Source organism: Pinus tabuliformis, chromosome J (genome assembly GCF_031772625.1).
Source record: "Pinus tabuliformis cultivar Carrire ecotype Pingquan chromosome J, CPIR1, whole genome shotgun sequence".
NCBI lineage: Eukaryota > Viridiplantae > Streptophyta > Pinopsida > Pinales > Pinaceae > Pinus > Pinus tabuliformis.
In genome coordinates, this window is record NC_142295.1 from 214,511,762 (window position 1) to 215,088,477 (window position 576,716).

Consider the following 576,716-nt stretch of genomic DNA (forward strand, 5'->3'; position numbering starts at 1 on the left):
TGCAAATGATAGTGACTTTCAAGAAGTATATGCAAGCTTGAGTCAAGGAAATCAAATTGAAGAGTTGGATTATCATGTGCATAACAGTTTGTTGTATCACTTGGGTTGGTTATGTATTCCACAGGGAGAAAGAAATAGTATCATAAGGGAGGCACACACTTCATTGATTACTGAACACTTTGGTGTAGGCAAGACAGTAGTGAACCTTCAAAGGTATTGTTATTGGCCACGCATGTTGGATAATGTTTCTCATTTCATAAGAGGACATTATTTATGTGCTACAAGTAAGCCTAGCAATAGGAAACTTGGTTTATACACTCCACTTCCGATACCTTCACATCCATGGGAGAGTATCTCAATGGATTTTGTAGGAGGTCTTCAATTGTCAAGGAAAGGTCATGATTACTTGTATGTAGTTGTAGACATGTTCATCAAGATGTGCATACTAAAACCATGTAAAAAGCAAACTACAACCGAACAAACAACTCATCTTTTCTTCCAAAACATTTGGGTTCATTTTGGTCTTCCTACTTCTATTGTAAGTGATCGAGATTCTCGATTTGTTGGGAATTTTTGGTCAAATTTGTGGGACATGATGGACACAAAGTTGAAAAAGAGTATAGCCTTGCATCCACAAACACATGGACAAACCGAGGTGGTCAACAAAACAGTTATTAATCTTCTTAGAGGATATTGCAACAAACATCCCAAGTTGTGGGATGAACAGTTGCATTACATACATCATGCATACAACAGGGCAAAGCATTCTTCCACAAACACATTGCCATTTGAGGCATGTTATGGGTACTTGCCAAGATCACCATTGGACTTCATTTTTGAGGAAGATGTCGCCTTCGATGGTCACAGTGACATCGATAAGGCAAGGAAGTTCATAGAGAAAATTCAGTTGATACATCATATAGTGCAGGAGAAAGCTTGAGAAAAGTCAAAGCAACTACAAGGCAAGGCATGACAAACACCGAGTTGATCATAAATTTCAAGTTGGCGACAAAGTTTGGTTATATATTAGCAAAGAGAGACTTCAACAGGAAGGTAAAAAGCTTAAACCAATCCGTTATGGTCCTTTTAAAATTTTGTAAAAGATTGGTAACAATGCTTTTAAGCTTGATTTGCCTCCTTATATGCAAATAGACTCTGTTGTTAATGTTGAGAATTTGAAATTGTTTGAGCCTCCTTTGATTGATGATCAAGGAGAGCATGTTCAGCTGCCATCAATAGATGATTTGTCGTCAGAATATCTTGATGAACTTTAGCAGGACCTCATACTTGACAAAAGAACCAGGACTTTGAAAAGAGGGGATGTCGAATACCTTAGAGTGGGACTCAAGGGACAAAAGCCTTCTAAAGCCAAATGGTTGCAGATTGAGAAGGTGAGGGAGTTGTACCCTCACCTGCTGAACAATTGATAGTATCTTTTGGGGTCCAAAAGGCTTCTAGTGGGGAGGAATGATCAGGCACTCAATATTTAGCTCAAAAATCAAATTTATTAGAATGGCTCGAACCCTGAACGACCACGTCTGTCTCGGACAAACGATCCTAACGCAACTCGTTTCGCTAAAAATCAAGTTCGTATCAGAAAGTTATTGTGTTATGATCGCTTTGCTAACCAAGCAAAATTTGCAAAAAAAAGAAAGCCCAGTCACTACACAGTCAGCAGTCTATACTGCTGGCGTGGCAAGTAACTAGGTAGGGTCAATGGTGGTCAACAAAGAATCATAATTGGACAAGTGTCACAGTCATATTGGGTTTTAGATTGGTGTGTTGCCGCAATTCTATTGGTTTGTTTTCGAACCAATGAAAGAATGCCACGTGGAAGCTCCCAACAGCCTGGGGAGGACTCAACACAGTGGAGCAAAATTTTGGGTGGAGGTCGGGTTGAACCAGTGACCTCCGCTACACATTCCATGAGCCTTAACCGCCTCTGATACTAGGTGATGCTTACCCTATTAGCTCTTCGCTTGTATTTAAAGTTTAACATTGTTGGAATGGGCGGTTAGGAGGGCCAACCCGCAAACCAGCCCTTCGCATGTGAACAAACCACCGCTAACACCAAACAGTTAGCAACTTTCGGTGGATTTAGCAAGACCATCACCCCGACAGTTAATGCGATGGTTAAGCGCAACATGTGAACACGTATATACCGAAAATTTAGGTGATGTTTAGTTAACTTGACTGTTAATGCAATGTTTAACACCACATGTGACCACTACATCGAGACCGTTGGGTTTATGGTTAATAAAATGTGGGGTTAACGCTAATCATGAGTTTATAGTTAATTAATCTGAGATTGATTTAATTAACTTTAAGTTTAAGACGGTGGGAGTTTTGGCGATGCCACCAATTTCGGGCCCGCCTCCACATTTAGCGGCCCTAACTGGAGTTATTCCATAATTAGAGGAGCTTTTATAGGAAGAAACTGTTTGAGCCATAATTTGGGCAATTTTTTACGAAATTGAGCTCAGGAAGAGGTGTTCTTGGCTAATTTGGACATTCTAAGCACATTGGTGTAGGTACCATGAGAAGTAGAGATTTGTAAACAACATTTTTTCCTTATTGAGCTAATACAAAGGCCCAAGCCATGGAAGCTAGACCAAGGAGATGTAGCCCAGGAGGGGTGAACTCCTTCATCAAAACATTGTGTTAAAGTGTCTCTTTGATGGTTTGCTGTACTTTGAATGTCTATTGTTCAGTACTTGTTTTTGAAGCTATATTTTTCATGTTTGTCACATTAAACTTCATGAAATTTACCTGTTTCAATCACCAAACAACCTAAGAAAAATTATGCACAGGATGCAATGAACAAGCACAGGTTTATAAATCTGTAATTGATATTAGCACATCAAATACTAACAATAAAAAATAGATCATCATATATTGTAGTCAAGGTAGAACTCTCAGTCATCTCTTCAACTCACTAATCCTCTCACACAAAGTTGCACTCTCTTTTCTAATCTCCCATGGGTATAACAACCTTTCCTAAAAATGCCTCTTAGACTTCTCATTACCTATTAAATTATTCTTGGGAAAAAATTGGATTAGGGCTAGAATTAAAAGCATAAAAAGGGTGGTTAAAATGTGAATTGTTGTTTTTTTTGGTTCTTTAAGGATTCTTGCTTCAATTAACTTTAGCAAGATTTATTTTTGCGAGTATTTTCCCTTCCCCAATACTCCATAGGTCCTAGGATTAGGTACCCTCGTTGAGCATGAGCCCTTTTAACTTGAATGTGATTCTTGGCCCCTTCATCAATATCTTGACCTATAACAAGTTACCCTTTTCAAGTAACACCAATATAGATGGAAGATATGAATCATCATTCAAATGCATCGTAATAGGAAGTGTAATAATACATATATATCATCATCATTAAGGTGAATATCGATATCATTTATATAAAATAGTTACTCACCACATGCCATTGGAAAGGTGTTCATAGAATCATTAAGCAACCACACATGTTTCATTTTTTAGGAGTAATGACTCCAAAACACCATCTCCCAAAAAACATCATAGGCTATATAATAACTCACAACTAACCAAAACTAGGTTTAGTAGAACAACAATGTACTAGGGTGGTTACACAATGACCTCGACAAAGGAAAATACATAGAATGGGAATGTTTGGTTTCCTCTTCGTAAGACTCTAAGGATGAAAAAATCGATGAAGAGGTGTAGGATAAGGCTTCAAGCTAGTTTACTCCTGTTGACATTATGCAACTTGTTGTGTCCATGCAACCAATTCTCATAAAGATTTTGCAAATTGCTACACCATCACCTCTAGTAGACTATGATAGTATTACTACTTCACTCTTTATCTTGGAATCCTAAGTATGACTAGAAGATTCGTAGAGTTTACTAGCAAAAATGCAATCTTACATAATGGGGGGCATCATTAAGGTTGGGAAGTCAATAAGTTTAGAGGATCAAGAAGTTCATAGTTTTATGGAGTACTTTGCTTAGAGTGCCCAATCACGTGCTCACCTAAATCCCATGTTACTTTGCATTCACAAACCTCTACTTATGTGAATATTCACCAAGTTTTCTCGCACTATTCATTATGAACATTTTGAAGACAAGTAAAGAGATTGTTCACTAATGGAAAAAAGTGGGGTGGGATAACTATGAACCTTAACAACACAATCAAATAGCTCCAAGTTTAGTTGGATGATGCATTGAGGGAACATGATATCCTTAATCATGATAAGGATAACTTGTTAGATGAACTTGAAGTAGTCAAACAACAGTTTACATAAATGTGCTCCATGGTGCATTTCAAATATCCAAAGCTTGAAGATATGGGTGATAATGAGAAACCTTATATTTTTATCGAGAAGCTCCATAATTCTCTAAGTGGCTTAAAGAGAAAAAGGAAGTCCTGCAATTCTAGTTAGATCTGGAAACACATTATGGTAGCTTTAAGACTCAAGAATTAATGAGGTAGGTGGATCCCTTGGTCACTCAAATGGAGTACTTTATGGTACAACTCTAAGTTGTAATAGAATAGGCCAAGGTCATCCACTTCAATGTCCAAAACTAGTTGGGCATTGTCAAGATCATATACCAACTTGCAATGACTTCCAAGTTAGGATGTAATAGTTGCAGCAGAAATATATTCTCATGACTAATCCTGTGTACCCAGTTGAACTCTAGGGAGAAATCCATAAATGAAATGAATAACTCAAATTTCTATTATAGGTTCCTCTAGTGGCACAAACATAGATTAAATAATGTTGGATGGTTGTGCTTGAATGCTATCATACTTTGTAAATGCCAAATGTCGTTGTTGAGCTTCACCGTGTCGCATTGGAGAAAATGGGAACAACCCAACTGGATCAACACTAAGCACAAGACATTGTAACTAGGGTGAACCTCCTTTTGTCTAAGTGACAAATTAAAATACAAGCCTTTAAGTAGTGTAAGTCATGGGCACTATAGATGGTTCTAGAATTGCCACCTTTTACAGGAAAATAAGAGGGAACAGGTTGCAATGTCAAGAAGAAATGGGAGGCAAGTTGGAATTAATTTGAAGGCTAGTCAATAGGTGTGGTCAGGGTTTATTGGGTGATTTGTTTTAAGTAAGAACACATTGGTGCCTTGTCAATATATGGCACTTGGTTAGTAGGTAGGAATAATAAGCGATTCCCCCTAATTTGGGAGAATTCAATGCCAAATTACATATAAATTCCATGGAAAAGGTATTGAAGGAGTGGATGATAGGCCTTGATGGAAGTGATTTGAGTTTTAAGGAAGGGGAATAATGGATGAATGATTGTAGCTAGTGCATGACATGTCGGAGCACATAATGGAGAGTAATGACCATCTCTCGAACGTCCAACCATAGAAAGATGTTTGAATTAATTTCCCCAACGGTGACAATGATAATATGTAAAGATCAAGGTTAACATCAGGTTGATATTAGTGTTAATTGTTTAGCTTACGATAGTTATTGCTCCATTTGTTAATTTACGAGTAATGCATGGGCATGGTTATGTAGATTAGGAGATTAGATTAAAATAAAATAAAATCAAGTGTGATGATCGATAAAACACATATGGTCCACCTTTTCTATGTTAGTAATTTTGCATTATCTTAAGTTTCAATAATAGGCCTTGGACAATAGTGTCCTTGTAACAAGGTTCTGATATCATTGATGACATGATACAACATTATAATTATTGGACACCTATGTCAATCATGGTTTTAATTTCAAGCTTGTTGTTTGTTGGTTGCCATCAAATAAAGCATTAGGCAATGACATGAATAATCCCTGTGTAAGGTGGTTTGGGAGGGGGGTCCTTGTCATCATGGTTTAAGTCCCAAGAACCAATGCTGAAATTGTTAATAAGGAGGTTGGGGTCCCATCCATTGTTTAACTCCAATGGAGGGAACTTATCATTATTAGCCCAAGGGGGAGTTGGTCAACTAAGGTGTTCCTTGCTTTGACATTCATTACATTCTCAAACAAGATGACAAACTCTAGGTGCAGGTAATGACACAAAACCATGAGGAGATTAAGCACATGGAGGGACATGAATCATAATGCTAAGAGTCATTCCCTAGTGTTCCAAAAGGCTATAGAGATGCCTTATTTGAAGCTTGACCTTGTTGTCTTGCATCCGAATCGACAAATGGAGGTTGGGAAATCTCAAAGCAGTAACATACTTGGTAAACTTGCATCAATGCTTAATGTTTTTAACATTTTTAAACTCATGGGAATGCACTGAACTAAGAGGAGATTGCCCATGTGGATGGACATGACTCATATTGCTAGAAGTCATTCCCTAGTGCCCCAAAAGGCTACAAAGATGCATTAACTCAAGCTCCACCTTCCTACCTTGCATCTAGATCTGCAAATGGAGGTTGGGATATCTGACAACACGAGTATACTCAATAAACTTGCAATAATTCTTAACGTTTCTAACCCCAAAATCATTTTATTATTTTCTAAATGGAAAACAAAATTTATATCCTCACTTATCGAACTTTAAATCTTTAAGTATAGATAATGCGTGATAAACCATCTTTGTTTCAAGATTATTATGCATATGAGATTATTCACAACCAACACCATTACAAGTGGAGTATAATCTAACCTAATAATTAATAAAATACATTTCATCCATAAAAATTATAGATTTAAATGTAAAGTTAAACAAAATACATACATATTATAAAGCAACTACAAATCTACGAGTATCAAACTATCTAGAGTGGTTCTGCTTTTATAAACTAAATAATAACCCATCTTTTTAATTACAATTCTTTCTTACCTATTTTTTAATTAAAATTCTTCATTAAATATTACAAAATTTGCGTGCAAAATTATAATTCCATTTCATTAATAGAACATAAAAGAAATTATAATTCCAGTAAGCATTTGAGGTTTAATGATTTATTCCATTTTAAACATCCAAACTTTACTTAAGATCACTAAAAAAAATATTTTGTCCCAATAACACGAAATACATAAAATATTGTTAAATAATGGTGAAAGGGTAACATTGTATGCAAGTTTGAAGCCATTTTGGTGAGACAATGCATTCAGTTTGGGACACCATGGTTTAATATTTTGAACAAGAAAACAAGAAAACAAAATTAAAACACACAAATGTGATATAAATTGTTTGAATGTTTGATGTACAATTACTAGCCAGGAGCCAGGAGCAAGGAAGCCTCACCCTCTGATGCATCTCGCTCCCATGCTCTTCGATTCTTTTACGTAAGTATTTCAAGCACTCGAACCAAGGAATGTTGTGTCTTGAGAAGTTTCGATTTGGGGAATGTTAGCACAAAAGAAAGAGCATGTCCTCGAGAATTTTCGGTTGGGGATTGTTAGCAAGAAAGAAAGAGCATGTCCTCACCCCTTCCAGCAGTTGAAGCTAGTCTCCCCGGATTGAACTATCCTACAGTCAGAAGGGAAGACTCAACTCTCCATCGGGGGTGTCTATTTATAGTTGGTCATGGAGCCTACCCTAGCTAGTTCAACCCTACCCAGGCAACGACATCTACCGTAACCTATAACTCAACCGAAAGGACTACTGAGGGTGGGAAGGGCGGCTAACTCAACTGGAAGGAATTCAACTAGTTCAACCGGGGGTGCGGGTAGGACTAACTCTGTTGGCACCCATGTTGAAGGGCCTCAACTTAACCGGGCTATTGGAACTTAACTGGACAGACTAACTAACTAACTTTGTTTGGCTATCGGTAGGATGGGAGGATATGTGTTTGAAGATATAAAGTAAGGAGGAAAAGAACGCTTTGAAGATACAGTCCATAGAAATTTACGGACAGTTTAACATATAAAATTTGGCAGTTCCTTTATAACTGTTTTGAAGATCACAATGGAGGATTTTTTTACTTCTTCGCATCAAGAGCGTTGGATGTTCACTGCCGTAGATATTGTACATTCTTCCCCTTTCTCCTCCCTCTCACAATTTCCTAATTTCAGTAGATTATTTTTAATTACAATTAGAGTGAATAGTCTTTTAAATAATGTTCCATTGTGTTCCTCAAAATAGACAATGGACATCATTACCTCTAGTCCATTTACCCATACAATTTGAGGGTATTTAATAGTGGGCTTATGGGAGGATATATAGTATGTGGGGCCATTGAATGCTTATTAAGGTCATTACATTAGAGGACTATTTGTCTTATGCAAATAAAAGAAAATTTGTTGCATTCATGCGGAGAGGGACATGCTTAAATATTTAGATGTCTATTTCCAAATACAATTAGGTCAGAACCATATAAAGCAGTGAAGGTGATACGACTATGCAGATTTACCCTCGATGACAATTATAGTTTGAGAATCAGACTTAGTTTACCCTTTGACCATGTTGCTACACTGTGAGGGGCATATTTATGCCATTAGAATGACCATTTGTTATAGCTGGCCTCATCCACACCTATGTTGGGGTATTGAACCCAGATTTCTGTGTGAACCGGCAGACGTTGTGTCTTGAGAATTTTCAGCAGGGTTTGAAGATATAAAGTAAGGAGGAAAAGAGCGCTTTGAAGATACAGTCCATAGAAATTTACAGACAATTTAGCAAATAAAATTTGGTAGTTCCTTTATAACTGTTTTAAAGATCACAATGGGGGATTTTCTTACTTCTTCCCATCGAGACCGCTGGATGTTCACTACCGCAAATATTGTACGTTCTTCCCCTTTCTCCTCCCTCTTGCAATTTCCTAATTTTAGTAGATTATTTTTCAATTACAATTAGAGTGAATAGTCTTTTAAATAATGTTCCATTGTGTTCCTCAAAAAAGACAATGGAGATCGTTACCTCTAGTCCATTTAGCCCATAGAATTTGAGGGTATGTAATAGTGGGCTTATGGGAGGATATATAGTATGTGGGGCCATCAAATGCTTATTAAGGTCATTATATTAGAGGACTATTTGTCTTAAGCAAATAAAAGCAAATTTGTTGCATTCATCTGAAGAGGGACATACTTATATATTTAGATGTCTATAATCATTCATGGAACTAATCTTCATTTATTATAACATTTGCCTACTCACAATTATGAACTTGATTCCATTATGCTAATGTAACGACCATATTAATAACTTACTCATTTCCAATCATAGGTTAGAAAAGTTTTAACAAAAATGATTATAGATTGAAAAAATATTTATTTTGTATATTTAATGTAGAACATAAGCTAAATATTATTTTATTATTAAAGATTTTTCAAAGGTAATAGTTTAGTGGAAATAACCCTTACATGTAAGATAGGTTGTACATTTAGCATAGACTTTGAGATTATGTCGTAGTGGATGCAAAGTGATAAAAGTTGCTCAATATCTAATTACATAACTAACGAACTTGCATATTTATTAATGAATTAACACAAAATTTATCTCACGGTTTTTTCCTTGTAAAATTATAACAAGAGGGAAGAAAGCACTACTAAGTTGAAATCGTTTTTTATGAATATGATATTGTTGCCCAACATTCCTATATCATGTGTACAATGATGCAATATTGTTGCCCAACATAGCCTCTAAGACAACATATTCATTCCTATATCATGTGTATGATGATGCCAATCCTATAAAAATCATTGACAATTAATAGAAGGAGGAGGGATAAAGACACCGCGGTTTTAGTGTCAAGATCTCAGGTATTCACAAGGTGATGGCCAAAGAAGAATTATTTCCATGTAGAGATGTGCCGCAAAATGCTAATACTTCCACTCACACATTAAATTCACAAAGTTGTGATATGATTGGGTGATTCAACATTTCTTATATCAAAGAATGGGCAAGTTCCTAACCCCCACAACATTTATGGGAGTGTGGTTGCAAGATTTGGGAAAGTGAATGATGTCCAAAACATTGTGAAAGAGTGGCACTAGCTACTACCTACGCCTTTCAAAGTAGCCACATGCAAGGTATAGTTGGTTAGAAATCTACAGGGGGAAATATGAAACCTACTGGTGCTCATGAACCACTTGTACGAAAAACCAGATACCTAATGCACATGGTTGAGTCGAATCCTAATCATGTATGAGGTCCTCAAGCATGGAATTTTTTTAACTAGCCAAATATCATATCCAACAACCTTGCTTGGTGCAATCAAGAAACCAAAACACCCTAAAACAATATCACACCCAAATTTTATACAACACCCCACTTTATGGATTGTATATGCATGTGCAAAAATTTCTTCACTTTTAGGACCACTTGGAAGAATAAATTTGTACCATTGCATGCCTACATGGAAGGCCTGTGGAAAACTAGAAATAAAGAAAAAGATTCTAACATATGTGACTTTGTCTTGGCCCCCTTGTACCATAGGATCTATAGTAAGAAGTAGTCGACCACATTGTTCATTAGATACCATTGAGGTTTTAAGGCAAATTCACAATTGATATTTGTTGGAATGAAGTTGCAACATAAAGGTATATGGGGTGTTAACTATTCCCCACAATTTATCTAGAAATTTGTTAGTTCAATTACTAATACAAAATATAGCCTTTTAGACATGGGGTTATAATGATTTTCAAAATAAGAAAGAAAGAATAGTGGCCTAAGATGTGTATAAAAATTGAAGGCTATCAAATCTTCAACTTATCTGGCATGAGGAGTTAACTTTGGACTATGAAATTTACAATTCTCATGCATAGAGAGTCGAGGTCGACGACCTTCTATATAGGCTACGTCATTAAAAGAATGAACATGAAGAATTGTATAAAAGAGCTACATATTATGTAGAGGTGGAAATGAGAGAGAACAAACACATATAAGTGTTGGCATCTCTATGCCTAACGTCACCAACCAAGTCCCTTATGATATTTGACATCATATTCATTACAACTATTAACTAATTGGAGAGAAGATCCAAATTTGGGAAAAAAATATCTATAATTAATATAACAATAAATTTGTCAAAAACTAGTAAAACTAATTGACATTTATATTCCCAAAAAAATTGGATACTTAATCCCAAAAAGTATTCAAAGAAAAATAATTGTCATAAACCATAGTGATCATCTTCAATTATGTGATGTGAAAAAATAATTGTCATAAACCATAGTGATCATCTTCAATTATGTGATGTGAAACACAAAAATAAGTGAAGCCTCCCTAACAAATAGGATTAGGGAAACATAATAGAAATAAAAAGAAATGAACTCAGGTTGACACAATGGTTCATAGAATCACTAATAAATCTTGAACCAAATAAAAAAAATTGAATATTAATTTAACAACTTTGATTGGTTGTTTTAAAAAAATAAAATGTATCTCATATATAAACAATGCACATCCTCTAACTACACAGTTATCACTCCTAAAAACCAATAACAACCTTTTTTTTTTTTTTCCGAAGGTGGCAAAACCTATCAAACTCAGGTGTCAAACCAACAGTGAGGACAGCCATCTCTGGCTGCTATCCGCGAATGTCGGTTTGACTCATCACCGTTATCAAGGAAAACCACGCCACCTGTAATAACCCGCTGGTGGTCCGTAAGGGAGCAGGCTTTCACTCCTGGGTCTTGGGCCGTTAACCTGTTTCCTTACGTCCGAGAAAGACGAGCTCTTAGCCAACCAGAAGCAGTTTTACGGCATAAATTATGATTTTTATAATTATCGAAGCAAATATTATAAACTCCAATTTGCAAATATTATTAAACGCTAAATTACTAAATTAATTACTTTATATTGCAGTAGCTATTTAAATTTAATCTTGTTCGAGAGAAAAATGATGAAGATAACGGAGATGCCAACTGACATAGACGTGAAACGTATTTTTGTTTCTCCTTCCTCAACAAATGCCGCAAACGTTGCTACCTCCGAGGTCTCAGTTTACTAGTAGCTCTCGCTGCCTCTGCAATGATCTGTAATTTTGCCTTTATATCAAAATTCTGTGGGTACGTTGTCTCTGCTGCACGCGGATTCCGCGCATTCCACATTTTGTCGAGTTCCTCACAAAGTGGGTCGTCGAGCGTGAAACTCTATTTTTTTACACCCGAATTTATCGGTTGTTATCATTGTATCCGATTAACCGATGCGGAATTTCCACACTCCATTTATTAGCATAATTAAAGTGTTGGCGTGAAAATTAGGTCAGGACCATATAAAGCAGTGAAGGTGATACGACAATGCGGATTTACCCTAGTGAAGGTGATACGACTATGCGGATTTACCCTTGATGACAATGCTAGTTTGAGAATCAGACTCAGTTTACTCTTTGGCCATGTTGCTACACTATGAGGGGCATATTTATGCCATCAGAATGACCATTTGTTATAGCTGGCCGCATCCGCACCTACATTGGGGGTATTGAACCCAAATCTCTGCGTGAACCGGCGGACGTTGTTTCTTGGGAATTTTCAGCAGGGTATGAAGATATAAAGTAAGGAGGAAACGAGCGCTTTGAAGATACAGTCCATAGAAATTTACGGACAGTTTAGGAGATAAAATTTGGCAGTTCCTTTATAACTGTTTTAAAATTCACAATGGGGGATTTTCTTACTTCTTCCCATCGGGAGCGCTGGATATTCACTGCCGCGGATACTGTACGTTCTTCACCTTTCTCCTCCCTCGCAATTTCCTAATTGCAGTAGATTATTTTCAATTACAATTAGAGTGAATAGCCTTTTAAATAATGTTCCATTGTGTTCCTCAAAATAGACAATGGACATTGTTATCTCTAGTCCATTTAGCCCAATACAATTTGAAGGTATTTAATAGTGGGCTCATGGGAGGATATATAGTATGGGGGGCCATCGAATGCTTATTAAGGTCATTATATTAGAGGACTATTTGTCTTAAGCAAATAAAAACAAATTTGTTGACATGCTTAAATATTTAGATGTCTATTTCCAATTACAATTAGGGCAGAACCATATAAAGCAGTGAAAGTGATGCATTGAAAGTGATACGGCTATGCAGATTTATCCTTGATGACAATGCTAGTTTGAGAACCAGACCCAGTTTACCCTTTGGCCATGTTGCTACACTATGAGGGGCATATTTATGCCATCAGAATGACCATTTGTTATAGCTGGCCTCATCCGCACCTACGTTGGGGGTATTGAACCCAGATCTCTGCATGAATACAATCTTTATCATCTTGCTGCTTGTTGCTATACAACCTCCTATGGGCTCAATTTATATATCTTCGAGTCTTCAGAGATTATATGAAGTAAATGTTTTGCTTGCATGTGCCATTTCAAGTGCAAATGTCTTTGTCTTATTTTTATGCACAATTAAAGAAGAAAGCTTATTTTTATTCACAATGACTTCTTTCAACATTTTTTGTAAAAAATTATGACCTAATCATCAAACATGAGTGTCTCGATAATAAAGAAGTATAGTTCAGTCACCAGTGTATTCATACTTAGTAGGGCAATATTTTTTTGTTTTGTTTTGTTTGTTAGGTAATGTGAGTCCTGAGATAATTGGCACACCTAACCTATGGCTTGAGCAATGTTTTAAAAACCGGAACCGATCACTGGACCGGTCTACCTAATGAACTGGGTTTCGAACTAGAACCGGTCGAATCGGGACTGGTCAGGTCTAAACGAACCGATTTTTAAAAAATACATTAAATGATTAATTTTTAATGAAAAAAACTATTTTTAAGATTTAAAACTATGATTCCAAGCCAATAGAAACAAAATATGCAAGGTTTTCTCATCTATATACCATGTAAAGGTGAATATATCAAAATGGCATCGAGTGCAATACATATCCGCAACGAAATACATAATCAATGACGCTTTAAATGGCCTCTAGAGTCCGAAAACAATGCTCTAAGCGATGGGGTCACTGACCTACTACAAGTCTACGTATCAGTGATCAACAACATGATCACTCTTCATCATGATCAAACTCATCACCACTACTAGACAAGAGGTCATCAACATGAGCTACATAAATAATATGGCTAAGAGTTTGAGGACTCCTAAAACTCCTCTACAACTTTAGTAGTAGTAGCAAAAATAGACATCAAAACTACAAATCACTGATCAACATGGTCACTCATGAAACTCATCATTGATTCAACGCTACTTGAAATACATAAACATCATCAACAAGAGATACATAAACATCATCTAGCTCAAAGTCTTTAGACTTGGATTGCTCAACCTTATAACATGATAGAAATTGAAAAGGTTTAACATGCCTAACCAATGATTTTGGTTTGAGTGAAGGGTTCATCTCCTCAACCTTATAATGTGGTAGAAAAAGATTAGCATGCCTAACCAGTTGTTTTCCTTTGAGTGAAGAGTGCATTCTTGTTAAGGACATGGTAGAGGAGTTCAACAATCAATACCACCAACATCAACAAAGTTCAACAATCAATGCCACCAACATCAAGGTTCTTAAAGGGCTTCATGCTCTTGATCAAATGCCAATCTCATACCCTCACGCATGATAGAATCAAATGGAAACATTGCAAACCCCCAAACTATGAAATCCTGAAAACCATTAAGTCTACTGAATTTTGAGTGAAATCTAAAATTCTAGTTTCTATATATGAAATCCAACGAGGTCGAAACCACTCTCAAACATCCTGAGTCATTTCATGGTAATGTTAAAAATTTAAGTAAAAGGATGAAAATGAAAATTAAAGGAAATGTCACTTTTACTTTAAGAATTTAACATTACCATTAATTGCCAACATTGCTAGGGTTGAGATGTGTCAAGAAAATGAGAGGGTAGGCATGTTTTTCTTGGAGGGACTATATTTGCAGGAAAACAACCCCGAATTTCCCTCAAAACAGCTTCAAAACTCAAAAAAATGCATTATGTGGGGTTTATGGTTGCCCTAGCAATAAACCAACTGGTTTATGATGGAATTGGTCGGTTCCATCCTAAATCGGCCGGTTAGGACCGGTTTTTCTAATTTTTTGGTGAAGGGAGGGGTCAAACCGGGTTTTTCTGCCAGTTTGACCCGGTGGGCTAGTGAACCGGCCGGTTTGACCAGTTACCGGTTTAAACCGACCGATTTTTAAAACATTGGGCTCAAGTAACTGCGACCCAGGGGCATCTAAGCTGTCAAAATCACTTGAGGGTTATGCCTGGCTTGTGCCGCACCGACCTTTAACATAGCTAGATTTTTGCCCACAGAGTTTTGAACCGGTGACCTTTTCACCATAGAGTGCCTTAATAGAACACCCTGTCACCGTCTATTCTATGCCCCATGGGCACTTAGTAGGGCAATATCATATGGAACACATCAAATACATTTCGATTGTATATGTCTAGGACTGACCGATATCTGCAATGGTATAATTTCCCTTTGCTATAGGAACAATATTTAAGTATTTAATAAAAATGTAGAAAGTGCACAGAGATGTTTAGGGTTGTGTTTTAGGTGAACAACGAGTTAAAATAATGAATAAGATGATGGAGAATTTTTATGAAAAATATGGCTAAAATTTGCTTTACATATAGGTTTGTTATCTTCTTGATGATATGGTGGATTCTCAATTATAGTTCAGAACTTTGAGGGTCGAAGATGTGAATGGTCCATTGTTTCTTTGAAAACATTGCCAATCTTATGTGAATTTAAAGTTTCTTTAACATTGTCAATCATGCTATTCTTGCTCTCTTTTTTTCCTACATATTGAGATAGATCCCAAGGACCTTTTGGGGAATTCATATTGCAAGAACTAAAGGGAGCAAAATTCATTAAATTTATAGCTAAAATTAAGAGAGGGGCAAGGATATTAATGCACAACTTATGTATATTTGTCAATAGTAAGACAATCATGCTAGGGCAAAGGCCAATATGATTTGGAAAATATTGAGGACGTTTGGGTTGCATAGGTGCATAACTTGACAATATCTACAATGGTATAATTGTCCATTATAGAATTGGAAAGTGGTCTCAAAATACAACCTTAGGAAAGCGAGTGTTGCCACCCAAACCCTCACTTTATTTGATAAAGTATTAAAGCACAAGTAAGAGCCTAGGGGCACTACAAAAGGGTTACCAACTATCACTATAATAGCCCCCTCTATTACTTTATGGTGGCTCTCCTCTAGTGCTAAGGGGTTTCCTTAGGAAAATGTATGATTAACTTTAGAAGTAGATGGATGGGTGGACCAAAACTAGTGCCAATCCAAACTAGGGAAAATGGAGTCAAGAGAGAGATCTTATTGGATTGTCCTAAGTCCATGTAATAATGCATTTACCCTAGACAAGTGTGCCAAAGAGTAGTTAGGTCCTTGATCTAAACCATCAATCTCCCCAAACCATGAGCCATGGGCAGCAGTACAGGATGCAACAGTGTAGAGGATGTTGGGCAGGAAGACCAAGCATCGGCATAGGTACCGGTGCCGGATGATCAAGGTGATGCTTAGTGGTGGAGTATTACTAGAGCACATTCCTCGCTAAGAGGGAGTGTTGATTTGGGGTAGCATCGGATGTGCTTTAGCTATGAAAATTGGTGGAGAGGCTAAAGCACATGAGATCTCCAAGACGCAGAAATGGTTTGGGGAAATTCTACCCGGTGAAGAAGATATTAAAATAATTAATATTTTTAATGTGTTCCTAAGTCTAAACTTAGGAAAATAAGAATATTAATGGGTATTAATATAAAACTAGGTTAAAAGGTTCTAAATGACATGGATCAAGCCAAAACTAATCTTAGCCGTTGATTAGAGATGTAATCTCGGCCGTTGAAGACTCAACAAAAAAAGTATAAGAGGAGGCTTGAGGGTTAGTTGGAGACACACCAGAGTGATCAGTCAGTTCGATTTTCTAGAGCGGGGTTTGCTAAGAGAAATCGAACTAGTGATCAGAGTTGCAGCGAGGGGCAGTGAGTGCATAGAAGAGAGACAGAGAGAGTGCCGGTAGACCAGCGTGGAGGCAGAGAGGCAGACGCAGAGCCAACAGGAACCACGCAGAGGCTAGCAGTGACTGCGCAGAGGGCCAAAGGGCTTGCGTGAGTGACACAGAGGCTACATAGGTGACGCGGAGGGCCAGAAAAGTTGCGTAGAGCATCAGAGGGCTGACACAGAGGGTTTCAGGCTGACGCTGAGGCCAGGAGGGCTGACGCAGAGCCTCAGAGAGGCGTTGGAGAGAGTTTCGTGGAGCAGACTTTCAAAATATTTGCTTTCGAAGAGAGGTACTACTACCAGATAGATTTCTCTGTCGGGTGAGCCAGTTGGGCACCCGGTTGTACTCAAGAAAATCTGCTTAATAATAAAACTCTCTGAACTGCTGCACCGATTTTCCCAAGTTGGGTTTTTTCGGGGACGATTGTCCAAAAATAACAGTGTCCCTTGTGTGTTTCTCTATTGATGATCTGTAGATGGTTGAGATTGCATTGTGTTTATTTCAGTATTTATATGGTTAAATAACTTGTTCAGTAATTAAACAAGTAGGTGAAATAAACCAGATAGGGCAGGAAAGTTTCTAACGGGTTAGACTTAGAAATTTCAACATGGACCCCTATGAGATGCAAGGTGAAGGTTGGACTGCACATAAACAAGATCCTGCCTTCTGTGAGCCCAACCTGTTGCGCTTCACAGAATGAATAAAACCATAGGTGCTCCAATTCCTTTTCGCTGATGAAGAGCTTGCCACTTGTGAAAGAACACGAATGGCAAGGTTTTGCAAATGTACACCATTTGCTCCATGACAAATCCACCACCTAACTGGATTCGTGGTGTGTCTCTCCTCCAAAGCTAATATATTTGAATAATCATCTAATATTGCAGCAAAATTGACACTTTCTTCCTTCACCTCCCTGTGTAAACATTCTCATAATGGATTTTTTCATCCCATTAGTCAGCTCTCTATCGTTATGGGGTGCCTTCCTCTTCCCATTGCTTTGAGCAATAAGCTCCTCATCATAAAATTTGGGGTTCAAGGCATGTGCTAAAGTGTGCAATGGATTGTTGAAATTGTTCCACCTAACAACAATGATCATCAACAAACAACAGCTGTGGAGACCTTTGTAAAATGATTTACATAGTTTTGTCAACCATGGAATCCATGCCATCATATACCTTTCTTAAGAAAGGTTGGTCAGTGTCAGCATTCCGAAGAAGCTCAAATGCAGGGGTTGTGAACTTTAGCAAGAAACCTATCTTGCTCCACCAGTCCTCATCAAGGCACAATCTACGCACCATATATCCCCGCTCTGAATTTGCTTGTCTCCACTCAGCCCAAAGTTGACTCACCACCATAGAAACTAATGCTTGCTTAACCTCAACAAGGCGGTGCAACATTAGGAAGTTTGAGGCATATCTTGTCTCAGCAACTTTTAACAACTCCAATTTGGAGTACTCTTAAAATATTGCTTGATATTGGTGGTGGTTGGTGATGAATTTAACAATCTCCCTTGCTTCCCCTGTGATTTCCTTTATCCATGGAACATTATTGTCGATCTCCTCTATGATCAAATTTAGATTATGGACAATGCAGGGTGTCCAAAAGATGTGGTCATACCTCCCCTCAATAATTAAACCTGCAACTTTGCAAACTGGTGCATTATCTGTGATAACTTGCACCACCCTATTAGGTCTTTTTTGTTCAATAGATTTTATAATAACATCAACAATTAACTATGCATCTTTTACCTCTCCTGAGCAGTCTTCCACCTTTAAAAACATTGCTCCTTTGGGTGAAGTGTCAATGCTATTTATCAATGGTCTGCACCTTGTATCTGTCCTTCCATCTGAGACTATGGTAACCCCAGAGCTACTCCAGGAAGATCGAATTGGTGATAAGATATCCTCCACAATCTCCTTCTCATTTTTAAGAAGCTGAATTTTTCTTTTCTCATAGTTGGGTCCCTTGTACCCTTAAGGAGCTTTGTTAATTGCCCTTATCATATCTTGTCAGTAAGGAGAGCGAACAACATTGAATGGGATACCACATGCATAGATGCACCTAGCCACTCTGGAATCAGTTTCTTCTCTCGCTTGCACATTCACCAATTTAGCAATTCTGCTATCTTGAACTGAAGCGGATGCCCCTTTGGTATTTTTGGATGGTGGTTGTTCATGTTGTTGAGTGGCTCTCCTCTTCCTTGCTTCAACTACAATCCTTGGCTCAATGTTTGGTGGAGCTTGAGGAGTAGCTTGACTAAGCTCTTCATGCCTTCTTTTAATTCCATCTGCCTCATCTTGCTCTCTTTGATATGCCCTCCTTGCCGATGGGTCTGTTGTTTTTGTGCAAACGAAAATCCCCTATCCTCCTCCATGCAAAAGATGTACCTTTACTCTTGGGTAGGAGCCCTTGTACGAATTACTGCAAAGATTACATCGCCATTCCCATGAGCCACCACCTCCACATTTTTGAAGCTTCTGAACATGCCTCCAAAGAGGATAATATTCAGCCCTTGGGTTGGACTTGGGGCTTGAACTTGCACCTTGGTTGGAAGCCATTGCTGCAAAAAAAATTAAAAAAAACAAATCTGTAAAGAAAAAACGTTTTTCATATATTTGGAAGCATAAACCCTCGAAAAATAGAAGAAATAGTGGGAAAAAACTAAGAAAATTAATGCTTCTTACCTAAATTTATTTTTTGTAGCTGAAGCCAAAAAAGACGAGAAATATGGCTATAGCTAAGCCAAAAACCAAGAATGTCGTAGCTGGAAACTCCGCACTCCAAATCTGCTTGTGAAATCTCTTTCTCTTGCTGCTGAAATCTCCTTTGCTCACCGTTGAAAATGCCCTCACTAAAACCATTGCTCTCTTCCTCTTTTCTCTTTGCTAAAATTATTTGTTTCCAAGTAAAACGACTTGCTCAATTCGTGTGATGAGGGAATGAGGTGAGAGTCTTTTTATAACTCGCAAGAGCTGTCTAGAAGCATCCAAAAGATATTTTATTTGCCCAATAAAATAATAAAAACAAAAAAAAAAGCGGAAAATTACAACTTAATGGTGGAGAAGCGGTCGTACGACCTGGAAATGTGTTTCAGGCTGCATTGGGCCACATTTCCCCCATGTGAAACATGCCAATACGACTTGAAACACATTTCCACGTTTCAGTTTTGTTTCAGCCCAGAAACACCCTTGGGACCAACATTTCCTGCAACATAGATACTTCATCTTGGTCATGTACTACCTGGCCTGATTTAGTATATACTTTATCTTGGTCATGTACTACCTGGGCTGATTTAATGACTATGAGGGCTCTGCTAATTAACGGTCCCTTGGAGGAGTATGCTGACCACTTCTTTTAAGAATTGCTCCCTGATGGGAGCTATAACATTACCCCACTTTCACCAACCTAGTTGTCCTTTAGTGGCTTATCAGAGTTGAAAAGTCTACAATTGTCTTATGTTCTTTTTCTTTCATATTGTTTTTGAAGAGGAAGTAACTAACATTGTCAAAGACTTCAAAGATAAAGTATATGGGGAACCTTTACACACAACATCATTATGAGAAATGACCTAACTAATCATCTTAAAAGCTTCCAAACTTTATTGATCATAATTTGTGGTTGACGAGGACTCAATACTTTTATCAACGAAACATCGAAATCATTAAACATTCCAACCAAATTCTTTCAATGAAATTGTTGCTGCTTTTAACATGGGTGAATTATGCTACAATTATTTCATGAAAATACTTAGTCATGGGAATGTTGTGATGTGTCTTATGACTTCACATAAACCATTGCTGTTTTTAAAATGGATGAATTATAATACAATTATTTCATGAAAATACTTAGTCATGGTTATGGAGTGATGTGTCTTGTGACTTCACATACGTGTAGGCATGTTTATCTTGTCAGACTTGGGGGATAATTATTGATGCTTAGGCCTTATCGCTTGCAAAAGTTATTCTGACAATATCATTATATATGTAGCATATTGATAGTTATGTAACGAGAGGCAATCAGGTCAAGTGAATTGGTGGTTTTGGTTGCTGACATGCTAGTTGATAGCCTATATTGACCCTTAATGATTCTCTCATTAATAGAGGTGTAGAAGTGGGTCAATGCATTGGAAATCTTTGTTGAAAATGTAGTGAGTAAAGGATTTCTAGCTTGTGCCTTAGCCTGTGAAGACCTTGATTTGTCTTTCTTTTAGTATGAATGTGAGCTCATGAGTTATACTTCAGTTAGGATGAGTTTATTTCCAGTTTACAGAAATAATCATCAAGATGGCATACGTAGAGTTGGAGCTTTAGTTGAGTGGAGTCTTCATCAATTTGACTACAAAACGTGGTGGCAGTTACATGTTCAGTTAGAGTGAGTTAGTCTTCAATGTTGATTGAAGGGAGAAAGAGTTGAGACTCTAAGTGTTGATTGGAGAGAGAATCAATTGAACTCTCAATCAACTCGCAATCATAACTTGAGCTTCTAAATTGAGCAGGCCACTTGCATGCTCGAATTGGATCTATAAAGAGAAGGACGAAGGCACGCGAATTCATAAGACAATTCACAAGTTTGTGAGATCATCTTTGATTGTGGAGAGCGCAGATTTGAGAGCTTGTGTCCTAAGAAATAAAAGATCACAAGTACGCAAGGATTTAGGAGATTGTGCGCAGATTTGAGGAGCTCGTGTCTTAAGAAGTAGCAAGTGACAAGTGCGCAAGAGAATAGGAGCCTCCAGCGCTCAAGAAAATAGGGACTTGTGCGCTAAGAAATAGGGGCAGATTTGCGCTAGGATTTAGGAGCCTCTTGTGAGCTAGGAAATAGGGACCTAGTGCGCAAGGAAATAGGGGATGTCATGCACAAAGATCAAGGAGAAGGATCATTAGGGGATTTGCAGGGCAAGTCAAGGCTATTCAGCAGAGGAACCGTTGCGTGCTAGAGGGCCAAGATCAAGCAGTGATCAATGCAAGCTCAGATTAATTGTATCAGCTGAGATTTGTGAGAAGAAGCATAACACTTTCTCAGAGACAGATTGCTTTGTAATAGATCCAATTGCTCAAGAACAATCAATAAAATAGCACAACAAAGATAACAGGATCTCTGTTTTTGGTTTTCTGGGTAAACAAGCGTGTCAATTTGTGTGATTGTGTTTTTATCTCTGGTGTTTTATTTCGCTGCCTACAAATTGTCAAGGAACTCTGTATCTTGGTGAAAGTAAATCTGGTTTCAGTTTTAGTTGCCTTATTTTTAGTTATTCATCTAAGTAGTTGCAGAGTTTCAAGGAAATTTAACAATCTTGATATGAACAAGAAAGAAAATGTTTTGTTATCGCCTTTTCAACTTTGTTGCTTTTTAACTAATGCAATGCTTACAATTAATAATTGAGAATAATGATGGATACAGAAAGGTCAAGTAATATGCAGAGTCTCATCCAAAATGTTTTCAGTAAGTTTCCATAATATACAGAAAGGTCAAGTAATATGTAGAGTCTCATCCAAAATGTTTTCAGCAAGTTTCCATAATCTTGTTTCTTTTATCAGGTTGAAAAATATCAAGCTGCAAATGAACGAGCTGTGAAGACACTCCAACAGGTAGAGCTTTTAACTTTCTGTATGACCTAAACATCTATTTTGTTGTTAGAACTCAAATGAATACTTTTTGGTAAATTATAGTTCTAGCTATGATTCTTGTATATGCGATATGGAAACAAAGGAGTTTTTGCAACTGGCCAACTAATTTGTTTTGGAAACTTGTTTATTCTTTCTGTGTTATATTTATCTCTTTATTTATATTGTTATTATAAAGTTGAACTTTGTGACAATGTCAAGGGGCTAGTGGGTTGACTGAAATTTTTATATACAGTCTGAAGTACGTAGAACTTCACATATTAGTGGCCTAAAGGAAATATTCAATTGATTTCTCTCACATATTGTCAAAATATATGCACTAACTAAGAATTTTCAGATAACTATTCTAATGACTACACTAAATATCTTAGCTTTTCACCATAGAATATAATGCTGGTAGATTTTGTATTATGAAGATTCAATATTGGTAAGTAATATTCTTTTGAATATCGTTTGATGCTGTATTCTCTTCTAGATTGTTGACAATCATATAGTGCATTTAAGATGAACTAGTCCTCTTAAAACAATCTAGTTAATCTAGCAACGTGTTCACTAGACCCACTTGGTCAACTTGCGTAGAGAACCTGCCACCTAGTCAATAGCTAATAGGTGAAACATAACATTCAATCAGCAATATAATTGCCTACCACTATATTTATGTGGTTATTGGATAATGTCAAAATAGGGCAACGCAATGGTTTGAGATACTACACACTACCTCCATTGGTATTATGTCCTCTAAGAGTATCTAGGGGAACAATTAAATTGTAATATTCTCTATCATGTGTCTGTGGTATGGATATACCTAAAATTGTGTGTTTGTGTTCTAGCCTAATGGAGGGTATTGTTAAAATTTGGCAGCTCAGGGAGAAATTCCCTTTTTGGGGAAGCCCTCCTCTTCCTATGGAGACCCTACTAGCTCTTGGAAGAATTTAATTTGCACAAGAAAAGATATTTTTTTAATTTGGAACCATAACTACACAAAAAGTACAACTCGGCCTGGGCAAGGAGATTCGACCTCATCAACCGCATACAAATACACCTAAAGTCACTTCTCTTGGAGGCATCTCACATCGCATCATCTCTTCATTTGATTGGTTTGTAACTTTGTACAACTCTGAGAATTGCATGTCCAAGTTCATATGTGCGAAGGAGAGAGAGGCACTTCTGTTGACCAACATTGACTTTCTTTGGGACTGTTTTGGCCAGCATTGACTTGGAAGAGTTTGACTTGTTTTGGACATGTTTTGGGAGGCTGAGTTGATTTGGACTTTGACCGAAATTCTTTGAGCCTTTTGACCAGCATCGACTGCAGAAGTATGGCTAGGGTTTATGCAGGTCAAACTTTGACTGACCAAATATGTGGACAGAATTTAAGGGCTATTTTGACCAGGTTTGATTGAGCATAAGAGGCTGCATTCTTTGACTGTTTGACTGAACCTTTTGGAGCAAATTGACCATTGACTGGTTAGGGCAGCATTGATTGCTGTTGACTTTGACTGAAAAATTGCAGAATTGAAGTTTGACCAGATTTGACTTTTCTGCTCATAATTGATTGGATCTTGGTTGGATAATTTGGTTGGTCAAGGCTTTGACCTTTTGACTAGTTGATGTACTTGGACTATGTATCTCTCTGCTGAACATTTGATGACAATCTAATAGAAGAAGAATTTGGAAAGGGTTTTTTGTAAGATACAAAACTGTAACACTGCTAGTTTTTCTTAAAAATTTCTGAGTTATGGTTTGAGTATTCAGTGATGAATTTCTTCAAACATGTTGTCTACACACTGTTGTAGGTGTTCACTTTACATTTTTTAACTTCTGGGCATTGCATCCAATGACTAACATGAACCAACAGACTTCTCAAATCACAAATATACTCCTTTTAGTGACTAAGAAATAATTACACAGTTGATACAATAATAATATAATCCACAAACAGCCTTCTCACATTCAAGATCTGAGTATATAGTGAATTAGACAGCAGTAAGAACCTGATAAGTAGTGGCAGCAAACAGCAGGCAGAACATAAATAGATAGCAGCCCTCTTTGAATAATATACCAGCTTTGTTGGAAGACCAAGATAATGCCCAGGTACAGGAAATCAAACCAGAACTCCCAGGTATAGAGACACACTTAACCAGCAGCTGATAGATGGGTATAACTAGCAGATTTGGTCACCATAAAGAGTCCACAGCCTGTCCAAATCACCAGCAGAGGCTCTCATCCCAATGCAGCTCCAAATAGACACAAAATCGAACACCTCTATAGACAATATGCAGCCCCAACACACATCAGCTTTGGGACACCCAAATAGCGGCTAGACTTGCTCATGTAGACAGCAAAACGACCCCAAAAATGGCAGCAAAATGTTCCTAGCAGGAAGAGAACCTCTAGCAGAAAATGGGAGGGAATTCAACCTCCCTCCTCTTCATTAAAATTTGTGTCTCAACTATGGAACTTCGACCAGCAAGGAAATGAAGGATTTGGGTCTATTCAAGCTCCAAAACTTGTCTTATGGCACCAGACATTCGATTTCCTTTGGCTGTATGAGATTTGACTATCAAATTGACCCCAACAGTGGCTTCATTGGTATCTCCCAGCCTGTCACAATGAGATGGAAAATAACTAATGAGACCATAAAATCAACCGGAACACTAGTATACCTCTTTATTTCTCGAAAATCCTATTCTCCATTGAAGCTCAATGGTGAAATCTGAATGACTTCACTCTCACATCCAGACTAGGGGGTCTAGTTGCAACACCGAAGTTTGCTACGACAGCTAGGGTTCCAAAGCCCTCAGCTTTCTCTTCAAACTCTCTCCAAGAGCTCTCTCTTCAAACTCACACAATGCACGAATGAGGAGAGTCTCCTCATTTTCCTTATTTAATGAGTTTAGGGTTGTCTTTTCACCTTCACCTTCCCCTTTTTTCTTTTCTTTTGTTTTTTTTATAACTCACTTACCTTTTCCCTCCAATTAAATATTTAAAAGCACTTTTCCTTTCTTTATTTAATAAAGTGACTTTTATAAATTAATTAAAGTCACTTTTAATGCTGGAAAATGCTTAATTCGCCTTTATGGTCACACTGGCCACCCAAAGCCCCCTTTTATCATTCTGCCCTGTAGATCTTTTCACCCCAATTCCAATGAGCTATTACACTAAGGTGTTTCTCCAAGTAATCAACTTGAAACAACACCTTAAGCATAAATAATTAAAATATGCCTGTTATTAATGCCATTTTACGAAAATTGTTGGAATGCAACGGAACCAAGAGCAAACCATGCGGAATTGATCTCGATGATGAAATATGGTAAGCGATCCTAGTCGGACCCATAAAACTCCTCTAAAACCCTCTGGGCCCACCAATGGAGTAATCTTGCTCCTATGACCAGGCTGACACAAGCTCTGGAAAACCCTCCTAACCACCTCGCCTATTAATCCAAAATTTGGGGACATTACAGTCTCCCCTCCCCAAAATTGCTTGCCCTCAAGCAATGCCATCGCATGTTGTCGCTCCACAAGTTGATCCAAATGAATACTAGGGTCCCAAACCATCCTAGTCATTGTGAAGCATCTCTTGCTCCACTCACTCACCAACAAGGAATAGACACTAGAGGCCCTTTGCATACTGCCAATAAGTAGAGCGTCTTGATAATGTGAAAGTCTGACCAACTCCTTAAGAAGCTTCTCTCCCAGAAAACCAATCTCGTGCACCTCACGAGTGAGCTCCTAAAAGTACCTTCCAAAACCTGCTAAAAAGGATCCTCGCTCACAGGAACTAACCACTACCACCTCTGAGACCCCCAATGAATCACTGAGAAGTGAAACACCCTCCGCTAAATTGAAGTCACCTAATAATGGTGGCTGAGTGATCTTCCCCTGTAAAGACCAATTCACCCATAATGGTGGTTGAGCTGTCAAGTATTATAATGCCAAGGTCCCATGCTAATCTCAAAAGGAAACTACCATGTTGCCGCTGTTCTACTTTGATTGTAACTAACTGCTGTGACAAAGCACTGCTAACTGTTGCCGCCCATCTGTGCCCCACCACTAATCCCTATATGCAACCAATAGATGGACACCATGTATCATGAATCAATTTGGTGCATGCTAAACTGCCTTGCTCTTGCCTAATCACACATCAGACTATGTTATCTTGTCTCTTGGTGTACTCAATTACTGCCTGGAGCCCACATGCCTTCATGTAAAAGAGGCCTACCATCCACTGTGCCCCATGCTCGTACAATGCCTCGAAATGTCCTACCGAAGGTGTGTCATGCAACTCTCTCCTGATCATATCCCTAAGTGTGTACTCAGGGGTGGGACATATGCTACCTCTGCAGTGGGTCACACCATCCCTAATCATGTATCTGTCAACTCACGCTCCTACCATATGCCTCAGCTGAGAGGTCATTATCTTATCCATGATGCACTGTGTCTCACCCAACTATCTTAGGTGACACCCATGTGTCTTGCTATATGTGATGAGAGCGTCAAAGAGCAACAACAGAAGCCTCTGCAACAGTATGCCAAATTAGAAAATGATTGATGCATGGGTCAATCCCAAACGCGAAATCAAGAACCCATATGGATACCCATGGGTAGTCTTGCGAGTATCCTGCTCTTTGACTCTAATCAAGTGATGCTGCAATTGAAGATCAAACTTCAAGGAATGCAATGCTCCTTGACGCTCATCCATTTGTTGATTTTTGGGTAGCATCGGATGTGCTCTGGCTCCAAAATTTTGTGGAGGGGTTGGAACACATGAGATCTCCAAGACCCAGAAATCATTTGGAGAAATTCCACCAGGAGTGCATGTTACTCGATAATTAATTATTTTTAATGGTGCCTAAGTTAAAACTTAGGAAATTAAAATAATTAAAGTGAATTAATGTAAATATGGATGAGAAGCTTCTAAATGATGAGGATCAAGTCTAATTTAATCTTAGCCGTTGATTAGAGATTAGATCACGATTGTTGATTTCTCAACAGGAAAAATATAAAGGAAGGCTTGGGGTCAGTTGGAGAACACAAACAGGGAGAGAAACACTTGAGGTAGATCGAAATTCTGGGGTGTGGTTTGCTGAGAATTTCAAAGTAAGATTCTATTGCAGAGAGGGGTAGTTCGGCATCGGGACTTTCGTCCAAGGCCGAGAATGCATAACAGAGAGAGACAACGCAGCTCCAGGAGGGTGACGTAGAGGTTGGAGGGCTGACGCAGTCACTTAGAAGCAGCGCTGGGGTTTCTGTGAGGCAGATTGGGCATTCGTTCAATAGATCAATTTCTGAGTCGGGAAGGCTCACTGGGAGGGTGACACAGTTCCAACGCAGAGCTGGGAGCAGCCATCGTTGCACAGCACTAGGGACAACACAATCACCAGTGGGGTTTGTTCATCCAGTTGTTGGATCCGCCAAAATATTTGTCTCTAGATAGAGGTACTTCTGCCGGGTTTATTTTCTGCTGGGTGAGCCGAATTTGGCACCCTAGTTGTATTCAGTAATCCGTGTAATAATGAAACCCTCATATTTGCTGCACCATTTTTTCCACATTGGGTTTTTCCGGGGACGTTTATTCCTAAAATAAGTGTGTCCTTTGTGTGGTTGTCTCATTTTTTCAGTACTTGCTTTGTATATTGGTGTAGGTTGCAGTGTATTTGCAATTTTGCATTAATATTTTCTGAATATTTTTGAAAATAACTTGTTAAAATGAAGAACACAAGTTGGTAATGCAAATCAGGTCACTGCAGTAGGATTTTTGGTTTGTTAGATTCAAAAATTTTCACACCATCCACTCATCGATCCCGGTTAAGATAGGCCCATTGGTACGCCCGATGTCCCAATCAATCTGTCTCCCAGAAGTAATGCTCTGAGATCTCGCTGTTCATCACCATACACCCTTGCATAAAACCATGCATCATTGTACTCCTCTACATACCCTTGCACACAATGGCATATCCCCTGGCTATCCTTGTCTGCTGCTGACACACCTTGTATCGTCTGGAATCCCCTATGGGCCAATGTATTTGTCATCTTGCTAGTGGACCTATCATGACGTGAGTCGTATCTCCTCTGTCCTGGTAGACCTGAGTGGTATGACTCCTCACATGCTATAATGGGGATGTCACTATTGTGTAGATCCTCGGTGGCTCATGTGACCAATACACCAATGGAAGAACATCATCCCCACATACCACTTTGTTGTGAAAATTCCTAAACCCAGAATCCCTACTGCAGTAAACTGTTGTTACTTCTCCTACTTGTTAATTCATGCAAGTTATTTACAGTGTTCCACTATAAATATTGAAGTAAATACAACTGCAGCGTTCACTTAATTAAATTATATGCAGAAACAAGAAACTGAACAAGAAAGAGATACAACTCATCTACAAAGTTATTTTTGGACAAATGTCCCCGGAAAAACCCAATGCGGGAAAACCGGTGCAACAGCTTAGGGTTTATTATTAAGCAGTAGTAGTTTCTGAGTATAGTTCGTTGGATGCCCAACTGGCTATCCGATACAGAGAAAAACTGGACAAAACAAGTAGTGAGATGCTCTCACCCTGTCACTGGAAGAATCTGACCCTAATCTCGCTGGAAAGAGGCTCTGCATCCCTTCTGCGTCAGCCTCTGCGCAAAACTGCGTCAACCCTACGCAGTCTCTGCGTCACCTCTATTGGGGACTGCGTTGCTCTTCCTTCGGATCCTCTGCTGCCTAGAAACTTTGATTTCCAGCCTCCCGGTCTCACACCCCGGCTCCCGACTTTTGAAACTCGATTTCCTCAGCAGGAAATTCGATCTCCCTCTAGGCTCTGCGCTGCCACTGCTTCAGCACTGCTTGGGCCAGTGTAAGCCTCTCTTTGAATGACTGCTTCAGCACTGCGTGGGCCAGTGTAAGCCTCTCTTTGAATGTCGTTATGTTCTCTCTGCCATGTACTCTTTGGCCTAGGAAAAGACTCCTCACCAGATACTATCCCTGCCCCTCTCTGCAAAAGATCACTATCGAAAATCTCTATGGCAGTTGCTTTGCTTCAGAAAATTGACCTTTTGATCTTTGCTCTGTGTGTTCTCCAAGTGCCCCTGAAGCCTCTTCTTATATCTTTCTGTTGGACAACCAACAACCCATATTAACTTCTAATCAACAGCTTAGATCATTTTGGCTTGATCCTCGTCTTCTTCTAGAAGTTACACTCATAGTTTAGATTAATACCCATTAATTATTTTAATTTCCTAAGTTTAGACTTAGGGTCCCATTAAAAACAATTAATTATTTTATAAAACTGTCTCCGGGTGGAATTTCCCAAAGCGATTTCTAGGTATTGGAGAATGCATGTGTTTAAGCCTCCTTGCAAATTTTGAGACTTAGAGCACATTCGATGCTACCAGAAATCAACACTCCCTCTTAGTGAGGAATGTGTTCTAGTAATGTAACTAGCTGAAGCATCACTCTGTCTTGTAACATCTCCTTCTGCGCTGCTGATGTCTGACATCGTGTCCACCAACTACTACACAAATGTTGCATCTGTACTGCTATTGACCCTGCCACTATGAATACTGCACCCGTATTACAACTCCCTCTCAATTCTGCATCCGTGCTGCTACTGGCACTGGCACTGCCAATACTGAATCAACACTGCAATCTTCTCCAATTGTTGCTGCTACTGCATCAACAATGAAAAAGCATCAAATTACTGAACAAGTGTTCATTATGATGTAACTCGTTGCTGGAGTTTTGACTGTTGCTAGTCTCTACGCTGACCCTTTGAAGCCTATGCGCTGCTGCTTATCTCTGCTCTGTGCCATTTGCACTGATGCCAACTCTGCCCTGCGTTGCTTAGTTTTTGGCGCTACTAGCCTTTGCAACTGTCTCTCCGATTCTCCTTTGCACCAACTGACACTAGTCCATCCTGATACTTCTGATTTGGGCTCCTGTAGCAAATCCGAGAGGTGGGCTCCCTAAGGATCCTGCCCATCTGTAGCTCTTTCAAACTACAACTCTAAATTAGCCCACCTCCCTCTTGGAGGTATCTCGGTTGTCGTGGAAAACTCATCCTCCTCAATCTTCATCGCTGCAACTTTCAGATCATGCTTCTCATTTTTGTCCTTCTTTCTAAGAGGACATTGTGTTGCGTAGTGACCGAGTTCACCACACTTTAAGCATTTGATCTTCGAAACATCTTTCTTCTTATTTCGTTGCTCCTGCTGCCCCTTGGATGCGAGGGTTGCATTCTCTTTCTCCTCCTTGGGCTTCGACCCACTACTGCTGCTTCCATCAAGTTTACACTTTGATCAAGTCCCTCCTCAACTCCTCTTTCTTAAGAGCTGCCCACATCTCATCCCAATTTGGCAAAGTCGCCCTGCCCAGGATGCTTTGAACAAAGACTTGCCACTCCTCAGATACTGAATTTAGGGCTAGTCTTACCATCTCAAAACCTTGAGGTGTTGACCCCACAACTGCCAATTCATCTTGGGTCTCCTGAAGCTTTGCAAGGAACGGATCAATGCATTCCCCCTTCTGCATCTGCATAGATCTCATCTTCTACTCCAAGTACATCTTCCGCTGCTCGGAAGATCCTTGATACAACGTCGACAATGCATCCCACATCTCCTTGGCAGTGTTTCTGCCAGCAATGTGACAGACTATATGATCCTTCACTCCATCGAGGATCATTTTTTTTGTCTTCGCCATTTCTCCCTTGTACTTCTTGAGCGGATCTGGATCCGCGGGCTCAGCTACCACACTGTCGATGTAGACTTTGAGAAAATGTTCATCCAGAAGGCATGACATCCTTGCCTTCTAGATCACATAGTTGGATGCCCCATCCAACCTATCTTGATCTCTCAGTCCACTGGCTGCCATCTCTGCCAATCGAAAAAGTCGAATAGCCTCCTCTCTCCTCTGCGCAGCACTAGACTGGCCTACGCACTCCCTTCTGGAGCTTGTAGATCTGCCCCTCTCCGTTGCTGCTCAGCTAGTGAGAATTCAGACTCCTTGGCTGGAAGTCCTTTGAGGAAGAATTCCCTCAACCGTGTCTCTCTCTTCCCTCTGATGTCTTTCTGCCCAACAACTGCCTGCAAAAAACTGTGTCCCACTAGAGAACCCCTCTTCGCTGAAGCTTTTGCTGCACTGCTTCCTTTGCCACTGATAGATTTCAATTTGGAAATCTTACCTCTCCACCGACTCGCTCAGAGAGAGACTTACCACGAAAATCTAGCCCTCCTAGCCTGAACAGTGTAAACCCTTTGGGGATTTGAATTGCTGCTGCTATAGGAATTTCGAATTCCCTTCTTCCTTCAACGTTGGGTCTTCCGGCTCTGCTCTTCTTGCTTCACCTACAACTCTGATACCATGTGAAAATTCCAAAACCCGGAATCCCTACTGCAGTAAACTGATGTTACTTCTCATACTTGTTAATTCATGCAAGTTATTTACGGTGTTCTACTGTAAATATCGAAGTAAATACAACTGCAGCCTTCACTTAATTAAATTATACGCGAAAACAAGAAACTGAACAGGAAAGAGATACAACACATCTACATAGTTATTTTTGGACAAATGTCCCCGGAAAAACCCAATGCGGGAAAACCGGTGCAACAACTGAGGGTTTATTATTAAGCAGTAGTAATTTCTGAGTACAATTCATTGGATGCCCAACTGACTATCCGATACAGAGAAAAACTGGACAAAACAAGTAGTGAGATGCTCTCACCCTATCACTGGAAGAATCTGACCCTGATCTCGCTAGAAAGAGGCTCTGCGTGCGAACTGCATTAGCCTCTGCGCAAAACTGCGTCAACCCTACGCAGTCTCTCTGTCACCCCTGCTGGTGACTGCCCTGCTCTTCCTTCTAATCCTCTGTAGCCCAAAAACTTCGATTTCTAGCCTCCTGGTCTCACACCTCGACTATCGGCTTTTGAAACTCGATTTCCTCAGCAGGAAATTCGATCTCCCTCTAGGCTCTACGCTGCCACTGCGTCAGCACTGCTTGGGCCAGTGTCAGCCTCTCTCTGGATGTCGTTATGTCCTCTTTGCCTTGTACTCTCTGGCCCATGAATATCGAACTTCTGATCTTTGCTATGTGTGTTCTCTAAGAGCCCCTCAAGCCTCTTGTTATATCTTTCTGTTGGACAACCAACGACTTAGATTAACTTCTAATCAATGGCTTAGATCATTTTGGCTTGATCCTCGCCTTCTTCTAGAAGTTACACCCACAGTTTAGATTAATACCTATTAATTATTTTAATTTCCTAAGTTTAGACTTAGTGTCCCATTAAAAACAATAAATTATTTTAATAAAACTGTCTCTGGGTGGAATTTCCCAAAATGATTTCTGGGTATTGGAGAATGCATGTGTTTAAGCCTCCCTACAAATTTTGAGACTTAGAGCACATCCGATGCTACTGGAAATCAACATTTTCCTGGTGGCATACAAATGCCATCCCATCTGAATAAGCCACAGTTTAGATTAATACCCATTAATTATTTTAATTTCCTAAGTTTAGACTTAGTGTCCCATTAAAAACAATTAATTATTTTAATAAAACTATCTCTGGGTGGAATTTCCCAAAACGATTTCTGGGTATTGGAGAATGTACGTGTTTAAGCCTCCCTGCAAATTTTGAGACTTAGAGCACATTCGATGCTACCAAAAATCAACATTTTCCTGGTGGCATACAAATGTCATCCCATCTGAATAACTCCTACCGGGGCGTGTTGACCACCCTGCGACTGCATGCATGAATGATGTGCCAAGACATCTCTCGAACTATACACACTCCTGCATCAAACCAACTCGCCACTAGCATTGACCATAACTCTGATGGAAGTGTGAAGGAACATGAATGCTTGGTCATTGGGCCAATCACCCTGTCAACGCCATAGTCATCCTTCATACCTGGTAAATGATTGAAAACCCCACCTGGATCCCAATGCCAACTAGGGTCTCCAGTATCCACTCCACTCGTGTCAACTAAACCTGGATCCCAAATGGATGTATCCTCATCTGAAATATATCTATATCTACATCCCGTGGGTGTATAATCAGAAACCTCTGGAACATGCCTCTCTGCAAGTGTCAGTTCATTTGGGTGCTCCTCGTGCTCCATTATCACAGGAGGCTCCTCTATCAAATCATGAGTGTCCCTAACATCCTCTTGTGTGATGGTTTCCATAGAAGAATGTACACAATTCAACTCCATACAAAGTTGGTCAACTTGCAACTCTAATTCTTGAAGGGCCATCTGAGTGCTCTTCAAGGACTCCTGGGAAATATCAAGCTCATAAGTAAGCCTATCGACTTCCTCCTCTTTCCCTACTAGTGCATCATGATATATCTCAGTAAGCATGAGTAGGTGATCTCTATCTGAAAGGAGGTATAGGTAGTTAGATTTCATCTCTACCAATGCCTTCCTGAGAGTCTAAAAATCTGCAAGTGAAGGCTCTCCTCCTAAACTGTCATGTGCCACTGCACTTCTCCAACAATAATCTATCACCAATACCAGTGTATCATCATATTGCCTCGTGGCTGCCCTAATCTTGTCTGTGTCCATCTTCAATTGGTTTTCCAAGTTATAGGCATAAGTAGACTTGTGAGCAACATTTACCTCATCAACTGATGGGACTGAGTTTGCACCATCGACCACTTGTGTGTTATCATCTTTGCACACCTCTTGGGAATCATCAACTATTGTGGCCTCATGATTTTCTTTGTACTCATCATCTAACTCAACAATCTCGCTAAGTGATGACAAACATTCTGTAGCAATTTCTGATTCCCTTTCATCCCTGTTGACCACTACGTGTCAACGACCCATAGCAGTACACCCCTTTTTTTTGCAAAAGGGATAATGCTTGATCGATGTGTCCGTGCCGTCTAGCTATCATCATCAGCTTGCTCATTATGTTATTATGTAAACCCTTTCTGCATGTGTATAATGTAAATAATCTTAGCAGATCCGTGTCATGTATGTAATTGCGTAGGTAAACCTACTTTTCTGGTGACGATCTACATTTTGGGAGGTTTTTTGTCTCACCGATCCATTCTTAGATGGTTGGCAGAGTTTTCCTTCAGTCTTACCCCAAAGACGGAATGGATTTTGTCACTAGGATCTTAGGGGAGTCCTAGTGTTCTAAATCAAGTCTATGTAAAAGTGATTTGGGAATAATCCTAACTATTTGGTTAGGTTATTTTATTACAAATTGCTTGGTCTGCTGGATTATATTTGTTGTAGAAATGGGTAGTCTATGAGGGTCTTTTACAAATGGGTTTTCTCCCTTGAGATGTAAAAAATATGAAAATCATGATGTAAAGTGTCTTGAGGGTTGGAAAAATAATTTATCCCCTCATAGATTAACTAATTATTTTTTTTTGCAAAAATTAATTAAAACCCTAAGCCATAAATTTAATTAATTTTAGGTCCTAGGTAAATTTAAATTCTCCAAAGGCTAAATGCGTCGGTCCTTAAAAATTAAATTTTAAGAGGTTCAGGGACTAAGGTAAATTAATTATTTTGATAAATTTTAAGCCTTTGATCCCTAGGGTTAAGTCAGTCAAAATTTTGAGGAAATTAATTCAAAAATTTCATTTTTGAATCAATTAAAATGCATTTAATTGAAAAATTTGAATTTCCTCAATAATTTAAAATTTCGACGGATGAGATTAAAATAAATTTTGATCCTCATTAATAGTCGAGATTGCTTTGACGAAGATCACTCAAACTAGCTGTTGGAAGATTTATCTTTAAATATGAAGTCATTCATCAGTCAATAGATCCGACCTTTGAGTCGTGTGCTAAGCGAAAAGCTCTCGTGTAATTTTTTTTGAATAATAAAGAAAATCTTTGGGGTTAATCTTCGTCGGTGTTACTCTTCATGGAAATACTGTAAGATGTGTCGTTTTTCATGCGTAATTTTTCTTTAGCCATTGATGATAGCTTCTGAAGAGTGATTTGAGTACAAGTATCTTGCTCAGTCGCTGGGGTTTTAATAATAATCTAAATTCTGAACATAATAGCAGGTATCTTTATTTGTCTGAGTTTTATTATTGTTTTGTCGCTCTATTTTGATTGCTGAATTGAGTTTTGCAGGAAAGTTTTGACTTTTTAGATCATCGGGCGTTTGGGGAAGTTTTTAGTTGGACCAACCAACTCCCGATTCGTGTTTTCTGAAGAGCCCAGCTGAATTTAATCCCGGGCTTATCATAAGAATTTTACTCGTGATGCATGAAGGGTTTTGAGCTAAGCACCTCTGTTAAAATTTAAAAAGTTTAATTTTTTATGTGCGAAATTGATGAATCTAGCTGTTGAAAGCCTTAGATTATCAGAACTGGAAGCGAAGTCAGAATCACACTCCCCAGATCTGATAGATCTGTCTTTCCTGTGCATACATCTGCAATTAGTTTTGGTTTTCTAACTTGGGTTTTTCTGGGCTTTTGTATATATCGTTTGGGTGTTTTATTGTTGTCGTGCAACGACAAATCTGAGGAAGAAACCCATGTAGAGTCCAGATATAGGTCTTGGAGGGTAAGATTTGGATCTTTGGGGTTCTGTTTGCATAATTTTGCAGGGATAGATTTTGCAGTCCAAGGTTTTCAAAAGATTTTTTTTTCTAGAAATATTTTAATTTTTTAAGGGTTTCATTGGTAAATCTTAAGCAGAAATATAACATTTTAATCAAGGTTTTCTGGAAATTTTTTGGGTTTTTCGGCTGTTGTTTTCTTCTGCTGGGTTTCTCTCTGTCTGCATTTTGAGGGTTTGCCTGGGGATTTCCGTTTTCTGCTGCATCTTCTCCCTGCCCGCAGCCATTTCTGCTACCTGAGCTCCCTCTTGGCCTGCAACCGTCCTTCCCTCTGCTCCCCATTGCTGTCATCATTTCTCCTTGTCCCTCTGCAGCCCTATCACAACAAATTCACTATCCCTGCAACTGATCCGCGCATCCTTTTGTCGCTGCAGTCTCCCTCTACCCTTGTCTTTTCACTCTCAACTCACCTTGCTAAACCTCACCCTCACTTGCCCTCGCTGTGCTCCCACATTCTCTCCCTACTCACGTCCTCTTCCCCAGCTCCTGCTGTCGTCGATGCCATCTTCTTCGATGCTACCTAGACACCTTCACCCTCCTCTCCACGCAGCTCTTTTCCATCAATCCGCTTTTCCGCGTCCCTTCACCTCTACTTTGCTTGCAGAACCCTGTCCGCATCTTCTCCTTCATCCTCTCCCCACTGCTCCATTTCGATGCCCGTCAAGCATCCGTTCTTGTTTCCATTCCGCCGCCAGACCTGCATAACACGACAAACACAAAAACAACGTATTTGATTTTTTTTGTTTGTTTGTGATGAATTAGTCTAGATTTAGGTTAGTTTAATATTTGATTTTTATTCTTTGCGTTAGTTAGATTCATTTTTTTAATTTCGATTTGGTTTCCTTTTGTTTGTTGAGTTATATTTTTTTTAATTTCATTTTTCTTACTCTAGGTTTTAGGTTTCTCATTAAATCATTTCATTATATTTCTCTTTGTTGATTTCTTTATTTTGATTTGATTTTTTTTTATTGTTGTTTTGCTTGACTTTCGATTTGTTTTATTTTCATTATTTTGATTTCATTTTGCTTTTATTTATGATTTTATTTTTTATTTTTGTGATTTCCCTTTATTTTGGATTTTTATTTTTATTTTTCTTAATTAAAAAAATCTAAAAATTTATTTACTTTTTCTAAAATCTAAAATATAAAAAATCTATTTTTTTTTTAATCCTGGTGACTAGGGAAATAAAATAAAAAGGGATTTGCGCTTTCACATTTAATATTTTAATGTGGCATATGGCTTATTAAAATTTTAATTTTTAACCCTCTGATTTATTTTAATTCCGTCACATTAAAAGATTTTGATTTCTTCATTCAAGTTATTGCCCAATGAATAATCAAAATTCTAATTTAAAGTTCCTTGTTGCTATTTGGTGATTAAATGCATTTTCATGCTTTTTCTATGGTCAAAATGCGACGAGTGTTTCAAAATCTATATTGGCTATAGGAGAAAGTTAATTAAATTCTAGATTTGGGCAATTAATGAAAATCATTTTAAATCTGGATCTCTTGCATATTGCAGTTTTGGGCGTTTACATTGATCATTCAGGTTGTCACTATTTGTCACATATTGGAAAATTGTTCTGGATAACTTGTTTTATTTAGTCTATGGTTAATGCAAATATTAAAGGCACTGGTCTGTAGTCATTTATATCTTGTAATGGTGTCTTATTTTAATCCATCTATGTGAATTGACCAAGACTGGCTTTAAATTCATGAAGCTGTTCATCATTAAAATCTCCTAGAGCCCGTGTTCCATAGGCTACTTTCATCCATTCACCTGAGGGACTACCCCCCTTGACTTGTTTAGGAGAGGCTCTAAACGGAGTGAGTAAGGATTAGAGTGACAGCCGTTACTCTGAGCATTGTCGCGGTGACTAGACACTTTGTGCGACAACAATCTCAAACTCTCGTTCCAACCTGTTGGGGTGAACCTATGATAACTTCATTTTCAACGGGTGTGGCTTTTCTCAATTCGCCCTAGAAAGTTTGTTTATGGTTTTCATCTTCAATCCTTGTTTCCTTGACTACCTTTTCATCTTTGGATTTGCTATTCCTTTTCCTATTTACTGCATTTGATGACACCCATGCTTCCATGTTTTCTATCACATTTGTAAAGGTTTTGTTCTAATTTTCAAATTGTTTGGCAAATAATTCTTCTTGACTTAGAAGCATTGATCCCTCGTTATAATCTGCCCGTTGAACCCAACAACTGTATCTTGACACCTTCAAAACAAAGTCCTCGAACTTGGATTTTCAAAGATAACCCACGGCTGAGCCAAGATCAATGCTTTGATACCACTGTAAGATACCAAACTGTAACACTGCTAGTTTTTCTTAAAAAATTCTGAGTTTTGGTTTGAGTTTTCAGTGATGAATTTCTTCAAACATGTTGTCTACACTCTGCTGTAGGTGTTCACTGTAAATTTTTTAACTTCTGGGCATTGCATCCAATGACTAACATGAACCAACAGACTTCTCAAATCACAAATATACTCCTTATAGCAACTCAGAAATAATTACACAGTTGATACAATAATAATATAATCCACAAACAACCTTCTCACATTCAAGATCTGAGTATATAGTGAATTAGACAGAAGTAAGAACCTGATAAGTAGTGGCAGCAAACAGTAGGCAACACATAAATAGATATCATACCAGCTTTGTTGGAAGACCAAGGTAATGCCCAGGTACAGGAAATCAAACCAGAACTCCCAGGTATAGAGACACACTTAACCAACAACTGATAGATGGGTATAACTAGCAGATTTGATCACCATAAAGAGTCCACAGATTGTCCAAATCACCGGCAGAGGCTCTCATTCCAATGCAGTTCAAAATAGACACAAAATCGAACATGTCTAGAGACAACATGCAGCCCCAACACACAGCAACTTTGTGACACCCAAATAGCATCTAGACTTGCTCATGTAGACAGCAAAACGACCCAGAAAATGGCAGCAAAATGTTCCCAGCAGGAAGAGAACTTGTCTAGCAGAAAATGAGAGGGGATTCAACCTCCATCCTCTTCATCAAAATTTGTGTCTCAACTATAGAACTTCGACCAGCAAGGAAATGAAGGATTTGGGGTCTGTTCAAGCTCCAAAACTCGTCTTATGGCACCAGACATTCGATTTCCTTTGGCTGTATGAGATTTGACTATCAAATTGACCCCAACAGTGGCTTGGCACCTGATATCTTCATTGGTATCTCCCAGCCTGTCACAATGAGATGGAAAATAACTAATGAGACCATAAAATCAGCGGGAACACTAATATACCTCTTTATTTCTCGAAAATCCTATTCTCCATTGAAGCTCAATGATGAAATCTGAATGGCTTCACTCTCACATACAAACTAGGGGGTCTCGTTGCAACACCGAAGTCTGCTATGGCAGCTAGGGTTCCAAAGCCCTCAGCTTTATCTTCAAACTCTTCCAAGAGCTCTCTCTTCAAACACACACAATGCACGTATGGGGAGAGTCTCATTTTCCTTATTTAATGAGTTTAGGGTTGTCTTTTCACCTTCACCTTCCCCCCCTTTTTTTGTTATTGTTGTTTTTTCAACTCACTTACCTTTTCCCTCCGATTAAATATTTAAAAGTGTTGATTTGTGGTAGCATCGGATGTGTTCTAGCCATGAAAATTGGTGGAGAGGCTAAAGCACATAAGATCTCCAAGACCCAACAATGGTTTGGGGAAATTCCACCCGGTTAGAGAGAGATTAAAATAATTAATATTTTAATAAAGTTCCAAGTCTAAACTTAGTAAAATTAAAATATTAATGGGTATTAATATAAAACTGGGTGAGAATGTTCTAAATGACATGGATCAAGCCAAATCTAATCTTAGCCATTGATTAGAGACTTAATCTCGGCTGTTGAAGACTCAGCAAGAAAAATATAAGAGGCTTGAGGGTTAGTTGGAGATACACCAAGATTGATCAGTCAGTTCGATTTTCTGGAGCGGGGCTTGTTGAGAAAATTCGAACAAGTGATCTGTTGCAGCGAGGGGCAGTGAGTACATAGCAGAGAGGCAGAGATAGTGCCTGAGGGTTAGCGCAGTGACTAAAGAGGCTGACACAGAGACAACTAGAGCTACGTAGAGGCAGCTAGAGATTGTGCAGAGGCTAAGGGGCCTGCATGGGTGACGTAGAAGGCTAGAGAGCTGACACAGAGAGGCAAAAGGCTGACGAAGAGGGTTCAGGAGCTACGCTAAGGCTAGTAGGGCTGACGCAGAGCCTAGTCGAAGCGCCAAAAGGATTTTCGTGGGGCAGGCTAGTTGAATATTTGTTTCCGAGAAGAAGTATTACTGCCGTGTAACAATCTCTCTTGGGTGAGCCAGTTTGACACCCTAGTTGTACTCAAAAAATCTGCATAATAATAAAACTCTCAGAACTGCTGCACTAATTTTCCCGCATTGGGTTTTTCCGGGGACGATTGTCTAAAAATAACGGTGTCCCTTGTGTGTTTGTCTAGTATTTCAGTGGCTGATCTGTATATGAGTTAAGGCTGCAATAGTGTTTATTTTCAGTATTTATATGTATAAATAACTTGTTAATGGAATAAACAAGTAGGTGGAATAAACCAAATAATGCAGTAGGGATTTCTAACGTGTTAGACTTAGAAATTTCAACATGGTATCAGAGGGTTGCAGATCACAGGAGGAATGAAGGCATCAACAAATATCGAAAATTTGTAGCGGTAGCAGCTGTCTTGAGAGACAGAGCTGCTCCTAAGCAGAAGGCAGCAGAGGAGTGACGCAGAGGGCCTGTGTCATCATTTTGAGCTAGAGAGAGGGCCAACGCAGAGGCAGAAGAGGCTCACGAAGAGCCACATCAACCTTCTCAGTGAGGTAGGCTTGATGCAGTTGGCCAGAAGAGCAATTCAGCTTTTGCCGGGATTACACAAAACTGGAAGACTTAGATTCTTCAGTTGCTGGGGCTTAGGGGCTGTAGTCAAATTGTGGATTGGGAAGCTGGTGGGGTGCTTTTTTTTTCGGAGCAGAACAATACCTAATGGGACAGAACCAAGGTAGAGGGAGTCGCTTCCTTGATGGATTTCTAGCTAAGAAATCCAGATCCGAGTTGCAGTTGCAAAGAGGATTAGAGAGGAGCGGTTCGACAGTTGGCAGGAAGATTTCCAGCAGGGAAATGAAGACTTAGAGGGAGATTTCTAGGAGGGAAGTCGAATCTCAGAGGGAGTCCAGAAGGAGCGGAGATGGCAGTAAATGGACTGAGGGATCAGGACAGGTTGGACGGGGCTTCCAACTTTGTCATCTGGGAGGCCAGGATACCGTCAGTCCTGGATAGACATCGCATCAAGGGCTTTGCCTTGAGAACCGTGGCTATCCCAGTAGACCCAGTGATAATGAGAAGTATGAGGATGCAATGGTGAGGGAAAATTGCATAATCCTTGATGGTGTCAAGGATCATGTCGTACCACATATTGCCAAAAAGAACACGACAAAGGAGATGTGGGATACTTTGACAACATTGTATCAAGGCACTTTCGTGCAGCAGAAGATGTTATTAGAGAATTAGTTGCGGTCGTATCAGATGCAGAAGGGGGAGCAGATAGATCTATACCTCCTCAGATTGCAGGAGATTCGGGACCAACTTACTTCCATAAGGACCACGTCGGATCAAGAGTTCATGGTGAGGACCGCCCTGAATGCAGTCTCCGAGGAGTGGGAGACATTTGTCCAAGGCATTTTGGGCAGAGCTACTCTTCCAGGATGGGAAGAGATGTGGGCAACTCTTCGCCAAGAAGAGATCAGACGACTGACCAAGGCGGGAAGTAGTGGGAAGCGTAGTCGAATCAAGAAAGAGGAGGAGGAGGATGCGGCTTTGGCGTTTGCGGGACAATAGGGGAAGAGGAAGAAGAAGGATATCTCCAAGGTGAAGTGTTTCCATTGTGGGGAGCTGGGTCATTATGCATCCTAGTGTACCAGGATGAAGAGCAAGGGAGAGGCTTCCGACTCCAAGGCAGCTTCGGTTAAAGTGGAGAAAGAAGTCGAGACTGATGACGAGTGTGCCATGAGTGCTCATGCACCTCTAGAGAAGAGGTGGGGAGACATCGAGCTGTATTCAGGAGGACTACAGAAGATGAGCGATAGGATCCTTGAGGTACCCAAACTCTTGGATCATATTCAGCTACGGGAGCCCCAAATGACAGTAGCAGAATGACGGATGTCGGTAGAAGCGAGATGCGATGAAGCGACAAGGCCTTGCTAGAGCGCAGAGGCCTGTAGAGCGCAGTGGGGTTTGCAGCAGTGCGAGAGGCACAAAGGTGTTTGTAGCAACGCAACAGAGGGAGCACATGATAGCAACAAAGTTAACTTCGGCATCAGGAGGCTTCCAGACTAACAAGGATGTCAGTGTTTGGGTAGATCAGTTACTTACTTCTCGGTAATTGAGTTGCAGTGCAACAATTAGTAGTGGCAGTGCTATGGGCAACATGGGCAGCATGTTGAGAGGGAGTTGTAGTACAGATGTAGCAGTGGCAGTGGCAGAGCCATGGGCAGCAGTACAGGAAGCAACAGTGCAGTGGATGTTGGGCAGCAGGCCAAGCATCAACACAAGTACCGGTGCGGAAGGATCAGTGTGATGTTCAGTGGTGGAGCATTACTAGAGCACATTCCTCGCTAAGAGGGAGTGTTGATTTGTGGTAGCATCGAATGTGCTCTAGCCATGAAAATTGGTGGAGAGGCTAAAGCACATGAGATCTCCAAGTCCCAAAAATGGTTTGGGGAAATTCTACTCTGTTAGATAGATTTTAAAATAATTAAGATTTTTAATGAATTTCCTAAGTCTAAACTTAGAAAAATTAAAATATTAATGGGTATTAATATAAAACTGGCGAGAATGTTCTAAATACATGGATCAAGCCAAATCTAATCTTAGCCGTTGATTAGAGACTTAATCTCGGCCTTTGAAGACTCAACAGGAAAAGTATAAGAGGAGGCTTGAGGTTCAGTTGGAGATACATCAAGATTGATCAGTCAGTTCGATTTTCTGGAGTGGGGTTTGCTGAGAAAATTCGAACAAGTGATCTGTTGCAGCGAGGGGCAGTGAGTACATAGCGGAGAGGTAGAGATAGTGCCTGAGGGTCAACACAGTGACTGAAGGGGCTGACACAGAGGCAGTGGGAGCCACGCAGAGGTTGAGGGGCCTGCGTGGGTGACACAGAAGGCCAGAGAGCTGACGTAGAGAGGCAGAAGGCAGATGCAGAGGGTTCAGGAGCTACGCTAAGGCTAGTAGGGCTGACACAGAGCCTAGGAGAAGCGCCGAAAGAATTTTCGTGGGGCAGACTAGCTGAATATCTGTCTCCGAGAAGAGGTATTACTGCCGTGTAACAATCTCTGTTGGGTGAGCCAGTTCGACACCTTAGTTGTACTCAAGAAATCTGCATAATAATAAAATCCTCAGAATTGCTGCACCGGTTTTCGCGCATTGGGTTTTTCCGGGGACGATTGTCCAAAAATAACGGTGTCTCTTGTGTGTTTGTCTAGTATTTCAGTTGCTGATCTGTATATGAGTTAAGGTTGCATTTGTGTTTATTTTCAATATTTATATTTATAAATAACTTGTTAATGGAATAAACAAGTAGGTGAAATAAACCAGATAATGCAGTAGGGATTTCTAACGTGTCAAGCTTAGAAATTTCAACAAAAAACACTTTTCCTTTCTTTATTTAATAAAGTGACTTTTATAAACTAATTAAAGTCACTTTTAAAGCTAGAAAATGCTTAATCGCCTCTGTGGTCACACTGGCCACCCAAAGCCCCTTTTTATCATTCTTCCCTGTAGATTTTTTCACCCCAATTCCAACGAGCTATTAAACTAAGGTGTTTTTCCAAGTAATCATCCTGAAACAACACCTTAAACATAAATAATTAAAATATGCCTGTTATTAATGCCATTTTACGAAAATCGTTGGAATACAATGGAACCAAGTGGAAACCGTGCAAAATTGATCTCGATGATGAAATATGGTAAGCGATCCCATCTGGACCCACAAAACTCCTCTAAAACCCTCCAGGCCCACCAGTGGAGTAATCCTGTTCCTATGACCTGGCTAACACAAGCTGTGGAAAACCATACTGATTCCTAACCACCTCACGTAGCAATCTAAAATTTGGGAACATTACTTTTTTCCCCTTCTGGGGTTTTTCTTTGACCAAATCTCTGTGTCTCTATTGTTATTTGCTTCTTCTATTGTGCATTTGGTTTACTTTTCTATCTACAATTGCTTACTAGTATTGGAAGATTGAAAATATAATGGATAATTGATTGCTATTGGAAGAAGAATTGTTATAAGTGATTGTTGCAACATGGAACACTAAAAATTTAACATGGTATTAGAGTTGAGGTGAAGACTGTTAGTTTTTGTAGCTTCGGATGTGCTCTAGCCATGAAATTTTGTGGAGAGGCTAGAATACATGAGATCTCCAAAACCCAGAAATCATTTCTTAAACTTTCGCCTAGAAGTGTCTCAATTAGATTATTAACTGTTTTTAAAATATTTTCTAAGTCTAAACTTAGGGAATATGGTTAATTAATCAATATTAATTGAGATAAGGTGAGAATCATCTAGAAACTCACACAGATTGATCCAGAGATGATCCTAGCCATTGATTAAGTTTTAATCTTAGCCGTTGGTGCTCCAACAGTGGATTATAAGAAAAAGTCGATGTGGTGATGGAGATATCATCCAATGCAGATACTCAGTTGCCTACACAGTTTGATTTTCTTAGTGGTAACAGCTTAGCAGAGAAGATAGAGTCAGAGGGTGAGTAGTAGGTGGAAGAGGAGAGCAGTAGCATTCCGGGAGGAAGATTTCCATTTTCGTGAAGAGTCGAAGGAGGGAAGGCCAAAATCTCCAGAGGGCCAACGTAGGCTCTGCACAGAGGGTGACGCAGGGAGCTCAATGCATAGGCTTGGGAAACTATTTTGGAGGCAGAAAATAGCTGTGGGGTGAGAGAAAATTCTCACAATATTTTTGCAGTACAGAGTAGATTACCCGCTGGGCATCTAAATTATTGTACTCAGAATTACTGCTGAATATTAATAATAAAACCCTCATCTACTGCACCAGTTTTCTCAAGTTGGGTTTTTTTGGGGACAATTGTCCAAAAATAACTATGTTGAAATTATTATGTGTGCTAGAATTTCTCAGTTTCCAGTATTTTATTTTCCGTAGTATTTTTATGGTGAAAATTGCAGCTGTGATTTTATTCGTTATTTGCCATAGCAAATAAACTGCATAACTAATTTTTGAGTTAGAAGAATAATTTTCATTAGCTATAATAGATAAAATTTTCACATGGTATCAGAACATAAGTGATCAACCCGAAAGCTCAGTAGCGAAGAGGACAAGTATAGCCATGGATAGAAGTAACATTCAGGAGACTTCAAATTTGTCTTCCAGATTGGAAGGCGGATTTACTTGCTTTGCAAGATCAACTTCACAAGGAATCTGGTATATAGATAGTGGAACATCAACTCACATGACAGGGGTTAGAGAATATTTCTCTAGCTACAAAGAGGATAGATGGACTTCCAGATTGCTATAGGAAACAGAACAAAATGTACTCTAGTAGGGAGAGGTACCATAGACTTTCAGGGGGAGTCAAGAGCAAGCATCAACACTACAAATGTATTGCATGTGTTGGGATTGGGTATGAACCTGGCTTCAATATACCAGTTATAGGATAAGAGGTATGATATTCACTTTGTAGGGAAGAAAGTTTATGTCAAACACCCGAGCTGGAAAAAGGTAAGACATATTAGAGTTCGAAGTAATAGGTTGTACCAGTTACAAATAGATTCTCCAATGGTATTGATAGGCATTGACAGTAGTAGTGGGAAGAAGCTAAATGAGTTATGGCATAGGAGAATGGGACATCTACACCATGAAGCACTTCGGATGCTCAAAGTAACAATAACAGGGTTTCCTGAACTTGGCACTGAACACGATGATGTGTGCAAGGGATGCGTACTTGGGAAGTATGTTAAGGCGACATTTCCAAGAAGTGACAGTAGAGTTGATGGCGTGTTAGGACTTATACACTCAGATATTTGCGGCTTGATGTCCACTAGAGCTCTCAGCGGTGCCAAATATTTCGTCACCTTTATTGATGATCATTCTGTTGATTGTGGTAGCATCAGATGTGCTCTAGCCTTGAAATTTGGAGTAGAGGGTAAGGCACATGAGATCTCCAAGACCCAGAAATCGTTTTGAGAAATTCATCCGGATGAGGAGTTATTAAAATAATTAATATTGGGTATTAATAAATATAAGGATGAGAAGCTTCTAAGAGGCGAGGATCAAGTCTGTTTTAATCTTAGCTGTTGATTAGGGACTTAATCTCGATCGTTGATTCATCAACATGAAAAATATAAGAGAAGACTTGAGGGTCATTTGGAGACACACCGACAGATATTGAGTATCTCAAGGAAATTCGATTCTCAAGGAAGAGGAGATTGATTTCAGAGGGAGTTGCAGGGTGGAGGAAGAAGAGGGCTTCAGCAACAAGCAGAGATCAAGGAGGAGGTGATGCAGGGGCAGTGGAAGACAACGCAGAAGGAGAGACGCAGTCCAGAGAAGAGACGTAGGGCCTACGCAGGCTGACGTAGAGAAGAGACGCAGAGCCACTCAGAGCCACGCTTGGTCAATTAGAGTGACGCGGGAGTGATGCAGAGGTGGGAGCATGGTCTCCAAAGTGTCAGATAGTCTCAGAGGGAAAGTCTCTGGTGTTTTCTTTCAGTTCTCTATAAAAATCATTCCTTGTAAAAGCAATTGCTACTGAAGATTAATAAAGCCCTCATCTGTTGCATCGGTTTCCCCGCATTGGGTTTTTCCGGGGACAATTGTCCAAAAATAATTGTGTCGATGTGATTGATTCTTGTGCATGTATTTTTTTTCTCTTTCTGGGTAAATGTGTGATAACTGCAGTAGAATTTATTTTAATATTTGCTGAAGGAATTTCGTAAATAACGTATTGAAAATAATAAAAAGGTGAAATAAATTAGTCGCTGCAGTGATAGAATTTCAGTTTAGAATTTTTCACAGATTCTAGGAAAACCTGGATCTACTTCTTGAAGACCAAGGATGAGGTCTTTGATCGCTTCAGAGAGTTTAAATTTTTCGTGGAGAAAGCGACAAGGAAGAAGAACAAGGTGCTTCGCTCAGATAATGGTGGAGAATATATTGATAAAGACTTCACAAATTTTTGTGCGAAGGAAGGCATCAAGAGAGAATGGACAAGTCCATATAATCCACAACAGAATGGTGTAGCGGAGCGGAAAAACAGAACCATTGTGGGAGCGGAAAAATAGAACTATGTTATATGACCAAGATCTGCCCAGATTTCTGTGGGCATAAGCATGTAACACGACATTGTATATTCAGAACAAGACTCCTTGTCGAACATTGGGGAAGAAAACGCCAGAAGGAGTCTTCACATGGAAAAAACCTGAAGTTAGCCACCTTAGGATTTTTGGTAGCATTGCTTATTGTCACGTGCTAGATGATAAAATGACCAAACTGGATCAGACCGTAGAGAAGGGGTTCTTCATTGCGTACAATGAAACCTCTACATCCCTAGCAATAGGAAGATAGTAAGGCGAGACGTGAAATTCATGGAGGACTGAGCTTTCAGGAGGTCTCGTGAGATGCTTGCAGGTGATTAGAATCAGTCAGCAGAAGCTCCTTTAGTCTAGTAGCAGGGGCAGCTAGTGGGATAGGCAGGAGGACAGTCACAAGAGTCAAGTACTGTGACCAATACCAGTATTTCCTCAGGTGCACGAAATCCAGGGAGTTCTCAGCAGATGGAGTAGCAAAGACAGGATGAGGAGGAGCGGGTAGAACCTCCCACGACTAGTGGTCGCGCCAACAAAGAGGTTTGTCAGAAATTAAGAGATGCAAAGGAGTTTATTGGAACTCCCAGGACGAGCAAGAGACAACACAGACAGCTTGACAGGTACCAAGCATTGGTAGCTTAGGTTGCAGAACCTTCTAGCTTTTAGGAGGCCACACAACACTAGGTATGGGTAGATGCCATGGTAAAAGAGTATAGCTCTATCACGACGAATGATGTTTGGGAGGTAGTGCCAAGGCCAAAAGACATATCAATTGTAGGTTCAAGATGGATCTATAAGATCAAATATGCAGCAGATGATAGTGTGGAAACGTACAAGGCTAGGTTCGTGACAAAGGGGTATGCACAAAAAAAGGGATACATTATGAGAAGACCTTCTCCTTAGTTGCCACTTACACTTCTATTCGGTCAGTTATATCTGTAGCAACTCAGATGGGATGGTAGATTCATCAGATGGACGTCAAGACAACCTTCTTGAACGGGGTGATAGAGGAAGAAGTGTACATAAAACTACTAGAGGGCTTTGAGACTTAGGAGAGGCGCACACATGTGTGCAAATTGAAGAAAACTCTATACAGACTCAAGCAGGATCCCTAGGCATGGTATGGTAGAATTGACACCTACGTGCAGCAGATGGGGTTCGTTAAGAGTGACGCAGATCCGAACCTTTACTATTTGATGATAGAGGATGAGCCTCTCATTCTAGTTTTGTATGTGGGTGATCTCTTTTTGACAAGATCATCAGGGCTCATAGAAGATTGCAAGAGGAACTTGGCAGCGAAATTTGACATGAAGGATTTGGGGTTGATGCATTATTTCCTAGGATTGAAAGTGTGGTAGAAGGATGGGGAGATCTTCCTTGGGCAAGGAAGATACGGTACATATATTCTGAAGAGGTTGAGAATGCAGGATTGCAGACCCATGTCTACGCCCATGATTACCAATTGGAAGAAGATAGACGCATTAGATGACAAGTATGTCGACCCCACCTTGTATAGATAGCTCATTGAGTCTCTCATGTATCTGGTCAAAACTAGGCTAGATATCTGCTTCGTAGTCAATACCCTTAGTTAGTTCACAGTATAACCGAAAAGGGTACATTGGGCAACAATGAGGCATATTTTGAGTATATTCACGACAAAGTCGAGTATGGGTTGAAATATACTCAAGGAGATGACGTCAGACTTTGTGGGTACATAGATGTAGATTGGGCAAGCAGTTCAGTGGACAAGAAAAGTACCTCCGGGTACTGCTTCAGTGTTGGATCAGGGATGGTTTCTTGGTGTAGCAAGAAGCAAAAGTTGTTAGTTTTTGGTAGCATCGGAAATGCTCTAGTCTTGAAAATAGGTGAAGAGGCTAAGACACATGAGTTCTAAAGAACCCAGAAACTGTTTGGTGAAATTCCACCTGGATTGTATTTTATTAAAATAATTAATATTTTTAATGGGGTTCCTAAGTCTAAACTTAGGGAATTAAAATATTAATGGGTATCAATCAAAATATGGGTGAGAATGATCTAGAAGGCAAATCAAGTCATGTTTTAATCTCAACCGTTGTTTAGAGACTTAATCTCGATCGTTGATCAACAGGAAAAGTATAAATAGAGACTTGGGGTTCAGTTGGACACACATAGTGAGGGATTGAGGAAATCGTTTTTTTGAGGTGAGAAGTTCTGGGCCCATGCAGTCTTGACATAGAGCCAGAAGGGCCAGCGTAGAACCAGAAAGTTGCCTGTCACACAGAATCCAGAATTGCCAGAACAACCAGAACTGCTGGAGTAGCCGAGATAGTTGACACAGAGGGCAGAGAAGCTGATGCAGGGTTGACACAGAGCCTACGCAGGGCCATCGCAGGGCCAACACAGAAATAGCCAGGGTTAGCCAATCTTGTGCTGAATCAACCGAAATTCTGCTGTGTGAAGTGAGGTAAAACTCATTCAGGTTTTCCGCTAGTATTTTCTCTGTAAAGGATTGCTGGATGAGCATCCTAGATTGTATTAAGATATTTATTGCTAATAATAAGAATCCTCAGATCTGCTGCACCGATTTTTCCACATTGGGTTTTTCTGGGGACAATTGTCCAAAAACAAGTGTGTGAATGTGATTATTCATATGCTGATGTTTCTCTTGTCGTTTAATTTCTAGTTCTAGTTTGTGAAGTCTGCAAATGAATTTACTAAAGTATTGGTAAATAATTTATCATAAATAAGTAGGAGAAATAAATCAATTGTTGCAACAAATTTTCACATGGTATCAGAGCAAGGTTCAGGCAAGATGGAAGCAAAGAAAAAGGGCACGGAGAATAGTAGGGATCAAAATAATTCCGAATTAGCTTCCAGGCTGGAAGAGGAGTTTGCTTGCTTATCTAGTTTTGCATCAACTGAGGACTGGTACATTGATAGAGGGGCTTTAGCTCATATCACTGGAGAACAAGAATATTTCTCGAGCTATCAGGAGGAACCTATGAAATTTCAAATCACAATGGGTAATAGGACGAAGTGCACCCCAGTAGGAAAAGGAACCATTATATTCCAGATAGCAACAGGAGATAGTCTTCGGCCCACGAATGTACTGCATGTGCCGGGTATGGGCATGAATTTGATTTCTGTCTCTCAATTACAAGATAAGGGGTATGATGTATACTTCATTGGTAATAGAGTATATGCCAAGCATCCAAGGTGGAAAAAGATGGCCCAGATTGGAACTCAGAGCAACAGATTATACAAGTTGCAACTCGAGTCTCCTATGGCACTGATAAGCAGTAATGTCGATGGAGAAAAAGAATTAAATGAGCTGTGGCATAGGAGGATGGGAAACTTACATCATGGGGCGTTAGAGATGCTCAAGGAAACTGTTACAGGGGTTCCAGTGCTTACTACCAAGCATGATGACACATGCAGAGGCTGTGTGCTAGGTAAGTATGCCAAAGCAACATATTCCAGAAGCAACAATAGAGCTAAGAGTGTATTGGGGTTAATACACTTAGACATTTTCTATCCGATGTCTACAAGGGCCATCAGTGGCGCTGAGTATTTTGTTACCTTCATAGATGACCATTCCAGGAAAACTTGGATCTATTTTTTGAGAACCAAGGATGAGGTCTTTGATCGGTTTAAAGAGTTTAAGGCTCTAGTGGAAAACCTAACAGGAAGGAAGATCAAGATATTGCGCTCAAACAATGGCGGATAATACATAGATAGGAGCTTCACTGATTTTTGTTCAAGATAAGGGATCCGAAGGGAATGGACAACACCCTATAATCCAGAACAGAATGGAGTCGCAGAAAGGAAGAACATAACTATTGTTGGAGCAACAAAGGCGATGCTATATGATCAGAATCTACCCAAGTTTTTATGGGCAAAAGCATGCAGCACGATTGTACACATTCAGAACAGGACTCCTCATAGGGCTTTAGGAAAGAAGACACTAGAGGGAGTTTTCACGGGAAAGAAGCCAGAAGTAAGTCACCTCAGGATATTTGGAAGTGTAGCTTATTGCCATATTCCAAAAGAGAAGCGGAGCAAGTTAGAGAAGACTGCCGAAGTTGGGTATCTAGTAGGTTACAACGAGACTTCAAAGGCGTATCAGATCTACATTTTGAGTAGCAGAAAGATTGTAGTAAGGCGGGATGCGAAGTTCATGGAAGATAGAGCCTTCAGGAAATCTCGTGAGATTCCATTTGAAGAATAGGATTAGGATGCTCCTCTAGTCCAGTAGCAGGGATCAAATCTGGCAAGAAGGAAAGTATCTGGTTCAAGCACGGTAACCAGTACTAGCATCCCCTCTAGAGAAGAGGAGCCAAGAGTGTCACAATAGGTACAGGAAGAGGAACAGATGGAACCTCCCACCACCAGTGGAAGAACTAGCCGAGAAGTACGACAGAGTCTGAGGGATGCAAAGGAATTCGTTGGAGCTCCTAGAGCTGAGGAAAGGTATCGTAGAACCCTCTAGTTTTCAAGAAGCCGTACAACACCAGGTATCGATGGATGCCATGGTAGAAGAGTACAGTTTTATCATGACAAATGATGTCTGGGAAATTGTAACAAGACCAAAGAACATATCAGTTGTAGGTTCGAGATGGATCTACAAGATCAATTATGCTGCAGATGGCAGCATAGATAAGTACAAGGTTAGGTTTTGTCGCAAAAGGACATGCGCAAAAGGAAGGAATAGACTATGAGGAAACCTTTGCCCCAGTAGCTCGATATACCTCTATTAGATCCATTATATTCCTTGTAACACAAATGGGATGGGAGATTCACCAAATGGATGTCAAGACAACGTTCTTGAATGGGGTGATAGAAGAAGAGGTATATATCGAACAACCAAAAGGTTTCAAAACACATGAAAACAGAACTCATGTGTACAGGTTGAAGAAAGCCTTGTACGGGCTAAAACAAGCACCCAGAGCTTGGTATGGACAAATTGACAGCTACATACAACAGTTGGGATTCATTAAGAGCGATGCAGATCCCAATCTTTATTATCTGCTGGTAGAAGGTGAGTCGTTGATTCTGGTATTGTATGTGGATGATCTATTTTTGACAGGATCATCTAGACTCATAGAGGATTGTAAGAATAACCTGGAAATTGAGCTTGATATGAAGGATTTGGGGCTAATGCACTATTTTCTGGGATTGGAAGTTTAGCAGCAGGATGGTGAGATCTTCCTTGGCCAAGGAAGATATGCATCAAAAATTCTGAAAAGATTCAGAATGTAGGATTGTCGACCTATGGCTATGCCTATGATTACCAATTGGAAGAAAATAGATGCTTTGGAAGACAAGGAAGTGGACCCCACCTTATACAAACAACTCATTGGGTCACTTATGTATCTGGTCAACACTAGGCTAGACTTGTGTTATGCTGTCAACACCCTTAGTCAGTTCATGGTGGAACCAAAAAGGGCACATTGGGCAACAACAAAGCACATTCTCAGGTATGTGCGTGGAACAGTAAATTTTGGATTAAGGTACACCAAGGGCAATGATATCAAATTGAGTGGATTCACTAATGCAGATTGGGCAGGAAGTTCAGTAGACAGGAAAAGTACCATTGGGTATTGCTTCGGTATTGGATCTGGGATGACCTCCTGGTGCAGTAAGAAGCAGAAGTCTATAGCTCTGAGCTCTGCTGAAGCTGAGTATATGGCAGCTAGCAAAGCAACATGTGAAGCTATATGGCTTAGGAAACTGCTTGTAAATCTATTCAGGAGAAGGATGGAAGCGACAAGGATCTTCTGTGATAATCAGAGTTGTATCAAGCTCTCTGAAAATCCAGTATTTCATGATCGCTCCAAACACATCGATATTCGGTGTCACTTTATCAGAGACTGTGTTCAGCGTGGAGCGGTATAGTTGGAGTACACTCCCATAGGAAATCAGGTGGCAGACATACTCACCAAGGCTTTAGGAAGAGCCAAGTTTGTTCAAATTCGAGAACATATGGGTGTGTTGGAAAATCCCTTTCAATAGAATGATGCAGCGTTTGAGAGGGAGCGCTAGTATAGATGCAGCAGTGGAAGTGGCAGTGTCATGGGCGACATTACAGTAGCAACAATAACATAGTGTTGGTGGCAACAATAGTGCAGAAAGAAGGTGCTTCAGAAACAAAGTAGCATGCAAGTGGACATTGTTGCTATAGCACTTTCCTCGCTAAAAGGGAGTGTTAGTTTTTGGTAGCATAGGAAGTGCTCTAGCCTTGAAAATTGGCGGAGAGGCTAAGGCACATGAGTTCTAAAGAACCCAGAAACTGTTTGGTGAAATTCCACTCGGATTGTATTTTATTAAAATAATTAATATTTTTAATGGAGTTCCTAAGTCTAAACTTAGGGAAATTAAAGTATTAATGTGTATTAATCAAAATATGGGTGAGAATGACCTAGAAGGTGGATCAAGTTATGTTTTAATATTAGTCGTTGATTAGAGACTTAATCTCGGTCGTTGAAGACTCAACAGGAATAGTATAAAATGGAGGCTTTGGGTTCAGTTGGACGCACATAGCAAGAGATTGAGGAAATCGATTTTATGAAGTGAGAAGTTCTCAGAAGGAAAATCGATTGGGGAGATCTTGCAGAGAGTGTCCAGGAGAAGGACTTTCTGGAAAAATACAGAACAGAGAGAGCTTGCAGAGAGGCAATGTCGTAGCCGGGAGAGCTGACGTTGGGCCAGTTTGGGCCCACAGAGCCCTAACGCAGAGCCAGAAGGGCTAGCGCAGAACTAGAAAGCTGCCCGTCACACAGAATATAGAATTGTCGGAATGACCGGGAACTGTCGGAGTAGTCGGGATAGCTAACGCAAAGCCTACACAGGGCCAACGGAGAAATAGTCGAGGTTAGCCAGTCTTGTGCTGGATCAACTGGAATTCTGCCAGGTGAAGTCTAACGCAAAGCCTACACAGGGCCAACGGAGAAATAGTCGAGGTTAGCCAGTCTTGTGCTGGATCAACTGGAATTCTGCCAGGTGAAGTGAGTTAAAACTCACTTAGGTTTTTCGCGAGTATTTTCTCTGTAAATGGTAGCTAGATGAGCATCCTCGATTGTATTCAGATACTTACTGCCAATAATAAGAATCCTCAGATCTGCTGCACCGGTTTTCCCGCATTGGGTTTTTCCGGGACAATTGTCCAAAAACAAGTGTGTCAATGTGATTGTTCATATGCGGATGTTTCTCTTGCTGTTTAATTTTCAGTTCTAGTTTGTGAAGTATGCAACTGAATTTATTTTGGTATTTACTGAAGTATTGGTAAATAACTTATCATAAATAAGTAGGAGAAATAAATCAATTGTTGCAACAAATTTTCACAGAAGTCAGTAGCATTGAGTTCTGCAAAAGCAGAGTATATGGTAGCTATCAAAGTTGCATAAAGCTCTATGAGAATCCAGCGTTTCATGACAGGACGAAGCACATCGATATTCGGTGTCACTTCATCAGAGATTGTGTACAATGTGGAGCAGTCCAGCTACAATGTGTTCCCATAGAAGAGCATGTTGCAAATATACTCACGAAAGCTCTAGGGAGAGCTAAGTTCATCTATTTTGGAGAACATATGGGTATGGTGGAGAATCCGTTTCAATAGTAGGGACAAACTATTTTGGTTGCTCTTCAATTGCAGGTGTTGCAGTTGCAGCAACAATAGATGAAGAGGGAGTTGCAATGCAGATGCAGTGATGGCAACAATATGGCAGTGTCAGCAACAACACAGATGTAACATATATCAGGGTTGTGCAGTGGTTGGTGGGCAGCAACAGCGTGACAGGAGATGGTATAGAGACAGGGTGCTGACACAGGATGTATAGTAGAGCACTAGAACACATTCCTCGCTAAGAGGGAGTGTTAGTTTTTGTAGCATCAGATGTGTTCTAGCCACAAATTTTTGTGGAGAGGCTAGAATACATGAGATCTCCAAAACCCATATATCGTTTCTGGAAATTCCGCCTAGAAGTGTCTCAATTAGACTATTAACTGTTTTTTAAATATTTCCCAAGTCTAAACTTAGGGAATATGGTTAATTAATCAATATTAACTGAGATAAGGTGAGAATCATCTAGAAACTCACACGGATCGATCCAGAGATGATCCTAGCCATTTATTAAGTTTTAATCTTGGCCGTTGGTGCTCCAACAATGGGTTATATGAGGAAGTCAATGTGTTGATGGAGAGATCATCTAGTGCAGATACTCAGTTGCCTAGGCAGTTCGATTTTCTTAGTAGCAGTAGCTCAACAGAGAAGATAGAGCCAAAGGGTGGGTAGCAGGTGGAAGAGGAAAGCAGTAGCATTCTGGGAGGAAAATTTCCAGTTTCCGGAAGAGTCGAAGGAGGGAAGGCTGAAATCTCTGGAGGGCCAGTGTAGGCTCTACGCAGAGGGTGACACAGGGAGCTTAGTGCAGAGGCTTGGGAAGCTATTTTCGAGGTAGAAAATAGCTGTGGGATGAGAGAAAATTCTCACAATATTTTTTCTAGTGTTTTCCTCATATTTGATTGCCAACTGGGCATCTAAATTATTTTACTCAGAATTGCTGCTGAATATTAATATTGAAACCCTCATCTGCTGCATTGGTTTTCCTAATTTGGGTTTTTTCGGGGACAATTGTACAAAAATAACTATGTCGAAATTATTGTGTGTGTGCTAGAATTTCTCAGTTTCCAGTATTTTATTTTCTGCAGTATTTTTATGGTGAAAATTGCTATTGTGATTTTATTTGTTATTTGCTGTAGCAAATAAACTGCATAATTAATTTTTGAGTTAGAAGAATAATTTCTAGTAGCTACAATGCATAAAATTTTCCCAAAGACAAGCCTAAGGAGACAAGTACAATCACCCTTTGAAGATCTCTTATCTATTGCTGAAGATCACTTGACTTGGTCAGGATGTCTACCTCATACTTCAAAATTGAAGAGAAGTTGAATGACTCATCTAACTATGCTGTTTGGAGAGCTAGGGTTGATTTGACTTTGGAGGAGAATGATGTTTTGGAATATGTTGAAGGAAAGGTACCTAAGCCTCCGGAGAACACTTCTGTTGCTATCAAGTCCAAGTACAAGAAAGGTGAGGTCAAAGCTAAGAAAATTATTATTGATTCTTTGAGAGATCATTTGATTACTTATGTTGCAAAGTTGAAGAAGTCCAAGGAGATGTATGATAAGCTGGTTGGGATGTATGAGGTCAACAACTTGAATCATATTCTATCTTTGAAGAATCAACTCAAGGACATTAAGATGAATAAGGGGGAGACTGTGCAGTCATACTTCATGAGGATATCCCAACTCAAGGATCAATTGTTGTCTGCTGGAGAGATTACATCTAACAGAGAGCTGGTTTTAATTGCTCTTGGAGGTTTTCCACTGATTTGGGAAACATTAATCACCACCATTAGCAACAATGGCAGGTTCTCTTGATTTGATGGGTTATTTGACAAGTGGACTCAAGAGGAGACGAGGATGATTTCTAGAGAGAGAATTCAAAAGCATGAAGAAGGAGAACCGACTACATTGTTGCTCAAGACAAGAAGAGGAAAGGATGAGGAGGATCGTCTAATTCAAGAAAGCCAACACCAACATCCAAGGACTCTCAAAGAAGATTTAGAAAGGACAAAGTTCAATGTTTCAAATGCCATAAGTATGGTCACTTTGCTAAAGACTATCCGAAAAATGGAAATGCTCTTAGGTCCTACAACAACAACTGTGGCTTCAACAAAAACAGGTTCAATGATAGAAGAAGAAGAGAAACTCCCACTGCTTGTGAAGAAGGCCACCGTCCTCAAAAGAGAGCAAGGAACTCGAGGAGTGAAAATAATGCAACTGCTACTCAATTTGAATATTTTATTATTTATGCTATTTCTAGTTCCTCTCCTCTGGATTCGTTTGATAGTTAATTGGTGGATATTGGGGCTTCTAGATAGTTCACTGGTTATCGTGAAGTCCTCTCAAACTTGGTTGAAAGGGAGACAAATTTGAAGATCAATCTTGGGGAGAATTCTACTTATCCTATTTGGGGTTTGGTTTTGTCTCATTTCATTTGGATTATGGTCAAACTATACATCTACAGGATGTTCTGTATATGTTGGGATTGAAAAAGAATCTTGTGTCTATATCTGCCTTGGAGGACAAAGGAATGAATGTTGCCTTTATAAGTGGGAAGTTCCTTACTTGGCCAAGGGAATCTCGCCTGAGGGATGCCTTCAGTTTGGGATTAAGAATTGAAGGCCTCTGTAATAATATAGAGTCAATGGGAGACCAATCTGAGCTTTGGTCCATGATAATTATCATCAATGTGAGTTGTGGCACCGAAGATTCGCTCACCTTCATTATGATGCCTTGCCTAAGGTGAGGAGGATAGTTTCTGGAATGCTCGAGGTTCAAGCAAATCATGATGGAATTTGTCCAGGATGTGCAAGTGGAAAGAAGACGAAGGGACCATTCCCTTCTAGCAGGAGCAAGACAAATGGAATACAACTAATACATTCTGATCTATGTGGATCCATGCCAGTGACATCTCTTGGTGGCTACCTATACGACATAATCTTTGTGGATGATTTCTCTCACTAGATATGGATTTTTTTCTTGAAGCACAAGGACCAAGCATTTGACACGTTCAAGGACTTTAAGGCCCTGAAAGAGAATCAAACAAGGAAAAGGATCAAAATCTTCGGGTGTGATAATGGAGGAGAATTCATTTCAAATGAGTTCATTGACTTTTGCAAGAAAGCAAGAATCAAGAAGGAGACCATTGTACCTTATAAGCTTAACCAAAATGGAGTGGCTGAAAGAAAGAACAAGACCATCATGGAAGTTGCTCGAGCTATGTTGCATGATCAAAAGTTGTTGAAATTTCTATGGGGAGAAGCTGCAAATACTGTTGTCTATGTTCAAAACAGGACTCCTCATCAAGCCTTGGGTGACAATGTTAGTTTTTGGTAGCATCGGGTGTGCTCTAGCCTTGAAAATTGGTGGGGAGGCTAAGGCACATGAGTTCTAGAGAACCCAAAAACCGTTTGGTGAAATTCCACCCGGATTGTATTTTATTAAAACAATTAATATTTTTAATGGGGTTCCTAAGTCTAAACTTAGGAAAATTAAAATATTAATGGGTATTAATCAAAATATGGGTGAGAATGATCTAGAAGGCAGATCAAGTCAAGTTTTAATCTTAGTCGTTGATTCAAGACTAAATCTCGGCTGTTGAAGTCTCAACGAGAAAAATATAAGCAGGAGGCTTGGGGTTTCAGTTAGAAACACACAGAGAGAGTGAGGAAATCGATTTTCTGAGGTGAAAAGTTCTCAAGAGGAAAATCGATTGGGGAGATCTTGAAGTAGAGGGGCAGGGATAGTTCGGTAATATTGACAGAGAGGTGGAGAGAAGCTACTGGAGGCAGCACAGCAGCCAGGAGGACTGACGTTGGGCCAATCTGGGCCCGCGCAAGCCAGACGCAGAGCCAAAAGGGCCAGCGCAGAAGTTGAAGCTGCCCTCCACGCAGAAAGCCGGAACCGTCGGGAAAGCTGACGCAGTGGGCAGAAGAGACAACGTAAGGTTGACACAAGGCCTATGCAGGGTCAGTGCAGAAGTTGCTGGGGTTAGCCAGTCTTACTGCCGGATCAACTGGAATTTGCCAGGTGAAGTGAGGTAAAACTCACTGAGATTTTTCGCCATTGTATTTCTGTCACTGGTTTGCTGGGAGGGAAACCAACATTTGTATTCAGAATTACTGCTTAAGAATAAAAAACCCTCAGAGTTGCTGCGTCGGTTTTCCTGTATTGGGTTTTTCCGGGGACTATTTTGTCCAAAAATAACTATGTCCTATGTATCTTGTTCTTTGCTCAGTTTCCTTGTTTCATGTAATCAGATTTAAGTAGTGTAGGCTGTAGAAGTATTTTGCTTTAGTGTTCAGAAGAATAACTTGATGAATGTAATTAAAATCAAGTAGGGGAAGTAGATTCAAATTTGCTGCAGTAGGGGTTCCTTGAGGAGTAGGAATTTTCACAGACAAGACTACCGAAGAAGCCTGATGTTGAACAATTGAGAATCTTTGGCTGCCACGTTTACTTTCATGTGTTGAAGGACAATAGGAACAAGCTGGAAGCTTCAGGGAAGAAATGTATGTTTGTTGGTTACTGTAAAATTTTTAAAGCTTATAGAATATATGTACCTTGTCAAAGGAACATAGAGTTTAGCAGGAATGTAACATTTGATGAAGATGCTTCCCTTGGGAATGCAAGGGACGCTACCCCCCCTGTCCGTGTTGAAAGAAAGGATAATGCTAAGGATGAACAAGAAGACTCTCCTATGCCTAAGCCAAAGATTGATGTTGTTGATGATGTCGTGGAACCCGTGGACCCCTTGGATCCCCCTCCGTGTGATCCTCCTACTAGGAAAATATGATGTGGCTTCGTGACAATTTGCAAAATGCTGAGAGACATGTTGCTGCAGGAGGAACCTTCAGGGAAAGTAAGAAGCCATGCCAATATCAGGGATATGTTGTAGCAATGAGCAACAATAAACAAGTTGAACCGCACACCTTTGAAGAAGCAGTGAAAGAACAACTATGGATGGATGCTATGGACACAGAATATGAATCTATTACAAAGAATGATGTATGGGAAGTGGTTCCGAGACCGGAAGGTAAGTCTGTTGTGACTTCTAAATGGTTGTACAAGATTAAGCATAGTGCAAATGGAAGTATTGAGAAATACAAGGCAAGATTTGTGGCTAGAGATTTCTCCCAGAAAGAGGGAGAGGACTATGATGACATTTTTGCACTTGTTGCTCACCACACTACCATTTGATCTATAACGTTGCTCTTGCTGCTAGCCAGGGTTGGTCACTTCACCAAATGGTTGTGAAGACCACGTTTCTACATGGCATTCTCAAGGAAGAAGTATATGTTGAGCAACTGCAAGGCTTTGGTGAGCAGGATAGGAAGACTCATGTGTGCAGGTTGAAGAAAGCGCTCTACGGATTGAAGCAATCCCCCAGGGCTTGGTATGCCCGCATTTGTAGTTACTTGATGAAGCTTGGTTTTACGAGAAGCAATGCTAACCCGAACCTTTACTTCAAAGTCGTCGAAGGTATGACCCTAATTTTGGTATTATATGTTGATGATTTATTCTTGACAGGTGGAGAGCCTCTTATTCTTGAGTATAAGAGGGAGTTGGCCTTTGAATTTGAGATGAAAGACCTTGATTTGATGCACTACTTCCTGGGCTTAGAGGTGTGGCAGAGGCCTAGTGAGATTTTCCTTTCTCAAGGGAAATATATTGTCAAGCTACTGGAAAGATTTGGAATGGTAGAATGTAAGTCCATGGCCACACCGATGGAGATGAACTTCAAAATGTTACGTGGTGAAGCTGTGGGACCTGATCTGGCAAATCCCTCTGAGTACTGATAGTTGATTGGGGCACTGATGTTCCTTGTGAACACTCGATTGAACATATGTTTTGTTGTCAACTCTTTGAGTCAATTTATGATTGAGCCCCTACATGTACACCGGGTTGTTGCTAAACATGTGCTAAGATACTTACATAGGAATATCAACCTTGGTTTGAGATATACTGCCAGAGATGTGAGATTGCATGGATACACTGATGCTGACTAGGCAAGAAATATTGTTGACAGGGAGAGCACACCAGGATGTTGTTTTAACATAGGGTCTGCCATGATATCTTAGATGAGCAGGAAGCAAAAGTTCATTGCTCTTAGCATGACTGAGGCTGAGTATATTGATGCTAGCATGGCTAATTGCAAGGCAATATGTTTGAGGAAGCTCTTTGGAGTTTTGTTTGAATAGGTTCTTGATACAATTGTGATATATCACGACAACAATAGTGGGATCCGACTTTCTGAGAATATTGTATTCCATGACAAGTCCAAGCATATTGAGATTAGGTATCACTATATTTGGGATATGGTGCAGAGAGGAGCTGTAAGACTCCATCACATTTCGACTGATGAGCAAATAGCAAACATTCTTACCAAGCCTTCGTTGAAAGGGAAGTTCTTGGTCTTTAGAGAGTAGCTTGGACTGGTGGATGTGACCCTCCTTAGAAAGGGTCATGGCTGATCGAGAACACTGAGCTATGCTCTTCCCTCTTGTTTGAGCTCCCAGGGAGATGCATTGACCCAGAGAGCTCCTGGGGTTGAGGGAACTCTTGGACAATAGGATGTGCGATCCTTGTCATTTATGACAAGCTGGGTATCCTTCCCATTGTCACTCTAGGGTGTATGTAATCATTGTCATTTATGACAAGTTGGGTATCCTCCCCTACCTTCAAGTCTAGGATTTGACAGAGTATATACCCAGTATGCATCCTACCCACAAGCTAGGCTTGTTGGCATTGCCACCCATCTGGCCAATGGGTGAGGAGAGACTTGAGTGTGTGATCCTTACCATTGGTAAGTTGGATATCCTCCCCAAGTTAAGGGATACAGGTGTTCTAACTTCTAACATTTGATTCTTGAGCGTGAAGGTGTGAAGATCAACAAGCAATAGGATGCGTGATCCTTGTCACTTATGACAAGTTGGGTATCCTGCCTATTGTCATTGGATATAAGGTGGCATATTTATCTCCTCTATGATGATTCTTCTTCTTTAGATTTAGAATGTTCAACAGATGAGCAGAGATGAGCATAGACGAGATATGATATGATGCAGCGATAATGATGACAAGACATCTAAGATGAGATTTATGATGCAGCTGGTAATTCCTCCCTAGCTGAGAGGGAGTGTTGAAATTTGGCAGCTCAGGGTGAAAACCCTCCTTAGGAAAGCCCTCCTCATCCAAAGTAGACCCTACTAGCCCTTGGAAAAATTTAATTTGCACAAGAAAAAAATATTATTTTAATATGAAACCATAACTACAAAAAAAGTACAAGTCGACTTGGGTAAGGCAATTCGACCTCATTAATCACATATAAATACACCTAAGGTCACCTCTGTTGTAGCATTTTTTGGTTTTGATAAGATAGAATATTTGAAAAAATGCTAAGTTTGGATATGGACATAGCAATATTGAATAAAATGTTATTGAAAATATCTTGATGATGATGTCCATATCAAAGAAAATGTTAGGCTAGATGTCCTAAAAAAATCAAGACAAAAAGAAAATGTTAGGTTAGATGTCCTAAAAAATAAAGACAAAAAGAAAATGTTAGGTTAGAAAGAAAAGAAAACAAAGAAACTCTGAAAGTGAGCAAGTCTAAATGCCACTACTATTTGTTCCGCAAAATAATGGTTGTGCAGCTTGTCATAAATGCCACAACCTATGATAGTCAAATAGTTTAATCTTGACTGCTTCATGCTTTAAATTTGATGTTATAATTAGAGAATAAAGATCTGGCCAAACTGTTTAATCTTGGTAGATCAGTAATTAGGTAGAGAATAATAAGTTGCTCATCAGTGTAATCTGAGCCCTTGGATGTTGTAAGGTTAGAATTAGATAGTTTGTTTTTTAAAAATAAAAAGAAAGGAAAAGGGTTTGCTAGCTTAAATGCACCCATTAAGTGAAGAAAAGATGATAGGATAAACAAAGGGTAGGTAGAAGAAAGGTTGCAGAAGTATGATGATTGATTGGACAAAATGTACATTTATCATGTTTTACCATATGTTTCTATGTCCATGAGGCAATTACACAAAGCAAATGAAAGTTTACAAGATCAATTAGTTAACTTCCCTCATCCCCATTCATCCCAATATTTACTAATTTCCCCTTCCCACCTTCATACAGTTCATATTCATTCATTTTCCAATAAAAATCCCTTTTCCTAAGGTTAAAATCCTTTTTGCCTAGGAAAAGTGAAAACCCTATGTTAAATTCCCTTTTACCCAAAAAACCCACAAAAAGATGTTGAGCCTAAGTATTGATGTATATATGTGAAAAGCAAATAATTCATGAAAAAGAATTATACTTACTGTATTTCCCCTTTCCGCTCATGTTTCATATTAACGCTAACTTAAAGTATTAAACCCCTAAAAGTTCCATTTCCCGTATATTATTAACTCCCTTTATTAAATAACCCGAAACCATTAGTTTTATTATAAAACTATGTATTAAATAAAACATCGCATATCGACGGATCACAAGCTTTTCAACATGCATGCACTCTCCTCCGCATTGCGATATGCGATGCGTGATGAACCCGGACCCGATGCAAATATATTCATAATTCATTGCCATTTCGCATCTGCCCTTCATCGCAAGTCCCGGTTGGAACATATACCCTCCGCCATTGCGATCTCCAATATGCGATGGGAATTCGGACTCGACGCAGTATTATCCATGATTTATTTTCCACATCGCGTCTGACCCCTATCGCATTCCTTTGCGATGGGCCTTCCTTCGCTAAACTGCGATTGCGATATGCGATGGTGTTAATTTTAGGTATGTTTTATGCTTAGAGCAATTTATTTCAATTTTCACAGTTAGCTCCATTTCTTTTCTAGATTAGCAATCACATCAGCATTAAAGTAAACTGCAGATAGAACATAAACATAAATCGCAGAAGACAAGCCAAGACAAGAGGACACAAGATGTGGCGCTAGCCAGGGACAAACCCCAATGTTGGGAAACCCTTGATCAATTCTTCTTATATGTTCTTCAATAGTTCAACAGAGAGAGAGAGAGATAGTACGTTTACAACATAAGTCAACACTTTGACTTATCTAGATAAGAGCATAGATCATTTCTAAGAAGATGATACATGAGATCAGTTGAAGACATGCTACTTCAACTAATTCTCCAAGGTGACTCCTTCACCTATCATTGTGCTGCATTTCGTCATCATGTCACACCTCACCGCGCTGCACCATGCTACACCCATCATCACTATGCTGCGTCTCATCACGCTTCATTAATCATGACTATACCCATCACTGTACTGCATTATGTGCCATTGTTGCACCATGTTGCCATCCCGACCTATGTGTTGGTTGTACCTTGCTTGCTTGTTGTCCCTAGCATGCTTGTTGTCCTTAGCATGCTTGTTGTTGCATGCTAGTTGTCTCTTACATGCTAGCTGTAACATTGCATGTTTGGTGTATTTGCTGCTAAGTACCATACATCTGTCCCAATGTTAGTTAGCTGTCCCTTGCATGCTGCTCTCCTTTGGAGATAGATGGTTCGGCTGTTTCGGCAGTTCCAGACAGTTCTGGCAGTTTCGGCTGTTCCCGGCTGTTCCAACAGTTCCAGTTGTTCTCGACAGTTCCAGTAGTCCCGACAGTTCTGGCTTTTCCGGCAGTTCTGGCTTTTCCCGTAGTTCCGACAGTTCAGGCATTTCCGGCTTTTCTTGCATTTTCGGCTTTTTTGGCAGTTCTAGCTTTTCCGGCTTTTTCGTCTTTTTTGGCAGTTCTAGCTTTTTCGACAGTTCCGACTTTTCTGGCTTTTCTGGCAGTTCTGGATTTTCTGGCAGTTCCGGCTTTCTGGCATTTCCGGCAGTTTCGGCTTTTCTGGTAGTTCTGACTTTTCCAGCTTTTCCGACTTTTTCCGGCTTTTCTGGCAGTTCCGGCTTTCTGCCCTCTGGATCAGGGCAACGTTATTCCTTAGGATCTCTCCTCCTACTAAAACCCAAAGACAAGTAGAGAGAGGAAGAGATCCCAAGTGTGTTGAAATGACTTGAAGGCCACCTCTATTTATACTAAAATGTTGAGCACATGTGGGGTTTATTTGGTTGCTGGCTGACCTTGACGAATTGTCTTATAACGCAAATAAATTCATAACTCCATGAATACTTATCGGAATCGGATGATCTTTAGATCAATCCTACACCTCTCGATGAGAGGGATCCAAGAAAAATATCAGTTGCCATAAATAAGATGACCCACATGGAGTTTGGCCCTAGTTGCCAATTTTAACACTCCTTCTCAACTAGGGAGATCTCCATCTGTTGATCCATATGTCCGATTGTACTATCTCTGCCATCAGTGCCCTGCACTGCTCTGATCTGCTAAGCTCTGCGCTGCTTTGATCTGCTGAGCTCTGCTCTGCAGAACCATGAAGAAGAAGAATTGATCGAGAATGTCTCATACCATTCTCTCTGACCCGAAGTCAATTTCATCTAAAGAGAGTGTGTCACATCACTCTTATTGACCGGAAGTTAGTTTCATTGATCCCAGATCAATGTCACAAGAGATTGTCTCAAACCACTCATACTGATCCCAGATCAGTTTCATTGATCCCATATCAATGTCACAAGAGAGTGTCTCAAACCACTCATACTGATCCCAGATCAGTTTCATTGATCCCAAATCAGTGTCACAAGAGAGTGTCTCAAACCACTCGTACTGATTCCAGATCAGTGTCACAAGAGAGTGTCTCAAACCACTCATACTGATCCAAGATCAGTTTCATTGATCCCAGATCAATGTCACAAGAGAGTGTCTCAAGCCACTGATACTGATCCCAGATCAGTTTCATTGATCCCAGATCAATGGAGGTCATCCTAGCATAGGGAGTACGGTAGATACAGATATGCATCCATCGATAGTACTACTATGGTCCCTATCCTCATTTCCCTGCTCATTGATCAAATGAGAGGTACTTCCCATGAGTCCCAGACTGCATGGGTAGGATGTCTCGACAGGAGAACTAATCATCCTGTCCACAGGAGAACGAATCATCCTGTCAGTGGATGCAACGGAGAACTAATCATCTTGTTCAACAGTCGCCACGGAGAACAAATCATCCTGGCCCACAGGAAAACTAATCATCCTGTTCCATAGTCGCCACGGAGAACAAATCATCCTGGCCCATAGGAGAACTAATCATCCTGTTCCATAATTGCCACGGGAGAACTAATCATCCTGTTCATAGTGCACCACTAGGGGAGGGTGAGTCGCCCTGTGGTCGTATGTTGCTCCAGTAAGTACCCCAAGCACGTCAGAGCTCCCAGAGCTCAATGCATGCAACATGCAGGACCCTTATAAGAAGGTCTCTCAACGACTCCAAGTCATTCGGGAAAGTCATAGATTTGACCTTTCCCCGAGGCTTTGACAAAATGTCTGTGACCTGTACATCAGTCTCAATGCGATGGAGCCTCCTCGCTCATCGACTTACCATATCGCAGATAACGTAGTATCTGATGTCTATTTGCTAGAGCAATCATCGAATATGGGATTCCTCAATAATCGAATCCCCCCTCTGGTTGTCACACAAAATCACAGTGGTATTCATCATGTATACAAACAACTCACTTAAGAGCTTCTGCAACCATGCAGCTTCACACGAGATCATACTCGTAGCTATGTATTCGATCTCGGTGGTGCTTATAGCAACTGGCTTTTGCTTCCTGCTCATCCATGATATCGAAATAGAATCCAATGAGAACCAGCATTGAGAAGTGCTCTAGTGATCCTCCACATTGCCTGCCTAGTCAGCATTCGAATAATCATGCAGTTTCATGTTTCGGGCCCCTTCGTGCTTCGCTTTCACTCCACCATCGTCCGATCACGTGCATTCAAATTCAACGACCCTCAGCGATTTCGGGTTGGCTCTCTCTTTGAGCATTACCCACCTGAAAAGGCAGTATTCCACCGACCTCCCCTTGCTACGTGTCAGGATTTAGACCATATCGGGTGACCCCTCCCAAAACCGCCCGCGCATCATAAGCGGTGTGATGAAAACCAAAACCATCTCCTGCATAACGACAAAATAGCCACTGTTCACTTTGCGCCATATTTCAAAAAGTAAACTGTTTTTCCGTTTAAACGTAAAAATCACCATTTTGCTTTGTTTCGCCTGTTTACACAATGAAACCTCCATAAACCTCTGTGATCAATAAGACCATTGTTTTACCTTTCGATACGCTCTGGACTCCTTCCAATATCCTTTCGAGCTCAACAAAGCCATTGATGACCTTCTCTGTCACCTATGTTTTTCTTAACAATTTCTGTGTTTTGCAGGTAAAAACTCCTGTTCCAAGCTTACAAAGGAAAAAGCCTGCATACAGTTAGAAGACAAATATGAAGATCATATCAAATCACTTTACCCTGTAACATAAAATCTAAAATGATTTACTGTTGAAAAACACAGTAAAAACCTGAAATGCACAGTAAAGGTAAAAAGAACACAGTAAAGGCTACTCAGTAGGGTCAAAGGATATTCACAGAGTTTAAAGAGTATCAGATGAAAGATCAAATGAAGGAATCAACCAGCGTAAAGGATACAAACAATCAAGCAGCTTAAAGGGCAAAATATCAAACAACAAAGCCAACACAACCTGAATAAAAGGGATAGCAAGAAGCAGTTCAATAGCTGCCCCTATCTTCTTGCATGAAGATCTTTCCTTTCCTAGAATAAATCTTAATCAGTTTTAGGATATTTTCTTAGTTTCATTATTGTATAAATAACTCTCTTCTCGAGTTATTAAGGGTTCAAGGTTCAAGGTTCATTGTTCATTGCTTGTTAAGTCATGACTGTTCATTCTACTTTGAACCTGGTTGCACCTTTGAAGGAAGCTTTTCTAGACACTTGATGTACTCAGTCTTTCTGGAACCTTAATACAAAGCAGAGGATTTTGAATTTGGTTTTACACAGTTTGTGTTATCTTGTAAGTTTTTTCAGCTATCAATCATTATGTTTTACTTCATATGCTTATGACTTATAGAGATATCTAGGTAGGAATAATTGTGTCTCAATTTATTCCTATAAGCTCTTGAAGTGATCATCTATTAAGAGAATGGATTAGTGAACTGTCTATTTAGCTAATCCCCTTTAATCAATAAATCATCAGTATCTTTTGTAAGCTTAAGTATATTGCCTTGAATCTTTGGAACATAGTTTAGAAGGTTTTCATACTTATGATTGTTTTGTTTTACAGTCTGGAAACTGTGATAATCATATTATTTTCTGTCTTCTTTTCACCACTATTTGATCTATATCACTGTGTAAAGCTTTATAGCACCCCTTTGCTGAGATATTAATATTATCCAAAGGATTAAGTATTTCAATTCTACATCTGTCTTCATTCATTGGTCTTCCAAAACTAAAGCCAAAAACCCCAAAACAATTATTTTAGACGCTCTGGCATTGGTAGCTGACCTACTACTATCTCAGAGGTACCACATCAGACTGGTGCCGTTATCGGGGATTCAAATTTCTTTTAAGTTTCCCTTGGGACAACGATATTCATTCATTTTTTTCCTTTAAGGTGATTAAAGGGTTTAGAAAGGTTAAAATCATTCACTTAGGCGACTCCACACTCCCAAGCTGGCACCTTTTAAACATACCAGATCTCGTTTAGAAGTTGACATAGTTAGTCTTCTGTTAGATCCTGAAAGGTTTCTGAGAAAACCCAGTTCTACAAGGGGACACCGACCATCTTCTTCTTCCTCTTCAGTCCTACAGTTTGAAGAATTAGAATCATTTGACCCCTATAGTAATATCCCATCTGATCCTGATTACTTCCTTTTATCACCTAGGTTTGCTGAACTTCTAGATAAAGGAGTTGATTTTAAGTCAACCTGCCTTATTCATTCATTAGAATCTCATCCAATACCCACACTACCACCAGGATCACCTAAAACTGAATCTGATTTGGGTCTTAATCTACCAAAATATAAATCCACAGATTTCATATCCCCTACCACCTATCATTTTCCTTCCATTTTTGATTGACCTGAAGCTTCTTCTTCTGAACAACCTGAGGAGACCTTCTCTATATATTCCAATCCTCTCTTTGAAACAAAAGAAGGTATTCCTTTACAGGTCCCAAAGTTAGTTCTTAAGACTCCTTTGAAGTCTTTCAGGAGATCTCCTCCTCCTTTACCTCCAACTAGTTCATCAACCCCTAAATCACCATCTTCTTCCTCTACTTATTCTTCATCCTCTACATCTACACAAACACCACATACTCCACCTGGACAACCTCATACACCTCAAGCACCTCATACACCACCTTCTGTCATGGCTTTCCGACCTATTGTACAGGCTAGATATGCTGCCTTAGTTTTACCTAATAACCTTGATGCATTCCCCACTGGATACTTACAATACCTTCCCAAGTACAATGGAGAAACTGGTCCCTCAGCTGAGGACCATCTTCAAGCTTTCCTAGACTTTGCAAACAACATAAATATTGAACAAGAAAACGTTTATATGAGATTGTTTGTACAATCACTTGAAGGAAATGTGAGGATTTGGTTTAGGCAGTTACCAGCAGCGTCCATTAGAAATTGGGAAGAGCTTACAACCATATTTAAAAATCAATGGGGTGTGAAAAAGGATCCTCTTTACTTCCTCACAGAATTTGAAGAGCTTAAAAATAACTTCGATGAACCAGTATCAGGTTTTATCAAAAGATTCAATAAACTCTATCACAAAATGCCTGCTGATTGTAAGCCCCTTGTAGCAGCAGCTAAGTCTAGATTTTATAAAGCTTTTGATGATGACTTTGCTGTTATGCTACAAGAGAAAACTTCAAGAACTCTTGAAGATGTGCAAACAAACACTATAGAAGTAGAAGCAAATAGGACAGCCTCAACTTCTTTAAAACTTAAAGAAGAAAAGGCCCAAAGAAAACTCAAATCTGTTCAAGAAGCCTCTAGTTCCTCTAAGACTAAATCAGAAGACTCAAAAATAGATGAAATAACATCTCTTCTTAGAAACCTATCAAATATGATTTCAAAGTTTGAGACCCAACCTAGGACAATACAACAAACAGTTACTAGACCCCAAAACCAAAATCAAGGTCAGTATAAAAGAAATCCACTAATACAAATTCTTCAGAGACCTAGCAATGATCAACAGGTTCCTACTCCTTTATTGATAGATGACCAACAACCTAATGATAATACTATGACAATTACTGAAGATATTAATAGTATGGATTTTTCTTCCAATCAAACAATCATCATTCCTCTCTCACAACAAAATCAGGTTCAAGAAGACCAGGAAGCTTCACATGTCTCTAAATATCACGTTTTTTTTTCTTCTGAATTTTTAATTGCAGAGTTAAACAAGAGGTATGATCTTAGGCCTAGGCCTGGTCCTGGGATACCTCCAAAGGAAACTCCAATAATTGAACCACGTACCAAAATTGCTAAAGCTCAAACAACTCTTATTCAGCGTTTAGATCAGTCAATTGATACTACCCAAACTGGTAAAAACATTTTGACTACATTTAATGTTGAAAAAGAATTAGAGAGGGTTAAGATCCCAATTCCACTGTTAGAACTTTCTAAAAACCCTGGTTACAAAAGCCAAGTCACAAAATGGATACAAAATACCTCGGTTGATGTTGAAGGTGATGTCATAAGTCTGCAAGATGAAAAACCAGCAGTAGTTTTTGGCCCTAGTTCAGACATGATAGATGAGACAGTGCCCCCTTTCTATGTAACTCTTAAAACAAATGATTCCATGTTGTATAATTGTATGCTTGATTCATGAGCATCACACAACCTTATGCCAAAATCTATCATGGACCACTTGAAACTCGACATAACTAGATCCTACCATGACCTGTACACTTTTGATTCTAAAAGGGTGCCGTGTTTGGGATTGATCAAGGATCTAGTGGTTTACCTTGCCCAAATTCCAGTGAAAAGTGTAGTACTTGATATTGTTGTCACAAATATCCCTCCCAAGTTTGGAATGCTCCTTTCTAGGTCTTGCTATGCTAAATTAGGGGGAACTCTACGGATGGATATGTCATATGATACTATTCCTGTTTATGGAGGAGAGCAATTAAGATTGTATAGAGAGGTAAGATTTGTACATATTGTTTGTAAGACTGACCAACCAAGGAACCATCCAATTTATGCAATAGATCAAGACTTTGGTTGATTTCAACTCACTTCAAACCAACATAAAACTCAAGTCAAAATCGAAGGTAGTTGAAAGTCCTGAACCAAACCAAATTGATATTTGGAAACTGTTCTTTGATGGCTATTGCACGAAAGATGGGGCAGGCGTTGGAGTAGTTTTAGTTTCACCTGAAAAAGAAAATATAACCCATTCATGTAAATTAGACTTCGAAGTTACAAATAATGTGGCTGAATATGAAGCTTTCCTTTTAGGATTGCAATTAGCCAAAAGCTTAAAAGTTCAAAACTTAAGTGTTTTTACTGATTCAGAACTTATTGTTAAGCAAGAAATGTTTGCCAGACCAAGCACCTTAGACTTAGGTCCTACCGAAATGAAGTATGGGATTCAGTTGAGAACTTCTTTGATGCTTTTAATTTGACTCATATTCCCAGAGATCAAAATATTCATGTAGATGCCTTAGCTGTCTCTGCTAGCTCTTTTAAAATTCTTGATGATACCGATGTACTCTATCAGATACAAGTCAAATATAGGCCATCTATCTCAGATAATCTGAAACATTGGCAAATATTCGAAGATGATGAACATTTGAAATCGTTTCTGCAAGTAATAGATGATTTTTCATTTCTACAAATTGATGAAGATAGAATTGAAATAAATGAAAATACAAATGGAAATGATACTTTAGATTTTAAAACCCAAATTGCTAATCATGACATTATTCAATTATCTAATAATTTTATTCCAAAAGGACTCATTCCTTTAGAAAAATTGTTTGATCAAAATGATCTCCTCCGAAACCCTCAGTCCATTTCTTCAGAAGATGACCTAGAAGAGATTAACATTGGAACTGATGAAGATATCATAAACATCAAAATATGTGCATCTCTAGACCCTAAGATCAAAGCTCAATATCTTAAGTTATTGCAAAATTATAAGGATGTTTTCGCTTGGACTTATGCTGATCTAAAGACCTATGATACTTCATTAATACAACATAAGATTCCTTTGAAACCAGAAGCAAAATCTTATCAACAGAAACTTAGAAGGATAAATCCAGCCCTTCTACCAACTGTAGAAAGGGAGATTAAGAAATTGCTAGATGCTCAGATCATCCTCCCTCTTAGATATTCTAATTGGGTTGCAAATCTAGTTCTTGTTAGAAAAAATGGAGAAATAAGACTCTGTGTGGATTTTAGAAATTTGAACAAGGCATCATTAAAAGATAATTATCCTTTGCCCAAAATGGATTAGTTACTTCAAATGGTTTCAGGAGCACAAAGACTTTCTATGCTTGATGGTTTTTCAGGTTACAATCAAGTGAATGTTGATATAGCAGAGAGAGGGAAGACAACCTTTACTACACCCTGGGGTACATTCATGTATGCTAGGATGCCATTTGGCTTAACCAATGCTGGAGCAACATTTCAAAGAGCTATGGACATAGATTTTATGGGTCAGGTAAATAAATTTTTGGTTATTTATCTTGATGACATAACTGTTTTTTCTAAATCTGATCAGAAACATCTAAAGCACTTGATGAAGGTTTTTGACAGGTGTAGAAAATTTGGAATATCATTGAACCCTAAGAAGTCCTTGTTTGCTGTCAAAGAAGGAAAACTATTGGGCCATATAATTTCAAAGGAGGGAGTAGTAATTGACCCCAAGTGAGTATCTGCCATTGAAACATTGACCTTACCTAGAAACAAGAAGGAGATTCAAGCTTTTCTAGGCAAGATTAATTTTCTAAGGAGATTTATTCCAAATTATGCAGAGATTGTAAAAGATATAACTGACATGCTTCGAAAGGACCGTGAAGTCAAATGGACTCCCTCTTCCAGGCATGCATTTGAACAAATAAAAAGGGTTATCTCTGAAGCTCCCACCTTAGCCAGCCCTGATTATACTAAGCCATTTAGTATTTTCTCCTTCGCCTCTGAAATAACCCTTGTTGCCGTTCTATTACAGAAAAATGAAGATTCCCATGACCAAACCATAGCCTTTTTCATCGAGGTTATGAGAGATGCCGAGCTTAAGTATGACATCATTGAGAAGCAAGCCCATGCCCTCATTCAAGCCCTGAAATCATTCAGAATGTATGTCTTACATTCACCTATTACTGCTAATGTCCCTAATAGTGCTGTGAAAATTGTCCTCACCCAACCAGACACTGATGGGAAAAGAGGTAGATGGATCACTCAAAGTTTGGAGTTTGATCTAACTAACTATCAAGACTACCAAGCTAGTAAAAGTTCAAGGATTAGCCAAGCTTTTACCTGAATCCAACTGCAAAGTTCTTGGAATCAATTCTGTTTTAGAAATACAAGGAAAGAATACACAAGAACCTTCTGTTCTTGCAGAAGGGGAGAATCCACAAGAACCTTCCCTTCATCCTAAAGGGGAGAATCCACAAGAAATTCTACCTTCAAAGCAGATCAGTCCTATACACATTGATGAAAAATTCTTGTTGTCAAATTGGTATGAAGATATTGTAAATTTCTTGATCCATTTTGAGTGTCCAACATCGTTCTCCAAAACCCAGTGTAAAACCCTTAAGTTAAAATCAGTCAAGTACTGGATTATAAATGCAAATTTGTACTGGAAAGATCCACTGAATATTTTGTTATTATGTTTAACAGAATTAGAAACTGAAGGAATCATTGATCAGTTTCATACAGGATTTTGTGGGGGACCTTATGCTTGGAGAGCAACATCATACAAGATTCTAAGGGGACGACTTTATTGGCCCACATTGTTCTTACAAGTAGGGGCAAAGGTCAGAGGTTGTGTTCCTTGTCAAATGTTTGCTGGTAAACAAAAATTAGCGGCTCTTCCACTCGTTCTATCGATAGTTTCAACACCTTTTTCTCAATGGGGATTAGATTTTGTTGGAGAGATTCACCCCACTTCAAATAATCACCATAGATGGATCCTCACTGCAACAGACTACTTTACTAAATGGGTGGAAGCAATTCCAGTCAGAAATGCTACTGATTCAGTAGTAATTAAGTTTATTGAGGAGAATATTTTATCTAGATTTGATTGCCCGACTCAAATTGTTACTGATAATGCATCAACTTTTTCTAGTGTTAAAATGATTGACTTTTGCCAGAAATATCAGATTCTGTTACATAATTCAACTTCGTACTACCCTCAAGGTAATGGCCTTGTAGAGTCATCAAACAAAAGTCTGGTAAAGGTAATAAAAAAGACTCTAGCTGATCATAAGAAGAGCTGGGATTCACATTTGATTTATGCAGTATGGGCAAACATAATTACTCCAAAGAGATCAATTGGAAAATCTCCATTTCAATTAGTCTATGGGAAAGATGCAATTTTCCCTACCAATTTGGCCTTCCTTGTTTTAAAATTCCTGCAGGATTCAACAGATGAACCTGATGATTTTTCAAGAAGAATAAATCAGATTATTGAACTTAATGAAAACAGAGATGAAGTTCAACACAAATTGAAGAAATATCAAAATAAGATGAAGGCCCTGTTTGACAGAAGAGCCAGGGAAAGGGACTTTAAGGAAGGTGATCTAGTTCTAAGATGGGATGCCAGGAGAGAAGAGAAAGGAAAGCATGGCAAATTTGACAATCTATGGTTTGGACCTTTAGCAATTGTTGAAGTGAAGGGTAATAACACTTTTGTGCTGCAGAATCTTGAGGGGCTATATTCCACTTATTCTGTAAAAGGAAGGTTTCTCAAACATTACATTCAGGACTAAGAAGTTGAAATAGTTTTCATTGCAAATACTTCGGTTTTCTTTTACTTTTCAAGATGTCAGTGTGATCTTTTTTACAACAAGGACTCCATAGCCCGAGGATAAGGCACATGGATTTGTAGGTTCTCTGCATTCTATAGGAGAAAGCAGTCCCCAAATGGAGCCAATGTTGTAGCATTTTTTGGTTTTGATAAGATAGAATATTTGAAAAAATGTTAAGTTAGGATATGGACATAACAATATTGAATAAAATGTTTTTGAAAATATCTTGATGACGATGTCCATATCAAAAAAAATGTTAGGTTAGATGTCCTAAAAAAATCAAGACAAAAAGAAAATGTTAGGTTAGATGTCCTAAAAAATCAAGACAAAAATAAAATGTTAGGTTAGAAAGCAAAGAAAACAAATAAACTCTGAAAGTGAGCAAGTCTAAATGCCACTACTATTTGTTCCGCAAAATAATGGTTGTGTGCAGCTTGTCATAAATGCCACAACCCATGACAGTCAACTAGTTTAATCTTGACTGCTTCATGTTTTAAATTTGATGTTATTTAGAGAATAAAGATCTGGCCAAACTGTTTAATCTTGGCAGATCAGTAGTTAGATAGAGAATAATAAGGTGCTCATCAGTTTAATCTGAACCCTTGGATGTTATAAGGTTAGAATTAGATAGTTTGCTTTTTAAAAATGTTGACACCTAATCCTTGTGATTGGGTAAATATATGTAAATAAATAAATGAGAAATATGAACAGTCATCGGGAGATGAACTGAACAGTCTCTCCCTCATGTATATAACAGACCTACCTGATGGAATAAAGAACACGAATCAGTTTTTGCTTTGTGGAGTTATTGCCTGGCCTGACATGGTATCAGAGCCAGCTCCATTTTTGGCATTGCAGTCTGCCATTGTAACTCCCTTCTGTTATTTCTTCAGAAATTTGTCAGTTTGTCCTGCATTCTTCTTCCAATTTTTTTGTAACCTCTCACGCTCCTCTGACATAGTCCATACGCTGCTCTGACTGTTAATGGCAGTGTGCAACTGTTTTGAGACTGTGGTATGCAGAATATGCGTTGAATGTTTTTAATTCATCGAATTAATGGCAATGTGCAATTGTTTTGAGACTGTGGTATGCAGAATATGCGTTGAACGTTTTTAATTCATCGAATTAATGGCAGTGTGCAACTGTTTTGAGACTGTGGTATGCAGAATATGCGTTGAACGTTTTTAATTGCATTTCAAAGGAATATAACATATGCTGCCTCTTAGCGTTACGAGCTTCCGTGGAAGTGGAAGAGCTTGGGCCTGCCCGCGATGATGCCTTTCCCTTTCACCTTTCCAGAGAAATGGATAATGCCTTTCTGTTAAACCTCTAGCTTCAATATTGGCCTGGATGCTGCTTCTTATTATTGCAGAATCTGTTGCAGTATCCGAACTCTGCTACACCTCGGCCTCAACCTCCATACGCTTCTCGACTCCCATAGTCATACTTCCCACAGCCACATAGCATAATTCCTGCGTGTATAATTCCTGTTGCAGTATCCGAATTCTGAGGTATAATTCCATCGTATCTACTCCACGGTGAATGTGGTGGCAGCGGAAACGTGGTGTGGCTGCTGGGATCTCCTTTCGAAGACCAGAACTTGAGTCGACGGAATCAGCGTGATGGTAGTTTTTGCTTGGCTGTCTTTATCTCTGGACTAAGCAACAAACCTAGTTAAGAAATTCACAGGTCCCAGGTCTCCATACCTCGGCTTGATATATCATGCTGTTTGTTGGTTAACGTTGCTGGTTAGCGCTGTGGTATTTCAGAGAAGTTAAGGTTTTGGTGCATTACTATAACATTTGATTCATTTGTGGAATCGCTTATACAAGTCTCAGTAGTTTTCTGTAGATTCCTTTGACAGCATAGACAATAATTGTGAAGATGCCATGAAGATGAATTAGACAATAGACTGAGATAGCTTTGAAGATAAATTATTCTGCATACCTCTGTCTCCATATATCATATATCAGAATCAATTTTTTTAGCAGCAGAAGTTTTTTTCTCCACAAAAGCACATTTTTTTGCTAGCAGAAGTATTTTTACAGCACTCAGATTTTACAATGCATTCAATCATATCTATGGTGGGAATAGTTCTCACTGGCAAGGAGAACTATCCTGAATGGTCCCGGATGATAAAACACACCCTCATTTTCAATGAGTTGTGGAAATGAGTGTGTGTTGGAGAAGGAGACAATGAACCAGTACAACCTACCTCAGACAAAGAGCTCGTCATTTGGGAAAACAAGAACAACAAAGCTTATGCATTAATCGCTGCATCTATAAATGAAGAGGTGAGTTGCCATATTTCGTCATATTCAACTGCCTTTGAAGCCTTACAAAAGCTGAAAGAACTCTATGACTCACATTCTGCACTTGAAGTTGTTCAACTCATGATTAAACTCTTCACTCTTGAACTGCAAAATAATGATCCTCTTGCTCTTACATCTGAAGTAAAGTCTATAATGCATGATATCAAATCCACTAAGGTTGAATTGGATATTCCTCTTATCGCTTTTCTCAAGGCACTTTATCCTACTTACTCCAATTATCTTGAGTCATTGCAAGCAAATGGAAATCTCAAAGATATAACCTTTGACTCTCTTGTGAAAAAGTTTGCTGAAAGAGAGAAAGCTTTTGGAAAGAAGACAACCCCTGAATCTTCTGAAGAAACTGTGTGCCTTGCTCATAAAGAAAAGCATCCTGCTCAAGATTCTACAAGAGGAAGAGGTGGTCGAAGAGGAAGAGGAAGATATTTCAGAGGCAGGGGGGCAGACATTCTCAAGGAGAAAAGGCAGATTTGCACTGCATTCGCTGCAAAAGAAATGGATCACATGATGCCTCTACATGCAAGCTACCATGGGACAAAATTGAGCAGAAAAGAAACCAACAGAAAGGTAAAACTGATGATACAGACAAAGGTAAAGCACCTGAATCCGCTCACTATGTTGTGGCACAATGTAACATTGGAGTAAATGAAGATCTATTTAATGCTTCACTTGATTCTTGGAAAAATGATTGGTTGCTTGATTCAGGAGCAACCTGCCACATGACTCATAGAAAAGATTTTTTTGAAGATTTCACTGACAATGTTGATGGAGCAGTATACTTTGCAGATCAATCAAAAATCAAGCCATCAGGGCTTGGCACAATCAGGCTTAAACTGCCTGGTCTTCCAAACTTTCTTCTGCATCATGTTCTATATCTTCCACAGCTCAAGAGAAACTTGCTGTCCTTGGTCCACATCCGCCAACAAGGTCACTCCATTCATATGTTTGATGGCAAGCTTGAGGTAAGAAAAGCATCTGACCACTCACTTGTCATGAGGGGAATAGAAGAAGAAAGGCTTATCAAGATGCAAGGAGCCTATGCTCATGCACAACATTTCTCATACAATTCTCATCATGAAGAATGTACACTTCCATCAAGTTTATTATGGCATGCTAAATTTGGACATTTGAACTATGACAGTCTCCGCTTGTTGAAGAAAAATGGTGTTGCTGGTTTGCCTACAATTTCTAGGAAACTTAAGCAATGTGATGCTTGCATTCTAGGAAAGCATTGCAAACAGTCTTTTCATGATTCACATTCAAGAGCACATAGAAAACTTGAACTCATTCATTCAAATTTATGTGGTCCAATCTCTTTTCCTTCTGCAAATGGAAATAAATATATCATGACATTTATTGATGACTACACCAGAATGTGTTGGGTTTATTTATTGAAGAACAAATTTGATGCTTTTCAAACATTCAAGAATTTTCATAAATGGATTGAAAATGATGCACAATCTCATATTGGGTCTATTCACACTGATAATGGAAAAGAATACACATCAAATGAATTTGAAAACTATCTTCGCCAACATGGGATCAAACATCAAACAACTGTGCCTTATAATCCCCAACAGAATGGTGTAGCTGAAAGAATGAATAGGACAATCTTAAATATGGTACGATCCATGCTCTTCTTAAAAAATGTAAAGATAATGTTTTGGGCTGATGCTGTTCTATGTGCTACATATATAAAGAATAGATGTCCATCTAATGCTATAAGAAACAAGACTCCTCATGAAATGTGGTATGGACATGTTCCTTCGGTAAAACATCTCAGGGTCTTTGGTTCTACCTGTTATGCTTTGATACCAAAGGTACATAGAAACAAACTTGGTGCTAGAAGTCGTAAGTGTATCTTCCTGGGGTATTCAAACACCTCCAAAGCATATCGCCTCTATGATGAAGTAAATAAGAAGTTTGTTGTATCTAGAGATGTAATTTTCCTTGAATCATCCAAAATTGACAATGTTGTTGAGCGGCAACTTGATCGCTTGGATAGATTTGCAAAAGCAAAATCATTACAAGAATTTGATAATCAGATTCCACATCTTGAAGGGGGGATTCCTATACTAGATCAACATGTGGAGTCTTCTTCTGAAGAACACTCTCCCCTGCATGAAACTCCAACAACGGATGATGCTTTAAGTGATGTAATTGATAGAATTGGGAGCCTCAATCTTGATTCAGTCCCAACTCAATCAACGGAGCAGCTTGAACCATCTGAGAAAGGTCCCCCAAAGTCGCTGACAAAGACACTTGAAAGTGTTCATCCTGATGAAGTTGGAAAGACAGGAACCAGAAATTCAAACCGGCAAAATGGAGGTGATGTAGATGACTCTAATTCACCGGTTGATATGGATGTTTCTTATGATTGTGAATTGAACTTGTCTACAGATTTTGAACCAACTTCCTTCAATGAAGCTGCTTCTCATGATGAATGGAAAGAAGCGATGCAAAAGGAGTATGATGCCCTCATAAAGAACGACACTTGGAAGTTGGTTGATCCTCCATTAGGAACCAAACCAATTGGCTGCAAGTGGGTCTACAAGAACAAGTATAAAGCTGCTGGCTCACTTGACGAGCACAAAGCTAGGCTTGTGGCAAAAGGTTTTGCACAGAAGGAAGGGGTCGATTATGAGGAGACTTTTGCCCCCACAACAAAATGGGCTACCATCCGGACACTCTTTGCACTAGCAGCTCAGAACGGTTGGAAAGTCCATCAAATAGATGTAAAAACTGCTTTCTTGAATGGAGATTTAAAAGAGAATGTTTTTATGTCCCAGCCTGAAGGATTTGCTGTGAAAGGACATGAACATAAAGTATGCAAACTTGTGAAGTCCTTGTATGGCCTCAAACAAGCACCGCGAGCCTGGTATGAAAAACTAACTGAGCATCTTCTAAAACTCAATTTCAAACATTTTGATCTTGATGATGCAACTTTATTTGTCAAGAAAGTTGGCAAAATAGTTGTATATCTTGTGGTATATGTAGATGATCTTTTGATGACAGGGAACAATGAAAGCTACATTGCATCCATAAAGAAGGAATTGGGGAAAAGTTTTGAAATGACTGATTTGGGCTATGTTCATTACTATCTTGGCATTGAAGTAACCCAACATCCAAAGTCCATATTTTTTTCTCAAAAGAAATACATTGGAGATCTGTTGAACAGGTTTGGTATGACAGAGTGCAATCCCCTTACTACTCCAATGGAACAAAACTTAAAGCTCACATCTATTGAAGGAAAAGAATTTGAGGATGCAACAAAGTATAGACAGCTTGTAGGAAGTTTCAACTACCTAACTACTACCAGACCAGACATTTCGTTTGCTGTTGGAATCCTCTCCAGGTTTATGCAAAAGCCTTGTGAGGGACATTGGTCTGCTGCAAAAAAATTTCTAAGGTACTTGAAGGGAACTCGAAACTTTGGAATCAAGTATACACAGGTGGACGACTTCAGCTTGATTGGATACTCTGATTCAGACTTCGATGGAGACAAAGAAACTGGGGTATCTACTTCAGGATATGCTATGAGTCTTGGATCAGGAGCTGTCTCTTGGAGATCACGCAAACAATCAGTTCCAGTAGATTCCACAACAAAAGCAGAATACGTGGCAACAGCTGAAGCAACAAAAGAAATTGTGTGGCTCAGGAAAATTCTTGAAGATTTGCAGGTAAAACAAGTACAATCAACTCCACTCATGATTGACAATACCTCTGCAATAAAGTTGGCCAAGAACCCAAAATTCCATGATCGAACGAAGCACATCAATACTAAATATCATCTGATTCGACATCATGTTGAGGCCAAAACAATCCATCTCCGTCATTGTTCCACAAATGAGCAAATTGCAGACATCTTCACCAAAGCGCTTGGAAGAGAAAAGCTTGAACGATTCAGAACGATGCTTGGACTCACCAACATCCCTTCAGATTAAGGGGGGGAATGTTGACACCTAATCCTTGTGATTGGGTAAATTTATGTAAATAAATAAATGAGAAATATGAACAATCATTGGGAGATGAACTGAATAGTCTCTCCCTCATGTATATAATAGACCTACCTGATGGAATAAAGAACACGAATAAGTTTTTGCTTTGTGGAATTATTGCCTGGCCTGACAAAAAATAAAAAGCAGGAAAAGGGTTTGTTAGCTTAAAAGCACCCATTAAGTGAAGAAAAAATGATAGGATAAGCAAAGGGTAAGTAGAAGAAAGGTTGCAGAAGTATGATGATTGATTGGACAAAATGTACATTTATCATGTTTTACCATATGTTTCTATTTCCATGAGGCAATTAGACAAAGCAAATGAAGGTCTACAAGATCAATTAGTTAATTTCTCTCATCCCCATTCATCCCTATATTTACTAATTTCCCCTTCCCACCTTCATATAGTTCATATTCATTCATTTTCCAATAAAAACCTCTTTTCCTAAGGTTAAAATCATTTTTGCCTAGGAAAAGTGAAAACCTTATGTTAAATCTCCTTTTACCCAAAAAACCCACAAAAAGATGTTTAGCCTAAGTATTGATGTATATATGTGAAAAGCAAATAACTCATGAAAAAGCATTATACTTAGTTTATTTCCCCTTTCTGCTCATGTTTCATATTAATGCTAACTTATAGTATTAAACCCCTAAAAGTTCCCTTTCTCGTATATTATTAACTCCCTTTATTAAATAACCTAAAACCATTAGTTTTATTATAAAACTATGTATTAAATAAAACATCACATATCGGCAGATCGCAAACTTTTCAACATGCATGCACTCTCCTCCGCATTGCGATATGCGATGCGCGATGAACCCAGACCTGACACAAATATATTCATAATTCATTGCTATTTCACATCTGCCCTTCATCGCAAGTCCCGGCTGGAACATATACCCTCCGCCACCGCGATCTCGATATGTGATGGGAACCCGGACCCAACGCAGTATTATCCATGATTTATTTTCCACATCGCTTCCGACCCCTATCGCATTCCTTTGCGATGGGCTTTCCTTCGCTAAACTACGATTGCGATATGCGATGGGAACTCGGACCCGACGTCATTTATCCGCCCGAATTCATACTATTTCAAGTCCGCCATACCGTGTTTTGCAAAGGATTTCTTTGTTAAAAGGTTTTTACGATTTAAACAAAGAACCAACCTAAACCTCTATTTAACCATAAAACCCCGCTAATCTCAGTTTTTAACCCATAATAAAGCCCATACCGCCATAATTAATCGTTGGGCCCCTCCGCGTTGCTCTTTCGCTCCACCACCATCCGATCACGTGCATTCAAATCCAACGACCCTCAGTGATTTCGGGTTGGCTCTCTGTCCGAGCATTACCTGCCCGAAAAGGCAGTATTCCACCGACCTCCCCTTGCTATGTGTCAGGCTCTAGACCATATCGGGTGACCCCTCCCAAAACCGCCCGCGCCTCATAAGTGGTGCGATGAAAACCAAAACCACCTCTCACATAACGACAAAATGGCCACTGTTCACTTTGCGCCATATTTCAAAAAGTAAATTGTTTTTCCGTTTAAACGTAAAAATCACCATTTTACTTTGTTTCGCCCGTTTACATAGTGAAACCTCCATAAGCCTCTGTGACCAATAAAACCATTGTTTTACCTTCCGATACGCTCTGGACTCCTTCCAATATCTTTTCGAGCTCAACAAAGCCATTGATGACCTTCCCTGTCACCTATGTTTTTCTTAACAATTTCTGTGTTTTGCAGGTAAAAACCCCTATTCTAGGCTTACAAAGAAAAAAGCCTGCATACAGTTAGAAGACAAATATGAAGATCATATCAAATCACTTTACCCTGTAACATAAAATCTAAAACGATTTACTGTTGAAAAACATAGTAAAAACCTGAAATGCACAGTAAAGGTAAAAAGAACACAGTAAAGGCTACTCAGCAGGGTCGAAGGATATTCACAGAGTTTAAAGAGTATCAGATGAAAGATCAAATGAAGGAATCTATCAGCGTAAAGGATACAAACAATCAAGCAGCTTAAAGGGCAAAATATCAAACAACAAAGCCAACACAACCGGAATAAAAGGGACAACAAGAAGCAGTTCAATAGCTGCCCCTATCTCCTTGCATGAAGATATTTCCTTTCCTAGAATAAATCTTAATTAGTTTTAGGATATTTTCTTAATTTCATTATTGTATAAATAACTCTCTTCTTGAGTTATTAAGGGTTCAAGGTTCAAGGTTCATTGTTCATTGCTTGTTAAGTCGTGACTGTTCATTCTACTTTGAATTTGGTTGCACCTTTGAAGGAAGCTTTTCTAGACACTTGATGTACTCAGTGTTTCTGGAACCTTAATACAAAGCAGAGGATTTTGAATTTGGTTTTACACAGTTTGTGTTATCCTGTAAGTTTTTCCAGTGATCAATCATTATGTTTTTCTTCATATGCTTATGACTTATAGAGGTATCTAGGTAGGAATAATTGTGTCTCAATTTATTCCTATAAGCTCTTGAAGTGATCATCTATTAAGAAAATAGATTAATGAACTGTCTGTTTAGCTAATCCCCTCTAATCAATAAAGCATTAGTGTCTTTTGTAAGCTTAAGTATATTGCCTTGAATCTTTGGAACATAGTTTAGAAGGTTTTCATACTTATGACTGTTCTGTTTTACAGTCTGAAAACTGTGATAATCATATTATTTTCTTTCTTCTTCTCACCACTATTTGATCTATATCACTGTGTAAAGCTTTATAGCAGCCCTTTGTTGAGATATTAATATTATCCAAAGGATTAAGTATTTCAATTCTACATCTGTCTTCATTCATTGGTCTTCCAAAACTAAAACCAAAAACCCCAAAACAATTATTTTAGATGCTCTTGCATTAGTAGCTGACCTACTGCTATCTCAGAGGTACAACAACATCTCTATGAGGCATCTCATATCACATCATCTCTTCATTTGATTGGTTTGTACAAGTCTGAAAGTTGCAGGTCCAAGTTCACACGTGTGAAGGAGAGAGAGGCACTTTTTTTGACTAGCGTTGACTTTCTGTTTGGGATTGTTTTGACTAGCATTGACTTGGAAGTGTTTGACTATGCTTGACTTGTTTTGGGAGGCCGAGTTGATCTGCAGTTTGACCAATTTTTTTTGAGCCTTTTGACCAACATTGACTACAAAAGTACGACTAGGGTTTTTGCATGTCAAACTTTGACCGAATTTGTGGGCAAAATTTAAGAGTTGTTTTGACCAGGTTTGACCGAGTAGAAGAAGTTATATTCTTTGATTGTTTGATTGAACTTTTTGGAGCACTTTGACTGTTGATTGGTTAGGGTAGCGTTCATTGTTGTTGACTTTCATTGAAAAATTAGAGAATTGAAGTTTGACCAGATTTGACTTTTATGCTCATAATTCCTTTAATTCTAGAAATAAATGGGTTTCAACAAATTCCTTTTACAATGAAAGAATTGCATATGAATTTAATTACAAAACTAATGGAAATAAGATTCTATCTATTCAATTGAATTTAATGGAAAAATTTAAACAAATTTGTTTGTCATTTCTTGAAATTTGGCCAATCTCGAACTTAATGGTGGAAAGTGGTGGACCAAGGTGACTTAAGACCCAACTCATTGCAAAAGTGGAAGAGTTTTTGAATACCCAACCATCTTCATCATATAACTACTAAACTCTTGAAGAATTTCCACCATTGAACTATTCATTATTTGGGGAATATGATCGAGATTTGTCCATTTCGGTAAAGGAGTTGTGTAAAGAGACATGAATACAAGAGAGATAAGGTACAAAATTGATTATGCATACCCAACTCAATGTAGTGTCATCTGTAGGTGGAAGAAGGGAGTGCGTTAATTTGGCAGCTCAGGGACAAATTCCCTCCATTGGGCAATCTTCCTCATCAAGGAAGACCCCTCCTAGCCCTTGGAAGAATTTAATTTGGTTGAGGAAAAATATATTTTTAATATGGAAACCCACATGTGCTCAGAAGGACAGGTCGACCCTAAAAGGAAATTGGACACCCTTGGATGGCTATAAATACAAGTCAAATGCGCCTCATTTGCAGATGATTATCAAGCAATCTTCTTTCTCTTCTTTGGTTTTGGCTCGCACAGGTCTGAAATTGGTTCGCGGGGATTTTGTTCGCATAGATTTGAAATTGAAGGGTACGAGCTTGCACGTATGAATTAGGGTTTTTGGTTTGTAGCCACAGGGTTGCCACAACATATTTTCGGCTGCAACCACACATAAAAGCCTCTTCGTGTGGCTAGAATGCTTCAATCGCACGTAGGAGCACTTGCTCCGTGCAATCGAGTCTTAGGGTTTCAAGTGACAGTTGACCGCATATTTCAATAGTTGACCGCAACCTTCTGCAGATGTTGACATTTGACCTTAGGCTTCTGAATGATGATCTTGATTAGTATTATTGTTGGGTTCATCTCTGGGATATAGTTTGGTTGGTTTTGCTGGATAGTCTTGTGAATGAAGAATTGAATTATTGTACTCTCTCTTTGCTGAACATTTTATGACAATCTAGTAAGAAGAAGAATTTGAAAGGGTTTTCCCCCTTGTGGGGTTTTGCCCTGGTCTCCGACCAACCTTGGTGTCTCTATATGTGAATGCTTTTCTTCTATTGTTCCTTTATTTTCCACTGCATTGTTGATGATATTATTCTTTCTATATAATTGCATGTGATATAATGATGATGTAATGTTGTGAGGTGAATTCAATGTGTAAATAATGAAATGCAATTATCTAAAGCAAAGAACAATATAGGTCTAAGAAAAATTAACATGGTATTAGAGCTGGGCTAAAGAAAAGTCATTAAAGATTACCCTTGTGAAGATATAATGGAAGCAAGAGAAGATGGAGGAGATCTAAAAGAATGCTAGGTTTGAAGGAAACCCTAGGTAATTTGGTTATTAGGGTTTGCTGGATTATATGAGTTTAGGGTTTGGAAGAAACCTTGAAGTATCAAAAAGGTTTGAGTTATGCAATCTTGAAACCCTAACATGATCAATGAGATGTTGTTCTAGCACTTGTGATGGTTTAATCTCATTTAGCCTTGGTTGTTGATGAAGACAGAAATATTGAAGGCAACATTGATATATGGATAATGGATAGTAATAACTCTTGAAGGCTGGCTCAAGAGGGAGATGATCAATTTTTCATTAAAGATAAGTACCTTTTAGATTTATGTGATCATGACACTATTCTTGTTTAGATTTATTGTTTTGATTATTGCCAACCTTCCTGCATATTTGAGTATTTGAATACTTCTAACCTCTAGATGAGATGTGATAAGAAAATCCCTCTTGAGGATCATTTAAATTGCAGGAAAAGAGCTAGTGCAGGATTTGAAGAGCTGGTGTTGGAAAAAGGAAGAAGTACCTGGGGAAAGTTTTTGAAAGATTTTAAAGTGGCATCCATAAACTCAATATACAAGGGCTACAACTGCCAATGACAAATAAGTGTTACATGTCGCAAAGGTACATGAATACTACAAGGTATGTATAGTATATTGTTTCAGTTTAGTCGCAAGATTGGATGGCAAGTCAAGCCCTGAGGTATGATGAGAATATCACCTTCATAAATGACTCATGCATGCATATGAAAGTAAGTTTGATTTTTGGTACATGTGATATATTGGTGCTCTTGATATTTGGCAAGTATCTTACATTTTTAGGCATGGTGGATTTCCTGATTTTATAAAGTAGGCTAGAAACATTGTTTTTTGATATATGGTAACTTGATACTATTGATAATACTATTGAGAAGCATGGTAACCCCTGATAATAAAAGTGATATTCAGGATCTTGTTGATCTTGGTTAGGTTTTGATAAGCTTAGTTAATCTGACAATGTGGTAAATTGGACGCCCTGACTTGATGTTGTGATTATAATCCTTGAAAGATACACTTATATGACTCTAATCTTTGATGAATGATTGATGACATCTTCATATGAAACAACTGATGATGATTTGTCATATCCGCGATCTGACAATTTTATTGATACATGACATTATTATGATAAGGCAAGTGAATGTCTTTATTGAAGATGATTGAAGAGGCTTTCCATTCAAAGGGAGAAACTCCCCAACACCTATTATTATTTGCAGTAAATGAATAGAAGACTCTTGATTGTTTCTGGACAAGAATAGATGATCATCTGATGTTGTTAGTTTTGACAAGTTCTGATTTGAGTCGAGAGAGTTTTTCCTAGTCCAAGCCCTATCTGTTGGGAGAAAGGTTTAAGGGTGCGCCTATAGGCTCCTAGTCGTATAGAAGAAGGCCTATGGGTGTAGCTGAGCTTGTAGGATACAAAAATATGAAACCTTAGGCATGAAATCAGGAGCACATGATAGAAAGTTATATGGACATAAAATGAACAGTTAGATCTACATAATATTTGACTTCTTGCAGGGATCAAAATGAAGGTTGTTTGATAGCAAGACCTCTCTATAAAATGTGAAATTACCTACCTTTTGGAATCTACTCTTACTTGTGTTGCAGGGCTGAAATTGGTTCGCGGGGAATTCGTTTGCATAGGTTCGAAATCGCAGGGTCTGACCTCACAAGTACAGATTAGGCTTTTTAGTTAGCAGCGGCAGGGTTGCCACAAGATATTTTCGGTTGTAGCTGCATGCAAAAAAGCCTCTTCGTGCGGCTAGAATGCTTCAGTCGCACATAGGAGCACCTGCTCCATGCGGCTAGAATGCTTCAGCCGCACACAGGAGCACCTGCTCCATGCGACTAAGTCCTAGGGTTTTAGGTGACAGTTGACTGCAGATTTCGATAGTTGATCACAGGCTTTGCAGATGTTGATAATTGACTGCAGGCTTTTGAATTATGATCTTGATTAGTATTATTGTGAGGTTCATCTCTAGGATATAGTTTGGTTGGATTCATTGGATAGTCTCGTGAATGAAAAATTGAATTATTGTACTCTCTTTGCTAAACATTTTATGACAATTTATTAAGAAGAAGAATTTGAAAGGGTTTTCGCCCTTGTGGGGTTTTGCCCTGGTCTTCAACCAATCTTGGTGTCTCCATGTGTGAATGCTTTTCTTCTGTTGTTCCTTTATTGTCCACCGCATTGTTGATGATATTGTTCTTTCTACATAATTGCATATGATGTAATGATGATGTAATGCTGTGGGGTGAATTCAATGTGTAAATAATGAAATGCAATTATCTAAAGCAAAGAACAATATAGCCCTAAGAAAAATTAACAGAGTGTGGGCTTGTGATCATCCATTTCAATATGAAGGTTGATACAATACTCTATGGGAAAATACTATCATTAACCTACTCATCTACTACAGGAGGGTTGGAAGACACATCCTAGCCATGCTTCACATTTATTGGAAGATAGTTCCATTGAATTTCCCATCTGAAGAAGTGTTAGAAAGAACATCTTGTAAGAGAGAAGAGATGAAAGTACCCAACTATAATAAGTTCAACTATAGATAAAACAAGAGTAGGAAGATCCAATTCCTTATTTCTTTAAGAGCTTGAACACAAATGAGAATACCTAAAAATAATAGGGAATGGGTGCGTGAATATCAACCTAGATACACTTGAAAGAGAACAGTTGAGAAGAAAGCTTGACTATGATACCTGAACTTGAACATAGTTGAGAGAGCTCAAATACAATAGGGATGTGGGCGTGTAAATACCCAACACAAATGCACCTAAGGGATCGTAGCACAAAATAAGGTCAATTACAAGATGAGACCGGGTTTATCAATACCCAACTTCTCACAAACAATGGCCATAACCAAAATAAAGAAGACACTAGGTTTATGAATACCCAACTCAGATACAACTAGGAATGATAACAACTAACATACAAATGAGTGTTAATGTGTGGATATCCAACTCAAAATCATGGTCATTTGTAGCTGAAATAAAAAAGTAAGAGAGGGTTGATGAATATCCATCTCAACTAGTGTTGGCCCTATAACCCACCAAAAGTGGGTATCCCTAGGAGAAATTTTCTCCTAATCATCTTCTTCCAACCAACAAGCCTTGATAGACACCTTATAGCCGATGTGATGTGCCATTTTATCCTTGCCACCTGCATCAACCATATGTTTCCTCGCCCATTTGTCAAGAGCACATGTTAGAATGTGAGCAATCTGATCCAAAAGGTATGATATTCATTGTGCAATAACATGCTTATGCTTGTTTTATATTTGGGCATTTGGTGTGGATTATTAGGTGACTTGGAAAAGGGAAGGGTTTTGACCGTGGTTTTGTTTGCTCACCTTAAATGGGGGGTTAATCTTCAATCCTAGTCCAGTGGGACCTCCCCTAATGGCCTATGGCTTAGGAAGGACACTACTTGGAAAACCCTGATTGAGATAGCATGTTCCCATTTTCCCATTCCATTCTTATCACTTCCCTCCGTACATGATGAGCCCTATACTCCACCTCTTATCCCTAGGTCCACATTACCATGGGTCCACTGGGTTCTAAGTTCTAACACATCCCCTCCTTTTGCCCACATGTTTGGGTCAGGCTTGGAAACTTTGCCTTGGGAGGTTGGTGCAACTAAAAGAAAAGTGAAAAGCATATCATGGCCACAAGCAAGAAATGAAAGAAAAAGAAGATTATAAAATGCAAAAGATGGCCGGGACATTAACATTAGCACGTGGGCAAAAGCCAAGCATGAGCTCTACCCCTTATCATTATGGCCATCAACCGGTTCCTAGGGCCAATGTTGCCTTGCCACATCATAAAAGGAACATATGCATGTCCCAATCCCTGGTGGGTGATACATTGCCCCACCTTTAAGGGGGTGATTCGTTGCTAGACATCATTCACAACATGCTCTCATTTCCTAGAGCTTCAAGCAGTAATACAATGAAAAATCAAGAAAAGGCAAAAGGCAATAAGAGGGGTGGAAAACCAAAGGCCGAGATAACTCATGCATCCACGATTGCTCGCTCATATTTGTACACCCAGAATGTGGATTTCCTCATGATTGCTACCCCTTTTGACCATGGCATATGGCCCTGATACCCCTTATCCCCTCCGTTCCATCATTATTCACATGACACTTATTGATTGAAGGATGTACCAGGGACTTGTCTTTCCCCTTAGGGGTTGGTAACACCTAATAGGATCGTCCATTAGCCACTCCTACGTAGGGAGGTAACACTATTACATGATCAAAGCCCCAAATTTGTTAGGGAAGTCTTGTATGAAGTGTCAATTTTCCCTTTACTAGCAAGGTTGGTTCACTTAGATGCATTAACTATTATTGTATCTAATGGTGAAGATGTAGCACTGGACATTGTGTGTGATTGGTAGATGGTTTTCATCATGGGCTGGGCAACTTAACTGGGGCCCAAGTCCACTAGAGGAGCATTGTGGCACCCTACAAGTGAAGCATTGCGACCCAATGGACACCTATCACTTGTAGAGCATCATTCCATTCCATGGGCACCTACAACACCCCCAACAGTTTACACTTTGCCCCACATTATTCGTGAGATGATGCACTTGGACCTGCATGCCCTAGCTAGCTTAGCAATGTACACATGGTTTGGTCGCTGATCTGAGGTCTAGATGAGGTTTGTCTCACCCCTTGAGACATGTGAGGGCTAGCAACATCCTTAGAGCCTTCAACATTCGATCAAAATCAGGCTATTCTATCGCTAGGAGACCCATGAGACCCATTTTTTGCCTCACCATGATTTTCATGGAGATCTAGGGGCCGATCCCTAGATCATGATTTTTGGATACCTCTACACTCACCTTGGCACTGGAGGAGCCCAATGCACACCCTAGAAGGGCCTACACATGCATGTTGTTAGAATTTTGGCCTCTTGGTGGGTTAATTTGTGAAATTTTAATACTATTGCAAGTAATATGGTTTAAATTTACCTATATTCAAAATATTATGTCTTCTGTAAAATTATATACGAGAAATACTAAATAAAACACTACTGCAACTTAACCAAATTTAAATCACAGGAACTGAGAAAATATATAACACACAAAATAATAGACACCGATATTTTTGGACAAATTATCCCCGGAAAAACCCCATTGTGGAAAACCAGTTCGACAGATGAGGGTTTATATTATTAATTCGTTAGCGAATAAATGATTACGTCCACTACTTGGCTAACATTGGAAAAGCTCCTTCAATATTTTTCCCTCACTTGTACTGGCAAAATCGAACTTGAAATCCATGATTTCCTTCTGCAAAGCACTTTGTGTTGATTTTGGGTAGTATCGGATGTGCTCTAGCTCCGAAATTTTGTGGAGGGGCTAGAACACATGAGATCTCCAAGACCCAAAAATTGTTTGGAGAAATTCCACCCAGATGAGGAGTTATTAAAATAATTAATATTTTTAATGGGTTCCTAAGTCCAAACTTAGGAAAATAAAGATATTAATGGGTATTAATAGGAATATGGGTGAGAAACTTTTAAGTGACGAGGATCAAGTCTGTTTTAATCTTAGCCATTGATTAGGGACTTAATCTCCGCCGTTGATTCATCAACAGGAAAAGTATAAGAGGAGGCTTGAGGGTCAATTTGAGACACACCATTCCACTTGAGAGATCAAAGAGTTCGATTTTTCTGGGGCGAGGTTTGCTGAGAAAATCGAGCTAGTGATCTGAGTTGCAGGGAGAGGGGCAGTTCGGCAGAGGGACTTCAGTCCAAGGCCGAGAATACATAGTAGAGAGGCAGAGCAGCACCAGGAGAGACAACGCAACTCCAGAAAGGGTGACATAGAAGCTAGAGGGGTTGACGCCGACCCTTAGAGGCAGCGCTGGGGTTTTTTTGTGGGGCAGAGAGAGCAGTAGTTCAGCATATTGACTTCTGAGCAAGGGAGATTCACTGAGAGGGTGATGCAGCGCCTAGAGGAGGTGACCCAGTTCCAGTGCAGAGGTTGGAGCAGGCATCACTGCCCAACACTGGGGGCAACATTGTCATATGTGGGGTTTGATCATCCAGTTGCTGGATTCGCCAAAATCTCTGTTTCTGGATAGGTGTACTTCTGCCAGTTTTATTCTCTGTTGGGTGAGCCGGAATTGACACCCTAGTTGTATTCAGAAATCTTCTTAATAATACACACCCTCTATATGTTGCACCGGTTTTCTCGAATTGGGTTTTCCAGGGACGATTGTCAAAAAATAACGGTGTCCCTTGTGTGATTGTCTCAGTTTATTTCAGTTCATGATCTGTATGTATGTGTAGTATGCAATAATGTTTTCATTGCTGTTTAAATTGATTAAATAACTTGTTGAATGTAAAGAACAAGTAGGAGATGATAAACCAGTGATTGCAGTAGGATTTATGATGTGTAGATTCAGAAGTTCTCACAATTTGGCCCTCTCTGTGCAATTCACACCTCATCCAACGATTCACATTGGTAAACTAGAAATGTGGACAACCTCCTTCTGGAACTCACACAACCTTTGGAAAATTGTTCCAGCAAATATACTGCCTTTAGCAATACACTAAAGTCACTCGCACTCTCTGACAACTATCTTCAATAACTAGAAATCATGCTATAGCTACAACAACTCGCACTGGGTAAATTGGCAATTCACACTAGCTGAATTGATCTCCCTCTTGCAGGATAATTCGACCTCCTTCCTTATCTCAAAAAACTGGAATCCCTGTGAAAGTTCTCTCAATTTCTCTTGCTGAAACCTCGCTGCTGGTGTCGTCCACGCTATCATTGAGCCCTTGCTAACACTGCAAATTTGTCATACAAATGTGTTCTCCAAATGCTCATTGATTTCCTCTTGTAATCTCTCGTTGAGCAATCAATGATCACAATCTAACTCCAATTAATGGCTAAGATCATCTTGACTCCATCAAACGAGTTTTATAGAGGTCACTAGAAGAAAATTGACTTTTCTCAATTAATCCTGATTAATTAACCACTTGCTTCTTGTGGGAGATTTTGGAGATACTTGGATGCATTTTGATGTATGAAAGTTGATTTTGACATTCTTTGGAGCTATTTCTTGGGCTAATGGATGGATATACTACATGTTATCTTGCAAGTCCCTATTGTCGAGGATTATTATTTTGAATTGTCTAATGTATGGAATTGTTGCTTCTAGATTATGCTTTAGCTTCAGTTAGGATGAGTTATTTCCAGTTTACTAGAATAATCATCAAGTTAACATGCGTAGAGTTGGAGCTTTAGTTAAGTGGAAGTCTTCATTAGTTTGACTACATAACGAGGTGGTAGTTAGTAGTTCAGTTAGAGCGAGTTAGTCTTTAGTCTTGATTGAAGAGCGAATTAGATCTTTAGTGTTGATTGGAGAGAGCACGAGTTAACACTCCTGTGATGATTAGAAGGAGAGTGAGTAACATTCAGTTAACTTGCTATTAGAGCTCGAGTTCTAAATTAAGCTTGGCCCCTTGCATGGATCGAAGTTCACCTATAAAGAGAGCACAAAGGCATAAGTAAATTATATTGTTTTGTGCATGAAGGATTGTGACAAGACAAAACTCATGAGTTAGTGAGAGAGAGCCTTGATTGTGGAGCACAGTAATTGTGTCCTAAAGAATGGGAGCACAAGTGCACTAGGATTTAGGAGAATTGGTTGTGTGCAGGTTGTGTGGAGATGGGGTCCTAAAAAATAGGAGCTCAAGTGTGCTAGAAAATAGGGCCTCAAGTGAACAAGGAAGGAGGAGCAAAACTGAGCAAGGAAGCAGGGTTTGCAGAGCAAGTCAAGGGGGCAACAGAGGATAAATTGTGTGCAAGAACCAAGATCAAGTAGTGATCAAGGCAGCCCAAGTTTAATTGTATCCGTTGAGAATTGTGTGAGAAGCAAAACAATTTATCAAAAGAGACAAATTGCTTTGTAATGGATTCCATTGCTCCAAGAACAATCAATAAAATAGCCACATCAACCAAGCATGTTTTCCCTGTTGTGTTTCTTGAGAAGAATAAGTGTGATGTGTTTTTATTCCGCTGCTTATAAGTTGTTAAGAGGCTTTGTATCTTGGTGAAAGTTAACTAGTTTTAGTTTTCATTTATTCATCTAAGTAGTTGCAGAGTTTCATGGAAATTTATCAACAACTATGTTGCAAACATGCACATTGGGATAAAATCGGCAAGGGTATTGAAACAAAAAAATCATAAAAATCGAGGAAATATCAGTGAAAATTGGGAAACATCGTCTAGGCCAAAAAATCACTATTTCATGATTTTTTTGCAATAAAATCAGTGTTGATTTGGGGTAGCATCGGATGTGCTCTAGCCATGAAAATTGATGGAGAGGCTAAAGCACATGAGATCTCCAAGACCCAAAAATGGTTTGGGCAGATTCTAAATGGTTTGGGAGATATTAAAATAATTAATATTTTTAATGGAGTTCCTAAGTCTAAACTTAGGAAAAATAAAATATTAATGGGTATTAATATAAAACTGGGTTAGAAGGTTCCAAAAGTCATGGATCAAGCCAAATCTAATCTTAACCGTTGATTAGAGATTTAATCTCGGCCGTTGAAGGACTAACAAGAAAAGTATAAGAGGAGGCTTGAGGGTGAGTTGGAAGACACACCAGAGTGATCATTTATTCATTTTGCTAGAACAAGGTTGCTAAACAAAGTTGAATTAGTGATCAACAGCGAGGGGCAGTGAGTACGATGCAGAGAGGCAGAGACAATACTGGGAGACCAGCACAAAAGCAGAGAGAGCAAGAGCAACAGTCAGTCTAGGCTATGCAGAGCCCAACATAGGCAGCTCAGAGCCTAGAGAGACTGCGTCATCCATGCAGAGAGCAGGGGCTTCTAGAGGCTGCGTAGTGCCTCAGAGGGCTGATGCATTAGGTCCTGGGGCTGATGCAAGTCAGCAGGAGGCTGACGTAGAGGCTAGAAGGGCCAGCGTTGAGCTTCAGTTGTGCTGGAGAGAGTTTTGTGGTGCAGGTTTTTTGAATACCTGTTTCCGGATATAGAGGTATTGCTGTTGTGTATTTTTCTCTGTCGGGTGAGCCGGATTAGGCACCTTGTTGTACTCAGATACACTGCATAATAATATAACCCTCAGAATAGTTGCACCGGTTTTCCCGCATTGGGTTTTTCCGGGGACATTTGTCCAAATATAATGGTGTCACTTGCGTGCTTGTTTTCTTTTATTTGATGATCTATAGATGTTGTGACTGTATTGTGTTTATTTTGGTATTTAATGTATTAAATAACTTGTTTGATTTTTAAACAAGTAGAAGAAATAAACCAGCAGAATACAGATTAATTTTCTAACGAATAGACTTAGAAAATTCAACATAGTATTAGAGGGTGGTTGCGTATCACAGGAAAACTGAAGGCATTAGCCGAGCAGAGCATTTGCTGCAGATTCAGCTGTCCCGAGTGACAGCGCTGACCCTTGCAGAAGGCGACAGAGGAAGGAGTGACGCAGAGGGATTGCGTCATCAGTTTGGGCCAAAGAGAGGCCAGTGCAGAGACTGAGAGACGCTGAATCAGGCTCACGCAAAGGCTAAGAGGGCTGACGCAGTTGGCTGAGGGAGATGATTTGCTGGTGCCGGAATTGCACAGAGCCAAGTAGCTCAATCCTTTAATTGTTGGGGCATAGAATGTTGTGGGTAGTTTGCGAGAGCGAAGCTGGTGGGGTACTGTGGTCAGAACAATACCTAATAGGGCAAGACCAAGGTAGAGGGAGTTGCTGCCGAGGCGGATTTCTAGCCAAGGAATCCAGATCAGTGTTGTAGTTGCACAGACGATCAGAGAGGGGCAAGTTGACATTGGTAGAAGGATTTCCAGGAGGGAAATTAGGACTAAGAGGGAGTCGAGAAGAGAACTTCCAAATGGGAAGTAGAGAGACTCAGCAGGAGTCGAACAAAGAACTTCCAGGAGGGAAGTAGAGAGACTCGGACGAGTCGATAGAAGAGCAGCGAGATAGCCGTAAATGGGTTGAGAGATCGGGACAGGTTGGACGGAGTGTCCAACTTTGTGGTCTGGAAGGCCAGGATCTTGTCCATTATAGACAAACATCACATCAAGGGCTTCGTCTAGAGAGTGATAACTATCCCAGTTGACTCGATAGCTAATGAAAGGTACGAGGAGGCAATGGCTAAGGCTAAGTGCATCATCCTTGATGGGGTCAAGGATCATGTGGTACCACATATTGCCGAGAAGGAAATGACAAAGGAGATGTGGGACGCCTTGAAGACATTGTACCAGCATACTTCTGTGTAGAGGAAGATGCTCCTGGAGAATCAACTAAGGGTATACTAGATGCAGAAGGGAGAGTAGATAGATGTCTTCCTTGGTCGGTTGAAGGAGATCCGTGACCAACTAACTTCCATAGGGGCCATGCCAGATGAATAATTAATGGTGAGGACCACAATTAACGTAGTTTCCGAGGATTGGGAGGTATTTGTCCAGAGCATACTGGGCAGGACGAGTCTTTCGGATTGGGAAAAACTATGGGCGACTCTTCGTCAAGAAGAGATCAGACCACTGGCCAAGGCGGGGAGTAGCGACAAAGGGGTCAGGGTTAAGAAGGAGGAAGAAGAGGAAGCGGCTCTAGCATCTGCGGGAAAGCAGGAGAAGAGGAAGAAGAAGGACCTCTCCAAGGTCAAGTGCTTCCATTGTGGGGAACTGAGTCATTTTGCGAACTAGTGTTCGAGAAAGAAGAGTAAGGAAGAGGCTTCTGACTCGAAGGCAACCCCAGCGAAGGCGGAGAAAAAAGTCGAGGAGGATGACGATTGTGCCATGAGTTCTCATGTGCCACTTGAGAAGAAGTGGGGAGACATCGAGCTGTAGTTAGGAGGACTACAAGCGATGAGGGGCAGGATCCTTGAGGTACCCAACCTCTTGGATTATACCTTGCTATGGGAGCCCCGAAGAGGAGTAGCAGGACTGGCGGATGTCGGTAGAGACGGATGCGGATGGAGCGGCAGAGAGTGCTACAGTGCAGGAGTCCTGGGACAACGTGAGGCTAGCAGGCTGCGACAGTGCGGAAGGCATGGGAGTGTTGCACTAGTGCAGGATGGAACAGAGGGGTGCAACGGTGCGGGATGTAGGGAGTTGTTACAACAACATAGAGGTCAGTAGAGGGAGCACTTGTTAGCGGCATAGGGAGCTTCAACATCGGGAGTGTTTCTAGCCTAACAGGGATGTCAGAAGTTGGGTGGATCAGTTACTTACTTCTCAGTAACTGAGTTGCAGTGCAGTAGCAGTTGGCAGTAGCACGATGCAACATGCTGAGAGGGGATGCAGTGATGTGAGGATGGACCAACAACAACACAGATGTAGAGGGAGCTGCTGTACGGATGCAACAGTGGTAGTGGCAGGGCCATGGGCAGCAGTACAGGATGCAGTAGTGCAGAGGATGTTGGGCGGGGAGGCCTAGCATCAACACAAGTACCAATGCCTGATAATCAGAGTGATGCTCAATGAGGAGTTGTTAAAATTGGCAACTAGGGAAAAACTTCATGTGGGTCATCTTATTCATGGCTGATAATATTTTTATTAGATTCCTCTCGTCGAGAGGTGTAAGATTGATATAAAGATCGTTCGATTCCGATAAGTATTCATGGAGATATGAATTTATTTTGATTATGGAATTATTATCAAGCCGACCTACAACTCATGTAGGCTCAGAAGCCCAACAGTCGCATCTATTCAAACATCAACGTTGTGTATAAATACATGAGGACTTTTCCTCATTTGGACTCACTCATCTCATCACATCTCTCTCTCTCTACTACGAAGAAAAGAGTCTCTTCTCTACTGTGCAGAAAAGGGTCTCTCCCTCACACATGTGAAGCCGGAAGTCGCTGACACTGAAGCTACAACTACCGTAGTATAGATTGACCTGCATGGACTAGAAGATCTCCTCATTTGAATTGCGCTGTAGGTTCATCTGAACCTCCTCTGAAAGCCGCAACTTTTGATGGTGGAATCAAGTCAATCCGACAGACAGTTTGCAAGATATCGACTGCCCTAGTTTGAAGCCGGAAGCTGCCAAAACTGAAGCTGCAACTGTAGAAGTAAAGTTTGACCTGCGTGGACTAGAAGATCTCCTCATCTGAACTGTGTTGTAGGTTCATCTGAACCTCCTCTGGAAGCCACAACTTTTGGTGGTGGAATCAGGGCAATCCGACAGACAGTTTGCAAGATATCGACTGCCCTAGTTTGAAGCCGGAAGTTGCCGAAACTGAAGCTACAACTGCAGAAGTAAAGTTTGACCTGCGTGGACTAGAAGATCTCCTCATTTGAACTGCTTTGTAGGTTCATCTGAACCTCCTCTGGAAGCCACAACTTTTGGTGGTGGAATCAAGTCGATTCGACGGTCGGTTTGTGAGATATTGTCTGCCCTAGTTTGATGATGAAGCCGCTAACGCTGATGCTGCTGATCTAGGGTTTGCTATTGCTGATATGAATCAGATTTATTTTACTATTTCTCTCTGCTGAATTATTGAAGATAAAAGAAGATTTGATCAAAGGGTTTCTAACCCTAGAAGATCAAGGAGTTTTGGACCATGTGAGGGGCAATATTGTTGAGCCTCCATCAAATGCATCCGCTGCTGCCAGGGACAAATGGAAAACCGGAGAAGTTAAAGCAAAGAAGATCATCAGGGACTCTATTGACAAGCACTTGGTGGCCTACATCTCTGAACTGGACACCTCCAAGGAAATCTACGATAGACTGGTGAGTTTATTTAAAGTTAATAATGCAAATCAAGTTTTGTTTCTTAGAAATAAGCTGAGGGAAATCAAGAAGGGTAAAGATGAGAGTATGCAAGCATACTTCTTGAGAATCACCGAGATCAAGAACGATCTCCTATCTATTGGGGAGACTATTACTGATAGGGAAATGGCACTCACGACTCTTGGAGGATTACCATCCGAATGGTACGTGTTAAGGACTACTCTTCTGAACAATAATGTGATTCCTGGTTTCGAGGAATTAATGGCTAGATGCATTCAAGAAGAAACAAGGGTAGAAGAGCAAGAAATGCCCTTGTCTAAAGGTCCTCCTTCTGCCTTTTCTTCTCATGCTAAGAAAATAAATAATTCCGGGACTAAATCAAAAGGAAAGGCTGGACCTAAGGGTGGAAGAAAAGGACGATGTTACATCTGCGATAAAGCAGGTCACTATGCAAGGGAGTGCCCTGATAGAAAGGACTCACACCGGGACGATGATCAAAATCCCTCTGATGGCAATCAAAGGAATGACAAATTCAATAGCAAAGGTAAGAGGAGAGTTGGGAATCAAGGAAGAGGACAACCATTCAAGAAGGCTAGAAATTCCAGGATGTATTAAATACCCCTAACCTCCGAAAGAACCTAATGTCCATCTCGGCAATGGAAGACAAAGGCTACAAGGTAACCTTCAGCGATGGCAAGGTACATGTATCGAAAAATAATGTTAAAGATGCCTTTACTCTTGGGTTTCATGTTATCAGGTCGATGAAAGTCAGGTAGGTGTCATGTCTTATGACACATCTCTTCAGTCCGAACTTTGGCATTGGAGGTTTGCCTACCTTCATTACAAAGATCTACTCGGTGTAAGACAAATGGTGACAGAGATGCCCGAATTCCGAGTAGAGAAAGAAGGTGTATGTCCAGGATGTGCCGAAGGAAAGCTCAAAAGGGGACCATTCCCCTCAAGCCTAAGCAAGACCTCCGATATATTACAGTTGGTTCACTCAGGCATACCTGAGGTTGGCATTAAGAGGGAGACTACTACACCACATACTCCAGAGCAGAATGGTGTGGCACCATATGATTGTGGAAGCTGTCTCTATGGGTAGATGATGTAACAATGCTTGATGTGGAAGAACCCATGGATCCTATTTATCCACCTGAGCCTTCCTCTTCTAGGAAGAGGCCTTCATGGCTTAGGGGGATACTTGATGATGCTGAAGGACATGCTGCACCCCGAGGAACCTTTCGTGAAAGTAAGAAACCTAATAGGTATCAGGGATACCTGACCATCATGAGCACGATCATACAAAATAAGCCTTCATCATTCTCAGATGCCATCAAGCATCAAGTATGGAAGGATGCTATGACCGAAGAATATGAGTCTATTATGAAGAATGATGTCTGGGAAGTAGTTCCCAGACCCCAGGACAAGACAGTTGTTACTTCCAAATGGCTTTACAAGATAAAGCATGCAACAGATGGAAGTATGGAAAAGTATAAGGCTCATTTTGTTGCTCATTGTTTCTCCCAGAAGGAAGGTATAGACTATGATGATATATTTGCACCTATTGCCAGATATACGACCATCTGCTCGATCATAGCCCTTGCCGCTTCGCAAGGATGGAACCTACTTCAGATGGATGTCAAGACCGCGTTCTTGCACGACTCGATCAAAGAAGAGGTCTACGTGGAGCAATCCGAAGGATTTGAGATTTATGATCGAAAATCTTATGTATGCAGGTTGAATAAGGTTCTCTATGCGCTGAAGCAAGCACCCCGAGCATGGTATGAGAGGATTGACAGCTACTTGATGAAGCTGGGATTCACTAGGAGTGAAGCCGATCCTAATCTTTACTTTAAGGTTGAAGATGACAAGCCTCTCATACTGGTGTTGTATGTGGATGACATCTTTCTAACAGGTGCAGACCCTCTCATTCACAAATGTAAGAGGGAGTTGGCTTCTGAGTTTGAAATGAAGAACCAAGGACTTGAAGTGTGGCAGATGCCAAGGGAAATTTTCCTATCTCAAGGAAAATATGTGGTAAAGGTATTGAAAAATTTTGGTATGGTGGACTCCAAGCCTGTGACTACCTTGAGGATCTTAACTTTCAGAAGTTATATGGTAGTGATGTCAGACCAGATTTGGGAAATGCCTCTGAGTTTCATAAACTCATTTGCATTGATGTTCTTGGTGAACCTCCGTCCGAACATATGTTTTGCAGTTAGCATTGTGAGCTCATATTTGGTTGAGCCTCACTGGATTGATGCCAAGAATCTTCTGAGATATCTTCTTGGCTCAATTACTAATGGGTTAAGATACACTACCGGAGATGTGAGACTACTTGGATATACTGACGCTGATTGGGCAGGCAGTGTGGTGGACCGTAAGAGCACTTTCGGGTGCTGTTTCACCTTGGGATCTGCTTCGATATCTTGGATGAGCAGGAAGCAGAAGTCGGTGGCTTTGAGCACCGCTGAAGCAGAATATATTGCTGCTAGCATGGCCTCCTGTGAGGCAGTCTGGTTGCGAAAGCTCTTCAGTGAGCTGTTTGGATTTACATTGGATACCATTGTGATTCTCTGTAACAACCAGAGGTGGGATTCGATTATTGAGGAATCCTGTGTTCGTCAATTGCTCCAGCAAATAGACATCATTTGGGATATGGTAAGTCGATGAGTAAGGAGGCTCCATCGCATTAAGATGATGTACAGGTTGATATACCTTGTCAAAACCCCGAGGAAAGATCTAATCTGTGATTTTCCCAAACGACTTAGAGTCGTCAAGAAACCCTTGTGCAAGGGTCCTGCATGTTGCATACATTGAGCTCTAGGAGCTCTGAGGGCTTGCGGTTCTTACTGGAGCAACATACAACCATAGGGTGACTCACCCTCCCTTGGTGGTGCGCACTGGAACAAGATGATTCGCTCTCTTGTGGGACAAGATGATTTGCTTTCTTGTGGAACAGGATGATTTGCTCTCCTGTGTAGCAGGATGATTAGCTCTCCTGTGAGGCCTGGATTGATGTGTTCTCCATGGCGATTGTAGCAGGATTGATGTGTTCTCCTGTGAGGCTTGGATTGATGTGTTCTCCATGGCGGCTTGGATTGATGTGTTCTCCATGGTGATTGTAGTAGGATTGATGTGTTCTCCTGTGAGGAAGGGATTGATTAAGTTCTCCTGTCGAGGCATCCTACCCGTGCAGTCTAGGACTCATGGGAAGTACCTCTCATCTGATCAATGAGCAGGGAAATGAAGTTATGGACCATAGTAGTACCGATGGACACATCGTTGTATCTATCGTACTCTCTATGCTAGGATGGCCTCCATTGATCTGGGATCAACGATACTGGTTTAGGACCAGTGGAGTTGTACTCACTATGACGTTGAATTCGGGTTGGTTGAGACTGGTCTGGGACCAGTGGTACATACGCTGAGATTGACTTTGAGTCAGTATGATACATCCTCGATCATTTCTTCTTCTTCATAATTCAGACAAAAGCAGAGCAGAACAGAACAAAGCAGAGCAACGCATAACAGAGCAGAGCCGTACAGATCAGTACAGGGTAGAACAAGACAAATCAGAATAGGCAGAATAGAGCAGAGCAGGGCAAGGGTCAGGTTGTACAGGGCAGTGCATTTGATGGATGAATAGTAACGACCGATAGACAAATTGCAGATGAAGTTCTCCTCAGTTGAGAGGGAGTGTTAAAATTGGCAACTAGGGCCAAACTTCATGTGGGTCATCTTATTCATGGCTGATAATATTTTTATTAGATTCCTCTCGTCGAGAGGTGTAGGATTGACATAAAGATCATCCGATTCCGATAAGTATTCATTGGAGATATGAATTTATTTTGATTATGGAATTATTATCAAGCTGACCTACAACTCATGTAGGTTCAGAAGCCCAACAGTCGCATCTATTCAAAAACCAACGTTGTGTATAAATATAGGAGGACTTTTCCTCATTTGGACTCACTCATCTCATCACATCTCTCTCTCTATACTGCGCAGAAAAGAGTCTCTTCTCTACTGTGCAGAAAAGGGTCTCTCCCTCACACATGTGAAGCCGGAAGCTGCTGAAACTGACGCTGCAACTGCAGAAGTAAATATTGACTTGCGTGGTCTAGAAGATCTCCTCGTCTGAACTGCGCTGTAGGTTCATCTGAACATCCTCTGAAAGCCACAACTTGTGGTGGTGGAATCAAGTCAATCTGACGGACGGTTTGCAAGATATTGAATGCCCTATTTTGAAGCTGGAAGCTACCGAAACTGAAGCTGCATCTGTAGAAGTAAAGTTTGACCTGCGTGGACTAGAAGATCTCCTTATCTGAACTGCGCTGTAGGTTCATCTGAACCTCCTCTGGAAGCCGCAACTTTTGGTGGTGGAATCAAGTCAATTCGACGGACGGTTTGCAAGATATTGACTGCCCTAGTTTGAAGCCGGAAGCTGCCGAAATTGAAGCTGCAACTGCAGAAGTAAAGTTTGACTTGCGTGGACTAGAAGATCTCCTCATCTGAACTGCGCTGTAGGTTCATCTGAACCTCCTCTGGAAGCCGCAACTTTTGGTGGTGGAATCAAGCCGATCCGATGGTCGGTTTGTGAGATATCGTCTGCCCTAGTTTGATGATGAAGTCGCTAATGCTGATGCCGCTAATCTAGGGTTTTTCTATTGCTGATATGAATCAGATTTATTGTACTATTTCTCTCTGCTGAATTATTGAAGATAAAAGAAGATTTGATCAAAGGGTTTCCCCACACATTGTGGGGTTTGTCCTTGGCTAGCCGCCACATCTTGTGTCTCTTGTCTTGGCTTGTTTTCTGTTGATCGTTTAATGTTCTATCTGCACTTTACTTTATGTACATGTGATTGCTAATCTGTGGAATATAATAAGGAAAAGAAGTAAACTATTATAAGCATAGAACATACCATAACTTAACAGGAGTATTACTAGAGCACAGTCCTCGCTAAGAGGGAGTGTTGATTTGGGGTAGCACCAGATTTTCTCTAGCCATGAAAATTGGTGGAGAGGCTAAAGCACATGAGATCTCGAAGACCCAGAAATGATTTGGGAAGATTCTAACTGGTTTGGGAGATATTAAAATAAATAATATTTTTAATGGAGTTCCTAAGTCTAAACTTAGGAAAAATAAAATATTAATGGGTATTAATATAAAACTGGGTTAGAAGGTTCCAAAACTTATAGATCAAAGCCAAATCTAATCTTAGCCGTTGATTAGAGATTTAATCTCGACCGTTGAAGGACCAACGAGAAAAGTGTAAGAGGAGGCTTGAGGGTCAGTTGGAAGACACACCAGAGTGATTAATCATTCATTTTGCTAGAGCGGGGTTGCTAAGCAAAGTTGAATCAGTGATCAGCAGCGAGGGGTAGTGAGTACGAGGCATAGAGGCAAAGACAATATTGGGAGACTAGCACAAAAGCAGAGAGAGCGAGAGCAGCAGTCAGTCCAGGCTACGCAGAGCCCAACAGAGGCCGTGCGGAGCCCAGAGAGACTGCATCATCCAGGCAAAGGGCAGAGGGAGTGACGCAAAGGCTACCAGAGGTTGCGCAGTGCCTCAGAGGGCTGACGCAGAGGGTCTTGGGGCTGACACAGAGGCCAGAAGGGCCAATGTTGAGCTTCAGTTGTGCTAGAGAGGGTTTCGTGGGACAGGTTTTCTAAATCCCTGTTTCTGGATATAGAGGTATTGTTGCTATGTATTTTTCTCTGTTGGGTGAGTCGGATTAGGCACCCTGTTGTACTCAGATAGACTGCATAATAATATAACCCTCAGAATCGCTGCACCGGTTTTCGCGCATTGGGTTTTTCGGGGGACATTTGTCCAAAAATAATGGTGTCGTTTGTGTGCTTGTTTTCTTTTAGTTGATGATCTGAAGATGTTGTGACTGTATTGTGTTTATTTCAGTATTTAATGTATTAAATAACTTGTTCGATTTTTAAACAAGTAGAAGAAATAAATCAGCAGAATACAGATTAATTTTTTAACGGATAGACTTAGAAAATTCAACAATCAGGGCATTTGCAACACTAAATCAAAGAATTATTACCTAATTAACTCATACGATCTTAAAATAAAGAAAAACAATTATAACCTATTTGAATAGTTGACTCGAGGTTCACCTAAATCGCATGACTACTTCACCTACATCATAAATAGACAAATACAGATTTTTTGTATACTGCATACAGATTAATATTGAATGCATTTGGGAATACATTACACTCGTTCTGTAGATATCTTTGTGTGTTTTTGTACTTTCTATATTTGTTGGAACTTGGTACATTTGTTAACACAATCTTCTTTTCTGTGCAGTATGGATCTACAAAGTTAGAAGTTGAACTTGATGGGTCAGTGGTATACCCTGTAGAAGGAATTGATGCACAAGAAAATGGTATAACATAACTGTAATGGCATTAGATTTCAAACTGTAGACCTCTTGATGGTCTTCCGCTTCTGCATTGATTCATAATACCATCAAACTTGCCTTTTCCCTCATATCTCGTCAGTAGGAGGGAGTCTAAGTGATATTGGAGTTTGATTTTGTTCTTCAGTTTATTTTTGATAATGGAATGGTCTTAGTATCAACGGTTGAGACTTTTTAGCACCTGAAGTAGCTTTGTGCCATACCTAGATATGCATAATATTTTCATTTGATGAATTATATACCTTATAAGCAAACTATTGCATTGTGCTTTCTTTAATATAGACCACACTGCAAAGAGGAGTGCTTGAATAATAGTAATTCTGCATATTACAAATTTCTTCAAGATAGTGAAAATGTTAATTCATTTATCTCCTTGATGCTTCAGGTGCTAAAAGGCATATCTTAGAGCCCCTTACTGTTGATGAGGAGTTACTTATGCTGAGATTTTATGAACAGAAGATACAAGAAGTTTGTGGAGCTTTTAAATTTCCACATAAAATTCAGGTTTAGTAATGTTGAACTTCTTTGTAATCTCTGTGCCATTGAGTTGTAAAATTTTTAATTTACAAATCATATATGTTTGGCAACTTTCTGCAGGCAACTGCTATATTGTACTTCAAACGTTTCTATTTACAGTGGTCGGTAATGGAGCATGATCCTAAACATATAATGTAAGTTAAAGCTGTTGCTTTATAGCTTTTATATTCTTAATTTAAATAAGTGCAGCATACTCAAATTTGCCGTGACTCATGTTTGGTTATTGACCTACTTCTATCACAACTGCTAGCAATGTCTAATGTAGGGTGTATGTATTGAAATTTGGCTATATTTGAAACAGGATTTTTTTTTGTTTGAAAGTGATTGAAGAGAAAATTCCTTAATGTGCACTTCACACTTTTTTGTTCCTTTGTGCTTTTTTAGTTTTTTGTTCCTCATTGATTCTTTGAGCTTTCTTCATCAATGCCATTGATTTAGAATGTATTTGTGTAACTGGTCCTTTTCACTGAAGTTATACGATACATTCCAAAATAATCAAACAAATATAATTGTCACAGACCTATACAGCAGATTTATAGTCATAGAAATTATTCCTAGATGTCACTAGATGGGCGTATCTGGCTGTTGTTTCACACACATGCACCTACATGTTCCATAGAGAGACATTTAATGTAAATAATTCCATAGAGAGACATTTAATGTAAATAATGAAACAATAAATTGTCTTCAAATTCTAGAAGATCATCTTAATTTGAAGAAAAGAACAAATATTTTTTCAAGAAGAAGAAAGGAAATTGTAATTTAATAAAATCCAAATACAACCGTTTAACAGGGCTGACCTACACTTTTGTCACAAAAATAAGGGGATACCCACTAGTATTTATAAGCAAAATGTTTGCCATATTTCTCATCACTTTTTTTACATGTAACTACTAACCCCACCCTCCAGCCCATAGGCAAGGGTGAGATATTCCTCATTGTTCAGGAAGAGCCTCAATCAACAATTGTCTCATGAATTGGGAACAATCACAAGTGGGATTTGAACCTGGGAGAGGATAATGTTATTCTTCTCAATCACCTGAACTAGATCCATTTGACACTCTCATCATTTCACATGTGCACTGTCTTAATTATTGTGCACTTCTTCTTGAGAGGAATTTTTAACTGCATATTTAAACAGCTGCAACTTTAGCATATGAAGTCCATATGACCCATGATTTTGGTGTCATGTAAAAATTCCATGAACTGACGTAGCTCTATGTATGCTGTGTTATTACTTCTTCATCTCTGAATTGACTTTCGGAGTATAATAACTCTACATTGCTTTTATTATTCTCCTTTATAAGAATAAAAATTTGACGATATACATGCATCATCGTGAGCCTTGGGTTTGTATTGAGAAGTGATCATAAGCTCGTACTAGTTTTGCATCCTTACCAGTATAATCTTCTTACTACGCTGAGCTGGGTTATAGTTTATTTTAGTTGGCTACCACCTTTGTTAGTCAATGTGATCATATTGGCTTAGCTAGGGTATAACTTTTAGTTGGTTACCACTTTTGGGGGTCAACAATTGTATATATATATATATATACTTTGAATTGAGCATATGCCTTTTGTTTAGTTACAAGTTACAACCTTTGGTGTTCAAGTCAATGTCATAATATCAGTTGAACAGGGGTATTTAGCTTTTAGTTAGTTGCCAGCTTTGTGTGGTCAACGGCCATTAATTCACCTTAATGTAGTTTTATTCCAAGTGATGATGAATAATAAGTGTGTGAGGGTCCCCAACTTAGTGATCAAAGAGTCAAAGACCTTGTACATTTAAGTTATATGGATAATGGCGATGAACGTGGTGTTGCATCACATGAGTTTTGACTGTAGGAAGATTTTGTAATGGGAGTTCTTTGTTCCCTCACCCAAGGTTCTCATTATGCTAGATGATCACCAATTTCCCTCAAGAGTTTGAATAGGTTGTATTAAAATACCATTTTCTTTTCCTGTTTTATTTTTTTTGTAATTTCATTTTTATAAATGTACTTGCATATGAAGGTGTGCCTTATGTTGATTTGTGGTAGCATCAGATGTGCTCTAGCCATGAAAATTGGTGGAGAGGCTAAGGCACATAAGATCTCCAAGACCCAGAAATGGTTTGGGGAAATTCCACCCAGTTGGAGAGATTTTAAAATAATTAATATTTTTAATGGGGTTCGTAAGTCTAAACTAAGAAAAATTAAAATATTAATGGGTATTAATATAAAACTAGGTGAGAATGTTCTAAATGACATGGATCAAGCCAAATCTAATCTTAGCCGTCGATTAGGGACTTAATCTTAGCCGTTGAATTGTCAACAGGAAAAGTATAAGAGGAGGCTTGAGGGTCAGTTGGAGATACACCAAATTGATCAGTCAGTTTGATTTTCTGGAGCGGGGTTCGCTGAGAGAATCGAACCCGTGATTTGTTGTAGAGAGGGGCAGTGCGGCACGAGGCTGGGAATACACAGCAGAGAGGCAGAGATAGTACCAGAGAGACAACGCAGAGCCTGGAGAGACAACTGGGAGCTACGCAGAGGTTGAAGAGGCCAGTGTGGGTGATGCAAAGGGTTTGAGAGCTGATACATAGGCTTTAGTAGCTGTGCAGAGGCTAGCAGAGCTGACGGAGGGCCAAGAGGCAGTGCCAGAAGAATTTTCGTGGGGCAGACTGAGCGCTGGTGAGCCGGGAAGGGTGACGCAGTCCCTGCAGAGTGACACAGAGCAGCAGAGAAGCTTGGAGCAACTTTCACTATCCAGCTAAGGAGCTGCCATTGTCGCTGTGGGATCATTCATCCAGTGTTTGATTAGCTGGAATATCTGTCTCCGAAGAGAGGTACTTCTGCCGAGGGTATTCTCTGTTGGGTGAGCTATTTTTGACACCCTAGTTGTATTCAAAAACTGCATATCTGCTGCACCGGTTTTCCCACATTGGGTTTTTCCGGGGACGATTGTCCAAAAATAACGTTGCCCCTTGTGTGCTTGTCTCAGTTATTTCAGTTGTTGATTTGTATATGAGTTAAGGCTGCATTTGTGTTTATTTTCAGTATTTATATTTATAAATAACTTGTTAATGAAAAGAACAAGGAGGAGAAAATAAATCAGATAATGCAGTTGGGATTTCTGACGTGTCAGACTTAGAAATTTCAACATGGTACCAGAACGTTGCAAATCACAGGAGAACTGAAGGCACTAGCGGTAATCTGAAGTATTTGCAGTAGTAACAACGCTCCCGAGAGACATTGCTGTTGCAGAGCAGAAGCAATAGAGAAGAAGTGACGCAGAAGTCTTGTGTCATCATTTTGAGCTAGGAGGAGGGTCAACGTAGAGGCAGAGAGGGGCAAATCAGACCTACGCAGTGCCCAATCATCTTTCTCAACTAGGAAGGATCGATGCTGTGGCCAGGAGGTGCAGATTCAGCCGTTGCGGGATTGTGTAGAGCCTGAAATGCTTAGTTCCTTCAGTTGCCAAGGCTTGGGGAGTTGTGGGCAGATTGTGGTTGAGAAGTTGGTGGGGTGTTGTTTCTGTTTGTGGAGAACAATACCTAAGGGGACAAAACCAAGGTACAGGGAGTTGCTACCTTGATAGATTTCTAGCCAAGAAATCCATATCCAAGTTGGAGTTGTAAGGTGGATTGGAAAGGAGCGGTTTGATATTTGGCGGGAGGATTTCCAGTAGGGAAATTAGGACTTAGAGGGAGATTACCAAGAGGGAAGTCGAATTTCAGAGAGAGTCCAGAAGAGGAGTTGAAATGGCAGTGAATAAACTGAGGGATCAGGACAGGTTGGACGAGGCTTTCAACTTTTGTCATTTGAAAGGCCAGGATCTTGGCTGTCCTAGATCGACATCGCATTAAGGACTTTGCCTTAAGAACCATGGCTATCCTGGTCGACCTAGTTGAGAATGAAAAGTATGAGGATGCAATGGCGAGGGCGAAGTGCATGATCCTTGACGGGGTCAACGATCATGTCGTTCCACATATCGTTGAAAAGAACACGACAAAGGAGATACGGGATACTTTGAAGACCTTGTATCAAGGCTCTTCCGTGCAGTGGAAGATGCTATTGGAGAATCAGCTGCGGTCGTATCAGATGCAGAAGGGAGAGTAGATAGGTTCGTTCCTTCTCAGATTGCAGGAGATTCGTGACCAAGTTACTTTCGTGGGGTCTACACCGGATCCAGAGTTCATGGTGAGGACTGCCCTGAATGCAGTCTCCGAGGAGTGGGAGACATTTGTCCAAAGTATTTTGGGTAGGGCTACTCTTCCAGGTTGGGAGGAGATGTGGGCAGCTCTTTGTCAAGAAGAGATCAGGAGGTTGACCAAGGCAGGGTGTAGTGGCAAGGGAGGTCGAATCAAGAAAGAGGAGGAGGATGCAGCTCTAGCTTCTGCGAGACAACAAGGGAAGAGGTAGAAGAAGGACATCTCCAAGGTGTAGTGCTTCCACTGCGGGGAGCTGGGACATTATGCATCCCAACGTCCCAGGAAGAAAAACAAGGGAGAGGCTTCCGATTTTAAGGCAGCTCCAACTAAGGCGGAGAAAGAGGTCGAGACTGATGATGACTATGCCATGAGTACTCATGCACCTCTAGAGAAGAGGTGGGGAGACATCGAGTTGTAGTCAGGAGGACTACAAACTAGGGGCAAGATCCTTGAGGTGCCCAAACTCTTGGATCATATCCGGCTACGGGAGCCCTTAACGATAGTAGCAGAATGACAAAGGTCGGGTGGAGCAAAGTGTAGTGGAGCAACAAGGCAGTGCTTGGGTGCAGAAATTTGAGGTAGTGCAGTGGAGGGTGCAGCAGTGCGAGAGACACAGAGCTGTATGCAGCAACGCAGTGGCAACAGAGGGAGCATAGGATAGCAGTAGAGGCAGCTTCAGTTTCACTTGGCTTTCAGACTGACCAGGATGTCAGTATTTGGGAGAAGGTAGTTACCTACTTCTCGGTAATTGAGTTGCAGTGTAGCAGTTAGCAGTGGCAGTGCTAGGGTCTGCATGGGCAACATATTGAGAGGGTGCTAGTGTACAAATGTAGCAGTGACAATGGCAGCGTCATGGGCAACAGTACAAGAAGCAACAATGTAAATGATGTGAGGCAATAAGAGAAGCATCAACATAGGTACCGGTGTGGAGGATCAGTGTGATGTTTAAACATTACTATAGCACATTCCTCGCTAAGAGGAAGTGTTGATTTGTGGTAGCATTGGATGTGCTCTAGCCATGAAAATTGGTGGAGAGGCCAAGGCACATAAGATCTCCAAGACCCATAAATGGTTTGGGGAAATTCCTCTTGGTTGGAGAGATATTAAAATAATTAATATTTTTAATGGGGTTCTTAAGTCTAAACTTAGGAAAATTTAAATATTAATGGGTACTAATATAAAACTAGGTGAGAATGTTCTAAATGATATAGATAAAGCGAAATCTAATCTTAGCCGTCGATTAGGGACTTAATCTGGGCCGTTGAATCGTCAACAGGAAAAGTATAAGAGGAGGCTTGAGGGTTAGTTGGAGATACACCAAATTGATCAGTCTGTTTGATTTTCTGGAGCAAGGTTTGCTGAGAGAACCGAACCAGTGATCTGTTGCAGCGAGGGGCAGTTCGACACGAGGTCGAGAATACATAGCAGAGAGGTAGAGATAGTACCAAAGAGACAGTGCAAAGCCTGGAGACGTTGATGCAGAGGCAGCTGGGAGCTATGCAAAGGTTGAAGAGGCCAACGTGGGTGAGGCAGAGGGTCTGAGAGTTGACGTAGAGGCTTCAGTAGCTGCACAGAGGCTAGTAGAGTTGGCGCAGGGCCAAGAGGTAGTGCCAGAAGAATTTTTGTGGGGCAGACTGAGTGTTGGTGAGCTGGGAAGGGTGACGCAGTCCCTGCAGAGTGACGCAGAGCAACAAAGAAGCTTGGAGCAGCTTTTGCTGTGCAGCTAAGGAGCTGCCATTGTTGCTGTGGGATCGTTCATTCGGTGTTTGATCAGCGAAAATATCTGTCTCCGAGGAGAGGTACTTTTGCTGAGGGCATTCTCTGTTGGGTGAGCCATTTCTGGCACCCTAGTTGTATTCAGAAACTGCATAATAATAAAACCCTCATATCTGTTGCACCGGTTTTCCCGCATTGGGTTTTTCCGTGGACGATTGTCCAAAAATAATGGTGTCCCTTGTGTGTTTGTCTTAGGTATTTCAGTTGTTGATCTGTATATGAGTTAACACTGCATTTGTGTTTATTTTCGGTATTTATATTTATAAATATCTTGTTAATGAAAAGAACAAGCAGGAGAAAATAAATCAAATAATGCAGTAGGGATTTCTGACGTGTCAGACTTAGAAATTTCAACACTTTATATTAAAAAAGATTATTTTCCATGAGGATGCTTCCTTGGGGTTTATGGATGTGTGCCTTATGCCCCCAATATCCCAAGGATGCCTAGAAGTCTCTCAACCTGCATAGTCAGAAAGTTTATTTTTCCTTTCCTCTATTCATTTATAACGTCCCACTTCCTTCAAAAGTATTAGACAATTATTAAGAAACTTGAGAGAAGAATTGTAGTTACAAGAGAAGAGTTTGTGTCATGATGACAAAAAGTTTGTTCTTGATATTTTCTATATTCTTGGTGGGGTCCTGTGCAATTGTACTTTGTGTTTCTTCATGAAATATTGGGTACCTGTTTTTTCCTAGCCTAAGTTGCATTAAAATGGATATGGATATGGGGATGAGAAGGAAATAGATACAACAATTTTTCTGAAAATCTTGATGTGGCACGGTGGTGAAATGACACACTCACGTGCATGTTCACACACATACATATTGTTGCCACACAATCTAGCAGGGCCCTAGGAGGGGAACCTATGGGACAACAACTAGGCAAAATGACGACAATTGGAAAAAGACCCACTGTCGCCTCAGTCAATGTCCCTTGCTCTTTATGGACTTTCACTGATGGGAGGAATCTTAGTAGGAGAGGAATCACTCGAAATAGGAAGGCTCAATGATCTATGTGTGAAGTGATTCCAGTAAGCCCTTTCTAGGAGAGGCACAAAATGGTTCAATGCTTCAAAGAAGCTAAAAGGCTCTCCAAGAAAGACCTAAGATAGAGACCAAGACCTAGGCCTTGGAAGTTTGCAATGATGATAGGTATTTTTGCTACGCAAACTAGCAGGCCTACTGAATAGGCAAGAGCTAGAGGGCACAACAACACCCTGGGACAAAGGCTTACTATCACCATAGCCTAAGTTCCCTTCTTTTCTCAGATTTTCACCGATAGAAGGAGTCTCGGTGTCCCTCACTTGTGATAGATATGTCTAGGACATATTTGAAGTGAGGCAAGGTGGCTCATTTAATGGAAAGGTTCAATGAAAGTATGAGTTTTGGGAGAGGCTAGGAAGACTTTCCAAGAAAAACTTCTTGAAAGCAAGAATACATGAGACCTAGGGTTGATATATTCGATGATACATGAGTTCATCCAAGGCCAAGGTAGATGAGAGAAAATGCTATGAATGATATACTTCAACAAGTACTAAAGCACAAGCCTTCAGAGAATCCCCAAGTTGAAGGATTAGCACCTAGGGTTCTCTTTTGATGCAATGGCTTGGGCATCAAAATTTTGTGAAGAATTTAACGTGAGAATTGCCTCAAATTTGGATATTGCTAGAGGAAACATTAGTGCAGAAGGCTGCCCAAACAGTTTAGCAAAAGCTTCTCTCTAATGCAATTCACATCAAGCCCTAGAGAGGCCTCCTTATCCTTAAAGGGACAAGGAAAATGAGCGAGGAAGAGGTGAAAAGAAGGGTGATTCGTTGAATCAAAGGTGATCACCAAGGATTTAGGACCAGTCCCTAGCTATTGGGAGAATTGGAGTCAAAATGATCTTGATTTGGGAATTTCTCTCTTGAACGAGACATAGAATTAGCTTCACTAGCCCTAATGCAAGCAACTACATGGCTATTCTAGAAATTTATACTTCGTTGGCAATAATTAATGGAGTTTCAAGGATGCAATATGCAAAATAACCTCTAGGAACATTCATTCATTCATTATCCATGAATAACACTTGCAAAATTTCAAATAGCTTCAATGTTCTATCAAAATTTCATTAATTGGGCACATTAAAGTCCATAAGACAAGATTCCATGCATTAGACATTCATTAGATCAGAAATATAACATAAAAGGCACTAACAAGACAATGAAGAATATATCCATCAACAAGAATCCAAAGAGAAAGTCCAAGAGAGATAGCGAAGATTTTCCAGACATCAAAATGCATTTAATTCATCCAAAAAACTCAAAAAATTGCAAGCCGAAAATCTCTAATGAGCTAGCCGAAAATCTCAAGTGTGATGAGTAGAATGAGGCTAGGCCTCATCTATTTATACACGATATAAGAGTTCAAAATGAAAAGAGGGAGCCCCTGCAATGCCTAAAACGTCTAGTAACCCACCCATGGTTACAAGCCAACCATGATAGCTCATAAAATAAGTCGAATAAGCATTCTTAGGGCCACGCTAGGTTGACGTGGAAGCCTAGAATGGTAACGTTGAGGCCTCATGTGCTAATGATGAGAGTGAGGGCCTAAAAAATGGTGAATAAGAGGGGGGATGCCCTCCAAATGATGCAAATCATCTCCAAACCCCAATTTAGGTTCTGTGGGCTCTAAATGGGTTTCATAGGTCGCCAAATGGCTCAAGATCAAGTCGATGCTCCATCAATGAGGGCTAGAATATGACACATGCCCTCCCATGTCTCCTCGGGAAAGACAAAAACCTCCTTTGGGCCCTGGATCAACGACCATGTATCGGGTGCAATGTGTAGCCTGCTGGGCAACATGGTCCAACGTCCAAGTGCATCATCATCTTTGTATAACTAGGGCATGAACAAGCAATGTGGTCGTGCTAAAGAAGCCCATGGTGTGGCAACCAATGCTTTGTATGGTTGGAGGCCCATGGTTCTCAACGCTCACCCTACAAGTGCCATTATGACCCTCTAGAGGGCTTGGATCCTGTATAGGGACGCTAAGTCCAAGATGAAAATCCACCTGCAATCCTGTATAAGATCCAATGCATCTCCTCATCTTCTAGTAAGTAATCCATTAGTGCAATTGAGTAAATAAGCTTGCTAATCAGGGGCAAAAGTGGACACTTCATAGTGGCATGCCCTTCCAAATGGTGCTTTAGACAAGTACTAATGTTACCTTCCTTGACAAGAAAGGTTAGTGGAGGACCTTGTTAGGTGGTTTCAACTTTCAACCTCTAAGGGAGAGACAGGTCCATGGTACATCCATCAAATGGCAGGGGTCACGTGAAATAGTGATGGAATGAAGTGGGGGCAATAGGGGAGGCTCCATGCCATGGTACAAGCGTAGCTATGATGAGGAAAGCCCATACCTTGGGTGTATGAATGTAGGGCCGAGCAATCGTGGTACATGAGTTACCTTGACCTTTGTTTTTTCACCCTTCTTTATATGCCCTTTTCCTTTTATTGATTTTTCTTCATTTTTATTGCTCAAGGCTCAAGCTGATAAGAGCATGATGTGTAAGATGTAGCAGTGATTACCCCCTTAAGGCGGGGCAGTTCATCGCCCACCAGGGGTTGGGATAATCATGGGTTCCTTAATGATGAGAGGGGCACTTATAGGGGCCCTAGGAACTAGGGTGATGGGCATAATGATAAAGGGTAGAGTTCATGTTTGGCTTTTGCCCACGTGCTAAATTTTATTGTCCCGACCATCTTTTGCATTTTGTGATACATTTTTTGTTGTATGTGGCCATATTATGAGTTTTTCTTTTTAGCTGCATCAATCTCTGGGGCATTGTTCCAGGCCTGACCCAAGGTGTGGACAAGGGGAGGGGTATGTTAACACCTTGTGGACCCATATGGGGAAAATGTGAAAAGGGCTTATAATGAGCAGAGGGAGGGAGATATATGGTATTGGGAAGCGAGACCACGTAACTAAAATCAGGGTTTCCCATGTAGTGCCACTCCTAAAGCTAGTAGCCAATAAAGGAGATCCCACAAGTCTAGGATTCAAGATTAACCCTCAAGTTGAGGTAAGGGAAGAAGAGTACAATCAAAACCTTTCTTTTCACCGAATCCCCCCACTAATCCATGCTCAAGTGTGCCCAAGAAAAGCAAACATACACACCCAATTACATAATGGAAAATCATACCTTCGGGGTTGGATGGCCCACCTTCAAATATATGATCATAACAGATGAGAGAGGACATAATGGCTGGTTTAGGTGGCGGATAATAGTAGCACATCAAGCTATTAGATGGTTGCAAGGGGTTGCTGGCCGCCTGCTGAAGACAAATTTAGGATAAAATTTCTCTTATACGGGTCACCCACTGGTGGTGGGTAATAGGTATGCCTAGAGTCAAGGCTCCAAAGTTGAGATATGACCTCTCAAGAAGCTTGCGAAATGATTTGAAACCTCAAATAAGCTTGTCGTTCTTCTTGAGAGATTGAGTAAAAGCTTAGGCTAGACCTAGGGTTTTAGGGATAATTGCGGGAAGAAATTCTTCCAAAGTATTCACTAGGTCAAGGTAAGAGAGAGGAAAGATCTCTTCAGATCTATTCCACCGAATACTAAGCTCATATGACCCTCAAAAAGGGTACCTTATCCAAGGAAAATGAACTAGATTTCCCTTTTAGGGCACACCTAGGGCACAAAGATTTATGGAGAGTTCACCGTGAGAACTCAACCAAAATTTGAGATCATTAAGAGAAAACACAAAGGAAGAGTTCTATCTGAATGGTGTTTCGAAATTTTCACTCCAATAGAATTCGTAGGATGCCTTAGCTAGTCGTCCTATAGAGAGGGGCCAAAATTTTTGGGAGAAGAAAAGAGATGGAAAAGAAGGGTGATCACCAACTTTTCCTAGACCAATGATTTGGATCTTGGGGGGAGGCCACCAAGATCTGAAAAATTGAAATGCTAGAAGAAAAGAGAAGAACACATAATAACAAAACCACAAAGTTTTTTATTTTTATTTTATTAAAATAGATAAAACTGTAAAGGCTATAGTGTGGTGGACAATTTGTCCTTTTACAAAATGTGATTTTTTACTAATAACGTTTTTTGGTTACAATACCATAGGTAAATTCCATGGGTGGGTAAATACCATGGGTGAATGAATACCATGGGTAGATGTCACAATACCATGGGCAAATACTATGGGTGGATGCCACTTACAATACCATAGGTAAATTCCATGGGTGGATGAATAACATGGGTGGATGCCACTTACAATACCATAAGTAAATTCCATGGGTGGATGAATAACATGGGTGGATGAATACCATGGGTGGATGCCATTTTCCTTTCGGATCAATCAACGTGTAATCCTTGGGCTATGGAGTCTTAAGATGATTCAAGATTTGCCAAAAACGTCTTAAAGGAGGCTAAAGAATGGATGCCCTAACAACCAAGCATTAACATTTACCCACCCAAGATCTATGGATTTTCCTGGAAGAAAAACAAAATTCATCCACTAGGAACATTCATCTATTGTCATGCAATGAGTAGCGTATGCAATTGCCAATGAAAATAACCTTTACAATGATATTCAATAAACTAGGGAACAATAACATTCACTAGTTGAAACAATTCCATACATTAGACATTACTCAAGAGAAAATATTCAACATTAAGTACTTACAAGATGACAATGAGATATATCCAACCATAGAAAAATATGCAGCTCTAATAAAGATCAAAATTTTAGCTTCCAAAGATATTGAAATGCATCAAAGAGGCTCAAATTCATCCAAGAAAAAAGGTGTGAATGTCTTTTACAAGAGAAATCTAAGTGATGATGTTGCTCTCTCACAATGAGAGTGAGTTCTATTTATATGACACCTTTAGAGGCCAAATTCCTATTCTAAAGTCTGTAACATTATTTTAATGTGCAAAATTAAGGCCTTGGTGACAAGCCCACCAAGTAGCTTCAAAGATTAGGAATAAACCATCCAATAGCAGGCTGAAATGATGACATCATGATGGAGTGAGGCTGTTGGAATGCCACATTGAGTCACTTAAGTGCCAAAGTGAGAGAGAGGGCTCCATAAATGATGCACAAGGGGATGACCCCTTAGTGTCCATATAAGTCATCATGTGGTGCTCCAAAGTAGCTCTAGGGCAGAAATGTTGATTTGGGGTAGCATCGGATGTGCTCTAGGCCTCAAATTTTGTAGGGAGGCTTGGGCATATGTATTCTAAAGAACCCAGAAAGCATTTTGGGAAATACCACCCAAAGATGATTTTATTAAAATAATTAATATTTTTTTAATGGGACCCAAGTCTAAACTTAGGAAATTAAAAATATTAATGGGTATTAATCTAATTATGGGTGTAACTTCTAGAAGAAGACAAAGATCAAGCCAAAATGATCTGAAATTTTGATTAGGAGTTAATCTAGGATGTTGGTTGTCCAACAGAAAGATACAAGGGGTTTGAAGGTAATTTGGAAAACACACCGAGAGATCGAATTTATGAAGTGAGAAGTTCTCAGGAGGAAACTTGATTGAAGAGATTTCTTGCAGTTGAGGGGCAGGGATAGCATCCAGAGAGAGATTTTCTCAGCCAGAGAATCATCAGCAGAGAGAGGCAGAGAGTGATCCAGTAGCCCAGACGCAGAGGCTGACGCAGGGCCACGAAGGGCCATGCAGAGGGTGAGAGAGAGTTCGAGATTTTGCTGAGGAGAGTCAGTTTCAGAAGCCGGGAGTTGGGGTGTGAGACCGGGAGACTGAGAGCAGAGACTCCGAGCAGCAAATCAATCAACAGACTGGGTGACGTAGAGCCTAGAGAGGTTGACGCAAAGATTGCATGAGGACTGCGTAGAGCAATGTAGGGCCTACCAGAGGCACTTCATTCAGTAACTGGGATTTTTCTCAGTGATTGTGTGAGGTAATCTCACAAATATTTCTGCCAATATTTCTCTCTCTGTAACTGAATAACCTGAGAGGTATTTAGAGATGTAGACAAAATTTGCTACTGCTTAATAATAATAAACCCTCAGAACTACTGCACTGGTTTTCTCGCTTCGGGTTTTCCCGGGGACATTTGTCCAAAAATAACGGTGTCCATTGCTTTGTATTTTCTTTCTTGCTCAGTCTCTTATTTCCTCATAATAATTAATTAAGTGAAGGATGCAGTGTATGTATTACGATATTTGCCGTGGGAAACAACAAGTAATTTGTTTAAAGGAAATTAACAAATAGGAGTAATATCATCAGTTGCTATAGTAGGGATTTTGGTTGGGGAATTTTCACAACAAATACTAGTCTCTTGGGTCTCTTGGTGAAAGATAAGCATGTAGAATGCTACAAATGAGGGCATTGATGATGGTGCTTTCCACCCATGTCTCAAGGGTGAGACAAACCTCCTCTAGGCCTTGGATCAACTGCCAAACCATGTGTACACTACTAAGCCATCTGGGGCAACGTTGGTCCAAGTGCATCATCTCACGAATAATGTGGGGCAATGAACAAGGTGCTGAGGGTACCCATGAGATGAAATAATGCTCTATGACATGATGGAGTCCCGTGGCTCTCAACGCGTCCCCAAGAAGTGTCAATATGATCCTCTAGTGGTCTTGGGCCCATGATGAAACCACCTGCCAATTACGTATAAGATCCAATGCGTCTCCTCACCATCAAGTACAATAATTCATTAGTGCATTAAGTGAACCAAGCTTGTTAATCCATTTCACAAATGAGACTTCATAATGGGCTTCCCTTCCAAATTTGGGGCTTTGAGCATGTAATAGTGTTACCAACTTACCTTCCTAGGTAGGAGTGGCTAATAAACAACCCTATTAGGTGTTCCTAGCCCCTAAAGGGAAAGACATGTCCAAGGTACATCCAATAAGTGATATGGGTCAAGTGGACAATGATGAGGTGGATTGGGACATAGGGGTCTCAAGGCCAAATGCCATGGGTTTAAGGGTGGTAATGATGAGGGATGTCCACACATGTGGGTGTATAGATGTAGGAGGGAGAAATTGTGGTACATGAGTTACTCAACCTTTGCTTTTCCACCCTTCATTTTCATTTTGCCTTTTTATTGATTTTTCTTTTATTGTATTACTCGGGGCTCCAGGAGATGAGAGCATGTTGTGTACGATATAAGCAGTTATTACCCCCTTAAGTGTGAAAATTTATGAATCTTTACAAACAAAAATCCTACTGCAGCCACTGGTTTAGCATCTCCTACTTGTTATTTCATTCAACAAGTTATTTAATTTATAAACAGTGATGAAAAACACTACTGCAGACTACACTGACATACAGATCATAAACTGAAACAATAGATGAGACAAACACACAAGGGACATCGTTATTTTTGGACAACATGTCCCCAAAAAAATCCAATGCGAGAAAACCGGTGCAATAGATAGAGGGTTTGTATTATTAAGCAAGCAAAATCTGAGTACAACAGGTTACCTCTCACACCGGCTAACCTTTCAGAGAAATTACGGCAAGAAGAAATACATATGAGGGTTTATCTCGTTCTCCAAGTCACAATTGATCCACTGAGTGGCTTGACTCTGACAAACATTGCGAAATCCCAATGCAATCACTGCTTGGGCTAGCGTATTGTCTCTAGGAGACTGCATCACCCCTTTTGCTAGATTGATTTGCTGGAGGAAGACTACTGTTCAACCCTCCTGGCTGAGAACCTTGCTTCTCCAGCAAAATCTCGAACTTCTGACGAATATCCTGCACTGCCACTGCAAGAGACCCTCTTGGCCTGTGTCAGCACTGCGTGAGCCCCTTCCTGAGCTGCATAGGCCTCTGCGCTGCCTCTCTGATGCTACTGCTGCTGCTCTGCCCAATACACTTTGGCTCAGAATTCCTTTCCGATCCAAATCTCTGCTTCTGCCCCTCTCACTGCAACTCAGATCTTTAGTTCGATTTTCTCAGCAAACCACGCCCCAAAAAAATCGAACTGATTTGATCAACTTGGTGTATCTCCAACTGACCCTCAAGCTTCTTCTTATACTTTTCCTGTTGATGAATCAACAGCCGAGATTAAGTCCCTAATCAACGACTAAGATTAAAACAGACTTGATCCTCGTCTCTTAGAAGCTTTTCACCCATATTTTTATTAATACCCATTAATATTTTTATTTTCCTAAGTTTGGACTTAGGAACCCCATTACAAATATTAATTATTTTAATAACTCACAATCTGGGTGGAATTTCTCCAAATGATTTCTGAGTCTTAGAGATCTTATCTATTCTAGCCCCACCACAAAATTTCGGAGCTAGAGCACATCCGATGCTACCCCAAAATCAAAACTCCCTCTTAGCAAGGAATGTGCTCTAACAATACTTCCAATAGAAGCATCACACTGATCCATGGCATTGGTCCTCTATGTTGTTGATGCTTGGCCTGCTGCCCTTCATCCACTGCACAACTGCATCATGTATTGCTGCCCATGACACTGCCATTGCCACTGTTGCATCTATACTACAGTTCCCTCTCAAAATGCTACATCTTGCTGCCCATAACATTGCCACTACTAATTGCTGCACTGAAACTCAGTTGTTGAGAAGTAAGCAACTGAAAAGCCACCCAAAAAGCTAACATGTTGGTCAATCTAGATGCCTTGTGATGCTGAAGCTCCCTCTGCTGCTAATCTGTGTTGGCCCTCTGCTGCTACTGCGTTGCTGCAATCTGCACTGTGCCTTCCGTACTGCTGCAACCTCCATTATGCTGCTTCAGACTCCGGCAATCTAGCTCTGCCATTGTTGGTCCATCATCCCTCGCACCAACTGACTCTCGTCATTCTGCTGCTGTTGTTAAGGGCTCCCGTAGCCATATGTGATCCAAGAGTTTAGGCACCTCAAGGATCTTGCCTCTCATGTAGTCCTCTCGACTACAACTCAATATCGCCCTACGTTTTCTCTAGAGGTGCATGAGCACTCATGGCGTAATCCCGTCATTGTCCTCGTTGTCGGCTTTCGCTGGAGCAGCGTTTGAGTTAGACTTCTCTTCCTTGCCCTTCTTCTGAGGGCACTGAGCGGCGAAATGTCCCAGTTCCCCACATTTGAAGCATCTAACTTTGGTTATGTCTTTCTTTTTCCTCTTCTGTTGCCCTGGCTGTCCCGCTGATGCGAGAGCTGCATCCTCCTCTTCCTCCTTCTTGACTCTGACTCCTTTGCCGCTACTTCTTGCCTTGGTTAACCGCCTAATCTCTTCCTGTTGAAGAGCTGCCCACATCTCTTCTCAACTGGGGTGAGAAGCCCTGCCCAAGATGCTCTGGATAAAGGTCTCCTAGTCTTCAGTGACTGCATTTAGGGCAGTCCTAACCATGAACTTAGGATCTAGTGTAGACCCCACGGAAGTCAGCTAGTCTTGAATCCCTTGCAACCTGAGAAGGAAGGGATCAATTTCTTCTTCCTTCTTCATCTGATACTGTCTTAGTTGGTTCTCAAGCAACATCTTCCGTTGGACGGAAGTTCCCTCATACAAGGTGGTCAAGGCCTCCCACATTTCCCTTGTTGTTTCCTTTTCAGCAATATGTGGGACCACATGATCCTTGACCCGCAAGATCATGCACTTTGCCTTTGCGTGAGCCTCCTTGTATTTCTTGAGAGGATCGACATCAATCGGAACAACAACTACTTTCAAGGCATAATCCTTGATGCAATTCTTGTCCAAGACTGCCAGGATCCTGGCCTTCTAGATGACAAAGTTGGATGGTCCATCCAATCTGTCCTAATCCCTCAGTCCATTAACTGCCATCTTTGCTCAAACAAGTGTAGAACAGGTTCTCTTCTCCCTCTCTTGCTGTTGCCCTAGCAAGCCTTAGATCTGGATTTCTTTGGCGTTAGAAATCCTCTAAGGAACAAGTTCTTTCTAGACTCCCTCTGAGTCTTGATTTCCTTCATGGAAATCCTCCTGCCAAATAATGTCGAATCACCCCTTCTCCAATCCTCCTTTGCTGCTGCTCAGCAACTCGGACCTAGATTTCTTTTGGCAAGAAATCCGTCAAGGCAGGGACTCCCTCTACCTCGGTTTCATCTCCACAGACACTGTTCTGCACAACAGTAACAACATCCCACCAACACCACAAATCGAATATGCACTGCTCATACTGCCCCAACAACTGACTAATCTGAACCCCTCATGCTCTGTGCTGGCCCAGAGCGCTGACGCAGTCACTGCGTGAGCTCCTCTCGGCTACTGCGTCTTCTCCTCCTAGCTCAGAAAGCTGATGCAGGCACTGCGTGAGCTTCTACGTGTTAGGTCCCTACACTAGTAGTATAGGGATCTAACACGCCACTCCTTCAGCTTCTCCTCTGGCTTTGAAATAATGCTATCACTCGGGATAGTTGCCTCTCTGCAACAACTTTGCTGGATCTCTTGGCTGATGGCTTCATTGTCCTGTGATCTGCAATCCTCTGATAGCTTGTGAAAATTTCTGAATCTTTACAAATAGAAATCCTACTGCAATCACTGGTTTAGCATCTCCTACTTGTTATTTCATTCAACAAGTTATTTAATTTATAAACAGTGACGAAAAACACTACTGCAGATTACACTGGCATATAGATCATAAACTGAAACAATAGATGAGACAAATACACAAGGGACACCATTATTTTTGGACAACACGTCCTTGGAACCCAATGCGGGAAAACCCGTGCAATAGATAGAGGGTTTGTATTATTAAGCAAGCAGAATCTAAGTACAATAGGTTGCCTCTCACACTGGCTAAGATTTCAGAGAAATCACGACAGCAAGAAATACATACGAGGGTTTACCTTGTTCTCCAAGTCACAATTGATCCACTAAGTGGCCTGACTCCGACAAATACTGCGAAATCCCAACGCAATCACTACTTGGGCCAGCGTCTTGCCTCTAGGAGACCACGTCACCCCTTCTGCTGGATCGATTTGCTGGAGGAAGACTGCTGTTCAACCCTCCCAGCTCAGAACCTTGCTTCTCCAGCAAAATCTCGAACTTCTGATGAATATCCTGCACTGCCACCGCAAGAGACCCTCTTGTCCTATGTCAGCACTGCTTGAGTCCCTTCCTGGGATGCATAGGCTTTTTCACTGCCTCTCTGATGCTACTGTTGCCTCTCTGCTCGGTACTCTTTGGCTCAAAACTCCTTTCCGATCCAAATCTCTGCTTCTACCCCTCACTGCAACTCAGAGCAATAGTTCGATTTTCTTAGCAAACCATGCCCCAAAAAAATCGAACAGATTTGATCAACTTTGTGTATCTCTAATTGACCCGTAAGCCTCCTCTTATACTTTTCCTGTTGATGAATCAATGACCGAGATTAAGTCCCTAATCAACGGCTAAGATTAAAACAGATTTGATCCTCGTCTCTTAGAAGCTTCTCACCCATATTTTTATTAATACCCATTAATATTTTTATTTTCCTTAGTTTAGACTTAGGAAGCCCATTAAAAATATTAATTATTTTAATAACTCACAATCCGGGTGGAATTTCTCCAAACGATTTTTGGGTCTTGGAGATCTTATGTATTCCAGCCCCTCCATAAAATTTCGGAGCTAGAGCACATCCTATGCTACCCGAAAATCAACATTAAGGTGGGGCAGTTCATTGCCCACCAAGGGTTGGGATGTGCTTGGATTCCTTAATGATGCGAGGGCACTCATAAGACCCTAGGAAACAAGGTGCTGCTTTAATGGTAGTTTTTACATTTTCCCTTTCACTCGTAGTATGGGGGAGAAGTGGGCTATAATGGTGATGGCGATAATGAAGGGGTAGAACTCATGTTTGGCTTTTGCCCACGTGCTAATAAAGTGTGCCGACCTTTTTTTGCATTTTGTGGTATTATTTTCTTTTGTATGTGGCCATGATAGTCTTTTAATCTTGTTTTTTTAGCTGCATCAATGTCTGGGGCCACATTTTGAGGCCCGACCTAGACATGTGGACAAGGGGAGGGGGAGTACCAGTGCCTTGTGGACCTAGTGGTCATGTGGACCCAGAGAGGGATGATGATGAAATAGGGCATGTAATTTGTGGAGGGGAGTGAAAAATATGAAATAGGAAAACATGACCGCACTACTGAAATTGGGGTCTCCCAAGTAGTTCCCATCCTGAAGCTATAAGTCAATGGGGAGATCCCACGGGACTAGGGTTGAAGATTAACCCCCCATTTAAGGTGAGGGAACAAGGCTACAGTCAAAACCCTTCCTTCTTCCAAGTTACCTGATAATCATCCATACCCAATGTGCCGAAGGAAAAGCAAGCATAAGCCCCCGATAGCATAATGAAAAACATACCTTTTAGGATTGGATGGCCCACCTTCAAACATACTCTCTCGACCTACACTGGTGGCTGTCAAGGGCTGGTGGCTGCTGGATGAAGACAAATTTAGGAGAGAAACTTCTCCTATGGGGTCACCCACTACTGGTGGGTAACACATATAACCAAAGACTCAAACGTAAAAAGTATAGAGCATAATATTTCCCATGTCTGATAAAAAATGGAATGGATCTATATGGCTTGTGTAAAGGTATAAAATTATATATTTCTGTTTCCATTTGTGCTATAACTGCAAGATAGATTAGCCCAGTAGTGCTACATATTTTGTATCTAACAATGAAATGGGACAAGAACACTGCAAGAATGATGAAGTAAAAATGTCCATATTAGATAGGTTTTCAACCAAAAACAACAAAATTAGGAACTTTGTGAGGGGATAGAGATTTATGTAAATAGAAAGGTTTTCAACCAAAAACAACAAAGTTAAGTCCTTTGTGAGGGGATATAGATGTATGCAAATAGAAAATGTCTGATAATTTATTCATAGTATACAAAATTTAGTCTCTAGAATGGTAAGCATTCATGTAGACAACCAGATAATATTATGCGAAGATAGCTGTAACAAAACATGAATTGATCCAAAAAGCTGACCAGCGTTGCACATAAATAGCAATGTTGCACCAAGTTTCCGGGATGGTGGAGTGCGGGAGCTGGGAGATGCACAAGGGGGACATGTGGGAGCACCCCCAAATTTTAGGCAAATTCAGGGGGGACAAGGGGACTAGGGGTCCCCATCTCTAATATTATAAAATATAAAAATAATAATGATAAAATCACAACAGTAAAACTTCATCCCATGCAAATTAATCATTGTGCTATCCAGTGGAAATGCTATGATCCCGCATATCCTGAAATCCTGAAAATTGTTATGTCTGCTGAATTATAAATGGGATATGAAATGCTACTTTCTCTATATGAAGTTTGATGGGGTTGGAAGTTGGAACCACTCTCAGACATCGTGAAACATCCACTGAGCTGTATCCCTTATTTTTTTTCTATCTTCATGGGTTGTTGGACAAAAAAATCTGGGGATGGAGCACCCAGGCATTCCTCTTCTGTGGGAGCGGGGTGATCGGTTGCCCCCTTTTGGGAAATGCATCCCCCACAGTGTGAAAATGTTTCCCACCACAGGGGGACGTGTGGAAATGTTTCTCTAGGCTTTCCCCTGTCCTCGGAGGATGGAAAACATTGGGGGTGTGCCCCCATTGAGCAACTGATAAATGGAACAATCCAAACAGTCACCTCTCAAACATTTCACATATCTAAAGACATGCAAACTGTTAAACCCATCCTTCAAACCTTTGCTTCAGAAAGAAATCACTTTTGAGAGAAATATTAACATTGGAAAGGCTTCTCCTTAGCCTTGAATCTCTTATAAACTCAATCAGCTATGATGACTATGAGACCTTGCAGAAAACGCCAAAAACCAAACCTCATAGACAGCATACTCATACAAGATAAAATTGTTATGTTAAAAATTGAAGCACTATTACATTGGTTACCCACCGTTTCTATTGGTGACAGATAGTTGGTGTGGCCCTGTTTAATAGTACTTTCAACTTAAAAGTGCAAGTCTCAAGCCAATCATTATAGCTTGTCTTAAATCTCTTTCAAGTGTAGATTTAGGTCAATTCCTGCACGTGAAGAAAGAATATTTTCTTTCATAATCTTCCAGACTTATATGGTACGAAACTTCTTGTGGCATAGGGAAATCACTATATTCTGATGTATAACTCGTATGCTATATTCTGTTGTACTGCTCACATACAGTGTATGTATGAATGTAGTTTGTGGCAGGGAGATTGAGAAACCACAATATAAAAGAGAATGGTGGTCATTATGTTGGATGAATAAAAAAGACCTACTAAATATGGTTACATCCTTCCCTTTTTACCAGGCTTGAACAGAATGAGTCAAAGTAGTGCTTTTTCATTATGTATATATCCCAATAATTTTTCAGTTTGTTGTAGATGGCATGTGAGATCTGGTTTAATGCTCTGCAGATTGTTGAAATTGTGCAAAAGTGAGCCAAATATTATTCTTGATCAAATATGTGAGATATGTTGACGTACCAAGTACTAGAAATGAAATAATGAATTAGAAAACGAAAAGGGCAACTGGTTTTTCTAAGCATCAACTGATGAATGCATTGATGATACTATTTATGAATCTTTTGATCTTCCTACTCTCAGTAGTAAAGTAATTGCTTGAACAGGCTAACTTGCATATACACATCATGCAAGGTGGAGGAATTCCATGTTTCAGCAGAGGAGCTTGGCAAGGGTATTCAACAAGACCATCAAGTTATCTTGAGAAATGAGATGCTTGTTCTTCAGGCATGCAAACTCTTATTTAGTGTTCATTCTTGTGCTGGTAGGCTACGGTCTGTGTTTAGTTTAGGACCTAGTTTGTTGTCTAAGTTCATGATTCTTACATTTGTAACTCTGTTTCTGAATTTTTACAGAGTCTTGGATTTGATCTTATTGTCTATTCCCCATATCGCTCAATTGATGGATTTGCAGATGATATTGAGGTAAATTTGTTCATCAAAGTTGTCTTTTAGCAAGCTGTTGATTTAGGATTGCATATTTGAACACAATTTCTTTAATTTCTCTGACATTCTCATTATATGTCTTGCCGCTGAACTTTAAAATACTGGCATCACTGATCACATTTGTAGAATAAAACATACCCCATATCCCTTTTAGGTTTTTGGCTGGTGCAGTTCCCAGTATCCACTGGTGTACAATGTACCCTATATACCTGAAGAAGTTCTCTTTCTTTTCTCACCACTACTGCATCTGGGTGCATCTTTTTGCCTTAGAGTCTATACAAGACTCTTACCTCTGTGGCATTCAAACAGTCTCCTGTCCAAATAGCATGGTGCTAATGCAGAGGGAAGTGCATCATCTTCCATTTCTCATCACAGATCTGCCAGTGCTTGCACTTCTTTGTAGTTATCATGAACACTGTAATTGCCTGTACTATCACTTCTGTGCAGTTTTTGATGACTTAATGAGCAAAACTGATATAAGAGTTGTTGCCATCATTAAAACATATCCATAACTAGCTTGAACTTGTTTAGCACCTCTTTTGCCTTAAAAAATTGATACTTCCAATTATTTCTTTCACCATCTTTGCAACAATACTTATCGAGAGGATGGGATGTTTTCCGCTCATTACTACAAACAACAATCCTTAAAGCAACTTTCTCTTCAATTTTTTTTTTGAAATATGCAGCAAATCTTATTTGTCAAGGTCTTGTGATGTTTCTTGCTCACTTGACAGGCCTACATGATTTACCTGTAGTTATACAAACAGTATTAAACATTCACATACAAGATGAAGAGACAATACAAGAGATAACAAAATGTAAAACTTGATTACCTTAGGTTTTATGATATACTAGATACCAAAAAACAATGCTGTACTCTTTTAGCTGTGTGATACATAACACATAAAAAACAATACATCACAAGACTTACATCTCTACTCAGATCTGACACCTTACATATAAAATCAGGAAGAGCTTTGTACATTACAATTAAGGTCAAATTTCTATGTTGGACATCATACAATCTCTTTCCCTCTTCCTTAAGTGTCCTCCAAAATTCACACACCACGATCAATTGTGATGCTTGGTATGCCAATGACCTTCCTAGTTAATGTCCAGATACCTTTTTCTGATTGCCGTCACAGCCAAGTGTGGGTTTTTTAATCTCATGCCTTTTGGAGGCATCCCTTGACTCCTTTCCCCGAAGAATTCGTCATTTCAAATTGTTTTGTTCTCATGGATCTTGCCCCATAAACCATTGGTATGATGGCAAATTAAAATGTAAGTTATTCATTAAGTCACTGTTTTGTCCTAGCCTAAGTTGCATTAAATTGGATATGGATATGGGGATGAGGATAGCCATGAGACAGAAAAATTCAGGTTAGCATTCATCAATTAGATTTAGTCTTTTGGAAGCCTAAAAGTTAAAAAGTCATTTTAGATCATCATCACTACTATCTAATATCATTAATGATACATTCTATCAAGTCAAGGTTGTATGATTTAAACATTTAACATACTTCAATAAATATGTGCATACTACAAATATCAAAATGAGTGGCAGCCTACTATGATATTTGATGTTCCAAACTTTATTACAGATTAAGATTACACTTTATTACAGATTAAGATTACATATCATCCTGTTCATGCTCTTAGAATTGGGAACATTGCTGCCATGTACACTTGAAGATGCAATTTTCTGGTGCCTCTTCATCAAATAAATCAAGATGAGTCATGGTACTTAACATCATATACAGGTCAACTAGCTTTGGTTCCATATCCAATAGTGTGGTGGCCCTAGAATTGCATTCATCCTTATTGGATGATAGAAGATGAAGGTTGGAATGAACTTACACCAGTTTCTTAGCCATTTTTGAACCCAATCTCTTTTGCTTCAGTGATATGAAGCCATATTTACTCGAGTGCTTCTCAATTGATGAGGAACTAGAGATGTGACAAAATCTGTTAGATTAGGGTAGTAGCGGACAGGTGTTCTAGTCTCTATGATGTATAAGAGGCTAAGGAACATGAGATATCCAGAACCCAAAAAAGGTTTCGCGAGAAAAGACTTGGAGACGCCTCAATTAAATTAATTAGCCATAATTAAAATATTTCCTAACTTAGGAATAGTCGCCAATTAAAGTGAATTAATTGAGAAAGTTTGATTTTTCTCTAGAGACTTCTGGAAAAGTTAATTGACGAAGTCAAGATGATCTTAACCATTGGTTGAGATGTGATCGTGGCCGTTGAGACTCCAACGAGAGATTATAAGGGCAAGTCGAAGGGTTTGAAGAAGGCATTGATGTAGTTGTGAGTTGAGCAGTTTGACTACCTAGTTGCAGGTATCTAGCAAGTGCGCAGTTGAAGCTAGGGAAGCATCAGAGGCAGGGGATCAGAAGAGATTTGGGTGTAGGATCCTGAAGTAGATTTCCTCAGTATTTTCCAATGTTAGGGGGATAGGAAGAGGAGGCCAAATTCATCTGCAGAGGAGGCTGCTATAGCTAGTGAGAGTAGCTAGATTTCCTAGTGTGAGTTGCCGAAGGAGACCACGTTTTAGTTGCTAGACGCTGGATCTATTTTCCAGACACAAAGCGAGTGGATTCTAGAGGTAGAGGGAGGCAGGAATACTTGCTAGGAGGTGATTACGGGGCTGTACGAATTTCAAGAGAGCAACAATGCACATTTCCTAGAGGCAGTGTGAATAGCCTGAGAGAGTGCGAGTTGCCGGGAGAGGGCCAAATCAAGTAGCAGATGGAGACAAATATTCTCCAGATTATTTTTCCAGTGAGATCAATATTTTCTAGAGGTTTTCCAGTGAGGCCACCAGTTCATTGTACTCTCAAATTGTTAAGTAATAATAAAACCCTCATCTACTGCACTAGTTTTCCCTTCGGGGTTTTTCTAGAGACAATTGTCCAAAAACAGTGTGTGCATATTTTCTCAGTTCCAGTTTTTATATTCCGCAGTGTTTTTAGTTGTGAAGATTGCAATTGTGAATTATTTGCTATTTGCTGTAATCTTAATTTACAGGAGACAAATAAATTGCACAAGTTAGGAGAATAATATCTAGTGATTGCAATCATGGAAATTTCACAAGATCTTGATTGCCAGTTTCCTAAGAAACCAGATTCGTCGAAACCCCATGGCGTGTCCCGAATCCCACGAATCGGACATGATTCGCTGGGACATGTGTCCCATGAGCTTGTTATACGTGTCCTGGAGAGTGGAATTTGAGGGGCACACGAATCCAGACAACGTGTCCAGTGTGTGTCCCGATTTCGGGACACATGTCCCCTAAAAAAGTGTATCATGCGACCAATAAAGTCGGATTTGGGCTTATTTAACGCTCATTCTTGAGTGTGTCTTCTGCTGTGAGTGTGTGGGAGCTTGTTAGCCAAGAGGCAACAAGCCCTCCTCTATTGCAGTTAGCCATGAGGCTCCTCTCTCAAGTGACTTCATCCTTTTGTTGCGAGAGGAATTGGAGCACATATGGGAATTTGTATAGTGTCAAGAAGAGTAGGCTTGAGCAGTCCAGGGTAGAGACAATGGTATATGTGCACACCAACCTTCGTCTTATTTATAGGCAGATGGATGAGTGGTTGAAGGGAAAGACAAAGATGTGGGATGTCTTTCTTGATGATATGGGTTTGGACAATAGTGTTGAGTTGGCATTGGCCAATTTGGATCTTAATGACACAGTGCTAGAGCCTATCATTTTTGATGATGGTGATACTCTTGAGAGGTCATCCTCCACACAAGTAGATGCATAGATGCCATTGGATACAAAGGAGGAGGATGAAGCAGGGGAGAGCAGTGGTGACCACGATAGTGATGCTAATTTTGATGATGATGATTGATGACTCATGAGCTACCTACTGCCTTGTACTTGTAGTTGTTTTGGATTTGCTATTTCTATTTGCCATTGACATTGCTACTACCTATGTAACACATTTTGATTTTGATGACTTAATGAGAAAACTGCAGTTTCTTGTCTTTTTCCTATTGGATCATTGATGAATCTATCACAATTGTATTTGTATGCATAATGTTACTTTGTAAAACTTACAAATTTTAAATTTACAATGTAGAATCTAGATCTATGTTCGAATTTGTATCATGAATGAGAATTTGTTTAAGAAATATCTCATTTTTAATATATATATAGTTTAATAAAATAATATATAACGTGTCCTACGTGTCCTATTCCGAGGGGTCAACGTGCCCGTGTTGAACACTCAAATTTTTGTGTCCTGCGTGTCCCATGTCCCCGTGTTAGGTGACTTAGCCAATTTCGAATATTTCAGATTTCTCCACCATGCAAGTTCCATGAATTGATCAGACTCAATGAGGCCTTGTTTTGCATAGTTTAACATCTATGCCCAAACCCATTGATCCCAAAAAATGTTTAAAAATTGTTAGATTTCCTTAAAACCCAGTAAACTGATTTGCAATTTCTAAGTGTAAAACCTAGAATCATAAACAATTGATATTTTGGAAACTTAAATCACAAATACACTGAGTTTTCTAACTTAATATGCACAACAGAAAAATAAATCAGAAGACAAACACATCAACACATAGAACACAAGATATACCCAGGAAACGCCAACTTCAGGGAAATCCTGCAACACTGTGTCTTTTATTGTTCTTGTTCAACAAAGGATTTTCTTCTGAGAATTACAAGGTAGAAACTTCCCTTTTATCAGAAGAACAACTGATCAATCCTCCAAGATGAATTGTCCCCCTGCTTGTGCACTAGATTTGCAAAACCCTTGCATAGATTAGCTAAACTTCGCACACATGCGAGCGCAAATCCTCTCTCCTATGCACACATGTGAATGGTATGACTACGTTAGGGCTGTAAGAGCTCGACCCTCGTTTTTTTTCTTTGATCCTGTATCACTGTGATTTGCTGAAACCCTCGGCTCCTTCGCTGATCTAACACACTCTGCCTGTGCTCAACTTACTTGTCACTAACTCGCTCCATCTCTTCTTATAATTTCGATCTCAACCTTGTCTCCCTCTCAATGGTTGAGATTAAATCGTGATCAATGATTGAGATTAAATTATAAGTTAACTTAGGAATTTTTATTTTTTCCTAAGTCTAACTTTAGGAAATAGTTAAATAAATTAATATTATGCTAATGTGGCAGTCTTCTGGGTTCTTTTGCTAGTCTTAGCACTTAGACAAGCAGAACCCTTACATCTTTACTCCAATCAACACTCCCTCTTAGAGAGGAAGGTGTTTTGTACTAAGCTTAACTTCTCTTTGAGGTATACAAATTTGCTCCCTCGTAAGGCCTTGGTTAGAATGTTCGCTGAGACGCTCCTTTGTTGGTATGTACTGGAGTGAAACTATTTCTCTCTGAAAAATATCTTTGATGTGGTGACAACATATGTCAACGTGCTTAAAGCGATCATAAAACACTGGATTTGCAGAGAGCTTGATGGAACTTTGAATGTCACATTGTATCATTGTAGGCTCCAAATATGTCCTAAACAAACCCACAAGAAGCTTCCTCAACAAACTAGCTTTGCACCAAACAAACTTGCAGCTATGTACTCGACCTCGACTGAACTTAATGCAGATGATCTTTGCTTAATGCTAAACCAAGAAACAATCGCTGATCCAACATTGAATGTGCAACCCAATGTGCTCTTCCTGTCTGTGGAGCTCCCTGCCCAATTTTTATTAGTGAAGCCCTCAAGCTTCAACTCATCAACTTGTCTATACCACAATCCATGCTCTATTGTCCCCCTAAGATATCTCAACACATGCTTAGCAACAACCCAATGTGCTCTAGTAGGCTCGACCAAAAATTGGCTCAAAGAATTAACTGCAAAACATATATCTGGCCGTGTGTACACCAAATACATCGGCGACCCAATCATCTGCTGGTAAATTGTATGTAATGTCCCTTTCTAATTATTTTCCCTAAGGTGAGAAGAACAATTTTGTCATTTTTGGCTTAGTGCAACTTTTGGTGAAGAAACTTAGGCAAAAAGGGGGGTCGATGTGCATCTTAGTGGAATGTGGGGGTCACTCACCCACAAATAATACACACCCCTTGGAAGGCAGTTCGATTTTCCTAAGTGGGGGTCGAAATTAAAGATGGGACCCACATGAGACTCAAGGAAAGCAAGCATAAATAGGAGAAGAGGAGCAACATTTGGGGCCTTTTGATAATTTGAGAATTCATTGTTGCTTTGGCTGTTCAGCTGAGCTACAACATGCTGCTTAGCACAAGAGCTTCCCAAGGAGTGAAGCTCACCCTTTCTTCGGTGGACCTCGAGTGCCACCCTAGGAAGGTCTTCCTTTTCATTTGGAGATAGAGAGAGATACATCCTATAGACAATTACATTGCCTTGGTTCAGCAAGGATGCAGTGACAGAGAGAGATACATCCTATAGACAATTACATTGCCTTGGTTCAACAAGGACGGAGTGGAGGAAGGCACGCTATTTTGGTGGAGCAGAGGTGTCGGGAATTGGGTGAGAAGTGTTGCTGGAGCAATCCTTGTCCATTTTCCAGCATAAAGGAGCGATATTTCAGCAGGAGGAGGAGCCTAGCACTCAGGTCGAAATTATGGTTCAAGGGATTGCATCATCTCTTGTAGGATTGTGCAGTCTTTGGTGTGGGCTGTTTAGAGGGAGCCTTGGTCGGAGGATTGAGGAGTTGGGTTGTTGGGATTTTGATGGGAGGCATACTTGGAGGGGTTTCTTAGCATTTTGGGAGCAAGAAACAACAGTTCCAGCTACAGGTGCAGATTTATGGTTTGGAGGAGGGCCAAGCTCTAGGAGGCCGAATTTGGAGGGTCAAAACTAGGGAAAACCCTTTCTGGGTTTTTTTGGGTTTTTGGCAAGGAGTACACTCCTAATTTTACAGAATTTTCTGGGCTGTTTTGAGGGGGTAAATCAGGGCCTGAAGTCAGCCAACAGTGTAGAAATATAGGGTCAGCGCAGTTTTCTAGAGAGCAACATTTCTACAACAGTTGGGCATTTTTGTATTGATCACTTAAGTTTTGTAGCTTGCCTTGTGCAAGTCCAGGTGCACCTCTTCCATCTTCTATTGTACTCCAGCCATTATATTTAATGAAAATTGGACAGTTTGGTGTTTGAGGAGAAATTTCTGTTATATGTGTATTTGTTGAACAAATTTTGTTTTGAAAATTATTGCATATCTTTGTTATCACTGCAAATTTTCCGTTAGGAATATTACAATGGTATCAGACCATGTTCTTGGCTAGGGTGGGGAATAGGAGCAGGTTAAGTCACCGGATTCGGTGAATTTGAACGAAAAAATTAGAAATTCGCCGAACTTTAAATGAATTCGAATTTATTCGTTCAAGTTCACAAAACAAAATGGTGAACTCAAACTTGAAAACGAATTCGAATTTTAAGGCAAATTTAATCGTTCAAAATCGTTGGAAATTCGTTGAAATTCATTTTTTTTTTGTTTTGTTATATATTTAATTCCAGTTAAAAAAAAATTAGAATTGAAACATGAATGCGGGCCCGTGGTTTTGTTTTGGTTTTATTGTTTGCCGCAGTAAGAAGTTAGGTTTCGTTTCATTAAACTTCACAGCGACCAACCGACGACGACCACTGACCTCGACTCAGCTCATACAGGTCTCAAGTTTCAACTCTCAGCTCATACACAATGTGAGGTCTCAACTCTCGAGTCTCAGTTGTCTGATGTCTCAGCATTCAGGCTCTCAACGGATTCCAAATTTCCACGTTCTGGCCGTAACCTGGAAGCTGCCAGCCTGCCAATACCTTCGGGCTTCGCTAGCATTCCAATTCGAAGCTGCTAGCCTGCATCGCTTGGAGCATCGAGTCTCAGCGTCGACCTCATCTCAGGCTGTAGCCTGTGAACGTGGTTTCAACTTTGAAGCTTGTGGCAACGTCCTGAAGGCTGAAGGTTGACAGTGCTGACCAGGGTCTAGAACTCGCCCTCTCGCCCGAACGCTGACCAGTGAGTGATCAAGATTCAAAGGTACTGCATAGTGCAGACTTTCAAACTCCTGTAGGCTGTGTATTGTTGTTTTTTTTGGCTGTAAATTTTTTTGTTTGTTTTTGTAAATTTTTTTTGTTATAAATTTATAATATGTCTTACCAAAATTGAGGTCCACTTGGATGAGGATCACATAGTTTTCATTAAAGGACTTAAGTTCTCATGTATAGGCTGTAGCCTGCAACTTGGCCTCATCAACAAGCCTGAGACTTGGACTCTGCCCTTAAAAGTTGACAGAGCCTGAGAGCAAGCCCTCAAGCAGCCTCGGCCCTCCAGCAAGCCGCACAGTGCACTGTCCAGACTCCAGCTTCCAAGTTCCAGCCTCCAGGTAAGTCAAAAATTTAAATACACTTTTTTTTATCAGTTCAATAAAATTTACTAGATTTTATCAGTTAAAATTAAATAAAATTTATTAGTATTTAAAGAGGCTCAGGCTGAATTTTGAACTGATAATTATTTATTTATTTATTTATTTTTTAATATATATAAATTATAGTTTCAAATTTTCATAATCTCATTCTGCAAAAAAGAATAAAACTAATTAAAATGTAAATTGAAAAAAAATTGCAGACATTTCAGGCTTCAAGCCTTCACCTTAGTCTTCAACAATCAGAGGTTCTGGTTTAGAACCTTCAAATTTCAATGGCACCCCCAAAATCAACCGCTGTAGCTTGGAATTTTGTCAAAAAAGATGGGAATAATCTTTCATGTTAGTTGTGTGGACATGATTTCTTTGGTACTTTAACTAGAGCAGTGGATCATCTTCGCGGTATTAGCAATGGAAGTGGAGGTGGTGTTGAAGCCTGCACTAAGATCTCTGATGAACAAAAAGCCATAGTGGAGCAAGACCATTTCACTTCAAAGATGCAGAAGGAGAGAAGGGAAAATAAGAGGCAGCGAATTGAGAGGGAGATTGCCATGTCTTCCTCCAACACCATTAATTCAATCTCAAACATTGGTGGATCAAGTTCTACTCAAGCAAAAACAGGTGGAACCAAAACATTAAATCAATTCTGGAAACCTGTTGAGAAACAAGAAGTTGATGATGTTGTTGCAAAATTCTTTTATGCATGTGCAATTCCCTTTAATGTGGCGAGGAGTCCATATTTTAAAAATGTAATTAAAAAGGCCATTGATTTTGGGAAGGGCTATGTTCCTCCCGGATCTGAAGCTTTAAGGACAACTTTGCTAAAGAAAACAAAAGACAGAGTGACAGGAAAGTTGGCTCAGATTAAAGAGTCTTGGAAGCTTACAGGATGCACAATTTTGAGTGATGGTTGGTCAGATTTGTGTCATCGCCCATTGATCAATGTGCTTGTTTATAGTCCTCAAGGGGTACTTTTCTTGAAGGCAGTAAATGCAATGGATCGAGTGAAGACATCAGAATTTATTTTTGGAATTTTGGATGAAGCGATTCAAGAGGTTGGGGAGGAAAATGTTGTCCATGTTATTACAGATAATGCATCAAATTGTGTTGGTGCAGGGAAGCTGATTATGGAAAAGTATAATCACATTTATTGGACCCCTTGTGCAGCTCACTGCTTGGATTTAATGTTGCATGACTTAGCCAAATTTCCTTGGGTCAATGAGACAATCTGAAGAGCCAAAACAATTGCAAACTTCATCATCAACCATCGTCTCACTTTGAGCATATACAGGAAGAATGCATCAAAAGAGTTGTTGAGGCCTTGTGATATAAGGTTTGCCACTTTTTATATTACTCTGAAAAGAGTTATTGAGGAAAAAGTGAGCCTAAGAGCTGTTTTTTGCAACACTGAGTGGGAGAGATCTACCCTTTCAAAAGAAACTAAGGGGAAAAATGTTGAACAAAGAGTGCTCAATAATGGCTTTTGGGAAAATGCAAACAAGGTTTTAAAAATATGTGGCCCAATTGTTAATGTGCTCCGCATGGTTGATGGTGACAAACCTTGTATGGGTTTTGTTTATGAAAGCATTGATCATTGCAAAGAGTCCATTGCAACTGCTTCTAATAATGTGGAAGCTAATTACCAGGAGATATGGGATTTGATTGATCAAGGATGGAAGATGATGCATAGTCCATTACATGCAACAACATGCTATTTGGACCCTAGATTGTTTGGGTTACCAAGACATAGGGATGAAGTCATGAATTGACTTATCTAGGCTATTGAGAAGCTAAATCCAGATCCAGAAATTGCAGGTTTGGTCAAAAGTCAGTTGAGGGCATACAAGTTAGAAGAAGGGTTATTTGGAACACAATCATCAAAGTATGATAGGAGCAGAAGTGGTCCAGCAGTATGGTGGGAATTTTATGGTTTAGGGGCACCAGAATTGCAAAATTTTGCAATTCGTATCTTAAGCCAGGGATCAAGTGCATCAACATGTGAAAGGAATTGGAGTTCCTTTGACCACATTCATTCCAAGAAAAAGAAATAGATTGTTATTTGGAAGATTAGAAGATCTTGTTTATGTTCGTAGTAACTTGCAGTTGGCATTGAAAAATGTGGCTAAAGAGTCATCCAATTCCTCTACTTCATGGATCGATCCTGTTCCAAATGCATCAATGGATGAAGGGAATTTGTACATTGATAGTGACATTGATAGCAAATCGACTGATGAATCTAATGTTGAAGCATCTAGCGGATTCACAGCTCCTACTGCTCTTGATGATATAGAACTTTTTGATATAACAAGTGGGCCACAGGACCATCAAGAATAAAACTTGTGTTCTTGTTTACTTTTTGCATGAATAATTTTCTAAAACTGCCAAGCTACTTTAAACTTTTGAGTTTATATATTTTGAATACTTTTTTATCAAATTGTTTTTCAATATATGAAATCTGATATGGCCCATGGTTTTGTTGAATTTGATATGGGTGTCAAATTGCCAATGTCTATGATGAGTTTCTCATCTGGTTTACTATGTATGGAAGTTGGAACTTGGTTCTTTATTGGAATTTGGCACTCGCTTTCATGGTTTATAAAATTATGTGGAAATGATTTAAATGTTTGAGCAATAATCTATGTCTTTGCAACATGCATTATGGACTTTGAATTTGACTTTAAATTGATTTTTTTTTTTTTCTTTTCTAATTTAATTTAATTTTTTTTTATTTTTTTTATTTTTTTATTTTTTATTTTTATATATGTACATTTTTTTTTTCGAATTTCTATATGTCGAATTTTATGTTGAAGTTTATCGACAAAATTTTAGTTGCCGAACTTTATTCGAATTTCAAGGTCGCCGAACTTGAACTCGAACACGAACTTGGTGACTTAGGGAGCAGGTGATGCCACCTAGATACCAAGGGGTAGTCTTCCAGAGAGGTTGTGGTAGAGGCAGGGGTCGAGGTAGAGGTGAAGGCTCAGACCCATTTTTAGACACTGAGGTGGAGAACTGTAGAGGAGGGATGGACAATCAGGAGGACAACGAGCAACCCAGGCCAATGGGTCAAAACCAAGTTTTGGAGGAGCTGTTGAGGACTAATCAACAGATGATGAGGCAAGGGCAACTCATGATGGACATGATGCAACAGGTGATGGGGTTGCAGATTGGTGGAAGCCTTGAGGGAGAGCCTCAAGGTGATGGGGGTTCTAGAGTAGGAGGAGGCAACCATGCTTATCAACTCCCACATACTCCCCAATGTGGGCAGGCTGACCATCCTACTTTACCTCATTTTATGGAGGAGGCCGAGTCGGAGAGGGAGGCAGACCTGATTGTAGATTTGGTCCACTATGTTGCATCTGGCATTGATGAGTATGAGGGGTTGGATGTTCAGATTAAGCGGGTGATGTCTTTTGGGGAGTATGTGCTCAGACTACAAGGGCTGGAGCCAACTAAAGAGGGGGAACATCTAACCAGGATGTGTAGAAGTTAGCAGGGAAGGTAACACTTCCGAACTTTGATGGGTTTGCAAAGAGTTCGACCATGGCATGGATCTAGAAGCTAGACACATATTTCCACCTAAACCCCATGTGGGACGCTGATGCTATATGATTTGCTACTCTTCACTTGGAGGGGGATGCCCAGGAGTGGTGGTATCATGGGCTAATCACATTGGGACACATCCATATCACCACTTACATAGAGTTCACCTAGAGGCAGACTGGCAGCACAGAGGCTTACATTATGGAGTTCTAGAGATTAGCAGTGATGGTGACAGACATCTCAGAGGCGCGACTAATCATGCTATTTGTGGAGGGGCTTGCTGAGCCTTTGCGTGGTTGGGTGAGGGCTTACAAACCCACATCACTTCCGGATGCTATCTCTAGGACCCGGGATATGATTGACGCAGTGCCCAAGACCCCGTGCTTTTGTTCCCATTAGACCCACGACACCACAGGGGAATCGAGACACCAGGCCACCACAGAGGGATGGAGGATGTGGCCAGCTGGATGATGAGACCTGGAGAAACCTTCGGAGGAGGAGCCTGTGCTTCATGTGCCAAGAGCTTTGGGCACCTTGGCACAAGTGCACCAAGGGCAAGGCCCATTTCATTGAAGTGTATTCAGATAGTGAGCCCGATGAGGAGGTTGAGATGGGAGCCGAGCAGGGAGAGGAGGAAGGACAGACATTAGGAGGGCCACCACCACTACCACCGAAAGGAGGACTGTTTGCCCCATCCGGGGGAGTCCTCACTTCACTTTGGGGAGTGTCGAAGTACTTGACACTCAGGATTAGGGGGATAGTATAGGGGCAACGAGTGTCAGTCCTAGTGGATAGTGGGGCCACCCACAACTTTATTGATGCTCAGATGGTGGAGCGTAGGGGCATCCAGACAGAGACATTTGAGGGGTTCTCTGTGCTGGTGCCAGGAGATCGGACCATGCAGTGCACGAAGTATGTTCCCGGGCTGACTGTAGGGAAGGGGAACTACTCGCTCATTGATCACTTTTTTGTAGCCAATGTCCCAGACACCAATGTGGTGTTGGGTGTCCAGTGGTTGTACTCATTGGGGAGGGTCACCACTGATTGGCAAAAGCTGGAGATGGAGTTTTTGGGGCTAGATGGGAAGATGGTGTTATTGAGGGGAATGCATTCTTACCCCCCATAAATAGTTTCAGCTCATCGGATGGACGCAGATCTATGACACGGAGACAGAGTGGGCAGTCGAGTTGAGGATTTCGGAGACAGGGGCTCCGAAATAGCCTGTGCATCCAGATATATTGGCCTTGCTGGAGAGGCACCAGTGGGTTTTGGGGAGATCCCACCAGGCAGACCACCAGATCGTGGGTTTGAGCACACCATTGAGTTGGAGGATGGAGTGAACGCAGTCATCACCACCCCGTATAGGCACCCAAAGGCCTATAAGGACGAGATAGAGAGGGCCATCCAGGAGCTGCTGAGGTTTGGTCACATCAGGCCGAGTTTGAGTCCCTTCGCTTCTTTCGTGGTACTGGTGAAGAAGAAGGATGGCACACTATGCATGTGTATTGGTTACAGGGTCATCAACAAGAAAACATTGAAGAATACTTCTCTAAGATAGATGGATGAGCTGATGGACGATCTTAGAGGGGAAAAATACGTCTCTAAGATAGATATGCGCTCGGGATATCATCAGATCCACGTAACGGAACAGGATATCCGAAATATTGCCTTCCATTGCCACTGACATTTCGAGTTCTTGGTGATGCCCTTTAGGCTAACCAACGCTCCGATTACATTCGAGTCCTGCATGAACCATGTGTTTCATGGGCAGTTGAGGCGTTTTGTCCTTGTTTTCTTTGACGACATTCTCATTTATAGCCGAACTTGGAAGGAGTACCTTCAACACTTGGAGGTAGTACTTCACATACTAGAGGAGCAACAACTGTATGTGAAGATGTCCAAATGTGAATTTGGGCTAACAGAGATGTTGTACTTTGGGCACGTGATTGGAGGGGGCGGAGTAAAGGTACACTAGGAGAAGATCAGAGCCATACTAGATTGGCCTACACCTAGGAACGTGACAGAGCTGAGGGGGTTCCTGGGCATTTGCACATATTATAGGAGATTCGTGAGGGGATTCTCACAACTTGCAGCACCCCTCACCGATTTGACAAAAAAGGGAGCTTTTGAGTGGACACAGGTGTCGGAGGAGGCCTTTGAGCGCCTCAAGAGGGTTATGAGCAACTGCCATGTCTTAGCTTTACCGAACTTCATGACATCCTTTGTGCTCAAGTGTGATGCTTCGGGCAAGCGAGTTGGGGTAGTGTTGACACAGGGAGGCTATCCTATTGCATTCGAGAGTAGGAAGCTGCTACCCTGTGAGCGGTTCTACTCAGTGTACGACAAGGAAATGTTGACCATGATGCATGCATTGGCCAAATTCAAGCAGTGTTTGGTGGGGAACCGGTTCAAGGTAAAGACTAATCACAACAGTCTTCGGTTTTTCTTGGAGCAGCAATCATTAGAGGAGAGACAACAAAAATGGGTGAGTAAACTCCAGGCTTATGATTTTGAGATCGAGTATGTGAAGGGCAAGCACAATGTAGTGGAAAATGCCCTCTCTAGGAGGCCAACAACACTATCTGTGATGGACCTTACACATGAATGGAAGGCTCAACTCTTGGTTGAGTACTCCAAGGACAGGCAGGCTTGTGAGATTTTGGATGGCACCCACAGGGATGACAGATTCCGGGTGATGGATGACGTGATCTACTACAAAGACAGGATATATTTGGTGCTATGATCTCAGCTTAAGGAGAGGATTTTGCAAGCCTCTCATGATTCTCCCCTAGCAGGACACCCGGGCTTCATCAAGACATATCGTGCTATTAGAGAGATATTTTCATGGCAGGGGCTTAAGGGAGATGTGTTGAGGCATGTACGAGAGTGTGTAGATTGTCAAAGGAACAAGGTGGAGTTGTCGCATCCCATCGGTTTATTGCAGCCACTTCCCATTCCAGAGAGGAAGTGGGAAAGTGTGTTAATGGATTTTATCACAGGGCTTCCACCTGCACAGGGGCGATTCTGTGTTTACGTGGTGGTCGACAGGTTGACCAATTTTGCCCATTTCTTCGCAATCCCATTGAGATCTTCACCTTCCCAGGTGGCTGAGTTATTCTTTCAGTAGGTCTTTCGACTACATGGTCTCCCCAAGACCATCATTAGTGATAGGGACAACAAGCTTATGGGGGCTTTCTGGCAGGAGTTGTTCTGGTTGGTGGGAACAAAGCTTACACCTAGTATTAGCTATCACCCCTAGACAGATGGGCAAATCGAGATCATGAACAAGTTGATGGAGGGGTACCTACACAACTATGTGACGTGCTAGCAAAGAATGTGGGTCAAGTGGCTTCATCTAGGAGAGTTCTGCTACAATACCACGTATCATATGTCGATCGATATGTCTCCTTTCCGAGCACTATATGGATATGATGCACTTTCTTTTTCTGACATGGTGTTTGGAGATAGCAGGGTCCCAAGGGCAAAAGATTGGGTTCAAGAGAGCCAGGAGATTCTTCGAGCTCTCAAGAACAACTTGCAGGTGGCCCAAAATCAGCAAAAGATGTATGTTGATAAGCATAAAGTGGAGAGACAGTTTGAGGTAGGGGACATGGTCTACCTACGCTTGCAGCCATATATACAATCTTCACTCAAGTAAAAGGGGGCAGAAAAGTTTCAACCTTGGTTTTATGGGCCGTATAAGGTGGTCAGGAGGGTTGGAGAGGTGGCTTATGAGTTGGAGCTACCTTTGGAGAGCCAGATCCACAACGTGTTCCACGTCTCATGCCTAAAAAAGGTGTTGGGGCAACATGTTACAACAACAACTGAGTTGCCTCCCTTGGATGATGAGGGGCACTTAGTTTTGACACCTGAGTTCATATTGGAGACTCGGGAGAGGAGGTTGAGAAACAGGGTGATCAGGGAGCACTTGGTCAAATGGAAGGATTTGCCAGAGGAGGATGCCACATGGGAGAGTGAACAAATTTTGCAGCATCTGGTTTTGTAGTTGCTTGGGGACAAGCAACATCCAAGAGGGGAGGACTGTAATGTCCCTTCCTAATTATTTTCCACAAGGTGAGAAGAACAATTTTGTCATTTTTGGCTTAGTGCAAATTTTGGTGAAGAAACTTAGGCAAAAAGGGGGGTCAATGTGCATCTTAGTGGAATGTGGGGGCCATTCAGCCACAAATAATACGCATCCCTTGGAAGGCAGTTCAAATTTCCTAAGTGGGTGTTGAAATTGAATATGGGACCTGTTGACCACTACATGTCAACGACCCTTAGCAGTACACCCCCTTTTTTCGCAAAAGGGATAGCGCCTGATTGTTGTGTGCGTGCCGTTCAGCTATCATCATCAACTTGATTATCATGTTACAATGTAAACCCTTTCTACATGTATATGATGTAAACAATCTTAGCAGATCCGTGTCATGTATGTAATTGCATAGGTAAACCTACTTTTCTGGTGACGATCTACATTCTGGGAGGGTTTTTGTCTCATTGGTCCATTCTCGAATGGTCAGCAAAGTTTTCCTTCAGTCTTACACCATAGTTGGATTGGATTTTGTCACTGGGATCTTCAGCAAGTCCTAGTGTTATAGATCGAGTCTATGTAAAAGTGATTTGGGAATAAATCCTAACTATTTGGTTACGTTATTTTATTACAAATTGCTTGGTCTGCTGGATTATATTTGTGTTGCAGAAATGTGTAGTCTGTGAGGGTCTTTTTCAAATGGATTTTCCTCCTTATGATGTAAAAATATGAAAATTATGATATAAAGTGTCTTGAGGGTTGGAAAAAGTAATTTATCCCTTCATAGGTTAATTAATTAAATTTTCTCACCAAATAATTAATTAAAATCCTAAGCCAGAAATTTAATTAATTCTAGATCCTAGGTAAATTTAAATTCTCCAAAGGCAAAATTCGTCGGTCCTTAAAATTCAAATTTTAAAAGGTCGCGGAACTAATGTAAATTAATTATTTTGCCAAATTTTAAGTCTTTGGTCCCTGGGTTAAAATGCATTTAATTGAAAAATTCGAATTTTCTCAAGAATTTAAAATTTCGATGGATGAAATTAAAAGAAATTTTGATCCTCATCAACGGCCAAGTTTGCTTTGACGAGGATCATTCGAACTAGCCGTTGGAGGATTTACCTTTAAATAGGAAGTCATTTGTCAGTGAATTCATTTGACCTTTGAGTCGCATGCTAAGCGAAAAGCTCTCGTGTAAATTTTTATTCGGATAATAAAGAAAGACTTTGGGGTTAATTTTCGCCGTGTTACTCTTCATGGAAGTACTGTAAGATGTGTCGTTTTTCATGTGTAAATTTTTTTAGCCATTGATAATAGCTTTTGAAGAGTGATTTGAGTACAGGTATCTTGCTTAGTCGTTGGGGTTTAAGTGATAATTTAGATTTGAATGTAATAGCAAGTATCTCTATTTATCTGAATTTTAGTATCATTTTCTCGCTCTATTTTGATGGCTGAATTGAGTTTTGCAGGAAAGTCTTGATTTTTAGATCATCGAGCGTTCGAGGAAGTTTTCAGTTGGACCAACCAACTCCCGATCCATGTTTTCTGAAGAGCCCAACTTAATTTGATCCCGGGCTTATCATAAGATATTTTTTATTGGTGATGCATGAAGGGTTTTGAGCTCAACACCTCCTTTAAACTTTAAAAATTTAATTTTTTTATGTGCGAAATCGATAGATCTGGCTGTTGAGAGCCTTAGATTATCAGATCTGGGAGCGGAGTTGGACTCACACTCACCAGATCTGATAGATCTGCCATTCTTGTACATAGATATGTAATTATTCTTGGTTTTTTGATTGGGGTTTTCTGCATTTTAGTTTTTATCATTGTATATATCGCTTGGGTGTTTTCTTGTTGTCGTGCAGCTACAGATCTGAAGAAGAAAACTATGTAGAGTCCAGATCTAGGCCCTGGAGGGTAAGATCTGGATCTCTGGGGTTCATCAACATCATTTTGCAGGGATTTTATTCAAAATAATTTTGCAGTCCAGGGTTTTTATTTTTTTTTTTAAATCTGGAAATAATTTCACTAGGGTTTCACTGATAAATCTGAAGCATTAAAACACATTGGCGTGAAATTCGTTTTTCTGGGTTCATCTCAAGTTTTGGGCTACAGTTTCTTTGCTGCCTGGGGTTTTCTAAACAGAAAATTTCGGATTTGTTTTTACTGTCTTCATCTTGGGGCTTTCTGGAAAATTTCGAAATTTTTATTGTCTGCGTTTGGGTTTTAAAATCTTTTAATCTAGAAAGTTTTGGGTCTCTTTACCCCTACCTGCATTCTTTACTTCAGTCTACCTGCAACTGCATACTTCAGTCCCGCTTCTATCTGTATTCCCTTTCTGTTCTTCTCTTCTGCTGCGTTATTCCTCAAACAAAACCCTCCTCACGTTTTGAATTTCTCCATCCTTCCGTAGCCATCACCGTCGTATTTCCTCAGACCTCCGTCTCGTCAACCGCATCCTTCATCTTCGTTGCCATCGAACCATCCTTGTTGCACTTCTGCCTTGCTCCCTGTCCCCATCGATTGCAGATTCCCTCATCCATTCAACGCTCAACTTTTCCGTCACTACTCCATCTACTCGCTGTCAGTCCATCTCCATTCGCTGCCAGCACACCCTCAGACTTCTCGAGCTCCCTCGGCCTCCTATCTCTGCGTCTATCCATCCCTCAACCGGCATCCTGTCCTTCGCCCTCCACTCCCCCAATCTTCATCTCCGTAGCTTCTTTCCACTGCCCGCACTTGCTCTTCCGTCGTTGTCTGTTCTAATCCTTGGCCTCTCTTCTGTCCTCTTCGCCTGCGTATCGTCACCTCCTCGCTGTCCTAAGCACCTCCGTCCAGGCCTGTCCATGTCCCTTCATCATTCGACCTCGACTTGCAGCAAACACACACAAAAGTGCAAGCTCCAAGGCGTCTCCTCTGCTCCGCCATCGGGTTGACCTGCACACGCACATCAAACACACATTCAATTTTTTTTTTATATTGTTTAAATTTCAGTTGTTTATATTCGTTTTCTTTTACGATTAGGTTTGTAGTTTCATTTCTTTCTTTTTAGATTTTCGACTTCATTTAAATAAAGCTTTAGTTTCATTTTTTTAAATTTTCAATTCTTGTTTTAGGTTTCATTTCATTTTGATTTTAATTTGTTCTGTCTTTACTTTTCATTTTTTTTTCTTGATTTCATTTAAAAGAAATTCTAAAACATTTAGAAAAAATTACATTTGATTTTGTTTATTTATTTATTTTTTTTATTTTTACAAAATTAAAAATCATACAAAATCTTAAAATTTAAAAATTTTCAAAAAAATCTAAAAAATTTCTCTGGTAACGAAGGAATTAAATTAAAGGGAGTTGCGCCTTTAAATTAAATATTTTAATGTGGCCAATGGCCCATTAAAATCTTAAAATTTAACCCTTTGATTCAGTTCGACTTATTTATTTATCACATTGAAGTTCTTGCCTAAGGAACAATTAAAGTTTAAATTTGAAGTTCCTTAGTGTTATTTTGTGATTAAATGCATTTTTGATATTTCTCTATTTTAAATCATATTGACTATTGGAGAAAGTTAATTAATTCTAGATCTGGGTCATTAATGAAATTTATTTTAAATCTAGAATATCTTGCATGATAAAGTTTTGGGCATTTTACATCTAATTGTTCATGATCGTCGCTTTGCCACATCTATAAGTCTTCTCTGGATAATTTGTTTTATTTAGTCTATGGTTAATTCAAATATTAAAGGCACTGGTCTGTAGTCGTTTTTATCTTATGATCGTGTCTTATTTTAATCTATCTATCTCAATTGACCGAAACTCGCTTTAGATTCATCAAGTTGTTCATCATTAAAATCTCTTAGAGCCTATGTTTCACAGGCTATCCTCATCCATTTACCTTAGGGACTACCCCCCTTGACTTGTCTAGGAGAGAGTCTAAATGAAGTGAGTAAGGATTAAGAGTGACAACCCTTACTCTGAGCGTTGTCGCAGTGCCTAGACACTTTGTGCGACAATGTTTTTTGGCGCCGTTGCTGGGGATATTTTATTCTCGGCATCTCAACGACATTTCCTCATCATTTTTTTCATTTCTCATCTTTTCATTTGAGCCAGAAACGACAACTTTTTTTGGCGCTGTTTTCGGGGATAGAGTTTTTTTGTCCTTGGTTTCCTCGACATCATTTTAATCATCTCATCTTTCCCGCCATTCATTAGCCCGTCAAGCGGCACAACATTTTTTGGCGCTGTTGTCGGGGACCAATTTATTGGGCCTTGGCTCTATGACATTCATCTTTCATCTTTCTATCATTCATTTTAGCCGACAACGCCAACATTTTTTGGCGCTGTTGCTGGGGATATTTTATTCTAGGCATTTCATCAACATTTCCTGGCATCATTTGATCTTTTCATCGCCCTATCTTTCGTCATCTCATTAATCGTTTCATCTAAACTTTTAGCACCTGGACATTTCGGTTCATTTCTTGTTTGGGTGGCGACTCCACTTCTTTCATTTATTATTTCTCAGACAAGAAGCCCTTCCTTATATCCAGTTGTTTTTTTCTTTTGGATCCTAGAGCTAGTTTCATGTTCAAGTGGCGACTCCACTTCTTTCATTTCTTATAAGAATTTCTACTAGAAGCTCGCTTCTTGTGGATCTCTTGATTTTCTTGAGCAGGGGTCTCTCTCTAGCATCCATTTGGTCCCTCCTTATCCCTTTAAGCAAGTCACCATGGATGACTTGTTTACCCCACGTCATTTTACTAATTTTCTCCATGATATGCCGGAAGAGGCCATTCATAAATTGCCTTTGTTCTCAGATGGTGATTCAGTCGCTGTTAGAAAGCATCTATGCAGGGTCACTCATACAATAATCAAATATTGTAGTTCTTCCCAATATAAACATGAAGATGTCAAGATGTGTCTATTTGGATTTTCTTTAGAGGGTGATGCTTTGAATTGGTTTCATAATTGTCTCGAAGATTCTTTCGCTTCTTTACAAGACATCATCAATGCTTTTACAGATAGATATGGTGATCAAGGTGGCTCGCCTTGTGACCCTAATACTATGCAACATAAAGAAGGTGATCTTGTAAAGGATCCAACTGTTAATGAAATATTTCAGGACAATTCTCCATATCAAAATGTGCCATCCACTTGTACCGTTGCAAGACAAATCCATGATAGTGGAAAAGCAGGAACAAGTTATCAAATCAATGTCGACAGTGAAAGGGAGAATGATAAGCATCTTATAGAAGAACTAAAGTAGTTGGTTAAAGACATGCAGTTCAGTCAAACACAGCTGGTAAAAAATATGCAGCTTAATCAAGGAAAATTTATAACTGATTATGTCAAGGATATGAGAACTTTGTACACTCAACTGGAAAAATGTGATCAAGAGATGGAAATCATGAAAATTAAACACTCCGATCACATAGCCACCATAGTAGAAAAGTGTGCTCAGAATATATGAGGACCGACATGCAGAGTTAGGATGGTAAGGAAATGGAAACCATGAAAGCTAATCATGGTAGGGAAATTAATTCTATGCAAAGCAAGTTATTAGCCCTAGAGGAAAATATGATGGTCATTTGATTTAATCTTTCAAATCACGTGACTGCCATGGAAACAAGTTATCAAGAAGAAATAAGTTCGATTTAGAACAAATTGTCAACTATGGATGAAGAAATAACCATCATGAGATTCAATTATAATGATCAGTTAGCTATCATACAAGCAAATCATGAGAAAGAGATAAACTCTATGCAACATTGCTTGATGACCATAATAACAGATAATGACAAAGTAATAAAAATGTGGAAGCTGGTCAGATATGTCTTCAGAATAAGTTATTGACCATGGAGGAAAACCATGACAAGGAAGCCAGTGCTATGAAGGATGAACACTCTACCCAGATGAATGCCATAACAATACAGGTACAGAAACTTCAACATCAGTCAGAGGATGAAAGAAACAAGGAAACGTCAACAGATCATAGGCCTCCCTATCTGCTGCAGTGTGCTCCATTTTATTATGAGGTCATTTGTTCCATTGAAAAGTGGCTAATTGAAGGTGACTCGGACAAAACGAAAATTAATAAGAATCAGGTTGATGCTTGCATGTTTGATCCACTGGTCATAAATGATCAAGTTATAACCAGTGACACCTGTGACACTTATCCATCATTCTTGACAGAGTAGATGCAGAATGAAGAAAGACATGTCATGCATATCTTACATACTTCATCTGAGAGTTTTGAAGCAGAATGTTCCACATCATCAGTGATACAACCTGCCACAAAGAAAAAGCGCAAGAGAAAGAGAATGAGAAAGCGGTTTGATGCATCAGATGGTCGCGAGCAGCTTGATTTTCAGATAGGAAAAAGTCCTACCATATGCAGGATTGGACATGGCACATTTGAGAAACAACCGACAGATTTGCCTGAAAGCAGGCAAATGCTCAGTATGCACTATATTGAACACATCTGATGCTAGAGGAGAGCAGTGGTGACCATGATGATGACAGTGATGCTGATTTTGATGATGATGATTGATGACAAGTGAGCTACCTACTGCCTTGAGGCTTGTAGTTGTTTTGTATTTTCTATTTTTATTTGGCATTGGCATTGCTACTACCTATGTAACACATTTTCATTTTGATGACTTAATGAGAAAACTCCAGTATCTTGTCTTTCTCCTGTTGGATCATTGATGAATATGTCACAATTGTATTTGTATGCATAATGTTACTTTGTAGAACTTACATCTAGATGAAGATCTATGTTTGAATCAATGAATTTGTATCATGAATGAGGTTTTGTGTAAGAAATATCTAATTTTTAATATATATATATATATTTAATAAAACAATATATAACGTGTCTTGTTCCAAGGGGTCAATGTGCCTATATTGGACACTCGAATCATCGTGTCCTTCGTGTCCTGTGTCCCGATGTCAGGTGACTTAGATTATAAGTGAGGGATACTGGGACTCCTCCCGTCAATAAAAATCCGAGAAGGGGACTTAGGCTATGGTGACAGTGGGCCTTTGTCCTAGGGTGTTGTTGTGTCCTCTAGCTCTTGCCTCTTTATAAGGCCTGCTAGTTTGTGCAACAACAGGAACACTATAGGTGCTTTGCATTGTATCCTTAAGATCCTCACATAAGAAGCATTTGTAAAGGGTTTATGGAATATTTGGTTGGGAAATACAAAACTTGAGTAATGTGTTAAACTTATGGTTTTCCGTTTGATCACCTTAACAATATCTATGATGTGGATAAGCGAGAGCATCATATAGCATATCTAAGAGGATGGGAATTGGTAGTTTGTGAATCCCTTTATTTGTTGGATAAACAAAAAACAAAGTCTATGTTAAAAGTTCAACTATGTAAAGGCTAGAGATATGATAGTGGTGATGAGTCAATACTTGATCCTAAGGCACATTTAGTCATTAATGAGGTAAAGTAGAGCATTCACAAAAGAGACAAGCAACATTGGATGAACTAAGACAAGACACAAATAGTTGAATTTAGTGGAGTGAATGATCAAAAGTCATCTCACCCAATTTCCACATCAATGCAAAAGGATAGTCATAGGTAACAAAAGAACTTCCAATTTGGACGGGTTTACATCTGTTGATTTTTCAATTGCAATAGATACAAGCACACATCCAGTTCATCATCAAGCAATTACACTTAAAAAATTCAACCATAAAAATGTAGTAGGATAGAGAGATCACAATAGAAGAATGATGCAGAAAGACACAACAAGATTTACCCTCGGAAAACCCTCTTCTAGGGAAAAACACAACAACATTTTCTTGGAGAAATTGTCCAATTCAATGAGAGATACAATCTGATTTCTCTAGTCAAATAAAGTCAAACTCCCTAGCAAACAATCCCAGGTCAAACTTGGTCAAGCTGAGAAATTTCGGCCTCCTGGACCTTCCTCAAAATTTGACTTCTGCCCAGAAAGATACATAGAAAACTTCGGTCTGCTCCCACACTTGTGAAGTCAAACAGAGGTCAAACATAGATGAAAGATAGCTTGGTAAACGTTGGACTGATTTGGTCAACATCAGTCTCCTTTTCTCTCTTTCCTTTGCATAGATGAATAGAAGAGTTTGTTTTTGTGTGTGATTTGAATTGGTGCCTTGAGGAGGAGGACAAGTAGCCTTTATATAGTCATCTCATGAGCCTGAATAGGTGTGTCTTTTGGGGCTGGCCGACTTGTACTTCTTGGAGAGCTAACTTGATTTTTGTGGACACAAATAATCTAATTTGCTTTGTATTGAAACCGACTTGAAATACAATTCATATTTATCATTTCTTTTGATTTTGGAAGGCTAAAATAAATTATGAAGACCGACCATAGCTACAAAATTCAACAACATTGGTAGTGGATATAAAACCAAGGAAGTTGAGGTTATATTATGAAAGAAAGGAAATTGCGACTTGTTATGGAAAGAAGACACATAATGTTCCATATAAGTAGAAGGTATTTGGTGTATTTAATGGAAAATGGTACAAACAACTAGCTAGAAGCTCACTAAAATCCCTGGAAAAGATGAGTGAAATGAGTGATAGCATGAGAGATAGGATGAGAGAAAAATGGAGTGAAATAGGTTTTTTATCCATCTATGGAAAAATTCCTAAAGGAAACCTTCCAAGTGCTTAACGTTCTGTGAATTGTGCTTGGGGTAAATGCTGTTGATGGACGTGTATGCTTATCCCCATGGGATCTAGATGGATTTGACCAGGTGATCTCCTTAGTCATTACAACTTGGGCATGAAATGTAAAACCACTTGTGTTAACCCTTGGAGTTAAGCAGACATTTCATGTTATAGGGGACATCCCTAACAAAAGCTCAAAACAAGAAAATAGTGACATTAATAGCAACAACAATAAATATTCGACTATGACAACAACCACAGGGAGTCAAACACGTTTTTTCTTAGTGGGTGTTGTCGCACAAAATGTCTAGGCACCGCGACGACTTAGATCGAGGGTTGTCACACTGATCCCCAATCATTCCATTTGAGTTGTCTCCCAATAACAAACTAAGGGGGGTAGACCCTATGGAAATGAAAAAACGAAAGATTAGTTGGGAACCAACCAACCTGGGAGACATAGCTAAGCAACCAATACTTGTTATAGATTGCGCAAGATTTTAAGGATTCAAAATGATTTGAAGAAAATGATACCAGTGCCTTGTGGAGTCAACTATCTTGCGAAAATAATGAAGTTTAAGTAAAGGATGGGAAACTGCTGCTAAAAATACTCCACTGTCTCATATGAAAATGCAAAATTTAAAACTGTGTGAAATGCATGGACTTGGTTAATTTTAGTTAAATGAGAGCCTAAAATTATTTTTGAAATGTCTTAAATGTTACTTAACTTAAGGCTCAGAAAGGTGGTGATCTAAATTTGAAAGCAGGTACTTATACCAACACTGCAAAATGTAAAATCTGTACAAATAATTATTGAAATGCACAATGCATTGAAATGTAAAATGTTGAAATAAAACACTTTTAAATTCAAAAATTCATTTGTATGAAATACTCAATCAAGATCGTTAGATGCATAAGTAAAACTAGATTAGTCCTACTTGCATAAGCATGTAAAAAACAAATAAATTTCATAAATTAAACTAAATGTTTTAAACTCATATTACATTAATGAAAAATCAGTCTAGTAATCTGTCCTTACATCAAATGTTAAAATCAACAATATATTCTAAAACAACAGTCCTGTAACTATGCAGTATTCAGAAATTTCTATGCATAACAACAAAAAATTTTAAATGACAAACTGATAACTAAAATACAGAAATTTTTTGAGTTTAATTCTTTCTGATCTATTGATGTATTTGATCTAAAAAACTCAGAAATAAACTACTGAACAACAGTGAAACAATTTTCAGAAATTTACCTGCAAAAGTTATTGAAGCTAACTTCTATTTTTGCAATTATACAACAGTAAAAATGTAAATTAAATCCGTTGTTAAATTCAGAAAATTTCTGAGTTTAATTCTTTTTGATCTATCGATGTATTTGATCTAAAACTCAGAAAATTAGTGAGAAAAACAGTGAAATAATATTCAGAAAATAACATGCAAAAGTTTCTGAAAGTAATTATATTTCTGAAATGTAATGCAGTGAAGGATGAAAACTAATTTGCTGCTAAATTTCAGATAACTAAAATTTTATGCCAATATTAATCTTGCTTTCAATTAGATCAATGAAAAAGGTAAGGGTTTAGAGGATGTGCACCAGTCAACCCCTAGGGGCTTGAAAAGACTTGAAGATGGGCTGCCTAAGTCTCATAAAATTCTCCAATGCAAATGCCAAACTCAGAAAATTTTGTTAAAATTTTTGGGAAATTTTAGGAAAAATTTAGTGAGAAAATTATGGTGAAGAAGGCTGCAAAGATGAGAGGCCAAGAATGAGGCCGGAGATGGCCAGCGCTGGGCCTTAAGGCCCTAAAAAAAAATTTGCCCACGATCCTTCTGAAATTTTTCCTCAACTTGTGAACAAAATGGAGATGCCCTCTAGGGCTCAGATCTCTCTCCGGAATCCACAAAAATCACCTACTATTTTCAAATTTTTACTTACACAAATAAAAGACAGAAAATCCCAAAGCATGTATATACAAAAATATGAAATACCCGTAACCCTAATGAATTAGAAATTTGATATTTACAAATCTACAATAATATTCTATAGATTTAGCAGAACTGCATATCAAAGCCCTCTATTAGCCAAATTTAAACAAATTTTGCACAATATTTAGAAATAAATTTTAAAATTTAAAATGACTTCAGAAATTAAAAAGATAGTGGGCTCTTTTAGATTCTGTAAACTGAGAGTCAGTTGGTCCAGCTGAGGACTTCCCCAAACGCCCAAATTCTAAATGATAACTTCTGCACACTTAAATCTGGTTGTTAAATTAATAGAGATATAAAGAATGATCATAAAATTATCAAGAAATAGAGATACTTGCTACTTCTATCAAATTAAAATGATATTCTAAAAACCCAGAAATCTGTGCAAGATACATGTACACAGATCAATCCTCAAAGGCTATTAAGAACAAAAGCAGTGAAGTATTAGGAACAATATTACCACATAAATCTGAAAATGAAACACCATGATCTGAAACCCCAAAGTCTTTGCGTTTTATTAACCACAAAAAAGTTACAAGAGATTTCTTAGAGCAAATACACGATTCAAAAATCGGATCCAAATAATGGAGAGAGGCCTCTTATTTATAGAAAATTTCTCCAACGACTAGTTGACTTGATCACCGTCAAAGCAATCTCAACCATTGATGAAGATCAAATAATCTCTTAATCATCACCATTGAAATAAAGTTACTTTTTGAGGAAATTCGAATTTCACTTTTAATTTCCCTTTAATTAACTCAAAAATGATTATTCTGAGTTAATTGCTGCAAAAAGTTAACTTTGATTTAACTACTATGGCCCAAGGGTTCAAAATATCTTGAAATTTTCAATATTCCCTTGGCCGGGGACTTCCAAAAATTAAAAACTTTAAAATCCACGAATTTTAAATGTTGGAGAATTTATTTTTTATTTATGGCTTTAGCATTTTAATTTTTTTTAGTCAAAAATTTTAATTAATTGACTCATGAGGGGATTATTAATTTTCCAACCTTCTAATATTTAACCATGTTGTTTAACTATGAGGGATCATGCACTAAATATTTTTTACATGAAATATTACATTTCTGATCCATGAAGGGGGAACACCCGTTCGTTATAGACCCTCAATAATTACCCATTTCTACGACACAAAATATGATTTAATAGACTAAGTGACTTGTAATAAAATAATCTAACCAAATAGTTAGAATTATTCCCAAATCACTTTTATAGAGACTCGATAAATAACACTAGGACTCATTTAAAATCTCGATGAAAAAATCCACCCTACCTTTGGGGTGAGGCTGGAGGGAAAAAGTCTGCCGATCATCTGTGTTTAGAAACACACACAAATCGGTGAGATTATAAACCTCTTAGGATAGAAATCATCATCAGAAAAATAAATTTATCTATGTTGTTACATGCATTTGTCTTACTAGGATCATTTACATTACAAAATGCAGAATGGGTTTACAAAACTCCAGTGTACATATAACTGATAATGATGAATCTGTGGATCATCAGAGTGCTCGGATATGATGGAAATCCATGCGCGAAAATATGTATAACTATGGGGTAGTTGACATGGAGTGGTCAACAGTGGGCAAAGGCCAAAAATGAATCTTCGTGTTCAGATTTATTTGAGTTATTTATTAGTTTTTGGTCGCATTTTTTAGATCATATCAACCAATCCTCTCTCTCTTCAAACCTCATTTTTTTACAAGTTCATAAATTCTATTATTTTTTGCCTTAAATTTTAGTGTTCTAGATAAATTTTCGTTATGTTTTTAAAATGTATAATTATTTGCATATTTAAAATTTTATATATAATGCACCCCCAGATCCAGATTTTTAAAAATGGTATTTCCAATCCTCCACTCATTCCTATCTCCATCCCACACCCATGTACCCTGGCATCTTAGACAGATAACACAGTGCATCTCCTCTCTTTCCATGTACTCTCTGATTTCAAACATGGTGTCCCTATGCCTGCACCTTCCCATCCCCGCACCCCCACCCATGAAACTTCTCTTCTTAGGTTGGTGGATAATCCTTACACCAACCTAGATATTGATATGGTCTTTCAATCTTTTGAAAAATTCACCTGACAATAGATCTCACAGTTCGGCCTTGATTGATACCAGCTTTTTGGCTCATCACAACAAATTTCCGGAAGAGCTGAGCTACTCTATTGAGGAAGTGTGAAAATTCGATGGGCAAAACTGGGGACTTTACCCAAATAGGGAAATCAAGTTTGACAAACTTTTCAGCTGAATGTTCCTTTACCCAATAGGAGAAAACTGTTGGTTTTACACACACAAGTGTGTACAGATTGGAATACACGTTAGAATGATAAAGAGTGGATTTGTTCATATCATTAGATGGTGCAATGTTTCATTACATAGTAGGATGGGTGTACATCATGTAACTCCCAGATACCTAACTATTAACCACTACAGTCATTACTACATTAAATGCCCATTATTACATCAGTTTATTAGTGTGATTTTATTATTCATGAAAGTTCTAATATGTCTATGTTCTAAATATGACTGTTATCTCTAACAGAAACATCAAGCATATTGCAACAAATCAATGGTGCTGGCTGCATTACTTCCATGTAGGTCAAAGCATCCTGAAAAGTAAAGCTAAAAAGCTTTTTGGTCATGTTATGATTCTGTGTCTGCCTTTGAAATGCTAGCCAAAAGCCCTCCATGATTCACTAAACCAGGTCCTGATCATGTTAAAGGGACTGTACCTACAAAGTATGCAACGAAAACATGCTGCAAATATTCCAAGCATGCATCGCTGTATTCATCCGGAGAGATTTTAACTGGGGATTCAGACTCAGAATCAGAAGAGTTACCTCATGAATCTTTTGGTATAAACTTCCTCACCTCTGTTGGCTCCATTCTCCGCAGCTGTTGCTGCAGAATGAACAACAACCTGAGTTTTGGCCATATTATGGTCCTTCCCTCTCTAGCTGGGAAGATCAAGATCACATGACTGTTTGCTAAATGTAGATCAAATGTAAATCAGGTCTAAATGGTGCAAGAGAAAAGGATGAATAATGGTGCATAGGGTGAGGGGATTACATGCAATGCCTCTCAGAGCCCAAGCCTCCCTATCTAATCATAATGTTGGTTATGATGAGTTGTAGCTTTTTATGATGTGTAACAAGAAATTGACAAATATACTTCTTAGCTTTATTACTTGTAATACCAAAGCATATATACTTATGATTTTCGTGCTTTATTTCATATTGAGTGTTGGATTGTCTGTCTCTGTTTCTTATATCTATCTATGTTTGCAGAACGTTCTTCAAGCAAAAGATGATTCATTACGGAGGCTGAAGGTGAGGAACTGGCTTTTTGGTTTAGTGATGTTATTCTGAGGAGCACTTTCTGTGTGTGTTTGTAATGTAGTGTTGCTCATCCTGTTTACACTGCTGTTGTACTGTATGGTTGTATTGTACTTTCTGTTAAACATTTCTTGGTAGTGCCTAGTGCCATGTCAATCGTTAACTGCCTATAGGTGTCATTTAAAACTTGGAAGGTGTCATTCTGCCAGGTTAGATTTTCTCTGTAATGGACACTAAATCTTTCTTGTACATACAACTTTGCATGTGAATACAAAGTTCAGTCCCTCTCTTCAGCAATTTCTTTTGTCATTTTTCTGTTTCTCATGTATTCTTGTTTGGCATCCCCTATCTTGCTACACTTGAGTTGAATCATATTCTTTATTATAATTTTGTAGATATGTCATGAACTAGTGTACAGCATTTCCTGATTGGTTTGACATAATTTTAGTTTCTACGCTCCTGTGTTCGATTTGTTTTGATTTTGACAAATTTTTCCTTTTATCAACCACTCAGATTATAACTGTCTATCTCACCATTCTGTAATGCATCTTCATAAACATCACACTTAATCATTGCTTTATACTTGAGGATCTCTGTTATTAGGTTTCCCAAGTCATTGAAATTGTTTGCTGTATGCTAATTCAGTGGAATCATTCCATGCCAGTGCTAGGTTTTTGTCAACAATCTTGTTTGTTGCTGGAAGTGTTTTTGCTTGAGATGTTCTCTGGGTCTTGTGTGGGTTGTTAATTATGTATTAACCATTTGCTTTGCGCTTGATGTCGCAGATGTGTCCCTAGGATTGCCTCTGTTATGAGATTACCATTGTATATTTGACATTTACAAATTGGACATCCTACAGAGAATATTGCTTTCTTAATTTTCTTTCTGGCTGTATTCTTGTTGCTTCTCATTATAAGATTTCATTGATCTAGTTGAAAAGTTAAATACTGCTCTGTGGAGCATCTTTTTATCAGACATCATATCTTTTCTTGTCTTTTTGAGGAACTGTATTCCTTTCAGGATCTGCAAGAAGCTGCAAAATCAGAGATTGACAAAAACATGTTGACTGATGCACCACTTATTTTTCTTCCAGGGCAGGTAATCTCACTGTTTACATTTGTCTTCTTTTTGCTACGTATATGTTGTGTCTATTGTTTGTACAGGACAGGGTCCTTTAAATGTTCGTATTGTTTCAACATTCGAAGGGCATGGTATTTATATTCTTATTTATTGCTGAGATGATTTTAATGATAGTATTGTTCACAAACAAGGTAGGCAGTAATACTTTTCTGTCTAGAGATGGATGATGAGGAATTCTCCTATGTATACCAATGTATTAAAATTTTGAGTTGGACTTCGACATGGCCACCTATCAACTCAGGTTTTGACTCAGAATCATATCTACTTGGATTGACTTGGATTCAATGACTTGGTTTTCCAATAAGTACATAAAATAATTAAATTTTAATGAAAAAATTAATTTTAAGATTGTGCTGCCAACAACCTAAGATTATTTGAAACAGTTATGCTGCCAAGAACCTGCAAATCTTTGTTAATTATTATTTATGTTATTTTATCTATAATTATATTCATAACGTTGTCTTCCCCTTTAGAAAAGCTTAGTCCTCAAAGTTTATTGGTGAAAAGGCTTGATATCTTTTTCTGTCTTATTATGTCTTCTCGTCTTTCTCAGTTCTTGGAACTGCCATCTCCATTGATACAAGACGATATGAACTTATAAGTCTGGTACAAATTTTTTCACACTGTGACATGATCTAACCATACCAAATTAATCTTCTGTGGAATCTTGTGGTCACTGGAAACTTGGGATGAATTGTTATCATAAGATTGGATTATGGTGACATCGATATTCTTTGGAACATAAGTCACTTGTTTTTGGTCTGAGTGATATGAATGTGCAGACAGGTTGAGGTGTCTACTTTTATGATTTCGGTGTTGATAAGGAGTCCTTGTGATCTGATTTCCCCTTAGCCTTGCAACTGGCCTAACTAGCTGTAATATACTCAGCTTCCACTAAGCTCAATGCCATTGATCTCTGTTTCCTGCTGAACTACAACACCGCTGCTGAACCCAACATGAAACAACATCCAGAAGTATTCTTTCTGTCACTAGCATTGCCTACCTAGTCTGAGTCTGTACAACCTGTTAACCTGACTCCATCTCCCTGGATATAGTCCAGACCATAGTCCATTGTGCCTTGTAGGTACCATAACACATGTTTCATAGCCACCCAGTGCACCCTCCTGGGCTCCACCATATATTGACTCAACGTGTTGACTGCGAAACAAATATATGGCCTAGTGTTGACCAGATACATCAACAAACCGATCAATTGGCAGTACAAAGTTTGGTTCACCAACTGAGAATTTAAAACATGCAACTTCTTCCAGTTGGTGATCATCGGAGTAGCTATAGGCCTGCAATCCTCCATATGGAATCTCCTCAGTATGTCCCTTGCATATCTGCCCTAGCCCACGAAGATATGCCCATCCTCCTGCCAAACCTCCAACCCCAAAAGGTAGTGCATCAATCCCATACCAGTCATGTCAAACTCTAAAGCAAGGTCCCTCTTGTAGTGCTGAAGGAGTCTCCTTCCTTGTAATAAACAAATCATCCACATACAAAGGCAGAATGAGTGGATCGTCACCAACCATAATGAAATATAGGTTCAGGTTTGCATCACTCTTTTGGAAACCCATCTGCTGCAAGTAAGCATCAATCCTCTTGTTCCATGCTCTCAGGGCCTGCTTCAGTCCATATAAGGTTATCTTAAGCCTACACATATGAGACTCTCTCCCATGTTAGTTTTTGTAGCATCAGATGTGTTCTAGTCACGAAACTTGGGGGAGAGGCTAGAATGCATGAGATCTCCATAATCCAAATTGTTTATGGAAATTCTACCCAAAGATGGCTTAATTAGATTATTAACCTATTTTTTAATGTTTCCTAAGTGTAAACTTAGGAAAATTGGTTAAGTAATCAAAGTTAATTAAGTCAAGGTGAGAATTCTCTAGAAACTCACATGGATTGACTTCAATATGATCCTAGCCCTTGATTAAGTTTTAATCTTGGCTGTTGGAGCTCCAACATAGGATTATAAGAAGAAGTCGATGGGCACTTGGAGAATACACTTGAGACACTTGTGGAACTCAATTTCCTTGGCAGATCGATTTCCAGAGAGCAACAACAGTTGCTGAAGAGTCAAAGATCGAAGTAGAGTAGTGAGGGGTAGGGACAATGATCCGGAGGAAGTTTTCCAGATCCAGAGAGGCAGCAGAAAGTGACAAAAGTGATCCACGCAGAAGCAACGTAAGGACTGTGTAGTAGTTGAAGCAGAGCAGTTCGATTTAGCAGCGGAGGAAGTCGATTCGTCTTCCAGATGCCGGGAAAGTCTTCCAGAGGGCCGAAGAGTCACTTCCAGCAGCAGAGGTAAGCAAGACGACTTGCTAAGAGTTTGATCTAAGCCACACGTGTGAGAGGCAGCACAAGAATTGCGCAAAGGGCCTACGCTAGGGCTTGGACGACTAGTTGTTTAGGAGGAGCCAGTGACAGGATTTCTTGTGGAGTGAGAATCTCTTCTCTCTAATTATTTTTGTCAAATACTTACTGTTTGGATTGCCAATTGGGTATCCATAGATTGTACTCAGATTTCACTGCTGCGTAATAATAAAACCCTCAGTTGTTGCAATGATTTTCCCAAGTTAGGTTTTTTCCAAGGACTTTTATCCAAAAATAACTATTATATTTTTATGTGTGTGCTATATTTTCTCAGTTTCCAACACTATTTTCTTCCATAGTTTATTTGTGAAAATCATAGTGTGAATTATTTGATATTTGTCGTAGTAGACAACAGATACTTTGTTCAATAAATTAACAATTAGAAAAATAATTTCTAGGTGCTGTGATAGATGAAATTTTCACATGGTATCAAAGCGCGAGTGATTAGTTAGGAAGCTCAGAAGCGGAGGAGAGAATTTCGCTGTTCAAATGGAGCAATAGATTGAAATTCTCAGAGGCTGCGTAGTACCTAGATTGGAAGTTCGAATTGCTAGGTAAGGAGTTCGATTTTCAGTTGCAAGTTGGTAGGAAAGTCGATTTGTGAAGCAACAAAACTATAGCTTGTTGACTTTAAATGTTAAAATACATAAAGGTATTTGTAATAATAATTTATTATATATATTGTAACGATCCTAAATAGGAATACAAGTGATATTAAACAAATAAACTGTGCAACAATTTATAAAGACGAAATTCACATTCAGGCATTCACAAAAAACTGCAAATATGGAATTGCTGAGCCATTTTATTAACTTTCTAAAGGCCAAATACAATAGATGATGAAATGGTGCACCTAGGCTTGTCTCAATGGACAAGCAGGACCAAACCCAGGTGGGAAAATGGCTGCGCTGAAGGCTGCCCAACTGCTTCACCAATCTGCACTGCGCTGCCTAGAAAACTGCTTCTCTGCTGGGGTTCGAATGGCTGGAAAGTGCACTTATGCTGCCCAGAAAATTGTATGCTTTTATCCCCAGAGTCCTTGGCCTAAACCCAGAAAAATCCAGAATGGATTTAGCTGGTTTGGACCTCTGATTTTCGACCCCCTTGGAGCCTCACCTCAACTGTAGCTGCAAAACTCGGCCTGCTAGAAACTGCCTGTAAATCCTTTGGAAAATTCCTCCAAAATGCTGAGTTCACCCTTGCTATCCAATCCCTGACTTCTTGGATGAGCTCTTGGCCAAAATCACTTGCTTCCAAGCTCCACGAAAATATGCTTAGTGGCCTCTTCGCTATTCCTCAGCCTAGGAATTCGCACTTCTGGAATGCTGGCTGTAAAACCCAGCAAGAATGTTGGTCTAGTGCTGCTACCTCAGCTCCCTAACTCCCCGACGAGCAGTATGATCTCAGATGGTCTCAATCTCCCTCTGCATGTTTCCTGGTTGCCTAGAAATACACACTCCTTGCTCTGCATTGGTTGCTGGTACTAAGTCACTGCCCAGAACTTCTGAAAACCCTTGTGGAACAACCTCCCTAGGGCGGGCACAGATGGTCCCCCGAAGTAGAGGGTGAATCTCCTGCTTGAGAGACTCGTGGCTAAATAGCTGGTTGACTCAGTTAAACAACAGAGTGAACAGTTGAGTAGTTGTTTGCAAATGTTAAAGATGAAACCAAAATGAGAGTTGATCTCTCCTTATAATTCCTTGGGCCTCCTTAGCCTCATGTGGGCCCCTCCATCCAGCCATTCGATTTTCCCTCCAAGCGTATTGAATCGCTAATTCGAACTCCCACGTGGGTGCCCCCACATTCCATGCTTAGTGGCCTCTTCGCTATTCCTTAGCCCAGGAATTCGCACTTCTGGAATGCTGGCTGTAAAACCCAACAAGAATGTTGGTCTAGTGCTGCTACCTTAGCTCCCTAACTCCCCGACGAGCAGTATGATCTCAGATGGTCTCAATCTCCCTCTGCATGTTTCCTGGTTGCCTAGAAATACACACTCCTTGCTCTGCATTGGCTGCTGGTACTAAGTCACTGCCCGGAACTTCTGAAAACACGTGTGGAACAACCTCCCTAGGGCGGGCACAGATGGTCCCCTGAAGTAGAGGATGAATCTCCTGCTTGAGAGACTCGTGGCTAAACAGCTGGTTGACTCAGTTAAACAACAGAGTGAACAGTTGAGTAGTTGTTTGCAAATGTCAAAGATGAAACCAAAATGAGAGTTGATCTCTCCTTATAATTCCTTGGGCCTCCTTAGCCTCATGTGGGCCCCTCCATCCAGCCATTCGATTTTCCCTCCAAGCGTATTGAATCGCTAATTCGAACTCCCACGTGGATGCCCCCACATTCCACTAGCAGCTAAATGAAGTCGATTTGGCCCCTAAGTCCCTAAGTCGAAAGTGTGGGGTCCTCTTCCTTAGTCAAAAATGTCCAAAATTGTGTAGCAGCACCTTGTTACTAATGTGTTTGAGAAGGGACATGGCATATATATAAAATGTATAAGGATGATTGAATGTTACAATTAGGGCCCACATATATACCTAGGCAAGTGACCTTTGATGACTGGCAATGTCTTTTTAGACATGTCTTTTCATTAAACTAATGACTATTTAAAATAATCACTACTTTGATTATTTATTGTTTACATTTATTTTATTTGTTATGGATTATATTCATAACAATTTGCCCAAGATAGTGATTCCAACTGTCAAAGGGAGCAACAACAACTCAGATTTTCACTAAGCAGATTTCTGGTTGGAAGCAAAGGGTTTTGCAGCAACAAAATCATTGTCGAGTGGAAGAGAAATTGCACACAGAGAGGGAGATTTCTCTCAAAGGGTTTCTAGTCAAGAAATTTGATTTCCCCAGTTGTAGGTGGTAGTAGCAGCTAGCAGAACTACACATTCCAGGAGGAAGTGCGAGTAGCAGAGCAACAACCAAGCAGAGCAAGAGGGAGTTTCCAGACCAGATTCAGAGATGGCCAGAACAGGTCTAAGAGACCAAGATAGATGGGAGGGAGCCTCCAACTATGTCATTTAGAAGGCTATGATGTCCTTCCTTGTAGATGAATATGGCCTGAAAGCTTATGTGGACAATGTTGTAGCAGTACACCAGAATGCGGATTAGCTGAAGGAGTACAAAAGGAAATGTCGAAGGCGAAGCAAATGATTTTGGATGGAGTTCGAGATCATATAGTCTCGCATATTTTTGGCAAGAATACTGTGAGGGAAATGCGGGTAGCTCTATCCACGCTATATCAGAGTTCTTTTGAGCAAAGAAAGATGTTACTGTAGGAAAAGTTGAGAACCATTACGATCCAAAAGGGTGAAGGCATAGATACCTTTCTCACTCGGATTTAGGAGGTGGGCTGATCTGCAGCGGAAGGAGTTGAGGCGAGCTCTAGTAAATGGCAACATCAACGGTCGTAGTAGCAAGGCCGTGAAGAGCGAGAAGGAAGAGGAGAACGTGGCCCTAACATCTATGCGTCCCATCTAGGGACAGGGGAAACAAAAGAAGAAGAAGAAGGACCTGTCAAAGGTCAAGTGCTTAAGGTGTGGTGAGTTTGGTCACTACAGCACACAGTATCCTCTCAAGAAGAAGGACAAACAGGAGAAGCAGGACGAGCAGGCAACATCCGCGGGAATATACAAGCTTTCCTCTAGGCTAGAGGAAGAATTTGATATGTTCGCAGATATACCTCTAGGAGTGAGGTGGGGTGATTTGGTGTTGTAGCCTGAGAGAGCTACAGGTTTGGGCAGGGTCCTTTGAGGAGTCCACCGCATAGGATCATTAACTGGCTACTGGAGAATGGATCTTGCCTTCCTAGGCCTAGATCCACCTCTAGAAACCCCAACAAAAAATTTCCAAGGCTAGAAACCCTTGAAACTCTTCCAAAATTTCTGAATTTGCTTGAGAGATCCCCTGCACAAGTGAAAATAATTTTTCCCCAAAACCTCGATATATACAAAATTCAAAATAAAACCCCAAACCCCAATTTCTGCAAGGGTTAGAAAAATATATTTTACAAAAAATTATTTTAGAAAATATTTACAAATATACAAGGCTTGTAATTTTTCTTTTTTGAGAAAATAATTTTTTAAATAATAACAATGGCTCAATCTATTTCGAAAGATAGAGTATTAACCACAGTCTTTAGCAAAGTAAGAAAATCATATAAATTTCCCGGAGCCCAAACAAGGTCAGCCTGTGCCCACTGTCTGTGAACTTGGAGCCCAAGGGCTAGTGTACCTGTAGATATTTATAATATTTCTCAAGAAACATCGTTAGATCATATCATGAATCAGATCACCTAATATAAATCCCAAATTTACCATTAGAATGTTCCTATCATTGACAAATGAAATAACATTTTGTGTAGCATTGAAGCACAATATAGGATTAGCACATAACTAGCATGTACCACAGATCAATGAGACAAAGATACCATGAACTAAACCCCAAAGTCTTTTTATTAAAATCTTAAACATTCCTAGCAAATCAATGGATCAATACCAGCGTTACAAAATTACATAGACTAGAGCCAAAATTTTGCATGATGACTTGAGAAGCAAAAATGGCTTCTATTTATAGATAAAACCTCCAAGTGGAAAATAACGGCTAGTTGGCTTGATCCCCATTAAAATAATCTCGGTCGTTGATAAAAATTTAATGATATTTTAATCTCCACAGCCAAAAATATTTATTTTTGAGGAATTTTCGAATTTCTCTTAAAGACCATTTCTTATTAATCCAAAAATAAATATTTTGGATTTATTTCCTCAAAAATTTGACTTTGACTTAACCACCAAGATCCATGGGCTCAATTTTTCTTAAAATATCTATTTTTTCCCTTGGTGGGGGATCTACAAAAATTTAACTTCTTTTTGACCCACGAATTATTTGGTCATTTTCCACTTGTAGAAATTAATTTCTCTAAAAATATTTTTTTTTGATTCTAAATTAATTAAGATTTAATTTATTTTGCCAGAAAAATTATTTAATTGACACTAGAGGGGGTTAATTATTTTTTTATCCCTCAAATATTTTAGTCATGGTGTCTAATGAGGGACCATGCATTAAAATATGTTTTACATCAGATAATTACAAATTCATCCATCAAAGGGGGAATAGCTCTTTACATATAGACCCTCAAAATATTTACCCAATTCTGCAACACAATAGGATCTAGTATAGACCAAGTGATTTGTAATAAAATAATTTAGCCTAATAACTTAAGTTATTCTCAACCCACTTTTATAAAGACTTGATATAACACTAGGCCTCACCTAAGATCTTGTCAATAAATTCCACCAGCTTAGGGGTTTATGTTGGAGGAAAAACTATGCTGATTATCTGTGTTTAGAAACACAAATAATGTGGTGAGGTTAAAAAACCTCCCTGGATGAAATTCGTCACCAAAATCAGAGGCTTACCTAGGTGTTGTTACAAAAATAAACGATCATACTAGCATCATTTACATTACAACTTGCAGTATTTGGGTTTACAATGATACAACATGTCGCTGGTTGATGATTTTGATCTTTGAAAAATTTTGATCATTGTTTCCTTGGACTTGTGACAAAAGGAGTGCAACAATACCCTTCTCTACGGTGGGTTCTGAATTTGTCCTCTTCTCCTCAGGAACATGTGAATATTTAAGGCACCCAAAAATCTTGATGTGCCCAATCTCAGGCTTCTTCCGAGAAAAAGTCTTCTCAGGAGTCTTACTCCCCAAGACTTTATGTGGACTGCTGTTCTGTAAATACATTGTAGTTTTACACTCCTTGACCCATAAAAAAAAAGGTAGCCTTTGATTATGTGACACAACTCTCGCTAGACCCACTATGGCCCTATTCTTCCTCTTCACCACCCCATTCTACTGGGGGTTATAAGGCATTATGCACTCCCTCCTGATGCTGGCACTCTTACATAACTCCATATCCTTGGAGGTATACTCGCCCCCATTGTCTGATCTCAAGATCTTGATCTTCTTGCATGTTTGGTCTCCACAAGAGCCTTAAACTCTTGGAACCCCTTGAAGACCCAATCCTTAGTCTTCAAAAAGAAAACCCAGGTCTTCCTGGAGTAGTCATCAATGGAAGTCACATAGATCTCATATCCACTCAACGATACATGAGAGGTACGACCACACACATAAGAGTGTATCAAATCCAGAGTACCTGCTGCCCTGTTGTCACTGCTCGGGAAAGGTGTCTTAGTGTACTTTCCCAAAGCACACCCCTACACGCATCATGATGCTCTGTGCTGAACGCAAGTAAACTTTTAACCATCTCTCTTAGCATCCTGAATATCCCATGGTGCAAGTGGGCCATCCTCCTGTGCCATATCTCGCACAACTCGTTGGTCTGCGTCACTAAGGCTCTAGTAGGTTGAAACATAAACCTGTAAAGCCTCCCACTGTGGACTCCAATCACTCTAACAAAAGTGGTACTGGATCCCCTAGGATATATAAGCACCTGTCCTCCTCAGAACACCATTATATACCCCCCGTCCTCAATACCAGAGACTGAAATGAAGTTCTTCTTCAACCCTGGAACACAAAGAACATCCGTCACTTTCAAAGGAGGTGATGACTCCCTCTAAAAGGTTTCTATCCCCTCCTATTGCTCTGACCTTGGAGTCATCTCCAAGCACAACCTCCAAGTCAATATCATCCTTTGTGAGACTTGTGAAGTGCTCTCTCATTCCATTCATATGGCTGGAAGCTCCATTGTCTACAAACGAAACAACAGAGGATGTAACACTAGTGGCAAGACTCACCACGAAAGCGAACTCAATGTCAAACTTGGCAGAAACTCATCTACCTCTGTTGAAGCTACTATGCCTTTCTTCTTCCTCTTCTTGTTGGGACATTGAGAGGCATAATGACCCATCTTTTGACAAGCAAAACATTTCACTTTCCTCATGTCTTTCGCTTCGGCCTTTTGATTCCCCTTTTGTTGCTTGACCCCACTAGAAGACCTCTTCTTGGCCTTCTTCTTTCCCTTAGCTACGAGGGCAACATTCTCCTCCTCATCTACCCCACCATGTTGGTTGTCACTCTTGGCACTCCTCCTAGTCTCATCTTGGATGAAATCATCCCACATCCTCCTCCAATCATGAAAATGCTCTCTGGCAACAATGCCATCTATGAAGCCATCCCATTGCTTGGGAAAACCATCCAATGTCGTCCTGACCAGCTGGACCTCAGGGATAATCTCTCTCATTGCAGCCAACTCATCTCTCACTTGTGTGATCTTGGTGAGGTATGAGGTCACCATGTCAGTCTTGGTCATCTTGTTGTTTCTCAACTTTTGACGCAACACCATCTTCCTAATCTCAGTGGAGCTCTGGTGACCTGTGACCTAGGAATCTCACATCTCATGGGAAAACTTCTTCCCTGTCACATGAATGAATAGGTGGTCTTTAATAACATCGAGAATGATTCTCCTTGCGTTCACATTACGCTTGTTGAAGTCTTCCAACTGTATTGGATCAATGGGAGGTTGTATTGCATTCTCTACAGTATCCCGCACCTCAACTTCCTCAAGCAACAACATCATTCTCTCCTTCCAGGGGCCAAATTTTTTAGCCCCACACAACCTATCTTCCACCTTCAAACCAATTGCCATTTGGCCTCCACAACCAACACAAATTCTTCAATCCTTGAAGACTGTCCAACTCCTCCCTCTCAACCACTGTGCTATGGTATGTAAGGCAGGTTTTAGTTCACTGGTCACTATTTTAGCTGAAAGTGTGCTTACTGGTTTCCATTCTTATTTGCTGAAAGAACACTACTGTAGGTTCATAGCTCTGATACCATGTAGAAATTTTAGGTTTCCTGTAGCCCTCCCAGTTTCAGTTGACTTTGCATATGGTTTAATGCCCACAACCCCACATGTTGAATTGATATTTAAACTTTAATGCAAATTTAAAAGAAACATTACATACTACTACTTTTCACTTTTCAATTGATAGGAAATAGACAAGCATTCACAAATATTTTGAGACACTTATTTTTGGTTAACTTGACCTTGGAAAAACCCACAGGAAAAACCCAGTTTGAAGGATATTTTTATTAGGCTTTTCTCAGGAAAAATTTATACAATAATCAAGCTCAGGTATACTTATCTCTCATTTAGAGCTTGACCTAGATCCTTGAACCTTGTACCACAGTCTAGAAATAATTGCACACTCCAGAAATCTCATCCACTAGGAAAGCGCGTCACTGTCAGCAAACTCTAGCCCAGATTTTCGTGTTCTCTTCCCTGAATGTCCTCATAAAAACTCAGGCCTCTAACTTGTTGAGAAATCTAGGGGCAACTAGATTATGTGATTTCTCTTATTTTGATAAATGCTTGTGATGTATTTTTGCTTATCTTGATTAGATTCTTTTTCAACTTAATTATTACTGTGTTCTTTTCATCACACAATTATCAAACCATAAAGAACAATGAGACAAAAAGACACAAGATATAAACGATTAGCCAGGGCCAAAACCTCTCCAGTTGAGAGGAAAACCCACAAGAATTCTTCTCTTCTTATAGAATCTTCAATTGATTAATTCCAAGACCTATGACCCTTGACCAAGAGCCTCCAAGATCAGGTCAACCTTCCTTCTTGATTTTCACAGCTTCCAACAACAAACTTCGATCTTTTAAGTTTTAACTACTTCTTCAATAGCTTTGACCCCCAACAACAATTTTTGCAACTTCGACCTTGATGCAACTTCACAACTTTGACCTTGCAACTTCATAGCTTCAACCTAGAAGCAACTTCACAACTTCGACCTTGCAGCTTCACAACTTCATAGCTTCGACCTAGAGGCAACTTCACATCTTCGACCTTGCAGCTTCATAGTTTCGACCTAGAAGCAGCTTCACAACTCCGACCTTGCAGCTTCACAACTTCGACCTAGAAGCAACTTCATAGCTTCGACTTTGCAGCTTTAGAATCTCGACCTAGTAGCTTAAGAATTTCATCTTGCCCAGAAACTGTAGAAATTTTAACACAAGAGAGAGAGAGGTAGGCCCAAAACTTCGATCTTGCTCTTCCTTTTCATCCTTTTTCCAACTTCTATCTTAGGAGATCAAACTTGCTTGAGAGTGTGTCCAAGGGAGGTTGAGTTCCTTCTTATTTATAGGCTTTGAGGGGTACGAATTGCTATCTTTAGGCCAACTTGTCCCTTCATGAAGGCTGACTTGATCTTTGTGCCATGACGAGGTCTTTGAGGGTCCTTTGACTTTCTTTTGACTCAAATGCATTTTCTTTACAATGTGTAACATGCCCAAAAGTGTCTTTCATACATGACAGTGACTCAATTGACTTGTAGACTCAATGACAAGCTCCAAAAGCATTCAATTGGTGCTTGACATAAAAATAAATTTCCCTTGAGCATGAAACCCAATAATTTTATTTTCTCTTTTCATTAAATACATAAAATCATATTTTCATATGTCATTATGAAGACCGAACCTAGTTACATATTTCAAAACAACTATTGAATGCCCTTGAAAATTGTGCTTCTGCTAACAAACTTTCTCCTTGAAATACATATCAGACAACCCAAAAATTTCTCCCAAAAATTTTGGCTGCTCGTCTAATAGCCTTCCACAAGATATACACTGAGATTCGTTTTCAATGGTAGAAACGCCTGTTGTAGGCTTCTCAACCAATGTGCCTCTTCCTTGTGCTAACTCGACCGGAGGGCTGCCATTCTGCCTCGAGATTCGAGCTTGTTTATGCTTCTCTTGGCTGCTATACTTCGATTTCACCTTCAGTACTTGGCTATCACAGCCTTGGTCTCATTCACTTGCTCTTCTCTTCTCTTCCACAAATGCACATGTAGAATGAATTGAGCTTCAGCCTTTTTTTTTTCTCCCTTTTTAGCTTCATTAAGATAGGGGAACTCTAACCCTTTTGATCAAGGGCTGGGATTATAACTCATCCCTCTACATCAATGGTGGAGATCTTTTCCTCACTTGACCCTCTTTTTCATGTGGCTCCCCCAATTAATGACCTCCCTTGTCACTTTATAACTTTAAGTTGTACCTTGTACTTTTTAAAAACATAAAGTGACTTTAATAACATAAAGTACATAATACTAAAGTACCACATAAAGTGACGTTATAACATGAGTTTAATTTAACATAAAGTCAATAGCTAAAAAGGTGTTATAAAGTGTTTTCCTAGGCAAAAATGCTAAAGCACTAGGGAACAACTCCTTGGTACCTTTTCTCAAGTGGGGGGAATATCACCAACATCACTTTACCAACCAACCAACTAGCATGGCCCTCATGGATGTTCCTTATTATTATTATTATTTTTTTTTTTTCTTTTTATCTGAAATCCTGCTTATATTACTTCATGGAACAAATAAGTACATCATAGGTTAGATAGTCACATCACATGAACAACAATAGTATTGGTAAATTCTAGTTTGAGAAAGCCAAAAATGTGAGCATATGCTCCAGTACACCAAAAGAAATGTAATTAACATCATGACTAAAAACACTAAGCATGACTTTCACAAGCATAGTTAACTCCCCTGGGATAAGAGGGGAAGGATCCTTTTGGAAGGTAATTTTACATCGACGTTTCCAAAGAAAATCAATAGTAAGCAATCAACATGGAAGATGAAGGTGATTCCAAACTTGAAGTTTCTTCTCAAACTTGGCAATGATTTAGAACCACTGATAAACAAGAGAATTAGCACGCTAAAAGGTATTCCCTAGTGTCTAATGTGTGAAAATTCCTAAGCCGGAATCTCTACTACAATAAACTAATGTTACTTCTCTTACTTTTTTAATCCATACAAGTTATTTATTGTGTTCTATGGTAAATATCGAAGTAAATACCACTGTAGCCTTCACTTAATTGAAAATAATATGCCGAAACAAGAAACTGAACAGGAAAAGATACAACACAAGTGACACAGTTATTTTTGGACAAATGTCCCTGGAAAAATCCAATGTGGGAAAACCGGTGTAGCAGATTTGAGGGTTTTTATTATTATGCAGTAGTAAATCTGAATACAACTTCTAGATGCCTTCCTGGCAGTTAGTTACAGAGAATATCACTGACAGAGAGACCTTTGAGATTACCTCACACTATCACTGGAAATCTTGGTTGATCCAGCTCCTGAATGACTGCCCCTAGCTGTGTCAGTGCAATGTCTAACCCACTGGGGACAACGTCACTCTTCCAACTGATCAATTTGCTGCCCAGGAAACTCGATTTTTGCTTCTCAGTCTCACACCTTGGCTTCCAGCTCAAAAATCGATCTCATTAGCAAATTTTCGGACTTCCTTTCAGCTTCTGCGCTGCCTCTGCGTGGGCCTACGTAGCTCTGCGTCAGCCTCTCTGGCTCTGCTCTACCACTGCTGGATATCCCTCTACCTTCTCTGCTGAGTATTCTCTGACTGGAAAAGATTTCCCTTTGGATACTATCTCTGCCCTTCATTGTGAAAGCTCACCTCGAATTTCTCTTCGGCTGCTGCTCTACTTCAAAAATTCAATATTCTGAACTCTCTCTGTGTGTCTTCTAAATGACCCTCAAGCCTCCTTAAATAATCTTCTTGTTGACATTCAAACACCCATATTAGAAGCTAATCAATGGCTAAGATCATTTATGCTTGATCCTCGTCTTCTTCTAGAAGTTACACCCACAGTTAGATTAATACCCATTAATTATTTTAATTTCCTAAGTTTGGACTTAGGGACCCATTAAAAATAATTAATTATTTTAATAAAACTGTCTCCGGGTGGAATTTCCCAAAATGATTTCTGGGTATTGTGGAATACATGCGTCCAAGCCTCCCTGCAAATTTTGAGGCTTAGAGCACATCTGATGCTACCAAAAATCAACACTCCCTCTTCGCGAGGAATGTGCTCTAGTAATGCAACCTGCTGAAGAATCACCCTACTCTATAACATCTCCCTCTGCGCTGTTGATGTCTGACATTGCTGCCCACCAACTACTGCGCAAATGCTACATTTGTACTGCCGCTAACAATGCCACTACCAACACTGCATCTGTACTGTTACTCCCTCTCAAATCTGTGCTGCTGCTGGCATTGCCACTGCCAACACTACATCTGCACTGCAACCTTCTCTAATTGCTGCTGCTACTGCGTCAACAACGGAAAAACATCCAAAATTACTGAATTGGTTTTCAATATGATGCATCTGTTGCTGGAGTTTTGACTGTTGCTAGTCTTTGCGCTGACCCTCTGAAGGCTTTGCGCTGCTGCTGACTCTGCTCTGTGCCAATTGCATTGCTGCCAACTCTAGCTCTACGCTACTTAGTCTCTGGCGCTCCTAGCCACTGCAACTATCACTCTGACACTCCTCTGCATCAATTGATCCGGTCCATCCTGCTACTTATGATCTGGGCTCCCATAGCAAGGTATTGATCCAAGAGGTGGAATCCTCACAGATCCTAGCCATCTGTAGCTCTTTCGAACTACAACTCCAAATCAACCCACGTCCCTCCTGGAGGTATCTCAGCTGTCATGGTGGACTCCTCCTCCTCGATCTTTGTGGGTGCAGCCTTCGGATCATGCTTCTCATCTTTGCCCTTCTTCCTGAGAGGACACTTTGTTATGTAGTGACCCATTTCACCACACCTGAAGCATTTGATCTTCGAGATGTCCTTCTTCTGCCTTCGTTGCTCCTGCAGCCCCTTAGATGCAAGGGCTGCATTTTCTTCCTCCTCCTTGGGCTCTAACCCACTGCTGCTACTTCTGTCAAGCTTACACTTGACTAGATCTCTCGTCAGCTCTTCCTGCTTGAGAGCTGCCCACATACTATCCTAGTCTGGCAAAGCTGCCCTGCCGAAGATGCTTTGGATAAAGAATTGCCACTCTTCTGAGACTGAGTTTAGGGCCAGTCTCACTATCTCGAAACCTTGAGGTGTAGACCCCACAACTGCTAACTCATCCTGGGTCTCTTGAAGCTTCGTGAGGAACAGATCTATGTGCTCCCCCTTCTACATCTGCGTAGATCTCAGATTTTTCTCTAAGTACATCTTCCGTTGCTCGGAATATCCTTGATACAACATTGCCAAGGCATCCCACATTTCCTTAGCAGTCCCTCTACTAGTGACGTGACAAACCACATGATCCTTTACTCTATCAAGGATCATCCTCTTAGCCTTCGCCGTTTCTGCCTTTACTTCTTTAGCGGATTTGGATCTGGATCTGTAGGCAGAACCACCACACTGTCGACAATAAGTCTTGAGAGAATGCTCATCTAGAAGGAACAACATCCTTGCATTCCAGATAACATAGTTGGATGCCCCATCCAACCTGTCCTGATCTCTCAACCCACTGATTTCCATCTCTGCCATGAAAATGTCGAACTGCTCCTCTATGCTTCTTACTGTTGTTGCTCAGCCAATAAGAAAAAATACTTCTTGGTGGGAAGTATACTGAGGAAAAAATCCCTGACTGTGCTTCTCCTCTCTTTTGACGTCTTTCAGCCCAACAATTTGTCTGCTAAAAAACTGCATCCCACCAGCTCTTCCTCATGCTGAGGCTCAGCGTTGCTCCCTCTCCTGCGGCAAGATTTTGATCCGGAAGCCCTTCCTCTTTGTCGACTCACTCAAGGAGAGACTTTCCTCGAAAATTCAGTCCTCTTGGCTTGGACAGCGCAATCCCTTTGGGGATTTGAACTTCTACCTCCTGCAACTTTTCAACCTCCTTCTCTGCTCAGCGCTGGGTTCTTTGGCACTGTTCTTCTTGTCTCACTTGCACTGCTTTGATACCATGTGAAACTTCGTAAACCAGAATCTCTACTGCAACAAACTGATGTTACTTCTCCTACTTGTTTAATCCATACAAGTTATTTACTATGTTCTATGGTAAATATCGAAGTAAATACTGAATACTACTGCAACCTTCACTTAATTAAAAATAATATACAAGAAACTGAACAGGGAAAGATACAACACAAGTGACATAGTTATTTTTGGACAAATGTCCTCGGAAAAACCCAATGCGGGAAAACCAGTGCAGCAGATCTGAGGGTTTTTATTATTTTGCAGTAGTAAATTTGAATACAACTTCTGGATACCTTCCCGACAGTCTAGTTATAGAGAATATCACTGATAGAGAGATCTGTGAGATTACCTCACACTATCACTGGAAATCTTGGTTGATCTAGCTCTTGAATGACTGGCCTTGGCTGCCTTTGTGCTGCCTGTGCGCAGTGTCTGCGTCAGCCCAACGTCAAACCCTTCGAGGATAGTGTCACTTCCAAGTGATCAATTTTTTGCCCAGAAACTTCGATTTTTGCTTCCTGGCCTCACACCCCGGCTTCCAGCTCAGAAATCGATCTCACTAGAAAATTTTCGGAGTTCCTTTCGGCTTCTGCATTGCCTTTGCGTCAGCCTACGTTGCCTCTGCGTGGGCCTGTGTTGCTCTGCGTCAACCCCTCTGGCTCTCCGCTGCCACTGCTGGATCTCCCTCTGCCTTCTCTGCTGAGTATTCTCCTACCAGGAAATATTTCCCTTCGGATACTATTTCTGCCCCTCACTACAAAAGCTCACTGTGAATTTCTCTTCGACAGCTGCGCTGCTTCAGAAATTCGATCTTCTGAACTCCCTTTGTGTGTCTTCCAAATGACCCTCAAGTCTACTTAAATAATTTTCTCGTTGACATTCAACGTCCCAGATTAGAAGCTAATCAATGGCTAAGATCATTTCTGCTTGATCCTCGTCTTCTTCTTTAAGTTACACCCACAGTTAGATTCATACCCATTAATTATTTTTAAATTTCCAAAGTTTAGACTTAGGGACCCATTAAAAATAATTAATTATTTTAATACAACTATCTTCTGGTGGAATTTCCCAAAATGATTTCTGGGTATTGTGGAATACATGTGTCCAAGCCTCCCTGCTAATTTTGAGGCTTAGAGCACATCCTATGCTACTAGAAATCAACATAATGATCTCACAAACTTTGATAAACTTCTAGTTCAATTGATGAAGGGATTCATCTTGACCCACAAGAAGGTTTTCTATTTTCTCCTCAGTAACGATTGCTCTTGTTACTTTCATCCATGGTGTCTAGGGATAGAAGAGTACCCTCCACATTCACAAAGTCAATTTGATTCTCAAGGATGAATCCTCTGCAAAGTAAACATTTGAACATTAAGAAGCTGGTTACAACTAGGAAAAGATGTAACATAGATCTTGCTTTGTATTTTAGCAACCTTCCAAACATAGTCGAGGGCATTTGATGCAACAACATAAAAATAATGAGGAAGATGGCATCCTTACCAAATTGAGTGGTGTAGTTGAATAAAATGAACCAAACCAATGTTGCACGAAGCGGGAGCGAAGCGGAAGCGCGGAAGCCGGAGCGCGGAAGCGTCATTTTCCAAAAATCTAGGAAGCGAAGCGTCCGCGGAAGCGTCTGCTATATATATATATATTTTTATATTTTTTTGCATTTATACTCAAAACAAACATCCCAAATACCAAATTAATTGTAGAAGACATGAAAACATGCATATTTTTGCATAAATCAAGATAGATATGGCATCCATGATTCCATTGTAGTTACTAGTATGTACAACAATCATCTATATTCTAGCTATTACAAACATACATCAAATTTTTAAGCATATTATAAAACATAAAACATTTAAGCATATTATAAAACATAAAACATAGAGCATATTATGATTTATCTAGCAAGTGAGCAACTGTCAACATTTGTCATGTCCAAAATTCAAATAATAATGTTTACAAAATATGTCACTTGGTCACCGCCAAGCCAAAAAGGTTCAAAATTCAAATTCACAAGTCTACAAGTCTAATGAGTAATCTATGACAAAAAGTAGTAGATTGTGAATATATCTACTAATCTCTCCTCCTTCCACCACGAATAGAACGTGGTGGCGGGCCTCCACGTAGTGGCAATGAAGAAGATGGTGCCTGTGGAAGTCGTGGCACTGAAACTGATGAAGAAGAACCCCCTGCTGTTGGTGTTGAACCATGGAACCTAGGAACCAAGGGACCAGATGGGGGTGGGGGTGGTGGCATATCAACACGGTCATCATCATCCTAGAATCTCTCAAAAAATTCATGCAAAAAAAAAACACTAGTTAACAAAAAAATAAAAAACATGAATAATTGAATTAGAGAAATGCTTTATAAGGGAAAATTGGAAAATTCATACCACAATGGACATACCTGGAAAAGAGCATCCTCTAATTGCTCTAGTCGCAACACTCCATCCTCCAAATTGGGCTCCTCTGGATTCTTGTCCCAAATCAACAAGTCTTTATTAGACTTTGCATCTTCACAGTAATGGGACAACAATCGCAAGTTGTAATGAACATAAACCAAGCTCTCTGCCCGGTCTAAATTCAACCTGTTCCTTTTAACACTGTGGATAAAAGAATAAGAGCTCCAACACCTCTCTGCAGAAGAAGTGTTTACCACCCTTTCCCCCATCAAGTTTGGTCACATAGTTCCACAAGGGTGTTGATGTAGCTTTCCCATCTTGTGTTTCAGTGTCCCCTTCAAGTTCATCCCCTTCCTCTTCAAACCCTTCCTCCTCATCATACATTGGGTCACTACTATTAGGACCATCACCAATGTCCTCTTCTGTTTCTTCCCTTCTATTCTTCACCCTTGCCATCATTAAAACCAAGAGTGGAATGATACATAGAAGCCAAAAGAACACCATCTTGGAATATGGATATAGGTGGTGGACAACCTGTAAATAAAGGTGCAAGTAGAAACAATGGGAAAGAGTAGGAGAGGGAGGAGAAAAATACAATTTTTTTTTCAAAAAAACAAGGGAGTTTGGGGTTTGAACTTACCTCTTTAGCTCTTGTAGATGAAGTCCTCCAAGCTCTTGCTCCAAGCTCCTCCTCCTTCTTCACTCCTCCAAGCTCTCCTCTCTTCTCCTCTCCTTTCCTCTCTTCTCTTCTCCTCTCCTCTCTTCTCTTCTCCAACTCTCATAAACTCAAAGTGAGAAAATGAGGAATGAATGGGGGCTTTATTCTTTTCATTCCTCACCCTAAACTCACCCTAACCCACCCCCTCAATGCTAACTTAAGTTAACTTAAAAAAAAAATTAAAAAAAATGATGTATTTTTCCCTTGCCCGCGCGGTTTTGGAGGAAGCGCTCCGAAGCGCTGCGTGAAGCGCACGCTTCCGGGCCCGAAGCGTGGCGCTTCAGAGGCCCGAAGCGCCATCCGAAGCGCGCTTCGGGGCCCACGCTTCCTAAAATCCAGGAAGCGCTTTAAAAAATCCGAATCGCGCTTCGCAGTTTTTGGAATCGCGCTTCCTGGGGCGCTTCCGGAACGCTTCCGTACGGAGCGCGATTCCGGCCTAGGATCCGGGGGGGGCGCTTCCTGCAACGTTGAACCAAACCCTAACTAGTCCAACATGCTAAGGTTGGATTCACTTTCATTTATGTCATACAACTTATCAAAACCAATTTTAAAAATGTGTGTTTTGGTTGAATTCCCACTCTTGGGTGTTATATTTTTTTCCTTTGTTGCTTAGTCAGTATTCTCTAGGAGTAATGGCTCGCCAAATTCATTGTTCTTGGTTCTTGTGTGCAATAATAGAGAGAGGGTGCATTGAACCAATTTGGTTCAAAAGTTGAGTATCTAAATTAATTAGGACAACAACAAGAAATCCATATAGGATAGATATAATATATTGATTATATAAGTGATTGATTGGTATAGAGATTATACAATGAGTCTTGTGATGGTATACAACTAGTTATTAAGGTGAAAGGTTGTGTCCCCTACATTTATTTAGTTAACATTATTTTTTTCTTTGAGAAATTTCTTATACTCTTTGGCTTAGCTACCATGCTATGAGTGTTAGCTTTTGTGGTTACTTTGAAAGAATTTACACCATGATTGGGGTTACTTCATGAGATTTGGGGCACATATTGAATGATCGTCCCCTTGATTGTATGTGATGGTTTGCACATTGGAGATGGTTTACTTAGTGTTTGCTTGACCTCAATTGGGTGCTTGCATGGAATTTTTCCTTTGGTGTTGGGGGATCTTTAATAGCTTAGTGATACATATTGGCCACAGGGAGTAGGTTGATTGCTTAGAAATTGCTCTGCTTTGGAGAAAGAGTGTTTGGTAGTTTGGAGGGGGGCATTGTGTCCTAGACATCATGGGGTAGTTTGGATGGTAGCATGGAGGCTTGGAGTTGACTTGGGGACACCATAGATGTGATAATGTCATGAAGGGGGAGTGGACCTAGTGGAGTACCTGTGTTAGGAGGCTCGTTGGAAGGATTAAAGGCTTTTAGGAGGAGCATTGGACGCTTTTAGTGGAGTTCCTATTGATTTTTGGGTAGCATGGGATGTGCTCGAACTCCAAAATTTTGTGGGGGGCCTAGAACTCATGAGATCTCCAAGACCCAAAAACCGTTTGGTGAAATTCCACCCAGCTTGTGTTTTATTAAAATAATTAATATTTTTAATGGGGTTCTTAAGTCTAAACTTAGGAAAATAAAAATATTAATGGGTATTAATGAAAATATGGGTGAGAAGCTTCTAAGAGACGAGGATCAAGTCTAATTTAATCTTAGCTGTTGATTAGATATTTAATCTCGACTGTTGATTCATCAACAAGAAAAGTATAAGAGGATGCTTGAGGGTCAGTTGGAGATACACCAAGTTGATCAGTCAATTCAATTTTTCTGGGGCGAGGTTTGTTGAGAAAGTTGAACAAGAGATCTGAAGTGCAGTGAGGGTTAGAAGTAAAGATTTGGATCGGAGAGGAAGTTTCGAGCCAAAGAGTACATAGCAGAGAGGCAGTTTGAGCGTTAGGGAGGCAGCATAGAGGCCTACGTAGCCCAGGAGGGGCTCATGCAGTCCAGAGGGACTCTTGTAGTGGCAGTGCAGAGTATTCGTCAGCAATCCGAGATTTTGCTGGAGAAGCGAGGTTCTTAGTCGGGAGGGCTGAGTAGCAGTCTTCATCCAGTAAATCGATCCAGCAGAAGAGGAGACACAGTTCTCTGGAGGCAAGACGCTGGCCCACGCAGTGACTACGTAGGGACTTTGCAGTGTTTGCCGGGAGGGTGATCACTCATTGGATCAACTGTGACTTGGGGAACGAGGTAAACCCTTGAATGTATTTCTTGTTGTCGTGATTTCTCTGTAAGGTTAGCCAGTGTGAGAGGCAACCTATTGTACTCAGATTCTGCTTACTTAATAATACAAAACCTCTATCTGTTGCACCGGTTTTCCCAAGTTGGGTTTTTCCGGGGACGCGTTGTCCAAAAATAACGGTGTCCCTTGTGTTTTTTGTCTCATCTATTGTTTCAGTTTATGATCTGTATGTCAGTGTAGTCTGCAGTAGTGTTTTCATCGCTGTTTATGAAATTAAATAACTTGTTGAATGAAATAACAAGTAGGAGATGCTAAACCAGTGACTGCAGTAGGATTTCTATTTGTAAGATTCAAAATTTTTCACAGTTCCCTTGTATTTGGATACTTTCTTTTGGAAGACATCACCTTGGAGCTTGACTTGTGTACCCATGGAGTGCTCCAAATTTGAGAGCCTATATTTGGCTTTGTAGGTTGCTTGTAAGGGCTAAGGTCCACATATGTATTGTGGTGTCCCTTAACTCTCATATATATTGAGGAAGGGGATATTACCTTCATATTCATTCATTCTTGTTCATCTTGTGTTAAAATGTGACAAGGAGGACAACACTAGTATTACTCTCTTAGTTCTTCATTTATTCTTTATCTCTCTTGTCTTGGAGTTGTCAGGGTTTTTTGGAGTTTCTCGGAGCAACTTGAATACTAAGGATAGGGTTTCATCCCCTGTAGATTTGGATATGAAGGTTTTAAGATGAAACCCTAGGATGTACTTGGTAAAGTGAATGAGAAGAGACATCTTGCCTTTGAGGCAATGCTTGTGTGATGCTAGCTTGTTGGAGCTTCTTGGTGTGAGCTATGGTTTTCATTGTTTTTCTAGATAGTGTTTTGGAGAGCTAGGGGATTCCACTAGCCTTGGGATAAGGCTATGGTGTATATGTGAACTTCATCTTTATGCATATTAATGATGTTTCTAGCTCCCTCTCTACTTTCTTCTGGTACCAAGATCAGAGATGCTCATCTCTCTTCATTAGGGAGATTTTCAGCCATAGATCTCAACCCTTGCATGCCATACCTTGCCTTGGATGAGCAAACTAATTACCTCATACTTCTTTGTTGATCCATCAGATAGGAGCAACAAACTATAGGTGAATTTCTAGAGCGAATTTCTTGAGGGTTTTAATTATTAAGCAGTTTCATAATACAATCTGGGTGCCAAAACTGGCTCACCCAACAGAGAATACTCTCGGCAGTAGTACCTCCCAGTCGGAGACAGATATTCCGGTTGAAACCTCGAATAAACACTCCAGCAACTCCTAGCTCCAATGTGCCCCACGAAAACCCCAGCGTCTGCCTATAGGGACTGCGTTAGCCCTTCCTGGCCCAATGTCAACCCAATAACCCCTGCGTCAACCTCTGGAGGCACTGCGTCAGCCTCTAGAGCCTCTGCGTCAGCCTCTAGAGCCTCTGCGTCATCCACGCTGGCTCTTTGAGGCATTGCGCAGCTCCTAGCTGGCTCTGCATGGGCCCTAGCTGGCTCTGCGTGGCCTCTGGCTGGCCCTGCGTCCCTCTCTCCCGGCTTCTGCGCTAATTCTCCAGGCACCCTCTCTGCTTCTCTGCTTCTGTATTCACTGCCCATCAACTGCAACTCTGATCACTCTTTTGACTTCCTCAGCAAACCCTGCCCCAGAAAATCGAAATCTTGACTCGGTGTGTTCTCCAAGTGACCCTCAAGCCTCCTCTTATATTTTTCTCGTTGACAATTCAATCGCTGAGATTAAGTTCCTAATCAATGGCTAAGATTAATTCTGACTTGATCCATGACTTTTGAACCGTTCTAACATAGTTTTATATTAATTCACATTAATATTTTATTTTCCTTAAGTTTAGACTTAGGGACTCTATTAAAAATATTAATTGTTTTAATATCTCCCAAACTGTTTAGAATCTGCCCAAACCATTTCTGGGTATTGGAGATCTCATGTGCTTTAGCCTCTCCACCAATTTTCGTGTCTAGAGCACATCTGATGCTACCCCAGATCAACAAATTTCTGAAACAATTTAACTTATTTTACCACTTATAAACTCAAAGGTTTGAAGCTTGAGGCTGGAAATTAACTATTGTAAAATTATAGTTGGATAATTATCAATCTTGTAGTTAGATGTGTTGCAAACACATTATATATGATATATATAAGAACATGACATGCCATTAGCCTGCGGGAGTAATAGATATTTTGTGGACTGCAGAGTTAGTTTTATGTATGCAGCTTAATCTCGATCTGTTGGTCTATTTATTAAGGAACATGAAACAATTATAAAATGCTTTTTACAGCTAGCTTTGGCTGCCTTACGGAGACTGAATAAAGAACACAAGGCGTTTGACTTTGACAGGTTCTGAACTGCACTTCAATTTCCCTCTTGATATTGTATTAAAAATTGATATAGCTATTGGATAATTTTGAATTTTGTTGTCCTTGATTTCCATTATCGACTTGTTTTTTTGCAGGTATGTGAAGATTGTTTGCAGCCGACAAAGAAACAGCCATGCGGAGGCTGAGCTTGTTAATTTTCTTAATGAGATTGATGTTATGGTAATATTTCATGCCATACCAGCACAAATCTTTGGAGATGCCCATGCCTAGTGGATCTATCTTTTGTCATGTTAGCACAGAATGGAATTTGGTACAAATTGATTTGTAGTTTGTAAATTTGAATTTCCTTTGTTTCAGGTAAAGGATGCCAAGATCCCTGTAGCCAAAGATATGAGACACATTGACAGAAAACTCAAGCACTGCCGGAATCCAGGTCTTCATGATGAGTATGTTCTTATGTTCTCCAACTTCTTCAATAATAACAAGTACATTGAATCCCCAACATGAATAAATGTGCAGTCTAGAGATACATTATGATATCATATAGGTACTTTTAGTTGGAAGAGTTTTCAGAAACACTATGTAATTGGGGATATCTCTCTGCCAGAAATAAGAAACGTGAGAAGAAGTCAAAACACAAGTCAAAACGGAGTTTCAGTGAAATGCAGTCATCAGCTCCAGTGTATGTTTCTAGTTTCTACAGCTTATATTTCTTAAGTTGCTTGCAGGATTTACATTTTGAAACTATAGCTGACAGTTTCTTCTGAATGAATTGTTTGTTGAAATTGATTTGTTTAGATGATTTGACAATTTTATTGGCGAATTCTTTGCACCATAACTTAAAACTGTGAAATTTTCATTGAAGTAGCACAAAGGCATTTTAAAGGAGGACTCCATAGGCACTGTAGAGTGATAAAAAATTGGCATTTTTCAGAAGAAAGTGAAACAAACAAATATAAAATACAAACCGTCAAGCCTACGAGATGGTCAATCTTCTTCAGAACTTTGTCAAGTTTTGCCTTCTGTTGGTATCATTGATTCACAGACACAACAAAACAGATTTAGTTATTGTTTTAGCATAAAGGAATCAACTGTTCTGAAGACAATGAAATTGAAGTAGCACTAAGGCATTTTAAAAAAGGACTCCATAGGCACTGTAGAGTGATAAAAAATTAGCATCTTTGAGAAGAAAGTGAAACGAACAAATCTAACATACAAACCATCAAGCCTACGAGATGGTCAAGCTTCTTCAGAACTTTGTCAAGTTTTGCCTTCTGTTGGTATTATTGATTCATTGACACAACAAAACAGATTTAGTTATTGTTTTCGCATAAAGGAATCAGCTGTTCTGAAGACACTGCAATTGATCTGATCAACAATACTTCCAACTTGAGATTATTCCATTTAGGTGATAGGTGACAAATCTGTGAAAAAATTATGCTGCAGTGATTGATTTATTTCTCCTACTTATTTACAATAATAAGTTATTTACCGATGCTTCAGTAAATATCAAAATAAATTCAGCTGCAGACTTCACAAATTATGAACTGAGAAAAGAAACACCAGCACATGAACAATCACATTGACACACTTGTTTTTGGACAATAGTCCCTGGAAAAACTCAATGTGGGAAAACCGGTGCAGCAGATCTGAGGCTTTCTATTATTGGCAGTAAATTTCTGAATACAATTTGGATGCCCTAGAGAAATGGCAGTCCACTCGGGGAAAATAGTGAGACTTTTCTCACACTGAATGTGGAGATTTTGCATTGGCCCCAGCTCTTGGATGACCAACTGCACAGTCTCTGCGTGAGCTTAAACAGTCACTGCGTGGCTTCTGCGTGGAGACTCCCTCTGACTGTGTCACCGTGGCTTCTGCTGCGTCTGTTGCTGAGAAATCGAGATTTCATTTGTCAATCACCCACAGTGATTTCTGACACTGATATCTGCTATCCCCCACTAGTTAAGCGTCAGCTTCCTCCAGTTGCTACGCTGCCCCTCCTTGGCACTGCGTTGCCTCTCTGATCCTTCACTATCTTCTCTGAAGTATATTCACTAGAACTGGAAATTACTTCTTTCCAGTACTACCTCTGATCCTCAATGCTTGGTCACTTGTTCGAATTCCTTAGCCAACCTTGCCCTAGGAATATCGAACTGATTGATCAACCCTCTGTGTCTTTCAAATGAACCCCAAGCCTCCTTCTTATACTTTCATGTTGAGACTTCAACGACCGAGATTAACTCTCTAATCAACAGCTACAGCCTACGATTAAAACTTGACTTTATCTGTCTTCTCGAACATTCTCACCCATATCTTGATTAATACTCATTAATATTTTAATTTTCCTAAGTTTAGACTTAGGAACCCCATTAAAAATATTAATTATTTTAATAAAATACAATCTGGGTGGAATTTCACCAAATAGTTTTTGGGTTCTTTAGAACTCATGCGCCTTAGCCTCTCCACCAATTTTCATGGATAGAGCACATCTGATGCTACCAAAAACTAACAAAATCAAGGTGCTTGCAAACAATGTAGAGTAGATACATGAGTGCATCCATAAACAAAAGTTGACAAAACAAATTCATATGCCCTTACCAAATTCCATTTTTTCAATGACATTAGTAAAAATGTTAGAAAAACAATGCTTTTAAAGCCCATTTTGCAATGCCTAATTTTGAGGCCTTGCAAATGAGGTCTTTTGTGCATAGATGTAATTCAATGGGAACTTATATAGTTAGGTGGTCTGAAACTAGCACAAAATGATTGTTTTGAACAAGGCAAGAAGCACTACTATGCAGGTCAGTGTTATCAGAACCGGACCGGAACCAGTGGAACCGGCCAGTCTGGCTGTTTTTGGCCCAAAACTGGTCCGAACTGGTTCTATAACTGAACCAACTGGTTCAGCACAGAACTGGCCTATTTCACTGAATTGGCTGGTTCGGTTCTAATAACGTTGATGCAGGTAGTGATCTTTTTATCTCTCATTTTACATACCGAAGCTTGAGATCACTGCCACCGAAATAAGAAATAATAAGAAGCATTGTAAAAGTTATTCACATAAGAAGATGCCTGATATTTGCTGCTCATTTGTGCACGTTTGCAGCTCAAACTGATCACCCCTAATCATCTGTCGAATGTGATGATTGTGAATGTACAAATGGTTGAAATTCTCCTTTATGCTGCCCATTATCTTATACTTCATTGTTGTCTGTTTATAGCACATCTCTCTGAATTGCACTCCAAATTCAGCTTTCAATTTATTAGGTGTGAAGTGTAACAAAGTGATAAATACATCTGTTTGCATGACATGTATTTGGCCTGGTTTATGTAAAGAATCCAAGCCACCAATAAACTTGATTTCACCTAGGCAATGATGCATGTCAAATTTTCATATTCCAGGCCTTTGGGGCCTGTTTGAACTTATTAAAAACCCTATCCATAAGATGCTTTTACCTGTAAATTTTGTGGCTGATTCGTACAGCCCTGCTTCCCAAGTTGCTACCAAGGAAGCTTTTCTTTATGTTCGTTTTGCAGCTTCTTTAGCCAAATGGTATTGCCATAGACAGAACCAAATTGAGTGTGTTTAGATTTGTTGCAGGAATGGTTGTTTTTAAACTCAGACTGAGAATCAGTTGAGGTTCAACTTGGAATCTGACTCGGACTTGAATTGACTCAGACCGATCTGATCTCAATGACCTAGTTTACTAAAAATACATAAAATACTTAGATTTTAATAATAAAACATATTTTAAAGATTAGAAACCATGATTCCAAACTCTTAGATAAAATTTGTAAAGTCTGCTCATGCATATTCCATGTAAAGATGAATCTATACTATTTTTTCAAAATGGCACCAAGTACAATACATTTTAGTAAGAAAATAAATAATCGATGTGGCTTTAAATGGCCTTTAGGCTTTAGAGCCTGAAAAACACAATACAACCATCTCTTTTTTCCTAGCCTTGTCTTCTTTAAATTTTGCAAGCTGATTTTGCAATTCCAATCTAGTCTGTCCAATTTTTTTTAATGGGGCCATGCATGGGGCAACTTGGCCTCCTCTACCAGCCAAGTGTTCTTTCAAGCTACAAATCCCTTTCCAACCACTTTGCATTTCATGCAATATTTGCAATAAATCTTCTCATCAACAAGATCAGCATGGATCCATGCAGGCTCTTTGACTTTTGGGGCCATGATAAAATTCCAATCTGCAATTTCAAATATGGGATATTGAAGACCCTATTTTAAATTCTTACTCTGCAAAGTTCTGTTGGATAAGGTTGTCATTGATGTCAAGACCCCAACATTGTTGAAGCATGACTTAATATGCCCTAGATAAAAGTGTATGCTGATAGTGATAAAACCCTAGGTGCATGAAAAAGCCCTAATATGCCCTAATATGTCCTAGATGTATGGATGAAGTAATACATGCTGATACCCTAAATGCATGGAGGAATCCCTAGCAATTAGTGGCATGATCATAATAGGGATGTCATGGTGCGCAAAGAGAGATGAGATGGAGCAGAGAAATGTTGGTCCGAAGTATGCATATCTACTATACCCTTATAAATGGGTTCTTGAAGAAAGATCATTGAAGCCTATGATTATTCTAAAGACAGAGTAGCATGTCTTTTAAAATGAGACAACTAAAGAAAGAGCAGAAATAAAGTGTGCCAAGACAAAAGATTAATTAGCATACAAGACCGGGTCCGCACAACAAAAGATTAATTGACATAAACCTTGCAGAAAATTAATTGTTTGAATTACATAAATATTTCAGGTTGGCTTTAATACATGCACAAGTTGGCGGGATCAAATGTCCCAAAGGACATGACCTTTCAAACATGATCGAATGACTATAAATAGAAGCTGGATATCTTCATTTCGGCCATCCAATTTGGTCAAGACAAGAAAAAGTGCAGTACAGGAGCAACTCGAGAAAGCAAAGGAGGATGAAATCTCTGTTGGGCAAATCATATTTTGATTTTTTTTTGTTATTGGAGTTTGGGCTATATTTGTTTAAACCAATGCTTTAAAACTAGGCCATTTTGACTCGAACTCGACTTGGTTGACTTAGCCATACCCCAGCCTGGACCGACTAGGTCATTTGTCCGGTTTGGCAGTCGGTTCGTTATCGGACCAACCGAGCCCGACTTAAACCGGCTGACCTCGGCGGCAGGAAAAAAAGGCAAGCCGGGTGGACTTGAAATCTTTTTTTTTTGTTTAAATTATTTCCTAGCCCCTTTACCCCTCCCCCACGCCTATAATGGTGACCCAACCTCCTCATATTTCGTCACAACTATCTCATTGCATTTGTGTGAGCATTTGCGAGCAATTGGAGTTGGTTTTTGGAGCAACATTGAAGATTTCTGATTCCAATCTAGAGTCTGAGCCAAATGATGTTGCCTTGTCTAGCAGTAGCGACCAGTGTTTTGAAAACCGGTCGGCTCAGAATCGACTCGGCCAAGTTGGTTCGAGTTGATGCCCAAAAAATTGATTCGGCCATGGAAACGGTTTGGTCGGTCGGGTTAATACCGAGCCGACCGAGTTGTCTTAACCTGGACGACTCGACCGAGCCCACAATAACTCGGTCGAGTTAGAGACAGCGACCCATGAAACCCATAAACAATGATTTAAAAAAAAAGAAGGTTTTTTTGGGGGACTCCAAACCAGTTTTTAGTTTGCCTATTTGGTCTTTGGGGTCCATTCCCCTCTCCTAAACCCTATTTAACCCACCCAAACCCTCACAGCCATCTCATGCATTTGAGTGAGGATTTCAGTGAGAGTTTGTGAGGAGTTGTTGAGTTTGTTTTTGGAGCAGCAGTGAGGAGTCTTGGGCAGCCATTTGGAGCAACATTTGCCATTGAGGAGTTGGTTTTTTGGAGCAAGCTTGAGGAGGTAGTTTGTGCCTGGAGGTATTTTTTTTCACTTGTAAAAATCTATTTTTTCTTATTAAATTTTATGTGCAAATCTGGAAAATCCTAAAGAGTGTTTTTTGTGAAAGAAATGAACATTGAATCAATGTTATTTTTTTTTCATTTTTTTTTTTTTTTTCATTTTTAGATTTTTTGCTTTCATTTCCAAGTCAAAAAATGGCACCTAGAGTGAAAGATGTTGCTTGGTCATATGTTGAAATGGTTGATAGTCAAATGCATTGCAAATTTTGCCATAGGAAAATTAAGGAAGGTCCTGGGGGCATTAATAGATTATAGGCTGAAACAACACTTGGCGGGGATTAGAGGCCAAATTACTCCATGTACCTCACCAGAAATTGGGGAGATCAGGAAGGATTTGTTAGCCAGCTTTGAGAAGTTTAAAGAAGATAAAGCTAGGCAAAAAGAGTTAGAGGCCGAATTTGGGAGGAAGAGGAATATACAAAAAATGATGGCTACCAACTCCCATTTTGATTTTGAGGGTTCTTCCTCTATCCCTTGTACTGATGCATCCAACCCCTTCCGATACGTTCCTCCTTTTGAGTCTATTCAAGAAAAGGGAAAGGATAAAATGAAAAGGGTGATATGAATATCAAAAGTTATTTCACTCCCTCCTCTCCATCAGATGCACATGGTCCTCAAGCTAGTAGAAGTCATATGCAGCCCACTTTAGATGACCATTGGAAGAAAGAATTGAGGGAGACTGCATGTGATTACATAGCTAGATGGTGGTATGATGCTGATATCCCCTTCAATGCTTCCCGTTCACCATATTATGAGCCTTGGTTTGATGCCATACATGCTGCTGGAAAAGGCTTCAAAGGCCCTACTATGCATGAGCTAAGGGGGTATCATTTGCAGAAAGAAATTTTCTCCATTAACGAGTATTTGAAAGATTTCAAGGACTCGGGCAAGAATAGGATAAACCATCATGTCAGATGGATGGACTGGTCAAAGAAACCGTACCATCATAAACTTTCTTATCCTCTGCCCACAGGGAACCATGTTTCTAAAATCAGTTGATGCATCTGATAAGGTAAAAGATGGGCAATTGTTGTTTCAGCTATTGGATGAGGTTGTTGAGGAGGTGGGGGTGGCTAATGTTGTTCAAGTCATCACAGATAATGCCTCTAACTATGTTCTTGCTGGTAAACTGTTAGAGGGAAAACACAAAACCATCTTTTGGACACCATGTGTTGCACATTGCATAGACCTCATGCTTGAGGATATTGGCAAATTAGATTGGGTAAAAAAAACTGTAGATCATGCCAAAAGCATAACAAAATTTATCTACAATCATTCATGGATTTTGAGCTTGATGAGGAAACACACAGGGGGTAGGGATATTATTAGGCTTGCCATCACTAGATTTGCTACTCATTTTTTGACATTGCATTCTATGCTTTCACAACATAGAAACTTGCAAAAGATGTTTTCCAGTGAAGAATGGAGTCAAAGCCAGTGGTCTCAGAAACTGGAAGGCAAAGAATTGAAAAAGAAAGTTAATGAAGAAATATTTTGGAGAAAGGCAGCAGAGATTGTGAAGCTTGCTGAGCCACTGGTTAAGGTGTTGCGGTTGGTGGATGGGGAAAGATTGGCTATGGGCTTCATTTATGAGGCTATGGATCAAGCAAAGGAGCAAATAAAGAGGGCATACAAGGATAAAGTGGCTAAGTATGGGCCCATTTGGGCAATCATTGATGAAAGATGGAACAATCAACTCCATCGCCCTATACATGCAGTTGGGTATTTTTTGAACCCACGGTATCATTATAAAGCTAAGGCGACAGGAGCTTTGAGGGGGGAGGTTAGAGATGGATTGATTGACTGCATTGATCGCATGATCCCATTGGAGTGTGATCAGCTGGAGATACACTGACAGGTCACAACCTTTAGCAATGCCTCAGGTATCTTTGGGAAGAACCTAGCAAAGATTGCAAGAGAAGCAGATGAGCCAGGTAAACAAAAATTTCAATTTTCAAATTCTTTATACTTATATTGTTAAATCGTTTATAATTTGAAAGTTGGATATAATTTGCAATTTTGTTGAGCTAACTCATTACACTCCTATGTTTTTTGTAGCACAATGGTGGGAGGCTTTTGGTGGCCATTGTCCTAAATTGTAGAAGTTTGCAATTTGTATTTTGAGTCAAACTTGCAGTGCTACTGGGTGTGAGCGCAATTGGTCTGGCTTTGAGAGGATTCACACAAAGAAGAGAAACTGTTTGGATCAAAAACGGTTAAATGATCTAGTATATGTCCAATACAACCTTCGGCTCAGATGCAACCAATTGCTGAACAAAAGCCCTGATTCAGATCCCATTGTGTTGGAAGACATTGATCCAACATCAGATTGGGTACTGGAGAGTCATCTAGCAGAGTTTTCTTTTGATGAGGATATGGATAATGAATTACAGAGGATAACATCACTCGAACATAATGTTCAGTTGAAAGTAGATCCTGATCCACTTGTACCAGCCTCAGCCTCAAAGCCAACAAGTCTTCCAGTTGCAGGCGCTTCCTCTGCTCAGCCATGATAGAAGCGCATATCTCGTCTATCTCAGCTTGCAGCTGTTGCACAACCTGCTAGTGCTACTGCTACCACTTCTACAGTTGGAATTGGAGATGATGATGAGGAGGAGCCATGGGGCCCCATGTCTGACTCTGATGATGATCCAGAGATTGATCCACATGATCTCGGCTCCTATGGTAGTAGCCAGTAGTACTGGTCACAATTTACTTTTGTTGTAGAGGCCATTTCTAGCCTCCTTGGTTATGTGTTTTTGTTTTGATCTCTATATCATGATCATGTATGTATTGGACAGTGCACTAGGTGCCATTTTGATATAATGGATATATTCATGAGCCTACTTTGATCATATGTAGGCTTCTATCTATATTCTAACGCTGTGTGTTTGTAAACATGAATGAAAATCTTTAAAATTATGTCTTTTTATAAAAAAAAGAAATATTTAATGTATTTTTTACAACGACTGAGTAGATAACAAGTCGGAGTCGACCCTTGGCCGAATCGGAGTTTTAAAACATTGGTAGTGACTAGTGATCACTAGATAGTATTCTGTATTAGTGGCTTGTAGTCCAACAATTGTATTGTTTTGTTGTAGAGACCATTTAGAGCCTCCTTGGTTATGTGTTTTTGTTCTGATCTCTATATATTACATGTATTGGACAACCCACTGGGTGCAATTTTGATATAATAGATATATTCATGAAAATACTTTGATCATATGTTTTCTTCTGTCTATCATTCTAATCCTTTGAGTTTGGAAACATGAATTAAAATCTTTATAAATAAGTTTTTTCATAAAAAAATAAATATTTAATGTACTTTTTTACAAAGACCGAGTCATTGGAATCAACTAGTCCGAGTCGAGACCGAGTTGGAGTTGACCCTCGACTGGTTCCAAGTCCGACTCTAAGTTTTAAAACTATGGTTTAAACAAAGGACTACTTGTTGCAGATTAGATTGGTTTGATTTGTGAACAAAACAACCTGTAGCACCTCTTTTCAAGCTCATATCTGTACTTACCATATCACTGAACTCGCATTTAGGCAGAAAAGGATATTGCGGACCTGTGACCAGTGAGTTGAATCTCAGACCCTCCTGTAGTACATCAAACAGACATTCTCGGATCTATGACAACACAATTTCGAACCTGTGACCTGTGGCACTGTAATTTGACCTGTGTCTAATGGCATACCTGTGACAGAACTCATTCAGACCTGTTGTGACTTATACTAGCAACCTTCTCAGAGCTGTGGTTAGCAACTCACAATATATAAATTCATACCCGTGCTAGTGTTATGGACATAATTTATATAAAAATAATAAACATAAATAATGATTAATTAATTAACATAAATAATTATTATTAAAAAAAACTCTTAAGTGCATAAAAGGTGATATTTAAACACAAAAGATATTATTAATTATTAAGAGCCATATTTTAAGACTGTGAATATTTTTTATAAAAGTACGTGGTGAAAAGAAGTATAAAAAAATATATTAAAAGAGCTAGTTATTGTCGACGTTAAAATATTGTTGACAAATAAATATTGACAAAATTATTGATGAAGCAAATGGAATCTAATTCAGAATTGAAGGAAGAACGGTTTTCCTACAAGGATATTTTTATTACTCATCATGAACCATTTACATTAAAAGGGAATATCCAAGGGAAAAAAGTTAATATCGTTATTAGTACAAGCAACGAGGAAAATTACATAAATATTAATCTAGCGAATCAACTATTAATTTTAGATGCCAATGTAGGCAAAAAAAGAGATATTTTTGGTGAAAAATATGAAATTAATGATTTACAAGTGACAATAGATCATTATGAGTACATATCTCAATTTTGTGTTGTAACTATGTATGACAAAGAGGTTGACATAATTCTTGGTTGACTTTGGTTTAAAGAATTGGGTACATTCATGTTAAACATAGAGAATTTTTTTTTGATGTTTTCTTATAAGGGAAAGATGATCACATTCCGAGACATGACAATGAAGTCAGAATCAATAATGCCCTCATCAGAAGACTTTAAATATGTTATGAAATTGATGCCTCAAAAGAATTAGAATACAATATTAGAGAAGAAAAAAAAGCTTGAGGAGGTCATATCTAGTAAAAATGAAGAAAATTCTCATTTAAAAGATCATATCTAAAAACTACTTGCACAAGTCAGAAAGTGTAAAACTAAGAAGCACAAGTTAGAACAAGAAAATGAAAGTTCTGACAAGAAGCTCAACAAAAGTCTATCAGAGAAAGAAGAGGAAAATTTATGCCTGAAGAACCTTAATCAAAAGTTATTAGTACAAATCAACTGTTTAAAAGATGAGAAACTTGAATACCAAAATAAAGTTGACTTAGAAAATGAGGAACTCTTACGTCTTAGAATAAAAAACCATAATGAAAGTCTACTCACTCAAATTAAGAAACTTAAGGATGATAAGAAATCATTGAAAAACAAAGTAGAAGAACTTATCACGAAAGAAGTGTCAAGGTGTTCAGTTCAAGTTTAAGAAAGAGGAACCAATACCGATCCAGTCAACATCACAACTCAAGAAGTTAACCATTCAGTTGAAGTAAAAGCACATTCAAATGTTGCAGTTTAGACAATGAAAATTCCAAGTGAAGATTCTATAACCAACTCAACTACATCAGTACCTAAAGCAAGTCAGGGAATTACCACACTAATGTTAAATGAAGGTCAAACAAGAAGAACTCCTTATCTACATCTAAATCACAAGAATAGACACCTTAATCAATCTATGAATCTATATCACTCAGAACATAAACAACAAACTTATGTTCCGAAGAACTTTGAAGTTTGCACAATTCGATCCAGTGATAACAATTCATCACAAGTTTCCAGTAACTGCAAGATTCCAAAGAAGATTGATTTAGGATGGTCTGATCCCTTCTCTGTCCGAAAATTTTACTTATCGCTCAAAGGATCCTATCGTGTATCAATGAAGATGACAACTAGAAGAACTACGAAGGATACAAATAGATTACAGGAAAAAGAAGCAGAGGCACGCCTTGTCAGCAATAAGCTTTGAGGACTAGTGTTACAAGGACTGAACTGGACTGGCCGGTTTAGAAGTGTCCGATCGTTTTGAGGCAAAAACCGTTTGTAATTGCTGACTTGAACCTTTTTGTCAAGTTTGAAATGGTAAAGACACGTAGAATGCAACAAGTGGGCCCTGTTTTGTTGAAATTTCTAAGTCTATCTGTTAGAAATTTTATCTATATTCTTCTGGTTTATTTCTCCTACTTGTTAATTACAAACAAGTTATTTAAACATATAAACATCGAAATAAACACAATATAATCTCAACCATCTACAGATCAACAACTGAAAGAAATAGCAAACACACAAGTGACACCGTTATTTTTGGACAACTCGTCCCTGGAAAAACCCAATGTGGGAAAACCAGTGCAACAATTTTGAGGGTTATACTATTATGTAGTATTTCCTTGAGTACAACTGGGTGCCAAATTGGCTCACTTGATAGAGAAAAATAATCGGTAATAATACCTCTCTATTCAGAAGCAGATATTCATAAAATCTGCCCCACAAAACCCCCTCAAGCACAACTGAATCATTGCATCAGCCCTCTTGGCCTCTGCATTAGCCCTCTGAGGCACTGTGCAACCTCTACGGCCTTCTGCGTCACTCCTGCTGCCCTCTGCGTGGATGACGCATGCCCTTTTGGCTGTGCGTTGTCTCTGCTGGGCTCTGCATGGCCTGCTCTGGCTTTTGCGTCTGCCTCTCTGCCTCTGTGTTGGTCTCTCGGCACTATGCTTGCCTCGCTATCCAATACTCACTGCCCCTCGTTGCTAATCACTGATTCGACTTTACTTAGCAAGCCTTGCTCTAGTAAATCAAATGATTGATCACACTGGTGTATTCTCCAACTGACCCTCAAACCTCTTCTTATACTTTTCCTTTTGGTCTTTCAACGGCCGAGATTATATCTCTAATCAACGGCTAAGATTAGATTTGGCTTGATCCATGTCTTTTGGAATCTTCTAACCCGGTATTATATTAATACCCATTAATATTTTATTTTTCCTAAGTTTAGACTTAAGAACTCCATTAAAAATATTAAATATTAATATCTCCCAAACCGGTTAGAATCTGCCCAAACCATTTATGGTTCTTAGAGATCTCATGTGCTTTAGCCTCTCCACTAATTTTCATGGCTAGAGCACATCCGATGCTACCCCAAATCAACATGTTTTGCTTTTTTTCTTTCTAATGTTCAAGTAGAGCACTAGTCCAAAATAGGTGCCCCATATTCAAGCAGATGGCCCTACTATTGCTATGCATTTCATAGTAATTTTAAAAATTTAAGTAGAAGGATGAAAATGAAAGATAAAACAAAATGTCACTTTTACTTAAATTTTCCTTTATCTTTCATTTTCATCCTTTTAGTTTAATTTTTAAAATTACCATGAAATGATTTAGGATGTTTGAGAGTGGTTTTGACCTCATTGGATTTCATATGGAGAAAGTAGAATTTTAGATTTCACTCAAAATTCAGCGAACTTAATAGTTTTCCAGGATTTTAGGATTGGGGGGATTGCAACGGTACATTGGATTTTCTCATGTACGAGGGTATGAAACTGTTGGTTCGTGGTAGCATCAGATGTGCTTTAAGCCTCAAAATTTGCAGGGAGGCTAGGACACATGTATTCCAGAATACCTAGAAATCGTTTTGGGAAATTCCCCCTGGGGATAGTTTTATTAAAATATTAATTATTTTTAATGGATGCCTAAGTCTAAACTTAGGAAATTAATATAATTAAAGGGTATTAATTAAATTGAGGGTGAAACTTCTAGAAGAAGACGAGGATCAAGTCAAAATGATTTGAGCCATTAATTAGAATCTAATTTGGGCCGTTGATTGATATTTATTTCGATATTTGTTGTAGAAACACTATGAATAACTTATTTATGAATTAATAAGTAGAAGAAATAATATCAGTCACTACAGTTGGATTTCTATGTAGGAATTTTCACTTGGTATTGGAGTTGAGGAGAAGCAAGAGAAAAACGGCAGAAGAGCGAGCACTGAACATAATTGGGAGCTGCGTAGGCAGCAGATTGAATCCCTAGAAGGATTGCGTAGTCCAGGAGGGCAAAATTTTCGTGGGAAAATCTCTGTCTGAGTGAGTCGACAGAGAGAAAGATTTCCAGATCGAAGTTTGCTAGTGGCAGAGGGAATAACGCAACAGTCTCAAGGCAGAGCAGTCTTCAGGTGGGACGCATTTTTTCTGGGCAGAAAAATGTCAGAAATCGATAGGAAAAATAACACAAATAAGGATAGAAAATCAGGATGTCTCTGAATTATCTTCCAGTTTGGAAGAAGAATTTGCATGCTTGTCAAGTTCAGTGTTAGGAGATGTTTGGTATATTGATAGTGGGGCTTCAACTCACTTGATTGGAGTACGAGAATACTTCTTGAGCTGTCAAAAAGAGAAGATGGAATTCCAGATCACGATGGGAAATAGAACGAAGTGTACTTCAGTAGGGAGAGGCACCATAAAATTTCAGACAAAAGCAGGAACTAGCATCCGAGCCACTAATGTTTTGCATGTGCCTGGGTTAGGAATGAATATGATTTTAGTGTCCCAGTTACAGGACAAGGGATACGATGTATACTTCATTAGAAGGAAAGTATATGTCAAACATCCAAGCTGGAAAAAGATGAGACAAATTGGAGCTCGAAGCAACAGACTGTATAGATTGTAGCTCAAGTCTCCAATAGCACTAATAGGCAACAATCATAATGGCGAAAAGGAATTGAATGAACTATGGCACAAGCAAATGGGACACTTACACCATGGAGCACTGAGGATGCTCAAAGAGACTGTTACAGATGTACCAGTCCTTAGTACTGAGCATGATGATGTATGCAGAGGATGCGTACTAGGGAAGTATGCTAAGGAAACTTTTTCCATATTTGTGGCCCAATGTCCATGAGAGCTCACAGTGGTGGCAAATACTTCATCACCTTTATTAACGATCACTCTAGGAAAACCTGGATCTATTTCTTAAAGACCAAGGATGAGGTCTTTGATCGGTTCAAAGAGTTTAAGGCTCTCGTAGAGGAGATGACGGGGAAAAAGATAAAGGTATTGCGTTCAGATAATGGTGGAGAGTATACAGACAAAGACTTCACAGATTTCTGCACAAAGGAGGGCATCAAAAGAGAATGGACAACTCCATATAATCTAGAGCAGAATGGAGTAGCAGAGCGAAAGAATAGAACTATTGTTGGGGCGACAAAGGCTATGTTGTATGACCAGAACTTGCCTAGATTCTTATGGGCAGAGGCATGCAATACAACGATGTATATCCAGAATAGAACTCCTTACAGAGCATTGGGGAAGAAAACACTTAAAGGGGTCTTCACAAGGAAGAAGTTGGAGGTAAGTCATCTCAAGGTATTCTTAAGTGTGGCATATTGTCACATTCCAGATGAGAAGCGTAGTAAACTGGATCAGACTGCAGAAAAGGGGTACCTTGTAGGATATAGCGAGACCTCGAAGGCATATATAATCTACATTCCTAGCAACAGGAAGATTGTAGTAAGACAGGATGCAAAGTTCATGGAGGATAGAGCTTTCAGGAAATCTCGAGAGATGCCAGCAAAAGATCAGTTAGTGAATGTTCCATTAGTCCAACAGCGATAGGGGCAACAAGAAGGACAAGCATGAGGACATACACCAGGATCGAGCATAGACCAACACCAATATTTCCTCAGAAGTAGGAAATCCAGGCAGTTCTCAACAGATGGAACAGGAGGAGGATTTGATTGAGCCTCCCACCACTAGTGCTAGAACCAGCAGGGATTTACGACATACATTGAGGGCGCAGAGGAGTTTATCAGAACTCTTAGAACCGAGAAAAGGAAGTGTAGACAACCTGACAGGTACCAAGCCTTGGTAGCACAGGTTGAAGAACTCTCCTTTCAGGGAGCTGTATGTCACCAAGTTTGGGTGGATGCCATGGTAGAAGAGTATAGTTATATCATGGCGAATGATGTCTAGGAAGTGGTACCTAGACCAGAGGATAGATCAGTTGTAGGATCAAGGTGGATCTACAAGATCAAGTATGCTGCAGATGGCAGTATATATAAGTACAAGGCTAGGTTCGTGGCAAAGTGGTACGCACAAAAGGAAGGAATAGACTATGAGGAGACCTGCGCCCCAGTAGCTAGATATACCTCTATCAAATCTGTTATATCCCTAGCAGCTCAAATGGGATGGGAGATTCACTAGATGGATGTCAAGACAACATTCTTGAACGGGGTGATAGAAGAAGAGGTGTATATAGAACAGCCCGAAGGTTTCGAAACTCATGAAAAGAGAACTCTTGTATGCAGGTTAAAGAAATCACTGTATGGGCTCAAGCATGCACCCAGAGCATGGTATGGTTGGATTGATAATTACTTGCAGCAGTTGGGATTCGTCAAGAGTGAGGCTGATCCCAATCTCTACTATCTAATGGAGAATGAGCCACTTATTCTGGTATTATATGTGGATGACTTATTTCTAACAAGGTCATTTAGGCTCATAAAGGACTGCAAGAAGAATCTTGAAGCAAAATTCGCCATGAAAGATATGGGGTTAAAGCATTATTTTCTAGGGTTGGAAGTTTGGTAGAAGAATGGGGAGATCTTCCTTGGGCAAGGAAGATATGCTACAGAGATTCTGAAGAGATTCAGAATGCAGGATTGCCGGTCCATGGCTATGCCTATGATCATCAACTGGAAGAAAATAGATGCACTAAGAGACAAGGAAGTGGACCCCACCTTGTACAGACAGCTCACTGGGTCGCTCATGTATCTGGTCAACACTAGGCCAGACATTTGCTTCACTGTCAAACCCCCTTAGTCAGTTCATGGTGGAACCAAAAAGGGTGCATTGAGCAACAAATAGGCACATTCTTAGATATGTGCATGGAACAGTGGGACATGGGTTGAAATACACCCAAGGAGATGACAACAGATTGAATGGATTTACAGATGCATATTGGGTAGGTAGTTTAGTAGACCGGAAAAGTATCTCCAGGGTATTGCTTCAGCGTTGGATCAAGAATGATTTCTTGGTGCAACAGGAAGCAGAAGTCGGTAGCTTTGAGCTCAGCAGAATCAGAATATATGGCGACCAGCACAACTACGTGCGAAGCTATATGGCTTAGAACACTGCTTGTGGTTTGTTCAGGAAGAGGATGGAAGCGACCAATATTTTCTGCGATAATTAGAGTTGTATGAAATTCTTTGAGAATCTAGTATTTCATGATCAGTGAAAACACATTGATATCAAATGTCACTTTATCAGAGACTATGTTCAGCGTGGGGCAGTACAATTGTAGTATGCCCCCACAGGAAATCAAGTAGCAGACATACTGACAAAAGCTCTAGGAAGAGATAAGTTCATCCAGTTCAGGGAGCAGATGGGGATGGTAGAGAACCCGTTTCAATAGCAGAAACATATGATTTCTCAGTTGCAGCAACAACAAATTAGAGGGTTGTAGTGCATATGCAAAGTTGACAGTGGCAGGGTCAACAACAGTACAAATGCAACATTTGCGCAGTGGTTGGTGGAGAGTGATGTCAAACATCAGCAACACAAAGGGAGATGTTACAGAGAAGGGTGATGCTTTAGTAGGTTGCATTACTGGAGCACATTCCTCGCTAAGAGGGAGTGTTGATTTATGGTAGCATTAGATGTGCTCTAAGCCTCAAAATTTGCAGGGAGGCTAGGACACATGTATTCCAGAATAAACAGAAACCGTTTTGCGAATTTCCACCCAGAGACAGTTTGATTAAAATAATTAATTATTTTTAATGGATGCCTAGGTCTAAATTTAGGAAATTAAAATAATTAAAGGGTATTAATTACACTGAGGATGAAACTTCTAGAAGAAGACGAGGATCAAGTCAAAATGATCTGAGCCATTGATTAGAATCTAATCTAGGCCGTTGATTGATCAACGAGAGGATTATAAGAAGGATTTTGATGGGCATTTGGAATATGAATTACGAAGATACTCAGTTGCCCAAGCATATCGATTTTCTCATTGGCTGAAGTTCGACAAGAGAAAATCGAATCAGAGAGAGAGTTGCAGGTTGGAGAGAGAGGGCATCAGCAAGAGTCAGGAGTGCAGGAAGCAGAGAGAAGAAGCATAACAGAGGAGGGACAATGCAGAGGCAGTGACGCTGGGATTGCACAGAAGGTGACACAGAGAGACGCTGTGAGGGCAACATGTCCTCTCCATAGTCAGAATTTCACTGTGAAGCGTGAGAAAATTGTCTATAAAATTTCTCTTCTATCATGCTGGTTGTATCTTGTACATGAGATTTCGCTGAAGATCAATAAAGAAACCCTCATTTGCTACACCATTTTTCTCACATTGGGTTTTTGCGGGGACAATTGTCCAAAAATAACTGTGTCGTTGTGATTGTATTTGTGCTAGTATTTTTCCTTGCATTTACTTTCTGCAATCTCTAAAATGTGAAGGTAGCAATAGAATTTATTTCAATATTTGATATAGAAACACTGTGAATAACTATTTCTGAATTAATAAGTAGAAGAAATAATATCAGTCACTGCAGTTGGATTTCTATTTAGGAATTTTCACAAGAACTGGTAATTAATCAAGAACACCAAGCCCTCTATGTACCTTGATGTTAGTGGCATTGGTTGTTGAACTCCTCTATAACGAGGCTACTAAAAAAATACCCATCACTCAAACAAAATCTTGACTTGACATGCTATGATTTTTCTATCTGATTTTAATGCTTAGAGGGTAATATTGATGATAGAGATCCCAATATAGGTAATGATTTTGATGATATGTAGGTATTTGTTGTAGTATAATTTCTTTTGGATGCTAGAGGCCTTGTGGAGCTTGTTTGCTGATGTATTTTCGGTTTAGAGATGGATTGCACTTGGTGCTATTTTGGTTATGTGCACCCTTACATGCTATAAAAATGAGAACTTTTGCTTATTTGTTTATAAATAGTTTGGATTCATATGGATGCACATGAATATATATGATTTTCTTAAAATTTGAATATTCTATGTGTTTTTGGTTGACTGGTTCTTTGGTTCGGTTTTTGTACGGTTCTGATTGGCTCCCTGTCTCGTGGGTCTACCAGTTCAATGACCGGTACGGTTCTGATAACTATGTTGAGGACAAATCCTTTTGAAGAGGAAGGCAATGCTATGGATATAATTTGTATAAAAATAATAAAAATGTAAACAATAATAAACATAAATAATGATTAATTAACAAGTAGTTAATAATGAAGAGGCATGTCTCTAAGGGCATGACTGATCTGAAATGATCATATGTTAAACTGAAGTAGAATTTATTAATGCCATTAGTGAATTGAATGTTAGCTTAAAGTGCTTTAACCATGAGAATTGATTGAAAACGATTGACTTTACGACAGAATTTAAACATAAGCAAGATGCAAACAGTAGTGAAAAGCAACAAAAACACACAACGATACCAGACAACAAGATTGATTATGGAGTTCGTCCCTGATGGACTACGTCTTCGGGTCCGCTTTCAATATGGGTGACCGCTTTATTAGGATTGAATCCGAGAAGGTCGATTACACAACAAATTAACCAGACTGATTGTGCAGACAGGGACTTCTAGTCACTGTCACAAGAAAGCTCTCTAAATTAGCTTTCCAATGCCTGTCTCGGTTCCCAATTCCGACTCTCGATGCTCCCGTTACACTGAAAACAAAAACCGCCTATAACCTCCAGAATTTGCACACAAAACTTCAAAACCACTCCTCCCTCTTCAAAGCACCAAACTGCCTTTATAACCCTCTAGATGCATTCAAACTCCCTCTTGCAGAGTTTAAGAATGAACCAACTACTCCTTAGGGTTAAATTAGGGTTTATGGTTAAGTTTTAATGTCACATAGTGACATTCACCATTTAGGAATTAATTGATATCCAAAAATACAAATAAAAACCCAATTTAGAACTTTGGATAGGCGCAAACTACTAACGGTTTGCTAACCGAGCGGAAAGAGGTGACAGCGCATGTGAACATCGTTAAATAACCTATGGTTATAGCTCTGGCAGTTCCACTGCCTGTTGACAGTTGACTGCGCGGTGAGCTGTACAACGTTCACATGCCGAGGTTTACTCCACTGTTTCCAATTCGGTTCTGTTAACCTGAAGGTTCATCCCTGTTCGCTCACATGGTCCGCAATGTTACATGGTTTTGTAATGGCCCAAAAGGTTTGTAGATTAGGTTTTAATGCATTTTAATACATGGATTAGGTATAGGTTAGGGTTTAGGTGTATTAGGATGAAGGACTTAGGTTTAGTGTACTTTAATGCATGGATTTAGGTTTTGTATTAGGTTTTAGGTCTAGGACTTAACAACATTTGTCCTAAAACCCTTTTATACAACTTGTCACAATGTGACATACAAACCCTGAAGATGACAACCATGGATCATTCTTGACAACCCAAACCCTGGCAGAACTGACGATGAAGATGTCAACAACCAAATCCCGACGGAAATGATGACAAACACATGTTGACAACCAGGTACATACCCTTCACACCATGAAAACCATCACTGGACAACCGTAAGTTCCTCGAATAGAACACCAAAGGACATCGCTCACAAACAGATCACAGATCAATACACCAGTATTCTTGACGTGGTTAAAACCCTCAAAAAGGGAAACAATCCACGACTTGAGCCAATGCGGCCACTTCAGACAATTTATTAATAAAATAAAGAAAATTTACATAAGCTTCTCTCATGAACAGTCACCTTACAAATGACCTTCCATGCTCTTTAAATAGAGGTCATGGACCAATCAGGTGTTAAGCCACGGATCAAGTGTCGGTAATACCAAGGAGAGAATGAACCGTCGGATCACTCCATATCTAGAACATATCATGATTGTAAGATTGTAAGTTACAAAAGTACATAGTAAAGAAACACACTTTACCTAACTCTACACTAGACCAAGTTATACTTAGCTATTTCTTATGTGTCGCAATGTCCTAACATCCCCCCTTAAGAACAACTTGGGATAGGATTGAAGGATGTACAAATGTGACACAATCAGAGAAGGAAGGAGGCATTAGAGCTTATCCTCCCTTAGTGACAACTTCCTGAACTCCAAACATAAATCGAAGTTTAGTAAACTTCACCTCTGTGAGGGCCTTTGTAAAGATGTCTGCAACTTGATCATCGGTTGAACAATATTGCACTTCAAGAACATGGTCATGAATGAGCTTTCTCATAAAGTGCATGTGTAGTTCAATGTGTTTGCTGCGCTAATGTTGGACTGGATCTTTGCATAGTTGAATGGCACTTTGATTATCACACCAAAGTGTAGTCGGATGCTGCTGCTGAAAGCCAAACTCTGACAGGATCTGACGAAGCCACAGGGCTTCCTTACTAGCTTCTATGACGCCACGATACTCTGCTTCTGCTGAAGAAAGAGAAATGGCACTTTGTTTCTTGTAAGCCCATGTAATAGGTCCAGAACCAAGAGTGAACACATAACCTGCAATGGAATTCCGATCATCAGGGTCACCAGCCCAATCGGAATCAATGAAACCAACCAATAGAGGAGATGCTTTTGAACTGTAATGAATCCCAAGTTGAACTGTACCTCGAACATAACGAAGTATTCTTTTAGCTGCTTTCCAATGACTTTCATGTGGGTTTTGCATAAACTGAGTAATAAGGCCAACAACAAAGGAAAGGTCAGGACATGTATGGGTCAGATACAAAAAGTTTCCTACAAGTTGACGGTATAAGGTAGCATCAACTTCAGGGGAAGTACAAGTGATTGAAAGTTTGGCTCGAGACTAAAAAGGAGAAGGGGTTGGCTTACAATCTTCCATGTGAAAGTGGCGTAGAAGATCACAGGCATACTTGGACTGGGAAAGGGAAATACCATCCTTGGATTGCAAGACTTGAAGACCAAGAAAATAATGCAAGTGTCCTATGTTTGTCATTTCAAACTGCTTTTTAAGGCTAAACTTCACATGGTTTATAAGGTTGAGATCACTACCAGTAAGGATAAGATCATCAACATAAAGAACAAGAATGATAAGAGACTTATCCATTTTCTTGGTGTAGACCAATGTTGCTTGGGAGCGGGAGCGGGGAGTGGGAGCGAAAACGAGAGCGAGAGCGACCATTTTCAGAAGCTCCCGGTTTGGGAGCGAATCCGGGAGCGATTTTTAAAAAATATATATATATATATATATATATATATATTTTAATTTTTGATACATATATGTCAACAAAAACATGTAGAATGATGAATTAGACATAAAAAACATAAAAAAACATAGATTGATCATTGAACCATATCACATCAATCATCTAGAAATTATAATCGTCATCAAGTTCATCAACCATGTCCACAAGTTAGTAAAATACATATTACAACTGCAACATATTGAGTCTCGTGAATCATGATTCATCAAATTCAATCTTAAAGTTTCAACTTCAAGCTTTCAAAATTGAAAATTCAATAACATTTATCATCATTGATCACCAAAGTTGTACTTGTAAGCTAAGTTTAACCATTACAAGAAGTAATATCTTAGATATTTCTAAGTCCTAACTTCTAACTGTTAACATGATATGAAATGTTATAAATTTATAAAATGAAACATGAATAATGAAATGAAATGAAACAACTATAGTCTTTCACGAAGCATCATATTCATAATTCACAATCATTACCAATGAGTTATAATTGCCAAGGCCCAACTTCAAACTTCAAATTTTCATTGTCACAGTGATATATTGTTTGCAAAATATCATTATGATATGAAAGAGTCAAGAGTCAAGAGTCAAGGACTCAAAACTCAACAGTTATGAAAACTAAAGTCTAATAGAAACTAAAAAAGACAAGTAAACTGTAAATCTACATGTGGCCCTTGCCACGAGAGTCTCCAGGAGTATAAGCAGGTCGTGGTGGTCTTCTAGGAGTCTCCTGCACAGACCGACGACCAGAACTAGAACCTCCACGTGAGGGTGTAGATGGAGGTGGCGACAGCAAAGGAACAAGACTCGGACCTCGAGCACTGCTACTGGATGGTGGAGGTGGAGGTGGCATGGCTGCTGTAGCTGCTTCATCTTCATCCCTTACAAGTTCCTCTTCCAGTTCTTCAAGATGTACAATGCCATCCTCCAAATTGTCATCCTCTGGGTGATTGTCCCAAATTTTATATGTGGGATCCTCATAAGCCCGATCACAGTAATGACTCAACAACCTCAAGTTGTAGTGCACATAAACCAAGCTTTCTGCTCGGTTTTCATTGAGTCTGTTTCTTTTCACATTATGTATGTAGCTGTAGGTGCTCCAACACCTCTCTACAGAAGAAGTATTTACAACCTGTGAAAGAACTTTTTTTGCCAATTTTGGCAAAAGTCCATGGCTGCCATATGTTTCCCACCATGTGAGAGTATCAAATCTATCTCTGTCGTCCATTACATGGAAGTTACCATACAAACCAGTGCCACTGAAGTATTTGCCTATTTCAAGGTGCACAGCTGCACATTCCTCCCTGTCAGGTATCAACTTTTCTAATGATTCCAAATATCCTCTAGTTACCTCTGCATCTAAATGGGGTTTGGTCCTAATCCCACCCCTTGGTGCAGGTTGGCCCAACCAAGATGTAGAGTAGTATTTTGGCGTAAGGATATATGCCAAGCAATGTAGTGGAAGATTAAGTCTATTCCACCGTTCACACACACAATCGTGAATCAGATTGTACAAGTGGGGATCTCTGTTATGAACAATATCTTTTATTTGCCCCAACATGGTATCCATCTTCTCATACACCTCGCCAATCACTGGTTTGTCTGTATCTACAAACCGAATCATGTGATAAATGGGCTTGGTGAAATCCAATACGTGCCTCACACTTGTCCAAAACTGACCATTAAGAGCGGCCTCCTCCACCAGTTCAAAACCTTGTCTGTCAGCTGCATTTGTGGCCCTTTCCTTTAATACCTGCCAATGTGGACTTGATACCATGCTAGCCAATGACTCTCTTACCTTCAAAAGGCGCCTGAAGGTGAGGTAATAGCTACCAAATCTGGTCTTCGCAATCTTCAACAACTCCAATCTCGAGTGACTACGGAAAAGGCCATGGGTATTGCTATGATTTGTAATAAATTTTATCATTTGTTTGCCTTTCTTGTACAAATTACCAATCCATTGGTATTGTGCATTTTTGTTTTTGACAACATCATGCATCAAAAGGTTCAATGTGTGAACCAAACATGCAGACCAAAATATGTTGGGGTATTTATCCTCAATAATTTCTCCCGCGGCCTTACAATTAGGAGCATTATCAGTGATGACTTGGATGACATTGTATGGCCTAATACGGTCAATTGTTTCAAGTAATGCTTTTGCAATGTTGATGGCAATCCTGAACTTGTCTGAGTAATTATGTGCAGTTAGAAAGATGGGACCACTAACAGACACAACAAGAACACTTATCAATGGCTTGCCTTTTACATTTGTCCATCCATCAGATACAATGGACACCCCATGGTCAGTCCAAGAACTTGTCATTCTATTCAAAGAATGTGATATTTTTGCTTTTTCATGATCAAGGCCAACGGTTCTTGCCTTGTCATACCCAGGGCTCTTGTATGCTTTAGGGGCATCATTTATGGCAGAAACCATTTCGTGCCAATAAGGTGAGCAAAGAACATTGAATGGTATCCCACATGCATAGAGAAACCTGTAAACCTTTGAATCCACATCATTCCTACACCCCTCATCAAGGAAATCTGATATGGTTCTATGCCTTAAAGCTAATGACCCTGTGCTTCCATATCCACTGCCTTGGGAGGATGCTGAAGGAGTTCTTTGTGATTGTGAGCTTGGTTCAAAGAAACCCCTTGATTTTTTTGATTTGTATTGGGCTTCCTTCTCTTCCCTTATGTATTTGGCTCTATCCGCTGCTGACACCGCTGGACAAGTTTTGATTCCTATTTGTTTGTCTCCATCCCATGGCCTTTTCCTGCAAAGGTGTCTTCTAGCACGGGTGTATGAACCTGTGTAATCATTGTCGCAATGGGGGCAATGAAATTTAGTGGTTCCACCCTCTCTCCCTGTTTCAGCCCTGTTAACATATTTCCACAATGGGGTTTGGTCTTGTTTAGTTATTTGAGGGTCATGTTCACCCTCCTCCAACTCCTCCTCACCGGGGTTTTCATCAATTCGACTTTCTCCAGCTTCTTCATCCCCCTCTTCAGTTTGGCCCCTCCGTTTCCTACTCTCCAGCACCATAATAACCATAAAAGGGACCAAGAAGAGGAAAATGCCAAGAAATATAGCCAGGTCCATGGTGTTTGATATTTGTAGGCTTTTGAATCTGCAAATTAATTTAATTTATTTAGATTAATAAATTTAATTTATTAATTTAATTTAGATTCATGATTTTTAAACTAAATAAGGTTAATAAACTAAATAAATTAAATTAAACTAACTATATTACTACCTAACTAAATTAAACTAACTAAATTACTAAGTTACTTACCTCTTTGCAGGCTTGCTCCTTGCTCCTCGGCGCTTGCTCCTCGCTTCTCCTCGCTCCTTTGCTCTTGCTCTCCAGCTCTTCTCAACTCATTCAAGTGATAATGAAATGTTTTTTGGCCCATTGGGCTTTTAAATTTTTTTTTTTTTTTTTTTTTTTTTGATAATTTTTTGGCGTCCGCGGATTTTTTTTTCCGCCGGAACGCTCCCTGCGCAGCCCGATTCGCTCCCGGAGCGATTTTTTAAAGGTTGGGAGCGATCGCTCCTGGGCTTTTAATTTCGCTCCGGGAGCAACGCTCCCAACAACGCTCCCAAAATTGGCAGGGAGCGAATTTTTTTTAGTCGGGAGCGTGCTTCCGAAATCGCTCCCGTTCGGGAGCGATTTCGGAAGCGCGCTCCCGAGCCACTCGCGGGAGCGGGTTCGGGGGGGGGGGGGTGCTCCCCCGCAACTCTGGTGTAGACAGTTTTGTCAGAATGACACCTAGAAAAGCCAATATCTAAAAGAAATATCCATTTTGGCATACCAAGTCCGAGGGGCTTGCTTGAGACCATAAAGGGATTTCTTAAGCTGACATACACGGCTAAAGTTGTATAAAGCCCAGAGGTTGTTCCATATAGATTTTTTCGTGCAAGTCCCCATGCAAGAAGGCAGATTTAACATCCATCTAATGGACTTCCCATTTGAAAGAGGCAACAAGGGAAAGAACAAGGCAGATAGAGTTCATTTTGGCAACAGGGGAGAAGGTTTTAGTATAGTCAATGCCTTCAGCTTGTGAAAAACCCTTAGCAACAAGACGAGCTTTATGTTTATCAACTTTTCCATCTGGTCCAACTCCAAACTTGGTTCTGTAAATCCATTTGCATCTAAAAAGTTTTCGTCCCTTTGGAAAAGGAACAAGATCCCATGTATCGTTTGCAAATAATGAACGATATTCTTCATTCATAGCTGCGTCCCAATCTGGACGGCTTAAAGCTTCTGCAAAGGTGTTAGGATCATAATTCGCTGAAGCTTGAGCCAGTAAAGGAGAGGCTCTATCGAACTGAGAATGTGCACGTCGTTGATTTGTAGGATCACCTGCAAGAGCACCTGCTACATCCCGAGTAGCACAGACCCATTTTGGAAGCTGAGGAGCTGAAGGAAGATCTTGAGAAGGTGGGGGAGGATTGTCATCCTCGCTGTCATCATCTGAAGAAGAAATATTTTTAGAAGTAGAAGGGATAGAGAGAGGTGGCACATCCGCCAAACTAGGCTCGTAGGCCGATATACTTTCAGCAAACTTTATATCTCTTCTAATGATAATATTTTTGGACTTAGGTGAAAGAAGTCTATATCCTTTGACATCTTCAGAATATCCAACAAAAATACATTTTTCACTCTTAGATTCTAAAGCTTTATGTTTCTCATCTGGAATATGGGCCCATGATTCCCTGTCGAAAACACGAAAGTGACTTACATCTGGTTTAATTGAGCTCCATGCTTCTTCTGGAGTGATATTCTTTAAAACCTTAGTAGGAGTGCGATTTACTATGTAATTTGCACAATTAGTTGCTTCTGCCCAAAAGTTAAGTCTAAGTCTTTTAGATTCAAGCATACAATTAGCCATTTCCTTTAAGGTGGGATTCTTCCTTTCAGCTACACCATTTTGTTGTGGAGTATTTGGATCAGTATGTTGCATTTGAATTCCATGCTCAGTGCAAAATTTGATGAATTTGTTGTTAACATATTCTCTGCCATTATCAGATCTTAGCTTAAGAATTTGATGTCCAGATTGTTTCTCAACAAAGGCCTTAAAGGCCAAGAACATGTTAAATACTTCACTCTTGAGTATTAAGAAGTATACCCAAGTGCGTCTGGAGAAATCATCAATGAAAGTTAAGAAATACTTATAGCTAGAGAATGAAACAATTGGAAGTGGACCACATAAATCACTATGCACAAGCTGTAAAGGGGTTGAGGTGTGCCAAGAGGCACGTTTTTCAAAACTATCTCGATGATTTTTTCCAAGTACACATCTGGACAAACACCATCTCTGCAAGATACCATAGGAAGACCTGTCACCATATTTTATTTATATAGATTTTGAAGGGAGCGATATTTAAGTGACCAAATCGCTCATGCCAAAGTTTGCTCACTTCATCATTATGAGTAACAAATACCGAGGGAAGAGTTGATGACCCAAAGTTGTTAAACTTATACAACCTTGTAGAATCATCAGCAATGCTAGTAGCTAAAATCTGTCTAGGATCTCTTAGGTCCTTAATTACAACATCATGAGGTGAGAATTCAACTATTTTACCTTCACCTGAATGAGTTATCTGATAAATAGATAGAAAGTTGCAGGATAAGGTTGGAACACATAATACATCATTAAATTGACCATTGTCTAGATGAATAGTTCCAGTCCTTACAACACTAAGAGATCTATCATTACCAACATATATATTTTTGGTGTTACAATCATTTAAAGAAGAAAACATGGCCTTGTTTTTGGCCATGTGATAAGAAGTTCCATAATCAATGAGCCACTCATGAGAATGAGAAGAAGAAGATACATTTAGTGCATAACTAGACCGAGATGCTTGACAACCACATGCAGAAAGTGCAATTCCCGAAGATGAAGTTGAAGTTGAAGAGTGCTCCAAATGGATATTATGCTTCTTCATCGCTGCTTCCAAGGTTCCATATTCTTAAAGCATTTGGATTCTGAGTGGCCATCTCGATTACAAAAGTTGCAATGTTTATAACTTTATCAATCTTCTTCCCTTTGTTTTTATTTGCCTTATCATTTTGTTGAATTGATTTTTCATTTTGACACTGAAATTGCTGAGGACCTTTGTTTGGTTTAGGACCATTCTTTTTAGGATACTGCTTCTTAGGATTATTTGAATTTGGTTGTTGCTGGGTGGCTAAGGCTTTCTTAGAAGAGTTTCCAAGGTTAAGAAGAGCAAGATGTAAGAGTTTTTCTTGTTCTCTTATTAAAGAATCACAAAAGGCATCAAAAGAGGGGGACTCGTAGTCTTGTCCTTGAGAATTAAAGGCTTCTCTAGTAGAATGGAAGGTGGAAACAAACAGAGAGTAGGCTAGTCCCAATTTAGTAAGAATTGAATAGATGAGGCTACCATCTTCTTTCTTAACCTTAACACCTTCCAAGAGAAGTCTAAGGGTCTTGAACTTGGACAAAAAATCTTCAATGGAAGAAAAATTATTGGAGTCCAACGTAAGCAACTCATTTTCGAGTTGATGGGCTTTAATTTCATTTTTAATTCCAAAAACTTTAGAGTTGTTTCATTGCTTCATTAGGGGTATCAAGTTCTGCGATATGTAATCTAGGGTCTGGAGAAATAGACATCCCTATCAACCCACGTGCTTGATCTTGCCTATTTTCCCATTTGGCTGCCTTATCTTCATCTTTAGGTTTAGTTTTTTGGCTTGAGGCTATTCTGTAAAGACCTTTACTTCTAAGTAAATCCACAATGTAGGACCACCATTGGAAGTAGTTGGTGCTGTCAAGAATAACTTGGCATGGACTTTCCATTTTAACAGAAACTAAAGCTGTAGATGTTGAAACTAAGTGTTCCAATGGAAAGTCTCGAAAAATTAGGCCGATTAAAAAAACCGGCTCTGATAATGGCTTCTGGATGAAGAAGTTATGGCTTTTTGAAGAAAAGTTGTTGAAGATGTCGACGAAGTGCATGAATGTGCGGAAGTGAATGATAATGTTAGATTTTTAAAAAAAATCCCCCTTGCCCCTTCCAAACTTAATCTAATTAACTCACTTTAAAAGAAAAATTTATGTGACCCACTTTTATAAATAAGTGAAAGTCATTTTTACAATGGTACTTTATGAGCTACCCACTAAATTGTAACTTAAATAAAAGATAAAGAACCTTTAAAATTATAAGTGACTCACTTTTTTTAATGGGTGAGAACACTTTTACATAAAGTAATTTTAAAACCTAAGTTACATGTGCTTTTTGAAAAAGTAACTCAACAAAAAGAAAGACTTGAACTCAAGACCTCTATTCTCATAAAGTAACCTTGGACCAAGTGAGCTAGTTTAAAAGGTTAGTAATTATTGGAAAAGAGGAAAGGTTTTTTTTTTTTATAAGTCACTGAAGCTTTGGGGTGTGTGCTTACTTGAAAAAGCCCCTTTTGCCTACAAAACAAAAAACCACACAACCCAACACGGACATACAAAAAAAAACCCAACCTTGTGGCTTGAAGTTAGCTTTTGCCGAAAACTAAATATTTTCCTCAATGTTTCTGATTTTCCAAGATCATTTAAGGCGCGACAGAAAAGAGCATACACATGAGAAAAATCTTTCCTTTCTGTTTCTGATTTGCTCAGATCGCACAGAGTCACGGGGCAAAGAGCATATGCAGAAATGAAAGGTATAGATCCGGTAATAAAAAATAGAGAGATAAATAAACCGAAATAAACATAGAGATAAATAACTAAAACTGCAAATGAATACTGTATTCCTCCAGATCTTAAAAATGACGTAGCTAGGGCTACCGGAAACCTTTTTGTGTGAAACGAAAGGGGTTCCTCACTGGAACGAAAGCTCCTAACACAATAGAGCAGTCCTCTCGGCTCGAAAGCGGTGATAAATAGTAGATCTACGAAATGATAGTCGGATGCAGTTATACTGGCTTCCGATTTGGATCACCAACGGATGCGGTCCTCAAATAGCTCTGATACCATGTAGGAATTTTCAGGGTAAGTTCCTCAGATAGAACACCAAAGGACATCGCTCACAAAAAGATGACAGATCAATACACTACTATTCTTGATGTGGTTAAAACCTTCAAAGAGGGAAACAATCCATGGCCTGAGCCAACACGGCTACTTCAGACAATTTATTAATAAAAGAAAGAAAATTTACATAAGCTTCTCTCATGAACGGTCACCTTACAAATGACCCTCCATGCTCTTTAAATAGAGATCATGGACCAATCGGGTGTTAAGCCATGGATCAAGTGTCGGTAATACTGAGGAAAGAATGAACCGTCACATCACTCCATGTCTAGAACATATCGTGACCGTCAGATTGTAAGTTACAAAAGTACATAGTAAAGAAACACACTTTACCTAACTCTACACTAGACCAAGTTACACTTAACTATTTCCTATGTGTCGGAATATCCTAACATAATTTTTCCATTTCTTCCAACCTTTTCTATATGGAACTCATTTCCCTAGCATGCCTTACTATTAAGTTTGCTTAATTGAGTTCTGTTTTCATAAATCTTGTTAATCTAGGTTGTCATTGATGTCAATATGGCAGCGTTTGTGATGGCAAATTCTTGTGACATGTGAGGTTGACCATTGATGCCCATTGATCATTATACTGCTCATGGAGGATCCAAGGATTGAATACAGATGTAATAGAAATAGTGGAACTGAGGAGGAAAGATATCGGAAGCCATCATAGAAGAGCTATCGGAAGAAGAGCTATCAGAGCAGTGTATTGGAAGTCATAGGAGTGAAGAGAAGCCACAGGAGCGACAAGCCAAGACAAAGCAGATCTATTGCATATGCCAAGAGTAAGAGCAATATTAGAGGAAGGAATAAACCGTGGAAACCTTTTAAAAGTTCATAGCGCATAAACCGGAGGAGTTAACATATCATATCGACGGGTTCTATCATATGCCACCGCACAATACCCCCGATTGCGATTTGATATATGAACCCGACCGCTCCATTAGAATACACCGTTATGTTATATCGCATCCGCCTCATCGAAACTTTCATATCACAAGTCTTAACGGGATGTCACGGTAAAACGTCGATTGTGATATGTACTGTGGACCCGATGGTTCCATTATAATACACCTTAATACTATATCGCATTCACCGTATGAACTTTCATATTGCAGGTCATAAAGGTCACAGTAAAACCTCCGATTGCAATATAATATTGCGGACCCGCTGCACCACTATAACATGACTTTATACAATATCACATCCGCAGTATCACTAGTTTCTAAGGGATGTCAAACCGGCGATTGTGATAAGGTTGTGGACCTGACGAATTTATTAACAATTGCTTAAGATCATATCACATCCGCTCCGTCGGCAGTAGGGGAATCGCTATGTTATGTGCAAACCTTCGAAAATTGCGATTGCGGGATTAAAGGAATAACTCCGATTTTCATGAATGTTGTGATTGCGATTAATGTGATAATGTTGCGGTTGCGATTGTGATTAATGTGGGACCTCCATGTGGGTTATGGCCTTGGATGAATATTTAAAAAAGGGCCTCTCCGACAAAATCTTTTAATGTTCAAACTCATAATTCGGCCTCTCCTTCCAATGAACGTGTCTTTTGGTTATTGGCAAAACTCATATATATACAAGTTGAAACGCTTCACTTCAAGGAACGAATTTCGTGCATCTAACACAAAGAAGAAGTAACAGTTCACAACTCGCGAATTTGAAGAAATAGAGAAAGCCGAAGGTCGAGTGGGAAGGAAGGAAGCCGAAGGTCCAGCAAGAAAGAAGGAAGCCGAAGGTAGAGAAATTCTATTGATTGGGTTAATCTTTGAAAGGCTCGGACCTATGATGAATTAGAAGAAGTACAAACCTCAACTTGAAGAACAATTTTTTTGTGAAGATCTATTTGACCTCGAACCAGCGAAGTAAGATTTCATCAGTCGTCAGCTGAAGGGAGCAGTAGACAACACTAGCGTTGAAGTATTTGTGAATTTGTTCCTTGGAAGTAAGATACCGCGACAGTCACTCCTAAAGTAGTTACTGCAACAATAAGAACAAAGGCTTAAAAACAGAGACTTGCTTTTGTGCATACATTGAGGCTTAGCGCAAATATCTTGTTGGAAAGCTTCAACAAATCTTGGAAACATTATTGGAGGTCAAGATGCCTATTTGAAATCATCATGAGATAACTTTGCAGGCTCTGTTTGGGCAGTATGAAGAGTTGTGAAGACTCCTCCATATGAAGACAGGTTGTCATTAATGTAACAGTGAAGCTGTAGATAGACAGAATTCAGTGAAGAAGATTTTGGGAGCAGAGAATTACTATCAAACATATCTAGACAATATAGAGTAGAGGGTCGGAGCCCTTGGGGTTGGTGCCTCAGAATTGGAAAGATTGGTGTCCTTGGAGTTGGTGCTCCTAAATCCAAGGTTGGTGCCTTGACAAGATAGGTTGGAGCCCTTGGGGTTGGTGCCTCAGAATTGGAAGGATTGGTGTTCTTGGAGTTGATGCTCCTAAATCCAAGGTTGGTGCCTTAAAAAGACAGGGTCGAAGCCCTAGAGGTTGGAGCCTCACAAAAAACCAAGTTGGTGCTTGGCAACAGATTGGAGCTTGGGGAATTGAAGATTGTTAAAATTGGCAACTAGGGCCAAACTCCATGTGGGTCACCTTATTTATGGCAACTGATACTTTTCCTAGATTCCTCTTGTTGAGAGGTGTAGGATTGATCTAAAGATTATCCGATTTCGACAAATATTTATGGAGATACGAATTTATTTGTATTTACTTACAAATTGTCAAGGTCGGCCAACAGCTAAATGTGTGGCACACATGCCCAACAAATCATATAAGTACAAGTGAGGTTGATTCATTATCAACTCATCTTCTCTCGCCTCATCTTATTGGGCCAGCAAAGGAGCAAATTCCCTGACACGTGCAAGAAGAAGGACAAATTAGGGTAGCGTTCACTGAATTAGGGCAGCGTTGATTGATTTAGGGTAGCGTTGACTTTCTGGGCAGCGTTGACATTTCTAGTGCTACATTGACCAAGTGCTAGGCTGTTTTATGGAGTGTTGACCAAGCGTTGACGAAGGGCAGACTTGTGCTGACCTGAAAGTTGACCAACGTTGACTGGTTAGGGTTGACCGTAGATTGTTGAACTTTGATTGCTGTTTAACTAAAGTATTGTGGACTATTTGGGGCTGCTGAAGATAGCTATTGAAGACCGAGTTCTTCAAGTTGACTAGAAGTCAATTCGGGGTTGTTTTGACCAGTTTGACTTTGTTGATTTAGGGTTTGCTGCTATTGTTATCAAATTACAGATTTCTGATTTGTACTATTTCTCTCTGCTAAACTATTGAAGATTAAAGAAGAATTGATCAAAGGGTTTCCCTGCATTGGGGTTTGTCCCTGGCTAGTCGCCACATTTTGTGTCTCTTGTCTTGGCTTGTTTTTTGTCGATCATTTAATGTTCTATCTGCACTTTACTTTATGTTTATGTGATTGCTAAACAGTGGCTAATAAAAGATTTGAAGTAAATTGCTCTAAGCATAGAACATACCATAATTTAACATGGTATCAGAGTTGAGGTGAAGACAAAGGCCAAGCAAGAGAAAGAGCAAGAGCAATCACCGAAGGCTGTTGAAGCTATCTTAAAGAGGTCATGGGGTCCTCAGTGCACTTCCCCGCTGAAGACAAACTCCGTGAGAAGTCTAAGTATCACGAATGGAAAATGTCCCTTGATCTAACCTTGGAAGTGCAGGAAGTGTTGGACCATGTGAGAAGCAATATTGTTGTGCCTCCATCAAATGCATCCGCTGCTGCTAGAAGCAAGTGGACCAAGGGAGAAGTCAAAGCAAGGAAGATCATTCGGGACTCTATCGACATGCGCCTGGTAGCCTATGTTTCCAAGCTAACCACCTCCAAGGAAATCTACGATAGACTAGTGAGTTTATTTAAAGTTAATGATGCAAATCAAGTTTTGTTCCTTAGAAATATGCTGAAGGAAATTAAGAAGGGCAAAGATGAGAGTATGCAAACATATTTCTTAAGGATCACCGAGTTCAAGAATGATCTCCTATCTATTGGGGAAGTAGTTCCTGACAGGGAAATGACCATCACAACTTTCGGAGTGCTACCACCTGAATGGTATATATTCATGGCTACTCTTCTCAACAATAATGTAATTCCTGGATTTGAGGAATTGATGGCAAGATGCATTCAAGAAGAAACAAGGATGGAAAATCAAGAAATGCTCGTACCTAGAGGCAATTCCTCTGCCTTTTCTTCTCATGCTAAAAGAAGAAACTATTCCAGGGCTAAATCCAAAGGAAAGGCCGGACCGAAGTGTGGAAGAAAAGGATGATGATGTTACAATTGCAACAAAATGGGCCACTATGCAAAGGAGTGCCCTGATAAAAAGGACTCACATCATGACGATGATCAAAATCACTTTCAAGGCAATCAAAGGAATGGTAGGTTCAAGGTAGAGGTAAAAGGAATGCCAGAAATCAAGGAAGAGGTTAGCCCTTCAAAAGGGCAAGAAACTTCAGATATGAATCTAATGTTGTTAACAATAAGCAAGATGAATATTATCTACCAACGACCGTCTCTACTACTGCTCCCCCAGACTCACTGGGAAATTGGCTTATTGATAGTAGTGCCTCAAGGCACTTCACTGGTTACGAAGAAGCTCTCTCTAATCTAATAGAGAAGGAGACCAACCTGGAAATTGTTCTTGGGGACAACTCAAAATATCTCGTGAAAGGCGTAGGGAATGTCACTCTTCAATTGAATAAGGGAAATACAATTCATTTACAAGAAGTCTTATATGTACCTGATCTCAAAAAGAACTTGGTGTCCATTTCGGTAATGAAAGACAAAGGCTACAAGGTGGCCTTCAACAATGGCAAGGTACGTGTATGGAAAAAGAACTTTAAAGATGCTTTCACTCTTGGGTTTTGAGTTGATTCATTATATCAGGTCGGAGGGAGTTTGTTAAAATTGGAAACTAGGGCCAAACTCCATTTGGGTCACCTTATTTATGGCTGTTGATATTTTTCCTAGATTCCTCTCGTCGAGAGGTGTAGGATTGATCTAAAGATCGTCCGATTCTGACAAGTATTTATGGAGATATGAATTTATTTCTAATTATTTGACAAATTGTCAAAGTCAGCCAACAGCGAAATGTGTGGCACACATGCCCAACGTTTCATATAAATAGAAGAGAGGTTGAGTCATTTGGAACTCATTCAATCACTCATCTTCTCTCTCTCCTACGCATCAAAGGAGCCTCTCTCTCTCTCACACGTGTGGTCGGAAAAGAAAACGCAATAGGGCAACGTAGATGCAGGAAGGACGCAGGGGCTGCAGGTCATCTCTTTGACCAGCGTTGACCATCTGGGAGTGCGGATTTGGTGTGGTTGCCTCTCCTAGGTAGGCCACAAATTTTGGCACGAAAAGCGAGGTGATCTAACCTTTGGTTTGATTGGTGTTGACTGCCCTAGTTTGGGGCAGCAAGTTGACTTCAGTCAACTGCAGTTTGACTATGTTTTCAGGGCTGTTTCTTTAGGCTGTTCGAGGGTTAGCTGACCAGAAATTGACCAAACGTATTGGAGGTCAATTTCCACTCATTTGACGAAGATGACTCTGCTGATATAGGGTTTGCTGCTGCTGATATAAAATTACAGAATTCTGATTTTGTACTATTTCTCTCTGCTGAACTATTGAAGATAAAAAAAAGAATTGATCAAAGGGTTTCCCCGCATTGGGGTTTGTCCTTGGCTAGCCGCCACATCATGTGTCTCTTGTCTTGGCTTGTTTTCTGTCGATCATTTAATGTTCTATTTGCACTTTACTTTATGTATATGTGATTGCTAATTTGTGGGTAATAAGAAGAAAAATAAGTAAACAACATAGAACATACCATAATTTAACATGGTATCAGCGCTGAGGTGAAGACAAAGCCCAAGCAAGAGCAATCACCGAAGAGAAGGTTGGCAAGGCTATCTTAAAGAAATCATGGGGTCCTCAACACACTTCCCTGCTGAAGACAAACTCCGTGAGAAGTCTGACTATCACGGATGGAAGATGTCTCTCGATCTAACATTAGAAGAGCAGGAAGTGTTTGACCATGTGAGAAGCAGAATTGTTGAGCCTCCATCAAATGCATCCGCTGCTGCTAGGAACAAATGGACCAAAGGAGAAGTCAAAGCAAGGAAGATCATCGAGGACTCTATCAACAAGCACCTGGTGGCCTATGTTTCCGAGCTAACCACCTCCAAGGAAATCTACGATAGACTGGTGAGTTTATTTAAAGTCAATGATGCAAATCAAGTTTTGTTCCTTATAAATAAGCTGAAGGAAATTAAGAAGGGCAAAGCTGAGAGTAGGCAAGCATATTTCTTAAGGATCATCGAGATCAAGAACGATCTCCTATCTAATGGGGAAGTAATTCCTGACAAGGAAATGACACTCACAACTCTTGGAGGACTACCATCTAAATGGTATATATTCAGGACTACTCTTCTCAACAATAACGTAATTCCTGGATTTGAGGAATTGATGGCTAGATGCATTCAAGAAGAAACAAGGATGGAAGAGCAAGAAATTCTCGTACTTAAAGGCCATCCCTTTGCTTTTTCTTCTCATGCTAAAAGAAGAAACAACTTTGGGGCTAAATTCAAAGGAAGGGATGGACTGAAGGGTGGAAGAAAGGGACGATGTTACAATTGCAATAAAATGGGCCACTATGCAAGGGAGTGCCCTAATAAAAGGGACTCACACTGGGACGATGATCAAAATCACTCTCAAGGCAACCAAAGGAATGGCAGGTCAAATGGTAGAAGCAAAAGAAATGCCAGAATCAACGAAGAGGACAACCCTTCAAGAAGGCAAGAAACTCCAGGTATGAATCTAACACTATTAACAATAAGCAAGATGAATATTATCTACCAGCGGCTCTCTCTACCACTACTCCTCCGGACTCGCTGGGAAATTGGCTTATTGATAGTGGTGCCTCAAGGCACTTCACTTGTTACAAAGAAGCTCTCTCTAATCTGGTAGAGAAGGAGACCAACCTGGAAATTGTTCTTGGGGACAATTCAAAATATCCCATAAAAGGCGTAGGGAATGTCACTCTTCAATTGAATCAGGGGAATACAATTCATTTACAAGATGTATTATATGTACCTGATCTCAAAAAGAATTTGGTGTCCATTTCGGCAATGGAAGACAAAGGCTACAAGGTGGCCTTCAGCGATGGCAAGGTACGTGTATGAAAAAAGAACTTTAAAGATGCTTTCACTCGTGGGTTTCGAGTTGATTCATTATATCAGGTTGGAGGAATTCGGCTGGGTGTCATGTCTTGTGACACATCTCTTCAGTCTGAACTATGGCATCGGAGGTTTGCTCACCTTCATTATAAAGCTCTATTCGATGTGAGAAAAATGGTGACTGGGATGCCTGAGTTCAGATTAGAGCAAGAAGGTGTATGTCCAGGATGTGCCGAAGGAAAGTGCAAAAGGGGACCATTCCCCTTAAGCCAAAGCAAGACCTCCGATATATTGCAGTTGGTTCACTTAGACATATCCGGTATGATGCCTGTGAACTCCTGGGGAGAATATTTATATTACCTCACTTTTACAGATGATTATTCTCGCAAGACTTGGATATACTTCTTGAAAAAGAAGGATGAAGTGTTCTCCCGGTTTCGGCACTTCAAAGTCTTGATCGAGAATCAGACCGAAAAGAAGATCAAGATCTTAAAGACTAATAATGGGACTGAATATGAATCCAATGAGTTTCATGACTTTTGCAAAGACGCTGGGATTAAGAGGGAGACTTCTACACCATATACTCCTGAGCAAAATGGTGTGGTAGAAAGGAAGAATCGTACAATTGTGGAAGCTGTCCGTGCTATGCTCCATGATCAAAGACTTCCGAAGTTTCTATGGGTCGACGCTGCAAATACCGCCATATATGTACAAAACCGATGGCCTCATCAAGCATTAGGTTCCAAGACTCCCGGAGAGATGTTCACTGGTAAGAAACCTGACGTATCTTATTTTAGAATTTTTGGAAGTCCTGTATATTTTCATGTGCTGAAGGAGAAAAGGAATGAATTGGGTGCATCTGGAAAGAAAGGAATCTTCGGGGGCTATATCGAAAATACTAAGGTCTATAGAATCTATGTGGCTGGTCAAAGGGAAGTCGAGATTAGCCATGACATCACCTTTGATGAAGAGATGGCTCTTAGCAAAGTAGACAATCTTCCTACTTTAAGAGGATCTAGAGAATCTGACACCGGGGAACCGAAGGAAAAGGAAGATGAGACGATGCTCGATGTAGAAGAACCTATGGATCCTATTGATCCTCCTCCGCAAGAGCCTTCCTCTTCTAGGAAGAGGCCTTCATGGCTTAGGGGGACACTTGATGATGCTAAAGGACACATTGCACCGAGAGGAACCTTCCATGAAAGTAAGAAGCCGAACAGGTATCAGGGATACTTGACCATCATGTGCATGATCATCCAAAATGAGCCTTCGTCATTCACAGATGCTATCAAGCATCAAGTATGGAAGGATGCTATGACCGAGAAATATGAGTCCATCATGAAAAACGATGTTTGGGATGTGGTCCCCAGACCCCAGGACAAAGCAGTTGTCACTTCAAAATTGCTTTACAAGATAAAGCATGCCATTGATGGAAGTGCGGAAAAGTATAAGGCTCGTTGTGTCGCTTGTGGCTTCTCCCAGAAGGAAGGTATATACTATGATGAGATATTTTCACCTGTTGCCTGATATACCACCATCCGCTCGATCATAGCCCTTGCTGCTTCGCAAGGATGGAAGCTACATCAGATGGATGTCAAGACTACATTCTTACATGGTTCGATCAAGGAGGAGGTCTATGTGGAGCAACCCGAAGGATTTGAGAATCTTATGTGTGCAGGTTGTAGAAGGCCCTCTATGGGCTAAAGCAAGCACCCCGAGCGTGGTATGAGAGGATCGATAGCACTACTTGATGAAGCTGGGATTCACTAGGAGTGAAGCCGACCCTAACATTTACTTTAAGGTTGTAGATGACAAGCCTGTCATACTGGTGCTATATGTTGACGACCTCTTTCTAACAGGTGCACACCCTCTCATTACAAATGTAAGAGGGAGTGGGCTTCTGAGTTCGAGATGAAAGACCTAGAACTTATGCACTATTTCCTAGGACTGGAAGTCTGGCAGAAACGAGAGGAGATTTTCCTATATAAAGGAAAATACATGGTGAAAATATTGGAGAGATTCGACATGGTGGACTGCAAGCCTGTAACTACCCCAATGGAGCTTGACTTCAAGAAGTTAAGCGGTAGTGCTGCCGGACCTGTTTTACGAAATGCTACCGAGTATCGTCAACTCATTGGAGCATTGATGTTCTTGGTGAACTCCCGTCTGGATATATGCTTTGCAGTCAACACATTGAGTCAACATATGGTTGAGCCTCACCACTCACATTGGATTGGTGCCAAGAATCTGTTGAGATATCTTTGTGGCACGATCACTCATGGGTTGAGATACACTACCGGAGATGTGAGACTACTTGGATATACCGATGCTGACTGGGCAGGCAGTGTGGTGGATCGAAAGAGCACTTCAGGGTGTTGTTTCTCTTTGGGATCTACCTCGATATCCTGGATGAGCAGGAAGCAGAAGTCGATGGCTTTGAACACCGCCGAGGCAGAGTACATTGCTGCTAGTATGGTCTCTTGTGAGGCAGTTTGGTTGCGAAAGCTCTTCAGTGAGTTGTTTGGATTTACATTGGATACCATCGTGATCTTGTGTGACAACCAGAGCAGGATTCGTTTATCAGAGAATCCCGTATTTCATGATCGCTCCAAGCATATCGATATCAAGTACCACTATATTCGAGATATGGTGCTGCGAGAAGCAATAAGGCTCCAACATATTGATACAGATGAATAGGTCGCCGACATTTTGACAAAGCCCCTGGGAAAGGTCAAATTCTTGACTTTCCGAGAATGACTTGGTGTCATTGAGAGACCCTCTTATGAGGGTCAAGTATGATGTATTGAGCTCGGGGAGCTCCAGGGTGGCACGGGGTACTTCCTGGAGCGACATGTGACCACAGGGCGACTCACCATCCCCTGGTGGTGCACTATGTACAGGGTAAAAGGTTCAACCTTCCCCTATGACACCGCGTGGCGATTGTGGAACATGATGATTAGTTGTCCTATGGAATAGGATGATTAGTTCTCCTGTGGGCCAGGATGATTAGTTCTCCGTGGCGACCGTGGAATAGGATGATTAGTTCTCCTGTGGGCTAGGATGATTCGTTCTCCGTGGCGACTGTGGAACAGCTCCCTTGGGCCAGGATGATTAGTTCTCCATGGCATCTATTGGACAGGATGATTCATTCTCCTGTGGACAGGATGATTAGTTCTCCTGTCGAGGCATCCTACCCATGTAGTCTGGGACTCATGGGAAGTACCTCTCATCTGATCAATGAGCAAGGAAATGAGGTTAGGGACCATAGTAGTACTATCGATGGACACGTCGTTGTATCTACTGTACTCCCTATGCTAGGATGACCTCCATTGATCTGGGATCAATGATACTGATCTAGGATCAGTGAGAGTGGTACACACTCTGAGACTGACTTTGGGTTAGTGGAGTATGGTATGATACATCCTCGATCATTTCTTCTTATTCATAGTTCGAGCAGAGTACAGCATAGCAGAGCAGAGGAGAACAGGGGTCAAGCTGTGCAGGGCAATGCATTTGATGGATGGATAGTAGCGACGGTCAGACGGATTGCAGATGGAGTTCTCCCTAGTTGAGAGGGAGTGTTAAAATTGGCAACTAGGGCCAAACTCCATGTGGGTCACCTTATTTATGGCTATTGATATTTTTCCTAGATTCCTCTCATCGAGAGGTGTAGGATTGATTTAAAAATCATCCGATTCCGACAAGTATTTATGGAGATATGAATTTATTTCTAATTACTTGACAAATTGTCAAGGTCGGCCAACAGCTAAGTGTGTGGCACACATGCCCAACGTTTCATATAAATAGAAGAGAGGTTGAGTCATTTGGAACTCATTCAATCACTCATCTTCTCTCTCTCCCACGCATCAGAGTAGCCTTTCTCTCTCTCACACGCGTGGCTGGGAAAGAAAATGCAGTAGGGCAAGGCAGATGCAGGAAGAAGGACGCAGGGGCTGCAGGTCATCTCTTTGACCAACGTTGACCAAGCGTTGACCATCTAGGAGTGCGGATTTGGTGTGGCTGCCTCTCCTAGGCAGGCCGCAAATTTTGGCACGAAAACCGAGGTGATCTGACCTATGGTTTGACCGTTGTTGACTACCTTAGTTTGGGGCAGCAAGTTGACTTCAGTCAACTGAGTTTGACTACGTTTTCAGGGCTGTTCAAGGGCTATTTCTTTACGCTGTTCGAGGGTTAGCTGACCAAAAATTGACCAAACATATTGGAGGTCAATTTCCACTCGTTTGACGAAGTTTGAGTTTGCTGATCTCGGATTTGCTGCTGCTGATATAAAATTACAGAATTCTGATTTTGTACTATCTCTTTGCTGAACTATTGAAGATAAAAGAAGATTTGATCAAAGGGTTTCCCCGCATTGGGGTTTGTCCCCGGCTAGCCGCCACATCTTGTGTCTCTTGTCTTGGCTTGTTTTCTGTCGATCATTTAATGTTCTATCTGCACTTTACTTTATGTATATGTGATTGCTAATTTGTGGGTAATAAGAAGAAAAATAAGTAAACTACTCTAAGCATAAAACATACCATAATTTAACAGAGTCCGCTAGGTGTCATGTCTTGTGACACATCTCTTCAGTCCGAACTATGGCATCAAAGGTTTGCTCACATTCATTATAAAGCTCTACCTGATGTGAGAAAAATGGTGACGGAGATGCCCGAGTTCAGATTAGAGCAAGAAGGTGTATGTCCGGGATGTGTCGAAGGAAAGCTCAAAAGGGGACCATTCCCCTTAAGCCAAAGCAAGACCTCCGATATATTGCAATTGGTTCACTCAGACATATTTGGTATGATGCCTGTGAACTCCTTGGGAGGATATTTATATTACCTCTGTTAAGTTATGGTATGTTCTATGCTTATAACAATTTACTTCTTTTTCTTATTATATTCCACCGATTAGCAATCACATGTACATAAAGTAAAGTGCAGATAGAACATTAAACGATCGACAGAAAACAAGCCAAGACAAGAGACACAAGATGTGGCGGCTAGCCAGGGACAAACCCCACAATGTGTGGGGAAACCCTTTGATCAAATCTTCTTTTATCTTCAATAATTCAGCAGAAAGAAATAGTACAATAAATCTGATTCATATCAGCAGTAGCAAACCCTAGATCAGTGGCATCAGCATTAGCGGCTTCATTATCAAACTAGGGCAGACCATATCTCACAAACTGACAGTCGGATTGACTTCATTCCACCACCAAAAGTTTCGGCTTCCAGAGGAGGTTCAGATGAACCTACAACGCAGTTCAGATGAGGAAATCTTCTAGGCTACGCAAGTCAATCTTTACTTCTGCAGTTGCAGCTTCAGTTTCAGCAGTTTCCGGCTTCAAACTAGGGCAGTCGATATCTTGCAAACCGTTCGTCGGATTGACTTCATTCCACCACCAAAAGTTGCAGCTTTCAAAGGAGGTTCAGATGAACCTACAACGCAGTTCCAAAAAGGAGATCTTCTAGGCCACGCAAGTCAATCTTTACTTCTGCAGTTGCAGCTTCAGTTTCAGCAGTTTCCGGCTTCAAACTAGGGCAGTCGATATCTTGCAAATCGTTCGTCGGATTGACTTCATTCCACCACCAAAAGTTGCGGCTTTCAAAGGAGGTTCAGATGAACCTACAGCGCAGTTCCAAAGAGGAGATCTTCTAGGCCACGCGAGTCAATCTTTACTTCTGCAGTTGCAGCTTCAAATTCAACAGCTTCCGGCTTCACATGTGTGAGAGAGAGAGACCCATTTCAGCGTAGTAGAGAAGAGACTCATATCTGCGCAGTAGAGAGAGAGAGATGTGATGAGATGAGTGAGTCCAAATGAGGAAAAATCCTCTTATATTTATACACAACGTTGGTGGGTGAATAGATGCGACTGTTGGGCTTCTGAGCCTACATTAGTTGTAGGTCGGCTTGATAATAATTCCATAATCAAAATAAATTCATATCTCCATGAATACTTATCGGAATTGGATGATCTTTATATCAATCCTACACCTCTCGACGAGAGAAATCTAATAAAAATATTATTAGCCATGAATAAGATGACCCACATGAAGTTTTGCCCTGGTTGCCAATTTTAACACTCCCTCTCAACCATGGAGAACTTCATCTGCAATCTGTCTATCGGTCGTTACTATTCATCCATCAAATGCACTGCCTTGTACAGCCTGACCCTTGCCCTGCTCTGCTCTATTTTGCCTGTTCTTCTTTGTCTTGTTCTGCCTTGCACTGATCTATACTGTTTTGTTCTGTTCTGCTCTGCTCTTGCATTGTTCTGTTCTACTCTGCTTTTGTCTGAATTATGAAGAAGAAGAAATGATCGAGGATGTATCATACTGACTCAAAGTCAGTCTCAGAGTATGTACCACTGGTCCTAGACCAGTCTCAACCAATCCAAAGTCAGCGTCATAGTGAGTACAACTCTAATGGTCCCAGACCAATATCATCCTCCACTGACTCAAAGTCAGTCTCAGAGTATGTACCACTGATCCCAGACCAGTCTCAACCGACCTGAAGTCAGCGTCATAGTATGGTACAACTCCTACCACTGGTCCCAGACTAGTATCATTTATCCCAGATCAATGGAGGTCATCCTAGCGTAGGGAGTACGGTAGTTACAACGATGCGTCCATCGGTACTACTATGGTCCCTAACTTCATTTCCCTGCTCATTGATCAGATGAGAGGTACTTCCCGTGAGTCCCAGACTTGCATGGGTAGGATGCCTCAACAGGAGAATAATCAATCCTGTCCTCACAGGAGAACACATCAATCTTGCTACAATTGCCATGGAGAACACATCAATCCAGGCCTCACAGGAGAACACATCAATCCTGCTACAATTGCCATGGAGAACACATCAATCCAGGCCTCACAGGAGAACACATCAATCCTGCTACAATTGCCATGGAGAACACATCAATCCAGGCTGCCATGGAGAACACATCAATCCAGGCCTCACAGGAGAACTAATCATCCTGCTACACAGGAGAGAGAATCATCCTGTTCCACAAGAGAGCGAATCATCTTGTCCCACAAGAGAGCGAATCATCTTGTCCCACAAGAGAGCGAATCATCTTGTTCCAGTGTGCACCACCAGGGGAGGGTGAGTCACCCTATGGTCATATGTTGCTCCAGTAGGAACCGCAAGCCCTCAGAGCTCCCAGAGCTCAATGTATGCAACATGCAGGACCCTTGTACAAGGGTTTCTTGCCGACTCCAAGTCGTTTGGGAAAATCACAGATTAGATCTTTCCTTGGGGCTTTGACAAGGTGTATCAACCTGTACATCATCTTAATGTGATGGAGCTTCCTTTCTCATCGACTTACCATATCCTAGATGATGTCTATTTGCTGGAGCAATTGACGAATACAAGATTCCTCAATTATCGAATCCCACTTCTGGTTGTTACAGAGAATCACAGTGGTATCCAATGTAAATCAAAACAGCTCACTGAAGAGCTTTCACAACCAGACTGCCTCACATGGGGTTATGCTAGCAACAATATATCCTGCTTCAGCGGTGCTCAAAGCCACCGACTTCTGCTTCCTGCTCATCCAGGATATCGAAGAAGATCTAAGGTGAAACAGTACCCGGAAGTGCTCTTACGGTCCACCACACTGCCTACCCAATCAACATCAGTATATCCAAGTAGTCTCACATCTCCGACAGTGTGTCTTAATCCATGAGAGATTGTGTCCTGAAGACATCTCAGGAGATTCCTGGCATCAATCCAGTGAGGCTCAACCAAATATGAGCTCACAATGCTAACTGCAAAACATATGTTCGGACGGAGGTTCACCAAGAACATCAATGCGAATGAGTTTTTGAAACTCAGAGGCATTTCCCAAGTCTGGTCCGACATCACTACCATATAACTTCTAAAAGTTAATATCCTCGAGGTAGTCACAGGCTTGCAGTCCATCATACCGAATCTTTCCAATATATTTACCACATATTTTCCTTGACATAGGAAAATTTCCCTTAGCTTCTGCCACACTTCAAGTCCTTGGTCCTTCATTTCAAATTTAGAAGCCATCTCCCTCTTACATTTGTGAATGAGAGGGTCTGCACCTGTTAGAAAGAGGTCATCCACATACAACACTAGTATGAGAGGCTTGTCATCTTCAACATTAAAGTAAAGGTTAGGATTGGCTTCACTTCTAGTGAATCCCAGCTTCAATAAGTAGCTATCGATCCTCTCATACCATGCTCGGGGTGCTTGCTTCAGCCCATAGAGAGCTTTCTTCAACCTGCATACATGAGATTTTCAATCATAAATCTCAAATCCTTCGGGTTGCTCCACGTAGACCTCTTCTTTGATCGAGCCATGCAAGAACGCAGTCTTGACATCCATCTGATGTAGGTTCCATCCTTGTGAAGCGGCAAGGGCTATGATCGAGCGGATGGTCGTATATCTGGCAACAGGTGCAAATATCTCATCATAGTCTATACCTTCCTTTTGGGAGAAACCACGAGCAACAAAACGAGCCTTATACTTTTCCGTACTTCCATATGCTGCATGCTTTATCTTGTAAAGCCATTTGGAAGTAACAACTGTCTTGTCCTAGGGTCTGGGAACTACTTCCCAAACATCATTCTTCATGATAGACTCATATTTTTCGGTCATAGCATCCTTCCATACTTGATGCTTGACGACATCTGAGAATGATGAAGGCTCATTTTGTATGATTGTGCTCATGATGGTCAGGTATCCTTGATACCTATTAAGTTTCTTACTTTGATGGAAGGTTCCTCAGGGTGCAGCATGTCCTTCAGCATCATCAAGTATCCCCCTAAGCCATGAAGGCCTCTTCCTAGAAGAGGAAGGCTCATGTGGATGAGGATCAATCGGATCCATGGGTTCTTCTACATGAGGCATTGATTCATCATCCTTTTCTTTCGGTTCCCTGGTGTCGGCTTCTTGAGAGCTCCTCAAAGTCGGAAGATTGATCACCTTGCTGAGAGCCATATCTTCGTCAAAGGTGACATCATGACTAATTATGACTTCCCTTTGACCGACTACATAGATTCTATAGCCTTTAGTATTTTCACCATAGCCCACGAAAATTCCCTTCTTTCCAGATGCTCCCAATTTATTTCTTTTCTCTTTCGGCACATGAAAGTATACAGGGCTTCCAAAAATTTTAAAATGAGAAACATCAAGTTTCTTACCGGTGAATTTTTCTTGAGGAGTCTTGGAATCCAATGCTTGATGAGGGCATCGATTTTGTACATATACGGCAGTGTTTGCAACTTCAGCCCATAGAAACTTAGGAAGACTTTGATCATGTAGCATGGCCCGGACAGCTTCCATAATTGTGTGGTTCTTCCTTTCTGCCACACCATTTTGTTCAGGAGTATATGGAGTAGTAGTCTCCCTCTTGATGCCAGCCTCAGGTATGCCTGAGTAAACCAATTGTAATATATCAGAGGTCTTGCTTTGGCTTGAGGGGAATGGTCCCCTTTTGAGCTTTCCTTTGGCACATCCCGGACATACACCTTCTTTCTCTATTTGGAATTCGGGCATCCCTGTTACCATATGTCTTACATCGGGTAGAGCTTTGTAATGAAGGTGGGCAAACCTCCGATGTGAAAGTTCGGACTAAAGAGTTGTGTCACAAGACATGACACCTAGCGAACTTCCATCGACCTGATATAATGAATCAACACTAAACCCAAGAGTAAAGGCATCTTTAACATTATTTTTCCATATACATACCTTGCCATTGCTGAAGTTTACCTTGTAGCCTCTGTCTTCCATTGCCAAGATGGACACTAGGTTCCTTTTGAGGTCAGGTGCATTTAATACATCCTAGAATTTCTAGCCTTCTTGAATGCTTGTCCTCTTCCTTGATTCCCAGCTCTCCTCTTACCTTTGCTGTTGAATTTGTCATTCCTTTGATTGCCATCAGAGGGATTTCGAGTTGCACCACTGCATACTGTACCATGCTTCTCTAATCATGATTATCATCATGCTGCCCATGTCCATGATTTTATCCATCATAATGCTGCTATCTTATATGTCCATGATCTCATGTTGCCCTTTATGTCCATGATCTCATTCATCATGATGCTCATGATCTCATACATAGTGACTTGCTTTATCGCAAATGTAACATCGTCATTTTCTTCTAGCCTTAGGTCCAGCCTTTCCTTTTGATTTAGTCCCGGAATTATTTCTTTTCTTTGCATGAGAAGAAAAGGCAGCAGGAGGACCTTTAGGCATGGGCATTTCTTGCACTTCTTCCCTTGTTTCTTCTTGAATGCATCTAACCATTAATTCCTCAAAACCAGGAATTACATTATAGTTCAAAAGAATAGTCCTGAACACATACCATTCAAATGGCAATTCTCCAAGAGTTGTGAGTGCCATTTCTCTGTCAGTAATAGTTTCCCCAATAGATAGGAGATCGTTCTTGATCTCGGTGATTCTTAAGAAGTATGCTTGCATACTTTCATCTTTACCCTTCTTGATTTCCTTCAGCTTATTTCTAAGAAACAAAACTTGATTTGCATCATTAACTTTAAATAAACTCACCAGTCTATCGTAGATTTCCTTGGAGGTGTCCAGTTCAGAGATGTAGGCCACCAAGTGCTTGTCGATAGAGTCCCGGATGATCTTCTATTTTGACTTCTTCGGTTTTCCATTTGTTCCATGCAGCAGCGGATGCATTTGATGGAGGCTCAACAATATTGCCTCTTACATGGTCCAGCACTCCTGGATCTTCTAGGGTTAGATCGATAGACATCTTCCATGCGTGATAGTCATCTTTCTCACGGAGCTTGTCTTCGGCAGGAAAGAGTGTTGAGGACCCCATAGTTCTTTTAGGATAGCCTTGCCAATCTTCTCTTCGGTGATTGCTCTTGCTCTTGCTCGGGCTTTGTCTTCACCTCAGCTCTGATACCATGTTAAGTTATGGTATGTTCTATGCTTATAACAGTTTACTTCTTTTTCTTATTATATTCCACCGATTAGCAATCACATGTACATAAAGTAAAGTGCAGATAGAACATTAAACGATCGACAGAAAACAAGCCAAGACAAGAGACACAAGATGTGGCGGCTAGCCAGGGACAAACCCCACAATGTGTGGGGAAACCCTTTGATCAAATCTTCTTTTATCTTCAATAATTCAGCAGAGAGAAATAGTACAATAAATCTGATTCATATCAGCAGTAGCAAACCCTAGATCAGTAGCATCAGCATTAGCGGCTTCATTATCAAACTAGGGCAGACCATATCTCACAAACTGACAGTCGGATTGACTTCATTCCACCACCAAAAGTTTCGGCTTCCAGAGGAGGTTCAGATGAACCTACAGCGCAGTTCAGATGAGGAGATCTTCTAGGCCACGCAAGTCAATCTTTACTTCTGCAGTTGCAGCTTCAGTTTCAGCAGTTTTCGGCTTCAAACTAGGGCAGTCGATATCTTGCAAACCGTTCGTCGGATTGACTTCATTCCACCATCAAAAGTTGCAGCTTTCAAAGGAGGTTCAGATGAACCTACAACGCAGTTCCAAAAAGGAGATCTTCTAGGCCACGCAAGTCAATCTTTACTTCTGCAGTTGCAGCTTCAGTTTCAGCAGTTTCCGGCTTCAAACTAGGGCAGTCGATATTTTGCAAACCGTTCGTCGGATTGACTTCATTCCACCACCAAAAGTTGCGGCTTTCAAAGGAGGTTCAGATGAACCTACAACGCAGTTCCAAAGAGGAGATCTTCTAGGCCACGCAAGTCAATCTTTACTTCTGCAGTTGCAGCTTCAAATTCAACAGCTTCCGGCTTCACATGTGTGAGAGAGAGAGACCCATTTCAGCGTAGTAGAGAAGAGACTCATATCTGCGTAGTAGAGAGAGAGAGATGTGATGAGATGAGTGAGTCCAAATGAGGAAAAGTCCTCTTATATTTATACACAACGTTGGTGGGTGAATAGATGCGACTGTTGGGCTTTTGAGCCTACATGATTTGTAGGTCGGCTTGATAATAATTCCATAATCAAAATAAATTCATATCTCCATGAATACTTATCGGAATTGGATGATCTTTATATCAATCCTACACCTCTCGACGAGAGGAATCTAATAAAAATATTATTAGCCATGAATAAGATGACCCACATGAAGTTTTGCCCTGGTTGCCAATTTTAACAACCTCACTTTTACAGATGATTATTCTCACAAGACTTGGATATACTTCTTGAAAAAGAAGGATGAAGTGTTCTCTTGGTTTTGTCACTTCAAAGCTTTGATCAAGAATCAAACCGAAAAGAAGATCAAGGTCTTCATGACTGATAATGGGACTGAGTATGAATCCAATGAGTTTCATGACTTTTGCAAAGAGGCTGACATTAAGAGGGAGACTACAACACCATGTACTCGTGATCTGAATGGTGTGGCGGAAAGGAAGAATCGTACGATTGTGGAAGCTGTCTATGATATGCTCCATGATCAAAGACTTCCAAAGTTTCTATGGGCCGAAGCTGCGAATACCACCATATATCTGCAAAACCAATGCCCTCATCAAGCATTGGGTTCCAAGATTCCCGAAGAGATGTTCACTAGTAAGAAACCTAACATATCTCATTTTAGAATTTTTGGAAGTCCTGTATATTTTCATGTGCCGAAAGAGAAAAGGAATAAATTGGGTGCATATAGAAAGAAATGAATCTCCGTGGGCTATAGCGAAAACACTAAGGGCTATAAAATCTATGTGGCTGGTCAAAGGGAAGTTGAAATTAGCCATGAAGTCACCTTTGACGAAGATATGGCTCTTAGCAAACTTGTTAATCTTCCTACTCTAAGGGTATCTAAAGAAGCTGACACCAGGGAACCAAAGGAAAAGGAAGATGAGACGATGCCTGATGTGGAAGAACTTATGGATCCTATTGATCCCCCTCTGCAAGAGCCTTCCTCTTCTAGGAAGAGGCCTTCATGGCCAAGGGGGACACTTGATGATGCTGAAGGAGACATTGCACCCAGGGGAACTTTCTGAGAAAGTAAGAAGCCGACCAAGTATCAGGGATACTTGACCATCGTGAGCACGATCATCCAAAATGAGCCTTCATCATTTGCAAAAGCTGTCAAGCATCAAGTCTGGAAGGATGCTATGACTAAGGAATATGTGTCCACATGAAAAATGATGTCTGGGATGTGGTTCCCGGACCCCTGGACAAAGCTGTTGTCACTTCGAAATGGCTTTACAAGATAAAGCATGGAGCTTATGGAAGTGCTGAAATTATAATGCTCATTTTGTTGCTCGTGGCTTCTCTCAGAAAGGAGGCATAGACTATGATGAGATATTTGCACCTGTTGCCCGATACACCACCATCCGCTCGATCATAGCCCTTGCTGCTTCGCAAGGATGGAACCTACATCAGATGGATGTCAAGACTGCATTCTTGCATGGTTCAATCAAAGAGGAAGTCTATGTGGGACAACCCGAAGGATTTGAGATTCATCACTGAGAATCTCATGTGTGTAGGTTGAAGAAAGCCCTCTATGGGCTGAAGTAAGCACCCCGAGTGTGGTATGAGAGGATCGATAGCTACTTGATAAAGTTGGGATTCACTGGGAGTGAAGCCAACCCTAACCTTTAGTTTAAGGTTGAAGATGACAAACCTCTCATATTGGTGTTGTACTTTGATGACCTCTTTCTGACAGGTGCAGACTCTCTCATTCACAAATGTAAGAGGGAGTTGGCTTCTGAGTTTGAGATGAAGGACCTAGGATTGATGCACTATTTCCTAGGAATAGGAGTCTGGCAGAAGCCGGGGGAGATTTTCCTATCTCAAGGAAAATATGTGGTTAAGATATTGGAGAGATTCGGTATGGTGGACTGCAAGCCCGTGACTACCCTGATGGAGCTTGACTTCAAGAAGTTAAGCAGTAGTGCTGCCTAACTTGTTTTACAAAATGCTACCGAGTATCATCAACTCATCGGAGCATTGATTTTCTTAGTGAACTCCCATCCGAATATATGTTTTGCAATCAACATGTTGAGTCAACATATGGTTGAGCCTCACCACACACATTGGATTGGTGCCAAGAATCTGTTGAGATATGTTTGTGGCATAATCACTCATGGGTTGAGATACACTACCGGAGATGTGAGACTACATGGATATACCGATGCTGATTGGGCAGGCAGTGTGGTGGACCGAAAGAGCACTTCCGAGTGCTGTTTCTCTTTGGGATCTGCCTCGATATCCTGGATGAGAAGGAAGCAGAAGTCAGTGGCTTTGAGCACCGCCGAGGTAGAGTACATTGCTGCTAGTATGGCCTCTTGTGAGGCGGTCTGATTCTGGAAGATCTTCAGTGAGCTGTTTGGATTTACATTGGATACTACCGTGATCCTGTGTGACAACTAGAGTGGGATTCGTTTATCAAAGATTCCCATATTTCATGATTGCTCCAAGCATATCGATATCAAGTACCACTATATTCGGGTTATGGTGCAACAGGGAGCAATAAGGCTCTGTCATATCGGTACAGATGAACAGGGTATTGACATTTTGATTAAGCCCCTGGGAAAGGTCAAATTCTTGACTTTTCGAGTACGACTTGGTGTTGTTTAGATACCCTCTTATGAGAGTTGAGTATGATGCATATATTGAGCTTTGGGAGCTCTAAGGGGGTGCGAGGTACTTCTTAGAGCGACATGCGACCATAGGGTGACTCACCATCCCCTGGTGGTGTGCTATGTACAGGTTGAAAGATTGAACCTTCCCCTGTAACACCCCATGATGACTCTGGGACAAGATGGTTAGTTCTCCTGTGGGCCAAGATGATTAGTTCTCATGTGGGCTAGGATGATTAGTTCTCCGTGGCAATTGCTGGACAGGATGATTCGTTCTCCTGTGGACAGGATGATTAGTTCTCCTATCGAGGCATCCTACCCATGCAGTTTGGGACTCATGGGAAGTACCTCTCATCTGATTAATGAATAGGGAAATGGGGTTGGGGACCATTAGTAGTACTATCGTTGGACGGATCATTGTATCTATTGTACTCCCTATGCTAGGATGACCTCCATTGATCTGGGATCAGTGAGAGTGGTATGACACACTCTGAGACTAGCTTCGGGTCAGTGGAGGATGGTATGATACATCCTCGATCATTTCTTCTTCTTCATAGTTCAGCAGAGCAGAGCCAAGCAGTGTAGGGCAGTGCATTTGATAGCAGAGTTAGTACCGTCACTCTGACAGATTAACAAATGGACTTCTCCCTAGTTGAGAGGGAGTGTTAAAATTGGCAACTAGGGCCAAACTCCATGTGGGTCACCTTATTTATGGCAACTGATATTTTTCCTAGATTCCTCTTGTCGAGAGGTGTAGAATTGATCTAAAGATCATTCGATTCCGACACTTATTTATGGAGATATGAATTTATTTGTATTTACTTGACAAATTGTCAAGGTCGGCCAACAGCTAAATGTGTGGCACACATGCCCAGCATATCACATAACTACAAGTGAGGTTGATTCATTTTAAACTCATCTCATCTCAACTCATCTTCTCTCTCCTCATCTTTTTGGGCCAGCGAAGGAGCAACTTCTCTCACACGTGCAAGAAGAAGGACGAATTAGGGCAGTGTTGACATTTCTAGGGCTGCGTTGACCAAGTGCTAGGGTGTTTTATGGAGCATTGACCAAGGGCAGACCTGTGCTGACTTTTTAGGGGCTGCGTTGACTAGTTAAGTCTGACCGCAGATTGCTGAACTTTGACTGCTGTTTAACTAAAGTATTGTGGACTGTTTTGCGCTGCTGAAGATAGCTGTTGAAGACCGAGTTCTTCAAGTTGACTAGAAGTCAATACGGCGCTGTTTTGACCAAGTTTGATTTCGCTGATTTAGGGTTAGCTGCCGCTATTATAAAATTACAGATTTCTGATTTGTACTATTTATCTCTACTGAAATATTGAAGATTAAAGAAGAATTGATCAAAGGGTTTCCCCGCATTGGGGTTTGTCCCTCGCTAGTCGCCACATCTTGTGTCTCTTGTCTTGGCTTGTTTTCTGTCGATCGTTTAATGTTCTATCTGCACTTTACTTTATGTTTATGTGATTGCTAAACAGTGGCTAATAAAAGATTTGAAGTAAACTTCTCTAAGAATAGAACATACCATAATTCAACAAAGATCGGTGTCTTCATCAAGGGTTGGAGCCCTGTATATTGTACTTGATTCATTATAAATATTATATTAATAAAAGCATTTATTCCTATTGCTTATTTTGTGTTCTAAATATAATTGATTTAACTGGTATAAGTAACAATTGAAAATGAATACTGATTCACCCCCCCTCAGTATTTCCAACAAATCTATCTTGCAGAGTGATCCTATTGGCCTCCATAGTTTTCATTTCATGCGAGTGATTATCCTTCATGGCAGTCATTTCCTGGGTGTGTCTTGCTTCCATTGCAATCATATGATTTTGAATAGTGGACATCTGATTAGAATGATTAACTTCCATTATCTTTAACCTGTTTTCCATGGCACTCATTTCTTGAACCTGTTTTGCTCTCATGACAAGTAAACAATTTTGCATGGAACTCCTTTCTTTGTCATGATTTGCTTCCATGGCTTCTATCTTGTTTTGAAGATTGATCTAGTTAGCTTCGATGTTCTGAATCATTTGTGTATAATTGAGTTGCATATCCTTAATCATTTGAGTCAACTCCTTGATAAGATGTTTATCATTTTCCTTTTCATCATCAAAGTGATCCTCTATAGGCAAATGATGTTCCTTACCAACAACATTAATTTGATCGCTTGTCCCCATCATTCTACTATCCATGATTCTTTTGACAACAGGGCACATAGCTTCATCATGAAGAGCGTTGCAAGGTCTACAATAAGGCAGAGCTTGCTCAACAAGATGGGTAAACTCAAGCTGATATGGTAGTCTTTGCTCATGAGGAGGGCCTTTCTTCTTCCAAGTATTATTACTTCTATGGTTTTGTGAAGCATAAAAACTGATAGCTTGTTGGCTTGAATGTAAAAGAATACACGAGAGGTATTTGTAATAATAATTTATTATATAAAAATGTATATGTGATGAATGTTACAATGAGGATCCGTATATATATACCTAAGCAGGTGTTCTTTCGTGACTAGGCATGTCTTTTAGACATGCCTTTTCACTTAACTTAATGACTATTTAACATAATCAATATTTGATTATTTAATATTTGCATTTATTTTATTTATTTACTTGTTATGAATTATATTCATAACATGGCCCCTTCCTTCGGAAGCTTTGTCCTCAAAGCTTTAACGCTGTGGATTTTCTTCACTTAGTGTTTGTTGTCTCGATGTATATAATCTAGCCATGTTCTCGTCATGTAGCTTTTTTTAATATAATTTTTTATTTTATTTTTAAATGATAGTAATTCTTTTTTTTATATAGTATTTTTTTTACTATATATATATATATTTTTAAATAATTATAACCTTATAGTTAAAAATTTAAAATTATATAATTATAATTATTATATAATTTATATATTTATAAACCAATAATTAACCAACGTGATTGTATTAATTCATCGGTTAATATGTGGATTTTTAGCCAAAGGTTGCGACTTGGGGAAATATGGCGGTTGACCCATGAATTAAGTGTGGACCTGACTGCGGGTTATGAACGATATGGTGGGTAGAGAATTGCTTGGTGTTATTGTCCAACAAGAAAGTAATGTCATAATTAGGGTTTTTCAAATGCCTCACACCAACGTCCAAGAGCTGCACGATGTGAGTGGCTTGAGTGTGCCCGAAGATATCCCTTGTGAGAAAGGAAGCCTCGTGGAGCACATAGTCGTTAGGATCGTCAAAGGTGTAAAGCTCTAGAAGAATCTCCCAGAACTTGTTGAAGACGAAAAAGTAGCGAAAAAAATAGCTTTGGGAGAACAAAGCCAGCGCATGAGCACACCACGCCTGAACCATAAAGTTGCCCCTGTCCGATTCCTAGATGGCGACACATAAACTCGTGGCGATGTGTATGTGGTGATAAACTGATGTCTGAAACAATGCTACCCAACAATGCAGTGCCACCTTTGTACACCCATTATGCAGTATGGCGGTTCTCAGCACGTCACTCTCCCCACTTCCGAACATGCCCAGGATGGCACGCACAACGCCTCTCTGGATTTTGACATGCTTTGAAGAGAGCAGGGCCGTGAGCTGACAAATGAGGGTGTCGTCGCCAATCCTATCCCTATAATCCTCATCTTGTGATGCCAAAACCCTAATAACTTCAAGAGCCGAAAGCTACACTTGAGGATAGGCTGACAACAACACTAAGGTGAAATCCTTGCCGTCGTCATCCGGCTCGATGAGAGTGCGCACCCGTTTTGTTGGACGAAGACAGCGCCAACAGTTGGAAAACTTTCAGACCCGGGAGTTGGACTCCAAGAATCGACTTATTGTCCGCGTGATGTCGTCGTCTTATCAGGACAAGCAAATGGGCGATCACTTCTTTGTGCATGATCGTTCTTCGAGTTGATTCGCTGTGTTTCGGAAGAGATTTCAAGAGACCCAAAGTAATTGCGTCCATAGTCTCGACATCCACTGGAAGGGTTTCAGAAGAGGAAGATATTTTAAGATGTTGAATTATAACAGAAACGACCCCTTCTTCAACCATTGCTCCTTCTTCTTATTACTAAGAATTTCCTTTAGTGCTCAAATGGCTTCCACAACCTTTTCTAGTGCAGAACTAATTTCGACATAATTTCTGATAGCCTGGACAAGTTTCTTGATGCTTTCTTTGGGATCAGTGTTTTCTGCTGACGCAACATCGTGGGAAGAATTTGTTGAAACAACCGATCTTTCTACTTTTCTCTTCTTGGGATTAATTACAAGATCAAAAGAAGCAGAAGCCGATGCTTTCGGGATATCCACTTCTTTCTTTTTGCACCCATTTGCATGGTCGTCTTCCATGATTGATATTTGGGCTAAATCCTTGAAACACAAAACATTAAACCGTGCATTGCAACATGGTGGATATCTTGGGGCTTCTGAGTTTGCTGCTGGTGGGTTCTCTTGCAGCGTCCACCAAAATTCGGCCTCACATCTTTCTTGTTTCTCAAGATAGTCTTCATCCACCTCATCTTCATCTGGATCATCATCTAAATCATTTTCCTTGTTATCGCTTTCCTTTCGACATGCTTTAACTTTTGCATATGATTTTTCTAAACGCTGAAATGCTTCTTGAATTTTACTAAAATTCTCCATGGATTCAGGATGTGCATGTAATGGCACATTGTGCAGCGAACAATGTTCAAAGACCTACATGATTATATTGTGTGCCATGGCTCTGATACCACTGAAGCATAAAAACTGATAGCTTGTTGGCTTGAATGTAAAAAAATACACGAGAGGTATTTGTAATAATAATTTATTATATAAAAATGTATATGTGATGAATGTTACAATAAGGACCCCTATATATATACCTAAGCAGGTGTCCTTTCGTGACTAGGCATGTCTTTTAGACATGCCTTTTCACTTAATTTAATGACTATTTAACATAATTGCTAAACACACACATGGGCAGCAACATAATCTGAAAGATAAAACATGAGAGTACATTTTTATTAACAAATGATATACATTTATAGTACATGGTTTGACTGTTGGGTTCCACATCCCAAGGTCTCTTGGACTCCTTTTGTCTATTCAGCTTCGACATTAACCCTTAGAGGATTAGGTATCCAACATTACCCCCCTTAATCCGAAGGGTTATGTATGAGTCCAAGAAGAGAGCTGTAATACAAAATGTGCAAAAAATGGATGGTAGCACTAGGCTGAATGTGCTCTATGAAATGTTGGTATAAAGGGCGGTGGTTTAAGGATGACCACCAACACTGGAATGCTTAGTGCAATTCCTAGAACTCTTCCAAAACTGGCAAGAAGCTGAAGTCTTCTGCTAGAGGAAGTGCTCCTATTGTTTGAAGAGGGAAACCTTCAACCATGAAAGGGAGGTCTCACCCCGCATAAAAAGGAGAACTTCAACCTGAAAAGGGAAGTCTCATCCTGTGATGGTTTAAGGATTACCAACAACTCTGGAATGCTTAATGCAATTCCTGGAACTCTTCCAAAACTGGCGAGAAGATGAAGTCTTCTGCTAGAGGAAGTGTTCTCAATTTTGTTCTTGGAATTCTTCCGAAACTGGCAAGAAGCTGAAGTCTTCTGCTAGAGGAAGTGTCCCAGTGTACCAACTGAAGGCATGCTCAGGGGCATCTTTGTTTCTCGCTACAACTCTGAAACTGGTGTGGCAGGTTGTGGCTCAAGCTTGCTTGATGTGGCTTTGAAGCTTGTAGATGACCATCATTTCCCCCCCTGTCAGATACAAGGTGAGATGATGGAGAAAACTCAACTGCAAGAGTATTCAATACTTTGGAACAAGTTCTGACATGTGATTAGAATATCTTCTTGGCTGTTGATGCCTATTGCCAAGAAGCGATCCATCCAAGATGAATCTTTGTTCTTGCAGGACGTTTGTTTTTGAAGCATCTGTTTGAAGAATGACTAGTTTTATGACAGTGCTTACATGGATGAAGATCAAAACAGTGATCTTTCAGATGGCCAACTCGGTCACAGTGTTGGCATTTCACAATCTGTTGTGGCTGCTGTGGAAGAGAACCAGAATCTGAAACAGCTGAAGGTGAACTGTCATGAGGAGCAGGTGAAGATGAACTGTCCTGAAGAAATCCAACACTTTGAAATTGGATTGGTTTGGAGTAGTCTGGAATATGAAAGGACACGTCCTTGTCATATCCAAGACCAGTTTTGTGCTTGTTGTGGACAAGCTCTTCCCAAGGTCTGATGATGGGCTTGGGAAGTGCAAGCTGAACTTCTGCATCTGCATGTAACCTTGTTGCTTTATGGGAGTCTGTTTCAATCTTCTTAATATAGACAGGTTCAGAATGACTCCTCTATTTTAATTCTTCTTGCTGTAGTTGAGATTCGAGCTGCAAAAAATCAATTTTCTCTTGTGCATTTTGTAGACAGACCTGGATGTCTATGAGAGAAACTTTGCTGACTTTTAATGTATCATGAGTAGTAGACAATATCAGAGTTTTGAGGAACTCTAATACTTCATTGATTCTGGTCATTTTTTCTTTAATGTCAGAATTATAACTTAAAAAACTGATCACAACTACTACTCAATGCAGAAGAGTAATACCCACTAGCAATATCCTTTATAAATGTGCAGCAAATGATCAGTGTGCAACCAGCAAGCATCAGTTACAATCCATATAAAAATAAGAGTTTACTAATGACCAACACTATGTTCTGACAATACAACCGACTAAACTTTTCTCCACAAAAGATTATTTTTATTTGTCAAAACAATCATTGCCTTTATACAGTGCACCAAACTCTTATGCAGTGGTCGAAGTAACAAGGAATCAATGCATATATATGTAGACAAAAACTATAATGAGTTTTAAATACAATGCCACACTGGGGCAGCAGCAACTGCAAACTTGCATGGATCCTTCAAATACTCCACTTTCTCGGCCAGTGGAAAAAGAATAGTCAAGTTCAATAGCGACGGCTAATACATTCTTGTAACCATTGATGATAGCATGTGGAACAGCTGCAATTGTGGGATTACAGATTGCCAGAGAAAGAGTTGTACATAATCTCATAAATTGCAAATTGCTTGCTGTGGTGTGCCAAAGCTGAACAACATATATATGTCAAAACAATAGTTATGAAAACAGCATATATATATATCAAAATTTTTGAATGTTGAAACAATTCATATATAATATATGAATCGACGCATGAGGGTGGCCATAAAAAATTAAATGCACAAAGCATTCACCATACATGGTCTTCCAGAACTATTCGGACACACGCATATGCCCAGTAGTTAATTCATGCATCATATGATACTCGGTCTTCAAAATACAAATACCAAATATAGCCCTTCAAAAATTTCAACGCAACATACTAGGAGTTATGCATGGACTTGGCTCCATTCCAACACACTGCCTTCAAAATGTACAGAAGTGCTCGGCATGCACAATGATGTTGGAGATTCTTCAATGCAGAAACACAAATCACGCTCCAATATTCAATCACAGAGCTAAATATTCATCATGTTCCAACATTCATTATAATGTCTCTTTTATTTAGTACTCAATGCAAATCAATCACGGTATAACCCAACGCGCGCAAAGAATAAATAACAGAGTTCTAGATCATACATAGTCGGTTGTCATAACCTATACATAATCACTATGATTCTTCATAACCAACACACGAACTCCAACATAGATTCAACATCGTAAGCTATTGTTTCAATGCTTCTAGGTTCATAACCAGCGACATGCATCATTCAAAACTCAATGCCCATGGAATTAATCGCTCCAGTGAGTTCAATCCAATGACAATTGTTTTCCCTTCAACCAATGTAGGAACCTAACATTCGAGTCAATCTATCGGCTTCATTGCAATGTGGTGTACTGCTCGGGCTTGAACTCAGTCATTGAAACAAAACAACTAGCACATTGCAAACTTCAACAAATTTTAAAACATACCATCTTTGTTCGGTGTTCAATTTAATGTAGTCAGCGTTCACCATAGTTCTAAGAGCGACCAACACGAGTTCATTGTTCATATTCAACTCCTTCGATCTCAGTGAATATTAAGAGCCCACAAGAATTTTCTATCTGCCTGCAACGAGCCTCCACCATTGTATCAATTGTTGCCTTGTAATGTTGCTGTGTTCATCACTGATACCAATTCCCTTCAGCGCTTTTTTTTTGTAACACAAAGCTGAATGTTTGTCCATTAAAAAGGAACTTATAGCCAAAAACATTTGAACACATCCATAGCACACGGACTTCAACACGCGCCAGCATATGGCATTCAAAATTATTCAACGCACAAAACCAACGCTCAAATCGCAGCTGCTTTGAACGACATTTGGAAATTATATTACAGTCGCGGCTTCTCCATCAAGGTTGAATCCTCCTTAGACGAAGACTCATTTCTTATTCCCGAATTTCTCTGGTTGATGTTGCTGCCAAATTGAGGCTCAACTCAGCCACTCCCGTGGCAGATGCTCGGAGCATTGTTGCAAAATCAATCTTGATGCTTTCTCCTGGAATCAAATATAAACTAAAATCAAAACGAAAATCATAGAGATCAAGGAACACATCCGTTCTTCTTGGTAGAAGCTTGTTTCTTCTTCGCGGCTCCGAGTTTCATCAGGGTATGAGATCGATTAACTGCAGGCAGCGGTAGAGAGGAAGGATGAGTCTGAAACAAAATGGCAGACAAAGAATCAAGACAGATTTTCTATCAAGGGAAAGAGGTAGAGGACAGAGAATAATGGCAGTGGAGTTACGATGCAGAAACCTAAATTTGAAACCTGTGCTCTAGCTGTCAGTGATGTCAGTTTCTGCAATATGGGCAGAACATAGGCAGAATAGGCAAATAGGCAGAAAAGGGAGTTACAAAGACAGGAATGCTAAAAATAGGGCTGGAGAAATGACAGAGGTTGCAGCTAGAATTTAGCTGAGAAAATATTCATAAGTGATGGCAGAAATGACCTGCACATAAAGACCATAAAACAAATGGCTCAAAGTAATTATGCAGGGCAGGAATACGCCTGCTCTGATGCCATGTTAAACACACACATGGGCAGCAACATAATCTGAAAGATAAAACATGAGAGTACATTTTTATTAACAAATGATATACATTTATAGTACATGGTTTGACCGTTGGGTTCCACATCTCAAGGTCTCTTGGACTCTTTTTGTCTATTTAGCTTCCACACTAACCCTTAGAGGATTAGGTGTTCAACAATAATCAATATTTGATTATTTAATATTTACATTTATTTTATTTATTTACTTGTTATGAATTATATTCGTAACATTTTGTAATTCATTCCCTAGAATTTCAGATTTCTCAGATGCTTTCCTACACTGTTCCATTTCTTTTGCCAAAGTCTGGGCAACTTTATAATCATTAGACTTGCGTGTCTCAACTCATAAGAAATATTAGTTGTAAATGCATCGAGGTAATGGAGCAACAAAGACTTGTCTGGAGGTTTATAATCACAAGATAAACTCCTAACATATTCACATATTCACTCCTGTCTCATTTTCATCTTTCTTCATATTATTAATGGCATAAAGTAAATCCCTTTTATTCTTCTTATCTCCATATTTATTATTGAAGGCATTGGTGATCGATTGCAGAGAATCAAAAGAGTTATCCGGAAAGTCAGTAAACCAGTCCAAAGCATCTTCTTCCAGAGAAAGGACAAAAAGCCTCATTTTCACATCTTCATGATTATAATTAGCACGACTAGCAAATTTACCCAAGAAAACTTTAAAAGCCTTGAGATGAGCTTCAACATTAATCACATTATTGCCTTGGAAGGAAGGCAACAAGTCAACCTTTTCTGGAAGGTCATGTGGATAACCTTGAATGTTAGTAAAATTACAAGGGACGAACAAGTCCATGATGTCTTGTTCAACCGGGTCAGGAAAAAAAAGAAGCAAATGGATATTAGGGAGAGCTTCCTGTTCAAGATTAGCAAGAAATCTATGAGAAGAAGGTTTCTAGCATAAATTCTTGCAGAAAATGAAAAAAAAGTGGAGTCGCCACTTGAACATGAATCTAACTCTAAAAATTAGAATTCCCTTATGAAGGTCTTTTTTGAGGTCCAAAAAATAATTTTATTTATTTATTTTTATTTATTTATTTTATTTATTTATTTTTATTTTTATTTATTTATTTATTTATTTTATTTTATTTTATTTTATTTATTTATTTTTTTTTTTTTTTTTTCTGACATTTTCTACTCGAAAAACTCCCATTCACTTAACCATCTTAGACCATAAACTCATTTTTCTTAAAAAAATGATTTTTCTAGGAATTGATTCTTTTTTTCTGGGCGAAAAATATCTTTTTGAATATTTTCTTGCTTGATTTGTGGAGATTCCTTCTTGGAAAGTGCTTATTCTCTTTTTTAATATTTTTTGCTCGGAGAGAATTTATTTTTCTCTCATTTTTATTTTCTAACCAATTTCCCGCTAATTATTTAGACATTTTTTTGCTGGAAAAATAAAGTAAAAATAATTTGAGAAGAAAAACATAATTTTAACCCTCAAAGGGTGTCTAAACACAAAGTTGAGGTGTAGAAGTTATTTTCAAATTATTAAATTTCCTAACCAATTGGAAATTTAATAATTAAAAATAGACACTTAGACTTAACCAAATTATGCAAGACTCAAGACATAATCTAGTATGATAATTATTAATAGACTCGATACATTAGGACTTACTTAAGACATCGCTATCGAATGCCAACTTAACTTTGGGGGTATATGTGGGAGAAAAACTCTATTAATTATTTCACGTACAAAATAATTAACGAGGTTTAAAAACTCCCTAGGATGATACTCACTAGCAAAAATTCTTAAGCTTACCTAGGTGTTTTTCATGGCTTTATAAACATACTAGAATCATTTTTACAATGGCCTAGTGGGCTGCAGAATTTGGGTTTACATGACTTCACAAACTGCTGAAAGATAATGATGATATTTGGCTGCTTGATTGCTCGAGTATGATGGAGTGCTTTGAAAAAAATTGTATGTTGTAATAGGGTGGTTGACACGGAGTGGTCAACAACTATATTAATGATATGTCCCCTAGAGCTATAACCACCCGAATGCCTCCAATGCTACAGGGACTATGGCCCTGACCACTACAAGGTCACCATGTTAACCACAAGTGAGGGTCTAAACTTCGCAAGCTGGGTGAGAAAGGTGGTCCTATCTTCTTTCAACCAAGCTTATGCTTGGAGGTATATTAATTAATGCACTACTAGCCCTATAATGATATGAGTGATAACTTTAAGTGAGATTATTAATGACCCTTTAAGTACTTTGAGTTAAATTACTTGGAATTAGATGTTCAATACAAGAGCATGAATCAAGTACTTAAAGTGAAATTACAAGAACAAATCTCACTAAAGCAATAGTGCCAATGAAACAAGATTTGCTAATTAAAGTGCTTCAAAACCAATGAAACAATGTGACAATGAAACAAGCAACCTCCAATTGATTAATAATGACAATGAAGAACAAGAAGCACCAATTCAACATATGAATTAGAAACCAAGTGAGACAGTGAGGAATGTAAAGTGATTTTATCAATTAGCAATCTTAATGTTGATGACAAGGAACAAGAACAATGTTATATCACTTTAGCAATTAGACACAATGTTCCTTAATAAACAAGAGCATTAACCATAGACTTCTCAACAAGATATGCAATTAGATTCTCTTCACAATGAGGTTGATTTGGATCACACTTATATGCAAATCTTGAAATGCACAATTATGCCAGTGATGCAAAATGCAAAGAGTGACCAACAAGACAACAATGATTAGTTTAACCACTTAGAGCAAAACCACTTATGTTGCTTTGCCAAACCAAGCTTATTATGACTTCTTAAGTGTATTAGGACTGCTTGGATAAAAAATTTAGCACCAAAACTCACAAATTTCACTGCTGCAACACTTATATCAGATTCAGAAGTATTCAGATCAGACTCAGAAATACTTATATCAGCTACCCAAAATTAGCTAGAAAACCATAGAAATCATGAAATAAGTCTTTCTTATTAATTGAGATTAATTGTGAAGTGAATGTAGACTTATGCCAATGATTTTTAGGGCTTATTTAGAGTGTGTATTCAGAGTTTTTACTGCTGCTATTAGGAAATATCAGATCTGATCATTAAACAGAAATGAGAAAATTGGGGCTAGAGAGCAAACCCTTGGCCCTAAGGCCTTGCTAGTTGGCTAGATGACCTTCCAAAGTGCACTAGAGCTCTTCTAAACACCTGCAACACAAGTATTAGCCTTGAATCAAATGGATCAGCCCTCTTGTGACTGAAGCTAGGGCTTCTAGGGCTGGTTGATGGCTTGTTTGGCAACTTTGGCCCTTGAAACCTTTGCCCAAGAGGCTAGATAATCTGCAAAACCAATTGTTAGCCCAATAAACTCAAAATTTATGATCCAAGTCAATAGAAATCAGCTCAAAATAATTTCCAATGATGCCCTAGGCCTGCAACCACAAAAATTAGTCCAAAATATGATGCCAAACCCCACAACTTGCCCAAAAATGCAGAACGATGAGGAAACAAGGCCCAATAGGGCTAGCGGCTAGGGTGAAAAGGCCTCCTAGGCCTGCAGCCTAGAGCTACAAGCCCACAAGGGCTTGCGACCAAGAGGGAAATTCCCTCTAAGGGTTGCGTCCAACCCAAATAGGCCTCTAGGGCCTGCGACTAAGCCTCTAAAGGCTGTCGCTTGGGAAAAAACCCAAAAAAGGCTGCGACCACCCTAAAAAGGGTTGCGGCCACCAAGAGGAGCCCTTCTAGGGTTGCGGCAGAGGAGGAAAGGGCTCCTAGAGCCCACGACTAGGCTAGAAAATCCCTAAAAGGGCTAGTGGCTACCCCAAAGAGAACTCGGACCCCTGCAAAATGCAAAATATCACTGCAAAACCACTCCAAAAGGCGTCCAAAGGCTAGTGGCTTCCTTCTCTGATTGAGTGTTGAGTTTCTGGAAGCTGGAGAGGCTAGATCTTACCCTCAAGGGCCTAGATCAACCTTCCTCTTTTGAATGAATAGCCCATAAAATAATTGCTGCTTCAAACCCTTGAGCTATCACTTGCACAAATGAAAAGAAGAAGACCCAAGAGCCCAATATATACAAAAATTGAAATAAAACCCCAAAACCCCAATAATTATTTACAAAACTTCAAAAATAAACAAGGGTTAGATTTATTTACAAATATTCACAATATTTACAAAATTAAAATATTTGCTCTTATTAGCAGATTAAATCTTTAAACCCCAGTAATAAACTTGAAATAATTTTGAGAAAATAGAATTTTAAAATTTTTGTGTGATAGCAAAACCTTCCTGCATAGAAAATTCGTTAGATTAAGACTTGGAGCCAAACAAGGGTGTGATCCCCTCACAATCTATGAACTTGGAGCCCAAGGGTTGGAGCAACCTGTAACAATGCACTTCCAATGATAGATTATTAAACAAGAGGGGTTTGATTCATACAATAGATCTATAAGCCTGGAGATACCTGCCAGACTTCACTAGATCTAGAGTATTTACTCTCACCCAACACCTAAGGCAAGATACCTGTACCAATAGATGTTTCGTCATGCAACAATTGAAAAATAATCAACAATATTATAGCTCAAAGCATATCAAATAAACATCCAACACATACCATAGATCAACAAATGAGATACACCTTGAATTGAACCCCAAAGACTTTTTATTAAGTGCAAAAAATATCCAGTAGAGCTTCGCTCAGTTACAAATGATTTTCAAGACTATCTAGACTCAAAGATGACAAGAGGAGCTTAGTAGCTTCCTTATATAGAAAATGAGAGAGAAATAAACCCCTCCAAGTGGAAATAACGGCTAGTTGGCTTGATCCTCGTCAAAATAATCTCATTCCTTGAAAATACCCTGATCTTCTTTTAATGTCCACCGTCGATCTTTTATTTTTGAGGGAATATTTGAATTTCTCTTAAAAACCATTTTTATTGATCCAAAAATTAATATTTTGGACAAATATCCTCAAAATTTTGACTTTGACCTAACCACCAAGGTCTAAGGGATCAACTTTTCTTAAAAAAATCCATTTTTCACTTGGTGGAGAACCTCCAAAAATTAATTCTTTTTTGACCCACGAATTTTTTTATTATTTTCCAGTTGGAAAGAACTTAATTCTCTCAAATTATTTTGACTCAAAATTAATTATTTTTTGGCTTATGATTTTTATTTAATTTTGCCAGGAAAATTAATTAAATGATTGGAGGGGATTAATTATTTTTTCCACCCTCAAATATCTTAGCCATGGTGTCTAACTATGAGTAACCATGCACTATAATATTTTTTACATCAAGATATTACAAATTAATTCAACCCTTAGAAGGGGAAATACACATTTAGACATAGACCCTCAAGATACTACCCAATTTTGCGACACAATATTATCTAGTATGATATCGAGTGTGTTTACAATAAAATAATTTAGCCATGGTGTCTAACTATGAGTAACCATGCACTAAAATATTCCTAAACACACTTTTACATAGACTCGATAAACACTAAGATTCACCTAAGACCTTGTCAATGAACACCACCCTAGCTTTGGGGTTATAACTGGAAGAAAAACTCAGTCGATTAGCCGCATTTACAAACACACATAATTCAGGGAGGTTAAAAATTATCCTAGGAAGAAATTCTTTGACAAAAATCATAGGCTTACCTAGGTGTTGTTACATGGCTTAATGGTCATAATATCATCATTTACAATAATTTTGCAGGAATTGGGTTTACGATGATACAATTGGAAGTTGCATGATGACATTGCTCCTTGGAAAATTTTGTCTGGTGCTTTGTACTCTACTTCTTGGATTGTTGACAAAGTGTGGTCGATAGTACCTGTAATAAGAAATGTTAGAAGCTCATATTTAGTTCTGTAACAATCCCACAAAAAGATGAAATGATCAGCGCAAAATAAACTCACAACTCTGCGTTCTTCTCCAGATGTTCAATAAGCTCAAGGCTTAGATTAGCTTTAGACAAGATGCTTGATCAGATTGTCATATTGTTGTCTCCATTTGTCCATGGCTAGGCAATATATAGAGGTTGGGGTAAGGCCCTATATTGGAGCCGACCTAAAACAGATAAAAATATTATTTTGAAAATCCATGTCTAATTTGGAGCTGACTTTAAGGAAATAGGGTCGACTTGAAAGAGGAGCCTTAAAACACTTCAAAAATTCAAAGTTTTGACTTTCATAGATTCTCCTTTCAAGGTTGACTTTGATAATGGATTTAGGACAATTTGAATTTCACTTGGATCCCCTTCTAGGGTCATAAATAAAATATTAAAGCCGTGAATATAATGGGGCATAATTTGGTGCAAAACCCCTTCATTTGGGGCATCATTCTTCAAAAATTAATATCTTTACAACTAGGATGACCCACAAAATGTGTTGCCTATCAAACAAAATGGCATGACAAGGGATACCAAAGTAAGTGGTCCTTGCAACCAAATTCACTTGATTTGTGCACGCAAATCATCAAACAGATGCTGGCCCATTGACCTGTTGACATCAATGATAGATTCTTCCAACAATCCTTGTACGCATAGTCTCATAACCCCTCCTTGGTAAAGTGATCTACTTCTTGAGTTGTGTATATATACTCAACTCATTTGTAATTCATATCAAGTGATTCTTTCGCTTTCTTAATAAGTGATTTGTTTATGGCCATCTATCAAGTGTCGTGCTCATTGAAGAATCTAGGGCATGTCATTATTAGTGAGATTCTTCTTTACATGATAACAATTTGTGAAGTTCTTTTATGTTAAATTGGCAACTAGGGCCAAACTCCATGTGGGTCAGCTTATTTATGGCAGCTGATATTTTTATTGGATCCCTCTTGTCGAGAGGTGTAGGATTGATCCAAAGATCATTTGATTCCGATAAGTATTTATGGAGATATGAATTTATTTTGATTATGAAATTATTATCAAGCCGACCAGCAACTTGAGTAGGCTCAGAAGCCCAATAGTCACGCCTATTCATCACTTACGTTTTAGTATAAATTGGCAAGGACTTGAAGTCATTTCACACATGTATTCTTGAGGTGATCTCCTCTCCACGTCTTGGGTTTTTGGAGAAGGAGAGAACATAGAATACGCTGGCCTAGATGATGCCCTAGCTCACACGCAGATGATGCCCTAAATTACAGTCAGTATGCAAACCTATACGCTGTTCATGATGAATCTCTATACGTTGTTCAGGAAGTGAAACCCTACGCCATTCATGGAAACACTTCATACATATACGCATGGCATTACGCTGGCCATATGATAAACGCAGTGAAAGGAAGCTTCTATACGAAGCCCTTAAGGGACTTCTATACGCAGTCTAGGGTGCCACTGTCATCTAGCCGCAGTGATAAAAGAAGGCACAGCCGCAGTTGAAATGGAGCCATCCTAACTCACGCAAAGGATAAATGCAGTCCTGTTCATGCAATGGATACTCGCAGTTCTGTTCACACAAGGATAAATGCAGTCCTGTTCACGCAATGGATACTCGCAGTTCTGTTCACACAATGGATACACGCAGTCCTGTTCATGCAAAGGATAAATGCAGTCATGGTATTGCAATATTACGCACAACATTCATAAGATAGTCAACGTTCTACACCTAACATATATACGTTGGGCAGTCAACGTGAATCTAATCCGAAAAGGAACAACCGCTGTAAGGTTAGGGGAGCCGCAGTCTAGAAAGCAGAAAGCACACATGCTAGATCTCGCTTGGAGAAGCAGGATCTGACTGCACCTCGGTTAGGGTATGAGGTGCATTCATGACCAGAACTCATAAGTATGATATGGATGCATATCTGATCGATATTTTACCTATGGATCCATGCTCGGATGAACAAAGAAGTATAGATCTCAAATGGAGTAACTGCAGTAAGTTCTGAACTACATGGAGACCTAGCCCTTGGTATGACAGTCTTCGTATTACATGGATAAGGTATGACAATATGCAGTCGTGGTACTCCTATAGAATACCTGGTATAAGGATGACCATGTCATGGATCTATTCTATAGATCACATGCCTATTTATAAGGAAAAGTAGTACCAAAGCTACTACAATCTAATAATCATTGTCTCAGTAATGATAAGGATATAAGATATAGTCATCATGCTGTAGACCTCATTGGAGACCTTGTTGACATAATGAAATGACTGTCATAATAGAAATCTCAGTATATCAATGAGAGCAGTAAACCAGTCATTGAGTACACATCAGATGGGTGCAGATCCATGATGTTGAGAACAACTCAGTGATATTTGGGTGCAGCGCAACATGATGAATGGGCAGCATGATAGATGAAATCATGGAGCAGCACGACACATGGGCAACATGATGGATGAGGTCATGGACAACTTGATGTATGGGCAGCACAGTGATCATGAGCAGCATGATGATGCATGATGCAGCATGATGGTGCTACATGATAAGGTGCAGCAGATGAACGAAATGGATAGGTGAAGCCGTTACCTAGGAGAATCAGTTGAAGCAGAATGTCTTCAGCTGATCTCATGTCTCATCATTATAGGAGATGATCTATGCTTAGATCTAGATAAGTCAAATTGTTGACTTCTGATGTAAATGTACTATTTCTCTCTCTCTTTCTCTGCTGAACTTTGAAGAACATAAAGGAAGAATTGATCAAGGGTTTCCCCACATTGTGGGGTTTGTCCCTGGCTAGCGCCACATCTTGTGTCCTCTTGTCTTGGCTTGTCTTCTGCGATTTATATTTATGTTTTATCTGCAGTTTACTTTAATGCTGATGTGATTGCTAACAGTGAAAATTTAAATAAACTGCTCTTGCATAGAACATACCTAAACTTAACATGGTATCGGAGTTGAGGTGAAGACAATGCCCAAGCAAGAGTGAAAGAGCAATCACCAAAGACCGTTGGGACAAGACAGAAGGATCAATGGGTTCCTCACAATTCACTTAGGGTGAAGTCGAAGCAGAGCATATTATGAGAATGGCGTAGCAGAGCTTCTGATGGCATACCTAAAGATCACTTCATAGGGAAGTTCGGATCAAGGGATGGAAGGAAAGGCAAATGCCTTGGCTACAATAAGTTCGGCCCTTATGTGAAGGAGTGTCCGAATGGCAGAGAAGCAGATCATCCAGGACACGACCGTCTCTTCAAAGAAAGCAATGAATCCCAGGATCTCTTTTATGTACCTGATCGCAAAAGGAACCTAGTGTCCATCTCGGAAATGGAAGTCAAAGGTTTCAGGGTGGCATTCGTCAATGGGAAGGTACGTATTTGAGAATAGAATTGTCTAAGATGCTTTTGAGTTCAAGGTTGTATTAAGTTACAGGAAGTCCACTAGGGACCATGTCCATTGACACATAGCACCGGAGGTCTGTGGGTCAGATGGTGACAGGGAAGCCTGAATTCAAAAAGAGCATGAAAGTACATGTCTGAGATGTACCAAAGGAAAATCTTACAAGGGGACCATTCCCCTCATGTAGCAGAACCCACAGTTTGAAACAACCCGTGGAGGTTGAGATTCATGAACGGGAATCTCATGTATACAGGTGGAAGAAAGCCCTCTATGGCTTGAAGCAAAACACCCCAGGCATACTATGAGAGGACTGATAGCTGTTTGATGAAGCTGAGATTCACTAAGGAGTGAAACCGATCCAAACCATTATCCGAAGGTTGTGGATGATAGACCTCTCATACCGACACCTTATGCAGATGAACTATTTCTGACAGTTGCAGACCCTCTCATTTGTAGGAGATAAAGGGAGTTGGATTCTGTATGTGGAATGATAAACTGCAAGCCTGTGACTACCTCAAGGATATTAACTTTCAGAAACTATATGGTAGTGATGTCGGACCAGACTTGGGAAAGTTCTTGGTGAACTTCTGTACGAACATATGTTTTGCAGTTAGCACGGGGAGCTCATATTTGGATGAGCCTCATTGGATTGTGCCAAGAATCTTCTGAGATGTCTTCAGGGCACAATCTCTCATGGATTGAGATACACTGCCGGGAATATGAAATTGCATGATTATTCGAATGTTGATTGGGCATGCAGTGTGAAGGATCATTGGAAGCACTTCATAGTGTTGTTCCTCTTTGGATTCTGCTTCTAAGTGGAAAGCAGAAGTCGGTTGTTATAAGCACCATCGAGACTGGATACATATCTACGAATATGATCTCGTATGAAGCTGCCTAGTTGGGGAAGCTCATCAGTGAGTTGTACACATGATGAATACTACTATGATTCTCTGTAACAACCAGAGGTGGGATTCGATTATTGAGGAATCCCGTATTCAATGATTGCTCCAGCGGATAGACATCAAATACTGCCTTATTTGTGATATGGCAAGTCGATGAGCAAGGAGGCTCCATCGCACTGAGATGATGTACAGGTCAGAGCCCTGGAAAGAAAAAATTTGTGATTTTCCTGAACGACTTGGAGTCGTCGAGAAACCTTTGTAAAAGGGTCCTGCATGTTGCATACATTGAGCTCTGGGAGCTCTCGGGGGCTTGTGGTTCTTCCTGGAGCAACATACGACCAAAGGGTGACTCACCCTCCCCTGGTGGTGCGCACTGGAACAAGATGATTCACTCTCTTGTGGGATAAGATGACTCGCTCTCTTGTGGAACAGGATGATTCGCTCTCTTGTGTAGTAGGATGATTAGTTCTCTTGTGAGGCCTGGATTGATGTGTTCTCCATGGCGACTGTAGCAGGATTGATGTGTTCTCTTGTGAGGCCTAGATTGATGTGTTCTCCATGGCGGCCTGGATTGATGTGTTCTCCATGGCAATTGTAGCAGGATTGATGTGTTCTCCATGGCAATTGTAGCAGGATTGATGTGTTCTCCTGAGAGGCCTGCATTGATGTGTTCTCTATGGCGATTATAGCAGGATTGATGTGTTCTCCTGTTAGGACAGGATTGATTAGTTCTCCTGTCGAGGCATCCTACCCATGCAATCTGGGACTCATGGGAAGTACCTCTCATCTGATTAATGAGCAGGGAAATGAAGTTAGGGACCATAGTAGTACCGATGGACGCATCGTTGTATCTACCGTACTCCCTACGCTAGGATGACCTCCATTGATTTGGGACCAGTGGTATGTACTCCGAGACTGACTTCGTGTCAGTGCAGGACTGGTCTGGGACCAGTGAGAGTGGTACATACTATGACGCTGAATTCGGGTCGGTTGAGACTAGTCTAGGACTAGTAGTACACTCTCTGAGCCTACGATACTGGTCTGGGACCAGTGGTAGGAGTTGTACCATACTATGACGCTGACTTCGGGTCGGTTGAGATTGGTCTGGGACCAGTGGTACATACTTTGAGACTGACTTCATGTCAGTGCAGGACTGGTCTGGGACCAGTGAGAGTGGTACATAATATGACGCTGACTTCGGGTCGGTTGAGACTGGTCTGGGACCAGTCATACACTCTCTGAGCCTGCGATACTGGTTTGGGACTAGTGGTAGGAGTTGTACCTACTATGACACTGACTTCGGGTCGGTTGAGACTGGTCTGGGACCAGTGGTACATACTCCGAGACTGACTTTGTGTCAATGCAGGACTGGTCTGGGACCAGTGAGAGTGGTACATACTATGACGTTGACTTCGGGTCGGTTGAGACTGGTCTGGGACCAGTAGTACACACTTTGAGCCTGCAATACTAGTTTGGGACCAGTGGTAGGAGTGGTACTTACTATGAAGCTGACTTCGGGTCGGTTGAGACTAGTCTGGGACTCGTGGTACGCACTCTGAGACTGACTTCGGGTCAGTGGAGAATGGTATGACTCATTCTTGATCAATTCTTCTTCTTCATAGTTTAGCAGAGCTACGTTGAGCAGAGCAGAGCCAGCAGAGCTAAGCAGAGCTAGGCAGAGCAGCGCAGGGCACTGATGGTAGAGACAGTACAGTCGGACTTATGGATCAACGGATGGAGTTCTCCCTAGTTGAGAGGGAGTGTTAAATTGGCAACTAGGGCCAAACTCCATGTGGGTCAGCTTATTTATGGCAGCTGATATTTTTATTGGATCCCTCTCGTCGAGAGGTGTAGGATTGATCCAAAGATCATCTGCTTCCGATAAGTATTTATAGAGATATGAATTTATTTTGATTATGAAATTATTATCAAGCCAACCAGCAACTTGAGTAGGCTCAGAAGCCCAATAGTCACGCCTATTCATCACTTACGATTTAGTATAAATTAGCAAGGACTTGAAGTCATTTCACACATGTATTCTTGAGGTGATCTCCTCTCCACATCTTGGGTTTTTGGAGAAGGAGAGAACATAGAATACGCTGGCCTAGATGATGCCCTAGCTCACACGCAGATGCCCTAAATTATAGTCAGTATGCAAACCTATACGCTGTTCATGATGAATCTCTATACATTATTCAGGAAGTTGAACCCTACGCCGTTCATGGAAACACTTCATACATACGCATGGAATTACGCTGGCCATATGATAAACACAGTGAAAGGAAGCTTCTATACGAAGCCCTTAAGGGACTTCTATACGCAGTCTAGGGTGCCACTGCCATCTAGCCACAGTGATAAAAGAAGGCACAGCCGCAGTTGAAATGGAGCCATCCTAACTCACGCAAAGGATAAATGCATTCCTGTTCATGCAATGGATACTTGCAGTTCTGTTCACACAAGGATAAATGCAGTCCTGTTCACGCAATGGATACTCACAGTTCTGTTCACACAATGGATACACGCAGTCCTGTTCATGTAAAGGATAAACGCAGTCATGGTATTGCAATATTACGCACAACATTCATAAGATAGTCAACGTTCTACACCTAACAAATATACGTTGGGCAGTCCACGTGAATCTAATCCGAAAAGGAACAACCGCTGTAGGTTATTGGAGCCGCAATCAAGGTTAGGGGAGCCGCAGTCTAGAAAGAAGAAAGCACACATGCTAGATCTCGCTTGGAGAAGCAGGATCTGACTGCACCTCGGTTAGGGTATGAGGTGCATTCATGACCAGAACTCATAAGTATGGATGCATATCTGATCGATATTTTACCTATGGATCCATGCTCGGATGAACAAAGAAGTATAGATCTCGAATGGAGTAACTGCAGTAAGTTCTGAACTACATGGAGACCTAGCCCTTGGTATGACAGTCTTCGTATTACATGGATAAGGTATGACAATATGCAGTCGTGGTACTCCTATAGAATAACTGGTATAAGGATGACAATGTCATGGATCTATTCTATAGATTACATGCCTATTTATAAGGAAAAGCAGTACCAAAGCTACTACAATCTCATAATCGTTGTCTCAGTAATGATAAGGATATAAGATATAGTCATCATGCTGTAGACCTCACTGGAGACCTTGTTGACATAATGTAATGACTGTCATAATAGAAATCTCGGTATATCAATGAGAGCAGTAAACCAGTCATTGAGTACACATCAGATGGGTGCAGATCCATGATGTTGAGAACAACTCAGTGATATTTGGGTGCAGCGCAACATGATGAATAGGCAGCATGATAGATGAAATCATGAAGTAGCATGACACATGGGCAATATGATGTATGAGGTCATGGACAACTTGATGTATGGGCAACACAGTGATCATGAGCAGCGTGATGCAGCATGATGGTGCTACACGGTAAGGTGCAGCAGATGAACGAAATGGATAGGTGAAGGCGTTACCTAGGAGAATCAGTTGAAGCAGAATGTCTTCAACTGATCTCATGTATCATAATTATAGGAGATTATCTATGCTCAGATCTAGATAAGTCAAACTGTTAACTTCTGATGTAAATGTACTATTTCTCTCTCTCTTTCTCTGCTGAACTTTGAAGAACATAAAGGAAGAATTGATCAAGGGTTTCCCCACATTGTGGGGTTTGTCCCTGGCTAGCGCCACATCTTGTGTCCTCTTGTCTTGGCTTGTCTTCTGCGATTTATATTTATGTTTTATCTGCAGTTTACTTTAATGCTGATGTGATTGCTAACAGTGAAACTTTAAATGAATTGCTCTTGCATAGAACATACCTAAACTTAACATTTTACAATTTTATCTTAGCGTGATATTCATATTATTATTAGTGTGTGATTGCTTCATCAAACTGCTATCAAAATAAAAGAGACAAGAACACAAAGGATTTGGCTTTTTGCTAGGGCCAAAACCTCTCCCCCTTGGAGAGGAAAACCTGCATGAAATTATTCTTATAGAGATTCCAATTGACGAATACCAAGACCATGACCCTTGACACTTTCTGCCACTCCAAGACCAAGACATCAATCTTCTTCTCTGTCACTGCTGAGATCATCATGATTGTTGCACCATTGAAGCCATCACTGCTGCATCACTGAGATCTTCATTGCTGCTTCTTCACCATGTCAATGAGGTTTATTGAGATCTTCACTGTGATCCTTATTCTATGCTTTCATTGATGCATCAAGAACTACCTTATGACAATCACCATGATGACTGTTTCATCATACCTCCATTACTGTATTCTAGCTGAGATCATCATCACATTAACTGTGAGCATGCCGAGAGTATATTTCTAGACTGTGATTACAACAATGAGATCTTATTCCGAGACAGTGAGACTATATAAATACAGTGAGGGTTTCAAGCCCTTCTTCATCATATGTATACATTGATTGTTATGAAATAGGTCTACCAAGATTGTGATATTGAGATCCTTACCTTCCAGTTAGGTCGAGACTATAGTAGTTATTGTTGCTTCTAATTGTGTCGAGACTGTGATCTTAATTCACTGTCATAATTCCGAGACTGATCATCTTTGTCACTGTTGTTTCTGCGTCTCTTCATCAAGATTGTGATTCTCTTCTTGCATTGATGTCATCATGATACCTTCGAGTATGCTAGGATATATCGATATCCTTATCGTTTTATTTGTGCCGAGACTGCACCTTCAAGGTATGCTGAGAATGCAACTAACACAGAACTCCTTGCGTCCTCTTATCATGCGTTCCTTAGGTCCTTGTGATCATGCGTGTTGTCATGTGATAGAGTAAGACTATCCCAAGTTTCTCTTCTGCTCCTTATACCCATCTGAGGTAGCAATCAAACCCAAGCTCTGTCCCTCCCTTGATGCGGATCTCTGCTCCCATATTCATCCGAGATTTCAGAGATAAATGTGAGTTCTTTTTCCTTTTGGGATGACCCTAGACAGGTATTTATAGTGGTTCATGCTCCTATTTTGAGTCGACATTATGAAGTGAAACGTTGTGACTATTTCTTCTAGCCAACATGACTTCCATTTATCCAATTAATTCTATTTTGGAGCCGACATGGTGATCTCTTTGTTGTTTTGCTTGTAGACTTCGATGTGCTTGCTTTTGGAGGATTGATCTTGGTCTTGGAGGGCTGCTACATACTTGTATACATTTCCATGGGCCCATGAAGAGCTTCTTTACACATGACATGACTCTTTGACATATAAATAAAATCCTAAAGACATCAAGAAGAAGTCTTTTACCTAGTGACACTTCTTGCTCATGAAACCCATGTAGCAAGGCATACAAAAAAAATTTATTTCCTTTTATTACATCATTTACAAAAATCATCTCATTATGAAGACCAGACCTAGTTACACTTTCTTCAACACTCCCTCTTAACTAGTGAGGTATTCATAATGGTACTTGGTCATTCTCAATCTGAAGAATTTCTCATAAGAAGAATCGGATTTGCAGTCCATCTGTTATAGCATCATTTCAACCACCATTGTTTCATATAGCAAGGCCTTGACCAACAACTCTATCTCTTACTTAGATCAGAGCACACAATGTTGGCGAGACCAGTGACTGATATACACGCATCATCATTGCCTCTCTTAGGGTCATACCCACCCGGGGGTTGTCCAAGTATGCCCTACTAGGACTATTCTCATCTTGGGTTCCCAGCCCTCAAGAATATCGATCCTCTTGCCCACTCTTATATTGGATGCCCTACCACATCCTCAAAGAGTGTCGGATGCTAGATGATTACACAATCCTCCATTCTTTCTTCCAAACTGAAGACAAGAATGTCATGTCTAACTCTCCCTCTCAACCAGGGATGAGTTCCAAGTTTCTCTTTACTCAAAAACTTGCTTGAGTTCCTTTATTCATAGGAACCTCTCAGAGCTCCCTTTCATGCAAGGACTCTATTATCAGTAATTTATATGTTGATTTGGGGTAGCATCGGATGTGCTCTAGCCACAAAAATTGGTGGAGAGGCTATAACACATGAGATCTCCAAGACCCAAAAATGGTTTGGGTAGAATCTAACCAGTTTGGGAGATATTAAAATAATTAATACTTTTAATGGAGTTCCTAAATCTAAACTTGGGAAAAATAAAATATTAATGTGAATTAATATAAAACTGAGTTAGAATGGTCCAAAAGTCATGGATCAAGCCAAATCTGATCTTAGTCGTTGATTAGAGATTTAATCTCGGCCGTTGATGAACCAATGAGAAAAGTATAAGAGGAGGCTTGAGGGTCAGTTGGAGAACACACCAAGAGAGATCAAGAACTCGATTTTCTGGGGTAGGGTTTGCTGAGGAAATTGAGTGAAGTGATCTGAGTTGCAGCTGAGGGGTAGTGAATACATAGCAGAGAGGCAAATTTAGTACTAGGAGGATCAACGTAAAAGCCGAGAGAGGTTCCAGCTAGAGGCCACACAGAGGCAACCAGAGGCAGCCAGGAGCTGTGCAGAGCCAGTGAGGGCCAACTTGTGAGTTATAGAGGCTCCAGAGGCTGACACAGAACCTCGAGAGGCTAATGCTAGGCCAGATAGGTTGACGATGGGCTAGAGAGGTTGACGCAGGCCTTAGAGGCAGCGCTGGGAGATTTTCGTGGGACAAATTGGAGCTGGAGAGCTAGATAGGGTGACGCAGAGCAGCAGAAGGTGTATTGTGGTTGTGGGATCGTTCATTCGGTGATTTGGACGGAATATCTGCCTCTGACTAAGAGTTACTACTGCTGATGGCATTCTCTATTGGGTGAGCCATTTCTGGCACCCTGGTTGTATTCTAAAACTGCATAATAATAAAACCCTCTGAATAGTTGCACCGATTTTCCCGCATAGGGTTTTTCCGGGGACATTAGTCCAAAAGCAACGGTGTCACTTCTGTGCTTGTTTCTTTTAGTTGATGATTTGTGTGTGTTGATACCAGTGTTTTAAAATCCGGCCGGCTCGGAACCAACTCTGCTGAGTTGGTCCAAGTTGGTCAAAAAAAATTTGACCTGGCCATTGAACCGGTTCGGCCAGGTTACGTACAGCGGTCAGTGAACCCAAAAAATGGTTTTTTTTTTAATTTTTTTTAACTTTTGGGGACTCCCTGGGCTTCCCTGTCTGACTCTAATCCCTGGTAATGGTTTTTTTTTTAATTTTTTTTAACTTTTGGGGACTCCCTGGGCTTCCCTGTCTGACTCTAATCCCTGGTAATGTTAAATTCTTAAAGTAAAAGTGACATTCTCCTTAATCTTTATTTTCATCCTTTTACTTAAATTTTTAACATTACCATGAAATGACTCAGGATGTTTGAGAGTGGTTCCGACCTCATTGGATTTCATATGGAGAAAGTAGAATTTTAGATTTCATTCAAAATCCAGCAGACTTATCAGTTTATCAGGATTTCAGGAATGGGGGATTGCAATGTTTCCATTGAATTTTGTTATGTATTAGGGTATGGAACTCTTATTTAATCAAGAGCACCAATCCCTATATGTACCTTGATGTTAGTGACATTGGTTGTCGAACTCCTCCGGGATTCGCTCCCAAACCGGGAGCTTCTGAAAATGTTGCTCCCGCTCCCGCTCCCCACTTTTGCTTTCGCTCCCAAGTAACACTGAGCCAGATGATGTTGGCAACTCTAGCAGTAGCAAGTAGTACTGGTCACAGACTTTTGTTGTCGAGGCCATTTCTAGCCTCCTTGGTTATGTGTTTTTGTTTTGATCTCTATATCATCATCGTGTATGTATTAGACAGTGCACTGGGTGCCATTTTGATATAATGGATATATTCATGAGCCTACTTTGATCATATGTTGTCTTCTATCTATATTCTAATGCTGTGTTTTTGGAAACATGAATGAAAATCTTTAAAATTATGTGTTTTTATAAAAAATAAATATTTAATGTATTTTTTACAACGACCGAGTCATTGAAATCGAGTTGGCTGAGTCGATACCGAGTCGGAGTCGGAGTTTTAAAACATTGGTTGATACTATACTTGCTAAGTAATTGAACAAGTAGGAAGAAATAAATCAGATAGTATAGGAAGAATTTCTGACGGCTTAGAATTAGAAATTCCAACATGTTATCAGAGCATGGTTGCAAATCACAGGATAACTGAAGGCATCAGTCGAGCAGAGCAGCAGCAGCAGCAGAAACAGTTGTCACGAGTGACAGAAGCTATTCCTAGCAGAAAGCAGCAAGGAAGGGGTGACACAGAGAGCCTGCATCATCAGTCCAAGCCAGGAGGAGGATCAGCGTTGAGGTAGAGAGGAGCAGACCTGACCTACGTAATGGTTGATCATCTTTCTCAGTGAGGAAGGATCAACGCTGTGGCTAGGAGGTGCAAATTGTGCCGGTGTCAGGATTGCGCAGAGCTTAGAGGCTCTAACCTTTAGATTGTTGGGGCATAGGAGGCTGTGGGTAAGTTGCGGAGCGAAGCTGGTGGGGTATTGTGGTTAGAACAGTACTTAACAGGGCAAGACCAAGGAGGAGGGAGTTATTGCCAAGGATTTCTAGCCAAGAAATCCTGATCAGTGGTGCACTTGCACAAACGATTGGAGTGGGGCATCTCGACATTGGCAGAGGGATTTCCAGAAGGGAAATCGAGGCTTACAGGGAGTCACAATGAGAACTTCCAATGGGAAGTTGAGAGACTCGAAAGAGTCGAAAGAGGAGCAACGAAATGGCAGTGAATGGGCTAAGAGATCAAGATAGACTGGATGGAGCTTTGAACTTCGTAGTCTGGAAGGCTAGGATCTTGTCCATTCTAGACAGATATCGCATTAAACACTTCGCCTTGAAAACGATAGCAATCCCAGTTGACCCAGCTAAAAATGAGAAGTACAAGGAGGCAATGGCCAGGGCTAAGTGCATCATTCTTGACGGGGTCAAGGATCATGTGGTACCACATATTGCCGAGAAGGGTACGACAAATGAGATGTGGGATGCCCTGAAGAAGTTGTATCAACATACTTCTGTGCAGAGGAAGATGCTTCTAGAAAATCAGCTGCGGTCATACCAGATGCAGAGGGGAGAGCAGATAGATATCTTCCTCAGGCAATTGACAGAGATTCGGGACCAGCTGACTTCCATAGGGGCCACGCTGGATGAGGAGATGTTGGTGAGGACCGCATTGAACGCAGTCTCAGAGGATTGGGAGGTATTTGTCCAGAGCTTACTGGGCAGGGCAAGCCTTCTAGATTGGGAGGAACTGTGGGCGGCTCTTCGTCAAGAAGAGATCAGACCGCTGACCAAGGTGGGAAGCAGCGGCAAGGGGGTCAGAATCAAAAAGGAGGAAGAGGAGGATGCTGCCTTAGCATCTGTAGGAAAGCAGGAGAAACGAAAGAAGAAGGACCTCTCCAAGGTCAAATGCTTCCACTATGGGGAACTGGGTCACTATGCGAACTAGTGTCAGAGGAAGAAGAGCGAGGGAGAGGCTTCTGAAACCAAGGCATAGCCAGTAAGGGCAGAGAAAGAAGTGGACACAGATGACGACTGTGCCATGAGTGCTCATGCGCCACTTGAGAGGAAGTGGGGAGACATCGAGTTGTAGTCAGACAGACTACAGGCGATGAGGGGCAAGATCCTCGAGGTACCCAACCTCTTGGATTATACCTGGCTACGGGAGCCCTGAAGAGGAGTAGCAGGACTGGCGGATGTTGGTAGAGACAGATGCGGATGGAGCAACAGAGAGTGCTATAGTGCAAGAGTCCCGGGACAGCGTGAGGCAGTAGTGCGAGATGCATGGAGTTGTTGCAGCAACACGGAGGTCAGTAGAGGGAGCACTTGTCAGCGACATAGGGAGCTTCAACATCGAGAGTGTTTCTACCCTGAAAGAAATGTTAGAGTTGGGAGGATCAATTACTTACTTCTCAGTCACTGAGTTGCAGTGCAACGGTTAACAGTGGCAATGCTATGGGCAGAACGATGTAGCATGATGAGAGGGTATGCAGTGCAGATGCAGTAGTGGCAGTGGCAAGGCCATTGGCAACAACACGAATGCAGAGGGAGCTGCTATACGGATGCAGCAGTGGCAGTGGCAGGGCCATGGGTAGCATTACATGATGCAACAGTGCAGAGGATGTTGGGCGGGGAGTTCTAGCATCAGCACAGGGATCGATGCTGGATGATCAGGGTGATACTCAGTGAGTTGTATTACTAGAGCACAGTCCTCACTAAGAGGGAGTGTTGATTTGGGGTAGCATTGGATGTGCTCTAGCCACGAAAATTGGTGGAGAGGCTATAGCACATGAGATCGCTAAGACCCAGAAATGGTTTGGGCAAAATCTAACCAATTTGGGAGATATTAAAATAATTAATATTTTTAATGGAGTTCCTAAGTCTAAACTTAGGAAAAATAAATTATTAATGTGAATTAATATAAAACTTAGTTACAATGGTCCAAAAGTCATGGATCAAGCCAAATCTAATCTTAGCTGTTGATTAGAGATTTAATCTCGGCCATTGATGGACCAACGAGAAAAGTATAAGAAGAGGCTTGAGGGTCAGTTGGAGAACACACCAAGAGAGATCAAGAACTCTTTTTTCTGGGGCAGGGTTTGCTGAGGAAATTGAGTGAAGTGATCTAAGTTGCAGCTGAGGGGCAGTGAATACATAGCAGAGAGGCTGACTTATTACCGGGATGATCAACGCAAAAGCCGGGAGAGGTTGACGCAGAGCCAACGAGAGGCCACACAAAGGTAGTGAGGAGTTGCACAGAGCTAGTGAGGGCCAGCGTGTGAGACACAGAGGCTCTAGAGGCTGACGCAGAGCCTCGAGAGGCTGATGCTGGGCCAGATAGGCTGACGCTGGCCTTAGAGGCAGCACTGGGAGATTTTCGTGGGACAGATTGGAGCTAGAGAGCTGGATAAGGTGACGCAGACCGTATCAGGGTGACGCAGACCAGAAGAAGCTATATTGTTGTTGTGGGATCGTTCATCCGATGATTTAGCAAGAATATCTGTCTCCGGCTGAGAGGTACTACTGCTGAGGGCATTCTCTGTTGGGTGAGCCATTTCTGGCACCCTGGTTGTATTCTGAACTTGCATAATAATAAAACTCTCTGAATAGTTGCACCGGTTTTCTGCATTGGGTTTTTTTGGGGACATTAGTCCAAAAACAACGGTGTCACTTGTGTGCTTGTTTCTTTCAGTTGATGATCTGTATGTGTTGATATTGTACTTGTATTTATTTTCAGTATTTACATGGCAAATAACTTGTTAAGTAATTGAACAAGTAGGAAGAAATAAATCAAATAGTACAGGAAGAGTTTCTAATGGGTTAGAATTAGAAATTCCAACATTATAGGGTCTTGTAGTTGACTGACGATCCAAGACTTCGATGTCATTAATTTCTTCACATGTAGTGTTCAGCCATCCATCACTTTCCTCCATCATGTCATTTCGGAAAGTATCCTCCTTGGCTTTACATCTGGGGCTTCCTTCATAGGGCCATCTAACTTCACCTTTCCTTCAACGGTGATTTCTCTAGATCACGAGGTACATAGTTGTGACATTCTTCACAACTCTTCTTACCATGGCCCTGCACACATACCCAGACTTTCTCCAAGAGGTCAGACACCAAAAACAATTCACATATTACCTTTTGGTGATGGCCTTTTTCCAGTGACATCTTCTTGTAGGTATCAACACCCTGCATACATGTTGACACATCTCCCAATGATATCTGTTGTCAAGGGTCTTCATCTTTTCAGACTTCCATCAGAGTCTTCACATCTTTTTGGGAGATTTCCTGGTCAAGTCTTCCTGATCTTTTGGATGTTGACGGCCTTCATCAAGGTTGCATATTTCACGACCTCCTCCATCCTCGTGTCTTTCATTCCCAGGAGCTTTCAATCAGAGTTCTTCAATTGTAGTCAACCAACTCATACTTCATATGAGGGCATATTATGTTGATTTCATTTAATGTGACTTATGTCTTTCTGCATCCTTTCAGAGGAGGAGATCCTTTCCTTTTTGTCATGCTCGATCCATGTTACCTGCAACCATATAACATGACATTATGATATTAAATACAAATACAAGCATACATACCTCACTTTCCTTTTGCTACTTTTAGCAACTTCCTTGGTTGAAAAGATCTTCAATCCCTTGATCTGCTTTTTCATGTCATCAATCCTTCATCTCATGAATTCCATAAGTTGGAATTCCTGATGAAGCATTTGCTGCTTTCCCAGACCAGGGGATCCTCCGCTGAGTTTTCTATCAGAGACTCTTCAGGATCTTGTATATCCCCTTCTGGTAAATGTTCCCTTTGACCTGGATGACTTCTTCCTTACTTTTGACATCTAATGAGATTTCCAAGAGGTATGTCCTTCATGTTCGACCGTCATGGATTTTTGTCCTTCAAGATTTCCATGGAGATATCACGAGCTCTTGTTTCCAATGCTTCCATGATGCCATAATGTATTTTATTATCATGGTCATGTTTGCAAGGACTTCTGATAGGATCCTTTTGAGAGGTCTGCTACTCCCTCTTTCCTTGGTCCTTTTCTTCAGCTTCCACCCTTCCAACGATATGAGCTCTTCTTCCATAGTACTATTTTGTCTTGTCAACCTTCCTTTTCTTTTCTACACTTATTTGAGTCCTTTCAACTTGTCTTTCTCTATCTGACATAGAGACCACAAACTGTTGATCGAAGTAACCTTCTTGTTCATGGACAATTGTTACCTTGCTTATCAATATCAATATCAATGATGATTATTCTTTCATCATATTTCCTAGATCTCGCAATCGAGATCTTATGAAGATATTTCTACAGTTCAGAGAGTACCTCTTCTAGCATTTCATGTATTTCTTATCTATCTCCTATAGAGATGAGATAACTTTTAAGAGTTCCTTCTCATGAATTCAAAGGAGACCTCTGATATCTTCACTGACTTCTCTTCTTCATAAGGATTGTGACAATCCTTCTCATTCCATGCAAGAACCTTTGACGACCCATACAGCCTATAGATCTTCTTGCAATCATGAAGACATTTCAAAAATGATTAATGAAAATACTTACTTGAGATGTGAAGATTAAATCTTCACCTTGATCATGTTGGCAGTAGTTGGAGTAGACATATTGGTGCTTCCTTCGACTGAGATCTTTGATATGCAGATTGCCTCCTTTGCCTTCGAGCTATCTTGATTTATGTAATTGGGCTACATAAGGAACCTTGTAGCATGCAACATTGACTTGAGTATAGTTTATACAAATTATGACTGAAGTGTAGAGAGGTCCATTCTTGAACACTATGTTGTAGATGATCTGCTTCTTTGAGTAGGAATCTGAGTTGTCAAAACTGTTCTCTTTATTGAAGGGATCCAATCACTGGTATGTTGAGATCATGCCATTGTGAGATGATTGAGATCACTGTGGATCAAAACTGTGGGAGTCACCAAAGTTGTTGCTATGCATCTTGAGATCTAACTACTTCATCCTCTGATTGTTGTCTTTCAAACCCCTTGTTGTTGTAGACTTGTTGATGTAGGTTGCCTCTTAGATCTTGGTCTTGTTCTTTGAGTGTAGATCCTGATTCCTTTAGCTAGTTTGATGCCTTGTAGTAAACTTGACTTCTGAATGTCTCTTTTCTGCCCTTCCTTTGACTTCTGAACCCATCCTTCTGATACCATGTTGAAGAATCTAGGGCATGCCATTATTAGTGAGATTCTTCTTTACATGATAACAATTTGTGAAGTTCTTTTACAATTTTATCTTAGCTTGATCTTCATATTATTATTAGTGTGTGATTGCTTCATCAAACTGCTATCAAAATAAAAGAGACAAGAACACAAAGGATTTGGCTTTCTGCTAGGGCCAAAACCTCTCCCCCTTTGTTGTGGGGAAAAGTATCCAACACGGAATGACCCTATCCCACTCTAAGGGTGATAGTTCCTTAGCAACAGCTGAAGCAAAGCTATCTAAAGTTACTTCTTTATGACATGCAAGAGACGAAAGGAAGAGATCCACTTACCGATGTCTTGCGCAAATGGTCGATCCAATCTCCTCTATTTGCCGCTTGCTCCCAGCTCCAAGTCTTCTCACGGGCCCAGCCACACGAGATCCTGCGAACAAGACAAGAAAAGGAAACTACAAGAAGCATGCATTCATAATTGATTCAAGGATTAGCATAAATCAAATACGCAAGTAAGACAATACACCATTGAAACACATGCGGATAGAAGAACCTCAAATGCTTTATTAATATAAGGAAGTAAGGTTCAGGCGGTGATACAACCGTGAGAGGTCCAATCCAGCATCACCTTCCCGACGGAAAGAAATCTCCTCTTCACCTCCCTCAAGCAATCACCCAATACTCACAACTGTAAACCAACAACAATTCTTTGCACTAAATTCCGGCCTCCAGATCCCATGGGATGAGATCCTTATATAGAGTTTTGGAGTGAAGATAAGTCAGCTTGATGTGTGACTTGTTGTCCTCTTCAACTCCAGTTGTTCTTCAGTCCTTGAGTCCACTCGGAGTTTCTACCTTCCACTTGGAGTTTTAGAAGCTCTTAACTCATCATTAGGCGAATCTTCTGATCCAAGTGTCATTTTGGAAGCTTCCTGGGCACTGGCACATTGAGAAAAGATTCCTCCACATGTCAAAGTACGCCCAGCGCAGGTAGCCTTTGTTGCACTTGCTATGCAGCGCAGGTACACCATAGAGCTTTTGACATTCAGCGCAGATGCTTAGTGGAGCAGCTGCTTTGATCCAAAATTGACCTGTTTTTGAGTGTTTTTCAGTGGAGAACTGATCTGAAGTGATGTGGTTTGCTGACCTTGTTCCTCTAGGGGTAGGAACAACATGTTTAAGGACTTTGGATCCCTTAGATTATTGACATTTCATGCTCTATGCTGTAAGGCACAAAAATGTCTATAACAGTTGCCCCCTAAAGTATGAGGTCGTTTATCGGGTGAAATGCTTTATTAGGAGGATCCGAAGTTCATTCAATCGTCGGGAGGTGACCTGTAACAAAATACAATACAATACATTATCTTTTCATACTTTCTTTTCATGATCTAGCTGATGCGGGCATTTCCCATGCTCAGCTTTATAAATACATTTGCTGTACATAGACAGACGATCGTCTGATAATAGACTGATAATTATCATCCTTTTAGTAGGATGATCATCTGCTGCACATGTCTATGTTTTTTATCTCCTGAATATATATCGCAGCCCGGATGGATGAAACTAGATCCGGGGTCTTCAAACTTGTCCGATCTTCACTCTAGTACAAGTCGATCCATGTGAGAATTTCTTGAAGTCGAACATGGAAAGACATCGCTTGATTACCAGTCAATAATGTAAACTGTTAACAAGCGCGAGAGGAATCACCGATAATGATGATGACCCTCAAGGTACTGCAGCACAATTCACGTGGCGTGAATATAGGATCTGACGTTGAACACCACGCAAAGTCTCCTGGTCGAAGGTCATTAATGTATACCTATCGCCGGAAGTGAGAAACTTGCCATTGAGGCATGCAAGCTTCAAAGTACTGAGGGGGTGTTCCTAGATCAACTTCTTGGATAATGAGCTGATGTCGACAAGAAGTGATCCGTCAAAGGAGGGCCTTAATGAATCCCGCATCAGTGACACGGAACGGAGCTAGTGATGATGGTGAAAACGATCTGTGAAATATGATTCAGGGTGGCGGTCATGGAAGGATGAAAGATGATGTATGGTAGTGGATGGGACCCGGTTGACACTTTCTGAATGACATCTCTTGAACATATAACGACACTGATGTGATGGATCGGTAGCATTACCCCATGTATGGATGGTATGGCGAGACCATGGTGAAGGGACCGGTGAATGAAAATAACCCAACCCGATATTTACGGAGGCAAAAGTGTCATGTTCAAGAGCGACTTGCTACCATTAAGCTTTGAGGTTCTCCCAATTTTTCCCCAGTCATTTCTGACCAGTACCTCTTTATTTTTGTCAAGCTTGAGGAGGATAACATATGCTTGTTCTATAACCTGCCCTTCGGGCAAGCCCATCACTATGTTTTAACGAGCCTAGCGATAGGGAAACTCATTCTCGTCTAAAGACAAGTTTGTTGCTATTCAATATTTTTAACGAGCCTAGCGACAAAGACAACTCGGTCCTTTTCATTTTTAGAGAGTCTGAAAAGGGTACATAAAGTAGACTCCAGGGGTCCTTTTTCGTCATCTAATCCCTTAAGTCCGAAAAAGTATAAAACAATACAGAAGGGATGAATGTTCGATAGCTTTATCGAGCCGAACTAGACAAGCGCTCGATCTTTTTGTGCAATAATCCCTCAGGTCCAAAAAGATTAAAATCTAGAGGAGGGATAGCTCTTCCTGTCCTTTTAACGAGCTGGAAGGCCAAAACTCGGCAAACTTTTCATATTTTACGAGTCAGTGAAAAGAGCTCAAAGAAGACTCGTATTTTGAGGAACGAGTGATAAACAGGGATAGCAGCAGATTCCAGGTACAGGTTGGAATTTTCCAATCACGGCAATGTTACAAGGATGGCTAGGTGGGATCACTCTTCGCAGCTGTTCCTCAAAATAGGTAAACAATCAAGTGGATGTGAATGATCGGCCAAATGAAAAGTGGAGGTGACGGTGCACAAACACGACCAAGGCTTTTATGGCTGATGAATTTACGGTCTCAAATGGTTATTTACCAGTTCATTTTTTCTGGATGAGCTTGAACTCTGGGGGAAGCTTGCTCACATGCTTATGTTTATTTTTTAACGAGCATGAATTCCGCGTTAAAACTGCTCGGTTTTGCGTTTATTTTTTAACGAGCATGAACTATGCGCTAAAACTGCTCGGTTTTGCGTTTATTTTTTAACGAGCATGAACTTTGCCAAAACTGCTCGTTTATTTTGCATGCCCCCAGCATCATAATAACGCATGTCAAAGGAGGGTGCCCCCCAAGCTTCATTGCATTCAACTTGGTGGTTGGAATGAAGGTTTACCTTTGAATTTTGAAAAGGGGATTTGTTTCATTTTTTAATGAGGTTGACATAGTAAAAGAACTATCCTCATGACTCCTTGTTTCATTTTTTAATGAGGTTGACACGAGATAAGAACCGTCCTCGGAGCCCACTGTATTTACAGTATTTCCATTAGGGCGATGATCCATGCTGACAAAATATTTAGGAATCTTCCGAATCCGTTGGATATAGAAGATTTCATATTGTAGGTTTCCACTGTGGCTACTTCCGCCAGATTACCCGCCGGCGGTAGGGCAAAAGTACCCATTAAGGCAGGGTCTTTTAGGAGGCCTACTCCAACATTTTGAAGCAAATGATCGCTTCCATGGATCATTGGACTGCTTCCCGTAACTTGGGAACTGTTGGGGAGAAATGTTTGTTGGTCGACGATTGTAATTTTTCCTTGAAAAGGAAATACAATCCTCCTGAAGTAGGTCGACACAACTGCAGCCATGGCATATATCCAAGGCCTTCCCAGTAGGATGTTGTAATCGAGGTTTCTGTCGATTACTTCAACATCAACTTCTACTGTTTTGCCCCCCAGTTCAACTTGCAAGTTACTTAAAATCCCGTATGGAGTGTATGATCGTCCATCAAATGCTTTTAATGTCGTTGACGATTTCGACAAGGGTGGTGAGCCTAAATTTTTCCAGCAACTCATCGACATAAGACATGTAGATGCCCCCTCGTCAATAATTGTTCGATGAACAGTTTTGTTGAGGGCTTTCACTTGAATAAGGAAAGCTAGTTGAGCTGGTATCTGAGGGTCATATCCTTTATGATCAAAGGCCACAAGATTGGAATCCGTTGGGCCAATCCCACCTATCGCTGATAATAAAGCTTGCTCTTGGGAGGGGCAATTTTGCGGCACCTCAAGTGTCGACATAGCGGACGGCGATTGGGCCAGGTCCTCTACTATATTATAATTCTGTGCTATTTTTGCACGAGGATTAAATGTCGATTTGTGTACTACTCCCTTTGGCGACTTTATCATTGGTTTAGGAACAATGGGTGGCACAACTTTGGTCAAAGTTGTTATTGAACTACTAGGTTGTTTATTTGCCTTGTTGTTCAACTGCTTTGGACTCCTGTAATATTTATTCCTTGTCAAAGCATTATTCTGCTGCTTTGAGGTAGACAACATAAGCACTTGGGATCGGGAAGCATTTTGATTAGCAACCAGATTTTGTCTTGGATTAGGAAACAGATCAGTCAATACTGCTAGGGTTTTCGAACTCTTAAAGAGCTTCTTAACTTCAGCTATATGTGGACAATCTTTCGTCCAATGATCCTCATCGCATATATGACACCCTGTCGGGGGTTTCCCTTTCCTTTTCTTTTTCTTCTTGCCCCCTGGTTGCTTCAGTTGTTTGCCCTTGTCGGTCGACATGGCATTTACTTCTGAGGCAAGAAGTTCCTCATTTGCATTTTGACTAGAAATTTTGCGTTTGCCAGTCACGCCATTACTGGCGTGAGAGTCAGTATTCGATTTAGGAGGGGGAGGAATTGAAAATTCAGGTCTGGGGGCGTCAGGTATTTTGTCGTAGAGCGTGCCAGACTGAGTATATACTAAGTCTAAATATTGAGCGCGAGCAATGACTTGCTCCTCTGTTATGACTCCTCCTTTGGCCACATCTTCTGTTATAGCCGGAAGTAACGACTTTATAAACCATTCAGCTAACAGCTGATCGGGAACGTAAGTTTTGACCATCCTATGACGACGACGCCACTCATGTATATGATCAGATATGTGAGTAGCTGTCGTTTGTTTGAAGTTGGTCAGTATTTCGGTTCCTGTTTCATACCTGATTGGTAATTGAAAATGGGTTAAGAAAGTCGTGGCTAAGGAGCTGAAATTGTCGAAAGAGGCTCTTGGCAATTCAATGTACCATTTAGCCGCTGGACCTGTCAATGTCCTCTGGAAGAGGCGAAGTCTTATCGAATCATTATTCAGGGTGTTTGATGAACACCATAGATGGAATGTCATCACATGATTCGACGGATCTTCACCTGGATTTCCATTGAATTTAGGAATGTCCGATGGAAGTTTATGCGGAATCGCTGGCCACCAAGGGGCATAAGCAATTGGATCATTCGTCAGCCGGTTTAGATCTGGTAATTCTAGAGTTGCTACAAAGGGCAACTGTTGGTTCAGGTTAGGCGAAGCATATCCAGGATAAGATGGTATCGCCTGAGCAATGGGTCTTTGCAGACCAGCATAATGCTGACAACTTTGACAAGGTTGATGGGCAAAACCATTATAGCATGGTTGCCCATTACTTACAAAGACTTGTTGCTCAGGTCCTTGATATGATTGCTGGAATGGAGGTTGTTGAGATTGAAACAGCTCTGGTTGTTGGACCATTTGCTGTTGACCAATACTGGATGATTGACCAAGATTAGGAGTCACAGTACTTGTTTGAGCCTGAGTCGCTCCAGATAAGGAGGCACTACCCTGAGATTGTGATTGAGCCGCTGAGACAAGAGGTTGTTGTATTACAACAGGTAGCGCTTGTACTTGCGACGCATTCGCCATAGCAGGTGTGGTGGGAATATTCGACTTACGGTGTACTGGTTGCATTGAATATGCAACTCCTGATCGTTGAGGCAGTATTGGTACCCAACCGCTGGATGTAATTCCAGTTTGACCTGATCCTTGTTGTAAACTCTCATATGGTTGTTCTCTAGGAGGGAACAATGAAAGAGCATACTGCCCTCCACATGGTGGAAATCCAGTACTTAAAGGGTAAATTGGCCTTTGAAGACACATTGGATCAATTTGTTGAGTTTCAACATAAGAAGTACCAGATGATAATCCGGATGAAGAAATAGGAACTAACCATATTGTCGTCCTTGATTGGACTCCGGCTTGTTGTTGACAATTTGCCGGGACAGATGGTATACCAGTGAACATCGTTGGAGTACCAGGAGGAGGTTCTGCTGCTGCTGTGTCAGACGACACGGTCCTAGATGTCGACGGTTGTTCAGACATATCTAGTCTATCCAAAAGATTTCTTAGCGATTCTACAAGAACTTACGATGCCAAAAGACTAACTTCGAAGATCAACGCAGGAATAGGAGGTGATTATGTTCCGTTTAGAATGAATTTTATATGACGACGCTTTAGACACAACTTGCTTTTTCAATTTTTAAGAGTCGAGAAAAAGCTAAAGATGACTCTAGTCTCCTTCGATGTATTAACGAGCCCGAAGTGACAAATGCTCGGATGGACTTTTTCAGTTATAGAGTTTGAAAAAGGCCAAAAGAAACTACTCTGGAGTTCTAGGCAGAGGGTGTGCCAAACCTTTCGCGAAACCACAGAATACGTTTTACGGTACGAGTGGTCAATTTTCGTGAATGCTGTGTTCACTGCATCGCGATCAGTAGGGCGGCCGACACGGCTTCCTATGGATAAAGGCTTTGTTCCTATAGGGGTCTCCCAATATACGCGACGGTACGCAGGAGCACAAATCCGTATTAGTGCTATCGTCCCTCAGGAGGAATCACCCACCTTCGTAGAGATCGACAGTCACTATGTTTAACGACGCCGGTTCACGTCTCTACCTAGACCTCTACTGTGTTTCGTTATGTTTCAAAGCGTTGTTAGATAAATTCAGTTCTTTTTAGGTTGATCTTGCTTAGCAGTTTGCCTTTATGGATCACCACGTGATGTATGATACAACTCCTAAATGCAGTCTAAGAATGATAAGCAAGCTTTTTCAATTCTTTCAACTTATGAAAATCTTAACTACTGAAGGAAAAGAAAGACATCATCTTTTCAAATAGATCATAGAGCACACACTGATGCACTTTCCTAAACCGACATGCAAACTGTCAAAATGCACATGCACAATGCAAGTATTTCTTTTCTTCTTCCTTAATGTTGATGTATTACAAAAAGAAAGTTGTTGTATAATTTCGAATTCAATTTCAAGCGAAAGCAAACAAGTTTTTGTCCAATAGTCAAAAGAACACCTTAAGATTCACTCGTTTCAAACACGAGAAATACTGAAATCCAAACCATATAACGAAAGCAAATGCTCAAGCAGCTATGAACAGCAATAAACTAGCTCTTAGAATCACAACGACACTTTCTCACAGGTCTAGATCCAAGAGGTCACAGCAAGACTAGTTCACTTTCGCTATGGGAAACTGTGAATGAAAGCAAGAAATACAATAAGAACAATCACGGTTTCTTCATACAACTGAGGCAGAATGAAGGCAAAGAAAGGTAGTTTCAGCTGGGTATACAGGTTGACAACAGGCTGCAAAAACAATATTGAAAACTGGGCAACAGACAGGAGGGAACCCCAGTTGCACAAGGCAAAACTGGATCAGCGCAGGTGTTGCACTGTCAATCTGACATGCAGCGCAGGTAACCCCTTCGGGACCTGCGTTGCAGCGCAGGTAGCCTTTGCTGCAGCTGCACTGAAGAGACAACTCTCGTCTCTCTCAGATTCCGGGTCACAGTTTGCTCAAAAATCAATGGTTTTTGGCCAAATCAGAGGCTATCAGCCAAGTATACACTAGAGGATGATTAAGGAAGATGAACACTATCACAAAGAGCTAAAAAGAGTCCTTGTGGATCAGCTCTTCAAATCATAAACATGCCCAGCACTGGGCTAGAGTAGTTGCCCTCTACTTTGCATTCGAAGGATTCGGATGCAGTTCGATTCGGTACTCCCTTTGTTTAAGAAATGAATAGCAAGAAACACAAGCTACCAACAAGACACGATCCCCAACGGAGTCGCCAGTCTGTTGTGGGGAAAAGTATCCAACACGGAATGACCCTATCCCACTCTAAGGGTGATAGTTCCTTAGCAACAGCTGAAGCAAAGCTATCTAAAGTTACTTCTTTATGACATGCAAGAGACGAAAGGAAGAGATCCACTTACCGATGTCTTGCGCAAATGGTCGATCCAATCTCCTCTATTTGCCGCTTGCTCCCAGCTCCAAGTCTTCTCACGGGCCCAGCCACACGAGATCCTGCGAACAAGACCAGAAAAGGAAACTACAAGAAGCATGCATTCATAATTGATTCAAGGATTAGCATAAATCAAATACGCAAGTAAGACAATACACCATTGAAACACATGCGGATAGAAGAACCTCAAATGCTTTATTAATATAAGGAAGTAAGGTTCAGGCGGTGATACAACCGTGAGAGGTCCAATCCAGCATCACCTTCCCGACGGAAAGAAATCTCCTCTTCACCTCCCTCAAGCAATCACCCAATACTCACAACTGTAAACCAACAACAATTCTTTGCACTAAATTCCGGCCTCCAGATCCCATGGGATGAGATCCTTATATAGAGTTTTGGAGTGAAGATAAGTCAGCTTGATGTGTGACTTGTTGTCCTCTTCAACTCCAGTTGTTCTTCAGTCCTTGAGTCCACTCGGAGTTTCTACCTTCCACTTGGAGTTTTAGAAGCTCTTAACTCATCATTAGGCGAATCTTCTGATCCAAGTGTCATTTTGGAAGCTTCCTGGGCACTGGCACATTGAGAAAAGATTCCTCCACATGTCAAAGTACGCCCAGCGCAGGTAGCCTTTGTTGCACTTGCTATGCAGCGCAGGTACACCATAGAGCTTTTGACATTCAGCGCAGATGCTTAGTGGAGCAGCTGCTTTGATCCAAAATTGACCTGTTTTTGAGTGTTTTTCAGTGGAGAACTGATCTGAAGTGATGTGGTTTGCTGACCTTGTTCCTCTAGGGGTAGGAACAACATGTTTAGGGACTTTGGATCCCTTAGATTATTGACATTTCATGCTCTATGCTGTAAGGCACAAAAATGTCTATAACACCCTTGGAGAGGAAAACCCGCACGGAATTCTTCTTATGGAGATTCCAATTGACGAGTACCAAGACCATGACCCTTGACACTTTCTGCCACTCCAAGACCAAGACATCAATCTTCTTCTCTATCACTGCTGAGATCATCATGATTGCTGCACCATTGAAGCCATCACTGCTGCATCACTGAGATCTTCACTACTGCTTCTTCACCATGTCAATGATGTTTCTTGAGATCTTCACTGTGATCCTTATTATATGCTTTCATTGATGTATCAAGAACTACCTTATGACAATCATCATGATGATTGTTTTATCATACCTCCATTACTGTATTCTAGTTGAGATCATCATCACATTAACTGTGAGCATGTCGAGAGTATATTTCTAGACTGTGATTACAACAGTGAGATCTTATTCCGAGACAATGAGACTATATAAATACAATGAGGGTTCTGAGCCCTTCTTCATCATATGTATACATTGACTATTATGAAACAGGTCCACTGAGATTGTGATACTGAGATCCTTACCTTCCAATTAGGCCGAGACTATAGTAGTTACTGTTGCTTCTAATTGTGTCGAGACTGTGATCTTAATTCACTGTCATAATTTTGACACTGATCATCTTTGTCACTATTGTTTCTGTGTCTCTTCATCAAGACTGTGATTCTCTTCTTGCATTGATGTCATCATGATACCTTCGAGTATGTTGGGATATACTGAGATCCTTATCATTTTATTTGTGCTGAGACTGCAACCTTCAAGGTATGCCGAGAATGTAACTAACACAGAACTCCTTGCGTCCTCTTGTCATGCATTCCTTAGGTCCTTGTGATCATGCGTGTTGTCATGTGATAGAGTGAGACTAGCCCGGGTTTCTCTTCTGCTCCTTATACCCATCCGAGGTAGCAGTCAAACCCGAGTTCTGTCCCTCCCTTGATGCGGATCTCTGCTCCCATATTCACCCGAAATTTCAGAGAGAAATGCGAGTTCTTCTTGTTCCTTTTGCGCTGACCCTAGATGGGTATTTATAGTGGTTCATGCTCCTATTTTGAGCAGAAGTTACCAAGTGAAACGTTGTGACTATTTCTTTTAGCCGACATGACTTCCATTTATCCAATTAATTCTATTTTGGAGCCGACATGGTGATCTCTTTGTTGTTTTGCTTGTAGACTTCAGTGTGCTTTCTTTTGGAGGATTGATCTTGGTCTTGGGGGGCTGCCACATACTTGTATACATTTCCATGGGCTCATGAAGAGATTTTTTACAAATGACATGACTCTTTGACATATAAATAAAATCCTTAAGATATCAAGAAGAAGTCTTTTACCTAGTGACACTTATTGCTCATGAAACCCATGTAGCAAGGCATACAAAAAAATAATTTATTTCCTTTTATTACATCATTTACAAAGATCATGTCATTATGAAGACCGAACCTAGTTACACTTTCTTCAACAGTGCTCTCTTGTGCTTGGGTTAATTTCTCCCTTTGGTGCACTTTTTTTTGGGTTCATTCTCTGCTTAGGGTTGCACTTCTTGATTTCTCTTCAAGTATCATATTGTTGAAGTGTTGGCTTGTTCTTATCTTTATTGCAAAAATTGGGTTTGTGTTAGTTTTATTCAATTCTCTCACCATTTCCTATGAATCTCAACATGTGATTATAGATTGAGTACCTTATAGTGCACCGTTCATTGGCAATCCCTCCTATAGTACCCATTCAAACTCATCTAAAGTTTTGTTAAATTTCCATGAAACTCTGCGACTACTTAGATGAATAGCTGAAAATTCAAACTAGTTAACTTTCACGAAGATACAAAGTTTCTTAACAACAAAGAAGCAGCAGAATAAAAGCACATAGATATAGACACATCACACAAATTGACATACTTATTTTTTTCATGAAATATAACAGGGAAAACCTGCTTACTTGGTGTGGCTATTTTATTGATTGTTCTTGGAGTAACTGAATCTATTACAATGCAATTTCTCTATCTTTGAGAAAATGTTTTTCTTCTCACACAAATCTTAGCAAATACAATTGATCTTGGCCTGCCTTGATCACTACTTGATCTCGGTTCCTGCACACAATTGATCCTCTGCTGCCCCCTTGACTTGCTTTGCAAACCCTGCAGTTCTGCTTCAATTCTTCTCCTTCCTTGTGCACTTGGCCTCCTTATTCTTTGTGCTAATCTCCTATTTCCTAGTGTACTCCAGGCCCTATTTCTTAGTGCACTTGAGCTCCTTTTTTTAGGACCACAAGTCCTCTTCCCTGCCCAAAACCAGCTTATAAATCCTAGTGCATTTGTGCCTATTTCTTTGTTTTCTTCAACATCCTATCCTTTGGGACACAATTCTCGCACTCCACAATCAAGGCTCGCTCTTACTAATTCGTGAGCTCTGTCTTGTCACAAACCCTCGTGCACAAAACAATGTAATTTACTTGTGCCTTCGTCCTCTCTTTATAGGTGAACTTTGATCCGTGCAAGGAGGCCCATCTTCATTTAGAACTCGAGCTCTGATAATGAGTTAACTAAGAGTGTTACTCACTCTCCTTCTAATCATCACTGGATTTGTTAACTCGTACTCTTTCCAATCAACATTGGAGATCTAACTCGCTCTTCCTTCAATCAAAAATGAAGATTAACTCACTCTAACTGAACTAACTGCCACCTCATTTTGTAGTCAAAATGATGAAGAATTCCACTTAACTGAAGCTCCAACTCTGTGCGTGCCAATTTGATGATTATTCCAGTAAACTGGAAAAAACTTATTTTAACTGAAGTCTAACTCATGAGGACATTCGAGGTCTTCACTGGCTAAGGCACAAGCTAGAAAACCTTGCTTGCTACATTTTCAACAAGTTTACACACACAAAATGACAATAGCTGAAATTTTTATGTTAATAGCATCTAAACAAAATTTTACAAACAATATAGTATTCAAAAGTTGTGATCAAGGCTGAATCTGAATACCTCCTTCACTAGTTGTGTCACTTTTCCCATAGTGTGTTTGATGTCTGGGATTTGGGGAATAAGCTACAAACATCACGATAGTCAAAAGATAGGGTCACCATTATCAGTCAACTGAGATTTGGTAGGATGGGATTTTCTATTGGGAACAATTGTTAAAGTCACAACATCTTGTGTAGAAAATATAGACTCAGAATGATTCCTAAAAAGTTCCCTATGTAAATAAAGATTAATAAAATGAAAGTATAAAAAATTCTCTTAATATACATTTAAAAAAAATAATAATAAAAAGGGATATTCTCAAATATATGAATATCTAAAATAATATGCACTGTATATATAAAACATATGTAACTTGTATCTTTCTTTCTTTTAGAATGAAAATTATGATTTTTCTTTCGAGGGGAAAAACATTGAAGTATAAATGGGAGAAAAATGACCTTAAATAGCAACAAAAATCTCTTTATTTTACAATGAGGCAAATTTTACCTGGGAAGGGTGTATTACTACTCCGTTTAGTGGATTGTTGAAGATCATACAATCTGCTATGGTCGGCACACAAACAGGATGAAGTGCCACTATTACCTTGGCTTAGGTCCCCACTCTTCAAGCCTCAACTCCTATCAAAAGGCTATGGTCGGTTTCCTGTGAGATACTCCAACCAACCCACTACAAGACCAGTGCTTTATAATGGGGTCTGATGGTTGAAGAGAGGAGTGTTGTACTGTTGTTTTACTGGCGTAATGTAAAATCTGCGATGTAAAGTTAATTAAACCAGTCCAAAAATACACTACAACTTAATGAAATTTAGCAAATAGATAGTCTAAAATAGTATACAGAAAATATTTTAACCAGAAAATATTATATTTTGTAAATTGGTACATAGTTAGATGAGTTTCTAATCAATTATGCTTGCTGTCCTGTTTAACAAGGCTGCAAATCCGAAAATAAAAACTTCTTAGTTCTAACAACAAGCAAAACACCAAAAATTGCATTAGATATATCATATGAATCAATGTTGCGATAATCGCGATCGGGATTTGTTAAAATTAACAACTAGGGCCAAAATCCATATGGGTCATCTTATTTATGGCAGCTGATATTTTACTTGGATCCTACTCATCGAGAGGTGCAGGATTGATCTAAAGATTATCTAATTCCAATAAGTATTCATGGAGTTATGAATTTATTTGTGTTATAAGACAATTCGTCAAGGTCGGCCAGCGACCAAATAACCCACACATGTGCTCTACGATTTAGTATAAAAAGAGGTGACTTGATATTCATTTCTACACACACTTCTATCTTGATTTATCTCCACTTGTCTTGAGTTTTAGTGGAAGAGATCTAGGAGTGGAAGCCTTAGACATTGGAGAAAAAGAGACTGCCCTAGACGCAGATAGAAGGCTGCCCTAGACGCAGATAGAAGGCTGCCCTAGACGCAGATGGAACGTAGCCCTAGCATTATCCTAAGGCAGCTCTAACCTATGCTATTTCAAGGGTAACCTAACCGCAGTCAAGAAAAGGATATACGCTGCCCTAATAGGTCCTAGCCGCAGCAAAGTCATGGGTCTTTTGGAGGACTGAGCTGCTGTTAGGAGGGCCTAGGAGCTGGGCTAGAAGGCAGCAATACAAGGCCTACTTCAGCGAAGGAGAAGGGACGTTAAGGTCACCCTTGTGACCACTTGAAGAGGCAGCAAGGTCCGTGTGAAAGCCGCAGGCCTGTAAGTATTGTTTTGATGGTCAAAACAGCCCTCTACATGGAGCTGTAGGTGTCTCCTCAACCAGCGAGGTCACCTACCTTGTAAAGAAAGGGAGGCTGCATAATTCAAGGTGAGTTATGGGCTGATCGTTGGACTGCTGTAGGTTACAGGACGGTGCCCTAACCCATGATCAAATTCTGTCCATGAACAGCAATACAGAGGTGTTGGATACTGCCATATAGGAGCTGCAATGTCACTGACAAATAGGACTATGGGACAGCAGCATGTTGGGACGACAACTTTGATGGGACAGCCCAATGACATAGGACATCTATGACAATTGTGCAGCAGTGGCACAAGTGGGACAGCAGCTATGACAAGGAAGCAAAGTGGGACAACAGCTATTACATGACAGCAGCAAGCATGGACAGCAGCAAACATGACAGCAGCACGCATGGATAGCATGGCAAGCATTGATGGCAGTGGCACACATGGTGCTGCAAGCACATGAGACATGTTGTATGACAACATGGTTCAACAATGGCACATGGGACAACAACGCAGCATAAGGTGCAATAGTCATGAGGTCCAGCATTGTAATGATGGGTGCAACATGGTGCAGCACGGTGAGGTGCAGCATGATGGCAAGATGTAGCACAGTGATAGGTGAAGGAGTCACCTTGGAGAATCAATTGAAACAGCGTGTCTTCAACTGATCTCATGTATTATCTTTTTAGAGATGATCTATTCTCTTATCTAGATAAGTCAAAGTGTTGACTTCTGTTGTAAATGTACTATCTCTCTCTCTCTGCTGAACTATTGAAAAACATAAAATAAGAATTGATCAAGGGTTTCCCCACATTGGGGTTTGTCCCTGGCTAGCGCCACATCTTGTGTCCTCTTGTCTTGGCTTGTCTTTTGCAATTTATGTTTATGTTCTATCTGCAGTTTACTTGAACGCTAATGTGATTGCTAATCTAGAAAAGATATTGAGCTAACTGTGAAAATTGAAATAAATTGCTCTAAGCATAGAACATACCTAAAATTAACATGTTATTGGAATTGAGGTGAAGACAATGCCCAAGCAAGAGTGAAAGAGCAATTACCGAAGACAGTTGGGAAAGGACAAAACGATCAATGGATTCCTCATCCCTTTTCAATTTTGCCAAGGGTGAAGTCGAAGCAGAGAACATTATCAGAATGGCTGAGTGGAAGCTTCTAATGGCCTACCTAAAGACCACTTCAATGGGAAGTCTGGATCTAAGGATGGAAGGAAAGACAGATGCCTTGTTTGTAATAAGTACAACCATTATGCGAAGGAGTGTCTGAATAATAGGGACACATCATTTGATGATGATAACAATCATTCCAGGGACATCTTCAATGATCAGAGGAATGACAGGTAATGCAGGTCATCAAGGAAATAGTCGACTCTTCAAAGAAAGCAAGGAATTCCAGGTATGAAGAATCAAATGTTGTTTCTGATTAGATATAGAAGCATTATCTTGTATTGGCCCTCTCCTTCAGAGTCTTTGGGAATCTGGCTTATTGATTGTAGTGCTACAAGACACTTGATCAGATAGAAGGGTGCTCTCTCTAATTTGGTAGAGATGGAAACAATCGTGGGATTATACTTGGAGTCAATGCCACCTATCCCGGAAAGGGTGTAGGGAATGACACTCTCAATTGGATGAGGGTAACTCGATTCATTTACAAGAATCTCTTTTATGTACCTGATCGCAAGAAGAGCCTGGTGTCCATTTCGACAATGGAAGTCAAAGGTTTCAGGGTGGCATTCATCGATGGAAAGTTACATGTTTGAAAATAGAATTTTTAAAGATGCTTTTGAGTTCAGGGTTGGAAATTTGTATTAAGTTGCAGGATGGTCCATTGGGGACCATGTCAATTGACACATCTCATCTATAGCATCGAAGGTCTACTTATCATGGGGCCCTACCCGATGTGAATTAGATGTTGATAGGGATGCCTGAATTCAGAAGGAGCATGAAGGTACATGTCTGAGATGTACCGAAGGAAAATCTTACAAGTGGACCATTCCCCTCATATAGCAAGTCCACGGGTTTGGAACAACCCGAGGGGTTTGAGATTCATGATTGGGAATCTCATGTATGCCGGTGGAAGAAAGCCCTCTATGGCTTGAAGCAAAACACCTCGGGCATAGTATGAAAGGATTGATAGCTGTCTGATGAAGTTGAGATTCACTAGGAGTGAAGCCGATCCAGACCATTGCTTGAAGGTTTTGGATGATAGATCTCTCATACCGGCACCTTCTGAGGACGAGCTCTTTCTGATAGGTGCAAACCCTCTTATTTGCAGAAGTAAGAGGGAGTTGCATTCCAGATTTGGAATGGTGAACAACATTCCCGCGACTACCTCGATGGAGCTTAACCTTCAAAAGTTATGTGATAGGGATACTAGGCCTGATTTGGGAAATGCCTCTGAGTTTCAGAAACTCATACTAGCATTGATGTTCTTGGTGAACTCCTGTTCGGATATATATTTTTGCAGTTAGCATGGTGAGCTCATATATGGTTGACCCTCACTAGATTGGTGACAAGAATCTTCTCAGATATCTTCGGGGCATAATCTCTCATGGATTGAGATACACTGCCGGAAATATGAAGCTGCTTGATTATTCAAATGCTGACTGGGTAGATAGTGTGGAGGATCTCAAGAGCACTTCTGGGTGCTGATTCTCTTTAGGTTCTGTTCGATATCCTGGATGAGCAGGGAGCAGAAGTCGGTTGCTATAAGCACTGCTGAGACCGAATACATAGCTACGAGTATGATCTCGTGTGAAGCTGCCTGGTTGTGGAAGCTCTTCAGTGCGCTGTTTGTACACATGATCGATACTATCATAATCCTCTGTGTCAACCAAGGGAAGATTCAATTATTGAGGAATCCCGTATTCTATAATTTCTCCAGCATATAGACATCAGATACTACCAATGTTCCACCAAGTTTTGGGGACGAGGAGGTGAGGGAGTGAGGATACGGAGGAGCGACCTATGCAAAAGCTCCCCACCAATTTTTAGGAAACATGGGGGGACGTCGGGGTCTTAAAAACTTATAAATGTAAAATATAAATCAAGGAATCATATAACTGAAACAAATTTAAAATGAAAAGCATGATCATTGATATCATCATCATATAAATTATAATCATACATCATACATGTAATTTTGTAACCGTACAGTGTAACTACTAGTCTACTAACTTACTAACAATGCACAATGAAAATAAATTATAAAATTATAAATGTTTAAAGTTTTAAACTTTAAAATTTAAACCATATTGATGTTCCACTTCCAACTATGAACATTGAATATTGAATAATATAAAAGTCAAGTCTGATACATCAGCGGCAGAGTTCCATTCAACGAAGGAGAATACAAAAGGTTGCTTGGCGATGGCAGCAGTGTTCAGTTCAACGAAGGAGCAAATAGAAAATGAAATGTGAAATAAACATAATGTAAACCCTTCCCAATCGGTCAACAAATATTAAAAATTACGATTTTTTTGTTTCATAAAAAAAATTGCTAATTTTTTCTAGGGAAACGACCCCTCAAGACCCCTTTCGCCTAGGAAACGACCCCAATTGGAAAAAACAACCCCAAAGATGGAGGAAACAACCCCTTTCGAGTTTCCTCGCGTACCCTATTTTTTGGGAGCGTGGGGAAAAGTTCCCCTCTTGTCCCCAAGTCCCCAGAGCGCGAGGGAGCTAGGAAACTTGATCCCCAGGTGGGGGGATGCGACCCCGTGGAACACTGGATACTACCTTATCTGGGATATGGTACGTCGATGAGCGAGGAGACTCCATCACATTGAGATTGATGTACAAGTCGCAGAGATTTTGTTTATGCCCCGAGGAAGGTCAAATTTCTGACTTCCCGAATGACTTGGAGTCGTTGAGAGACCTTCTTATGAGGGTCCTGCATAATGCATGCATTGAGCTCTGGGAGCTCTGGGGGGCTTGGGGTACTTCTTGGAGCAACAAGCGACCATAGGGTGACTCACCCTCCCCTAATGGTGTGTTGTGTACAGGGTGAATGGTTCAACGATGGAAAAAGTCTGCAAAATATTGCGATTTAATCCTAAAAATGCGATTTTTTGAACTAAACAATTTAATCCCCTGACTTTTTGGCGACTTTTTCACAAAGGAAAAAATCGCGATTTTTTCCTTATACTCCCGATTTAATCGGGAGTCGACCCAAAAAGTCTGCCTCCCTTCCCAGGCCGTGGATAAAGAGGCTGCAAAGGTGAAAAAATTGTAAATTGAAGCTTCCATCCATGCATTTTCATGTTATTGCATTGTATTGTTTGTCATACTTCTTGCGAGCATAGCAGTCTCATTTGTAATCTGTTAGTTTTGAGGTTAAGATATGTTTTTGTTTTCCAAGGAAAAACAAATCTTTATACTTGATATTTATAGTTAGAAAGCAAAGTATACATTGGCTAAGCCTCCAGGCTTTTAGTGATCCAGACTCTAACAACCACTACCCCTTCCAAAGATTACAAAAGTACCAAAAGGACAGGTATACAACAGTCTTCCTTAGAGAGAACCCCACACCATAAAAAACATTGTTACAATTGTTGAATGCTTCCAGAAGAAACAACAAAGAGGAGGTCATGAAGATCAAATAGCAGCAACCTATCCAAAAAAAACAAAACCAGTGCCCCAAAAAAGAACCCATTTTTCAGACAGGAACAAAGTACCTGTGAAATCTTGTGAGAACAAAGATCCTTCCTGCAATGAGAGCACGTTTTGAAAGGGAATCTTCTTTAGTGGTGAACTCCCTATAAATGTGGGGAAAAGTTATGTATTAGAAGTGGATTTTACCTCCAAGAGTTTTTGAATAATAGATGCCAAGGCTAGGTTAGTAATCTGACATCTACTATTTTTTCAGAAAATAAGCAGCTTGGAGTCACCAAGCGTTAATTTTCACATCTACTGTGATACTCACTGTTAATTTTCATTGGACCTACCACTTGACACCTTATTACCCAAGCAGATTACTATCTACTGAATAAATGCATGACTTATTTCTTAATACAATTAGCGGAAACAAAAATTAAAAGGGGAAGAGGATCTCAGTGACTAATTACTTGATGACTTTTAGATGACTCATGATATACATTTATTATATTTTTTTGTTGATATTTTGACTCTTGAGAGTTGAGACTCAGACAGGACTCAAAATTCAGGAGTTAATTCACTATTTTGATATGTGATGTAGCATTAGACTTCATATACATATTATATATTATCTTTCTTTACATGTTTATGTGGAAATGCATTTATTTGATGTTGTGGATACTCTAGATGTTAAAAAATTAAAAATAAAATGAATAATTTTTTGTTTTTTTAATTTTGCCGACTTTTTCAAAAAACTCCCGACTTTGACGAGTTTTTCAACTTTTGGACCCTTGCCGAATTAATCCCGACTTAGACTTTTTCCACATTAGTTCAACCTTCCCCTGTGATACCTCGTGGCGACTTAGGGACAGGATGAGTGGTTCCCCTGTCGAGGCATCCTACCCATGCAGTCTAGGACTCATGGGAAGTACCTCTCATCTGGCCAATGAACATGGAAATGGGGTTAGGGACAATAGTAGTACTATCGATGAACGCATGTTGTATCTACCGTACTCCATATGCTAGGATGACCTCCATTGGTCTGGGATCAATGAAACTAATCTTGGATCAGTATGAGTGGTTTGAAACACTCTCTCGTGATATTGATCTGGGATCAATAAAACTGACTTCGGGTCAGTAAGAGTGGTATGACACACTCTCTTCATATGGAACTGACTTCGGGTCGGTAGAGAATGGTATGAGACATCCTCGATCAATTCTTCTTCTTCATGGTTTAGCAGAGCAGAGCTCAACAAAGTAGAGCAGTGCAGGGCACTGATGGCAGAGATAGTACAGTTAGACAGATGGATAGGACTACGGCCAAACTCCATATGGGTCATCTTATTTATGGTAGCTGATATTTTTCTTGGATCCCTCTCATCGAGAGGTGTAGGATTGATCTAAAGATCATTCGATTTTGATAAGTATTCATGGAGTTATGAATCTATTTGTGTTAAAAGCCAATTCATCAAGGTTGGCCAGCAACAAAATAACCCACACATGTGCTCTACGATTTAGTATAAAAAGAGGTGACTTGATAGTCATTTCTACACACACTTCTATCTCGATTTCTCTTCACTTGTCTTGGGTTTTAGTGGAAGAGAAATCTAGGAGTGGAAGCCCTAGACATTGGAGGAAAAGAGGTTGCCCTAGACACAGATGGAAGGCAGCCCTAACACTATCCTAAGGCAGCCCTAACCTACGCCATTTCAAGGGTAACCTAGGCTCAGTCAAGAAAAGGATATACGCTGCCCTAATAGGTCCTAGCTGCAACAAAGTCATGGGTCTTTTGGAGGATTGTGCTGCTATTAGGAGGGCCTAGGAGCTGGGCTAGAAGGCAACAATACAAGGCCTGCTTCAGTGAAGGAGAAGGGACGTTAAGGTCGCCCTTGTGACCACTTGAAGAGGCAACAAGGTCTGTGTGAAAGCCACAGGCCTATAAGTATTGTTTTGATCGTCAAATCAGCCCTCTACATGGAGCAGTAGGTGTCTCCTCAACCAACGAGGTCACCTACCTTGTAAAGATAGGGAGGCCGCATAATTCAAGGTGAGTTATGGGCTAATCGTTGGACTATTATAAGTTATAGGAGGGTGCCCTAACCCGTGATCGAATTTTGTCCATGAACAACAGTACAGAGGTGTTGGACACTGCCACATAGGAGCTGCAATGTCATTAACAAATAGGACAATGAGATAGCAGCATGTTGGGACGAAAACTTTGATTGGACAACCCAATGACATAGGACAATCTATGACCAATTGTGCAGCAGTGGCACAAGTGGGACATCAACTATGACAAGGCAACAAAGTGGGACAACAGCTATTACATGACAACAACAAGCATGACAACAAGAAGCATGGATAGCATGGCAAGCATGGTGCAGCATGGATAACAGTGGCAAGCATGGTGCTGCAAGTACATGAGACATGCTATATGAAAACATGGTTCAACAATGGCACATGGGGCAACAGTGCAGTATAAGGTGCAACAGTCATCAGGTCCAACATTGTAATGATGGGTGCAACATGGTGCAGCACGATGAGGTGCAGCGTGATGATGAGATGCAGCACAATGATAGGTGAAGGAGTCACCTTGGAGAATCAGTTGAAGGCTTGAAGCAACATGTCTTCAACTGATCTCATGTATCATCTTCTTAGAGATGATCTATTCTCTTATCCTAGATAAGTCAAAGTGTTGACTTCTGTTGTAAATGTACTACTCTCTCTCTCTTTGCGGAACTATTGAAGAACATAAAAGAATAATTGATCAAGGGTTTCGCCACATTGGGGTTTGTCCCTAGCTAGCGCCACGTCTTGTGTCCTCTTGTCTTGGCTTGTCTTTTGCGATTTATGTTTATGTTCTATCTGCAGTTTACTTTAATGCTGATGTGATTGCTAATCTCGAAAAGATATTGAGCTAACTGTGAAAATTGAAATAAATTGCTCTAAACATAGAACATATCTAAAATTAACAGGATTAAATCGGCGAGGGTTTGAAAAAATAAACAAATCGTAAAAATCGGTAAAAATTAGCAAAAAATCGGCAAAATTAAAAATAATACAAAAATTATTTTTTTGGGGAAAAATAGCATTTTTTTTTCAAAATGAAAAAATTGCCTATTTAATTGGTTGATTTAATCGTTTCAGGGAAAAAATTGCGATTTAAAAATCACGATTAAATCGCGATTTTCGCAACACTGATATGAATAGTCAATTTTAGTCTACTAAAATTGTACTTACTAAATATATGAATATTTTTTAGATTTAACACTTGCTTAGGGTGTTTCCTTTTTGAAATTCCTTGCTGCCTTGTTCTTAGAATGACCATAATTTCTACGGAAAACGCAGAAATCAAGAAGTGAAACCCTTCAATAAGCTACACAAAAGTATCAGAGCACTTGTAGATCTTAGGCCTAGGGGTGGGGGAGGTCAAACACCTCTTGAGGTGAATATTCGAGGAGAAACTAATATGATTTCTAACTTTGAAAAAGCACATTATTTAATTAATGTTGGCTAATTGAGCGAATTTCTAAGGATAAGTATTGAATTATTCTAGTGACTAATATCTACTCTGAACCATTGATCTAAGCTGGTTAGGATTTAATCTTAGCCATCTATTACTTTGGAGATTGGGGGTTAGAGATTCTTCTCAATTTGAAATTATAAATGGAGCCTAAGAGAGAGGATGAAAACACAATCATTTGGAGGGATTCCAACATACTTGCATGAGTTCCTTGCGAGTTTGAGAGGCTGAAGAAACAGGAAAAAGTTGCTTGCCAATATTGTAATGACTCCTCTCCAAAAGATCAATATAATCAACATAAAGAGAAGAGTTATGACTACACCAATGATTGTGGGGCCAAGACAACCTCCATCTTCAAAACATTCTTCTAGATTATCAATGTATATGCCAAAAAGGGTAGGGGTCAAGCGACACCCTTGCTTGACTCTAATATTGCAGTTAATTTCTTTTGACCAACTCTTAATGGTCCTAAACTTGGCAATATCATTCTCATAGAACCTTGTCACAATGACCTTCAACTTGAGAGGATCCGTTATCTGTTCTAGCCTCTTCCATAGGTTTGTCCTGTGAATGTTGTCAAAAGCTTTTCTAAAATCAATGCAACAACAAAAGAGATCAATCTTATTATTGTGACATTCCTCTGCAATGATCCCGAGAATAGCAAGGTGGTCTACAGTTGAATGATATCTCCTAAACTTTGCTTGGCCTTTAGCTCTTGTATCATGGCTTCCTAACCATAGGCTAATCTTCTTTTCCAAAATAATTATGTACAACCTGGTTAAATTGCAACTAATCATAATAGTCTTATAATTAGAGGCTATGTTGCACAAAAATTCTAGGAACCCAACATTTCGGGACGTACCCTTACCCGAAACTCTGAAACTTGGTCGAAACTTGACCATAATGTAGTCATCTATGAGAGTTAATATCGACTTGGTTTTCTGTCTAAATTGTCATCTATGGGTCTTATTCCCTTTTTTTCTTGCAAGATATTGTGTTATTCACTTATGTATAAATTTATGTTTATATATATAAACATATATGATGTTTCAGATGACTTTTCGGTTGACGTTTCAATTTTTAGGAGGTGATTGTTGATTTTTGGTAGCATCAGATGTGCCTTAGCCTTGAAAATTGGTGGAGAGGCTAAGGCACATGAGATCTCCAAGCCATAGAAATCGTTTGGAGAAATTCCACCTGGATGAGGAGTTAATAAAATAATTAGTATTTTTAATGAGTTCCTAAGTCTAAACTTATGAAAATAAAAATATTAATGTATATTAATATAACATGGGTGAGAAAGTTCTAAGTGACGAGGATCAAGCCAGTCCTAATCTTAATTGTTGATTAGGGACTTAATCTCGGACGTTGAATTGTCAACAGGAAAAGTATAAGAGGAGGCTTTAGGGTCAGTTGGAGATACACCAAGAGAGATCAAGAATTTGATTTTCTGAGGCGAAGTTTGCTGAGGAAATCGAGTTAGTGATCAGTTGCTGTGAGGGGCAGTTCAACAAGGGATTTTCATCCGAGGCTGAAAAATACATAGCAGAGAGGTAGCGAAGCGCAGGGAGAGACAGCGCAGGCCCTAGAAGGGCTAACACACTGTAATGAGCTATCTATAAATATAGAGAATGCAAGAATAATAGCAGGCATACGATGCATGCATATGATAACTACATATGCATGTGTCGCATACACCGCACTAGTATTTATATACTAAATTAACTATAAGTATTAAATATCATGACACTATTTCGAATAGAGGTTCGACTCATCCATCAACACCCATATTGCTTAATGTGTCATGATTAATGGGTAAATACTAAAAGAGGACTATATAAATTATATATTTTAGATTATTAATAAAAATTATATTAATAAATTAATAAAATGATTAAAAATATATATAAGAAATTAAATAAAAGGGTACTTAGTATAATGTTATAATCTTAATATCAAAAGAAGTACTTTAATAAATCATAAAGAAATATAATTAATTAAATTATAAATGAAATAAATACATACGTGACCATAACAAAGATATATATGATACGTGACATGGAAGGTGTCACGAGAAGGCTAAGCGGTGGGCTGCTGGTGGAAGAGCGGCCACCGCCAAGAAACCAAATAAAAACCACCGAGCAGAATTTTAGAGGGGGTGGGGAGGAAGGAAAAGAAGCGAGGAAAGGAAAGCTGAAGGAGGAAGAACATCATAAACTGAAATTATCCATAGGAAGAGCACGGATTGTTCTAAGGTTCTGGGCACGGGGGAACAGTCTGCTTCAACTCAGAAGCTTACTGGACTGAGTAGCCAGGTTCTGCTCAGTTTGGCTGGGTGGATTCGGTCTTTTGGTAACCGAAGCAGGGAGCTGGAGGCATCATCAACCGCAAGTGCACAGGTAAGTACCCTCAGCAATTCTGTTAGTTAATTCTGTTAAAAAAAAATCCCTTTACTGTATTTACACCTGAAATTTTACAGGCTCATGTTTAAAAATCCCTTTACTGTATTTATATCTGCTTTAAGGTCGTCACACACAGAGGCTATAGGAGCTGACGCAGAGGACGCAAAGTGTCGTAGAGGCTGACGCAGAAGTCGTAGAGGGCTTCAGAGGCAGCGCTAGGAGATTGAGTGGGGCAGACTGGGAGTAGATCATCAGATTCTGAGTCAGGATAGGGTGACGCAACTCTTGAAGGAGTGATGTAGTTCTTGAGCAATGCTTGGAGCAGCGTTCACTGTCCAGCATAGGGAACAGCTGGAGTTGCTGTGGGGTTTGGTCATCTGGTTGCTGATTTGTCGGAATATCTGTCTCTAGATAGAGGTACTACTGCCGAGGATATTCTCTGTTGGGTGAGCCATTTCTGGCACCCTAGTTGTATTCACGAAATCTGCTTAATAATACAAACCCTCTATATGCTGCACCAATTTTCTTGAATTGGGATTTTCCCGGGACGATTGTCCAAAAATAACGGTGTCCCTTGTGTGATTGTCTTAATGTATTTTAGTACATGATCTGTATATCTGTGAAGGCTGCAATAGTATTTACTTTGATGTTTATGCAATTAAATAACTTGTTTATGTAAAGAACAAGTAGGAGCTTGTAAACCAGTAATTGCAGTAGGGGCTTCTGATATGTTAGATTCAAGAATTTTTACATGGTATTAGAGTGATTACAGATCATAGGTGACTGAAGACACCAAACCGAGAAATCTGAGAATTTGCAGCTGAGAAGCAATGGTCCCAAGAGATAGCACTGTTCCAGAGCTGAAGAGGCAAGAGGAGTGACACAGTGCAGAGAGTGTGACATAGAGGCTCATGCAGTGCCTGCGTCAGCATTATGAGCCGGGAGAGGAAGACGAAGTAGCTGGGAGGAGCCTACGCAATAGCTGCATTGGCCATCAGGGCCAGCGCAAAGGGAGAGGGGGTAGATCAGGCTCACGCAGAGCCACGTCATCTTTTTGAGCCAGGAAGCATTGATGTAGTTGGCCGGGAGGAGCAGATTTAGCCCACGCAATGATTGTGTAGAGCCTAAAGGGCTCAGATTCTTCGAGTTGCCAACGCTAAGGCAATTGTGCAGATTTTGATTCGAGGAGCTGGTGGGAGGCTGTTTATGTCGATGCAGAACAATGTCTAAGGAGACTGAACCAAGGTAGAGGGAAGCACTACCTTAACAAATTTTCTAGCAAAGAAATCTAGATTCGGGTTGCAGTGGTAAAGGAGGATTGGAGAGGAGTGATTCGACAGTTGGCCGGAGGATTTCCGAGAGGGAAGTCAGGACTAAGAGGGAGTCTAAAGAAGAGGAGTAGAGATGGCAGTGAACGGATTGAGGGATCAGGACAGATTGGACGGGACTTCCAATTTTGTCATCTGGAAGGCCAGGATCCTAGCAATCCTAGATAAACATCGCATCAAGGACTATGCCTTGAGAACAGTAGCTGTCCTAGTTGATCCTGATGCAAATGAGAAGTATGAGGAGGCCCAGGAGAAGGCGAAATGCATGATCCTAGATGGGGTCAAGGATCATGTAATACCACATATTGATGAGAAGAACACAGCAAGGGAGATGTGGTAAACGTTGACCACCTTATACCAGGGCTCTTCTGTGCAGCGGAAGATGTTATTGGAGAATCAATTGAAGTCATATCAGATGTAGAAAGGAGAGGAGATAGATCCATTCCTTCTCAGGTTGCAAGGAATTCACAACTAGCTTACTTCCGTGCGGTCTACACCAGATCTAGATTTCATGGTTAGGACTGCGCTGAATGAAGTCTCCAAGGAGTGGGAGATGTTTGTCCAAAGCATTTTGGGTAGAGCAACTCTCCCCAGTTGGGAGGAGATGTGGGTAGCTCTCCGATAGGAAGAGCTTAGGAGATTGACCAAGGTGGGGAATAGTGGTAAGGGAATTTGAATCAAGAAGGAGGAGGAGGAGGATGCAGCTCTCGCATCAACGGGACAACAGGGAGTTCAGAAGAGGAAGAAGAAAGACATATCTAAGGTCAAGTACTTCAACTGCAGGGAGCTGGGACATTATGCATCTTGGTGCCCTAGGAAGAAAGGCAAGGGAGAAGCTTCTAACTCAAAGGCTGCTCCAGCAAAGGCGGAGAAGGATGTCGAGACTGATGACGATTGTGCCAAGAGTGCTCATGCACCTCTAGAGAAGAGGTGGGGAGACATAGAGCTGTAGGCAAGAGGACTACAGAAGTGGGGCAGGATCCTTGAGGTGCCCAAACTCTTGGATCACATATGGCTATGGGAGCCCTTAACGACAGTAGCATGAAGACAGGTGTCGGGTGGAGCAAGGTGTGATGGAGCAACAGTGGCAGAGCTAGAGTGCCGAAATCTGAGGCAGCACAGTGGAGGTTGCAACAGTGTGAGAGGCACATAGGTGTTCGCAGTAGCGTAGTGGCAATAGAGGGAGCACAGGATAGCAGCTGAGGTAGCTTCAGCATCACGAGGCTTCCAGACTAACCAGGTTGTCAGTGATTGGGTGAAGTCAGTTACTTACTTCTCAGTAATTGAGCTGCAGTGCAGTAGTTAGTAGTGGCAGTGTTATGGGCAGCATGATGTAGCATGTTGAGAGGGAGATGCAGTGACAGTGGCAGTGTCATGGGTAGTATTATAGGAAGCAATAGTGCAGTGGATGTAGGGCAGCAGACCAAGCATGAGCACAAAGGACCGATGCAGAGGATCAGTGTGATGCTTCTTTGCTGAAGCATTGCTAGAGCACGTTCCTCGCTAAGAGGGAGTGTTGATTTTGGGTAGCATCGGATTTGCTCTAGCCTTGAAAATTGGTGGAGAGGCTAAGGCACATGAGATCTCCAAGACCCAAAAATCGTTTGGAGAAATTCCACCTGGATGAGGAGTTATTAAAATAATTAATATTTTTAATGAGTTCCTAAGTCTAAACTTAGGAAAATAAAAATATTAATGTGTATTAATATAATATTGGTGAGAAAGTTCTAAGTGACGAGGATCAAGCCAGTTCTAATCTTAGTCGTTGATTAGGGACTTAATCTCGATCGTTGGAGATACACCAAGAGAGATCAAGAATTCGAATTTTTGGGGCGAGGTTTGTTGAGGAAATTGAGTTAGTGATCAATTGTTGTGAGGGGCAGTTCAGCAAGGGATTTCCATTCGACGTTGAAGAATACATAGCAGAGAGGCTGTGAAGTGCTGGGAGAGACAGTGCAGGCCCTAGAAGGGCTAACGCAGAGGCCATAGGGGCTGACGCAGAGGACGTAGAAGGTCATAGAGGCTGACGTAGAAGTTGTAGAGGGCTTCAAAGGTAGCGTTGGGAGATTTAGTGGGGCAGACTTGGAGTAGATCAACAGATTCTGAATCGGGATAGGGTGACGTAGCTCTTGAAGGAGTGACGTAGTTCCTGAGCAGTGCTTGGACCAACTTTCGATGTCCAACATTGGGAACAACCAGAGTTGTTATGAGGTTTGATCATTCGGTTGTTAATTTTCCGGAATATCTGTCTCCAGATAGAGGTACTACTGCCGAGGATATTCTCTGTTGGGTGAGCCATTTATGGCACCTTAGTTGTATTCACGAAATCTGCTTAATAATACAAACCCTTTATATGCTGCACTGGTTTTCCCGAATTGGGTTTTTCCAGGGACGATTGTCAAAAAATAACGGTGTCCCTTGTGTGATTGTCTTAGTGTATTTCAGTACATGATCTATATATCTGTGAAGGTTGCAATATTGTTTACTTCGATGTTTATGCAATTAAATAACTTGTTAATGTAAAGAACAACTAGAAGATTGTAAACCAGTAATTGCAGTAGGGGTTTCTGATGTGTTAGATTTAGGAATTTTCACAGTGATGTTTCTAAATGTACATGTTCCAGAAACTCCAACACGTTTCGGTGTTTTGTGCAACTTAGATTAGAGGGAATGCTTTTATCACCACTTTTAGAGATAGGTAGAATGAGGCTCTGTGGTCAAGGCTTAGGGAAGCTTTGCTTCACTGCGAAAATTGAAGAGATTGTATATGTGAGGAATGATGATAGGCCCTCCTATTTTAATTTTTTTTAACTTGGTAGTCTTCAATGTCGTGAACTTTTCCATTTGCGAGCTGCTTAACCCCAAACTCAATGTCTTCCAGAGAAAATATTTCATTCTCTATAGGGGCATTCAAAATGGTGTTTATGGCGTTAGGGATTCATAAAAAATTTAAGGTAGGAATTCCAAATTTTCAAGGGAATTGGAGTATTTTCTTTAGTTTTACGAATTAGAATTTTCCTCTAAAGCTTCCCAGGATCCGATTTAGATAGGTGCAACAACTGCACTTGCTTTCTATTTATATAGTACCTTTTCTTCCTTTTTAACAAGAGCTTTGTGCATATTTATCTTATCAAGATTTAAAGATTCATTATGAGTATCCCTAATTTCTTTTCTAGCAATTTTACAATCGTTATCATATCGAAGGTTGGTTGTTCTATTATTCTTTTTACACGACACCTCGATAGAGAACTTGTTAATGACCGGAGAGGGTTGTAGTAATTTTTGTTTTCATAGCCTCTCTCCATAACTTCCATCTCATTACCTAATAGCAACATATTATATTTTCACAAAATACTATGTTTATAGACAAAACGTTTACAAAGGTGAACAAAAGACATAAGGGTATATACCAGTGCTATGGAGGAATGTCTTGTCCCAAGTGGGGTGACACTCCCATTTCTCCCAGCTTTCCACGGGGGGAAACTCAATGTGGGATGTTTCCCACATCCCCAATTTGTGAAAACATAGGGAGATAGGGTGGGATGTTTCCTGAGAAATGGATGCATTTTCCTTTTGTGGAGGAATTTTGGGGGTTCCCCCTTGAAAAGGAGGATTCCAAGATTGCCGTCATGAATATTTCTCAATAACCTTCAAAAGAGTTAAAAGAGACAGAAAATTTGTGATTGTTACAAGTTACATGCAAATATGAATATATTTGTTATGCTTTCTTTGTTCGTGATTGTGACTTTTCCTTGTTTCTTATATATTTAAACTTTTTTAGGATGTTGAATCTAATCCACTATGATGGGGACCCCAATGTTTCATAAAATTTGTAGGGTGTCTCTCACATGTCCTCTAAATGCATTTCTCCATTCCTATGTCTTACTGTCTAGGAAGATTCGTGAAGCATTGGTTCTTTACATTAGAGTTATTATATCCCCTTCCTTGGCGGCGCTGAAGAAGAAATAAAATCTGAATAGGCTAAAGGATTCTCAAGGAGAAGATAACCTTTGGCCAGCAACTCGGTACATACCTCTTACTGCCAAACACTGCATAAGGAAGAGACAAAACTGAGTTCATTGGCAAATGCAGACTTAACACGATTGCACCTGAGTTTACAGATACAGAAGAAGGGATGAATTTAAGGCAGTTCTAGATTCCCATAAAAGCAGGAAGAGCAAGCTACTTGAGATCACCCGACAATGCTGCCCTCCCTGTGAAGCACGTTCTGGAACAAAAAGACCTTATACCCCTGGTCTTGCTGCCAGCAATCTCTAGCATACCAACATTCCTAAAAAATGTGCTTCAAAGTCTCCAATTTGGCACACTTCATGTACAAACCATTCATGAACCCACTCTTAACCGAACAAGCCTTTGTTGGTAGACCAAACACTAAGCAGCCTGCTTATCTATTATCCTTCCTTTGAAACATAGTAAGTCCATCTAGTATTAAGAACTAGATTCCTACAAGACTACAAAACATATTTTGGGTTTTTTGGGGGCACAATGTTGTATTTGAAAGTAACACATTTCTGCATACGTATCTTTTTATTTTTATTTCTATTTTGCATGTTTTACTCCGGCTGTTTCTGCTATTATTTTATTTTCATTTTCTTGGTCTCCCTCTATAACTATTTTCTCAGTTCCTAATTGTAACATAGTTGATATAATAATAATTTCTTATACTTAAAATTATAATGAAAAGAGTTTAGATTGTGATCTCTTATAGTTTTCAGTGTTTAACATGAAATATCACCTTTGTTACTGGCCAGGTGACAAAGGAGCTGTTGAGGATCCTTGATGAAAGTTAGAGTATGTACAATGCCTCTATGAAATTTAGAATATGCACAGTGCTTGGGGAAATTTCCCTAAAATATCTTTAAGCAACATTTTTTAACGAGTGCATTATCTCAAGGAATTTGTCAAAGTAAAAAATATTAAAATCAACGAGGTTTCATCATTTTTTTGTTTCAATATGAATAATTTGTCACACAAATCTGAGATGCTATCATTTCCCTTTTTTCGATGGTGGCCGAGACTGAAATTGAACATTGGTCTTTTCGATGGTGGCCGAGACTGAAATTGAACATTGGTGTATGAATAGTCATGGTTGAAGGATCGAAGTACGGAAGTGGTTCGCATATTCCCTTGTTTTTGGCAACAACTAGAAAATGAAGAAAATCCAATGTAACTACGGAAGATATTAGAAAGCTGTTGAGAATCAGGTTTTGGGGCCTGAAGTTAATAAATTTCAAATTGTAAATCATTTCCTTTCAAATTAATAGATATGTTTTCTTTAATTTATTTTTTAAGATGACCCTCATAATTATGTTAGTGTCTCAGGTAATAATGTGGATAATTTTTTAGACTAGTCTAAAATTAATGTTTTATCAAATAATTCATAGGAATTTGCTTGACTTGAACGTGCTCAAGTTTTTTGTATTTATTTAAACCCAATAAGGTTCGAATTACAAATTGTCCATAATTTAAATAACTTTAATATTATTTTCATATTAAAGTAAAACGAATTCTATTTTATAGAGAATAAACAGTTTTGATATAAAAATTTTATGGCCTAGTCTAACTTATAGACGAAATAGTTTTTTTCACCGGAATCCTGCAAAATAATTCAAGAAAGAATGTGATTTTTTGTTGTTTAAACTGCATTTTCGAATGCATAAATGGATTCAGCACCCTAAAAAATCCTCGGGGCACTCAAATTCTACATATTAAACAACTTAAACTCAAATTTTTAAAAATCTCTTCTGGATTTCAGTTAAAATTAACTAGAAAAAACACCATGAAAAAGGCAAATTCATCCATAAATTAGACTACACCAAATTTAATTGGCACAATTAACTTTATATTATAATTTTCATATTTGGCAAAAAAAAAATTAGAAATTGTAGGTGCAAATTAACTTTGTTTTAGAAAAGAGGCAGATTCGCTGGTTTGAGTGGCATTTGCGTTCTGTATTGCAAAATTGAGAACATTGTGAATAAGTTGTTGGAGATAATTTTAGGTTGGAACAATATATTTGTATTAATTATAGTCTAGCTCAGAACTAGACACGTTATTAGTGTTTGTGTCTGCGTCAGTTGTGATAATAACTTGCCTTAGATTAAAGATCAACCGAATGGGAATGGGAAGGGATAACAACATACCCTTATTTTGTAAGAGTAAGCCTATTGTATAAATCTCTCTTCAAATATGAAATTCCTGATTTTATTTTGGGAACGTTTTATTCATTGCAGTGTTTAGAATTTTTTTACGGTATAGGATTGGGTTTAGCTCTGGCGGAGGCTAGGAAATTGAGTGTTTTAGATGTAATACTTCGTAGAATAGTAAGATAGGTGTAGAAGATAATTGAGGGTTAATCCACTTATAGTTTTTTGTATATAATGGAGCCGGAGGTAGGATTTACACAAATAAAATTGTTCGTGGAATCTCGCGACGATCATCTTGGAGTGGTACCATCTTTCGAGGATCTAAAAGGGTTTGTAGAAGATATCAATTGCATGCTCTCTATGAGCAGTTATTCTTTAGTGTCAGATCTGAATAGTCAAATTTGATATAACAATGATTATGATTCAAAGAGTTTCTGAAGTGTTTTTCGATTTGCATACTGAAGCTTTGGTCTACCTGGATTTGCCACAACAAGAGTCACCTTGCCTACTAAAGAAATCAACCTACGTGAAGAAGAAATTGTCTGGTTTGAAATATGGATGTTAAACCTGAGAGCCTATTTGGAACTTGAGATCTTTGAGTGGATTATAAAAGATTTGAAGCATGCTTTGGAGGAAACCAGATCTGAATTTACATCTTCCTCAGGTAATTGAATTTTCAGATTTGCCAGGGATCAGAGCGATCTGAAATCATATCTCCAAATCATGCATCAAGAGATCATGAAATTCTATTCAAGATATTTGATATGATTGTGTTATTGACTCTTCGTGCCTCTCTGTAATTCAGGTTGCTTGTGAGGTGTAATTCAGGTTGCTTGTGAGGTACAAGAATTGTTAGGAAATTGTAAGGGTTAGAGCTGTAGCTATGAGTGCTATAGATGGACTAGAGGAATGAGAATGATTGACATGGAAGCTCCTATAACTGTTCCAGTTGGTGGAGCTACTCGGACGAATTCTCAATGTTCTTGGAGAACCTGTGTTTGCTAATGATTGACATGGGAGCTCCTCTAACTGTTCCAGTTGGTGGAGCTCCTCGGACGAATTCTCAATGTTCTTGGAGAACTTGTGTTTGCTAGGATTGAATTTCGAAAAATACGAGGCCAAAATGCTTGTGAATGTCAAATGCATATCGAAAAGTTATTGTTAGCTCTGTCCAGCAAGGAAAAGTTGATTCAAGACCGATGCAAGATCAAACAATGAGGGATGCTATTGGGAAAAAAATATGTAAAGAATGAATGTGGTTGAATCAAGGAAAAGGGTGGAAGTTATACATTTAAAGGTTACATGAATGAGGTGAAATGTTCCAATGGTGGTTGGTCAAAGGTAATTCATTCTTCCTTTTTATTAGAAGATTTTGATTTAAACCCAAAAAAAACAAAGAAGAGGAGGGTAGAGGAATGGAGGAAGGAGGCCCATCACAATCTTAGAGTTCGTGGCTATCTTAGAGATTGGTTGTCGACTACAGTGGAAAACGAGTGAGTCGAGTGAGTCAAAAATACTAAAGCCAGAAGATGGTACCGTATTGTTGTTTTGATCTAGCAGAAGTGATAAATTGTGATTGCTATATATGAGTTGTTTAGGGAGGTGGACAACACCGATTAAGACATAGTGAGGATCTAGTCCCACAAGACTATTCTGATATGTACCTTTTGGTGAAGCACAACCAACTGAAGGACCAAACTTGAAACGAAGTTGAAGGCCATGCCACATTTGAAGTGAATAAGGTTAGTGAAGTTAAGTCTCACTTGATCACATTTAGTAGACATATGCATATGTACTTGTATATGTGTTTGGATCTATGATGAATAGTTGGTTTTCCTAGTGTGAATAAAAGTACAAGTCCTATAACTATTTGTTGGAGTGGTGGTATGTTCTCATCCATCGATAATTGCTTCCAAATGGTATATGTTCGATATAACTATTTTTAGGAGTGGTGGTATGTTCTCATCCATCGATAATTGCTTCCAAATGGTGTATGTTCGATATCTTTCCTGGTGTTGTTCCTTTCCCTTTGAAATATATTTGTACTTAGGAGGTTAATGTTGGAGATAATCTTAGGTTAGTATGACATTTTAAAGTTGTCTAGATATGGGTTTGTGATAACAACTCACTTTAGATTAAGATAAGTGGAGTGCATTAGGGGAATTTTGAGGTAAAAAATGGGCCTCAAAACAAAAGATGCACTAACAGAATTAATTTCAAGAGAACCAATAGGATTCGAGATGACGATGTCATCCCCAGGGGTAACTATTTTGGAGGGAAACAAAGAAAACTACTTTTCTCTAATGGGCTCATCTCTTTATAGGTTTACTCCAATGTCAAGTGTAGATACCTGTTAAATGCAAAGTTAAATTCCACTTCCATTGAGTACTCACTCTGCAAACTTTTGAGAAGATCCACATTGAAAAGAATTGAAGGTACATTAAAAAAACATGTTCACATGTTTTTTTTAATGTATCTTCAATTTTAACACATTTTTTTAATGCATCTTCAATTTTTTTCAATGTGGGTCTTCTTAGAATAATGCAGTGTGGGTACTCGTTGGATCTGGAATTTAGGTCCGCATCCAACGGGTGTCTACACTTGACATTGGAGAGAAGCCGAAATAAAATAATAAAGTAGTTTTTATTTTTATTTTTTTATTCATCACTGTTATTTTATTATTTTCCTTGGGAGACCCATTTTAGACCTCAAAATTCCCCTAATGTAAATAGGGATGGATAACTACATGCTCCTATTTTATAGAATGAATCATGTTGCATAAATATCTCTCCAAAGAATAAGAAAATCATAATTTCACTATGAGAATCTACTTATTGCAATATTTATAACATTTCTATGTAGGACGAGATTATGCTTACTACTCACGAGAGAGCCTAGGAAGATGAAGGATTAAGATGTCATACTTCGTAGGATAGTGGTAGGGTAGGTGTATGAGTTAGATGAATGTTTTTGCTATTAAAATATAATATAGAGAGATAGAGAAGGAGTGGCTCACATAAATCAATTTATTTGTGGAATATTGTGAGGCCCACTTGAGAGTGACACCATCTCTTGAGGAGTTAAAATGAGTTGTTGAAGAGTTGAGTGCACACTGGTTGTGAGTAGTTCTTCGTCGATGCCATATTTGAATTAGTTGTTAAGTTATGTTATGATAATGTGTACGATTCAATGATTTTTTTAGTGTTTTTTGATTTGCATATTAAAGTTGGATCAACTTGGATATGTGGCAACAAGAAACAACCTACCTAATAGAAAAAAAATCGTCATATGAAGAAGAAACTGCCCTATTTGAAGTCAAAAGGTTGTTAAAGTTGAGATCCTCTTTGGAGGTTGTAACCCTTGAGCGTAAAGGTTTTATGCATAATTCGAAAGAAATTACTCTAGCTTTAGATATTCCTTAAGTAATTCAAATTTGTAAGATATCACAGTGATTTGAAATGATCAAGTTGCCTTTGTTATATCCTCTGTCGAAAGCCAACAAATTGGATCAAATTCATCCTTGCACAATGAAACTATCTCTAGGTCACACATCAAGAAATTGCAAAGAAATGTAACTGTGTGTTGGTCAAGATATGCAAGATCATTAAGTTTGTTTGAGACATTTGACATGCTTAGGCTATTAAGTCTTTGGTGCTTTTGTACAATGTGTGTTTGCTAGGATTAAGTCTCGAAAAGTACATGATGGAACTACTTATGAGAGGTGAATGCACAACAAAAGTTATTACTGGCTCCGTCTGATATAAGGAAAGGTTGATCCAAGCTTGGTTGAAGCTCAAACAGTGGCAAGACTATTACATCTCAACATTGGTGAAAAAAACATAAAGAATGAATGTAGTGGCTCAAAGAAAAAGGTTGAAAATAATATTTTAAAGGTTATCAAATGTGGTGAACGACTCAAAACCTCAAGGTGGTGGGTCAACAATATATCACTCTATTTTATTTAAAAAAAATATTTTAAAAATATGATGTTGAAGGAAATAGAGGAAGGAGGCCAATCATGATCTCAAGTTCATGGTTAGCTTAGAGATTGGTTGATGACTATTTTGAAAAATTGAATGAGTAAAAAAGAAAACTAAAACCATGGATAGTGTTTTAGTGTGGTTCTTACCATATTGTTGTTCAAGATCTAGTAATAACATCAACCAAAATAGCTACATGAGTTGTTTAGTGAGGTGGACAACATCTATGAAATACATGGTGAGGACCCAACACCACTTTTTCACTTTGTACTTGCTTCATGAGGCACATCCAACTAGAGAGCAAAATTGAAGCAAAGGTGGATGCCCTTTCCACATTTGTAGTGAACACATTGTTTGTCCTTGTTTACATGTTGTAAAGATTAGTAAGGCTTAGTGCATTGGTAGATAGATGTGTATGCCCATGTTTACATGTTGGGTTCTATGATAAATAGTTGGGTGTGTCCCTATTCATATATAGCTGATTTTCTTAGTGTGGACAAAAGTGTGAGTGTTAGTTCATACTAAGATTGGCAATATGTACCCATTCATCAATGATTGCATTGCGTTGGAGTATATTCTTTTCCCCTTGAACTATGTTAATACTTGGGTTGAGGATGTTGAAGATAATCTTAGGTTAGTACAACATAGTTATATAATCTAATTTAATCTAGATTAGGCATAGATATGTTAGTAGTGTTTCTGTGTGAGTTGTGGTAATAACGCACCTTAAATTAGGATCCACCGTGTGCGATTAGGGAGGAATAACTATATACACCTATTTTGTAGGAGTAAGCATATTGTATAAGTGTATTTTGAAGAATATATAAAAAGTTCAAAGTTTTATTTTGGTAATTCTCTTCTCATCATAGCGTTTAGGAATTTTTATATAAATACCATGATTTGAGAATTCATACTTGTAAAATTGAAAGCAATGATCGATGAAACAAACTTATGTTTGAGGTTGAGAATTGGTGCATATTAAGTACTTTTATCATAAAAATTAGGTGGCAATGTAGATGAAGAAAAAAATAGTAGTATTGAACAATTGAGACTTGCTAGAAGCTTTGTTCCTGAAGTGGATATATTTGGACTTCAAATAGTTTGTAAACATAGAAGAATAATGGGATGACAAATTCCATTGCAAACAATAATATAACGATCACCTTTTAAGTTTGGTTATGCACACTTAGGGCTTTCTTAATAAAGTAATGGTGTCATGGTCATGTAATGCACCTCTTTAGTGGGTAGTTTGTAAGGAAATATTTTTAAACAAGGACAAAGTAGGCCAAGTGCAAAAAAATGTGTGGCTAAATGGATTAAGTATGGGAATTTTGGGGCTTGGAATACCGTAATTGATAAGAGAGTAGATTACAGAATCTAGCAATCAGGTAATGTCTTGTATTGCATCATATAACTGAATTGAGAAGAGAATCATGACATCAAAGAATAAACTAGAATTCTGGTGACATGATACATTGTAGAGAAAATGTGGGTTTCATAGACCTCTATATTGAAAATAATAAGACATTTAATTTTACTTGAGAAGGAAAAAATATACACTCTTCGGGTTTGATTTATTTTGTATTTTATAATTAAAATGGAAATGTTAATCATTTCTATTAGGTGTTCATGCTAAACATATTGCTAGTTATTGAATTATTATTATTGGTCCACATATTTGCCATGTTTTGGTTATTGTTTTTTGAGGACTAATATATATTTCTGGTCATGTTTAATACCTACAAGAAAAAGGAATCATTTTGGTTATGAATCTAGGCCAAATAACAACATTGATAATTGACCTTTTAGTAGTTGGGCTTTCTCATTATGAATGGAACTAATAATGGTAAGCAAAATGATCACGCAAATGAAATGATTTGGATCATTGAAAGTGAATGGTCCTAATCAATAATTCCTCTAATTTACGAAATTTTTGTGCAATTTCTCACTAAGATGATTTGTGTGGAAAACTAGTAAAGCTTTCTAGTTCTTTCATAAAAGTGGTTCAACATTTGATCTAGGAAGCTTTGGAAAACCTCAAAAATTAAAGTGCTCAAAATTTTATGGAAACAACATCAAGTCGTAGAGCTCTACACACCGATTCCAATGTGTTAAATTATCGTATGTTCTATGCTTAGAGCAGTTTACTTCTTATCTTCTTATTAGCCACAGATTAGCAATCACATATACATTAAGTAAAGTGCAGATAGAACATTAAACGATCAACAGAAAACAAGCCAAGACAAGAGACACAAGATGTGGCGGCTAACTAGGGACAAACCCCAATGCAGGGAAACCTTTTGATCAAATCTTCTTTTATCTTCAATAGTTTAGCATAGAGAAATAGTACAAAATCAGAATTCTTTAATTTTATATCAACGACAACAAACCCTAGATTAGAAAAGTCAAACTTGGTCAAACGAGTTGAAATTGACCTCTATTATGCTTAGTCAAATTTCGGTCAACTAGCTCTCGAATAGCCTGAAGAAACAACCCTTGAACAGCCCCAAAAACATAGTCAAACAACGATTGACTGAAGTCAACTTGCTGCCCAAAACTAGGGCAGTCAATGCTGGCCAAACCTGTGGATGGATTGCCTTGATTTTTGTGCCAAAATATGCGCCCTGCCTAGGAGAGACATCCACACCAAAACCGCACCCTTGATGAGTCAACGCTTGGTCAACGCGGGTCAAAGATGCCTTCAGCTGCCTCAGTCAAACTCTGTCAATGCCTATGCGTCCTCTTTCCTGCATCTTCTTTCAACCTGCGTCTTCTTGCTTCCCACATGTGAGAGATCCTCTTCCTTGTGTATACCTAATCATACAAGGAGAGAGAGAAGAATGAGAGATGATGAGATGATTTGAAATGAATCAATCTCACTTGTATTTATATGATTTGTGCCACATATTTAGTTGCTGGTTGACCTTGACAATTTGTCAAGTAATTACAAATATATTCATATCTCCATAAATACTTGTCGGAATCTGATGATCTTTAGATCAATCCTACACCTCTCGATAAGAGGAATCTAGGAAAAATATCAGCTGCCATAAATGAGGTGACCCACATGGAGTTTGGCCCTAGTTGCCAATTTTAACACTCCCTCTCAACTAGGGAGAACTCCAGTTTCAATCCGTTTGACCGCCGTTACTATCCCAACCATCAAATGCATTGCCCTACATTGCTTGGCCCTGCTTTGCGCTGCCCTGCTCTGCTGAACTATGAAGAAGAAGAAATGATCGAGGACGTATCATACCATCCTCCGTTGACCCGAAGTCAGTCTTAGTGTGTGTCATACCACTCTCACTGATCCCAGGTCAGTATCATTGATCCGAGATCAATGGAGGTCATCCTATCATAGGGAGTATGGTAGATACAATGATGCGTCCATCGATAGTACTACTAATGGTCCTGTTGTGCTATACAACAACCCTCCCCATTTCAAATTTTTAATCTTAGTCTAAAGATGCTAAGTAAGAAATAGGTCCCCTTTAGGATATAAAAAGCAATAAAACCTTTTGAGTAAAAATAGATTTTTCATACTTTTCATATAGAAGTTGCATTATGAGTGTTTGGAACCGCCCATCGCAAATCGCAATTGCTTAAGACCAATGAGCATCCATTTGAAAAGTTGCGGTGCGGTCAAAGTCATCGCAAATTCCTCATTGCAAAGTTTTAAATTGAAATGATCCATTTATAAACATGCGATGTGATATAACTATCGCATTTCGCATATCGGTAATCCTAAGGAATAAGTTAGGGCACTCTGTTGAAACTTTGCGATTCGATATAACTATCGCGATCGCATATTGCATATTGCACTCCTAATAGAAGCAACATATGTTATGAAGGTTCGCGATATAATGTTAAATCAATTATAAAGGAAAAACATGATTTGCCAAGTTTGAAAGGAACCCACCAACTCTATGTGCTAGCTCATCACTCATCGCAATCGCAACAATACAAAGAATTCTTTCGGACATAGCATTTGTAACTCCCGATTTGTGATATGCGATGGCTCTACACGTATTAAAATAATACAATTGCTAATCGCAAAATCGCAGAGTTGTGACACCTGTTCTAAAAGGACCGTTGGAAAACTTGTGATGCGATATATATTAATTCGGCATTAAAGTTTCACGTTATGAGGATACGGTAATGCATTAAGAGGCAGTTATGGTTACAATCCTTTAAGGATTTCATCCTTTGTGACTAGGTACTATATGAGATCTTTTGCATCTAATGCGCATAACTACTTTAGTTGTATTGGTGTTGGGTTGTGTTATATTCTTTCCACGACTAGCCCGCGTAGTTAACCGGGGGGTTAGAGGGGGGGTGGTGAAGGGTAAGAAAGAACTGGTATGCAAGTTAAAGAAATTTCTGTATGAGTTAAAACAGTCACCAAGGATGTGGTATTAGAAATTTGATACATTTATACGGGGACTTGGCTTCACTAGAAGCAAAGCAGATCACTGTGGGTATTTTAAATTAATTGGTGATCGTGTTATTTATCTAGTCTTGTATGTGGATGATATGTTGCTGGTTGGAAATGACAAAGAAATTATCCAGGATTTGAAGACCCAATTGTCCTCCAAATTCGACATGAAAGATCTTGGTGCTGCAAACTATATTTTGGGCATGGAAATTAAAAGAGATCGGGCAAAGAGGAAGCTTTGGTTAAACCAGAGGAAGTATGTCGAGACAATACTACAGAGGTTTAATATGCAAGATAGTAAACCGGTGAATGTTATTATTCTTGTAGGTGTGAGGTTATCTGCTGAACAGTGTCCCATGACACAAGAAGAGGAAGAGGACATGTCTCGTGTTCCATATGCAAGTGCAGTCGGTAGCCTAATGTATGCAATGGTCCGTACTAGACCAGACATTGCACATGCGATGGGAGTATTGAGCAGGTTTATGTCAAAACCAGGGAAGGAGCACTGGACAATAGTGAAGCGGGTTTTCAGATATTTGTGTGGTACTAGTGATTATGGTTTGTGCTACCAAGGAAGATCAGGATTGGACAGAATGTTGGATATTCGTGGCTTTGTTGATGCAGATTGGGCTGGAGATCTGGATCAGAGAAGATCTACAAGTGGGTATGTGTTTAACCTATTTGGAGGTGCAGTCAGTTGGATGAGTAAAAAACAATCTGTAGTGGCACTATCAACTACAGAGGCAGAATACATGGTAGCCACTCATGCAAGCAAGAAAGCAGTTTGGTTGCAGAGATTGTGTTCAAGTATGATGGATAGACTGTGACAGCCAAAACGTAATTTTCTTGGCAAAGAACCCCGCATATCATTCAAAGACAAAGCACATTGATGTTCAGTATTACTTTGTGAGGGATATGATAGAAGACAAAAAGGTGTTGCTGATAAAGGTGGACACTTTGAAGAATACTGCAGATGCATTAACAAAATCTGTGAGCTCTGAGAAGTTCTCTTGGTGTAGAGAGACAATGGGCGTTTCAGGGCTGGAAAAATGACTAATCTCTCTTGTGCCCCCCTGTGAAAAGAAAAAAACAAGTGGGAGAATGTTGGGTTGTGTTATATTCTTTCCACGACTAGCCCACATAGTTAACTGGGGGGTTAGAGGGGGCGCAGAGCCCCCCCTTTGTTGCGTCGATTGTGTAGCTGGGGGGGGGGATCACAGGGGGTTTGAGGCGTACCTGTAACCCCACCTTATGGGGTCTGGGGTAGCGCCCTGGAAAATTTTGGTTTTGGACCCTATGTCAAGATGGGCGAACCCACCTATGGTTTTGTGCATGAGTTTCGCACATGTTTTTTGGACGCGATGGTTTTCGGTCCATGGTATTGGATGCTTTGGCATGTATAAATATGTATTATAACATTGAAATGAACATAATGAAAAATCAAGCTGGTAGTCCCGGTTTTGGGATCCAGGGGAAAATCTCTGTGTATGTGTGTTTTAGGTGTTATGCTCTCGCATTGTTTACTTTCTGTGTTTTAGAATTCGTATGCAGGTAATTTTTGTATGGGGTTAAAACCTACAATTGGCTGCTCTCAAAGTTTTTCGCCTATCACACTCCTCTTTCTCATTTTGCAGTGTAAATCTAGAATCACGTAGTCAGTCAAGATGTTTAAGAAAACTCGAAAGACAAAGGCTTCCCTTACAGTGGATGAAGTACAAGGAAAATTGTTGTTAATATCAGATACTACCTATCAAGGCCTTGGTAAGATCTCGTGGGAAGGCATATATGCTTTGCTTGAAAGTGAAAATCCAAAGGAGATAGAAGAAGAAGCAACAACTGATGGAACTGATGAAACAAAAAACACGCTCAGTGATTTGGCCAGCTCTTTCCTCCATCGAATAGTGGCCCGTGCAAAGGTTTTACCATATAATGATCTGGTAAGATGGGTAATCGAGAGCATTAACATAATGGACAGAGCTTTCTTCACAGCTGATGGAAGGATGTTTGGATCCTTCAAACCTGAAGACGTCAAGAGAATGTATCACTTGCCAAATCCCCAGTGACACTACAACAAATCATTCTTGGAAGCTTTTGCCAAGGAGAATTAGATAGAATCAGACCCTATCAAGCAATGGAGACACTTTCCTAACAAGCACAAACATGAATCGTCTAGTATGTATTTTATGGACTCCTTGGCATCTCCATATTGTTATGTTGCTGCTATGATGTGTAGACTCTTTGGAAGCCCCGATTCTGCTAGATTTTCTATTGAAATGGTTATGTTGATAGAAGCAGTGATAAACTCCTTTGTCATGGATTGGGCAACTATCCTATCGGATAAAATGGCTATTCAAATACTGGATTATAGAAAGAACACATTTGTCACTACTCGAGTTGTGCCCCCATTCCATATGAGTGCTTACATAGTTGACACAATTTGTTTTAATTCTGACTTTCCCATCCTAGGTTGGAAATGGACTATTCAGGATCCAACCCCCATTCATATTTACCATAAATACTTATGGAAGTTTGAATACAAGAATCATTTATACAAAATTTGCCATGGTTTCATTTTACCCGTCCATCAAGCTATCTTTAATAAACCTGCTCCTTCACTGTTTGACGAGGCTAGCATTGATTTAACCTCAATCGGCAATTGGTTCAGGGAAGAGAATTTCACCTATATTAGGGTTTTTGGTAGTATTACAAATCCTCATGTCCTTCCACTTTACATTCCAGATAAGCTATTAGCCAGGGAAGTAGCCTACCGGATAGTGGAAAAAGGGATGTCTAGAAATCTTAAAGACTCCAAGAAACAATTGTGGCCTCCCTTTCCTCTTCGCTGCGACACCTACTCATTGCATGATTTTAAACATGCCAAGAAAGAAGCAGACAAGACAAAGGATCTGGGTCTAGCTGTTATCCCTAAAAGACAATATGACCCAAATAAGGTTGCTTTCAATTTCACCAACCAAGTGAAAGTTAGTAAATTCATGCATGAGGAAGATGAGTTTGATGACTTATTTGCTTCAACAGAGTTATTCTCAACAGTAATTCATCTGGCAAAACTCAAATTGGGTGCTGAGAAAATGGACAAATTCATTGAATACAGGACGCAGAGGTTACTGACAGTACCTCTGGATTTATTAAGTACTACACCAATCATTCAGCAAGCAGAACACAACAGAAAGCATGTTATAGAAGAGATTTCTGGAGAAGTTGAAACAAGTGATAAGGCTAGTGAACAACTAAACACTGATATTCACATTGATCCCATATTGATTAAAGAATGGGAGCAATTTGATCAACAAATCAAAAGTCAGAATGATCCTCAAAACTCCTCAAAACATTATCACATCAACGCCTCCCAGAACACAATGGCCCATTATTCTTGATATTGTGATTGAAGAGACACCCAACAAAGACACATCTAGAAAAGAGATAGAAATAATCCCTGAAAATCCTTCAAGAGAGATTACATTGAACATTGAGGAAATTCCACCCTTGGATGTGTTTTACAGCCCAAAACACAAGGTTGTAGTCAAGAGGCAGAGGAAGAAGAGGAAAATAGACCAAACATCATCCATAGCTCCTCAATCTGAATTTATGAATGTCGTATGGAAAGATTCAGAGGTCAATCCTTCTGAGGATTTGACTAAGTTATCTCAATTTGCAGGTGCATACACAGCTGCTACAATTGATAAGGCAACTGAAGTGAATCAATTGATCAAAGAAAAGGATCAAAAGATTAATAAGCTTGAAGGACAGTCGACAGTAGAGCATCAAAAGATTAATCGGCTTGAGGAACAGTTAACAGTAGAGGAACAGAAGAATGAGCAGCTTGAAGAAAAATTAAACCTGGAAAAACATAAAATTGACCAGCAAGCCATTCAAAGACAACAACAACTGTCTCAAGAGCTCGAGTAGCTTAAATTGACACATCAGCAAGAGATTAAATCTAAAGAAGAGCAAATTACACAGTTACAACTCTCTATAGAACAATTTAAAGATTATCCCAAGGTTGAAGAGTTTAAGAAGGAAGCCTTAGAGGCAAATAAGGCTTTATATCAACAATTGAATCTACTCTGCCAGAAAATATCTCTTATTGATCCATATGCATCATAACGACAACACTGATTGACCAAGCAATTAATACCAAGTTAGAATTTGAAGATGTGGATGATAAAGTCACAAATTATCTCTCCTAAAAGCACAAAAGATGGAAGAATTGTTAAATTACCTAAAATTGAAGAGTCTCATAAAGAGATATTGGTTTCAGAATGGGAAACACAGTTGATAATAGAAGAAAGAGCTACCTCCAGGGCCAGGGCTATAAGGAATAATATTATTGAGCTAGTGAATGATAACTTATATGGTGCCAATTTAATTTCTGATTGTTCCCCAGGAATTCTTCCAAAGGTGAAAGTTTTAAAGAAGCAATGGAAGCAAGATTTGGGCACCAAGGAGGAGCGGCTCAACAGAGTACAAAGTCTTAACTAGGATGCGCATTGGTCCTTTTTGGTCAAGCCACACAGGCAACAGATGGCTATCAAGTGCCTTGTTGATGCCATTGATCACATGATGCCCGAGTTCTCAAATGCCACATACACAAGACAGTTACACTCCAGGATGATTCATCCTCCAGAAATCCAAAACATGCCCTCGATTTGTCAGTTGAAGATACAAGAGAAAAAATAGATGCAATGAATCTCTTCAAAGGCTATCGTAATTCTATTTTTGAAATTCAAATCCCATATTTTGATGAAGGCAGTTCCAACAACTCTCAGCAATTTTTATGGACAGTTTGTTTTTAATTTCACTATAAAAACCCTTTCATGTTATTTTAGAAAGGGTCCTCAATTTGTATAAAACTACACTTGAGAAGTTTGCATTTCTGCACTTCTTAATTTATTATTTCATAAGCCGTAGATTGAGGTTCAGACTTATTGTATAAGAGCTTCATAAAGACTTGCATTTTTGTATCTTCTTGGAGTTTTCAGAATAAGGAGATTGAACTAGATTGTTACTTGCATAACGAGACTCAAATGCATATGGTACTTCTACCACTGTTCTTTTTGTCTTGTTTTATGTAACTAGCATTCCATTGATTTTTTATTGTTGATATATTCTCATGTTTCAAACAACTCTGTATTATTTCACTTTTGAATGATCTAGAATTGTTATATTGTCTACATATGCCAACGATAAATATTAGTATGTTATGCGATATGTTTTCACATTACTTTGTTTAATTTCTTATTCAAAGTAATCATCATTTAAATGCATCTTTCTGTAGATAAGTGAATAATCTATATTATCATTTGTCTGGTAAGAATCATCAAGAATCACATTATTATGAGATCACCCATGTTATATAGATATATGTGTATATTTTATTATAGATTAAACCACCTATCATCCTTTTATACATTTAAAACACCCATTCATCAAATCATACATTATTGGGAAACTGGTCCCACAATATCTAGTCGGAGCCACCATACCAAACAAAAAAGGAGCTGCACTAAGGTTCAGATCGGGTGGTTATCCCCCAATGTTGGTGCTATGATTTTAGAGGCATCAATAGATCCCTAACCCCATTTCCATACTCATTGATCAGATGAGAGGTACTTCCCATGAGTCGCACACTACACGGGTAGGATGCCTCGATAGGAAAACTAATCATCCTATCCACAGGAGAACGAACCATCCTGTCCAACAAATGCCACAGAGAACTAATCATCCTGGCCCACAAGAGAACTAATCATCGTATTCCACAGTGACCACGGAGAACTAATCATCCTAGGCCATAGGAGAACTAATCATCCTGTTCTACAGTCGCCACGGAGAACTAATCATCCTGTCCTACAGTCGCCACGGAGAACTAATCATCCTGGCCCACATGAAAACTAATCATCCTGTCCTACAGTCACCACGGGGTGTCACAAGGGAAGGTTGAGCCTTTCACCCTGTACATAGCGCACCACCAGGGGATGATGAGTCGCCCTGTGGTCGCATGTCGCTCCAAGAAGTACCCTGCGTCCCCCTAGAGCTCCCAGAGCTCAATACATCATACTCGACCCTTATAAGAGGGTCTTTGAATGACACCAAGTTGTTCTCGGAAAGTCAAGAATTTGACATTTCCTAGGGGCTTTGTCAAAATGTCGGTGACCTGCTCATCTGTACCGATATGTTGGAGCCTTATTGCTTCCCGTTGCACCATACCCCGAATATAGTGGTACTTGATATTGATATGCTTGGAGCGATCATGAAATACGAGATTCTTCGATAAATGAATCTCGCTCTGGTTGTCACACAGGTATCCAATGTAAATACAAACAACGCACTGAAGAGCTTTCGCAACCAAACCGCCTCACAGGAGGCCATACTAGCAACAATATACTCTGCCTTGGCGGTGCTCAAAGCCACCGACTTCTGCTTCTTGCTCATCTAGGATATCAAGGCAGATCCCAAAGAGAAACAACACTGGGAAGTTCTCTTTTGGTCCACCACATTGCCCGCCCAATCATCATCGGTATATCCATGGAGTCTCACATCTCCAGCAGTGTATTTCAACCCATGAGTGATTATGCCACGAAGATATCTCAACAGATTCTTGGCACCAATCCAATGTGAGTGGTGAGGCTCAACTATATGTTGACTGCAAAACATATATCCAGACGAGAGTTCACCAGGAACATCAATGCTCCGATGAGTTGACGATACTCGATAGCCTTTCGTAAAACGGGTTCGGCAGCACTACCGCTTAACTTCTTAAATTCAAGCTCCATCGGGGTAGTCACGGGCTTGCAATCCACCATATCAAATCTCTCCAATATCTTCACTACATATTTTCCTTGAGATAGAAAAATCTCCCCTAACTTCTACCAGACTTCTAGTCCTAGGAAATAGTGCATCAGTCTTAGGTCCTTCATCTCAAATTCAAAAGCGAACTCCCTCTTACATTTGTGAATGAGAGGGTCTGCACATGTTAGAAAGAGGTCGTCAACGTACAACACCAATATGAGAGGATTGTCATCTTCAACCTTAAAGTAAAGGTTAGGGTCGACTTCACTCCTAGTGAATCCCAGCTTCATCAAGTAGCTATCGATCCTCTCATACCACGCTCGGGGTGCTTGCTTCAGCCCATAAAGGGCCTTCTTCAACCTGCACACATGAGATTCTTGATCATGAATCTCAAATCCTTTGTGTTGCTTCACATAGACCTCTTCTCTGATCGAACCAAGCAAGAATGAGGTCTTGACATCCATCTGATGTAGGTTCCATCCTTACGAAGCAGCAAGGGCTATGATCGAGCGGATGGTGGTATATCGGGCAACAGGTGCAAATATCTTGTAATAGTCTATACCTTCCTTCTGAGAGAAGCCATGAGTGACAAAACGAGCCTTATATTTTTCCGCACTTCCATCAATTGCATGCTTTATCTCATAAATCCATTTCGAAGTGACAACTGCTTTGTCCTCGGGTTTGGGGACCACATCCCATACATCGTTTTTCATGATGGAATCATATTCCTCAGTCATAGCATCCTTCCATACTTTATGCTTGACAGCTTCTGCGAATGACGAACGCTCATTTTAGATGATCGAGCTCATGATGGTCAAGTATCCCTGATATATGGTTGGCTTCTTACTTTCCTGGAAGGTTCCCCTAGGTGTTATGTGCCCTTCGACATCATCAAGTGTCCCCCTAAGCCATGAAGGCCTCTTCCTAGAAGAGGAAGGCTCTTGCAGAGGGGGGATCAATAGGATCCATAGGTTCTTCCACATAGGGCATCGTCTCATCTTCCTTTTCCTTTGGTTCCCTAGTGTCAACTTCTTTAGATCCCCTTTGATTAGGAAGATTGTCAACTTTGCTAAGAGCCATATCTTCATCAAAGGTGACATCATGGCTAATCTCGATTTGCCTTTGACCAGCCACATAGATTTTATAGCCCTTAGTGTTTCCGTTATAGCCCATGAAGGTTCCTTTATTTCCAAATGCACCTAATTTATTCTTCTTCTCCTTCGGCACATGAAAATATACCGGACTTCCAAAAATTCTAAAATGAGATATGTCAGGTTTCTTACCAATGAACATCTCTTGGGAGTCTTGGAACCCAATGCTTGATGAGGGCATCAGTTTTGCACATATACGACAATATTCGCAGCTTCGGCCCATAGAAACTTCGGAAGTCTTTGATCATGAAGCATAACACGAACAACTTCCACAATCATACGATTCTTCCTTTCCACCACACCATTTTGCTCAGGAGTATATGGTGTTGTAGTCTCCCTCTTAATGGCAGATTCTTTGCAAAAGTCATGGAACTCATTGGATTCATACTCAGTCCCATTATCAGTCCTTAAGATCTTGATTTTCTTTTCGGTTTGATTCTCGATCAAGGCTTTGAAGCAACGAAACCAAGTGAACACTTCATCCTTCTTTTTCAAGAAGTATATCCAAGTCTCGCGAGAATAGTCATCTGTAAAAGTGAGGTAATATAAATATCCTCCCAAGGAGTTCACAGGCATCATACCAGATATGTCTGAGTGAACCAACTACAATATATTGGAGGTCTTGCTTTGGCTTGAGGGGAATGGTCCTCTTTTGAGCTTCCCTTTGGCACATCCCGGACATACACCTTCTTGCTCTACTTGGAACTTGAGAATTCCTGTCACCATTTGTCTTGCATTGGGTAGAGCTTTATAATGAAGGTGAGCAAGCCTCTGATGCCATAGTTCAGACTGAAGTGATGTGTCATAAGACATGACACCTAATGGTCTTCCTTCGACTTGATATAATGAATCGACACGAAGCCCAATAGTGAAAGCTTCTTTAAAATTCTTTTTCCATACACGTACCTTGCCATCGATGAAGGTTACCTTGTAGCCTTTGTCTTCCATTGTCGAAACAGACAACAAGTTCTTTTTGAGATCAGGTACATATATGACTTCTTGCAAATGAATTGTATTACCCTGATTCAATTGAAGAGTGACATTCCCTACACCTTTCACGGGAGATTTTGCGTTGTCCCCAAGAACAATTTCCAGGTTGGTCTCCTTCTCTATCAGATTAGAGAGAGCTTCTTTGAAACCAATGAAGTGCATTGAGGCACCACTATCAATAAGCCAATTTCCCAATATGTTCGGGGGAGCAGTAGTAGAGAGGGTTGCTGGTAGACAATATTCATCTTGCTTATTGTTAACAATGTTAGATTCATACCTGGAGTTTTTTTCCTTCTTGAAAGGTTGTCCTCTTCCTTGATTTCCGACATTTCTTTCACCTCTGCCATTGGACCTGCCATTCCTTTGATTACCTTGAGAGTGATTTTGGTCATCGTCATGTTGTGAGTCCCTTTTATCAAGGCACTCCCTCGCATAGTGGCCCATTTTGTTGCAATTGTAACATCGACCTTTTCTTCCACCCTTAGGTCCAGCCTTTCCTTTGGATTTAGCCCCATAATTATTTCTTCTTTTAGCATGAGAAGAAAAGGCAGAGGAATGGCTTTTAAGTGCGGGCATTTCTTACTCTTCCATCCTTGTCTCTTCTTGAATACATCTAGCCATCAATTCCTCAAATCCTGGGATGACATTATTGTTGAGAAGAGTAGTCTTGAATATATACCATTCAGGTGGCAGTCCTCCAAGAGTTGTGATAGTCATTTCCCTGTCAGAAACTACTTCCCCAATAGATAGGAGATAATTCTTGATCTTGGTGATCCTTAAGAAATATGCTTGCATACTCTCATCTTTGCCCTTCTTAATTTCCTTCAGTTTATTTCTAAGGAACAAAACTTGATTTGCATCATTAACTTTAAATAAACTCACCAGTCTATCGTAGATTTCCTTGGAGGTTGTCAGCTCACCAAGCACTTGTCGATAGAGTCCCAGATGATCTTCCTTGCTTTGACTTCTCCCTTGGACCACTTGCTTTTGGCAGCAACGGATGCATTTGATGGAGGTGCAACAATATTGCCTCTCACATGGTCCAACACTTCGTGATCTTCTATAGTCAGATCGAGAGACATCTTCCATCCGTGATACTTCTCACGGATCTTGTCTTTAGCGGGGAAGAGCGTTGAGGACCCCATGAAGTTTTTAGGATAGCCTTGCCAACCTTCTCTTCTGTGATTGCTCTTGCTCTTGCTTGGGCTTTGTCTTCACCTCACCTCTGATACCATGTTAAATTATGGTATGTTCTATGCTTAGAGCAACTTACTTCTTATCTTCTTATTAGCCACAGATTAGCAATCACATATACATTAAGTAAAGAGCAGATAGAACATTAAACGATCAACAGAAAGCAAGCCAAGGCAAGAGAAACAAGATGTGGCGGCTAGCCAGGGACAAACCCCAATGCGGGGAAACCCTTTGATTAAATCTTCTTTTATTTTCAATAGTTCAGCAAAGAGAAATAGTACAAAATCAGAATTCTGTAATTTTATATCAGCGACAACAAACCCTAGATCAGCAAAGTCAAACTTGGTCAAACGAATTTAAATTGACCTCCAATATGCTTGGTCAATTTCCAGTCTACTAGCCCTCGAACAACCTGAAGAAACAACCCTTGAACAGCCCCAAAAAGACAGTCAAATTGTTGTTGACTGAAGTCAACCTACTGCCCAAAACTAGGGCAATCAATGTCGGTCAAACATGTGGACGGATTGCCTCGATTTTTTTGCCAAAATCTGCAGCCTGCCTAGGAGAGGCAGCCACATCAAAACCGCACCCTTGATGAGTCAACACTTGGTCAATGCAGGTCAAAGATGCCTTCAGCTGCCTCAGTCAAACTCGGTCAACGCAGTCAACAATTTTTGTGTCCTCTTTCAGCCTATGTCTTCTTGCTTCCCACGTATGAGAGATCCTCTTCCTTGTGTATACCTAATCATACAAGGAGAGAGAGAAGAATGAGAGATGATTTGAAATGAATCAATCTCACTTGTATTTATATGATTTGTGCCACATTTAGTTGCTGGCCGACCTTGACAATTTGTCAAGTAATTACAAATAAATTCATATCTCCATAAATACTTGTCGGAATTGGATGATCTTTAGATCAATCCTACACCTCTCGACAACAGGAATCTAGGAAAAATATCAGCTGCCATAAATGAGGTGACCCACATGGAGTTTGATCCTAGTTGCCAATTTTAACACAATGGCATGAACAACACCTCAGTCCAAGTTCGTATGACAAAGTTATGACTAGTCAAAGTTTTGGTCAAATTAAGAAAAAAGTCAAAGTCAACCTTGTTTTCCATATGGCAGTCTGTACGGATGACACTTGGCACAACTTGGAGCTAATGTGGTAGGTGTAGTTGGTGTTCACTGGGTGCAATGTTGGCAGGTTGACTGGACAAGTGGCATAACCTGAATTAGACATGTGGCAATTGAGTGGACGTTGAGGTGGCACTGTGACATGGTGATTGAATTGCAAGTGTGCCAATCGTAGAGTGCCATGTGGCCCTATGAAAAGTCCGCACATGGCTCTATGAAAGGGTGCAACGTGACCTCAAGCACCCCTCGAAAGACGTGCTAGCCTCATGAATTTTTGGTTGTTGGTTTTTGTTTTCAACTATAGTATAATCATATAACAACCAACGTGCATACATTATTAATGTATGTTGATTGTTATATATAAACAAAATAAGTGGGAGGCCCATGGGTTTAACCCCGGGACCTCCCCAACCAACAATGCCTTAAATACAATGTGCTAACCAATATGCCAACAAATAGCTTTGTGAAATTCACCCAACATATGTTTATTTAAACCCAGTTTATTCGCATGGCAAAGGTAGAGCCAAGCCATGGAAACTAGAACAATGCGCAGGTGAAACATGGAGTTGGAACCTTGCCTAGTTACAGTGCCCAAGGTAGAATATTTCGTAGAATAATTTGTGGTATATTCTAGGGGAATACTTTTAAAAGATTCTTATGGCATCTTAAAGATTACTAAGGAGCCTAGAATTGAAGGTTACATAATCAAGTCAAGTTTATACTCATTTTTCTCAGAATTTCGTAAGGAATTCAATGGCATAGTCAGAATGGAGATTTGAGAAGAAGATGTGAGGGCTCGTGGCAAAAGCCCATCTTTTCCATTAATGTTTGGCACGAAGTTCGATGCAGCGGCACACTTTCCAGAAGATGGTCAAGTCTACAGTCAAAATTCACAGAATGACGAGACAAATGTGTTGATGTTGTGTTAGTAGTGTTTTGAACAACTCTTGACCGCCTTGGCATGAGAACCAAAGTAAGATTTATGTATCCATGGTTTTTGTCTTTTTTTGGGATATTGTGAAGAGACAAATGTATGTTGCAGGGTTTGGTGATCTTTTTACGCTGCAACAAAGCAACAAGATTATAATTGTCACAAGGAAATTATCATTTGACATTTGCTCACAAACCAAGATGGTGCGGTGTTGATAAAATGCCACTCTGACACTTAGTCATAAAGTAGTCATGTTTGCAGTCATTGGTCTCATAATTGCGAGACTAGTATGATGATGATGAGTATGATTTGAATCTATACAACATGTTCAAGAGGACCTATTGCCACTTTATGTGAGAGAGTGCAATTTATGCCACATGCTTGTGAGAGATCAACCCATTCATAAGAGATCACCTATTTGTAAGAGAGACATGGCCACTTGCTTGTGAGAATCAACTGTCGGTATTATGTATTGTTGATTTTTATAATGTCTATCAACCTAATAATTATCTTTGAAATTTTTATATTCTTATTGGTATTCTATCATTCAATAATTATACAAAAATACATCAACCATATAACACATTAGTACAATGAGATCATAAAGAGACAAATGCACAAGAAGGTAAGAGCTTTACCCTGGGAAAACCCTGAAAGGGGAAAACCCATTAACCCTTTTCAATAGAAAATTATTTAATTCAACAGACACATTTTAGTCTAACTAGGTCAAATCTAGTCTACTATCCACCCTCCTAGTCAAGTCATCTGATTTGACACTCTTCTTGCATTGCTTTATTGATTCGACACTGCTCTCTTGATCTTGCACTTCTAACATCTTGGTCTTACACTGATACGAAGCACATATCTGATCTATAGATGCCATAGATGTGAGCCATACGCTATCACAGAAGCGAGCTGTATCTACCCACAAATGCAAGATAGATCTAACCACCAATGTGAGCCTTATCCTTCTATAAGTACAAGCCATATCCACTAGAGATGCGAGCCATATACATCACAAAAGCGAGCCACAGACGCAAGCCTTTTTTTACCACATATTTGAGCCATAAAGCCTCAAAGTAGGCGAAGTTGCCTCATATGATGCAAGCTATGTGTGTATATTTTGGAGAGGCAATTGGCCCTTTATATAGTTGTTTCTTTAGGTTGAATGGATGTATCCCTTGTTGGGGCCGATTTGTCCAAAACATTCAAGAGTGCTGACTTGACTAGGAGGAGAAAAACCTTACGTTTTGGGGCCAAAACTTAAATTTCAAAGATTTAAATTTAATATTTTTGAAAGTCACAATGGGACTTTTACTCAAAATAATTTTCTTTTGACTCCTTAGCATTTAAATATGCTTTTACAAATACATAATGCCTCAATTATACATTATGAAGATCGACCATAACCACAAAAATCAACATGTATGAGAGCATCTCTTCGATACTTCCATTGTTATGGGAATCCTACTGCCTCTTGATGATGTGGGAATTTAGCCATTTGTAAAGGAGAGCATCTTTGAAGAAGAGAATGAAGTGGTTCATGGATTCATGAGCCTAGAGACGTAGCCCACACGGGGTGAACTTTGTTACCAACTTGGTGATATCTGCCCTTATGTGTTTGGTATCTTGTCTCATGTTTCTCATGCATGTCTTTTTACTTCCCACAATTAGGTTGAAATGCATTAAGTGAGGATAGAGAGAGAAAAAGCACAATTAAATGATGTTTTAATTCAAAATGGATTCAAGCCTTCAAATGCAATCAAGTTCAATTAAAACAGTCATATAAATCTAATCCTTTTAAGTGAGAAAAATCTAGATCAAGTTCGTATTAGAGGCTCACCCTGAATCGGATCAAGTTTGGTATCAGGGCATGATTGACAAAAGATTGCATGTGTTGAATCAAAGATGAAAGAAGGATTGAAGCGAGTGAGGCTTTAAGAGCTCGAAGTGATCAACCAATGCATTCTAGCAGAGAATGCCGAGTTGAAGAGGATGCTGCAAGAAGCAGAGGATGAGAAGCAGAAGTTGAGACTCATGCTGGAGTAGGTTGTGGAGGAACAAGTTGGAGAATGTTCCACTATAGAGGAGGCAAAAAGTCCCTCCAAGATCAGGCCAACTAGTGGCCATGACAGGTATATCAATCATGGTTCCTATTATGAAGATATGAATGTATGCACATCTGATGATACCTCCTATGTACTGGGTAACCAAGGTGGCTTCCTAGAAGCTTCGACTTCACTATTGTCCAAAGCAGGGCAAAAAGAGGAATTGGTCAAACTCCTAGAAGATGACCAAGTGCTACAGATAGGAATGGAGGTAAATAATTATCCTTGTGTAATTACTCCATTTCATGATGATGATTTTGGTGCTTTTGAAAATCACACTACAAACATTGGTTTGAAGCTACTAAGGAAAATGGGATATGAAGGAGGAGGCCTTGGAGCTAATGGCTAGGGCATTGTCAATCCCATCCAAGTGGTGGAACTACCTCGCTATGCAAGATTGGCTATATCAGAGAGGAAGTTGGAGGAGGCTCCAAACCCATAGAGACAGGAGAGTCTTTAAGTCTAAGTCAGTTCGGGATATTGAGAGCACATCACAACATTCCAGTGATAGTAAGAATTACAAAGAAAGAGATAAGGCAAGCTTTGCTCACCAGGTTTTCTCTAGAGACAAACAAGCAAATTATAAAAGGTGTCAATATTCTAATGTTCATTTTGATTAGAAACAAATTGGCAATGATGAGCAAAACTTATGTTGTAGAAAACCATGTACATTTTCTGGTTTGAATAACCATGTGTTGCCAAGTGTTGGAAAAAAATGATGGTGTACATGAAAGTTATGGCAATGAGAAAGAAGCCAAGTCATAAAGACCCTTCCCCACATTAGGAGAAAAAGAAGGGCAAGAAAACTTAGAGGAAGAAAGGTCATTGCAGCCATTGCAACAAGGATGAACATGAGGAAGCCACATGTTGGACACTCCATCTAGTGCTACGTCCCAAGAAGGATAAGAGGGTTGTGAAGGAACCAAATAGTGAAGCAACTCATGAAGCAGGTCAGCTACAAGAAGAAGGCCAACTACAGAAACAACTTGAAAAAGAGAGAATGCTTTCCTTGATGACTGAAAGTGTGAATTGTCTTGCAAAGTTGTTTGATAAGTGGCCATCATTGTAAATAACATGTTGATTTTTAAAGACCCCATAGGTGGGAAAAAACTTGTAAAAGTGATGAAGTGTGACATCACTTGAATATGCAACATAGTGACATTTTAGGCTTTTCTAGGTTGAAAAGAGTACGAGTTTTGTTGTAAATAAGAGAAAACATCTATGATCTATTTATGTAAATTTTGGGGTCCAAAAGTCCCTTAGAGGGCGAGAATGATCTAAGAGGCTTTGGAAAACCTCAAAAATAAAAGTGCTTAAAAGTTTATGGAAACATCATCAACTCATAGATCTCGACAAGTTGATTCCAATGACGTGAACGACACCTCAATCTGAGTTCGTATGAAAAAGTTATGGCTAGTCAACATTTTGGTCAAATTAAGTAAAAAGTCAAAGTTAACCTTGTATGCCATGTGGTAGTCTATACAGATGATACTTGGCAAATCTTGGAGTTGACGTGGCAGGTGTAGTTGGTGCTCACTGGGTGCCAGGTTGGCAAGCTGATTAGATAGGTGGCGCAGCCTGAATGTGACGTTGTAGCTAAATGGACGTTGTGGTGGCACTGTGACATAGTGACTAGACTGCAAGGTCTATGAGTGATACAGATGGTTTGATGAGAGGAATGAGAGTGATTGACACGAGAGCTCCTCTAAGTGTTCTAGTTGGTGAAGCAACTCGGATGAATTCTCAATGTTCTTGGAGAACCCATGTTTTGCTAAGATCAAATATCGAAAAGTAGAAGGCCAAACTACTTGTGAGTATCAAATGCATAATGAAAATTTATTGTTGGCTCTATCCAATACTAGGAAAGGTTGATTCAAGGTCGATCCAAGATCCAACAATGACAACTACTACAACTCAATATTGATGAAAAAACGTAAAGAATGAATGTGGTGAATCGAAGAAAAGGGTTGAAGTTATACATTTAAAGGTTATATAAATGAGGTGCAATGTTCCAATCCTCATAGTGGTTGGTCAAAGGTAATTCATTCTTCTCTTGTATTAGAAGAATTTTGATTAAAAATAAAAAATTAGAGGAATGGAGGAAAGAGGTCCATCACAATCTTGAGTTCGTGGCTAACTTACAAATTGGTTGTCAACTATAGTGGAAAACGAGTGATTCAAAAATAGTAAAGCCAGAAGATGGTACCATATTGTTGTTTTAATATAGCGGTAGTGATAAAGTGTAATGGCTATATGCATTGTTTAGGGAGGTGGACAACACCGATTAGGACATAGTGAGGATCTAGTCCCACTAGACTATTTTGATATGTACCTTATTGGTGAGGCACAACCAAAAGGACCAAACTTGAAACAAAGTTGAAGGCCATGCCACATTTGGAGTGAAGAGTGTTTATCCCTTTTCACACATTGTAAAGGTTAGTGAAGCTGAGTCTCACTGATCATATTTAGTGGACATATCTGTATGTACTTGATGAATAGTTGGTTGTGTTTCTATTTCTGCTTAGTTGTAGTGTGATTAAAAGTACAAGTCCTACAACTAATTTTTGGAGTTGTGGTATGTTCCCATCCATCGATAATTGATTCCAATTGGTATATGTTCAAAATCTTTTATGGTGTCATTCCTCTCCCTTTGAAATATGTATGTACTAAGGGGGTAAATGTTAGAGATAATCTTAGGTTAGTATGATGTCTTTGTATTAATTTAAGTTAGTCTAGATTAGAATAAGACATGTACATGAGTTTGTGATAACAACTCACTTTAGATTAGGATCAATGGAGTACATTAGGGAATTTTGAGGGAAAAAATGGTCTTCAAAACAAAAAATGTACTAACAAAATTGATTTTAAGAGAACCAATAGGATGTTGGAAAATCAGAAAGGCAGTAAATATTTTCTTTTTCTTAATAATTACTTGTGATTTTTCTTATTATTACGATTCTTTATATCTTCTTTATTTAGTTCATCAAGTAATTACCAGAAGCAACAACACATAAAATAATAGACACCAAATGTAGGCACATGCCAGGGAAAAACCCCCCTTGAGGGGAAACCCCATTCAAGATAATTCTTCCTTTCAATAGTATTCTTTGAGACTCTTTACCCTACACCAAGACCAGACCTTTCCTCCACACTAAGTCAGCCTCTTAGAATTTCAACCTCTTCCCAGCAACTTCGACTATGCAGCAACTAGTAGCTTCTGGCAACAGTGAAACTTGGAAGACTTCGCTCTTCCAATCTAGGGCACGAAATAGAGAGATAAAGACACCAAAATTTCGATTTTCCTTGTCTCCTTAGACTTCCCCAAACTCACATTCACTTCGACTTCCCGGCAACAGACTTCACACCTTTTCCCAGCTACAAGAGAACTTCACACTTCTGCCCAGCAACAAAAGATTTTCGCACTTCTTCCCAACTACAAGAGAATTCTAACTTGATGAGAGAATGATGCTTCAAATGAATTCGATGTGCTTCCTTTTATAGGCTTCTTGTGGGGTCGAATAGGGTCCTTAAGCTGACTTGATCTTCTCTTAGGCCGACATGGTGTGGAGGTTACATAATTAATATTTGAATCAATACTTAACCTTTTTACATGATTCAAAAGCCCATGAAGGGTCTCTTTAAATGTACAATAACTATATATATTTAGAATAAATCCTAGAAGTCCTCAATGGGGACTTTGACCTAAGCATGAAACCCATGCTTTAATAAGTCACAATATTAATAATAATAATTCTTTTCTTTCGAATTAATCACATTATTAGGATTTGGTCGACGTTTTGAACCAACTAATGTGGTTCATCCTCAGGACAAGGTGAGAAATGAATTGATCATAAGGAATAAATAGTATGGATGCATCATTGCCGAGAGTTAGTCATTAAGAGTTAGCCGTTAGTAAATTAGTTAATAAGGTAATTTACCAACGACTAACTCTTAACAGCCAACTCTGGGCAATGATGCATCCATACTATTTATTCCTTCTGATCGATTGATTTCTCACCTTGTCCTGAGGATGAACAACATTAGTTGGTTTGAAACGTCGACCAAATCCTAATAATGTGATTAATCTGAAAGACATATTTCTACATTATGGATCACAAAAGTCTTAGATCTAACAATTCGTTTCTTTATTCTTTTTACAAGTACATTACATAATGACTCAAGTACATTATTGAAGACCGAACATAGTTACATTTTCCAACACTCCCTCTTAACTAGGGAGGTATTCATAATGTACATATGCAATGGAGGATCTCAAACTATATGAACCATGGAGAAATTTAGGCTCCACAATGCAATGGACTAGATTCCTGACCAAGGAAATCTATCCAAACAGTCACTCAATAGTTTAGGCACCACAATACCAAGGACTAGATTCCTGACCAAGGTAATCTATCGAGGTGGGACTAAGATGGACTCAAATTTTCAGCCCCTTTAGGTACCCTCAGGCTTACTTGTTAACCATCAACCCAAAAATCCAAGTGTGTATCCAAAACATAGCTCTTTGATCAACACCACCTTTCCAACTTCGAGACTCAGACATCAACACAAAGTGTCAACCAAATGTCTTCCCAGACATTGCTGCACTCGCAAAGCCTCAACACCCCTTGATCCAGCAGATCAAGAATGATCAATCTCTCCCAATCAAACTGATTGGTTACCGACATGCTAACAAAATCCTTCAAGAGATTCACTTGTACAAACACAACCCCAATCAATAATATACTTTCACGTGTACATAATCAAATACAAACCTCCGAGGTCTTACAAACAACTTAATGTTGCTTCTCAACTTTCCATAGTAGGACTATCAGCCGAATCTTTGCAAAAGATTCCTCAGTCATATGTTTTCCTTCCTACTTCTCATGCAACAACATATGCTCTGAAATTCATTCTTCAATTAATGCCAAGCTATGCCCTCCCTCTTAACCAAGAAGAACCTCTTTATCTGGACTCCCTCTTAATCTTAGGGAGATCTCTTCTATTCATGCTTCCTCCGGGAGATCAACTTCTTCTTTTTCTTTTTCGACATCGGAGAATCTTTCGTGGCTTCCAACCATTTCATCAAAGTTATCATTAACCTCATCATGCTTATTACATCAACAAGTATCTTCACCAATTTGAAGATTGTGTACCTACACAACTTGAATAGAAAGTACAACCAAATCTATAGAAGCATGATGTTAGCCATATCATAATCGCACAAGCATTTCATATTTATACATATCAGATACCCAAACTCAATTACAAACAAGAGACACATGCTCGTCAACATCTTGCTAGGGACTTTGTTATACACCCTAGACTACTTCATAACAACATTCTTTCCATCTAGGGTTTCAATGTGTCTTTCAAAGGTATGACATACCTTACTACAACATATAACAAAACCTAGAAACAATTTAGACATATCTATAAAGTATCTAACAACCTTTCAAAATAAATATGTTAGACTTCTCACTAGGGCTTCATATAAATCCTAGATTTCATACAATCATTCAAACTCAATCACAACTTAGTCATTAACCTGACTAGCTTCCACTAGGGTTAGTTCCAACCCCTAGGTTTTCAATAAACCATCAATTTGTGACTAACATGACCAACTCCCACTAGGGTTAGTTGCAAACCCTATATTTATGATTAATTATCAATCTCAACCAAAAATTCAAATTTCAACAATCTTTCACAAATCTCAGATTATCATATAGTCATCATATATCAGAGGTTTCTACTTCGACTACAGTTTAACTCAAAAACTCTAGAATTCCAATTTCACAATCTCATCAATCTTACAAAAATCTCAAATCATCATATTTCAGAGATTTTACTTTGACCATGGTTCAACTCCAAAACCTTAGAATTCCATTTTCACAATCTCAATAATCATTACATGCATAGATCTCATATTGTTATATTTCACACTAGACAATGTCACTACTAGGATTTAACTGCAAAACCCTAGATTTTCATTTTCAACAATCATCTAATAGATTTCTGATCGTTATATCACACATACTTGACAATTTTAATTTCACTATGGTTTAGCTATAACACACTAGATTTCTAGATATCATCATCCTAGAACCTCAGACAAGGACTTCCATTAAATCCTAAGACTCATGACCATCAATGACTAGGTTAGCACACATATCTAGGAATTCATAACCATACATAAGCATAGCATATGTCCAATAACATAAATACATTTGACCTAGACCAACCTAGGACTTCAACCAAAGGACATATCTATATATATGCCTAGATTTTATCATCATGAAAAATACATTTCATATGTGTTAGTCAAACCCAACTTAACAACAATATCAAATAAGAGTTAGACACACAATCATTTTCATTATACTAGTGTTTGATCAGAAAAACACACACATACCAAAGAAAACATTTCTAAGACAATATAAGGGTCTTGCTCACACATTGCACCAAACCCTAATGAGCTAGGGTTCCAATGTAGAAACATAACAAACCCGACTTAACCAAAACCTACAAGGTTTCGGGACTTTAGACCTAATCATTCAATCCTAACGAGTTAGGATTTCCCAATCACACAAAATTCCCAAACATGACATCATCAATAAACCTTCAACTAACATTTCAGAATATCCCTAAGCAATTTATGGTTTCAGACATTCACATTAGCATACCCTTCGGTTAGGGTTTTCCGAAACATGTCTAGGATTCTACAAAATCAGTTAAGAGTGGGGTGGGTAGATTTATCAAGAGATGAATCACCCAAACAAGAATCACTAAGATTCAATACAGCTAGTCATAACCAAGTTAGTAATAGATCATCAAATGAATAATCCTTTTAATCAATGTATTTAAAACCTACCTTTGTTTCTTGACTAACCTTGTCTTTAGAGATCCTCCTTGCAGATGTTTTCCTAATCAAGACAATAGAGGGAGAAAGGTGATTAGTATTTAATATATTCAAAACTAAATGAGTACATGATTTCAAAAGTGAAAAGACATGAGATACTTCTTTGGAAGTTGTTAGGGGCTCCCTTTAATGCTTGAGGGAAACCTACAAACTTAAAACAATACAAAAAATGTCTTTTCCAAGATATGTTAAAAACCTATAAATTCTAAAACATATAAAACAAGATATGTAAAGCTACAAGCAAAGGACTTAATAATGTAAGTCCCTAGTGTTGGGTTCTTCGAGCTTGACTTTCTTTGAGTCTCCTCCTACAACAAGGTTGGCTTGATCCCTTCCTCTCTTCTTATTCTTTGGATTCTCAGGACAGTCACTTTTGTAGTGACCCTTCTTATGACATTGATATCACTCTATCTTGGACATGTCAACTTTCTTTCATGGTCCCTTTGGTCTCTTTCCTTTATGATGAGCAACATAAGCATTTGATACTTCTTTAGAATTGGCAACCATTGAGATCCTTAAATCTTCTTGACCACAGGTGGTCCATAATTCTTCAAAGGTGGGAGATACCTTCCAACTGTTGAGACCTGTAGAAAATACATCCCAAGAGGGTGGAAATCCTAATAGAGCGGTGATCACCAGTTCTTTGTCCGGAACAATCTCATCAATGGCAAAGAGATCATCCCCGAGTCTAGCTATCCTTACAAAGAAGGTTGCCACAATATCTTATTTAGTCATATTTGTAGTCCTCATCTCATTCTTCAAACTTGCTACTTGACCAATGTTCTTAATAGTGAACAACTTCGACAAGGCTTCATACATTTCCTAAGCATGATCGATGTTAGTTGTGAATAGGACAAGATTGTCTTTTATCCCTTCTACCATCAGAGTCATAGCCACCAATTCTAAATCCCTGAATTTCACTTTGTCAGCATCACTGGCTTCTTCTGTAGGCTTCTTTACATTTCCTTTTACCAAGTCCAGCACCTTGTTCTTTTTGAAGATTAGGTCAATCCTCTTCTTCCAGGATCTGAAGTTATATGCTCCTTCAAGTTGGTTCTCACCCTTGATTGAGTTAGACATCCTCCTTGAATATAATAGACTCCTTCCCTGAGATAGTACCTATGAATGGATCAAGTGCTTGAGACTTCCTTTTTCTTCCTTCTTCACCAAAGCTCTGATACCATGTTAGAAAATCAGGAAGGCAGTGAATATTTTCTTGTTCTTGATAATTACTTGTGACATTTCTTATTATTACGATTATTTATATCTTCTTTATTTAGTTCATCAAGCAATTACTAGAAGCAGCAACATATAAAACAATAGACATCAGATGTAGGCACATTCCAGGGCAAAACCCCCCTCGAGGGGAAAACCCAATCAAGATAATTCTTCCTTTCAATAGTATTCTTTGAGACTCTTCACCCTATACCAATACATGACCTTCCCTCCACACCAAGTCAGCCTCCCAGAATTTGACCTCTTCCCAGCAACTTCGACTATGCAACAACTTACGGCAACTGGCAGCTTCCGGCAACACTAAAACTTGGAAGACTTCGATCTTCCAATATAAGGTATAGAACAGAGAGAGAGAGACACCAAAATTTTGATTTTCCTTATCTCCTTAGACTTCCCCAAACTCGCATTCACTTCAGCTTCCCGGCAACAAAATTTGCACCTTTTCCCAGCTACAAGAGAACTTCGCACTTCTGCCCAACAACAAGAGATTTTCACACTTCTTCCCATCTACAAGAGAATTCAAACTTGATGAGAGAATGATGCTCCAAATGAATTCGATGTGCTTTCTTTTATAGGCTTCTTGTGGGGTCGAATAGGGTCCTTAGGCCGACTTGATCTTCTCTTAGGCTGACATGGTGTGTAGGTTACATAATTCATATTTGACTCAATACTTAACCTTTTTACATGATTCAAAAGCCCAAGAAGGGTCTCTTTAAATGTACAATAACTCTATAGACTTATAATAAATCCTAGAAGTCCTCAATGGGGACTTTGACCTAAAACATGGTGACCCAAACATGAAACCCATGCTTTAATAAGTTACAATAATAATAATAATAATAATAATAATAATAATTCTTTTCTTTCTTCTTTTTACAGGTACATTACATAATGAATCAAGTACATTATTGAATACCGAACATAGTTACATTTTCCAACATAGGATTCAAGATGATGATGTCATCCCCAAGGGTAAATATTTTGGAGGGTAAAGAAGAATACTACTTTTTCTAATTGTATATTTGACTTATCTCCTTATAGTTTTACTCAAATGTCAAGTGTAGACACCCATTGGATGTGGAATTAAATTTCTCTCCCTATGAGTACTCACTCTGCATAATTTTGAGAAGACCCACATTGAAAAAATTGAAGATACATTAAAAAATGTGTTAAAATTGAAGATACATTTAAAAAACATGTTAAACATGTTTTTTAATGTATCTTCAGTTTTTTTTCTGTTGTGGGTCTTTTAAGAAGTATGCAGAGTGGGTACTCCTTGGATGTGGACTTTAATTCTGCATCCAACGGGTGTCTACAGTTGAAATTTGAGTAAACTTATAAGGAGATAAACCGAGAGTACAATTAAAAAAATAGTTTCCTTTCTTTTTATTTGAAAGTTCATAACTGTTATTTTAATATTTTTCTTAGGAGGCCCATTTTAGACCTCAAATCTTCCCTAATGTGAGTAGGGAAGGACACTATATACTCCTATTTTATAGGAGAAAGCATATTGCATAAATATCTCTCCGAGAATAAGAAAATCATAATTTCACTATGGGAATTCTACTTATTGCAATATTTATAACAATTTTATGATAGCACAAGATTAGGCTTACTTACCTCATGAGAGAGCCTAGCAAGATGAGGGCCTAAGATGTAATGCTTCATAGGATAATGGTAGGATAGGTGTATGATTTAGTTGATTGCTTTTGTTGTTAAAATTTAATCTAGAGAGATAGTGTAGGTGTGGCTCTCACAAATCAATTCATTTGTGGAATCTCGTGAGGCCCACTTGAGAGTGATACTATCTCTTGAGGAGTTAAAATGAGTTGTTGAAGAGTTGAGTGCACATTGGTTGTGAGTAGTTCGTATTCAATGCCAAACTTGAATAAGTTATTAGATCCGTTGTGACGATGTGTACGATTCAATGAGTTGTTTAGTGTTTTTGACTTGTATATTAAAGTTGGCTTGACTTGGATATGTTGCAACAAGAATCAATCTACAAAAAATCGTCTTATGAAGAAGAAATTGCCCTATTTGAAGTCAAAAGGTTGTTAAAGTTGACATCCTCTTTGGAGGTTTTAACACTTGAGCATAAAGGTTTTATGCATAATTAAAAAAAAATCAAGTCTAGCGTTAGATCTTCCTTAAGTAATTCAAATTTGCAAGATATCACATTGATTTGAAATGATCAAGTTGCCTTTGTTATATCAACTGTTATAAGCCAACAAATTGGATTAAATTCATCATTGCACAATGAAACTATATCTAGGTCACACATTAAGAGATTGCAAAGAAATGTAAATGTATTTTGTTCAAGATATGCAAGATCATTAAGTTTGTTTGAGACATCTGACATGCTTAGGCTATTGATTCTGGTGCTTTTGTACAATATGTGTTTTCTAGGATTGAATCTCAAAAAGTACACGATGGATGAGAGTTGAATGCAAAAAAAAAGTTATTAGTGGCTTCGTTTGATATAAGGAAAGGTTGATCCAAGGTTGGTTGAAGCTCAGACAATGGTGAGACTATTACATCTCGACATTGGTGAAAGAACATAAAGAATGAATGCAGTGGCTCAAATAAAAAGGTTGAAAATAATATTTTAAAGGTTTTAAAATGTGGTGAACGGCTGAAAATCTCATGGTGGTGGGTCAACAATATATCACTCCTCAATTTTATTAAAAAAATAATATGTTAAAGGAAACAAAGGAAAGAGGTCAATCATGATCTCAAGTTCATGGTTAGCTTAAAGACTAGTTGACGGCTATTTTAAAAAATTAAATGAGTAAAGAAGAAAACTAAAACAATGGATGGTGTTTTAGTGTCGTTCTTACCATAATGTTGTTCATGATCTAGTGATAACATCAGGCACAATAGCTACACATGAGTTGTTTAGTGAGGTGGAAAACCTCTATTAAATGTATGGTGAGACCCAACACCACTATTTCACTTCGTACTTGCTTCTTGAGGCACAACCAACTGGAGAGAAAAATTTAAGTGAAGGTGGAGGTCCATTCCACATTTGTAGTGAACACATTGTTTGTCCCTATTTACATGTTGTAAAGGTTAGTAAGGCTTAGTACCATTAATGGCATTGGTAGATAGATGTGTATGTCCTTGTTTACATGTTTGGATCTATGATAAATAGTTGAGTGTGTCCCTATTCATATATAGTTGATTTGCTTTGTGTGAACAAAAGTGTGAGTGCTACTTCATACTACTTGGATTGGTGATATGTATCCATTCATCAATGATTGCATTGCATTGGAGTATATTCCTTTCCTTTTGAACTATGTTTATACTTGGATGGGGGTAGGGGATGTTGAAGATAATCTTAGGTTAATACAATATAGTTGTATAATCTAATTTAATCTAGGTTAGTATTAGATATTTATTAGTGTATTTGTGTGAGTTTTGGTAATAATGGACTTTAGATTTGGATCCACTGCATATGATTAAAAATGGATAATTACATACACCTCTTTAGTAAGAACAAGCATATTGTATAAATATATTTTCGAGAATAAATAAAAAAGTTCAAAGTTTTATTATAGGAATTCTCTTCTTATCAGAGCATTTAGAAATTTTTATATAAATACCATGATTTGAGAATTCACATATCCTAAAATTCAAAATAGTGATCAAATTATCAAAATTATGTTTGACGTTGAAAATTGGTGCACATTAAATACTTTTATCATAAAAATCAAGTGAGAATGTAATAAAGAAAATTTCCTCTCCATAGCAATTAGAAATTTTTATATAAATACCATGATTTGAGAATTCACATGTCCTAAAATCCTAAAATTCAAAATAGTGATCAAATTATCAAAATTATATTTCACAATGCGAATTGGTGCATATTAAGTACTTTTATCATAAAAATTAGGTGGCAATGTAATAAAGAAAAATTAATAGTATTCTACCATTAGGACTTGCAAAAAGTGTCGCTCTTGAAGTGGATATTTCTGGACTTCGAATAGTTTGTAAACATAGAAGAATAATGGGATGACAAATCCCATTGCAAACAACAATATAATGATCACCTTTTAAGTTTGGTTATGCACATATAGTGAATTTTTAATAAAGTAATGGTGTTATGGTCATGTAATGCACCTCTTTAGTGGGTTGTTATGTAATGAAATATTTTTAAACAAGGAACAAAGCGGACCAAGTGCAAAAATGTGTCGATTAATGGATAAGTATGGGAATTCTAGGACTTAGAATACCATAATTCATAAGGGAATAGATAATAGAATCTAACAATCATGCAGTATCTTGTATTGCATTATATAAATGAATTAAGAAGAGAATAATAATATGGAAGAATAAACTAGAACTCTAGTGACCTGATACATTGCAAGGGAAGAGTGGGTTTTATAGAACTTTGTATTGAAAATTATTAGAAATTTAATTTTATTTGAAAAGAAAAAATTATACATTTTTGGGGTTTGATTTATGGTTTTGTATTTTATAATTAAAATGGAAATATTGATTTTTTATTAGTTGTTTATGTTAAATTTATTACTAGCTACTGAATTATTATTTGGTGAAAACATGAATATGGGTTACATTTTTGGGCCAAATGTGGCGACGAAATTTCAAATTTTTTATTTTTTTATCTAATTGAAGCCCTAAAATTTCTTATAAGTGTTGTAAATTTTGATTCAGAGTAAAAAAAGGCAATTTGTGGAGAATTATGTTGTTGTCCTAATGATATTTTTTACAAAAAAAATTAGTGTTATATAATCTGTCAAATTTTCATTAAATGAAATGCTTGTCCTTGCAAAATTTCGCACATCTTAATAGGTATGTGTGTATTCACGTGGAATAACTTAGTCTAAAATATATCATTTTTAATATATATATATATATATATATATATATATATATATATTTGAAGTTGGCGAATTAATATTTGAATTGCATTCTTCAAACACGTGTTCATGTGATATTTTTTTCTACTGTTTAAGTAAATCAAAAAATCAAGAGTACCCTTTTGAAAAGGACTCATAAATGAATATGGTGGTATTTTTTGAAAAAAAAATTGTTTTGTATATTTTATGTTATTGATTTTTTATTCAATTTCTTTGAAATTGTCCAAAACAAATTCTAACATAACGTTTAAAAGAAAATAGATGACAAATGTTATATGAATACGAAAATGTTAAAACTCATATGCCATTGGATAGAGGATGCATTCACGAATCCAACATGATCAACTCCGCCACCTAAGGACACATATTGCTCAAGTCTGTGAGGATACAAAATGATGTTGTAGATAAATTTGTAGAAGGGGAGCTAAAACTCTATTTTTTAAGCCCTCAACACCTCGATCGAGAACTTAAGAAGCTTGATCAAGCACGTAAAGTCAAAATTTAAATAGCTCAATCAAGGGTTTAAGAAACCCTCGATCGAGCTCTTCACGTGGTTAAACTTCCAACCATAAACTCCCCATTGTATTTTGGGCGGGAATTTTAAAAGAATAGCTCAATCGATGGTTTATTTTTAAGCCCTCAAATAGCTCGATTGAGGACTAAAATATTACTTGATTGAGAACTAAAATATTGCTCGATCAAGATACCTTTTCCCCCTCTCAACCCGTGTGCTTGCCAAAAAGTGTAACCCATCTTCATGTATTCACCCTATTATTGGTCCACATATTTTCCCTATTTTGGTTATTATTGTTTGAGGACTAATATATATATATATATATATATATATATTTTTTTTTTTTTATTTTTTTTTTATTTTTTTTTTCATGTCTAATACCTATAGGAAGAAAAAATAATCCTTTTGGTTATGAATCTAGGCCAACTAACAATACTGATAATTGATCCTTTAGCAATTGGACTTTCTCATTCTAAATGGAACTAATAATGATAAGAAAAATGTTCATGTTGTAGAAATTTCATAGAATTGCAACTGTTCAAGAAATTTAATCTAAAATCATGAGACACTATTATGAAACCAGCTCACAAAAAGATAGAAAAGATAGATCAATGCCTTAGAATTCAGCCTCTTCAAGGGGGTAACCTCCTTTACATTACACAGATGAACAATTCTTCGATGATACAAATGACAAGACCTCCTTTCTATATATAGGAGTCTAAGGGGTCATAATATAATCAAAGCCGACATAACAATAATAATGTAAGGGCATAATAATAACAATAGAGGGCTTCTATGGGGTACAATAATAACAATATGGAGACTACATGGGCACAACAATATAATAAGGGGGTTGTACTAATAACAATAAGGGGTTACACTAGTAGTATAGGGAGGAACTTGTTGTTGATGCTTGATGTGATCTTTCACTACTTGAATATTTTTCTTCTTGATATGTCCTTATATCTTGAGAGTTTGAGGAGTGGTAATTTCTTCCAATGCATTACAAGATATGGTCAGATTCATTTCTTGATGCTCGATGTGATCTTTCACTTCGTGAACATTTTTCTTCTTGATATGTTTGTCTATCTTGATAGTTTGAGGAGTGGTAATTTCGGCCAATGCATTACAAGATATGGTCAGATTCATTTCTTCTTTCTCGATGTGATCTTTCACTTCTTGAACCTTTTTCTTCTTGATATGTCCTTTTATCTTGAGAGTTTGAGGAGTGGTAATTCTTGCCAATGCTTTACAAGATATGGTCAGATTCATTTCTTCTTTCTCTGGGGTTGGTTCCTGATGTATATCCTCTTCTTTTGATGTTTCTCGATCCTTTTCTTCCTCCTCTTCACAGTCAATGTAAAATAATTTCTTCTCAGCACACTTATGACCTTTAATGTATTTGTTATCACAATTGTAACAAAGTCCTTTTGCTCTTTTTTCTTCCAATTGTTGTGGTGTCAACCTTGTAGGTTGTGGAAGGCTAGGAGAAACAACACTTCCATATTTATAGTTGTGAGGGGTAGACTTCCTTGTTTCCATAATTTTGCTTTCCACTTTTCTTGCCAACTTGAATGCACTCTCCAATGAATCAGGTTCCCAAAGACGAACCTCATGTTGAATGTTATCCTTTAAAGTCCCTATGGAGACATCAATCCTCTGCTTCTCCCATTGAACACTTTTATTTGAAATTTATCAATTGGCTAAAGAAAGTGTTTCTCTTTGTATCATCATAATGTGTTATCATTTCCTCCGTGAAAATTGATCACGTAACAAGTGGTTTACGAGAACAAAGCCATTTATACCATAAAAATTGATCTGGTTCTAAATACAAAGATGCAATACGTACCTTTTGTAGTAGTTTCACCTCATGTAGATCAAAATATTGCTCCATATGTAGTATCCAATTTACCGGATCCTTGCCATCAAACTTCCTCGTATCGCCTTTTCTTGATTTTAAGAGCTCGATCTTGAAACGACTGTAACTCTGTACTTTCAGATCTATAAGTTTTGAAATTTCTTTCTACAATAGCCCTTTGAGTCTTGTTTCTAACCCCACAAGTCTAATCAATATTGGATTCTGCAAGGAAGAGTTATGTCAAATCCCCCACAACGACCTGATTATAGATTGGTTCAGTAGATCGAACTAGTACGAAGTGCCACGTGTCACTGTTTGAACCTTAGGACCTAAAACTGATACACAGAAAACTACAGTCCGTCCTCTTTCTGTAACTTCTTACGAAATTTCAATCTGATCCTCAGAGAGACAATTATGATGATTTTCCCAAGGTCACCTGTTTGGGATGTAATTTGGGAACCTGCAGAAACCCTAAATGTCTTGGACTATATCTCCGAAAATGTAGCGAAACAAGATCTGAAATTCGGGCCCGAGCTTCACCAAGATTTCGGCTCAAATGGTTTTTAGGTTCAGAATCTAAAACTTCATAGAAAAAAAATTAGAGCGAAAATTCCACGATGACCTATTTGAGATGGAATTTTGGATCTTTTAAAACCCTAACTTCCTCATATCATATATCCAAAAATATAGCGCGAAAAGATCTGAAATTCAGACACGAGGTTCAGTGATATTTTGTCTCAAATGGAGTTTTTTTTTAGCTTCTGAAACATTGCAAAAAAAAAGTTATAGCGAATATGCCACGATGACTTATTTGGAGCAGCGAAACCCGAGAATCCAAAGATCTGATACCAAATGTTATGAAATCAACTCACAAAAAGATAGAAAAGATAGATCAACACCTTAGAATTCAGCCTCTTCGAGGGAGTAACCTCCTTTACATTACACAAATGAACAATTCTTGGATGATACAAATCACAAAACCTCTTTTCTATGTATAGGAGTCTAAGGGGTCATAATATAATTAGAGCTGACATAACAATAATGTAAGGGCACAATAATAACAATAGTGGGCTTCTATGGGGCACAATAATAACAATATGGGGACTACATGGGCACAACAATATAATAAGGGGGTTTGTACTAATAACAATAAGGGGTTACACTAGTAGTATATGGACGAACTTGTTGTTGTTACTCAATGTGATCTTTCACTGCTTGAATCTTTTTCTTCTTGATATGTCCTTCTGTCTTGAGAGTTTGAGTAGTGGCAATTTCTTCCAATGCATTACAAGATATGGTCAAATTCATTTCTTGATGCTCGATGTGATCTTTCACTTCGTGAACATTTTTCTTCTTGATATGTCCTTCTATCTTGATAGTTTGAGGAGTGGTAATTCTGGCCAATGCATTACAAGATATTGTCAGATTCATTTCTTCTTTCTCGATGTGATCTTTCACTTCTTGAACCTTTTTCTTCTTGATATGTCCTTCTACCTTGAGAGTTTGAGGAGTGGTAATTCTTGCCAATGCTTTACAAGATATGGTCAGATTCATTTCTTCTTTCACTGGGGTTGGTTCCTGGTGTATATCCTCTTCTTTTGATGTTTCTCGATCCTTTTCTTCCTCCTCTTCACAATCAATGTAAAATAATTTCTTCTCAACACACTTATGACCTTTAATGTATTTGTTATCACAATTGTAACAAAGCCCTTTTGCTCTTTTTTCTTCCAATTGTTGTGGTGTCAACCTTGTAAGTTGTGGAAAGCTAGGAGAAACAACACTTCCATATTTATAGTTGTGAGGGGTAGACTTCCTTGTTTCCATAATTTTGCTTTCCACTTTTCTTGCCAACCTGAATGCACTCTCCAATGAATCAGGTTCCCAAAGACGAACCTTGTGTTGAATGTTATCCTTTAAAGTCCCTATGGAGACATCAATCCTCTACTTCTCTGAAATATAATTTTCCCTTATATTCAATTTTTTAAAGTCCTCAATGTGCTCTTCCATTGAACACTTTTGTTTGAGATTTATAAATTGGCTAAAGAAGGTGATTCTCTTTGTATCCTCGTAATGTGCTACCATTTCCTCCATGAAAATTGACCACGTAATAAGTGGTTTACGAGAACAAAGCCCTTTATACCATAAAAATTGATTCGGTTATAAATATAAAGAGGCAATACGTACCTTTTGTAACAGTTGCACCTCATGTAGATCAAAATATTGCTCCATCTGTAGTATCCAATTTACCAGATCCTTGCCATCAAACTTCCTCATATCACATTTTCTTGATTTTAGGAGATCGATCTTGAAACGACTGTAACTTTGTACTTTCAGATCTATAGTTCTGAAATTTCTTTCTACAATAGCCCTCTGGGTCCTCTTTCTAACCTCGCAAGTCTAATCAAGATTGGATTTTGCAAGGAAGAGTTATGTCAAACCTCCCACGATGACCTGATTATAGACTGGTTCAGTAGAGCGAACTTGTACGAAGTGCCATGTGTCACTGTTTCAACCTTAGAAAGAAAACTACAGTCCGTCCTCTTTCTGTAACTTCTTACGAAATTTCAATCTGATGCTCAGAGAGACAATTATGATGATTTTCGCAAGGTCACCTGTTTGGGATGTAATTCGGGAGCCTACAGAAACACTAAATGTCTTGGACTGTATCTTCGAAAATGTAGCGAAACAAGATCTGAAATTCAGTCCCGAGCTTCACCTAGATTTCGGCTCAAATGGTTTTATGTTTAGAATCTAAAACTTCGTAGAAAAAAAATTAGAGCGAAAATTCCACGATGACCTGTTTGAGATGGAATTCTAGATCTTCTAAAAACCCTAACTTCCTCATATCATATATCCAAAAATATATTGTGAAAAGCTCTGAAATTCAGACATGAGGTTCAGTTATATTTTGTCTCAAATGGGTTTTTGTTTTAGCTTCTGAAACGTCGCAAAAAAAAAGTTATAACGGATATGCCATGATGACCTATTTGGAGCAGCGAAACCCAAGAATCCAAAGTTCTGATACCAAATGTTATGAAACTAGCTCACAAAAATATAGAAAAGATAGATCAATGTCTTAGAATTCAGCTTCTTCGAGGGGGCAACCTCCTTTACATTACACAAATGAACAATTATTGGATGATACAAATGACAAGACCTCCTTTCTCTATATAGGAGTCTAAGGGGTCATAATATAATTAGAGCCAACATAACAATAATAATGTAAGGGCACAATAATAACAATATGAGGACTACATGGACACAACAATATAATAAGGGGGTTGTACTAATAACAATAAGGGGGTACACTAGTAATATAGGGACATAACATGCATAATTCTACTCTACTGATCTGCGAAATGAAATTCACAATTTAGAACAACATGCATAGACATGCAATAATAAAAACCACAAATACATAGTGATTTCTAGGGGAACCCAACTGGAAAAAACCCCTCAAGCCTCTTTGCATTAATCAGATGAATAAATAATCTATTACAATTGCTAGCTCCAACTCTAAGCTCAACCTGCGAAAGAATAATTGTTTACACTTCTCAATGAACAACTCTAGCCGACACTTAGTCAATTCTTTTCTCATCAAGGCCCCTATTTCCTTGCGTGATTCTTGAGAAAATTAGCCCCTATTTTTTAGGAATTTTCCTCCAATTGATTACACAATTCCCAAGGATTGATCATTTGACTACATGCAACACCTATACACTCAAACTAGTTTACAACTACTTGTTACATTTCCTTGTCATCTCCACTTCAACTGAGAAACTTGAATTCTCTGCATGCACTAGCTATTTTAGGTTGATTGATCAGTTTTAACAAATCCCTGAGTTAGACTATTGTTCCATTGCACAACTGACCCTGAATTGACTCTAACAATAGTTAGAGGTTAGTTAATTCAATAAAATTGAAAACAACTAAATTGGATTACTAAAATTTAGCAAATCACACATGCATAACTGAACTCCAAGCCCTCTAACTTGAATTTACTGAGCTAGATGAGTGACAAGATCCATGTCACACTAGTTAACTAACTCCAAGTTGTCATGCTGATGCGGAAATTTGATTTACTCAATTTGACTAAGGGTAAAGCCAAATTGAGTCTTTCTTGCTACATTTTTCCAACACATGTAAATGAAATGATTTGGATCACTAAAAGTGAATGGTCCTAATCAATAATTCCTCTAATTTATGAAAAAATTGTGCAATTTCTCACTAAGATGATTTTTGTGGAAAATTGGTAAAGTTTTCTAGTTCATTTACAAAAGTGGTTCAACATTCTTCTTAGAGTGTGTGTGTGTATTTACTACAGTTGTGGAATTAAGGACTTCACCCCTTATCACATGGAAGAATTTTTCTTTAGGTGCCCTTTTTATCATGCACAATGTGGAAAATTAGAGATTAATAAGCTCATATATATATATATATATATATATATATATATATATATATATATATATGTTTCTTAATCTCTAATTTTCCACATTTTGCATGATAAAAAGGGCACCTAAAGAAAAATTCTTCCATGTGATAAGGGGTCATAGTCCTTAATTCCACAACCATAGTGAATTCCATATCAGTCAAGAAGAGTTTTTTGGTTCTTTGAAGCATTGGTAACTTAGATACATAACTTTTGTAATGCTTAAACCTTGGTACACATGAAGAGGTTGTGGATAAAAAACAAAAATGTTTGGTGATATGATCAAAATTATCGAAGCCCTCTAAAAAAAAATCCTATTACATATCAACTAACTTAAAATCAAGGACAAATATGACACAATATCTTAGATTCTTGGAATTTTTTTTGTAGCATGAAAATACAAATAATTTGAAATATGAATGTCCAATGTCACAAAAAGGTGAACACTTTAATGATGACAATATACAATGTGTTTATCACCAAATTTTACACTTATAATTATTGGGGATATCTCCAAGTGAATTCTTGGAAAAATTGGGTAATTTGGAAGAATAATTTATGTTACAACAATGAATGTACAAGGATATCCCATTAATCTCTTTAACCACATAATGAAAGATTTTTTTGACATGTTTTGTAATATTCTTTTTAAGAAATTTACTAGTGATAACAGAGATGTACTAGAGGAACTACAAAATTCTCATCAAACATATTAATAGCTGGAAAAAAAAAACACTAGATTTTATAATCGTACTCAACTTTTCAATCCAACAATAAAACAAAGCAATATCAATTAGGGACAAATCAGAACTTTATCAAATTTTCCACAAAAATTAGCATACAAGGGAGGGTTTGGAACCTAAAACACTTTTTTGAAACATCAAGTGCAAAAACTGATAATTGGTCCAACAATTTGTTTAACCCTTTCTTGCAACAAATTTGACCCTCAAAATTAGATCTCGACCTTTTGGATGATTTGACTTTATTGGTAAATTTAACCCTCCTGAAATGGCGAATTCAACCCCTTCTTGTACCTGGCATATCATCTCCCTTGGAAATGTCAATTTAGCCTCCTCCTGGATCAAGAAGTTTAGCCCTCTGCAAAATACAAATTCAACCTCCTTCTTGAATAATGAATTCGACCCCCCTAAAGAATATCAATTTGACTTCAGCAAATGATCTTGGATTCTCGAACAAATAACTTGGTTTTCGGTAAATAAACTTGGCCTTGCCAAGGAATTCAACATTAGTAAATAACTCGACCTCCAATAAATGAAATTCGGCCTCAATACAAGGATTGAATTCAACCCACAAAAAGGATGAGGCCACTTCGGTAAATTCAGCCCAAAGAAATTTTGGCCCTCAAAATAAATTCAACCTCCAAAAATGATGAACCTGGGCTCCAATGATTGAACTCGACCTCAACCATATTTTGACCTCCAAGAAGAATGAGAAATTTGACCCTCTGAAATATTACAAACATTGGAAACTCAACCCCAACAAATAATCCTACAATTATAATAACCCTGCTTAGAAAATTAGCCCTTAGACCAAGGGTTTCTCCTTTGGAAAATTCTCTACAAACACTTGCAATAATCACAAATGGAAGATCTAAAGTGATTGTTGAGAAATCTAAGGAATTAGTATTATGTGAATTCTCTTCGATTAGTAATTGCTTGTAAATGATTTTTCTTATTTAGATTAGGATCTTCTTCTTCTTAGATTATTAGTGTTCTTCTTCATCAAACAATAACCAATACATGAACATAAATATACAAGAGACACAGAATGTAGGTTATCAACCAGGGCCAAAACCCCTCATTCTTTGAGAGGAAAAACCGCACAAATTCTTCTTATAGAGATTACAATTGATGAATACCAAGGCCAAGACCCTTGACCTATTAGCCACTCCAAGATCAAGACACACGTCCTCTTGATAGTCACTCTTCTTCTTGTCTCTTCTTCCACTTCGACCTTCTTAGCATCACTAAGATCTTATCACTGCCTTCATACTGAGATATTATTTACTATGAGATCTTCTTGTTGTCAGATACCTCGCTTCATATGATGTAACAGTGTCCTTCTTCCATGTGATACCATTAGTTCCTTCTAAGCCTTGATCACTCCTTCCTGTTATGATACCAAACCTTTCTCACTATGGTATCACCAAAATCCTGTCTACCCTTTCTGCTCTATTCCACACTGTAATCTTGGAAAGTACACTAAACTGTAGCATATATATGTATCATTGTCTAAACTATTGTCTAGCTGATATGACACCGAATTGTACCTCACCAAACTTACTACTGCAATCTGTCCATCCGAACTCAGAGATAGATTCAAACCTCTGGTGACAGTGGTTAGCTATAGATAGAACCCTGTTATCCCTTTTTCATCTGAGTTCCTTCCTGTGATAGCATACAAGCTTATTACCGCATATGTTTTCCCGAAAATCTCAGACATCTGAACTTTTGAACCGTCCCTTCTACGATGACCCTAGCCATGTATATATAGTAGTTCGACTATATAATAAGACGACATGTGCATCAAATAGGTGTGTCTTCAAACTATGAGCCAACATGAGTTTGTTACTCCTCTTTGAAGTCGACATGAAGAGGAGGACTTGTGCTTATTGTTGGAGGGCTATTTGACAATGTTGTTGACTCATATGCATTTAACACATGCCCAAGAAGGGCTCTTCATACATGACATTGACTCTTTGACTTAAATGACAAATCCTAAAGGCTCTCAATGGGAGCCACTAACAAATAAAATCTCTTTCTCATGAAACCCATGAAGCAAGCCTTACAATAATAATTCATCATTTACAAAAGTCACAATTACATGTCATTATGAAGACCGAACCTAGTTACACTTTTCAACACTCCCTCTTAACTAGGGAGGTATTCATAATGGTACTTGGTCATTCTCAATTTGAATAATTTCTCATAAGAAGAATCGGATTGGTAATCCATCTGTCTAGCATCATATCAACCGGCATTATTACATAGCAAGGCCTTGACTAACAACTCTATCTGCATGATCAGAGCACAATGTTGGCGATACTAATGGTGCATAGATACCATAACCATTGTCTCTTAAGGTACATACTCCACTCGGGTGTTCACAGAGTATGACCTACTTTGGACTATTCTTATCTTGGATAGCCAGTCCTCAAAGAATATCGGTCCACAACTACTCTTATCTTGGATGCCCTATCTCATCTCAAAGAGTATCAGATGCTACATAATTACCCATTCCTCCATTATGTCTTCCCAGGTGAAGACAAAAATGAGGTGTCTATCTCTCCCTCTCAATTAGGGAGGACATATCAATTCCAATGACGGAATGTACTCATTCTTATGGAAGGAATGTACCTAAGCTCCCTCTTGGCTTAGGAATTTCTAGGTTTCTTCCAAGTAAGAAACTTGTTTTCGTGCTCCTTCTTAATTAGGGACCTACAACAACTCCCAACCAGCTGCTTGAAGAGCTCATTCCTTCGATGTCATGAATTCCTTTGTCAAGGAGTCTTCATCTTGTGGCTTCTTCATAGGGCACATACCATCCATCACTTTCATCCATGATTCAGTCATGTCATCATTCCTTTTATCATAAAGTGATCCATCAATCTTCGTTTGGTCTTGCTTCATGTCATGTTGCCTTCTTCATGCCATATTTTCCAGAAGGATCTTACATCCTTCCATATGGTCCTCTTGGAGGACATTCATAGTTCTTCCCTTGGCAGTCCTACATAAGCCCATCCAGATATTTATTCAAAAATAAGAAATGAACACTTAAATCAAAATTTCCTTTGTCATGGTCTTTCATCATGACATCTTCCAGTTTTCATCAGCATCTTGCATGCATGTTGACATATCTTCCAAAGATTACATTGTCAAGGGTCTCCATCTTTCCAGGATATTTCCTAGTCAAATATTCTAGTCTTTGGATGTTGATTTCCTTTTCCATGGTTTCTCTTCCTTCCTTTCTTCACAGAATTCATTTCATTCCCAGGAGCTTCCAATCAGAGTTCCTCAATTGTAGTCAACCACCTCATACTTCATATGAGAACATATTATGTTGATTTCATCTAGTGTGACTCATGCTTTCTGAAATTCTTTCATAGGAGGAGATTCCTTTCCTTTGATCATGATTCTCAAAATAGAGTAGTGATCCAAGTTAACTACAACCATACAACATGACTTTATAAAATTGAATACAAGCATACATACCTCATTTATCTTTAGGTCATCTAGGGTTCTTTCAACAACTTCTTTGATTTAAAAAAGTTTCAACCCCTTGATCTGCTTCATCTCTTATGTCATCATACCATCATCTTATGAATTCCACAAGTTGGAGTTTTTGATGAAACATTCGTTTTCTCTCTAGATCGGTGAACCCTCCGATGAGGATTCCATCAAAGAATCTTGAGGATCTTGTATATCCCTATCTAGCAGATGTTACCCTTTTGATGTATGATGAGCCTTGTCCTGGATGACTTCTTCCTTCTCTGCATTTTCCAATGAGGTTCCCAAGAGCTATAACCTTCACAACTGACTGTAATAGATTTTTTGTTCTAGTTGTCCATCATGTTTCCCTATGGTGATGTCATGAGCTCTTGCGTCTAATGCTTTTCTTCTTTCAACTTCCTCCACTTCTTCAATGAAATGGACTTCTTCTCTTTTCTTCCTTGATATTTCCCTTCTTGAACTTAGAACAATCTTTCCTGTAATGCTCATAGCATCAAGTCTTATCTATGTTCTTCTCTCCTTTTGACAAATGTTTGAATACTTTTTTCCCGCAACTTGTCTTCTTCTATCTTGCATAGAAACCACAATTTGTTGAATGGGATAGCCTTCTTATTTGTATAGACATTTGTTACCTCGTTTATCAGTTATTTAGAACCAAGGATATCATTTCCTTATATGAAATTATCTCTTCCAGATCCTGCAGTTGAGATCTGATGAAGATATCCCTTCATCCTTTGATACCTTCAATTTGTGTAGATCAAATGTAAGTGTTATGACCTTTCTTATCACATCTTCAGAGAATAATTCTCCCATCTTATCATATATCTCTTTGATGTCTCCAATCCTGCTAGAATGAGGGGACCTTCATAAGAATCCCTTGAGCCCTTGGATCCCTTTCCATGTATTTAGATCATGCTTGACCTTCGTATGGTTTGGAGACCTTTCCATAGATATGATCAATGAGTTCACTTTCTTTGAGGACTTTTTTTATCCTCCTTTTCCATGCAAGGAATTTTGATTACCCAACCAACTTATAGATCTCCTTACAAAACAAAGTCATTTTACCAAATTTGATTATAGAATGAAAGATACTTACTTGAAAAGTGAAGATGAAATCTTCAACTTGATCACTTTGATGGTGGATGAAGAAGATGTATCAGTGCTCCTTTTGGATGATCTTCTTCTAAATGAAAATCCCTTCGTCAATAAAAGAAGATTGCCCTTTTTATGATGGCAACGACTTTAGATCTAGCTTCCTTTGTTGATGGTGATTGATGAGGATGTTTTGTTGCTTCCTCGGATGATCTTCTTCAAGGATAAGGAGGGATTCCTTGCTTCAATGAGAGGGAACTTGCCTTATAGGTTTTCAAGATGATGACAACGCCTTCTCACCTTCAAGCTACTTCAACTTCTCGATGGTGAATGAGTGCAGATCAGAAATGCTTCGAGGATCTCCAAGATGATGTGATCTTTGTCTTAGAAAGGCTCTCTTGGATGTCTATACTCAGGTTGCCTTGATTTGTAGATCTCTTCATCTTTATTTGTAGATCTATTCGCCTTGAGTAGAAATGAGGCTTTGGCCTTGATTATTTGATGATCCCAAGACTTCTTAAGTAGACTTCCTTCTTTGATATAGGGTTTGATTCTATAATGTAAATCCTTCAACTTGATTTGATATACTTTAATTTTCGCTTTGATACTTTTCTCGAGATTCGATCCTTGAGTGTCCCTTGATAAGATTCCCTTCCTTGACTTCGACACCTTAGCTCTGTTACCATGTTGAGAAAAATAGGGCATTAGTATTAGGTGATTTCTCTTTGATTAGTAACTTCTTGTGAATTCTTTTTACTTCCTCTTAGATTATTAGTGTCCTTCTTCATCAAGCAATAACCAATACTTGAACATAAATAGACTAGAGACATAGAATGTAGGCTATCAGCCAGGGCCAAAACCTCTCACTCTTTAAGAGGAAAACCCACACAAATTCTTCTTATAGAGATTCTAATTAACGAATACCAAGACCAAGACCATTAACCGATTATCCACTCCAAGATCAAGACACGAGTCCTCTTGAAAGTCAGTCTTCTTATTGTCGCTTCTTCCACTTCGACCTTCTTGGCATCACTGAGATCTTATGACATCCTTCATATTGAGATATTAGTTATTGTGAGATCTCCTTATTGTCAGAGACCTCGCTTCATATGATGTCACGATGTCCTTCTTCGACGTGATACCATTAGTTCCTTCTGAGCCTTGATCACTCCTTCCTGTTATGATATCTAACCTTGCTTGTTGTGGTTTTACCGAAATTTTGTCTACCCTTTCTTCTCTATTCCACACTGTAATCTTGGCAAGTACACTGAACTGTAGCATATATATGTATCATTTTCTGAACTAATGTCTAGCTGACATGACACTGAATTGTACCTTACTAGACTTACTACTGCAATTTGTCCATCTGAACTTAGAGATAGATTCAAACCTCTATTGACTGTGGTTAGCTATAGATATAACCGTGTTGTCCCTTCTTCATCCCAGTTCCTTCCTGTGATAGCATACAAACTTATTACTGCCTTTGTTTTCCCGAAAATATCAGACATCTGAACTTCTGAACTACCCCTTCTACAATGACCCTATCCATGTGTATATAGTAGTTCGACTATACAATAAGTCCACATGTGCATTGAATAGGTGTGTCTTCAAACTGTGAGCCGACATGTGTTTGTTACTCCTCTTTGAAGATGAAATGAAGAGGAGGATTTGTGCTTATTATTAGAGGGATATTTGAAAATTCTATTGAATCATATACATTTGACACATGCCCAAGAAGGGCTCCTCATACATGACATTGACTCCTTGACTTTAAATGACAAATCATAAAGGCTCTCAATGGGAGCCACTAACTAATAAAATATCTTGCTCATGAAACCCATGAAGCAAGCCTTAAAATAATAATTTAATTATTTACAAAAGTCACAATTACATGCCATTATGAAGACCAAACCTAGTTACACTTTTCAAGAGTGATATTCCCCCAAGAGCCAACTAGGGTGGCACTTGAAGTCCACCGAAATCAACTGAAGAGTTTTGCTTGAAACCCTTGCATAAGACTCTCCTGAGCCAAGTGGATTTTAGAGATATGATGAATAGAATAAGATGTTTAAGAAGTGACCTTCTCTCCATTTTAAAAGATTTGTTGGAACCTTTCTCCAATCTTTTAGAAGCACATTTATTACTATTTTAATTAGTAAGTCAATAAGTGAGTTTTTCTTATTTTCTCTAAGTGACTTTTTCCCTTTTTATTTATTAATATTATAAAGTAGAGTTAGGCAAAATTTCTTTGTCCCCTTAGCAATTTACCCTATTCTAGGCTAAAGAAGACAAGTTAGGCTACTAGTAAAGACAACTCCATGTTCAAGTAATTGGGGACATTAGATTTTTTGTCTTTCAAGAGATGGTGGTTGTATAAAATAATTGTCCACTTTGGATTTCAAGAGTTACTAGTATGAAACCTATATCTTTTTTATTATAGTTAAGTGAATATTGTCCTATTGATTCAAGTTGCTCAAAGTAGGGAGGAATATTTGAAGAAAATTATATTGTTAGAACAAATCCAAAAGTATATATTCGTGTAGAACCAATTAGAAGGTATTATAGGGGAAAATAGAAGGGGTTTGTAGCAACATGATTGTATAGAAGATTTTCTATGTTAGGAAGCCACTTCACATAAATTTAGAATGACTCAAATGACAAGAAGACATGCATATTGAAGAACTAAACTATACAAAAGTGGTGGATTTTCATCTTCTGTCATATAAAGGATTTCGCTGAATGGAGAGATAGACCACATGGATAATGAAATGATATAAATAGAATCCACTCACATTATTTGATAGGAAGCATAAAGGATGTGAAAATATTGTATTTCCTATTTCACTTCTTTGTAAGATTGGACAATTTGAAAATGAAGAAATTGTGAGCATTGGATTCCCTTAGAATGTAGAAAATTGTGCTAGTAGTTTAAGTTGATATTTACTATGCAAAGTGTTTCAAAGAAATAAATCACATGGCATTGTAATACTTCATTATATTGACTACTTAATGGTAAAAAATATGGATAAACATCAAACCAAAGGGATGGGAAGGCAACTCTTTGTGAAGATGCTTGATCCTTTAAGGGGTTAAATAATCTAGGGAGAATTACAATGAGGGTCTAGATATCTCAATTTGTCCATGTTATAGTTGGAATAATATCATATGAGATGCAATTACTATAGTTGGAATATAAAGGTATATTTTTCTCTGTAACTTCTCCTTGTAGTTAGTTTTCGGAAGTATTGACTAAAGGCATTAGTCAATCAAATAACAAATGTACAACATGGGGGGATCTATAAGTTTGAGAATTGAAAAGGTTAAGGTTAAAAAAAGGAAGGGATAAACATTGGAAATTAATACCCATTGCACAAAATTTGATGTGGCCATTGATTAAAAGTAGCATCGCAAGGAAACATGTTTCACTCAAGGATGCATAGATCTAGATACATGAGAAGAGTAAATGTTAATTTTAAGAGATGCTACAATGTTAATTATGCTTAATTGTTATATAAGTTGATGAATGGACTTGATAATTAACATAAGGTACACAAGGAATAATTTCCTTTTCACATGCAAGAGGAAAGCAATGAGCATATGGTTTGATAGGAAGTATCAAGTATGTGAAAATATTATATTTCCTATTTTGCTTCTTTGTAAGATTAGAAAATTAAAAAGAAAGCAAATGTGAACATTGAGATCCCTTAGAATGATACAAATTAGCCTAGTAGTTTAATTTGATGGTTTATCAATATAGTAACTTATGTTTCTAAGAAAGTAACTACTTTGCATTGTATTACTTCATTACATCAACTACACAAAGGATAAACATGGAAACAAAAAGGATGCTAAGGCAACTCCTTGAGAGGATGCTTAATCCTCTAAGGAATTAGCCAATGCAAGGAGAATTACAATCTTAATTTTTCCATATTATAGTTGGAATAATATCATTTGAGATGCAATTACTATAGGTAGAAGATAAATGTTCAATTCCTTTATAACTTCTCCTTGTATTCAAGTGTGACAAGCATTAGGGATACTTTTGTAAAAGATATCCATGATGCAAATATTGTTGAATATGTTCTTTGTGATGATAACGAAATTATATTGATTTGGGATGAACCAATATGTTAGGGGTTGCATTCAATGAACAAAATATTTGTAAAGTGGAAATTTTGAATGTGGCACCAAGTAGATCAAAATTGAAAAATACTAGAAATGGACCAAATATAGAAAGTGTGGTTCTTGAAATAATAAATGAACAATAAAGGTCAATGTAGAAAACTTGCAAATATCTACTAACTTGTATTGCCAAATTAGATGAAAAAAGAATAGAGATATAATTATAATTCAAATAGAAAATTAGTTGTGAAGGAGAATACTTTTAAAACATTTCATACTGAAATGGATATTTAATTGCAATGCATTTGATTATTTTTTAATAAGATAAATTCATATCCATTTTTTACATATTTTAAATATGTGAGTTTTTCCATTTACTTTTGTAGTTAAATGTTTATATCTCAAATTATACACTATTATTTATATGTTGAGGAAAGTTTATATTACATACTAAATGAATCTTATGGGCACTCACTTCACATATTTACTCCACACAACACTTACTAGAGGTAAGCAATAACTAGACTTGATTTTCACATCACATGGTTCTAAATGTATTTTAATAAGATATAATATTTGTAAATCCAAGCATAATGAAATGAGCACTCATAACAGCCACACGGGGTAGGCAAGTTGGTAATCACAATGCAGTGAAGTTCGTTAGAAAGGCGGGCTCTGTACTGAAGGTCACGAGTTTAATTCCCCTGGATTAACCCGGAGCTGTGGAGAGGGGTGGGCGCAGTTTCCCAGGGGTTATAGTGGTAGCAATCAGAATCAACCTCGTGTAACGCGAGTTGCGAGGCTGCTCCAGTTGTCGATTCCTCTGTTAACAAAAAAAATAAATGAGCACTCATAATGTTGGGAAACCATTAATGATTGAAGGGGCACTTAATGAGTTTAAAGAGGAAGTCTAGCACAATAAACACAATTAGGAAGATATAATAACTTGATTACACTTATATGTTCCAATGGTTAGTCTTTTAATTCAACCATCTATACAATAGGGATACATGGTTGAGTAAGCATTGTCTTCCCATATAAAGTTATCTCATAAATGAGAAATGGATAGGGAGAATTTGTATATTTGAATAAGATGTAAAGGAACATCAGGGAAGTTTGGACTTATAGTGTAAAACATTATTAGTTGTGTCAAAAGAATACTCAAAGATGTAATTGTAAAAAATGAGTGTGAATTAGTATTAAGATTTTATTTAATAGTTGAAGGAGTTGAGTTCAAGTGGTACAGGTACTTATTGTGTTTATGGTCGTGGCGGGTTCAAATCTCCAAAAATATGCTCTACTTGGTGAAAATTGTGAAAAAAAGTTGTATAAACGAGTTCTATTGGGTAGTTCCATAACCATTTTGTTGAAAAAAGTAATTTTTTATCAATACCTTAGAAATCATTACAAATTTCATATTATTATATTAAATATCTCTTAGGATGACTACTAACATACTTGTATCTTTTTGAAAAAAATTGTGAAATTTTTTTGGAAGATAATTGTAAATTGTATATGTATTGTTATATTAAATAAGTTTATATGAAATTTGTTAAGTATCTTTTCTATTTTAAAAAAGTTTAATAAATATTCTTTTAATAGGAAAAAATAGTTTTTTTTAACCAAAAGAGTGATGGTTTGTCAATAAACGTTCCTTTATTAAATTGGTTCTTCAAATTTATTTTTTTGGTTGTTTCTTTAATTATTCACTGTGAATGGTGTAAGATATGTGAATAATTTGAGGTTCTGATCTCGCGAAATCTAAAGATGCAGCAGACCGCGGAAAAAAAACCTATCATGGAGGACTCTCTCGGCAAACCCATCAACCCTAGCATGCCTCGCAGGGAATTAGATGGCAACATCGTGGGGAAGACGAGGGTGCAGGCACCCAAGAACTAGCGTGAAAGGAGACCGAAGAACAACATTGGTGTCTTCTCCAAGGTGATCGCTGTCACCGAAAACCTGCAAGCAGAGGAAGGGAGACTCTCACGAAGAGATCGAAGTCTCTTTGTTGCTGGGGGAACAGATCTCGAGCCACAAGCAGCACTGGAGGCTGGATCTGGAACCAGATCTACTTATTTTCACATGAAAATATCTTCTCTCTGGTCTAACATGGCTTGGATCAATAAGGAATGGTCGATCCATAGAAAAGTTCAACCGATCAAGGTAGAAGTCGGCTGCATTGGGCCTTTGAATTTCAGGATTCAGTTCCCAGCGGGATCCAAAGGGGTAGCCGGAAAATACAATGATCAGGTCTGTGGAGCCAGACTTGATGCAAATATGGTTGAGACAAATTTGGCAAACGGGGCAGATTTGAATTTAAATGATCGATTTCAAATCTTTGTTAGAACGCCCAAGGGGAACTCAACACTGATATGGGTTCAGCAACAGATAGTGTAAGAGATCTGGAATACAACATTACAAACCAGATCGGCTACCCAGCTCGCGAGAAACACCTAATAATAGGAGGCAGATCTCTTTGGGACTTCCGATCCATAAAGGATTACAATATAATGCCAGGATCTACAATCATCCTCAACTTGAGACTACTAGGAGGCGCAGCATCTGGAAAAGCAATGGTAGGAGGCAGTGGATCTAAATCAACCCATATCCCAGATCCACTCCAGCAGCATAGAGGTGACAACCACAAACTAGATTCGCATCAGCAGCATAGAAGTGAAGGAATATCTTACAAGCATGTTCTACAAGGGGGAAAATCTTCTACAGCTGCTCCAAAGCAAGCCGGATCAGAACCTAGCCCATACATAGTGGAGCAACTGCAGCATACACCAGAACTAACGATAGATATATCAAAAGCAGAGGAGGTATGTAATAGCTATGAAAAACAAGCCATTATTTGTCGTTTTAACGGATTTTGGCCCAAACCTTTTGACCTGTTCCATTGGATTTTCACACACTGGGCTCTAGACTGTGAGATCCATCTTTGCTCCAAAGGGTTTTTTATAGTAAAGTTCCAAACAACAGAGGTCAGAGATCTTGTGATTCAGGAGGGACCTTGGTTCTGGGGATCTTCAGGCCTCTTTATCACTCCTTGGTTCCCGGAGTTCGATGCAAACACTTTCATTGTTTCCAAGATGCCTGTATGGGTACGCCTTCATAATCTTCCTCTACATTTCTGGGACCAAAGGATCCTGGAATGCATAGGCAACACCATTGGCAGATACATTAAAATGGATACACAAAGACTGGAGGAAAGAATTTTTACCTTCGCACGTATCTGTGTGGAAGTCGACCTCAGCAAAGGTCTACCGGACTGCATAAAACTGAAGCACAAGATCGCAGCTGGACGCAGTCATTAGACTATGAAAATACAACGTTCAGATGTAGAATATGTCGGCAAACTGGACATCTTCAAAATGCATGCCCAGAATACAAAAAGGACAGCCGTAGGAAGAAGAAATCCGGCAAACAGCGGAAGGGATGGAAGTTCGATCCACCAGAATCAGAAGAGGAGGAAGATTTTGAGGAGGAAGAACCCCTCCCAAATGAGAATAACCGAACAGAATCACAGAAGACACCCCCTCAAGAGCCTATAGAAATGCAATCGGAAAAGAAGCCAAATTCAATGGAAATCAGTGGAACCAAAAGGCAACATTCACCAGATACCTCTGACTCAGACAAGGAAAACCCCCAATCAGGTGATGGGAATCCACTTCAACTCGTCCCCATGGTGCCGTCCCAAGGAGAGTGGCGCAAGGTTGAGAAGAAAAAGGGGCGGAAAACTTGAAAGGCCCCCCCAATATCATCTCAGTTGCCCCTGTAGTGGAACACCCTCTTTGGGGTTTTTGTTTTTAGTCTCTTGTTCACCATCTCGACAGGCACAAGCCGGGAAATCGTAGATGCTATGTTTATCTACAATTCCTCATATATGAGGAGGCCTGTGCATCTTTTCAGTTGGTAGTTTTTCTCTTTCATGTTTTGGGGCAGGAATGAGTTTACTCATCCTGTGAGCTCTATGATTTGCAAATCATACAGCAAATGAATGCTTCGGCATATACTATGTAACTTTTTATCTTGGTAATAAAAAGTTTGATTTTTTCTTTTGGAAAAAAAAGAAAGATATGTGAATAATTTTTTCTATTTATTGTGGTAAAAGTTTGACAAATATCCTTAGAATAAGCTATATTGGGATGAAGTAAATTTGATCACTAAATAATCATATTAGGGATTTTCTCTATATTCACATGAAGAAATAATTATATATGTGGTTTCTTTAATTTATGCCCTTTTAATGACTATGGATAAAATTAGAAGTTAAAAGGGATTCTTCCATAACATTGTTGAATGGTTGTCAAATTCATTTAAATATCCTGAAGTAGTATCCACAATCCAAGAGTGGTTATTTGTATCAACTCCAAGTGAAATGAATTTATAAGTGATATTAAACTCATGACCTCTCAGCGCTTGCTATCTAATCCATCCAACATCAAATTTGCATCCTCCTTCCTCCCAGTTTGGATTTGGGTTTTCTTGCCTTGAATTAGTAGTCAAATTCGAGATTTAACATGTCAAAATGCGCAGGAATAGTTCCCATTAGGATTCAATACCATTTAGGCATGGATTTTTGTTGCATTAGGAAGTTCTATCTGCCTACAATTAACAATAGAAAACCCACTCATGAATTAGCTCATTTTTCACTCTTGAGTGTTCCATGTTCTCTACAAACTCTTCTTATTTACTACTTAGGTCTTCAACACCCTATACACACTCAAAAAAAATAACCACTTCGGCCTCCATGTGCATTACCGTACTCCAACCAAAGAATACCTACGATTTTCTGGGCCTTGTTAGGGGATTTTACAAGTTAGAGCATATAATTCAAGATGGTTACTCATTGTACCCTACTTTGACCATTTTTCAGCTACCCATTTAGTCTTGGTACCTCCATAGTTGTGGGTGGTTGGCTTCCCAACTACCCAACTCCCTTCAATAATTGATTTTGGGGAAATAGGAAAGAGGAAAGAATTTCAAATTCAAAATTTTGACATTTTGACAATATGGGGTTTTGGCTATGATTGTTTACTTAAAAGGAGAGGTGATTTCTCAAACCCTTCACTAATTCCCACTAGTGGTATCATGGCTAATACCAATGCTTCACCCTTCATTCACTTGGTTCATTTTTTTTTTAATTAATAATGCAATACATTTACATAATTTAAAAGGCCTAGTCTAACATGATAGATAAAATTACCCTTTTTAGAGCATTATTCTGGTTAATTTTAACAAAAAATATAACACATATTTTTAAATACTTGAGTTTAAGTTGTTTAATTAGGGTTTTTCAAGTGCTAAATCCATTTATGTATTCAAAAGTTTAATTTAAATAACTGGAAATCACAATCTTACTTAAAATTGGCTATTTCATCTATAAATTAGACTACACCAATTTAAAATTGGTTCATCATAATTTGAAAGTCACCAAAACCTCTGTTTCACTATTTACAATGACACTAAGTTAGAGTTATAAACTAAGAGAAAACACTTGCATTTTGAAAAATGCATTGCTATTAAAAAAAATTATATTATTTAATATATTAAACACTTTTGACTATCAATATAATTTGGTAAATTAAACAATCCATTTAAACCAAAATTTTAAATATTTTAATAAACAAACATAATAAATCTTATATTTCTAATTTATAATTCATACAAAATAAAATAAATGAAATACAATTTAAATATTATTTATAACATATTTGTTTTTAATGTGATTGATATTTAAACATAATCAACATAGGTCCATCTTAATTTTAGACCTATCAAGCTCTAAAAGGGATCAAATCTATTTTCACTCTAATAGATGTTTACATATCAAGAGATTTTATCCCTCTCGACCCTTGGTAGATCTAGAGCTAAGATGGATTTATGTTGATTTAATTCCCCTTTTAAATAGACTAAATTCCACACGAATACCATGGGTCAACACCATGGATTTTCAATACTATGGATAATTGTCATGAGCTATTTTTGTTTTATTTTTATCCAGATATTTATATTTTTTTATTATTATCATTATTTTATTTTACCAAGTTAAATGATTACATTACATTACATTAATATTTTTATTTATTTGTTTGTTTTTATTTTTATCATTTGATTTAGTCAAAATGTTAAACATTACATAACTTCCTCCAAGGGTTAAGAGAGATCAAATCTCTTCCCTCTAAAATAAGTTTGCACCTTGGGAGATTTGATCCCTCTCAATGCTTGGTAAAACCTAACCAATGTAAATTCATCTTCACTTGAGATTCACTGTTAGGCCAGGTGGTAACTCCTCAAATGAGATTATGTTTATTCATTTGGGATGTTCATAGTTATATACGTGAGGGAGTGACTATTGAGTTTCATCTCTTGATGACTCTCCATTTTTCTCTTATTAATTATTTACGTTATTTACAATTGTTCACCCAATCCCTATGATTAGGTGTCAACATTCTCCCCCTTAATCTGAATGGATGTTGGTGAGTCCAAGCATCGTTCTGAATCTTTCAAGCTTTTCTCTTCCAAACGTTTTGGTGAAGATGTCTACAATCTGCTCATTAGTGGAACAATGGTGAAGATGAATTGTTTTGGCCTCGACATGATGTCGAATTAGATGATATTTTGTATTGATATGCTTCATTTGATCATGGAACTTTGGGTTCTTGGCCAAATTTATTGCAGAGGTACTCTTAATCATGAGTGGAGTCAAATGTACTTGTTTTACCTGCAAATCTTCCAGAATTTTTCTGAGCCACACAATTTCTTTTGTTGCCTCAGCTACTACCACATATTTTGCCTCTGTTGTGGAATATGCTAGAACAGATTGTTTGCGTGATCTCCAGGAAACAGCTCCTGATCCAAGAGTCATAGCATGACCAGAAGTAGATACCCCAATTTCTTTGTCTCCATTGAAATCTGAATCAGAGTATCCAATCAAGTTGAAGTCGCCCACTTGTGTATACTTGAGTCCAAAGTCTTGATTTCCTTTCAAGTACTTTAGAACTCTTTTTGCAGCAGACCAATGTCCCTCACAAGGCTTTTGTATAAACTTAAAAAGGATTCCAACAACAAACAAAATGTTTGGTCTAGTAGTAGTCAGGTAGTGGAGACTTCCTACAAGTTGTCTATACTTTGTTGCATCCTCAAATTATTTTCCTTCAATGGATGTGAGCTTTAAGTTTTGTTCCATTGTAGTAGTTAGAGGATTGCATTCAACCATGCCAAACATGTTCAACAGATCTCCGATGTACTTCTTTTGAGAAATGAATATGGACTTCGGATGTTGAATTACTTCAATACCAAGATAGTAATGAACATAGCCCAAATCAGTCATTTCAAAACCTTTCCTCAATTCCTTCTTTATGGATGAAATGTAGTTCTCATTGTTTCCTGTTATCAAAAGATCATCTACATATACCACAAGATATACAATTGTTTTTCCAACTTTCTTGACAAACAAAGTTGCATCATCAAGATCATAATGTTTGAAATTGGGTTTCAGAAGATGCTCAGTTAGTTTTTCATACCAAGCTCGTAGTGCTTGTTTGAGGCCATACAAGGATTTCACAAGTTTGCATACTTTATGTTCATGTCCTTTCATAGTAAATCCTTTAGGCTGGGACATAAAAACATTCTCTTTTAAATCTCCATTCAAGAAAGTAGTTTTCACATCCATTTGACAACTTTCCAACAGTTCTGAGCTGCTAGGGAAAAGAGTGTCCAGATGGTAGCCCATTTTTCTGTGGGGGGAAAATTCTCCTCATAATTGACCCCTTCTTTCTGTGCAAAATATTTTTCCACAAGCCTAGCTTTGTGCTTGTCAAGTGAGCCATCATCTTTACACTTGTTCTTGTAGACCCACTTTCAGCCAATTGGTTTGGTTCCCAATAGAGGATCAACCAGCTTCCAAGTACCAATCTTTATCAAGGCATCATACTCCTTTTGCATCGCTTCTTTCCATTCATCATGAGAAGCGGCTTCTTTGAAGGAAGTTGGTTCAAAATATGTAGAAAATTCAATTCACAACCATAAGAAACATCCATATCAACAGGTGAATCAGAGTCATCTACATCACCTCCATTTTGTCGGGTTGAATTTCTAGTCCCTGTCTTTCCAACCTCATCAGGCTGAACACTTTCAAGTGTCTTTGTCAGCCACTTTTGGGGACCTTTCTGAGATGGTCCAGGCTGCTCAGTTGATTGAGTTGGGACTAAATCAAGATTGGGTCTCCCAATTCTATCAATCACATCACTCAAAGTATCATCAATCAGTAACACATTGCTTAAGTTTCCCAGGAATTGTAGGCAAACCAGTAATTGTACCACACTTTCTCTCTTTCAACGTCTTTTTTTTACAGGGGAGTCAAAGGTAATTTCTTTGAAGTTTCCATTTGCTTGCAATAACTCAAGATATTTTGAGTAAGTGGGATAAAGTGCCTTGACAAAATCTATCGGAGGAATGTCCAACTCAACATTAGTGACTTTGATATCATATATAATACATTTTACTGCTGATGCAAGAGCAAGAGTATCATCATTTTGTAATTCAAGGTTGAACAATTTAATCATGAGTTGAACAACTTCAAGTGCAGAGTGTAAGTCATAGAGTTCCTTCAGTTTTTGTAAAGTTTCGAAAGCATTTAAAAATGGGGAAATATGGGGACTCACCTCTTCATTCACTGATGTTGCAATCAAGGCATAAGCCTTGCTGTTTCTATTTTCCCAAATGGCGAATTCCTTGTCTGAGCTAGGTTGTTTTGGTTCTTTATCTTCGTCTCCAACACACACACCTTTCCACGGCTCATTAAAAATAAGAGCGTGTTTGATTTTTGCGACCATTCTGGATAGTTCTGCTTGCCAGTGAGAACCACTCCCATAATAGATATCAATAAATGCATTTTAAAAAAATTTGTACTGTAAAAAAATATACTTATGCTACCAAGAAATAACACTTCCAGTGGTATTTTTGTAAAAAATTACAATTCTTATATAAATATGTATCAGAGGTTTTATATAAGGGAGGGTTATATAGGACAGGGGCCAAAGCAGACACAACGCTTCTCGCAATGGCACCAACTTCAGTGAATTCCAAATAACAAAGATATCTCAATGCAGCGTTCTAAACAGTGGAAATCGAAATATGAACAAAATAAATGTCTTGAATTACCCTAAATTCGAACTGGAGAGTCAAATTTGAGAAAGCTCACCGCTAACTGGCTCAAAGATAGGTTGTTTTCATTCTCTTTTGTCTCTCAATTTAAAAAGGCTAATAAACGCTCCAAACTGCTGTTTGAATGCCTATATGTAAATGCTCTATGAAATTGGCCAAATCAAACCCCGCATAGCTTAGAAAATGTAATTTCAAGGCCGTGGGAACAACGGTGTGGGAGGTATGGAGCGGCTTTTACCAGAGTTAAGAAATCAGAAATGGAGACGCTGATATGGGAGGTGTTGGCTACGTATTAGAGCAGAGATAGCAGCGTATTTAATACAAAACGTAGTGGGGAGAGTGGTATGGCCAGCGGACAGTGTATATAACGGGCAGGGAGAAACGCTGCAATTGTGGTATCCTCAGCCTCGCACTGTAATCGATACCACAAGAATTGGAATTTCAACGGAGTTTTATAACTGGAATATCTGCGAAGTTTTATAACATGACACTGCAAAATAAATAAACCGAAATAATACCAGTGGACAACTACTGACAACCTCACAAGACAGTGCGCTGCGAAGTAAGGAGACGTTGATATATAGTGAAATATCATGTGTGCAAGCAGAGGATGCGTTCCGGTATGGAGACGCTGGTTGGGAGCAGGTGGCAAGCTCAGGATGAGTCCTGGGCCCTGTGTAGTTATTCGATGGGTATACCAAGCATTACACCAAATTATCACGTAGAGGGCAGAGAGCATAAGACTAAAGAATATGGCAGAATACAGGTAATGCAGGACAAATTTCTGAAAAATGGCATAAGGGAGTTACAGTGAAGACTGCAATGTCAAAAATGAACCTGGCTCTAATACCATGTTAGGCTAGGAGGTAACTCCTCAAATGAGATTATGTTTATTCATTTGGGTTGTTCATAGTTATATACATGAGACAGTCACTGTTGAGTTTCATCTCCCAATAACTCTCCATTTTCTCTTATTAATTATTTATATTATTTACAATTGTTCACCCAATCCCTATGATTAGGTGTCAACATTCACCAAGGGTTAAGAAAGATCAAATCTCTTGACTCTAAAAGAAATTTTCACCTCTAGGAATTTAATATCTCTAAATAGAATTAAGATAAATATAAGTGATTTAATTATTAATTATAATTATAAATATAATTATTATATTTATTAGTTTATTATTATTATTATTATTATGTAATTTGATCTAATCACAATATTTAACTTATGATAAGTTATTACAATATCTCTTCCATATTTAATTGAAAAACATCTCTAAACTTAGTTATATCTATCTATCTTAACATGACTTCGATTTAATATATTTATTAGTTTATTATTATTATTATGTAATTTGATCTAATCACAATATTTAACCTATGATAAATTATTACAATATCTCTTCCATATTTAATTGAAAAACATCTCTAAACTTAGTTATATCTATCTATCTTAACATGGCTTCGATTTAATTATAATTATAAAATATTTTTAATAATAAATTGATAATAAATGTTCAAAATTTTCTAGACACAATAATTTATGTGCACAATTTTGTGAACCTTCGTTTGAAAATGGGGCTTTTTGAAGAATGCTTTTACCGACTTTTACGTTCTTATGGAAAGAGTTGGTGTACGACAATGCATATGTGGAGGTTATTTATTTAATTAATTAATTTCTAAAGTAATATTATGCGGAGGTTATTTATTTTTAAAGTAATATTTGTGATATGATTTTTTTTTAATTTTTAATTTATATATATTTTTTAAAGATAAAATAAAATATTAATTTTAAAAAGCTTTTGAAAGTTTTTGATGGGGCGAGAGAGGAGGTAATCAATGGCTTTGACATTTGTGTTTGTTATTTTCTAGATGTTCATATTGAATTTTATTGAAAGTGGAGCGTGGTGTCGTCAACTTATGCATGTAGTCGTTAGAATGAGGTAAAGTTCGGGAAACTTCTTCATTAGGTTTTATCGCATGAGCATAAGTTAGCGGAAAGGAAAGCATTGTTTGTGTTTTTTGGGTGGTAGCTAGTCCCTTTCCCCATTAGGGACCTTAATAGATTAGTCATGGCGGTTCAGCGCAACTGACAAGGGAGGCTGGGAGACCTAGAGGCACTCCCCTAAGTGCAAACATGTTGATGGTTATGTGGGAATTTTTTGTACACTCAGGAAATTACTCTTGGACTAGTGATACACCTTTGAATATTGTAGACTACAATGGGGATTGATAGCCATCAGGGGGTGGAATTCAAGCACGACAAGCTTTTGGAAGTGGTGCTCACCTATTTTTTGGGTAATTCTACTAATCTATCAATGGCTTTCTTTATGGGGTTTTTGGTTTACCAATCTTGTCAAAGCTTATATGTTATCATAGGTCATGCCTCTTTGGTTTTCACATGTTGGTTTCATTGCATTTGTCACTCTTGGCTTGTGTGTGAATTGGGGTAGTCGTTTATGAGGGGGTTGTTGGAATCATGATTGTCGTTACACCAAAACCCGCAAGTGCTAGTAAACAGATGCATTGTCAAATTTAATGAACCCACGAGAGGCGATTAAGCACATGTCACGAAACATGCAAGGAGTGTTGGTTTATCCAATGTCCAACATTCTCCCCTCAACAGGAGTCGAGAGTGATTTGAACTCGATACCTTTGGCTTTGATACCACTTGTTGGAATCATGATTGTCGTTACACCAAAACCTGCAGGTGCTAGTAAACAGACACGTCATCGGAGTTAATAGATCCATGAGAGGTGGTTAAGCACATGTTGTGAAACATGCAAGGAGGACTGATTTATCCAATGTCCAATAGAGGCTTCATTTTTCCCTGTTTATCCATTTGGGGTTGGTTAGGAACCTGTGTGTGGTATTTTTTTGGGAGGTGGTATGCCCTTTTGCTGAGTCTGTTTGCAGTGTTGTAACGGTTCCCTTGACATCGACTATCAAGAAAATTAATTCTACCATTGTTTTAAATAGACAATAACCTACCAAGGTTTTAAAAAGGAGTAAATGACAATGGTATTTTTGTATTGTCATAATGTCCATAATCTATTATCGTAGCTTTTTCATGACGGTCCACTTTAAAATTTCTTCGGTTACACTTTCTGAGTTTGGCATACGTTATTCTGCCCCAGGCATATTATTTGGGGCACTGTTCACCTTTGGAACTGGGTCATAGTCGGGGTGCCGACATGCGGACTTTGGGAAGTTATATCCATTTATTCACCCAGTGTTTAGCTAATTGTTAAGAAAATTGTTGTTGTTTATCACTCAACTTCCTTATTCCATTATCAAAGAAAGGATAACCCTCAATTGAGTGACACCACCATAGCCATGAGGCATATTTGGATTTTTATCGGGCCAGGTTTTCACTTCAGTTGTTTAAAGTCATGCAGAGATAGAAGTTGAGGTCCAGAAGGGGTGGAGGGGGAGGATGGAGTCCCCAAGGTCAAAACCGAACTCAACAACATTTTAATGAGGCTTCCAACTCGTTTCATTCGACAGTTTTGGAGGATGTCAGGGTTGAACTGCATCCCTTGGAAAAAATGCCTACCAGGGACCAACGTGCACGATCAAATTCAAAATTACTAGAGGAATTTGGACAATTGATTACAGATTATGGTCACACTAGAGGTTGATGCAAGCAGTATCTACAGGCCTTGTTTCCTATACTTGAAAATCAAGACCTTAATGGGTAGGATTCTCATGGAATGTTAGGTTGACCAATATGGAATCTTTTCCCATCTAGAAGATGTGAAATGAGAACAACACAATATGCGGTTTCATATGGAGCAGATGGAATCTCGATTGGCCAGGATCAAGTGGCACATCCTATGTCTTACATCGTCACCAACACCATCTGTATCCAATGCATGAAACCCATAACCTATCAACTCTTCTGACTAATCTGGTTTATGACATTGTTTAGGAATTGTTGTTATGATAGATCTATGGATTCTCTTGTAGAAATTTTGATGTTGTATATGTTTCAATTTTGGACTTATTACTATATAGAAAGGTGGCCAAAATTATATAGTTTCCCATTGGGCAGGTTGAGGCCACGTGTCACAAAGATGCATGGCAGAAAATGAAAGATTGATGTAAATTTTTTCTTTTGGTTAATAGAAGGACCCACCCAACATATAAAAAAAAGGAGAAATTTTTTAATTTATTTCAATTTATTAGAGTGACCTTTTTATGATTATTTTTTTGATCAATTTAACTTAATAATCCCCTTTAAACTTGACTTTGAAGAACAAAAAAATTGTGTCTCTATATTTATTTGGAAATCCAAAATTATTACAATAGTTCCCCTTAATTCTATCACCTAATATCTATTTAAGCCCTTATATAGATGTGTTGGGAAAAATACTGGGGGGTGGGGGGGTGAACCAATATTTAAAAACTCGCTTAAACTTTTATTTTCTTCTCTTCTTTCTGTATACGACTTTACTGAAAGAAATATGCTTATATACGTGAATGTTATGCAAACAACTAACCTATATGTAACTAACCTATTTTTCAATTAATTCATCATCTGTTTGTCTTGAACCAGTGTATCAGAACCTCAATAAGCATTAGTCAAATAGTAACTATAAGAACAAAATAAACCATCACACATAAGCGACACACATGAACACGAGGATTTTAGGTGGAAACCCAATGTGGGGAAAAGGCACCGCTGCTATCGTCTTTGTCTTCTTTTATTATCAATAAAACTTATTACAATGTTGTACCAGCACAGACTCATATCATCACGCAGGCACCCACCTGCAAAAGGCTACAACCTTATCTCGTTTACCAACACCCACAAGAAGGGAGCTCCTACCCCCTCATTTGATTTACCAACTACCTCTGGAAGGAAGCTTCGACTCCCTTACTGAAGGCTCCAACCCTTAGCACCATCGTGGATCGTGTTTCATAAATTTTCACACTAAATCCACCTGATACAAAACATCACAACTTGTAGGTCACTTTTCATCAAATTTTTAGACTGGACACACTACCATCATTTAAGCCCAATACCAAATTTCAAAACTAAAACTGATCACTACAAGAAATCACTTAATCATTGAACCAACTGAATCAACCAATCACTGAACCAATTGAGACCCAAATCAATCAACTTATTCTCAAACAAACAAAGTAGTTAGATCATTGTAACTAGAACCCAAACACTGCATCAACTCACTGAACCAACTAAAAACCCTAATCAATAAAATGTTAGAATTTATAGGCTACTTTACTTTAGAAAATCTGCGTGTATACGCGACTTCCTTGAAGCATACCTACGTACAAATCTAAAAACATTGGTCCCTGAAATTGAATCATTGTCATTCTGAAACAAACACTGAGTTACACCTTGAACCACTGAATTACTCTGAAATAATCACAGAACCATCACAAATCTTCAATCACATACAACTAGCAGCATCATCACTCTTCAATCAATCAATTCAACTTCAATCATCATTGTTAAACCCAAATCATCAAGTAAGACTTCATTGACAGACAACAAAAACACAACAAGACTGATTAGACTGATCAGACATCTTATTCAGCAAAACCCTAGCTTATATATGTGCTTTCCACAAAACACTTATGTGTGTATACGTACTCTTCAGGAATAAAACCTGTGTACAGATCTGTCCAAAGTGCAGAATCGACACACGACTTACCAGCATTAAACCTGTGTATGTATGCACCTTTCAAGTTATCAAACCCACGTACATATCTGCAACTATTGACTTATAGCTTTGCTGCACATCAGACCTTTAGAAAAAACCCATCTCTTGGCATACATAATAAAACATGCGTCAGACATAAATATTACAGATCAAATCAATCCATTATCAATATAGTCATTTCAGATCTATTGGATCTGATCCATCATCAAATTCTCAGGTGCATACTTAGTTTCAGATCAAACAATTCATTAATAGCCCATTACATGCACACTTGCTTCAGATCTAACTATGAAATCTTCATCACTTGCACACCCAAACACTTTGATCTTAATCTCCTTATATAGCTTAGGCCTTATCCAACACCATAGGTCAAATCCTTAGTAATGCCAATGGTATTCTTTGACAGGATCAAATATCTGTTTCCACACTTATTACTATGTCAATACCATGGTAAATATCCCTAGTATTTAGGATACCATGGTGCAGAAACTGTACGCACTTTTTCTTCTCCACACCCACGTATGTACACGATTTTGCTTCACAAAACCTGTGTGTATTTATCAAAACATCACCTTCATCATTCTTTTGTCTTTGGACTACTATGTGTTTGACCAAACTCTCTGTCACATGTGTACTTGCTTGTAAGAACATCTTGTTAGCATCATGTTGATAAACTTCATCAAGTAGGTTGCCATCAATGAAAAAAAATTTGTCATAATGCCAACAATCTCCCCCTTTGGACTTGATGGCAACCAATGTGGTGTTTGGTTACCAACCATTTGTAGATACATGTAGATATACCAAGCTACTCTCCAAGTAGAATTTCTTGAAACACCAAGTTGCTTTCCTCCTTTGACATCAAGGGCAAATGGATGACCAATGTTGTATATCACAACAATAAGTGTTGTTGAATATTGACCACTTTTCCTATCATCAATAACTTATATTGACCAATATTCCAACATAGTGGGGTTACATATTTGACTCAACATTACATCAAATTGCCAACATAGGATGACATACATAATTGACTTGATGCTGACAGTTCATTCATGACTAAATATTACAATTAGTACATCATAGGTTGTTACATGATCTTTACATCAAATGACAGAGGTGAAATTTATTACCCAGATAAAATACCTCAAGAGTGAGGTAGCAAGACTGGGGTAGTCTTCAATACGATATATCATATAGGATCTGTACTATAAGCATCAGAAAATCAGCACCATGAACCTCATAAAAAAGGTAAGTCACCAACATGTGTTTCTTTAGCAGCATAATCAAAATCATAATGCCAACAATGTACTATAAGAAGCAAGGAGAAATGCTCCCCCTGAACTTGTGACCACTTGTCTTTGAGGTTTCTGCGAGTTACATCATTGTTTAGATTCTCTTCTGGATCCATCGCATAAGGATTCTTTTCCATCGGCGTTTCGAACCAGCAACGATGGTTCATCTTCAGGTTCGAAACGTCGATGGAAAAGAATCCTTATGCGATGGATCCGGAAGAGAATCTAAACTTGTGACCACTGTTCACTGTCAAATCAACTTATTCATTAGTCAGACAACTTCATTAATCAAAGGCATCAATGTCATATTGGAGCAACTCATAAACCATAAGTATCTGAGCATCAACAGACTGTATCTAACTAATATCAGAACCAATAAACAATACTTGTCAGAAGCATATCATAACTTTTATTTGAGTTGGATCTACTGATACTTCATCACAGGGAAACATACGTGATTGTAGGGATCAAAATACATATATATGTGATTGTGCTTCATCAAATCTGTGTACAGACAGTAAATTGCAATAAATTTCACTTTTAGCTCCCCCTGAACTTGAAGAATTTTTCTGAATGATTAACATAGTGATGAAACAGAGACCACTCCTAATTTATGTCTGAGATATTCAAAGGAATCACATGGAAGAGGCTTTGTAAATATATCTACAACTTGTTCTTTTGAGGGAACATACTCCAATTTGACCTTTTGTTCAAGCACATGTTCTCTCAAAAAATGATATTTGATTGGACTATGCTTGGTTTTTTATTTCATGACAAGATTTTTAGAAATACTTATGGAACTGGTATTATCACGTAGAATGGGAATAGGTGGAGAGAAATTGATTTGAATATCCTGCAATGTTTGCATCATGCAGAGAAGTTGTGTGCAGCACGATGCACCAGCAACATATTCAACTTCTGTTGTAGATAAAGCAATGGAGATTTGTTTTTTGTTGAACCATGATACCAAGCGAGGTCCCATGTATAATGCTCCTCCACTAGTGCTTTTGCGGTCATCAACATTTCCTGCCTGACCTGCATCTGTGTAAGCATGAATAGTAAGATCTAGATTTTTAGGATACCATAAATCAAAGTCTTGAGTTCCTTATAAATACTTAAATATTCTCTTGACTGCATGAAGATGAGTTTGTTTTGGATTTGCTTGAAATCATCCAACAATGCCAACTGCATGCATGATATATGGTCTTGTGCCTATAAGATAAAGTAAGCTTCCGATCATAGATCTATATTCTGGTTGGTTGACTGGGGGAGAATCATCATGTGAACTGAGATTGCATCATGTTACCATTGGAGTGCTTACAAGTTAGATTTTTTCCATTCCATATTTCTTCAAAATCTTCTTGAGGTACTTTGTATGTGATAGGAAGACACCATTTTTTGCTTTTTGCACTTGTAAACCAAGAAAATATGTTAGTTCACCAAGCAGGGGTTGTTACACCAGACAATCCCTCTTGCGAACAAAAGCGATCTCCCTAGATCCTAAATGGAAACTAGAAACAATCATGACAATTGAACTGACTCTTACCCTAAGTTGAACTTGTTCGAATTATACGCAGTATAGCTAATGGATGACCCTCTTACCTATTTCACGAAATGCCTAATGAAGATCCATTGTCCTGACTTGATGCAATTCTTCAATGCTTGATAAGACTTGCAAACATAGACCATAAAAGGATCAAAAGCACATGTGATATAATAATCCAAACAACTTAGCCTAATGATCAAGGAAATTAGGGATTGAATTTGCCTGAATAAACATTATAAACAATTATAAACCATTCATCATTCACATAAGACAAAATCAATGGGAGAAAGTGTTCATTTGTATTAATCAGAAAATAAGAGGAGCCTTACAACCTTCGCCTTGATGTCGTGAGGTCCCTCCCAAATGCCTTCAATCTCCTCCTTAGATGACAATATTTCCAATCTCAAACCAACAGCATAAGTTTGTCTTCTCTCTATTCTGCCCCTTCAATCCCTCTACCCTCTAGTCATTTTATAGGCTAATAGGAGGAAGTTTCAGATCCATGAGAGGAGGATGAGACTCCTTTATTGAGGGATTAGGTTACCATGAGAAAAGGGATGGAGATGCATCTTATGAGGGTTATAGTTCAAATAGTCATCATATGGAAGCTTTCAGTTGGGAAATATTCAACCAACTATGTTTCTAGAATGTACTTTTTATTTTTAGTTTCTAGAATTCACCTGCGTGGGTTTATAGTAGCAGACAAAGCACAACTCTGCGCTGTTCTTAGAGTCAATTTCAACGCATGCATGGGAAACTCTAGAAAATGACGCAGGTGGAACTTAACAATATGTGACACCTATTTAACTCAAATTTCTCACGTACTTCAACATATTTTGGGTTGTTTGACTTCTGAGGGAGCTAGTTCAAACATGTTCACGGATGGTAAAAATATCCATAAATTGTTCAAGTGTCATGTCGACAAATTGACATGTAACAAATTTCCCCTAAAGTGCAAAGTCTCTAAAAACAAGTTTGAAGATTGAAGCGCTTTATCATTCCAAGGATCGAATCAAAGGCAATGGTCAGAAACCTACAAGGAACATTTAAGGAACATATTGCAAATATATATTAAGAAATCAACTTTTAGGTAGGCATTCCCATACTCAGAGTAAAGCAAACTCAATCAACAAGCATGGAAAAACTAAGATCATATAGATGGTAGACACAACATGGATGCAACCACCTATCTACATAATCATGAATATAAAATTTCCTCACAACCTGGATTGATGAAACTAGATCCAGGGTCTTGATCTCCATCTCTCGATCCACAGTACGATTCTAACCATGCAAGTGAATGTCTTGAAGTCGAACATGGAAAAAACCACTTGATTGCCGGTTAATAATGTGAACAGTTAACAAGTACGAGAGAAACCACCAATAATGACAATGGCTCTCAAGGTACTCCCAGTACAATCTATGAAGTGTGAATAAGTGATATGAAGTCAAACACTCATAGAATCATTCGATTGAAGGCCAATGATGAGAACTTGTCGTCGAAAGCGAGAAACCTGCCATTAAGGCATGCAAGCTTCAAGGCACTAAAGGTTTCTAAATCAACCTAGATAATGAGTTGAAGTCGATAGGAAGAGATTCGTCATAGGAAAGCCTATGACACGAAACATGATATCAATTTTTGAAAATAGTTTGCAAGGACTGACTCAAGGATGGCTGACGCAAATGAAGGCATATAATTTGCAAAGGGTTTTGAACTAAGGTTGAACTTCTCTTGAACACATACAACACGACAATGACTTGGCAACATTTGACTTAACGATAATACCCAAAACCATGAAGACTTTCAATGAGGTTCGATTAACTGTAAGGAAAATGGATTTCCCAACCCGGACATGAATGTGACAGTGTCGTGTTCAAGAGCGACATGCTACCTTTTAAAACTGAAAATGTAAAATGGACACCTTCCCCAATTTCCCCCCACCATTATTGGCAAGTACCTCTTTATTTTTTACAAGCTTGAGGAGGATAACATATGCTTGGACTGTAAGCTCATCCTTCGGATGAGTCCATCAAAGTATTTTTAATGAACCCTAAGAAGGAGTGGTTTTGTCTCATCATGCTTAATGAGTCCTATACTGTTTAGTTTCTACGAATCCAGTAAAGGGGTAACTCGATGTCGTTTTCTTTTAAAAGTTTGAAAAATACACAAAAAAAGAAATTGATTCAGTTCTTTTACTGTAAAATTTTAACGAGCCTGGAAAAAGAAAGCTCGATGTTTTTCATTTTTAGAGAGTCGGAAGAAAAACATAAGTAGACTCCATCAGGTTCTTTTTCATCAGTTTAGTCTCTTAGGTCCGAAAAAGGATAAAATAATACAAGAGAGAACTTTATTGACCATGTCTGGTCAACGTAAACCTTTTTTGTAAACAATCCTGACTTAGTCCGTCAAAGGGGTAAACTTATACTACTTGGACAGTTGTTCATTTACTTTTACGAGTTTGAACAAGCAAGTACTCGACAATCTTTTCGTTTTGAAAGAGTCTGAAAAGGGCTTAAAAAGGACTCCATGATTTCACTTTTCGTAATTTTTTAAGAGCATGAAAAGTGATAAAAGTCTGCTAAAATATAAAAAATGATTCATCTTAACATCGTAAGCGATCATGCACATTTAAACTCAATAACTTGTCATAACTTCTCAAAAGGGGCATTTTCCCTCCCAAAATGGGTTCAAAACATAAAAAATAATATTTTTTAAGCTTCAAAAACTTATAAAAGTGGGAAAAAGTAATTTATTTTTACCATTTTCATTTTCACCAGTTCAGAGCAGAGAGAGGAGTTTTTACCATCAAACTTCCAGGACTAATTCTGAGCCAACTGGTGGACGAAATCGCGCACCGTTTCTTCCAGGTAGAAGATCTCTCCATAACTTAGCTTTTTATCCATTTAGTTTTTCATTTTAAGCTTTCATTTTATTTTTTAGGACAAAAATTTATTCAAAAATGCGCCCTCGACCCTGCACAGAATTTTTTCAGTCGAGCCTGCGCAGGCCGATAAAATTTTCTACACAAAAAATCACAACATGCGCGAAATTCCGCGGGAAAAATCCGCGCAGCTGCGCCCTGTCCATAAAGGGGCAGTCATGCAGGCACTAAGGGCTAATTTTTAAACAAGTTTTTGGCCATAAAAAATATGAAATGAGTTTTTAAAATGTTTCTAACTAATTTAAAATGTTCATTTCAAGTCATTTGATTGCTCAAAAATGGAGTGGAGGGAAAGAGAGCATGAAGCCAATGATTTGGCATCTTTTGCGGATCCGACCACCTTGTAGGGTCTCAGGACTTGTGGCCTCCTAAAATACTAGCTTATCCCTAGGATGAAATCCCAAGTAGATCTGATGACGTGGTTGGTGAGGACCTGGAATGTCCAGGAACAGTGCTTTATGATCGTTGATCATCGCCTCACCATTGACACTAATGACATCTATTTCCTAACTAGGTTGTCTCATTTGGGAGCCAATATTTCACTATTTGGATCGAGATCAAGGGGATATACTACTAATGGATACCTATGATGCTTTTGCAGGGGTGCACCACCCAAAGATGGACGGATTGACATTTAGTCCATCAAACTTTTACCCTTGAGGACCATTGCTTTCACTGTTTGAAAATTGTGTGGCAGTGCTTCCCTTCATCTAGCCGCACGGGCACAGATGCAGACGGTCATGGAATGATAGGAATCCATAGTATACAACTAGTGCAAGGTAGTAGTGGTGAACATGAAGGGCTAGTTAACTGGGTGCAATAATGGTAAACTGAATAATTTTGGTTATTGTGTCATTCTTATTGCTTTTGCCCTAGTGAGGGTTCCTATTCTTTGGCCACAACATATTCTGGAAGACGAGGGGAGTTTGAGGGATCCACGCATGATGAGGTGGGTTGCACTGATGGCACGCCATGGAGGTGATGGGCCCGTAGTGAGGTATACGACAGATTTTTTTGACTGGTTGGGTCAACAGATCGTCTCGATCGAGGACTTTCCGTATGCTAGGATGGATTACAGAGGTGATCTTGATATCCCACTTCCTGCTAGAATGCAGTGGGGTGATCTAGGTAAGAATTTTTCATTTTGAAATATTTTCAAATTTTTTAAATTTTATGTGTTTTTTGTCTTCAAAGGCTAATTATCCGAAATGCATGTGAAAATATGGGTCCAACCTGACCAATTAGGCTGAGACAATATGATAAATGAGGTGAGAAGCCTATAGTAGTTGTGGCAGCGAACCCAGAGGCAGAGGACATCCTGACAGAGTTGGAGCACAACCTTGAGAGGTTGACTTCCAACATCCCAAAGACTGGGGTCAATGACATTCCACGCGCCTATCAGAGGCACGTAGTTGGGGTTCCAAGGCCTCTCAAACACTTGTTGCGTCGAGTTTCTTGTGATATCGTGTCTTATCATGAGCATCATCATGCCTAGCTGTTCTAGTTTCTATGACCATTTTCTATGAGCATCCTCGGATGACATATTTTGTAGACACACCCAAACTCTATTTTAATGAAAAACCTACTACTTTTTACCTATGTTTATCTTGATCAATGTATGAATGAATATTGTTTTTAATTTACATATGTTGCAAATGTCTATTTAACACATGATTCGCCAATGCATCTGTTAATGTGTTTAAATATCTCAGAATGTGTTGATATTTGATGTAATCAAATTTCCTTTCCAAGAGATGGACTCGTAAAAATACTCTTAACATGGTTGGACTCCTCACTATATAGACACCATTTAAATGTAATACCACGAGTTGCAAATCTAACCTAACGATCAAACGTCGGATATCAAATGTGATGGCATTAGCTAATAGCTCAATGACTGCACTATATTCTACTATATTGTTCGTTGTTTGACTGAGACATATTCCATGAATAGAGACTAGCTCATCATTGGGTGAATAGATAACCCAGGTTGCGGAAGATAAATTCTAAGTACTATGGCTAGCGCCATCAACAAAGCCAAGATAAGTTTGAGAGAATGTCGGCATCTGCAAATCAATTGTAAAAACAAGATAAGAAGGAGAAGTAGTAGAAAATGTAAAAAACATTAACTCGCGCATGCACCCAAAAACAGTAAATTATGTACAAATCTTCACCAAAAGTTTATGAAAAATATTTCTTTAGGTAAAGACCATTTCTGGGCTTTCCCAAAGGAACACCATTGTAATCAACCAGCTCATAGGCACCTTTAGCTAATACGCATTTTATGATGTAAGGGCCATGCCACATGGGCTCGAATTTCCCTGCACCTAACTTGTCATGAGCTTGATCATAAACCAAGACTAGGTCACCTTCTGAATATGTACGAGGATTAACATTTTGATCATATTGGGCTTTGACATGTTTCTAGTGAGCTTCGCTAGCCAATACGGCATTACGACGATTTTCATCTAAATGAGCTAAATGTACAAAGCGTTCTTCGTCTGCAGAGGTAGCAGGTAATAATTCGATAGCTAGCTTAAGGGATGGGATTTCACATTCAATAGGTAATACTGCTTCCAAACCATAAACAAGTTGGAAAGGAGTAAAATCGGTCAATGTTTTTACAGTAGTACGGTAAGCCCACAGTGTTGAAAAGAGCATAGAATGCCAGTTTCCTTTATGTGTACCAACTATCTGTTTAATCATATTGGTTAAAACTTTATTGACAGCTCTGACATGTCCATTATCTTGTGGATAATACAGAGTAGAGCTATCACAGCGAATTCTGAGTTGTGTAGATAGTTTGACCATCATAAAGTTACGAAAATGACTACCATGGTTCGTAGCAATAACTTGTGGGACATCGAACCGAGCAATTACATGATTGAAAATGAAAATGGTTGCAGTTTCGCCATCGTCTCTATATGTAGGCATCGCCTCAACCCATTTTGTAAAGTAATCGACTGCAAGGATAATGTATCCATGCCCCCCAACCAAGTGAGGGTTACATGTGATGAAGTCGATGCCCCATTTGGAAAAAGGACCGACAACAATGATAGGGTGAAGAGGAGTTGGAGGTGCTTACATTTTGTGATCATAGATTTGGCAATTATGGCATTTGCGAATTGTATTGATGCAGTCTTTAAACATTGACGGCCAAAAATAACTAGCACGTAATATCTTTTGGGCAGTAGCATACCCAAACATGTGACTGCCACACGCTCCAGAGTGGCAATCATTTAAAGTTTTTTTGGCTTCTTGAAAATTTAAACAACATCAGAATACAGAATCAGCACCACGATGGTAAAGAGTGTCGCCAACAATATTGTATTGTTGGGATTGGTATCGAATTCGCCGACAATCAGTTTTGGATAACTCGGGCCTAAAATTTTGTGTTTGGAGATATACAATGATGTCTCCATACCATGGATCTAACATACTAATAAGAAAGAGAGATTTGTCAGCAAAAGAATCTTCTGCTACAATTTCTATATTAGTATGGGGAAAGTCACACAATAGTTCAACAAAAATCAAGGATTTCTTTGATTTGGATTTTTCAAATTCCAAATCAAACTCTTGTAAAATAACTATCCACTTCGAGTATTTTCCCCCTAGCAATTGTTTCGTGAGAATGTACATCATAGGGTTGCAATCTGAAATGACAGTTGTTTTTCGGAGAAGTATATAGTGATGGAATCGTTGAACAGCTTGCACAGCTGCCAAGGCTAGCTTCTCCACATGTGTGTATTTAATCTCAGTTTTATTGAGACTCTTACTCAAATATTAAATCACATGTTCACTACCAAAATCATCCACTTGGACTAACGCCATGTCAATGGTGGCATCGGATGCAACTAAGTACATAAAGTAGTCTCGATGATAATTGGGTGGATGCAGTAATGGTGCATTAGTTAGTGCATGCTTTAATGCATCAAAATCTTTATCAGCAAGCTCATCCTAGAAAAATGGAATACCCTTTTTCAACAGTCGAGTAAAACCCTGGGTTAGTTTAGCATAATTGTGGATGAATCTACGCAAAAAGTTTGCCTTCCCTTGCAAACTTTGGAGTTGAGTAAGGCTAGAAGGAGCAGGCAAATTCAAGATTGCCTCTACCTTGAGGGGATCGACACGAATGCCTTCCTTTGAAACAATGAAACCTAGAAGTCGACCTGATTGTACACAAAAAACACACTTGTGCAGATTCAAGCAAATATTGTAATGCCTACACCTAATGAAAATTGCTTTTAAGTGCAATGGGTGATCCTTCTGTTTCATAGAATGAGCCGGTAGGTCATCTAAATAAGGCTGAACAATATGCTTGATATCGTGGAATGCATAAGACATTGCTCGTTGAAAAGTTGCGCCAGCATTTTTTAGGCCAAATGGGAGCTTGCGATAAGCAAAAGTTCCCCATGGGCATATAAACACAGTTTTATATTCATCGGCAGGGAGTATATTTATCTGGTTGTAGCCAAAAAAATCCATCCATAAATGAAAAAATTTCATTTTCGGCACATTCATCGACAATTTGGTCGATATATGGAATTGAATAATTATCCTTGGGACAAGGTTTATTGATATCTCGGTAATAAACACATACTCGAATAGTTCCTTGCTTTTTATTAATGGGTACAATATTTGATACCCAATCGGTTAAAGGAACGGGGTAAATAAAACCTGCTTTCAACAATTTTTCAACTTCAGTTTTGATGGCAGCAACCTTTCACGGATGTATAGGACATAATCGTTGTCTAATTGGCTTAGCATCCGGATAAGTTTTTATTTCATGTACAACAATGCTAGGGTCAATTCCTGGCATTTCTTCATAGGACTAGGCAAAAATGTCACGGAATTCCTGAAATAGGGCTTTGTAAGTTGAAATCTCTTCTAACAAACAAGAAGCTCCTATATGAATATTTTCAGTTATTTCGGGTTTCACTGAGATATCTATAGGTATCGTTGTCGATATGTTCCCTAAATTCTATTTAGAATTGGAAGAAAGGGTAGATATTGGACATTGAGGATCACTAAGGGTCTCAGATGAAAACATAAACGAGAAATTGTTCATTTTGTCAAAGGATGGCAAGAAAGTTTAATGATGATGAGTATCATCCCATGGCATTTCTTCCAAGGTCATAACTTCCATAATCCCTTCATCAGTTAAAAAATTTGTGTTAAAAGGATCAGGCATAGAGATTGGTTCCAAGTGTGACAAATGAGAATATTTGTCAATAATCGTATTCATTTGATCATTATCAGATGTTGATGGGTTGGAAAAAGACTAAATTGCCTCATAGGCTAACTCAAAAGGGCTACAAGGCATTTCATCGCCATATAAGATCATTTCCAATTCTGAAGGTACTTTCCACGGATCTCCCGATTCAAAAGTACTTGATGTAATCATGTTAATCTGGGCATCATTATGAGGGAAATTGGGTGGAGGAAATGCGAAAGTTCCCATCAAAGATGAGTCTTTGGGCAGGCGTCCACCAACTTCCTCATATGGAGTGGTATATTTTCCAACAAATGGGATACTACCGGTGGAATTAGGGTCTAAGGTATAGTAGGATAATTGATCTACTTTCACAATTATTCCTTTGTGAAGAAACATAATCATCCTAAAATATGGCGAGACTACTGTTGCCATGGCATATGTCCAGATCCGACCAAGAAAAAGGTTATACTCAAGTTGAGCATCAACAACCTCAACATCTATTGCAACTATTTTTCCCTCCAAGTCGATTGGTAAATCATTTAAAACTCTGTGTGGACGAAAACCTATTCCATCAAAGGCCTTCAAAGTCATGGGAGATTGATTGATTGTTGGAGAAACCAAATCTTTCCAACATGCAATGGACATAATGCATGTCGACGCTCCTTCGTCAATCACTATTCGAGAAATTCATCAAGTTTTGACGTAAACTGGTATCTAAAAAGACAGTTGGTGCGGGAACATGATTTTCGAGATCGAAAACAATCAAATGGGAGTCTTGAGGATCTATTGCTCCTATTGTTGATAATAATAATTTCCTTTTTGCTGGGAAACTTTGCAGCACTTTAAGGGCAGACATGGCCGAAGATGACATAGCCAGATCTTCGATGATGTTATAGTTTTGGGCAGCCCTCGCATGAGGATTAAAAGTTGACTTACGAAGCATACCCTTAGGAGGCAGACGAATTATCATACCAGGGTTTGGTTTTTAAATATGTAACGGTGTAGAAGAAGGAGGAGTAGATGTGGAAGTTTAACTAAGTGAGCTGGAGTCATCTCCATCTTCAACAAGACTCTTTGATGTGTAATCTTTGGATCTCAACCATAACTCTAGAAGACATCATCATGATATCTGTCGATGCAGAGGAGGAGGATTGGTCATGAGAAACCATTTTATTGTCTTGTGAAGGAAAAGGATCCTTCAAAACAACAGGTGTGGGTGAACTTTTGATGAATTTGGAAACTTTGGCCCAATGAGGGCACTCCTTCGTGTAATGATCTTCCTCACAAATTAAGCAAGGATATCGAGGTTTCCTCTTTTCATTAGACGGTTCATTCTTGTTTGATTTCTCCTTAGAACGGTTGTCTTGTTTAGTTTTTCCTTTTCCCTTTTTCTTATTTCCGGATTGCTTACCCTTGCCAGTATATGACTCTACGACGTTAATTTCCGAAGTAATTTCAGGAGAAGGATCTTCGTCAGGTGAATCAGATAGAGCCGAAACCTGAACTTTCTTAGAATTTTTCTTTTTGTTCTTAGATTTCTGGCTCACAAAAACAATTATGCCATCAACGACATGTGATCCTAGAAGAGGTGGATTATCTGGGGTAGATCAAGGTAAATATAGGATATTTTCATATAAAGTATCAGAATGAGTATAAAAAAGATCAAGGTATTGAGCCCAGGAAATTACCTTCTCTTCAATTACAACAACTCCTTTGGCCACATCTTCAGTTATTGCGGGTAAAAGACATTTTATGAACCATTTGGCCAAAATCTAGTCTAGAATGTAAACTTTAATTAAGCGACGCATTCATCTCCATTCGTGAATGTGATCTGAGATATGGGTTGAAATTAAGTGCTTTAAAGAAGTTAAAAGTTCAGTTCCGTTGTCATACTGAACAGGCAACTGAAAATGGATCAAAAAGGATGTAGCAAGGACATTAAACGTGTTGAAGGAAGCGCACGGCAATTCTACATACCATTTGGTTCCGAACCCGTTAAGGTTCATTGAAAAAGTCGTAATCTAATAGAATTGTCATTTAATGAGTTGGACGCGCACCAAAGATGATAGGTCATAACATGGTTGGATGGATCTTCACCCGACTTACCTTCAAACTTAGGAATATCACTAGGCAACTTAGTAGGAATAGCAGGCCAAAATGGTAAATAAAGAAGTGGATCATTAGTTAACCAAGAAAGGTCAGGCAAATCCAAAGTTACAATGAAGGGTGACTGGCGATTAAGGTCTTGCAATGGATATTGATAACCCTGAGGGATGTGTCCCGTACTGGGAGGAGGGTATCCAGAATATCCTAGGACAGCTTGAGCAGTTGGAATTTGTACCCCCTGGGTATCCAAGATGAGCCATACCGTATTGCAGTTCAATAGGTTGTTGAAATGTATGACCTGGGTATGGTTGATTCTAAAAGGGGAGACTCTAACCCATTTGACCTTGAACGAACTGTCCTTGAAAGGGTTGGCTTTGCAAGGGTTGACCTTGGAGAAATTGAGTTTGAAAAGGTTTGTTATCTCAAAATCAAGCCCTGGAAGGCTGCAGACCAAGAAGACTTCAAGTAACTGTTTCAAACCTACTTTAGGCTGAGGTTTAGCCTCCCCAACCTGAGAGGGCTCTCTCAAAGGATTAAAGGTTTTTTTATTATGATCAAGATGGCTAACTCTTGTGAAACAACTAAGAAATGAAAATGGTGGAAACACAACTAACAAGTATCCATTGGGCTTATGGAGTCATATATGATTCAGTATTAACAGCAGGGTTGGCTTTGCATAGAAGTCAAGGCATTCAGATTTCAACACACCAAACACATAAAAGGCAGTTTATGAGTATATGAAGGAAATTAGAGCACTGTAAGCGATTTATAAGTAATCAGATACTCATAACATTGTAGATAACATCAAAAAAAAACAAAAGAAACTCATTACATTGAACTCTTTATGATTCTTGAGAAGCATAAGCCAGTACTGTATTACCAAAAAAAAAACAAAGTCTTTACATAAGCCAAATATCAGAGCTTTTACTTATAAATTTCCAACCCGTATTACCTTGCTCCTTCTCCTATATATAGAGCTCTTCTACCTAACTGAGATTCCTCCTCAAGCATGAGGGGAACTCGAATTCTCCTTATCATGACACCTATTGACATATTAAACTAACTATTAAAAGCAACTTACAACTAATTGACAGCTCTAGAAACCTAAAACAATTAGGATTATAATTCTACATCATGCTGAACATAGCATTTATTACAATCAAGGTTCATTCTTTGACAAGTGGTTTCCTTCAGCTTTAGCCTTGATGGATGTTTAAAGCTCTTTGCTGGCCCTTACTGTCTTATCTCTTCAGTGCTGCTGAGAAATAGGAAACTGCCTCTGTTTTTATGCTTTTGGTTTCCTCAAAGATATTCGGAAATAATTAACCATGTTGATCTTCTTGAATATACAAAGAATGTGTTAAAGTGCCACGTTCTTTATGTGCTGTCGATTTTTCCCATGTGTGAAGACAAAACCTCCTCTAATATGTCTGAGGCATCATGAACCAAACTGGCTATGAATAATGACCATTAGATGTACTAGGCTAGCATGTATAATATCTTTATAGGCCATGTTCAGAGTCTTTAAATTCAAAAGTTCTTCAAGCTTTTAACATCCAACATCAGTTATACAGCATGACTTTATGTTGAGATATGTCAAAGCAACAAGACCTGAAATTGTATCTATGCATGCCACAGTCACCGAACAGCCTACATAAACACAAGTTTGTAAGCCCAGCCAGAGGTTTGATATCTGAGTTCTTTATACAATTGCACCATCCAATGTTCAATGCTTCTATTTTTGTAAGCCCTTTTTAGATGCACCAATCCACCATGAATCCCTGAGCACATCTCCAGATCCAGACTTGTCAAGTTCACAAGACCAGCTAAGGCACGCAAGCCTGATGCAGTTATTGCATTGCTCTTTTTAAAACTAAGTGAAGTCAAGTTTGTAAGTCCACATGTTGCCAGTGATTGCAATCTTCTTTGTATAAAGATGAAAATGTGCTCCCTGATATTGCCTGCTCTAGAATTCAAATAATGAAGCCTGTGAGATATTCTGGTCCAGCATCAGAAATACGTTGACAATAGTTAAAATTCAGATGTTGCAAATTTAGACAATTTTGTAATAGTGAAAGCCCTAAATTTGTAACGTCTGAACTAGAAATATCAACTGCCATGAGGGACGGTCCCTGCGTTGCAAGAATTTCAAGTCAACTAACTTCCACACCAGAGTATTCTCTCAGAAAAACATCCTAAATTCTGCAATAGTTGCATCTATGATTTCAGCAAGACCATCCTCTCTACTCCAAACGATTTCACCTTGTTGCAATAATGCAAGAGAATGGTCTTCTGCGGTTACCAAGGCCCTAAATCCATGAGACATTTGTACACGTAGATAGTTATTTATAAAAACCTTTTGTAAGATACCCCTTTGAGGATCTAGTTCAACAATCTCCCTCAAAATTTCATTCTTTTGACCATCATCCAGCATGACAGTCAGAGAAACCCTGTTCTTGTCTAGGTGTTGCACCACTGCAAATGCTTGTTGCTCTGGTGATAACAGTAGGCCATCGCTAATAATAGCCGGTTCACTTACTTTCTCAAGTAAATAAAGCTCACTACAAGTATTTCCAACTTTTATTAGTAATATATGTGAAGCAACTTTTAATGCAAAAGCACCTACAAATTTTAATGGAAGGAGTTCTGCCTCAGATGAAAAGTCTTCAAAAAGACTAGAAAGAGTTGTCTTATGTAGTGACAGCTCTCCATTTGTAATGCCACTTGTAATAATAGTTGATCTTGCAGAATCCAAAGCAACCAATGTATCCTTTGTCACAATTAGCTTGTCTAGTGATAGGCCTCCATCATAGGTTGCCACTTCATGTTTCATTATTTGCCCATTCCCAGGATTCACTACCCAAACAGCCACACTTGATTTCCCAATAAAACCTATTGCATAAATGCTTTCTCTATCAGGAGATAAAACAATCCTTTCAACGCTGAGTTCAGTTTGCTCACTTCCAATAGAAAAGTCTTGTTGGTATCATCCCAAGACCCTTTTTCCTTCCCAAAAACATATCATTTATCCATACATTTTCATCATATATCCCTCAAAATCCTTGAATATTGATTATTAATCGTTTCATAGTTATTTTTTTTTTTTCTCAGTAAAACTAAATCTATTAAGAGAACATATAGTACAATGCAAGATTACAAACAAGAGAAGCAAGAACAAAGGCAGCCGGAAAGGATTGGTGGTCCACCTCGGCTCCTAAGAGAGAAAGAGTAGAGATCATTGCTGAGCAAGAAGAAACAAGATGAACAAAAGAGCAGGATCTGAACAGAGGATTCTACCCAACATGTGCAGAATCCACTATTCTGCATTTTTTCCCTTTCTTTTTACCAACTTTGACCCACTCAGGAGGACTTTGCTGAGCTGGCCTGATTTGCAAACTGAGGGGAGCTGACGGAGAGGTCTCCTTGTCTGAGTCCGAGGTGGAGGATTCATGGTTCCTTTTCTGTGAGGCTGGTATGACGGACGAATCCACTGGACCTGCCGGGGATGGATCCGGTTCCGATGCTGCTGCCACACCTTCCATATTCTCTTCCTCTTCATCGGAGCTGAAGTCAAAATCGTCCATGGGAGGAGGATCACGAGGCTTCCAGCTTTTGGATTTCTGCTTATTATTGGCTTTCTTCTTTTGGGCTGGCATCGAGGGACAAGAGCTATGAAGGTGACCTATATGATGGCAGTTGCGGCAACGAAAGGCTGTATTCTCGTAATCCAAAATTTAGGTCCAATGAAAATCTCCAATTTTAAGATTGATCTGGTCCGGGAGGCCTTTGCTTATGTCTATTTCTACACAAATCCTGGCAAAAGTGTATAAGCCCTTTTCCCCTCTATAGATGTCTGTGTCTAGAAGGCGGCCTAGAGAGTTGCCAATCCCTTGGAATACGCAAAGTGCCATAGATTTGCTGGGAGGTTTGGAAGTCTAACCCAGATGGGGAGTTTGGTGATAACTGCTGTAGATGGATCGAAATCTGGGAACCAAGGAGTGAGGAATAAACCAGCTGCTCCCCAGAACCATGGGCCACCAGTTAAGGCTTTTTGATAGTCCTCATCGAAGGCAAACACTACGATGAAAAATCCCTTTGAGCATAGCAGTACCTTGCAGTTGTTGGTCCAGTTAGAGTGGATCCATTGGTAGAGGTCTGCTGTGCGTGGCCATAGCCCATTAAACCTGCATATAATGCCATGATCCGCAAAATGCTGGGTTTGCTCATCCAGCGAAGGATGCATAATTTCTATGGAGGGGGTTTCCTCCATTTTATCCACCAGAAAAGGCTTGGGAGCTTGATCAGGTGGAGCTGATCTCTTAGGCAGCTTCGCATGGACAGCGTCCTTGTAAGAAAACGCTTTAGCTGAGGATGACTGTCCTGCAGCGCCCCCTCTTAGACGAAGGGTAAGAGCAATGGAGGAATTTCTCTGAATGTCGTAAAAAGATAGGGGGTAAAGATCCTCGAGTTGTTTACCTTCGTGGAGAAGTCGTTGTGCTGCAGAGGGTATCCCCAGCTTGATTTCCAGAGCCTGCTTGAGGTCTTGCACTTGATCCGACGCTCTCACCCATTGTAGCAGGGTTTTGCCAGATATAAGCTTGATCAAGATCTGGAATGAGGCAGAGAGTATATCTGCAGAGGGAGCCTCGGAGAGGTTGTAGATCTGCAAACCCTCGCGATCTGCAAACCCTCTGCTGGATCGGTGCATAGAACCACCGATCAGCTGCCTGAGCTCCTGGAGGTCTTGACTCTTGCGCGTATTAGAGAGATCCGGCCTGGATCTACAAGTTTTGGGCCATGCAGGAGTGTACATAGGCGGATCTGCCCCATGCAACCCTTCATCTTTGCATTCATGTATCGACTGTAGAGGTGTGAGCCCGACGCTCCCTAGGCTGACAGATCCTGTATAGGTCAGTCCGATTTCTGAGGGTAGATCCGGCTTGTGACTACAAAGAATGATCCATGCAGTTGTGCAATGGGGCAGATCTGCAACATGCAGATCCCAAACCTTGCATACAAGAGACGTCAGTTTGGAGGTAAGCCGAATGGGCAGCAGGCTGTCGGATCCTGCATAGAGCAAGCCAGAACCTAAAGGTTTTTCTCCCCCTAGGTGAGATCTAAGACCAGAAAACCAAATTTTCCGCGGATCGCTGATCTCTTGCCGCTTCACGGACTTCACCAACAGATCCTCCTTTAATAAGTTTTGTCCTGCAAGCAAAGCTGCTGCTTGAGGGGATTCAATGAGATCTCGCGTCGCGTTCTTGAGGCCGCCCCTGTAAAGAGCTGTGGCCGTAATCGACCCTGCCTCGCCGCCTCCAAATCCTGTATTGTCGTTGAAACCCTTCCCGTGGCTGGAGAGGTTTGCTGCGGTTGCCATTTTTCCCCCCAACCAATCGTTTCATAGTTATTAAATTGCATAGAAATTAATTTAGGGGTTTTATGTTCAAGAATTGGAAGTTTTTGATGACATGGTTACAGGAAGTACCCACATCCTGTAATGAGCTTATCGTTTGACATGTGGCGCAGCAGATGAGCTAGAACGAAAGGCATGGGCGAAAAGCAGAATGTCCAAGCATGGACAAACACCTATCTCCCAGCCAAATCGAACCTCCTATGTATGCGGTCAACTCAAGTCAAAGCAGGGCACTCTGGCAGATAAAAGCAGCAACAGCATCGTTCCATTTTCATTTTAGTTTTTGTTCTTTTTGAAACACTTAGCATGGAAACATTTTGAAAAGGCTTATGTAATAAAAGCGGCAACAGCCGAATGTACATTCATTGTATCGATGACATGGCTGTGCGTACGCATATGTAAATACAGTCAGGTTAATGTTTGAAAGGTTAATCGTTGAATCGTTTTCTCATAACAGAGTTTTAAGTTAATACAAAGACCTATTCACAGTCACGACATGTGTATACCTCTTGCATTGATTTGATAGCTGATCGGTTATAGCCAGTGTACCCTTAGGACGCGGACGGGCCCTGCGTTCTTCGATTGGTATACTGTTCATTTGTTTTGTTACATTTCGGTTATCACATGTTCGCACAGTATTTATATTGGATTCGATTTATATAGCATATGGTTTGCATCACAGTTACGATTACATAGCTTTCGATTTACACAGCCTATGGTTTGCATAGCAGTTACATAGCTTTTGATTTCCATAGCCTTTGATTTTCATTGCATGTATATGGTGTGCGCTTATGAATGGTTTATGGTTATGTTGAATAGTCAGCACTAGGATCTGGAAGGGAGTCTTGTAAGGGATTCGATCCCTGTGTGACTTATAGAGACATTATCATAAACTCTGTTTTGTTTCACAGTTCATTTATGTTCTCTTTATATAGTTTGATAGTGTAAATATCTTTGCATGCTGTGTGTGTTTACCAAACAAGGGTTTTCTGGGTGATATCTTTGTAAGGAGGTTAAAATCATTGTTACAGTCATACACAGTACTTAGGTTCATGGTTTGATTTGATAGATGCATCTCATAACAAGCACTGTAATCAAGCATATCAGTAGGGTAATATAGGTGTGTGAATGATAGGCTACATATTCCGGTCTTCCGTAAAGAAGCCTTGTAACCTACATCATAATCACTTGGCCAGAGATTCTTTATGTCTATATATTTTAGACCACGCCTCTAAGCTTACGCACCTCGGTCGATATTAAATATAGAGTCTAGTCTAGTACCCTAGCTGGAACCACTACATTTTGGCGCCGTTGCCGGGGAGGCGTACGTAAAGGATTCAAACAAAAATAAAAAAAAAATTCAATACACAAAAACAAACAAAAACATAGTTAGAAATCATGTTCATTTATGCCTAGACTTAGGGAAAATCAAGGGAGATTTGTAAGAACCCCCCACCATCTCAAAACTAACCCATCATCATCAGGAGCAGACTCTTCAGGGAATACAACACCATCTGAGGAGGATATTCAAACATTGGCAGAAAGATTTTATTCAGGACAACACATTACTCTTGCTGAGAGGGAAACTCTATTTGCACATAAATCACAGCAGCAACCCTTTCCTAAATCTTCTACACAAGGAAAAAGTAGTACCATTACCAAGCAATCTTCCTTTCTCTCTTTTCCACCAAGAGACACCAAGAGACCAATTAGAATGGCTGAGGAGGGATCTGGATCAGTTCCCCATCAAGAGGAGGAGGAATCAACTTTTAAATTCCCTATACAAGAACCACAGGAGGATGAGCAGATCAAAATGAAAAATATACCCCCATCCGTGCTACCCAATTTCTATGGTATGGCTTCAGAGGATCCGGACTCATTCTTATTCGAGTTTGACATTGTATGTCGAACTTATGGCTATACGGATGATGCTCATAGACTCAGATTGTTTCCAGCCACATTAAAGGCAGCAGCCTTGAAATGGTTTATGGGGCTAGGTGAGCATGCCATAGTAGATTGGGATGGCATGAGGAGAATATTTCTGAGGAAATATCAGCCTTATTGCAGATCCAAAGACTCTAAAGATGACATCTTTAGAATGAGTCAGCAGGAGGATGAAACCTTAGAAGAATATCTAGAACGGTTTGTCTATAACTTGCAAAAATCTAAACACCGAACAATGCCTCCTGATCTAGTCCGCACAATATTCTTGAAAGGTATCCGGGAAGAATACATGGATGATCTCAACTTAATGGGCAAAGGTGACATCTCTGCCTTACCCTTTGAAGAAATAGCTGAACTGTGTGAAAAATATTCAAGAAGTAAAGCCAAAATGGGAAAGAGAACCTTGTCATCTAGGGTCACAAAAACTGCCTCTGCTAGTGTCACCCGGGCTGAAATTGGTAATCTTTTAGAAGAGTTCAAAAAAGATTTGTTGAGCACTCTAGGAAACCAAATTGATACCTTAAAAGCCAAAAAGAAACAGGTACAATATCATGGCTATTTTCTGCCCCAAGTGTCGCAAGAAACATGCATTAAAAGACTGCCCTCTAGAGAATATCCAAGTATGTGCTTTCTGTACTGAGCATCATGATATGTTTAACTGTCCTAAAGTTAAAATTTTGCAGAACTGTAACATGGCAGCCAGCACAGAGATGGAGAACGTGTACTACATGGGTGCAAAGCGACCATGGCAGCCAAGGCAAGCACCCCAAGGTATGTTTCCTAATCAAAATATGCAATTTCCTATGAATGATCAGATGTATGCACAAAACTCATGGAATATACCTATGCCATGGCAGCATGGAAACCAACAACAAAATCAATGGAGACCGTCTCAACAGTATTCCCAATCCTACCATCCATATCCTCAATCATACCCACCTTACTCACAGTCATATCAGCAGTACCAACAGCCATATCCATCACATTCACAGCCATATCAGCAGCACCCTCAGCAAGTTGTTTATCAGCCCCAACCTGCTCAACAAACACTGCATGCTCCTCCACAAATAAATGTACCACAACTTCAATTTCCAACTAACCCACAACCTCCCAGACCCACACAAATACCTGCTCAAACTGTCCCAAATCCGAACAATAGAGCAGAGAGGCCAGCCTATAATGTAGAGGAAGGAACATCCTACTCCACACTGCCTTTGCAAAACATTAATCTGAGGTCTGGTAGGGTGCTTCAAAAGGATTCTCCAATAATAGATCAGCAAGAAGAAAACTTAGAAAAAGAAAATGAAATGACAACTCAAACAAAACCAAGCAGTGAAACCAAGGACAAACAGATGCAATCACTGCACCCACCTTTTCCAGACCGTTTGGTCCAAGTAAAACCACCACTGCCTCCACCACAATTTGATGTCTTGGATGAACTTAAAAATGTCTACATAAAAATCCCTTTGCTGCAAGCTATAAAGGACATTCCTATCTACACCAAAGCCATCAAAGACATGTGTCTCAAGAAACCTGCTAGAAAGAGGATTGATCCTCAGACCATTCATGTTTTAGGAAATTTAGCAGGCCTTATGACCAATACCATCTCCATGGAGAAGTATGTTGATCTGGGCATTCCAAAAGTGACCACCATCATTAACAACATACGGATTCCAAACACCTTGATAGATCTAGGAGCCGCAATCAATGTCATGACCCTTGAAACCATGAGAACACTCCAGCTTATGAATTTGCAACATACCACGATTGTTCTTGAACTAGCTGATAGGTCCAAAGTCATTCCTGAGGGGATTTTGGAAGATATCATTGTCTCACTGGACTCTTGGGAGTATCCAGTGGATTTCCTAGTCCTTCAACCCAAATCCAATCTAGGAGGACATCCTATCATTCTAGGTAGACCATGGTTAGCGACTGCTGATGCATTTATTGGATGCCGATAAGGTAACATGATTATCTCTAGAGGGACCGAAAGGAAACAACTCACCCTCTATCCATCGGCACAATCACCTGCAGTAACACATAACTTGTGGCTTGATGATAAATTTAATGACAAAGAGGAAGTACAATCTGTTTTTAGCATTGACCAGATCTATGATTTCCACGAAGACAATAATGATTTGGTAGAACTATTTCTTTCTCAACCTGATGTATCTGAAAATTTGAGAAATGAACAATATAATGCTGCAGATGTACTTCTGGCTCAAAACTTTCAAGAAACATGCACTATCCACTCCTTGCAATCTACATTTCATGACATCTTTCCAATTCAATCCATCACCAATACACAGAGTCAAGTCATAGAGATCAGTCCAGGGAAAACTTTGAACATAGGCAACCACCTAGACTCATCTCAACAAGAGAAATTGATTAGACTCTTGACGAAGTACCAAAAAGCCTTCGCTTGGGATTACACTGACATGCATGGGATTCACCCCGACACATGCACTCACCACATCTACACAGATAGCACCATTAAACTGGTGAGGCAACCACAAAGAAGAATGAACCCCATGCTCCAAGACATTGTCAGAGAGGAGTTGCAATAACTTTTGAGAGTCAACTTTATATATCCTATTTCTGACAGTCAGTGGATATCCCCATTGGTTATTGTGCCCAAGAAAAATGGCAAGTGGCGCATCTGTGTTGATTACAGACAGCTAAACAAAGCAATGCTCAAAGACTACTCCCCACTGCCATTCATTGATCAAGTGTTAGACACCCTAGCCAGCAAATCATCATTTTCCTTTCTTGACGGTTTCAGTGGCTACAACCAGATCCGGATTGCCTCTGAAGACCAGGACAAAACCACCTTCACCTGTCCTTGGGGCACCTATGCCTACAATGTTTTGCCATTTGGACTTTGTAACACTCCAGCTACATTTCAGCGAGCTGTGTTAGCTATTTTCGCTGATTTGATTCATGATTGTGTTGAAGTGTATATGGATGATTTTTCAGTATATGGCAATTCTTTTGAACATGCATTATAAAATCTAGAGAGAGTTTTGAAAAGGTGTATTGAAGCTAACCTGTCCCTCAGCAACGAAAAGTGCTTCATGATGTTAAATGAAGGGATAGTGTTGGGCCATTATATCTCTTTTCAAGGCATCCAAGTTGACCCAGCCAAGATCCAGATTATTGCCGATTTGCCTATTCCACAGAATCAGAGAGAGGTAAGAAGTTTTCTTGGGTATGCTAGTTATTACCGCAGATTCATTGAACATTTTAGCAAGATAGCCTTACCTTTGTTTAAACTTCTAGCCAAAGATGTACTTTTCAATTGGACTGAGAACTGCCAACATGCATTTGAACAACTCAAAAACAAACTATCTACTGCACCAGTCCTGAGAGGGCCTAATTGGAGTTTACCATTTCATATTTTTACCGATGCATCTGACACTGCAATAGGTGCATCCTTAGGCCAAAAATAAGAATCTTGTACATATGCAATTTATTTCATTAGTAAAAATCTCACACCTGCCGAGCTAAACTATACAGTTACAGAAAAGGAAACACTTGCCATCATTTATGTTGTGAATAAATTCCGCCATTACATAACTGGTTATGAAGTCTTTGTACATACTGATCATTCTGCCATTCGACATCTCATGAATAAACCAATAACTAGTGGCAGAGTTACCAGATGGTTACTATTGTTACAGGAATTTAACATCACAGTGTTAGATAGACCAGGCAAAGAAAACCAGGTGGCAGATTTTCTGTCTAGACTGCAAAATCCAGGTGAGATTGTTCCTGTTGAGGATTCTTTTCCGGATGAGCACTTATTTGCAATTTCCATAGTAACTCCTTGGTTTGCTGATTTAGCTAATTACTTGTCTACAGGTAGAACACCTCTACATTTCACTGCAAAGGAAAGGAAAAGACTGATCAAACAAAGTGCTAGATATTCATGGCTTAATGGCGATCTCTTTTACACTGGTTTTGATATGATCATTAGGAGATGTGTACGAAATGATGAGGTAATTGACATTTTAAAATCTTTCCATGATGAACCATGTGGTGGGCATTTTGCAGCGAAGCGGACAGCCTTCAAAGTTCTTACTCTTGGATACTACTGGCCATCCATTTTCAAGGATGCCAAGAAGTATGTAAAGAGTTGTGATAGCTGCCAAAGAATGGGCAGACCAACAGCTACCGATCAGATGCCCCTTCAGCCCCAAGTTCACTTAGAACCATTTGATAAGTGGGCTCTGGACTTCATAGGACCTATCAACCCAGCCTCTAATGGTAAGAAGTACATCCTAGTATGTACTGATTACGTCACAAAGTGGGCAGAAGCAAAAGCACTGGTAAGAGCAACCGAACACACAGTAGTCAATTTCCTTTTTGAGGAGATCTTTGTGAGGTATGGAGTGCCAAGAGAAATTGTCACTGATCAAGTTACTCAATTCACCTCAAAGCTCATGAAGGACATCACAGACAAGTACCAAATAAAGCATAGGAAAAGTACCCCCTACCATCCACAGGCCAATGGGCAGGTGGAATCAACCAACAAGACTTTGGAGGGGATCATTACCAAAACTGTTGCAATGAACCGGAAAAACTGGGAAGAAAAGCTCAAAGAGGCACTCTGGGCTTACCGGATTACTTGGAAAGATACCACCGGATTTACACCATACCAATTGGTGTACGGTAAGGATGTCATGCTTCCTATTGAATTCCAAATTCACACTTTTAAATTAGCTGCAGATTTACTAATTGATTTGGATCAAGCACAAAAAGAGAAAATCCAGCAGTTGAACCAGCTGGATGAGATGAGGCAGCAAGCAGAACAAACCACCATCCTCATGCAAAAGCACAGGAAGCAATGGCATGATTCACACATTAAGAAGAAGCACTTCAAGGAAGGTGACTGGGCTCTGCTTTTTTATTCAAAATTCAAGGATCATAAAGCTAAGTTCACCACCCATTGGATGGGCCCCTATGAAATTGTTCAGGCTTATGACAATGGTTCAGTAAAGCTCCAAACTATTGATGGCGAAGGTCATTCCTTCACAGTCAACGGTCATCGCCTGAAGCTGTACAACAAGCCCATCAACAAGCAAGATTTTCTCCATACACTATCTCAGCAAGAAGAGGTTGAGATACTGCAGCCCTCAGCTGCAGTATCACTGCCTTAGTTTCATTTCCTTTCAATTTCAAAATCAAAAAGAAAAATAAAAAGAAAAAAAAGAAAAATAATAAAAATAAATAAAAATAAATAAAACAAAAACTACAAAATAATAATGGGTTAGATGTGAAAACCAGTATCTGGCACAATCTAACCCCGAATTCCTACCTGAAAACCAATTTATTGGCGGGTATGAATTCTCTTTCTTTTGTTCATTGTTTCATTTCTCAGTTGAATCATGACTTGAGGACAAGTCAAACTTTAAGTCGGGGAGAGAGGCATCTGTTCTGTTACTTTTATCTCTCCCTTGTAAATTCTTCAGATTTCTTATTCTATATTTCACTGTAAATTTCCAACAGCAGCTTGTTACCAGCAGTAATTCCAGACTTTAACAAATAAGCTGTTCTGTCATGATTTTATTTCAGAGGAACCTGGTTATAAATATTTTGCAGGGGGACCTGTTCTGTTCAGACATCTATGCTACCAACACCAGTAGTCCAACACCAGCAGTCATGGGACCTGTTTAAGATTTTTAGAAGGGACCTGTTAAAGCAATTGACCCTTGTTAAGACATTCCAACCAGCAGTAATGGGACCTGTTTAAAACATTCAGTTGGGACTTGTTAAAAAAAAAAAAAAAATTCTTGACACCAAAGGCTACTTCAACAGACTTCCACCAAGCTTTTACAAGGATTTGGGCACCAACACTTCAGCAAATGGCAAGCTCAGTGAACCTGTAACAATACAAAGAGCTGCATGAACATCTTCAGTTTTCTCAAAGGACCTGTTACATTCAGTTTTCTCAAGGGACCTGTACATTCAAATTTTCTTAAGGGACCTATTACATCTTCAGTTCTCTAAGGGACCTGTACATTCAAATTTTTCAAAGGGACCTGTTACATCTTCAAAAAAATTTCTCAAAAGACCTGTGCATTCAATCTCCCTCAGAGGACCTGTCAAAAAGAACAGTCAAAAAGGATTAGCAACTCAGCATGTCAAATGATCAACAAAGGAGTAATGTATTTCTGTTCTTAAACATTTAATTTCCTAGATTGGTTTTTAATGTAACTTTGGTGACTATAAGCTGTTGTAATTGATTTCAAGGACACCTATATACATCAATCTATCACCCTTATCCCACCAATTCTCATCATTCCCCTACATTAACCTATTCATATCCCTAAAACCCATTACCAACACATCCACCTTGTCATATACCCTACAGGCATACCAACATTCTCTATATGACCGAATACTAATTGAAAAGGGCATGTGGTGAGCTGTGTATTTTTAAATACAAAGGATGAGATAGATGTGGAAGCGGCCTATATATATATTTCACTCCATACAGTCAAATCATAATAAGCGGCCTATATATATTTTACTCCACACACAGCCGAATCATAACTTCGCCACCCAGCATTATAGCCCAGCACTATGGGTACGCTCTCAGTGTTCTTGTGGTAACATGCATGCAAGCGTACAACACTCTGTTTTTTAAATGAATGATTACATTGTGAAGTGAGTACAGGGTTATTTCACCATCCTTTCCACCCTCGATTCCCATAACTTCCAAGGTGAGAATCAGAAGCAAGGAGCGCGAGGAGATTATTATCATTTGGGTGGAGTTACAAAGTGAAAATCTGAAGCAAGGAGCGCCGAGGAGAGTATCACCGTTTGGGGTCGGTTTACAAAGTGAAACCAGCGAGCACCGAAAAAGGAAAGCATCACCATTCTATTTCTAACTCCCATCACAGTCATATCGACCGGCCAAGCACCATATTGAAGACTGAAGGAAGCGATATATACCAGGTAACCAACTCGACATTTCTGTGTTTAAATTTTAAAGAGTATAGACAGAGAAGGGTTAGAGGCACAACCCTCTGCCATCACCATGACTAATAGGGTCGAACCCAGTATATTCGACAGCTCACAATACCATGAGGATTGCATTGAGATTCTTAGAGAAACACAGTGGTTACCTTTTCTAGAAAAATTCCATGGGAGTAATGAGGAAATCACCAAGCAATTTGCCTTCACCTTTAATGGAGAAAAGGCCCTAATAGGCAACTTCTCCTTCAGAATCTCAGAGGATACTATAGCTCAGGCAATTGGAATTAGTCCTGAAGGAGAGAAGTACTTTAAAACCAAACAATTTAAGGAGAAATCATGGACACAGTTCATGTCCAGATCTAGAGTTTCCTCAGTAAACTGGAAGAAGGGTGTTCCAAGAAGCTGGTTAGTTCATCCTTGGGATGAAATGGTTTACATTCTTCAAAAGTTCATAACCTGTGAAGGTAGGTATAGTATTGTTTATCTATACCACATCAAGCTACTCCTCCATTTAAAGAAACAATGTGTAATCAGTGTGCCATATTTTCTGCTGCAAAGTTTAACAAAGATGGCCAAAACTATCCAGAAGCAAAAGGGGAATGAAGACAAAAGCCTGTACCATTTTGGCCTAATTAAAATCCTCATTGAACATGAGTTGCAGAAGCAAGGGAAGCCATGGAAAGAATTCTTAGCTGTCAATCAAATCAGAGATGAGGAGGAAAAAGAGGAAGTGCAAGAAGATTCAGGGTTTATGAAGGACATTGATGAGGAAATTCCAGTGTCCAAAGCCAGCAGAGCACCTCTACCTGTGGGCAGCATAAGGACCAGGAACATGCAAAAAGAGGATGCCAAGAGGGCTGAGAAAGACAAAATTTTTACCACCTACTCACGAAGAACAAGGAGGACACCAAAAACTCAGTTGCAAGAAGACCAGTTTGAATCTCATGCACCTGCACAAATGGATGTTGAGAGTGGTGACCATTCACTACCAGCACGAGAAGTTGACATGGAGGTAGAGAGCCGTAACAAACAGGAAAAATGTTCACCACCTCCCACCAAAAGACAGAAGAAATTAGAAAAACAAATTGAAGAATTGAAGGAAGAGCTCATGGAAGCTAACATGTTGGAAAAAGTTATTAAAAGGGAAAATGAAATGCTCAGGGCGCAAAGCAAAGAAACACAGAAAACAAATGAAAAGCTAAAGGAAAGAATCATTGAGTTGGAGACTGAGCAAACTGAGATTTCCAACTGGGCCACTAAGTGGTACAATCAGAAGAAGGCTCGTAAAGAAAAATATAAAAAGTTAAAGCAGGAGCTCAAGGGAGAGATAGATCACCAGGTGAAGAAGAATGTAGATACCTTGCTCAAGGTAGCAGAGATCCATGCAGGGACAGAGTTCAAGGGGAGTACTTCTGGGGTAGCATGAGGACATGCTAAGTCCTTAAGTCAGGGAGAGATGTTGGTATCATCCCAAGACCCTTTTTCCTTCCCAAAAACATATCATTTATCCATACATTTTCATCATATATCCCTCAAAATCCTTGAATATTGATTATTAATCGTTTTATAGTTATTGAATTGCATAGAAATTAATTTAGGGGTTTTATGTTCAAGAATTGGAAGTTTTTGATGACATGGTTACAGGAAGTACCCACATCCTGTAATGAGCTTATCGTTTAACATGTGGCGCAGCAGATGAGCTAGAACGAAAGGCATGGGCGAAAAGCAGAATGTCCAAGCATGGACAAACACCTATCTCCCAGCCAAATCGAACCTCCTATGTATGCGGTCAACTCAAGTCAAAGCAGGGCACTCTGGCAGATAAAAGCAGCAATAGCATCGTTCCATTTTCATTTTAGTTTTTGTTCTTTTTGAAACACTTAGCATGGAAACATTTTGAAAAGGCTTATATAATAAAAGCGGCAACAGCCGAATGTACATTCATTGTATCGATGACATGGCTGTGCGTACGCATATGTAAATACAGTCAGGTTAATGTTTGAAAGGTTAATCGTTGAATCGTTTTCTCAGAATAGAGTTTTAAGTTAATACAAAGACCTATTCACAGTCACGACGTGTGTATACCTCTTGCATTGATTTGATAGCTGATCGGTTATAGCCAGTGTACCCTTAGGACGCGGACGGGCCCTGCGTTCTTCGATTGGTATACTGTTCATTTGTTTTGTTACATTTCGGTTATCACATGTTCGCACAGTATTTATATTGGATTCGATTTATATAGCATATGGTTTGCATCACAGTTACGATTACATAGCTTTTGATTTACACAGCCTATGGTTTGCATAGTAGTTACATAGCTTTCGATTTCCATAGCCTTTGATTTTCATTGCATGTATATGGTGTGCGCTTATGAATGGTTTATGGTTATGTTGAATGGTCAGCACTAGGATCTGGAAGGGAGTCTTGTAAGGGATTCGATCCCTGTGTGACTTATAGAGACATTATCATAAACTCTGTTTTGTTTCACAGTTCATTTATGTTCTCTTTATATAGTTTGATAGTGTAAATATCTTTGCATGTTGTGTGTGTTTACCAAACAAGGGTTTTCTGGGTGATATCTCTGTAAGGAGGTTAAAATCATTGTTACAGTCATACAAAGTACTTAGGTTCAAGGTTTGATTTGATAGATGCATCTCATAACAAGCACTGTAATCAAGCATATCAGTAGGGTAATCTAGGTGTGTGAATGATAGGCTACATATTCCGGTCTTCCGTAAAGAAGCCTTGTAACCTACATCATAATCACTTGGCCATAGATTCTTTATGTCTATATATTTTAGACCACGCCTCTAAGCTTACGCACCTCGGTCGATATTAAATATAGAGTCTAGTCTAGTACCCTAGCTGGAACCACTACAAGTCTATTCGCCAAAGTAGTTCTCCATCAATGCTTGACACGGCATTTATCCAACCTCTACCATAAACAAGAATAGCATTCTCCTTGTCATTTTTAAATCCGCCGGTACAGATAAAAGGCTCTTAGAAGAATTTGAGCCCTCCAAAAATGATTCCCATACCAGCTGACCATCCGGAAGGTTCCAAGCTCTTAGAACACTTCCTGAACTAGACAAAATAATGACATATTTTCCGAGGGCAATGTCAATTTCATCCACGACATCTGTTTCTGTCAGCACGTGTCTCCAAAATATCTCGCCTCTACGTAGATTAAGAGATGCAATCACATTTTCTTCAGTGGCCACTATAACACGCTTCCTCCCTGATTTCTGGCTATGGAAAACTGCATGCTTTACTTTGCCTATGTACTGCTGATGCCAGTCTATGACCCCGACTTGATCTTCGTAGAGCCCATTGCAGGAGATGACGCAAAACCCTGCAAAAATGGTTGTGAAAAGGGCGAACATGAAACCCGCCCTGAGTATGTTGGGACTTGCCTTGTGTAATCTATCGCCGGTAGATGCCATGCTCTGCTACTTTACCCTAACAAAACTATCTCTGGCTCAGCATTGAAACAATATGCCTGCAACATTTGTAACCATGATGCCTCCTCCTACATCAAGTAGCATCTTCATCATAGAATAGGGACCTAATGTGGTTCGAATAATATCTACAACAGGCTTTGATGCTTGAATATTTGCATGGCGCACCCTATTTCCAGTCTCCCACTTTATAATGTCATTCAAAACGAGAACAGGAGCATACATGGCTGCAAGTGAAGGCGGCTAGCAGTCTGTCGAGGGAACAAACGCTAGACTTGACAAAAACCACCGAATCACAGTTGAATTCGACAGGGGAAAGTGTATAAGCTGACCACTGTTGATGTAAACACAGCATATTTTGGTAAATATGACAGCTGGGGTGAGATTTGCTATGGATCAGCATGAATTCCCGATTTCGTAGCGCAGTTAGTGCAAAATCGGTGTTTTGCACTACGAAATCACCTAGACTGGGTTTCTGCGCTATGAACTTTGAAATGAGTTTCGACATATGATATTCATGTGAGATATGAGACCAATGATAGACTAAAACAGAGAATTGACCCCATTTGACATACTAACAAGACTCTTAACAAGGCTCTAAAACAATATGAAAAGACTAGACCCAAAACTGACACCAACCCTTTGACAAATTTAAAAAAATTGATGTTCAGAATTTAAAATATTTTTTCTTGAGTGATAACAGGTGGCTCCACTTGGGATAGTGTGCCCCTGTGGTACACTAAGAACATGCAGGTCTAGTGCTTTGTCCTCTTTATGAAAAACATAGATTTGCTTGACAAACATCCCTTTCCAGCTTCTTGAGCTTTCACCTCGGGCTTAAGCTTGATGATCACTGTAGGAGAAAGAAATCTACATCTACTTAAAAATGCTCAGTCAACCTTGAGCTTATTTGCATTTTCCTACCTACCTACCCTATCAATTCAAACTTCTTTCAGCTCAATCAAAGTGAAATTTCCAATGTAGCCAATCATTTGTCTTATCTGATATTTGAGTTTTTTGACTGCATCGGAGTTCAGAGCCACTATGATATTGTGATGGCCACTGTCACTAAAATTGCCTCTGATCTTCATAAGAAAGCTGAAACACTGGAGAGTAAAACTTTTCCATGTATTTAGCTATAGGATCCCAGAATGCATGATCAGCTTGATGATTCTCGTAACTTTCTGGTTGTGCACACTGATCTTCAACAACAGCGTACTCTTCCTCAAGCACGAAAGAGAAAGGAAGCAACACCCTCTCCTTATGTTCTACCATAGAAATCTTTTGAAAAGAATGATCATAACCATGAAGACTATATGATTGAATTTGACCTTGTAGACCTTCAATGTCTTTCTCAATGTCCTTAGCAACTTCATCCAAAAATTTCATCTTATCTTCTGCCTTGCACTCAAATGATTTTAGATACGAAGACAAGGACAAAGAAAAATTTTCATCTATTTCTTCATTAATATGATCATCATTCCATTGTTTGAAACCTTGAATTGAAGGAGAGTTTGCCACCACCTCTGATCTATCTATCCATTCCTCCAAAAACATAAACCAAAAGTCTTCAAATGACTTAATGGATTTGGCAGGAAAGCTTTCAATCCACCGTTTACATTTCCCTTGAAATGAATCATAGAACAACATAATGCAAACATCCTCATGTTTAACTCTAAGAAGCTCGGTAAAATCACAGAAATCTGATATATGCTTCAAAGTTAAACTCAAATCTTCTCCATTGAATTTTGGACCATTCCTTATAAAATATCTATCCTTGGGAAAATGATTTGGGAAACAATGAATTCCTGAAAAATTTATGCATGCATACCTTGAAGTAAGAATGGTAGCATCTGGGTCCTTCATAACTCTAGTGGAATCACCATGAATCTATGAATTTCGAATTCTTCAACAATGGAGTTGCCAAGGTAGATTGCAGCCTCGAAAATCTTCTGAGCTCCTGCTACCTTCAGAAGTTCAGTCTCTTGGTTTCGGGAATGAATAATCTTCAGACTCCCGGCAGACGCACCAAAATGTTATCTCAAAATCAGGCCCTAGAAGGCTGCAGACCAGGAAGACTTCAAGTAACTGTTTCAAACCTACTTTAGGCTGAGGTTTAGCCTCCCCAACCTGAGAGGGCTCTCTCAAAGGATTAAAGGGATTTTGGTTATGATCAAGATGGCTAACTCTTGTGAAACAACTAAGAAATGAAAATGGTGGAAACACAACTAACACGTATCCATTGGGCTTATGGAGTCATATATTATTCAGTATTAACACCAGGGTTGGCTTTGCATAGAAGTCAAGGCATTCAGATTTCAACACACCAAACACATAAAAGGCAGTTTATGAGTATAGGAAGGAAATTAGAGCACTCTAAGCGATTTCTAAGTAATCAGATACTCATAACACTGTAGATAACATAAAAAACAACAAAAGAAACTCATTACATTGAACTCTTTATGATTCTTGAGAAGCATAAGCCAGTACTGTATTACCAAAAAAAAAACAGAGTCTTTACATAAGCCAAATATCAGAGCTTTTACTTATAAATTTCCAACCCGTATTACCTTGCTCCTTCTCATATATATAGAGCTCTTCTACCTAACTGAGATTCCTCCTCAAGCATGAGGGGAACTCGAATTCTCCTTATCATGACACCTATTGACATATTAAACTAACTATTAAAAGCAACTTACAACTAATTGACAGCTCTAGAAACCTAAAACAATTAGGATTATAATTCTACATCATGCTGAACATAGCATTTATTACAATCAAGGTTCATTCTCTGACAAGTGGTTTCCTTCAGCTTTAGCCTTGATGGATGTTTAAAGCTCTTTGTTGGCCCTTACTATCTTATCTCTTCAGTGCTGCTGAGAAATAGGAAACTGCCTCTGTTTTTATGCTTTTGGTTTCCTCAAAGATATTCGGAAATAATTAACCATGTTGATCTTCTTAAATATACAAAAAATGTGTTAAAGTGCCACGTTCTTTATGTGCTGTCGATTTTTCCCATGTGTGAAGACAAAACCTCCTCTAAGCTGTCTGAGGCATCATGAACCAAACTGGCTATGAATAATGACCATTAGATGTACTAGGCCAGCATGTATAATATTGTTATAGGCCATGTTCAGAGTCTTTAAATTCAAAAGTTCTTCAAGCTTTTAACATTCAGCATCAGTTATACAGCATGACTTTATGTTGAGATATGTCAAAGCAACAAGACCTGAAATTGTATCCATGCATGCCACAGTCACCGGACAGCCTACATAAACACAAGTTTGTAAGTCCAGCCAGAGGTTTGATATCTGAGTTCTTTATACAATTGCACCATCCAATGTTCAATGCTTCTATTTTTGTAAGCCCTTTTTAGATGCACCAATCCACCATGAATCCCTGAGCACATCTCCAGATCCAGACTTGTCAAGTTCACAAGACCAGCTAAGGCACGCAAGCCTGATGCAGTTATTGCATTGCTCTTTTTAAAACTAAATGAAGTCGAGTTTGTAAGTCCACATGTTGCCAGTGATTGCAATCTTCTTTGTATAAAGATGAAAATGTGCTCCCTGATATTGCCTGCTCTAGAATTCAAATAATGAAGCCTGTGAGATATTCTGGTCCAGCATCGGAAATACGTTGACAATAGTTAAAATTCAGATGTTGCAAATTTAGACAATTTTGTAATAGTGAAAGCCCTGAATGTATAACGTCTGAACTAGAAATATCAACTGCCAGGAGGGACGGTCCCTGCGTTGCAAGAATTTCAAGTCAACTATCTTCACACCAAAGTATTCTCTCAGAAAAACATCCTGAATTTTGCAGTAGTTGCATCTATGATTTCAGCAAGACCATCCTCTCTACTCCAAACGATTTCACCTTGTTGCAATAATGCAAGAGAATGGTCTTCTGCGGTTACCAAGGCCCTAAATCCATGAGACATATCTACACGCAGATAGTTATTTATAAAAACCTTTTGTAAGATACCCCTTTGAGGATCTAGTTCAACAATCTCCCTCCAAATTTCATTCTTTTGACCATCATCCAACATGACAGTCAGAGAAACCCTGTTCTTGTCTAGGTGTTGCACCATTGCAAATGCTTGCTGCTCTGGTGATAACAGTAGGCCATCGCTAATAATAGCCGGTTCACTTACTTTCTCAAGTAAATAAAGCTCACTACAAGTATTTCCAACTTTTATTAGTAATATATGTGAAGCAACTTTTAATGCAAAAGCACCTACAAATTTTAATGGAAGGAGTTCTGCCTCAGATGAAAAGTCTTCAAAAAGACTAGAAAGAGTTGTCTTATGTAGTGACAGCTCTCCATTTGTAATGCCGGTTGTAATAATAGTTGATCTCCTAGAATCCAAAGCAACCAATGTATCCTTTGTCACAATTAGCTTGTCTAGTGATAGGCCTCCATCATAGGTTGCCACTTCATGTTTCATTATTTGCCCATTCCCAGGATTCACTACCCAAACAGCCACACTTGATTTCCCAATAAAACCTATTGCATAAATGCTTTCTCTATCAGGAGATAAAACAATCCTTTCAACGCTGACTTCAGTTTTCTCACTTCCAATAGAAAAGTCTGTTCGCCAAAGTAGTTCTCCATCAATGCCTGACACGGCATTTATCCAACCTCTACCATAAACAAGAATAGCATTCTCCTTGTCATTTTTTAAATCCGCCGGTACAGATAAAAGGCTCTTAGAAGAATTTGAGCCCTCCAAAAATGATTCCCATACCAACTGACCATCCGGAAGGTTCCAAGCTCTTAGAACACTTCCTGAACTGGACAAAGTAATGACATATTTTCCAAGGGCAATGTCAATTTCATCCACGACATCTGTTTCTGCCAGCACGTGTCTTCAAAATATCTCGCCTCTACGTAGATTAAGAGATGCAATCACATTTTCTTCAGTGGCCACTATAACACGCTTCCTCCCTGATTTTTGTCTTTGGAAAACTGCATGCTTTACTTTGCCTATGTACTGCTGATGCCAGTCTATGACCCCGACTTGATCTTCATAGAGCCCATTGCAAGAGATGACGCAAAACCCTGCAAAAATGGCTGTGAAAAGGGCGAACATGAAACCCGCCCTGAGTATGTTGGGACTTGCCTTGTGTAATCTATCGCCAGTAGACGCCATGCTCTGCTACTTTACCCTAACAGAACTATCTCTGGCTCAGCATTGAAACGATATGCCTGCAACATTTGTAACCACGATGCCTCCTCCTACATCAAGTAGCATCTTCATCATAGAACAGGGACCTAATGTGGTTCGAATAATATCTGCAACAGCCTTTGATGCTTGAATATTTGCATGGCGCACCCTATTTCCAGTCTCCCACTTTATAACGTCATTCAAAACGAGAACAGGAGCATACATGGCTGCAAGTGAAGGCGGCTAGCAGTCCGTCGAGGGAACAAACGCTAGACTGGACAAAAACCACCGAATCACAGCTGAATTCGACAGGGGAAAGTGTATAAGCTGACAACTGTTGATGTAAACACAGCGGATTTTGGTAAATATGACAGCTGGGGTGAGATTTGCTATGGATCAGCACGAATTCCCGATTTCGTAGCGCAGTTAGTGCAAAATCGGTGTTTTGCGCTACGAAATCACCTAGACCGGGTTTCTGCGCTATGAACTTTGAAATGAGTTTCGACATATGATATTCATGTGAGATATGAGACCAATGATAGACTAAAACAGAGAATTGACCCCATTTGACATACTAACAAGACTCTTAACAAGGCTCTAAAACAAGATGAAAAGACTAGACCCAAAACTGACACCAACCCTTTGACAAATTTAAAAAAATTGATGTTCAGAATTTAAAATATTTTTTCTTGAGTGATAACAAGGTGGACACTGAACAAATTGACTCTAGGGTAAACCTTGGAAAGGTAGTCCTTGAAACAATACATTCATATATGGGACACTAGGCTGTATAATAGGTATTTGAGGTGTTGACGGAATCGTAGGAATAGATTGAACACCAGATGCTTGAGGTAAAGAATAAAAAAGGGGTTGCATAGTAACCTGTGACATAAGCGGGATAGTTACTTGCGATACTCCTGGAATGGGGGTTTGAGGTGAACTCGAACCTGAGTTTTGAACAATCGTTGGCATGGCAGATTGTACCGAGGTTTAATGAGTACTCGGGATAGGCCGCTGAAGCGGTTGTTGGGAAGGTGTCAATGGGTTAGCCTAGACGGTTGGTTGGACTTAAAAAGGCATACCTTGAAAAATAATTTGCTGCATAGGTTGTCCAAAAGGTTGGCCAGGTTGATACAAAGGCACTTGAAAAGAAACGGGAATTGACTGTTGAGAAGGGTTCTAGATTGTATTCAATCTAGGGTAAGGCATTCCAATGGTGGGTTGAGGCATAACAGGCTGACCAAAACCGGTTTGTGGCATTTGAGCATAATTAAAGTAACTTTTGGCAGGGGGTTTCCCCCCAGCTACAGGGTAAGGCCAACCAAAAGGTTGTCCTCCTGGCGGGGGATATGACAGTTTCCCCCGAGGCGGATAGTAACCATCCATTGGGTTAGCTTGCGGGTTACCAACATTACTGGAAATCATATTAATATATTTTTCAGATGTCAAACCTTCATTGGTAGGATTAATTACACCAGTCGACATGTTTTAGGATGAGTTCGAGGAAGAAGCTCCTGAATAAGCTCCTACAAGAGAGTGATATCCAGGTGGTAAAAAACTACCATATAATGTTGACTCTCAAGAAGTAGAAAACATGGATGTATCTGATGTGGTACTTCTAGGAATCATTGTGGACCAGTCAAAACCTAGTACGGTAGAGTAAGGAGTCGTGTATCGTGGAATCCCTTGTCCTAAAAAGTTCAAGGGTGTAAAATACCAAGGGTCAGGGTGAAGAAATCGAAACAAAGTTCCAAGATATCTACTGGTGCACTAGTAGAAATTATAGGTTCTTCCTCTTCGTCTGAAACAAGTTCTTCAATGGCAATGAGACCAGGAGGGAGACTATCAGTAATAATGAGTTTCACACGTGGTGAAAGTGAAGAATCTGGAATATCCGTTGTAGCTGATGTATGAATTTCAAGATCGGAAATATCAGACTTAGGTTCATCAATATCTGGTTTAGAAATGGGGTTTCTATCCGAAAGTTCTCCAGTATCTAATTTAGTTTGAACGAGTTCAGTAATTTGTAAATCAATTGCTATTGAGTGTGATGTTAAATTCTGAGTCTGATCAAATTCAGTTTCTGTTACTTCAAGGCCTAAAATAGTAGATGTTATCGATTGATTAACTTCAGTTCCTCTTACATCAGAATCTATAATAGTAGAAGTTTCAGTTTCTGTTGTAGTTCCAGTTTCAGATGATTTAGATTTTTATGCTTTAATCTTCTCTAACTGACTCGATGTATACTCAGGGGAATCCCTGAGTATCCTACGTGATTGTCTTGGTAGTTCCACCACAATGAAAAATTTTCAATTAATCAATCACACAATATCTAAATTACATTTAAAGTCTCTAAAAAGTTAAAAAAAAACAACAACACAAAAAGTAACACACGCTAAAAATATAGGAGTTCAAACCATACAAACTTTACTCTTCACAAAGATCAATAATTACTAGTTGGTGATCAAATCCAACATCGCAGAGATCAAGATGAAAAGTTTTATAGAAATGAGTATTTGGAACTAGTTACCCTGAAAACCCACTTAATGAAACAGTTTGGTGCAATTAACTTTGCTATAACCCATCTCGAGCAAAGATTACCCTCCAAAAAGTCCAAGTGAGTCTAGCCAATGTTTTTTCTAGGTACAATAGGACCTTCCCTCTATCGTCACCTTAGGTAGAGCCCTAGGATTATAGTCACTAAGTTTACCAAATACAACAATTTTACCTAGGGGATAGTCGTAGATCGGATGTACACACAAGGGCATAGTAACAAGATCAATCCCCTTGAAGGCTCCTCCACATGATCAATTGGAGGTTTACTTTCAAGTGACCCCAAGTACCTTTCGGCACCATTGTAATACATGCAAATCACTATATTTAATCCAATGAAGTGAGTATGATCACTTCACGAAATTCTACACGACCTCATGCTTAACTCATGTATAAGAAGAGCTTCCCAAAGCAAAACAGAAATAATTGGATTTTATCTCCCTAACTCAAGATTCTATTGTTCATTTGTAGGTTTCGAAATTTTATTTCCTTCCCTATTTCAAAGCCCTACACTTAAGCTACTATAGGTGACAAGAGCACTAAAAAAAATATAAAATTCTAAGTGAATTTTAATTAACATTGTATTATTAAGTTGTTCTTTGTTCAATAGGTGATGAAGGTGAAACTTATGATGTTATGACATGACTTGAAATCTTAATGCACTCTAAAATGCAATAGCAACTTTCAAATTCGATGAAATTCTATTTAGAGAAAAGAAAGAGTTTCTTTGATTTTTTGAGAAATGAAATGCAAGAACTCACAACTTTTCCAATTTCTTAAAGCAACCAATTTCACTATTATGTAATGAAAATGCAATCAACAAACTAATTTCCAGATTTCCCTAATCATCAAAATAAGCTAAAATACTCTTTGTCTCTAATCACTCAAAACTTTCAAGCACACAGAAATCAATCAAGAGAGTTGGAGAAAAAACATATTCTCCTATGAATGCTTTGATCTAATGATAATAATAGTGCAATCATGATTTTTTTTTCCAAGAAAGCAACAATTTCTTTTATCGAGCGAAAACAAGTACAATTCTTTCACAAAAGCACAAGGTCTTAAGAACCCTAATTTGCAATTCAAAATGATTTTGACCACAAATAAGCAACAATTAAGGCTTAACCAGTGTATTTGACAAAACAAAATAAGAATATCATAATCAGAAGGACACTCTATCTTGTTTTGATCAATCAACAAATCAACCAGGAAAAACCCTAAGGAATTTTCAAAAAGACCTAATTCTAAAAAATCATCAACAAAAAAATCAACTGAGTTCATAAGAGACACAACGTAGTCCAAACAAAGATAATGACACTTTTAGAAAAACAAATTCAGGTCTGGGTTGAAGCAAAAACAATTTTTTCAAAAATTTCCAAGGCCTACGCAGGTATTCAGTAGAGAACAGAGCGCATGTGCTTCGTTGCTAAGGCAAAAAGGGCACAGAACTATGCTCTGTTAACAAACAGAAACAACGCAGGGAGAAAAACCTAAGAAAAAATAAAAAAATTCAAAGAATCAACCACTCAGATCTAAAAGGTCATAAATTTATGAAGACTCAGGTCTGGATAAATTGGAGAAATCAGAAAGCCAGGCTAAGGAAAAAGACGAGAACAGAGACGTTCCCCAGTATGGTTGCCAGTTTGTTACACCGGACAATCCCTCTTGCGGACAAGAGCGATCTCCTTAGATCCTAAATGGAAACTAGAAACAATCATGACAATTGAACTGACTCTTTCCCTAAGTTGAACTTGTTCGAATTATAAGCAGTATAGCTAATGGATGAGCCTCTTACCTATTTCATGAAATGCCTGATGAAGATCCCTTGTTGTGACTTGATGCAATTCTTCAATGCTTGATAAGACTTGCAAACATAGACCATAAAAGGATCAAAAGCACATGTGATATAATAATCCAAACAACTTAGCCTAATGATCAAGGAAATTAGGGATTGAATTTGCCTTAATAAACATTATAAACAATTGTAAACCATTCATCATTCACATAAGACAAAATCAATGGGAGAAAGTGTTCATTTGTATTAATCAGAAAATAAGAGGAGCCTTACAACCTTCGCCTTGATGTCGTGAGGTCCCTCCCAAATGCCTTCAATCTCCTCCTTAGATGACAAGCTTTCCAATCTCAAACCAACAACATAAGTTTGTCTTCTCTCTATTCTGCCCCTTCAATCCCTCTACCCTCTAGTCATTTTATAGGCTAAGAGGAATAAGTTTTAGATCCATGAGAGGAGGATGAGACTCCTTCATTGAGGGATTAGGTTACCATGAGAAAAGGGATGGAGATGCATCTTATGAGGGTTATAGTTTGAATAGTCATCATCTAGAATCTTTCGGTTGGGAAATATTCGACCAACTATGCTTTTAGAATGTACTTTTTATTTTTACTTTCTAGAATTCACCTACGCGGGTTTATAGTGGCAAACAGAGTGCAACTCTACGCTGTTCTCAGAGTCAATTTAAGTGCATGCACGGGAAAATCTAGAGAAAACGACGCAAGTGGAACTTAACAAGATGTGACACCTATTTAACTCAAATTTCTCATGTACTTCAACATATTTTAGGTTGTTTGACTTTTGAGGGAGTTGGTTCAAACATGTTCACGGATGGTAAAAATATCCATAAACTGATGAAGTGTCATGGCGACAAATTGACATGTAACAGGGGCATTTAAAATTCTTACTTCATGACAAAAGCAAATTTTTTACTTATGGATTCTTCATTGCTACCAAATATGATGTCATTTACATAAACAACAACAATTAAAATTTCATCATCATCCATCTTTATATATAGATTTCTATCTGCAAACCCCTTAATGAAACCTTGTTGATGAAGATACTTGTCAAGATGATAATACCATGCATGAGGAGCTTATTTTAGCCCATATAATGCCTTCTTGAGTTTGCAAACAAGATCTATATCATTTCCTATAATGAATCTTTTAGGTTGTTCAACATAGACTTCTTCTTCTAGGTCCCTATTTAGAAATGTAGATTTAACATCCATTTGATAGACTTTGAGATTATGAAAGCTTGAAAAGGCAAGAAACATTCTTATGGCTTCAAGTTTGACCATAGGTGCAAATGTTTCTTCAAAGTCTATTCCTTCTTGTTGTGCATAGCCTTTGCATACAAGTCTTGCTTTGTTTCTAATTACCTCTCCAATTTCATTAATTTTTTTTTTTTGAATACCCATTTTGTCCCAATAGCATTTTTATCATGAGGTCTTGGTACTAATTCCCATGTATGTTTCTTTTCTCTTTGGTCAAGTTCTTCATCCATAGACTTAACCCAACATTCATCTTTGCTAGCTTGATTTACATTTTGTGGTCCAATTGTGGATAGTAAGGCTAGATAACTATAAGTTCCAACAAGAGTTCTTCTAGTTTGTACTCCAACTTCCCTATCACCAAGAATTTGAGATTTTGGATGATTTTTCTGAACATACCTTGATGGAATCTTTTCTGATGCTTTCACTTCCTTCTTATGATGCTTCATTGATTCTTTCTCCAACATTCTTTTGGTTTGTTGTAAGAGTATCTTTGTCATCAGCTGGTGCTTCCCTTTTAGTACCTGTGGATGATTCATCAATCACAACATCATTGCATTCAACAATCTTTTGAAGTCTTTTATTGTAGCATTTATATCCTTTGCTTCTAGAGGAGTATCCAAGGAGAATTTCTTCATCAACTCTAGCTTCAAACTTTCCAAGTTTTTCATCATTATTCTTTATGTAACATTTACTTCCAAAAACTCTAAAATGCTTAACAGTTGGAGGTTTACCAAACCATAGTTCATGAGGATATTTGTCATTGTTTACCTGAACATGAGCTTTGTTGAGGATATATATTGTTGCATGTGTTTCCCCCCCCCAGAAGGTATGAGGTGTTCCAGACTCATCAAGCATGGTACGTGCCATTTGTTGGATTGTTTTGTTCATTATTTCTTCCACTCTGTTTTGTTGAGGAGTTTTAGCTATAGAAAATTGCCTCTTGATGTCATGTTGTTCACAAAAGTCAAAAAACTCATCTGATATAAATTCTCCTCCTCTATCAGATCTAAGACATTTTATTTTCAAATCTAACTCATTTTCTACTAGAGCTTTGAAGACTTTAAATTTATCAAATGCTTCATCTTTATGTTTTAATAAGCCAATCCAACACATGCGAGTAAAATCATCAATGAATAATATGAAGTATTGTTCCCCTCGAGAATACTTCTTTCTCATAGGACGACACAGATCAATATTAATAAGTTCAAGTGGATTACTTGAAGTACCTTCTTTGGCATTAAACTGCACTCTGGTTTGCTTACCAAATTGACATGATTTACATATGGTGCTTTCTGGTATAGAGATGTTAGGAAAGTGGCGAACTGCACCCGTTCGGTTTAACTTTTGTAGTTGACTGAAGCTTAGGTGTCCCAATATTTTGTGCCAGAGCCAACTTTCTTCTAATTTGCTCAAGTAACAGTGTTCTAAACCGCCTTCCAAAACATAGACATTACTTGGAGTTCTCGTTCCCTTTATTATGATTTTACCTGTATCGAGATTCTGAACCACACAATTCTTCGATCTGAAAATAACCTCATGCCCTTGGTCACACATCTGACTAACACTTAATAAGTTATGTTTTAATCCATCAACAAACAAAAAATTCCCTTTAACTTTTTCATTCAGCAAAACAGTTCATTTTCTTTTGATAGCAGCAAGTGAATTATTTCCAAATGTTACATTCTTTTCTTTCTTTATTTTATTAAAGGACATAAACTTATATTTATCACCTGTCATATGCTTTGAGCATCCACTGTTAATGTACCATAACCGTTCATTTTCCTTTGATAGCAGCGAGTGAATTGTTTCCAAATGTTACATTCTTTTCTTTCTTTATTTCATTAAAGGACATAAACTTATCTTTATCACATGTCATATGCTTTGAGAATCCATTGTCAATGTACCATAGATTTTCTTGATCTCCTGCATATAAATCTAGACCACACTTTTCAGATTTCATGGTCTTCTTTTTCCATATCTTAGGTGGTGTTGCATTGTGTTCATTCTGAGGTGTTGATCTCATTTTGCTCCTGCATTCAAATTCTTTATGCCCAAATTTATTGCAAATGGAACATTCAGTTTCACCTCGAATAGGTGAGAAAGTATTGTAAGAGTATTTGTTTACCCAAATCTCATTCTTTTGCTTTCTTTCTTCTCTAGTCATGATAGTTTTGTAAGCAACACATTGAGCAACATTATGACCAAAATTATGACAAGTGAAGCATTGACCATTAAAGTAGGAGTTTCTAGGAGTATAGTACCTTCTTGTGTAGTTTTCCCTTTGATTGTAGTAAGGGAGATTTACTTGAGAAGTGTTTGATCCTTTATTCTTTTGCTAATGGCTGGAGTTTTGTTGACTGCTTCCTTTTACTGCATTGAGATAGCTTCCTATACCTGTTTCATAAGGCTTTACAGTCTTTGATGATTCTCCACTATATCCAAGACCTGTTTTTATGAGAGGAGAGCATTGCACTTTGATGATTTCATCTAAGGTTTCAGATCCTTTAGCAAACCTAAGATTTAGACCTTTTGTTTTCTCAAGTTCCTTCCTTACTATTTCTAATTCTAACTTTTCATTCTGCTTCTCCTTTGCTAGGATTTGTTTCTTTAGACCTTCTTCTGCTAGTTTAGCTTCTTCCAAACGAATTTTAAGCTGAATTGTTTTTTCGATTAAGTTATCCTTTTCTTCTAGGGCATCCATAAAAACATCATCAGTCTCATCAATACATTTATCTTCAAATGCCATAAGTAATTGATATTCTTGATCAAACTCACCTTCTTCGCCATTTGAAAGACCATCACTATCTTTGTGAGTGTAGAAGCTTCTTTTGTTTTCAATCTTTCTTCTAAATTTGCTTTTGTTGAATTCTTCCCTTTCTCATGATTTTATCTATAAGGACATTTAGCAACATAGTGACCCAGTCTACCACAAGCAAAACATTTTAAAGGAAGCTTACCTTTGAATCTACCAGCACCTACTTGAAGTTTCTTCACAAAATTTGCCTCTTCTTCATCTAATACATAACCTAGTTCCTTAAGTTCCTCCCTTTCTTTTCCTTTAGAAGTAGCCTTGAATGCAACTTCTCTGATATCCGAGGGACCCCCTTTTCTCATTTCATAGGCTGTTAGAATCCCATGAAGCTATTCAACAGTAAGGTTCTTCAAATCCTGCATTTCTTCAATGACAGAGACTTTTGAATTGAATTTTGGAGTTAGATACCTTAATATTTTCTCAACCAGAGATGATTCTTTTACTTCGTCACCAAGATTTCTTATTGAATTAATAATCTCATCTACTCTAAGAAAGAAACTTGTAATGCTTTCGTCATTATGCATTTTGAGAGTTTCATATTGAATTCTAAATGTTTGAAGTTTGACACTCTTTACCTTGGTGTCACCTTAATAACTTTGGATGATCTTATCCCATACATCGTTTGCGATATTTAGCTGCATAACTTTGACAAATTCTGATTCTATCAAGCTTCCTAACATAGCATTGACAACTTTTGCATTGGTCACATACTTTTTATTTTTCGATTCATCTGTGGGAATGACAGATGGATATTAATAGCCTCCTTCAATGATTCCCCAAACATCAACTCTAAGTGAATGTACGTAAGCTCTTGTTCTAACCTTCCATAAAACCAGATTGGATCCATTAAACAATGGTGGTTGGATGGATGCTACTCACTTAAACTTTTATTTTCTTACTCTTCTTTTTGTACGTGACTTTACTGAAAGAAACCTACGTATATACGTGATTGTTATGCAGACAACTAGCATATATCTAGTTAACTTATTTTTCAATTAATTCATCATCTGTTTGTCTTGAACCAGTGTATCAGAACCTCATTAAGCATTAGTTAAACAATAACTATGTGCAGTAAGAACAAAATAAACCATCACACATAAGCGACACACATGAACACCAAGATTTTAGGTGGAAACCCAATGTGGGAAAAAACCACCGATGTTGTCATCTCTGTCTTCTTTTATTATTAAGAAAAACTCTTACAATGTTGCACTGGCGTAGACTCATACCAGCACACAGGCACCCACCTTCAGAAGGCTACAACCTTCTCTTATTCTCCAGCACCCACTGGAAGAGAGCTCCAACCCCCTGATCTCATTTATTGGTACCCACCAGAAGGGAGTTCCTACCTCCTAATCTGATTTACCAACTACCACTACAAGGAAGCTTCGACTCCCTTGCTGAAGGCTCCAACCCTCATCACCACCGTGGATCGCGTTTCACAAATTTTCACACTAGATCCACCTGATACAAAAAATCACAACCTGTAGGTCACTTTTCATCAAATTTTCAGACTAGACCCACTACCATCATTTAAGCCCAATACCAAATATCAAAACTGAAAATGATCGTTGCAACAAATCACTCAATCATTGAACCAACTGAATCAACCAATCATTGAACCAACTGAGACCCAAATCAATCAACTTATTCTGAAACAACCAAAGCAGTTAGATCACTATAACCAGAACCCAAACACTACATCAACTCACTGAACCAACTGAAAACCCTGATCAATAAAATGTCAGAATATATATGCTACTTTACTTTATCAAATCTACGTGTATACACGACTTCCTTGAAGAATACCTACGTACAGATCTAAAAACATTGAACCCTGAAACTGAATCACTGTTATTCTGAAACAAACAATGAGTTACACCCTAAACCACTGAATTACTCTTAAATAATCACATAACCATCACATATCTTCAATCACATACAACTAGCAGCATCATCACTCTTCAATCATTCAATTCAACTTCAATCATCACTATTAGACCCAAATCATCAAGACTTCATTGATAGCGAACAGAAACACAACAAGACTTATTAGACTAATCAGACATCTTATTCAACAAAACCCTAGCTTATATACACACTTTCCACAAAACACTTCCGCGTGTATATGTGCTCTTCAGGAATCAAACCCGCATACAGATATGGCCAAAGTGTAGAATCAACACACGACTTACCAACATTAAACTCACGTATGTACTCGCCTTTTAGGTTATCAAACCCGAAAACAAGTTTGCAACTATTGACTTATAGCTTCACTGCACATCAGACCTTCAGAACAAACCCATCTCTCGACATACATAATAAAACATGTGTCAGACATAAATATTACAGATCAAATCAATCCATTATCAATATAGTCATTTCAAATCTATTGGATCTTATCCATCATCAAATTCTCGAGTGCATACTTAGTTTCAAATCAAACAATTCATTAATAGCCCATTACATGCACACTTGCTTCAGATCTAACTATGAAATCTTCATCACTTGCACACCCAAACACTTTGATCTTAATCTCTTTATATAGCTTAGGCCTTATCCAATACCACAAGTCAAATCCTTAGTAATGTCGATGGTATTCTTAGACGAGATCAAATATCTATTGTCACGCTCATTATTATGGGTCAATACCATGGTAAAGATCCTTGGTAATTAGGATAGCATGGTGTGGAAATTTTACGCACTTATTCTTCTCCTGATCTAGGTGGATATTAGTGGCCACCCACCTATTCCACTTGGACCTCCAACATTGTTTCTTTCAGTTTTTCAGTTTCCTTATTTGTAGCACAATTTACTATTTTTGGCAGTTTTTCGGGTCCTAAACTTTCGGAGCCGTTTTGAGGCCCTAAATAATGTTTATTAGGAAAACTAGGAGCAACATGGGTCCATAAACTAATGTTGGTTACTCAAAAGTTGTAGTCCTCGGATAGATCTTTCTAACGAAGTATTGTGCGCATCAAACGGAGATCGTATGCCAAAGTTATGACCCCGGGAAGTTGATGTACCAATTTACCCAAAACAGGGCCCATAGTTTGACGCTTCATCTCCTAGGGTTAAGTTTTTGGATGTTTAAGGTTTTCCATTGTTTCTCAACAATAAATTGGCCTTCGAGCCTCATTGTAAGACAGTTCAGAGATATGTAACCGTCACATCTCTTCTTAGAGATAAGCTACCATCGCCTGAGTCAGTTTATTTCAATTTCTGTTTGTAAGCATATTTCAGTATTTTACATCAATAAAATGAAGTATTGTTTTTGTTGCATCTCTGTATTTATGGTCATATCTGTAATTTGTTGTGTTCTTGTTTAAATCCGGATCATTTCCATACCCGCGTATGTACGCAGCTTTGCTTTACAGAGCCGGTGTGTATTTATCAAAACATCACCTTCATCATTTTTCTATCTCTGGACTACCATGCCTTTGACCAAACTCTTTGTCACATGTGTACTTTCTTTTAAGAACATCTTGTTAGCATCATGTTGACAAAATTCATCAAATAGGTTGCCATCAAAGACAACACATTTGTCATAATTCCAACAAGATGAATCCCCAAATCAAGGTCTTCTTCATATGTGATTTATTCACATCATTCCACTTGGCCTATGTGTGCTTCTACTAATTTCTACTTCAACAACTAGAATTTTATCACCACCATGCAAGAATTTCTCCAATAAAGACTTTTTATTTGTAGTTCATAGGATAGACTTGACAATGAAAACTACATAGGGTGTGGAGAAGAGGGTTAAAATCACGAGTCTAATTCTACCTAGGATACACTAGCATGTTAAAATCAACGGAGATAAAAAAAACACCATACAAGCATTCACATAACAAAGAACACAAATGATATACTTTGGAAACCCAAAATTGGAAAACCAAAACCAATACATATATCTATTATCCTGGGCCAATCTAACCAAGACTAACCACTTAAGGCACTTTATAATGGAAAATATCGAGGAGTTAGATACGTCGTTATGTGGAATACAATGTGCTAACACTACGCATTGTGCTAAATTGTGTAGTAACGCTACAAAGTCAAGGTTAACTCCTAATGCTCCTCCCTTTAAAAAGATACCTCCCTCCAAGTTTAACCAAAACCCATTTTCATTTCACCATAGCCTTTCCCTCATACCTAAATTCTATCCTGACAGTTTATAGCCAAATAATGACACATAGTTCACTCTAAGCATTACAACCTTTTACAAGTGATCCAACCAAGTGGGGGTATGCATGTTAATTGGTCTTAGAACACTACGACTTTTACATAGGGAAATAAACTATTTTCAAACTTGGCAAAAAGAACTTCATCTCGAAGGCAACACTATCATGCGTATTTTCCCATATTTTCCCACTCCATTCATCACTTCACAATGAACACAACTATTGCATTAATGAATTAAACATCACCATTAAAAACTACCTTCAATGGTTAACAATTTACATGTGATCCTCTACAAGGTATAAACATTGAGCTCCTATAGTTGACACGAAACTATATGAGCTTGGCATATCACCGATTGATAATCTCACTACATATCTACCAAGCACATTCTTATCATGTGCCTTAAGACCATCTTTTTATTTTCTTTACATGCTTCTCAATCTCCTAACTTCAAAGGTAATCATCCATATTCATGGATGTTCTTATGCCAAACTCTAGGATGCAGGGAATAACACAAGCTACCACCAAATGATAAAACTCTTTAATATTATACCTTCACATGAAAAATCTCCAATAATGAAATTCTCATTATCCATTAAATTAACAATCCACCTACAAAATATAAACATTCTAGTTAATCATTACATTCTTGTCAACAATCCCTATACAATTTACAAGCACTAACATTCTAGTTAATCATGACATTCTTGTCAACAATCCCTATACAATTTACAAGCACTATGTCTTCATAGTTGACACAACTATATGAAGGCATGTAATCCACTGGTAATCTCAATATACATCTACCATGCACATTCTTATCATGTGTCTTGAGGCGAATTTTTTTTCTTTTTTACATGCTTCTCATTCTTTTAACTTCAAGAACTCTAGGATGTATATAATAACAAAATCTACCACCGAATGACCAAACTCTTTAATCTTATGCCATCATGTGAAATTTCTCCAATAATAACATTCTTGATAGCTCATGTATCATCTCCAAAAATAATATTCCAAAAAATCAATTCTATAATATAAACATTAAAAAGCTTGAGGTAGCAAAAGTTCCTCTTTCTATTAGCCATTAATGGTTTTTATAGATGCATAGAGTTAAGCAAGTGACAAAGTAACTAGAATTAACCTAGTGAAGTTTGGAAAAAATACTACTATTTATATAAAATAAATGCAACCTACTTGAATTTGACGGATCATAATTTAACTAAAATGAAAATTCACAAAGTTGAAGCTCAACATGTGATGGATGGATAGACTCAAGATGTGTCATGTCTCACTATCCTAGGTATAAGCTCCTCCATATCATCTTCTCCTCATTTGCCTCAAAGGCATCCTTGCTTTTCCTTCCAATTTAAGAAGGAAAATCTAGAAGGCAAAATTGTTGTCAATATGTAGAACTCTTGAAGATGGTTCATCTGGTCTTGATGATGAACCACACTTGTTGGTTTGAAAGGCGTCAGCCAAATATTTTTTTATGTGATTTCTACCGAAAAACTTTTCTTAATTCATTATGGATCACATAAGCTTGAATACAAAAATCATTCTTCCTACCAAAACTTAGGTGTAAAGTCTACATATTAGTTATTTTATGTCAAATACAGATTTTGAATATTCCATTTGTTAAGTCAACAAAACTAGGTTTTAATGCCAGAAAAAACTGCAAAACAAATATAAGAGATGTGATGTTTTGCCACGAGGCAAGTGATGCCAAGATCTCACTTTACTAATTTTTCCCTTCTTGATTCATGGATTGTGCGCTTCAAAATCTGCTTGAGAGATCTACGATCTCTCACTCTACACTCGTAAATCTGCGTGGAACTGGTCACTATTAGCTTCAACTCGGTGGTTTTCCCTAATCACGTTCCATTAAAACTCAAATCCCAAATTCATTAAAAGGCAGAACCTTAATTTTAGGTGCAATCCAAAATCTGGCAATCTCAGCCAAATCGGATGTCATTTAATCCAAAAACTCCTCTCTGACCGAATATAATTATCAGTCAGATATGTCAACATGACAACATGCAATCCGGGGATCCGGATGATCCATATGAACTTTAAATCTGGCTTTAATCCAAATATTGCTGGGTTCAAATATCTCCTTTCACATGGCCTCTGGATATCTAGCCCCTTGTTATAACTAACAATGGTTTCCCAGCTGGATATCTTTTGTAATTTAAACGGATCTGTCAATGATATATAGCCTGGGTGGTTGGGAGGGTTTAATGATAACTTCCCCACTTAGGTTTCAATCCCATGACATGAATATATTGAATACCTTGAAAAGGGTTCTATGTACCGTGCGTTTCTTCAAAAAAAACTTAAATGGGTCCACAGCTTTCAATCCAGATCCGGTTATGACTTGGTCGATTACACTATTGTTGAACTGTATAACGTTACCAGTCTGATTGAGGACAATCTGGACAGATCAATTGATTGATCGGGTGTTTATTAATGATTGAAATAGATTCAGCACTGTTAAAAAAGTTTGGAGCCCCTAAAATTTTGATTAATTGACTGATTCAGTGTTTGTTAATGATTGAAATGGATTCAGCATCATCAAAAAAAAATTTGGGTATTCAAAATTTTGATCAATTAACTAATTCATTGTTTGGTGTTTGTTAATAATAAAAATAGATTCAGCACCATCAAAACTTTTAAAACACCCAAAATTTTAAAACTTAAGAACTATAATCTAAATTTCCTAAAAATTATACTATTTTTTACTAAAAATTTGAAATCTCATTAAACTACACATATTTAAACAACCCAACCCAAATTCAACCCTGAACGGATCATTGCATTCAAACACTTCTACCACATGAAAATAAGCACTCTCTGATCTATATTCAGACGGTCACAATTATCATAAGAAAAGCAAATAGGAACACGAGATATATATTACTTTAATATGAAAAAAAGGAAGATTACAAAATCGAAAATGCTACGTGTAATCTTCCTCAATTCACATTCTCATAGTTTCTCAAAACTGTAGAAAATTCTCGCGCGCTCTCTCTCTTATTCTTCAATTACATTGAAAATCTGCTATACAGATTTCTTCTGCAAATTAACAACCTGAATTTGTTTAGCTAGATTATCTAACATATTTTTAATTAGGTTAAATTTATCTTTTTACTTAACAATCTCAATTAACTTTCTAAAGACAAATATTTATTTAAAATATATTTTTAAAAATATTATAAATTAAATAAAATTAAAGAATCTAACTTTGTTTTAAATGATTTTAAATTAAAAAGATAAAAATAATAGAAAAAGAAAAAAGAAATTATTTTAAAGTTTACTAGGCTAAATATAGCCTATGAGACAGATTGCTTGTTTATTTGGCTCTTGTATCTACAATAAAGGTTGCTAACTTCTCGACAAACCCCTAGCTAAATAGATTATCCCAAGAGCTCGCTACCAGAATATCTGCATAACTTTCCATGTTGTCTTTGAAGGCCTTGCATTCTAAAATGAAAAGCTTTTATGTTTCCACTTTTACGGAAGAGCAAAAAATACATACTCTTTCCTCTCACACTTCTTTTGTCTTTTTCCAGGGCTCTGTTTCACAATGGAGTTGATGAGAGTTGGTCCTTAGTTGAGAAATAAGAATTTTGGCTCTCCAAGAAATATTGGCCCCTATGTATGCTTTTTGAATGATAGATGCTCATATGTTTCAATTGGCTAGTGATTCATGATAGAATCTTGACGTGGAATAAACTCCTCCGTAGGGGTTTCATAGGCCCAAACATATGCCCGATGTGCAAATAGGGTCCAGAGGAAGTCAGACATCTTTTTTTGCGTTGCTCATTTGCAAAGTCACAGTGTGAGAAGGTGTATTGGATTCATTGAACATCATCCAGGTATGGGACTCACAATCTTTAGAAAAATGTTTATTATCTTGGTTCAAGTCACAAAAGGAATTCAGGGCTCTTCCTTTTTATATCTTTTTGGTCAATGTGGAGATATCGGAACTCACATTTATTTGAACAAAAAGATGTTAATGTTAGAGCTGCCAGGCATCCACATATTTCGCAGAATTTGGCCAGGTAAAGAAGCACACAAAAAAGACGCAAATAGTGTATAAAGACATTTGGAAAGATCTTCCGACAAGTTTCTTCGATGGAGCATGCAAACAAAGGGACTATGGATGCAGAGCCCATTTAGTGATTGAGCCACGAAGATTTTACCACTTTTGGTGGGAGGGGCGTAGAGGCACAAATAGTATGGCCGAAATTATTGCTTTGTGGGGGATTTTGTCATGTTCTAAATGGCTGGGGTTGGAGAGAGTCCATATCTATGGAGATGCAAAAGACATAATAGAATGGGTTAAGGGGAGCTCTCTTTTCAGCCCGCCCATCATATCTAACTGGGTGAGCCATCTTAGAACTTGGGAGACTCTTTTCAGAACATTTCATTTGAGCACATTTACAGGGAGCAAAACCAAACAACAAACCTCCTATCTAAGAGGGGCATCACGAAAGAGTCTAGGAAATTATATTTTTCTGCTTATGTCATCAACACTATGTCAATGACGGGAGTATTTACTCCTCCTAAATATGAGTTTTTTTTATGTCATCAATGCTATGTTAATGATGGGAATATTTACTTCTCCTAAATATGAGTTTTTTTTATGTTATTTTGAAAAAGTTCTGTGAGATTAGGTAAAAAAACTGTAATGTAACTCGGTTAGTATCAGAAAAACTATGACCTATGGAAAATCATATCTGAAGATAATTGTAGTAAATTTTGTATGCCCACAAACGTAATATTTTGTTTTGAATAGATCACAAGAGATATATAAAATTTTATCTATGATCCTACTACAAGAAAAAAAAACAAAAACAAAATTTAAAAACATGTGAAGACAGAAACATGACATATGTACTCTATTTTTATTTTAATGAAAAGACTTGAAAAAAAAGAAGATGCTCCCGCATTAGGTGCTAATATCAAATTTACTAAATTATCCCATTTGTGAAGCCTATACGGTTGAGAATGTTGCCGGTGAGCATATTCCCAAATAAGAAGAGAATTGTAGCAAGTGACAGTGAATAATTTCCCAAATAACAAGTAAAAGTTGCAGGTTGAACCTTTAAAAGGGAAGGCATATAGGAGTATGATTAGGAAGATTAATGCAATTAGTTGTGAGCCATGCCAAGGAAGAATGTGTTAGGCTTGCATTCCATAGGAGAAGAACTGCATGAGTTCTAAGAAAAAAAGAGAGTAACGAGATAGTAAGTGTACAGATAGGTTTGTTTCATTCACTACTTGACCGTCATTTCCAAGTCAGTCATTTTTAACTATTCCTGCAACCCTGCATAAACCGGATCCAAACCCTAGAAAATAAATATGTTCTTTAAATTATTGCTTAGAAGTAGAAGATAACCATGGTCTGTAAAGGAATTTTCTTCGCCATCAATGAACAAAGTAACCTCCATTGTACCCTTGGCCTTTAGGTTTCCATGATCAACATCTGTGGGGGGTTCTCCATGGCTTTCTCGCCTGAACTTTCTCCATGTGATTGATTGGTTAGGTGTGAAGCGGCATTTAGTGCTGCTGTTAAATGCGTGTGCAGTGTGGGTACTAGGTATATATGAGAGAGTCTAGCAGCGTGACGTAGATAGCCAACATGACCTTCCCAAGGAGGTCACAATACACAACTCAACAATGCCCAAGTGGAAGGAACACCCTCATCTTCCTTTCCAAATTAGTATTTATTGAGTGTCTGGTTGTGGAAGCTTCTAGTTCATAATACTAAGTCTTGAGGTTACGTGAAGAAGTTTGTTTTAAATGGTATATATTTGGGGGTGGATTTATGTATTTTTATTTAAGGTGGTTAAAAGTTGATTCGAATTGGATCCATAGAAGACTGTCAAAGAACCATGAGTGAATCAGGTCGAACAAATATCTAAAGAAATTCAAAACAACGATCAAAATCACCCTGAACCAGTGGCAATGGCAGCCAACGTGGAACAACGAGGACCTCGGTCAAAGCGTGCTAACCGAGGCCCATGGAGACCGCGCGGGAGGCCAAAGTAGCCCCTGGGAGCCCTGGAATGGGAAAAGGAAGAGGTTTTTGATGCGCAGGTGAACAGGGCCCTGATGGGAAAGCCCGAGCACTCAGTCGCATGGGGGAAACAGAGGATTGCGGGCAGAAAAAGGAAAAAGCGCTAAACTCCAATGGCGGGACCCGCGCTCTGGAAACCGGCGGTTTTGATTGGGGCGCCCTTGAACGGTAAGAGGTTTTGGACAAGAGCAGAGCGATTCCATACACGTATCTATGTGTGGCAGGCGGAGGTGAGAGAAAACCGTCGTTGATCGCGCGCTATCAGTTGAGCAAGTTAACCGCGTGAAATGTGCATATGACGTCAAATCTGGAGGGCTCAGATCGGACGGCTGAGATTGCACCCGATGGAAAGAAGTGAAATCGATAGGGAATTAAGCCGCGTTTGAAGGGATTTGGAATCCATTTGACTGCCACAGTGGAGGAAGAACACATCCATGGCGTAACTGAAGAAACGAACCGACAAAGCATTGTTGGCGCCATTTAGAGGAGGACAAGTGGCCACTCCGTGAGCGTTCATGATGACGCCGAACACAGGGAACTCCAAGCGCAACTACAGAAGGTGAATCGACACAAGTGGAAGAGGAACCGAACAGGCATAGGGTTCGAATGGCTAAAAGCCATGAACAAAGACAGTGGAATCAGTTAGAGTTGAGTAGAGTCCAAGTGACCAAGAGAGACAGTGAACAGTGAACCCTGAGAGGAGGACTGAACACAGAAAACAATAAAGCATAGCAGAAGAGACAAAGGGTCGATCTGATCAGCAGCAACATCGAGCACCAGAGAGCTTGAGGATCCAAGCCATCCCATAGAGGAATCTGTCTGGATTGAGCATCACATTTGGCTCTTTCCACTATAGACCAGAAGGTCACAGAGCTGGTAGGAAGAAGAAGAGTCTGTGTACTCCAGTGGCTTGGGGAATCCAAGAACCACCCTGCCAAGCAAAAACCTGCTTCAGGTGAACTCACATTGAGTCCCTGTATTGTAAATTCTCTGCCCAAAGGCACAATAAAACAAGGCCACCACTGAAAGCTGGACTGGAGACGTAGCCCTGGAGAATAGGGTGAACTCCTTATTAAAATTGTTTGTGTCTTTGTGTTGCTCACTGTATTTCTCTGCTGTCTTTCCATTTTATTGTCTGTGTATTGGCAATCTGATCGATCTGTTGTTTCAATAACACAGAACACACACCAACACATGAGTCTATAATACCTTAGTTTAATAAATCTTTAACTAATGTCACTCATTGGGTGAATATCAGATCAAGTGGTATCAGAGCTCTAGGCTGTAAGGTTAGACAATCTTGTGTTGGTTTAGCTGTGAATGTTCATAAGATCAAAGCTCAAATTAGGAGAAGGAGAGTTGGTGGAAACTAATCCTGAAATTGGGAGAGTCTATTCTCGAAAGACAATGTCAGAAGAAGGTTTTGTAGGGCCAGACCCTTAATTCATAGAGAGTTTCCTAGTTATAAAGTCTATGGTTGAAGAAATGTACAGATACTTTAGAAAGAAAAAGGTGGAAGATGCATCAGGCTCTAAGCAAGAGAAAGAAGAAGATGAGTCTCACTTCCATGACAACTCCAAAGGAAAGGGGAAAGAGGAAAACTTTCTCACACCTCCTAATAGCCCTGTGCATAATAAGAAAGCATCTTTGATTAAGTTAGATGTTAAATTTGATTTTCCTATATATGATGGAGAGCTAAATGCTGAAAAATTGGACAATTGGATTAGACAAATTGATGGGTATTGTAGGGTACAGAATATAAACTCAAACAAGAGTAAGATTCAGCTGGCAAGCCTACGCCTAGGAGGCACTGCCTTGGTTTGGTGGGAAGGTAGAACCCAAGCTGATATGAAGAGACACGATAAGACCATCTCTGTCTGGAGTGACTTTGTTTCTGCAATCAAAAAGCAGTCCTATCCATTGGCCTACATGCAACAAGCCATGATGAGCTGGCAAACTCTTCGGTAGTTGAAGGGGCAAAGCGTGCAAGGGTATATTCAAGAGTTCAGAAAGAGAGCATTGATGTTGGGTATCTCACTAGACTCACCATAGACTCTTTTGAAATACATTGGTGGTCTACACAGCTACATGAGGCATACCATCCTCATGTTTAATCCCACTAGTATAGATGAGGTATCTATACAAGCTACTCATCTAGAAGCTAGAGGAAAAAATGGTAATCCAGAAGTTGGGGGACCATCCCAACCCACTGTAAGCAAGAGAAAGGAGAAAAGAAAACAAAAGTGGAAAGAAAGGAAGGCTAACACTGCACAGAAAGCCAAAGCTTCATGCACTCACTGTAAAAAGGAGGGGCATGATGATGAGCATTCTTGGATTCTGCATCCAGAGCTAAGACCTAAGAAGTCTGAGGGCAAGAAGAAGAAGATAGTTGAAGCTATTCAGAGAGATTTGGGTTCAGACGCGGAAGATGAAACAACTATAGTAGCCACATGTATAAGAGGTAAGAATTCTGAAGCATCTACTAGTAATTCTGCTCAATCTGTTATTGATGAAGAAAATGAGAGAAAAAGACATGAGCTTTTCCATATTCAAGTTATTTCCAAAAATCAAAAGATTGATACTTTGTTTGATAGTGGCTCTCAAGTAAATTTGATTTCTAAAGCAATTGTAAATAAATTGGGATTAGCAACTACACCTCACAAGAAACCATACCCATTAGGATGGTTGAATGATAAAGCACAACTACAAGTGACTAGACAGTGCAAACTCAAGTTTTCTTTTGGGTCAGCATTTGTAGATGAGGTTGAGTTAGACATAATTCCTTTGGATATATGTAGAATTGTTTTAGGAAGTCCTTACTTGTATGATAGAAAGGCTATTTTCTATAGAGCTGAGAACAAGTATCTACTAGTTAAAGATGGAATCGAATACTTTGTAAGAGCTCATAAGCTTAAGAATAATTATACTCTCATAAACTCAGGAAAGATGAAAAGAATGATTAATTCATGCAAACAATTCTTACTGATGGTTGTAAAGGAAGAGAAGCCTGATAAAACCAATATATTTGAGGGCTGTAATGATGAATGGAAAGCTGATATAGAAAAGGTTGTTTCAGAGTATGATGTCTTGTTTCAAGAACCTAAAGGTCTGCCACCCAAAAAGGGAATAGTACATGATATTATTTTACAGCAAGATGTTCCATTGCCTAACATTGGGATGTACAGGTTGTCTACTTTAGAGAATGTTGAAATCAAGAAGCAGGTGCAGGAGTTGCTCGAGAAGGGCTTCGTCAGGCCTAGCACATCACCATGTGGGTCACCAATCGTTTTGGTGAGAAAGAAAGATGGCTCTTGGAGAATGTGCATTGACTATCGAGCACTGAATAAGATAACAATCAAGAATCGTTATCCCCTTCCTCACAGAGATGATCTTTTAGATCAATTGAAAGAAGCTGTTTATTTCATCAAGCTGGATTTGCACAATGGATACCATCAGGTCAGAGTTGCAGAGCAAGATGCATGGAAGACTACTTTCAAAACAAAGCAGGGATTGTATGAATGGATAGTTATGCCTTTTGGCTTAACTAATGCTCCTGCTACTTTCATGAGATTAATGAATGATGTACTCAGACCTTTTCTTGATGATTTTGTTATTGTGTATCTGGATGACATTCTGATTTTTAGTAAAACGAGGGAAGAACATTTAAAGCATGTTAAGCAGACATTAGATTTTTTGAAAAGAGAAAAACTTAATGTTAAACTCTCAAAATGTGAATTTGGCAAAACATCTCTAAACTACTTGGGTCATATAGTAGGGGGAGGTGAATTGAAAATAGATCCCTCTAAAGTGGCAGTCATTTTGAACTTGCCTAAACCCAGGTCTGCTACAGAAGTGAGAAGCTTCTTAGGAGCAGCACAATATTGGAAAAAGTTCATTTCTAACTTCTCCTCAATTGTAGATCCCTTACATGATTTAACAGGATTGAATAAGGTGTTTCAGTGGGGAGGTAAACATCAAAAAGCCTTCAACACCTTGAAAGAGAAAATAAGTACAACACCTGTACTAGCACTACCATTGAGATCATTTGAGATCCATGGGAGCAGTGTTGACACAGCACGGTAAACCCATATGTTATCATTCTAAGACTTTTAATCCTGCAGTAGTTAACTATCCTACATATGATAAAGAATTGTATGCATTAGTTCAGAGTGTGAAAAAGTGGAAACATTATTTAATGGGCAAAGAGATAGTAATACATACTGATCATCAACCACTTCAATATCTACACTCCCAAACTAAGTTGCAGCAATCAAGACATTACAGGTGGATGGGTTTTCTATAATAGTTTCACTTAGTCATCAGATATAAAAAGGGCATACACAACAAGGTTGCAGATATGTTATCTAGACCCATTATAAATGCATCTACCATACTTAAGCATAATTCAGTGTTACATGTGTTAGCGCTTGAGATTTCACCTCAGGCTGAGAAAGGTAAACCTCAAGGCAACATCAAACGATTCAACCTCGTAGCTAGCCCTACGGGGCAGGAGAAGGCTCTCTCCGGTCAATCTCGGCAGATCTTCAAAGGGATGAGATGACCAACAAGGTAACACTGATATTAGGCTAGTAAACTGATTGAAAAGGTTGATTTGGGGTTTTTTGGGTTTTTTGGTGGCAAATTGAGGAGCTGCAATTTTGGGTGCGGGGATTGGACACAGTTTCTGCAAGGGGGGTCTTTGGGGCGAGGTAGGAGCCTGTATTGATGTCTTTAGCTGAAGTGGATGATTAGGAAGAAAGATAAGAAGGCTAAAGAGAGCAAACAATGAATTTGAATTCTCTTTAGACAGTTGAAAACATAGAAATTAAACAAATTTAAAAGCAGAGCATGGCAAGCATGAATTCTAACTTTATCACTTCATTTGTTTAATATGCAGCAGCATAGAAAGGAAATGAATCACATAACAAAGCTTACAATAACATTAAGAAACACACCATCAACACATGAGTCCACAAGAATCCCAAAGATGACTGCAAAACCTTGGTCTTCCTTAGCCAAAAATTGCAGAGATACAAGTGATAATACAATGATAGCTTCTCCCTCAAGAGTCCAACCATGAAAATGAGCAAGAAAGTACATTATATAGATGATCTAACCTCTTTCCCTGCCTCCATGGGTCGAGCTCACTATCCTAAGAGCTGTTTGAACCACTTCTAAACTAAGCACTACAAAATAGGCAGTCAAAACAACTTGCCTCTATAAACTTGGAAACCAGTTCATACATTCAATTTTTACCCTTTACATGAAAGAATCTTCTAGAAGAGTTAAACAAGAGTAAAAGTATCCAAAAAGTGTCACAATTACATCCAAGAGGACCACCATCAACCTCAAAAAGTCAAACTGGAGCCAAACTGCGTTTTCTGGGCTGAACTGGTCAAATCTGGCAAAATTTCCTCAACGGGTCGCGCACATTTCCTCAACGGGTCGCGCACTTTGGAGGCCTTCCCGGTGTCAGAATTGGGTGCAGGATAGCTCGTTGGAAAGGTATCTGAGTCTACTTTCCAACCCAATTGGATATTTTGGATTTGGAGGTCATTTGCCCAGTCAAAAGTCAATTCTCCCAAGACTGCTTCTGCAACTCAAAAAAGGGGCAGAAAGTCAAATTTTGCCTGTATTTTGACCTTCTGGAGGCCCAAAACCCCATAAAAACTCAAGTCCAACCATAGGCATGTGTAACTTTGCATGAAAAATCTAGAAATATTGAGTTTTTGCAAAACAGAGCTACGATGACAAAGGGTCTCACCCCAGTGAGACCCGTTGAGAAGCCAAAACCTGTAAATTTCCAAAAAATACCAAAATTACCCAAAATTCTCAAAAAAATTTGGGATTTGTGCTGTAGCTGATGCTAGTGAGTGCCATGATCTTTGAGGGATGCCTCAGCCAAGATACGGAGTGGATTGGTCTTCTTCCTCCGCCTAAGAGCCTCGGACAACCTCCTTTGGAACATTTTCATCTTGGCTTTGCATACATGCATCCTCGCCCAATAGTGATTCTTCATGTTTCTTAGCAGCTTTTTCTCTTGGTTGGCCTTAGCCAACAGCCTCTCCAAGTGGGCATTCTCCTGAATAAGCATAGACTCACGGTCAGCAGGCAAAGGATCACCGAGCCTCCTTCGGTTTAGGACTCAGTCACTACGAATCCTCCATAGCTCATCGAGGACTTTTTCCTCCTCCAACTGCTTGTTGCGCTGCTCAAGGTAGGTGATGGTCCATTGTGCTCCCTCTAACTTCCTCTGCAAGGCATCATTCTCAGCTCTGAGATGCTGAATGATCTCCTTTGCCTCTTGGCTAGGAGAACTGGCCTTAAGATCAATCACCGGATCCTCATGAATCATGGGCTCTTTGCCCCTCTGTAGTACCTGTGCTGGTGAAGAAAGCGAGGCCCCTTCCACCTAATGTGGAGATAACACTCGCTGAGCTGAAGATGAAGGCGAGACCCCTTCCACCTGCTGTGGAGATAGTACTCGCCTAGCTGCTGCAAATAAGGCCCTTGGGCCTCTCTGATAAGTGACCAATGGAGGAGAGCTGACATGTCTGGTCTCAAGAATATCATGCTACTGTGATGGCCTTCCCTCCTCATGAACAACCTCAGGGGGTGAAAGGGATAACCTTGAGAGCAGCAAAACAAAACCCTATCTCTACTTGCATTTTGACATTTTTAAAGCAAATATACATGAACTTCTCATTTCAACTTGATGGCATTAAAACACATTTCCCATGCTCATTTTTCTCTATCAAGCAAAATACTTTGATGATCAGAGGCCTACCTGCAACCTTGAAGAGATTTGGGGTCATTTGGCAGCTTACTGGCAAATTTCTGTGGAGAAATCCCCAACGGGTCGCGCCCCTCCCAACGGGTCGCGCACGTTGCTTTTCTGAACTGCGGAAGAGCTCTCAACGGGTCGCGCACCACCCAACGGGTCGCGCTTTTGCAGGAGGCTTTTGGAGGCCTTCCTGGTGTCGGAATTGGGCGCAAGATAGCTCTTTAGAAAGGTTTTTGAGTCTACTTTCCAACCCAACTAAAATTTTTCAATTTGGAGTTGATTTGACCTGTAAAAAATCAAATCTCCCAAGACTGGTCAAAAAGTGCCAAATGAGGCTGCCTCAAGGAAGAGTGCTGTTGCAGTCAACTTTTGAATGCCTTCCTCAACCCCAAATTGAGCTCATGATAGCTCATTGGAAAGATATTTGTGTCTAGTTATCATTTTACCCATCAAGAAAATCATTTGGCTAACCAAGATAGGAGAAAACTTGATTTTCCCAAGGTCACTTCAGAGGTGTCATTGATTCTCCTGAGGCAACGGTATTCTTGACATTTCTCTCAAACAATGACACCTGTGAAAAAAGTGAAGGAGGTTTTTCTTCTTTAGCATGTTCTGGACAAAAACCTCTCTCAGTTTTCCAAAATTCATCTTTTATTGCTCTGAAACATCATTTGAGTGAAACTTGTCCCGATGTGTTAAACAAGGAATTTTATCGAAATGAAGCGAAATGAAGGGGATAGGGGGCTTCTAAATTCTTGGGGAAATTTTTGGAAGTAGGGAGGGATGTTAGGAAGTAGGGGAAAGTGGAATCATGGAGATCGAGTGAGGGGAAGGGGTCGAAAAGGGCAAAACACAGGTCAAACCTAGAAAATTGTCAGGTTGTAGCTAGAAACTAGGGTTTGTGAAAAAATGAGGAATTTGGGGGATCTGAGTGTTGGGAAGTGTTTGATAAGGTACTTTAAGGATAGGGGAAGGTGTATGAACATCAGGATATGATTTTTGCCGATTATTTAGCCGCCCAAGAGAAATTGGCTTCAAAACCCTAGGAGAGGAAAATGAACTTGCCAAAGCACAACTGAAGCATGAACAAGATGTAAAATGACTCATTAGACACTGACATGATAATGACAACCCTCTGAATGATGATAGGCTTAGCTGAATGATGACATGGACTGACATTTGGGCAAACCCTAGACCTAATGCCTAGTGACCAAATTTTGCTTGAAAACTCACTGAAATGACAAAATTTGACCTTGACACTCCGAGACCACTTTGTAAGAGGATATTTTATCACTGTAGGAAGGCTGAAAAGACTGACACTAACATTGGCTCCAATGGGGATGGTAGCTCCTTGGAGGTGCCAAGAACCTCAGACCTCTGGGAGAGCAGACCAGTGCCTTATCCATTGGGCAATGGAGTCATTATTTTGAACGGATAACACAAAACCTTTGACACATTTATTGAATGAAACTTGACTAAAAAATGACTGAAACTTAACTGAAACTTGACTCAAACCGACTCGATGACAAACTGAAATAACTCGAAAAACTCACTTAACAGACCAAACACAAATGACTCATGACCGACTTAAAACAAAACTTTACAAAACTTTTGGAAAAACGGCAGCAATCAATCAAGATTTGGAATCATGATGACAACCACCTGCATACTAATGAAATATGTACAATCATGTATAATGAGCTTTCCAATGTAACCAATCCAGCAGATGGCTACATACCAAATTTCTGCTCTCGCTTATCTCGAGCAGGCAAAACGATGAACCTGTAGGCAACTCAAAATAACCACTGAAACCAAAGCTTATGATAATGAACCAGGCAACATTTATCTTTTCTAATGCTTGCAGAAGAATGCCAAAGGGATCTTGATAATCCTGAAGCACTACCTTGTTTGGAGATCCAGCTGCAAAAATATAAGTACTCGCTTCATTCTGATCTGAAAGAACAGTGGGTTGCTGATTGATAGGAAGGCACAGAGAGGTATAAGCTTCTGCCATATGAGTGTTGGCTGCAAATTCCTTGACCTTGAGAAATTTTGACATATTGTCTCTCTCAAACTTATATTCCTCAATTTCATGGTCTAGGTCATTCTTAAACAGAAAACAATCCTCAAGATCATCAAACATGACAGCCTCATCATCTTCATGAAAGAAAATATTATCTGTTTGTTGATCTATAAAACTAATTACAAGACTGTCATCATTTTCAAAAGAGGAAGAAGTTTCACCAACACTTTCGTGACCATGTGCACACTGCCGATTTGCTTTAGCTTGGGTTGTAGCATGACCTTTCAAAAGCTGATCTATCTCCTCTTCAGACAAAGGAGATAAGACTTTCTGTTTCCCTTTGCTCAAACAAGTCTTGTCTTCTTGAAATAACATTTCAAAACATGAAAAATCTGAATGACAGTCCTGATCTTCTGAAACTTGGAAACATTGTTGATCATCTTCATATGACATGGCAATCAAACTATCCAAATTATGATTGAAAGAAGAGTTTTCACTTACTTGAACAAAGATCTCATCTTGCTGTTCATGAGCTGGCTGAATTACCTCCTCATGCAAGCTCTGTTCTGATGGCATAAGGACATTTGGATCAAGAACTTTGTCTATGATCTCAACAACAAAACTCTCCTTTTCAGGATTCGGCACAAGGTATGCTTGGTCACCATGATCTGAATTTTGATCTGAAGTCTCTGTTCTGTCTTCTTCAATCCGCATGCTGTCTTCTTCTGTGGGCAGATCTGAAACAAGCTCTTCTCTTTCATCATTTTCAGCCATATGACCATCTTCAACCTGCTGATCTTGATTCTGCTGCAAAATATCCTGATCATCTTGATGGGTATCCACTAGGTTCTCTTCATTTTGCTGAAATGGATTCTCATACAGAGCCTCCATGATCTCAACGTCCATGAAATTATCATCTTCATAAAACTTCTCAAGGCTTTCAATAAAACTATAGGCATGCTTGCAACAGTCTTGAACTAAATTCAATGATGGATAAGAGTCCTTATATCTTTCAATGAACATAGCATGAAAATCCTTTAAACAGTAAATACAAGCAGGCGGCAAACTTTCATACCAGGATTGGGCTTCACCTTCTAGAGTGGCCAAGCATATCTTCATCAAGCAATCTTCAGGAAAATCGACCTTCAACTTGCGAATATGCATATGAAATCTAACTAGATGTAAAGCAGCATCTTTCTTACCATCATCATTAAATATAGGCAGATTCCTTGACCAATCTACCTTTGGAATTTTATTTGGAAAACCAGGGATGTGATCTCGGCTCAAGGGAGCATATCTTCTTGCGATCCGATCCATCTTGAAAATCTCAAAGCTACTGATCTCTCTGCAGTGAAGTCACCATGAAGCATTGATCTCTGGATTTTTCAGTGAAAGGAGTCGCCAGTGAATGATTTCAGCCTGTGAAAACTCTCAACCTATCATCCACGGCTCAGAGTTAACAAATACATGGGGATAAGATGTCAAAGAAGCGCTATGTTCACAAGCTCACGGAGATTGACTGAAGCAGCGTTTATCTACTTGCGCTGATGTAAAACAAGAGCGTTTTCGAAGGCTACCTGGCGTAACTTCAGGCTCCGTCTAAGACCTATGAAATAACACGTCAATGAGCAAAAGATCAGTTTGTTCTCCCCAGTATGGTCGCCAATATGTTAGCGCTTGAGATTTCACCTCAGGCTGAGAAAGGTAAACCTCAAGGCAACATCAAACCATTCAACCTCGTAGCTAGCCCTACGGGGCAAGAGAAGGCTCTCTCTGGTCAATCTCGGCAGATCTTCAAAGGGATGAGATGACCAACAAGGTAACACTGATATTAGGCTAGTAAACTGATTGAAAAGGTTGATTTGGGGTTTTTTGGGTTTTTTGGTGGCAAATTGAGGAGCTGCAATTTTGGGTGCGGGGATTGGACACAGTTTCTGCAAGGGGGGTCTTTGGGGCGAGGTAGGAGTCTGTATTGATGTCTTTAGCTGAAGTGGATGATTAGGAAGAAAGATAAGAAGGCTAAAGAGAGCAAACAATGAATTTGAATTCTCTTTAGACAGTTGAAAACATAGAAATTAAACAAATTTAAAAGCAGAGCATGGCAAGCATGAATTCTAACTTTATCACTTCATTTGTTTAATATGCAGCAGTATAGAAAGGAAATGAATCACATAACAAAGCTTACAATAACATGAAGAAACACACCATCAACACATGAGTCCACAAGAATCCCAAAGATGACTGCAAAACCCTGGTCTTCCTTAGCCAAAAATTGCAGAGATACAAGTGATAATACAATGATAGCTTCTCCCTCAAGAGTCCAACCATGAAAATGAGCAAAAAAGTACATTATATAGATGATCTAACCTCTTTCCTTGCCTCCATGGGTCGAGCTCACTATCCTAAGAGCTGTTTGAACCACTTCTAAACTAAGCACTACAAAATAGGCAGTCAAAACAACTTGCCTCTATAAACTTGGAAACCAGTTCATACATTCAATTTTTACCCTTTACATGAAAGAATCTTCTAGAAGAGTTAAACAAGAGTAAAAGTATCCAAAAAGTGTCACAATTACATCCAAGAGGACCACCATCAACCTCAAAAAGTCAAACTGGAGCCAAATTGCGTTTTCTGGGCTGAACTGGTCAAATCTGGCAAAATTTCCTCAACGGGTCGCGCACATTTCCTCAACGGGTTGCGCACTTTGGAGGCCTTCCCGGTGTCAGAATTGGGTGCAGGATAGCTCGTTGGAAAGGTCTCTGAGTCTAATTTCCAACCCAATTGGATATTTTGGATTTGGAGGTCATTTGCCTAGTCAAAAGTCAATTCTCCCAAGACTGCTTCTGCAACTCAAAAAAGGGGCAGAAAGTCAAATTTTGCCTATATTTTGACCTTCTGGAGGCCCAAAACCCCATAAAAACTCAAGTCCATCCATAGGCATGTGTAACTTTGCATGACAAATCTAGAAATGTTGATTTTTTGCAAAACGGAGCTACGATGACAAAGGATCTCACCGGGGGTGAGACCCGTTGAGAAGCCAAAACCTGTAAATTTCCAAAAAATACCAAAATTACCCAAAATTCTCAAAAATTTTTGGGATTTGTGCTGTAGCTGATGCTAGTGAGTGCCATGATCTTTGAGGGATGCCTCAGCCAAGATACGGAGTGGATTGGTCTTCTTCCTCCGCCTAAGAGCCTCGGACAACCTCCTTTGGAACATTTTCATCTTGGCTTTGCATACATGCATCCTCGCCCAATAGTGATTCTTCATGTTTCTTAGCAGCTTTTTCTCTTGGTTGGCCTTAGCCAACAGCCTCTCCAAGTGGGCATTCTCCTGAATAAGCATAGACTCACGGTCAGCAGGCAAAGGATCACCGGGCCTCCTTCGGTTTAGGACTCGGTCACTACGAATCCTCCATAGCTCATCGAGGACTTTTTCCTCCTCCAACTGCTTGTTGCGCTGCTCAAGGTAGGTGATGGTCCATTGTGCTCCCTCTAACTTCCTCTGCAAGGCATCATTCTCAGCTCTGAGATGCTGAATGATCTCCTTTGCCTCTTGGCTAGGAGAACTGGCCTCAAGATCAATCACCGGATCCTCATGAATCATGGGCTCTTTGCCCCTCTGTAGTACCTGTGCTGGTGAAGAAAGCGAGGCCCCTTCCACCTGATGTGGAGATAACACTCGCTGAGCTGAAGATGAAGGCGAGACCCCTTCCACCTGCTGTGGAGATAGTACTCGCCTAGCTGCTGCAAATAAGGCCCTTGGGCCTCTCTGATAAGTGACCAATGGAGGAGAGCTGACATGTCTGGTCTCAAGAATATCATGCTACTGTGATGGCCTTCCCTCCTCATGAACAACCTCAGGGGGTGAAAGGGATAACCTTGAGAGCAACAAAACAAAACCCTATCTCTACTTGCATTTTGACATTTTTAAAGCAAATATACATGAACTTCTCATTTCAACTTGATGGCATTAAAACACATTTCCCATGCTCATTTTTCTCTATCAAGCAAAATACTTTGATGATCAGAGGCCTACCTGCAACTTTGAAGAGATATGGGGTCATTTGGCAGCTTACTGGAAAATTTCTATGGAGAAATCCCCAACGGGTCGCGCCCCTCCCAACGGGTCGCGCACGTTGATTTTCTGAACTGCAGAAGAGCTCTCAACGGGTCGCGCACCACCCAACGGGTCGCGCTTTTGCAGGAGGCTTTTGGAGGCCTTCCCGGTGTCGGAATTGGGCGCAAGATAGCTCGTTGGAAAGGTATTTGAGTCTACTTTCCAACCCAACTATAATTTTTCAATTTGGAGTTGATTTGACCTGTCAAAAATCAAATCTCCCAAGACTGGTCAAAAAGTGCCAAATGAGGCTGCCTCAAGGAAGAGTGCTGTTGCAGTCAACTTTTGAATGCCTTCCTCAACCCCAAATTGAGCTCATGATAGCTCATTGGAAAGCTATTTGTGTCTAGTTATTATTTTACCCATCAAGAAAATCATTTGGCCAACCAAGCTAGGAGAAAACTTGATTTTCCCAAGGTCACTTCAGAGGTGTCTTTGATTCTCCTGAGGCAACGGTATTCTTGACATTTCTCTCAAAAAATGACATCTGTGAAAAAAGTGAAGGAGGTTTTTCTTCTTTGGCATGTTATGGACAAAAACCTCTCTCATTTTTCCAAAATTCATCTTTTATTGCTCTGAAACATCATTTGAGTGAAACTTGTCCCGATGTGTTAAACAAGGAATTTTATCGAAATGAAGCGAAATGAAGGGGATAGGGGGCTTCTAAATTCTTGGGGAAATTTTTGGAAGTAGGGAGGGATGTTAGGAAGTAGGGGAAAGTGGAATCATGGAGATCGAGTGAGGGGAAGGGGTCGAAAAGGGCAAAACACAGGTCAAACCTAGAAAATTGTCAGGTTGTAGCTAGAAACTAGGCTTTGTGAAAAAATGAGGAATTTGGGGGATCTGAGTGTTGGGAAGTGTTTGATAAGGTACTTTAAGGATAGGGGAAGGTGTATGAACATCAGGATATGAGTTTTGCCGATTATTTAGCCGCCCAAGAGAAATTGGCTTCAAAACCCTAGGAGAGGGAAATGAACTTGCCAAAGCACAACTGAAGCATGAACAAGATGTAAAATGACTCATTAGACACTGACATGATAATGACAACCCTCTGAATGATGATAGGCTTAGCTGAATGATGACATGGACTGACATTTGGGCAAACCCTAGACCTAATGCCTAGTGACCAAATTTTGCTTGAAAACTCACTGAAATGACAAAATTTGACCTTGACACTCCGAGACCACTTTGTAAGAGCATATTTGATCACTGTAGGAAGGCTGAAAAGACTGACACTAACAACATGAAAGTTACATTGAACAATATGCTCAGGATATGGATTTTAAAGATGTATATGCAACTTTGAGTGAGGCAAAAGAGTAGAAGAATTGGACTATCATATAAAGGACTGACTCTTATACCATTGTGGGAAACTCTGCATTCCACAAACTAAGAGGATAAAGATAATTAGGGAAGCACACACTTCTCTGATATTAGGTCACTTTGGGGTAAGTAAAACAGTTGCACAGCTGCAAAGATTCTGCTATTGGCCGAAAATGAATGAGACAATTTCTAGATATGTAAGAGGGTGTTCCATGTGTGCTAAAAGCAAGCCCATCAATAGAAAACTAGGCTTGTACACTCCATTGCCAGTTCCTTCTCACCCTTGGGAAAGTGTTTCCATGGATTTTGTTGGAGGATTTCCTAAATCTAGGAAAGGTCATGATTATCTATATGTTGTTGTGGATAGGTTCAACAAAATGTGTATATTGATACCTTGTAGTAAACAGATCATAGCTGAACATACTGCAAAATTGTTCTTTGAAAATGTATGGGTTCATTTTGGATTATCCACTTCCATTGTATCTGATTGAGACACCTGATTTGTGGGGAAGTTTTTGTCTAGTCTGTGGGGATTGATGGACACCAAATTGAAGAAAAGCACAGCTTTTCATCCACAAACAGATGGCCAGACAGAAGTAGTAAACAGGATCGTGATCCAGTTACTGAGAGGATATTGCAGTGAACATCCTAAACTTTGGGATGAACACTTGTGTTATGTGCAGCATGCTTACAACAGAGCCAAACACTCTTCTACATAGAGATCTCCTTTGGAGACCTGTTTTGGTTTCATACCAAGGTTTCCTTTGGATTTTGTCTTTGGTAAAGATACCATGGTTGATAGACACAGTGATGTAGACAAGGCAACTAGGTTCATTGAACAAATCCAGGAGATCCACTAGGTAGTACAAGAACAGCTAAAAAAGAGCCAGGCCAAGTACAAGGCTAGGCATGATAAGCATCGGATGGAGCATAGTTTTCAAGTTGGAGATCAAGTCTGGTTGTATATCAGTAAAGACCAGATGCAAGGTGAAGGTAAAAAGCTAAAGCCTATCAGGTATGGACCTTTTAGGATACTTGAGAAGATTGGTGAAAATTTTTTTCGCCTTGATTTACCAGCTTACATGCACATCTACTCAGTCGTAAATGCAGATTGCTTGAGGTTTTTTGAACCTTCGATGATTGAGGACCTTGAAGAGCAAAGTCAATAGCCTTCTATCGATGACCTGCTACCTGAATATCTTAACGAGTTGCAAGAAGACACAGTGTTGGACAAGAAGGTGAGGACAACGTGCAGGGGAGGTGTTGAGTACCTCAGAATTGGGCTCAAAGGTTCAAAGCCGAGCAGCGCAAAGTGGATTGAGATTGGACAGGTGAGAAAACAGTATCCTCACTTAGTCGATGCTTGAAAACCAACTTTTGGTGGTCCAAAAGTTTTTTTAGTGGGAAGGTTGTGATCCGAATTGGATGCATAGAAGACTGTCAAAGAACCATGACTGAATCAGGTCGAAGAAATCTCTAAATAAATCCAAAACAACGATCAAAAACACCTTGAACTAGTGGCAATGGCAGCCAACGTGGAACAACGAGGACCTCAGTCAAAGCGCGCTGACCGAGGCCCATGGAGATCGTGCAGGAGGCTAAAGTAGCCCCTGGGAGCCCCGGAATGGGAAAAGGAAGAGGTTAGCGCTAATCACGCATCGTTAGGTGAACAGGGCCCTGATGGGAAATCCCGAGCACCCAGTCGCGTGGGGGAATCGGAGGACTACGGGCAGAAAAAGGAAAAATCGCTAAACTCCAATGGCAGGACCTACGCTTTGGAAACTGGCGGTTTTGATCGGGGCGCCCTTGAATGGTAAGAGGTTTTGGACAGGAGCGAAGCGATTCCATACACTGATTGACGTGTGGCAAGCGAAGGTGAGAGAAAACCATCGTTGATCGCGCGCTATCAGTCGAGCAAGTCAACCACGTGAAACGTGCGTATGATGTCGGATCTAGAGGGCTCAGATCGGATGGCTGAGATTGCACTCGAAGGAAAGAAGCGGAATCGATAGGGAATAAGCAACGTTTGAAGGGATTTGGAATCCATTTGACTGCCACGGTGGAGGAAGAACGCGTCCACGACGTAACTAAAGAAACGAACCGACGAAGCATTGTTGGCGCCATTTAGAGGAGGACAAGTGGCCACTCCCTGAGCATTCATGATGACGCCGAACACAGGGAACTCCAAGCATAGCTGCAGAAGGTGAATTGGCACAGGCGGAAGAGGAACCGAACAGGCATAGGGTTCGAATGGCTAAAAGCCATGAACAGAGACAGTCGAATCAGTTAGAGTTGAGTAGAGTCCAAGCGACCAAGAGAGACAGTGAACAGTGAACCCTAAGAGGAGGACTGAACACAGAGAATAGTAAAGCATAACAGAAGAGACAGAGGGCCGAGCTGATCAGCAGCAGCATCGAGCACCAGAGAGCTTGAGGATCCAAGCCATCCCATAGAGGAATCTGTCTGGACTGAGCATCACATTTGGCTCTTTCCACTGTAGACCAGAAGGTCACAGAGCTAGTAGGAAGAAGAAGAGTCTGTGTACTCCAGTGGCTTGGGGAATCCAAGAACCACCCTGCCAAGCAAAAACCTGCTTCAGGTGAACTCACATTGAGTCCCTGTATTGTAAATTCTCTGCCCAAAGGCACAATAAAACAAGGCCACCACTGAAAGCTGGACCAGAGACATAGCCCTGGAGAATAGGGTGAACTCCTTATTAAAATTATTTGTGTCTTTGTGTTGCTTACTGTATTTCTCTGCTGTCTTTCCATTTTATTGTCTGTGTATTGGCAATCTGATCAATCCGTTGTTTCAATAACACAGAACACACACCAGCACATGAATCTGTAATACCTTAGTTTAATAAATCTTTAACTGATGTCACTCATTGGGTGAATATCATATCAAAAGTCTAGCAATTTTATTTAACCATCTTATTTGGTTGGATAGAGGGATATTAGAAATATAGTTGCATTATTATTTAGTCATGAATACAAGTCATTTGGTTGGAGTTTGGTTATTTTATTATACCATTGCAAATTATTAGAATTATTAAGTTATGGAAATAATAGAGTTTGACTAGCTTGGTATAAACAAATATTCAATTAAAACTTTCAAAATCTCCTTTATATATTAGCTAAAACTAGGTCTTCATTTACCCATAAATAATGAGGGTTAGGATCATTACTTAACATAGTACCTTGATTAGTTGCAGTTTTAATATTAAAATGTCTAATTAACATTACATATAGACAGATAACGCATGTGTGATGTTGTACAAACCTTGCTTTAAATTTGTCTTTATTTTTTGTTTTACTTTTGTTTGTTAGTGTGACTGTGCGAGTTGCAAAACTAGCCTATTTTTTAAGAAATCACAATATAGGGGCATCTAAGTTGTCAAAATTACCTAGGGATCACACCGAGCCTAGGTGACACCAACCCTTAACATGGTTGGATGTTTTTGGTGTCTCCTTTTGATTATCGCAAGTTTCAAAGCTTGACTACCTTACATAACAAAACCCTTGGAATCTACTTGAGCTAGCAGAATTTAACATTTTTATTTATTTTTTAATTTGAATGCTATCGTTTAATGAGAATTGTGACCTCAAAAAGAGAATTCTAGCCCAAAAATCCATATTTTTGGGTCAAAAACATCAAAATCAAACCCCATTTCAAAAAGGTATGCTACCAATGGCATATTTTTTGGGGGGTGGTTAAAATCATGAGTTTTTTGAAGCCACAATCTTGAAACCCAATACTATTGTGGAAATTAACCAAATTTGACCCTCAAATCAAAAAGTGGCATTACAACCCTGATGGGGGTGTTATCATAACATTTAATGGGTTACTTGGACTTGAAGGGCCCTCCTGCCACCCTCCCTCTGTGCATTCCACTACTCCACAACAAATTAATGGGGCCTCACTTCCCAAGGAGGGTGGCAGAGGCCTCATCGCATGTTTCATTGTCATCGATTGTGTGAATTGGGTTTACTCCTCCATGTGTCTCTTTTTGGGTCACTAGTTAGCGCTCTAGTTGCTCCTTCGATGCCTCTTCCTAAATTTGCCTCTATTTGTCATGCATTTGGATTCCTATTTAGTCACTTGAGCCTAGTTCCCTTGGCCTACCTCACTGACATTCCCTCCTCCCTTTGAAAAAAATTTCAGACCATAGAGGAATTACCTCGAGCTTGCTACCAGTCCAGCTTTCCTAACATTATATCTTGGCCAAATTCTTTCACAACTACCTCTTATAGCTTCCCTTCCATCTCTATCTAGGTATTTGTGATGTCTTGTTGCTTATGAAAACCATGACTCTCCAACGATCTTGTTTTCGACGTAGACATGGTGGTCATGGCATTTCAGGAGGCTCTTGAGCGCAATTGCGTGTTGAATAATTAGCCCACAACTATTATGAACATACACCTCTAAACATTTAGGAGGAAATTCATCTTTTGAAAGTGGAAATTTGGCTAGAAAGACACGTTACTTTGGACTTGGAAGTCATGGTTAGCATAACCTCTTGGGTTCCTAACACATGCAACTCCAAAGACCATGAAAACCATTACTTCATATGATGGACCTATACTGGCATGTTATGCTAATGATCAAAATTGGATCATTATAATGTTTTTCATTCATCTTGATGCTTTCAGAGTGGAAAAAGGGGATGAATCAACTCACAAGACCATTTTTACTAACGGGTCCTAGTTTGGCGAATTGGGGTTTGAAACCTTCTGGAAGCATTTTGAGGCATCAAACTGTTTTTTTGCAGGTAAGAATTTGTTGTTAAGGTGTGAAAGCTTTTGAAATTATTCTACATACATAGCTCTTTCCAAATTATGACAAAATAATTGCCTCAATCGAAGTTTGTATGCAAAAGTTATGCCACTTGGAAGTTGACCTTCCTGTTTTGACCACCATAATTTTATAGGTTGCCATGCTAGCCCCCATTATTCATAAGGGACTTGGAACCCAAGGTTGGGGTTTTGCCACATGATCATGATGATAGAAGAGTCCATATTATAACTCTAGTTAAGATTTTAATGATTCAAACTTAATAGCTAGTAGGTTATCACATTGTGTTATAACTAGGTGCTAATTTTTGTGTAGCTTGGGAGGTAATCCAAGCCCAAGGGTTCAGGGTTTGGAGGGAAAACCACCACAAGGATCACTTGTGGGCTTGGAATCCAAGTTTGGGGTTTTTCACCCATCGGGATTTGTGCCAAAATCATGAATAATGTGAGCACGAGAAAATTTGAGGTGATAGAGCTTGGCATGTAGATTCCAGCTCTTCGAAGATCACTCAAATCAAAGCTATAGAAATGAAGTTATGAATGTTTGAAGTTGACAATTAATTGTTGGATAGATAAGTCATGTCGGCTTGGTAAAAAAGTCATGTCCCTTCAGCTAATTCGTGGAGCCCTCTTATGTGTATAAATAAGAGGTGTGTGAGAGTCATTTCACTCATCCAAAAATTGCATCATTCATAGAATTCTCTATAAAACAAGTCGAGCTCAAGAAGAAGGATGAAATAAGGTAAAAGGATTTTTTTTTAGGGCAGAACACAACTATGATTATGCCAAGCTGCTATAGGAGGTAGGCCGCAGGCCTAAAGGCAAATTTGGGCACGATTTAGGGTGATATTTATCTTTGTTTTGGGCCCAATCTGAGCAAGAAGTAAGGCCACATGCCTTGAGGAGAATCTAGATACCTATGTGTGGAGTTTTGAGGACTATCTTCCCTGTGTAAAGATGTCACAACCCTATTCCTTGTGTGAAGACTTGGCCACATATCTGTAGAGGAGTTTTGTGAGGATTGTTGTCCTTAACAAGCTAAAATGGGGTGCCATAGAGAGCAGCGAAGGAAGGATGGTCTTGTAGAAGGAAGGTCGTAGTCGTCTAGGTGATTGTTGGAGTAGTTTTAGGGTTGTGACATATTCTGTGGACACCCTAACCAATGAAGAGCTATAGCAGTATGCACAACCAGAGGTATGTTGATGAGATAGTGTTGATTCGATGCTAGTTCAGGTGGTGTCCGAGTGTGGGCAGGTTGTAGCATGTGGGAGCCATTTGGAGGGCTTATCTTGGTGGATGAAAGCCTATCCTAGGAGCAGATTTTACAGTGAAGGATTGGATGCCATTGATCTAGTGGAGGGTATTGTGTTAGCTACCCAAAGTAGCCTTAGACAAGCTATCTTGAAGTGACAAAGAGAGTTGAAGGTTGGGTGAAGGTTGGAGCCTTATGAGTAGCTCTTTGATGGAAAAAAGAGGCTACTAGAAGGCATATTGGAGCTCAGGTATTGGCTAGCCTAGAGAGCAGATTGGATCAGCCGTGTACACGTAGCAGAAATGACTTGCAATAGTGTTAGGTGGCAGCACTCCTAGATCCTCGATGCGTTTTCCTTTGAAGGATTGAGGGGAAGCTAGAGAGAAGTACAAAAGCAAAGGATCGGTAGGACAAGATACAACATAGAAGCTGTAGTGAAGTTTGTCATTGTATCTTGTATACCATAGACTATTGTATTATTTAGATTTGGTTTAATATAATGAAGATTGGGTTGTACATTATTGTACAATATTTGTTAAAAATTGTGTATACTTGTGCATATATGATTTGCTACTTTATATTTTCCATTATGCAAAGTAGTTTTTGTTGATATTCTTGGTTTGGTAGCATCATATATTTTAAGATTCTAACCTAGACCCAAGATCGTGGAAATTCAACATGGTATCAGAGCGTGTCTGAGCTACTTTGGAAGTCAATGAATCAGAGTTGTGCACAATGAAGTACAACTTAAGAGGGAGTTGGTCACATTGTAGGTGAGAATATCGAAGTTGCAGGCTGGTATCCAGTATGAGGACATGTTGGAGGGGTTGTCCAACTATAGTCCATGGAAGGAAAGGATCAAGTTGGTCTTGTAGGTCAACAAGATCTAGGAGTTCGCCAAGAAATCCATCAAGAAGCCAACTGACCCAAAGGGGCTGGATGTGTACGAGCATTTGGATACAAGGGTGAGATTGATCATCCTTGATGGTGTGAAGGATGCCCTAATGCCTCATTTGTTTGGGAAGAACACCGCACATGAGATGTGGATGGCTCTTCAGAATTTGTTCCAAAATAAGAACGAGAACAGGGTATTGGTATTGGAGGATAATTTGACGTCCACCAAGATGATAAACGGTGAAGGCATGACTTCATATCTGACGAGATTGTCCCAGGTCAAATATGAGCTTGTTGTTGTTGGTGTGACTATTTTAGATGGAGATATGGTGAGGATTGCCTAGAAAGGGTTCACCGAGGAATGGAATCCCTTCATTAAAGGAATCTTTTCTAGAGAGAAGTTTCTAGACTGGAATAGGCTATGGGACGACTTCATTCAGGAAGAGTTGCGAGATGAGGATCTTTATCCAAAGAAGAATACTTTTGATGATGATGTTGCACTTGCAGCACAAATGAAGGGTAAGAAGAAGAAGGACTTGAGTAAGGTCAAGTGTTTCAATTGTGGCGAGATGGGTCAGTTTTTGTCGAGATGTCCAATGAAGAAGAAGGGAGATGGCGAGAAGAAGAAAGCAAAGCAGGCCAATGGTGTTGCCACTTTTGTTGAGATAGATGATCTTACTAAGAGATTAAAGGAGGAGGAATTTGCTATGATCTCTCATTTCTCACAAGGTTCTATCGATGAGGATGGATGGTACGTGGACAATGGTGCAATGAAACATATGACAAGGTCACAGGAGGTTTTTAAGACTCTAGCTGAATGGGACTCGAAGTTGCACATGGTGTTGAGCGACAAGATTCAGAAGGAGATCCGAGGATTGGGAGTTGTGCCATTCAGGATGGAGACAGGACGAGTGATGTGGGTCCAGGATGTACTGTTTGTACCAGGGCTTAGATATAGCTTGATTTCTGTCTCAATGATCGAGAACAATGGGTTTGAGGTCTTATTCCAGGATGGGAAGGCAAGATTCAGGCCTAGAGGCTCTAGCTTTGCTGGTATCATGCTTGGAGTTAGAGAGCATGGTATATATAGGCTGACGATGAAGCCTATGAATCATGAGAAGTAGGTGGAGTAGGTGCAAGTTCTAGAGAAGTAGGTGCAGGTGCAGGCTTCAGAGGAGCAGATACAAGTTCTCGAGAAGAAGGTCCAGATTCCAGAGATTCATAGGGACTCGAGTTCTAGAAGGAGCTTGCAGGTTCAAAGGGAGACTTTGCAGCCCAAGAAGAGCGCGTGGTCAGTGGGGAACAAGAGTGTTCCTACTACTTCCAAGAAGGAATCATGGAATGATTGGAAAGCGGTACGGGAAAATAAGAAGAAGCAGGGTGCTTCCAACAGTGACAGTGACGCTTCTAAGAGAGGCATAGTTCACAAAACATGGTTTGCTACAATTGTGAGTGCCAAGAGTTGGGAAAATGTTGAAAGTAGCGATGATAATGATGAGTTACTTCCTAGTCTTGGAAGTACCGCCCTCGCTAAGAGGGAGTGTTGATTTTTGTTTGCTTGGGAGGTACTCCAAGCCCTATGGTTCGAGGTTTGGAGGGAAAATCACCACAAGGGTCACTTTTGGGCTTAGAACCCAAGGTTGGGGTTTTGCACCCATTGCGATTTGGGTCAAAACCATGAATAATTTTAGCATGAGAAAATTTGAAGTGATATAGCTTGGCGTTCCGATTCCAACACTTCGATGATCACTCAAATCAAACTCTAAAAATGAAGTTATGAATTTTGGAAGTTGACAATTAGTTGTTGGACAAACAAGTCATGTTGGCTTGGTCCAAAAGTCATGTCTCTTCATCTAATTCATGGAGCCCTCTTATGTGTATAAATAAGAGGTGTGTGAGAGTCATTTTACTCATCTAAAAATTTCATCATTCATAGAATTCTATCTGAAACAGGATGAACTCAAGAAGGTGGATGAAATAGGGCAAAATGATATGTTTTGAGGGTAGAACACACATGTGATTAGGCCGATCTGATATAGGAGGTAGGCCGCAAGACTAAAGGAAAATCTAGGCATGATTTAGGGTGATATTTATCTTTATTTTAGGTCCGATCTGAGCAAAAAGTAATGTCGCGTGCCTTGAAGAGAATCTAGATACCTGTGCATGGAGTTTTGAGGATTGTCTTCCCTGTGTAAAGATGTCGCAACCATATTCCTTGTGTGTAGACTAGGTCGCAGACCTGTAGAGGATTTTTTTTAGGACTTCTATCCTTAACAAGCTAAAATAGGGTGCCATATAGAGCATCGAAGGAAGGAGGGTCTTGTAGAAGGAAGGTCGCAGTCATCTAGGTGACAGTTGGAGCAGTTTTAGGGTTGTGACATATTCTATGGGTGCCCTAACTAGTGAAGAGCTACAACATTATGCACAACCAGAGGTATGTTGATGAGATAGTGTTGATTTGATGCTAGTTTAGGTGGTGTCCAAGTGTGGACAAGTTGCAGCTTGTGGGAGCTATTTGAAGGGCTTATCTTGGTGGATGAAAGCCTATCCTAGGAGCATATTTCACAGTGAAGGATTGGGTGCCATTGATCTGGTGGAGGGCAGTGTGTTGGCTACCCGAAGTAGCCCTAGACAAGTTATCTTGAAGTGAAGAAGGGAGTTGAAGGTTGGGTGACAGTTGGAGCCTTATGAGTAGCTCTTTGATGGAAAAAAAAGGCTACTAGAAGGCAGATTGGAGCTCAGGTATTGGCCAGCCTAGAGAGAAGATTGGATCAGCCCATGTACACGCAGCGAAAATGACTTGCAGTAGTGTTAGGTGGCAACCCTCCTGGTGTCTCATTATGTTGTCCTTTGAAGGACTAAGGGGCAGCTAGAGAGCAATATGGAAGCAAAGGACCGATAGGACAAGATATGACATAGAAGTTGCAGTGAAGTTTTTCATTGTATCTTGTATACCATAGAATGTTGTATTATTCAGATTTGGTTTAATATAACGAAGATTGGGTTGTACATTATTGTACAATATTTGTTAAAAATTGTGTATACTTGTGCATATATGATTTAATACTTTACATTTTCCGTTGTGCAAAGTAGGTCTTGTTGAGATTCTTGGTTTGGTAGAATTAGAGATTTTAAGATTCTAACCTAGACCCAAGATCATGGAAATTCAACACTGGGCCACTAGGAAGAAAAGGGGTTCCATTCTATTTAAGTGCATTTTGTTCCATAGATATGCAGAGTATCCGAGAGTGGATAACGAGAGAGAAAATATATTGTAGCATCCCATGGGCCACAAATCTTATGTCTTTGTACTTACATCCATTTTCTATTCAGAGAAAGAGAGTAGAGCAACCTCACTTTCCAATTGGGTTTTCTCTTGAAAGGGTTTCCCAGGTTATATATTGTGTTAATTCATGGTTTGTGAGTTTTATTTCAATGTTCTCTATTTTCTACATAATTATAATTTTCATGCATGCACAATAAATAATAATTAACAAATATATTAATCTAAGGAGAAATAAAACCTCGTAGTATAGATTTCAAATTTCATAATTTATCTTAGTAGATCTATTGTGAGGAACTGTCTAGTGGAATATTCATGATAATATATGGATCAACTTCTCTTAGGAAATATTCTTGTAAACAGGGGACAAACTCAGGTCAACCTCATGCACAGACTGGATGAGCTTAGGGATCATATGCTAGATGTGAAAGGAAGGCTTGCAAGGCTTGAGATGGGATTGCTGTCAAACTCTCCAATTGCTTTGCCATGCAAGCTTGAGGAACAACCCAAAAACCCTGACACTCACTATATTCTTAATGCTTAAGTTCTCTATATTTTATAGTTTTGTTTTTTTCTCGGCATGCTTGCCCATCTGGGTCATTGATAAAAAAAATTGAAGTATATGTCTATTTTATTTTATTTGTTACGTGAAACTCTGTAGTCGCTAAAAGTTGGCCATTTTGTTTATTGTTGTTGCTTTTCCCCAAGGTGAGGCAGTGTTATCTCTATGCATTTTCAAGTTTTAGACTACTAGTTGAATCTAAGTTTGGTAGCCATAGACTCTATATTCTATTGTATTTTATTTGGTTTCCAAGGAGGCAGTCCATAGACAAAAAGACTAGTATATATGATGTAAATATTTGATATTTTCAATGAAAGAGCAACTTAAAAAAAAAGGTGTTACATGCATCACCAATTTTATTTTCAAAGTTAAAATTACTAATTAATTGAACCTCTGGCTTTGACTAGGAATACCATCATAAATAATAATAATAATAATAATAATAATAAACTTAAAATCAACTTCTAAATCAAAATGTAATAGCACCTATAAATTATTTTTTATTCTTTTTTTTTAATGAAAAAAAAAAGAAACAAATAAAAAACACCTTAAAATTTCATAATACATTTTTTTTAAATAAATAAAAAAACAAAAATTTAAAAATAACTCAAAACAATAATTTCAAAAATTATATAATTTTTCCAGAGAAAAACACCTGTAATTTTATTCATCATGTTAGAAAGAAAAAAATTACATTATGCATATGCTGAAAGCATTTCGGTAGATGCACCTCATGACATTTGAGCTAAAGAGGAAAAACAGTAAAAAAATTACAAGAGTAAATATGTGAAGTTAAGTGTGATGATAATCAATTAACTTCTCTTTTTTGCTTTTCGTTTTTTTCACTTTCTGCCATCCCTTTGAATTAGGTTCAACGAGAACCACTGCTAGTTCTCTTCTTGTTTCCTTTGGTGGGAGTTCTTTGTATAAGTCTGTTTTTTCATAAACATGTGCTCCTTTTGTGCCCCCCATCCCACTTTGTATATGTGCCTCCTCGACTTGCGGTTCAGAAGCCTGTGCCTCATGAACTTCAAACTCATTTTGCACATGTGATTTATTTCCATTTTGGTTCTATGCTTTCTCTTTTGCTTCATCTGGAAGGATCTTTTTGGTTTCTTCTGCTTCCTCTTAAGAGAAAAAAGGGTTTGAGGCCTGCCATCCTTTTGGATTTTGGGATTGACCCTTTTTCTTTTTGGGGGTCTTTTTTGCATGTGGACATGTGTTTTATAGATGACCTAACAAGAAGCATGTATGACATCGAAATGTCATGTTCTCATAATCCAATTCTTGGTTCCATTGAAACTTTGTATGTATCAATTGAATGTGATTAGGTAGAGCTTTACTAAGGTCTACTTCTACACAGATTCTGGAAAAGGTAAAAATATCTTTCTCTGTTCTTTCGAGGTCCACCTTTCAGAATTTTCGAAGTGTGTTTCTGATTTCCTCTAAAACCTTATGATGCCAAAATGGGAGGGGTATATTTGGAAGCTGCACCTAAACTGACATTGTTGTGACCGCCATTTTAGTGGCATCAAAATCTAGAAACCAAGGGGTGATAAAGAGCCTAGATCTTCCCCAAAACCAAGGCCCCTCATGCAAGACTTTCTCCATATCTTCTTCAATATCAAATTGGACAATAAAAAACCTTTGGAGTATAAATACATATAATAATTGAAGGACCAGGAAGAAAAGACTCACTAATGTAAAGGATAAGATTTAGGCCATAAACTATTAAATCTACATATTACAACCTTAGACTGAAGAGCAGAAAAGAGGTGTCTTACCTCCATAGAAGGTGTTTGATTCATTTGTTTCACAATACATGGTGTTGGGTTGTTTTGAGGTTGTTATGTTATGACAAAATATTTTCCTTGCATCACATCCTTGTAGGACGCTAATCCAATTGATGTCTCAGGTCTTAGAGCTCCACCATGCAACCTTATATTGAAGACTATGGTTGAGTTCCTTATGATGCAATAGTCTTTAATATGGGAGGAGTCCTAAAACCATCTTCCCTTCATATAACAAACTTTTAAAATTTGTAGGGATGCCCCACCTACTCTCTATGCTATGATTTAGACTATTGATAGAGTTTGAACTCCTTGTCCCAAAAAGGGAGGATTTCTTGCCTACATTCTTGATGAAAATCTGGAAAAAATTATGTCCCTTCTCTTCCTATGATTCATATTTCTCAAACTAGTAGGAACGATTGAATTGTTTTTGAAAAAAATTCTTCCATTTGTGCTTAGAAAACAACACCACCACAAGCCTCATAACCCTCAATGCTAAGCAAGATTTGGATTCCATAACATAGGAGAAAAGCGGGCAAGCCCAACAACAAAGAGACGTCCATTCTCATTGCATACTGAAGCTTATTCACCCTTCTGATGATGTCTAGGAGAAAATCAGGGTCTGTGATTCCGAACCATGGCATGCCCTCAAAACCAAAACGAGGCCCTTGATTCACAACAGTGGATGGGCAGAAATCATTGCAGGACCAAACCCTAGACTTCACTGTGAGTTGCATCATTTTTTCAAAATACAATTTCATTCATTTCTTCCCTAAAATTACTATTGTTGATGAAACCCTATATATATAGATAGATAAACAAAAAATCAAAACAATTTTTAGAAAAAAAATAAAAAATAAAAATTATATTAAAAAAAAATCGAAGTCGCAAAGATGGAGATGATCCCCAACATGCCTTCCCATTAGTCTAGCCACCTCCCATGTCCTTATCTCCTGTCCATACATTCCAAACACCTTAAATAGGAGGATCACTCTTTGGATAAAAAGTGGTGGTCTCATCGTTTTTTCCCTTTTTTTCCTTTTTCATTTTTTTTCCTCTTCATTTTCTTTTTCTTTTCTTTTTTGTTTTAATTTTTTATTTTTGCATCCACATACTCTTTACAGTGAGTATTGGGGAGATGTTGTCCCATAGCATTATATTAAAAAACCAAAAAAATACTTATATAATAAGTTAAAAACTACTACCAAAAAAAAAAAAAAAAAATCAATGTGGACCATGAATAAAATATTCCAATTTTCACCTTAATTTTACATCATAGAGTGGTAAAGTGAGATTAAAAAAAACCTAATTTCATCCATAATTGTTTTCTACTTTTTAGTACGATAGAAATGTGTATTTCTTAATTACTCAATATGAAGTTAACACTTAAATTTACAAATATGTTTAATATGCAAGGTTGCTCCTTAGTACTTGTCTCTTATACAAAAAGTAATTAACAATCAAAGTTATTGTTAGCAATAAATACAAAAATATAGAAAGTTTATAGTTATTACTATGTGAGAGTTTAACATATTTTGAAATTCCCTTGCAATTATAGACATATGGTGAAAATAATTGTAATTAGGAATTCATTTACAACAAAATGCCATGTGGATAGTTGCTTGTCATTTTTTATACAAATAATTGCATAAATTATGGTGGGCAACTATCCACATGGCATTCTTACATAAAAAATGGTGAGCAGTTATCCACATGACATTCTATTGTGAAAAGTTATGACATTTGGCTAATATAAACTTTTTCTAGATTTATTTATTTTTTAATATATATAATTCAATTTAAAAACAATTTACATTTTAAAAAAAATTAAATTATTTTTTAATTTTCAAAGTTTAATATTTATTTTTTTCAAAACTTTAATAAATTTCATACAATTTGTTTAAAAAATTCAAAACTAATCGAAAGTCAAAAGTTTTTTTTTGACCAAAATAAAATACAATATACCTTGCTTTGGGCAGGATAATAATATTGATATTAAAAAGTAATATGAAGGAGATGTGTAATTCATGATTTAGGGTGAACACATGAAGTTGGGTTATACTTTTGGGCCAAATGTGGTGATGAAATTTCAAAATTTATCTTTTATTGAATTGAAGCCTCAAAATTTATATAAGCATTGTGAATTTTGATTCGGAGTAAAAATATAATTTGTGGAGAATTGTGTTGTTCTCCTAATGATATTTTTTGCAAAAAACAATTAGTGTCGTATAATTTATCAATTTTCTATTAAATGAAATGCTTGTCCTTACAATTTTTCACACATTTTAACAAGTATACATGTGTTCATGTAGCATAACTTAGTCTAAAATGTGTAATATATATATATATATATATATGATCCACACGAAGAGAACTAGGGTATGCATATTAAAATTTTATTTTTTATGCAAAATTTTATTTTTTATTACTTTTCAAAGTTGAAAAATTAATATTTCAATTGCATTTTTTAGACACGTGTTCAAGTAAGCTAATATTTTTTTATTTATTCAGCCCCTTTGAAACTGTGCAAAAAACTTTCAAGCATTATGTTTAAAAGAAATTAGATGAAAAATATCATATGAATTCGAAAATGTCAAACTCATATGCCATGGGATAGAGGATTCGTTCACGAATCCAACATGATCAACTCTGCCACTTAAGGACAAATTCTATCTTAGTCCGCTAGGGTGTAGAATGGTGTTGCAGAGAAATTTGCAAAAAATGTGCTAAATCTATTTTTTTAAGGACCTTAGGAGCTCGATCGAGGGCTAGGAATATATAATTCAAATAATTCAATTGAGGGTTCAAATTGGATTGTAAAAAGTGCAACAAATGGAACACACACACATATCATGTTATGAATAAACTATTGAAATAACCTCAAAAGAAATAAAATAAAATAAAACTTATTTGTAGAACTTACATCTTGACATCTTTTAAAATTGAATAAAACTTATTTCAGTTTTTTAATTGAAATTTAAGATATAAGGAATTGATTGAAATACTTGGTAACATAGTAAATTTAGGAAAGTTCATAACATTATATAAAATTATAGAAATGTTATCATATATGTTTTTTGGTATATTAAATTCCAACACACGTGACTTATATCATGTTATGACTCAACTATCGTAGATAGTCTCAAAAGAAATAAAATTGAATACAACTTATTTCAATCCTATTTTTATTTTTTAATCTAACCTTGAGATAAGGAATTGAATGAAATACTTGCAAGGGTTGACCATGCAATGGTATATGGGTGGGTCACAAAAAATTCCATATATATAGATTTTTAATATAATATGGATGACTTTAGAGTTCAAATAATTTAAAATCATTGTAATAAGATTGCACTAAGATGCACTTTCTACAAGCCAATATGAAGCATATTTGTAATTCTTTCCATGCTCAATATTAAATTGATAAATGATATATATTGTTGGATATTTCCGAAAGTGAACTGTGTAATGTTTTGTATTCGTCCAATGTTTCAGAGGGTTACTCCATCCATCATCAGGGACCAAATAGATTTTGTGAGTAAACTAGTGTTGAAGAGCCATTTTATAGGATAAAATGAACAAAATATCCATTGGGTTAATGTGTAGAGAATAAATTTAATCAAGGTCAAATATAAAAACTATTAAATTTATTGATAAGTAAAACAGGTATTTGACCAAAATGATATTTAAGGAACTTAAGTCAAATTAAATTAATTAAAAATAATAATTTGTATTTGACCAAATTCCCAATTGAAAATTGAATAATAATAATTTTAAAAATAGAATAAGAATTAATTAAAAATGAAATAAGAATTAATCGAAATTTAAAAATTATTAATAATTAACTAATTTATAATAAATCAGAATTAATAATAAAATAATATATATTAATTGAAAATAAGAATTAAAGCATAATTAATTACAATAAGAATTCAAATAAGAATTAATGAAAAAAAAAAAACTTAGTTGATTTTTTTTTATAATAATTTAATTAATAAAATAGGAATTAGTTAAATAGACCAATTGAGGCCATCAACCATATTATGGATCGTGATACTGCTAAATTGGTTGATATTTGTTTTACCTCTACTTTCTTTAGCTTTGAAGGGGAATTCTATGAACAAAGGTGTGGTGTTGCCATGGGCTAGCCACTTTCCCCTCTTGTAGCTAATTTATTCGTGGAGGACTTTGAATCCAAAGCTTTGTCCTCGGCTCAATACAAACCAAAACTTTGGAAGAGATTTGTTGATGACACCTGCGTCATCTAGCCTCATTATCGGGATACGTTGGATCTCTTTCTCCATCATCTTAATAATATGTCTAGCTCCATAAAGTTTACTATGGAATGTGAAATCAATGGGAGCCTGCCTTTTCTTGACGTCCTTATTTCAAAGAAGGACGATGGATCATTCTCACACTAGGTCTTTCAGAAGAAAACTCACATGGAGCAGTATCTTCACGCTAAGTCCCATCATTTCCTTGCTCAAAAGTTGGGTGTTCTCAACACTTTAGCCACTTGTGTGTTTAGAGTTTCTGATGAAAGTCATCTTGAAGATGAGAAAACCCATCTCCTCAAGGTTTTAAAAAATAATGGTTATAATAAGCTCCAATGTCTTAGGGCTTTCCTTAAAGCTGGCAAGGGTTCCAAGATTAAAAAAGAACCCAATGATTGGTTTTATGGGGTACACCTTCCTTTTATACAAGGGACCACTGACAAGATTGCAAGGATCCTAAGAAAGCACAAGGTTCCCTCAACCTTTAGGCCCCTTAACACTATTCAAAGTTCCCTAAGATCTGTAAAAGACCTGGTGGACCCTAAGAATATGAAAGGTGTTTATGTAATCCCTTGTTCATGTGGAACACCCTATGTTGGTGAAACTGACCGCTCAATAAATCAGAGGATTCAGGAACATGCAACAAACATCAAACATGGGAGGAATCACTCCTCAACATTAGCAGAACATGCAAAAAAGACAAACACCACATCTACATTGAAGACACCCGAGTCATTGCTAAGATAGATCATTTCCATCATCGTAAGTTTAGGGAAGCTATAGAGATTGAAAAGAGGCCAAGCAATCTGAATAGAGACGATGGCTGGAAAATTAGCAGTTGTTGGATCCCTACCATTTCTTCTTAAGTTTATATATATATATATATATATATATATATATATATATATATATATATATTCCTAATTTCTTAATTTTATTATTTATTTGTATTTTTATCTTGACTACTAATAAATGATTAATTATTTTATTATTATTGATTTGATTAATTATTATTATTATTATTAATTTTTTAATTATATATATATATATATATATATATATATATATATATATATATATATATATATATATATATATATAATTTTGACCATTTATTATTTTTAAGTTTTTAGAATTAATTGTTTCGATTATTTAAGTTTGACCTACATATTATTTTTATTTTAGTATTTTGATTATTTAGGTTTCACCGAAATATTTTTATTTAAGTTTCACCCAAATATTATTTTTATTTTATCATATTATTATATTGATTTTATTAATTGTTTTATTGTTTTAATTATATAGGTTTGACCTAAATATTATTTTTGTTTTTATTTTTAGATATTCATTTCATTAAAATTTTCCTCTTGATTACCCGGATGCGGGTGTTTAATTGCCACATTAATGGATAGGATTTCTTGCGTCGGCGTATGGTCCTGCAGGTGGCAGGATCACACACTTCTTCACGTTTACTCTGGGTACTTGCTGCTCATTTGGCATTCTGCATTTACTGCTCTTGTCGATCGAGAAACTTCGCCCAAGATTTTAATTATGGGGACGTTGGCTCTCTCATCCCTCATTTTCCCCTGGCCTTCCTGCAGTTGCTCGCATCAGTCTCTGTATCCTTGCAGCGCTTCGGAGGCTGCCTTGAATCTCTGTTTTCTGAACTGTAAGTGGCTCCCTTACTTCGGCTCCCGCTTCGCTTCCGCCTGCTTCAATTCCCCTGCTCGCTGTCTTTGTTTTTGGATTATGGTGCGTGAACGTGGTCGATGTCGCGACGGTGGTAGGCGTGGAGGTCGTGGGAGATCTCAGTCTGCTCCGTCGCCTGTTATCCCCATGGCTCCTGTATCCCCTCCCGCGGAAATTCCTCAACAGAACTGTCCTGGTGGTAGGCCCTTCCCGCATAACACCTTCCAGACCACCCATTTCAAATTTCATAGTCGTCTCAACAAGCCCATCCTCTCGGCCAGTATCACTGTCATTTTTACGGAGGAAGAAGCTCAGTCTAGCGCTTCGGTGCATTCTTCGGCGTCGCTGTCTCAGGATGGCAAGCAGAATGGAGAAGACGTGGGCAATATTTTCAATTCTGATGATGTGCAGGCAGAGGGAGGTATGCCTGAGGACATCAAGCAACCTGACGGCATCCTCCAGGGCGTCTCAGGCTCTATTGACCCGGCAAGTCGTTCCTATGGCATCTGGCGTTCGGTGGCTATTCCTGATAGCAGTGGTGTGAAGGCTGAGACCACAGTTGGCGATGTTTGTTTGGGCCCTGCGTGCCCAGTGGTGGAGGAACTTAAGGACCACGACACGGTCGTCTGATGCCTCCTGAGCCATGATTTCATCCCCAGTTTTCTTCTCTGTTCTCCAGCATGCACAATTCTCAATATCTGGTGTTTTGGAATGTTGTATCTGGTCTTCCCATCCATGGGATAGTCGCAATATGCTGATGGACAGTCTCAGCTCTGCTATGAGGTCTCGACCTCCTTGTAAATGTATTTTTACTTCCTTTTAATAGAATTAGTATTTACTGAGAAAATAAAAATAAAAAATTCCTCTTGATTAATTATTTTCCTTAATTCAATATTAACAACTATATTCTATCAATTATTTTTTTTTTTTCTAAGTAAAAGTAGTCTATTAATATGTACAAAAAATATACAAAGAGGACAGAGCCTCGAGCCAGTTTATCGTAGTTTCATCAAAATATGGACTGCCCCAACATTGGGGAAACTAGTCCAGCAAGATCATAGCCTTCAAAAATGATAGCAGTTTTGAGACCAAACCCCACAAAAACACAGTAAGACAAAACCCTGACATTTGGTCCAGAAAGGAGACCAGCATCCACCTTAAGATTATCAAAATCCAAAAAGAACCAGATAGAAGACACCAAGGCAGCCATAGCCGGCCAAGATCTAACCTCAGTCTGCCTCTATCGAAACTCTGTCTGCCACCTTCGACTACCTGGAGGCCACGTTATCTTAGTTGTCGTCATTGGGGATGGGTTCCTCGATGATTGGGCAAGCCCAGTCATCTGCCACGTCCATGGAGGCGCTGCCGTGTAGCACTCCACCACCACCATGAGGCTCGCCCCTGTCGCCAGAAGCATCCTGGATAGCAAAACCGTCGTGACACGAACCACCAAAGGGGCGCATGGCAGCAGAGCAGCCCCCTTCACCATGCAGAGTTCCACCCAAGTTCGGACCAGGGGAGGTGAGGAGACTGTCAACCATCACATTGTTACCAGAATCCCTGCAATTGTTGCATCTGAGAGCACCTTCCTGCGGCGAGTTGGAGATATCAACCTGAGAGGCTGAGTGAGCGATTTCTTCAGAGAAGGAGATGGAGATAGAAGCAGTAATGACGGGCCTGTTTAGGGAGCTACAGAACCTGAAGTGAGCAGAGTGAGGAGCGGGATGAAGGGGCGGAGGAGAGTTGTCAGAATGGACAACGAATTCATCAAGAACAACACCAGAAGAGCGAGCCCGACCTCTTCCACGCCTGGAATTGGGATGTCTACCTTCTCCGAAAGCTTGAGGATGATGTAATTCAGGGGAAGGAGAGGAGGTGGAGCGCTCCACCGGAGGACGAGAGCTTCCTCCCCTGGTTCCTCCCCTGTGACTACGCATGCGATGCCTAACCATATTGAATTCGCTGGCTGGGCGCTCAAAAGGAGCAGAGACCAGAGGGACGAAGACAGAGGGAGCAATAGCAGAGGGGATGAGAGGCGAAACAGGGCTGATCTGGGCAGAGATTAAAAAGCAGAGAGCCGAATGCGAATGGTGATAGCCGTTATCAAAATCTGCACAGCACACAATCCAGCAGCGCCGGCCTGTTGCAGTGCGAAGGCAGGGCTCAAAGGCCTGAGGCAGATAGATGCTGCAGAGCAGAGGAGACAGTAAAGAACTGAAGTGAGGTATCTCCATATTCCAACACTGACTAGCTTTTTGCCGAACAGAACCTGTATTGAATGCTGCCTACAGATAGTTATGAGGGCGTCTCAGGGTGATATGGGGAGGGGCGCCATCGGACAAGTGGCCCATCCCCTCACCGCCATTCTTCAGATAAACCATTAATGTATATTCGTGTCACCCGCATCCTGGTTATATTTTATCAATTATTTCTTTATATGAAAATATTATTTATTTAGTAGTCAAATCTAAGCACAACTATATTTTTTTCATCTATTTAACTTGATGCTCTTCATCTTGTCCTAACGATGAAGCACACTTATGTGATTTGTACGAAAGTTTTCTTACTTTTCATAATATTGATCCCATAAGCCTAAATTCAATTAATATAAATAAGAATAAAGAAAACGAAATAATAAATAATATTTATTAATTGAAATTAATAATTAAATTAAATAGGGAATATAATCTAAGGAATAAGGTTAAAGAAGATAGAATGATGGTCCAATTGGGTCCAATTTGGAAATGATGAACAATTTTTTGGAAATGATAATAAGATTCATGAAAGGGAGGGGGTTTGATGAAGGCCGCCAAGGACGGGAGAGAGGCAACGAAGGGATGGGTGGGAATCAATGGGTGAGATGATGGATATCGAGTTCCAGGATTGGCTCAGTCTGTATCCATCCTCCCTATTAAAGTTATTAGGGTTATTCTCTATTTTGAGGGCTGCTCGAATAATTCATTCACTTAAATGATAGATATTTTAGTTTAATATAACTATCAAAGTGACTTGCATCATATAATATGATTGTAATTATTTCGATAATTTACAAGACATATTTTAAAATTGAATAAAACTTAAATTTCAATCTATTTGTGTTTTTTAATTGAACCTTGAGATAAGGAATTGATTGAAATAATTGGATAACCATGTAAATTAGGAAAGTTCATAAAATTATAAAAACATATAATTAATTGTTTAAATTAACATACATTGATTACACTAAATGACACTTTCTACAAGCCAATATGAAACATATTTGTAATTCTTTCCATGTTCAATATTAAATTAATGTACATGATATATTTTAGTTCATTTTAAGTATTAAAGTGACTTGCATCATAGTATTAAGATTGTACTTATTTTCTTAGTCTATGAAACTAGAAATCAAAATTGTTATTATGTAAAATTTTACTTCTTGAATGTTCTTAATTGAAGGTCTTAAGATAAGGAATTGATTGAAATATTTGGATAGCCAAGTAAATTTTGGACAATTCATAAAATTATAGAAACATATCATTAATTATTTTTTGGTATATTAAATTCCAATTTACATATGACTTATATCATGTTATGACTACTTGCTCTTGTAGATGACCTCAAAAGAAATAAAATTGAATAAAACTTATTTGAATTGTTTACCAGACATCTTTTAAAATTGAATTTAAAACTTAAATTTCAATCCTATAATTTGTGTTTTTTAATTGAACCATGATATATTTTAGTTCATTTTAAGTATCAAAGTGACTTGCATCATAGTAAGATTGTACTTATTTTCTTAGTCTATGAAACTAGAAATCAAAATTGTTATTTTTTTTAATAAAAGTTATACTATATAGAATTTTTTTAAACTACTGAAATAATAAATTAGATCCAAAAATGAAATTTAATGAACATCTATAAACAAAATTAATAAACATCCATAAAATAAAATATGAAATTTAATGAACATCCATAAAAAAATTAATAAACATCCATAAAATAAAATATAATGAATGTATCAATAAACTGTCCTTATAAAAATATATACAAATATATCCATTATTTTGTACATGTATGAAAATATACAAAGTTTGTACATATCACATGTGAATGTGCCCTATGAAATGGACATGAAAAATATGAATTATCTACTCTAGAATCTTTCATGAGAACTCTTATGTGAGTTTCGTTGCCCAAAGTAAGCATCCATAATCTGGTACTGCAGTATAAATTAATTAGAACATTATTTGTACAAAATAAACAATCTGTAAAAAATGACTTTAAACCACATTTAATTACATATGAATCTACTAACCTTATTCGAGTCCAAACGCAATTCAAGTAAGATGGGGGTCTGATCAATCTGGGTTTGGTGCTCCTATGCTCGTGGCTCAACAATTAGGGTCTGTGTCGATGGATCTGCATCTTCAATGCAGATATACACACCATCCCACTCATGCATCCACATAACTGCGACATCGACACCACTTTGCATATGGGCCTATGTACACAATGGAAAAGACAAATTATAATTAGTCTACGAATTAATTAGCATGCATGTAACTTAAAAAAAGAAAATGTTGAAATCTTAGGAATAAAAAAGTTTACCTCCACATGAGTGTCCTGAGGCACTAGAGGTGGAGGTGGAGGAGAATCCATGGAAACATACATTGGTGGAGGCTACTTTGGTTAATTAGCTACCCCCTCAAATGACCTCAGAACCTCATCCATGTAGTCAGGTTGTGTCTACATGTTATCATGAACTTATTAATATAAATGCAATCTAATAAGAACTTATTAATTAATATAAATTATGTATAATTTGACGATAAGATTCGAAAGTTTCGTATATATGTACCTGGCCTGGGTCACGCGAGTTGTGTACCCTCTAAGTGTCATCAATGGCATCACAACATATACGTGCATATGACAAAAGTTGGTAGGTTGGTAGTCTCTCGAGATATGCATCATCATATAATGGAACTGGCAGGTTAAGAGGAAACAATGGTGGTTTGCTCATCTCTCCACACAATACGACTTGTGTACTGCTCAATGTCATCTGCATGCTATGTGCAAAGGTATGCCTAGTTTGAGTGTTGAGCTGTGACAACTCCTCTAGCTCTGTTGGCAACCACGCTCCGAGACGATAGTGGAAACAATCTCGAAGGTAGTGGTACATTCGCAGGGTCCCTATGAGCCCCGACACGATCATAGCTACGTCCCAAGCTGGATCCATAAAACTCAGATATGGTATCAGTGTAATCTGACCTCATATGTAATACGAACTCTACATATATATGCTTTGTGAAGTAAACAAGGACTTGGTCATGGCAGGGGAGTTGGCCCCAAGCTCCAATGAGTTGATCATAAACATAGGGGGTTGCATTAACATTGCTAAAGAATTTGAGTGGAATCTGACCAGCATGTCTAACACGATGGTCTGGAGGGATGTCAAACAATGCCTCATGAACATCAATGTCCCTAGTGGTGGTTTTCACTGCCTCCCAAGTATGTGGGTGTATAACCTTTAGCCTCCTCATCCTCTATATCAAATGTAGGAGGTGGATTTATGGGCCTACCCTCTGGTATGCATCGATCAACCTCTCGATGCTATCCAAAATCAAATTCAAACTACGCTTAGTAGGCGACCTAACATGGACATTACTGAGCTCTCATGTGCTCCATGTCTACTGGGCCCTAACATCATCAAATGTAATAGTGGTTGTAGTGTCGTTCCATGGAGGGATCGATGCTACAGGAAGATCCTCAGCTTCACCTCGCTGAGGGTATGAAAATCATAAACATAATTTAATAACATATATAACAAACTAAGCATAATAACATATACATTAAATTCAAACGCATCAATTGAATATGATTTAAAAATTAAAGACAATTTCAAGACATAAATATATAAAGTTTAAAGAGGATTCAAAAATACAGGATGTGTACCTGGAACAAGTGAAGAAGGTTCTCTATTAGTAACATGATCATCAACAGAGACAAAAACACTACCTCTAACACTCTGACTGGTGTAGGAGGCAGGATCTTGAGTGGAACACACACTTTGGATGGCCTACGTGATCTATCATGAACCCAACCATGTATAGCATATCCCCCCACACTCTGATGACCTGTAGTTGGGGGGCGTATAGGAGATGCCTCTATATTACATATAATACATATAATACATGTAAACTGTTGGAATTTCTAATTCTAATCCGTTAGAAATTCTTCCTGCACTATCTGGTTTATTTCACCTACTTGTTTAATTACTTAACAAGTTATTTAACCATATAAATACTGAAAATAAACAAAAGTACAGTATCAACATCTACAAATCATCAGCTGAAGAAAACAAACACACAAGTGACATCGTTATTTTTGGACAAATGTCCCCGGAAAAACCCAATGCGGGAAAACCGGTGCAGCTATTTTGAGGGTTATATTATTATGCAATCTTTCTGAGTACAACTGGGTGCCTAACTAGCTCACCCGATAGAGAAAAATACACGAAAACAATACCTCTCTATTCGGAAACAGGTATTCAGAAAACCTGTCCCACAAAAACCTCTCTGGCACAACTGAAGCTCAACACTGGCCCTTCTAGCCTCTGCGTCAGCCTCCTACTAACCTGCGTCGATCCCAGGACCCTCTACGTCAGCCCTCTAAGGCACTGCGCAACCTCTAGGACCCTCTGCGTCACTCCAACAGCCTCTGCGTGGATGACACAATCCCTCTGGCCTCTACATTGTCTCTATTGGGCTTTGCGTAGCCTGGACTAGCTCCTACTCTTGCTCTCTCTGCTTCTGCGTTGGTCTCTCAGTATTGTCTTTGCCTCTCTGACTTGTACTCACTACCCCTCACTGCTGATCACTAATTCAACTTTTCTTAGCAACCCCACTCTAGCAAAATGAATGATTGATCACTCTGGTGTGTTCTCTAACTGACCCTCAAGCCTCTTCTTATACTTTCCCTGTTGGTCCTTCAATGGCCGAGATTAAATCTCTAATCAATGGCTCAGATTAGATTTGGCTTGATCCATAACTTTTGGAACCTTCTAACCCAGTTTTATATTAATATCCATTAATATTTTATTTTCCCTAAGTTTAGACTTAGGGACTCCATTAAAAATATTAATTTTTTTAATATCTCCCAAACTGTTTAGAATCTAACCAAACCATTTATGGGTATTGGATATCTTATGTTCCTTAGCCTCTCCACCAAATTTCATGGTTAGAGCACATACGATGCTACCCCAAATCAACACTCCCTGTTAGTGAGGCTTGTGCTCTAGCAATACTCCTCACTGAGTATCACCCTGATCATCTGGCATCGGTCCTTGGTGTTGATGCTAGGCCTACTGCCCAACATCCTCTACACTGCTGCATCATGTACTACTACCCATGGCCCTACCACTACCACTGTTGCATTCGTACGGTAGCTCCCTCTGCATCCGTGTTGCTTCTGGTCCTTTCTCCCAACACTACATCTGCACTGCAACCCCCTCTCATCATGCTACATCGTGCTACTGCATTGAAACTTAGTTACTGAGAAGTAAGTAATTGATCCACCCAACTACTGACATCCTGTCACACTAGAAACACTCCTGATGTTGAAGCTCCCTCTACCGCTAACAAATGCTCCCTCTACTAACCTCTGCGCTGATGCAACAACTCCCTGCATCTTGCACCGTTGTACACCTCTCTGTGCCATCCTGAATTGGTGCAATACTCGCCGTGCCTCTCGCATTGTTGCAGCCTGCTAGCCTCGCGTTGCCCGGGAACTGATGCACTGTAGCACTCTCTGTCGCTTCATCCGAATTTGTTTCTACCGACATCCGCCAATCCTGCTACTCTCTCTTCGGGGCTCCCATAGCAAGGTATAATCCAAGAGGTTGGGTACCTCAAGGATCCTACCCCTCATTGCATGTGTCCCTCCTCACTATAACTCGATGTCTCCCCACTTCTTCTCAAGTGGAATATGAGCACTCATGGCACATAGAATAGACATGATCCTGACCTTCCAGTTGACAAAGTCGAATGCCTCATCCAACCTATCCTAATCCCTCAGCCCATTAATGGCCATCTCTCTGCTCTTCTTGTCGATTCCTTCGAGTCTCTCTACTTCCCGCCTGGAAGTTCTTTGTTTGACTCCTGCTGAGTCTACTTCCCATCTGGAATTTCTCTATTCGACTCCTGCTGAGTCTACTTCTCACCTGGAAGTTCTCTAGTTCGACTCCTGTTGAATCTACTTCTCGTCTAAAGTTCTTTGTTCGACTCCTGCTGAGTCTACTTCCCATCTAGAAGTTCTCTGTTCGACTCCTGCTGAGTCTACTTCCCATCTGGAAGTTCTATGTTCGACTCCTGCTGAGTCTACTTCCCGTCTGGAAGTTCCTTGTTTGACTCCTGCTGAATCTCTCTACTTCCTGCGAGAAAGTTCTCGGTTCGACTCCTGCTGATTCTCTCTACTTCTCGTCTGGAAGTTCTCGGTTCGACTCCTTCGAGTCTCTCTACTTCCCATCTGGAATTTCTCTTCTGGACTCCCTCTGAGGCCTGATTTCCCTCCTGGAAATCTTTCTTCCAACTATTAAGTTGCCCCTCTCCGATCGTCTGTGAAACTACAACATTGATACAGATTCCATGGCTGGAAATCCGCCTCGGCAGCAACTCCCTCTACCTTGGTTTTGCCCTGTTAGGTACTGTTCTGGCCACAGCACCCCACCAGCTTCACTCCCGCAAACTGCCCACAACTTCCTTTGCCCCAACAACTGAAGGATTGAGCCTCTTGGCCCTACGCAATCCCGACATCGGCAAAAAAACTCCCTCAGCCAATTGTGTCAGCCCTCCTTGCCTCAATGTGGCTCTGCGTGAGCCTGTTTCTTCCCTCCTCAGCCTTTGCACTGTCCTCTCTCTAACCCAGACTGTTGAAGTAGTTCGTCTGGGTCAACCCTTCCTCTGTCACTTCTGCAAGGATCATACACTGTAACTCATGACAATTTATTCTACATCAAATGCTCTGCTCAGTTGATGCCTTCATCTCTCCTGTGATCTGGAACCACGTTCTGATACCATGTTGGAATTTCTAACTCTAGCCCGTTAGAAATTCTGCATGCATTATCTAGTTTATTTCACCTACTTTTTTAATTACTTAACAAGTTATTTAACCATATAAATACTGAAAATAAACACAAGTACAGTCTCAACATCTACATATCATCAGCTGAAAGAAAACAAACACACAAGTGACACTGTTATTTTTGCACAAATGTCCCCGAAAAAACCCAATGCGGGAAAACCGGTGCAGCTATTCTGAAGGTTATATTATTATGCAGTATTTCTGAGTACAACTAGGTGCCTAACTGGCTCACCCGATAGAGAAAAATACACGGCAAAAATACCTCTCTATTCAGAAATAGGTATTCAGAAAACCTGTCCTACAAAACCCTCTCCGACACAAATGAAGCTCAGCGCTGGCCCTTCTAGCCTCTGCGTCAGCCTCCTGCTGACCTGCGTCGACCCCAGGACCCTCTATGTTAGCTCTTTGAGGCACTGTGTAGCCTCTGGGACCCTCTATGTCACTCCAGCAACCTCTGCGTGGATGATGCAGTCCCTCTGGCCTCTACGTTGTCTCTGTTGGGCTCTGCGTAGCCCGGATTGGTTGCTGATCTTGCTCTCTCTGCTTCTGCGTTGGTCTCTCAGTATTGTCTCTACCCCTCTGCCTTATACAATGCTCCTCGCTGTTGATCACTGATTCAACTTGGCTTAGAAACCTCGCTCTAGCAAAATGAATGATTGATCACTTTGGTGTGTTCTCCAACTGACCCTCAAGCCTCTTCTTATACTTTTCATGCTGGTCCTTCAACGGCCGAGATTAAATCTCTAATCAACGGCTAAGATTAGATTTGGCTTGATCCATGACTTTTGGAACCTTCTAACCTAGTTTTATATTAATATCCATTAATATTTTATTTTCCCAAAGTTTAGACTTAGGTTCTCCATTAAAAATATTAATTATTTTAATATCTCCCAAACTGTTTAAAATCTACCCAAACCATTTCTAGGTATTGGAGATCTCAAGTGCCTTAGCCTCTCCACCAAATTTCATGGCTAGAGCACATCCGATGCTATCCCAAATCAACATAAACTAATCCAAGATGTTGACTAAACTATTACACATAATACAAAAATATTACATATAATACATATAAACTAATTGAAGAAAAATATGTTGACTTAGAAAGAATAGTGATAAGAACTTAACCATTTCTAAACATAAGTAGAATAATTGAGCCCAAAGTCCTAAACTTTAGAGTCTCGTTTTTTATCATTTATCAACCAAAGTATTGAGTTCCATGTAAACATAATCAAAAGAAGTGATCAAATCTAACTTCACACTTTTTCCCATTTCTAAATAATGAATTTTATTCATAGAGCATAAATATGTAAATATATGTAAAAAATAAAATAAACCTATTTGCAAAACTAATAAAATTTCATGCCAACCAAATATTCCATAAGACAAGTTCATATAATGTTTGATTAAATGACACATGCCATATACTAGATGCAGTCACATGAATGAAATGTTTCTAGTACATCATACTATGTAATGAAACAATATGGTACAAATTAGAAAAGAGTTAAAATGTTTTTATTCACTTTAAATGCACTTTTCATCATGTATTTATTGTATGTATCAATGATGCATTTTTGAAACTTGAACTCATATATATAGTTATATGGTTAAATCAGGGTCGTGGAGGAGCGGCTCCGCCCCCTCAAACCCACTCCCAAAGCGCACTCCCTTTGGGAGCGACTTAAGAGTGACCCCATGAGCAAATTTCGGGAGCGACCCCGGGAACGAAATTTTCACTCCCTAACCATTTTTGCAATTTTTAATTTTTTTAGCAGTAACATTCCAAATGCATTTTTTTTTAAAGAAACAAATAATTTTTTAGTGAGACAACCTAATGATCAAGCCTATGGCCCTAGTATTAATATGTGATTCATGGCAATGTTAAATTCTTAAAGCAAAAGTGACATTCTCCTTAATTTTCATTTTTATCCTTTCCCTTAAATTTTTAACATTACCATGAAATGACTCGGGATGTTTGAGAGTGGTTCCGTCGCGATTAGATTTCATATGGAGAAATTAGAATTTTATATCTCATTCAAAATCCAACAAACTTATGGAGAAATTAGAATTTTATTTCTCCATCACACCTCAAAAAATCCCTGTTGAAGACATTCTATGCAATATTGAATATGGTATCAAAAACCTTCCAGACAACATAAAAGAACAAATCAGACAAGACTGCTCCATCACCCTCAGGAAAGCAAAACTCCCCAAAAGCAATGTCAGCAAACAAGAGTATCTAGCTCTCAAAACATTGAACTCCAACCCTAATATTATAGTGTTGAAAGCAGACAAAGGAGGAGCCACCGTTATCATGAACAAAAGTGACTACATAGAAAAAATGCTAGATCATCTAAATAACAGTGGCTGCTACAGAAAACTCAACAAAAACCCATTAAACAAAGTCTCCAAAAAAGTATGCAACCTAATCAAAACCAGTAAGATACAAGACAACAAAAATCTCATAGTCAACAATCCCTACACACCAAGAATCTATGGAGCTCCAAAGATTCACAAGGAAGAAATCCCTCTCAGACCAATAGTAAACACTATTAATGGACCCACATACCATCTAGCAAAACACCTAGCCAAGAAACTAAAGCCCCTAGTGGGAAATACAGACTCCTTTGTCAAAGACTCAACCCAATTCATTGAAGAAATCAAGAACATCAAACTTGATCAAAATGACATTTTGGTCAGTTTCGATGTCACTGCACTTTATACCAATATCCCCATTGATGATGCCATGAAGGTCATCCACAAACTCACTGATCCAGACACATCAAAACTTATAGAAATTTGCTTAAGATCAACCTTCTTCAGTTTCATGGAAGACATTTATGAACAGACATGTGGAGTTGCCATGGGATCACCTCTATCCCCTATTATTGCCAACTTATTCATGGAGGACTTTGAAAACAAAGCCCTCATGACAGCACCCCTAAAACCTAAATTGTGGAAAAGATATGTGGATGACACTTTTATCATATGGCCTCATGGAAGAGAAACCCTAGAAACCTTCAAACAACACCTTAATAGTTTATCCCCTTCAATAAAATTCACTATGGAAGTTGAGGTCAACAAAAGCCTCCCCTTCCTTGATATCCTCATCACTAGAAATGAGGATGGCTCTATATCCCACCAGGTATATAGAAAAAAGACTCACACCGAACAATATTTACATGCCTCCTCACATCATCACCCTACCCAAAAACTAGGAGTCCTCAACACATTAGCAACCAGAGCCCTTAGAATCTCTGACAAAGAACACCTAGAAAAAGAAATAGAACACCTGATTAAAGTTTTCCTAAAAAACGGGTACAGCAAGCATCAAGCCATCAAAGCCATAAACAAAGCAAGCACTCAACCTAACAAAAACAAAAGCTTTGATAACACAAAAGGTATAGTCAACCTCCCCTACATATTAGGGACTACAGACAAAATCTCACGCATCCTGAAAAATAATGGAATTCTAACCACTTTCAAACCCTTAAACACTATCCGGAACTGCCTCAAGCCTGTCAAAGACAAAATTGATCCCAAATGCCTTAAAGGGGTTTACTTAGTTCCCTGCTCTTGCGGTAAACCCTATGTAGGTGAAACTGGAAGATCCTTTAGCACAAGAATCCAAGAACACGCCGCTGACATTAAACACAATCGTTCCAAATCCTCAGCTCTAGCTGAGCATTCTCACAAAACCAAACACCAAATCTGTATAGAAGATACCCGCATCTTAGCTAAATGTGAACACTACTTCATAAGGAAATTTAGAGAAGCCATAGAAATCAGCAAACACCCTAATAACCTCAACAGAGACGAGGGATGGACCATAAGTAAAAACTGGACTCCTATACTATCATCCAAATCAACACCTCTTAGCCATAACCCTCCTCTAACTAACCTAGAACAAACTTAAAAGTTCTATAATATTAGAATTCGAATAATTAAAATAAATAATTAAATTAAAATAAGTATAATAGGCACATCTAAAATCAATAATTATATATATATATATATATATATATATATATATATATATATATATATATATATATAATTAAAATAATTAGAATTAAAATAAACAAAATTAAATAATCAATTAAAATAAATATGAGCAAAATATTCATAAAATATTTATTTTGATTATTTTAAAATAAATAATTAAATTAAATAAATAAAATAAATAATTAAAATAAACAATTAAAATAATTAAAACAAATAATTGAAATAATTAAAATAAATATTTATTTTGATTAATTTTATGATTATTTTAAATAAGTAATTAAAATAAACAATTGGAATAATTAAAATAAATAAATAATTAAAAATAATCAATTGTTAATAATTAATTAAAATAATCAAAACTATATAGCTTATTTAGATAATTAAGAAATTAATCAAAAGAATATAACCATAACTAGAACAAACTTAAAAGTTCTAAAATATTAGAATTCAAATAATTAAAATTAAAATAGGTATAATAGGCACAACTAAAATTAATAATTAAAATAAATAAATGAATAAATAAATAAATCAATCAATAAATTTAATTAACGAATTAAAATAATTAAAATTAAATAATCAATTAAAATAAATATGATTAAAATAATCATAAGATTAATCAAAATAAATATTTTTAAAGATTAATACAAATTCAATTGATATAACCATGATTACAATGAAACATAAAAATTTACTCTAATTAACATTAAACAGAATTAAAATTAAAGAATTTACTTTAACACATAATGAGAATAAATAAGTAATTAATACATTAAAACAAATAAAAAAATAATGAGAATTAACAAGTTAAATAATAATAATAATAATAATTAATAATTAATTAATTAATGAAATAAACAAAAAAGCAATAATAATAATAAAGAAATAAATAATAATGATGATAATAATAAGAAATAAATAAAATAAAATCAAAAATTAATAAAAGCAAAATAATTATTTAAATAAGACAATCAAAATAAATAGTTAAATATCAATACTAATTCAACCATAATCATATATATATATATATATATATATATATATATATATATATATATATATATAAATTATTCTAATTATTAAAAAAATAAAAAAAAATATATATATATATATATATATATATATATATATATATATATATATATATAGATAATAATAATAAAGTAATTAATTAATTAATAAAACCCTATTTTTCACAAATACAATCAAAATTAACTAAATATAATAAAACAAGTAAAACTGTCGGCTAACATCTCACACATCTCTATTTATTAAAAAATGAGATTAGTCTTTCAACAATTTTTCAAATCCTGATGATGAACCATCGTTGCTGGTTCGAAACGTCGACTATAAACAAACTAAATGCGATGTATCTGGAAGCTACACTACAGGACTTATTAGTTTTTCAGGATTTCAGGATTGGGGGGATTGCAATGTTTCCATTGGATATTGTCATGTATTAGGGTATGGAACTCATATTTAATCAAGAGCACAAATCCCTATATTTACCTTGATGTTAGTGACATTGGTTGTCGAACTCCTCTATCATGACCCTACTAAAAATGTACCCATCACTCAAACAAAATCTTGACTTGACATGCTATGTTTTTTCTATCTTATGTTAATGCTTAGAGGGTGATATTAATGACAAAGATCTTGATTTTCCAACAAGACTAAAAAATTATACATTTCTCATGGTGGCAAGAAGGCCAAGCATTAGCAATAGATAATATATTTACTTGTCTTTTCTAGTTTCTAGTAGTTTTTATAATTGTTCACTCTTTCATATTCATTATGATATTTTTTGTAAACAATATATGACAATTTAAGTTTAAAGTTTGAAGTTGGCAATTATAACTCATTGGTAATGAATTATGAATATGATGCTTCGTGAAAGTTGAAAGTTGTTTCATTTCATTTCATTTTATAACATTTCATTTCATGTTATATATTCTTTGTTGTAATGGTTACACTTACCTTACAGGTACAACTTTGGTGTTCAATGATGATAAATGTTATATATTGAATTTTGAAAGCTTGAAAGTTTAAGATTGATGAATCATGAGACTTAATATGTTGTATTTTACTAATTTGTGAACGTGGTTGATGAAGATTATAACTTCTAGATGACTGATGTTTGTTGGCTTTTAGGTCGGGCTTACCTAGGTTCGATGTTTTATTGCGAACCAAAAAAACCCAAAATCACTGGCCCTTTCGGCAAGGACCTGCAAGCAGATCGCAGTCTCACCCGAAGTGACTATGGGAGGATGTAGAACCAGGGTTCTGCAGCCTCGAGGGATGATGCAATGTGGTATTTTTATGTTTTCTGATACTTAACATGCATAGATTACTTCGCATTACTTCGCCACATTATGATCATCACTTAAAACATATCATATACATCCATAAAAATTTACTATACTGAAATAAAGTGAAACTGCTATGCTACAACAGATAATAAGAAAATAAACACATGAAGACACAGATTTTACCATGGTTCATCCCAATGTGTGAATTCATCCATAAGAACTATTTCTTATAATAGAGAATTTGTACAACAAACAGTTCTTAGCCTGTGCACTCAGCTACAGGAAATCCATGCACTCATCGACAGACTCAGGTGTCTGCGCACTCAGCTGTAGAGCCTCGCCTTCCTTCCCAAGTATAGATCAACAAGATATGCCCATAACATTGATCTGGATCATAAGATGATTCTTCTCTTTATGATTTGACCCTATTATATACTATTACATCAAGGGTCTGTCATTACAATACCACAGTCCATATAGTATGGACTCCCCTAATATAACCTACTACGGTCCGAAAACCATTCATCATATACAAAATAGTATTCTTTTACGAAATGGGAGGGGCTTTGACCTTCTTTGAAGCCCATATACCGCATGGTATATCTACTACGCAATCCACTTTGGCGCTCCATTTCTCCACTACGCAATCCACTTCGCACTCCGCTGCATTTTTTACTTTGCACTTCGCTTCCCAAAATGCGGAATCATCATCAAAATCTAGGCCAAGTTGGGTTGCACCCAACAGGTCCCCAACACTCACATGTGACTCGTCCTGATTCACTGAGCTTCTTTGCCTCTGATTTTTACTGCGATGTTGTTGTAGGCTTGATTGAACTGTTGTAGAGCTTCTGTCACCTACTTTTCCTTACTGTGTGCTTCCTCCAATAGTGCCTTTGTCACATTTTTTGTAGCGTTCAACACCAACACTATTTCCATTTGTCAAAGCTCATGAAGCTTCTCATCCACTAACCGTGATAACTGGAAGGCCTCATCCTACCAAGGCTAAGTCCTTTCTATTAAAACATGCTCCTCCTTTAGTTCCTCAATTTTCTTCGAGAGGGCCTTATTCCCATTGATCTTCACGAGCCTCTATGAGATTGGTAAGGTCTTCACAGATGCCCGAATCTCTTCTAACTGTTGTTGCTTCTGCTGCATTTCTTCATGCAGTTTTTGTACATTTGGATCTTCCTGCAACGAAGTCCAAATTTGCAAACTTTCATCTAACAACTTCCCATAGTCTTCCAATGTTGCGGAGATGCTGGCCATTACATTCTTTAGGTTAGTCTCCCTCTGATCCCTTATTTCCTGTGGCATAGTTGGCTATAGCTTCATTTGTAGCTCACTAATCTACATTTCATACTTAAATTGCACTTCGGAAATTTTGTCCTTATACCCCTTCACTGCAAGGCCAATATTCGTGACCTTTTCTTCTATTGACTCTTCTTCTCGGAAATCAAGGTCTGGAATCTCTTTCCATGTGGCTTCAACCACCTCCTTGATCTTTTGGCATTCCTATGCCATTTGATCCTTTTTTGCATCACCTGCTCGATCTTCTACCATAGCACAACTCGCTCTTTTTCCACCTGCATATTCAATTGCGATGTATGTTGTTCGTGCAGATTTAGTTCTTCAATTATCTCCATGTGCAGTTTGTGTAGTCTTGGAAATGGCATTGCTGCAATGTTCATGTTGACATGCTTCCATTCTTTAGCCTGTTGTTGCAGTTCGATAGGTTCAAATTGTAATACTCCTATAGGTATCTGTGCTAGCCTTTCTACCAGTGTAGGCTCTATCTTCCTTTCTGCTCCAACCCTTTCCTCTATCTGTGTTGGTTGTTTGACCTTCTGCGCCATTATCTTCAATTCTGCAATGCGTTCTGCAACACTAGTCAGAAGTGCGCAATAGCGATCTTCGACTATGTTCCAGGATTATGTTGTTGCTTCCTGTATCCTACCCCCGATTTGATCTAATTCCTCTTCAGTAAGGACCATGATATCCTTCGTCTTATCGACCTTCTGCTTCTTATTTTTCTTTGAGGCAGCTTCACCCTCTGCCTTCCTCTTCTCTGTGATAGTTTTTTTTGTTTCTTCCTTTTTTGTCTCCTTGGTCTACTCATCTCCCTTAGGAAGATCCTGTTGACCCTCATCATGGTGCTCTTCTTCCTCTAACTCATTTTCATCCTACTCCTTGTCTTTCCCACTGGCTTCGCCATGCTATGAAGTGTCCACCTCTTCTCCTTCTGTCTCACTATCTCTTGTTACCTCTAGCGGAGTCATCCATTCTTAGGGCCATTCCTGTATCTGTGCTGCAAGATCATCTCTAGTCACCATATATGGAAATGCATGCCATTTCTTCTTTGCATCCTTGCACGCCTATATGTACACCCTGTGAAAATCTGCTTTGAACCTCGCCACAAAGTTATACTGCTCGTATAATCTTGGTGAGAGTATGGGATGTTGGTTCACTAGCATGTGCAAATCCATGTCATAATGTACAAAAATATGTGGTTTTCTTGTGTGTGCGACGCTTGGGTGGTAAACCACAGTGAAGTGTACCTCGCGGCTTCACAGGTATCTGTAGGTACTTGAGGGAACTGCGACTCATCTAGTTCCCTCCACGCCATCAAAGAAATAATCAAAATTAACCAAGCGTAGTGGAAGGTTGCACCTTTCTCTTGGACCCCGCGATAGTCTTCGAGGAATTGTTTGCACATGTATTCAACCCAGTTATACTGAACCCCATTGGCACACTGTGCAGATAGTGACACTACCAATGCAGGGACTTCGTTTCGCGTGACATTTCCTTATAATCTTTCCAGCCAATATGTGTGCCATGAAGTGAACTTCTTTGTCACTGATCAAATTTATGTTGTAACCTCATTTTCCTTTTACCAGCCCGAACTTGCTCTTCATACTCTCCACTATAGTGCGGTCTTGATCTTTTTCGACGAACTCCTTCGCAGGGTTCCGTCCTTGGTATGGAAATCGTGTGATCCTCAAAATCAGCATAGGGTTTATGGGGATATTTTCCCCCATCCATATATTCCCATCGTGCACGAGCATAAACAACTACCACACACATGATGTGCTTCCTGCACTTCTGTCGAAGTTTGGTACATTGAACACATTTAATAGCCCTAATTGCACCAACCTGTTCTCCCATTGTTGTGTCTCTAACCTTGTCACTCCATTGTCTAGGTAGTGTACTTGCTTTAGGTAATGTTTTGGTGCGAAATGAGAGTATTTCTTTCTATTGTTAAAATTGTAATCCGCAAACTTGAGCTGCACAATTTTGCCTAAAATGTCTCCTTTAAAGGGTACTTCCTCTCGCAACAAAGGTGTAAATGTGCCATACTTCGCATATTTTGATTCTTTGATGTGTTTGGCATTTGGTTTCCTCAGCGGGATGTATGGTGGTAGGGGTGATAAAAATATTGTGCCGCCTTCCTCCGCCTGTATTTCCTCCACTTCTTCGTCACTGTCTTTGACTGGCTCGGGTTTTTGCTGAGGTTTAGCAGGTTTCTTATCCCATTTCTTCTTGCTTCTTACTTCCTTAGCCAGATCCTTTCTTGTGGATCTCCTCTGCTTCTGTAGTGATGGTGACGCTACTATGGGCATCTGAGCTGATGTTGCGGGCGTACCAACAGTTGTTGTGACGGTCGCTTCCATGACTCCTTCTATGCCTCTTTCCTCGAATATACACATAAATTCTTCAATTGACAGAACATTCATGAAAAAATTCTCTGCAATTTCTTCACATTATGAACACTTAAGCTCTTGATTCAATAAAGTTCTTAATCTGGGTAGAAGGCAGTTTATTTATAAAAATTCTGAAATTCGAATCCCATCATTAGATTTGATTTTGTCTAGATTGTTTTCAGATTTTCTCATTAATTGCACATACATCCTTAGATCTTGTCAATTTGTCCTCATAAATGTAATTTTCCACGTGTTTTTCCCTTTTAACTGTCATATTTTTGTTTTCTAGCAAACTTCCACGCATTCCATAGTGTCGCACATATTCCATCTTACGTCATGAATCCTACAAAATTCGACGTACTCCACACTATAGTGAAGTAACTTCCTACGTCGAAGCACTCTGTAGTGTAGTTTATAGTCTACTGCCCTCTTTCAACTGCAGGTGGCACTAATACTTTTTGTAAGGACTGCATTCAGAAGTGTAAGGACCAAATTCAGACTATATGCATTTTTTTTTTTTAACAGCAAATACAACAAAAAAAAACGCATTTAAATTCAAATATATTTAGCACACACATTCCTGCCACTCATTTCAGGAAAACATATCATAACATTTACATACTGTTAACTAAGATCAATAGTAATGAAATACATATGTACCGTTCACCAGAAGGCGAGACTCCCCTTGCTCTGTTGTTACTGGTATTCCCTCGTAGCTGGTCACCTCCGCGAGTGAATGATGACGCACTTGATCCGAATGCGAAGACCCACCGGTTAACCTCCCAGCCTACTCCTTGGGTACTCTTCTTCCCTGCAGACCCCCGAGCTGCAATGGGGTTGTACAATGGAGGAAAGCACTAGCTGGTAGAGGAGAGCACACCCTGGCTCCAGAGTCCCCTCTCTAAAATCCTCTACCTCACCAAACTCACTATAGCTTCGTAATCACTGCTCTGACATCATCTCATCCATCCAACAATAGGGTTTCCAAAAAGTCCCCACTCCCATGGCTTACCCCTTCTTTTATAAGAGTCCTCCTAGATGACACTTGGCATGTCATGCATAATTATATTTTTTTATAATTCAATAGTTTGATTATTCACCTACCCATTTGTCACTCTCTCATCAAGGGTCACCCAAATTATTTACTTAACTTTTTATTTAAAATTTATATTTTCCTCACCTCAACAAGATTCCTATTTCTTCTCCTAGTTGTCTCTTTATTCCCCCCTTTTATTCCTTAATTTGTGTTCATTACTTGAAGTCAATTAATGAGTCAAGATTTTATCCCCAATCTACTCCCTAATTTAACTCAGGTTATCTCCTAGATGGATATTCTTATGTTGGTTGTTGACACATGGAGTTTCTCTACATTTCTTTAAATTTAATTTATTATTCTCATTTTAATTCACCTTCCTCTTTTCTTAATTAGGTTTAAATTAGTTTAGGATTAATCTTTATCTTTACAATTATGTTTGTCTTTCCCCTTTTTCCTAATTAAACCACATAATCTTCCTAGTATTTTCCAACATGGGAAGAGTAGGGTTTTTAAGGTACTCTATTTTAATTCTTCCTATGATCCTCCTTATTCCAAGTTTTATTTTTTATTTAATTACATTGGTTTCTAATCATCATTTACCCTTGATGTAATTTACCTAGTTTTCATCCCTTGCTTATATTTATTTATTATTATTTATTTTTAATGATTCCAAGGGTGCCAAGTTTGGTTGTGCCCTTCAAGAACTTCCCTAGAAGTTCCAAGGGTGCCACACCTACTAGTTTATTTGTGATGCCAAGGGTGCCAAGTTGGTCGTAACCTTCAAGAAATTCCCCTGAAGTTCCAAGGGTGCCACACCACTTGCCCTTCAAGCATCCAGTGACTACGAGGGGAAAGTATAGTGCAACGTCATAGACTACTATCATCTCCTATGTTGCCTGCTATAGTGAGACTAATGGTGTCGGGGATCAAGGAATCCACCTTGATGCGCGCCCCCCGATAAAGTCCTCATGAGCGACCCAACTTTGGGACCTACCCTCATGGCATCGTGATCTTCAAGGCGAAGGTGTTTCAACCCTTCCAGCCCAAGTCACGACGGGAGTGCTAGTGGGTGAGATCAGGGACTCTGTCCCACCCCTCCCATGTAGTTCCATCCACTTGTACAACCCCATCACCCATATGTGAGTCATTCGGTCAAGCAACTAATCTGTGCCTACAACCATTAACATATCATCAGAATATAATTAAACATATATGGTAGATTTCAAGATCGACTTAGACTTTCAAAGATAAAAATAATATGAATTTTCATCAAACCAGGTGTCATCAACTCGTCATATGCGAGTGCCTCTGATGGTTTCCTGCCATACTCAATAATCATCAGTGACAAGGTTTCTCAATGTTAGTCATTGTCATAATAGCATCATTGACAATTCCTAGTCATTCATATCATTGTCCATTGTAAGCCTGAACTAAAGAAAGTAGGTAACATAGGGTACATATCCATCATGGCTATCATCATTAAACATCAATGGAAAAATACATATTTATTAATCTATCAACATCGTAACAGCAATAGAAATATACCTATCCATCAAATTTATCATCATCATGCTTTTAGTAGAGAGCATACATATTCTTTACTACCCTCATCATCATAAATTCAGCTAGAGACCAAACTTAACTATTTAATGTTGCAATCATCAGAACACCAATAGATAAGATACATAACCATTGATGCTATCATAATATCAATGGAAAGCATTCATAAACATCACAACCATGAATATCTCAATCACTAATAATAGTGTCAAGTGTCCGGATCCTCAACCTGAGGTCCTCAAAGAATAAAGTGTGGGCCTTATGGCTAAATAAATGTTTGTGTCATATCACTGTCAGTCAACTAGAGCGGGCACTACATACACCCCCTCTTAATAATGGACTTCGTCTCGAAGTCACTGGAATAGGTAAGGAAAATGGTGACACATCTCCTCGGCGTCCTCCCAAGTAGCTGCACTAGGACTATAATTGTCCCACTGGACCTTGACCTGGTCCACTGACCGTCGTCTAAGCTGCAAATTTCTTTGGTCCAGTATGCAAACTGGTTCAGTCATCACTGCTCCCTCGTCCGAAACTTGCAAATGACCAAAATCAATAATATGCGAAGGATCTGAAATATGATGACGTAAAACAGACACATGAAACACATCATGCATACGTGCTAAAGATGGAGGTAAGGCAAGCCTATATGCCACTGGACTTTTCCTTTCTAAGATTTCAAACGGTCCCACAAACTGTGGAGACAATTTTTCTCCCTTTCCAAATTTTATAGAGCTTTTTTTGGGGCCTTACTCTCAGGAACACCCTATCCCCCACTTCATAACTTCGGTCTACTCGATGAGCATCAGCATAGCTCTTTTGTCGATCTTGCGCTTCCTTTAGCCTCCTCCTAATCATGGTCATTTGTTCTTCCATCTCTTGCACCACTTCAGGTCCTATTAATACTCGGTCCTCTAGTCAGTCCCAACTGAGAGGTGTTCTGCAAGGTCTTCCATATAATAACTCAAATGGCGCCATCTTTATGGAACTCTGATAACTATTATTGTAAGCAAATTCTACGAGTGGTAAAAACTCCTCCCATCTCTTTTGTTGTTCCATCACATACATCTGAAGCATGTCTTCAAGGATTTGGTTTGTCCTCTCTAACTGCCCATCTGTTTCTGGGTGATAAGCAGTGCTGAAGTTCAACTGGGTTCCCAAAGCTTCTTGGAAACTGGTCCAAAATCTTCCAGTAAACACTGCTCCCCTATCGGATATGATCTTTCTAGGCACTCCATGTAATCTCATAATCTCATTAATAAAAACCCTCGCAATTTCTAGTGCCTTATATGTAGTCTTAACTGGTATGAAATGGGCGCTTTTGGTCAACGTGTCCACTACCACAAATATGGAATCATGTCTTCTTGAGGTCATTGGTAGTCCCACAATGAAGTCCATTGATATAACTTCCCATTTAGATTTTGGTATCTCATGGGGCTGCAATAAGCCTGCCGGATGCCTGTGCTCGGCTTTTACTCGCCGACACTCTAAGCATCTAGCTACCAAGTTCACGATGTCCTTCTTCATCCCTTTCCAAAAGAAGAGTGGTTTCAGATCCGCACTCATTTCCTTAACACCAGGGTGTGCCATGTATATAGCGTGATGTGCTTCATTTAAGATTAATTGGCAAATATCTTCATTTGGGGGTACATATATCCTTCCTCGAAATCGTAGTAGCCCATCATTATCAAGGGAGTATCCCTCATATTTTGGGACCCTCATTTCATCCTCCCTCAAACTTTTTCTAACCTCCTGGTACCAGGCGTCTTTAATTTGTAATTCAAGCAGTTTCTCCCTCAAATTTGTCTTCAAGGGAATCACTGAAAATATCTGCGGCCTCCTACTTAAAGCATCAGCCACCCTATTTACTGTTCCTTTGATGTAAGTGATATCGAAATCATATTCACTAATTAGCTCAGACCATCGTCTTTGCCTTGCATTTAAGTGATCTTGAGTGAATATGTGTTGTAACCCACAATGGTCAGTCCTAAGATCAAACTTCCTTCCTAGAAGGTAGTGTCTCCAAATCTTTAGTGCATAAACAATTGCTGCCATTTCTAGATCATGGGTTGCGTAGTTTTCTTCGTGGGTTCTGAGTTTCCTTGATGCATAGGCTATTACTCTTCCTTCTTGCATCAACACACAACCCAATCCTTCTTTGGAGGCATCAGTGCAAACCAAAAATTCTTGTTCCATATCCGGCACCTTCAAAATTGGTGCTGTCGTTAATAACACCTTCAACCTTTGGAATGCCTCTTCACATTTTTCAGTCCAGATGAATTTCTTGTTCTTTCTTTGGAGCTCAGTAATGGGGTTTGCTATTTTTGAAAACCCTTCGACAAATCTATGATAGTATCCTACCATGCCCATGAAACTTCGTATTTCATGAACATTGGTTGGTGTTGGCCATTCCATGATGGCCTCGATCTTTACTGGGTCTACTGCAATACCCTCCCCAGAGATAATGTGTCCAAGATAATGAATCTTGGTTTGGTAAAAGGAACACTTTGACAACTTCCCGTACAATTGGTTTTCTCTAAGACATTGTAGAACTATCCTCAAGTGTTCATCATGCTTTTCTGGGGTCTTTGAGTAAATCAAAATGTCATCGATAAAGACTTGTACAAACTTGTCTAAGTAATCCCGAAATATTCCGTTCATCAAACTCATGAAAACACCCGGGGCATTTGTCAGTCCAAAGGGTAAGACTACAAATTCATAATGCCCAAATCTTGTTTAAAAGGCTGTCTTCGAAATATCTTCTTCTTCGATTCTCAACTGATGATAACCCGACCTCAGATCTAATTTCGAAAACATCGTTGCCCCTTTCATTTGATCAAATAAGTCATCTATCCTAGGCAAAGGGTATTGATTCTTTATAGTCACTTTATTCAACTGGCGGTAATCAATGCACAGTCGCCAAGACCCATCCTTTTTTTTAACAAAAATCACTGGGGCTCCCCATGGAGATGTGCTAGGTCGTATGAACCCCAAGTCTAGTAGTTCCTTTAATTGGAACTGCAATTCCTTTAGCTCAGGAGCCGACATCCGATAGGGTGTCTTTGTAATAGGCTCTGTGCCTGGTTTAAGGTCGATGGCGAAATCAATTTCCCTCCTTGGGGGTATCCCGGGTAGCTCTTCGGGAAATACATCCTTAAATTCAACAATAATTGGGTGTTTATCAAGACCTTCAGAGTCACTCTTTTCGTTTAGAGTTACCACTGAGAACAATTGACACCCCTTTCACCTAAATTTCATTAGTTGCAAGGAGGAGATGAACCTCAAGGACACCCCTCGGTTCTTTCCCCTTAATGATTTTCATTGGCCGTCATCGTCTGTGAAATGCAAAATCTTGTCCTTGCAGTCTAGGAGTGCCTCATGCCGCTCCAACCAATCCATTCCTATAACTACGTCATAAACTCCTAGAATTTTCGAGTACAGGAATATCTTGGTCTTACATACACCTAGGTCCACCTCACAATCCTTTACCATTTTTCCTACAGTTCTTTTCATACCACATGCCATTTCTACATGTTTAAATTCATACTGTGGAGTTGCTTTATGTTTAATCATTGATAACGCATTTATAGAAATACATGAATCAGTAGCCCCTGGATCTATTAAAATGACAAAACTCATACCATCAATATTACCTGAGGTTTCTAACACAGTGGACTGGTGTTCGACCTGGCGATTGTTCACCGCTGCATGGATGTGATGAGCCTTCCCCAGATCCCCCACTGTAGTTACATTCTTAGTTGAGTTGATATTACCTGTCTTTTGAGGGAAATCCTTCTCGTAGTGAGGACCCCCACAATTCCAACACCCCTTCCTAGGGACTTGGCTCCTACTACCAACTGAACTGTGAGTTGGTCTAGAACTTTGCTGGAAAGAAGATCGGTGCTGAGGTGGTGTGACTTGGTGCTGTCGCATAGGCTGGTGCGGTTGTGGTTGACGAGTTTGTTGCGGTACCCTGTGCGAATGCTGAGCTGGATGCCTATATGGTGTTCTTTGATTTCTTCCTGACCACCTTTGATGATTTAGCACAGGACCCCCTTGCAAATTTCCACGTTCCATATTGTTTCTACCTGGTACTCCTGATTCTGTGGGCCTTGTTGACTTACTATGTGCACTGCTCATGATCTCCTCCTCTACAATGATTGCCCGCTGAACTGCCTCGTGCAAGGTGTGAGGCATTAAGATTCTAACCTTGTTCCGAATGTTAACATTTAATCCATACACAAATTTGTTCACCTTGAGCTTCTCTGTGTTTAGGTGAGGGGCATAACGAAGTAATTCCATGAAACGTGCCTCATACTCTGGTAGGGAGCGACTCCCTTGCTTTAATGAATTGAATTCATTTAGTTGTCTCTCAAGGAACTCTTCTGACAGGTAACGCTCTCTAAATTTTTCTTCAAATAGCTCCCAAGTTACTTCTGATATATCCATCCCCAATTGGGTTAATAATGTCTTCCACCAAAGTAGTGTGTTTCCCTTTAGCTGGAATATACCCATCTTGGCCTTCATGTTTGAGGTGTAATCTCTAAGGGTAAAACACATAGCCATGTTTTCCAACCATGCCTCTGCAGATTGACCATCAGTGGAACCCCAAAACTCTGGAAATTTTACCTTTTCCAAGTCTCGACGTACATCATTTCTTGTGGTGTTTTGGGGTGTTTCATTTTGTATGACCGGTCCTCCATGCTCCCGTTCCAAACGGTTTATTAATGCCTCAAACATGTGTTGGAATGATCTCATTAAGTTCAACACTTCTCCTGCTGGTATTTGTTCCTGTGTTGAGATGTTTTCCCCCTCATTAGGTGGGGTTGTAGGAGTAGGCTGTTGTGGTGGCGCCATGCTGTGCCCTTTAGCTGCCCCACTCCTTCTTGTACCTCTTCTAACCATGGTTCACCTGCCACAGTTTAATACGATTTTTCCTTATAAGATAAAAACCAATCAAATAAAAATTTTAACCAACGTGAGTGGTTCTATAATTTATTGTTATTAAAACATACTTAAGAATGCATTTCTAAACTTATTTGACTTAAATGAATGCATAATATTCAGTTTCCTTTCTTTTTTTTTCTTTTTTTTCTTTTTTAAATTAAGCTACCAGTTTAACATGGAAGCTAAGTCTTAAAATTAAAAGTTAGAATTTATCACCTACCCTACGTTAATATGGAAAGGAAGAAATTTAAAATAATATAGTAGCCTTTTATACTTAAATTTCCTTTACCAATGAACTTCCCTTTTTTTTTTTTTTTCAAATACATCAATGAAAAAGCATCTTTATAATGATTAAAAGAGAAATGATTTTCCCAAAAACTAAAATCCACTCCAAAATAATTACCCCCAAAAGGATGATGAGGGTATGAAACCCTTAAGGGGTTACAGATGAAAATTTAAATGCCCCTTCCTCCAATTAATAATGGGAAAAACTTGTAAATTGATTTTTACAAATATTTTAATACGACACATTTTTCCTAAAAGTGGAATATACTTTCTTCAAAATATAAATGAAAAATTTATAGTGAAAAGAATTTACTAATGAAACTTTTACCAATCAATTTCCCAAAACTGACATTTGAGAAAATTCTATCATATAATTAAATGAGAACCCAAAATAAAAATTTAAAAGAAGCACCTTTCCAGAGTTAATCGCTTCACTCTTCGCCCAGGAATTTTGACATCCAGGTAAGGAAGAACCTTTCCATCAAAATTTGTTCTAGTTTTAAAATTAAAAATAGAGTAAGTTAATAAATTAATTTAAATTAACACAAACATCACTTCATCACTTCAGTTCAATGAATTTAAATGACAATTATGAAATCATGGAAGGTAAACATAATCTAAGTGAAGGGCAAGGGAATTATAATAATCAATTGACAGTCATATTAAGTCTACTGTTTATTCAATTTTCATTTCCATTTGTTTATATGTCGACCACAATTTGTAAGTGATAGTAGAAGGTAAATGACCAAGAGAAAGAAAGCAATCTGACTATGAAATAGAGCCATCTTCTAGTAACCAGGAAAGTGATGAGCATGTCTGATAAGAAGATTCAAGAAACGTGCTCAAGTTGCCAAACTTGAGTTACTGTGGGGTTGATTTTAAATTAGCTTGTTATTATTGTAACAAATCACTTGCTGAATTTTTTTCAAGGTTTGCGGTGTCCACTGTAAGAAACCGTAAAGACTCCACTTATATTGTAAGCAATGATAAAGACTCTATCTTTATTCAGCTCAAAAAATGGGTTTATAATCTAAATTTTGAATCATGGCTTTAGACTCCACTAAAATACATTGAGTTTTAATGAAAAGTCTCTGGTAAGGGCATCACATTTAATTTTAAAATTAGCAGTTATAAATTTGATTTTTAATTAACTCTATTTGATTTTCTTTCAAACTTCACAATCATAAATAATAAAGAGAATAAATAAGTGTTGAAAATGAATTTTCATATCTCAACCATAGAGTTTAACATTTCTTAATAAGAAGACTGTGTTATTTAGATTTAGTGATAAAATCTGTTCGAACAGGAGTAAACCAGAAGTAGAGATAGGAGATTATGTTAAGATCTTTATTAATAAATAGAAGATTTCAGTTAAGCTATTATTAGAAAATTAATGTGATAGGGGAGTAGAGTTAGGCGAGGTTTTTGTGGAGCGAAAAGCTCAGATTTAGTGGAGTAGTTATGTTAAAAAAAATAAAAAAATCAAACAGATATCGGTCTAGGGGAATTTTTGCTAATTCCGCCGAACACATGAGTTCGTCTGCGTTTACACAATTTAATAATCACTCGAGAGAGAGGTGACGATGACACTGAAAGCTCCCTGTCAGAAATTTCTGTTGATAAATTCGAGGAATAGACTACGTCTAAATGGATGATATATTAGTTCGTAGGCGCTTACGCAATATGACTATTTATCTGGGTACTTTACAGATCTTGCTTGGGCATGAAGGCTTCATTTTGACTTTCGTTAACGAAGTGCAACGAGGGAGATTCGTTGTTCCTTCCCAGATAACGTTTTCAGCCATGGCGTTGCTTTCATCCACCTGTCTTCCGCTTAAATATAAAACTCTGTTTCATTTTATATATAAAGAAATCTACAACTGAGGTTTGTGTACAATCGAGGGACAGATCTGGCAATTCGATCTGGTTGATTTGTGTAATTAATGGAATAGATGTGGCCTGCGTTAATTGTCACAGATTCCGTTAATGTATCTGGTTGTATAGAAGTCCCCTTCATAGGCAAGCTAGCGGTTTTTCCTACAAGTCTGTTATGAGTGGGGGTGTTCAAATATTGCCAGGGTAGTGCAGGGAAGCCGATTCATTATGCATTTGTTCATTATAACATGGATTTCCTGGAGGGCATGGCTGTCAAGTTTTGCTCTAGCAGAGCCGCTGTTAAGTGAAACAATAGCTTGTTTCTTTAGTTTCCCTGCATTACAGTGCTTTTCTTGACCAGTTTGTTGAGAAAAATAACCGGATCTGGAAATGGGTGCCAGCGATGCTCTGGCCACCATAACAGATTCGAATTTGGACAACATAAAAAGGTTTGGACTAACAACAGGTAGAGGATATCTACAGACTATCTCCAATTCTTTCATCATGCAATTCATGAAGTCTATCTCCAATTTTAATGTCTTGCTTTACATTTTACAACGGTGATGTCAGTCATCGCATAAATCTATGATTGCAGCGTGGGATGCATTGTGTTTTAGAATGCAGGGTAGGGTGACTGCACAAAGCTGTTGATCTTCTGTTTCAAATCTTAAGATAACAAAGCCATAGATGTCAGAGTCATGGCTTCGAGTGTCCTAAAAAATCTTTTAGCTCAAAGAAGAGACTAGAGATCCAATAAGGATACAATAGTGTCTCCTTAATAGAGTCAAAGTTTAAAGAAGTACAGGTTATGGTGGATGATTTCCCAAAAGGGCAAGAAAACATTCTGGTAAAAGAAGACGGTTTCTTGCCAATGCTTTTATAATCAGAGTTCTGGTCAATCCTAATGCCAGTAACACCCATGTCTGCCAAGTGCTTACCTTAAGAGGTTGTCAGCCATCGATATTGGTTTGGCCATGGACTTCTTCATTTATATTTGAGTGGATTTCATTGTCTAATCAAGAGAATGAGACTCAGCATGCAACACGGCTGGAGTTTCGTCCTAAAAATTTGTTGAAAAGGGCTTGCTATTAAAATAAAATAAAAATTAACACCGAACAAAATTGTCATAACCCCAAACCACTGTAGAAAATGATTTTATAAGATCTTATAAATTTAAACTCCTGAAGATCAAGTTGTAGAGATACTCTGAAACCTAAGAGTTTGATGGTACTCATACCAAATTTTAGAATGTAGTAACTATCTAACAAAACTAGTCATGCATGCATGGGCCCATAGGTCTCGAGGTTTCAACATGGCTCTGATACCAAGTGTAAGGACCGCATTCAGAAGTGTAAGGACCAAATTCAAACTATATGCATTTTTATTTTTTTTAACAGCAAATACAACAAAAAAAACGCATTGAAATTCAAATATATTTAGCACACACATTCCTGCCACTCATTTCAGGAAAACATATCATAACATTTACATATTGTTAACTAAGATCAATAGTAATGAAATACATATGTACCGTTCACCAGAAGGCGAGACTCCGCTTGCTCTGTTGTTACTGGTATTCCCTTGTAGCTGGTCACCTCCGCAAGTGAATGATGATGCACTTGATCCGAATGCGAAGACCCACCGGTTAACCTCCCAGCCTACTCCTTGGGTACTCTTCTTCCCCGCGGACCCCCGAGCTGCAATGGGGTTGTACAATGGAGGAAAGCACTAGCTGGTAGAGGAGAGCACACCCTGGCTCCAGAGTCCCCTCTCTAAAATCCTCTACCTCACCAAACTCACTATAGCTTCGTAATCACTGCTCTGACATCATCTCATCCATCCAACAATAGGGTTCCCAAAAAGTCCCCACTCCCATGGCTTACCCCTTCTTTTATAAGAGTCCTCCTAGATGACACTTGGCATGTCATGCATAATTATATTTTTTTATAATTCAATAGTTTTATTATTCACCTACCCATGTGTCACTCTCTCATCAAGGGTCACCCAAATTATTTACTTAACTTTTTATTTAAAATTTATATTTTCCTCACCTCAACAAGATTCCTATTTCTTCTCCTAGTTGTCTCTTTATTTCCCCCTTTTATTCCTTAATTTGTGTTCATTACTTGAAGTCAATTAATGAGTCAAGATTTTATCCCCAATCTACTCCCTAATTTAACTCAGGTTATCTCCTAGATGGATATTCTTATGTTGGTTGTTGACACATGGAGTGTCTCTACATTTCTTTAAATTTAATTTATTATTCTCATTTTAATTCACCTTCCTCTTTTCTTAATTAGGTTTAAATTAGTTTAGGATTAATCTTTATAATTACAATTATGTTTGTCTTTACCCTTTTTCCTAATTAAACCACATAATCTTCCTAGTATTTTCCAACATGGGAAGAGTAGAGTTTTTAAGGTACTCTATTTTAATTCTTCCTATGATCCTCCTTATTCCAAGTTTTATTTTTGATTTAATTACATTGGTTTCTAATCATCATTTACCCTTGATGTAATTTACCTAGTTTTCATCCCTTGCTTATATTTATTTATTATTATTTATTTTTAATGATTCCAAGGGTGCCACACCTACTAGTTTATTTGTGATGCCAAGGGTGCCAAGTTGGTCGTGCCCTTCAAGAAATTCCCCTGAAGTTCCAAGGGTGCCACACCACTTGCCCTTCAAGCATCCAGTGACTACGAGGGGAAAGTATAGTGCAACGTCATAGACTACTATCATCTCCTATGTTGCCTGCTATAGTGAGATTAATGGTGTCGGGGATCAAGGAATCCGCCTTGATGCACGCCCCCCGGTAAAGTCCTCATGAGCGACCCAACTTTGGGACCTGCCCTCATGGCATCGTGATCTTCAAGGCGAAGGTGTTTCAACCCTTCCAGCCCAAGTCACGACGGGAGTGCTAGTGGGTGAGATCAGGGACTCTGTCCCACCCCTCCCATGTAGTTCCATCCACTTGTACAACCCCATCACCCATATGTGAGTCATTCGGTCAAGCAACTAATCTGTGCCTGCAACCATTAACATATCATCAGAATATAGTTAAACATATATGGCAGATTTCAAGATCGACTTAGACTTTCAAAGATAAAAATAATATGAATTTTCATCAAACCAGGTGTCATCAACTCGTCATATGCGAGTGCCTCTGATGGTTTCCTGCCATACTCAATAATCATCAGTAACAAGGTTTCTCAATGTTAGTCATTGTCATAATAGCATCATTGACAATTCCTAGTCATTCACATCATTGTCCATTGTAAGCCTGAACTAAAGAAAGTAGGTTTCATAGGGTACACATCCATCATGGCTATCATCATTAAACATCAATGGAAAAATACATATTTATTAATCTATCAACATCGTAACAGCAATAGAAATATACCTATCCATCAAATTTATCATCATCATGCTTTTAGTAGAGAGCATACATATTCTTTACTACCCTCATCATCATAAATTCAGCTAGAGACCAAACTTAACTATTTAATGTTGCAATCATCAGAACACTAATAGATAAGATACATAACCATTCATGCTATCATAATATCAATGGAAAGCATTCATAAACATCACAACCATGAATATCTCAATCACTAATAATAGTGTCAAGTGTCCGGATCCTCAACCTGAGGTTCTCAAAGAATAAAGTGTGGGGCTTATGGCTAAATAAATGTTTGTGTCATATCACTGTCAGTCAACTAGAGCGGGCACTACACTTTTCTCCTTTCTTCCTCAGAGCGAAGATATAGGGGCAGGGTTGTCCTTGTACAACTTCAACCTACTGCCATTTAATTTTCCCTGAATCACTTCTCCATTTAACTTCGCTAACTGAACTACGCCTCCATCAATAACATATTTGACAAATTATGTATGGGCCCAATTAGTGCATTCTGGATTTTCTTGGGAACTTCACAAACTTACTGTCATAGAGGAGAATAAGGTCTCCTACCTTGAACTTCTTTTGTTTAATATGCCTATCATGCTAGGATTTTCCCCTTGCTTTTTGTACTTGCTGATGGAATCCTGCTATAAACTTTTGTCTTCTTCCAAAGCAATCATCTGCGACATTCTTTAACCCATTACGTCAGGGTCTTCCATATTTGTAAAGGTTTCAATCCTTAAGCTGGGGACAATGTATTCCATGGGCATCACAACTTCTTGCCCATAAACTAATCTGAAGGGTGCCTGACCTATCAAATTCTTGCATGTAGTTCTATAATCCCATAATACTGCTCGAATCCTAAGGTCCCAATCATCTGGGTTTACATTACATACCTTATTCAGTGCATTCTCCAAAATCTTGTTAAATGCTTCCACAGTTCCATTGGCTTAAGGGTGATAAGGAGTACTCTTTTGATGATAAACTTGAAATTCCTCAATCAATGTTTCGATGGTTTTATTCAAAAAGTGGGAACCTTGGTCACTCATCAAAATATTTGGACATCCAAACCTTGACAGTATGTATTCAAAAATGAACTTCACAACAGTCTCTACACTGCAATCTCTTATTGGTTGTGCTTCATCCCATCTTGTCAAATAATCAGTTGCAGTAATTATGTACCTCACACTAGTCCTCTTTCCAGGTGGATTGATAGGTCCAACAAAATCAATAGCTCATTTATCAAAAGCATGTAATGTAACTTTTGGTACTAGTGGCATCTCATTTCTTCTTGAAGGTTTTCCTATTCTTTGGCACACATCACAAGCTATGCCATACTCCTTTGAATCTATATGTAGTGTAGGCCACCACAATCCTTCTCTCAAAATATTTTGTGCAATAGTTTTTCTTGCATAATGTCCACCAGTTGTGCCCTCATGAGCCTCTGTTAGAATTATTTTCCTTTCATGTTCAGGAACATATCTGCGCAATATCTCATCTAGTCCCATCTTATATAAGTGTCCTGCTATCAATGAAAAATCAGTTTCCTTAACCACTAATTCCTTCTTCTGCTTCATAGTATATTATGAAGGAGTCATTCCTGTGTTCAAAAACTGAATAATGTCTGCAAAATGATCATCTGAAATTCTGATTGCACATAATTGCGCATTAGGGAGATTGTATTCTATACTAGTTGGTTCTTCACATATTTCCAATCTTAACAAATGATCAGGTCCTTCTTTCAATCTTCCTGGCTTAACAACAATTTCAAACTCATATTTTAGAGCAACAATAACCATCTGCAAATCTTCCATCCTAAAACAAGCTTATTAACCAAATACTTCAATGCAGAATGATCTGTAAACATCTTGAAATGTAACCCCAACAAATAATGTCTAAAATTTTGCAATGCATACACCATTGTCAATCCTTCCCTTTCTATAGTTGTGTAATTCTTCTCTGCTTTATATAGTTTCCTACTTGCAAAAGCTATAGGATGATCAATTTCTCTTGTACCAAGTTGTGCTAGTACCACTCCCAAAGCTATACAAGAAGCATCCACATGTACATGAAATTCCTTATTCCAATCAGGGAATACTAGTATAGGAGCAACTACCATCTTTTCCTTCAATATGTCAAGGCTCTTTTGACATTCTTCATCCCATTGAAAAGTGACATCTTTCTTCAACAATTTTTCCATAGGTGCAGTAATCTGAGCATATCCTTTGATAAACTTTCTGTAATATCCTATATGTCCCAATGTAGTGTGAAGCTATCTTACTATCTTCGGTGGAGGTAATTTCACAATGATAGCAATTTTTGCAAGGTCCACCATCAATCCTTGCTTTCAAACAATATACCAAAAGGTACACAAAATATGCATTTCTTTAAGTTCAAGGAGATCTGATATTGTTTACATGTATCAAGCATAAGTCTTAAACTTCCAATATGTTTTCTTAACAACCCAAATATTGTCCAATCATCAAAGTATACTTCTATAAATTTGTGGATATATTCTTTGAATGTTGTGACCACCACTCTTGAAAATATAGTAGGGGTATTCTTCAGTCCAAAAGGCATAACTGTGTATTGGTATGAACCCCATTTTGTAGCAAAGGTGATCTTATGTCAATCTTCAGGTGCAATTTTGATCTGATGATATCCTGAAAATCCATCTATAAATGAATAAACTTCCGGAACTCCTACATTGCCTAACACTTCATCTTTGAAAGGGGTAGGGAAGGGATCATGTAAGCATGCATCATTCAACTTCCTCAAATCAACATAGATCCTAATTTCTCCTTGAGTTTTATTTTCTTGTACCACCATAGCACTTACCCATTCTGATTCTTCCATAGGTTCAATGATTCCTGCTACTATCATCTTATCCAACTCAAATTTTACTTTGTCCTTATACTTTGGATTCAATTTGTAAGGTCTTTGCTTGACTAGATTCACATCAGGCTTAAGTGGAAACTTCATAAATCCTAAATCTCCTACTATACCCTTCATTTTTGAAAACTTAGTGGGAAACAACTCCTGATATTCATGAAGCAGTTATGTCACTTTGCTCACTGTTTCTTCATCCCAATAATATCCTATAGTTACAAACTTTGGTTCCTCTTATAATCCTATATTTACCTTATTTGTATTTACTGGCTTTATTATATCTGGTATCTCTGGCTCATGTCCATTTACTTCGTTGTGTCCTTATGATTCTTCTATGTCAATGTTGCGACGATCTTCTTTTTCTTCTGCAATAAGGTTGTAGCATTCTAGTTCATGTTCTATTTGCGCAACCTAATCAAGTTGCTACCATGTCCTTGGAGTTGTATTTTCAAATATCTTCCTCTTAATTGTTTGAAGGGCTGAATCTATATATGGAAAATCACCTTCAAAGCTAAATGTCAATATAATCCCATTAACCATATCTTCCTAGCTCGCAATACCAAGTCGAAGCTTTGTTTCCAAGTACCAATTCCGAGGAATTGTATCCAATGTATGAATAAACCCATGTACCCATTCTTGTTGTGGAATATCCTTCCATATTGTAGTGCATAACCGGATATGCTCCCTGGTACTTGTTTCACCATCGTATTTCAACTCTATCTCTATGTTTATCTGACCAACCTTATCTACATCAACCTTCGACATTCCCGTCAACCTTTTATATTCTTCTTATGTGTACCCCGCCATCTAGCAGGAGTAGCTTTTAGGGCTATATCCAAAGCTAACAATATTTTACTTTTTGGAAATTGTTCCTCATAATCATCAAGAAAAACATTCACATCACCTCAACCATCATAAGAAGGTGGGTTACATACCTCAGATGTCATGCAGTGAAATGATTTAGTAACTCTTGCACAGTGCCTTGTAGATACTTCATGTAGCCTGTTCTACCAATTCTCTAATTCTTCTTCTGAGTCTGATGCACAAGAAATATCATGCTCCCAAGTTAACTTTCCCTCTGTAGTAGGGTTAAAAAAATCTCGTTCCTTTGTTGTTAATTGATAGATATTATCTATATCAGCAGTGCAATATTCTTCTCTAACTAGCTCTTTATACCTTGCTCCTTCTGATGGATCCCAGGGAATGATGCCCCTCCTATTATTCCCTTTGAATATCATTTTCCGCTACTTTCGATTAATTATAGCTGTCCAATCAAGTCCAAGCAATGCAGGAAAGGGGTTACTGTCATCTACAATTTCTATTACTTCAAAGTTAGTCGTAGTGCGAACTCCTTCAATGTCCATTGTCACACATGATAGTCTTCCTAAGGGAACATCTTCTGCTGATTTTCCATCCTTATTTGAATAGGTGACCACTGTAACTTTGGCTTACCCATTAACTCCCATGTTTTATTTGTCACAACGTTAGCCTCAGATCCCAAATCTAAAATAATGTGATCCATCTCATAGTATCCTATTTGCGCACTAAGGCTCATTTCTCTTCATGTTCTCTTATGTTGATGCAAATTGTTAATTGCGCGCAACTCACTTCGCGGTATTTCTTTAGATGCACGAGAATCTATCAATTCCTAAAGTTCTTCTAAAACCTTTTGATCTCTTAATAAATTCATCCAAGTTTGCAGAAAAGACTTTAAAATACCTTCTTGGTTTGTTTCCTCCTAATCTTGTGTCAAATCTTGTTTCTATGTCGAAGTTGATGCTATGTCACAGTTACTTTTCTGTTCGGCTATGTACTAGATGTCGAAGCTCCAACATCCATAAAGCTTCGCTTGCCTTCCATAAATACTTCTTTTTCCTTCTGAATATAAAAGACAAGAGTTTTTCCAGCAGTCTTTCTTACCCACGTAGTTTTAGATTTCTTCTTTTCATTTATTCTATCATCACTAATCGCAGCTCCACTTCTAGTAATAATATTGATTTGAGGATCATCGATTCTCATTTCGGTAGTCATCATTTGGATATTCTGTTTCGGCTGTTGGTTTCTCTTCTCTTGCATTTTTCCCATAAGTATAAGATATTCTTCAATTACATGATCAAAGGCTTTACAATACTTGTCCTAGTGGGATTCTAACAATCTCTCACAAAGTGTCCTGGTTGGCCGCAGTTATAGCAAATAATTTTTCCAGGTCCTCGACCAGCTCCACTACCTCGTCCTCTTCCTTGATAACCTCCTTGACCACTGTGTTTTCCATTATCCTCATGTCCATGTTCTTCCACTTGTATTCTATAACTGTCAACACCACGCTTCATCATTAGTTCATAAGATCGAAAATGGTTCTCATCACGCTCTACTGATTTCCAGAACTTGCAATATAAGTTCCTAGGAGTCTGCACATATTTTTGCAATAAATAACAATATTCTAATCTATGTTCACCTCTATTTTTTCATATCTCACACCATAGGCTGGATCTAACATTCAAAGGATTCGGTGCTCCACTAGCCATGTAATTTCTGAAGAGAGGGCATTGTTCTTTAGAGTGGCCTTCTGATTTTCACTTTGTGCACCACAGTTCTTCTCTGACTTCTTTGTTTTTCTTCATATCTTATAACTGTAGAGTCAAGTTTTCCAGTTGACTTTGAATCTATTGCATTCATGCATTGGTATCTCCTATAGGCGAAGCTTCTAATTTCATCGCCAACTCCAGGGCTTTGGCTTGATTTTCTATCTTTTGTTTTGTCAAAGGAAATCTTATATGTGGAAGCAATGCAACTATGAACCATTCCTTATCTTTTTTGCGGAGCTATGTGGAAGCTTACCTAATCTAATAATACCTTGAATCTCTGGTCAAATTCTAAAACAAACTTAGTAGGCCTTTATTTGATTTCGTTTAACTCTGTGATACATTGTGATTCAGACTTTGGTTTCTTGGATTCTTTTACCGACATTGTTTTAATATCTGTGAATGATCTAATCTGATTGCTTGAATACTTCATCTACCATGTCAAAATTCGATACCAGAACCTCGTGACAAGTTGTGCCTTCTTTATATTTTCATCATGGACCTGCTTTGTTGTCCATACTACTTCACATAAAAATCAGAATTGTTTCAGATCTTCTGATCTAGTTCCTTTAAAAACATGTAGCTTAATATCATCAGCCATGTTTTTTCTCAAAAGGGGAGGGGGATGGGGGGTAGGGGGATGGGGAAAACCAAAAGCACCCTGATTATTACTCGATTCTGGCTTTGGTGAACTTTCAAGATGGAAAGGTGAATACTGCGGGGTTACTTCGGGGTTTTCAGGGAGGCTTTTTTCACTTTCAGATTCACTCAAAAGAGGGTTATAGTCAGTTTCTATGAAAGTCTTCAAATCTTGGCCATGAAATCTCTTTCTAGTGTCTATTCTATATCTTTTTCCACTTCGTTTTGTTCGAATCTCTTCTTCGGATCTTCTCCCAAACATAAGTAAACTAATAATCTGACTGCATTCGTAAAACTCCCTTTTCACACAAAAGCATCTTAATCCAGAGTTTTAGAGATCTCAAGTACTTACCTTGCGGTCCTTTGAAAATTTGTCGTTTTGATTCATTGTAGGACACAGTCGAGTCTACCGCGAACTCAGTAATGAATCCTCCCAAGATGTTATCAATCCAAAAATCAACATCTCTTGAAATTCTATTATCAGTGTTCTTGAGTCACTGAATTAGTTCAAGAGTCCACTCCATAGGTTCGTCTCCTTTAAAACAATATTATTTTCTTTTAGTCAACCTTGATATCCACTTGTACATCTCCACATAAAACGAACCGAAGAAAATTTCGTATTGATCTTCAAAAATATACTTTTGTAACCACCTTTCAGATGATAAATGATGACTTCTATTCTCCTGATCTACAAATTCTTGTTCCTTATGTTCTACCTAGCCTTGGATTTCTTTCTTCGACAGATGCCGCACAAACATATCCCTCAAATAGATCCTGACCCCAACAATGGAACCATTTGTTGGCCTTTAGGTTGGGCTGACCCATGTTCGATGCTTTACTATGCACCAACAAAACCCTCAATCACTAGCCCTTTCAGCAACGACTTGCAAGCAGATTGTAGGTCTCCCCTGAAGTGACTATGGGAGGATGAAAAACTAGGTTTCTGCAGCCTTGAGGGATGATGCGATGTGGTATTTTTATGTTTTCTGATACTTAACATGCATAGATTACTTCACATTACTTCGCCACATTAATTTCATCACTTAAAACATATCATATACATCCATAAAAATTTATTGTACTGAAATAAAGTGCAACTACTATGCTATAACATATAATAAGCAAATAAACACATGAAGACAATTTTTACCATGGTTCATCCCAATGTGGGACTATGCCACAAGAATAGTTGCTTATAATAGAGAATTTTTACAACAAACAGTTCTTAACCTGCACACTCAGTTGCAGGCAGTCCGCCCACTCAGCTGCAGACTCAGGCTTATGCACACTCAGCTGCAGAGCCTCACCTTCCTATAGATCAACAAGATACACCCATAACATAGATCTGGATCATAAGATGATTCTTCTCTTTATTATTTTACCCCATTATATATTATTACGTCGGGGGTTCATCATTACAATACCACAGTCCATATACTATGGACTCCCCTAATACAAGCTACTATGTTCCGAAAACCATTCATCATATACAAAATAGTATTCTTCTACAAAAAGGGAGGGGCTTCGATCTGCTCCAAAGCCCATATACTGCATGGTATATCCACTGCGTGGTCCACTTTGGTGCTCCGTAGCTCCACTGCATGTCAACTTCGCACTCCGCTCCCCAAATGCTGAGTCTTCATCAAAATCTAGGCCAAGTTGGGCTGTGCCCAATAATGTTATATGGTTCAATCTATGTTTTTATGTTTTTTATATCTAATTCACCATTCTACATGCTTTTATTGACATATATGCATCAAAATATAAAAAATATATATATTATATAAAAATTCGCTCTCAAACCGAGAGCTTATGAAAATGTCGCTCCTGCTCCCGCTCCCAAGTAATCTTGGGTTATATATATATATATAAACGTTAGTTATGTTAACTTTAGTTAACATATAATTAGATATAGCTTTAGATTATAATTTTTGCTTTGGAATTATTACTCCAAGTGTCTTATTAGTGTCTGCCATAATTACTTATAGTTCATGATTAGTTATTCTACCATACCTCGGTTACATAAGATTATTTTGATGTAGGGTCTAATTAAATAAAATCTATTGTTAATATAGGAAATGTAAGTGACAAAATCATTACTCAACCAATTAATTTAATAAGGGTGGGAATTAAGAGATATACTTGTCATATCATTAAATTAAAATAATTTTACAAATATGAGTAGTGGAAATTTTAAGGAAAAATAGAGTTTATAGATCTAAACTTGAGCCTTAAAAAGTTGTTGAGCATCACCCATCTTATGTTATTATGAAGAGCACATTAGGTTAAATAGTTATATATATATATATATATATATATATATATATATATATATATATATATATATATATATATATATATATATATATATATATATATATATATATATATATATATATATATATACTTCGAGATTCTCGGCGCTCTACTACCCAGTATGAGGTTATGAGGTAGATGTGTAGGCATTAGATATGAGATGTGTAGGAGCGAAATATGTGAATATTTTTTAAATGTCGGGCTCATAAGTGTACATATGTTATGTGACATTTTTATTTTGTCAAATTACATATAAAAAATAAATTAAAATAAATAAATAATTAATAATTAAACTAAAATTGAGATAAAATAGTAATTCACCAGAGGTTTTTGGGCTCTATATTTTTTCAACACATTGTTTTTCCATGTATTTAATCTAGGTGGCTCTAGAGAGACACACAGGACAAAGAGGGTTCAAAAATAAAAAAAATGCTCATAATGACTTCGAACCAGAACCAGAGCGTAGATCTCATCGTCCTGATCGTGGAGGTGCAACCAGTTCGTCAAACCGAGCTCGTATGAGGGAGAACAGGCCAGTCAAAGTATGGTCAATGTTGGGTTGTGTGCCAGGTTTAAGTGTCCTACAATTTGACCAACCTCGAAGCATGAACCTAGCTCCCAAAATCGGTCGAAATTATTGCCTCGTTAATATGCCCAATGACCCTTATTTTTAATAAGTTTAACAATAACCCCTCTTTATAAAAATCAAATATAACTGGTTATGAGGTGGTAGGCCACCACCCCCGCCACCCAACTATTCATAACCAAGATTTATTATAAGGCCGACGGCCATAAACCCCGCCAGCCTAATCGCCCCAGCCCCTTTAAACATCCATCGCATATTATTAAACATAATTATTATAAGGCCGACGGGCCACAACCTCCCACCGACCAAATTGCAATCGCAATCAAAGTCAATGGTTTCGTGTCGGCGACCATAACCCCCGCCGAACCCTTTAATAACCATCGCAATCGAAACAAATCGCATATGTTTAGGATCGGTGGCCATAACCCCCGTCGAACCTTCCAAACTATATGTATGTCGCATATATATACTGTTGTATTAAGGGGTGGGCACGGGCCATTGGCGGTGGACCCGGCCCACACCCCGAAGCCATAATATATATCACCCTAATACCTTCAATTGCACCGATATATATGCGCCAACGACCATCCTAAAACGTCAATCGCCGATTTAATAGGCACCGATCACTGCCGATCGTCGATTGTGTAATGTGTCGATAATGTTGTTAGTGCGGGGTTTAAGGGGCGGGCCGCCCAATGCGGACCCAACCCCCATTAATATATCATTGCGGTTTTATATAAAATATATATAGAGGGGTGGGATTTGATCCCCCAACCCCTCCTCAACCAATTTACATTTTTACCATTGAGCCAAACTAACTCATTGGTAATTTTGCCTATACTTTTATATAAACCTAGAATTTTCACCGGTGCACGTAGTTCGAGGAGGCTGCAGGCGAGCATGGATTTCGAGGCAATTAATTAATATTTTAACGCAGGGACCATGAATTTTGCAGGAGGGCAAAATTTTCATTTTGTCAAAAATTGACAAATTTAATATGGATTTTACACCTCTCGTCTCCATGATTGCAACGGTGTTGTCTGTTTTTCCATCAGAGTTCTGTATTTTTCAGTCATTTTCAAATGCACGTGGAACCATGATTTCAACAAAAAAACAGGGAGTAGAACCATGAGCCATGAAATTTTCCCAAGAAGGTAAAATTTTGATATGTCAGATTATAGTCAAGTTTATACTTGTTTTTCATGGTTTTCCGTAGGATCGCAATGGTGAGATCAGATTCGCCATCTGAGTTGCAGATTTCCAGTCCACCCATGCAACAAAATCTTCGAGGAATCTCGGGGGAATCTAACAGATTCCTTAAGCCCAGAATTCTCAACTTCTCAGATTTTGGATTTTGGACAATCGATTCAACACTGCTCAATGCCACATATCTGATGGTGTCTTCAGATTTCTTATTCCCTCATTTCTTCTTCTAGTCACTTTTCTAAGTGCCAGTGCAGATGTCCACCTTCATGTGCGAGCAGTCATCTTCATACGATCGATGCCTTGAGATCGATGGTCCGAGCAGCTTCAGCAGTGTGACATCCACTTCTTCAGATGGCCCTTGGTTGTGAGGTATATGATGTGTTCATGTACTTCTTCTTTATTCATTATGTTGCACAGATCCTTGATTGATGTTGATGCAGGATCATGTTTATTACATGTTGTCATGATTCCTTGCTTGATTTGATGCAAAATCTTCTATGCGATGTACTTGTTGTCATAGCTCATCATGTTATCTTTTGAGATCCCTTGTTGTATGTTGTTAGGATACTCGTGTTGTCATCATGCATGTTTTGTTTTGATATCCCTTTTGTGCCATGTTGGCGGGATGCTCATCATGTATGTTTTTGTGTCATACTGATAGGAGTTTGATTGAGAGTTCCAACAGTGGAACATCTCTTAGAGCCACTCCTACGTGAGGGAATTTTTCCTTGTATGATCGCGACATCATCTCTTGTGTACATCATCTTTATTGACAGCACTTAATGCAGTGGCCTACACCATCTTGACATTGGGGGCCAGAGACGTAGTCCCTCCTGGACAAACTCCATTATCAATGGCTTATGTTTTCATATGTTGATTGTTAGCGCTTAAAATTTCACCTCGGGCTGAGAAAGGTAAACCTCAAGGCAACATCAAACCACTTAGCCTCGTAGCTAGCCCTACGGGGCAGGAGAGGGCTCTCTCCGGTCTATCTCGATAAAGATCTTCAATGGGCGAGATAACCAATAGGGTAACACTGATTTTAGGCTAGTAAACTGATCAAAAGGGTTGATTTGGGATTTTTAGGGTTTTTGGTGGAAAATTGGGGAAATGGCAATTTTAGGTGAGGGGATTGGACACAGTTTTCGCAGGGGGTTCTTTGGGGCGAGGTAGGAAACAGTATTGATGCCTTTAATAGAGATGGATGGATGAGAATGACCGGTGAGGAGTTAAAGAGAGCGAGCAATAACCTTGAATTCCCTTTAAACAGTCGAAAACATTGATATTAAGCAAACTTAAAAGCAGAGCATGACAGTCATGAGTTCTACTTTAACACTTCATTTGCCTAATGTGCAGAAGGAAAAGTAAGGAAATGATTCACATAACACACTTACAAGTACAAAGAGAAACACACCATCAATACATGTGACCACAAGAATCCCAAAAAGGACTGCAAAACCCTGGTCTTCCTTTGCCAAAAATTGCAGAGATATAGTGAGTAATACAATAAGAGCTTCTCCCTCAAGAGTCCAACCATGAAAATGAGCAAGAGAGTACATAATATAGATCATCTAACATCTTTCCCTGCCTCTAGGGGTCAAGCTCGCTATCCTAGGAGCTGTTTCAACCAATTCTAAACTAAGCACTAAAAACTAGGCAGTCAAAACAACTTGCCTCTATAAACTAGGAAACCAATTCATTCATTTAATTTTCACCTATCTCATGAATGAATCTTCCAGAAGAGATACATAAGTGTAAAAGTGTCATAAATTTACATCATTTACAACAAGAAGGATAAAAATCAACTCCAAAAAGTCAAACACAGTCAAAACTGCGTTTTGCTGAGCTGTAGGCTGAAATCCTGAGCAATTTGTCTGACGGGTCGCGCGCCAAATCCTGACGGGTCGCGCGCCTTTGAGAGCACTTTTGGGGCACTTTCAGGTGTCCAAATGAGGCAAGAGTAGGCTTGTTGGAAAGGTCTATGAGTCTACTTTCCAACCCAACTGGAATATCTAAATTTGGTTGTCATTTGCCCCTCCAAAATTGCAATCTCCCAAGACTACTTTCTGTGTGTAAAAAATGTGGCAGAAAGTCATTTTTTGCTTGTTTTTTGACTTTAAGGAGGCCCAAAACTTCATAAAATCTCGTGGCAATGGGTGAGCATGTGTAACTTTTCATGCCAAATCTAGAAATGCTGAGTTTTTTGAAAATAGAGTTGCCAAGTGAAAGGGTCCCGCGGGGGGTGAGACCCGTCAAGCGGAAAAACTTGTTTTTTGCCTTAAAAACCAAAAATCACCCAAAATGCTCAAAATTTCGTGGAATTTGTGCTGGGGCTGAGCTATTTAGTGCCATGCTCCTTCAAGGAAGCCTCGGCCAAGATGTGGAGGGGATCGGGCCTTTTTCTCCGTTTTTGTGCTTTGACCAACCGCCTTTGGAGCACCTTCATCTTTGCCTTGCACACGTGCATCTGTGCCCAATAATGATTCTTCATGTTTCTCAGCAATTTCTTATCTTGGTTGGCCTTAGCCAACAGCCTCTCTAAATGAGCATTGAGCCGGATAAGCATAGCCTCTCGCTCAACTGGCACTAAATCACCGGGTCTTCTTCGATTCAAGTTGCGGTCACTACGAATCCTCCACAACTCATCAAGAGTTTGCTCATCCTCCAACTGCTTGTTGCGCTGTTCTAGATATGAGATTTTCCATTGTGCCCCTTCTAATCTCTTCTGCAATGCATCATTTTCAGCTCTAAGGTGCTGAATGATCTCCTTTGACTCTAGGCTAGGAGAACTGACATCAAGATCAACAAGCTCTATATCCAAAACACCTGATGGCCCCTCATCAATCCTGGGCTGTTTGCCCCTCTCTGATACCTGTGCTGCTATCGGAGACGAGGCCCCTTCCACCTGGTGTGGAGATAACACTCGTGGTGCTGATGAAGAAGGCGAGACCCCTTCCACCTGGTGTGGAGAAAATACTCGCCTAGCTGCTGCAAATAAGGCCCTGTGGCCTCTCTGATAAGTGACCAATGGAGAAGAGCTTACATGGCTAGTCCCGGGGATATCATGCTGCTGTGATGGTCCTCCCTCCTCATGAACAATCTCCAGATGTGGTGGTGGTGCTGTAAAGAACTCACGAGAGATGAACTCCTCCCATGTGATGCCCTGCTGAGCCAACTAATGTCTGACCACAAGCTGAATCAAACCGTAATGATAGAGGCTCCTATACTGCTGTGCTGGGCTCTTCCTCTGCATCAAGGGCACCATCCTCTCAATGTTCTGGCACATGAAAACAGGGATGTTCATCATCCGTACCCGTGTGAAATGCATCATCAGGCGAATATGGTACGAATATATCTGTGAAAATCTGCCCTCACAGGTGAAAAAGAGCATGATAAGCCTCATCATGGGAGCATACTCACTCCTCAAAAATCTGAAAGGAAATACACCCGTCAAATGTCTCATGAATGCAGGTCTAATGAAAGGCTCAAACTGAACACTGTCCAACATCCTGCACTTGTTCCACACCTCTCCGACATTCGGTATCCCTGTGGCTTGAGCAATCATCTCAGGTGTCAATGTAAAATCCACCCCAGCAAGGTTCACATGTCCATCATGCAAATGCAAAACAAATAAGAGAGCCAACTCCCTGTGATGCTGAATCCGAGAGATCCTCTCGCAAAACTCATAACAAGACATATAACGGAAACATGATACTGCCATTGGACAAGCCTGCAAATCGGTCAAAGAGGTGGGCTCCTCTCTCCTATGATGACCGCCCTTTCCACCCTTGTGAGGCCTCCTCTGTTCCTCAAACTTTGAAGCTGATGCATGGTCATCACTTTGCTCATAATTGGTTTCGGTTTCTGACATTGTTTTAGGAGCAAAGTGGCTGAAATGTACTGTTGTTTTTGCTTTGCAAACTGCTGATTAAAATGTTGTTTCAAGGGGACAAGGAGCACAAGGGAAATGTTAGGGAAGGGATATTTTAAAGGGAAATTGGGAATAATAATGAAACAGGGAGTTTAGGGAAAGGATTATTGCATATACATTATTTTCCAAATTTATTTACAATAATGATATGGGAGGAAGGGCTAGGGTTTAATTTTTCTTTTGATTTCTTGGGAAGAAGGGTAGGGTTTAGGGCTCTTTAACAAATTTGGAAGGGAAATTTACATAAAATGATAAGGAAAATGTAATGGGAGGTGGAAAAAATGAGAACAATGGGATACCTCAAAACAGCATAATAAACCCTAGCAATTTTTACAACTTCAAGCCAAAGCATAATAGAGACTTCTACTTGCAAATGGAGACCTTTACAAATATAATCATGACCTTCTTGAACTGTAACAAGCAATATTTTTTTATGATGGAGGGCCTACCTTGCACAATTTAGCAATTTGTGGCTCCTTGGCAAATTTGCTGGCGGTTTTGCAGAGAGAGCGCTGATGGGTCGCGCGCCTCACCCAACGGGTCGCGCACCTCTGACGAGTCGCGCACGTTGTAAATTAACACTGGCGGAGGGTGCCTGATGGGTCGCGCGCCTCTGACAGGTCGCGCGCCTTCCCAACTCACAAACTTCACTCAAACTCTCTTGCAATCAGTTGCTCTATCACTTGGATGCATAATGAGGCTTGATAGAGGGAGATTAGGGCTTTTATAGCCTTGTTTGAATTAATTTCATATCATAACCCACTTTATAATGTTTTTTCCATGACACTTTATAAACTTGACTTTTTGGTTTCCTTTTGTCCTGAAACTGATTGATTTGATGCTTTTCTTTGATAATTTTTGCAGGGATAGGCTCTGAGGGATCTTGGCAAGGGAGCCAGGGTTATATGTTGTCCTTTGAATCATTTTGAATTTTTTACAATTTTCACAAAATTTTTGAGAAATGACTTTGGCTTTAAAAACAGGGTTTTTAAATCCAAGGTGAAAATTAACTGTACAAGATAGAATCTTTTGAAAAAACACTTTAAAAATCATCCCTCTGGCTTGCTGGGTACTTATTGACCTTCAGAGACATGAGCTTGAAGACAAACTTGACCAAAAACCCTAGACCTAAAAATTTGATCTCAAGACAATAGACAAGTAACCTTGACAAAGTTTAATGACTGAAACAAGCTGATCCAGCAGTGCCCAGAGGGGGACAAAGACACCAGCTCCTCCATCAAGGTTATGGCATGCCTAACGGAATGCAAAGAATGACACTAATGAGACACCTAACTATGCAAATGCAAAGAGCTTTGATCGCTGATGGAGGGCTACTAGACCGACTCTAACATTGATGATTGTTATGTCCCTCTTCTTTTCCTCATGTCGATGTATTCATTAATGTTCTTTTGAAATTCAATTTAACACATCACAAAAGTAAAAGGTCTTGGAAGGGTCCTTCTTCACACCCGAACCTTGGATCAAGTGGTATCAGAGCGGTCTTTGTGTTGATGTGAATTGCAGTGTGAACAATGACAGAGGATAAGAGAAATGTACGAGACCATGCTCAACATGTCCAAGAAAGTGGAAATTGTGTATGAAACTCTACAAAAAGAGACAGAGGAAAAGGAGCGATTACAACTTCAGTTGCAAACCACAGAAGAGGCCATGGAAGAACTCAAGCAAAACAAACATAATCTTCAAACAGATAATGATGAATTGAAGATGCGTCTACATGAAGAGGAAGAGGAGAAAAAAAATTTTCTACAGCAGCTGCAAGCAAAGGACAAGGCCTTGGAAAAGCTACAGCGAGACCCATGTGAGGTAAAAAGTAGTTCTCCATCTTCATGTATGTTCCCTGATGATGATTTCGCTGTGTTTGAAAATCACACCATAGGAATTGGCTCCAAACTGTTGAAGAGAATGGGGTATGAAGGAAAAGGCTTGGGCATTAATGGCCAAGGCATTGTCAACCCCATCAAAGTAGAGAAATTACCCCGTCAGGCAGGACTTGGGTATGCCAAGAAAGAAGTTGGGAAATGCGCCACGACAGTTAGCAGACCACCAAAAACAGATGATGAGAAACTCTCATTAGATCTTTCCAAATCGAAAGAGGAGGTAAATATGTTCATTTCCTTTCGATTTCATCTTCTCATAGTATGATGTCTGTTGGAGATTTGGAGATCCCAATTACAGGGACAAATATGAGGCTCCTTACAAAGACGAGGCACGAGGAGAAAGAACTTGGTGTTAATAACCAAGGCATAACTCCACCTTTGGAGGTTGTGCATGAACATCCATTTGCAGGCTCGAGATACACTAAAGGAGAGTGCTCAAAGGTGTCAAAGTCGTCTGAAACATCTTTGAAATCGTTGAGGAAAGAGAATGATGGGAACATATCCCCATCATCCCATGGCAATACCCATTGCAGGGAGAAAGCTGAGGCAAGCTCTCATCGCCATACTGACATCAGAGACAGCAAGGGAAGGTATAACCATTTTTGATCTTCGAATGTTCATTTTGATTATGATCATGTTGTTAATAATGAACGAAGATCAAAGCATCGAAAAACATGTACCTTTTGTGGTTTACCTAACCATACCTTTTCTAAGTGTTGGAAAAGAATGGTAGCACTCAAGAAGCGTGAAAGACCCTCTCAACAGCATGAAAAGAAACAGGTTAAGCAGATATGGAGGAAGAAAACCTACTGCAGTCATTGCGACAGAAATGGCCATCAAAGAGCCACTTGCTGGAAGCTCCATCTAGAGCAGCGCCTTAAAGACAAAGCGTCGGTGCGTGAACCAGGAAGAGCAGTTGTTCGACAAGCAAAACCACCTCAAGGAGGTGACCCATTCACATTGATAAGTGAAAAATGGTTTCTAGACATGTTGTCATTTCATGGTCATTCTTTTGTAAATCATTTGTTGCATTTTAAAATGTAAAAGTGATGATGTGTTTCCATCACTTGGTCAGCAACAATGATGTTTGGTCATGTTTTGAGTCGTATTTTACACTCTAAAAGTGATGTTATGTTTCCATCACTTGTCAAAACAATAGTGTCTGGCCTTATGTATGTAAATCATGTGTTGCAGTGATGATGTGTTTTCCATCACTTTTTGAAGCAACAATGATATGTTGGCCTTGTTGTCATAGCTGGGGTATTATGTCCATCTTGTTGTAAACTTGACCACTGAGTATGTGTTATAAACTCGTGGCAAGTATGGGACATTTTGGGTCATTAGTTGGTCATGTCATTCAAGCATGTAATTTGCAAAACAATGTACTACAGGTTGCAGAAGTAGCAGGTGTTGGCTCATCGCTTAAGGCTCCGAAGAACAAAGGTGAAGGAGATGGAAGCAAGACCTTTTCAGGACGCTTGTGATGCAAACAGGGTACAGAGAAATTTGCAGATTATTTTTCATGCTTTTGGAGGACCAAAAGCTCCTTAGTGGGGAGGATTGATCCAGGTGGCTCCAAAGAGACACACAGGACAAAGAGGGCTCAAAAATCAAAGTGCTCAGAATGACTTCGAACTAGGACCAGAGCGTAGATTTCATCGTCCTGATCGTGGAAGTGTGAATAGTTCGTCAAACCATGCTCGTATGAGGTAGAAGAAGCCAGTCAAATTTTGGTCAAAGTTGGGTTGTGGGCCAAGTTTAAGTGTCCTACAATTTGACTGACCTCAAGGCATGAACCTAGCTCCCGAAATCAGTCGAAATTTTTGCCTCGTTAATTTGCCCAATGACCCTTATTTTTAATAAGTTTAACAATAACCCCTCTTTATAAAAATCAAATATAATTGGTTATGAGGTGGTAGGCCACCACCCCCGCCACCCTAACTATTCATAACCAAGATTTATTATAAGGCCGACGGCTATAACCCCCGCTGGCCTAATCGCCCCAGCCCCTTTAAACATCCATCGCATATTATTAAACATAATTATTATAAGGCTAACAGGCCACAACCTCTTGCCGACCAAATCGCAATCGCAATCAAAATCAATGGTTTCGGATCAATGGCCATAACCCCCGCCGAACCCTTTAATAACCATTGCAATCGGAACAAATCACATATGTTTAGGATCGGCGGCCATAACCCCTGGCGAACCTTCCAAACTATATGTACGTCGCATATATATACTATTGTATTAAGGGGCAGGCGTGGGCCATCAGCGGTGGACCCGGCCCACACCCCGAAGCCATAATATATATCACCTTGATACCATCAATCAGGCTGATATATATGTGCCAATGACCATCCTAATAAGCCGATCGTTGATTTAATAGGCGCCGATCACTACCGATCACCGATATAATAGGCGTCGATCATTGCTGATCACCGATTATGTAATGCATCGATAAGGTTGTTAGTGCGGGGTTTAAGAGGCAGGCCACCCAATGCGGACCCGACCCCCATTGGTATATCATTGTGGTTTTATATAAAATATATATAGAGGGGCGGGATTTGATCCCTCGACCCCTCCTCAATCAAGTTACATTTTTACCATTGAGCCAAACTAACTCATTGGTAATTCCACCTATACTTTTATATAAACCCAGCATTTCACTAATGCACACAGTTCGAGGAGGCTGCAGGCAGGCACAAATTTTGAGGTAGTTAATTAATATTTTAACGCAGGGACCATGAATTTTGCAGGAGGGCAAAATTTTCACTTTGTCAGAAATTGACAAATTTTATATGGATTTTACACCTCTCGTCGCCACGAGCACAACGATGTTTTCTGTTTCTCCATCAAAGTTTTGCATTTTTCGGTCATTTTCAAAATGCACATGGAACCATGATTTCAGGAAAAAAAAAAAAGGGAGCGGAACCATGAGCCATGAAATTTTCCCGAGGTAAAATTTTGATATGTCAGATTATAGTCAAGTTTATACTTGTTTTTCATGGTTTCCACAGGGATCGCAATGCAGAGATAAGATTCTTCATCTGAGTTGTAGATTTCCAGTCCACCCATGGAACAGAATCTTTGAGGAATCCAAGGGGAATCTAAAAGATTCCTTAAGCCCAGAATTCTCAACTTCTCAGAATTTGGATTTTGGACAATCGATTTAGCACTACTCGACGCCACATATCTGATGGTGTCTTTAGATTTCTTATTCTCTCATTTCTTCTTCTAGTCACTTTTCTAAGTGCTAGTGCAGATGTCCACCTTCATGTGCGAGTAGTGATCTTCATACGATCGATGGTCTAAGTAGCTTCAGCAGTGTGACATCCACTTCTTCAGATGGCCCTTGGTTGTGAGGTATATGATGTATTCATGTACTTCTTCTTTATTCATTATGCTGCACAGATCCTTGATTGATGTTGACGCAGGATCTTGTTTATTACATGTTGTCATGATTCCTTGCTTGATTTGATGCGGAATATCCTATGTGATGTATCTGCTGTCATAACTCATTATGTTATGTTTTGAGATCCCTTGTTGTATGTTGTTGGGATACTCTTGTTGTCGTCATGAATGTTTTGTTTTGATATCCCTTTTGTGCCATGTTGGCTGGATGCTCATCATGTATGTTTTTGTGTCATACTGATAGGAGTTTGATTGAGAGTTCCGGTAGTGGAACATCTCTTAGAGCCACTCTTGTGTGAGGGAATTTTTCCTTGTATGATCGCGACATCATCTCCTGTGTACATCATCTTTATTGACAACACTTAATGCAGTGGCCTACACCATCTTGACACCGGGGCCCAGAGACGTAGTCCCTCCTGGACGAACTCCGTTATCAACGGCTTATGCTTTCATGTGTTGATGATTGTTATGTCCCTCTTATTTTCCGCATGCAGATGTATTCATTAATGTTCTTTTGAAATGCAATTTAACACGTCACAAAAGTAAAAGGTCTTGGAAGGGTCCTTCTTCACACCCAGACCTTGGATCAATATTCTTCTCTAATGACCAAATTACATAAAAATTAAAAAATAATAATAATAATAATTTTAATGAAATTGAGATAAAATAGTAAATTTATGGATGGAAGTTTTTGGGCTCCAGGTTTTCACAACACATGGTTTTACCCATGGTATTCTTTTCTAATGGTCAAATTACATTAAAAAAATTAAAATTTAAATAAAATAAAAAATTAATAGTTAATAATTAAAATAAAATTGAGATAAAATAGTAAATTTACGGATAGAGGTTTTTAGGCTCCAAGTTTTATCAACCCATGGTTTTCCCCACAATATTCTTCTCTAATGTAGCCTATTTAAAGGAATTCTTTGCTAATGTAAGATATTCATTGTAATAAAAAAATTTAGCTAGATCAAAGTAAATCCTACTTTCCATAACAAATATCATAACCCTCAACAATTTTCATATCTAATTTGGCAAAGAAACCACTCAATAAAGGCACACTACATGAAGACTTTATAGCTCTGTGGATGCATGTCTTCCAGGTAAAACTTGGGAAAATCAACCTTTCTCACTTTGTTACATAGGCTTCAAAGATTAGATTTTTCTAGGTTGTTCTGTATGTTATTCATGTTATTTTATATGTTTGAAATTTTACTCTTAAGTGTGAAGAGAAAAATGAGCACGAAGAAAATAAAATATGGTACATGCAGTGTTACATTTTTCTATTTTTTTTTGTCTCATTAGAATTTATTGGAGTTGCTTAGTTTAGACAGTTTCAACCATTAGTTTTAACCTCCACATGAAAATTCACTCGACCATGTCTCTCAAATATTCATAACAACTTAGTTTGGATACAATTGTTATTGAGTTTTATTTAGGAGATCAAATGATAGCATTAATATAAAATTAAATGAAGGAGATTTAATATCCTTAACTCTTGCAAAGACAAAGGTATATATTCTTATTAGGTTTTAAGGTATAGCAGAGGGGCTTATTACATTTTACGGTCTAACAAAAGAGCTTCAAGTAGACTCTCTTAACTACTGAGCACACACACACACACACACACACACACACACACACACATATATATATCAAACCAACCTAGATCCATCTTAACTCTGGATCTATTAAGCGTTGAGAGGGATCAAATCTCTTGAGGTGCAAACATTTCCTCGTGTTTTTCACTAAAAATATGTTTACACCACTAGAGATTTGATCCCTCTCAACGCTTAATAGATCTAGAGTTAAGATGGATCTAGGTTGGTATATAGTTATAGTTATGTTACGAACGATATAATTATATATATCTAGTTATACTTATATATATATATATATATATATATATATATATATATATATAGTTATGTTATGTTATATACTAGATGTTATATATAGATATATCTAATTATAATTACGTTTTAAGGCTCCTCTAGGAAGAACTCCCCCAACTGCCACTCTGCACCATTATTTGCCATCATATCCATTGTTAGACAATTGAAAAATTGTCTGCCGTCAGATTAAAATAGTTAGGAAAAAAATTAAAAAATAAAACATTAAAAATAAAACAATTATTAATTAATAAATAATAAAACAGTATAAAACAATTATCATAGTTACGCCTTGAGGCAAAACCTCTTCCCCTCGAATAGTCGGCTTTGTAGCAGGAAACACAGTTGTGGAATGCCTTCTCATTCACCAGCGAGTGTCCCTGGAGTTGTGGAACGCTTTCTCATTCACTAGCGACTGCCCCTACATCCGAATAAGCCTAGTTGTGGAGGGTTGTGGAGGGATGAAGTGGGGCAAGCCAAATTTTTGGGCCTGGGCCTATTGGCTATTAGTTAGCGTCAACTATATTCCAAGGTTTATCATACTTTCCTTTAAACCTCTGTATTTCTTTCTTTATTTCATTCATTCACTGTTGGGAGTTTGTTTCATTAAATTTATTTCATTGGAATGTGACGATTGGTGATTATGTTCTATTATGATTGGCAATTTCGGGGTAACCTTCTTCTTCCGACAAATTTCTTGCTCTTTGGTGTGTGAGGTAAGTCCTTTGGCCTGGGGCTTTTGGTATGCACTTGGGAAAACAGTAGATACTTTCATTAAATGATCATATTATTTTTTATGTCGTAGTCCTATGATCTCTAGGGTATCTATTTGTCTACCATCTTTTTAATTATGTCAATATCAGTGCATGCATAGGAAATGAAGTGATGACAAAAGAATTATTGGGTTTAGTGAGGCTCCAGGGTACTTTTTCACGCAATGATGGTTGCAATTTGTTCCATCTAAATGTAGTAAAATCAAATGTAAGTGTGACTGGGTTGGTAAGATTTTGGGGTTTTGTTTCCATAACTACGCATAAATGGTTTAATATTGGATCCCATTTGAGTTGTACTAATTTTATTTTTTAAGAACTAATTTTCACAGTTTAGCACATCATTCAACATAGATGGGTTTCTAAAAGGAATGAAATAAGAGCTAAAAGAGGAAGGGTTTCACAGAGGATGACAAAAACCTATTTATTTCTTACTCTTATCGAATAGGCCTCACTATAAGCAATGGTTGGGGGTTGGGAGGTGGGGAAGGGGAGGATTTATTTCCATAGTACAAGGACTATAATAACTATGTAAAAAAATCTCAGAGAAAGAAGTTTAATGTTCTAACTTCTACGAGATTCAATGTTGATAACAAACTTCATGAACAGGGTGCCAGACTTGGAATATAGGAAAACTATAAACTTCTCTTTATACCTTTCTTTCTTGTGAAATTACAACAAAAAAAGAAGTGTTAATAAGTTTGCATGCAAGCAAAAAAATAATAGGTTAATGCTTGTCCCCTCGAGACGTCACTCCATTAGTTAAAATGATATGTTTTCATAACTGGTATAATTATTAGAAGAGGAGATATGTTGTTTGGCAAATAAATAAATGATATAGGATTAATAATCGGGTTTCTTAAGTTAGGGATGGATAGCATTGATTCGGGTTATGGTTAGAAATGAAAAGGACGATAAAGGTGAAGGACGGTGCAATGATAGAGACAGGGGGGGATAATCAGGGTTGGAAATAATAATGCACTATGGGAAGGAGGCCTTCACATATCTTGTTAATGGTGATGGGGTGGTAAAGGTAGAGGATTTTGTAGAAGATTGGTAAATAGAAAGTTGTAGTTTATGTTTTTAGCATTTGGATGATTTTGAAGAATAATTACTTTAGAAGAACTCTGTTAGCGCTTGAAATTTCACCTCAGGCTGAGAAAGGCAAACTCCAAGGCAACATCAAACCACTTAGCCTCGTAGCTAGCCCTACGGGGCAGGAGAGGGCTCTCTCCGGTATATCTCGGAAAAGATCTTCAAAGGGCAGAGATAACCAATAAAGAACACTAATTTTAGGCTAGTAAACTGATAAAAGGTTTGATTTGAGATTTTTAGGATTTTGGTGGAAAATCGGGGAAAGGCAATTTTGGGTGCGGGGATTGGACACAGTTTTCGCAGGGGGCTCTTTGGGGCAAGATAGGAGACTGTATTGATGCCTTTGAAAGAGTTGGATGGATGAGAATGACTGGTGAGGAGCTAAGGAGAGCAAGCAATCACCTTGAATTCCCCTTAAACAGATGAAAACATTGATATTAAGCAAACTTAAAAGCAGAGCATGGCAATCATGAATTCTACTTTAACACTTCATTTGCCTAATTTGCAGAAGGAAAAGTAAGAAGATGATTCACATAAAAAACTTACAAGTACAAAGAGAAACACACCATCAATACATGTAACCACAGGAATCCCAAAAAGGACTGCAAAACCCTGGTCTTTCTTCCTTTGCCAAAATTGCAGAGATACAATGAGTAATACAATAGAAGCTTTCTCCCTCAAGAGTCCAACCATGAAAATGACTAAGAAAATACATAATATAGGCAAGCTAACACCTTTCCTTGCCTCTAGGGGTCGAGCTCATCCTTCTAGGAGCTGTTTCAACCAATTCTAAACTGAGCACTAAAATCTAGGCAGTCAAAACAACTTGCCTCTATAAGCTAGGAAACCAATTCATTCATTAAATTTTTGACTTTTTATGAATGAATCTTCTAGAAGAGATAAATAAGTGCCATGACATCATAAAATTACATCAATTACATCAAGGAGGATGAAAAATCACTCCAAAAAGTCAAAACTAGTCAAATCTGCGTTTTGCTGAGCTGTAGGTGAAAATATGGCAAATTTCCCTGATGCGTAGCGCCCCAATTCTCAACGCGTAGCGCGCCTTTGAGCCAACTTTTGAGGCACTTCCTGGCATCCAAATGAGGAAAAATTAGGCTTGTTGGAAAGTTCTGGATGTCTACTTTCCAACCCAAATGGAATTTCTCAATCTCCCAAGACTGCTTCCTGTGTGTCCAAAAAGTGGCAGAAAGTCATTTTTTGCATGTTTTTTGACCTTCTGAGGGCTCAAAACCTGATGAAATGTCTTGGCAATTGCTGAGCAAGTGTAATTTGTCATGACAAATCCAAAAATGCTGAGTGTTTGAGAAATGGACTTGCCCATCTTCAGGGTAGCGCGCAGCGCGCTACGCGTTGGGGAAGAAAACCTGTTTTTTGCCCAAAAAATTCACAAATGACCAAAAATGCTCAAAATTTTTTGAAATTTGTGCAGAAGGTAAGTCATTTAGCACCATGCTCCTTCAAGGAAGCCTCAGCCAAGATGTGGAGGGGATCGGGCCTTTTTCTTCGTTTTAGTGCCTTGGCCAACCGTCCTTTGAGCACCTTCATTTTTGCCTTACATACGTGCATTCGAGCCCAATAATGGTTTTTCATGTTCCGGAGCATGTCCTTATCTTTGTTAGCTTTGGCTAGCAACCGCTCCAAATGAGCATTGACCCGGAGAAGCATAGCCTCTCGCTCAATGGGTACCAAATCACCGGGTCTCTTACAAGCCAAGTTGCAGTCTTCATGGATCCTCCACAACTCATCGAGAGTGTGCTCATCCTCTAATTGCTTGTTGCGCTGCTCTAAATATGTGATTGTCCATTGTGCCCTCTCTAATTTTTCTTGCAACAAGCGATTTTCAGCCTCCTGTTGCTGAATGATCTCCTTAAGCTCCAAGCTAGGAGAACGGGTGTCAAGATCAATGATGTCAATATCTGGATCACCTGACAATCCCTCCTCAATCATGGGCTGCTTGCCCCTCTCTGATACCTGTGCTGCTGTCGGAAACGAGGCCCCTTCCACCTAGTGTGGAGATAACACTCGCGGTGCTGATGAAGAAGGCGAGACCCCTTCCACCTGATGTGGAGAAAATACTCGCCGAGCTGATGCAAATAAGGCCCTGTGGCCTCTCTGATATGTGACCAATGGAGGGGAGCTGACATGTCTGGGCTCAGGGATGTCATATTGCTGTGAAGGTCCTCCCTCCTCATGAACAACCTCAGGGGGTGGTGGCGCTGTGAAGAAATCTCGAGAGATGAAATCCTCCCATGGAATACCCTACTGGGCCAACTGATGCATGACCACAATCTTGATCAAAGCATAATGGTAGATGCTCCTGTGTTGTTGTGTTGGGCTCTTTCTCTGCACCAAGGGCACCATCCTCTCAATATTCCGGCACATGAAGAAAGGAATGTTCATCATCCGTACCCGTGTGAAATGCATCAACAAGCGGATATGATACGAATACAAACGTGAAAATCTGCCCTCACAAGTGAAATAGCGAATGATGAGCCTCATCAAGGGCGCATACTCATCCCTCAAGAATCTGAAAGGAAACACACCAGTTAGGTGCCTCACATATACAGGTTTAATGTAGGGCTCATACTGGAATCTGTCCAACAGTTGGCGCTTGTTCCACTCTTCTCCAACATTGGGTATCCCTGTTGCTTGAGCAACAATCTCAGGTGACAATGTAAAATCCACCCCTGCAAGATTCACATGCCCGTTGTGCAAATGCAAAACAAACAAGCGGACCAATTCCCTGTGGTGTTGAATTTGGGAAATTCTCTCGCAATATCCATAGCATGATTGATGACGGAAACATGTGACTGCAAGTGGACAAGCTTGCAAATAGGCCAAAGAGGTGGGCTCCTCTCTCACATGTTGACCACCCTTACCACCCCTGTGAGGCCTCCTTGGCACCTCAACCTCCGGTGTTGACTCACGGTCATCACTTTGCTCATAGTCTGTTTCGGTTTCTGACATGGTTTCAAGAGCAAAATGGCTGAAATGTACTGCTGCTTCTGCACAAATGACCTGTTGTTTTGACTGTTTGAATGTTGCTCCAAGGGGACAAAAAACACAAGGGAGATGTTAGGGAGGGGGACTTTTGAGGGGATTTAGGGAAAATATATAAAAAAGGGAATTTAGGGAAGGAATTATGACACATACATCATCACATAATCATAATTTGTAGGGGTTTGATAGGAGGTAGGATTTAGGGAGATTTTATTGAATTTTAGGGATAGGGGTAGGGTTTTAGGGCTTTTGATATTTTTGTTAGGGAAATTGTGTGAAAGTGACAAGGGAAGTGATAATGGGAATGTGGGGAAATGAGGGAGTGAAAAAGATGACCTTGGGTAGCGAACTCAAAACCCTAGCTTCACTTGCAATTTGAAATTTTTAAACATAATATATATATATGAATTTCATGCTTCATAATTGATGGAATTTGACACATTTTCCATGCTCATTTTTCTTTAGCAAGCAAAAAACATTGATGATTTGAGGCCTACCTGTAAAACTTAAGAGATTTGAGGTCGTTTTGAAGCTTGTTGGCAATTTGCTGTAGGTGAAACCCAACGCATAGCGCGCGGGCCCTGACGCGTAGCACGCGCCCAACGCGTAGCGCCCGACCAATTCTTCCACTGCAGAGTGTGCCCTGACGCGTAGCGCACGCCCAACGCGTAGCGCACGGGCTCTGATGCGTAGCGCACAGGCTCTGTTTCTCAATTCGCCCAGTTTCACACTAAATCGCCTTTCACACTTGCTCTTGGAGTCTTGGAGGCAAATGAATGACAAAATGAAGAGAGAGGGGCTTTTATAAGCTTGATTTAAATTTATTTCCCCTCAAACTCACTTTATAATGTTTATAAAATGACACTTTTTGAAACTAATTGCTGCTGACTTGTGGTTTCCTTTTTGACATGAAATTGGTTGAAATGATGCTTTTTCTTGCAAATTTTTGTAGGGATAGCTTCTAAAGAGTCTTGGCAAAGGAGACCAAGGCTGCATGCCAACTTCTGGAGAGTTTGAATTTTTTACACATTTTTACAAATAATGAGAAAATGACCTTGCCTTCAAAAACAAGGTTTTTGAACTCACTGTAAAAATTAGCTGTACAATATGAAATCATTTGAAGTGATGCTTTGCTGGACATCCCTCTGGCCTGCTGGGCATTTATTGACCTCAAAAGACAAAATTGGACTAAACCCTAGACCTAGGACCTTGATATCAAGACAAGACCAATGACCCTGTAAGGAATTTATTGACTGAAACAAACTTGATCCAGCAATGCCAAGAGGGGAATAAATGACACAAGCCCCTCCATCAGGGTTATGGCATGCCTAATGGAATGCAATAAGGTGACACTGATGAGACACCTACTTATGCAAATGCAAAGAGCTTTGATCGCTGATGGAGGGCTACTAGACCGACTCTAACAAACTCCATTTACCTCAAGAACTTGAACTATTATATTGTATTTGTTATTTATCTATGTATTGCAAATGTGCATAGAATATATTGATCTCACTTTCAAGTGTAAAAACTTCATTCTTGAACAACAAGTAAAAGTCATCATTTCTCCATGAAGTAATAATGAACTGGATGCCACCAAGTTGAAGATGGAATTTCCATAATTGTTGTCAATAAATGATTAAGATCAAGGATTTTTTACCCCAACAAGAAGAAAAATTTACCCAATGGAGTTTAGTCCTTGCTTAAGATCAATTTTTCATTTGTTGTAGTAGAGTTTTGCTCTGCTTAGGCAGCAAAAGCATCCATATGCTTAACTGGGGGACCATTCACAAGGTCATCCAGTACTTTATTATTTTTATTGATCTAATTGTTAATAGTTATCACATTCTAAAGTTACCTAATGAATATGGAATCATACTTCCATTCGATTGGATCTTATTCCATACTTTGGATGCATTTTCATGTTCAATTATATATTCGCAAGTTAGATTCTTCTTGTGTATGGTCATTTAGGAGTATAGGAGATCCTCAATATAAATTTTTCATACTGAATGAAACTAGTGAATAATACATATCATGTAAGGTTGTGATTATTCTCAAACTACAAGCCATGTGAATAATACATTGAGATCAGTTTTGATCCTCGACTCTCTTTTTTTATTACTTGGGAAAACAATAGGTACTTTCATTAAATGATCATATTATTTTATATTCCGTAGTCCTATGATCTCTAGGGTATTTTTTTGTCTACCATATCTTTAATTATGTCAATATCTGGCCAGAAATACTATCCATAATAAATATCAGAATCTGAGGCATCTTCTTCAAGGTTAATCAATGCTTATTGCCTTCCCATATTCATTTTCATTAGCATTAGGGTTGTTTTTAGTCAAACAAGAATAGCCAGAAAGGGTCTCTTTGACTAGTGCAGTAACATGTTTTCTAACTTATAGAAAGGGAAATCCTCATTCTCAAGTTTCTAACAAGTATTTAAGTACTTTAAGAAGTTAGTTAAGATCTTTGTCTTTGTATTCAAGAAAAGAGTGGGACTTTCCTTTAGTGTTTGTAACTTAGGGACTAATTTGATATGAACCTTCTCTCAACTCTATTCTTTTTGGAGGACAACATGGATTGAGTACATACCTCCTTATATTCTTTTGGAATCACTAGTTTGTATTTTAGCAACTTGGCATACTCAGTGAGGAGATGGAACATGTAGTCATACACATTCAACATCTTCAGCTCCTTTCTCATGAAATTTCTCCCTGCCTCCCCAATAGCCTTTGCCTACAAAATACAAATGCATAGTATAGATATTAGATTTTCCAGTAGGAAATCAACAGAGAAATTTTAAATATATGGGATTGTGTGAAATCACCTTTTCTGTGTGATTGTTTCTCCAATCAGCAACAAACTTGATGGACTCATATTATCTGTAAAGACTAATAGGCCAGTAATGTTCAAGGGGAATTGGTGCCCTTGAAAAGAAGTCATAGTATAATGGTTTCACCATAAGGGTTGGAGAGTCACAGACTAAAATATTATTCAATCTCACTGACCAGGCAGAGCCTTCAACGTATATTTTCTATCTGACAACAACAAAGACATCTTAGAATGGCATTTATAAATACACTCAAACTTACTATCAGATAGAATTTGCAGCTATGAGACAACAAGAAACACATGGTTATTGGTTCAAAGCAATGCTTATTTCCTTCCCATATTCATTTTCATGAGCATTAGGGTTGTTTTCAGTTAAACAAGAATAGCCAGAAAGGGTCTCTTTGATTAGTGTAGTAACAAGTTTTCTAACTTGTAGATAGGGAAATCCTCATTCTCAAGTTTCTAACAAGTATTTAAGTACTTTAAGCAGTCAATTCAAGGTATTTGTCCTTGTGATCTTTGTCCTTGTGTTCAAGAAAAGAGTGGGACTTTCCTTTAGTGTTTGTAACTCAAGGACTGGTTTGATATGAACCTTCTCTCAACTCTATTCTTTCTGGAGCACAACATGGATTGAGTACATACCTCCTTAGCTCATTTTGGAATCATTGGTTTGCATTTCAACAACTTGGCATACTTAGTGAGGAGATGGAACATGTAGTCATACACATTTGACAACTTCAGCTCCTTTCTCATGAAATTTCTCCCTGCCTCCCCAATGGTCTTTTCCTACAAAATACAAAATGCATAGTATGGATATTAGATTTTGCAGCAGGAAATCAACAGAGAAATCTTATATATATGGGATTGTGTGAAATCACCTTTTCTGTGTGATTGTTGCTCCAATCAACTAAAAAATTGATGGGCTCTCATTTTTTGTCAAGCCTATTAGGCCAGTAATGTTAAAGGGGCTAAGTGCCCTTGAAAATAAGTCATAGTATAATTGTTTCACCATAAGGATTGGATAGTCACAGGCTAAAATATTCTTCAATCTCACTAACCAGGCAGAGCCTTCAACGCATATTTTCTATCTTACAATACTAGAGACATGTTAGAATGACATTTATAAGTACACTCAAACTTACTATCAGATATACTTTGCAGTTGGGAGACAACAAGAAACACATGCTTATTAGTTCAAATCAATGCTTATTGCCTTCCCATATTCATTTTCATGAGAATTAGGATTGTTTTCATTCAAACAAGAATAGCCATAAAGGTTCTCTTTGATTAGTGCAGTAACATGATTTCTAACTTGTAGATAGGGAAATCCTCATTCTCAAGTTTCTAACAAGTATTTAAGTACTTTAAGTAGTCAATTCAAGATCTTTATCCTTATGTTCAAGAAGAGAGTGGGACCTTCCTTTAGTGTTTTAAACTTGGGGACTGGTTTAATATGAACCTTCTCTCAACTCTATTCTTTCTAGTATGGATATTAGATTTTGCAACAGGAAATTAGCAGAGAAATCTTATATATATGGGATTGTGTGAAATCACCTTGTCTGTGTGATTGTTTCTCCAATCAACGACAAACTTGATGGACTCGCATTTTCTGTCAAACCTAATAGGCTAGTAATATTCAATGAGCATAAGTTCCCTTGAAAAGAATTCATAGTATAATGACTTCACCATAAGGGTTGGATAGACACAAGCTAAAATATTCTTCAAGCTCACTGACCAGGCAGAGCCTTCAATGTATATTTTGTATCAAACAACGCCAGAAACATGTTAGAATGACATTTATAAATACGCTCAAATTTACTATCAAATAGACTTTGCAGCTGGGAGACAACAAGAAACATGTGGTTATTGGTTCAAATTAATGCTTATCGCCTTCCCATATTCATTTTCATGAGAATTAGGGTTGTTTTAGTTAAATGAGAATAACCAGAAAGGATCTATTTGGTTAGTGCAGTAACAAGTTCTCTAACTTGTAGATAGGGAAATCCCGATTCTCAATTTTCTAACAAATATTTAAGTACTTTAAGCAATCAATTCAAGATCTTTGTCCTTGTTATCTTTGTTTTTGTGTTCAAGAAAAGAGTGGGACTTTCCTTAAGTGTTTGTAACTTAGGGACTGGTTTGATATGAACCTTCTCTCAACTATATTCTTTTTGCAACACAACATGTATTGAATACACACCTCCTTAGCTCATTTTGGAATCATTCGTTTTTATTTTAGCAACTTGGCATACTTACTAAGGATATGGAACATGTAGTCATACATGTTCGACATCTTCAGCTCCTTTCTCATGAAATTGCTCCCTGCCTTCCCAATGGCCTTTACCTACAAAATACAAAATGCATAGTATGGATATTAGATTTTGCAACAAGAAATCAACAGAGAAATCTTATATATATGGGATTGTGTGAAATCACCTTGTCTATGTGGTTGTTTCTCCAATCAATGAAACTTGATGAACTCACATTTTATGTCAAGCCTAATAGGTCAATAATGTTCATGGGGCATAAGTGCCCTTGAAAAGAATTCATAGTATAACCGTTTCACCATAAGGGTTGGATATTCACAAGCTAAAATATTCTTCAAGCTCACTGACCAAGGAGAGCCTTCAACGTATAAGTAGAAAAAGAAGAATACTCCAAATTCAAGAAGGCAAGTTGTGTTAAGACAGAGGTGGAGAAAATTACAAACAACTTATATGGTTAATGTATCCTTGAATGCATTTGGAATGTATGCCTATGACAGAGTATTGATGATTGTCCATTCTATCAATGCCTTCTTGAACCAAGGAGGAAAGATCTCTTTTTCAAAACACTTTATGCCATCAAGCGTTGGTGGAAGCAATTCAGAACTAGGAGCATTGAAGGTCTTTGAAGGAGGAGCATTGTTACGAAAGATAATACTGCAAACTTACTTGGAAGGCATTACAGGCCCCGTACAGTTAAACAAAAACATGGACTTGATAAGTTCTACTTTTGATATTATCAATGTAGTTGGTACAAGCTTGTGTAGTATTGGTTACTGGTCAAAGCGAATGGTCTTGTCGGTTACCCCTCTAGAATATATAGCCAAAAATGATAATCAATCCCATATAAACCCAAAACTCTTTTGGCTATCATAATATAGATGGGATAGCTTTTGGATTGAATGACAAGAGTTACTTTGATGACTGCCTTTATGTAATAAATCAGTTGTTGCATGCCATGTTTTCTTAAATAGCCACAACTCTTACCTTTCGTTTGATCTATTTTTGGTACATTATGATTTATAAATAATGCTTTTGAAGATGTTGTCATTTTATATTGTTCATAATCAAGTTAGTTAAAGGAAGGATTTGGCTTATGAAAACAGAAAATCAATGAAGGTTTGTGCCAACAAAGTAAAGTTAGGGTTTTGTGTGGGTTTAGGATTGTTTGATGGTCAAGTTTTGTGATATTTACTATGGAAATCCATATCATGTTTATTTTGTCTCTGCTTTTAAAAACTATGCACTCCCAATTAAGACCTTGTAGCCAATTATAAAATGGAAAAATTCCATTTCTGATGTTCTCTATGCAATGATGCAGCTTTGGAATTAATGAAAATAGACATGGTCACATTTATTGGCCCACAATACTCTGACCTTGCTCATGTTGTATGTCTTATAGAAAATGGAATTCAAATACCAATTTTTTCCTTTGTTGTCAATGATTCAACTTTGACATCATATGAAAACCCTTATTTTATCCGTGTGATCCACAGTGATGTTCTTCAAATGGAATCAATTGCGGCTTTTGTGGATTCTTATGGTTGGAGAGTTATCATTGTTAATATAGATAACGACTATGGGAGAAATGGAATTATTTCATTTGGGGATTCTCTGGCAAGTGTGGGCACTAAGATTAGCATGAAGGCTGTTATGATTCCTAGAGTTCTCTAATGCAAGATGGGTAATGTCTTGGCTTTAATGGATACACGAGTTTTTATAGTCCATATGTATTCAGATGTTGGTCAACGTCTTACTTTTTTTTCCTGAAGTTAAGGACATTGGAATGTTGAGCACCAACTATGTTTGGATAGCCACAGATTGGTTATCTTTTGTTTTATATTTTGTTCCACTGAAAGCAGACATCATGAAGTCACTTCAAGGGCTAACTCGCTTGCGTCCACATACTCCAAATTCAAGGAAGCGGGTTGTGTTAAGACAAAGGTGGAGAAAATTACAAACAATTTATATGGTTAATGTCTCATTCAATGTGTTTGGAATGTATGCCTATGAGTATCACTATCTAGGCAATCACTTTTATGGCTATGATTTACTATGGAAATCCATCATTTCCAAAATTTTATGAAGAGAAACGTTGTACAACGCACTCAATCTATGTTTATTGTCATACAGTTTCTCAATTTTTCTCTCCTAAAATTCTTTTACCTTGGTATTTTCTACTACATAACAAATTAATTTACATATCCAATCAAAACATCAAAGCAATGCATCAACTAAAAATAAAGCCATAATTTTCCTTGTATAACTAATACGAAGTCCAGATTTTGACCTTTTATATATGCATTGAACACTATTAGCCTCTTATCTTCTTTGTTCACCCTCTTCATTTTATAAGTTGCACATAGGATCAATAGTCTACATAAAAATTGGACTCTTGCCATCATGTTGCAGGTGATCAATCCTGACATTTAAACTTTGACTTGGGGGATAAAAGATAACCCTTTTAAATGCTAAAGAGAGTACCAGACAATGTCCTCAATCTTAGAGTGCAAGGTGTTCATAGACATTGAAACCCCTCTATAGCTCCTACAATACTGGAAATTCTTTAAGTACGGCCTTCACAACTCCACAACGATATGTTCTGAGACCACTCTCTTGAAGAATTTCATATACTTTTCTCAAAACATTTGTGTCCTGAAGAACGTTCAGTGATAGGCGAAACAATCCCAAATTATGTTGTGCAGACTAAAGTTGAGCAATTTCAATAAACTAAACATCAAGGTATAACCTATACGTGATAATGACTAAGGATGGTCATTTTCAATGTCAAGAGCTTATATGTTGAAATTCATAGTTTATCTAATTAGAGGGCTATGTGTGCAATGATTAAATTGAAGCGGATGAGATCATACATTCAATATAATTTCCAAAATTTTCCTAACCAACTAATGTGGATATGATGTGTTAAATAAGTTTATTAAATACATGGTACTGCAACTCTGCTTTTTGAGTGTGCTTTGGCTACCTAATTGAATCTGATAGAAAAACAAAATTTGAACTTCAATCTAACTATAAAGTGACTTCTAAGTCTCAAATGTGTAAAAAGAATGATTTTTAAGTCCCAAATGTGTAAAAGAAGGTTGAAAAGGTATGACAAACAGGTGGATCCAATTTAAAGATCATTTCAATCTAGTTGTATAATATATTTTATATTAATGTAGAGTTTAGAATATATTAAGATGATTTTTTTTTCAAGAGACATGGCCAATGGAAAGTGCAGCAACCTAGTCTTTTGCCTATTGTAGAAAACCTTTGAAATCTTCCTTACTTTGGACAAACAGATCTTGAAAATGAACCCCATACATAGTGCTAGAACTCACAAGTATTTTACTGCACATAGAACCACCCTAAAAATTCTATACTCTTCATCACAAAAACAGAATTGTGACAACATGCTAGAATTGACATAAAAAATGACTTAAAATGCACATACATTATCTTCTATGCTATTGTCTTACGACGTTTTCTTTGCAACATGTGGTGCAATTACTAGTTATATAATTATACTATATAAAACTATATATATAATTGTGTTATGTCGTAGGTATTTAGTTATGTTATATATAACTTTATGTTTTGTGATATATATATATATATATATATATATATATATATATATATATATATATATATATATATATATATATATATATATATATATATTATAATTTAATTTAGTTAATATTTTGTTTATGTACAATTAATTTTTTTAAAGAAATTAAACTATATCTATTATTCAAAAATATATAAAATATAAATTAATTTAAATTTAAAATAAAAGAATGAAAATATATATATATATTTTGATAAATAGAGGTTTACTATGAACAACCATATTCATCATGTCAATCTCAAGCTCTTATTTATTTATTGTTTATAGTTTCGTTGTTTTCTGTTTTGGAGTTTTTTGGGGCATAATTTTTGTCAAATTTGTTTGAAATTTAAAATGCGTTTTAAATAACAAAAAATCATTTTTTTTTAATTTATTTCACTAAATTCCGAAGAAAAACTTCAAAACCTAAAAGAATTAGAAAATATAGTTTTTACGAATTACAATTATTGAAAACTTACACAATGAAATGAAAAAAAATTAAAAACTAAATTATAGTTTTGTTTTGGTGGTTTTCAAGGGTATTGTTGGTCATATTTTGTAGTTTTATATCATGATTTTTTGTAGTTTTCTAGGTTGTTTTTTGTGGTTTTTCAGGGTTTTCTTAGTGGTATTTTTTGGCTTTCATGGTGGTTTTCGTGGTTGTTTTTGTGATTTTTGTATGGTGGGTATTTATTTCAAATTAATTTATTTTATTTTGCAAGAAAAATTAAATAAAAAAGACAAAAAAGATAGGAAACCTACCTTGGCTTGGGCCTCTTGGAAGTTGGCAGGGTCATTGGGCATTTGGGTTGAGTGGCTCCATCGTCAAAAAACCCTTGGTCGAGCTTGAAACGCTCAGTCGAGCTTGAAAACCCTCGTTCAAGCTCCTTATCCCTCGCATCTTGTGCAAAATGAGTTACATAGACCGTGGCGAGGCTTTTAATAAAACTTAACAGGTCGATCGAGCTTGTAGCTCAATCGAGGGTTTTCTCATATCTCGATCGAGGACTTGTTTTAACCCTCGATCGACCTCTCTCTTAGCCCTCAAGCAGCTCAATCGAGCACTCAAAATGGCTTGATTGAGCTCCCTTTTGCCACCCAAACGTGCCCTCCCTTTGCCAAAAAGTGTAAACCAGCTCCATGCACTCACCCTTTAGACATGTAGTATTTAAAAAAATATTAATAACAATAAGTGTGCAGACACAAATATATATTATGTCCCATGCATATATGCTTTCCACTACTCAATATGAGAATGATGTGTATTTAAAAACATACTACTAACAAAAGAAAATTTAATATGGACTTTGAGTTATAAATAAAATATTTCAATGTCAACCAACGACGTTGTCTATCTATGAGACTTTTTGAAGTATTTGGCTAGAATCTGACGATTTTTTTGGGTCAAATCTTCATTTTTGTTGTTTAAACTGGGTTTCTGACTACATTTATGAATTCAACATGATAAAAACCCCCCGGGGCACTTGAATTGTTGAGAGTTCACAACTCAAACATGTGATTCCAACAAATTCCTAATGGATATGCAAATTTTTTATCAAAAAATGTGTCAGAAAACCATCCAAAAAGTCTAACAGGTATTCTATGATGCCAACTATGTATATATTATATAAAGAAAATGAAAATAAACAAATTCTTATGGTTAAAACATTTTATTGGTAGATGTGCAATTCTTGTTGGCATTGATGTCAAATGGCCATGAATCATATTAAGGTTGTTTGATGCTAAGATTGTTTGATGTTGCAATGTTGTTTTATGTTGTTGATTGGTTGATATGGAAAGGCTAATTAAGTGATGTGATGTGTAAAGGTTGACTATCGTTGCAAAAGAATATTTATGTATATTGAAAGGATGACATGTAAGGCTGATGTAATGGTGTGTTAGGAACAATACATATTTTATAAACAAATTAAATACATGGCACATGAGAGTTGAAGAACAATGTTTAGATAACTTGATATTTTCATTTAATAATATATGTTGAATTTACATTTCAAAGCCATATAGTGCAATCATTGTTTTTGGCTTATATTATTTCACATCTTCTAAATATTACATAATTCTTGAACTAAATTTCAGATTCGGAAATGAAGAGGCGGATTGTGAACAACTCTAGAAGACCAGGTGATAACTCTTCAAATAAGATTCCTGCATGGAATACAACAGTCAACAATTGTTTGTATATAAATGATGTCACTTTGAATGAAATAGAAGCTCTTTGAATGAGCATTTGTATGAGAGTGTGTATGAACAACCTGGTAAGGAGAGAAGGGAAAGAGTAGCAAAAGAGGAGTGGATTTAAAGAAGAGAAGCGGAGAGGATAAGCAACAGAAAAGAGGACATAAATTTATTTCAGAACAAAGATAAATATTAGGTAACTAGAAAATCAGATTTGTAATCTATTTGGGAGATTATAGTCTCCTTTCAAGTTGCAGCTTAATAAAAAACAGGTTGTAGCATGTTGAGGTAGGTGCTTCCTAAGGGTTGTTTCTCATAGAAAATTTGTGGATTTGGTGTTTGAATTTCTAAGTCTAGCTGTTAGAAACCCTTCATGTACTTTACTGATTTATTCCTACCTACTTGTTCTATTAATTAACAAGTTATTTACCATGTAAATACTAGAAATAAATACAAGTACATGCTCAACACATTACATATCATCAACTGAAGGAAACAGAAACAAGTACACAAGTGACACCGTTGTTTTTGGACTAATGTCCCCAGAAAAACCCAATGCGGGAAAACTGGTGCAGCTATCTGAGGGTTTGATTTATTAAGAAGTTTCAGAATACAATCTGGGTGCTAAATCTGGCTCACCCAACAAAGAAAAATCTCGGCAGTAGTACCTCTCTACTCGGAAGCAGATATTCCGGTTGAAACCCCGAATAAAGACTCTGGTAGCTCCAAAGCTCCAATCTGCCCCATGAAACCCCAACATCAGCCTCTAGGGACTACGTCAGCTCTCCCGACAGTTCTGGTTTCTACCCTCTGCGTCAGCTTTCCCGGCTGTTCTGATAGTTCCCGGCAGTTCCAGCTATTCCCAGCAGTTCCGACTTCTGCCCTCTGTGTCAGCTTTCCCAGTAGTTCCGACTATTCTGACAGTTCCGGCTGTTCCAGCACAAGACTGGCTAACCCTGGCTATTTCTGCGTCCCTCTCTCCAACTACTGTGTTGATCCTCCCAGTGTTATCTATACCTCTCTGCTTCTGTATTCACTGCCCCTCAACTGCAACTCTGATCACTCTCTCAACTTTCTCAGCAAACCCAGCCCTAGAAAGTCGAAATCTTGATCTCTTGGTGTGTTCTCCAAGTGACCCTCAAACCTCCTCTTATACTTTTCTTGTTGACAGATCAACAGCCGAGATTAAGTCCCTAATCAATGGCTAAGATTAGATCTGGCTTGATCCATGACTTTTGGACCATTCTAACACAGTTTTATATTAATTCACATTAATATTTTAATTTCCTTAAGTTTAGACTTAGGGGCTCCATTAAAAATATTAATTATTTTAATATCTCCCGAACGGTTTAGAATCTGCCCAAACCCTTTCTGGGTATTGGAGATCTCATGTGCCTTAGCCTCTCCACCAAATTTCGTGGCTAGAGCACATCCGATGCTACCCCAAATCAACAGTTGGAGATTCCTTGTAGGTTGAAGCTTGCAAAAAACTTGAGGTAACGACCTCCTATAAGTTGGAGCCTACAAGAAATTTGATATAATAGGGGAGTAGGAGTTTTCCTTCACATCACATTTAGTAAAAAATTCATGGTTTTCTCCCTTTATGGGTTTCCACTTATATCTGTTATCTTCATGTGTTGAATGTTGAATGTCTCTCTTGTGTGAATGCTTTTGAATTATGTTATATTTGCAAATATCTCTCTAGTAACTGCAAAAGGAATAATTAAAAGTTGAACTCATACATAAGCCATTAGTTGCAAAAGAAATACTTGAGAAAGTAAATTAAGTTGAGCTAAATAATTAAAAAGGCACAATTACAAACCCCCCCTCCCCTTGTCCCCCCATAATTGTCAAGTATTCATTGATTCCTTCCAAGTTTAATATAAAGTTAACACACATAACGAGCAAATCTTACTTTAAAGGTGCAAGTCTTTTTTTCAAATTTTCTACTCTAAAAAGAATTTGTTTTTAAAGAGATTTAATCCTTCTTGACACTTGATAGATCTAAAATTAACATAGATTTATATTTCTTTTAATAAAATGTTTTAATTTATTTTTACTAATCATTTTTTTAATATTTTAATTGCTTTTTAACTTTATTTATTTCATTTATTTATTTTTATTTTATTTGTTGAGTTTTTAAATTAAAATTTAGTCTTTTTAATTTCATTTTGATTTACTTTTTTCCAATTGTTTTTATTTTTCTTTAAAAGAGTTATTTACAAATTTTCCCATCAATTAATTCTTCTTTGATGTTAAAATAAATTAGTATTCTATTATGTAAATTGTTTAAAAAAATAATAATAGATTAATTAAAAATTTTCAAATAATACCATTGATTTTATAATTTCTGTTTTCTAGGGATTAGTTATCAAGATCATAATTTAAATTTATTCATAATTTTAACCCAAAAAGTCAAAGTAGCATTACCTTTTAGTTTTGGGGTATATTTTAAGGCTTGGTATCACTTTGTCGAGGTTATGATTTCAGATAAGTTACAATTTTAACCACTCTACACTCAAAAAAAGGCTACTAGTAACACCATTTTTGATCTAGAAGTAAAAATAAGTATTAAATATGATTTTAAAAAAAAAAAAAAAAACTTGATAAGTTAATAGCTTCGTTAATTTCCTTTAAAATGTTTATTTTTATATGTTGATTTTTTAGGTTATGGTTTTAAAATGTTACAATTTTAAGCCCAAAATAAATAGATAAAACAAATGTGTGACTTGTATCACCATGTTCCAATTGGAAATATGATTTTGAGATTTTGGTTCACAACATTATTAGTTTTCAAGGTTAAGGTTTGAAACAATTTTAATTTAAAGAAAAAAAAAAAAAAACCAACTGTTATTGCTATCATCACTTTTCATTTCAAGATCTAATTTTAATATTTTGTTTATAATAAACATTTTTATATGTTGATTTTTTAGGTTATGGTTTTAAAATGTTACAATTTTAAGCCCAAAATAAATAGATAAAACAAATGTGTGACTTGTATCACCATGTTCCAATTGGAAATATGATTTTGAGATTTTGGTTCACAACATTATTAGTTTTCAAGGTTAAGGTTTGAAACAATTTTAATTTAAAGAAAAAAAAAAAAAAACCAACTGTTATTGCTATCATCACTTTTCATTTCAAGATCTAATTTTAATATTTTGTTTATAATAGTATTAATTTCCAAGATTATGATAAAAAACGTTATTGCTATCATCACTTTTCATTTCAATATCTAATTTTAATATTTTGTTTATAATAGTATTAATTTCTAAGATTATGATTTCAAACAAGTTTTTATTTTAGCTTTTCCAAAAAATAGATAAAGATGAGAACACCACTTTTTGATTTAAAAATCAATTTTAAAATTTTTATTTAATAATAACTACAAAATTTTACAATTTATCTTTAAGAAAATATTACTATAAAAAATAAAAATGATCACTAAATATAATCTCTGAAAAATAATTAACTTTCATCTTATTAGTAATAGAATCCAAATAAACCTCAGCTCTTCTAATAATAAAAACACTAAAAATACTAATAAACCTTCTCTAAGAAGACTCTAAGATACTAATATAAATTTATAATTTTGAATCTTTTAAAAATAATTTTGACTTTAAAGCAGTAAATGGAAAAAGAAACACTATTGGATCCATCGTAAAGCTCGTTGAAGTAATTTTAAGGAAGTACACAAATGCCAAGTGAAATTTGGTGAAGAAATCACATGTGAAGATCTTTGATTTATAGTACTAAAAACCACATGAATCCTCCAAGTTCTCGGGGTTACAACTACTACTCTCCATTGTGATCCCAAAATGTAATTGGAACTTGTGATCAAGCACCGAGATAACCAAATAAGGAAATTCCAAGATCCTAGGGAATGGACCACCGATAGCGAGGGGAGGTTGAGATTTACCAATTTCTATAATTCCTCAAATAGAATACAATGGAGTAGTAGGCCCAATAAAGAAGTTCAAGTTGAACGCAAATATAACTATAACTAGATTTGATGGGATTCATAGGAATGCAAAGGAGCATAGAAAGAACACAAGACTTGAAAATTTCAAAGACATATTGAAACAAGAATATATTAACAATGGAGAACATAATTCACACTTAACATTGCATAACAAGCGTTGGCCTTGCTTGGATTGCTCAGGTAAGATTACAAATTTATAGATGAGGGGAGAAGTTCTAGAATTCTCTAATTCTCTCATGTGGAATACATGACTGCACAATGAAGCCAAAAATTCAAGGGAGGTGGTTGGTGTCAGTGGGTAGCTTTAGGCGTAGGCGGTGTCGGTGACTGTTGTTGTGTCGACGTCATTTGACTTCATATTTAACATTATCCCACTTTAAGTCAAATAAAGAATCATGAATCAAGTCACACCAAGTCCTACCATCCCTCTACATAACTCATGTTTATTTCTTAGTAGAATCTTAGTGAGCATATCAGCATGGTTCCTATTTATATGGTTATTTTCTAAGGACAATTGCCCTTCCTCCAACGCATCCCAAATCTAATGGTACCTTAAGTCAATGTGCTTGGTTTTTGAATGGAATGTTGGGTTTTTTGCTAATTGAATGACACTCTGACTATCACAATATAACACATACTAGTCTTGCTTTATTCCTATCTCTCCTAGGAATCGTTGCATCCACAACATCTCTTTACAAGCTTATGTTGCAACTATGTACTCTGTCTCCGTTGTAGAGAGAGCTACTATTCTTTGTAGCCTTGATACCCAAGCTATTGTTGCACCTGTAAATGTATACAAATAACCTGTAGTGAACATTCTAGTGTCCATATCTCTAGCCATATCTACATCTATAAATCCTTCAAGCACAGCCTTATTATGACCAAAACATAAACAGTAATGATTAGTACCCTTGAGATACCTCAAAATCCATTTTACTGCTTGCTAATGTTGTTTGCCTAGATTGGCAAGGAACATGCTCACTACTCCCACTAAATATGCAATGTTTGGTCGTGTACATACCATGGCATACATCAAGCTGCCAAGTCTTGAAGCATAAAGAACCATGCTTATTTCTTCCTTCTCCTTGTCATCACTAGGACATAACTTAGTACTCAACTTGATTTGAGCTGCAAGGAGTGTGCCAACTGGCTTGACATCATTCATATTAACCCTATTAAGCACCTTCTTGATTATTTTTCTTGTGACAACCACAAAATTTTTTTTCCTATCACACATGATCCTCATGCCCAATATCTATTGTGTTGGACCCAAATCCTTCATTGCAAATTTGTTGTCCAAATCTTTCTTCAACCTATTGATCATATCCTTATCATGCCCAACAATCAACATGTCATCCACATACAACAATAATATGATATACTTTCCTTGATCATACATTTTGATATTGACACAATGGTCAGCTTCCAACCTGTGAAAAACATGTTCCAACATAAATGAATCAAGTTTCTTATACCATTGTCAAGGTTCCTGTTTCAACCCATAAATGTTCTTCTTCAACCTACAAACTACGCCTTCTTTGCCTTTTTCTATGAAGCCTTATGGCTGCTCCATATAAATATCTTCCTCCAGTTCACCATGAAGGAAAACAATATTTACATCTAATTGTTCACATTATAATTCTAAAGCAACAACAAGACCAATAATGACTTTGATGGATGACATTTTGACAACAGGTGAGAAGATCTCAGTGAAGCCAATACCTTCTTTTTGGGTAAATCCTTTCACCACCAACCTTGCTTTATACCTCTCCTTCTTTTCGTCACCTTCATGCTTAATCCTGTACACCAATTTGTTTTGTAAATCCTTTCTACCTCTTTGGATATTTACCAATTCCCAAGTTTTATTTTTCTAGCAAAGAGTTCATCTCTTCCTCCATTGCTTTCTTCCATTCTTTACTGTGCTCAACTTTACAAGTCTCTTGAAAATAATCAGGCTCACCTTCATCAATCAATAAAATATAGTTTGAAGGAGGATATCTTTGTGAAGGCTTATAAGGCCTAGAAGGTCTTCGAACTAACTGTAGTGGTGCATTATCAGGTTGAATCTCTTGTAAAGGTTCTTGCAAGATTCCTTCTTTGTGTTCATTATTTTCCACTCGTTGTCCTTCTTGCTCTTGAATTTGTTGTCCATTTTCTTGCATTGGTGGGATGTTTTCGTGTTGCTCTTCAAACCTATCAATAAATTTCTTGACCTCCACCTTGCCTACAATCCTCTTAAACATTTCTGACTCATTAAATATAACATCCCTCCACCTAATAATTTTATGTTTCACTCGATCACATAGACGATAACCATATTCTTCATCTACATATCCCAGAAAAATGCATTTCATATAATTATCATCTAGCTTAGTTCTATTTTCCTTGGGAATATGTACAAATGTTTCACATCCAAAGATTTTCAAATGAAAATAATTCAACTTCTTACTAGTCCAAACTTCTTCAGGGATGCCGCCATCCAAGTCTATAGTTGGAGGTCGATTTATAATATAGTAGGTTGTCCTTAAAACCTCTGCCCAAAAATGTTTCTCCAAACCAGAATTTGACAACATACTCCTCACTTTCTCCATAATGGTGTGATTCATCATTTCTGTGACACCATTATGTTGAGGAGTACCAGGAACAATATTCTCATGCTTTATGCCAAACTTGTTGAGGAGTACCAGGAACAATATTCTCATGCTTTATGCCGAACTTGTTACAATATTCCTTAATTACATTTGCACAATATTCTACACCATTATATGTTCTTAGGTACTTGAGCAATTTGTTAGTCTCTCTTTCAACAACAATATGAAATATTTGAAATATTTCAAACACTTCACTTTTACTTTTCGTAAGGTAGGCCCAAACCTTCCTGGATGCATCATCTATAAATGTTATAGAATATGATGTTCCTCCTAATGATTTGATGTTAACATGCCCATACAAATTTGAGTGTATCAATTCTAACAAATTTTTCTTTTGGTCGTGGCCACCTCTAACGAATGAAACCTTTCTTTGTCTACCATTTATACAATGCTCATAAAGATCAAGATTATAGGATTTCAAACTTGGCAGTAAATTTTTACCAACGAGGATTTTTAAGCTCTTCTCACTTATGTGACCCAAGTTATGCCATAGATCTGCTGAATTTCCTTCTTTTGTGACAACATCCAAATATAATTTTCCTATCATTTCCTTCAATGTATATAATGTTCATGTCTTGGGTCCTTTGGCCATCACCGATGCTCCTTTGCTAATTTTCCAACCTCATTTTCCAATGCTTGTGGAATAGCCTTCATCATCCAGTCGTACCATAGATATCAAACTCATGCGCATTTCTGGTACATGCCTAACCTGTTTCAATAATGTATTTTTTCCATTCTTCATCTTGATCTGGACATCTCCCACTCCAACAATACTGCAAAAATGATTATTACCCAAATGCACTTTACCATAATCACCAAGATTATATGTAACAAAATTATCTTTGCATGGTGTTACATGGTGAGATGCCCCAGAGTCAAGGATCTAATGGAAGTTACTACTAGATGCATATAAACATGCATCCTCTACTGAAACAGTAACTAACATATCACCATTTGTGACTACAACAATGGTCACACCTTCATTTGTGTTGGATGGCTTGTGATTTGTACTGGTCGGTCTTTGATCCTTTTGTCCTTTCTTCTAGACTTGACATTCTTTCTTCATGTGCCCAAGTTTGCCACAATGAAATCAAATGAGCTTGCCCCTCCTTGATTTCGATTAGCCTCTCTATCTTGATTGTCGTTGTCGACCTCGATCAATTTTCCTACCACAATCAGCTATAGCTAGAGCTTCTCCTCCTTGGTTTTCCGCAATTGACTTGCGTCATAGTTCCCCATTCATTAAAATGTTGTTGGCATCATCAGGGTCCCTACAGGTGCTAAAGCACTCATAGCTACAATTAAATTTTCCCAACTATCTAACATAGAACACATTAACAAGATAGATCTAATTTCATTATCTAAAATGATTTTAACAGAGATAGGCTCACTAGTAATAATATTGAATTCATTCAAGTGGTCATCAACTGAAGCACCCTCCTCTATCTTGATATTGTAAAGCTTCTTCATCAAGAACACTTTGTTTTATGTCATATTCTTCTCATATAGATCATGGAGCTTCTTCCATAATCCTTTTGTTGTCTTTTCTCCGGACACATTGAAATACACATTCTTTGCTAGATATTGGCGGATTGTTGCAATTGCCTTTCTATCTAGCATATTCCATTCTTCATCTGTCATCGATGAGGGCTTCTTGTTGTGCCCTCAATCGACAAACAATGATCTTTTAAAATTAGTATATCCTCCATCTGTGATTTCCATAGGAAAAAATTAGCCCCGCTCAACTTCCCCATGTCAGTTAATGTTGTTGTCTCCATTCTCAATAGAATTCAAACCCAAAAAATGAAACTCCACTTATAAAATAAAGCTTATTACACATTTTTAAAATAGAAATTCAAAATCCATCTCCTTTAATAAAGGAACAAACAATCAACCTCCTTCCTTCTTCTTTTTTTAAATACTAAATTTAAACTTAATCCCAAATAAAAATATCAAAATTATTTTAATAAGAGCCACGAGGCTCGAAACCCTTACTCCATACACTCTTAATGAGAAACATCCCATGCACTCATATTAAAAATCCATAAAACGAGAATCAATATACAGGCTTCAAATTACAGTAGTGCAAGATACGAATCTTACAACTTGAGGCTATATTGAAAGCTCCATACCAGACATGGTGTCAAAAAGCATAGTCGAAATTAATTCAAAGAAAATACCAAACTCGTGAACTGTAAAATTGGTGATGGCCTCTCTGAGATGGCGTGCTTTGCGAGTTCCCTGGAAGAGTGAGCCTTACAGTCGTCTGAATCTCCAGGAAGTAATTGTTGTTAGAAATTGTAATTACTCCCGCATGAGGAGTTGGCTAAAATTAGAGAGTCAGTTAGCTGAGTGTTGAGTCTTGAGAATTGAGTCAAGTTGAGTGATGGATAAAGAGTTAAGTGTAGTCCATATTTAGAGTGTGAGTTAACTGAGTTAAGTGTGTGTGCATGTCAAGATATTTTAGGCGAGTCGATAGTCGAAAAGGTTTAAATACCCTTCACTGGGTTCATTGTAAGAATCAAGTTTTGTGTGGTCAATAGAAGAGCTGCAACTCATATGTTTTGTGTGTTAATTTGTGTTTAAGCTCCTCATTTGTTGGAAAGGCAGAGGAGACAAAACATAAATCACACACAAATCACACGAGTTGTGACTCTTCTATTGATCACACAAAACTTGATTCTTACAATGAACCCAGTGAAGGGTATTTAAACCTTTTCGACTAACGACTCACCTAAAATATCTTGACATGCACACACACTTAACTCAGTTAACTCACACTCTAAATATGGACTGCACTTAACTCTTTATCCATCACTCAACTTGACTCAACGTTCAATGCTCAACACTCAACACTCAGTTAACTGACTCTCTAATTTTAGCCAACTCCTCATGCGAGAGTAATTACAATTTCTAACACTCCCCCTTAATTACGACTGTATGACTCAACATAACTCAAACATGACTCAACTATGTATGCTAGGCTTACAATAGAAATTAACTCAATTATCACTCAAACATGCCTGCTGGTCTATGTCTCAGCTAGGCTTACAATGACTCAAGACTTTCACAATTTTGCATTTTATTTTTCTCTTCTTCCAAATTTTATATCCTCGAAATTGCTTCATTCTTTGTTTCACTTTCTTGTTGTAGGCTCCATATTCCTTTACTTGTTGTTGTTGCAATTTTTCTTTTACTTTTCTTGAATTTGTGCTGAAACACAATTTGATCTTGTCTACTACATCTTCCTCTTCAAATATTTGTTCAACCATGGACTGCTTCCACAACATTGCATCTTCAAACTGTCTTATTTTCTCTTCTTCTTGCACTTCATATTCCTGAATTTATTTCTGCCATATTTCTTGATAGAAAAATCTTATCTCTTCTTGACTCCATTTCCAAAAAATTGTTTCAATGCATTCATCTTTTTATTTCATATCATTCTTTTCACTTTCATCATCAGGTGTTGTTGTTTTTTTCATGTAATCTGCACACTCAAGATCAATGTTCACCATTTCATTCGATTCTTTTATTCTAGCTATTGCTTTAAGACTCGCTTCAATTTGTTCTATTGGTTTTTGAATCCATTCTTCAATGAGCTTCAAATCTGCATCAAATATATTAACAACCTTGTTTTCAACTTTTTCGCCCATGTTATTTTGAACACCTGCATATTCAAAAACAATGTTAAAAACATCTTTATTATGCTCTTTAGTGAGAGCTTCCTGCTCTACCTCTTCCTTCTTTGCCTTCTTTTCAACTTCACTGAAACTATCTTCCACTATTATGTGATCAGTGGATATTCTCATCAAAAACTCTTCAATCACTTTATCATGTTCTTAATCATCAACTGCTGCTAGATCACATACTGCTTCATGAGAAGTTCCAATTGCTTCATATAGTGCTGCCATAGTGGCAGCTTCAACCTTTAATTTTTCATCAAATATGACGCTTATCATATTTCCACAATCAATCCTTGTTTCAAAAAAGAAACCACACATATCATCAACATAATGTTCATCCACACTATGGTGGGATATTCGAGCATACATGCGCTCATTAACAATTTCAACTTCACTAAATCCATTAGCTACAGCTGGATTCACCAATTCACATCTCACTTTGCAGTCATCATCCACATGTGTCTCATCATAGTGGGATTCACCATCATCTGTATCATCCACATTATAGTGGAGTCCTTGAGCATTTATTTGCTCTTGCTTTGTTTCACATACAGAGGCTTTTGCTTCTGTCTCTTTTCAATCTTTGTTGCATCTTCTTCACCCATATGCATGCTTGCATAATTGGTTTCAATTTTATGGTTTTGACAACCATAATCCACTTTTGAGTGGTACTATCCAATCTTTGTTTTCCTCTTAGAGTCTTGCTCATATACTCTCAAATCTGTGACTGACTTCTTTGCTTGTGACATAACTTGTTGTTGCATGTCACTCCCCCTTGCACCAAATTCTTCTTCATATTTTGCTAGACTTCTTAGTTCCTCTGTTGCGGCCTGAACCTTTCTAAACATGGCAACAATATTTGCTTCTTCTTTTTTATTTCTTTTCTTAATATGTTCCAGTCGTGCTTTGTGACCCATGACTGTGGTCTTTCCTTTTCTTATATATGCTTTGTTGATTGGATGAGGTTGTCTTGCTGCGAAACACTTCAACTGATCTGTGGAAAAAACGAGCTTGAATTTTTTAATCCTCCAACTCTGTTAAAGATGGCAGAAGACTAGTTGCTTACAGTGGTGGCTAAAGCACACGACCCTTTAGTGATACGGTGGTACTGCAGGCCATTAATAACTGTTGGCAACTATTTCCAATGATGTCTCCAGTTACGAAGGCTCCTAAATAACCAAAACAAAATCAACGGTGCTATTCTGGCAGACTACAATTTCACCTCTTGAATACGTTAGTTATTTTCTCTATTAACGTGCTTCTTCTTATGATGCGCTACATGCTAACTCTATCCATGATATAGAAGTCCCACGTAGGACTAACACGTAACGCGTCTCTTGCTAGGCCTGCTAGAATTATAATGCATTGAATACCACTGTAAGGTGCGTTATAGCTCAACCAAGAGGAAATTTTTTTCTCTCCTCTTTCATGGACGGTTGCTAATCCGTTCTCCGTGGCTCTTTGTAACCTCATTGTGATACAAATTTGTTGGAAAGGTAGAGGAGACAAAACATAACTTTTGATCTTGCCTCTAATAGCAATTTGTTGGAAAGGTAGAGGAGTTAAGGCACAAAATTTAAGTTAAGGAAGTAAATATTAGCTTCTTGTTATAGCGGGTGGACTTCAACAACAGTTCCTTGAAACTTAACAAAGAAACCTTACTGCTAACCTTACTATGGACAGCAACAATTGCAAATGAGAATATGAATATCTTTGTAAAATGGTGGTTTCTTTAACTCTTCAACTTTTCCTGGCCATAAGACGCGCAGTTGAATCCTCTAACTTACATCCACTAGCTCTAATACCAGTTGATGGGATTCAGAGGAGTGTAGAGGAGCACAGACAAAAAACAAGACTTGAAAAATTCAGAGACAGATCTTGAAACAGAAATACATTAACAATGGAGAACATAAATCACACTTAACATTGCATAACAGGTCTTGGCCTTGCTTGGATTGCTCAGGCAAGATTACAAATTTATAGATGAGGAGAGAAACTCTAGAATTCTCTAATTCTCTCATGTGGAATACATGACTGCACAATGAAGCCAAAAAGTCAAGGGAGGTGGTTGGTGTCAGTGGTAGCTTTCGGTGTAGGCTGCGTTGGTGACTGTTGTTGTGTTGACTTCATTTGACTTCATATTTAACAAGATTGACAAGACCAACGAAAGATAAGTGCTTCCTTTCTGTGACTGACCCGAATTAGAAAGAAAAATGCTCCATGGCAGCTTCCATTCGACGTAGCCTTTACTATCCCGAAAGAGAATGACAGGAGATTCACATGATGGTAGGGAGACTTGAATTTACTTTGTTTGGAGAAGCACCAACAAACTAAAAGGCAACAATACTTATTTCCAATCCAAACTACAACAAAAAATTCCATGGGATAATTACTTAGAGGCAATGCCAAGAATGAGTGTTAGAAGGAGTCAAAAGAGGCATAATTCAAGACTTGAATCAAGAGACCCGAGCTAACTCTTAAATTTACCGGACTGCTAGAAAGTTTGGAAATAGAGGAGGAGCCCCAATTTTCAACCTTAGAGATGAAGACACTAATCTGACACTAGAGGCCTCTATTTTGCATCTTCAACTTATGGCCAACCTCCATGACTATAAGCCTGAAACTAGAGGACACACATGCTACAAAGATTGAATTTCCCTTATGATACATTAACTCCTGCAGTCTTGTAGTTATGAATGAATTAGGTACGATGCTATGCAAATAAATGGAAGAGTGATTGCCTATATATTTCACCTTAGGCGAGGAGCGTGGAGGTGCATGGCATGCATGCCCACAACCTACCACCTCAACGTTGTTAACAATCTCGTACCTCAATCTTAATAAATTTGTATTCTACTTGCATAAGGGGTTATATAACAAATGAGAAAGGGTTGTAGAGCCTCCCAAAAATATATTGTAATGATCTTAACTTGAAGAGAAGCCATGGAGATGAAAGAGTTAAGGACTTTCATTGAGAATACAAACTTTTGTGATTTATAATGATTTTGAAAGATAATTATTCTGGTAAATCATAATTCAAATTCTCGAATTGACACATTTCGAACCACTAAGTCTTGATGATGAACCACACTTAGTGGATTGAAACGCGTCGACTCGAGAATTTGAATTGTGATTTACCGGAAGAATTATTTCGAAAATACCTTCATTGAGTTTATTGAGGGATAGCTTTCCACCTGAGTTTGCCATTAACTTTAGTTTGTATTGTCTCTAATTTGCAAGCTTGGTTTGGTTGTTCATCCACCTCCTTGTTTTGATTCCATAAGATGTGGAAGAAAGCCTTGCTAGAGAAGGAATTCAAAATGCTCAAGATTCTTTGAAAAAGAAGACTCAGTTGGTCATTCTTTGGAAGAGAACCCTTGTACAAATGTTGAATGGTGATAAGGGAATCTCCAAGAATTGCAATCTTGGAGAGTTACATGTCCTTAGCTAATTGGAGACCGAATAGAAGCTCATACATTTCTGCCATGTTATTTGTTCCTTTGCCTAGACCCCAAGCATACTTTATTACTTGGTGCTCCTCAGGATTCAAGAGAATCCCTCCCCCTCCTACCACCGCTAGATTCCATTTGAAGCTTCTTCGAAGAAGAGGATATGGTTTTTTTTTTTTTAAGTCTTCCATTGCTAAAAATTTGCATGAAAGAGATGAAGCTTACAGTTTGGTTTGGGAGGGTTGGAAATGGAAGGTGGCTCAACGAGTCAACCAGGGAATCCATCCACTAACACGTTCTTGATACTTAAGGAGGGGATCAAGCTCTCTTGATTTAATTATGTTATATTGTACACAAAATGAAAGAACTTTGAGGGAAATGGCATAGGGAGGAGTAAAGACATTATTGAATATAGAGTTGTGTGAGATAGCCAAAGATGGGGTAGGTTTTTTATATGCTAAATCAACTTTAAAAAATATTTAAAGCAATTAAAAGTTGAGTGGTTAATATATATGGTTTAATAGATTTTTAAATATATTAATATATTTCATTTTATGAAATGAAATTTTTGGTGGTTAACTTTGATTTGAATGTAATTACATAGAGAGTCACTCCCCAATGCAGTATGGAAGAGTTGTTGTAATGTCCTGTTATGTTATATAATGTAATATTAGTAGAGAGCCACTCTCCAATGCGGTATGGAAGAGTTGTTGTAATGTCATGTTATGTTATATAATGTAATGTTAGTAGAGAGCTACTCTCCAATGCGGTATGGAAGAATTGAGTTCTTGTATTATCCTGTTATGTTATGTTATGTTATATAATGTAATGTTGTTATGTTATATAATGTAATGTTATTATCGGCTCGATAATTAAAATTATAAATAATACTAATATTAATTACGCCGATAGGCGTCCCTCCTATTGGAGTAGGGCACTTTAATGATTTTACTAATCAAAAAAATTGATCGGACGGTTTCAATTGAAAGATGCCAACATATTCTCGTAGTTGCCACAATATCAATGGGTTGAATTCACATTACTAACTTCCCTGCATATCTAAATCACATGATTAAACCTTGTTTAAATTAATTTTTTACAAAGCTCCATTAAAAGTTTACCATGCCATTTTTTAATTGACACCTATTAGGATTAACCATAATGGGAAGACTACAAAATGTAACACACACCTTACACATACACTTGGCATAGTAGTGGAAAGGTGTATTTCTGATGGGTCTTGTTTATCGCCACGAATAGAGATTAAAAAACTTAAATTAAAAATAATTAAAAATTCTCTATGCATGTGAAACGAATGTCCATTTAAATTCTTAAACATATGGTTGTTAGAACATGGAGGAATAACTCTCAACAAATAACGTAAAGTTTCTTCGCCCAACATGTCATAAACCTGACCTAATGTCGATTTAAATTCTTAAACGTATGGTTGTTAGAACATGGAGGAATAACTCGCAACGTGGATAAGTAACGTAAAGTTCCTTCGTCGAGCATCTCATAAAGTTTCTTGGGCGTTTGCATTTTCTCCCTTTTCCTGCTATCTCTTCTTCAGGGGCATTGAGATCAAGTTTTGTTCAGTCCTTTCTTGACGGGGGCATTGAGATCTGATGTTTTAGAATGCCCCAACTCCATCAAATCGGACGTGAATCAGACTTGGAAAATCAGGCTTTCGCTTATATTGATAAAACTTATCCAGATTGCTGTTGTACCATTAGCCAACTTGGGGACCTGGATAGAATTCTATTTAAATCTGCTTTCAAGAAATGGTGGATTGCTAAAAACACTCTTCAGGCCACTCACTGGTGATTTTATTCATCTTTTTCTTTATTTTATACGCGATTTTAAAGTATTAAGAATTAAATTTAAGGATTTTATCCTCAGCCAACATCATGAGTTAGGGACTGGTGATTTTTATTGGTCTGTTTCTTTCTCATAGATCTCTTCTTAATATATTGAAAAATTGAATAAGGAATTCACCCTCAACCAACATCATTAATTAGGGTTTGGCTGAATGTTTTGATTTGTTCAAGCCAAAGAATCGTAACACTGAAAAGAGGGTCTGACACATTCCTCAGTATCATCGCCTTCTTGAGCATCACGTAAACTTGTATCATGGTGGAACTAGGGGACTTATTGACTCAATCATTGAACCCGGGAGAAAGTTCTATGCAGGCCTTTGTGCCATGGCTTCAACTATAGCTTATGAAAACAAATTGGTTATCAGAAACAGAGTCACAGAACATTGGGAGGTAGTGTTTAGTTTCCATGAATTTTAGTACTTGTTTATTCATGCAAAACTCTATTTGATTTAATAAATATTTCAACCTGATCCTGCAGATGCACTTCGTGGAGTTCTTAGACTGCTGGAATGGTATATATGCAACTCTTTGGCTTCAATAATCTATGATTCAGTCATATTATATATATATATATATATATATATATATATATATATATATATATATATATATATATATATATATATATAATTTTTCGTTCATTAATTGATGCTAAGATTGACTTTTATATAATCAGATCACTTGCAAAAGAAATCAATGCAAGCCTTTATATTTTGTGATAAGGAGGTGGACGCCTAACTAATAGTGATAGCCTTCAGAGGAACAGAGCCATTTAATGCAGATGACTGGGAAACAGATCTCGATTTCTCATGGTATGAATTCAGCCAAATCGGAAAGGTTCATCTTGGATTTCTGGAAGCTTTGGGTCTTGCAAATCGTTCACAAAACCCCTAGATCTTCGATAATCATAGTAATTATGACAGTGTTGTGCCTACTGTTGATATTGATAAAGAAGATCCTGAAAAGCCTTTGTCTTATTATGTTCTTCATAAGAAATTGAAAGAATTATTACAAGTTCACAGAAATGCAAAATTCATTGTGACAGGCCACAGCCTTGGTGAAGCCTTGGTTGTGTTGTTTCCAGTAATACTATTTATACACAAGGAAGAGGCGCTATTGGAGAAAATGGTTGGTGTTTATACATTCGGACAACCAAGAGTTGGAGATGAAGCATTCACAGAGTTTATGAACAAGAACATAAACGAAACAGTGCCCACATATTTTAGAATCGTCTACTGCAATGACCTAGTTCCCAGACTACCCTTCAACGATCCAATATTTGAGCACAAGCACTTTGGTTTATCCCTTTACTATAAAAGCTGCCACAAAGATAAGGTACTTATACTATTGCTCTTCACATTCTCTTCAACCAGAAAATCCCATTTCATTTCTGATACAATATTTTGTTCAACGTCACGCTCATATTAAATGGTTTATTTTTTGACAGAATCTTCTGGAGGAGCCCAACAGAAATTTCTCGCTATTATATTTCATCCCCCTAAGCATAAATGTTGTGTGGGAATTCGTGCAGAGTTTATTCTTGCGATACACAAAAGGAAGGGACTTCAAAGAAACGAAATTGTCGACGCTCTTCAAGATAGTAGGGATTATAGTTCCGAGGATTTAGCAAATGTACGTCCATGCTATTATGTTAGGTTTTGTTTCTTTCTCTTTGGAGATGAGAATAATAGTTCTATCTAATGTTCATCCATATTATTATGTTAGGTTTTATTTATTTCTTTGTGGAGAGGAGAATACAAGATCTTTTAAACCAGACATTCATAAAAGTAATAACAATATTTAGTTGAGAAGTCACTATTTTGAAAATGGTTTTAGATGTTAAGTTTTTACAACAATAGGTTTATATCTTAATAATATTGTTTTAAGGAACTAGGTTTAGCTTTATGGTTTTAGAGTAGTATGATTAGGTTTTAGGTCAGTAGGTTTAGGTTTAAGATTTTTAATATTGATATTCAATGGTTTGTATATTATTAAAATTGAAATAATTGATCTTAAATTTTTATTATAAAAATGGGCCATCTTATTGTCCACATGGGGTAGCTCAAGTGGCAATGGCCGTGGAAATGAAGTCTCACCGAACCGGAGATCTTGGGTTCGATTCTTGTGCTACCCTCCCTGGAAATGGGGTGAATAACGGACATGTAAAAACTCGAAAATGAGAAGGTCCCACCTAAGCTTACAAAAAAAAAAAAAAAATGGGCCATCTTATTTATCATCCCAAAATTTTAAATTAAATAAACAACGATGATCTTGAATGGACAAATTACTTATATAAATTCTTTTATTCTTGTACAACTAAACTTAATCTTAATTATTATATATTATTTGTTTGTGTTTCCTCAATCTTCCTTCAACAAACCATTCAGCTAATAAAAACATAACACAAACAATAACATCTACCACAAATGCCAAGAACCTTGTATTACTGTCTCTCCAACCACATTATAGCTACATGTTCATGTTTAAATTAGGAATAAAAATTCTAAAAACCATTTATACAAAACAAGTATTGTTAATTGTTTCCATGTAGACAATACAAAAAATGAAAGGATGATTAAAAGGATCTCTCATTTTCAGACTTATTTATTGTTCAAATATGTATTTTTTGTTGAAGAAACTATATCGAGCTAATACAATTTCCATATTTTTAAATTAAAATACTCAGAAAATTATATGCTTATAAACCTGTAATAAACATGTAATGGATTAATAGCTTGGATCTTTCTATAAATTTGTAGTTACTTTGATTTCATTTTTATTGAAAATAATCATTTTAAATTTATATTATTATGTTTTAATCTATTCATTCATGAAAACTTACAAATATATAAACTTAATTGTAAAAAAAAAAAGAAACAACAACAATGCAAATACATAATAATATTTAAAATGGTGAAAACTAATCATTTTAAACCAATTTACAACTTGAACATGTAAAATTGTGTTTCAAAACTTATTTAAACAACCACAATTCACAATTACCCCTTAATGGTTGGTTTATTTATATTCAAGTAATTAATAACATAATAAGTTAATAATAATTGAAAATATTATTTTTTTGTTTTAATTTACTAAATCTTAACAACATATAATCTTTTGTTTTCATAAACAGGGAAACCAAGATAATGGTGGTATGAAATGTAGCTTAAAGAAAACATTAAATTTGAGAGGGGCCATAAGCAAATGAGTAATTTTAGATTTATATTATTAATAATTTTATTTAAGATATTCTTAAAACATACAATTTTATGTTTTGAGAAAATTTAATTTTTTTGTTTAAATTGAATAATAAACTTGATATTTATTAATTTTATACTCAATTATATTCATAATGATATTAATATAAATATCTACATTTAGTAACAAAATTAAAATCCAATTTTATTAAAATACAATTATTTTAATTTTTAGATTTGTATTATTAGAATTTAATATGAAATTATTTAATATTTTCATCAATATTAGGACTTATAATATTGGGTTATATTGAGTTTTTAATATTAAATTTAATGTTAATTATTGATATTAATGACATTTAATTAATATTATTAATATTAATATTAATATGGAAATTCATTATGCATTATAATATATAATATAAATTTAAGTTATTTTAATTTTAATTTATTTAATGTGCTAATTTTAAATTATTTTAATTTTGTGATGTTTTAATTTATCAATAATATTATTTTTAATTTTGTGTTGTTTTAATTTATTAATAATATTAATATTAATACTAATTAATATTGTTATTATGAATATAATTAACATTAAATACTTATAAAATTTTAATATAAAGTTTTAATATTATTTATTAATTTTAATTTTAATTTTAATAATAATATTAATTAATATGAATGTGAATATTAATATTATTTGTAGTATTATTAATATTTATAAATATTAATTTTAACATTAAATATTTTTATTAAATAATATTATTATTGTCAATTATGGTCTAACGTTACATTGTGACAAAGATTGTCTCAATATGAAAATTAACCCATGTTGCATTATGACAAATATTGTCTCAATATGAAAACAAAGCATGGTCAAACGTCACTTTATAACAAAGATTGTGTCAATATGAATATATAAGAATATCGTCAACCATGGTCCAACATCTTATTATGAAAAATATTTTATCAATATGAAAATCAACTCTGATCCATCGTGATCAACCACGGTCAATAATCATGATCACGATGTAACAAAGATTGTCTCTTGGTCCAACAACAATGGCCATCCATGGTCAACCATGGTCCAACATCAATTGTGACAAATATTGTCTCAATATGAAAATCAACCATGGTCAACCACAGGGTTTATGTTCCTAGGTTTAATTTTAAGCCGAGCGTTTACAATATTAATCCCTTGGGTTTATTAATTTTAGGGTTTATGTTCCTATGGTTAAATATTCATTCTAGGGTTTAATGTTATTCCCCTCGGTTTTTAATCCCTTGGGTTTTTAATATTAAACCACACTCAATTAGGATAAATCATGGTCAACCATGATAAACCACAGTGAACCATGTTTGTTTTAGGGTGACAGAAATTGTCTCAATATCAAAAGCAGCCATCGTCAACCATCGCCAACCATTATCAACCATTACAAAACTTGGGTTTAATACAAGGTTTATAATATTAAGACATTTTAATATTTAGTTTATAATACTAAATTTTAATATTGGCTTTATTATTTGTGATACTAGGGCTTATAATATTAATCATAGGGTTTAATATCAATCTCTTGGGTTTAAAATTATTCCCCACTTTATAATCCATTTAGTTTATAATAGTAATCCTAAGGTTCAATATATTAAATTAGGGTATATATTCTTAGGGTTTAATATTAATCCCATGGTGTAATGTTGTTCCATTCGGTTTTTAATCCCTTGGGTTTCTAATATTAATCCAATTGGTTTAGTAATCCATTGGGTTTATGGCAGCAAGAACTACAGCTGGAAATAAGCGGTGCTAAACGAGCACATAGTACCGAAGGATCGGACTTGGACAAAGAACAACCTGGGCACATAGAGGAAAACCAACTTGCCATAATTGTCCCCACTGCCAATACTGGAGTCTGGCGAAAAGTGGAGAAGAAAAAAGGAAGGAAAATATAGGCTGGTAGACACAATTTTTTAAAATTTTGCCGTATTCCTGTCATTACCTTTTACTACTTTGTGTTCTTATTTTTGTTATGCTGCCTGTTATTACAGGAACAGCCATATGCATATGCTTCAAGCATCTACAAAATGTAATTTTATCAACATGAATAAAATTACGATTTTTTCCTAGGGGAAAAAAAAAATCCATTGGATTTATAAAATTGTTCCTAGGGTTTCTAATATTATTCATAGCGTTTATATTCCTACGGTTTAATATTAAGCATATTGTTTATAATATTAATCTTAGGGTTCAATGTTAATTCCTCAATCATAGCCAACCATGGCTGAATGTCACATTGTGACAAGGATTGTCTCACCATGAAAATAAACCATGTTTATTTTAGTCTTTGTAATATTTATATTTGGGTTTACGAATGTTGGGTTTACAATATTAGTCCCTTGGGTTTAATATTATTCCCTTGGGTTCAAAATCCCTTGGGGTTTTAGTATTAATCCCTTGGGTTTATTATTCATTTGGGTTTATAATATCAATCTCTTGGGTTTATTATTCCCTTAGGTTTATATTATCAATCATGGTCAACCATGGTTGAATGTTGCATTGTGACAAGAATTGTCTCACCATCAAAATAAACCATGTTTATTTTAGTGTTTGTAGTATTTATATTTGGGTTTATAATATTAGTCCCATGGTTGAATGTCGCATTTTGACAAAGATTGTCTCACCATGAAAATAAACCATGTTTATTTTAGTGTTTGTAATATTTATATTTGGGTTTACCATATTAGTCCAATGGTTGAATGTCTCATTTTGAAAAATATTATCTCACCATGAAAATAAATCATGTTTATTTTGGTCTTTGTAATATTTACATTTGGGTTTACAAATGTTGGGTCTATAATATTAGTCCCTTGGGTTTAATATTATTCCCTTGGGTTCATAGTCCCTTGGGGTTTTAGTATTAATCCCTTGGGTTTATTATTCATTTGGGTTTTAATATCAATCCCTTGGGTTTATTATTCCCTTAGGTTTATAATATCAATCATGGTCAACTGTGGTTGAATGTCACATTGTGACAAGGATTTTCTCACCGTGAAAATAAATCATGTTTGTTTTAGTTTTTGTAATATTTATATTTGGGTTTACGAATGTTGGATTTATAATATTAGTCCCTTGAGTTTAATATTATTCCCTTGGGTCCATAATCCCTTGGGTTTATTATTCATTTGGGTTTATAATATCAATTCCTTGGGTTTATTATTCCCGTAGGTTTATAATATCAATCATGGTAAACCATTGTCAAGGTTGGCAGAGGCGGCTGGTTGGTAAAGTGGGACTCATAAAGACAGTGAGTTCTTGTGCTCAAACCTCAGCGAGGGCGTTGACTAGTCGCAAGGAGTGACTTGCCTAGGCCAAGCCCGCTCACCTTTTAAGGTTGGCAGAGGTGGCTGGTTGGTAAAGTCGGACTCGTAAAGATGGTAAGGTCTTGTGCTCAAACCTGACCGAGGGCGTTGACTAGTCGCGAGGAGTGACTTGCCTAGGCCAAGCCCACTCACCTTTTAAGGTTGGCGGAGGCGGCTGGTTGGTAAAGTTGGACTCGTAAAGATGGTGAGGTCTTATGCTCAAACCTGAGCGAGGGCATTGACTAGTCACGAGGAGTGACTTGCCTGGGCCAAGCCCGCTCGCCTTTGAACCCATGAGGCTTTGGATTGACGGTGAATGGGTGCACTGTTAAGGCACTCCTTGCGATAGGTCACTAGTTCAAATCCCCCGTGGGTGTTTACCTACCAAAAAAAAAAATCATGGTAAATCATTGTCAATCATAGCCAAACATGGTCAACCATGGTTGAATGTCACATTGTGACAAGAATTTTCTCACCATCAAAATAAACCATGTTTTTTTAGTGTTTGTAGTATTTTTATTTGGGTTTACCAATGTTGGGTTTATAATATTATTCCCATGGTTGAATGTCGCATTTTGACAAAGATTGTCCCACCATGAAAATAAACCATGTTTATTTTAGTGTTTGTAATATTTATATTTGGGTTTACGAATGTTGGGTTTATAGTGTTCCCTTAGGTTTATTGGGATTAATATTATTCCCTTGGGTTCATAATCCCTTGGGGTTTTAGTATTAATCCCTTGGGGTTTTAGCATTAATCCCTTGGGTTTATTATATCAATCCTTTGTGTTTTTTATTCCCTCAGGTTTATAATATAAATCATAGCCAAACATGGTCAACCATGTTTGAATATCACATTGTAACAAGGATTTTCTCACCATCGAGATTGTCCCACCATAAAAATAAACCATGTTTATTTTAGTGTTTGTAATATTTATATTTGGGTTTACAAATGTTGGGCTATATTATTCCCTTGGGTTTATTGGGCTTAATATTATTCCCTTGGGTTTATAATCCCTTGGGGTTTTAGTATTAATCCTTTGGGTTTATTATTCATTCAGGTTTATTATATCAATCTTTTGGGTTTTTTATTCCCTTAGGTTTATAGTATAAATCATAGCCAAACATGGTCAACCATTAATCCTAAGGTTCATAATATTAAATTAGGGTTTATATTCTTAGGGTTTAATATTAATCCCACGGTCTAATGTTATTCCATTCGGTTTTTAATCCCTTGGGTTTTTAATATTAATCCAATCGGCTTAGTAATCCATTGGGTTTATAATATTGTTCCTAGGGTTTCTAATATTATTCATAGGGTTTATATTCCTACGATTTAATATTAAGCATATGGTTTATAATATTAATCTTAGGGTTCAATATTAATCCCTCAATCATAGCCAACCATGGTCAACCATGGCTGAATGTTACATTGTGACAAGGATTGTCTCACCATGAAAATAAATCATGTTTATTTTAGTCTTTATAATATTTATATTTGGGTTTACGAATGTTGGGTTTATAATATTAGTCGCTTGGGTTTAATATTATTCCCTTTGGTCCATAATCCCTTGGATTTAATATTATTCCCTTGGGTTCATAGTCCCTTGGGGTTTTAGCACTAATCCCTTGGGTTTATTATTCATTTGGATTTTAATATCAATCCCTTGGGTTTATTATTCCCTTAGGTTTATAATATCAATCATGGTCAACGGTGGTTGAATGTCACATTGTGACAAGGATTTTCTCACCATAAAAATAAATCATGTTCGTTTTAGTCTTTGTAATTTTTATATTTGGGTTTACAAATGTTGGGTTTATAATATTAGTCCCTTGAGTTTAATATTATTCCCTTGGGTCCATAATCCCTTGGGTTTATTATTCATTTGGGTTTATAATATCAATCCCTTGGGTTTATTATTGCCTTAGGTTTATAATATTAATCATGGTAAACCATTGTCAATCATAGCCAAACATAGTCAACCATGGTTGAATGCTGCATTGTGACAATAATTGTCTCACTATCAAAATAAACCATGTTTATTTTATTGTTTGCAGTATTTATATTTGGGTTTACCAATGTTGGGTTTATAATATTATTCCCATGGTTGAATGTCGCATTTTGACAAAGATTGTCCCACCATGAAAATAAACCATGTTTATTTTAGTGTTTGTAATATTTATATTTGGGTTTACGAATGTTGGGTTTATATTATTCCGTTGGATTTATTGGGCTTAATATTATTCCCTTGGGTTCATAATCCTTGGGGTTTTAGTATTAATCCCTTGGGTTTATTATATCAATCCTTTGGTTTTTTTATTCCCTTAGGTTTATAATATAAATTGTAGCCAAACATGGTCAACCATGTTTGATTGTCACATTGTAACAAGGATCGTCTCACCATCAAAATAAACTGTTTATTTTAATGTTTGTAGTATTTATATTTGGGTTTACCAATGTTGGATTTATAATATTAGTCCCATGGGTTTAATATCAATCATGGTCAACCATTGTCAATCATAGCAAAGCATGGTCAACCATGTTTGAATGTCGCATTGTGACAACAATTCTCACCATCAAAATAAACCATGTTTATTTTAGTGTTTGTAGTGTTTATATTTGGGTTTAACAATGTTGGGTTTATAATATTAGTCGCATGGGTTTAATATTATTCCCTTGGGTTCATAATCCCTTGGGTTTATTATTCCCTTAGGTTTATAATATCGATCATGGTCAACCATTGTCAATCATAGACAACCATGGTCAACCATGGTTGAATGTCACATTGTGACAAGGCTTGTCTCATCATGAAAATAAACCATGTTTATTTTAGTCTTTCTAATATTTATATTAGGGCTTACCAATGTTGGGTTTATAATATTACTCCCTTGGGTTTAATATTATTTCCTTGGGTTCATAATACCTTGGGGTTTTGAGTATTAATCCTTTGGGTTTATTATTAACTTGGGTTTATAATATCCATCATGGTCATCTTTATTAATCTCTTGTATTTGTAATATCAATCCCTTGCGCTTCTTGGGGTTTTTAATATTTATCCGTTGGGTTCACTAATTCCTTGGGTTTATAATATTAAACCATTGGGTTTATTAGTTCCTTGGGTTTATAATATTAGTTCTTTTTTGTTTATCTTAGGTTTTATATACCTTGGGTTATACTATTAATCCTTTTGGTTTTTTAGGTTTTTAGTATTAATCCCTTGTTGTTATTAGTTCCTTAGGTTTATATTATTAATCCCTTGGGTTTATTAATCTAAGGGTTCATATTCCTAGCATATAATATTATTGATAGGGTTTATAATATTAACAAGTGTTTAATATAGATTCTTTGGGTTTATAATCCATTAGGTTTATGATTTAAATTCCTCGGGTTTATAGTATTAATCATAGGTTTTATATTCGTAGAGTTTGATATTAATCCTTGTGTTTACAATATTTATCCCTTGGGTTTGTTAATCATGGAGTTTAATATTCGTCCTAGGGTTTAATATTTGCATTGTTACATTACAAAACTTGGGTTTAATACATGGTTTATAATATTAGGAATTTCTAATATTTAGTTTATAATACTAAATTTTAATATTGGCTTTATGATTTGTGATACTAGGGCTTATGATATTAATCATAGGATTTAATATCAAACCCAAGGGACTAATATTATAAACCCAACATTAGTAAACCCTAATATAAATATTGTGAAGACTAAAATAAACATGGTTTATTTTCATGGTGAGACAATCCTTGTCACTATGTGACATTCAACCATGGTTGACCATGGTTGTCTAATATTAGTTTCTTAGGTTTAAAATATTAGTCCCTTATGTTTAATATTATTCCCTTTGGTTCATAATCCCTTGGGTTTTTAGTATTTATCCCTTCGGTAATAATAAACAAAAAGAACTAATATTATAAACCCAATGTATACAAACCCTAAGATAAATATTAAAAATACTAAAATAAACATGGTTGAATTAACAAAGCCTGAGAATAATATTAATAATAATAATAATTATTATTATTATTATTATTATGAGTTTATATTATTATAATATTATTATTATAATAATCATAAAGATATAAGAATATCGTTGTTATTATTTATATAGTTATTAATTATCATAAATAATTGGTTTTTAAAAAATTACACATAATAATTTACTTATCACAATTTTAATTATTATTAGATCATGATTATTATTATGGGCTAATAACATTATTATAATAATGATTCAATATAATTGTAATTATTATTATTATTATTATAATAGCTGTTATTATATTATTATTATAATTAAATTATTATATGATATTATTATTATACAATATAATTGTTATTATTATTTTTATAATTTTATATTTTTATTATAATAATATAATAATAATAATAATAATTTATTTATTTAATAATATAATAATAATCTAATTAATTAATATTACTAATATGATTGTGAGTTTATATTATTATTACAATATTAATACAATAATATATATAAATATCTAGTTGTTAATATTTATATAGATAATATTAATACAATAATATATATAAATATCTAGTTGTTAATATTTATATAGATATTAATAATGATAAATAGTTGGTGTTTAAAAAAATACCCATAATAATTATTAATGTAGTTGATATAAGCCTATCCGCGCGTATCAATCACATTGGAAAATGTGGTTGTACATATGTTTCATATAAGTTTATGGGCATTTATCAACCACATTGGTAAATGTGATTGTGTTAGTAATTATTAATTATTAATATTTGCATTATAATTAAAATTAAAAAATAAAAAATAAAATTGGTAAGTATATTTCTCAAAAAATTTGATTCCTCTTATTCACATGAATTATAAATTAGTTGATTTGTTATTTTTGTTCAATTATTAAGTCAAATGCTATAAAAAAAAGATTGAGAGCACTAATATACCTCTATAGCCAATCCTATACAATTTTAACGAATCAAAACTTACACAATTTTAATTATAACATAAAATTTTGCTAGTGAAAAAAATCATTCTTCCCTCCCATATTAAAAATAACCCAAAATAAACTCAACATAACTGGCTTTCAAATAATTTTTTACAATTGGGTGATAAGCGTACACGACCATTGTTCATAACTGGCTTTCAAATAATTTTTTACAATTGGGTGATAAGCGTACACGACCATGTTCATAACTGGCTTTCAAATAATTTTTTACAATTGGGTGATAAGCGTACACGACCATGTTAGAACTCTGCGTTGGGGTGGTAAGCGTACACGACCATCCTAGAACTCTGCGTATGCAGTAGGAATTCAGTGGGCCAAATGCTATTGAGATTTTACGGGGGCGCTAGCTGGTGCACGCCACTGGGAGATGTAATAGTCCAGATGGAGGAAGCCGGTGCACAGAATGAGCGTATTATGGAGAAAACCAGCACACAGAGTGGACGTTTTCTAGTGCACATTAAAACTGGACATTGGATCTGATGACTGTTCTCGGATTACCATTATCAAGGGAAACCTTGAGAATCTTGCTAAATGTGTACCAACCTATATGGAAATCCGAATGCATTGAACTTTATTTAATCATCAGGAGCATAGATAAAAGGCCTTTAAAAGACCAGATTTAATAATATTGACATGGTAGAAGTAATCCAAAAGGCTAAGGTTGGTCTGTCAAAAACAGATCCTTGGATGATGAATTTCCACAAGAAATCTGAATAAATTGGATAATATCAATATGGATGTTGACATATGACATCCATATGTTGTAGTATTTCAGATATTAGTAAAAGCAATGATGGATAGTTGACTTGGTTGAAGTTGCTCTGCTCATTTACTTTCTCCCCCGAGGGGCAGGTTCAATTCTCTTTGGGTTTATTAGTGTGGGGTTGGCTGGGCTGAGTTCCCTTCTGTTTAATTCTCTTTGGGTTTATTAGTGTCAGATTCCTGTGGGGTTGGCTGGGCTGAGTTCCCTTCTGGTGAGCTTGTCTAGAAATGTTTATGTAAACACAAACAAAAAATGGAAGTGCCAGATTCCTGTGGGGTTGGCTGGGCTAAGTTCCCTTCTGGTGAGCTTGTCTAGAAATGTTAATGTAAACACAAACAAAAAATGGAAGTGTCAGATTCCTGTGGGGTTGGCTGGGCTAAGTTCCCTTCTGGTGAGCTTGTCTAGAAATGTTAATGTAGAAACAAACAAACAAAAGAAAATGCCAGATTCCTGTGGGGTTGGCTGGGCTAAGTTCCCTTCTGGTGAGCTTCTCTAGAAATGTTAATGTAGAAACAAACAAACAAAGAAAATTCAAATATCAGTAAAAAAATATATGGTTGAAAACACCATACCTTGGAAGGATAAGTAGTTAGAAGTGGCCGTTAATGTAGAAACAAATCCTAAGTATTAATCCGGAAGACAACGATTTTGTAATAGTAAAAGAACTGATTAGTACTTCTGCTTTCACAATACTTCCAGCATCAATGTTGAAAGGCGTGACTACCGCAAAAATTCGGCAGAGATCATCCATAAGAGAAATCTGCAAAAACTCGGCAAGCATAAACTTGGACTTGAATAACTTGCTAACTTGAAAATTTTGTTAAAACGTGGGAGAGTTTTACAACCCTGCAGGACCCTTCATTAAAACAACCAGCCCACTCGAGCGCAGATATCACTGTAAAAACATGAGCCATTCATTAAATTAACTAATATGCAAACTATACATGCTCTCAGACTCTTAAGTTACTCCGCATAGCGTTGCTACATCTCCAACAAATGACTTAATAAGGAAGTAGCACGCCAAATTCTCACGGGGAAACATACATGTGAGCGGAAAAGGGTATTTTAATGTAATATCCCGAACAACGAAATAATTAATCAATTTGGCACATCTAGGTGTTTTAGTGAAAAATAATTGCAATCAAAATATTGAACACAACTGTAAATGGTACATGTCTATAAAATAAATCTCAAGCCTCTGCAATGGCATGCACAACTGCTTATCAAAAAGAGAAGACAAATGCACTGAAGCACAATCATGGACCTTGGATGAATCCACTAAACAAAATAACACCCACGAGGTTTTCGTCCCTGGGATCAAACTGAACTAAAGCACAATCGTGGACCCTGGATGAATCCACCAGGGAAAATAACACCCACGTGGGTTTTCGTCCATGGGATCAAACTGAACTGGCCATGGGATCAAACTGAACTGGCCAAGTTCTCAAGAAGAACACAACAAGATAGATAAAACCCGAATGATCCAATGCCTAGCTCCTATCCCCTTTTATAGGCTTGATGGATTCTCTAGAAGCCTTATTTTATTATTTCCCTCGAAAAACGAAGGAAAATACTAGGGGCAGTTACCATGGGAAAATACCACAGTAAATATCATGGGTAGGTTTCATCCATTTTGATCATATCCAAAAAAAGGAATATTACAAATCCTACCGCCTAAAGATTGCTTGCCCTCAAGCAATTCATTGCTATCCACAACAAAAGCATTGATACCAGGATCCCATACAACTCAGTGTGTTATTCCATACCTCCATGCTACATGATCTTGAATGGATCCTTTGATACTTGGATCCCAAACAATCCTCCGACCAATCCTTCCCTCGATAGATTCATCTAGATCCCAAACAATCCTCCGGCCAATCCTAGCCCCAATGGATTCTCCTGGATCCCAATGCCACCTAAGTCCTGGGACCTGTGGGTTATGGTACCATCTCAACCCTCCATCATTGTCCGTGCCAAAGGGCCCAAGCTGCAATATGCCCTTGGCTATGAGTGTCCTCCTAGGAATCAACCCATCAATAGAGTACCAACTCATAATTTCTCGCCAATCCATGCCTTGAGAAGGTTGAATACCTGCAAATATACTATGTTGATGTTGCTCGACGCTCAACTCATGTTGCTCCACTCGGTCACCCAACATGATGCATTTGGAGAACTCTGCCCTGCTCTTCCCAATGTATAAGGGGGGCTTTGTAGTGTTGCAAGCCTTATCTATGTACTCATGTAGAGGGCTACTCTGGAACTCCCAACTGTACTCGTCCTGCTGCCTTGTGAGGGACTTGAATTGTTCCTCAACACTAGACAGCTGGGTCATTGATTTGGCACATACCCCTATGAGTCCCTCAATTTTTCCATTCTCCTGTAAGACAGTGTCTCGGACTGTCCAGACTCTCTGCTTCAACATCATATGTTTTGTCTTGAAATGCATGATCTTTTCCTGAAAGTCCTCTACTTGCAATTCCCTTGCCCTGCTGAATGTTTCTGCATATGTCTGCACCAGATGCCCCATGACCGCAACTTCAACTTGAACCTTTCACTGACCCTCCAGAAATGGCTCATCCTGCATACTATATTTGTCATGCTGCCCCGCGTGATCATGCTCATCATGTTGGTTTATTATTACTGGCTCCTCATTTGATTTTCCTAAAATGTCTTCTCCCTGGTCTTCTCCACATGTGAGGATACGTTGTCCACCCTCACTGATTGCCAAACACGGATGTATTGGTGGACTATTATCTATACTTGATTGCCCATACTCTTTATGGATGTTCTCCTGGATATCTATAGACTCAACTACCTCATCATCAAGAGGAATTCCCTCCTTCCTTTCCTGATTTACTTTGTCAAGTTGATTGATTATCATCGACTTATCCTACAAGTTTCTCTAAAAAACATGGTGTTGTTGCTCACCATTTGTACTTGACTGCTTGGATCCTTCATAGGTTCTCTTCTAAAAACCAATGAAACCAACTATGGATGAATCTTCATGATCTGCCCTTGTTTCCTCTTATCACCTGGACATGAATGGTTAAGGGCCCAAGGTCCCTTGCAGATAAAGCATAGTCCTCTCATCCTTAGTTCATTCTTGATGCATATTTTGTTCTTGCTTCCTCCATCAATCCTTATCAACTCCTTTCTAGTCAGCGCTCCTCTGAGCAATTTTATGTTTTGTCTGACCAACTTCTCGACTAGATCATAGGCAACTGGTGATTCCCATGGTTCCTTCCTCCGAATGGTCAACAATTTGGATCTTAGTATCTTGCAAATGTCAGACTTGCCTTCTAAGAATAGAGACACAATCTTTTGCATGCTTGTTTTGACATGGTCTGAATGAGCTGATGTAACACTGGTGTAAAAGATTTGGAGCAATTGAAAGATCAACTCATCACATTCCAAATTCAGCATGAATGTGCCAAAGCTGAATTCTGCCATGAGTTTTAAAATTCTGCACTGCTTTTGAAAGGTAGGAAGCATGATGTTATTCAATCCCTAAAGGGCTTCTACTATCAACTGCAGTATATCTCTCATGAGATCATTGTTGTAGGGCAGTAGTGGTGATGTTAGAGCTATGACTTTGCTGAGACAAGAAGAAATTGTGAGCATGACCTCTTCACAAGGATGTTCCCAAAGTTCGGGTTGTATCAATACAAACATGGATGGCTTGAGAGCCCAACAAGTTTATTCCATTCTGGCTGCCCGCTTTAGACAAACATGTGTCTAATTCCTCCAACTTATGAAGATCTATCTCTGACTTTGTTCTCTGCAATTTGGATCCAAGTTCAAAGAGACAATTGCTTCTTACATCTTCCTTCTGGATATCCTTTGATTGTTGAAGGATAGCATGGATCCTCCGAAAGAAAGACCTATTATTCTACTCTTGCTTTTGATCTTGAAGTTGTTGCCATTTTTGATCCACCAAAGTATTGCAACCCAAAAGATTACTATGTTGATTCCTGAAGCGTTTCCAAAAATAAAATGATAACATTATAGCTTGGATCTCATACTTAGCCTGCTTTTTTATACTTAGCCTACTTTTTTCTCCTCCTTTCTTCACTCCTCCTCCTCCTCTTCTTCTCTTCGCTTATAGCTCCCAATGTCGCCAAAGTGTTTCCTTCATACAATTCTCCTCCTTAAACACTGTGGCTGGTCTAGTCCAAGACCACTGTGTAATTGGCCTTCATATTCCCAGCGCAAAAGTGACAGCCGTGATCTGCGCGGCTCCAGAAGGAATGCAATCTTCGTCCTAGCGCCTATTGAATAATGTGAGTAGCTTAAGCATGCAATTTTACCATAATCAATAACCAAGCAAAAGGCTCCGTCAAACTTATAAGTGGGAAATCAGAAAAATAATCGCGCCCGGTATAGACTCTTTTCCAATTCCATCTTCTTCGTCATGCAATTTAATACCTGAGATGAATTTATGCCAGTAAACCAAGAATGGATGTTAAACTTTTCTTTTTCGAAATTCAAATTATGAGGATATAGTATGTTCTCTCGACTCTTGTCATAGATTCTCTAACTCTAAATTTCACTGACTTGCGGCATCATAAGTCAGGGAAAATCTAAATTGGCGCCTTGACTTCCAAATTTCTAAGTCTTTCGGGCTGCAATTCCATGTAGTTCCCTTCATAGCTACTCTGTCTAATGGTCATTCACTCCACCATTCTTTCCACAAACACAAATAGAAAGTCAAACACCAATCCAAGTAATGGGCAAATAATACTACTAGGTCTCATAAACGTGCCAATGGCGCTTTCGGATTCCAAATTTTTGGCTGGAATATCATATGAGCCGGTGTTTCTAACTTCACAGACTCCTAACAACGTCTTCACAGTGAGCGTTCTGCGCTTATGCTTCTATCCAGTATTTTTTTTTTTTGGTAAAATGGAGATCTCGACTTCAAGGAAAATGCGCTCCTTCTCAGCCTGATAACACGCCCATATTTGCACTGAGATATAACTCGAGTTCTGTAAGAACTCGTTCTCTGAGGATAAACAAACTCAATCTCAAGCGGTTTCAACAAACGGGCGTTTGAACTGTTCCATGGCAGCATATATTGTGATGATATGACCGCAAATGACACCCTTAGATGCTCGGTGGGGGAAACTGTGTTGCAGACCCGGGGAAGTTGACGATTTCTAAGACCAACCTCGCCAGGGATTTCGTCTTCCTCACTTACCCCATATCCTCCAGCTCACGTTAGAGTGAGATGACTCCGCCGATGATGCAGGTAGCCGACTCTGTGGCAAGCGGTTCGTCATCTCGCTGCAACCGTTGGCCCTCGAACAATGTTCGGCCCTCTTCCGTGCCACAAGAACCGCAGAGACCGTGTTCAATCCTCGCTGACCGTGAATGCTATGAAGGGAGTGGGGCTGATTAACCAACCAGCAGATGCTTGGTTTTCCTTAAATGACCAGAACGCTGTTATGGATGTGGTTGTTTCCCCTTATGGCGTCTTTAATTGGCAGTCTACGTCCCTTTTGCAAACTGGATCTATCCTTTCTGCTGGCGTACTCCCATAAATTATAGAGAACCCCGTTATTCCGTCTACGTGAGGAGGGAACGCTAATTCTGGAACTCAGTGATTCTAGGATCGTCCTTGAGGGCGCTTTCAGATAGATCGCATGTCTCCCTTCAAGCGCTGGGTACCTAAAGAAACCTTCCAGACTTTTGCTCCTCGGATGACTATATATATGCTGCTCTTCCTATAAAAGCTTATGCGTGGTCATCACCCTTTACTGCCTCCGAAAACATTGCCCACGTCAATCGTGAGACTATTCGGCCCTGGTGACCCCTACACGGTCCTCGTGTGGCCCAACGACTGGTAACTACTGCGGTATGGTAGTTTGCCCCACCAACAAATCTCGGTGATGCAGGTTTGCAGATCTTCAACAATGGAAAAATGCTGTATACGAACTTGATCCTGCTCCTCTCAATCGTATGATCCTGAAATGCCCAAATAGAACTCAGATCTGATAAGGGTTCGATGGCTTTGGATGATTAGATCTTGTACAATATTCTTAGAACCAATCCGGAATCAGTTCCACGAACCAAATAAGGTAATCTAGGGTGGTATTTGGTACCACTGAAGTTGGGTAAATGTCGGTCAGGGTGCAGAGAAATGTCATCGAAGTTACGGCATGAAAAAACTGATTTATCAACTAACCGAAGTTACGGCATGAAAAATCTGGTTTATCAACTGTAACCCCTAGACTGGTAGGATGCACAGGGCTGATAACACTGTAATATCTTGAACAACGAGACTGGTAGGATGCACAGAGCTGATACCACTGTAATATCTTGAACAACGAGACTGGTAGGATGCACAGGACTGATACCATTGTAATATCTTGAAAAACGAAATAATCAACTTATTTGGCACATCTAGGTGTTCTAGTTAAAAATAATTGCAATCAAAATAGTGAACACAACGGGATCTAAAAATGCATAGTTTATTTATATTAATAACTGTAAATGGTACATGCACATACAATAAATCTCAAGTCCTACAATGGCATGCATAGCTTGCTTATCAAAAAAAGAAGAACCACACTGGGTGGTTCGAAACGCGTCGACAAAAGATTGGTTATGTGATTTTGCCGAAGATTATCTAAACAAGACAAATGTACTAAAGCACAACCGTGGACCCTGGATGAATCCACCAGACAAAATAACACCCACGCCCCTACAATGGCATGCATAGCTTGCTTATCAAAAAGAGAAGACAAATGTACTAAAGCACAACCGTGGACCCTCAATGAATCCACCAGACAAAATAACAACCACGGGTTTCGTCCCTCGGATCCAACTGAACTAAAGCACAATCATGGACCGTGGATGAATCCACGAGACAAAATAACACCCACAGGTTTCGTCCCTGGGATCAAACTCATCAAGAAGAACACATCAATATAGATAAAACCGGAATGATCTAATGCCTAGCTCCTATCCCCTTCTATAGGCTTGATGGATTCTCTAGAACCCTTATTTTATTATTTCCCTCGAAAAATGAAGGAAAATACTACGCGCAGTTACCATGGGAAAATACCACAATGAATACCATGGACAGGTTTCATCCATTTTGACCATATCCAAAAAAGGAATATTACATTTAATGTGTTCATATTGGTATTTTCCTGATGTGTCAATTGTTGTGAGTTGTAAGTTCAGGTAAGTTCTTATCTGCACAATTATCATAGTTATTTTTAGGTAACTTTGGGCCTCTTCCATTGCTATATATGGAGGACCTCTTTGTATATTTTACAAAATATGAGTAATATTTGATATTATTACATGGTATCGAACCAAAATGGGATATCTTGGAGGAAGACTTGGGAAAAATGGACAAGGCATTTCTATTCTTATTGTACCTAAAGCGCAAACATTTAGAGCAGGGTCTTGGATGTGTCATTGATGTTGCCTTGCTGCTTACATCTGATCTGATCTTGTTGAACCTAGGAAGGTATCATTTGTTGTAGGTGGAGCTCAAACTAAGTTGATATAAGAGTAGCTCCCTCCTAACAATGTTGCACAAATTGGTGAAATGGTTGATCTTTTCATTGCCAATGATAGTGTTGTTGATGTACATGGTTGTACTCCTATTAGTGCACCTAGCATAGAGCCTACAAAATATAAATTTGAGCCTTATCAATAGCCTCATATAAATAAGAGGAATTCACTCATGAATCAGAAACCTAGTAACTATGCATTCATATTGTTGCAAAAACAACATGTACGAATGAGTCATGGACTAGTACCAACTATCAACATCGATTGTTGATGGATTGATGAATGTCTGGGGCATCATTTGAATAGGCGTTAGCAAACTTCATATTGTTGTGTATCATCGGTTGTGCAATCATAAAACGTTCCTCTTTTTTGTTGTTGATTGTTGTTGCTCCCTCAATTGTGTTTAAGGGCAAGAAGTTTGATAATGATCGAGTTTGTTGTTGTTGCTTTCTTGTCTAGTTAATTGATGAATTGGACTTTGTTGTCTTGTCATCTAGTTGTTGACTACTTTGATAGCCTTTCTTTATTTGTTTTTGATCAATGATGACGATGACAATATTTAGACATCTTCAAGAGTATTGTTGTACCATGTTTTGATTAGCTTTTGTAGTTAGAACAAATTGAGGGGGGAAGCTATGTTAAGTAATTTGTTTTCTTCAAACTGAGTTTATGAGTTTACCATAGTTCTTGCTTGGAACTTTCGATGTCTACAAGCCTCAATGATTGTTTATTGGTTGATGGTGGTTATTTTTGTTCGAAACCTTTGTTTGGTTCTTTACGAGTGCCTATCTGAAGCATCTATGAAGTAGTTGTCAATGTTTGTCTTTCTTGTGCCTCTGTAACATTTTCTGTTTCAAAGTTCAACCAAGTTCATTGAGGTTTATTTGCTCTCATCCTCATAGTTTTGGTATTTCCTAATTAGAGTGACCTTATATTCTTGTCATTCAATGGATCATTATGGGATCTACATTTCCAACTTCCATGTGTATCTAAGCAAGTTACTATCTTTCTCTCTTTTTGGGGAGATTTTTTTTTACTATGGATTTTTCTCCTTTTCTCCTCTTATGTGAATTTGTACCTATGTACCTCATCAAGCCTTGTTGTTGGGACCCAATTTTTCTTTATGTTTAAACATTACTCCTTATATTTCACTTAAAGGAGGGTGTTAGCATTGGTATTTCCAAATGCTCATTTCCCCGATGTACCAATTGTTGTGAGTTGTAAGCTCATGTACATTCTTATCTACCCAATTGTCATAACTATCTTTAGCTCAAGGCTGCTTAGAAGGGGGAGCGGGAGCATGAGCAACAACTTTTAGAAGCTTCCGGGTCAGGAGATTTTTTATATAATATATATTTTTATATTTTGATGCATATAAGTCAACATAAACATGTAGAATAATGAATTAGTATTAAAAATCTTAAAAACATGGATTAAACCATATAACATCAATAATCTAGTAGTTATAATATTCATCAACCACAGATCCACAACATCTCGATTCTCATCAACCTTAAAATTTTAGAGTTTTGAAATTCAATATATAACATTTTTCATCACTAAAATTATACGTGTAACCATTATCAAACTATAACAAAGAATATCAAACATGAAATGAAATGTTTCACGAAGCATCGTATTCTTTATCAATGAGTTATAATTACAACTTCAAACTTCAAACTTATATTGTCATCTATTGTTTACAAAAAATACCCTAATAAATATAAAAGAGTCAGCGGTTATAAAAAGTACTAGAAACTAGAAAAGACAAGTAAATCTACTATCTACTAAAATTTCTTCTTGCCATGAGAAACTTCTAATTTCTTTTCTCGTGATCTGTGAACAATGGGAGTCTCCTCCTGCATAGTCTAACTCTGTAATGGTTGTGAACCACATCCAGAACTAGAAGGCATATGACCTCCACACAATGCTATAGATGGAGGTGGTAGAAAAGCTTGTGCAAATTGAGCCCTGCTAGTGCATGGGGGTGGGCATTGTTGTTGCTTGATGACCGTCATCCTTATCATCCAAAATGTTTGCTTCCAATTATTCTAAATGTAAGGCTCCATCCTCTAAATTATCCTCCTTTAGGTTCTTATCCCAAGTGATATATGCTCTATCAAATCGAGCCTGCTCACAATAATGTGTCAACAACGTCAAGTTGTAGTGTAGATAAACTAAGCTTTCTGCCCAGTTTTCACTGAGGCAGTTTCTTTTGAGATTGCGGATGAAGTTATAGGTGCTCCAACACCTCTTTACTGAAGAAGTGTTAACCACCTATGTAAGCACATTAACTGCTAATTTTTCCAAAGGTCCCTCGGAGCCATGCCTATTGTTAACACCGAAAAATCGTACACCCGCTAGTACAATGCAGAAGACATTAAAAGTGTCCAGCAGAATGCATAGGTGGACATTTTTCCAGCTGATACATTATGAAGTTTAAAAAATCAAAGTTCTCCTAAGGTCCAAAGTTTATAAAGGAAAAGCAATTAAGGTTGCGCGTATATTTATTCGATAAACACGTGCACGCTGCATAACCTCCAAAAGTCACACGGTAGTAGAAGAGGATGACTCAGCGATCCAGGACCACTTTGTACACTTGGGGCTGACTCTCTGACATGAGATCAGTCCAATACAGCCGAATTCGAGTCACCTTGGAGATATGCAGCCCTCAATGGAATCCTCTTGTCCTACTCATGTGTCTTTATCATACATGTACCAAGAGAGGGAAGAAGGATTCAAAAACTCTATATAAACAGGCCATGGGAGAACCAAAGCATGAGACATTGTTATGTTGGCCAAATTTTTGTTTGAGCAAACCACCATTGCATTGTTGAAGCCAAGGAAGTGAAGAGCACTAGCATGTTGGCCAAATTGCTTCTAAGCAACCCAACATCTTAGTGAGAGAAGAGGAATCCACCCTTGGAGAGTCTTCACACTTCTTTGAGAGAGGAGAAACTTGCAAAGAGATTGAGGAAAGAAACCCCCTTGCTGAGGATTTTTGAGCTCCATAGCTCAAAGAATTCTCTTCAAGTGTCTAAGATTCTAATTGTATTCAACCTCTACCACCAACAATCAATAAAGGGAGATTTTTCCATATATTATTGATGTGTTTGCTCCATTTGAGAATTGTTTTGTTTATGTACCTCTTTGTTTAGTTCATGTTCATGTATGCATTGTTTCCACTACTTACAATGTTTTGTTTATTTAAGTTTGTCCACTAACAACACCAATTTTGACTGTGATCCTTTGCAGGGAACAATCTACTGCTAAGGGGGTGTCTTTTGGTACACTTGTGCTCCAAAAACACTACAACAAGAATGGCAACCATACTGATCTCTTTTCATTAATCTAGAGATTGTTTTTGCAGGACCTCCTCTCTGCACAACCATCCTACAAGGCGTTCTTCACCTCCCTGGATTTTTTATAGACCCCCAGGATTTGTTCTGACCCCGCGGAAGTAAAAAAAAAATTGACCTTTCTTGCCCATGCGCATTTTCCTCTGATAGACGTGAGCGCGCATCTGTTTCTGCAAAAACCGCGAGTGTGCGCTTGTGTCTGAAAAAACCGTGTGGTTCACAGAGAGTAAGAAAAACCTTGTATTGTTCAGTTTTCTCAAGTGATTGGCAGCCTTTAGTGAATTTCCTTCACCTCTGCATTCAATATTTTTTTTTAGTACTCTTGGTTGCTTGATGAACCATAATTCGTCAAACAATTAGAATTTTTTTTATATGTATTTGCAAAATACCCACATAGCCTAATTAGGGAGAAAAGTAAGTGGCCAAAATCCACATATGTTTTCAAACTATTTTGCTTAAAATTCTGCAAATCACATAGCTTAATTAGTGAAGCAAGTGCCCATTATCCACGGATCTTTCTACTAACCAAAGCATCTTTTGGGACTAGGAGCAAACGTTACTAGAGAAAGTAAGTAATCTCTACTTCCCTTGCGTCTCTTAGACGAACATGGGATTGTGTATGAAAACTTTTTCGAAAACGTTTGAATTTCCATCTCCCTCATTAAACTCCACATAATTTAATAGGAAAAAGTAAGTAGCCCATAATACACAAACATATTTCTTTTTTCCACGCAAGGAACAATCAACACTTAGCATAATTAGAAGGATATTGAAAAGGATCATCACATATCCACATCTTATCACACTTTGTATGTTCACTTGCATCACCCACTAAGCCTTCATATGCTTTGTACTCAAGAAAGCCTCTAGTTTTGTGGAGCTTTGGGTACTTAGTCTATTTTGGCTTACAAAATCACTCCATAAGTGAAGTAAGACTCCTTAAAAACAACCATAACTTGAACCAATTAAATTTCCCCACAGGGGCCACCAAAAAATTTATAGTTCAGGTTAGGACCATTGAGGGTAGGCATCCCATAAGCTGCCATGGTCATGTTACACCATTGAAACATAGTTGTTGACTTTCTAGGGAGCTTAAAACCCTTCAATCATCCCACAGAAAATAATACCTGAGCAAGGTAGAGACCCACTTCAGAGGGGGTTTGGCTTAAGTCCAATGCGTGTAGTACTCTTTGGGGCTACCTGACCCATCTAGTGCTCGGTACTGGTAACTGACTACCAAGAAGCTAAAGACTCAAATGCTCACGTGGGACGAAGGTACTTAGTGACCAAATCTAGGGCATCCTTTCCCTATAGGTGACAGTGCAGGCAACACTTGAGCCTCATTACCATTACCTTGGTTGATTCCTCGGCTACTAGAAGGCGTCGCCAGTTCTTTTGGGACGTTGCCCCAGGACCCATCAGAGGATATCTCCACAAGGCCCAGTTACTTTGAGAGTGGACAGGACGATTAGGTCTTCATAGGACTCTTTATCATACAGAACAAATTAAAAAAAAATTCTTGTTTTCTTGACCACATAGTTTAAATTAAAGGAAAATAAACCATTTATATTTTTGCTTTGCTTTATGTATGTGATCCAATTGCATTGATATTTATCTCCTTCCCTCACCAAACACAAAGTAGTGCACACTCTAAATTGACACGATAGGGGACCCCACGGCTCCCCGTCGATCTAGACGTTTTTAAACCTCCCCCCATTGCTAGGAGGTGTGCCAGGACTCCCACCGTTTAGGCGGAGAGGATGTCACTCAGCCACCATTATTGGGTCTTCCTTTATTGGTGCATCTTTGCTCATAACTCCTCCTCGGCAAAGTACACCCTTCACCACTCCAGAAGTATCCTCGCACTCTACCCCCTTTGGGAGCACACACACCTCTCCTCCGGATAGTCCCCAAGATACCCATCGAGGTAATTCTCCCGTGACATCCCCACAAAGGACTCTGTTGCATATAGTTGTCCAAAATCGTTTTGTGATGGCAGGTAATGCACAAATCTTAGCCTTGCTAAATCTACCTGATTTAAGCAAGCTAACCAATGACTCGATTACCCATGGCCAAAATTAGGCAGCTATGTCCACAAAGCTCTCTTTAGATATTCCAAAGTTTGAAGGAAAGTAGTGTGAAGACCCAGGAAACCATGTCATGATGTTTGACCTGTGGTGTTCATCTAATAGTATCACAGAAGATACTATTAGATTACAACTATTTCAACACACCCTAATGGGGCCCGCTGCGAAATGGTATGTGGACCAGCCCTTTGCATCGCACGACAACTTTAGCTCATTATCTACTGCTTTCCTCACCTTCTTCCAGCTCACAGTCTGCCATGATTTGGGTCTGGAAGTCCTCAACAATTTCAAACAAACACCCGCTATTCACATCTCAGACCATCTCCATGAATGGCGAAAATGTCTTAGTGTGTAAAACCCAGTTTGAAGATAAAGTCTGCATGTACATATTCCTGAGATCCCTCATAACAGAAATCTCTAAGGACGTTGAAAAATCATCCCCGAAAGCCGAGGAAGAATCCATTAGTAAATCCCAGCACTGGAGCTTATCTATACCCAGTCTGGGTACATTTATCATGTGCTTTGAGATGTCCCGCACTTGTAAACTTATAAAGAGATCCTAGGTGCATCCAATAGTGCTGACGGATTAATTGGTTCCCTATCCCAAAATCACCATAGCAACAACTACCAAAACCCTAGGTATTCGTTCAATGGCCAAGCATATGATGCTACCCATAACACACCACCATTGCAACATTCAGGGTACTATAATGGTCAACCCGCACCTATGCAAAATATAGTCAACAAGGTTAACCAATACCAGCCCCCGCAAGGAGGCTCATATCTTCCCCCTCAGGGAAACCAATACTCCTCTTGGAGTACGGACAAGATGTCTGCTCCCCCGAGTCAATACTTTAACCAGGGACAAGGAAACCAATACCCTCCTTTCCCAGCATAACAACATAATAGCCTGTCAACGTAGAATAATGCACGGGTAAATCTAGTGCAACCTTCTCTTTCTTCACAACAACAACCGAAGGAACAAATAAATTCAGTTAATCCTTCCAACGTCGCTAAGACAAAGTAAAAAAGAAAGTCAAAGGGAGAACTCGAGCGGGGGGGGAAATCAGCAGCAATCCCCAAGAGCATCGGGAAGGGATAACCCCAATCGAAACAAAAACCAAGGTATGACCAACAATAACACACAAAACAAGGCAAGAACACTAGTCTGCGGACTAATCACACATGCGCTATATGTGGAGAGTATGATCATTATACCCACCACTGTCCTCAACATCCTGAATTAAAAATGATACAAGGCAGTAGGGGGCAAGGCGGTCAACAAGCAACAGTGATGTTGGACCACTTCCCCCATCAGGGAGTCGTTAACACCCAACAACAAACTCCCCAAACTCATCCATCTGGAGGGAACCTCCATAACACCCCTAGTCATGATATTTTCATGACAGGGTTGATATCCTTTTGCAAACAAGGAATCGAAGTTATGAAGCTCCCCTAGAGCCCAATCTGTCAACATTGGCTACCGCAATACTTACAGGGCCATTGACCATCCCTCAACCTTCTATACAAGCCATGCCAAAAATGGTCAAAGGACCCTTACGATGTGCAGCACACAACTCGAAAGAAGCCCATAGCTACAGCATAGTTGACGACTTAGCACAATCACCATCATCTATGTCAGCACTCAAAGTCCTGCAAACGTGCCTAACCCAACAGAAAGCCCTACTTTCCTCTCTAGGTGAAATCGACCCATCTGATTCCCACCTCATGGTCTTTGACTTGGACAAAGCTACTCCACGGCTACCCTCAGCCGTCACTTTCCAAATCCTTGTCTCAGTCCAGAATATCAACATCCATCGTTGCATTGTCGACGAAGGGGCTTCCACATGCATCATGTCCAAATCTGTTTGGCAAAAATTAGGATCCCCTGAACTTAAGCCTTCTGACATAATGCTCAGAGCATACGATGGACGCCCTTCAGCTCCCGTTGGTTTTGTTAGAGTCGGTCTAGTAGCCCTCCATCAGCGATCAAAGCTCTTTGCATTTGCATAAGTAGGTGTCTCATCAGTGTCATCTCATTGCATTCCATTAGGCATGCCATAACCCTGATGGAGGAGCTGGTGTCTTTATTCCCCTCTTGGCACTGCTGGATCAAGTTGTTTCAGTCAATAAACTCTTTCAAGGTTACTTGTCTTGTCTTGAGGTCAAAAGTCCTAGGTCTAGGGTTTAGGTCCAATTTGTCTTTGAGGTTATGTCTTTAAAAGTCAATAAATGCCCAGCAGGCCAGAGGGATGACTATCAAATTATTTCTTCAAAAGATTTCATCTTGTACAGCTAATTTTTACCTTGGATTTAAAAACCCTGTTTTTAAAGACAAGGTCATTTTCTCATTTTTGTAAAAAGTTGTAAAAATTCAAAATTCTTCGAAAGTCAGCATGCAGCCCTGGTCCTCTTTGCCAAGATTCCTCAGAAGCTATCCCTGCAAAAATTTTCAAGAAAAAGCATCAGTTCAACCAATTTCAGGACAAAAGGAAACCATAAAGTTAGCAGCATTTAAATTTTGAAAAAGTGTCATGTTATAAACATTAGAAAGAGGGTTTGAGGGGAAATTAATTTAAATCAAGCTTATAAAGCCCCTCTCTCCCTCCATTTGGTCATCATTTGCCTCAAAGCAAGAGTGAAAGGCGATTTGAAGAGAAATTGGGCGAAATTGCAGACAGAGCCCGCGCGCGACCCGTTCAGACCTCCACGCGACGTGTTGGGCAGGCGCGACGTGTCAAGGGAGTCATCGCAGTTGGAAAAAAGCACTGGCGCGACGCGTTGGGCACGCGCGACCCGTCCAGACCCGCGCGCTACATGTTGGGGATTCATCCACAGAAAATTTCCTGTAAACTGCAAAACGACCCCAAATTTCTTCAAGGTTGCAGGTAGGCCTCCAATCATCAAAATGTATTGTTTGCTAAAGCTTGAAAGAGCATTAGAATGTATTTAAAAGCCATTATTTTCAAATGAGGAGTCCATGTGTATTTGCTTAAGAATGTCAAAGTGCTAGTAAAGCTAGGGTTTGTTTTGTTGTTTTCAAGGTCATCCTTTTCACCCCCACTTTTTCCCCACATCCCTTTACCACCTCCCATATCATTTCTACCTAATCTCCCTACCAAAAATACCAAAAGCCCTAAAACCCTACCCCTATTCCTAAAAATCAATAATATAACCCTAAACCCTACCTCCCATAAAACCCTTGCAAATTATAATTGTGTGATGGTGTGTATGTCATGATTCATTCCCTTAATTCCCTATTTCATATATTTTCCCTAATTTCCCTTAAAAGTCTCCCCTCCCTAACATCTCCCTTGTGTTATTTGTCCCCTTGAAACAGCATTTCAACAATTAAAACAACAGATTTTTTAGCAGAAGCAGCGGTACATTTCAGCCACTTTGCTCTTGAAACCATGTCAGAAACCAAAACCGACTATGAGCAAAGTGATGACCGTGAGTCAACACTAGAGGTTGAGGTACAAAGGAGGCCTCACAGGGGTGGTAAGAGTGGTCACCATGTGAGAGAGGAGCCCACCTCTTTGACCTATTTGCAGGCTTGTCCACTTGCAGTCACATGTTTTCGCCACCTGTCATGTTATGAGTTTTGCGAGAGGATCTCTCAAATTCAGCATCACAGGGAATTGGTCTGCTTGTTTGTTTTGCATTTGCATGACGGGCATGTGAACCTTGCAGGGGTGGATTTTACAATGACACCTGAGATGGTTGCTCAAGCAACAGGGATACCTAATGTTGGAGAAGAGTGGAACAAGCGCAAACTATTGGACAGATTTCAGTATGAGCCCTACATTAAACCTGCATATATGAGGCACATGACTGGTGTATTTCCTTTCAGATTTTTGAGGGATGAGTATGCTCCCTTGATGAGGCTCATCATGTGTTATTTCACCTGTGAGGGCAGATTTTCATGTTTGTATTCGTACCATATTCGCTTGTTGATGCATTTCACACGGGTACAGATGATGAACATACCATTTTTCATATGCCGGAATATTGAGAAGATGGTGCCCTTGATGCAGAGAAAGAGCCTAGCACAGCAACACAGGAGCATCTATCATTATGGTTTGATCCAGCTTGTGGTCATACATCAGTTGGCTCAGCAGGGTATCCCATGGGAGGATTTTATCTCTCGTGATTTTTTCACAGCGCCACCAACACCTCCTGAGGTTGTTCATGAGGAGGGAGGACCATCACAGCAGCATGATATCCCTGAGACCAGACATGTCAGCTCTCCTCCATTGGTCACATATCAGAGAGGCCACACGGCCTTATTTTCATCAGCTCGGCGAGTATTTTCTCCACATCAGGTGGAAGGGGTCTCGCCTTCTTCATCAGCTCAGCGAGTGTTATCTCCACATCAGGTGGAAGGGGCCTCGCTTTCGACAGCAGCACAGGTATCAGAGAGGGGCAAGCAGCCCATGATTGAGGAGGGACCGTCAGGTGATCTAGATATCGACATCATTGATCTTGACATCCATTCTCCTAGCACGGAGCTTCACGAGATCATTCAGCAAAAGGAGATTGAGAACCGCTTGTTGCAGCAAAAGTTAGAGATGGCACAATGGACAACTACATATTTGGAGCAGCGCAACAAGCAATTGGAAGATGAGCACACTCTTGATGAGTTGCGGAGGATTCATGAGGACCGCAACTTGGCTCGCAAGAGACCCGGTGATTTGGTACCCGTTGAGCGAGAGGCTATGCTTCTCCGGGTCAATGCTCATTTGGAGAGGTTGCTGGCCAAGGCCAACCAAGATAAGGACCTTCTCCGGAACATGAAGAACCACTATTGGGCCCGAATGCACGTATGCAAGGCAAGAATGAAGGTGCTCCAAAGACGGTTGGCCAAAGCACTAAAACGAAGGAAAAGGCCCGATCCCCTCCACATCTTGGCTGAGGCTTCCTTGAAGGAGCATGATGCTAAATGACTTAACTCCAGCACAAATTTCAAAAAAAATTGAGCATTTTTGGTCACTTGTGAATTTTTGGGCAAAAAACAGGTTTTCTCCACCAACACGTCGCGCGCGACCCTTTCGATGGGCAACTCCTTTTCAGGAAAACTCAGCATTTTTGGATTTTTCATGCAAAGATACACTTGCTCAGCAATTTCCAAGAAATTTCACCAAGTTTTGGGCCTCCAGAAAGTCAAAAAACAAGCAAAAAATGACTTTCTGCCACCTTTTTGACACACAGGAAGCAATCTTGGGAGATTGCAATTTTGGAGGGGCAAATGGCCACCAAATTCATAAATTCCACTTGGGTTGGAAAGTAGACATCCAGACCTTTCCAACAAGCCCACTTTTTCCTTATTTGTACACCTGGAAGTGCCTCAAAAGAAGCTCCAAAGGCGCGCGACGTGTTGGGCAGTTTTCACAGAAATTCACCTACAACTCAGCAAAACGCAGTTTTGACTGGATTTGACTTTTTGGAGTAGATTTTGATCTTCCTTGTTGTAAATGATGTAATTTTATGATATTTTGACACTTATTTATCTCTTCTATAAGATTCATTCATGAGATATGCAAAAATTTAATGAATGAATTGGTTTCCTAGCTTATAGAGGCAAGTTGTTTTGACTGCCTAGTTTTCAGTGCTCAGTTTAGAATTGGTTGAAACAGCTCCTAGGATAGTGAGCTCGACCCCTAGAGGCAAGGAAAGATGTTAGATTGCCTATATTATGTACTTTCTTGGTCATTTTCATGGTTGGACTCTTGAGGGAGAAAGCTCTATTGTATTACTCATTGTATCTCTGCAATTTTGGCAAAGGAAGAAAGACCAGGGTTTTGTAGTCCTTTTTGGGATTCCTGTGGTTACATGTACTGATGGTGTGTTTCTCTTTGTACTTGTAAGTTTGTTATGTGAATCATCTTCTTACTTTTCCTTCTGCAAATTAGGCAAATGAAGTGTTAAAGTAGAATTCATGATTGTCATGCTCTGCTTTTAAGTTTGCTTAATATTTATGTTTTCATCTGTCTAAAGAGAACTCTTGAAGGTTTCTTGCTCTCTTTAGCTCCTCACTGGTCATTCCTATCCATTCACTTAATTCAAAGGCATCAATACAGTCTCCTACCTTTCCCCAAAGAACCTCCTGCAAAAACTGTGTCCAATCCCTGCACCCAAAATTGCCTTTTCCCGATTTTCCACCAAAATCCTAAAAATCTCAAATCAAACCTTTTATCATTTTACTAGCCTAAAATCAGTGTTCTTTATTGGTTATCTCCGCCCTTTGAAGATCTTTGCTGAGATATACCGGAGAGAGCCCTCTCCTGCCCCGTAGGGCTAGCTACGAGGCTAAGTGGTTTGATGTTGCCTTGGAGTTTGCCTTTCTCAGCCTGAGGTGAAATTTCAAGCGCTAACAGGTTTATACCGTAGCGCGCTAGTTAAGTTGGTTGGAAAAACTGTGTTAATAGACATTGACATACTCAATGTCCAGTTGGATTATAACATCCTACTAGGTCGAAGCTATATGTATGAAATGCTTGCAGTCGCCTCATCGATGTTCAGAACAATGATGTTCCCCCGCGATGGGAAGGCCATTACCATTGATCAATTCACGTACTATGAGAAGGAAACTTCACCCACACCACATGGCATGTTGCCCCTAGTATCTTCCTCCCAAGAGGTGGTCACTACTTACATTGAGCTCAGCGCGGGCCATTTTAAGCCATCAACCCTCCTAGGAACATTCCCAAGAGACCCTCCGGTAAAACAGGAGCTTGTTCCAAATACTAGAGCACTGGTGTGCATGATGACTTCATCAAACACCACCAGGAAGTAAGAACCAGTTTTGGATGATAACAACGACGTTGTTACCAATCCAAATCTCTTACCTAACTCTATCACCAATACACCCTTCTTATATCCACCACCGGGTTGTCTCACACCAATTCATCGCAACACTCACATTGCCTGACATAGCCCTCACAATACTAGTCTGGTATTTGGCCCCCAAGGCCACGTCAGCTAGCACAGGTTACACTGCAACAGGGGTAGTCCTTATTCCTCCTGAGGACAATAAGACACCCCATACATCGCATACCCAGGTACCACCTATGCCACAAGCAGTGTTGGTACCAACACCAGCTAAGCCAAAACCAACGGATAATAAAAAAGGTAAAAAGGCAGAAGCCCCAAATGCTCCCTCCTATAGGATCCCTCAACCCTGTGCTTTGTGTGAAACCATAGGGCACCCCACCAATAAGTGCCCTGAATTAAAAGAGCTCAAAGCTCTGCTACATGCCCCAAATAGCCTGTAAACCCTCCAACCTCTATCGAGAAGAAGAACACACCCACGCATATTAAAGCATTACGCACCAATCACGCATGTGTCATCTGCGCAGAGTACGGGCATTATACCCATGATTGCCCCGAAGTTCCTCAATACAGAGATGCGTTAGTTGTGCTCACCCAATCCAATTCCCCATTACTCTCCATAGAGGATGGTTCAAAAATTATTTTTTATGTCGTAAGAGAAGAAGCTTCTTGCTCCTCTCCTTCGATAGGTCCATCAACCTCCACCCATGGTTGGAGGCGATCTCAACAGACACATTTAATCAACCAAATTCCCTGAGTGACAAGAATTTAACCGATTGTATACAGTTCCCCACGTCACCCAACCAACGAGATCAAGGTACAGGCGTCACACTTGCCAAATGTGTGCTGGCAACCATCACATGCGATATTGTCCCCATCTTTCTCGATTCCATCCAATGTTAGGATTCATGTGATGATTTATCGCGGAGAATTCAAAATTGCCTGGAGTAGAGATTGAAACACCACATCATTCACCACCCACCGGGAATGAAGCATCCAGGTCCATTCTGTGCATGTTTGAAGAGAAACAACAACCAACAAAAACACAAGAGCTTCCTCCCAAACAGCCACAGTCACCCATAACTAAGATTCTACCACCACCCAATGTTGACGACACGCAACACCATATACGATTTATTTCCTCATTTGTAGGAACCATGATTTGAATTGTCTGCTCATCATTTTTTGGTGTCAAGACTAAAAAATCCACCCCACGGTGGTACCAACTTTGACAATGCAGAACCACCCAATCTGCACTTTGTCAACTTCTTTGGGTTCTACGGCCTCAAGCGACGAATCATATTCTTGCTTATCCACCAGCACAACCAAGACCACATCTCAGTTTCAAGACCTAGCACACCCCAAGTCAACTTTGGATAATATTTTTCATTCAAACGAAGATATTCTCGAAGCCATGATAGAACCTGAATATCCTTGGGATGCTATGCACCATCGGTCATTTTTTCTACCCGAAAAAACATTTGTTCCTAGCAGTGCACAAACCCATGACATCTTCGCCATTGAATCAAAAGACTTTCTCCCGCCAAGAAAAGTAGATTGGTTCAAAAATACCATCCCAACACCAGATGCATTCTAGGAAGGGAACATGTCCAATATTTCACCCACCATAAAGGTGAATATTTCAAATAAACCTAGCGAAACCAGAAGAGACATGAAGATTAGTCCCACGACATCTTCATCATGGAACCCTCCATTCTGGTAAATGAAAAAAAAATCATTTTTTGGCTTATTGCACCTGTCAGGTACTTCTCCAGCTCTCTAAATCCACAACATCCATTTATTTGTATGTCTTGAACAGTGCTTTCACTTTGGGTTTTGGTTGTATCCATTGCAAGAACATCACACATGGTCAACGTCAACCAACAACCCGACAAGCAAATAACCAGAGCATGTATCATTCTCCACTTAGCATGATAGGCTTCCTCTTAAAGCTTTGCATATCCTGACATCATTTCTCTAAAATGCACCATAAGGTCCATCATCTCGACCATGTTTATCACCATCTCACCCTTGTATATGGTAAACATTCACGTTGGTCGATAGAACCCCCCCTTCATGGCTCCCTTCATTGTTGTAGACCCCTCTTCACTAAAAGGAGCCATGACCACTCACTCCAGCCCGAGAACCATCTCACGTGCATATCTGGAAGTTTAGCCTCATTATGCTACATTCACTATGCATACACCCCAGTTCCTGGGCCCTCTCACAACACTAAACAGATGCACCTCCGTGTCCTACATTTGGCCTATCATTCATCCATATCGCATAGCCCATTTGTATCACGTCACCCGCCTCACCCACCCAACACGAAGACCAACCAATGGGGCCCCCACCCTCAATAGATACACCACACCTTTACACAGGCTATTGTCATCATGGGGCACCCGTCTCTGCAGTTGTACATCCAAACCACCCCTATTCTTTTGGCAAGTGTACAAAGATTTTTTCAAAAAAAAAAAACTCCCATCCACATTTGATTTTTACAATTCATGGCCTTCACCCACCTGCAGTCTCTAATCACCTTTGGTCACAGCTCACCAACAAATCATCCCCCATTTCACACGTCCATCAAAAAACACTTACACCCATCTTGGAAATCCTACCGACTCTAGGATCATCAAAAAGCATGTTTTGACCATCGTCATTTGCATATCAAGCTTTGACCTTAGTATAGCTATTTGTATCCTCTGATATCAATAGCTCTCGCTATCATACCTCTCTGACCCAAGTTATTACAATCTGTTCATATCTCACATTGATTTCCCGACTCACCATGTCAAGCGGTTGACACCCCTTCCCTGTCGACTTCAACAAATGTATTCCAGGAAAGAGGTAGTACCTTGGATACTCCCTCCCTCAATAGGGATATCCTTGGGTGGCACATTGGGAACCATTATTGCCCAATGATGTCATCGGTCCCCTTGACATTTGACATCAACTCAAGCATTCATGTCAAGGTGGTGTCGTACTTAGTTATTGTTGCAGTTCAGTCATTTAGTCGAAGACCCCCGCATCACTAAGCACCTCATTTAACAGTGCTTACATTATGATACGGGGGAGGTACCCACAGCCGAAGACCTATGCATACTGCAACACCCATCAACAATGCTTCACCTAGGTTATGCATAGGGGAACCATACTTTTCCCATTTGACCAAAAAGTGCCCTTGAGGGCATCAACAATTATCATCGTCAACTATCAACACGTCAACAACCACCACATTGACTGGACAAAAATTATTTTTTGTCTGATTGTAATCAATTTCGAATAGCCATCATAATGAGCATGGGACATGCCCGCCTCGTATAGACACACCATTTTTTGTAGGTTTTCACCAGAGCATGGGTATCATTGATACTCAATCAAGGGGTTTTTCTCTACTCATCTCTGCAACAAGCTATCCTCTCTCTCAAGAAGTTGATCAGACTCTCCAAAAGAAATGAAAACGTGATGTATTTCGGCTATACATTTTCTCCTAACCTCATACATCAAGGGGCAACTGTTAACACCAAAAAATCGTACACCTGCTAGTACAATCTAGAAGACATTAAAAGTGTCCAGCAAAATGCACAGGTGGACATTTTTCTAGCCAAATACATTATGAAGTTAAAAAATTCAAAGTTCTCCTAAGGTCCAAAGTTTATAAAGGAAAATCAATTAAGGTCGCGCGTATATTTCTTCAATAAACGCATGTGCACGACATAACCTCCAAAAGTTGCACAGTAGCATAAGAGGATGACTTAGTGATCCGGGACCACTTTGCACACTTGGGGCCAACTCTCTGACATGAGATCAGTCTAGTACAACCGAATTTGAGTCACCTTAGAGATATGCAGCCCTCAATGGAATCCTCTTGTCCTACTCATGTGTCTTTATCATACATGTACCAAGAGAGGGAAGAAGGATTCAAAAGACTCTATATAATAAGCCATGGGAGAACCAAATCATGAGACATTATTATGCTGGCCAAATTGTTGTTTGAGAAAACCACCATTGCATTGTTGAAGCCAAGGAAGTGAAGAGCACTAACATGTTGGCCAAATTGCTTCTAAGAAACTCAACATCTTAGTGAGAGAAGAGGAATCCACCCTTGGAGAGTCTTCACACTTATTTGAGAGAGAGGAAAAACTTGCAAAGAGATTAAGGAAAGAAACCCCCTTGCTGAGGATTTTTGAGCTCCATAGCTCAAATAATTCTCTTCAAGTGTCTGAGATTCTAATTGTATTCAACCTCTACCACCAGCAATCAATAAAGGGAGATTTTTCCATATATTATTGATGTGTTTGCTCCATTTGAGCATTGTTTTGTTTATGTACCTCTTTGTTTAGTTCATGTTCATGTATGCATTTTTTTCCACTACTTAGAATGTTTTGTTTATTTGAGTTTGTCCACTAACAACACCAATTTTTATTGTGATCCTTCACAGGGAACAATCTACTACTAAGGGGGTGTCTTTTGGTACACTTGTGCTCCAAAAACACTACAACACCTATTCTACCATTCAACAGTGTTGGACACCTAATCCCCTAAGGGTTGGTGTGGAATGTGAACAATCAATGGAGTTTAAGAGACCACTTGGAATATGGAAACCAAGGGTCATTAGAATGTGTTATAAATGTGTATCATTTGTATAGTAAATACAATTCATGTTCTATCTTATCTCCTGTCTTCTCTATGTTTGTGTTTAACATGGTATCAGAGTGTTGCTTCTGAAGCAGACTTGTGATAGCTGATTGGAATGAATGAATAGTGTGTTAAATGCCCGATTTCTTTGCATTATCCCTGGTGATTCATATACAAAGTTGAATTGAAGGTTGGTTGGGCGTTAATTCATTTATGTGCATTGGAATATAAGTTGTATTGGTGTTGAATGAGTTGAGTATTATGTGTACGTTGTCTCCCAAGTTCTATCCATGCGTTTCTTTTCTTTGAAACTTGTAGATGACCATAGATTCCCCCCTTGTCAGATACAAGGTGATAATATGGAGAAAACTCAACTGCAAGACTTTTTAACACTCTAGAATAAATTTTGACATGATTGAAATATCTTCTTGGATGTTGAATCCCATTGCCACGAAGCAATCCATCCAAGGTGAATCTTTGTTCTTGCAGGAGGCTTGTTTCTGAAGCATTTGTTTGAAGAATGATTGTGCTAACCACAATGTTTGCACGGGTGAAGATCAAAACAATGATCTTTCACATGGCCAACTCTGTCACATTGTTGGCATATGACATTCTGTTGTGGTTGTTGTGGAAGAGGAGCAAGATCTGAAAGAGGTGAAGATGAATTGCCATGGAGAAATCCAACACTTTGAAATTGAATGGGCTTGGAATAGTTTGGAGTGTGAAGAGAAACCTCCTTATCATATCCAAGACCTGTTTTATTTTTGTTGTTGACAATCTCTTCCCAAGGTCTGATGATTGGCTTGGGAAGTGCAAGCTGAATTTTTGCATCTGCAAGAAAATTTGCTCTTGAAATGGGCACATGATGGGAGTCAACCTCAATGTCATTGATTTTATCACTTGTTGACAATGGACGAGAGCCAACTTTAAACTCAAAACGGGTATTGTTCTGAACAAGAATAAGTTCAGAATTATGTCTTTTCTGTTGTAACTCATCTTGCTGAAGTTGAGACTCCAACTGCAAAAACTCTATATTTTCTTGTGCATTTTGCAAGCAAGTTTGAATGTCAAAAAGAGTTTCCTTACTGACTTTTACCATCCCATCAACAATGGAACAGATTAGGTTATTCAATAACTTTAATGCATCATCAATTCGATCCATTTCATAACAATGCTTCAAACTACAAATGCACTTGCTTAGAATGTAAAAGGACAAGTGAACATATGAACATATATCTCACATAATGCCAAATAACTGCAACTTTAAAGAATATAAACAATCCCTAATGCTT

At 38.7% G+C, this 576,716-nt stretch overlaps 2 protein-coding genes and 2 pseudogenes across 4 annotated transcripts; 2 read left to right on the top strand and 2 right to left on the bottom strand.

Annotated features, from left to right (window-relative positions):
• The first annotated feature begins 11,769 nt into the window (after positions 1-11,769).
• CYCH;1 (cyclin H;1) lies at positions 11,770-333,050 on the top strand. Of its 3 annotated transcripts, XM_089377500.1 has the most exons (15): positions 11,772-12,551; positions 22,366-22,416; positions 105,250-105,328; positions 105,747-105,865; positions 105,959-106,032; positions 127,412-127,532; positions 127,661-127,729; positions 157,674-157,715; positions 158,742-158,819; positions 182,667-182,725; positions 182,841-182,925; positions 183,064-183,152; positions 183,314-183,388; positions 297,772-297,811; positions 298,104-298,299. In XM_089377500.1, the coding sequence occupies exons 1-14, from the start codon at positions 12,492-12,494 to the stop codon at positions 297,773-297,775; spliced, it is 1,005 nt and encodes a 334-aa protein (XP_089233626.1). In that variant the 5' UTR covers positions 11,772-12,491; the 3' UTR covers positions 297,776-297,811; positions 298,104-298,299. The 3 variants fall into 3 exon arrangements, with proteins under 3 accessions (XP_089233624.1, XP_089233626.1, XP_089233625.1); XM_089377498.1 differs by lacking the exons at positions 297,772-297,811; positions 298,104-298,299 and adding an exon at positions 332,458-333,050 and having other exon boundaries at positions 11,770-12,551; XM_089377499.1 differs by having other exon boundaries at positions 11,774-12,551; positions 297,772-298,299.
• A 63,369-nt stretch (positions 333,051-396,419) lies between these two features.
• On the bottom strand, positions 396,420-396,957 carry LOC149226460 (uncharacterized). The gene has a single exon (XM_089375289.1). The coding sequence runs from the start codon at positions 396,946-396,948 to the stop codon at positions 396,430-396,432; it is 519 nt and encodes a 172-aa protein (XP_089231415.1). The 5' UTR covers positions 396,949-396,957; the 3' UTR covers positions 396,420-396,429.
• Positions 396,958-400,762: 3,805 nt separating this feature from the next.
• LOC149226461 (uncharacterized) lies at positions 400,763-402,139 on the bottom strand (annotated as a pseudogene).
• Positions 402,140-531,849: 129,710 nt separating this feature from the next.
• Positions 531,850-540,279, top strand: LOC149226462 (triacylglycerol lipase OBL1-like; annotated as a pseudogene).
• The last annotated feature ends 36,437 nt before the right edge of the window (positions 540,280-576,716 follow it).

What these genes read in the sequence shown, in the direction of transcription:
- LOC149226460 (XM_089375289.1), bottom strand. Translation starts at nt 396,948, where the DNA reads ATGGCATCTACCGGCGATAGATTACACAAGGCAAGTCCCAACATACTC.